Below are 576,716 nucleotides of genomic sequence, written 5' to 3'. Positions count from 1 at the left end.
GTGATGGTGACTGGGCTCTGCAGACTTTTCTCAGATTTGTGCTTCGTAGGACAGCATTTTAGGGGCTGAGGAGCCTCTGGCAAGAGAAATCCTACAACACATTGGAAGGGTAACCTTTGAGACACCTGGGATCTGATGTCTCTAAAACTGGAAATCACAGAGAGGACAATAATTCATCAAGTGCTATTCAGTAGTTAATTTTCAAGTCAATTATACCACAAAGGAAAGAAGGCAAGATACTATCAAGATCAATAGGAGGATGGGATTAACTGAGTTTTTTTCTTCACCATCCTAATTCATAAACAAATGTAACTCATGAAATTATTGATAAATGGCGTTCATGAGACTGATAGTCCATTCCTATCCTTTTAGGGTACTAAATGGGGTTGCTGAAATAGAAATATAAAACTGCACTTTAAAACAAAGCAATATTTATTAAAGTAATTGAAAATAAATAATTGAACAATTTAAACCAAGAAAGTCTAAAACATACAGATGAATAATACTTCATGAAGTAGAAAAGGGAGTGAAAGTGTATATCTTATTGAAATATATAATTTTAACAATATTCCATTTTTATCTGAAAGAAGAAACATTTTTTTACTCAATACTCGTGCAGTGCTGCACTTTCTGGTCTATGACCAGGTCTCTTAAGCACTGCAGTAATTAGTAATGAATTAGTAAAAGAAATAATGAGTAACGTGGAAGCCAATGACTTCAGTAAGAAACAGGATTTTATTGTGGCATTATTTAGTCTATTACTAAGAGCACAGAAAACTTCAAAGGATATTTTTATCCCATAGTTGCAAGACAAGATTAAGTCATTATTGAGATAATTTAGTAATCAGACTTACAGGGATAATTCAATAATATGTGTTTATTTAGTGAAGAAAAATTGTCTCAAACAATATTGTTTTCTACTTAATATCAAAGATCCTTAAAAAAAAAGAAAAAGAAAATAAATAGAATGGATAGTACAATACAGTCTAATTAAGACAGTTAAATCTCTTAAGAAATATTCCTACTAAATCAAAGTATAGGATTTATAAAGAATGTTCAAGGTCATTTGCCACTGAGTGCTCAAGGTCATACAGCATCTTTGTGCACGTTCCAGACAAGGTAGAATAATTTTCAGGAGGGCTGAGTTACAATAATTGTGTTTTGTATGACTGTCAAAATGGCTACAGGGGCTCCAATTTATTATAGGATTAGTGTTAAAAAGAATGGAAGGTAAAAAATGAGTTCAGTTAAGTAGCATATAAGGAAAAGTTGAAATTAATTAATATGAATATGGATTAAATGCTTTCAGGAAGTGCAGTGAGGTGTAGTGCTGGTGTTGTTCTGGAGATTAGAGATGCTCTCCCAAAGCATTGTCAAATGGAAAGCCCACATGACAAAAAGGAATAAATGCTGACCAATTTAAGGTGCACAAAAGAAAAAGAAGAAGAATAAACCCCAAACTCTGAGCTTTTGGTATTTATTTAGGGTAATCACTATCTGTTTTAATTATTGAGCAAGAATGGAAATACAGCAGGATTCAAAGGAATGTGGTATTTGCACACATTGAATGGCTTCCATAAATAGAAATGCAGAACACATTTTAAATGAATGTAAAAATGGGTCCTACTTTTTTTTATTCAACACAGCACGAAGGTTTAGAGCAATACTTGGAATTACGGGGAAATTCTCCTTCCTTTGCCCCTCAAGCACACAGATGAGAGCTGTTATAAAAGGCAGTGAGGTGGTTTTTTTCTTTTGCTTGTGTTACTTGGTATGCAACTGCACATCAGAAGATGGGTTGGGAATGAGCTAAGCTGGACTTGTAGGAAAAGAAGGACAAAGCCTTGTTTAAATTAATAATTAATTGCATTATGGTTAGTGTGACAGTACAATGACTAAGGACTATGGCTGTAGCAGGGCTAAAACCTTCACTTTCCTGACAATTCTTTGACCTTTAGAATGAAAGGCAACCCAAAGACAATAAAGTCAAAAATATGACTTAATACAGAGTACTCTTGGGTGAGTACACTACATATTATTGTCAGGCAAACATACTTCAGGAATTATGACTTCTTTGTGCTTTAGCAATAATAAGACCAGTGAAAAGTGTAACTCATTAAATTAGGTTATGATAAAATTCAGCTTAAAAAACAAAATGCAAACCATGTCTTCTTATGGTTGCAACATGCTCCATGTGTATTGCTTGTGTAAAACAGAAAATTAAAGTAGTTACTAGGGAAAATTTGTCTCAGATATCAAATGTAAAACCCATAATCCAGCCCGACTGTTGTTTTCCAGAGAACTGGAGGTTGCTTTGGGGTGGCCTCTTTTCTCTTTTGTTTTTCTCATAGTCTTAGTTGATACATGGAATGAGAATTCTGCAGAGAAATCTGTGAGAGCATGCTAAGGGTATTGATTTTGGATATTCCTGAATTTTTAGAACTAGGATTTGGATTCCAGTCAGGCAACTGTTCTAGAAAAGCAGGTTTTTTCACTCCTCAAGGACAAGCTTTTGCATCCTTTGAAGCGCAGAAATTCCCAGCGGAGTTTTTTAGTAATAAATATTGATTCATCTTCTCTCTGTCCTTTGGACTAAATTGCAACAGCCCCTGTCTTAGATGTCCTTGCATTTTGTCATGTGATTGTTAGTTTATGTTGGTACCTTTGGCAGGAAAGCACCAAACCCACAAATTTCTTTCCCACCAGTTTGTCTTTGATCACAAGGGAAAAACCTCCTTCTGTGCCTTGAAGATTTCCTCCTTGAAGAACCTCCAGCCTTCCTGGACTTCTTTGCCCTTCAGCCCAGCTTCTCCTGTCAACCAGGCTCCCAAAAAATCTGAAGTCTGCTATCTGGAAGGTAAAGGTAGATGTTGTGCTTCACCAAGAACTGGAAAAACTCTATAATTTGATTATCTTTGTGCCCCCAAATATCCCCCACCAGTCCATCTCTGCTCACAAGCAGGTCCAGTGGGGCACCTCCCCTGGCTGGTTCCCTCACCAGATGTGTCAGGAATTACCTCCCACACAGCCCAGGAACCTCCTGGACTTTTTCCTCTCTGCTGCGTTGTATTTCCAGCAGACATCTGGTGAGTTGAAGTTTGTAGAGAACAAGGGCTAGCAGTGGTGAGACTTCTCCCAGCTGTCCACAGAATATTCTGTTGATTTCCTCACCCTGGCTGGGTGGTCTGTAACAGAATCCCCCCACATCTGATTTCATCTTTCCCCAACTCTTACCCATAAACACTTGACCCTGTCATTGCCATCATTTAGCCCCAGGCAGTCAAAACTCTCCCTAACACATCCCACCACCTCTCCTTCCTTGCACTTCCCTTCTGAAGAGTTACAGCCACCCATTGCAGCACTCCAAGTGTGGAAGTCAGCCCCCCATGTTTCCAGGATTGCAGCTATATCCTGCTTTTCCAGCTGTGCAGTGATTTCCTGCTCCTGCTGTTTTTTGCCCACGCTGTGGGCACTGGTGTAGATGAATTTCAGCTGGGCTATTGATGCTGCCACCCTTTTTTGGTGGTGACCATTCCCACACATGAACAACCCTTGTGTCTTTTCTGCCACATGGATTTCCACCCACTATCTCCACTAACATGGCAGGACCTCACCATCACCATCCCTCCAACATTGATGTGCCACCCCAGGCTTAGCTCTAGTTTATCTCCTTCCTCCATCAAATCTAGTTTAAAGCTCTTTCAGTGAGCCCTGTTAACTCCTGCACAAAAGGTTCTTTCCCCCTTTTAGGACAGGTGTGCCCTGTCTGTCCCATTAACCCACCATTAAAATTCTGACAGTGACACCAGCCTGGAGCCAGGTATGTTTTCTGTTTCCTCCTTCATCATTCCCTGCAGCTGGAAGGACAGAGGAGAGCACTGCATGTACTCCTGAGCCTTTAAACAGTTGTCCCAAAGACCTGAAGTCCCTCCTGAGGTTTCTTGCTTCACAGCCCATTGGAAAAAATCACCATGGGTAATAATCTGAGGGCTGTAGCAGGATAGGAAGCTTTAACCCTGGTCCCAGGGAGGCAGCAGGCTTTCCTTAAAAACTGGGGAAGTCTGCATATTGGACCTTCTTTTCTCCTCAGGACATTCTCCTATGACAACATCCCTTTTCTTTCTTTGTGGAAGTGGTTTTGATGCAGGACATGGACCAACTTCACCTTGGAGACTCCTCCAACTTAGATGAACCACTGTCCTCATCATTGCCAGCTTTCCCTTGCACTGGAATCACTTTGCATTGATCAACACTCTTGGCATTTTCCTGGATAGCTTTGAAAATACCTGCAACAAGATTCTTATTTATATTGCTAACAAGAACTCAAATTCTCAGATTTTACTCCTCATTTTTACAAAAATTCCTCTATTTAGTAGTAAATTGTTGCTGCTGAGATTCATATTCATCACTTCCTCTAGAAGCCCCATTTTTGCTGCAGTCTGAGGAGCCCCTCTTGCTGAGGCAATAAAAACATGCAAGTCTCTTTGGTGAAAGGCATATAAGGGTTGATTTATCTGCTCTTATAACTCCAGAATGGCAGATTTGGAATAGAAATGGGGATAAAAATGAGACTCTGTCCATAGCAAGATGTCTTCATGCTCTAAATCTGTATCCTCTGCCATATCACACAAGAAATTGGTAAGTTAATGTGTAGACCTTGCAAGACTTGCAGCAATATTACATCATGGAGCTTTGCACAAAGGTAGAGTTCCTACAGGAAAAGAATTTGGGAGCGTTGTCTGGTTTGTTAAAAACAAAAACCATTTGTGCTTCCACGGCTGTGTGACTGTAGAACAAAAAATCACTGCAGTGTTTACCAAACAAATCTCAAAATCTGGGAACTTGTGTGGAAATAACACTTCCTTGCACGTGTTTTGAGTCACAGGAAGAGTGGCAGACTGCATGATTGGTTCATAAACAGAAAAACTTTCTCCCAGATAAAGTGGAACTACTGTATTAACAATTCTTAGTGGTTTGGAGGCCTGCCTGTAGCCAGTCACATCATTTGTGGCTTCCTGGGTGTATTTAAAAGTGCCCTTCATAAAAGGTCTCATTCATTTGGGTGCACAGAAGCTTGAATCAAAGCATTCTTTATACAACTCTTGGAAAGATGTTGTTGGATAATTGTGCTTTAAGAATAATTATGGCCGAATCTTTGGTGCATTATATCAGAGCATAAATGGAGCAACACAACAACCTAAACAGCCAAAGTTTAGATTTGGGCACAGAAAGGAAAGTGGAAGAGTGAAAGACTGTCTTTTCTGTCTTCCAGAATATTTTGAAGAGACTTTTTGTGATCGATGACAATCGTGTGTTTTTCACCTAGAAAAGAAGATTTGCAGACATCTAAGGGTTCTATCTGAGGTTGCAGACACAAAATAATAAATCAGCCATACTAACCTTCATGTAAACAGGACAATGAGAGGCAGATTGTTACAGCCATATGTGATTTAGATTTAGGTTGTTTATTCATGTGATCATTTTTTATTAAGTGAGGAAAGGCAAAATTTCATATTCAACAAAAGCTTTTTTCCCAGTGGCATCACAGGATCCTGTTTCATGGCAGTTTCCCAGCTCTTGATGTGTGTTTTTCCAATGACTTCATACCCACTCTGCATTCTGGGCACTGGGTGGGCTGAAACCTCTGCCCACGGAGATGTGACAAGGACAAGGCCTGATGAAACACAGTGCAGACAGACAAAGCTGCCTCCAGGTAAGATTCCATGTCAGACTTGCAATAAAATAAAATAAAATAGAATACCAGAATCATTTGGGTTGGAAGGAACCTTAAAGCTCATCCCATTCCATCCCTGCCATGGCAGGGACACCTTCCACTGTCCCAGGCTGCTCCAGCCCCAGTGTCCAGCCTGGCCTTGGGCACTGCCAGGGATCCAGGGGCAGCCCCAGCTGCTCTGGGCACCCTGTGCCAGGGCCTACCCACCCACAAGGAAGATTTTTTTTTTCCATAAATATCAACTTCCCCTGGGTCATCTGTGGTTGAAAGAAGCCTGGTGAGCTGGGTGTGCCCAGAGCAGCCTGCGGATAATCACTGGCTCAAGAAACTGGGAAACCTGACTTTTACCAGTGCAAAGTTCTTGAAACTGCAAAAGAACCAGTCCCTGAACAAATGCCCTCAACAGCTAAAAGTCCTTTAGCACTTCCGTGTTCTCTCAGCAGCATTTTTGCTTTAGCTGGGCTATGGTTTGAGCAACTGCTCATTTGTCACATATTGCATCTGGAGTGACTCCAAGGAAACTGGGAGATGGTCTCGTTGACATCTGGTTGCTGACATATTAACGAGGACTTTGGCCTCCATTTCTCACTTCACCTCCTGGAATCATTATATATCAAACGGCACCAGCACAAGGATCAAACAAACTTTAAAAGTTCTTGCAAAATCAGGAACTGCAAGAGCTGATTGCAATTCACAGGGTGTTTCTACTCCATTGCATGATAAAATATACGCAAATGTTGGTAGAAAAAGAGCCTGCAATTTGATTCCTTCAAGTGTTTGTGTTGGGAGAGCTCTTGTCGCATATGTTCACAGAGAGTGAACATAAAAGGGGCCCGAGGATAGACAAAAAATCTGTTTGACTATCTGACAAATAGTTACAGAAACATTTTGCATATTTACCCATCTTCTAAGGGAAGCATATTGCTGTGCAACAAAAATGTGTTTACTGTAAAACGACATAGACAGCAGCACTTAGAACGCACTTGAAAGAGTTGGATTTTGTAAGCAGCTCATTTGCATAGAAACACAGGAACATTTGAAGCCTCAGAGACAGCATCAAGGAATAAAAGACATCCACTGGGACCAGTCTGCATTAACCTTAGGTTTGTATGGTTTTCTTTTCCTCTTAGGACTGTATATTTCTTAAACTACTAAATCAATTCATGAAATCATTCCGTGTCCTCAAAAGTGCAGCGAGTTACTGCCTCGCCACCAGATTACTCTAAATTCCTCTTGGACTGATGCTAAATTTATATAACTTTGTTATATCACTGGCAACTTATATTTCTATAATTTAATGCAAAATAGATTCATTCTCACTTATGGGGTAGTGCTCCTTCTCAGTTACAGCCTGAGACCTGCTGATTTTTACTGAGTTATCCCAATAGATGGTTGGCATTCATATTCATTTTTTCCTCTCTCCTCAGCCAGGCTGTGAGCCTGAGTGAGGCATCAAACTGAAGCCAAATTGATGTAGCATATTCAAATTTCAACCTTGTTACTGAAGAGAATGCCAAGAGTTTAAAAAAAAAAATGTCAGGCCCTTGAGATGTAAGAATAAAATGCTGGAAAAGAAAACTTTCAAACTCAGCAAGATGATGACTTTTACCTCTGGGAGTTCTATGTAAAAACCTCTGAGTAGATAAATGAAAGATGTCTTCAAGCACTAATAATAGAATGGTAAATGTAGCTATTATGATGCACATAAAAAAGCTGAAAATAATTTCATTGTGCAATTCAGTGGCTAAAATCCTTCTTCCCAATCCAATACTTTAAACAGCTACATGAGAAAAGAGGCTTTGGAAACCTAACCAAAACAGCAAATTTCAGTTACTTTTAGCTAGTGGGAGATTAAATATATTTTGCTTAGGGATTCATTAGCAGAAAATAGACATTTTTCACCTCTGTATAGTTCTGCCTGACCACACCTGAGTTTAGAGCTGAAAGCTGTTGCCCTTTCTACGTAGCTGTGTAATAGTTTCTCTAATTTCCTCTATGTTTTTGTAGTAAAGACAAGCTTTTTCTCTGGGTTGCAGTGCAAGAGGTTAAGGTTTCCTGTTGATTTGATTACACAGCTCTCGGACTTGCAAATTTGAACTTAAAGGTAAAAATAGAAATCTCTTTTAAATATTGCTCTCCCAGGAAGCATCTCACAATGTTTCAGGGGTACTTGCAGAGGCTGCTGCTATCCCTGATTTATGTCTTAAAAAGTGACATGAGAGCTGTCTGAGGCTAAAAGGAGATCAGGTCTAGCAAGGCCAAGTGCTAAAATGGTGCATGGTAGTGCTGGAGAAGGTGAGAAACAGCAAATTAATGTCATCACAAGAAATATTCACACTGGTGTGCATGATACAGGCACAATGTTCTGATGACACCCAGGAAGGGAATCACTACCAAAATTGCAGTTTTTCTGTGTCTGTGGAGATCTAGAAAAACAAATTAAATTGTCACCTATTAGAAATAACAGAATATTAAACATGGCCCTGTTTGGGGATAGGGAAAAACAACTGGGTTAGCTTCAACATTGCATTAAATTTGTGTTTAATACAAGGTATTAAACAATTTAATTTAATTTAATACAAGGTAATAAATTTGTGTAAAATACAAAGTATTTTCTGTCTACACCTGTGCTTTCTTAATCCCTAATAATCACATAATATTTAAAAAAAAATCCAATATATCTGATAGCAACTCTTCTATGTCCAAGTAACTTTATGGTGGCTGTTTAACTCATAAGATAGGAATATGTATTGATAATAACAAAGATGAAATATTGGTAACCTAAAACCAGCCCAAGGAAGGGTAATTAACACCTTTAGCACCAGTGTCCCAAGGGGCTTTCTTTTTTTATTTACAAGGGTACATCTTGTCTGCACCAGCAGTGCTACATGAAATGGAGTTCTAGCTGAGAGACACTTCATTTAGAGCAAACACTGAAACTTTACAGATGCTTGCCTGCAGCTGTACAGAAAAGACAAACAGCCTCAAGACAAGCCAGCCCCTCAGAGCTTTTCCCTCACTCCATTTTAGCAAGGCAATAATCCCTGCAGATGGAAAGCCAGAGCTGGGATGAGACAAGTCACAGAACCCGCTGGGAAGCAGGGTCCTGATGCTGCCAGAGTCAAAGCCCTTCAGCTCTTGGTGCAGAGGGGGAGATGTGAAGGTGAACAAGGCTCTGCTGAGCCAGGACACAGGGAACAAGATCTGTCAGAGCCCCACGGCAGGGTCACGAGCTGGAAGGAGGCAAGAGGGCTGTGCAAATACCCACGGAAATAATGTTGGGGAGGGAAAGCCTGCTCCATCCGTGAAAGCCCAAGATGTATTTTACAGATGAAACTTTGCTTCTGTAGAGAGATTTTGTGTCTCCGAAGAGGAAGTGACCCAGTAACGTGCACTCACAGCCCAGAAAGCCAAACTGCCCTGTGCTGCATGCACAGCAGTGTGGGCAGTGAGGGAGGGCATCCTGCCTCCCTGCTCTCCTGAAAATCCACCTGCAGAGCTGCCTCCAGCTCTGGTGTCACCTACACAGGTCAGATGTGCACCTGCATGAAGGTGATCACAGGGCTGGAGCACCTTTCTCATCAAGTCAGGCTGAGAGAGTTGAGGCCTGGAGAAGGCTCCAGAGAGACCTTGGAGCAGATTCCAGTGCCTAAAGGGGTTGCAGAAGAGCAGGAAAGGGACTTTGCATGGTCATGTGTTGATAGGAGAAGGTAATAATGGCTTGAAGTTGAAAAAGGGTAGGTTTAGAGCAGATATTAGGAAAAAATTCATTACTGTGAGGGTGGCGAGGCCCTGGCAGAGGCTGCCCAGAGAAGCTGCGGCTGCTCCATGCTCGTGAAGTGTCCAAGGCCAGGCTGAAGGTGTCCCTGCCCCTGGCAGGGTCTGTGCCCCTCGACTCAGCACCTCCTCACTCCCATGAGGAGTGCTCCAGGCCCAAACAGCTGCCAAAGCACTTACCGAAAGGTGAAAATCCATCTGCAGCTTCTGCCTTTTTCCTTATGGAGAGTACCATTCCCAAAGCCACCTCTGGCTGTCTAAGGAAAGAGAATGCTCCAGGAACCTTCCTCCTCTCTGCTGGCTGCCCCCAGTGTGAGCTGAGAAGGTTTTAACCTCTAATCTGGTGTGGGAGTTTGACAGACAGACTCCAGCTCTGACACGGGAGGCCAAAAGCCTTTGAGGAACACGACTATCTGCTTATTAAGCCTGTCCTATTCCAGCCAAGGGGTACTCAATCTAATCTCTGGTAATAGCTACAGAAAGGGTCACTGCTGGAAAGAAACAATGTGATCAAGTGTTCCCTTGTGTTCTACTTTTCCAGCTTCCTTTTTTTTTTTTTCCCCTTTGAACTGGAAAACAGTGGGCAATGGGGATAATATTTCTTCGTGTATGTGGAAAATACCTTACTAGGAAAACTAGTATCTTCAGACAGAGATATCTTCCTTTTCCTAAATATGCAGAAAATCAAAGGCACGGTGGAGAAGCAAATAGGAGGGTCTTCCTTGGTTACAGTTTATTGCAGTGAAATTCCCTACTGTGCCAGAAGTAATGTCACAGTAATGAGTAATGTCACAGAGATCCTGGGTAAGTGCAAGTTTTGGGTGAATATCATGCCATACTTATTGTGAAACAGAATCACTGCTTTTAGGAAGGTTGAAAATTAGCTTTTCTACAAAAAAAGGTGCATTTTTCTCCCTTGCAAGTATCATGTATTTTGATGTGTTGGAAGGTGAAGGGAATAAAAGACTTGTACATCAGGAGTATCTAAACTGATTATACTCTTTCTGCTAAGGAGTGTTCTGTATGTCAAGGATCACCTCAGGGTGGTAAGGGTCACAAAATGCCTCAGCTGAGTTGGGAATAATCTACTGGAAGGTTTTTTCACTGAAGTCGGAGTCAAACAAAGGTGGTTTTGTTTCAGAGACAGTGTAGAAAATTGAAACATAATTTGAAGTTCTCTTGGTTTCCTGCAGTGCTCCATAACCCTATAACATGCATGTGGGAGGATTTTGATTTTCCTTTATAAACATGTCTGGAAAATCACCCTTTTCTGCATTCCCAGATCCATAATTTCCTCTGTGGTCAGGGATTTTCAGGGCTTATATGATTCCAGTACAGGTCAATGACCCAAGTGCTGACACTTATTTCTCTCTTACGGATAATTTAAAAATCGTTCAATATGAAGCAAAATCAAATTTTGAAACCATTGAAAATGTTTAGTAGCCATTCAGCATCTTAAAAACATTGTTTGCTGCTTCCCTGAGGTGCTGGCATTTATTTGATGGCTCAGCAACAGGCTCAGTGGTCCAGCCCAACAGATATTGTGGTGAGCTGGCTTTCCAGCTGTTCTCTGCATGCATTTGTGTGTAAACCTGTGTGTGTGCGCACCTGAAAGTATCAGCACGTTTGGTGCTGCATCAGCAGAAACATGATTCATTCTGTCACCTGTTTGAGAAGCTGCTGTAAATGATGTGCAAAAAAACCATTGGATAAATGCATTTTGTGCCATAAAACTCTATCACCTGCAAAGGCAGGTGTTGATGCTTCGGGATTACACACACACAAACACACACACACAGTGTTGCAGACTGCAGAAACCTGGCGTGTGTTTGTGTTTCTTGTAGTTCTTCCTTTAACATTTGATTATTTGTTCAGGGCCAGCGTGTTGCTGCTGCTTATCTATATATTGACAAGATTGGTTCCATGTAGAGCATTTTCCTGTATCTAACTTTGTTTGCAAAGACTATTTCAAGATGATGCCAGTGGGGGTGGGGACATGAGAGGAAGAGAGAGAGAGAATATTTTTAATTAGTTTTGTGTAGGCAGGAGGGAAAGGACAGACGTCCGCTGTAAATGTATCATATTTTTTACATTTTTGTTGTGATCTCAAGCAGCAAACAGACCAATCACAGCAGCCCAGCAGCTTTATTTGTGCTGTTTTTGGAAGACTTGGCTCTGCTAAGCACCCTTATTGTTGTTCCTGCTTGACATTCCCTGTCCTTGACATCTCCCTTCCCTGGAATCGATGATGACTGCCATCTCAGCCCTCAGGCTCCTCCACGGCTGCTTTCAACTGAGATAGCCTCATCCCTTATTCCTTGCTGCCCTACTTTTGCCCCTCACCACCCCCTCTCTTAAAGTCTGCAGCAACTTGAATTCAGCTGGCTGTGGAAAGAGGTTTTGAAAGGCGGGAGCTTTGCGCACCCGCCTGAATCCCTGGCGGAAATTTCCCCGCTCTGGTGCGCGGCACTGGCGGGGCGTTCAGGGGGCTGGCTGCAACCAGCCCCTGCCTTTCTGCCTGCTCTGACACAATGTGGCAGCTGGGGACCAACACAGCCACATGGCTGGGGAAAACAGTTAAATATAAAAGCAAACAATTCGTGGTACCTCTGCCTTTCCCGACGCGCGCGGCCAATCCCGAGGAAATCGCGCCCGTTGGGGATGAGAAGCTCTGGTTTCCTCTTGGTGCTTGATTACACCCCAAGGACACGATTATCCCACACCAGTAGTCATCTTTCTTGTTAGACCTTTGCAACAGGACAGCAAAAAATAGGGGGGGAAACAGGGGAAAGGGAAAAAACTGGAGATCAGGTGGGATATTGCAGAAATCGTCGGAAGAGGCGGTGATCGTTTGGGAGCTGCTGGCTATGTATGTTCATTAACCCTTCTCAGAGGAAATCCACAGAGCTGTACTTTCAGGAGAGATCTCCCCCCGCCTCTCACACATGCAGAGATGTGGTGGAGTCTCTCTCTTGGTATCTCATGCACTGCTCCAGGCTCTTGATGTCAAAATATACCAGCTGAGTATGTAGGATAAGAACAGCCGCAGGCTTTCTTCTGGTCCTCAAGACATTTCAAATCTATACTTTCCTGATTAGTATAATACCCTGCTTCATCAGGAGCACAAATATTTTTTTTTTCTCCTGGTCTCCAAATGGGCAAATTTTTACAGCAATACGTGAAAAGCCTTGAAATACAGAAAACAGAAAATTCACTTGGGAGTGAGGAGCTCTAACCTATATTTACTTTTCCCATTGTGAGAAACATTTAAACAATTCCTTAACATTTATAACTGCACATCTATTTGAAATAATTGAAACGGAAACGTTAAAAGAAATTACATTTCGCTAATCCATTTACAATGGTACAAATTGCTTCTCATAGCCAACTGCCAGACTTGCTGTTTTATTTAATAACTTTAATGCTGAGGTTCCCTGAGGCAAGGAGACAGTTATCCCACCAACTGCAGGAGGTTTTACTGAAATGTCCCCTGGCTATTGTCCAGGGACTGTGGAGGAGCTCAGCTAAGAGATTCACTTGCATTCCCTGTCTCTGACAAAAATATGTTTTAATGCAAACTAATTCTAAGTGAAAGAGAAAAAGGTGTAAATGATGCATCCTAGAAAATCATACTGTTTTATTAGTATATGATTGTGGCTGGATGGCCAATTTATCACTATAAAATATGTTATTACATTTTGACAGCGAGCAACTGAGCAATGACCTTACTCCTCAGCAGAATCACAAATACATCTCAAATTCAAAGGTCTCTCAGGCAGAAATAGTGTCCAGTAGGAAAAATCCCAAGCACAGTCCCTTGATACTCATTGCTTTACAAACTACAACTGTTTCTGTAGCTCTAATTCTCGTATTCAGTTGTGTCACAGGAGATAATTCTTTCTCCTCTCTCTCCTGAGCTGCTGCATTAGGCTGACTTTCTTCCCAGGCTGTGAGTAAATATGATTTTCCTGGGTCAGATCTCCTTTTTCTCTGTGTGTTGGTTTAAGTGGAGTTCCTCAGAGCAGGGGAGATCAGGATACAGCCCATTTTCCCTGGTGTGAGTTCTGAAGTGCTCTCAGTCTCTTGCTCATCCCATGAAGGACACAGTTAGGCTCAGGCACACTGTCAGCTCCTGCAGCTTGAGATTTGTTAGAGGAGCCTCAGGTTTCTCCAAAATTGGAAAAATTGCTGACTAACAAAAATGCATCCACTTTTCAATAGGCTCTGCACATTCAAATGCTGCCAAACATTGTTTCTGAGGTTAGAAGAACTTGTACTTTCTTATAATGTGGAAGACTGCAGAATGACCTGTGAAATAAGTTTTTATAAGTCTTATAAAGCAAATATAAGGAAATAAGCAAAATGTACTAAAATATGTGGAATCCATGCTTTTGATTAGAAATACTTAAACACTGTCAAAATAACAGAGACATTCCCAGCCACGTTTGTGTTTTCAAATTGTATTGATCAAAACTGCTCACCATCTATATGACTTCTATAGGATCATGGCTACTTTCTTTCATCATTCCTCTCAAAGAAATACATTTTTATTTTTAGGAAACTCGCCCTGAGGCAAAGACTAGAAATTGTTCTCAAGCAGATAGTGTAATTAAGGATTGATCTGCACAGTGGGGAGATGCTGTATGAATCAGACACTGACATTTCCACTCTTTCTTACGACTGAGAGCCTGGATTCCTTCCCAACAAAATAAAGACACTTAAATATGTAGAAGATGTGGTGTTAGGAGTTCAGATACCCTTGATTGTCAAGGATTGTCAAAGCCCCACAGGTGTTTCCAGCTGGCAATTTATTCTCAGTTTTGTCATTGGCTTTAGCAGAAGCCTCAGGCAAATATTCTCCTGACACCTCAAGCAGGTGCCTGAGGTTGGAAGTGGGATGAAAGCAGGCTGAAAATTTTGGTTTAGTTCAGCAGAGAATACCTGTTCCCAATTACCTGATGTTGAAATAGTGATAAATATTCACACACCAAACGTGTGGTCACACAGGGAGGTCTTTGGCTTGTCTTCAATGCTTTGATTCCCTCCTTTAAACATATTTTTGGATTAAGAATTGCTCAGCAGCATGCCATGATTGGGATCCACACTGAAGGCATGAAACCTTTTATTTAAATATCCCAAGTTTAATGCCAGCTTTAAATAAATTTAGTAAAAAAAAATATGCCAACATTTTTCCCACAGCAAAATCTGGGTCCTGAAGTAATTGTATTTTTGCATATAGGGATATAAGAGATGGATATCTTTTGCCTTGTTCCTTCATGCAATAGTAGAAGATAGGAGATGAGCAATTTAATCTGCTTTGCCATGCTTGATATTTGCTTTGTTGAAAAATTATTTCCATAATAAATCAATTAAAGTACATAATTAATGAGCCACAGGCATTGAGAAAAAGTATAAAAAGTCTTTCAAAATAGCACCTGGTTGAGAAGGATTAAAAATATACCAGAAAAAATCAAAAATAATTTGGGTTTTGTGCCAGCTACCAAGCTCTTTGTCAGCAATATGAAACTATCTATCAATTACATATAATCATGCTGTCACATACAACAGTGAAATGCAAAAGGCCATAAAATAACAGCATGGAATATCATCAATAATAACACTTGTGTGCTTTATCAGATCCAAGACTGAGATGATCAACAGAGAGATACAGGTCATTATCTGCAAATGCTTATGAAATTCATTTTGGTTACAATGAAGAGGAAACAGGAAGATAAGTCTCAAAATAGATTGGAATTTAATCCAGGAGTTCTGCAGATTGCCCTGACTCAAGACAGTAAACATCTTGTGCTCAGTGAAACCTCAAACAACATCTATCAGCTTGATAGAGCTGGTGATATTCCTTAGCAATATATCCAATTATTGAATATTTTAAAATATTTTGGTATTTTCATCAATGCAACTAAATAAGCATTTTTATCTAATGCTTTTCATTTTACGCTGTGAGAATTGATCATATCAAAATATTCTAAATCTCTCAAGAAAGAAGATTGATGAAGAGCAGCCCTTCCCCTGGATGAAAGGGCATTATCTCTAATGGGCTCTTCACAGGAAATTGAGGGAGGAACTGAGTTTATAACTGCAGATCAAAGAAATCATGTATTCTGAACCCCTTTTGTGAACGGAAGGACAAAATTTTGGTCCTGCCTGACTTGAGGAAGCTCTATGAAGCTCTATGAAACCTCTTTAGCCTCTTTTTTTTGGCATCGCTGATTTTGAGTTTTAAGTTCTGAGCTTTCTGGCTTTAAAACGAGCCAAACTTTTTATCAATCAAAGCAGAGAGTTTGCTTAAAGGACTACAGTTATGATTTGGAAAAGGAAAATCATGGTCAGCTGATTCATCATTATTCAGGTAAGAGTTCTCTTCAGTGCCTGGCCAAGCCATCACTTGGATCTGGCTTGCACAGCTTCCCTCTGGTGCTGCCTCTCTGGCAATGCGAAGTTTTTTGCACTTTCCAATTACAGTTTAGGCTGCCACAATTCCCAGCTAGACAATCCTCCAGAATACATTTATTTAGTGCTGTGGCAGTTTTTCAGCCTTTTCCCCTGCCTTACTTCATGTTTTCACTTTGTTCCTTTGTTTGGTTAGACCAAACCAAAAACCTCTCTGCCCCTGAACCCAAAAGAAAATCTCCTTTTTTTGTAACTTTTGTTCCATGCTGTGGCACAACCCACAGCTCTGCTATTTCCACACAATAATTCCTCTGCCAACTCTAAATGCCCAAGCTCCTTCTGACTCTACAGATATATATTATTTTCCAAAATAAGCATGGATACAGCAAGACTTAGACCTACAAGGCAGATGCAACCCCCTGTAAGAAATCACCTGTGTCCCACTGTAAGCAAAATTTCTTTTGTCTCCTTTTTTGTTGGTCCATTTAATTTGTGAACCAAGAGGAAAAATTACTTGTGTGAAACTGATCCAAGTAAAAGACAAGCCTCACTTCTGTGCAGGAGGGAGGTGCTGGTGCAAAAATTGCATCAGAAAGGTAAAGTAACAAACCCCAAAAATGGCACCTGGTGCATCCCTGCCTCTAACACTCACCAGCTCATGAAGCTGCCAGCTCTGGAGAAAATAAACTGAGCTGGGCTGGAAGAACCCTAGAAGTTCACATTTTTATGTCTTTTTGGCTATATTGCAGAAGAGATGTTTAGCAACTCTTTTTTTCCTCCCGAAGACAAATAGTTCTTACATGCTGATTTTAGTGGTTTTGTCGTTTTACACCTCTTTTGTGTTATTCAATGTCGTCCTCACCTTCTGAATACCGTGAATTGATTTTGTGACTGTGCCTGTATGACTGCTTCAAAAGCAGGGCTGTATTTCCTTTTTCAGTCTTGTGGGAGAAAGAGACCAGAAGAAACCTGATCCATTACAAATGGAGATGTTCTGAGCCATTAAACCCGAAAAGGCAAAATCTGAGGCTAGAACAGAACAAAAACCTGGCCACAAATGTTTGGAATGAACTGTTTCATGGGGAGCTTTCCTGGAATTCTTTGATAAAAGTGCGTGTCCAGCTGATAAATTCTGATATTTTTGTGACTACCAAACACTTATCCAAGGGTATTTTTTTGGAGGAGGACTTGTAACAACTCTTGAAGTCACTTTCCCTCTCAGCTCTGTGATCTGAAGCAGAATTTTTCTTCTTGCATCTTTGCTATTGCTAAAAATTGGTGCTGGAAGAAATCCGGATTGGTCAAAATTTGGGTGTGTTTTGTGATGTTTTGTTTTGTTTGCTTGGGGTTGGTTTTAATTTTTTTTTTTTTAATTGGTGTGATTGTGTGCAACTTTTGGAATTAATGTTTTCTTAAAACTGTGTATTTCCAAGAGACATTTGAAAAATTTTTATGTTTAAAAAGAAAGAAAAGTTACAAGTTATACGACTTTAAGTTGTTTCTTAATCAAGGATAGTAATCAAGAAGATGTGATAAGAGCAGAGAAGAGTTATATGGAATTAATGGGAAGGTCTGTGCCACAGCAGTCTCTAAATCACTTTGGATATTTTGCTGTAGAACAGGCACATTATTCAGTGGGGTTTGCATGTCAGATGTCTTTAAGTAAGAGCTTAAGACTCTAAAAAAGGAAAATTACCTTAAAGCAAGCTCTTATTTACTGATGATGAAAGGTGTTCTAATGGGTTGGTTTTCTTGTTCATTGAAAACCAAAAAAAAATTCAGAAATCATTACAATAAATCACATTTCTGGAGTAAAATCTCAGCAGGTTCCTTTGTTAACACCATGAGCAAAACACATCTTATTAATTTTTACAGAAGTCAGGATAGAAGAAACTTTCATTTTTAATATTGCTTCTCATTTAGTGTCTTATTTTTATTACACATGGATCAACCTCACCAAAATATTTTCAAATCAAAATATTAAACTTGTTCTGCAGGACAACTTCTGTATTTTTTTTTGTTGTTTTTCTATTTATTTTTGGAATGGGGAGAAAAAATGCCAACGTTACAGCATTCTTGGCATCAAAAGCATTGATTCTCTAAATAAAATTATTTCAATTCCCTTTCAGCTAGCTCATGATGAGAAGAGGGGAAAATCCAATTTATTCTGCCTGAATTTCAGGCTTCTCTGAAAAGTACTAATGACAAGCAAAGGTGGTGTGGGAGTGAAACTGAAACCAAGGACTTTTTTGGGATCTGTTCCATCTCCAGGGGACAGAGCACAGGGATGCAGGGGAATTTCTGAGGATACTCTTTGTTTTCACATCTCTTTGGAGCATCTGGATGCAGAAGTTTCTCACCCAATCCACAGGGGGAAATCTACTGGGGAAGTTGCTCTGAATCCCAACATGCTTAGGGGGACAAATAAATTCACTGTATAAGTGAATTCTTTTGCCTTTTGAGGCCTTTTGGAGGCAACATTTAAAATCTGTATCTGGTCAGATGTCTACAATCTTTAGAAGAAGTGATGATCAGCTTAGTGAAAATGTTCTGACATGGTTAATAACCCCAATGAAGGCAGAACCAAGGTCAGTGTCTCCCTGGGTATTGTTGCACACAAGATATTAATGATAAAAACTCTGCTCGTGGAGCAGTTTGCAATTCATGGTTATGCTGGACACAGCAACAGCAGTTTCCTGGGGATGAAAAAAAAAAAGAAAGAAGGAATCTTTTGGGCTGGGTGAACAATCTTGCTTGAATTTTGATAATGCAAGTGGATTTTGATTGGTTACCATGTGGAAATCAACCAGGGGAATGACTCACTTCCTTTGGTGTGACCAAGAGCAACCAAATCCCAGGGAAGGAAGGAGGAAAAAAAACCAAAACACCAGGGCAAATATTTTCTCAGTCCTCCTATGACATTGGATGGTATCACCTGACTGAGAGATCACCCATAAAACTGGGAAAGAATAATGAGGAAAATGCAAAAAAAGTGTGTGCCCAGCTGATAAACTTTCATTATTTTGTAGCTACCAAACACTTATCCAGGGGTATTTTTTTGGAGGAGGACTTGTAACAACTCTTGAAGTCACTTTCCCTCTCAGCTCTGTGGACTGAAGTAGAATTTTTTCTTCTTGCATCTTTGTTATTGCTAAAAATTGGTGCTGGAAGAAATCCGGATTGGTTAGAATTTGGGTGTGTTTTGTGTTGTTTTGTTTGCTTGGGTTTTTAAAATTTTTTTTTTAATTGGTGTGATTTGTATGCAGCTTTTGGAATTAACGTTTTCCTAAAAATGTGTATTTCCAAGAGACATTTGAAAAATGTTTATACTTAAACAGAAATTAAGAGAAAAAAATCAAATAAAATGTTGCTGACTTAAAGGTTAAAGAAAAAACTGCTCAAAGAACAGCAGAGAACTGCCCCAGCTCTGACACATGGAAATTGAACACACATCCCCATTTCCAGCCTAAACCAAAGAGTTTTGAGTGGCTCCTGCAGCCCCTCACTGCCCTGGCATCTCCAGGTTCCTCGTTTGCCGGAGCTTGGTGAGTGCCCTTTGGGGATCTCTGGAGAACTCCCTTCCCCAGATGTTGTTTTGGCAGAACTCGATCCCAGCAGCTTCTTGAGAGTCTCAGGATTAACAAAACAGCCAAGGTGGGAGATTCGATTTGGGTGTAGCTAAATTAGAGTTGTCTTGGAAATGACTAATAAGTTAATTGGAACATAAAGCGTGCTACTTGAGGAACAATATTTTTGTGGTTCAAAGTAAAGCAATGATGACAAAAATCCCTTAATAAATATTTAAAGTAAACTGACCTGCTTGCAATATGTGTTCTAGTTCCCCTATAAGGTTATTTTTTAGAACCTACAGAAAAATTGCTGAGAGTTTAAATCCTTAAGGATGGTCATTCCACACAATGTAGTGAAAGCTCAGTGTTTGCTGCCATTGTGAAATTTGATTTAAGGGAATTAATAACATAAATGAATGGTCTTAAATAACAAGTACAAAATTCAGGGTCCTAGGATAGAAACAAATTATCCTTAAACAGGCACATGGTGTCTCAAGATAGAGATGAGATATATTTCTCTGTTGGTTTGCCAACAGGTTTATACATTGTTGGTGTTTTTCACACTGTGTATCAGCCAGATATAAATATTTCTATTTTCCAGGGGGGAAAAAAACCCAACAAAAATCATATTAGACATCAACAATTTATTGTAATTTTATCAACAATTTTTAATAATTATGTAATTGTGAAGTTACTTTAAAAATGCAATATTTTTGCTCTAAAATTATTTTCTTTTACCTTTTCCATCATTTAATGACCTTGTTTTGATTATTTGAGCATTGTTTAGTAAAGCCTCTAATCTCTGGACTTCACTAAGTACTGCAAAAATATTAAATACGCTGTTATTTCAGAAGTTACACCTGGATATAAATTCATTATTTGAATGTTAAAAACAGGCTTATCAACAAAACCAGATAAAAAATAAATATCTCAGTGGTAGTTTGGTGAGCTTCCATACAAATTCTTTACACTTTATGTATTTCTGGGAGGTTTTGTATTGCCATGTGCATACTCAGAGTTTTTCACACATAACCTTTCATCTCTTGGGTCTGAGCTTCCTCTGAATTGCTGGAGTTTTATGCCAGAGTGACTCCATTTAGCTCCTTCCTCAAGGAGTCCCCTGGATTTACAAAAGTTTGCAGTAAAATCACTTGGCTGCCTGGGGAATTGTGGTGGAAATGCATCTTGGTGAAAATGGTGACAAGTGCTGGATGTTTGACCCTGTGACAATTTGGGGGTTTTGTTGCTGCTGAATTTCAAAATATGTTTCAACATTTGCTTTTTTTAAATTGTAGAAAAAAATCCCTCATAAAAGCTCTGACAATAAAATTTATTAATCCAATCTTTGCTGTGAGATTTTTTTTTTTTATCCTGCTCCTCTTTTGTCATGTTTAATTGCTGTCATGGAATGCACTTCTGGCTGCTCTTTTATTTCCTTTTTCCCTGGTATTTACAATTATATGAACATGTGTGTATTTGTCTGAGTGTTTGCATTCAAGGTATCAAGAATTAATTTTTGTATCAAGCAACAGAGGAGAGACTGTGCAGCCTTCCTGCCACTGATAAAATCACTATTTCCACCCGTTTTGCTAAATATTCTTGGGGTATTGAGAATAAAAATACAATGGCTTTTCTTGATTTTTTTCCCTTGAAGACTTTTGGACTTTTGGAAAGATTGGACTTTTCCCTTTCAGGAGAACACAGCTCTGCTATTTGCTTTTTTTTTTTTTGTTTGGTTTTTTTTTTATATTTTATTTGGTTTTGGTGGGTTTTTTTTTTTTTGGTGGGTTTTTTTGTGTTTCTTGTGGGTTTTTTCCCTGACCTTGAGTTAGTACTTTCTTTTATATTTTTTATATAAAAAATATATATCTTTCTATATATCTTTATATATCTTTTATATTAAAAAAATCTTATCTTTTATATTGAAATAATGTCCCTTTGATGAAAATGCTTTTCAGTATTTTTCTATAAAATTAAAAAAAATAAAATACAGATAAAATGCGGGTTTTTTTCCTGACCTTGGGTTAGTACTTTCTTTTATATTGAAATAATGTCCTTTTGAGGAAAATGTTTTTCCCGTATTTTCCTATAAAATAAAAAAAAAAACCAAAATACAGATAAAATGCTGAAACTTTGCAAAACAGCTACTGAACAGAGCACTGCACTCAGCAATATTGGTTTTGCTGAAGTTCGTGTATTTTTTTCCTTGCCCTCACTTCACAGAATTTGAATACAGACTCTTGAACTCCAGTGGGAGTCAAAATAAGATAAACTTCAATTATTCTTAGCCCTATGCCTTGAAAATTGAGATTTTTTTTAGACGATATCAAAATGGAAGTGTAAATTCTCATGTAACTGTGAGCTAATTTTCAAATTATCTCAGAGTTTTGGTTTGCATTTTTGTAGGTTAGTTTTTTTCCATATATTTGTAGTGAAAAACTCTCTTCCTGCTTTCAGATTGAGTAATTAAAGAACCAGCATTTTAGTTCGTGCAAGTCTATTGTTAAAAAAAAAAAAGAAAAAGTGAGACTATAAAAAGAGGCTACTTTAGAAGGAGGCAGAAACAACAAAACAGATTTCCAGATCAATTAACCTTCCCATAAAAATGATAAAAAACTTTTATAAGTTTCTATTTTACACTGTTCTGCAGTACAAGCAGTTACTCTTTCTTGAGAATTTACAGTGAAGTAAGATAAAACTGGAAATCTTTTCTTTAGAACACACAGCTAAATCACTATTTTGAGAGCGGGGAGACATTCCAAGCTTTAACCCCAAATCTGAACAGGTCTGGGGACTGGGGCAAGATTTTTTGACTTGTGATTATTTCTGCTGTTTCAAAAAGAAAATATCCAGCCTATCTTGAAAGTGATATGTGTTTTGTAGGTGATCACAACAATGAAGTCTGGGGCGGCTCAGATTATAATCAGAACCAAAGAAAGATTATCCATAGATCAAACCCCATTTGTAATTCCCTCAACAAAATGGTTTTGTTTTTATTTTAAATATAAATTGTTTCGATTTTCAATACCTTTTGTATTAATAATATTACAAAAATAATAATTATTTTATAATATATATCAAAGTTAAAATGTTTATAAGTAATAGCCTTCAATAGATTGAGTGTTAAAAAAAAAAACAAAGTTAAGTTTCACTACATTTAGGTCTAAGTGCTCTTGAGTTACATTTTATCACTGATATTCTGTTAAAATTTAGTTTATTATTCTTTACTATCAGAGTTCCTTCATTCCAAATTTGTGTTGTTTAATATAAATTATCCTAAGTTTAAAAATCACTTGTCCAAACTGTAAGATATATAGTTATTTTCTTAGAGAAATAAGACAGCTCCAATCAAAACAACTGAAATAACATAGTGATACACCTGCTTGTGAGTGAAAGAAAATACAGTTCATTACACCATCAGTTTCATCAAAAGTTCTATTCTTCATTACAGTCTCCACTATTTTTTCTTCCAAAAATAACATCAAAAAATAGTGACTGTTATTAATGTTAAACTGCTTAAAGTTTTTACTCTACTGTCTTGATATATAAATGTTTAAAAAATACTATCTTAACTTTCTCAAACACTTATTACTAATACATTAAATTTGCTGGTTTTTATAATAAATATTATTTATAAAATATTGTTATTATCTTTTTTAACCAGCTATCATCTATTTTACAGTCTCCTTATGTGATCACCTACAAAACATAGGCTGGATATTTTCTTTTTGGGCAGCATCACCTACAAAACATGTATCAGTTTCAAGATAGGCTGGATATTTTCTTTTCTTTCTTTCTTTTCACACCCTTTTTTTCACGGGTGTGAGTGAGTGGCAGATGGGAAGGACTTCATGGAAAGCTGCAGTGAAACTGCACAGGCAGCTCATGGTCAGGATTTCATGGTCCAGTCTTTGAGCTTGCAAAGGTTGAACATGAGCACTGTAAATTTGCATTGCTTTTCTTACTGTGTGTATTTCAAAAACCAGAATCTGCAACAGCACACAGAGAGAATTCCTCGCTTTCTCTGTGAGGAGTGCAGCACAGCTTGGACCATTTGTAATAACTATTATTTGCTCTTCATCAAGTGGAACATTTGTGTGGTTCTCAGTTTCCACAGGAGACTCAGAGGAGGTTTCGGTGCTGAGCCATCCAAAAGGAGTGAAGCCCCAAGAGCAGCCAGTGATTATGTGGTGCCACAACATCACTGTCTCAATCTTGGAATTGGGATTTATAATTCCATGGAACTGGGTCAGTGAGTGCTCCAGCTCCTCCTTTGTGCACAGAACCTGTGTGCGAGCCCAGCCTCACCTTCAGCTGCAGCTTTTACTTAACTTGCACTCATTCTCACTTTGAAATACTCTCTCTTTGAAAGACTGGCTTGTTTGGGGTTCTTGGAGGAATATAACTCTTCCCAGGGCAATCCCATTTTGTCTTCTCTTCACAGGCTCCTCAGATGCACGGCAGTCTCAGCAGGGAGAAGATAAAAAGCAGCATGTTTGTCAAGAGCTGCTTTGATAGGCAGGATCAACCTTAATCTCACACCTAAATCCTGCCTTGCACCTCTGAGCTGATGGAGAATTCCCACTCTGCTGGGTCTGGCTGAAGAGGGCTGCAAGATGAACCCCAAATATCAGCGTGGCTGTGTCTGCAACAGAGAGATGTGGCTGATTCTGCAGGTAAGGGTGAGCCTAAGAACTTTCATATGTATGAGGAATCTTCTGGGATTTGAGTGGCAGTTGACTCAGAGCAAGCTTTTTGTCTGTCTGGCTGAGTGTGTGGAAAAACTTCACCTGGAGAGCAGCAGAACAGGTTAACCAGAGAGACTGTGGAGTCTCCTGGCTGTGCAATCAGCTCCAGGCAAACCTGGTTCAGCAGGGGAGTTGGACTCGGTGGTGTTCAGAGGTTCCTCACAACCCCAACCATTCTGTGATTATTCTGTGATTCTCTGATTTGGCAATTCTGTGATCCCGCATGCTGTGTGTTGTCCTGTCAGAGGAAATATCCTGTCAAGTCCTATCGGTCTGAGGCCCTGCTTCACCAGCTGAAGCTGCAAATGTTGCTGCTTTTGGTTTTGGAGTTCTCCCTCTCAAATCTTGGACCTGGTATGGGCCATTGGACAGACCACACATTCCATTTGTTGTTATAAATTTTTCTGTAAAGTTTTCACTTACGGCTACAAAAGACCATAAAGCTCCTTTGAATTTATTTTTTACTGTCCACACAAACCATGTGAGCTTTTTTAAAAGCAATTTTTTAAAATGAACTGTGAATCTCACTGCTGCTGTAACCCCTCTGACATCCAGCCATGGTCTGATCACTCTAGACTGAAGCAGCACAAGTTGTGCCACAGAGTGGCAACTCCAGTTCCTGTTCCTGCCCGTGAACATATGAAACATGATGGCCCAAATCCTCTAAATATTTGTGTACCTGTGTAGTCTTACTAATGTGTGACAAGCACACAGATATAGAAAAGAACCTAAGCAGCAAAGGAGAAAATGCAGAGTTAAAAATAGCCAAGTACTTCAGCAGTTATTGCTGTGTTGATTTTAAAGTGGAAAAAAAAGAGAACAGTTTTCCTTTGTCCATTTGCTGGACTAAATGTTTTTGGCTTTAAGCTCTTCAATTTTGCTTTGTGCCACAGCACAAAATAAAGTGTCAAGTCCAAGTATCCAGGCATTCCCTGTGTTGGACAATCGTGGATGGCTGCTTTTTTTCTGAGTGATTACCAATAAATATTCCTGTCACAAATACCAACTTGAATTTTTTGGGAAGTAATTAATTGCACAATCAATCCTCTAACAGTTGCAGCTGCAAGACACAACTTAGCTTTTTTTCTCACTAATAACAGGGCTGTACTTAACTGTTCTGAATGCCACCACCATTCTGCACATCTGAGAATAACATTTTCCATCCCCCCACAAATTAATCCTGGCATTTTCTGTGAACATCTTATTGTGTTATGAGGAAATTTAGAGAAATGGTGTGGGAAGGAACATTGTGGAAGAGGGGAATCATTGTCATTCTTCTTTCCAAGGCAGTCTGCAGTTATTTTGCTCTGCAGATTGTTGGGGATTGAATGGCTTTCAGCTTTCAGCTTTTATCCTGGTGTATTCCAGTACTGCCTTGAACTAGAAGAGAACATGTGCATCTAATATATCTAATATGCATTCTGATTTCTTTATTCTGGGACAATTAAAAAAAAAAAAACCGCCAAAAAACCAAAAAAACAAAAAACAACCAACCAACAAAAAAACTCCAACCAAAAAACAACAAAAACAACAACCGCCCCAAAAAAACCCAAAACAAAACAAAGCAAAACAAAACAAAACAAACAAACAAAAAAAAAACCACAAACCAAAAACAACAAAAAAAGGGAGGGGGATAGGGAAAAAGAAAAAGCTAGTGAAGGGTAGTTATCAGAGAGAAATAACCTGTGCAAGGCATTGCCAGACATCTGTAAGGAACAGAAGCTGTAAGAAATGCAGGTGTGACAATGTGCTGGATACAGGAATAACCACTGCCAGATCCTGCAAAACTCCCCATTCCTGCAGGCTGCTGAAAGCATCAGAAAATGTTAACTTTACAAAGTGAGAAACTGTCCTTACTCATGTCCATAGCTAAATCCAGACAGGTGAAGGCTCCCTGTTTGATTAAATAGAAATAACTGCAGTGTCTTGGCAGAGAATGACCCAGCTGCCTTTTACTGGCCAAAAACAGTTCTGCAAGTTCTGTTTGCTCAAGAGACTCAGGCAAGAGGCAGGTGCAGGTGCTGCCACAGCGGTGAGGAGAGACAGGAGGAAATTGGTGTGTCACCAGCGAGACTGAGCTGGCAAGGTGAATTAAAAACTGTAATTATGACTCAAGTCTTTTAAAATATTGTTCACAGCTGATGGTAAAGGGATAAGTCCTAAAGCACTGTTAGTCAGGCAGCAGTTCTGCTTCCATTGAAGTTACTGGGTAAAGATCTCTTTAATTTTGGTGGTACTCAACTTAGGCATATTCATCATTGTCAATTCACTTTTAATTCCTCGACACTCCCAACACAGAGCTGCGTGCTCCAGGTAAAGCTGGCAGCAGTGGGGAGCAAACTGCTGCTGCATTTCTCTGTGTATTGAAATGAGGGAGGACTGAGGGGACTGGAGGAGAAGGTGTCTGCACTTTCATGACTGCCACGTTTCAATCTCTGGCTTTCAAAACCGCTATTTCCTTCTTTGTGCAGCAGGTCCCTGAGGGAGAGCCACAGGCTTCTGTTCCACGCCTGGTTCTGTCCTGTTCTGCCTTATAAATGGACTCCAAAGCAGATTCTCTCCTTTATACACTGGGCTTTGAATCCTGGGACTTGCCTGCATCAAAGCTGCCTGAGCCTTGCAGCCAAATCACTCCTCAGCTCTCAGTCCTGCACTGCTGCCCAGGCCAGGGGAAGGGACAGGGACACTTCTCTGCAGCCCTGCCCTCCCCACACACTCTCAAAAACCTGCCAAACGCCCTTCATGCAAATAAGTTCCCAGCTGGCAATGTATGTTTTTAATTTATCTCACATGGTTATACATGGGCAGGTGAGATGGGTGCCATTTCCCTTTTTCATTTCTTTCTTTTTTTTTTTTTTTTCTTTTCCTCCTGAGCTGGTAAATGTATTTCATCTTGTAACTCTTACTTTGGATTAAAAAGCTGTTGCCTTTGGCAGTGAAGCAGCACAGCAGGCTGAGGAAAGTAAAGCTTCCTTTCATTGCCATGTTTGAAACTAGAGGAAGTCATCATATTACTTTAACAAGCAGAAATGAATGAAAATGTTTAATACGATTATGCAAGCACGAGGAGCTGTTCTGGCTGCCACAGATTTTGCTCCGTGTGATTCATCGTGCTGGGGGATAACGTGATCCTCTATTTTCCCCTAACAGTCAAGTCAGGATTTTGTTGTGAAGACTTTTGCAAGGTGAGATCTCTCCAAGGATCTGTTTCTCTCTCTTCAGAACATCAAGTCCTCAAACACCAGGCTGAGCTGCAGATCTGGCAGCAGCAGGGTTTTTTATATTTTTTTGCCACTGAGCATTTCATACCTTGCACTGAAATATCACAGAGGAAGGAGCACCCCTCTTCTACCCTAGCTTCTGCTGTGGGGACCTGCAGCATGAAAATCAGCTCCTGGCTCTGCTTGAGCAGAGCAAACTCCTCAAAGTCATTTGGCAAACCCCTCTGTCACAAAGGCAGACATTACGTGGGGTAATTGGGGTTGTCTGGGTTTGAACAGACAGGTGTTTGCTGAACACACACCCCAGGCACATCTTACAGTCCAGGACAGGGTGCCAGGGTGATATTACCTCATTAGCATGGTGCTGAATATGATTTGGTGGAGAACACTGGAATTCCTCCCATCTGATTGGGGTGTTGAAGTGAGAGCTGGCTAAACTTTGTTTGCACTGGGGAAAAAAGGTGCAGTGGATGTTACCAGCCTCATTCCTGTCTTGGCAGAAAATGGATTTTCTTTTGGTGTTGACTGCTTTTCTCTAGGGACTGAACTCTTTCTAGAGATTATTTTAATTTTCTTTAATGGTTTTGATTTTGAAGAATCAGGGAATAGTTGGGGCTAGAAAGGAGCTCTTGAGACCGAGTCCTGTCCCTCTGCTGAAAGCAGGGTCAGCTACAGCAGATTTCCTTAGGATCATGTCCAGACAAGTTTCTGGTATCTCCAAGGATGGAGTACTCAACAGCTTCTCTGGGAAAATTGTTTTGATTACAATTACAATTTAAACAAATTAAATTTTTAGGTTTAGGTGGAATGTCATGTATTTCAGCCATTTCCTCTTGTCCTTTCACTGGGCAGCATTGAGGTCACAGCATCTTCTTTACCCCCCATCAGTAGCTGCTTTTACACACTGGCAAGGGCTCCCTTGAATCCTCTCTCCTCCAGGCTAAGGAGTCTCAGCTCTATCAGCCTTTCTTCATATTTTTCAGCCCATTACTTGTCTTTGAGGTAGGGTCTTCCTGTGGGCCCATGACTCTTGGAACAGAGACCTTCAGACTGTGTCTGAATCCACCCTGAACAGAGGGGAAGGATCATCTCCATCAAACTGTCAGCAATGCAATCAAAAATTTAAAAAAATCCAACTATCCTAATGCAGCCCAGGCTGATTTTACCCTACAACCCAAACCTCTTTTGAATTTTGCCATCATTTAATGTTTTCTGTGACGCTTCAATTTTCAAGGTGACATTTTTTAGATTTCACCATACTGGCCACAGACTTGGCAAGTCCTGGCAGCATTAATCGTGTTCCTCAAACCTCTGCTCTGACACAGACAGCCCCAACTGCATCCAGACCCAAAGCTGGCCTTGTTAGTGCACTAATTGGCCCGTGGTGATAAGAACTACCCCTCACTAATGAGGTTTTATGGCTTTTGGGCTGGAGCTGACTCACACCTGGCCAGATCAGAGGATGGATGGAATTAACTCACAACTGTCTGCATGTGGCCATGGAGACAGGCCTTTCCCCTTGGGCTGTAAATAAATTAGGGAGAAAATTATTAGTTACTGTGATATTGGACCACTTATAATCAGGTCTCTAATGTGTGAATATAGTTTGGATAATGCATGAAAGCAGAATACCTCTGCTAACATCCTCATCATTTGAGAGGGGGCAGTGATTTTGCTAATTGAGCTTTTTTTTTTTTTAATCTTAGGCACACAGATATATGTGATTTAGTGTTCTTATTAATCCAGCTCGTGGTGAATCTGAGTGATAGCTTGGTATGCTATGATTTAGCCTTGTGACTTTTCCTAATCCTCCACCTTCCTTTCTTCCCATCTGATTTAAGTTACTCAGAGATTGGCACTCAACAGTAAAGTAGAAGTGATGAGTTTCCTATTAATCACCCATTCCCTTTTTTTTTTTTTTTTTGCCATTACCAGCATAACTCAAAACAATATATGTATAGGAGAGTTGGGTTTCCTATTAATCACTCATTCCCATTTTTTTTGCCATTACCAGCATAAATCAAAGCCATATATCTGTGTAGGTGAGTTCCTGTAATCATTTATTGTACTGTTTGAGTCTTAATTAAGAGGCAGCCCCATGTTGTACTCAGCTCAGTAGAGAAAACTACAAATAAATAAATATATTCTCAGTTGCAGAGAGCACACAATGTGCTTCTGGTGGACACAAGAAATAAAGTTGATCAGGGTGTTTTGGAAATGTAAGGGGATGCTTAGGAAAAAAATCAGCAAGAGTTACAGGCTACCCCTTTCCTAATTCATAAATGACATCATCATGACATCAACCAGATACAGTGACAGAGTGAGGGCCTGAGAACAGATTGAGGGTGATTTTCTCCAGTCCTGCAGGGCATTATTCCTGCTGGGAAAGGAGAGCATGGGAGTAAGGATACAGCCACGTGGCATCACACAGCGATGAACAGGGAGCAGGAAAAGCAGGTGGTGTCTGACTGTTTGCTGACTGGAAATGAGAAGATGCCTCCAGATTTAGGGTTCTTGTTGAGAATGGAAAGGAGGATTTTCTGTTTGTATGGTTTTGGTTTTTTTATTTATGTTTGGGGTTTTTTTGCTAGAGAGCTATGGTGTAACTCAGTTGGTTTCTGTGACCTACCTTTGGTGGAGCAGGGTACTGAAATGTTCACTCGAGGATTATTTTATGTTGTGAATCTTGGCTCCTTTTCCTGCATCTTTTGTGAGACGTTATTTCACACAGGCAAATGCATTCAGAGGCAATTTTTTTTTTTTAATTCTACAATATATTGGATGGCAAATTTCATCTTTTTGAAAAGAGTCCTGAAGCTCGTGTTTTCAGACACCTCTGTTGAGAAAGAAATCTCTGCATCTTGTGAGGCTGGAAGGTATTTCTAACCATGAAACATGAGCCTTGCTAATTTAAACGATTCATTTGGATCTGAAAGACTCTGATTTTCATCACTAGAAACACGCTGGCTTATGTAAAAGCAGGTGCATGTAAGTTTAGCTGTGACATACATCCTACTTTCCCTGCCTTGCAGATGAATTCTTGGTTTCCAAAGGTACAGCACATTTTGAGAGCAAGCAGTTGTTCTGTTAACTAGAAGCTGCTAATTACAAAAAAGCAGTGCAGTTCTTCCTGTAGATCTTGTAACTGATCAGGCACAAAAAGAGGTTTTCCAAGAATCTCTCTACAGCCATGGGAACCCAGTGGAAATAGGTGTTTTAGGGATAGCACTGAAGGGTTTTTTTTTAAATATACAAGAACATTTCACAGATGATTTCTTAAAAAAACATGAAGTCATGAAGTTTTATCATCAGAAACCTTTCACAAGCCTGGTGTTTCTGTTTCCCCCAAGAGATATAAATTAAGACATTATCTCTGCAGTGCTTGCAGATGAATCTCTGCAGCATTGCCTCGCAGAGGTGAAATAAATCCAAGCCATTTGCAGAGAACTCAGCATTCATAAATATTATCAGCTCATCCACAGATAACAACATAGGATTGAACCATTTAGTACCAGGTTACAAATCCTTAGCAGCTTGAAAACCTGGTTTTTTTTTTGGTTTTTTTTTTTTTTTTTTTTTTTAAGTAACATAAATGGCTCTGGTTTGATGTCTTGATTTCTTTAAATTGACATAAACTGGGAATAAAATCTGCTCCTTTTTCAGTGACAATGTGATTTTTAGGCATATGTTATTGAAGGAACCTGAATGTTCAATAGTTCTTGAGGCCAACAGCCTGCCTCCATGCACTGTCCAACACTGAGCAATCAGTGACATTCTGTGAAAAGTGAATTTCAGCCACTCAAAAAAAAGCTCAGCTCTTGCACTGAGGTGAGGCAAAGTCCCTTGTCCCTGCCCTGTCTTTCCTGCAACTTGGCACTTATTTTTCAGGGATGCAGAATAATTCAAAGCAATTGTGCTCCTGAACATGGAATAGAGAGGCACAGAGCTGATTGTGAGCCCGAGTCTGATTTTACAGGCTGGAGGGAAAATGTTTTTTTTTCTTTCATGTCACCACATGGAAACTGTCAGTATTTTAAATTCTTGGTAGCACACTAGGAATGTGATGAGCTGTAAGTGTGAAACTCCTGTTTTCAGATATCTCTCCAGCAAAAAAAAAAAAAAAAAAAGAAAAAAGGAGAAAGAAAATATAGGTGTAAAGGAGACTTCTCAGAATGGAGCGACCTTAATTTCATCCATGCTCTATTGGAAGCCTGTGTAAGGTGCAAATACATTTTTTTTTTTACTTAAGTATGTCACTCTGACTGCTAATAATTACAAATGTTATTTAGACTGCAGAATTAATTACCTCAGGAAGTCATTAAGGTAATTCTAAGCTTCATACTCCAAAGTTTAAGATTATCTTCAATTAATGGAGAACGAGGCTCAGAATTCCTGAGATCTGTATGAAGTTTGAGCTCTGTGGTGAACCTAAACTTTGCCCCTAATGACTTCTAGGGGGGATGATTTCCATGGTTTAATAACACATTGTGTGAAGAAGAATTTCTCCTTTTTGGTTTTAGTCATGTTGACAGACCCAATTTTCTAAGCTTGTTCTTTTTTTGATATTCCAGGTCCATCCCCTTTTGAGTTAGCAGATACAAACCCAACAAAGCTCTGTATACTTCCATACACTCACATTTATTTTATACACAGCCACTTTCTCCTTGAGAAGGGAGAACAGGGGGAAAAAAGTAATTTTAAAAGCAAGAAATACTGTTTTAAAGGATTGTTCTGAACTGAGTGACACAATTATATGTTTGGCAAATGTTTCTACCTTTGAAGCAATCAGTGGAAGCCTGAGGGAGATGAAGTTTTAGAACATTAGAGCCACAAACTTTATTTTTAATAATACATGAAGTTGCCTTGATAAATCCTTATGGAAACTGTAACAGCAGAAGGTAATGGCTGGTTTTAGTTAATGACCCATTAAAATGTTAGCAAAGCAACACTGACTGTGATATTTGTTGAGAATCGGTTTCAAAGGGACAATTAATATTAAAAATCTGATGTTGATTTATTAACCAATACATTTTTAAGGTATTACTTCCTACCTGGAGGAATGAGTGCACACTGCAATGGCACTGTTGGTAAATCAGTAATTCCATGAGGGTTAATAATCTCTTTTGCTCCAATTAGGCAGCAGAAGAAAGAAATAGCTGTTGTCCCTTCCCATGGATGTTATTGCTGAGGTAAATTTCTGTCTTGGATGATGCTTTGAAATATTGGGTCTTAACTGGATACTCACAAATCTGAGCTATCCAAAAGCAGCAGAGATGAAGACCTAGTTTTGCCTTATTGGGTTGGAGGAAAGAAAGAAATAAGATATAAGAAATATAAGATATAAGAATAAGAAATTTCTTATTCTAAGAAATAATACAAAAAACCCACAGGCCTATTGCAACCAAGAAACTGGCTGAGATAACTAAACCCACTTTTTAAATGTAATTACTTATTAGCTGCTTTTTGTGCTCGTGCCACAGGCCCAGCCTCTCAGTTCTGCAGTGCTGCACAGTTGGGCACAGCAGGAGGCTCAGAGGCTGCATCCTTGTGGCTGTGCCTGCTGCTGGCATCAGTGATGTTTTGGCAAGGCTGGCCTCTGTTATGTGGGCATAATTCTGCTTTAATGTGTACTGCAGGTTCGTGTCACCCATAGCTCTGCTTTTGCTTTGTTTTCACCTCAGGTAAGGTAAAAGCCAAAGAGATCCACCCTGTACTTCAAGGGAAGGGTGGTAAAGTCTGTGCTGGCACTTTTTGAGGAGCAGGTTCCATGTTCTGGGGTAAACTTCATGAAATTGCTGTTTTGTGCATTAAGTCTTATGTTGCTGTATGAAATTCCAGAATTATTGGTCATGGGTTTCATCTTCATTGCTTCTCAGGAGTGAAGGCTGCAAATTCCCCAGAGGAGCCTTTCCCTGAGCTCATGCAAAAGCTGAAATTCAAGCACATTCTTGATGTGTTCATTAGCCAGCCTTGCCTGCCTGAGCAATCACCTGGTCCCAGCAGGTTTCCTTCCCTCCTTCCTCTCTCCAGCCTGTGCCATGTCCTGGATCCCTGTGGCCTTTCAGGAGAGCTTCCCTGCTTTGGAAAGAATGAAGATTTTCCTCCTTCAGCTCTGCAAGTGGAGTCACTGAGGTACAGAGATACAAAATTGTGGTTGAGGTCTACCAGTCCCAGCCCCTGGAGGGTTTTGGTGCTGTGACACTCAGGTGGTTCTGTTTGGCACTTAAACCCCTTTTCCTTGTTAGCAAAGAGCATTGGGGTAGGGCTGAGGTGCTCAAACATTTCTCTGGGGGGTGAAATTGCAGTTACAGCACAGGAGCAGAGTAAGAGGCCAGGTCTCACATCCATCACAGGGTGGCAGATGGCAAAGCCATGCCAGGAGGTGGTTTCCTGCCTGGACTTGTCCAGGCACAATCAAAAACGATGAAGAGGTCATTTAACAACCATTATAAGCCAGCTATCCTCTGGCTGGACTCCTGCCAGGGATATTTTGGCCGCTCACCTGCAGAGAACATTCATCTGATGTTGACCCACGGCTTTGTTTTCCACTGTGTGTGTGTGTGTACTTCTGTTTTTGAACACTTGGATTATTTGCCAATCAGTTTGAGATGCCTGTATTTGAACATTTTACTTCTGGAGCCACTGGCCCAAGAGAAAATGAGCCTGGCTTGTCACAGACCTCTCAGGTACAAGGCACTGCCAGCGTGGTGAGGGAAGGTGGAGCTAAAAGAAAAGGCAAAAAGCAGTTTGTCCATGAAGAAATGTGTCCAGTGGAGAAGCATCTTTTGTGTGATCCAAAATCCTTTGTATTTCCTTGAAAAGTTAACAGCTTCACTGTAAAAAAAATAAAAATTAATAAAGGCAGAGCTGATTCATGAGTCAGTGACAAATCCACCGAGCGTTTATTACTGATCTGTGGCTACGTGAAGTTTTTCCAGGGTGATTTTTTCAGTGTGACACTGGAACATGAAACAACTGACCCCAATGAAAGGTTCCCCAAATGCAGCACTGTCTTGAGCTTTGCCTCTTTGAAGAGAAAGCAGATTTGTTTGGGGTTATTGCCATGTCAAAGGAAATTAGTTCAGTCATGCTGTTTCCTTATTGGTACCTCCTACTGTTTGCAGTTGCTGGGAATCACTAAAAACACTCTAGATCTGCTTTTAGTGGATACAGATAGTGTTTCATTTCAGGAGAATGAGGCCTGCTTTTTTTAGGAAGCATTATTTAAACATCTGCTCAAGAAACTGTCTCCTGTCCAAAATGTCTTGCCCTATTTTTCAGTCTTTCTTTCTCTTCTCTGCGGGTGAACTGTGGTAAGACACAGCTCTAAAAACCTCAGGAGTTCTCTGGGATGATAAAGGGAAGTGAAGCTGAGGCATACTCAGAAAGGCAACTTTGCCTTTTAATTTATAGCAGCAACAGCACCTCAGCAGCAGTTCCATGTGACAAAAATTCTAATGCTGCCTTGCCCTGAGGAAACCTTCCCTTGTTGGTGACAGCACTGTGAAAGACACTGGTCATTTTGATTTTGGCTTGGGTAAAGCCTGAAGCTGAGCTCTGAATAAAAGCAGTGGTCAGGGAGAGGTGACAGGGGGAGAATTTTATTTGGCCTTGGGTTTTTTTTTTTAGATTTCTTCGCTCAGTTTTGTACAGCTGATGCAGCATATTATTTTAAAAATTTTAGGGAGCGCTACCAAAACTCACACGCAGGGAGTGATGCTGTGCCCTGAGGAGAGGATTCACAGGCCTGGAGTGACCTCCCCACTCTGGATGTTTAATGTGCAGCTGAGAGGGTGAGATAAAATAAAAGTCCAGGCCATGCTGCCTTAATCTTACTTAACACACCCACCTCTGATGTTTACCTAATGCAGCCCTGATGCTTGGAATGAGCACTTTGGTTGGAACTTAGGCGAGGATAAAAGCCAGCTCGCTGATCCTCTGACTGATGAAGACTGAGGAAAACAACTGGAAGATTTGGCAGAAATGATGTCAGCATCCCTGACTGAGAGTGTGCACCTGCCACTCGCTGTTCAATCTGGAGCTCAGGTCTTTCTAAATTTACACCTGCTCCTTTTTCGTGTTTAGTTAAAAGTTGTTGACAACACGGTGTGTTTTATTATCTGTGCATCTATTTCTTCTCCCTAATGTGGGATGTCAGGGCTCAGCGTGAGGCTGTTTGGAACTTCAGCTGGCCTGGATGTGAGGAGAGAGCCTGCCACGTGCTGACACATTGAACCAGACCCAGATGCTCTGGGAAGAAGGGGAAAAATGGCTTGAGCATGAGCACGAGCATGGTTGCTGAAAATATGGTCATTTTGGGATGGGAAAGGGCCTTGCCCACCCACTCAAATAGGTTTTACTCCATCTGGCTACAGGTTTCAGATGCTCCCATACCTCTGAAGAGGAACCAACCCAGGAACTGTGGCATAAATCTCTGTGAGAATGGATCCTGTGGAATAATTGCAACTCGACAGACTGAAATATGTTACAGCACAACCAGATGCTGAGAGGAGTTACCTGGGTATGGACTGTCCCTCCTTCTCTTTTCTCTCTTTCCCTCCTCACATTTTATTCTTTAACATGCACAGGTTCAGAGCAGTAACTGAGAGAGCAGTTCTGCTTGTTGTTCACCCAGCCTGGAGAGAAGGTCGAGGTAATTTCAGCTAATTACAGAGGGCAAAACTGATCCTGAGTTACCTCTGGGGAGGTATTAATAAAGCTTTCACATGAAGATAAGATCTTTCATAAGATCCTTCATAATGTTATCTCTTAGAACTATCTCCATAACAATATATATAGTATTAGAGAGATATATATAGTTGTACTTGCATTTTTAATGACTTTGGATACTCATAGAAAAAAAAAGAAAGTGCCAGGCAGACGACAGAAGGGCTTGAGAACAAACTGCAAGGAGGCTTTCATGAATTAGAAATTGAAAATTATGTTTAAAAAACCAGAGGGTATGGAAGAGTCTCTATAAATTCCCAGGTTATTGTGCACATCTCTCTAGGTTTTTGTGCAGAAAACCCTTCAGCAGCAGAGTACCACTGCAGGACTATCTCTAGAGCTGCCTCCTGGCATGAAGATGCTGATTTTGGAAGGTGCTGGAGGCATGAAAACCTCATCTGGCTCCCCAGGACATGCTGGTCTGCTGCCCTTGTGCCAGCAGGAGCGTGGAGATGGAGTGGATGTGTGTCCCCCCTGCTGCCCTGTTTGTCACCCCATGCTCAAACCCCAAGAGCACAGGCTTTGAAAGTGTGGGATCCATAACCCAGAGCATTCCTGCCTGCTTTGGAGAGGGACTCCCCCTCTTCTTGCCTCAGAGAAGGTGAGGTTAATGTGGCATCATGTGGCATCTTCTGAGTCACAAATGGTCTCTGTGAAGAAAGACGAATCTGGAAAAAAGTAGGAGCAGAGCATGAAGTCTCCTACGGAAGTGAACTGCCACAAGAAGACAAGACAACTGGCATCAATCAATGTTTTAGTGTTTGTCAGGTGGTAATTTGGACCCAGCTCTCTCTCTGCTGGGCAGAGAATGAGTGTGGAAGATAATTTCCTCCTCCTCTGCCTCTCCTGAGAGAGCCCAGCCCCCTGGTTCCTCTGGGCCACTGCAGGGTGAGTGGCAGGGCACTTTCCTTACAGATGCTTCCCAAAGTGTCTCCCCACTTATTTCCCTTCAATCCCTTTTTACAGTACCTAACACTTGTACATCAACCACCAGGACACTGGGTACTACATGAGGTTGTGAGTTCCAAAATCATGAGACCACCTAAAACTTGGCTTTTGCAATATGGACAAAAATTTCAGTGCCTGAATCTCCTGGTGGATTCACCTTTGGCTTTAATTCTTCTTTGATACAGGAATAACAAAACACTCCAAACTTACAGGGATGCTGTGGAGGATCAGTGCACAAAAAGTTGTCAAGAATTATGAGGAGGAAGCAGAGGCAGCTCTGAGATGAGTCCTGAGGAGGAGAGTGGATCACATCACTTCATTAAAAAAAAAATAAATAAAAGAGATCCTGTGCATAATTATCCTGTTTTAGCATTGATGCATTCCCAAACATTCTGCTCCTCATGGAAGCTTTTGCAGCAGAATTTCTGACTTAGACAATGCCCTCAGGCACAGGGTGGAATTCTTGGGGTGTCCTGTGAAGAGCCAGGAGCTGAACTTGGTGATCCTGATGGGTCCCTTCCAACTCAGCCCATTCTGTGATACTGTGAATCAGGAAGCTAACAACAAAATTATTTAATACAAAAACCAACAATAAAATCATTTTTTTCCCCCTCTGCTGGATTAAGAAACCATTTTGATAATTTCAAATCAAAAGAGAATATTTGTTTCACAGCTGATTATTATTTCTTTTTGAGGAGGGTATACATAATACACCAAGAAAAATATTTCTGGGCACAAAACACCTGCTGTCCATCCTATAATAAAGAAAATGGCATGGTTCCACAAAATTCTTGCTGAGTTTTTTTATTTAATTTGTGCCACAAGTGAGAGGAAGCCAAGCCTATGTTTAGAATCTCACAAATAATTAATTCATTCTTTTTGAGGTTTGTTTTAATTTGAGAATTGATTATTTTCCCCCCTTTTATTCTTCTTTTCCAACAGTTCTTTAGCAGATATTATGAAGTATTGCATTTACTTGTAGAACCAGTAATAACTTCTCAGAAGATGACTTAGGGAATTACACTTAATTAATTCATAGCCAACGAAAAGAAACTTTTAATTACTGATTTAAGCATTGAGAAGAAAGAAGACATTCAACTAAACAAACACTTGGAGAAACATCTTTCTTCCCATTCCCAAGACCCAAGTTCAGCCCAGACCCCCTCCTCCCCCTTCCTTTGTCACTGCCAATGTTTGCATCCTTCCAGCCTAACTTTGCACTTTGTTTCTGACATCTCCCCCTTTCCTGTACCCAAACTTGCTGCTTTTACTCAGCATGAGCATGGTCTGACATTTTTCTCCTCCCGTAACCCCATCATGTGTCTGTTCTCCACTGCAGATATTCTCTCCCTGCAAGAGCTTACTTTCTGCCCATCCAGGTATATGTGTACAGACCTGTCTCATCCCAAAACCCAGAAGATAATTTGCCTTTCCAGTGTAAAAAGTAAACCAAAATAAATATTTCCATATTTTAAACATCCATACTTTGCATCTACTATTTTGTCTTATTAATCAATTCAAGTGCTCATCGTCTCTTTTATTTTTGTTGCTGCTGTTTTTTGAGGAGTTTTGTGCTTTTATCACAGACCATTCTTCAGCTCCTCATAAAACCACCTCAGTTTTTCTTTCATTCAGCCTCTTTATGGTGCTGCTGAGTTGATGGTGGGACTGGAGGATCTGGTCTCTTCCAGCTTTGATGATTCTGTGCTTCTGCAGCTCATGAAGTGCCCAAGACCTCTGTGACCACTTCAGATGCCAGTTTCCACCCTCTTGTCAGTGTGACTACACTTCCCTTTGAGGGGAAATTATTTTTAACATATTTCCACCTTGAGCTGCAGCTCATCTGTGTGAGAACCTAAAGAGAAGATGTTTCACTTTTACCTAAATACCTGTAGGATCCAGGTTTAGAGTCTGTGGCTTGGATCTCAAGCTAAATTAACACCATCACCAACCTAGGAGAAAGTATTACATTCCAGAGAGCTCCAACACCTTCTCTCTGACTTATACATGAGTGGGAAATCAATATTCCCTTCACTGGAAGCTGTGTCAAGGGAAATATAGGCTGGATATTGGGAAGAAGTTTTTTCCAGCAAGGTGATAAAGTTCTGGAATGGCTGCCTGGGGAGGTGGTGCAGTCACCATCCCTGGGGGTGTTTAACACAGCCTGGATGTGGCACTGGGGGCCAGGGTTTGGCTGAGCTGTTGGGGCTGGGTTGGGCTCCATGGGCTTGGAGGTCTCTTCCAACCCAGGGATTCTGGGATTCTGTGAATTTGTGACTTGGCGAGGATATCTCAAGCAAGAAATGTCAAGAGCCAGAATCAATTATGTCCAGTACATACAGTTTCATATAAATGATCACAAGTCCTATGAAACAAAGCAAACACTGCCTTAAACCTAGCCCAGCCTACGAGTTCTTCCCTCTGGTCCCTCCGGAGTGGGGATGTGCTGCTGGGCACTGCGTGCACACACTGACAGTGTCACAGCACAGCCCACCCTCCCTGCCCCATCACAGCACAGCCCACCCTCAGTGCCCCATCACAGCACATCCTCCCTGCCCCATCACAGCACACCCTCCCAGCCCCATCACAGCACACCCTCAGTGCCCCATCACAGCACACTCTCCCTGCCCCTTCCCTTCGCTCTCGCTTCCCCGGCGCTGTGCGCACCCGGCGCTGCTTTAAGGCTGCGGATGGCCGGGATCCGCGCTGCTCCCTAGGGAGGCAGGGGAGCCGAGCCGCGGGCTCCGAGCGCTCCGAGCTGCCGGAGAGCGAGCCGGGAGGGGAGCAGGGCGAGGAAAGGAGAAGGAGAAGGAGAACGAGAAGGAGAAGGAGAAGGAGAAGGAGGAGGAGGAGGAGGAGGAGGAGGAGGCGTGCGAGGAGCCGGCCGCTGCTGCCGCCGGGGATGCTGGTGTGGCCGCGCCGGAGGATTTTGTCACCTGTGGCCCTGCCCGAGCCAAGGACACACCTGGGTCCCTCCGCCGCCGCCTGTTCCCCCGGCCGAGCGCCGGGCGGGTGTCGGCGGAGCCGCGGGGCTGCCGGCGGGCTGAGCGCTCGCCGGGCTCCGAGCGGCCGCCAGCCGAGCCGGGAGAGCCGGGAGAGGTGGGAGACGTGGGAGAGGTGGGAGAGCCGGGAGAGGTGGGAGCCGCCAGCAGAAGGGCGGGCGAGCTCTGTGATCGCTGCGGGTCGCTCACCCCGCGAAGGGACAGCCCGCAAAGTGAGCGGCGTTTCCTGCGCACATCAGAGCATCCCTCGCGAAGGACAGCTTCTGGCCCTGCCCGCCCCTCCCTTCGGCAAAAGGTTCTGAAAAGGGAGAAACAGCCAGCCCTGTGGCGTTTGCCGCCCTGCTCAGGGAAGAAAATTAATATATGCGGTGTTTGGAAGTCCGTAGTTTGCGTTGTATATTCTGAGGAGGTTACACGTGGTAGCTGTATCTGGTTTTTCTGCTGGGTTCCAACAGTTTCCTGTTAATCTTTAAAGAAACACCTCTTTCCAGGAGCTGAATTTATAAATAGGTTTAAATAATACCTATTGCACTCGTGGAAGGGCATTGGGTACAATAAACGATTGGAGCAGACTTCCAGTGCACAGAGGAAAATTCTGTGTCACGATGAGCAAGCACTGACTTGTTGAGAACTCATTTCTTCATTGTAACTATTGAAAACAAATGAGATCTCACCTCTCCCTGCCCCCATCACCCCTCCCTCTCCTTACTATTTAGGGGAATCTGCTTATTCCTGACGTGAAAAGCCTGTGGCACTCGAGCTGGACGTGTACATGTGGGCATTTTGCATTTTCCCACAAAGCTTTTCCAGCTCCCATCAGTCATGACCTGAAGCAGCTGCTGATCACTTCTGCAAATTCCGGGGGCAGAGATTTCTCTGTGCCATGGTCTGTGATAATTATCTCTTAGGGCTTGAAGTGAGATCACCAAACTTCTTTTTCTACGTGTCTGGAAGAACATCTAAATACAGAAAAACACTTAGAAAACCACTCCTTACAGTGAAGTCCTTGGTAGGTGTACCAAAACTAACTGAAAAACAGAAGTTTAATTTAATGTCCAATGACAAAAGCTAACCTGCTGTAATTTCAGTTCTAAACTGACAGGAATCCCAAAATTCATATGGAAAAAAAATGGAATTACTGTTTTTCTTATTCTGAAAAAAAATTGTTATTGTCATTTGCACATGCAAGTTAAGAAATTGTACTGAAATTTTAAACTCATACAGCAGAATGTTTCAAATGTACTAAATTCAGCTTTTTCCAAAAAGGAGGTATGTCAATTAACTTTTTTGTTCAACTGTAAACTTCTACCTAAATATGAAAGTTAGTACAATTCAATACTTAGGTGCCTCAGCATCTAGCATATTCTGTGAGTTTGTTCCTTTAAATAAACCTCTTTTGATAGAATATCTTCTTGATTATTTTATTGACTTGTAACTAATTGAGCACAGCTTTATTTTTCCTACTCATGTTGTGGACAATGGCAGGGAGAAATAGTAAGAAGTTATTCTTTCCACATTACTGTGCAGGAAAGACAGGACAGGTGTATCTTTTTAAGATTTCTGGCTTAACCTTCAGCTAAAAAATACTCAAAGCTTATTGTGTTGTGGTCATATAGTTTCAAAGAAGGAGACAGCAGAAACAGGACCCAGATATTCAGGAGAGTGATGGGAGCAGGGAGGGATGCTGTGTGAGAGGAATGCCAGGTGGGGAAGAGATGAATCAGCAGGGATGTGATGGATGGAATGTGCACCTTGATGGCTCTGGAGGCAAGCATTGCCACTCTGTGCCAGGTGCCAAGTGCCAAAGCCCTTCCCTGCAGGTGACAGTGGCCTGCACCCCAACCCCTCTGAGTGCTGAGGGCTGGGGACCCACAGGGGGGTTTGCCTGGTCTGTGCTTTTGGGAGAACTAGCCAAAACAGGGGAGGAAATGCATTTTCAACCTGCTTCCCTCTTCACAGGGAAGGCAGGAAAACTCTTTTTATTTGCCCTCTAGCACAGGTGATATTGACACTGTTTACTCAACAAACTTTATGGGCGCTTCAACTCGGAGAAAACCCAACCATGGCCACTGTTAATAAATGGAGGCTTTTTAAATGAGCCACCATTACCTAAAAATACATGTTGGTGGTGAAGAGACCAATTTTGACGGGTGGCTACACTTACAAAAGAAAAGAAAAAAACTCAGCTATCCTGGGGTGACAAACCAGGACACTAACCAAACCCAAAAATGAAATGAACAAGAAGTACCACAGCCCCAGCTGGTGTTGGACCAGATCAGCTTCTCTGTGGAGAACGAAATTGGTGGTTTTCCTACAGATCCATGAGGCTGACCTTGGCAGGTCTAGACCAGCCCTGCTGCCCAAAGCAGGGTCAACTACCACAGCAGGTGGCTCAGGGCTGTGTCCTGTCAAATTCTGAACAACTCCAAGGATGGATACTCTGTAGGATACCTCTGCCAGTGGTTTTTACCCTCACTGAAAAAGTAAATGCATTATTTACATATATATAAAATCATATCTTTACATGGAGCTGCGTGGTTTCTGTTTGTGTGTTTTGCCTTTTTTCTGCTTGCTGAATACCATCAAGAAGAGTCAGGCTACAGCTTTTTTACACCATAACATACACTATTTTTACTCATTACTAAGATCCTCTTGAGCCTTCTCCAGCACAAATAACCACAGCTCTCTCAGCCTCTCCTCATGGGTGAGATTCTCCAATTCTTTAACTATTTTTGTGGCCCTTCACTAGACTCACTGCAGTGTGCCTGAGCTTTTTGTGGTCTGAGGAGACCAGAAGTGGCACACAGTACCGCAGATGTTTTGTCACCAGTTGATGACATGACAGTTTTGATTCTTCTCCTTTAATACCAGTTCAGTGTATTGCTGTCACTCATGCTCATCCAGGCTTTCATTTTAATCTGAAACCCTTCACAGGGCAGGATATCCCATTGCTTCTCTACCACATAATTCTCCTCTGCTGCTGAAATTCTCCATAACACATCCCAGCCAGCATATGAAATCCCACTTGCTTGCCAGACTTACAGCCAAGTGCTTCTCTGCTCTTGTAGAAGAATTTCCTCCCCAGGATAAAACCAGGATCTCCATTAGCTGCCTTCAAATCTTGCCTGTGGGCTTGCTGCTATTTAAAACCTCAGCAACAGTTGGCTGCTTTGGACATTGCTCATCTCGCTTAATTTGAAGTGTTTATGGTGCAATTCACTGTAGCCTCTCCACATAATACTTGGAGACAGAGAAATGGGAACTTCCAAGGTGGGATTTCTATTCTACCATGGCCAATCCCTTTAAGGAGAGAGGAATCATCTCTTAAATGTGTTTTCTCCTCTTTTTAGCCTATTAAAGGAGAACAAAATAGATGGATGGAAGAGAGATAAGTGTGTGCTTTATAACTTTTTGGTTTTCCCTGCGTGACTTAATGATTTGAAATGCACAGAGAACGTATCCGTCTTATCTGTGAACTATTTCCATTGGTAAAACTTATGTTCTGTACTTCAAAGTAAATGCAAATGTGGTTTCCTTCACAATAATTTGTTTATTTTTGTCTGTAAATAATGATAAGTTACAGAAAATGCAACATGAAGTCAAAATTTTCTGTGCAATGGTATATGAGAACACTGTTGGTGCTAATGGCTAAAGTGTGGACGGGCAAGAAAGGGTTAAGAGAAGAGGGAGGGTCACAAATAATTTTTGTAGTTAAACTGAAAACCTCGAGTTCCACCAGGGAGGAGGCAGAGCAGCACAGGGAACAGCTGGAGCCAGCAGCTGGCTCTGGTGAAAGCTGTGCTGTGGGGCAGGGCCGAGAGGAGCTGGGCTGGGGGGAGATTGTCCTTGCAGAGAGAGCTTGGGGCTCAGCCCTCAGAAAAGTCTTTCAGCATCTGTGGCCCAGCACCACGAGCTGTCAGCAGTTTTTATTCTTGTTTATTCCATCCCCTCTCAAACTGGTCCCCGTTCACCAGAATAGGTGAAGGCTGAAAGATTTTAGGCTCTTGCCTAAAAGCTTTGTGAAGGTGTCCTCTGATGCCATGCCCTCAAAGGTTTATTTCCTCACAGAATAGGGACAAGAACTTCAGATGGGAATAACACAGAGGCTCCACTTGTTGCAGAGAATGGTATGAAGGAAAACATCTCCCCTGGATTGTGTTTCTGAGACAAAGGATGCAACATCCCTACTGCAGGTGTGTGAATGGGGCAGGTTGGGTTTCACTCCCTGCTCCTGAGCCTTGGGCTGTGTGGAGAACCTACAGCAGCCTGCTCCTGCTCCTGTTCCATTATCCATGACAACAAGTTGGCAAAGGAAATATTTCCTGGGGTTCTCCCTGCTGCAACCTCCTGGAGGAGCCGACAGGAGCTCGTGGTGCAGGACACGCTTGTGGCCAAACCCTCTCGTGAAATCCAGACCCACAACTCAATGGAAGCAGGGGGAAAGGCAGATGGGAAGGCTGCTGTGGCCCCACACGACCAAACACAGTTTATATCCCATTTTAACTCCCCCCTCCCGTGGTAGGCTGTTGCTTGGCAACCCTGCATCCTTGCTCCACCGCTGCTCTGCGGTGCTGCTGCTCCCCTGCAGCCCCTCCTTTGCACCAGGCTTGGGGAGAGCCAGGCTCACACGTGCTCCCAGCATCCTGCAAGCAGAGATATCATCTCTTCTTCAGTGCCTGGAGGTAGGTGGGAGTCAGGAAGATGAGAATGTGGAGGATGCTGCAGTGCCTGAGGCATGGGGAACTCTGCTCTTCCTGGTGCCTTCCTTGTATTGACTCTGGCCAGGGAGGTGTTGGCTCCCAACTGCTCAATTCTTGTTTTGTTTATGTGGTTGCTACTCCTTGCGAGCCATTGGCATCCAGAGCAGGTAATAGAAGTCAGTATTTGGCTCAGGACCAGGGATAACCTTCTTCCCACATAATTACAGTCCTTAATGGATTGCACTGTAACAATTATTAAAGAGAGGTCTGCAGAGCTTTGAAGCCATCATTAATTTTTTTTGTAAGCCTCGTTGAAATTGTGATATTCCTTCAAATTTCCTCTCTTCCTACCACTTCTTCTCAATGAGAAGCAGTTGTGTGTGTGTAGACATGCCTGCATCCAAACCCAGAGTTCTAGATCTCTTGCTAAAACGCTTTGACTCCTAACCCAAATAATGGAAAATCAGATTTAGAAATGGAATAGTCCTCTTGGCTCATCCCTTTCATGCTGCAAGGTTATGATATGTACAGTGTGGCACAGCTGTCCCTGTGATTTCAGTGTCTGTAATTCATTCCATCCCATCTTGGCATTACAATTGTTCAATGCCAGTTGTTTAATGTCTTGTCTTGGCACATAAATCAGACGCATAAAAGGGTTCAGTTCATCTTTATTTGGAGGCTTTCAGTGGATATCTCCAATGCCATAATGCTTGGGGTGTCATGTTATGCTACTTCCTCTTGTGAGAACCAGTTAGCACTGGGAGAAGCCTCTCTGCCCTTCTTCCAGCCCATGTTTTCACCCTGGACAACTGGCTGAGGGTTGTGAGCTGTGTCCCCACCTTTCTTATTTACCTGTTTTACATGCCATCCTCCTCTCCTACATTATGTCATGTGTTAGGAACAAACTTGTCTGTATGAAGATGTAAAAATAAAAAAAAATAAAAATTTCTCCTGGCTTCTCCCCTCTGAAAGGAAATATTTTTCTTCTAGCTGACAGTCTTCTAAGCTGTGAGAAACTTACCTTCTCTGTTTGTTTGCAAGGTGCAATGCAAAGAGAAGTCTACAGCATCAAAAAAATAATCACTACCCTATGTTTTGATGATGTTGCTGGAAATAGAAAAATCTGTTATTCTCTGAAGAAAACATGAATCATACACGGGCTTTAAAATCCTTCCCACAGACTGGATTTTTCCATGCCTTACTCTAGCATGGATTTCTAAGAAACATCTTTGTCAGCTGCTCTCATCCTTCTCACTAATAACTTCTGAACCTGCTGTCCAGTCTCAATCCATTTCCCTGCCGAGTTTAAGTAGAATATAATTAATTCATTGCTTTAATATGTGTATAAGAGTATAAACACTCACCTGGGCAGAGCAGAGAGAGAGAGACTAATCCCACTTCAAGTTGTCGAAAAAACTGGAAAAATTCATAGACATCTGACTTAAGTCTTCAGTCTTTTGACCACATATCCAGAGGAAATTCCTTTTCCCACTGACCCTGTGCTCACAGAACCACCTGATGGGGAGAGCTGCCTTGTCCACATCTCCCAGATGTTACTGGAACCCCAGGAACGAGCTGCACGAGAGAAGAGTAACTACAGACAGGGTAAAAAAAAAAAAAAAAATAATCCCCATTTTATGCTTTAAAGCTCAGTGTGTATTAAGCCATCCAGAGTGTTTTGAAAGCTGCTGCTTTAATTCATGAGCATATCAAGACTGAATGGCTAATTGTGTGTGTACTGTAAGAGCAGGTCATGCGAGAGAGCACATTTTTTTGCCAGATAACAATATTCCTGCACATTATCAGCTTGGAGCAGTCAATGGCTTCAAATGAAGCAAATTGTAGTTATTCCCTTGCATTTTTGGGGTGGAATAGATAGGTATCAGCAGCACAGATGCTTTCACAAGTAGGTGCATGCAGATGATTGAGATTTTGTTTCTCCATCTTGAGCATTCCCAGATGCACGGTAACAAACAGAGCTTTTCAGCTGGTATCTTCTTAATGGTACTTACAGAACCAGAAATTCCTTTTCCATTCTTAAGTGTCTCATGGAAAATATTTAATTTCTGCAACTTGTCCTGATAAAAAATGGCTGACTGTGAGCTTATAGATATGAGCATTAAGCTTGGTAGCCAGTGAATATCAGAAGGTTTAGCGATTGGTTTTGACAAGCATTCAACATTTATCTGAATCTTTCCAGTATCAAATCGGGCATGAAGTCTTCTGAGGAAAACCTGTTCTCACAAGGCTTTTGATTCTCCTGTTTCCAGAGTGATGGAAGCTACTAAAAAGCTTTCCCCCTTCTGCTCCTCTTCCCTTCTTAACCCCTGGTCCTTTTATCCCTCTTTGAGTTAGTCTCCCTTTATTATGGGTGCAGTGACAAAGCTTTAGTTTACCTGAAAATTTGGGGAAAAGTGGTTCAAACTTGTCATCTTTAAAACAGATATGAATCAGAGAGAAGATGGAGAATATCTCCCAGTTTGTTTCAGAAGATCGAGATTTGAATGCTTTGGACTATATTTCAGCCAAATATTCTTTGCATATTTTCATTAAAAAAGGATAAAAAAGTGCTTCTTGAGAGATTCCAGGTTTTGTTTCTTTATTGTTATTATCTCAGAGGAGTATGCTGCTTTCTTTGGTTTTGTTTTTAAACTGTCTGGGACTACAGTTCCTTTCTTAGCAGAACTGAAAAATTTCCAAATCTTATTAAAATGAAAATCATTACTAAATGCAGAACTGAGTTTTCTTAGTTATAGCCCTCTGTGCTTATCTTTACCTAGTCTACAAGGTAATAACTCATATTTTCCTTTCAAATTGCTATGCTGTAAGAAAATAGCCAAGAAAACTCGAATTAGGGAAAGAGGTCAGTAACGAGGAGAGACAGAATGATTTAGAGACTGAGGGGTGACTGAGCCAAGGTGTCATCTCTCCCAGAAACTAAGCTGATCATTCACTTAGATTCTGATTTCAGGCATGTTCACTTCTTATTGTTTCTTTTCCCCAGGTCTTCTGACTGTTGAGAACTTCCTCTCTCACCACGCTTTCCCTTCACTTCCTCTCTACTTCCCTCCCATTCTTTCTTCCTTCAGGTGCTTTTAAAACCACTTTCAAAGCTGAAATTGCAAATGAGTTTTTTTGCCTTCTGAATGACAATGAGGGGCTCTGTTTGAATAGCTGAATGCTTCAATGGCAGATATTTGACTGAGTTCCCTAAAGCCCAAAGCCTATGAAACCATCCACCATCTGAATAGAACCAATTACCAATTACAAGGAGCTGCTGCTTCTTGGAAGATTCTTTGGGTTTTGTGTTTTTTTTGTTTTTTTTTTTTTTAAGTCCCAATCAATGCAGACTTATTGTAGACAGACTATTTTATCTTTTTCTTTGAAGACACAATTTCCCTGCAAGACTGGGTGTAGCTTATATCTGTCATCCTACAGATACATCACCTTCCAATGTGGGGATGTGAAAACATTCCACCACTTGGATCCTTAATTTTCAACTCACTTCATTTTCACAAAGGCTTTCCACGAAGCAGCTCTTACTTGTGTTGGTCTGCTGTGGTCATTCCTTGTGTGTTTGCTCACTTAAGGTGAGGATATGATGCAGGTGCATTGCAAAATTGGTGTGCAGACCCCACCATTTAACCCTTCCCGTGGTTTTCAGTGGAGAGATTTCAACTGCAAGCTGATGACTGGGTGGGATGTGGTCAGCCTGATCCTGCTGGTGATGTTTCTGCATGTTCTTCATGCTGGTGGCTCGGGGGAGAACTGGAATGTGAGAGGCCAGAACTGTCAGAAAAATGTTTGGCGCTCTGGATATCCCATTGTAATCAGATGGCTCAAAAGCTGTAGGGTTTCAGCAAGGTCTTAATAGAAAATCCTCTCCTTGTGCCTCCTGCAGTATAGTGTGAGCCGAAAAGTTGCCTGGGATGCATTCAGGGTGATCATCAGCTGATTTGAATTGTTGCTATATCTCTGTTAACTTCAGGAGATCTTCCTCATCCAGCTGTGTGGTAGCTGCAGAAAGCAAGGATGGCCAACCCAATACAGTTAACCAGTAGATGGTCTAAATCCAGATAAGAATTTGAGACTATTTGAAGGTTTTTGATCCTTACAACTAAATCAATAACTTCAAAAGTTTGTTTCTTTTTTTTTTACAAAAACAATATCTTTAAAAATTTTTTTTTTTTTTTTTTTTTTTTTTTTTTTTTTTTTAAGAAGATATAGTTATATACAGACTTTAATTGAGATACTTTCCTGGCAAATCACTAAATTTGTTTTAGGAAGAACTAAGTAATTTTCAGCCACTTAATCTAAGACATTATATTTTAATCAAACAAACAATAACACAAAACCATAAAAGGGGATTCTCCTTCATGGCCTTGAGTAGCCCTGATTGCAGCTGAAGCCTGATCATGCTTGATTTTCCAGACTTGAAGAGCAGCATCCTGACTGATGTCATGTACTTTGCGTGGAAGTTATCATATGGTCTTCTTTCTCCTCTTTGACAGATTGTTGAATTTAGGTTTCAGCCAAGTCACTCCCTGAGCAGCAGGACCAGTGAACCCTGCTCTCATGCAAAATTGCATCCTGCCTTCCTCCTCCCTTCCTTAAACCCAGCCCAGGACAAGGATTATGCCGCCTAATTGTTTGGATTCTGTTAAAAAATGTTAAATACCCTCTGGAAGTTGGTCCCTTTGCTTTTTGGTGCCACTGAAGAATTAACTAAAGATTTACTCTTTTACTTTGCAGCTGCTGTGGTTGTTTTAAATGAACTGAAATGCACACAAGCTTGTTTCAGACAGTTCTACAGGAAGCTGAAATTTGCCAAGGGCTACCAGAGTTATGTAGATGAGTTAAGGAGGTAGAAATGTATAAGAAGGAGGTTTATTTATCCTGTCATTGTAGAATATTTAGAACATTGTATCTCTTAAGCCCTAAACATGTTTCGGGCATCAGAAGAGGAAACAAAGCAATTCTGAAAGAGCTGCCTGAACAAATCTGTCATGAACTTCTCCCAGATGCCCTCAAATCTATACTTAAACATTTCTGCTACTCACCAGCTCTCTTCTAAACAGATTAAAGTTCTGTTATTTTTAACAGAGCTTCACTCCCAATAAAACAAAATTTCTCTCTTTTTCTTTTTTTTTTCCTTTTTTTTTTCATTCTCCACCAAGACATTTGCACTTCTCCCTTTAATTTTTGTTTAACAGCATCAAATTCTATTTTCCCCTGAAGAGCTTCCCTGGCTGCCCACATCTTTTTTCTTCAATGCAGCCATGACTCCCTGCCCAATATTGGTCTCATCTCTCCTGCCTTCCCTTCAAGGCTTCAGTCTCTCCTGGCTCCAGCCCAAATGGGATGCAGGGAACTGAGTTCCTTCCTGATGGCTTTCACTGTTTGTTTTTCACAAGAATTAGAAAGAAGGGCCTTATACAACACCTCAGGCTGTGTTCTGATCTGTCCTCTACGGCTTCAGAAACATCTCCAGGCAGATCTCCTTCCCTGCCCATTCTGCTGCTGAGCTTCCTGCAGATGTCCATCCCAGTGTCTTTCTGGGGGACGTCCTTTCCTGGATTTCATTGCAGTGCACAAGGCAGGGTGTTGGCAGCAGGGCAATGTCTGGTGCTGTAAAGCATTATCTTAAAAAAAATATTGTCCCCCAAACGTGAAGTCATCCTGTTGGTAACACACTGGGGATTCTGCAGGTTGAGATTCCTTATTGCTTTGTTGTGTTTGCTTTTCATCTTGCAGCTTAAATCCAGAGTTGCCCTAATGCTGTTATGTATTTCACAATATTGATTTTTTTTAGCTGTCTTCATTTTATGTTTTTCCCCCTTTTTCTTTTTTTTTTTCCTTTTCCTTTTCAGACCAACCTTCACATCACAGATGTGAAGAAAGAACAGGCGCAGAAATTGCTTTTAGTTAGAGAGACTGTAATTTACTCTTTCACTACAGGAGGAAAAAAATGTCTCTCCACAGAAAGAGACGCAGATGAAAGGCCAAATAGTATCTGGACCTGTGTAAGCACTGCAAGATGTGTGTGTGTGTGTGTGTGTGTATTTTCCTTCAGTGGTGCACAGAATCCCAGTCAATTATTTGATGCACTCGCCTGTCTGGGCTGTGACCTTCTAGAAGGGCCCCCTCCTCCAGTCCCCCCACACGACTTGTCAACACATTAGTCATATACAACTCAGCTGATGCCAAACGGCCGCAGTTCAGCCAACTATTGAGAGGCTGGAAATTCTGCTGCCTTCTTCTATTGGTCTTGGCTTTTTCCACTGTGCGGACCCGGCGCTGCTTTAAGGCTGCGGAGGGCCGGGGTTCGCGCTGCTCCCTCCGCCGCGCCGGGAGGCAGGGGAGCCGAGCCGCGGGCTCCGAGCGCTCCGAGCTGCCGGAGAGCAGCAGGGCGAGGAAAGCAGCCGGCAAGCAAGGAAGATGTGCCCGCCTGCCCGCCCGCCTGCCGCCGGGCCGAGGGGAGCCGTGTGAGGAGCAGGAGGAGGAAGAGGAGGAAGAGGAGGCGTGCGAGGAGCCGGCTCGCCGCGGCTCGGGGCCGGCCGCCGCTGCTGCCGCCGGGGATGCTGGTGTGGCCGCGCCGGAGGATTTTGTCACCTGTGGCCCTGCCCCCGCCGCCCTGCGGGCGCCTCCCCGAGCCAAGGACACACCTGGGCCCCGCCGCGCACCCGCCCCCCGCCCCCGCCGCCGGCCGCCTCTTCCCCCGCCCGAGCGCCGGGCGAGTGTCGGCGGAGCCGCGGGGCTGCAGGCGGGGCTGAGCGCTCGCTGGGCGGACGAGCGGCCCCGCAGGCTCCGAGCAGCCACCAGGCGAGGCAGGCGAGGCAGGCGGCCGGACCCGGTGCGCGCTGCCTGCCAGCTCCGGCCCGGCCGTGGGCGCGGCGGGCGAGGGCGAGCCCGGAGCGGGGAGCGGGGGAGCGGCGGGGGCATGTGGATGTTGGCCGTCGCCTTGCTCCACAGCATCTCGCATGGTGAGCCCCGCCGCGGGCGTCCCTTCCCTTGTTCCCCATCCTTCCCTTTCTGCCGGCCGGGAAGGGGAGCGGGGTCGCGGTGGTGGCTTTTGTGCGGGAGCCGCGGGGAGAAGGGCGAGGAGCGAGAGCGCCGTGATCGCTTAAAGTCGCTCACCTCGCAAAGTGACAGCCCGGAACCTCCGTGTCTGCCTCCTTCGGAATGAGACGGTGCTTGCAGAGGCGAGGAGGCAGAGAGGCGCTTTTTCTTTCTTTCTCATCTGGAAAAGTACAGAATTTTTTGCCAAGTGCCGTAGAAATCCGTCAGAGCACACGGGGATAATTTGAAGGGCTTTCATCCTAAGCGGTCGCGTTGAGATATTTCGCATCTTTTTTATTTTTATTTTTTTTTTTTATTCACCCTCTGCTTTCACCTTGCGTTTTTACATTTAAGAAGTAGTATTTTAAATTTATGTAACTTTCATCATTTCTCCGTGAAGGTACCTGTTCCGAATTTTTTTTTTTTTCCTCTCACTCATTTATGTAAAAATATGCACGGATAAGCATTACATCATCTGGAAAGGTTGAAGACTTTTAGTCAATTATAAAGTTAGGAAGCGAAATTAGAATGGGGATAGAATAAGGGTAAACCTGTTATTCTTTAATTTTTTTTTCCTTCTGCCAACTCTTTGACTGACAAACATTTATTGCAGTTTCTGTGCGTTTTTAATAGTGGGTTGGGGTATTTTGGAACATTTAGATATATTTGATTGAAAACCATGGCATGTGTAAAAATATGCTTAGATTGCTTAAGTTTTATTAAAAGTGCACGTTTAGCATTGCAGTTTTAAGGACAGAAAACAAATTATTCTGGGGTGCCAGCTATTCTATTGCACTGCCTCCTCCGATCCGAGAACGTAACATTGCCTGTAATGCTTTTCACCCTGCCAGATAAATCAGATTAAACACACAACTCTCGAAATAGGCAAAGCAGGTAGAGCAGGGAAAAGGTTTCTCGTGTGGAATGAATGAGAGAGGAGCACAGGGCAAAGTGTGAGGATTCCTGAAGGATGGAAATAATTGAACCTCTGGCGGAGGGTGAGGGATGAATGCTGGATGAGGGTGCCTTCACATCTTCTTAAGTAGACACTGGATGAGAAAATGCACTGACAGGCATGGCTGGTCCAGTGTGAAGCGCTGGGGAGGGCAGAAATCAGGAGGTGAATCTTAAATGTGTGGATTTAGAGCGACCTTAAAAGCATTTTTTGTCTTCTGCGTGCCTCAGAATACGAAAGGATTGAAATCCCCCAAAGCGTAAACTTGGAAATTTTTTTGGCATTTCTTTTGGCAGTAAGGAAACTGCAACAAGTTTTAACATTAAGAAATTATCTGTTTATTTATTTATTTTTGACAGGCAGCAGCACTGTGCCTTTCTCTCTGTCCTCTCCAGCCACATACCTTGGAGGGAGAGATTTGCTGTTAATAGGACAGAAAGAATCAGCCTGGAAGTGCATTCTGACCAGTGCTATTCACTTAAAACTAGATTTGCATAGAAATGAACCCTGGTTCTCTCCAGAAATCATATTTTAAAAGAAAAAAAAAACCCACAGTTTTTTTTTTTCTACTGTACTGATGCTATAAATTCTATGTTCTATCCTAGTTAGTCCTCCTTGCAAGGGTTTTTTGAGGAACACAATAATTTTTGCTTTATGAGGTCGCAGTACCATGAAAATCACTTCCATTTATTCCTTGATCTATGAAGTCAGCAGTAATTTCACTTTCAGTTTCCGTGTGTTTTTGGATCACAGTCAAACCTGAATTTGTCTCCCAAAGAGTGAAGGGTGTAACGTGTACATGATAGATGCATCTGCATGGATTCTGTGCTGCCACACAGCAACATCTGTACATTTGTGACTCCAGGGGGACTAAAATTAAATGGTTTTGTGTATAGTAATATTCCAAGATGTAAGCATTGTGAAAACATGTAGTGGGTAGTTCAACGATTCTTTGCAACTTAAAAAGTCTGTTTGTTTTCGGTGTTATACTTGATGTCCAAATGCAGATTTTTAGGGTCTTCTTAAGGGAAATCTTGGAAGAAAATGGCACCTACCTTCATGTTAAGACTGGATAAAATGGTTTTATTCATTGGTAACACTTATTAGGACTTATTAGGGCCATTTTATCAGAGTCAAGAGTCGGAGAATAATATTTTTAAAGGACTTCAGATTTTAATGCAATGTCATATCAGATATGTATCTCTTTGAAGGAAATGACTGCATATATAAATAGATATGTCACGTTCACATTTATTTTCATTATTCTATCTATAACTCCATCTGAACTCCATTGTGTGACAGGCAGGGCTTTTTTATGAGTGTATCTGGTGGGGGGGGGGACGGGACAGGTTTCTGCTTGGCTTCTGCCATTGCCTTTTCTAACATCTTACGGAACCACACCATGTTTGCTTAAAATACCAGCACAGGTATAAGTGGTTTTCCAATGTGTTACATCTTGTTCTGATTTTAACTTAAAAATATGTAAGATTGTTCATGTTCGTGTTGGTTTTGATTTTTTTTTTTCCCTTGTTTTTTCTTTTTATTTCTGAGGGGAAAAATAGGTTAAAAATAAACCCATAGGTTTAACTCCGCAGTTGTAGTCTTGGGCTTAATTTCTGTTGGAGGTAATGGAAACCATCTGAATAACAATAACAAGGTTGGCCCCCATATTTCCCTACAGTCACTCAGCACAAATACATTTTGTCAAATTAGATATGAGCAGTGTCACTGGGAAGGCTTTATGTTTGTGAAATAGCTTCCTTCTGGGGACAATAAAGTACTGACACGCTCTTCCATCCAATTAGTATTTCTGAAGCCTGAAACAAAAACCTCCCCAAATACCTGGTTAAAGTTTATGTATTTCGTGAGGGTTTTAAACTCTCCTTGCTGCGAGCTCCTGAAGAATACAGGTAACTATTAACCATAAATGCACTGCAGCCCTGGAAAGTGCGTGGGATGATATAGACATCAGTGGGAGCTCTGCAGCTGAATTCGCTACCTTGAAAGCCTGAGTCATGCAGTTCTAATCCTGAGCAAGGCTTTTGAGTTGCCTTTCAGGGTTACTCTGCCTGCACCACCTTCCCTGTTACTCTGCCTGAGTATTCCAGAACGAGCAGCAGAAGTCTGCTGTAGCCTGGTCGTAATTAGTAATGGGGCATTTCACTAATTACAGGGAGAGAAGGCAGGGGAGGCTCTGAGGGGGGAATGGCCTCCTTCAAAATCCTGCCTCTTTTTGGCAGTGGCTGTGATCAAGCTAGCTCAGGTGCTGCTTTCAGAAACGAGGATCTTTCAGTGTCTCTCAGTGTCTGCTGTGGATATGCTGAACCCATTTCCAGGCTTCTCTCAGGCTGCATTTCTTACATGCCCGTTGCCCACAGATGCTCTGCTGAAATCAATCGAGCATCGGGAGGCACCAATACAGCACAGATGACACTAAAAATACATTTCCATTGAAATGATTTCCTGTTTGAATCCTCTCCCTGCCGTACATCTATCAATATGGGCTTTAGCAGCGTTTTGGAAGATGGGGAAGGATCACACTGAGCTGAGAGCAGGGGTTAGGCTGGAGCATGAGGAGCCAGAGCCACGGTGGGGCTGAGCCTCCCCCAAGAAAATGGGGAAGAAAATGATTCTCAGTGCTGGGGATGCAACTTCCCAGCAAAAGAGCAAGCTGTTCTCTTTGTAGAAACATCCTGAGGTACCTGCACAGCTTGTGTGGAATTGTGTAACCAGACCCTCACCTCGGGAAGTTGAATGGGTGTGCAGGAAGCATTCAGCTCGGTGCTGGTGTGCGGATGGCACAGCGCAGCTCAGGGTGTTTTTTAATCCAGTGCTACCCGAGCTATGAATAGCTCTTAATTAATCACCAAATGCCAAGGGGAGAAAAACTGTTATTGCTGGGCAGTCAGAGGCCATGGGGATATCTGTATGTGTTTCTGCTGTGCTCGGGGTGTGCTGCTCCCCCAGGTGCTGGGGCTCTCCGGGGGGATATCCTGCTGTGGTGTGGGCAGTGTCTGTGCTGGAGCTGGAGCCACAGGACACTAGTGGGCAGCAAACCACAGAATCTGTGTCTTGCTAAGCTGTGGGAGCACACAGAGACAGCTCAAAGAGGCATTTTGCCTGTGTTTTTATATCAAGGGTCACTAAAAGCTGGTGGATGCTGCATCTTCTTCCCGTAGCGCTGGGCAGCAGATGTGTGTGACAGTGAAGGTGTTTTTGGGAGCGGTTCAAAGAGTTGTTGTTTTCTGCAAGTTGTGAAAACAAACCTCAAAACCATCTTAAATAGGGCTTTACTGCAGCTCTCAGCTCTTCACTGGGATTTCATACAACCACGGGATTGTTTAGGTTGGAAAAGACCTTTGGGCCCAACTGTTCCCCCAGCACTAACCCCTGTCCCCAAGTGCCACATCTGCAGCTCTTCCAAATCCCTCCAGGGATGGGTGACTGCTCCAAGGCTGGAAAACCCTTCCCATGAAGAAATTTTTCCTGATACCCAAACTAAACCTACCTGGTGCAGCTTGAGGCCATTTCCTCTCATCCTTTCCTTTGTTCCATGGTGAAAAGATCCTGACCCCCACCTGGCTCCACTCTTCTCTCATGGAGTTTTGGAGAGTGAGAAGGTCCCCCCTGAGCCTCCTTTTCTCCAGGTTCAGCCCTTTTCCAGCTCCATCAGCCCCTCCTGGGTCTTCAGCCCCTTCCCAGCTCCGTTCCCTGCCCTGGACAAGCTCCAGCCCCTCCAGGTCTCTCCTGAAGTGAGGACGCCTGAAATGAAAACAGGATTTGGGATGTATTTCAGTGGAATTTCCTCAGTGCTGCTGCATCTGGAAAAGTTTAGAAGTTGATTTTAATTTTGTTTGTTCTTGAGTAAACTTTTGTCGCAGAACATACTGCTAATTTGAATTATTTGGGAAAATCTCATGGGTTTTGGTGATTAGCTCATCCAGAAAGCTCCTCCAGCTCATGAGTTGTGCAAGTCTCTGAGCTGGGCTCAGGTTGGGCCTCACTTTTTGTGTCTTTGCCTGAATAAGAGACTTAACCATGCTGCTCTCTCAGGTGAGGGGGTTGTTTGGGGTGGGGAAATAATCTCCTCTACCTGTTTGATAAACAATTGGAGTGACAACAAAAAGCAGAAAGCAGCTAAATGAGCCATATTTCTGGGGGTGGGAGGTCGGTGCAATGGATTGAGGAGCAAAATACATGGGCTTTTTTGTTTTCTCCACAAAGTTTACTCTAATTAAAAAGTTAACGTGTGTAGGATCAAGGCTTGTTTGAACATACCACTCATTTAGCCTTTGATTTTATTTGGCACGTGACATTTATCAATCTCTTAGTCTTGGAGTCTTTGAGAATTGCAGTAGGAAGGGCTAATTCCATCTTCTTCTTTAAAAATTGAAGATGGCAGTAAAACATTATATTAATCTTTTATTCTAATGTACATTTTTGACACTTTTAATGTATTATTTCTTTTGAGCCATTGAAACTCAAAATATACTACAAAAATCCATTTAATCAACATAGGTCTCTAACATACATCAGAATACTTAATTATTTCAAGGTTAATGTGTAGGTGTATACAGTTAAATTACTTGTTTAACAATATGTTTTGAGTTATTTCATAATCTTATTTAATCATCACTTTCTTTTCATTTAAACTGCTATTAAACCAATGAAATTAAGATCTGAAATTGCAATTCTTCAAAAGAAGCTTTATCTTCTCAGTCTTCACCTCCCTGCCCCTTAAAAACATTTCATCAAACAACTGGTGCTTTTGAAAACAAAATAACACAAAATGGGAGGTATTCAATAATAAAAGCCTTTCACAGCTCAATATTTTAGAGCACTGAAGAGAACATCTTCAAGAACAAGCCATTGACTCTTCAGGCACTTGTTGGCACTGGGAGATTTTCTTGTCATTGCTTATCTTTGGATATTGCCATTAACAAAAAAAAAATAAATCTTATTACCTCATAAGTAATTATTTTCCCCCCATCACAGCATTGAGTTACTCATCAGAAAAAGAAAAAGTAGGGTGTGTCAATAAATACCTTTCACAGTGAAGTGGACAACAAATGCTATGATCTGTTTTGAGCAAGGAATAAAGGCAAGTGGATGGACAGACAGGCTGACAGAGATTAGCAAGTCTTCCCAGCATCCCTATTTAAGCTATTTTTACTCAGAAGGCAGGGAGTAAGACTTAAGAGTGAGCCAGCAATCCTATTTATAGAAAGCCATTTTTAAATGCAAAGGCTCTGAGAAGGAGAGTCACCTCCATCCTAAACATCCAGGCTCCCTGGAGCTCCCTCAGCACCGAGGGAGGGAGCAGCCCCAGCTGCATCACTGATGTGCTCCTGCTGAAGCTTCCAGAAGGACATTTCCCTCAGAAAAGCAAGAGTTTGGGCCACGGGGCAGCCCAAGAGCATGGCTTAAAATAGCTCTGTGCTCCACATCCACGTGGCAGAGACAAGGGCACACACAGGCATCACCTGAGGAATTCTTTGCCTGGTGCCTCTTGGAGATCCTGCTCGTGTGGCTCTCAGTGTAATTTGTCAGGGATGCAGTTCCTTCTGAGATTTTAAAATAAAAAAAATATATATATTTTTGCACATTTACATATGTAAATCTGCATGGCTCATAATTGCTTAAAAACTACTGCGTACAGAAAATCTGGCGCTTGCTTTGCTGTCCAAATGTGCTTGATGCTATTTTCTTCCAATTAATTACGCTGTAATCCCATGCAGAAAATTTGTGGCTTAAGATCCATGTTTTGCACTAGGCTAAAAATTATTCTCAGTAGCTTTCTGCCATCTAAATTATTGGAGTAACTTTGGGGAGCCCTCCAGTGTTTTAAGAATATCAGAATAATATTCTTGCAATGACCGGGACGATTTCAACGCAGCCAGAATATAATTATACTGCAACTGTGGCTGCAAATAGTTGCCTATCTCCATAATCTACTCACAGTGATTCTGCAGATAAGATTGTGGGGTTGCTGTGTCTATATAAATATCTGTTGGTGTGAAATCCTCTCATGTGGTTTTGCAAGTGGAGTGGCTCATGCTGAGCCTGCACGCTCGGGGCGTTCGTCTCTCGGCATTGCGGAGTGGCAGCCCCCAGTGGCTCCAGCTTTTGGGTGCCAAAATGGAATTGAGGAATTTGTGGAAGAGCTTGCTCCCTGCTCTGCTCTTTATCCCCATGATAACGACTGGTTCAGCGAAGTTTTCTAGGGGTTTAGTAGTTAGTGTGGAGTTCAAATGACAAATTTCAGTCTTTGAAGTGTGGTTTTTGTTTAAGCTGGTGCCTGTTTTAGCTGGGAAGAGTTTTTGGGATGCTGGAATATGCAGGCTTGGAGGAACCCATGTTCCGCCCACTAATCTCATGGTAGGATTTGAGAGCACCCAAATCTACTTGGTTGCTTTTTTCCCCAGGCCACGGCAAGGTGATGCATAAAGTGCAAGCTCTGGCTTCTGTAGAGATCTCCTGTGCAATTGTTTTTCTATCAGAAAGAATTGTGTTTTGGGGTTTTTTTTTTGTCTGTTTTTGCTTTGTGGTATTACCTTCTGAAGTCTTTGGGGGTTTTTTGTGTGAGTTTTATTAGGAATTTTGGCCCTGACTCAGGAAAATACTGTGAGTGCATAGAGTCAGTCGCTTCATAATTATGAGGTGAGCATGTGACAAGCTGTTAGAACGCTCCTGGCTTGAGCTAAGGACAGAACAAGTCCTTGACAAAGTCCTTTTTGTTATGAAAAGCAGATTCAGGTGTCCCTGGAATGGGATCTTGCTGGAAAAAATGTCATTCAAGCAAAATAGGCTTTAGGTGGACCTCAGCTTAAACTGCAAAGTGGTTCACCATCCACAGTACACATTGTCCACCTGAATTTTTTCCTCTCATTAAGTGGCTTTTCTGTGGGGCAGTTTAAAAGCCAGTTCACATATTATTTCTAGGCAAGTAAACCATAATTTGTGTTGCAACTGCACTTGTGAAGCACAAAGCAAAGTGTTTGCTGTGTCATGATATGAAGGAAGTAATTTGGGAAGCTGTCAGTGAACAGAAGTTCTCCAGTTATGTTTGCAGACATCCAACATAGAGAGTTTTTTGCATAGTTAAGTGAGTTTCAAATGTCTACAGCAATATTTGCATTATACTTCATGCTTTTAGCTGTATTTATTCAGGGAGCTTTCCTTTGTAGCTTTATTTCTAATTTCATTGTGTGACCTCAGGGTTCCTCTTCCACAATGACAACCTTTTCCACAGCCCTGATGTGCAGGGGCTGTAGAAACCAGATTTTCATAATTTCAAGCACAGACAGTGAGGTTCATCCCACTATGGAACTTGAGGGCTAGGTGACGATTAGCATGGTTTTTGTTGTGTCAGCTGTTGGCCGAGGCTTTTTGTTCTCAACTTTTTGTCAATATTTATCTATAGAATGCAGAATGAACGCTTAGGGGAGAGGGAGGGATGGGGGCACAGACATAACTTTTAGTGGGGAGGTAAAGGAAGTGAAAAGGATGAGTTGGAGCTGCACAGGTATCCAGCCAGTGATGTAAGGTGAGAAGAGGGAGGGCATTCACAGGGTGTGAATCCCGTGGGACAGCAGGAGGCCCTGAGGGCCACATTTGGGCTGGACAGGTTATGGTGAAGGACGCTGAGGTCTTGCCTTCAGTTTGCAGAGGGGAAGGCAAAGCTGAGCCTGTTCCCCCATGAGATGTGGGTGGAGAACACGACAGAATGTGGCTTTGGGACCACCCAGTGCTCTGCTTTGGCTACTGGTCTGTGCCACAGGAAGCTGCTGTTCCCCATGGATCCTGCTGTGTGCCTGGGAGCTCAAAGTCCCCCACCTGCCCTTGTCCTTCACTGCCTCAACTCAGATTTTTTTTTCATTCTTCTCTACTCCTGTTATTTAATCTCTGCTGTAGGCTTAGTTTGAGGCCTACTACCTGTTTTCTCTCCACATTTTCCCCAGTTATTTATATTTATTTCACCTCTTCCCCTGAGGCAAATGGATTTGGGGCAGTGGAGGAGATCAAGGATGGGCAGCAGTCCTACAAATGTCAGCGTGGCTGTAGGGTAGGAAGGGTGAGTTCCTCATCTGAGCAAAGAGCTGAGCTCCTTTATTGGGCAGGAGGGAGATAATTAATCCTCAGGAAAAGAGGCTGAGCTGTCAGGCTTTCAGAGCAGCCCTGGCAGGGGTAATTTGCTGTTCAGCTGTTGGGAGCTGTCAGGTTTGGTGCAGTGGGGTCTGCTCAGAGCAGGTCCCTGATCCCCCAGCCTCGCTCCTGGGGCCTCTTGGGGTGGGAATCCGGGGAGCATTCCTCCCAGGAGGGGAGCAGGTCCCCAATCCCCCACTGGAGAGCAGCTCCGTGTCTCTGTAACACATTGGAGAGCTGCTGGCTTAGGTCCTGAGGAACACCCAACAATCGTGATGGGAACACACCCGTGGTGTGAAATTTTTTTCCAGGGGAAGAAAGAAAGGATCAGGTTTTAGCTTTTCTATCCTAGTCTAGAGTAAAAATCTTGTCCAAAAATCTTCTGTTCTTCACCCGGTTTTGCCCTTATCCATTGTGTTTGTGGTCCAGGAGCAGTGTGGCTTCAGAGGGATGTGACTGCATGTGCTCACACTGTGCTTGTCCCACTGCTGATGGAGCTGGGGGCCTTTTGGAATATCCAACCACTGGCACACGTGAAGGCAAAGCAGGACAAAATAAATGCCTGTCTGAAGACACTCCAGCTGCAGCAGTTCAGTGCATATTTATTAAGTCCAAAAGTTAGTCCCTAGTGGGTAAAAGCAATTAGAGCATTTCCACCACATCTCAAAATGTGTTTCCACAGAAGAGAAGAATGCTGGGCCTTAGTAATTTCAAAAGGACTTAATGAGATTTAAAAAAAAAAAAAATTTTCCTAAATAATAATAGTCTGACTGCTACTTAATTTCAAGGGGTTTTGAGAACTTTTGGTGTCAGTACATTGAGTTTCTGTCTTGTCTGTGTTCAAGGATAACAGCCTTGTTTGCTCACCGTGTAATGCAGTTGCTCTCATTCCCCACACCGCTTCTGCTGCTCTCAGTCCCTGGCATGGACACTCATTGGGATAATTGGGGTAGGGGTTAAGGTTGGCTGAGCATCTCAGCTCTGCCATTTCCTAAGGCATGTGCAGCTGGCCTGGTGCTCAGGAAATTTTGCACAAAATAAATAGCCTGTACGGAACAGCTTCCAAGTGGAAAATGAAGGCATCATGGCATGGCACGGTGCTGGTGCTCTTGCAGGGTGGGAAGTGGGAGATGTGAGGAGCTGAGCTGGGATTGCAGCAGGGGATGCTCCCACTGGGCTCAGGACCTTCCAGAGGGCAGGAAGAGAAGAGAGATTTCAGGGTGATTTTGGGGAGATGGTTGCATGTCTCTGATCATGGGGCAGTCTCAGGTAATGTTACCAGCTCTGTGTCCGTCCCCCCCCCCTCACATGGCCATGTTGCAGCTTTTGGGAAAAGATGCAAAATCTCCTGAGTTTCTTTTAAGCTTGGAAAGAAATTAACAGGAATTTAAAGCTAGATGCTTTAAACAACAATATGTTTTTAACATATTTTAGGCCCCATAACTTTTAAATCTGAATGGAACTACTTTCACTTTTTAATTAAGTGGCCTCCATGTGTGGTGGTATAGGATTTCCCTCTTTGAGTCAGGAGTGGGTGCAGTGTGGTGGTTTTACCTTCATGTCAGTGAGAAACTGATTTATTGCCTTCTAATTGGGCAACCTGAGCAACCTGGTCTAGTGGAAGGTGCCCGTGGCAGGGGGATTGGAGATGGATGATCTTTAAAGGTCCCTTCCAACCCAAAGCATTCCATGTGGTTTTTTTATTAGTTCATCTATCAGTCACTAATTGAAAGTGTGACAATGCTTTAAAGGGACATACAGCTCTGTTCTTGGAGGTTTTCTGGCATCATCACCTGCAAAGGAGAGCTGCTTCCTGCTTTCTTGAGAGTTTCCAGACTCTGAGTATTGATTGCACAGAGGAGGGTGCTCAATATGGGCAAACCCTGAGGTAAATTTGCCCTGTGCTGTACCTGGTTACCTTGCTTTATTAATGTACACTCATTCTGAGGAGCTGAAAGGATTATTAGTAATAGCTCTGTAAGAGGGATACAATCAATTTAAATTAGCTCACGCTTGAGCCTGTGTGATCTGGTGCCTTTAAAATGTAGGTAAGCAGCTCATCGTTTTGCTCCCTTACATAACACTGTAGGAAACTTTTCCCAAGCTCATTCCTGTGGCACTTAGGCACATGGGTTAATGGTGAACTAGTGATTGGATTCAGTGATCTCTGAGGTCTCTTCTAATCTCAGTCATTTTATCATCTTCTCTGTAAATGTTGCAGTTCATAACATTTGGATGTTTTTAATGTCCAGAAGAATTATCCATTTGAAAGCCTGAACACTTATTCAGAGTAATTCAAGTGTTATTCTGTGTAAAAAAATCAAACAAGAGACCCCTCGGAAGATTCTTTTCCCTGTCCAAGCCCGGCTTTTCCCCTTCCTCCTTTCCATAAATTCTTCCAGGTTTCCCCCTGCCCATATATCTCACCCCAACAAGTGTCATTTGGTTGTGTGGTTAAACAGCAAGGGGTGATTTTCCTGGTCTCTCCAGATTTCTGCCTTACAGAAGTGGTATGATTTTGCCAGCAAAGCCACACAGCATTACACAGCAAAGCTCCCTTAATATCTCTTGCTTTCCCATTCTCGCCTGCCCCAAGCCAGAGAAACCCAGCTGATTTAGACTAATTATTTCAAATGCAGTTTGTAAAAGGATGCTAATACTTTGCTGTATCCCTGAAGGTCATCTAAGCGATCCATAGTTAAACATTCATGTGGGAGACTCTGGGGGAAACAGTAAGGGATGATTTTAATGGAAACACAGTGGGCTGAAGTGTGTGCTCGTGCTCGAGCCTTCACAAGGCAAACCAGGGTAGTGGAGTGCTCCTGTGCTTTTACAGCTCTTAAATCTGAATAAACTAAAGCCTGCAGACCTTGCTTCAACGTCTTTCATGCTGGGGAACTGTGTGTGATCCAGGAGTGCTTCAAACTGCTTCTTCAGCACCACAATCCTCAATCTATGTTGTGTTTTATTAAGGGAAAAAAAAAATAAAAATTATCTGTGCACGATCTCTCGTCATTAAAATGTGCTGGGTGCCCAAGGTGTTTCTTCGTCTGTTCCTCTGGCAGCTTTTCCCCTCAAGTGATTATGCTAATTAGTGTTTGATCAGATGATTAAATTATAATTCGATTAATCCTACGTGCTAAATGCTCTGAATGCATTTCCACCGCCTGAATGCCTTGTGCTTAAGTATTCCTGTTTGCAGCTTGATAGGAGGCTCCTGCCTTTCCCCGTGCCTAATGGATTTTCTGTATTAAACCCACTACGGCTCCTTTTAATGCTGGGATGCAGGGGAAAGGGCTTTTTGTTTTCCTCCTCTGCTGCACAGAACCAGAAATAGGTAGGTTCCTCCTAGAGGATCTGAATGTTGCTAGGGATTGAAAAAAAAAAATAAATAAACCAAACCAGAGGGGGAAAAGGTTCCTCCAAGCTTTTTATTTTCTATTGATAAACTCACCCCATGTCCCATTCATAACTCATAACTTTCCAAGGCAAAAAACTACGGTACAGCTAAATCCTCAATCTGTTTGCATTCTGAGTGGTATTTTTCCCAAATAATTCCCTCCTTTTCAAAGCCAAAATGTGTTTTGGTCCAGAGAGTCTCTTCTTTGCAGAATAAATTTTCTGTCTGTGTGAGAGTGGGGTAGAGGGAGAGAAGGTTGTTTCTACTCCTACTACCTGCTTTGCCCTCCTTTTCCCCCCCAGGTTTATTTTTTGCATGCCCTCTCTAGGAGGTAATCCCCAGCAAGGGTGTAGAATGAAGAACACACTGGAATTATAACCTTGGTGCTGCTGAGAGATTAATGCTCAGCTGCAGCATTGCTTCCTTTGTCTTTGGGGTCCTGTGTTTTTAGGTCATCTAATTTCACATGACTCAGTTCTACACACTGAAAAAAACCAAAAAAATCCCCAATAATAACATTTTTTTTTTTAAAGAAGAGGTGCTTTGCCTTTCAATATTTAATATTTACAGGTGTTACATAGCTGAATATGTGAACTGGCTTCTCTGTTTTTATGGGGCTAGGCACTGGTGTCTTCCTCTGTCAGAGTCTGATAGTAATGAGTGGCTGGAGTTCAGAGGGAGGATGTTAAATTTAAATCCCTTGGTTTGTTTCCATCCTACAGTGCAGAAAACACTATCATGGAACAGCCTCCCTCCCTCTTCCCCTCTCTCCCTCTCCTGAATTTATCTCAGGGGAAGTGTGAAACAGATTGAGCACAGGGTTGCCAAGACCTGTCTAGGGGGATTTTGCTTTTTTGTACCCCAGGTGTGGGAAGGTAGAGCGAGGGAATAGGGATGTAAAGGATGTTTTCCCTTCCCTCTCCTTCCCTTTGTTTACCTGAAAAGCTGTCAGAGATTCATAGAGCCCCTTTAACATCTTATTTTACTCCTTTCAGACTGTCTAGGAAAAAAAAAATTTACCTGTGAGGCGACTGGCATGCTACAATCTATTGCCAGCTGTAAAAACCAATGTGGGGTAAATGAGTCCTCTGTTATTAAAGGCATAGGGGCCAAAAGCACCTTCATTGTGTCCAAGAGCAGTTGTGTGCCAGTGATGGACCACTGAGATCTCATGATTTAAGAGGATCCATGCCCTGCCAATGTGTTCAGCCTCATCCTTTGCCAGAGACCCCATCCTGGGAGTCTCCCCTCACCCTTGGCTCACCAGTTTGCACTCTTGCCTCAGTTCTCCTTCCTCCAAACAGATTGTGGGCAGATGTTTGCTCTGCCAACATCTGTGCAGATTTAAGGAATTAAAACCTATGGCTGCCTCCTGCTATGCGTTTGGGAGGGGGAATTGCTCCTGATCCCACAGGGGATGGATGCAAACCCCCTGCTTTATATTGCAGGTGGCCCATTCCCATGAACCCCTCTTCTGTCGGGGTTTGTGGGGTGCCATCCTCCATCTGGAAGGCAGTGATGAGTAGCTGCAGGCAGTAATACCTTCAAGCTATCCAGATAAATAGATCTGGAAGCAGGCTTGTGTCACCATCCTCATTTTAGAACTGAAAGAATTAGGCTAAGCTGAATTAAGGCTCTAATTCTAAATGAAAGTGCTAGCTTAGGATGCTGCTTAGCTCATTCTTTTTAAAAGTTTTAATTTCAGATTCATTTCCTGAGTATCCCCATGTGGACAGGTCCTCAGACTCTGCCTGGCCTTGGGTAAGCTACTTAAGCTTGTGACCTGAGGATGTTACTGCAAAATACACTAAAGCAGGTGTGGGAAGTGCATTAAGAATTCCATGGGAGATAACTGCATACCTGCTTTGGTTTTGTTGTTGTGTTTTATTTTTTTTTGTTTGTTTTGGGTTTTTTTTTTTGTTTATTTAGCATTCTCTGTGTGGTCTTCCAGACAGAAATCAGCTTTGCAAAGGTGATCTTGGAGTAGGGGAGAGGCATCCAAGTGAAGATGGCTGTGCTGAATGAGGCACTCCAAGCTATTCCATTGAAGTCTCTAACTCACCTCCCTCTCTGTGGAGTGGGAACACATCCCCTGCCCACCTGACAAGTGCTCTTTTGGATGGATATAAATATCCTTAGAGCCTCTGGAAGTAGAGGAGCTCATGGTGAGCAGCACGAAAACCCTTTGGAAAATGCCATTTCTGTGTCACTGCATCCTCCTTGCTCTTTCCCTGGGAAGAACACATTCCAATAGTCCAGCAGCAGAGGTCAGTGCTGATTTGCATTGGAGAGGCAAATCCAAGCTCAGAAGGAAGGGGTGTAACCTATCCACATCTCCTGTGTCCAAAAAACCCCACCACTCTCTTCACTGCTGCCACGTGCCTCAGTCGTGTTTCCCTGTGGGTTCTTCAGGTAAAATCTGGTGGCTGTTGATAGGAAATCACCATCCAGCTGCACAGCATGAACCATTGCTGTTTTAAGCATAAAACTCTTCCTAAATGCTACTGAATCAGAGCTCAGTAACTAGTCTGGCAGCTACAAGCAATACAGGTGAATTTTGAGGAGGATCTTCGGGAGAGAGAGGAGGGACACATGGCTGACACGCAGCTCTGACCTCAGTTAAAGCCTCCTGAGGCTTCCACAGAAATTTGATGGACTTCTTCTTCCTTTTTAAGGGTGGCATTGAATATTTCCATGTTCTTTTTCCCCTGAGCACCAGCAGGTTGGTCAGAGTGCTGCTGTTCTGCCTGGCACACCTATTGCCCTTTCTGGGAGCAGTCACGCTTCCCTGGCTGGTTTTAATGGGTGGAAACCTTTCTGTGCTCCCTCCCTGACCTTTCTCAGTGTGTTTGGGGTTGGCTGCTCGGTTTGATCACAATTGGAGTGTGCTGTTTCAAAGGGAGGACCAGCTCAGGTTGTTCTTCGTGGTCAGGGCTGCACAAAATTGCATCTGGTAGTGGGGAAAAGAGAAAGAACAGCTTCACAAGCTGGGGTGGCCCCTTCCCTTCTTAAGTCTTTGATTTGGGGGACAGCCTCACCCCAAGGTTTTCCCACTCTCCAATCTGCCTGTATCTAGTTGACTGCTAATTTTTTTTTATTTTTTATTTTTTTTTTCCCCAGAAATCAGCACTTGCGTGTTGGACAGTGAGAAATATTGTCAACTGTCTCCTTGTATTTTTTTTTTTCCTGGAAAATATGGCTTGTATCAGCTGCAGCTGCAGACTGCCCCCAAACCCTGTAAACAGTTTGGAACAAGGACATCCAGTCCAGTCTCTGAAAAATCTCTGTGTCTTGCAGGTGTCTCAGCCCTCTGCTCTTTGCAATGTCTATTTTCTGTATATCTCAAGAGAAGAGGAAGTACAGGAGGTTATTAGAATGAGGAAATGATCCTCTGGCATTAACCTGGGTATTTCTGTCTTAAACCAAAGGTTTTCCCACTCTCCAATCTGCCTGTATCTAGTTGACTGCTAATTTTTTTTTATTTTTTATTTTTTTTTTCCCCAGAAATCAGCACTTGCGTGTTGGACAGTGAGAAATATTGTCAACTGTCTCCTTGTATTTTTTTTTTTCCTGGAAAATATGGCTTGTATCAGGTGCAGCTGCAGACTGCCCCCAAACCCTGTAAACAGTTTGGAACAAGGACATCCAGTCCAGTCTCTGAAAAATCTCTGTGTCTTGCAGGTGTCTCAGCCCTCTGCTCTTTGCAATGTCTATTTTCTGTATATCTCAAGAGAAGAGGAAGTACAGGAGGTTATTAGAATGAGGAAATGATCCTCTGGCATTAACCTGGGTATTTCTGTCTTAAACCAACCCCCCCCAAAACAACAACAACAACAACAACAAAAACCCCCAAAACAACAACAACACAAAAAAAACCACCCCAAAACAACAACAAAAAAACCATCCCAAAAAGCCAAACAGAAAAAAAACCCAAAAAAAACATCCAACCCCCCCACCACCAAAAAATCCCACAAACCAAAACCAAAACAAACAAAAAAAAACCCCAAAAAACAAAAACCCCCTGCAGCTTCCTCTTGGAAAATGGGCTCTGTGAGCAGCTCACAAACCAAAACAGACAAAAAAAACCCCCAAAAAACAAAAACCCCCTGCAGCCTCCTCTTGGAATGGGCTCTGTGAGCAGCTGACTTCGTTTGCCATGAATGACAATTAGCAATGCCTAGAAACAACAACTAAACAGAGCAGAAATAAGATTGTCTGGGGAGAGGGGTTAAAAAAAAAAAACCAACAAAAATCACTGGATAACCCATATGGTTTATTTTCAAAGTGGAATTAGTGCATCCAAACTAGCTACTGTATGCACTTCAACTCTGGGCTACCCACGTGTGCAAGGTTTTCTTGGCTGGAGGGCAGGAAAATTTAAATTTTTTGTGTCTTTTGCTTTTTCCTCTTGCATTAACAGTAGTGCAGCAGTAGCTCTCACCTCAGGAGGAGAAGCTGCTTCTTCCTGCTGTCCTCCCCTCTCCTGCCCAGGGTTGTCTCTGGTGCCATCTCACAGCACTTGCCAGTCCCCAAAAATTGGTTTGAAAGTGAGGAGAGTAATTTAGTAATTTACTTGTGTTTTAACTTACTTTTCTCCCACTGTTCCCTTTTCTGTTCTTCCTCAGTCACACGTGAAATGTAAATATTCGTCCTCAGAGACGACTGAAATTGCGTGAGAAATTTTTCTTTAGCTCTGCCAGAAAGAAGTTTGGATTCATACACCTGGAGTGGATCTTACTCCCTCTTGGGAAAAAAATGACTTAATGATAATAAATATGCTTCTACAAAAATCAATAGTCCTTTCAAGTTCTGCCTGTGCTTTCATCAGCTTGGGGTGTGTATGTGGGAGAATATTTAGAAATAATATTCACAAAAATGTTTTCTGGCAAAGGAAGAGATCACAGATCAGATCAATGAGATTTCCATAGAAAAGAGAATTGAAGTGATTTAATTTTATCAGCCAGCAATCTTGCATTTGGGACCAGTTATGTTTTACTGCTGTCTCTAGCAAATAAACTTCTTTGAGGAAACATCATAGACAAATAATTTTATAAAACCTCAAAAACCAAAGCCTGGCATGCCATTTCAAAATGAGCACGTGCACTTTGTAAAACCATTAACATGCAAAGCTTTTGATCATGACAGGCTCTAACACATGGGAAGGTCCTGGCAAAATGGTGTTTAATTAGTTGTGCTGTGCCCTAAATGTGCAAATGTTGGAGAAATCCTGTCCTTTCAGGACTGAGGTTCTCAAGGGACAAGACACATCAGCAGTGAGGAATAAGCAAAAGAGTGGAAAGTGTATTTTGAATTATTTTTTTCCTTGTCAGACCAATTTCATCCTCTCATTTATGAGACCCTGTCCAGTTTACTTTACCTGATGAAAAGTGGCTACATTAGCCCTCAAACCCTGCACAATTTGACCTAAACCACAGGAGGAATTGCCCCCTAAAAGATTCTGTTATTCCCGTTTTTTCTGTCCTTGCCTTTCAGGAGTAACAGAGCTGTTCTGTTTGTGTTGGGGCTGAGCAGCTGGTGGTGATCTAGTCTACAATTTTTGTGTATAAATGATCTTTTGGGATTATTCCAGGACAAGAGTGTTAGAACCACAGCTAATGAACTCTTAAGTGCAGAAATGGAGACCATTCTGGATGGTGGCTGTGGCAAATATTAACACCTGATGGACACACAAGGGCTTCTGGAAAAAGGCCTCTATAATTTATTTTTTTTTCCCTCCACTAAGCAGTAACTGCAGTTGGAAATGTTATTCAAGTCCTCCTTATATTTGAATTTTCACTGCTGACCTGTCGTAGCTCAAAATTCCTTCTGTGTGAAATGGACAATTCACAGTTTGTTCCACATCACAGACAGAATAAAACTGATAAAACTGAGGCAGCATTCCAGCCCCTTGAGACCTTCTTAAGTAATATACATTAATAAAGACACCTCGTGTTATGCACTTACAGAAATTCCTAAATATTCTAGTACATGTAACAAAGACTTGCTCGTTCTTGACTGTAGCTCCTTGCTTTTGGGTCTGGCTGACAATACATTTGCCTTTACACAGCTTCCCAATTCATTAATAATTTGATTGGAACACGAAACGCTACATAATATAGGATTAAATAACAACTCACATTTGCTAGCTTGTTCTTCTCTTTATTCAGAAAAGAAAGAGTCGTCACTGAGCCATCCCATTGGTCAATAAATAAAAATGTTGTATGACCCTTTCCTAGAACTATTAAAAAAAAATAAGGCATATAAAATTGTTCAATTTTGTGTTCATAGACTTTGGTTTAATGTATGTGATGGAAGAAAAATCCCATCACTTTCTAGACTCCTGATATACTTTTAGACATGCTGATTGACAAGTCATAAGTAGTGCTCCCAGCAACATTTTAGTTCTGTGGATTTACAGCTCATTATCACTTATGCTCTCTGGTAAAGATTTAAAACTGCCACATTTTTAGAACCTGAAATAGGAATACAAAAAAAAAAAAAGAAAGAAAAATACTAAAATAATTACCTCTGAAATGTGTATTACTGGCATTATCAAATCCTTATTTTAGCAGGAGGATGTATTGGTGTTTTAAAACTCAGCAGCAATTGACATAAAGTTTCAGTGGAAATATTTCTGCCAGGATTTTGAAACTCTGTTTGATCTTAATGGCTCCAGAATGAGGCAGAAGAGCAGAGTTACGTGATTTAGCATTAGCACAGAAGACCTGAGCTCAAATCCCTGCTTTGTTACCCACTTTCAGGTGCAGTAGCAGGAAAATCTACCTGTTTTCATGGATTCTTCAAAAAATGAGAATATCCCGTGCTCAGGAACACCATAGGTGCACTCCATGCTGCTAGTTCCTACACGGAAGTCCAAAAGGAAAACCAAATTAATTTGCTGATTTTGCTGTTGAGTGAATCATTGCTAAAGAAAATAGCCTGCAGAAATGCTCATTTTAAGCAGTGTTTGCACTGTTCAGCAGGCACTTCAGAAACCTTGGGGGTGATTGGAGAACGAGTCGTGGGATGCAAATAAATCAATCCCTCCTGTGTATTTTAATGTGGAAAACACAGAAAACCTGAGCTGGAGTGCACACACAGCCAGCTGCAATGCAGTCCGTGGCTGAGAAGGAAAAATGTGTTATTCAGGTGAGAAATAAGCTCCCAGGTATCAATTTTATTTTTTCTCCCCTGGATCAAGGGAGCTCTTTCAAGGTAATCTGATTTCAGCGTTGGCTGTGAATTCTGCTGGCTGCCTCTGGAAAGCTGTGCTCTCTGTGCCAGGCAGTAATTGCGTTAATCATCCATTTTTAAATAACTGCATTTGAAGTTAAGTTGAGAATTGCTTTTCAGATCTTTAATTTGCTTTGGAAAAGTGAAATAATTCCCACAAGGGTTGTGCTAATCAATATTCCAGAGGCAAGTAACCTTTGCTAATACTTGAATATGGGATACTCTATATTCTTGTGCTTAAAGAATTCTGGGGGAAAAAAATACACCAATTCCATCTGTAATTTGGCAGGTTAATAACTTTTCTGACTGCCAGGCATAGGGGTTTTTAGTCAACAGGAGATTCATCAAGTACAAAATTGCATTATATTATCTTCCTTTCATTGTTGTTGTTTTTATTTTAAACCTTCTTGCTAATAGAAACGATGACAAATTGCAGGGCTGTAAATTTGAAAGTCCCTAAATGGCATTTTTGTCAAAGCCTTTCGGCTGAAATGCTTACTTGGAAAGATTTTTAAACCTCAGGAGCTGGGGGAGGGGTTTTAATTATTATTATTATGCATCATGACACAATGCATTATGCATCATGGTTGTTTTTCTGCTTTTTAAACACTTGTTATGGATGATGAAACTAATACAAATGGACATCCAGGGAGAGCTTCTGCAAGACCTTCCTGTGATGTCATATTCTGTTTCCAAGGAATTGCAGTGCTTGGAAAGGAGAGGATGGGCAGACTTGGAGGCACTTAACTTGGAAGCACACTAATAATTAGCTGACAGGTAGTCATCAAGGGAGAGTCGCCTTTTTTTTTCATCCTGTGGAACTGGATGAAAACCTCATGTTTTAAAAACTAAAACTGGTTGAATGTGGGCGTTGCTGTCTTAAACACGGGAGTGTTTGACCCTGCCTCCTTTGAAGCCACCTGCAAATTACTGCTGATGCTCACAACTTACTTTTTTTACCTTGTTTTTCCCACCCAGACATGCACATAACTGAAAAATAAATTGGTAGTGAGGCTGATGGAAAAGCTGATGGGATACAATGGATTCAGTGCCAGAGCTGCTTTTTCAACTTGCCTGTCTCCATCAAGTAAATATTTCCTGTTCCCTTGAAATCAGTTTGATATTTAGGTTCTGCACAGGTACATGAGGAATGAAGGGGGGAATTGTGCATTCATTTCATTAATAAAACCTATTTTGTAAATAGTCATAGAGCTTGCATAGACTGGTTCCTGTAAAAATTAAGGGAGAGAGAGAAAATCTGAATAGATTTTTAAGGAGTCACAGCAGGCAATGGATTTGAGAGAGGGGGCAAAATTAAAAATACTGTGCTTCCCCAGGAGGCAAGGAGAAACCAATATTTCATATTTCAGGGTTGGGGAAATGAAATGTCAGTGCCATTGTGGACATTAAAGATGATACTGGTGGTAACCCACAGACATTGGCAACTACATTTATTTCCTGAGATGCTGACCAGGAAAGTCTGAAATGTGTGTGTCCTCCCTCATATCCAGAATAATTGCCTGGTAGTTGCACCCTGTTTTCTAAACGAAAAAAAAACCCAAACCCCACAACAATCTCTTCTACCTCTATACATGCTCTGCACCTCCAGGCTGGCTCCAGTTTCTACCTCCAAGTTGAAATCTGTGGTTGTGGTCTGGGGGTTTTGCCAGGAGGTTGTAAAATTAATTGATTTGTTCTTTTTTTTTCCTACTCCTTTGAAGCCACCTGCAAATTACTGCTGATGCTCACAACTTACTTTTTTTACCTTGTTTTTCCCACCCAGACATGCACATAACTGAAAAATAAATTGGTAGTGAGGCTGATGGAAAAGCTGATGGGATACAATGGATTCAGTGCCAGAGCTGCTTTTTCAACTTGCCTGTCTCCATCAAGTAAATATTTCCTGTTCCCTTGAAATCAGTTTGATATTTAGGTTCTGCACAGGTACATGAGGAATGAAGGGGGGAATTGTGCATTCATTTCATTAATAAAACCTATTTTGTAAATAGTCATAGAGCTTGCATAGACTGGTTCCTGTAAAAATTAAGGGGGAGAGAGAGAAAATCTGAATAGATTTTTAAGGAGTCACAGCAGGCAATGGATTTGAGAGAGGGGGCAAAATTAAAAATACTGTGCTTCCCCAGGAGGCAAGGAGAAACCAATATTTCATATTTCAGGGTTGGGGAAATGAAATGTCAGTGCCATTGTGGACATTAAAGATGATACTGGTGGTAACCCACAGACATTGGCAACTACATTTATTTCCTGAGATGCTGACCAGGAAAGTCTGAAATGTGTGTGTCCTCCCTCATATCCAGAATAATTGCCTGGTAGTAGCACCCTGCTTTTCTAAAGGAAACAAAAGCCCAAACCCCACAACAATCTCTTCTACCTCTATACATGCTCTGCACCTCCAGGCTGGCTCCAGTTTCTGCCTCCAAAATCTGTGGTTGTGGTCTGGGGGTTTTGCCAGGAGGTTGTAAAATTAATTGATTTGTTCTTTTTTTTTTCTCCTGTGTTTACTATGCTCCCCTTATGTTTTTCCAACTCTGTGGTTACAGAATGGTAATTGTCTATTTTTCCCCATCCTCCATGGCCCAAATTCAATGAAACCATAACAAAACCTTTGGTGTTATGCCATGGTGCTGCTGCTCTGCCGTAGATTTGGGATATGAAATCCCCCCATTTGCCTCCTTGCCTGGCCCACCTTCTGCAAAGATGTAGACAAAATTACTCCTGTGTTCCCTTCTCTACTGCCAGGGCAGGCAGCAGAAGCCTCTGCTCAGAATCACTGAGTGCTTTGGGATTTGGAAGGGATCTTAAAGATCATCTATTCCCATTCCCCTGCCATGGCAGGGACACCTTCCACTGTGCCAGGCTGCTCCAGCCCCAGTGTCCAGCCTGGCCTTGGGCACTGCCAGGGATCCAGGGGCTCCACAGCTGCTCTGGGCACCCTGTGCCAGGGCATTGCCACACTCCCAGGGAAGGATTTCTTTCCTATTATCCCAACTAACCTTGCCTTCCTTCAGCTCAAGGCCATTCCCCCCATCCTGTCCCTCTGCAGCTCTCCTGTAGCCTCAGTCTGAAATACCTGACGTCTCCAGGATGGATTCTCTCGCACCCTCCCTTCCACCAGGAATGGTGTTTGCCACCTTTCAGCAATTTCCAGCCAGGCTTGCTCCATTCTGACACAACTTTGCTAAGCCTGAGCCTCCCGAATGTATCCCCCACAAAACTTAAATCCTTACTACCCTCGGGTGCTGCCAGCTGAATCAAAGGGAATTTTGACATCGTGGAGAAACTCTTGCTGGATCCTTCCCTCTCCACCGTGCCCCTGCTGTTTAGGCAAAGCTTTCAGGCATCTCTGGAGAAGAAAGCACAACCAGGTTGTGTTGTGGAGCTGCTGACTCCAATCTGAGCCTGTTCAGCACTTGTGCCTTGTTAGTTTGGTCTCCCTCCTACTGAAGCTACAAGATTCTCTCAGTCACTTTCTGCAGGAATTGGAGGAAGCTGGTGGTATTAAATGGTTTTGCAAAGATCTCTGCTGGTTTTGTTTGTCCTTATAAATATTTGATGGCATCGTGGCTCTGTAAAAATGCAGTGGTTTTGTGGAGTAAACCTAAATAAGGATAAGCCTGCGCAAGGTATTTTTTTTTTCTCTCTGTGCATCAAAAGAGAAAAGAAGAGGAGCAAGTTAAAATGCATAATGAGGCACAGCATGTTTCTAGTGTTGGGTAACCTGCATTGTTGTTAGAAGATTTAGCAGAAATGTTTACTAGAAAACACAGTGTTCAGGCTGAATTTTAACAAGGAATGTTAAGCTATTATTTGTATTTGATATTCAGCCTGGTGACAGAGAGAGCTGCAGGTAGTGGTCAAGGATTGAATGACAAACCTTGACTCACATCCCTTTTTTTAATCCTTAAAGCTTTCTCAACGTGGTCAATTAGCCTTTTCCATTGCAAAAATGGAATAAGACTTGTGGTTGTTCTGTGATTGCTTAATTTTTTTCTCTTTGTGTATGTTTTTTCTTTTTTTTTTCTTTTTTCTTTCCTTTTAACCAGGTAGTAAAAGATTAAGTTCTAATGAATTCTTGATTACATTATGATTAACATCTTTATTTTAGATTCTGCCTCTACTGAGCACAGAATGGGAATGTGTGACTAGAAGTGAGGAGGGAAGAAAGACTCGATCTGGTTCTTTACAATTAACCAAAAAATATTCACAGAACTTGCCTTTAAAGACAAAGAAAAAGAGAAGAAATAATTTGAAAAATTTATGCCCCTTTTTATTTAGTTAGAAGCTTTGTCTTGTGTGAAATAAAACCTCCAATTGCTATTAATTCCTGATTGAGAACTCTCTCTCCCTCCATTTTAAAAATACTTCCTAAAAGTTTTAGTCAGAGAAAAATGGCATTCTGAGTGGAAGGGCTAAATAGGTTTGTACATCATTAAGAAATGAGCAGCAGGCTGTGGCTGTGAATGTTTGCAGCACAGAATGAGGATTTTCCCTTTGCTGAGATTCTATTAAACCTGACAATGAGAGGATTCATGGTTGACTTGCTCTTGGTGGTCTGTCAAGGCTGAAGCCAGGGGCATGTATTGAGGTTTATAAACTCTTTGCAGAAGCTGGGTATCCCTTTGCACAGAAACACTGCCTGCTGCAGTAATTCACCCCCTTTTCTCACCAATCATCTGTGCAGTTAATGGCTTTGGGTGCTTCATGGCATTAATTCAGCAGCAGCGCCTTGTGGGCCCAGCTCTGTGGTTTATTTGAATTAAAAGGTGGGTGCAGGACGTGTGCCTTGGCCAAACACACCTGATGATGCCCAGTTTGTCAAGTTAAACAAAACATTTTTAGCAGGGGGACACAAAGGTGGGGGGAAAAGCTGTTTTCCAGTGTGAAATAGCTGGATGTCCTACTTAAGCAGACAAATGCTGTGACAAAGTGGAGGAGAAGCTGATATTTTCTAAGAGATTTCCTAATCTCTTTCTTGATGAAGTGGGTTTTTTCCACAGAAAAAAGAGGCTAATCCTCATTTTTTATTTACTTTTGTGAAAGTCTTGAGGTTCTCTGCTCTGGATCCAAGGGTGGGGCAATCTGTCTCTTATTTATTACTTCTGAGTTTTTCTTGCTTGTCAGATGTTGTAAACAATTATAATTGACTTGACAGTTATTATACTTAAAGTTTTAATTTGGGGACATGTACATTTCCAACTAAAAACTTGATGTTATTCTTTAAAATGCAGACTTATCATGAGTTCTATTTTTTATCAAAAAGAATTTTTCTTCCCTGCTTTCCTTGCACTTCCTTTCTTTTGATCTCTTTCCTCTTCCCCAGAGAAAAAAAGGCATTGAAGATGAAGTTAGAGGACACTCATGTGGAATTTGAGGATACTGAGTGAGATAAAAAGCAGGCAAGATGAAAATTTTGTTTGTGTATCAGTGGGAATGGAGAAAAGTAGTTTTTAGAATTAGAAAGGCTCCATCATGAGCTTGGATAAGACTTGAGTACATCACTTGGTGTTGAGAGAGTTAAAGAGGGTTTGAAGTATTTATATCCTTTAAAATGTGCTGTCTAATTAGCTGATGTTTTTATACTTCAAAAACAAAGGAAAGTATGTTTAACTTTATACCAGTAAACATTTTTTGCAGCTTTGCAGTCTTAAAATGTGGCAAAAAAGGTGTGGATGGATGGCTGCAGAGAGGAGAGGAAGGCAGGCTAAAACTAAACTGTACTTTTGATTCACAGTAGCTAATTCAAATTATATGTGTTCTGTAATTATGTTGCCTCGAGCTCCCATTAACGTTGATGAGCTAAATGTATTTATCAGTGGAAAAATAGGCTTCATTTTATACATCTAAATAGTTTAATGTTTTTAATGCAGATTGCCTGATTTGCAGAGGCAGCATCATCAAATGACAAGGTGGATGAGGGATGTGTGATTTATTTTTTGGAGCCTGGAAAATGCTACCAATTAATTCCTTCTGAGAATGACTCTCAGCAACCTGAAGTTGTTGCTGTGTGATAGAAAGTCACTGCTCTGCATCTTTATTTGTTGTCTTCACCAGGCTGTAGCTTGCCTGACTTTGTGGGTGCATCCTAAAAAAGGAGGACAGCTGGGAAGTTGCCTCTGGTGTTAAAATTGTGTTTAAGACCAGTTTCGATGGAGCTCTGAGCAGGCTGGCACAGTGGAAGGTGTCCCTGCCATGGCAGGGCTGGCACTGGATGGGCTTTGAGGTCCCTTCCAGCCCAACCCATCCTGTGATTCTGTGTTGCTGCATTTTAAAACAATGGATTCTCTTAAGCAGAAGTAAGGAAAAAGACTGGTTGGAGTGCTGTGGTATTTTAGATATATTTGAGGGCAAGAATTTGAAGACATCCTGGCTTTTCAGGAGGAGTGGAGTTCTTTCCCATCTTCCCTTGATGCTTTCTTCTCCTCCTCCTTACCAGCACAGATTTTGAGCTGCTAGGAAGCACCTTCTTTTTTCTTTCAGCACTTCAGAATCAGTAAGAAGAATGAAAACCTGCCAGTTGTGGTCCCATCTGTATCTGTTTGGACTGCAGCTCAGCTGTATGATTGAATTAGAACAGAGCAACCCCCCAACAAGAAAATAAACAACAAAGGGTGTTTTTCTCTGAACTTCTCTGCTGGAAGTGCCCAGACAGGCAAGAGGCAGCTGCCCCTTCCTTCCTACAGGTGATTTCTTAGAACTGAGCCATGTTCTGCAAATATTTTTCCATTAAAAAAAAGTTAATGGTGCCATTAAGTCTTTCTCATCCAACAGAAATGATGTTGCCTTCAACCCCTGCCCTGCTCCCCCTTAAATTCTCTCTCTTTTTTTTTTTTTTTTCTTTTGACTGGGAGATTTGCTCTGTGAGGGTCTGAGGCCAATATTCAGCCACAGCAATTCAATTCCACAACATCATCTCCAAGTCTTTTAAAAAAGTCAGCTCCATAGGTGAAATAAATCCTGTGTAACAGAGTGAAAAAATAAATTCTTCTTTCTCATGTTATTTACACTGTCCTGTTAGTCATTGCTATTGTCCGATTCATCATTCATCAGGATTGCAACAGCAATTCACTGGACTGGTGTTGGCTTTGGGCACCACTGGTCTTGCTGCAGCAGGTAATGCACCTTTGGGTCAGGTGCTTGTTGAGTTTTAAAGATGGACCTAGAATGTTTTAAAGATGTACCTAGAACATTTTAAAGATGGACCTAGAAAGGTGCTTTCCAGGGGGGCTCAAAGTGACTGCTCAGGTGCACAGTGTTGTTTTAGCCTAGTTGTGTTTGGAAGTGTCTTTTAAAAGCTGAGGGGTGTAATGTGGTACAGGTTGAAGTCAGGTGCCAAGATCACAAGACAACTTAATATTTTCCTTTCTTTCATCTTGCCCTCCATTCATTTTTTTAATCTTTTTTTAAATTTTTTTTTTTTTAATTTTTTTTTCTTTTTATTTCTATCATGAGTGGCTGCTCAGCTTGAGATGTCCCTTTATAACCACAGGATCACCTGTGTCACCTAAAAATCTATACAAAACATTAATCCTCTCTATACAGGACTACTTGCCAGGAATTTGCTGTGGGGAGAGGGAAGTTAGAACCTTCTCCCCCAACTTGGGGTCCTGCTCAATTCTGAGGGTGGCTCCTGCAGATGTTGGTAGAACATGGGGTTGAGAATCAAACCCTAAATCTGTGACAACAAAAATACCTGCAAGTGATAGGACAGCACTTGAAATCCCTGCAGTGCTGTGCAGCATCACCAGGCAGGCTGCCAAACCCACAGCTTTTTAACTAAACAAACAAACAGAAGAAGCCCTTAGGCCAGGCAACAAGAAAGTTTGTGCTTCTGACAAAGAAAAACAAAAATGGTTTTTGGAAAGGTAGGGTTTGTGTAACCAAGCGAATTAAAACATTGTAGTACCTGAGGGCAAGGGAATCCCTGTGGGGTTTTTTGCTTCAAGTCTTATTTGCATGAGGATTTGTAAAAATGTTCTTGAGTTACATAAATCATCAACCATAATAAGCCTTTATTTTAAGAGGGAGATTCAATCTGAGATTGTCTGCTTTGAAAGCATTTCTAAAATGGTGAGGGGAACATCGAACAAGATTAAATCAAAAGGTGAAATAGAGGAAGAACCACGTGCAGTCCTGTGTAACTTTCATATTAGAAATAAGCAGTGCAATCCAGCAGCTTTGCATAGAAGGGCTGAAAACCATATTTATTTTGGGGAGAACTGAATTTTTCTTGCATTTCAAGAATGCAAGAATCCTGTGGCAGGATGGTGCATTGCTCACCTTGGGCTCACATTTAGGTGTGTCTCACAGAGTTCCTCATGTTTTCTGAGCTGGATGTGCCAGTAAAATAAATATACACTGCAGAGGAAAGTTGGGACCCCAAACCAAAGAGATATGTCTTAATTGTCTTTTAATTTATATTTGTTTTGGCTACTGACCTTTAGCATCCTGAGTGATTCACTCTGCCCACAGGATGTGTTCAGGTGATGGTGGTAGGTGTGTACTAAATTCTCCCTCTCTGTGCTTTGGGGAGGGGTGAGAATTTATTTTATTTTATTTTTTAAATTTGGTGGTTTTCTGTGTGAGACAAGGGTGCAGTGAGCCTTTGTGAGCAGCAGCAGTCCAAACCTCCCAAGGATCCAGCAATCCCTGGTGCTGGAGAGCTGGGAGCTCCCGTGGAGAGCACCTGTGGGAGCCCTGCTGAGCTGGGGTGAGGAGCAGGGAGGGAGCTGCAGGAGATTTGCTGGGAATTCCCCTTAGTTCAGCTCCTGGGACCATGGAGGTCTTGCACAACGAACCCTGGAGGTATTTTTAGTAAATCCTTCCATGGATCCTTCCATTTCCGATAAAGGGTTTTCCCATTTATTCGTGCAACTATTTATGTTGGACTCAGCCGTGGTGAATGGAGTGGGAACAGGGAACACATGGAATTAGCAGGTTCTTCTCCCCTCAGGGACACCACTTCAAATATTGTCCCAAAAATTTTCAATGTGAGGGTGGGCAGGCCCTGGCACAGGGTGCCCAGAGCAGCTGTGGCTGCCCCTGGATCCCTGGCAGTGCCCAAGGCCAGGTTGGACACTGGGGCTGGAGCAGCCTGGCACAGGGGAAGGTGTCCCTGCCATGGCAGGGGGTGGAATGAGATGATCTTTGAGGTCCTTTCCAACCCAAACCATTCTGGGATTCTATGATTTTAGAACCCCTGTAGGAGTGGCACTTCCAGGCACGGTGCTGTACTCAGCAGGGTCAGGTTAGTGCTCGGGGCCAGCGAGCTTAGAGGGTTTTTCCACCCTGCATAATTCCATGTCAGACGTGGCAGGGGTGAAGACTGGGGCTCTGTGGTCTCACAGAGCCAGTGCACAAACAGTGTGTGCAAAGGAGCAGGTTTTTCATGGTTGGAGGGCATCAGAGGGGTGGCACAGGGAGAGCTCAGGTTATCGTGGCTGTTTGCTGGGTTGGCACTGCCAGGATCTGAACCCTGTTTTTCCTGTTTCCCACATAAAGCTCTGTGCTCCAGAGCCTGCTGTGCTCTCTAGGGCTGTGAAGGATCCTTCCAGCTCCTCTGGGATACCCAGCCTCTCTCAAGCTGGGCATACACAGGGATGCAGCCACTTTCCCCTCTGTATTAATTACATCTCCTCTGAACAGAGAGGTATTCACATCCTCTGAGAATGTGACATTCACTTCCCCTGAAAAATCCCTTCACCCAGGGCTTTTCTCCTGGGAAGCTGAATGGCAGCGAGAGAGGCCTCAGAGAAAAGGGCAACAATTCTTATCTTATTTGTTTCTCCTGTGTTGTGCTCATGTGGAATGTGTTTGGAGATTAAAACATTTTCCTTGTTTTATAAGTGCAGCACTTTTTGTCTCTTAGAAAAAAAAAAAAAAAAACCAAACCCCAAATCTTTTTAAGTTGCCTTGGATTTTATAGCATAGCAAAATACTTTTTCTTTTCCTTGAAAAGGCCCACCTGTGTGTGGAGCCCTGTGATGGCATATGCCTGTCAGCCTTTGTTTAAAAAGAGGAATATTTCTGACTCTTGAGACCAGGGAAGAAATCTTAAATCTTTTCTTTTCTGCTTAGGATTTTAAAGCTAGTCATTTTAAAGCTTATAATTTTAACCAGAGACAAAAGGAAACTTTGAAATCTTGATTTTTAACATTTTTTATTTTTCAAGACACCACTCTGAGAAGGCTTACACTCCCCCTCCTGCCACTTCTTCACTCAACACCAGCGTGCAAAACAACCCCAGGCTTTCTCCCTATTTATTTCCAGCTAGGATAAACATGGTAGGATAAAAATTGTGGTCCCTTAGGCTGTGGTTTGATGCAGGCAGGTGTGAGGAGCAGCTCCCAGTGCTGCCTGCCCTGCTCCATCTGTGCCACGTGGGGAAGTTCTGCTGCTTCTCCCATCGTGTGCAGAGTGGGATGGAGCCACCCCTGGAGCAGTGTCCTGCTACAAGAACGACATGGAACATCTTATGATTATTATCACTCTCTTCAACTTCCTGAAGGGTGGCTGTGGTGAGCTGGGGATCGGTCCCTTTCTCTGGACAATAACCGATAGAACAAGAGGACACAGTCTCAAGCTGCGCCAAGGGAGATACAGGCTAGACTTAAGGAGGATGTTTTTCACAGAAAGAGTGGTCAAATACTGGAATCATCTGCCCAGGGAGGTGGTGGAATCACCGTCCCTGGATGTGTTTAAAAAAAGACTGGATGTGGCACTTGGTGCCATGACCTAGTTGAGGTGTTAGAACATGGGTTGGACTCGATGATCTTAAAGGTCCCTTCCAACCTAGAAATTCTGTGATTCTGTGATTCCTATTTTCCATCAGAATTTAATGCCTCCCCTGCTCCTTGTAAGCAGTTCCCCCTCTTTTTTTAGGCAAAGGAAGGAAATTGCTTGCCTTGCTCAAAACCAGAAGTGCCCTTGGGGCTGTTCACTCAGCTGCAACCTTTTCCTCTTCCCTTCAGTGCAAATGAGGAAGAAAGACCTGGCTTTAACGGGATGGATCCCAACCTTTCCCTCCTCACCTCTACACCTCCAGCAGCTCGTACAGGTGTGGTCTGGGCACAGCTTTGCCCAGCACCTCTCCCTGGAAAGGTCCTTGCTGTCCTTTGTGTCTTGAGAGGGTTAATGCATTAAAGCCGACCAAGGAGTGAACGGGAGTTGTTTGAGTCTCTGGAGCAAACTAAAACAAAAGTGACAAGAGAAAAGCAGTCATCCATTGTTGCCTGATGATAGAGGAGTTTTTAAAAATCAAACGCTCTGGTATAGCCTGGCTGTGCGCAGAGAAAAACCGAATTAATTATAAATAAGATGGATAAATAATTTAAATGTATCACTTATTTCTCCTTTATAGTTTAACTCATGAAAAAATAATTTCAATTAGAAATTTCAACTCAATCTGAAATGCAGAGAAGCATGATGGTTCAAGATGGATGTGAACTCCTTTATGATCTTTATGATTTTCTTTCAGAAATGTGAGCTTTCTTTTCTCTTTTCTTTTGGCAACTTGGGTGATAAAAAAGAAAAAGGAAAAAGATTGCTGACAGAGACAGAAACAAGTAAAATTTCCTTTGATAGGGTAACAGAATATATTTTTAATTTATGAATTAATAAGTATGTTGTGTGCAATGTCCAATTTGTCAAAAATGTCTTGGTTCCCTTAGAATTCATGTTAAATGCATGAAATAGATGCAGTTTCTCCCCATTAATTATAATATCCCATTTCCTCAAGAGTAACGAAAGATGATTCATTTCTCTCCTCTGGCCCTAACTGGCTCCTTGGTATTACTGATAATGGGTTTTCCCATTTATTTTTGACCTTGTGAAACTATTTATGTTGGACTCAGCTGTGATGAATGGAGTGGGAACAGGGAACACGTGGAATTAGCATGTTCTTCTCCCCTTTAATCATGGACACCACCTCAAATATTGCCCCAAACGTTCTCAAACTCACTCTGCTCTACTGAAAGATCTTCAGCCTTGAAAATTATGACTGTGGTATAAGTATAAAAAATAATTCATGATCCTGTTATCCCTGATGCTGATTTTTTACCCCCTCTACTCCTATGTCTTGGTTGTAATAATTCCTACATTTAGGGCTACATTTATTTCTCCATAGTTCTGTGTCTTTATGTCTCTGTGTTTTCCTCAAGTTTAGAGATGTGTATATATAGTAGCTGTATGCTGATGGCTCTCATCTGAAGCACAAAATATGTCCTAATTGCTTCAAATTACTGCTTTTGCTTTCAGTTAATAGTCTCCTGTTTTGTTTCAGTTTCCGCTATGCAATTTTCCTGTTCAAAATTGTATATGCAGAGTACATATATGCTTACATCTGTGGATGGCTGCAAGGGAAATATACTGGATGTGGTGTGAAACGGGGATTTTTATTAAACTTGATTGAGATAATGTCAGGAGGAGACCAAAATCAGCAGAGATGGAATCAGAGCAGCATCTGGTGACTGTTATTGAACAGGGAGGTGTAAGGAAATGAGATTTGATTAGGCCAAGAGCTGGTGCTGCACCAAGCTTGGGGAGATGCCTGGGAGAGAAGATTTGGTGTGACCTAATTGTGGCCTTCCAGCGCCTGATGGAGCCAACAAGAAGGATGAAGAGAGAGACAATTTCCAAGGACAAGGGGAAGTGGCTTCACTCTGATGGAGAGTAGGGTTAGATGGGATATTAGGAAAAATTTCTTGCCTGTGAGGTTGGTGAGGCCCTGGCACAGGTTGCCCAAGGAGGCAGTGGCTGCCCCATCCCTGGAAGTGTCCAAGTTCAGGGTACCTGGACCTTTGAGTAGCCTGGCATAGTGGAAGGTGTCCCTGACCATGGCATTGTAACTTCATGATCTTTAAGGTCCCTTTCAAGCCTATTTTTTGATTTCTTGGTAACTTTGAAAACGAGATGAAATGAGGTCTTCAGCTGTCTTCAGGGCAGTGAGTGATTAGCATTTACATTTTGACGCCAAAGTAACTGGTGTTAGTTTTTCTATTGCTGGTTTTTTTATCAGCAAGAGCGAATTCCTCAGCCACTTGTTCTGTCCTCTATGACCCTAAAACAGAGACCTTTTTGAGTATTGAGGAGTTTCTTTACTGTAAAAATAATTTTATGGTTATTTTGCTGTAACTCTTAGGAAAAAAAAAGGCTTTGTGCAAAAAATTTTAACATTCCAGTTTTCATTTGAATTCCGTTTTTGTATTTTCTCTTCATGATACATGGAAGTCCTGATGCCCAACAGGTCAACTGTACACATCTATATTTAATGATTTGATAAGCTTCTTCCACCTTTTTCTGTTCTGAATTTCCCAAGAAGAGCTTGTGAGTATGCATTTCTGATGAAGCATTTGGTGGAAAAGCATTGGGACTTTTTTCCCCCTTTCCTCATTCAAAGTACATTTAATGTGCAGATCTGGAAAGCCCAATTTTAAGCCTAATAAAAGAATCTGAGAGAGGATGGTGGGGGAAACAAGGTTTTGGAATTAAATTGAAGCTAAAAATGTAGTAGAGGAGAAGTGCTAAAGAAAAAACTCTTTGCTCTTAGGCTTCCTTACATTTGTACCTGATCAGCTGAGGCTTTTAATTCCAAGGGTATATTTGGATGTTTGAGATTTTAGCATTTTCCCAATGATGCTTTGGGAAGGCTGACCTAAAACAGAGGCTAGATGGAGTTAAAGAATTAAGTAGGGATTTGGCACTGAGTGCTCTGGGCTGGGGACAAGGTGGGCATCAGGCACAGCTTGGCCAAGATGGGCTGGAAGGGCTTTTTTGGCCTAAATTGATGTGATTTGTGTAGCTCAGCAGCTGCTTTTCTGTTCCCTGACAGTTGTCTTAGCCCCTGTTGCTGGCTCGTGGATGAAAAGCTGCAGAAGCGCCTCTCGAGAGGTAGCACCACCCCAGGCCTTCTGTTCAAGGGGCCAAGAGGCTGCACTGTGATTATGGTTTTACGATGTGATAAAGTGGCTGGGGAATAAATTTTCCCACTAAAAATTCCTTTAATTTTTTTTTAATGAAGTAAAATAAGGAAAAAGTATTCTCCGTTGAAGAACATCTGAAATCAGGTAGTTGAACTTTGATGAATTCGTTTGCTACCCTAGTGAGCACCCCAGTTACAGAGCTGGCCTCTTCACTTCTGGGTTCAGTAATAATTTCTGATTAGCTCTATTTGAAAATGAGCTTCAGCTGGTGATTTACACAAACTAAAGCTCATCGTTCTTGCAAATCTAGTCAAGTAGTCCTAATATGGCAAGGCTCCAAGTGGAATATGTTCAAAATGTGGTGGAAAACCGTGATTTGTATCTGTGTGTTGAAATCTTGCAATTAACAAGGAGCGCTGTGATCTTGCTAAATTTCACAGGGGAATCTTCCAGCAGCCTTAAAGAGAAACAACAATGCTGGTTATAGTGGGATAGACTGACAGATTAGGAGAGAAATCAGAAAATTGTCTTGTGTTTTTTTTTTTTTTTTAATTCCCTGCTGATTTTAAACCAGCAACTTCAAAGTTAAGATGAAAAACACCCCAAAAACCAGGAAACAAAAAAGATTCTTAGGAGAATATACAGGCCAAAGAGTCCAGGACAAGATCTTTTCTATAAAAAACATTAAATGTAATGCCTAAAGTAAGAATGGAGGAAGATTTGGGGAGCTGGGGATAGGAATAGGAATAAACAGATGTGAAAATTCCAGCAGTTTGGAAAAATTGCTAACAATTAGATTTCACCTTTTTATTTTCTCACCTTGTCTGTCCAGTGTAGTTCAAGCATCCTTTAAAGGAACTCTTGATTGCCTTGTGGCATTGGAGATTTTGTTAAAATCTATACTCAAGCTCCCAATCACTGCTATAATTTCGATCCCCATTTTGTTTTTGAGGGTTGTTTTTTTCCTCAAAATCTTATTCTGTGTATGGAGAGGTAAGATGACCTCTTAGTTGTATGGAGAAAACTTGATTTGTTTGGCTTTTAAACCAACCTTCTAATTTCCCACCCTAAATATTTTCACAGCCAGATTTGTTCTTCTACCAGGATTATGCTTCAACTTAAACATTTCTCCTACTCCCTCAGTGTGCACCTCTCTGATATAATTGTGCTTGGAGGAGGACAGTATTTATATCTTTCCATTAACTTCTGTGCATTAGAAATCAGATACAGACATAATTGAACAAAATTAGATGCATTTTCTTCCAAAGAGTCTCATAGAGTGAAAAATGAAGCATTGAGCATTTTATTTGAGTTCTGTGTGGGATTTGCCTGGCACCTTTTGACACTTAATTTAATTTTGTTAAATTTGATATTGAAATAGATATGAAAATTCTTTGATAAAACACCGCTCTCCTCTGCTTTCTTTCAATCACACCTTTTGGAAGAATCAACTCTTCTGTGTGTTTAATAATACCTTTTAAATCAGCTGTTTCAGAATGCAAGGGGAAACACTAATTTCATTTAGCAGTAGGATGTAGCTACACTGTTGAGGCTTGGAAAGGGAAGTGTCAGTGCTCCTGTAAGGATGCCAGGGCTCCCCCTGGCACTGGGGCTCACCTTTTTGGTGCAGGGATGAATACATAACCTCAGGAAATAGGGTGGAAAATCTGCCTGTATCACTGTATTTTCTGACACTCTAATCACATGAGCAGTTCATCAGTGCGTGTTAAGGTAGTGGCTGATTTTTTACCTTAAAATATTCCCAGTTTTACGTCTTCCTTAGTTCCCTTCTCAGCCCTCTGCTGTTCTGCAGATGCACTCTCCCTGATGTGACCATTTTTGTTCACTGAGAGGACCAGCAGCAGCCTCTCTGCCTTCTCCTTGCATCCTCTAAAGGGCACAGATGCTGCAGAAGTCTGTGGAAACACTCCTGAAGATGAAAAATTATGTCTTAAAATTATGTCATAAAATTATCGCTCCGAAGCTGTCCTGCTAAGATCATTTTACATCTTGGAAACGTGCCCTCATCCTTCTTCTGCTCTCCTGTGTCACAACTTCACTTTTAAAATAGCAGTAAATGTTACGTTAATATCTCCTTTAAAATCACTCCTTAATGTATATGTTCATCAGGGTAAAATGCAGTACCCTAAAATATTGTTAGCACTGAGCATTAACATTGGGGGGAAAAAAAAATCTAAATCCTACTTAAATGAGTATTAAAATTTGTAATATTCTTTTAGGACATGTCATTGTGGATATTCTTTTCTGGTGCTTTATAGCTCCAGCAATTTTTGCCCACACCCTGCATTGAACTGAAGCAGAATTTTTGATTAATTTGGCTGTTAATTTTGACATTCAAAGGTCGATGGAACTCTCTATTAAGATATTAGGCATAACATATGCTCATTATATCATCATGTAACGCTTATCTCAGTTTGATAATGCAGCAGCATAATGGTGTAATAATATTCGGTAAATCACAGCCAGGTATCTAACATCTCTTCTAACATCTATATGTAAATGGAATTGGGAGCAGATGGGGGGTTTTGTCTTTATGAGTATTTATGATGGTACCTGATGTCCTGGTTGACCTATATACTTGTCCTTTTCAGTGGAAATCACATTTCTGTCACTCCACATCTGCCATGTTCATCCATGGGCCTGGACTTTATTGGGATTGCCCATGGAGTTTGAAGGCATGGATAAAACACTTATTTTTAAGGTTGCCCAGTTGTCTGCTTTAGGGGTGCAGTATTTCAATCCCAAATGCCTCCCAGCCACAAGAATTCACGTGGAATAAAAGATATGGAATGAAAGGTTTTTAAATGAAGATCTTTCAGTGGCTTTACACTTTTAAATTGTTGTCTCTGCACTTGGAATAACCTAAGAGCACTTATTAATATTTGATGGCATGGTGAAAGCCCTAAGTATGCAGATTTATGGAGTACACAAATGGCTCACCTGGGCTTAAACATTATTGCTCCTTATCCTTTAACCAAAGCCTGGAAGGTGTAAATTCAAGGTGGTGAGGCAAATGTATCACTCAGAAGAGGGTTTCCATATGTGGACTTAATCTAATTAAAATATGCTTAATTCCATATTTGTTTTGATAACATTGAGGCAATGCTGAAACGAAATGAAAGACTTTGCATTTCTCTTAGTGAGCAATACAATGAAAATGATTTTTGGTGTGTGTTCGGCTTTTTCTTTAATAGTTTGGCAAAACTTTGAAAGATTCTTTACAAATGTTAAATTGTTGCCTGAATCTGCATGCTGAAGAAGGAATTGCTGGGTTTTTAACAGCTGGCAGTGAGACCTGTCAGTATTTTTGATGGGGATGCACTCTGATTTTTTCTAAGCTAATGATTTGTAAGAAATTAGATTTGGGAGCTGGAAAATTTGGGTTAAGGAAAGGTCAAGGAATTAAAAGATTATTATGGGCAATAAAAACCAGATGGAATACAACATTATGCAGTGAAGAGGAACTTCTGGCAGGGTGGGGCAAAGGACAAGTGGAGCAAAGCCAGGACCAGCAAAGCAACTGGGGTTTCCACATAAAACCACACGAGACACCTTAAATCTTTGTTTCCTTTGTGTGGGTGCAATAACTGCTCTCAGACTGGCACCTGTAGCAGGTGCTGGCATCAGACACCCTGCATGAGAAATTCAATTTAGAGACATAGAACCTGAGCTGGGACAGCACCCTGAGCTCGCTCCCCGAGCAGCTCAGGTGCCACATGTCCTTCGGCCAGCTCAGAGCATCGTGCCAGTGCCAGCCCAGCCATTCTCCATTTGGGAGAGGATGATAAAGGGGTGGAGAGGGGGTGCAGGGTGGGGAGGCACCCCTGGGGACCAGAATTCACCAGCAGCCAGGCAGCTCCTCGCCAGACCCATTAATCTGCTCATCCTGTCAAAGATCAAAGTCAAACTTGCTGTGGGAACACTGCCAGGCTCAGGTCAGCCCCGTGCATTCAGCCTCTGGAGGAGATTGTTCCTTGTCCTGGGAGGATTAGGCAAGAGGGTGACACAATTATATTTTTATTCTGGCCCTGCTAGACAAAATATTACCCATCACACATTTGTCCTGCTATTTAGTTTGCTCTGGTGGTGAGGTGATGTGTGTTGCTCATTTTTCGTGGCCATGTGCTGCTGCAGGAAGTTATCAGGACATTGTCCCTCCAATTATGTAATGCAGGTTACTTAAGCCTATGGATGTAATGAGAGCAGGGATTAGGAGCAGCATGTGCTCCAGGATAAAAAAAAAAAATAAAAAAAAGCTTTGGACTGACCCAGAAATTGATTTTTTGTGACCTTATCCTGCTGTAGGAGAATTTAGGTAAAGGTGAACTTTGGCTGGTGACTTCTCACTTGCAAAAAGTGATGTTGCTTTAAACAGCGAGAGGAAAAACTCCCTAGAGAAAAATGTCTTGTTTCTACAAGGGAATAATCGATAGGCTGGAAGGAAGATATTACAAATTTGCATACCTGCTCATTTTAATAAGGAGAGGAGGCACCACACATTATAGGTGAGAGTCCCCCAAAATGGGGCAGGTGGGGTGCATAGGGGTGGGGGTGAGAGTTCCTGACTCTGTAACACACAAATAACACTGCCTGGGGAGGTTTCAGTGTGGGGAGCTGCATCTAACTCTGCCCACAGAGAGCCTTCAGCCTCCCCATGGGATCTGCAAAACATCCCTGGCCAGGGGAATCCCACATGGGGAGAAGTTTCTGGGTTTCCCATACTCATAAAAGCAAACCTAAAATCTTCATTTTTTTCTTCCCTGGCTAACAGACTGCCGCTTTCTGATTTTAATTGTATTTTCTACTGAGACTTGCTCCAGGTGTAACATGACAAAACTTTGTTTTTAATGAGGAGAACTATTTTGATGAAATTCTGATTCAGCAACGTATTCAATAAAGTTGTAAATTTTTTTATATCACCAGTTTTAAAAGTGCAATGAAAATTAGTGCAGGTGAACTCTTACATGTGCTTTCAGAATAAAGCTAGCAGGCTCCATTGTGCCATCTTTAATACAAAACTTTTTTTTTTTTTCCTAGCCAGAACAAAATTGTTCTGTATGATTTCTTTTTTTTTTTCACTTGAGAGAAAAATAACATTTTTCCTTTACACCCTAATTTGGGGAGAAGAAGTCATTTTAAAAGTTGTTATTGCCTCTTTCATTGTTAAATAACACAGAAGATTTATTTCCTGAGCATCTCCAGGCCTTCTGAACACACTTTTATACTTCTTTTTCCCCTAAGATTCATTTATTTATTTTAAATGTATTTTATTCCTTGCTTGAATGTTGCTGACTGGCACTTTTGGTGCTATGGCTGAAAGGAGTGGCAGCAACTTTGCTCAAAATTCCATGGCTACAAACATATGGAGCAGCAGCCAGGTCTCCATCACAGCAGCACTGAATGCCTCCAGAATTATTATTGCTTGAGCAGTCACTTGGCTAAGATAAACAAAAATTTGGTTTAAAATACATTTGCCAATCATTTTCCCAGCAAAGCATTGGGGCTGTGCTTGGTGGTGGTCTTGGTTTTGTTTTTTGAGGACGTTCAGGTTTGTGCTTTACAGTGAAGTAAAGATTTTGGGTTTAGTTCTTTGGCCTCAGTCTGGAATTCTGGTCTCTTTTAGAATTAAGTTCTGATAGAAATGCTGTATGCATCTTCATCAGCTCTTCTCTTGCCTTGCTTTCATTTTCATCTCCCTCCAGCCCATTTTTCCTCTTCTTTCCTTCCCTTTTTTCCTCTCCTTTCACCTTTTTCCCTGTCTCCTCTGAGCTTAAGATCCCTCCTGCCTCCTGATGAAGCAGCAAGAGAATGAAAACAGCTGAATTTTGAGTTCTTTATAACACAGTAAATTAAATGTTGGACATGAGGAAGCAAAATTTGATTACTTTTTGTGGGTGAGCTTCTGAGTTAAGAAATAGGTGGCGAATTTCATTTACAGAAGAAACATGAAACTCTTCACCCATGGATTTATGTAAGTCTTGTTCCTTTATGTGTTCCCTGACCTCATCCTCTTCCACCAAGATCCTCCTTGCTCCAGCCTTTCCCCTTGGTCTCTGGGGAAAGGTTTTGGGATTCCTAAAGCTGATCTTGCAATTAAATACTGGGTGAATAAGGCCCTCAGTCAAATGAAGGTGCCCAAGGGTTTGACAGCCTTTTTCTGTAGACATTCAGCTTTCCCTTAAAAGTAGACATGTTTCCAGGTGAATATCTTTATCTGGAAGATACCTGTGGGTAGAGATTCTCCTGGAAAGAGGACACAGCAAGCTGTGGTCCTGATGGCAAATTCTTTCTTGTGAAACACCTGAGCTGCTGTGCATTTGTTTTGGGTTTGGGTATTTTTTTTTTTTTTCTTTATTCCCTCCTGAAGGATTTTGCACTGTTCTGAGTGACTCTTGGATAGTGACACAGCCCAGATTTGGTACCTTTCTGCCTCTTTTTATTCTTATTTCCCAAGTTGAATCTAGTATCATTCTGACCTTTCAGAGCTAAATATAATGAAAAAGAATAAATCTGTTCAGTTACTGCCTTTTGGTTTCAACTACTAGTAAGATGAAGGCAAAATAAAGGTCAATTTTGGCAAAAGAAGTGTAGCTGTAACAACGTGACACTATTATTCTACTGCGCTGTTTATTTCCTATTAAACACATTTATTCAGTTTTCGCCAAGTACCTATTTCTATTTAAGTCTTTCCTATAATCCTATGTAAAATCTCCATGTCTTACAAGACTTCTGTAATGTCAAAGGCACAAATATTTGATTTTTCTGGGATGTTTGGCCTCTAAATCAGTCCCTGTGCTTTGTCTGTTCATACTGAGTGTAGAGTTGCTATCTTGCAATTAAATACTGGGTGAATAAGGCCCTCAGTCAAATGAAGGTGCCCAAGGGTTTGACAGCCTTTTTCTGTAGACATTCAGCTTTCCCTTAAAAGTAGACATGTTTCCAGGTGAATATCTTTATCTGGAAGATACCTGTGGGTAGAGATTCTCCTGGAAAGAGGACACAGCAAGCTGTGGTCCTGATGGCAAATTCTTTCTTGTGAAACACCTGAGCTGCTGTGCATTTGTTTTGGGTTTGGGTATTTTTTTTTTTTCTTTATTCCCTCCTGAAGGATTTTGCACTGTTCTGAGTGACTCTTGGATAGTGACACAGCCCAGATTTGGTACCTTTCTGCCTCTTTTTATTCTTATTTCCCAAGTTGAATCTAGCATCATTCTGACCTTTCAGAGCTAAATATAATGAAAAAGAATAAATCTGTTCAGTTACTGCCTTTTGGTTTCAACTACTAGTAAGATGAAGGCAAAATAAAGGTCAATTTTGGCAAAAGAAGTGTAGCTGTAACAACGTGACACTATTATTCTACTGCGCTGTTTATTTCCTATTAAACACATTTATTCAGTTTTCGCCAAGTACCTATTTCTATTTAAGTCTTTCCTATAATCCTATGTAAAATCTCCATGTCTTACAAGACTTCTGTAATGTCAAAGGCACAAATATTTGATTTTTCTGGGATGTTTGGCCTCTAAATCAGTCCCTGTGCTTTGTCTGTTCATACTGAGTGTAGAGTTGCTGACTTACACCTGTGAGGGAGCCTGCTATAAATATGATCAATAGCTGTTTGCATCCTATTATTTTCATTCTAGGCACATTCCTGTGGTCAGGATGTCAGATTCAGTGTAATGTGGTATGTTGTCTAATCAATAGTAATAATGATAAGACAGCTTTTTATCCTGATGGCAGCTTCATGGGGGGATTTGGAAACCATTTGTTATGTGAATGGTGATATGAAACCCTAACACTAATGCCAGCTATGCTGCATGTTCCCTCCGAGTTTTCAGTGCATTGTGTCGCCTTCCATTAAGTTTTATCATGTCATGCAGCTGCACTTTGAAGTGTTTTACTTGTTCCTACATTGAGAATTTGAGGCAGGAGGATGTATTTCAGCGTTCCCTGCTTCCAGTGCATCGCAGGAAGCATCCAACTTTCCTCAGAGTTGGGGTCTAATTGCTGCTTATTAAAAATAATGAACTATCTTACAAGTTGTACTTTTCTGCTGCCAATTTAATTAGTGCTCACCTCCCCCCGCCCTGCTTTCTGTCCCCCCCCCTCAACTCCTTTACTAGGCTGACAGAGCTGAGAGGAGGGAAACTGAAGCAATTTGAAACCTTGTTAGAAATTTATGAAGTGCTAAAATGTTTTATTCCCAGAGGCTGCTTTGCCAGCTGTCACTGGTAAGCCATTCGCTGCCTGCGATAGCAGGGGGAGGCAGCAGGCCACAGCCAACACGAGCGTGTACATCGTTTGGCAGATTACACACTCTGTAATTAGCAGGAAGTAGAGTGAAACTAATTATTTTTCTCCTCAATTGGGCCAATGACATTTGAGAGGAGGACGGATGTGGTGCTGGATGGGGAAGTTTGTGGGGAGGCCGCAGATTCTCCCCTTTCCCTGCTCGCTGTGAGCCCACTTCCAGATGGGAAAGGCAAGGAAAAGCACCTCTGCCTGGCTCACAGCCTGTGGCCAGCAGGAGAAAAGCTGTTTGTTTGCTCTGCAAACCTTTCCTGGTCTGTGGGAATGATCCCTTTTGGCTGGGGAAAAGCTGGGCAGGGTTTGGTGTCTCGGGTGTCTCCTGCAGTGATGCTGTGTAGGGCAGGATGCAGGTCTCGAGACAGGAGGTGCTTCTGTGTCCCCTCACTAAACCTCCAAAGGCTCCTAAATGGCTGATTTGGCTACACAGTGCACTCCCAGTAGGTTCTATCCAGGAAAGTCTGTTTGTGGCAAAGGGGCAAGCAGTCTATTAGAATTTTTAGTTTTGATTTCTGAACTAAAATGAAAATCTGTCTGAAAATCCATCTTACAGTTCTCATTTGCAAGCAACGCAGCCACCCCTTACCTGCACACATAAGCTGCAGCCTGGAAACCAGATCTTTTTTCTCTCCCCTCTAAGGCTGACCTTTAAAGTTCATTTCTATCTGTGCATTTCCAAGGGAAGACTTTCACAAGGTCACTTCAAAGACCTTATTATTTGAATGGAGTCACTTGAAGTACAGTGCATGAGAAGCACACTGCTAGAATATGAACCACTAGAAAATGCATTAAGGGCATTTAGAAACATAAAAATAGCTGCTGCTTTCTGTCTTAAACACCAGGTGAGCTTCAGTGTTTTAAAAAACACTAGCTTTGGCTTTTTGTTTTGTTTCTTTCCTGTAGCCTGATAAAACTGCTGGTTTATGTTGTAGGTGCTGGGCCTAGATTTTGTTCTCTACCTCCTGGGTCATTTGGTCAGTCCTTTAATTAGAGCAAGAAATGTGTGCTTACTTTTTATTTTACCCTTTAAAAAAAATGTACCTTTTCTTTTTTTTATTTTTCTGTCCCCCCACCTTCCATCTTGTGGTGGTCCCTTGAGTTTTGCACTGATCATATTCTTACCAGGTCTAATGACAGTCCCTCAGTTCCCTCCCTGAGCAGATAATTTCTGTGCCTAACTGCTGTTAAAGTTAGTAAAAGCCTAATGTCTGTTAGCCTTATTATTTTCTTCCCCTCATTTGATTTGAAAATCTATTCTCTTCATTATGCCAAACAGGAGTGAGGAAGTTCTTTTCAGTGAAATGTTAAGACCAGGAAGAAGTGGGTGTTTATATGTACTCAGGAAGGGAATTCAACAATAACAAGGCATTTTAGTGTCAGCTGTGTATAAATTAAAGTGGATGTTCCATGTAGACAATGCACATCCTTTAAGAAAGAGCTATTTGTAAAAAATAGGGTGGTTTTTTTTAAACAATCTTGTCTTTCTTAACAGCATTAGGTATTTCTTCAAAGTAACAATGTGAAAATTGTTAGTTTAGGCTGACTCTACGTTGTAAAAGCACAAAGGAATCTGAGCTCGGGTTTGGAATGCATCAAATGGGTAAATGCTGCATTTGCATGAGGATGATGTTTACTGGGCCTTCAAAAGGCAGGAACTGAACGCGTGCTTCAAGACTCTTGACTTCTCCCTCTTTTCCTGCCAGCTCTTCGCGCACATCCTGACAAGCCCCGCTCACGGAGTGCCTGGCTTTCAGCTGGCATTGTCTGTAACCCTCACAGGGTCCACAGAGCACCCTCGAGGCTCCTCGGCGGTGCGGGCAAACCCTGTGTGCTCAGTGCTGCTTCAGGCAGGAAAATGGAGTTTGGTGTCACATCATCTCTCAGACACCTTCCAGTTCCTCAGGGCGCCCAGCCTCAGGTGCCTGGTGCTCCTTGTCACTTGGCTCCTGCCAGCACAGCTGGGATGGACAGTGGTGGCCAAGCAGGGACTGATCTCCCTGCAGCACGGCTGCCTCTGAAATTAGGCAGTAATTCAGTGCAGGCATTGCGAAGCAGGCTTTAAAACTGTTTTTGTGGTAGCAGGATGGCTCAGTGGTTGCAGATCCTTTTGCATGAGCAGAGGTGCGTGTCCCTGGCAGTGCCCCCAGTGGAGTTTGCAGCTGCCTTAGTCCTTCCAGTAAATAATCTCATAATTCTTACAGGTTTTTCCCATCTTTTCCCCTCCTTTCCACCAGCCCCAGATATTATACGTGGACCTGACAACGGTGTTGCTTCTGAGTATTTTCTCCTCTTAGATGGTTTTTCTCAGACTGCTTCTTGTAAGGGAACTTTCTGGTCTCTACTGAAGACTGTTGGGATGTCTGAGTAGGTTTTCATCCCCTTATGGGACTAAAACATGCATTTGCAATTGTAATAAATACTGCACTCCATAAAAAATGTTCTGTAAACATATGTTTTCTTTAATAATGAGGTCTACAGCAAACCAACTGAGATTAAGGCTGTTTCATATATTTATCTTTTATTGTTCTTGTACTTGACATGTTAATGAATCATCTCACCATTCTAATGAAAGTTATCACACATAAGGTTTTGAGAAAGTCAGAATGTAGCTACTGAATCTGCTGGTTTATTTACATTCTGGAATCTCCATAAGCACTTATTTTTGTCATGAGTGTTACCTGTGTTTTGCTAAATCCAAATTTAATCTACAAATAATACCAATATTATTGTTAGCTGTAAAACTGGACTTAGATATCAACCAAGTAGAAATAGTGTAGAGAGTTGTTTCTGCTTGCACAGGCCTCCCTGGGAAATCTGGGCTATTTTCTCTCTGATCATTTTTAGTTACTTGCATGTAAGATCTGTTCTCCAAATTTAATATTTCAGATAGAGACACATGACATCATCTGAGCATAGGCTGCTGGGAAATACAAAATGGGACTCATCATCCCCAAAGCACTTCCAGGACTCATCTGATATTTTGGGTATTTTTAAGAGGGAGAAACTAATTATGCTTTTAACAGTTAAAAGACAGCTTGGTGTAGTGCTTGTGATCTGTGTAGCATAATTGGCTTTTCTCTTCTCCCACCAGATCAATTGCATTTGTTTATTAGTGAGTGATATGCACAGAATAAGGATCCCAAGGAATATGGAAGAAAGAAGTTATTTCCAGTCTTCTTAAGAAGGAACACAGAATTTAAGACTATTTAAAATCCCCTGTTGAACCTGTTATATCAGCTGAACAACGAAAGCATCAGGTTTCTGTATAATGGAATCACAGGATGGTTTGGGTTGGAAGGGAATTAAAAGCTCATCCCATTCCATCCCTGCCATGGCAGGGACGCCTTTCCCTGTGCCAGGCTGCTCCAGCCCCAGTGTCCAACCTGGCCTTGGGCACTGCCAGGGATCCAGGGGCAGCCCCAGCTGCTCTGGGAATTCCATCCCAGCCCCTGCCCACCCTGCCAGGGAACAATTCCTCATTCCCAAGATCCATTCTAAACCTACTCTGAGTTTGAAGCCGTTTCCCCTTGTCCTGTCCCCCCATCCCGTGTAAAAAGTCTCTCCCCATCTCTTCCCTTAGCTTTGTGAGCCCAGGGAAGTTCCCATGGCCCCGTTCTCAGCCTGCCCAGGCACAAGCCCTGTGTCTGCACAGTGACATCCATCTCACTGCTGGGACATTGTTCTTTTAAATGATGTGAAAAACGCCTCTGGTATTTGTCTGTACCTTGTTCAGCATGGGGAGGTGCTGTGCTGGTGAGTGGTGGACTAGAAAAACCTAAAAATACCTTCTTGCTGCCGTGGTTCTTCTGCAGACTGTTCCTTACAGTGGCCTTTTGTTGAATTCAAACACAGAACCACTTTATTTTCCCATTTTCAAGGCTGATATTCTGGGAGTCTAAAAAGAACACCTAAGCTCATGAAACCTGATACAAAGGTCAATTTATGCCCATCCTCCCCAACAAATCCTTGATGTAATTAAATGTGCAGTACTTGAAGCTTACCCTACTTGCTACTCTTTTTTGTTGTTGTCTTGATTAAACATGACAACAGATCAATGAGAGAGTTAAAACAGGCCATTAAAAACAGGCACAGGCTTAAGCCAAGTATTTGTTTTCACTACAGAATAATAAAACAACCCAGAATATTTAGAGTGTTTTTAATGGGACAAATATAGATGTGAATTATATAGGGGATGGGATGGTTTGGTTGGATGGCATATTTTTAAAAATTATTTTATTTTAAAGCCCCAAAACCTTAGAACAACCCAAGAGGGATTTTATCAATCAGCTCACTGTATTTTTTTTTTTCAGTTCATGAATGGAAATGCTCAAGGTGATCATAGTCAATAAAGCCAGATACCTTTCTTTAAAATCTGAGTGAAGGAAGGAAGAAATGGAAAGGTGAAAAAATATTGCTGGATAAACCCCCACAATTTCTCTGCTACATCAAGTTCTGTATTAGGAAATGCAAACAGGCCCCAGGGATACCTTGGTATCAGTCTGTGCCCTGAACTCAGCTGGTGCTGCTGCACAATCTGATATTTCTACAGATTACATAAGGTCTTTCATTTGATTAGTGTGTCCTTTGTGTTCTGTCCCCTTCACATCAACTTGTGGGTGAAATAACATTTGGAAGTCAGTATTTTTTTGTCACTGAGTACTCCTGGCCTTCTGTTTTATTTATTTATTTTGTTCTTCTCATGTTACATTTTCAACCATGCATTGAAATATTAGTAAGGCCACATTTGGGACTTGATCCCCTGAGAAATGTTAGATATAGAAACACCTCTATCAAAAACCTGTGCAGGACAATGATGTTTGCAAACCTGCTGAGCTGACGATGGACAGAACTGACTCCTGTAGTTATCCTTTGAACTGGTCATAAAATTAAAAATTAAAGTATTTAAAATTAAAGTATTTACAAATACATAGGAAACTTAAAAGCAGCAAGAATTTTTTTTCTCTCTTCCTTCTGCTCTCTCATGATTTGCTGCTTATCAGGTCCATGGGAGCAAAGGAATCTTATTCCTCCTTCCTCTGCCTCTTCTTTACCCCTTTAGTCAGGTCTGTGTGTCACTGTCACATCTATTTGAGGTTACCTCTGTATCTTAGGTGTAGATTTGTGTGGGTGAAGGGGTAGCAGCCTCCAGTCATGGCTTTCCAGTCTTCATACTGATATTTAACACATAAAGCAAGATTAAAAGGATAAATATTAGGATTTTTGCCACACACAGCATGACCTCCTCATGTCTGACATCCAGGCCACTGCAGTCAGCTTGGGTTCTGTGTTTGCAGCAGAATCACCTGCTAAAGACTCAAGCAAAGTTTTGGTAACCATTTTGGAACCAACACAGAGTTAAAAAGAAAAAAAAATTAGTAATATATATGAGACACTTTAATTCCTGTTCATATTCCTATTCTAGCACAAATGTCATTAAATTGTAATAGTGATTACACATAATGACTACTTGATACTTTGATTTCGCTCAAAAGATCCCTTTTATCTCATCATTATTTACACTTTAAACTCTGCTTCAGAATCTACATGGCTGTCAATTTGTATGATGCACATGCTTAATTATCTCTGATTAGGAGCAGAAGTGTGTGTGGGAGAAACTATTTTGCCAAATACAGTGATTGTATTAAGCCTTAAATATTATGGTTGAATGTGACTGATGAATGAAAAAGGTGTATTTTCAGCTTGGTAGAGTTGGCTCCTGAAGATGAGAGGTGAAAGGTGGGGGCTGTGGTTTGGATCCCCCAGGGAAGGTGATTTTGTCTTGGTCTAGCACAGGAGATGCAGCTGGAACATTCCAAGAGGTACCAGCAACACAGGAAATATTAGAGAAACACTTGCTTGAAAGAGATTGTTTCAAGAAAGGGTTGAATTTTAGACCTCTCTGCTCAGCCTTTTCTTGTAGGTTCCTTTATCATCTGCCCAGCCCCAAAAATTAGTTAAAAAAAAAAAATAGTGTTGAGAAGAAGGAGTAAGACTTACAGGAGGAAAAGGAAATATTTGAAGGTAAGTTGGGATGTGATACAAAATGGATGGTTTCAAACTTAAAGATAGGGAGATTTGACAAGTGTGGGGGTAATTGGCAAGAAATTCCCATGTAATTGGTGAGAATTTGTCTTCCAGAGCTGAAATCTTAAAGTAAAACCATGTTAAATCCTGCAGTCTTGGACAAAAAAGTGAAGGTGAAAGACAGTGAACCTAGAAAATTCCCAAATAACCTAAGTGTTTGAAAATGGGCATCTGGGACAAAGCATCTCAATCCCTAAGGAACTGATGCTAGAAAATGAATTTAAAATAACTTTTTAAACTTCTGAAAATGCCAGACATCAGATGTGTTCTTGCTATTTTATTTTGGGTTCTTAATGTCACAGGTTTTTGTTGTCTTAATGGACTAAGGCAGAGAATTATAAGTTATCAGGCCTTAAAGAACAAAGTTTTGTAGAACACATAAATAAATGCAATACACTGGGGAAAGAAATCTGACAGACTTAGAAAAGGAAAGTTGTGCTTGGCAAATTACTACAGATTTTTTCTTTGAGGGAATGGAAGCAGGTGGGCAAGGAGAATGGAGTCAGTATAACATAACTAGGTCTTTAAAACAAGTTCATCAAAATGTCATATCAAGCAGAATGGAAGAAGGATGCCATGGGGTAAGAGAGGTCCTCGTGTAGATTAATGACAGGCTAGGAAAGAAATAGGAAACATATAATTGATTTTCCTGCTGGAGAAAAAACACTGTCAGTGATCTGTGCTGGTTCACGGGTTGGTGGCATAAATGAACTGAGGAAAGTTATAAATATTAAAATCCTCTGATGGAACACTATTCAAGAGATCCCAAAATGCACAGAAGTAGAGCTGCAAAGAGTTAGAAACATCATTCAATAATGGGGAATAAAATGGCAATTGGGGAAGAAAATGAGTGCAGAGCACTGCAAACAGCAAAGGCAGTTCTAGTTATTTGTGTGATACTGGGCTTAAAATTAGCTGTCACCACTAGGAAAGGATTGTGACAGACCTTCCCTAAACATCCTTTATCAGCCACTGCTGGAGCACAGGTGATGGGTACTTGGACATTTGGAATAACACCCTATTCTACTGTTATACAAAAGAAAAGGTGATTTATTTTTTAAAAAAAGAACCTGAACACTGAAGAATTCTTTTTCCTTTCACTAAGATTTATGTTGAACCTTGTCATCCTTCTCCCAAAAGTGATAACAAAATAAATGAGTTTGTGCAGTTATTCTTGAGGCTTGGTCTCGGTAAAATGTTCCCAAGGAAAACTGGAAGAGAACAGGTTTATTTAGGCTGAACTGACACCAGTGTGGCCAGAAATACCTTCCTTGACTGCAAGAAGGTGCAAGGACTTCATTTTCATTGCACTTCAGTTAAAAACTGCTGGCAAACACAGGAAAATTTCACATTTCAATTAAGTTCAATTAATGCTGGTTTTTGCTGTTGCTCTTTGAGGCTTGTGATTGCCTTGATGTGACACAGAAATCCTGATGGGGGGAGAAAATGGAAACCAGGATTTCCAAGTAAAGCTCAGCAAGTTTTGTGCTTATTTTCCAGGTAAACAAAGAGGCCTTCAAGGCAAGTTAGTGTTGTATTTTGTCAAGAGTATGTAATAAGTAAATCTGTGTTATGTACTCATTCTGTACCATCTTGATAATATTTTCATATTATTTCTATTCCTCCACTGATTAACAATCTAAACATGCCATTTCCAAATGAATGTTATCTTGGGAACATTCAGAATGTTAAAATACTCTTGGATAACTTATTTTTACACTGGCAGTGTCTCCCCTTCATTTTAGATGTAATGTTTATATTGAGTGATGTTGTTTTAATTTATTTGAGATATGTCTAATTTCTACTTAAAACCTTTCCTCATCCAGCAAAGCCCAAATTCCTGAGATCTTGTCTCCCAATGAGGAAAAGAATTTCCTCATGGACTGTGTCTATTTTATAATAATATTAATATACTTTTTTCTTTGTATGCTATGTTGTATGAATTATACAGTAAACCCAAGACAAAGAGAGTACCAGATTGCAGTTGTTAAGGTAATGATCATTCCATAAGTTGTCTGTTTGGTTTTGTTAAGAAACAAAATTAAATCCTGAAGACTTGTTTTGCAGCTACCCTTTTTTAAATTCTCTTTTCCTTTCCCCTTTAAGTGATAGGTAGAATGAAAAATCTTGCTTTTTTGGTATTCCTTTTAATTAAGATTGCAGTAGCTTGTCATAGCTCTACTCTTTTATAAAAATAGCCATGAATGCTAGGGCATTTTCTTTTCCTTTAATTTAGTGAGATGTAAACAAAAATCAGAACATCATGGTGATCTTGAAAGCAGTTTAGGAAAAAATGTGATCAGTAGCCAAATTATCATACTGCTTCTCTTCTTCATTGTAAAATGGAATCACAGAATGGTTTGGGTTGGAAGGGAATTAAAAGCTCATCTCATCCCACCCCTGCCATGGCAGGGACACCTTCCACTGTGCCAGGCTGCTCCAGCCCCAGTGTCCAACCTGGCCTTGGGCACTGCCAGGGATCCAGGGGCAGCCCCAGCTACTCTGGGAATTCCATCCCAGCCCTGCCCACCCTGCCAGGGAACAAGTTCTTCCCAGTATTTAACCTAACCCTGTCCTTTTTCATTTCCTCTTATTCAGTCACTACCTGTCCTTATATTCTATATACACTTAAATTATGTTGGAATATTCTATTTTGTCTTGTTTTGTTGTTCTATGCAAGTTACTCTCTGCCTCTGTCAGTCCTGGGTTTATTTTCATGATGAATAGGGCCAAATCACTTTCAGAACCCATCAGCAATCTCATTATTAAAATAGTAACTCTATACAACTTCTGTTTGCAGCAGTGAGACTGCTCAGATCTGTTGGTGCTGGATGCTTGCGCTGAGCAGAAGCAATTGCTGTGTGGGTTTTGTGATTTTCTTCTTATTTTCCTTCCTCTCTCCTTTTTATTTTATTATTTTTTTTTTTTGGATGTTGTTTGAGAGCCATCCCCTGAGTGAGAGAGGCAGCTGTGCCCTCCTCACTGCTGGGTTTGGAGCAGGGGCAAGGGCTGCCCTTGTTCTGCTGCTGTGACTCAGCCCCAGCCAGCCCCGGCTGAAATGACAGGCAAGCTGTCAGAAGGAATTCACTCACACCCAGGGCTTGTCCCCACAGCTGGAAAAATCCAGCAGGGATTTCAGTGCAGGAAAATGTTTGAGACGTGCTGCGTGCTCTGCAGAGGCTTGAGAACCCCCACCAGACAAGGAGATCCAAATGCCAGGTGGATCTGTGCTCCTGGAGGGATTTCTAATCCACAGAGCCATTTCTAGATCCTACACGTCCTCTCCCTTCAGATTAATGTTCAGGGGGGTGTGTTTTCTTGCCTGTGACTCAGGAATTTCTTCCATTCCTGCATTTTCTTCCATTTCTGCATTTTCACCCTGACCTCTAGCTCTGCTGCAGGTTTGGGGAATAAGGATTTGTTCTTACATAAATCACCTGCAGTCAATTTTGACATGAAAGAAGAAGAATCATGGAGGGGGGGGAAAGTGGGGGACAGTAAATTTAACATATCCAGACTGGAACTGCTCTTATACCCCAATATTACATGAAGTTTGATGCAAAAAATGCATCAAATTAATATTAAATTTTGTCCTTGATGTGCTGGTGGTGAGTTTGGACTGTTAAAACTACAGTCTCTTTAACATTTCCTAACTAGGAAATCCAGTAGAGTTCAGTGCTACTCATCTCTTCAGCAGTTTCTGGAAGAACTCTATTTTTCAGGAAGTGCTGCAAAGGTTGCTCTGCTTATTATTCCCATGATGGGCAGGTTTTGCATTTTCCTTTAGCAAGGACTACATAATGTGGTATCTAAATGGTGTCAGTGTTGGAAATACTGTGCCACCAAAGCTTTCACCTAATTCTCCCTGCATTTTCTTCCAGCACCCAGTGTATTTAGCAATGTTTGTGTGATTTCTTGCAGTAACACCTCGTGTTTTGTATGCCCATGGCTGCCAGCACATTTCAAATTCTCCTGCTTGTCCATGCTGGAGGAGCTCCCTGAAGGTGTCTGGGTCAAAGCTGTGCAGGCTCAGCCAAATCCCAAACCTCCATTCTTACCTTTCCCTTGGGGCAATATTATTTTCCCTCAATGCATCCAAGAAAAACACTTTTCCCCCGAAGTGGCTCAGTGTGGAGGAGGAGTGGGACACAACCAGGCATCATCCAGATCTCCCCCTCTGCTTTCCTCTCCCCTTCTCTCCCCTCACAGTTTTGGAGCAGAGCTTTCTGTGGTGTATGTTCAGCCCCGTTTTGGATTTACAGAAACTTTTCAGGCAGTCAGTTTTCAGCTGTGACAGCAACATCTGCATCCAGCTTGTAGATGCAGGAGCCTGTTGAACTTGCCATCATTACTAATGAGAACTCTTGCAGGCTTCCTGAGGGCAAAAGCAGCATTATGGAATTGTGGAATGGTTTGGGTTGGAGGGGACCTTAAAAATCATCTCACCTTCCACTAATAAACCTTCCAGGCTGCTCCAAGCCCTGTCCAACCTGGCTTTGAGCTCTTCCAGGGATCCAGGGGCAGCCACAGCTTCTCTGGGCAGCCAGGGCCTCAGCACCCTCACAGTAAAAAATTCCCTCCTAATATCTCATCTAAATCTACTTTCTTTCATTTTGAAGCCCTTTAGCTGATTTATCTTTTGTGCGCCACTTTTGTAGGTACTCAGCAATAACTGGTGTGGAATAATGGAGCTGAGAGGTTCAGGTTTAAAAAATCCCTCGACATTTTGGGGTTTTTCTCCTTCTTCAGTTTCCTAGCTGGGCGGTTGGCAGGATTGCTCTGCTGAGGGGCTCACTCTGGCAGTGGGGTTCACTCACTCACCACAAGCAGAGCTCGCCCACACGAAAACCCAAAGGATGAGTGTTGTGTTTGCAGACTGGACAGGTCTAATAAAAAGAATGCTTGGCTTTGCTGTTTATTTGTAAAACTCTGTTGTCCCATTAGGATGTGGAGTTGGTGGCCATCAGGACTCTCTCAGAAGCATTAGGTCAACTGCAGCATTTTGAAGACAAGCCCCAAATTGAAACCCGTTAAATCTCAGGCAGTAAAGCATTGAAAATAATGGCTCTGCTTATGGAAAAAATGATAAGTTTATAAACCAGTTAAAAGAAATGGATTAATTCTATTTTTCAAAAACCCGAGACACATATAATGATCTTTATTTGTCTTTCTCATAAAATATTTTTGAGAGAAAAATAAATCTGAGGCTCTTCTTTAATTTCTGTCCTATTGCCTTTGGTGTTCTTGCTGGGAATTCCTTATGATAGGAATGAGAGGAATTGGGTTTTTGGGTTCAAGAAGAACAGATGCATAATTTTTGCCTATAGATTGACAATTATCTGAGTTTTTTTGGTTTGAGATTTTTTGGTTGGTATTTTTTTAACCACAGATTGTTCCTGTTTAGTTGATTAAAAGCTCCCATCACTTGCATTTATTGCATTGTGCACTCCACCAAATGCCAAACTTCTCTCCCTGCCTTGTGAGTTCTGCTTCTTTTTATGGTTTCACCTGAGAACCTTTTCTTTTAATTGTGGAAGCCTGCCTTGATTTAATGGAAGTTTCTGTCCTCTGAGAATGATAATGTAATGCTGAGTGCTTTTTTTCCGTAGTGATTATTATTTGTGGGCAAAACCAACTGCATACTTAATTATCCTCATTAGTGGTTCTGATTTTGAAACTGATTCAAACGAGTAACCCTTTGGAATAAAAGGTTGGGCACTGGCACATTGTATCAGAGTAGCAATTTGAAAAAAAACCATCATTTTTTGTTGGATTTTTTTCTGGACACATAGCAAATTTATGTTGTTGAACCCTAAAATACTGGCTACCCTTACACAACACACAATATGGGAAATAGTTCTGCATTTTTGAGATTTTATACTGTGGGAAGAATTGTGCTCTCCTTTGTTGACTTGAATTAAAGCTGTTGTGGGTGGTGGTGCTTAATTGGTGTTTTTGTGATTGTATTAGTTTAAGATCTTCATCTCTTTGCTAATTTTATTTTTAATACCAGATAATTTTGGGCAATTGATTTAATTTTGTTTTCCATATTAAAGCTATTTTGATTTGAGCATTCTCTCATAATTCTTCTTTAGGGCTGTTTTCACTCTTCTTCATTTTATTAATTCCTTTTTATTAAGACTTACTTTGGAGTCTGGTCAGAGCATCTTTATTCAGTGCTGTTTTCCTGTCCTTGAAGTTACTTATTCAGCTTCCACCTGAAACTTATTCCTTGTGTGAGCTGTGTTTTACCTCCTTCCCCTCAAACAATGAGGAATGTTCAATCCCCATCAATTTAGAGGAGCAAAAGAAATCCAGAGCCAAAATCAAAGCCAAAGTTATAAAAGTACATTTGCTTTCCCCTTGCTGTAATAAAATTTATAATATTTATCAACCTTGTGTGCTAGTCATTAGACAAAACCCCTAGAGGGAGACACGATCACAGATGGATTATTGTAATGCCTCATCACTCTGATCTTTCCACAATAGCTGCAGTAATTTCTCTAGGTCACTTTGCATAGCCTGTTACTGGATAATTGAGTAGTGATAATAACATTCTTGTTTGTAAGTGTCTAATCAGGTTTTGATTATTTTCAAATGAGGGCTTTTTTTTTTTTCAGTTCATCAAGGGGAGAGTTATTGGAGGAAAAAAGGCCAATTTAGCCTCTTTTTTTTTTTTTTAATTTCTCTTTTTTAAGTCTCATTCATGGTGATCCAGTATAGAATCTTGAAAAAAAAAGTGAAATATCATCCTAAATAGTGACACAGCTCATCAGCATTGCACCCTCCCACCCATCCAGGCTCTCTCTCCCTCTCTGTGTTCTGCATTGAGTAATCAGCATATTTGTGATTGCATTTGTAATGTTTCTACTGCTTTGAAAGGCACAGCAGTGCATTCAGAAATGTTTCATTTATCAGTTCTGTGTGTGTGTGTTTATGCAAAAAAGATTATCTTAGTATACTGTATTGTTTGGATGTCAACAGGGTAATTAACCTGTAGTATGATCCTGGTAATTCAGTTTCCTTAAATATAATTTGTTGTTAGATGGCTTCAGCCATTTTCCTACAAAAGTTGGTTTGGGTTTATTTTTTTATTTTTTTTTTTTTTTTTTTTACTGCTTTTTAGATTAATTCCGCTAAATTGTCTTAACAAGATATTTGTATTTACATTGAAAAATCAATATTTTGTTTTCCTCTATTAGGGAGGACTTCAATATTTTTCGCTGACCATATGAAAAATGAGGCTTAAATTCCCACTTTAAAATTTTTTTCAATTGTTTTGCTATAATTGGGTCTTTTGTTCTCTGTAGGTCTCTACCTCACAGCCATATGTTTTTAATGACTGTGGTCACAATGATGTTTTCCTGCCTGCTTTTACTCTGATTTCTGAAAAAGGAGCTGTCTGGCTGATAGCAGATCTTCCAAGAGATATGAGATCCTGGGGAGTTCCTTGAGTCTTAACATCCTTCTGACTCCCACCTGTCTTGTCACCTTTTTCTTCCATTTTGCCAAATATTCTCTTATTTAATCTCTTCCCTGTCCTGCTTTGGGGATGAAAGGGAACACCTGGTGTGGCTCTCGAGGATGATCCTGTGCAGGGCCAGGAGTTGGATTTGATGATCCTTGTGGATCCTTTCCAACTCAGGATATTTTGGGATCTTTGTCTTTTTTTGCTCTGATTCTACTAAATGTTTTTATGCACCACCGCCCGCACCAAAACAAAAGAAAATCAACCAAAAAAAAAAAAAAAAAAAACCCAAAAAAACCCCCAAACCCAAATGGGAAAAAACCCAACAAAACAAACAAAAAACCCCATATTTTTGAATTTTCTGAAGCCTGGAGATGCATTTAGGAATTGCTGGTGTAAGGACAGGCAAAGGCTGTGATGCTTTTAGGCTCATGCATGAGCCAGGCAGGCTGAACTCACAGCACAAGTGTCTATAAATGCAGACAGCAAACATCCTCCCAGGAGCTAAAAATGTTGGGGCACCTGTGCTGAACTTCTCCAGTTGAGTGAGATGTTCAGGAGGTTGGGAAGTTGTCCTAATCCCTCTCTCTCTGCTGGAGATGGTGGACCAAGGGAAGTGAGAGATTTGCCCCATCAAGGCAGGGTCTCAGCTGAGCCCAGGCTGTGTTTTTCCAAAATTACCTGTGGAGAAGGCTCAAAAAACTTTTCTCCTACCCAAGGCATGACACCTGAGCTCTTTTAGGAAAAGGCTTCTTCCAGAAGGCATGCAGGATATTAATATTGTATTGTTTATCTTAAACTTTGATTAGAGCTTGACGAGCTGATAAGAATACACAGGTTCTTGGTCCTTAAACCTCTTAAGGGAATGTGTCTCATCCTGCTTGGCATCTGTTTACAAAATTTTTTCCAAATGTTAGTCTTTTCTGGAATATGCTGTCCCATCATTGTAAAAAGCAGTCCCAGGTGTCTCCAATTCAGCACCAGGAGCTTAGACTTTATTAAACACTGTCCTTTCTTTCCTTTATTTTTCTATTTTCATTATATTCCTTGGGTTTGCTTCTATGTTTCTTGTCTTTAGGCAGCTGTATTGAAGAAATTACTATTGAAGGTGGCACCTTATGCAGTCCAATAAATCTGAAGGAAAACTTGACTGTTGCCCAGTTCCTCCATCACAATTTCACTGAAGGGAAGAAGAGAGGGAACACTGATGTCCAAAGCTGTGGCAAACCTGGAGTTCCACTGTAACACAGTTCAGGCTGTTTCTACAAATCTGCTGTAGTGCAGGAGTGCAGTCAGCTGCTTAATTACATAATTTATCTTTTCTGTTTTGATTTTTCTTTTATCTAAATAATCGCAGTGGTCTCTTGGCTCCAGACTTTCACTTTGATTCATATCTTTTAATTTATCTATATAAATATTTCATGCTGGATTTGATTAATCAAATGGATGAGAAATAACAATTTCTAAATTACTAAGGGAAAAATTATTAATTTAAGTCCAAACTTTCCACTTGCAAAGACATTACAGGAACAGCATTTAGTCCTTGAAAAGGGTACGGAGGGTGAATAAAATATAAGTATCAATTAATTGTTCAGAGGCATTTTATTCATATTTTTGAGTGTGCTGAATGGTCTCTCAGCAAAAAGTATTTCAGTTCTTTCAAGAGCTGAAGAGAAAACTGGGGCTTCAAATGGCCAATTGCAGAATAGGGGAAGAGGGCTTTGGAAGAACATGAGGCCCAAAAAGACAACTTCAAAATCACAGAAGTGTTATCTAAAGTTACTAAAAGATGAAAGAGCACATGATGAAAAGGAATTATGCACAACACTGGGGCTCAGCATTGCATTCTGGCGCTGAGTTGAACAGACACAAAATTTTCTTTTGTTCCATGCAAGCTCCAGGAAAATTTTGGCATCTTTAGGGTAAAGGTTCTTGCAGCTGAAGCAACCTGAAGGGAGACATTGTGGAGGAAGAGGAGAGATGGTTTCATGGGTGGCTTTTGCATTTCTTCTCTCATCTCTTTGTTGGTGTTGATCCCTCCTTGTCACCAGATCCCACACGGGGCAAGCCCAAGCTGGATGCAGTGCTGTCATTTAAAAGTGGGATCTTCTCCCTCACACCTTAGTGACACCCCCTTCTGCCCAGGAAACAGGAGGATTGAAAAACAGCACTTTTAGCCTGGTGTGCTTTGTGAAACCTTAACAAATCCCTCACAGGCAGGAATATCCCAGGAGGTATTGGCCAGGTCCTTGTAGCAGACCTTCAAGTGCTCATCATGCGCACACGTGGGAGCTGGAGACCTGGAGGAGTGACCTGCATGAGGGGAGAAAAGGACACCTCTGTAAAAACAAAAAAATGACTCAATTCTTAGCTGTGCCAATAGCTACAGGTGTTGGAAATGCCAAGCCCAGCCTAAATGTTGCCAGCTGTGTGTCCGTGCTGGTCCCACCTGCCCAGCCTGGCTCGCAGGGCTCAGGCTCCCTTAATGAAGGGGATCAGCTCACAGCCCCACCGAGCAGCTAGTAAAGAATCACTTTAGTTGAGAAGAGATCTCTCAAAAGCCAAGAGAGATTTTGCATCTGGCTGATGTATTCAGCACTTTGCTAAGCACAGCAGCCTTGTCTCCCCTGAAAATCAGGATAAATTTCCTTGGCTGCAATGCTTTGTCAGTTCCCCTTATTGCTTCCAGTACTTGAGAGTAAGAAATACTGATTGAACTTGCAAAAAATTTATCCACCTCTCATCTCCCTCCCTCCCCTCTATTTTCCCTTCCTCCATACCTCTCTCCCCATTCTTGCAGGAGTGATATCCTGGCATCTATTGAGCCTTAGACTCCAGAAGTGCTTCTTGTCCTTTGAACTGATAAACTGTTGATGTTCTCCTTTAACCACTCAGTCAGGACACAAATCTCTGCCTTCCTGCCCCAAAGTGTTTGCAGGTGCAGATTGTTTGTCAGCTTTTCATTCCAGCTGGGGCACCTGAGCACTGCTGAGGTGCAGCCTTCCTCTTGTTTCCCTCAGGAATTATTGGTTTGGTAATAAATAACCCTCATTCAGGCAGAATCTGTGCCTTTTATTCCTTTACACCGTGAAATGATGTGATCTCTGTCCAGGCCAAGTGCAGTCACTCAGCTGCAAGAGTTTTCAGTTCTGCCTTGAATATTATTTTCTCTTCTATGATTGCCCTTTTTTTTTTTTTCCATTCTTCAGGTATTTCTCTTTGCTGTTTTATTTCTGTAACTTTCATCAGTTCCCCTGACCACTCTCCCTTGCAACTCTTAAGTCTGAGTTGCTTCTCCTTTCTGAAAAATACAGTGTTTACTTGGCTCATATTCTATCATTAAGTAACATATAATTAATTACACATCTTTGACTTGTCTCAGTTTCAATAAATCACTTGTTCTGTCATTCAGCTAATCCCTTTCTACCTACAGAATGTTGAGGAGAAATATCTTTATAATAAAAGCTTCTGAAATCCCATTTTTGTCATTGGGTGTCTCCAACGCAGCTTCCACAGTGAAATCCACCACAAAAAGCATCTGGGCTGTCAGCATTGTGTATAAGTGTGTGTATTACAGCACTGTGATTATTTTCCAGGGATCTTGGTGTGTTTGTGGCTGCCAGTAGGATGAATGTGTAGCAGATGCTGGTTTAAAATGAAGCACTGTTCTAGTGGCTGATGGATGCAAAGTTTGTCAAAAGTAGGGAAAGCTTCTACAGGGGATACAAAGCAGCTGGAAAAATTCATTGTTATGTGCTGCTAGTATGAGTCTCTAGTTCAGCTGTGCTGTGTTTGATTGGGAAGTTAGATTCTCTGGAAGTGTCAAACAGAGTTCCTGATATTCTCTATGCATAATTTGGTATTTACCTCTTTGTTCTTGGCCAGGAAATCTACTGGATTTGTTTGAATATCTGCTAAGAAGCAGCACAGCATAATAGAAGCTGGCAAATGTGAACTGTGTTTATTACTTCTACGTGAATGTCTTGTTGGCCAATGGAAATTTAAATGCCCTGTTGATTGTTTCATTTGTATTTGTAGAGAAAAGCTTGTACAGCAGATGAACAATGCTAAATTGTTTTTTTTTTTCCCACTTCTCTATTATGTTACCAACAATACTGTTCTCTGCTTCAAAGTACAACTATAATTAGAAATGTGATTATGTAAAAGTGGCACCATCTTATTCACTCCTTCTGAATGAGGATTCAGCTTCCTCCTGTGTTCAGTCCTATTGTGCCTATTTTTGCTTTCCAGATGCCTGAGTTCCCCTTGGGATTGCACCCACTAGGTGGAACTTTTCTTGCAGGGGATTTATTCTGTGCTGGCACTTGCCTCATCCAAATACAGGAGCTCAGCTCCACAGTTGAAATTTCTCCTTTCTGAAGCTCCAAGTGCCTTTCAATCTTCTCTGTGCCCCTCATTTATCTGTCTCCTGCACGCCAGGCATCTTTCCCTATTGAAGAGGATGTCTCTCTTTTTTTAATTTCTAGGGATTCCCAGAGCCAGTTTTGCTCTCTTTTGAGTCTCTCCTGATCAATATTTAGAATAAACACCTTCCTACATTGCATCTTTGCAAAATATCAAAAAAGAGAAGGAAAAAATAGTCTATTTTGTGCTCCAAACAATCATAAAATGCAGTGGCAGAGTTAGACAAGAGAGTTCATGTCTTAGCATTGGGATTGCAAGTTCCTTCTGCAGGATAAAAGAATCCATCTTGTGCAAATGAAGGGCTACCCTGGCTCATTACTGCTTGCTGGGATCTCCTGCATTGGGGTCACCTTTTCAAAAACTGACCCATTACCAGCCTTGCTTTAGAAAATCCTGTCAGAATCTACTGCCTCCAGTAAACATCCAAGTCTCTGTGCTTGTGTCAAGCAAAACTGACCACTTTTTCTTTTTACAAGTGAGCATTATATGCAAATACAAAGCAGATTGGTGGTATTGGAATGCATCCTACCATTTTTTGGAAAACAAAAATCATGTGCTAGGCTTATCAGCTCTCCAACAGAGGTTAGAAAGGTACTTTAGAGGAAATGTTGGGGAACATTTAAACCACCTGGAGACGTCAATCCCTCCAGTGAGAGCTGAATAGCCAATGGCAGAAGTGGCTAATGTGGTGCTCTGACTAATATTGGCTCTTTGCAGTGATACAGATTCTTCAGTTTAAGGTTGGGAGTGGGACTCCATGGAGTCACATCGATGGCAGAACCAAGATTATCAGAGGCACCTGGGTCTAGAGGTCTTTGCTAGAAAGTCCTGACCAAATGATATAAAGTATTTACTAAGCTGTATCTGTATTAAGCATAGACATGTGTTACTATTATGGAGTTCTGGGAGTTTTTTTCCCACTGTTTGCTCAGTTCTTTTTATTACTTTATAAATAATTTTTGCCATGGAAAGACTGTAAAAATAAATTTAGGGATGCTAACAGAAACTGCCTGTGTTCCAGGCAGAAATTTAGTCTCTGGAAATTTCATAAAGGCAGATTACTGATAGATTTTTGCAGGCTGCATGAAGAGGGCTCCCTCAAGCAAGTGCAGAAGTGAGCGGGTCTGTATCCGAAACACCGAAAGGGGTTTCTCATTTTACATTTGGGTGCAAACCACTCACTCTGTTTAACCTGGCGGTATTTTCTTTAAAAACGAGAAACATTTATATTATTTTATTTATTTATTTTATTAGAGCTGACATCAGCATCCAGATTAGCTTTGATTACCTTCCCCGGGCGCCGCGTTTGACTCGGCGCCATCGAATCGCGTCGCGCGCTGCTGAAATCCCTCAGGTTTTTTAAGGTCTGTTCTTTCTAATTTTTTTTTTCCCTTTTGTCTTGCAGTTTTCAGTGAAGAGCTACACGCCAGTCTCTATTTTGTCAATGCATCTCTGCAAGAGGTAGTGTTTGCTAGCACCACAGGGACTCTGGTCCCCTGTCCAGCAGCGGGGATCCCCCCGGTGACGCTCAGATGGTACCTAGCGACGGGCGAGGAGATCTACGATGTCCCAGGGATCCGCCACGTCCACCCCAATGGCACTCTCCAAATTTTCCCCTTCCCTCCTTCAAGCTTTAATAACTTAATCCATGATAACACTTACTATTGCACAGCTGAAAATCCTTCAGGGAAAATCAGGAGTCAGGATGTTCACATTAAGGCTGGTGAGTGGAATCTCTCGTTGGGTTCACGCAGGGAGGGAATTTGGGTGTTTCAAGGAGTAGCAGCAGGTATCAGTCAAGGGAGGTTGGCCACAAGTGTAACCTCTAAACTCTTAACAATGTTAAGTAATATCATGAATTCTTTCCTCTCCTCCCCACTTTGAATTATTTTGTTGCTGAAAAGTTAGTTTTCCAAAGATCAGTTGAGCACAAATATAAGAAGAAACGAACTGATAATCAAATCAACAATCAGACCATGCATGCACAATAAAGAACTGGGTGAGAAGAGGATGGATTTTGTATATGGGCTGGAAGAGAAGAGGAATGATTGGCCTAAAATCACACCCCTCCTCATTTGTTTTTGGTCCTTGTGCTTTGTTTTGAGAGAAATTTTTGTTCCCTGCAATGATTCAAAAGCTGATGTGGGTCCACGGGCAGTGCTTTCTCTTCAAGCTAAAATATGCAAATAAGCAGGATGGTTTTGCATCAGTTTTCTGTACTGACTGGGTCACCCAGTGGGGAATTACAGAGGGATCAAAATCAGGCCTTTTTACAACACACAAACACATAACTGCACAGCTTTTGAAGATTTTGGTCTATCTGCTTCAGTTAATTAAAATATTCAAACAAACAAACAATAAATAGTCTGGGAGCTGACCCTTGGCAAATGCAAATCCTTGGAAGCTCTTTGTTTTTTGTGCAGTTATGCTTGGCTTTTCTCAGAAGAGAACAACCTTTCCTCTAGAAATTTATCTTCACAGGAGTTTCACAGGGGAAAAAAAACTATGAAGAGTTAACAAGGAGATGTGCCTGAGACTTTCTTTTTAAATAATAAAATGCACTCTCTTCTTCTTCACAATAAGTTAACATTCAGAGATCTGTAGTTTGTAGGCAGCTGGGAAGCAAGAATAAAAACCAGGTTTCCATGAAATTCGTGTCTCATTAAAATTTTAGTCTAGGAAAGTGGGTTTTCTTGCACAAGAAGCAACCAGTAGAAGCAAGTTATCATGTTACATGTATGGGGAGTTCTATGATGGTCTGTGCTTCTTATGAAATTATTTAGTTGTCCATAAAAAAAAAAAACCCTTGAAAATCAAAGATTCATATGAACACACTGTAACCAACTTTATGTTTGAAACTCCGTTCTGGTTTTTGAGCTTTTGATTTTACTGTCATGGATTTGAGGGCAAGTTGTCTGGTTGAATTACATTTAGAGACAACATCATATTTATTTTTGTCTTTTGTGGATTTGTTAATGTGTCTCCATTTTGAACATCTTTTGGGCAGCAATTTTTTCCAGGATTGCTTTCCAATTTTTACATTTCTTAGTTTAACTAAGGTGGTGATACAAAGGAGGCTAAAACTTTCAGTTTTGCTGGCTAAGGCTCTGAGCTGGTGTTCCTTTAGGTCAAACATTCATCCATGGAACTCCAAAACAAGATTTCTCCCTCTGCTTGAGAAAGGAACCTTGAAAATAATAAAAAGGACCTTGGAAAAGGAGTTTGCTGTTGGAAGTGCAGGTGCTTGGCTCAGAAATTAACAACTCTTTTTTTTTGCCAAGTCATGAATTCCTTTCCTTTTCCTTTCCTTTCCTTTCCTTTCCTTTCCTTTCCTTTCCTTTCCTTTCCTTTCCTTTCCTTTCCTTTCCTTTCCTTTCCTTTCCTTTCCTTTCCTTTCCTTTCCTTTCCTTTCCTTTCCTTTCCTTTCCTTTCCTTTCCTTTCCTTTTCCTTTTCCTTTTCCTTTCCTTTTCCTTCCCTTCCCTTCCCTTCCCTTTCCCTTCCCTTTCCTTTTCCCTTTCTTTCCCTTCCATTTCCTTCCACCTTTTACCCCATTTCCACTAATTTACCAATTTAACTCAATTTCTCAGTTAATCTGGGGTTTGGATAACGAGTTCCCTTCCTTCACATGAGCTGATGCTGAGTGTCAGAGCTGTCCCTGTGCCTGATGGCAGGCCACAGCTACCAGTGAGCATCTTTTCCAAGGGCTGTGTAACCCCTCAATCACAGGAAAACACAATTTGGAGAGTCTTCTGTGCATGGCAGTCAAGTGTATTTCATGCTCAGATGATAAACCCTGAAATTAGAAGCTTCATTTCTTTATGTAGTGCTTGCAAATTGTTCCTGTTCTTGTGAAATCTGAAAAATATTTCAGACAGGCAGTAATTAACATGATTTTGATTTTTTTTTTTTTTTTTTTCAAATTTCCTCCTTCCAGTTGCACTCCAACAGCAATTGGTTTCTTAAGAATGCAGAAGAAATCAGTGGATAATTTGGTCATAGCACAAAGACTAATAGGGTTCTGCACATTCTCCAAGGCAGCTTGAGAAAGTCTGGAGCTCATTTACCTCTTTTCCCAGGAATATAGGGAGCAGATACAAAAATTCCAGCTCACAGATAATTGTAATTGTGGTTTTACACAGAATTTGGGATATAGTGCAACAAATATTCCCAAACTCCTCCCAAAAATCACACTCCCCCAGCCTAGACACCCAAACCTAATCCTCTTCCATACCAGTCCCACATGGGAGTAAAGGACTCCATTTTATCTTCAAGCTCTCCTGGGCAGTCATGGCAGTGAAGTCTCTTTTCTTTTTTTTTCTTTAGCAAAGGCTGACATTCTCATATAAATTAATGACCTGGGGACTTGGGATTTAAAAAAAATATGATAGAAAAAGTAAAAATCAGCAATTTATTCATGGAAACTGTCAAAACTACGATCTGGAAATAGCTGAGGAGTCTCGTAAATCCCAATAATGTAAATTTTTTTTTTAAGCAAGTAAATTAATAGACTTCCTTCCAGTTTTTGTGCCTCACATGGTTTCTGTGTAGGATTTTATTGACAAGATCAGTTGGGCGGATTTTCAAAGCACCCAACTGTTCTCAAAAGTGCAAAGAGCTTCAGCAGTGAGTTTGGATATTGCTGCTGAACAGGCCTTTCCTGGAAATGATGGCTGGAGCAAGAGCACAGACACAAATCAGCCTCATTAAGATGATCCATGTGCCATTCCCTGGGTGTAGGACAAGGTCAGGGAACTGCCTCACCACAGGGCAGCCAATGCTGTAAAATCCCTGCATTAAAGGTGCTTTTAATACCAGTTTAACAGTCATAACAGAGTTAAGAATCCTAACCTTTGATTAGAAGTCAATTATTGCATTTTTAAAAACCAGCGGTGTCTATCTTGTAATAGGAAATAGATATTTTTTCCTTTAAAAAAAAAGATATTTCATTTTTAATTAAACTTACTTATTTTTGGTTACTTCTTCTACAAGTTATATTGTTATAGCAATTTTTGGGATGCAGAACTTCAATCTTACTTTTTGCAGTGGTAACAATGGACCTGAAAATTTGATGCTGTTTGCATTTTGAAGGCTGTGGTTACATTTCATTACTCTGCCATTTTTTTCTTGAAATACACCCTAAGTGGGGCAGACATTTGGAAATTCCAGTGCTCCTGGTGCTTAGAAACACTTTTGTAAGAATTTACTGACTTTCCAGCTGGAATCAGTGGGGCTAAATGTATTTGTGTAAGAGCTTTTTCTGTGTGTGGACAGGAAACGTGGGCAAGAAATGTCCCTGTAACGTGGCAGCTCAGCATTGCTGTTCTTCCCAATAACTTTTACCCTCAGGCAGAAGCAGGTCTCAGGCACACTGAGAAATTTCCAGTGCACTCATCCCTGTTCTCATTGAAATGGTTTGTTTTGGCTGTGGTGATTCCCTTTTTTTTGCACCTTGACCTTGTGTTTCCATGGAGAATCTTTGTTGTGCCTGTCTGTCCTGTCGCTGTAGAAAACATCTCTCTCTTCTCTGCTCTGCCACCTTCTCCATCAACTCTTGCTCACAGAAATGCTCATCCCTCACTCTTCATGGAATTATTTCAGGATTTGCCTTCTTTCCATTCTCCTACCCAGTGCAACTTCATCTCATTCCAATATTATCAGTTTGGAGTGGTGGGAGTGATTTTTCCAGTTGTGCTTTTATCCTCCTTGTTCATCCAGTTGTTCTTTTTTCTCTTTTTTCCCATTAAATTAATTCTTTCACACTCAAGACAAATACTATGCTGATTCTAAACATTTTTTTAATCATGTTGGATTTTATTATAACGTGTTTTTTTTTTTTCTTTTAAATACAATTGTGGCTTTATTTCTGGCTTTTTTTTTTTTTCCCACTAACTGATCTCTTTCAGGGCCAGTCAATCAACTGTAGCTCTCTTCTTATTCTCATTTCTGTGTATTCCTGACACACATTTATTTTTTTCTCTCTGTCACCTCCATTGATTTTCTCCTTTGGTTCTCACTTCTTCAAAATCCTAAATGACACTGACCTTCCCTTCTCCTCTCTGGATGTCTAACTCACACACAGCACCTGCATGTACCTCTGTGCTCTTTGACAGAGCACAAAACCCTTTGTGAAGGGAAATGTGGCTGGGGAAACTGCACAAGTAACATGAAGCATAACACCATTTACCCACATAAATATGCAGCTCCTACCTGAGCCTCCCACAATCAGGTGAGGAGAGAACACAGAGTAAGAGATGCAGATGAGGAAACAAAAAATCTGGGAATGTGTTGTCTTGTTGTGAAAAATTTGTTTTTTAAGTTCTTCTAAGGCTTCTGATGTTTGCATTCTTGTAATGAACTTCCTCACGTGCTTTTCTGTAAATCCTTATTGTTTTGCATTCTTTTCTGAGAGAAGAAAAATTTATTAAACTCTTGGTTTGTCCAGTGTCATTGGAGAGGTAGCGCTGTCACCCTCCAATCCACTGTCACTTTTGAAAATCTACAAATGTCAAAGTCAGAAATTAAACAACCTTCTTTTTACCTTAAAAATTCCAGTATCCACATTTTTTTTTATTTCGTGTCCCATAACAACAGGAATGCTTTTGTAAGTGTGTGCCATTCACTGAGGTGAGATCTCCCAGCGTGATTCTGGGGGCACTTTGCAGGGCTGGCCCAGGCAGCGGGTGAGACCTGGGGCTGCAGCCGGTGAAACAATTTCTGTAACAAAGCCTCCTCTTGTCCCTGCAGTTTTACGGGAACCCTATACAGTCCGTGTGGAGGACCAGAAAGCCATGAGAGGCAATGTAGCAGTGTTCAAGTGCATTATCCCCTCCTCTGTGGAGGCATACATCACTGTTGTCTCATGGGAGAAAGACACAGTCTCGCTTGTCTCAGGTAGGCTCTGATGGCTTTTTATTTTTTATTTTTTTTTTCTCCCCAGCTGGCAATGGCAGAGATGTATTGTGTTTGTGGGGTTCCCAGCCGAAGTAAGGAATGATGAATCTGTCTCCTTGTTCTCAAAAATTTAATTTATTATTTTAAGATACTATATTATATTAATGAATACTAAACTATACTATACTAAAGAATACAGAAAGGATACTTACAGAAGGCTAAAAAGATAATGATGAAAACTCGTGGCTCTCTCCAGAGTCCTGACACAGCTTGGCACTGGTTGGCCACTGAGTCAAAATAACTCACATGAAACAATCACCTGTTGGATAAACAATCTCCAACCACATTCCAGAGCAGCAAAACACAGGAGAAGCAAATGAGATAAAATTGTTTTCCTTTTTCTCTGAGGCTTCTCAGCTTCCCAGGAGAAAAATCCTGGGTGAAAGGTTTTTTCAGAAAATATGAACGTGACAGAGATGTTTCCTGTTTCTTCCCCCCTCCCCAAATGCCTGATGTTTCCTTTGGTTCAATTATAACTGAGTGGGATGTCATCCTCCCAGTAATGTATTTCACTTCTGTGTTGCTGCATCCCTGTGACTCTGTGTGTGTGACATGAAGGCTTCAGACAGCCCTGCTTTTCTAGCCTGCTTGAGGGGAAAATAACATGGTTTTTGTTTTATACCAGACGTAAAACCAGCTTTCGGGTGCTGTGGCAGTGGGTTTGCATTTTAACTTTGATAAAGAGCTCCTGCATGCCAAGGAAATTTGACTGTCATAAACATGTGCTGGGTTGTAATTGTTTTTAGTAGTGATGTTACTCACGGATCAGAAGAAATCCCGAGTCTAAATTAGTTTGGTTATGTTTAAATGAGGTATGTAATCAATATTTATAGTTTCATAGCATTTTAATCCCAAATATCTTCACAGATAACAGTGGAGGCTTAAGCACTGCCGTAGACTGAACAGATTGAAGTGAAGCAATCTGTACTAAAGTAGTTATGTGCATTAATCTATTTACTGACAGAGGGAGAAAATGTGAGGAATTGTTCAGGAATTTGGGCAAAGAAAATCTAGCGTTTTAAAGTGTAAATATTGTAAGAAATTCATGGGAGAACAAATAGGTAGGTGAAATATTTCCAGTATAGTACATATCTGAATTATAGATAATGCAGAGTGCAGCTGTTGTTGCACATACAAATGATTTATGTGTGCAAAAATTGGAAATGTATTGTTACAGGGCTGTGCAGAATGGAAAAAAAATAGTCTGAGTTAAATATTGTGCAGTCTGCTCAGGAATATGTTTGTGTTTATGATGCTCAAGCGTCTGGAAATGTTTCAGTACACCTCCTCAGTATATTAATAATTTTTATTTTCTGGCAAATTGTGTCATTGATGGCAATACCTGTGTCTCTATGTGGCTCATATTATAGATTTAATTTCTCTCCATGTTTTATTGACTCCTGACATCGCCTTGAAATAGTTTTTTCAAAAATTGTAGTTCAAAGAAATTTCTAAGCATTTGGTAGATATTTAAAACCCACGTAATTGATGATCAGTTGTTCTATGTTGCACTCTCTAAGCTTGGTAAATTCACTTCCTTATTATGCTCTTGGATTTTGATAATATCATAATTTTTTGTCACTGAGCTGGGTGTGTTTGCACAAAGAGGTCTGGAATATCTGAATTGCTGGACTCACCAGCACTCCAGCCACCACAGGTCAGAGCTGTATTTAAATGCAAAAAACACAAGCTTTCCATTATTCTGCATATTCTGATGCAGAATTAATCCATCAGTATATACAGAATAAGGGAAAGCTTGTGTTTTTTGCATTTAAAGAATGCTTAAGGTTCTCTGAATTATGATTGCAACTATTTAACACAACAGTGGATGGATGTCTTTATTTTGCTTCATTTTAAAATAATCTGCTACGTGGTGCATGTACATCTGTAGATGTGAGTCTTGGCTGGAGGAAAAAACTGTAATTTCTTCAGGATTAACTACCTTAATTTTTTTCTGAGTTTATACATTCCCTGTTGTAAGAAAATATGCATATTTTTTCTGGAAACATGGGCTGAGAGGACACAATCTGAGTTGCTTCTACCTATGGGATATCTGAGAGTGGCTCAATCCTACCTTCCCCCTGGGATCAGGAGTAGGGGACACTCAGGTCTCTGTAATCTCCTTTTTAGGGAAAAAAACATGGCAGCTCTTCAAAACATCATGGCTGCCACTTACAGATAATTTATTTTTTATTAGCCTATATTGGTTTTAAACCCAAATTTTGGGGGAAAAAAGACTGTGCAATAACATTTAACTATATGGATCTAAATCTAATTTTTTTTTTTAATGCACCCTCTGACAGCGGTTGACAAGGCTACAATCATTAAAAATCTATTACAGACTTTAGCAAGTTTCTTATTATCTCACAATCCCTCAATTCTGCAGATGAGAATTTAAATGAAAATAAAACATAGTTCATTAGAACAGATGCAATAAAAAACCCCATTTTTTGAATTTTTTTACTGTTCAAGATCAGATTCTTTGGTCTTTCACACAGGAAAGTATTGGAAGCTATTAAGTACTGGAAAATATCAAATTCTCATTTATTTTTCTTTTTTTTTTATTTTCTTCTGATTCGTTGGTTATTCATTAACATCTTCAAAAAGGAGAGCCAGCTTGAGGGAAAAACTCTACTGTAAAAGGAAAGAATATAATTTTAGTTATAAATATATATAATATATAATATATTATTATATAATAATAGTATATTATGATAATATATAATATATATAATTACATAGTTATAAATATATTTAAGAGTGATGCTTACCATGGTTTGAAGAGGACAAGGTTTTTGTGGGGGGAAAAAAAAGGTAGTATTTATTTGAAAAGAAAAACAAAGAGAAAAAGAAAGTGTGTGAGTGGTGAGGATAAAGATGAGAACATTTTCTGAAGGGAGCTGCCAAGAAAGATGGGGAGAGGCTTTTTACAAGGGATGGAGTGACAGGACAAAGGGGAATGGCTTCAAATTGTCAGAGAGCAGGTTTAGACTGGATATTAGGGAGAAATTCTTCATCATCCTGTGATCATCCTGTGATTCTTGCATTTCCACTGAGATGGTAAAACCATTTCAAACAGAAGCCAGAGAAGATTTTTTTTTTTTTTTCTTTTCTGGAGGACTTAAACTCCAATGCAGTTCTTCCAACAACAACCTAGAGTAGATATTTCATATACCTATGTAATATAGTGTATATACCTATCTGTAGTCCCATTCTGACTACGAGGATAGAGAGATCTGGAGATGTAAGGTGTACCAGAATCCTTTATTTCAGCAATTACTGTTGTAGATGCCAGTCCTTCCTTCCTTCCTTCCTTCCTTCCTTTATTCTATATTAAAAAAAAAAAAAACAAAAAAGCACAATGTTTTTATTTTTCTAGGGTAAAAAGATCCTGCCTTCTTGGAAAGAGTTTTAGAAGGGTGTTCCTTTATTAAAACTGTGCAATGTTTTTGGTCTTGCCACAGTGTGCTGTCCTGGGCATATCTGTATATTTGGTTTTCAGGGAGCACAGTGATGTCCACAGTCATCCAAGTGTGTAATAAATATAGCTGGGCAAGAGCATCTTCTGTTTCCTGGCTGCAATTTTATGTCGTGCCTCCAGGTTATTGTAAAGTAATTGGGAGATGAAACATATTAAGACCTATTACCAGAGCTTTTCCAAGGAGTATCCCAATAAATCACCCTCCATGTTCAATAAAGGGGAAGGTGCCCATGTTTGGAGCCAGAAATACCAATTTTTGTGACGTTTCCATGTGCAGCCTGGAAAGGTGTGCAGGGGCTTGTCTGTCTGTTAGGAAACAGCTCCAGAACTGGGGTTTTGCTCCTACATTTGTTCTTCTGATATGACAGCAAACCTGAGGCCAAAAAAATTTTACAGGGTCTCCTCTAGGGGCAAAGATAGCAAGAAAAAATTTTAAATCAAGAAAAAAACCCGATTATTTGGGTGAATCTATTTTGAGAAAAAGCAGAAAACACTGAGCTCCAACAGCAAATACAGAGAAATCTTTTCATACTGGAAAACTCCATTTTGAGTAATAATGGTGAGATGGTATGCTCAGCTCTCTCCACTGGATACAGCTGTTTAACAGTCAGACTTTGCAGTGGTGTCTGACAAGCTCTGAAGTGTCAGCAAAATTAAGGATTGATGGTAACTCTGAGAAGTCTCAAGGGGCTCACAAAGTGCAGGTAACTGCTGTACCAAGCTCTGCAGCTGCAGTTACAGGGTCTCTTTCCCTAAAATCCTTCTTTTCTGAAGAATTTTGCATCGTCAGTTGACTTGAAACTGAGTCTGAGATTAATTTGAATTATAATAGGGAGAGCAAGGCAGTGCAGTTTGCTCTTGTACCCATAACCAAATCCTACATGTTTTCATGAATGGCACTAAACATAAAAGCTTAAATCAGCCTAGAGCATTGTGTTCATCCTACAATCACCCTAGAATATCTGATGGGTAGCTGCACATGGCTTGCTCAAAGGTCAAACTTCCTTTCCCTCTTCCTGCTTTCCTTCTCAAACCATTTCCAAAGAAAAGAGACTTTTGGAGTCAGCTTTGTGCTGACCTTGTGACCATTGAAAGCAGACTAAGCCTTACAGGACCAACATGCTCAGCAAAGCTGAATTTTTTGTAATAACATCTCAAATAACAACAACAACAACTACTACTACTACTACTACTACTAGTAATAATAATAATAATAATAGTAATAATAATAATAAAAAAAACCCAAGGGACAATAAGAAAGTGAAGTGCCACGGCACAGATTATTCTTCTGCTCCTGTTGAGCCCCTCCAAGGCAGAGGGGAGTCAAGTGCTTGGCTCATTTCTTCTTCACACACTGAAGTGTGAAGCTGGATTAGAAAGGAAGGTGAAATAACTGCTGATTGGGCTGTGCTCAGGTGAAAGCACAGAGCAGAACCCACTCGTGCCTTAATTAGTCCCAGGGAGAGCAGAGGATGGGTGTGGTTGGAGGAGAAGGGATTACTGGAAGTGAGGGTCAGTGTAAGGGATCAGCAAAGGGAGAGGAGCAGAATGAAGAATGGATGAAAACAAAGCCTGAAGAATTAACTTGGGTCTGTCACCGCACTCTGTATTTCTGTTAGGAATGCCTCCTGTCCTGATCCTGATAACTGCCAGCGATTTTGGGTTTTTCTGTGTTTCTGAACAGTGCCAGGAGCAGGATCATGAGTAGGCTCATGCCCTGACCTTTCTGAATTCCCATTTTCCTGTTTAATGACACACCATGCAAAAATCTCTCTGATTTATACAGGGACTGTGACTGCTAAAAAAAAAAAAAAAAAAAAAAAAGTAGAAAAGGAGAGAGAGAGATAACAGCAGCTGTGCACAGTGGCATATTTGAGTGTGCACTGGCAGAACAGCAGCTCTGAGGAAAGGTGGGTGAGCATGGATGGAAGATGGTTCCCTGAAGGAGCCCTGTGATTGACATGCTGGTGACAAGTGATGAGCCTTCCAGCCAGCCTCCTTCCCATCAGCCAGGAATTAGTCACGCTGGACCACAGCTTGAGAAGTGTCACCGATGTACACTGACCTACATTTGGCCTAATGAATTGCGTTATTTATTTACACACAGTTCCTCAAGTCTCCTCTTTAAAAGGCTCGGGGGCTCGTGGGTCTCTTTCTGCACAAAGGGCTTTTCTGAGCTGCCCTGGTTGGCAGCGAGCAGTCCGAGTTTGCCAGGAGTTATCACGTGGTGGCATCTGAAACACTTTGAGAGCTTTGGGCTCTGCTGGGCTTTGGAGATTACAGCCAGGGCTCAGTTTGCACAGGGCTGTACACAGTGCAAATAAAACCAAACTCTTCATGGAGACTGGTCCTGTGTGAAGTCCTGTAATCAGAATTAATTATTGCTGGTGACCACAGGGAGTAAGTCCAGCCATTTGACTGAGGCTGGGTCTAGTAGAGATGAGCAGTGATGTTTCTTGCTTTCCTTGGATGTCAGTGCTTAACCACAGCTGCCAAAACCCAAGCATTCAACATATATTTAACCTATGTCCGTGAATGCTCTACATGCAAGATTTCTTCTGGTTCCAGGTGGAGTGAGATGAGGATTATATTTTATTTATGATTAAATATCAGCAACATATATAAAATTTTAAATATATATATTATATATTTTAAATATATATATTATATATTATATATATAATATAAAATATAATTATGTATATAAATAATTTGTGAACTACCTTCTACCAAAAACATGTCAGTGAGGTTTAATTCTTCTCTTCAGAGTTGTATCAGCACTCAGAAAGTACAGCAGGCAAATCTCTCCCTGAGCTCAACTTCCTGCACTCCCTGGAAAGCTGATGGGAGCAGCATTCAGCCACACTCAGGTCAGGCTGCAGGTTTGCTGTTACAGTAATGTGCTTTCTGAGCTTCCTAAAGTGCACTTGCCCATCTCTAAAGACAATATATTGCTTCCTCACTTTCTCTTACAGCAAGGTTATTTTCCTGAGGGACCTAGGAAAAAATTATTTACTGCATTATTTAAGAAATGTCTAGTTTTCCACGTTTTTCCTGAGAGCTCTGCTCTTTTAAGAGGACAGTGTCTCATAGCGCCAGAAATTGGAGATGGTAAAAAATTAGCACTTCTTGCTTGTGCAAACAATTTTCATATTTTCCTCTGTCTGATGAACTAAAATTGTAACTGAGTGAGGCCACCTACTTCAAACAGTTCACTGAAGGAAATTATAAGTAACAAGCAGTAGGACAAGAGGAAATGGCCTCAAGATGTGCCAGGGGAGGTTTAGGTTGGATATTGGGAAACATTTCTTCACTAGGAGGGTGTTCAGAACAGACTGCTCAGGGAAGGGGTGGGATTGCCACACGTGAATGTGGTACCTAGGGAGATGGATTAATGGTTGGACTCAGTGATCTGAGAGGTCTTTTCCAACCTAAACCATTCCTCTGTCTTCTCTGGGCTCCATTTTTGTTTGCTGTTCATTGGAATTGGAGTGTTTTGGTCAGGTGGATCATTTCAAAGTTATGTCTCTGTATGGGCAGCATTGGATGCGAGGATTTCAACAGCCTGGTGGGAGTCAGGAGTTGGGAGCCACTCAAAGGGATGAAGATGGAAAACATCTGATCCACATGTCAAAAAAATCGCTTTTTGTAGCACAGAGGAAAGTGAGCAACGTGGTTGTAGCACAGGAGTGGTTTCTGATCATTTACTCAGCACAGGGAAGTGAAATGCAGGTGTTAGCATCACAGGGAGTGGCATTTCCCTGTAGAGGGAACTTGTGGATTTTCCTCAGTGTGACTGGACATTTTGGCTGGTCTGAGGGCAGAGAACAATGGTGGCTGTTTGTGAGAGATGGAGGAGAAAAATATCTTTAAGTGGGGTGTTGTGGTGGTTGAAACCCAGAAAGTCAAAATTTGCTGTGTCTCACCATACCCAGCAATTTTAATTCTAATGGGATTCACAAATAGAAGCTGTGGCTTTGACATTTCAGTAACAAAGCATGTCTAGGAGAAAAATCTATCATAATTTTTCTTTTCCCTCTGTTGCTGTTGAGTTTTGGGAGCCCTTCATTTCCATCAGTGGGAGGGACTTTCCCTCTTCTCACTTTAAAACAAACCAAAATAAAAAACCCAAACCCAACAACCCCTAAATCCTTTTTCTCAATTTTTTCCCTCAACTCTTTAATTTATTTCCTCTCTACTTAAATTAAAGCATGTGAAAAACTTGATTGGATTCAGGTCCCCTTTAGAATTGCTTTTGCCTTCTTGAGAATTAAACAGAGAGAGAGAGAGAGAGGATTGCAAGTCTGCTTGTGGGTAAATTCTTCAAATATTTACTTTTTTATGATTTATGCCCTTCTCTCTCTTCCCATCTCTGTATCCATCAGTGTGTGTATACATATACATACATACATTATATATATATATATATATTTATTTATATATATATACACACAAATACTTATCACATCTCTCCATGGGCCTGAGGCTCTGTTGGACCATGCATAACATTACCCAATCTGATGCCCAGACTGTTCTGTTTTACCACCTTGTTATTGATGTTGCCAGTCATGAAGAGGTTTCTTTCAGCATGGCTGAATTCAGTGACACAGTTAGTCTTTCACTGGAAATATCTGTGTCACATTATTTTCTCTCCAGATGTGCTTGAAATTTCTTTCATTTTCCTGGGTGAAACCCATTTTATCACCTGGCCAGCTTTTCCCAGCCCTCATGGTTTCTGTAATATTAATTCTCTCTGGGGCTTGAAGAGCCTTCAAATAAACATGCATTTAACTGAACTCGATGTTTACCAGCTCTTTATTAAAGGTGAAATAGGAGCAGACTGACTGCTAACCTTCCCAGGTGCTCACTCAACATTCTTCCATTTTGTCTTTGCTCTTATTTCACCATTCTTCAGGCAGTTTTTTTGGTTCATAGATATTTTCTTGAATACTTAAGGCAATATTTTTATCTCTTTGGTTGAATTGCACGATTTGGGGTGGGGGCGTCTGATTTCACAGGCAGCAAAGCTCAGTGCTGTCAGATTTGGTAGCAAAATTCTACAAACAGGGATGTGCTTTGACAAATCAGTGTGCTGGTTTTAGGTCCAGTTTTATGATTTATTTTCATTTTTGCTTTTTGAATTAGCAATTGCAGCCTTGTTTTCTTCCTTGTAAATCTCCCCTGCCAGGAGCTTGTGATCTTGTCACCTTCCTGAGCAGCAGTGGGTAAGCAGGTGACCACACTAAGCACTGAGTGCTTGAGGTTTCCCATCAAAACCCAGCCTAACCTGAGCAAACACCAACGAGCTGTGACAGCTTTGATGTGAGGGGACAAAATTGATGCATGAGATTCATTTTAATGAGTGTGTGCCTCGCCACTGGGAATCCTTTCTGCCTGTGGACGTGGTTTAGCTGCACTCTGAGGGGAGCAGGATGGCAAAACTGCCACCAGCAGTGATTCTCAGGTTATTTTTAATACATCCAAAGAGATATCTACAGGTGACATTCGGGAAAAAAGCAAACAAACAGAAACAGAATATTCTATTGTTGTGTGTTGTACCAGGTAACTGATTTCAATTAAAGCATCATTGTGGAGAACAGTGCTACTAAGTTGATAAATCCACATTTTTTTTTAGGGCTGTAGATGCTCACACAATGCTCATTTGGTTTGCCCTCCCCATCAAGAGTCCAATTTTAATTGAGAGGCTCATTAAAAGAATGGCTCATTAGGAGGAATTGGAGGTGCCTGTCTGGTAGGGCTTTGTTTCATTTGCTGTGACATCAGTGTTGTACCTGGGCTGCTGATCTGTAAAGCCACATTTTAATTGCATGTGAGTTTTCCCTTTGGAAGAAGGTTGTGATGGAGGCCAGGTGACCTTTTAGTCAGAATCAAGTGAAATTTAAAGCCTGTGATCTGGTGTGTGAGCTCAAGCTGTGCTGGAGCAGATGCTCTGACCTGATGCAGAAAGGTGATAGATGCAAAATCTAAACATTTTATGTTTTGAGCACTTGCCAAAAATACCTGGAAAACTTAAAGCCAGAGAATTTTTGTAAGAGTGAGAGTACTGAAAAAAGACTAAATTGTTTAGATGTTCTCTATCACCACCAAAATTGCATTACAATTACAATTACAGATATTTTTCACAGACAGAGTAGCCGACCAATTTATTTTTTCATGGCTTTTTTTTTTTTTTTTTTGTTTAAAATAAGTCCTGCCCATTCTTGCCATGCACTCAAGCTCTGGTGGTGTCGAATGAGTTGAAATGTTTCCTGTGGGCCACTGGAGACCAACGTGATGCCAACGCTTTCAGCTGCCAGAGGAGTGTGATCCACAGAGACCTGTCAACAAAAGCAGGTCAACAGGATTGAGCAAGGCAAAAAAAATCAATAAATCTTTGAATTAATCATGCAGCTGCCAGGGAGAATTATGGGTGCATGAAATGAAGGCTGTAGGTATAGGTCTATGGCAACTTATTCTCTCCTACCTCATTGTGTCCTTTTCTGTGCCTGCAGGTTTTCCTTTCCCTGCTGCCATCTGAATGGCTCTGTGTTTATTTGAGTACCTTCACGGATTACTCACTGTTCATTTTAAAGTATCCAATTCTGTTTTGATGACAGAAATTCCCCTTTTCTTCCTCTCTGTCTGCACTGTCACTTTTCTCACCGTTGCGTGCACTCGGTGAGAATTAATCCCGGGGTTTCACCTCCAGGATTGCGCATCTTGTGCAGTGAATTGGACTGAAAGCCACTGCTGCCTGGGTGAACAGGGGAGTTAAAAATTCATGCCAGTGCTGCAGGTGAGGGGACAAGCCTTGTGAGCCCTTCTGCAGCAGCAGGGCTGGGGAAGGAGCCCTGGGCCAGCTCTTCCTCCCTGGGTGATGCCCTGCTCTTCCTCACAGGCAGCTGTGGCCACTGAGCACCCCTGCCAAGGGGGATGCTCCACACCCTGCTCCCTGAAGCTGGGATGCAGCCATGGGGAACTAAAAGGGCAGCTCGAGGGAGCAGTTTGACCCTGGGACATGCTTGGGAGGGATGTGTGGAACTGAGACTTCATCCCGTGGGTATCTCTGTGGTTTCAGCTCTGTGCTCCGGTTTCGTTCTCTCCTCCTCCTCCTCCTCCAAAGGATTTGTCTCTCATTGCAGGGCCCTGGAGGGATTGTTCTCTGCAACTTCCCCATGCAAAACTCGAGTGTTTTACTGCTGCAGGTGCCGGGCTGGCAGCAAGAGAGGATGGGGAAATGAATACCTGGGCATCTTTAAATCTTTGTTTCTGCTGCAGATGATGCAGAGGTCCCTCCTCTGTGCCCAGCTCGGCTCTCCAGCTGCAGAACTTGTCCTGCACCATGCCAGGGATGCCTCCTTGGCTCCCTGCCCGGGGATCAGTGCTGGCTCTCTTCCAGCTGGGGCGCAGCCCAGTACTGGATGCTCACTCTCACTGCAAATTCAAATTCATTTCCCTCTTTCATCCAGGGCTTTCTTTGCAAATAGACACTGATATTCATAAAACCCCCAAGAACAATTGCCCTGCTGCTTGTGGAAGGTCAGGGCAGGCTCTGTTTGGGGATTACATATTCCAGCTGACATACAGCACTCTTGTTTTTCAATTGTATGCCTTGAGGGAATTTTTTTTTTTTCTTCTAAAGGTTTTTCCCTCCTTCTCCATTAAAACAGAGAATCAAATTCCTGACATACTCAGAAAATACATTGCAGTCCAGCTGTGGAGGTGATTTTTTAATTTTTGCACTAACAAAGAGACAAATAGATTATAGTTTTCAAGAGGAGACAGAGATTTTTTTTTTTGTTCTCCTTTTGTAAAACATCCTGCTGGTTAAATACCATTGTTTAGTAAACCCACATTTTATTCTTTAGAGAGACATAAACCATAGGAAAGTAACATCTTTTTTCTTCTGATATTTGTCTTGCAACTGATCCTCCAGGCAATACCTGAGTGATAAAATGATGGAAGAAATATTTCTTTCAGACTCACATTTGTTTTGTGCTTCCAAGAGTGCATTTTCTGTACTGAGCACTGAGAATCCTTCCATGTACTCCATTTTCTCATCCAATTTAAAACTGTTTTTCACAGAACACTAAAATATATTTGTTTAAAAACTGAAGGGCATTTCTGATATGGAAAAGGAAAAATGACACCAAATGAAATGCTAAAAATCACCATGTGGGTATACACAAAAATCTCATCTCTTAAATGTGCAAAATATTTTGCAGATTTGAAAAAAAAATAAAACTATATAGATATTTTAAGCTAAAGAAATGGTCATTATGTTCTTCTAAAATCAAAACATTTCTGTAAAATAAATGTTTAATATAAAATTTCACAAAAGTCTCCATAAGCACTGATATTTTTACATGTATGTACATGTATGTAAAAATATCAGTTGAAAATAAAAAATTGAAAGTATTGAAAATATTTTGATTTATAGTGTATTTATATATAAAATAAATATATTTATTTTTATATATTATATAATATATAGTCATACAATATATAATTATATTATATAATTATATGTAATATAATATAATTATATTATGTATATTATATATTTTTTCTATTTATAATATAAATATATAATACATAAATGTATGTATTTATATTTGAAATAGAATTAGAAATGTACTGCAAAATAATAAAACGTGGAAGCAGCTGCAGATGTAGTGCATAGGTTAGGAAAAAAAACAGTGGTGATAAAAGAAAACTGGGAAATAAAAAAATGCTAACCTTGAATTGTATATAAATGGAGAAGTCTTAGGGAAGAATCCAGAGGAATAAGGGGATTGATCATCTACACAACACTTTTTGTTCCGCTTAAATGTTTTTTGAATTCCTAAGTGTGCTGGATATCATTAACTCCTTGTGCTGAAAACAAATAAGACATTAATTTTTCTTGGAAAAATTCCATTAGAGCAACAGAAGCAAAGTTGATCTGCTTTTCAAAGTGCACATTTATGACCTGCTGAAAGGCAAATTCAGGGCTGGGAAGGCAGAGTGCATCCAGAAATAAGAAGTGATGGGATAATGTGTGCTGTGGCACAGCAGCCATTCAGCAGTTTTATAGAAGGGGTGAGGAAAAGAAAACCCCTCGAAATGTCAGCAGCCCAACAAGATCTTGTGAGATGCTCTGTGTGCTTTCAAAAGGGACTTCAGAAAAAGAAGTTATTCACTGCATTTTGGCCTTCCTTTTCTTTCATGCATCTTCTCCTTTCTTGCATGAGCTCTGTTTATTATTAGGATTTCTTTGCCCTCTTATCAATGGTTATTCATAGCACATTTTTAGAGCTGACTTGTTTTTTGAGTGCTAAAGAAATTCTGTATCACAAACTCTGTCGAAAATCAAGGGAACCTTTATTTCTGCCTGTTTTGGCATCTTTCTTCCTTTATGAAAAGCTCAAACCCTCCTTTTGGTTAATTGGAATTATCACCCTTGTGATATCTCTGTATCTCTTTTCCCTCTTTATATAGCGGGAAACTGAAAAGCAGAGAAACAAAAACTTCCTCAGTTTTCTCGCTGCAAACCCTCAGGCAGGATTTCTCCTGAAACCTTATTCTTTCCTTGGACCCATGGTTCCTGTTTCTTCCCAAGTACTAAAATATGAAATAAAAGAGATGAAGGAAGCATAGGAACCCCTGATAACTTGGTAGGACAGTTTTATATAATCAGTAATAAAGCCACAAACCAGGGCTTCAGATTTCTGTTTGTGCAGCTCCTGTTGCCTTGGTCTGGAATTCCCCATGTGAGGAGGGGGAAGAGGAAGTTCAGTGGGAGAGCTGGGATAATTAAACATTGCTTGTCATTAAAAAATGGCTAAAAATACTTAGCTAAAAGAAGATGAAATGTGTTGTCTTTTTTTTTGTCGCTTTCATTTAAATTTATTTTCTCACTACATCTGATACCTGATAATAAATCGTTGGAAGGAATCCACAGGAGCAGAGGCCCATAATTATGAATGCCCTAAATTTTCTGTCTCCACCACCCCCAGACCTTCAAGTTGTTTTAATTAATGAAAATTAATTGCATTTAGAATCAAAACTCTCTTCTTCCTTACTGTTTTGAAGTGCATAATTCTTTTCTCTCTCTCAGGATTGATATCCTTTGCTGCCAACTGCTTTATTAGGAAAAATGTGTATGTATTTTGGTTAAAAATGCTGTCTTGCTATTGAAAAAGTTATGTTTCAGCCGAAACAAATAAATAAAAAACTGCAAGGGATGCAGAAAAAACAGAAATTTTCCTTTCAATATTTTCAAAATTGCATATTTTCCTCTTTTCATTTCAAAGTGAAAGCTCTTTGAAAATTACCCATGTAATTCTCTAGGACAAAAATATTTCTTAGGATAAATAAGTTGCGCGGGATTTTATTGATTGTTTGTTCCATTACCAATCCTAGCAGGTTTTTTTGTTGGTTTGAGTTTTGGTTGTTTTATTCTTTTGTTGTTGTTGTTGTTGTGCTCCTTAATTTTTTACTTTCCTCCCTGAATTCCTGTTTTGGGAGAAGGAGTATTTTGAGCTAATGAACATATGGAAATTAACAAACTCTGTCACATCCAAATAGAATATTTTCTGTGGAAAGAAATTGCCAGAGCTCAGAAAAATTTTGTGTTTAGCCATTTAACCACACCATTTATCCGGGATGGCCTTTGTAAATAAAATCAATGCTAATTTTGCATTTCCCTAATGGGAGCCTATTAAGCTGAGTACACAGGCATTTTTAACCTCAGACACGTTGCAGGGGCAAGTCAGCACTGGATTTAATCTGGTGTATTAATGAGGAACAGGGAAATTCTGTGTCTGGATGACTTGGATCCTGGATTGGGAAGGTTCAAACACTTCCCCCTTTAATAATTCACCCTTTTACAGTTATTATGGAGCATCATTTGATGCTGCTGCTCAGGGTTCTTCTTTTCTGGAGTTCACAGATGCCCATAAAATAATAATCTGGGTTGAAACTTGGCTCCAAATTATTTTTATTTGAACAGCAAATTTATTTGAATCTCTTAGGCCACTGAAGACCTTTCAAGCCAGTATGGACAGGAATTCCAGAGCAGTCTGTGCTGGCTGTATGACTGAATTCCATCGGAACAGAATGGAGCAGGAAACTAAAAGAACAAGGGAGGAAAGAGAAGTTTAGATTTATTATGGTTTGGGAAGTGGCTTTTACAAGGAGGAGAGTAATTGAGCTCAGAGTGGAACAGTGGCAAAATGTGTGGGCAGAAATGAAGTGACTTTGTGCTCCTCACACTGGTCTCAAAATCCCATTAGTTTTCCATCCTGTCACCCTGGAAGCATTGGGGAGACACTGAGGAGAAGCAATTAGGCCAGGTCTCAGCACAACCAGCTGCCTCTGACACAGTCCAAACTTTGTCCATATGTTCCCAAAAGAAGAGGGAATGTTTCTCTCCACTTCTGAAACGCCAGGGGAGAGGTCAAGCCATGAGTGCTGCAGGCTCAGAGGAGCAGGGGATTCAAATAGAGTTGTTTTCCAGTTGAAACCTTTTCATTGGGAACTGGAATATTTAACATTTTGCACTTAAAAAAAGAAATTATAAATCCCTACTTCCTTGTTCCTACTTCCTTTTTTCCACATCTCCCAGTGTCATTCAGAATAAAAATCTGAATTTAAAATTTGTGGTAACAAAAAATTTGTGGCAACATCACCCCCACACCCTCTAATTAAGGAAATTTTAGAAATTGCATAATGTCTGCAAATGAGAAATGAGAAGTTGTGGAGGGAAAGGGGTGGGAAGAGCAAACAGTTGAGGTGCTCTGCTGCATTTATTAACTTGAAGATGGAGGGGAAAGGTGGGATAAAACCACCACATTATCCAAATTTTCTCCCCCCTTGTGTGTGCGTTTTGCCTGGGAGAGCATGTGGGAAGCAATGCTGGGCAGGGGCTGAGGAGAATGAATGAATTCTTTCATAATTATTAATTAATAAATTATTAAATAAATAATTATTAATTCATAAATTATTTCCCTTTGGTAGCCCTGTGCTGATCCAAAACTTTGTTACCTACCACTCTGTTAAACCAACCTATTTCATCTCCCAGTTCTCCCAGGAAATGAGCAACAGGGTAAGAGGGAACAGTCTCAGGCTGGGGCAGGGCAGGCTCAGCTGGGCCAGCAGCAGGAATTTGCCCATGGAAAGGGTGCTCAGGCCTTGGCAGGGGCTGCCCAGGGAGCTTTGCAGTGCCCATCCCTGCAGGTGTCCCCTGGGGGTGGCACTGAGTGCTCTGGGCTGGGGACAAGGTGGGCATCAGGCACAGCTGGCACTCAACTTTATTGATTGTTTAATTCTATTCTGCCATTCTAAGATCCAGAATCCCTCCCAGGCCACAGGCTCTGGTGTTTCTCTCACACTCAGCTCTTTCAGGTGCCTCCACATCGTGGAAGTGGATGAAATTTAATTTTTTTTGTTTCCCCATCACGCTTAAACACCAATGCAGGTACTCCTTGGATGTATAAAATGTTGACTTTTTAGCTGTAGGAAATACAATTTTGATAAATCACAAGCGTCTTTCAGTGGCTCAAAGGATATTAAAATGTCACAGCCAAGCAACTCAGCATTCTCATTCTTTATTCCTGTCTTTGAGGACACACTTTCCAAACTGTGGAGGAAACAGATAATTTTCTCTAGGAATTAGGAGAGTCAGAATATTGCTGTACTGCAGCGAACAATTAATGATATTTATCTCTCACATAAGGCTTTACCCTTTTCCTCTATAAATCTTTTCTGCAGGAGCAATTTATGGAGCGATATCTCCATTTTGCACATACAGCAGGTGAGACACTGCATGAGGACAGGGAAAATATCAAATCTGCTTCAAAGCTTTACTAGATTTAAAGTTACGTGGGTATTGGGGAGGCTCCCACTGTGCAAACTTTTAGGCCACACTTTCAAAATGTTTCTCTCACTAAGTTTGTGGTTTATGTTTGATCTGTAGAGCCTTCTTAATTTTGGTTGTTTGGGGATTTTACTTAAAATACTTTCAGACGTGAAAAAGTAAAAAAAAATAAATCACATATCTTCATAATAATTTGGATTCACCTATGAATTCCATAATATTTATCCATCTACCTAAGCACTGCAACATGCAATACATGCAAAACAAGGAATTGTAAATATGAAACTCAGCTGAGGGGAGAGGAGGAAGTGGGCAAATTAAGGAAACACAGAGTTATATTAATTTTTGCTGTCTTCTTATGTGACTTGAAAAATGTCAAATCTAAGTCTACATAGATTTTTTTTTTACAAATTTTTCTGTAGAAAAATCCTTGGATTTTGAGACCAAGGGAAGCTCCTAGGTTTTCTTAGCACTGAAGATGAATATTTTTGGTATTCTGAAGATGAAAAATGCCTTTATTCTGATAGCTCTGGCTGCAGCCTAAAACCTGTTTTAGGGAACATGAGTCTGACAGAGCCAAGCTTGGAGCAATGTAAGATATTTAAAACTTGACTTTTGGCAGAAAACTCCTCCTTACACACATTCATTATTTTATGTTTTTTTAATTACTCATAGTACCTGAAATAAGCAAGGGAGATATTACTTCAGAAGACAAAAAAGAGTAATTTGCAGTCTAACAAATGTCCCTATATGTGATTTATTTCTTTTCATCAGCACTGACCTTTTGAATTGATTATCTGTGATTTACTAGAGGACCTGTGTAAGACCAGACACCCACAACTAAAGAGACTGAAATGACTTGCATTTCTAAAACCAAACAATTTACAATACTAATTGAAAGATCTGCAGCAGAAAGATGTGACTTAAAATTTTTGCAATTTGAAAAACATTCAGTGTTGATGGCTTTTTCTTTGTTTTTATCAATGGTGTTAAATATTTCTTGACATTGTGGGTGACATAAATAGTGACATGCAGTTGAGTTGAATTATTAAACTATAGATGCATATGAATTTGGAAGAGCTTTAGCCTGTAAATAAAGACAATAAATCAGATTTTACAATCAGCCTTCCACCTGTTAAACATCCTATATAAAGCTACCCTGGCTACAGGTTGAAGATCTAGCAGTGCATAGATCAGAAAATGAAATTTTTTATTGCTACAGCTGTTTGGCATTGGCCCTCAAATTCGAAGTGGATGACAGAGCTGCTCAGTTTGGGGCACTTTTTATGTTTACCTGCCTGTCTGAAGAAAAGCAGCGTGTCCCTTACATGTAGGATAAGGAGCCTTTGGGGGATACTTGGAAACTGAGGTAAAAATGTGTCCTGTAGACAAGTGCAAGTCTCTTCCTGAGGAATTCACGTGACAAGAGATGAAGCTCATTTCTGTGAAGTGAAATTCTGAAACCTGTCTTGTTTCTCTCAAGTGGAAAACACTTAGATCAGAAAATGATGCTGAACAGAATTGCCTGGTTGAGTTGGATTTTAGTCTTTGCATACCTTGTTCTAAGCTGAGTATCTGAGGTTCCTCAAAACAAGGGCTCTTGTTTGGGAAGAATTTAGTTTCCTTTCAAGGAATAAAGATCTAGAACAGAAAAGAGAGAAAGACAGATTCTGCAGTGGGCCTCAACTTAGTGGAAGGTATTTTATTCTCCAAGCAGCACTGCCAGTTCCTGCTCATGGGAAGTCACAACTGGGACTGTGTTTGTTCATGTAATTATAGAATGATGACTTGGGTTTAGAAGGCACCTTAAAAATCACTCAGTATCACCCCTGCCATGGCAGGGACACCTTCCCCTGTGCCAGGCTGCTCCAGCCCCAGTGTCCAACCTGGCCTTGGGCACTGCCAGGGATCCAGGGGCAGCCACAGCTGCTCTGGGAAGGCATTCACCCACACTGGGGGATCAGCCTGGACACAGCTGGTTCATCTGTGGGTTTTGTGTTGTCATTGCTTGGCAAAGCTTGTAGAGAACCTCTGCTGATGTCAAATAAGGAACATGACATTTTTTATCTATAGTGTTCTTAATCTAACAGATTTACTTGTCTTGATTTCACACCTAATTGCTGAAAATATTGTGATTAGACAGGAATATAAAAGCAGTATAATATAATACCTGTTGACAGAACTGATTAAGACTGAAAAGCAGAGGAAAACAAGTACCCTATTATGTGCCAGAGGTCACTGAAAAAAGTGTATTTAAAGCTGCTGATGTAAAGCAGCTCAATATTCTGTTATCTATGGTTGATTTTAAAAGCAAGTTGTTCTGTAATGGAATTCCCTTTTCACTGGACTGTCACCACTGACTGCTCTATTATGTATTCAATTACAATATCTTTATAGAAAAGTACTTGTTCTATAGAATGAAAGTCTAAAAAAATTGAAATTATGAAAGTTTGAGAAAATGTAGCTGTTACCCAATATGCCATCTGATTTTCTCATTGTGCAGTTATTATATAGTTCCTATTTTATGCAAAGACATAGCCCTTTTATTTTGCCTTAAAAATGGATAATTTCTTTTAAGGAGAAGATAATTTCTCTTAAGGAAAGGAAACACTTGACCTCTGTAATCATTTTTATGCTGGAAAAAGCAGAATCATCCAGATTTGGATCTGCTACTATCACTTCCTCTTTCACACATATGGATTCCTCCCTTTTAGTATACATTTTAATATACATTTAATACATATTCCTCCTTTTTTATATACTTAAAATACAGTGTGCTGTATTTTAGTTGTTTGTGCATGACCAGACTTTGTTAATATCTAATATATAATATCTAATATATAATATATATTAATATCTAATATATAACATCGATGACAATCCCTGTGTAGCTCACTTCTTCCTGGAAATGCCAGACATTTCTTCCTGTGTAAAAGTCATGATACTGATTTTTGTTTTGCTCAATTTCATCTAAAAAGAGAGGAATCACAAAACCTCCTTGGGTGCTTAACACTTGTGTCAAAACCATGGTTATTAATCAGAGTGAAAATGAAGAGAGTGGCCTCATCTCACAAAGCTTCCCAGTAGTTTTATGGAAAATAATTCCAGTGGTGTTTTCTTCCCGTGGCAAGCGTGGGGATGTGTTTTATTATTCACCTCAGTATTCTGATGAGACAAGCCAGTCTCTAGGCTCCAGCAAATGAGGCAATTGCTTAAGGCAGAGCCTGACAGAGGGGCCTGAATGTCCTTGGCCACACTCTGTGCTCCCCACAGCACAGGGGAGCCTTGGGGGGATTCAGCCACATCCCAGCACCACACCTGGAACCTTGGATCTGCAGTGCCAGCTGCTGCTTTGTGCTGTGGGAGGCAGCAGTGACCACCTCAGGTGCTGCTGGGTTGGTCTGGAGCAGGTCCTTGCAAGAAATTCCTCCTGGCTCCACCAAGCTCCCGGCTGTTCCTTTGGGATTTCTCCTGAATATCTTTGTCCTTTACCCCCAAGGAGCAAACACAGGATGCTGCTGCGTCTCTCAGCTCAGCAACTGCCTGCCTTTGGGGAGGGAGCTGTCAAATCCCTCTCTGCTGAGCAGAATAATTACCCCACTAAAGATGGAGAACGCTGGGACTGTGACCTCTGGGACCTCTGCGTGGGTGTGAACAGACAGAGGTAAAGGCAAGGCAGAGGAGAGGAAGATGTATGGCAGAGTGTTCCTATTAATTGCTCCTGCTCCTCCTTGCTGCAAAAACTCTGCTTGGAGAGATGCTCCAGCAGCAGGTGACTGCACCAGAATATGAATGGGGAATGCAGAATCTTTGTGGTGCCCTTTGTAAATGGATTATTGCCTCCTGGCTGTGGTTTACTGTCACTGGTGCGCTCTGCTCGTAAGCAGAAGGTTGTGCCTTCCTAGCAGTTGTCTAAAAATGGAAAATCTCTCATCTGGATTTCAAAAGGGGGGACGTTGGCTGGTTTTGTGCAGACAGAACACATACAGGGGTATGTGTAACGTGGTTACCTCTGGGTTTTGCTTTTCAACAAAGCAAGCAAAATTTGGAGTGTATTTCATCGTGGAGGTCAGAGAAATGTGTGCCTTGTCTAATGATAAGCAGAGGACATCTGGTTATACCATCCATCAGGCTATTGCCTAGAGCAAGAGATATCCAAGTTTGACATGTCTGTTTTGGGAGGGGGAGGGAGGAGCAGAGAGATAACAGACTGTTTTATTAAAATGCTGCAGCTGAAGTTGTTGGTGTACTTTGTTTGGGTTTTTTAAGCTTTGGCTTTTTATTTGTTTGTTATTTTTCCCCCCAAAAAAATCACTTTTAATTATATTTAATGTATTCACTCCTTGTGGGTGCTACACAAAAAGCTGATAATCTAATATCACCCACAGGATGAACATATTAATTACTCAAAATATTAAAATAATTTGAACATTAAGAAAGTTTGAATGCTATTTTAAAAGATTATTCTGGCTTTAAGTTACAGAGGATTCTAAAATCGAGAAGTTCCTGCTCAGTAATATTAAAAAAAAAAAAAATCCTAAAAGGTAAAACCCCTTTATTTGCACTCAAAGATACTGACAGTGCTCTGCTAGATTTGAAAATGGGTCAGAATGTCAGTCCAGCTTGCTTATGATTTTAAGTTGCTACTATTGTGTTGATTTAATAACCAAAAAAATTTTGTTGACTGTGAATTCACTATATCCATGTTGTGTTGGTAATCCTAATGAAAATAAGGATCATTGGGAATTTAAAAAAAATGTTTAATAGTTCTTAAATAGTATTGTGCATTTCTAAAATATTTTATTTTTTAGTTTTTTGATATTTTTCATACAATCAGTCCGTGCAGATTTCTAATTCTTTTAAAACAGAAAAAGAGTACTGAACAGTCCTTTCTTTCTTTCATTTTTCTTCATTTCCCTTTTCCTTCACTGAATATTCAGGGAAGTGCTACATTGTGACATTTCTTTCAGATTTTGCCACTTACATCCCTTTTAAAGTGCTCTTTTTACACCAAGAAAATTGTTTCTTTCCTGGATTTTGTTTTCTCTTCAAAAGAAGAATTCCTTTAGAATGGGCTTGTTGTTTTCACATCTAAATATCTTTGAATGTTCCAAATCTCCTTGAATGCTCCTGATTTATTTTATGGAGTTGCAGCCTGCCTTGTGTACCTTGTATAAAAGCAAATTTTGAGGAAACTTAGGCCAGGTTGGACACTGGGGCTGGAGCAGCCTGGAACAGTGGAAGGTGTCCCTGCCATGGCAGGGGTGGCACTGGATGATCTTCAAGGTCCCTCCCAACCCAAACCATCTACAGACAGAAAATCTGCTGTGTTCATTTCTGTGGAAGGTTTGGTCAGAGATGGATGTCATTCGTTTTAAGAGGGATTTTATTATAAAATTATTAGTATTGAATTTTAGCTGTAAAAGCATTTCTGAATCTAAGTGAAAACTTTCCTCTGAAGTTAAAACCTTCAGCACCAAAACATGTCTGGTTCAAGACAGATGCAGTTTTGAAAATCTTGTTGTTTAAAGATAACTCATTTTTTTTACAGACAAAATTTGTTTTCTGTCTGTGTCTTTGTGGTAAAGAGCAAATATAAGTTTTTACTTAGCATTTAATAGAATTTAATGGAACTGTTTCTGGCAATGACTGATTTGGCTGTTTAGTAATAGGTAAAACAGTTCTCTGACTGGGCTTTTATAGCAGCTGCATGAATAATCAAATTTCTGTTCAGTTTGGTTACAAAGCCAAATAAACACGTATTTCTTCTTTTTTTTAACAATATGAATCAAAGCTTGCTTTGTCCAATTTTCCCCTGGCTGGGGTATAGAAAAGCAAGAACTATTCCTGTGAATCTCCCAGCACATTTATCACTCTGAAGGAAAACCTTTGTTTGCACTATCAGCATATATTCAGCTAAAGCAATAAACTACCAAGGATTAGATTTGAACACAAACTGATTGATTTTGGTATCTAACACTGAATGTCTTCCTGGATATTATGCTCTTCAGAGCTGTGCTTCTTTTGCCTCAGATCCATTTGGAAACCTAATGCTCTTTTGAACCCTACATCTAATCAGGTTTCTCTGGCTCCTTAGTCTGTCTGTCTGTCTTTTTCTTTTTTTTTTTTTTTTCCCCCATTTTTTATCCATCTCATGGGATTATTCATACTTTTCCATTTGTATTGTAGTGAACACCTTGTCCTGTGGGAGCAGTTTTATAATTGTAAATATTATGGTCTCCTATTTTGCAGATGTAAAAATTAAAATAAGCTAGGAACAGAGCTGGTCTGTTTTGTGTCTATTCACCACTTGCTACTGAGACAGGGATTTATAAAATCCCCCCAAAAGATAAGTAACTTAATTTCTGGCCTTTCAAAGCTTAATCACTGCAGTTTAAATGCAAATGTTATTATTTCTTCTATATTTAAATGAAAATTAGCATTTCAATAATAGGTGCTGCTTGGGAAGCTGAAGTTTTCTTTTTTTTTTTTTTTCCCCCCCAGTGTCTAAAGTTATAGAACTAAAATCTAGTAGAAAACAAATATGGAAAGCATCCAAAAGCATTAATACTCTGTGTAGGTAATGAAGTCATAGGTTTTGTGATTCATATCTTGTGGAAGAAGAATGATTTTCATAAAATCATGTGTTTTAAAATACATGTTCCCATTTTTTCCCCAGTTCAGGTTTAAGCTGCTGGAGGTACAGCTTTGGCATTTCTCAGGACGTTAATAAAGTGTTAAAACTTGACACTGAATTAAATAGCATATAAGAGTGTGTGGAGTTGTTGCTAGGTGTTTTGTAGGACTTTTAAAAAGATGTAAAGCATTTATATGTGTGAAGATAAAACCCCTCCAGCTGGCAAAAGAAAAAAAAAGTGCAGAAAACATGAAGAAAATCTTGCTGGAGTTACTGCCAGTCCCTTCTGAAATAATAGGATTTATGGCTGGTTCTTGCAAGTCATCTCTCTGACATGTAGGCATTAGTTGGGATTTTTTCTTCATTCAAAGGTGTGGTCTGGTGTGCAATTCTTTTCTGAAATTGCCTTATCTATAATAATGTGGGGAATAATTTGTTAGTTACATTCTAAATGAGGAGGTTTGAGCCAAATTCATAGGAAAAGTAGCTCTAAATACTTCTCACTTTTTGTACAGACAATCACTTTTTATGTTAATCTGCCTGGAGGATTTTCTTGAGAAGGTAAAGAAGAGCATCTTTCAAAACAAGCAAGGTGGAAATACTCCCTTAAGGGAACAAGAAATTCAGCTTATTAACCACAGGTTAATGGAATGCAGATTTAAAACTCCCAGTACCTGTCTTTTTCTAGGACCAGAAGTGACTCAAAGAGATTATATAGATATTTACTACTTAAAATACTTTTCTGTCTAGAGATGGATGGATTATGGAGTGAGGATGGGATGTAACATTTATAGTGGTTACTGTGGAGAAATTGAGATTAAACCTTTTGGACTATGGCCACTTGCCAAGTGGTTTTCCTTGAAATCACTTGTATAGTGACAATATTTTTCTGTCCCACCTGAAAAAATGGAAATGACAACATCTCAAGCAATGGCAAAAACTGACAAATCACCAGGAATTACATAATATACCTTGTTCAACCACTATTTCAAAATTTTTGACTTAGAAAAAGCCTGTCCCTATTTGCTACTCTTCCTGGCAAAGAAATTTGTGTTCTTTGTCCCCTGATGTTTGGCAATCTCTCTGTTCTGTGATGTATTTGGTATTTTTTTGTGATAGGCATGTGTAACAAGAAATACAGCAGCTGTAGGCCTTTTATCCAATATTTTAAACTCCCTATATTCCCAAAGGAATGTTAATTCTTTCCTTGGCTGCTGCTCTAGTTCTTCCATGTTATAGGATCTGTTGATCTGTCTTTTTTGATTTTTGCTTACATTTGTGCCTCTGCACATCTTGTAGAGGCATCTCCTGGGAAACATCTTCTCTTTGTTCATGTTTTAGTCTTGAAATCAGTACTTGAACGTAGCTGTATTTTACAGATTGGTTATTTTGCTATAATTAAGCCTCATGAATATGAAGATTCATGTAGTATTCCCATGGTGTCCTAGGAAGTTAGGTTTGGCAGTATGATTTCATTTCATCTCTCTGTAACCCATCATCATTCCACTTCTGCTAAACTGAAATATCACATTGGTTCTTAGGAAATACAGAGGAGGTACTTGCCAAATTTTGGGTTTATTTTTAAGCCTAAGTAGAGGGACTTCAATAATTCTTCTCTGGAGAGCTGAGACAAAACTTTGCTGGGGGAGAGAGAGGGGAAATAAGGTCAATGAAAACCTTAAAATAATTTTATTTGAAAACTTAACATAATATTGACTTTTAATAAAACCTCTAATAGTTGACAGTGTAGTTTACTGAACAAAGCCATGAATAAAATTTTTGAGACTTGATTGTATTTTTAAGACTATCCTTGGTTTTCTGTGTGTTTGTTTTGGGGAAAGCCCCTATAGGTCCCTGCTTTTGGACTTGTTCCCACCTTGTTCTCTTTTTCTATTTTTGCCCTATTTGTTTTGTGATTTTTTTTCCTTTTATTTTTTAAATATAATTTTTTTAAGGAGTAAAATATTTTCTGGGCAGGTAACACCTTTCATTTCATGAATTCACAGTGTGCAGTACAAAGGACACCAATCTCAGCTTGTTTTTAGGTGCCATACATATCCTGATAGCAACAGAAGTTCAAAAGTATGCCTTTAAAAGTATTTCAATATTTTCTAGATGGTAGAGGGGTTTTTAGTTTACTGATTTCAGCAGAAGAATGACTAGAAATAAATCTAAGCAGACTGGACCAAGTGCTTAAGGTGGGAGGAAGAGATCTGAGTTCCAACAGAAGCCTTGCTGGACCCTTGTTGGTGATAAATCATAATGAAAATTTTTTGTTTTATTCTGTCACTTTGCCTCTATAATTTTTTGCTTTGCAATTTACTCTCCTCATCATGTATTAGTGATTATAATAAGCTCTGAGTTGAAAGTTAAAGCTTTGGTTCTTCGGAAAATTAACCTCAGTCTATAGGTGGCTGAAACCTGAACTGTGTATTAAGGTTTCATATTTAACCTTTTATAAAACAAATTATCTCTGTGACCAAAGGCTGGTTTTAGTTGTTTTACTGAGAATAGGATTCCTTCATTCAGGTTCTGGGACATTCTGCTTTTCCAGCAAGACCTAGTGACTTCAAAATTTTACCTTCAGCAAGTGATTTTAACCATCTAAAGATATCTAGATTAAAAATAGGCAATCTTTTTTTTTCCCCCCTTCAATAATATTTCTGACTGAAACCCTGATATAATTAGTTAATAGATAATTATATATAGTTCTGCATAACTTGCTGATCACTTTCATAAGTTTCATCTCGTTTATATTCAGGATATAATTCTAGCTTTCAGCAAAGTGCAATTGCAGAGTACGATAGGGAGGTCTCGTGCTAATCAGATTTACTCATTCCCTCAAAATATAGTACAGAACATTAATTTCATGCTACTTCAAAATGTATTAGCCAAATGGCAATCCCATTCTGAATCACAGAAAGGCTGATCTGGGAATAAAAAAGACCCTCACAAGAAAAGAAACCCATCCCCTCAAAAAACCCCTAAAAACTCAAAAGATGCCAACATAATTTTCAGTTTTATGGAAAATAGGTCTTGTCTGAAAATTTGATCTTGATTTTTTTTCCATTATTTTTTGAAGACTCAGAAAATATATTAGAGAAGGAGTACTGTGATAATGGACTGTAACATTAAGTAATTGACTTACTGTCACGAAAGTAATTAAAAACATTTATCAGCATACAAAAACTACACGGAACTTTATTAAAGAGATTGCAAAAACAACCCCTGGGTCACACGGGATCCTTCAAAAACGATGTGTTTTGTGGGTCTGCTCTTGGCTTAGTCAATATTTTCTTCTACTATCCAGAAGAAAGCATGAAATGATCCTTGTCAAATTGCTCAAGGGGCTGGATGTCAGGCAGTGAGGAAATCTTGCCCTGAGAGGGTGGCATTTGATCACACAGGACAGGCTAGGCACAAGAATTACCCTAAAAAAGGAGATCTTATTGGCTCCTAAACAGAAATATGAACTCCAAACTAGGTTTGTACCACAATATCCCCTCCCTTTTGGGAACAACATTAAGGGTCAAGCAGAGAGGCCAGAACTCAGGTGTCCATTTCCTGCTGCAGGTCTTAGGATAGCCCAGTGGCCAGAAGGGGAAGAGGATTTGCCATTTGGGTGTCCCACCTTGAAGGGGAAGGGAGTACCCAGGGCTTGCAAATGCTCTTGGTTGAAAGGAAAAACAAAAGTCAGAGGGTCTGCAAAAGAAACAGTTTTATGACTGAGTTACACACTTGACATGGAAATTGATGTGTTGGTCTCTGATTTCTTGGTATAAGCACATGGGTTTAGGCAAAGGGAAAAGAGAGAGAAAAATATGAATTACAGAGCAGGACACAGAGAAAGAAAGGGAGAAAAAGAGGTCAGCAGTGTTAATCCAGTGCCCAGGTTTGGGTAAAGGGAAAAGAGAGAGAAAAATACGAATTGTAGAGGGGGAGAGAGAAAAAAAAAGAAAAAGATCACCAATGTTAATCCAGTGTCCAGAGTCTTGGGATGCACATGCTCCCAGGTTTTGTGGCATTTGACAGATAAATTGTCTCTGCCTTGGAGATAAAGTTCTTGCTTTCCATGCAAATTAGTTCTCATGCACAGTCTGTTCTTCCAGACCTTTCTAGAAATGGGTTGAAGCCCTTTGGGGCTCTTTGGTGGTCTTGACCCCCCTCCCAAATTCCCACTTCTCAACCTGCTCTTGCACTGTGTTGTGTCATGCTGATCTCCAAGAGTCAAGACAAGGACGCTTGTCACAGAGAAGCGCTGCCCTGGCTCTGGATGGCCCCTTCTCCAGCCAGATCCTGTTCTTTCCCACAGAGTGTTCTCACCAACAATCCCGCTAGGAACCATGGATGGAATGGGGTCTCCCTTGGAATGTGCTCTGGGATCATGTGGGTGCAGCCTGCTCTGCACTGGTGTGCTGAGACTATTGAACTGCTATGCGAAAATTAACTGGAGTTGAGGACATGATAAAATTTTGCTTTTTAGCTTTGGTAAGACATTCAGCTGAATTCTGTATTCCAGGAGCAAGTCTAGAAAATGGTCTGGGTTCTGGAAAAACTATTCCAAAGTGAAGACTCTAGGAGTTTACTCTCCAGCTTCTTACTGAACATGTAGGCAGAAATTATTTATTCCCAGCTGACATGGCTGGAAGGATTGTGGTGATACAACTGGAGCTCGTTAGCATGACAGGAGGAATGAATGCAAGATTTTCACAACAAAAACAATCCTTTAACAACTAGTGTTTACCTCAAGGTGCAGTGACTTGCAGAAAGATGTGCTGCAGCGCAGCCAGAAATTATCAGCTTCGATCACTGGAGAAGGTTATGAGATGTGATGATGATGCCGTGTGAAGGCTGACCTAGATCACCATCCCATCACGTGAAGCTCAGACCACACTAAAGCAGCACAGAATGTGAAAAAATACAAAAGCTCAAACCTGAGGCATCAATGACACAGATGATTATTTCTTCTCTTTAGAGCCGCATCTCTCTTCAAAAGCAAATTAAAAAGAATCCCGGAGTTGTATGTGCGCTGTCCAGGGTACTGACATGAGAGGTTTCTTCTGTCACTAAAACAATGAAATGCTGTTCAAGAATTTTAAATATGTCTGCTTAAAATAGCAAAACTGCTTTGAAAATGGAATTAATGATAGCTGTGTCCCCCTCCCACAGATGAACATATTTGCTTCTGGGAATGTTTTGTTCATTGTGGGATATCCCCACCCTTCCCAATCCCTTTCCACCTTTCTCCATGGGCTGAAGTATTTAGTTGTGTCTAACCATTTGTCTATTCATTGGCCTGGCATGGAAAATTTTCACTTAAATTGTGCAAAAATTTAATTTCAAAATAATAACTCTGCCCTAGAGCAGCCAGCTTTTCAAGGGCTGGATACTTTTGATATATTATCCATGCCAGTAGCAAAAAAAAGCTTTGGAGAGATGAGATCATCCAATGTGTCATTTCATAATAAAAATAGGGTTTTTTGTGATGTGCACCAGTGTTCTGGAGGGGTGGGGCTGAGACTCTTTCCTCATTCTGCTTCTCTGATGGTAAATTCTAAACTGGATTTCAGAAGTGCTGCCTGCTTCTTTTCAGACAGAGATTCCTGCATGCAAGCTGGAATTCAAGATTAACTCTGCATAGTATTACAGTATTCATGTGTTGTCCCATCCTGCAGCTAATTTTCCCTGTCTTTGGAAAGTAATAATTCTGTTCTTTTCAGAGATATTTGTGAAAAAACGTTCTATTGCTGAGTTGTGACCAAACATGTTCCACACTTCTCATATTTGCCTTTTCACTTTGTTATTTCTCTTTGGCTTGGGAAGTCACAACATCTGAGAGCCCAGAGAAGGTTATGCTCCCTACTTGTGTCAGGCTTGATTGTAATTCCAGGCTTCATTCTTGACTTTTCTTTACCCTGAGGACAGGCAGGCAGAAAGGCCATATTTAATATCACAATTAGCTCTCCTAATGCAACCATGCTAAAAAAACAAAAAACAAAAAAACAAAAAAACAAAAAACGAAATATACAGGCAATTGTTGGTTGCAAAACCAAACTGCCCTGCTCTCTGAAAAGTGTGTGGAGGAAACTGCAGGAATTGCTCAGGCCATCTTTTTGCACTGAAGTACATAATAATGCAATTTGGTTCAATCTTGTCAGCTTGAGGAGCTATCAAAGAAATCATGAATTGTTTGATGGCCCAAGGACTGATGGAACAAGTGACAATCACTTTTTGCTCAGTGCGCATCACGGGGTGCCCAGAAACTTCTTGGAAAAATAGAAATGCAGAGATATCAGTGGATTGTGGAGCTGAAAGGATTGCTGGCATCACTGGGGTATAAGGTAGAAAAAAGCCTATGAAAAAATGAAAGTGAAAGTGATTAAAAATAACCTAAAACAATGGGGTTTTGTAGATCAACAGCATGAGAACAGCATGCACTGATCTGAGGTTGATCTAACTGGCTTGGACAGTCAGTATTTGTGGATGCAGTTTGGAATAGCAGCAAAATTAATAAATAGATCGACTTCATAGCTGCTGAACTTTTGAACCTATAGCTTAATGGAGATATTTTCTGTGTGTCACAGATAGTTACTGGTTTATTTTTGTGATTTTTGTTTTGCTTTGTTTGTTGCTGCTGTTTGGTTGGGTTTTTTGGGGTATTTTTTGGGTGATGATTAGAAGAATGCAGAAATTTTACCTGAAAGAATAAGGAAATGGAACATGATTATTGTAAATTGCAGCTCTGTAATTTTGATAGAATTATTTTGAAGGATTTTGTTTTTCCAGCTAACCATTTAGTCCAGTGACGTAATTTAGGTCCAGAACTTTACACATTTCCTGATATTTATTAAATTCAGCATGCAAAAGTGAGATCTATTACAAGACTTGGTATGTGAAAGTAACACTTTGCATCACCTCATGTATGTAAATTATGTTATTTTCCTTCTTTCTTGGACAGAAAGGGGCAAAGTTTAGTCACATAGACCTAAATCCATCCATCAAAACAGAAGAGTTGGATAAGCAGGCTTGATATAGCATGGAGACAGCTTAGCTCTTCTAAAAATAAAATTTAGGCTGAGGCTGGGGGGGAATAGATCACAAAGCAAAAGCAGATCTCATTATTGTGGAATTTTCCAATGTATTTGAAATCTATTTAGATGGGACTAGAAAGCTTTTATAGACATTTTGCAGCACCTCTGATCAGGCAGCAAAAAGCAGTTTTCCTTTCAGTTCCTTCCCAAGCACACCTCCAGTGTGACACATCCCCAACACATTGCCATGGAGTTTGGAAGTGAACAGCTCCTGTGATCAGGTTGCAACCCCAACAAATCTCTGCAGTGCACTAAAGAACATTTTGTACTGCTCAGTGTTAGGAATGCATAATTAACTCTCAAAAACCTGAAAGGGCTGCACAAAAAAGGGCTCCAAACAAAATGGATCCTCATTCAGTTGATATTCACTGTGCCAAACCCTTTTGTCTTTGCATTGCCAATTAAAAACGTGAGGTCACTGTGACATGAGCTTTGCATTTGCTTGTAGACCTGAATTTAAACTGCTGTCCTTGAACTGCCTGCAGATATTCCCATGTTAAGAGTTTAAATACAAGTATAAAGTCTAAGATGGAAGTTCATGTGAGCTCATGGGGATTCGGTAGCAGTGAATTTATAGATTTAGATGACAAATCTCCTGTTCTTCAGGGAGCACCACTGGAATCATAACTCCATCTGATGTCTCATGACATTCTTGGTAAGATATAAACTTGGTAAGGTCTGATGGTGCTGAGGGTGGTGACAGCAGCTCATGGGGCACTGAAATTTGGGGTAGTGGCCAGTGGCTCTCATCTGCTACTGTCAGGGGTCTGGCACAGAGGAGATTTTAAGATGGAAAAGGAGGGAAGAGGATGTTAAGGAAGAACAGGGAGGTGACTCCAGCCAGCTGGGAGGAAGGATCGTCACTGCTTTTGGAGTGTGGGAAGGGGATAAAGTGCATGAGGTGAAGAATTTGGTTTGAAATGCTTGGGAAGAAATATCAGGATGGTGCAGACAGAGCAGACTCAGATAAAATGTTGGAAGTTCTTGTAGGGAACATGGCTTGGGTGTCCCTGTGTTTACATATATAGTACTAGGTCCTTTCTATTTCACCTTTCCTGTGTCTGGGATAATGGGATCACAAATAATTGTGCCTGATGGGATTTTAATGTGAGCAGTTTAACAGATCTCCTACTTGTACTTTGGTATTTCTGGGAAGTCAACCAGATTCACTCTTGCTGACAAATACTTACATAAATTCACTCATAAATCCACAACACTCCTATTTTCTGCCATCACTTCAGTCAGTGTGTGTTATTTACCTGATAGTCAGCCCTTTTTTTTTCCCTTCACTTAACCTTGTCTGTCTTGCTCAACTCTTTCCATATGAAATATATTTGAAAGCTGATTTATTCTGTACTGGATAGGGAGTATAAGGAGGCTCCTATAATATGCATCATCCAGATTCTTTTTATTAAATCAGCCACATACACCAATAATCAAAAGAAAGACAATTTTCCAATTCTGTGGGCTGCTCAGCTGAGTCCTCAACTATATAATCCAGTCTCTGCATTCAATTTCCCAAGCACTCATTGCCTTTGAAGCTCACAATCCGTTCCCAGCTTTGCATCTTTATCTGATGTCAACCTTTCTACTTATCCACAGCCCTGTGTAAAATATGGAATTCACAAAGTGTGGAATACACTTTGCCCTTTCAAATGAACCTTGTTTAGCTTGGCTGTCTCAGTGTTTCTTTAGCCACATATTTGTATTTACCCAGACATGTCATGTTTACCAGGTAAGCATTAAGAAGCCATTGTTTCCAAATGATGGACAGGGAGCATTGTGAGTAATTTAGAAATACCAGATAATTAGCTTCTGTGTGGTTTCGCTGAATCAAGAATAACCCCTTGCTTTGATTTTTCTGTTAAGGTCTGAGAAATACCTCACTGGCTTGATCTGCTTTAGATCTGGTCTGTGTTTTCAAATTTAGTTACAGTATTTTTAATTTTTTTTTAATTGCAACCTTACCAATTCAATTGTGAGCAACTTAACCCATGTAGAATCATCTTTGCTCTTTCACCCCTTGCCCCCCAAATTAGCTCATCTGTGACAGCCGAGGAGTTTTGGCAATAAAGCTGTGAAGCCACCAACAAAAGCTGTGGTTATGAATATTTCTAAAGCATCCCAGTATAAAGACTCTATGAAATCAGAGTTTTTAAATCTTAGTGTGAGCACGACTCTGACCTTGCCTTCCAACTCTTCTGCACAGAAAGTGTGACTAAAGTTCTGTTTGTGCTTGCCAGGGGAAGTATTTGTTCAGCCACAATTATTCTGTTTTAACCTTGAAGAGCAAATGAGCTAAAAATATATCTATATATCCATATAGATATATAGATATCTTCACAAAAATCTCCATGAAAAGACTTCTGATGATAATTTAATTTTATTTTCTGAGACAGGGCTCATAATTCAGTCTTGATAGGCAGCAAATGAATCAGCAAAAACATTTTTTGGCTCTTCCTGGAATAGATGCTTCTTCTGTGACAAAGGGCCTTGGCTTATTTAATCAGGCTGGAAAGTTCATTCCTCAGGTTGCTTTTTGGACTCCAGGGCAGAAGTGAGGAGTTATTTTTCTTTATCTAAGAACACTTCTGCTCATAATCCCACCAAAACAATGCCCTTTAATGCTCAGCTCTATTTCTTAGCAGTGTAATGCTGATGGCAGGGAGAATGTACCAAGAGTCAACCGCAGGTTCAGGTCAGCTCAAAACTGAGCTCAGCTCCTGACTTTTCCACTGCTCCTCTCTCTGACCTTTAGGAAAGCAGTTAAATAAAGGAGACACAAGTGCATTTGTGACCTCCAGCTGTTTTGAAAACCTTGCTGGGTGCCAGCCTCTCTCTCTCAGGTGCAAGGTAGGTGGATGTTTCTGGAAGTGTTGGCCACCACCCTGTGGCTGATTTCTCCTTGGGGTCACTGCCTGCTCCTGTCAGAAAAGTTCCAGCTACTAATAAAAGGAATGAAAAATGCCTCTGTTCTACATTTTTTTTTTCCTGTGTCTAATAATTTATTTTACTTTTCTCACAGCAGCCAGGGAAATGAAACGCTCTTGTATGTGACAGTGGACCAGTCCATAATGAAGCAAGTTTTTCAAAATAGCTCAGATTTTCACTTTTTTTTTCTCCCCTAGAGAATGGCATGTTAAAATGCTACTAGCTGGCTGAAAAGTGTAAGTAGTGTATTTGTCAGAAATTTCTGCAGGAACCTGACAGAACAATGGTGCAAAATGAGACACAGTACAATTAGTAACATCAATAACTTTATATTTGGTGTCTGGTTTAGAGCAGCTGTTACAAGAGTCACTTGGCAAGGCAGCATCTGCTCAGTGTAACATTCACCTTCATCCAGCCACCTTACTGGTAAAATGATATCTTTTCTTTAGTAATTTTTCCTGCTCCTGATTCTTTTTGTGTGACGCCTATAATATAACCTGTGCCTTTTTCAAAATTTACCTGTGGAAAATTTTTGCAGTCCTTAAAACAAACACACCCACTGCTGTCTTCGTCACTCTTTAGCACCTCTTTGTTCCTCACCATTACCAAGGCTCTAGGTGGAAAACCAAATGGGGGAAAAGCGTTAAAAAAAAGGTAAAGGGAAGAGAGTAGATTAATACTTTATGAAGGAAAGCCTATTAAATGGTTTTACTTGGTGAAGATTTGTTTTCCATTTGTCAGCTCTATCCGAGAATTTTCTCATATTGAAAATACTGGAGTTAATAGGCAGTTTTCCTTTGCTAAACTTCCCTCTCCCTCAGCAGTGACACAGTCCCTGTAAAACTTCTTTTTTGGGGGTTTGTTTTTCTTCTTGGCTTCACTTCACACTGCATTTCTAAATGTGAATTTTCTAGAGAAGCTGTAGAATGAGCTGGCAAAGATTTTAATTTTGTTCCTCTTGTTAATAAAAATGGGAGCCCAGTGATGGAACTGTGCTGAGTAACTGGCCTGGGGTGGGTAGGACTGGTCAGGCAGCAAGTGACTGTGAGGAAGGAGAAATGTCCTCTCATGCTCTCCCTTGAGCTCCAGGGATGCTCTGCAGTGGTCAGTGCTCAAGGGAAGGGATGATGGGAACAGGCGAACCCCATTTCTGTGTGTAAGGGAGACAAATTACCTGTGAAGGCATGAGGGAAAGGAAGTTACATCAGCTCAGTATGTGACTTCTTCCTAAGTCTGGAGATGGAAGCGAGTTGTAAATGTCTTCTGACTTCATGGGGCCATAAATTCATCTTATTTTTGTTAGTTAAACACTGCCATTGATTCACAATGAGGTCACTTGCACTTGAACCCTGGGCTAATTGAACTCTGTGCTAATAGTTGCCCTTCACTCATATGCACACTTCAGCTGGAAGGAGTTGGCTTCCTTGAGGGGAAAAACCCAAAAGATAAAAGATATATTTATCCAGAGCAGCTGTGGCTGCCCCATGCCTGGAAGTGTCCAAGGCCAGGTTGGACACTGGGGCTTGGAGCAGCCTGGGATGGTGGAAGGTGTCCCTGCCATGGCAGGGATGGCACTGGATGAGCTTTAAGGTCCCTTCCGACCCAAATCGTTCCATGATTCTGTGATTTATCCACCTGGAGTGACAAATAGGATTCCGCTCAGCTGTCTTTCCACTTCAGCTTCCAGCAGTGCTCCTGATATTACCTTCTTCTTAAAAATACAGCAGAAGTATTTAGATGTATTAGTACAAGAATTGCTGCAGACCCATGCAACACAGTCTGAGTCGAAAGCTGCTGAAACCCTTTAGAAACCAGCTTCTAAAATGAGTGTTGAAATATTCAGGGTTAAGGCAGATATTTGTGTAAAAAAATTCTTCTTTTGGTCCATTCTCGATCTACCATTGTTCAGTTTTAAATCATTGCTTCTTGGTCTCTACAGGTCCTGGCAGAAAGTCTCCATGTTTTATGTAAGCCTCCTGCACCTTGCAGACTTAGGAGCAATGATTCCCTAAAGCCTTCTCTTCTCCAGGCAGAGCCACCCCAGCTATCTCTGCCTTTCTTCACAGGAAAGGTGCTCCAACATTCTGACCATTTTTGTAGTCTCCCTCTGGACCCAACCCAGTAGGTTCATGCTAATCTTGTTCTGGGGACCCCAGAACTAAATATGCACACTGAAGTGGAAGGCAATATCATCTCTCTTGACCTGCAAGCCACACTGCTTTTCATGTAGCCCAGGATACAATTGGCTTTCTGGGCTGGAAGAGCACATTGCTGACTCATGTCTGATTTTTCATCCCCAAGTCCTGTAAAGAGGATAAAACTAAGCAAACCTCACCAACCAGATACATCTTAGCACCAGAGAAATGCTGAGGAAAAGTTGAGCTTCTCTATCTACCAAAAGATTTTTAATAATCACCTTTGTTTATAAAATGCACAAGTAACTGTGGGATGTTTTTCTTCTTGTTCACTTCATTTTAATTTTGAGAGGAAAACCCTTATGACAGAGTCCTCATGAATAGTGGTTAATAAAGTTGACAAAGCACATTAATAAAACAACCCATTAATGGAGTTGCCTTGGATCGATGTTTGAAAGAAGTTGGCTGTGAAATTGCATTGGTTGTCTGCCTCTTTAATACATGGAGAAATTATTTAACTCAAAGCTGAGTCAGAAGTGGGAAAGGGAATATATGCTGTAATATTGGAGCAACAATTAGTTTAGTTTGCTCAGCAAAGAATTTGGTGTTCTAGCACAGTCAGCAAGAACCAGTTCATAAATACCTGCTCCGAGCCCATGTGGGTTTTGCTTGGAAGAGTAACGGGAAATTTAATTTTGTTGTGCTTCTGCTGAAGTAAACCTGCTTTGTTAAGTGCTAACTCATCCATGACCTCTTGTTTTCTCTGGTCCTGCCTTTCTGCCTAACAAACTACTCTTCATTCAGGTTTTCATGCTATTTAAAGCACTTTTCCACATGTTTGGGTTTAAGATAAGCAATCACATTTTGAAAGTTTGTGTTAGGAAGGATTTCTGAATGGAGAGGGTTGTTAAGCATTGGCAGGAGCTGCCCAGGGAGGTTTGGCATGCCCATCCCTGGAGGTGACCCAGGAATGCCTGGATGTGGCACTCAGAGCTCTGGGCTGGGGACAAGGCAGCAATCAGGCACAGCTTGGCCTCGATGGGCGGGAAGGGCTTTGCCAATATTAATGATTCTTTGATTCTGTTTGCCTGGGAACAATTTTGGGTCCTCAAAGGTTGTTTGACTTTTTGCACTGTTTGTGATGGTGCAGCTGAAAACTGCGACAGGAGCTTCTATAATAAGTGAAATTGAGAGGTTTTTCACTTTTTTAAAGCTGAAATACATTGGACATTTTTGAAATTCTTGCAAGGGAAAGAGAGTCTGATTATTTCTCAAGAGTTTATGTATCAGCTAGGTTCAATCTGTTTGCATATTTCTTTCTCTATTTATTTTTTTAGTTTCTATCCAGTGGGATTCTTTGAGTAGAGTTGTAGATGGAATGGAACAAATTGTAGATGGAATTGAAAACAAATTCATTTTAGGCACCTTTTTTTTCTTTCAAAACAAACATAAAATGATCTCCATAAAATTATTCTGTGTTACTTGGTGGATTGCAATACCAGAACATAAATTTCATTTATTCTTATGCAACCCAGATGCAAGAACTGAGCAGCCCAAATCTCATGCAGCTTGAAACAAAAGCTCTAGTCCAAAATAAAATTTTAACTTTGTTACATGACCCAGTGCTATTGTTGCAAAAGGTTTTATTAAGACTTAATGTTGCCATATATATATATATATATATATATATATATATATGTACACATATATAAGTTTAATTCCATCCTACTTGTACCATCTTTAAAATAAAAAAAAATTCTCTGGTCAGAGCAGGTCACTCGTTATGGACTTCTAATATTCACATTTATCCTCCAGGACATAAGTAGGATATTCTAAAAATTGCTCTGAAAACCATTCAGGAATACTATTCAAATGTTATATAACATGTAATTAATAATGCAGGCTCCTGTGGAGACCCTGATGAAACACAGTTTTGATGCTCTGAGAATAATTTACAAAACTGCTACATATTGGAGCAGAATAGAAATTAGAGACTTATGATCTATAAAAAAAATTAGATGAGAGGTGCCTTTGGGTTTCTGCCAGGTAAGAAGTTTGTCATGATTATTTCTGGTTTATTGAATGCTGTGTACAACAATCAATTATTACAGCACATTTATAAAAATTGTTCTTTTTCTTTAACTCTCCCTGTGCAGATCAAATTAAGAATGCCCAAAATCTGTGCTTCTACTTGGTGTCCAGGTGCAAAACCTTTATTAGCGGGGCAAAATAAAAGATTCAAGCAAATATCACAGGACAGTTCTTTTCACCCCTCTGTGGAATGTATCTGTGTTATCAAAGTACCTTTGTACTGATTAAGTGCAGCAAGGAAATGGAGCCCAGCTATGAGTGTGCAGATGCTTGAGTTTGCCATGCTTGGTGCCAAGGTTAAGCCCCAGCTTTGAAATTTTCCACACTTATATGCACATTAATCATCTAACTAGGAAAATCCTTAGGAGCCAAAGATGGAGAGTGCCAGGTGTAATTAAGCGTGGGTAATTAAATATCATTAACAGCACAGCTTTACAACGAGACAGAAATTCTCTTTCTTCTGTCACCATGAGGAAAGTGCTGTTTTCCAAATTTTATTGAAAATGTGAAATGTGAAACTGCCAGTGGTTTTATTTTATTCCTTTCAGAGCACAGCTAAAGGGAAATTATGATTTATTATGAATTGTGAGTTATTATGAATTTAAGATACAAAAAGAGAGTGAGTTATTATGAATTAAAGATACAAAAAGAGAATGCTATACCCCGTGGTTGCCAGGAGTGTGCTCCCAAGTGTTCAGGGAGTGAATAATATTGCAAGGACAATTTCCAGCTGCTGTTTGCTGGGCAAAACCTTGACTTGGTGAAGGGTCTCAGCTCTGTTGGATCACGTTTGTTCCAACACCAGAAATAATAGAAACCAGCTGGTTTCCAGTTCCCCACCTACTTGAAATTGCCTTCCAACATAAGGCTGGATAAATATAGCCTAGACAAAGGCTGGACAGGAGCTGGCAATGTGTGCTTGCAGCCCAGAAAACCAATTGTGATCTGAGCTCATCCCTCAGTGGGGGCCACAGGAAAGGGGGAAATTCTGTCCCTGTGCCCCCTCAGGTGAGAGCCCACCTGAGAGCTGCCCCAGCCCTGTCCCAGCACAGGGAGGAGCTGGAGCTGCTGCAGAGAGTCCAGAGGAGGCTCCAGGATGAGCAGAGGGATGGAGCAGCTCTGCTGGCAGGAAAGGCTGGCACAGCTGGGATTGTTCAGCTGCACAGGAGAAGCTTTGGGCTGAGCTCAGGGTGGCCTTGCAGGGCCTGAAGGAGCCCCAGGAAACCTGGAGAGAGACAATTTCCAGGGCATGCAGGGACAGCACACAGGGAATGGCTTCACACTGCCAGAGAGTGCAGTTAGATGGGATGTTATAAAAAAATTCCTCCCTGTGAGGGTAGTGAGGCCCTTGGATGAGTTGCCCAGAGCAGCTGTGGCTGCCTCTGGATCCTTGGCAGTGTTCAAGACCAGGCTGAGTGAAACTTTGAGCAACCTGGGACAGTGGAAGCTGTCCCTGTCCATAGCAGAGGGTTTGGAATCAGGTGAATTTTAAGCTCCCTTCCAATCCAGGCCATTCCATTTTTCTTTTCTTTCTATGATTCTATGATTGATGTCACACCTTTTTTCTTGTAGAAATTTCTGCAACAGCATCATAATAAGGAATTGCCTCAAAAGCATCATAGTCTTGCAGTGAATATTTTGCTACATCATTTGAAGTCCTCTGTTACTGCACAGTCTTTGCTATTTCAGCCATTTTTCCTGCTTTCCATTTCTTTGCCATTACTATTTTGCTGATTTGTACTCCTGCAACAATCAAAGCCTCTGTCCTGCTCCTGTAGTGATGGTGTTTTTCCCCTCCATCATCTCTGTCTCTAAGGTCTGTAGAGCCTCTGTTTGGTCCTTCAGCTGGCAGTGTAGAAGAAGCATCCACTGCTCATTGTTCTGGAGAAAAACTTGAAACTATAACTAAAGGGCATTTAGAAACGTCTTAAAAATAATATGCATTCAAAGACAATTTTTGGTTTGTTTTTTTTTTTGCAAGAAAACCTATTTCAGACCTACTGTATGTTTCAGGCCTTGAAAAAGTTGCTTCATGTGATGCCTTGTGCTGTAGAGTTCATCCATGTTCAATTGTGGCATCAGAGAGAACATTTATTTAGTGTTGCTGAGAAAACCATTGGCTATGAATTGTGAAAGGAGAGGTGGATACAGAGCCTGGCAGCTTTGCACCAGACAAAAGGGCTGGCAGTGGGAAAACTTTCCCAGTAATAAGGTTGTCCATTCCAACCTGACTAATGCAGGATTTATGAGTCATGCCAAAATTCTGTTGCCCTAATGGTGCTACCATAAAGCCAGGAAACTTTTCCAAGGCATTACATAAATGGTAGATTATCCACAGCTGCCTCATGTGAAGTTTGCAGCCAGATTTCATAACAGGACTGGTTTGGATTTTCCTAGGACTTCATTACCATTGTTATTCCTTCAAATGGTATTAGGTTATGTGTGTCAGTGAATTTAAATCAATTTATCAGTGATGCACCCCATCCCCAACATTCAAATCCCATTATATTTGCAGGGAAATAAATAATCATTTTTTTCCTCAGTTTTGTTGCTTTGACCCTTTATTAAAAAAAAAAAAAACAAAAAACAATCTAAATGTAAAAGAAGGCAGAGAAGTTTAGAAAGTTGATGAATAAAATGGTGCTGGAGATATTTGAAGCAAAGCAGAGGAAATCTTCACATAGTGATTGTTTGGGCCTTGGCTTTCAGACCTTACACAATCACTGAATGGATTTCTGAGGCAAAGCAGGCTTGATCCACCTCCCGCCCCCCACACCTTGTCACAAGATCTGTGAAGTCAGAAGGATGTATTGGTAGGAATATTCATCTGCTTTTTTCCCTATCCTATCTATAAAAAATGTCAGTGATATCCAGGAGTCTGGTGCAGGGCAGGCAGGGGCTGTGCAAGGACCTCAGTGATGCTGGAACTGAGGAAGGAATGAGCTCTGACCTGCACACCTTGGTGTATTTTTCTCTAAATGTTTCAGGTAGGGGCTTAGAAAAACCTTGTCATGAATAGAATTAAACCAGGAAGTCTTTATCCTTGGTTCAAAGCTTCAGTATTTAGAAATCTCTCCAAGTGCCTGGTTTCTTTGGAAACTTTGGGTACTGCGCTCTGCACAGGTGACAGTCCCTCCCCTCAAATCGTCCCCAAGATTGGGAGTAAGGTACAGTTTGTGCAACATAAAGGCTCAGAAATCCAGAATTAAGTAGAAGAGGATAGGGAAACAAACTCCAGCAAAGTGGAAAAATGAAAGTTCTGCCTCCAGCCTCTTGTGTTTTCCTGCTTACCTGGGATAAGGGCACTGATATTTCCCTGCAGCTCCTGCCCTGCGGGCTGGGATCTGGCTCAGATGCCTCTTTTGACCAAAGCCTTGTAGCTGCAATAAATATAAACCAATTTATGCAATAGCTTGGCAATATGGAGCAGTGCCCACCAGGGAAGCTGCCTGTGACCCCAGCAGTGTTTTATCTGCCATTCTGGAGAGGATGGTCTTTCCTGCACTGCCTTAGTCCTTTTTCTCACCAAGCTCCAGAAGGTGCAGCCTGATTTTAACGAAGTTTTAAACAGAGGGCACGTTCATCTTGGAGAAAATGGGGGAAGAAATGGCTGTATCACTTTAAGGATGTAAAAATGAAAAGGCTGTTCATTTCTTTCGTATTTTTCCTAGCCTGTAATTATTCCTAATCAAACTACAACAAACAGTAAACACTAAAAATGAAATAAACGCAGTGACAGTTTGCCAATAACGAGCAGAAAATGTTCCATCTGTCTAGCAGTGAGTAAAATGTGTGTAATTACTGCTCATTTTTCTTCTAATTGCTGAGTTATTAGTTTAAAGCTTACGCACAACTGGTGAACAGTGCCGACTACCCATTCTCTAATTACAGCCCCTGCTTTGCTGTGCTTGAAATCAAGAAAAGCAAAAAGCAGAAAATTTGCATTTTAAAAGAGTTGTCTGAATTAACCCCTCTGGTAAGAGCATCTTTTCAATTCTGGCATCACAGGTCAGACACTTGGCTGACAGAATCAGTGTCTACTTCTATCAGTTGGAGATTCATGTCTCAGTGGGATTATCATCTCTTTTTTTTCCCCCCTTATTTTTTCTGAGCCTACATTATAATTTCTAATTTAAAGAAGGTTAACGAAGGCTCTGAAGTGGATGGTAGGTCAAGGGAAGTAATTCCTGTGAGGAAGCAAAGGTTATGACAGCCACGAGTGAGTAAAACTTGCTTCACTTTGTGCTCCTTCTTCTTTATCTGGTTATCTCCAAGTGGGGCAGATGAGGGTCTGTGTGTGCTGCAGCCTGCTCCATAGCACAGAGAGAGCTGAGCCAACTTTCCCTGTCCTCCTCAGGGTCTCTGAGAGCCAGACTGTGCCTGAGGTGACAGAGAGGTGGTTGCACATCATGGTTGCATGTCAGAATCCATCTCTTCACAGGGGACCCATCCTTTGGGGTCGTCAGAGGATCATAGGATTGTTTGTGTTGGAAGGGACTTGAAGGATCATCGGATTCCAGACACCCTGCCATGGGTAGGGACAGCTTCCACTGTCCCAGGCTGCTCCAGCCCCAGTGTCCAACCTGGCCTGGGACACTGCCAGGGATCCAGGGGCAGCCACAGCTGCTGTGGGAATTCCATCCCAGCCCCTGCCCACCCTCCCAGGGAAGAATTTCTTACTAATATCTAATCTAACCCTACTCAGTCTGAAGCCATTCCCTGTGTGCTGTCCCTGCATCCCCTGGAAATTGTCTCTCTCCAGGTTTCCTGGGGCTCCTTCAGGCCCTGCAAGGCCACCCTGAGCTCAGCCCAAAGCTTCTCCTGTGCAGCTGAACAATCCCAGCTGTGCCAGCCTTTCCTGCCAGCAGAGCTGCTCCATCCCTCTGCTCATCCTGGAGCCTCCTCTGGGCTCTCTGCAGCAGCTCCAGCTCCTCCCTGCAGGGCTGGGGCAGCTCTGCAGGTGGGCTCTCACCTGAACAGGGCAAAGGGACAGAATTTCCCCCTTTCCTGCTGCCCAGGCTGTGGGATCAGCCCAGCACAAGAAAATCATGGGTTTCTGTGTCCCTGCACCCATGCCCAGCTCATATCCAGTTTCTCATCCACCAGATGATCCCAGGTGGGTTGATTTCCTTTGTGGGCAGTTCAATATGAAAGGTGAACCACTGAGAACAGACCCAGTTTGGTCATTTTCAAAAGCCTGGTGATGCTGTTATTGGCCATGAATTTTTCTTAAAATAGATGAAAAGAGCAAGAACTCTGAGGGAGATTCAAAAAGCTGAACAACAGAGCTGTCAGCTAAGCACTTTTTGGGATTACACCTCAGAGGGATCTGAGAAGGACAGCAAGGCAGATTTACTGGCAGGAGAGTGATATTCACAGCATGGGATCCACACGTCTACTGGGTGACATTTAGGGGCTCACAAATGGGCACAAATTGGGTGTGGTAGGCTCTTGTAGGCAGCCTTTTAATCACTTGCTGTCTTTTTAGGGTATTGGGAAGAAGGGTGAAACCACAGGTGAAAATTACGCAATAAGACACCAGAAAAATCTGATGTAGAAGTGCAAGAGTGAAATTCACTTCTCTGTGTGAGCTTTTAGGTGGGGAAATCTCCTGCCTTAGCAGCTCAGCATTAAGTCAGAGCAGTTAGGATGCCTCTTGCCCTCTGGGACACCAGTTGTTCCAGTTGTGGCAGCATGGATTTCACTGCAGATGGCAAAACCCCCCTGGAAGCTGAGGAGGTGTGTAGGCTTTGTGTTATCTTGATTCGATTGCTATCAGCACATGAAATACTCAGTTCAAAACCTTCTGTTTCAATTTACCCCAAAACAAAAACTCATTTTTCTCTAGCTGGTGTCACTGCTGGTGCACAAGGTGTGAGTTAAACTCTCTGGGGAACCCAAAGAGTATAAATTAATACAAAAAAAATCCAACCAGCTGCCATTCCTTAATACAGGATTGCTTGGACAACTTTGAATGCTCAAATTTTAAACCCAAATGTTAGCAAAGTGGGATTCAAGGGAGGGTGTACCCACCCACAGTCACATTCCTTGAGAACTTCTGGCAATGGAGAGAAACACTTAAACAAAATTAAATGCCATAAAAGAAGAAGTCTGAGCACCATATTTAAGAGATTGTCCTAGCTGTGGGAATAGTATATTTGAAATAGGGATGAGTGATGCAAAATATTGTTTGGGATAAACTATCATCAAAAAAGCAGCACTCTGCTGGGTTTGGTTTCTTTTTTATTTTTCCTTATGTGTAGTCCCGGTTTTAGAAGAGCATTTGCACATTTTCTTGTCCAGGAATAAGTCTGAGGAGAATGAATTATTCCCTTGCATTCACACCTGCCAGTATCCACAGCAGCCTTGTCTTGATGGGAGCCTGCAACTCTCACTAATGTCAGTGACAAATGCTTACCTAAGGAGGAGGAGGGAAGAAAAGATTCTGTACATCCATCTAGTTTTAAGGAAAAAAAAGCCATCCAGAATCCACAAAAAGAAAAAAAAAAGGAAAAAAAAAAAAGCCTTTTCAAACCTGCCCCACTGCACCAGCTTGGCAGGGAGCAGGATGGGTTTGGTGATGCTTTTAACCTTGCCAGGAAAATGGAGGTGCAGGTAGCAAGAGCTTGGGATTTGAGGAAAAGGATGGACAAGAAACAGAAATTTATTCAAGCCATTTTTCTCTGTGGCTCAGGAAGTAAAGCTTTCCTACTTCTTTTCAGTCCTGAATAAATGCATTTGCTTCATGGGCTCACATGCATATTATGCATAATCCTTTAGATATGCTTGCCAGCTGTGTGGTAGAGATATGGGCTGCTGGGACTTTGCTACATTAAAAATGGTGGAGATACTTCACCAAAAAAAAGAACAGAAATGGAATAATTATTTGCATAATCTTTCTAGAGTCACCAAGATTTCTTGAAAGAAGCTTAACATGTTTGGAATAATCTATTAGGGAAATATTAAGGGAAAAAATACCCCCTTTTCCTACTGACCACATGTATTTTTGTTTTCTCTTTTGGTCTAACAGATTGAAATTGCTTTATTCTCATTTTAAGAATCCTTTATTTCATAAGAATAGCTTGTATTTTAAGTACTCTGGGTTCATTTTCTTCCTACAGAATAACAGGGATAAAATAAAGTTTTTCTGGCAAATGAGCTCACAGCAACTTATTTTTACTGCACATATATTTTTTCCAAATATTGTTTTTTTCTTTTCCACTTGGTATTTATGACCTTTTGTTCTTTGTTTGTGTTGTTTTACCTAGAAGAGAATGCTCACATTTCTGCAGAATGTCAGGAAGAATGTGTGAACTCTATGTAGATATGTAATCTCCACCATATTTAGCTAACTTATTTTCTTACAATAAGGACTATTTGTATAAAAGTATTTATTTTTATTGTCTATCTAAACCATCATTCTCCCATGCTGTTTTGCCTTCCCCCCCATGCCCTTCCCCTTCCTCCCAGCAACTGAGATGAAAATTAAGTCACAGAGGAGAGATATTTCTTTTCTCAGATTTTCAGATCCCTGTGTAGTTTTGGCTCAGAGAACAGCTGTTCTTCCAGAGAAGAACAAAAAATCCACATTTTCTAATATTTTCAGGGTCTATTTTTGTGCTTGCAATGTAAACATCCAATATTTGCAGTCTAAATGTCCAGCAGAGCAAGGTAAATATTCAATACCAAATCAAAATAGATGTACCTCACAGATGTGATTTTTTAATAAAAATGTGTTCAAACACTTTGGTGAATTGATAAGATGGGGCACCGTGGATAAATATAGACAAAATATTTTGCACAGAAACACCATCACTTTAATCTGCTTTTCTATTGAACATTATGTTGTGACATTATATTTGTCTTATTCCCATGAAAATAAGGATAAAAAGGGTTGGTAGGTACTTTTTAATCATCTCAGTAGGTTTCAAATCAAACAGCTCTTTAAGGGTACTTGGAAGCATGAAACAATTGTCTTATCTCCATCAGATGAGTCCTTTCTTGCTTTCAGCAGCCACATCACAGGCTCTACAGCTTTCCTGCACCTGCTTAATTTGTCAGGGTTAATCTATTTATAGGCTACAGTTTTGTTTGCCCCAGAAAGTTGCATTTATTTTAATAACAAGCATTTTTACGCCCATTAGCTTGCCCAGTGTTTCAGACATTTGAAATGTGTTTATTTTTGTTCCAGCCTGAAGAGACTCTTGATCGCTTGGGAATAAAAAAAAAAAAAAACAAAAACAAAAGCAAACCAACCTGATTTAAATTTGTATGCAACCTCAGGTTCCTCACACTGATCAACTAAAACAGTATGAAATAGTAAAAATAAAAATGAAGTCTATGATATCATCCACTAAGAAGAAAGCCTTGAAAATAACTATTGCAGTCCTCTAGTGCTATTGGAAAATGAGGAAGAGTGAGGAATTCAGAGGCAATGACTATTCCTTTGCCAATGTAAAAAAATCCAAAGCCATAATTATTTTTTTTAGGCTTGTGAGATGGTGTTACAAACCATACAGTAATGAAAACAAAAAGTAAAAGCTGTAAAATGTAGCTTTGCGTCCTCATAAAATTTTAAGAAAAATAAATTTGTGGGGTAGTTAACATCCTTTATAATACAAAGATAATTATCTCTTTTATTGTAACTGTAGCATATGTGAGGATGTTTGTTTAACTCCCCAGTTGTCAGACATGAGGTTGAAAGTTTTTAATAGCCTCTGGGTATCAACTCTACAGCCTCAGGCTGCTGTTTGTAATTTAATATGAGTAATTTATTATGAAGAGAGAAAAAACAAGAATTGCCCAGTAGCTATGAAAGCACATTTACATTATAATTATTAGGCACATAACAGCTCAAAAATAGATAAAAGGAATTTTAGAGTAGCATTGGCAGTAGCAATAGTATCATCTGCTAAGATAAAGCAGGGAAATGTAGCTCTAGAGAAATTACTTGTGAGGGGAGCAGTGCTTATAGTCAAAAGGTCATCCCCATCTCAGCTGCTGACTTGGTTTTAATGCAAACCACTCATGGGAAGTTGTGTGTAACCTAGAAATATCATCTTTCTGAGCTCTCTGAGGCTGTGTGCTGATAGGTATGCATCAGAACAAGAGGGGTTTTCAGGGCAGACTGCTCTGGCACCAGTACATCTGTAGGTGATTTCTAGTTTTGCTCTTTTTATTGAATGTTTCCACTTTTGGTAAACTCGTTTTTAATTAGGGACTAATATTGTGAAGTAGGTAGTGGTCCTCCCCTGAAAACTCAGAACCAGACTTCCTAGAAGAGCTTGGCACTGAAGAGCAGCCACCTGGATCCCAAATTTGCAAAAAGGTTGTTCACTGCTCTCAGCAGAACAGCTGAAAACCTTCTCCCTGACTGAATCTCTGCTGGGACTGATTATTCCCATGGAGATGCTGACATCTCCATGTATTTCCTCCACATTTTAATGCCTCAAAATCTGAGATAAGATCACACAACTGGCCTTCTAGGCAGCTAAGAAGATGCCAAAGGCTTGCTTTCTGTGTGTGAGGCAGATTTACCTCGTGTGTGGCATCCTAAATTACCACAGGCATGGCAGCCTGAGAGTTTCTAGGAGTGTTCCCTGTGGTGATCTCTTCTCTTCTCTTCTCTTCTCTCTCTTCCTCCCCCAGCATTTTCCTTGTAGTTTCTTCTGCACCAATCATACCTCACAGTCCTGTATGTGTGTCCTCAATAAACCTCTGAATGGCTGCTCAGGGTCCTCACTCATTATGTTTTTTTTTGAGGGGAGTTACTTACCAGCTTTAAAAAATGTCTGGACAACGTTTTTAGATACAGGGTGGGATACTTGGGGTGTCCTGTACAGGAGCAGGAGGTGGCCTGTGATTATCCTTATGGGCTCCTTGCAAATCAGGATATTCTAGGATGTTATGAAAAGTCTCATGGTGCACTTCCACCAGCTGATGTAAGTTGATATTTTTTGACCTCTTTCTGCTCCCTGCCCTGGACACCCAGCAATTCATTAGTGCCAATATTTCCTGTGGGTCTTGCCTTCTGGAGCAGCTGTGCTCACAGATGTGTGCCTGTCCATTTTTAAGAAGTTGATCCCATCCCTGGTTCCCTCAGAAGGAATCATATCCTTTTCCAGGTCATCTTATAGAGGCACTGCAGACCACGCTGCTGGAATAACCTCTGTGCTGCTTGTTTTTTCCTGTCACTATGAATTCTGCAGTCTGCTCATACCTGCTCCTGTCAGGATCCTGCAGAGGAAAGATTGTAAGGTCTCCAGGTCCTGTGTGATTCCTCAGGGGTGTGGTGCACAATGACACATGGCTGTGCATTACCTGGTTACAGCACAAACAGCAACTACTCCTTACCCCAGGGATTTAAGAATCTCTATCCTTAGAGAGTAATATCACCAGTATACCTCTTAATTTTGTTTTATTTCTGTACAACCATAGGCAGAATACATTTTTTCTAAGGCTTGAAGTGCTCTAATGTGTCCACTTCTTTCCTGCAGTGAATGTGTCCTAATGCAGCAATGACCTAGGGGAAAGCACATCCAACAAGGCAGTGAAATCTGCAAGTGTACATCTGGGGATGCCAAGGGGGCAATAACATCCAAAATTGCTGGAATAAATAGGAGGCTGTGGCAGAAAGATGATGCATGCAATTCAATTCAAAGTGCAATGAAACTACAAAGGAAAATCCAGGGGCAAATAAGATTTTTAAAAGATGCTTATCATAGCAGCCTAATCAAGATAATGGGATTACTGAGCAAACCCTTTAAAATCATTCTAACAGATATTACACACCATTCGTCATATCATTAAATGCAATTTGAAAATGGCTGTCAGGTATACAGCAGGGTCTGTGTTCTCTCTCTGCATGGAATTCTCCTACAATTTAAATAGAAAAAAAGAGAAGTGCTGCTGACTTAGAATCAGACTTAGGGAAGCAGCCACAACCACTGCAGACCCTCAGTACATGATTAAGTGCCTCCCTGCACTGGAGTCTTCATTCTTTAATTCAACTTCACCTTTAATAACATTTGCAAATTCTTTCATCCACTCTGCATCTTTAATAAGAGACTCTGAGTAGTAAAGCAATCACTTTTGACAAGAATTAAAGCATATTTGCTTCAGTTTAGGGTGGTTTAAGGTTACTCACGATGAAAATGAGCAGCACAGAAGTCCCTTCTTTTCTTCAAGTTTCCAAGACACATCTGTCTTGAAAACTCAGTCACATAACTAAATCATGTCAAGCAACTGTTCTCTATTTCTGCTAATATAGACATGAAAATATTTAAGTGAGATAAAAACAATTCAAATTCATGTTGACTGGATGCTTCAATTACTTAATTCCCAAAAAATATATTTTAAAAAACTGAAAAAATATGATATTTTGATACAATGATATTTTTTTTAAACAAATAGCACATGACGCCTTCTAAATGAGATGAAACAGTAGAGGACAATAACGAATAACCATTGCTAACTTCAATAACTTCTGTGGGGTTGTTATTGATTTGCATTCTCAAGGGGCTGACTAGCAGAGATTTTAACTTTTTAGTTGTACTCTAGATAAGTGATTTTAGCTGAAACTCTTCCTGTCATTCTTGAGTACATCTTAACATCATAGATGCATCTGAGTTGCCTGCCATCCTCATTCCTTCCTTTTAAAATGGGAAGAGCATCAAGAGCAAGGTGATCAGACATGTGGGGTTACTTTAGGGTCTAGGATTTGGTAGAGGACTTGTAATTCCCTATTTCCTGAACCCTGTGAATCTGCTTGGTGGCCTAGCTTGCAGAAGAGAAAGTTGTGTGGACACCTTAGAGCAACTTCCAGTGTCTGAAGGGACTACAAGGAAGTCAGAGATGGCTCTGCATCAGGACACAGGGAATGGCTCCAAATCAAAAGAGGGGATATTTAGGTCAGGTATTAGGAAGAAATTCTTCCCTGTGAGGGTGGGCAGGCCCTGGCACAGGGTGCCCAGAGCAGCTGTGGCTGCCCCTGGATCCCTGGCAGTGCCCAAGGCCAGGTTGGACACTGGGGCTTGGAGCAGCCTGGCACAGGGGAAGGTGTCCCTGCCATGGCAGGGGTGGCACTGGATGATCTTCCAGATCCCTTCCAACCCAAACCATTCTATGGTTTTGTAATTTAGCATCCTCCAATCACCTATTGGATTACTGGATTTTGTTTACTTGCCTGATGGTGGGAAAGTCAGCCATGACTTTTTTGTTCATGTGTGCTGTGAAAGACTCTGGAGCCACCAATTCCTCATCTGAATGGTGTCTAGGAAAAAAAAAATTCGGTAACCCTCTTATTAGCATAACATATGACTTTACTGCAGCATCAAATTTGTTTGAGGCATCCCAAGGGATGTGGAGTGTGCCTGTATTATATGGGAAGAAAGTTTTTGTTTCATCAGCCTTCTTGAAATTCTGTTTGAATTCAGTTGTAGTTCTGTGAGCGTCTACACACAGAAGGTCATGCTGGTGCTCTAATTAGGGCCTGTCATGTAATTAGCTGCAACTGTTTAGAAACACTGATGTCAAGTCTCTTGTTTGCTATGGGAAATTTGTCACTGCTGAATTAACTATGGGCAGGAGAAGCTTTACAAACGTAGCCTCCATGTTACTGCTTGAAGAGTGCTTGAGACAATTTTGAGGAAAGCAAATATGCTTAATTACCAAAAAATCAATTACCAAAAGGAGCACCTGGGTGCCCAACACAAAGTTTTAATGGGAATGAAATTGTCTAGGTAGAATAAACCACTTTAAATATGAGAAGATTTTTTTTTTTTGTAATATGAATAGCTATGAAAATAATTTACCTGAATTAATCATTATAGGTCAGGATCAAAATGTGAGAGATACTTCAGAGTATAAAAAAAATAGATTAAATTATTAAAAAAGGAGTAATTTGTGTAAGAGCAGCTCAGGACAGAGGAAGTTGACTAATGTAATGCCACAGAATTGCCATTATAGGATGATTGCTGTTAATTTTTTGATTACCCAGTAATAGAATAAGCTGTACAGTGATTAACTGGCTCACAGAAGAATAGGGAGTAGTTAATCTAAAGCAATGCTGTCATAAAATCCAGAAAAACTCCGAGCTGGATTGCTGCAGATAAATGGCTGCTGTGGATGCTATGTAGGGCACAGGAACCAAGGCAAAAAATGAATGTAGGCCCAGCAGGGACCCAGAGCAAAAGAGTTAAACAAATAATGCCTGGCCATCATGGTGCATTGTTGTGTCAGAGGTTTGAAAGCAGTTGTGTAACAAGAATCTTTGGACAGCCTTCCACGCCTACTGTTTTAAATCAATCTTTTGTTGCAGAACTGAATGGATTGTATCTGCAGAGCTAATTCCCCTGGAAATCTGCCTGTTGGGATTTCTTTTGCATCCTGATCAGAAGCGGCGTGACAAAATCAGTAATTCCTACCTGGCCATGGTTTGATAAGCAAGCTGGGGAGAGGAAAGAGAAGAGGTTTAATTCTGCTTCCTTTCACATCATCACAGGACAGCACCCCAGACTCTTCTAATTTAAGGAAATACTTTATTTTAAATAAATAAAGTAGATTTTTTTTTTTTTACCCTTTCATCTCTACCATCAAATTTATTTAGGTCACTGCAGCATAGCTGAGAAAGCAGTAGAACTTCTGCATGCCAGAGGTACCATTGTGTTGACAGTAAAACATTCTTGGTGTTTGTCATTTGAGCCCAACTGGGGGTGAGAATCACCTGAAACTATAACCTTGCCTGATTTGTGTACTTTGTGCAGTTGTTATCCTGTCTTGGCAGAAGATATTGTCGCCTTCCTCCTCCCCATTGCCATCCTCATTGGAAGAGCAGAGATCAATATTCCTCCTCTTGCTGCACATAGTGGGACAATAAATCACTCTGCCCCAAATTTCTCCTGAATGATGAACCTCCTGTTGGAAAAATCTCTGAAACTCTCACCTCTAAACCTGAGTTTTGGGGATACAGACAAAATACTGACTGATGGTGACACGGCAACCAGGAAATTATAGATCAGTGGCCAAATTCCTCCTAGGTCATTGCCACAAATCTGCAGCAAGGCAAAACTGAAGGGCCCCAGCTGATGGCAGAAGGTGACACGTCAGATGTTGTACTCACCTTACCATATCCCACCTGCCTTGCTCTGGCAGCTGCAAGTCTGAGGGGAAAGTGCTCTAAATGAGCCTCACGTGGTGTTTAATTCCAAGGGCAGCTTAGAGCACTGTCAGCTTCAGAGGTGTGTTGCACTGGTTGCTTAGGTGACTGTTAAATACTCAAAAACCTGCTCTGTTTGTACACTCCAGGCTGGTGGCAGCTGTGCCTCTGTTTATCGAGCACTTACACCTGTGTGCACTGGAGACAGTCTGCTTGCACAAAACTCTTTCAGAAAGTGCAGATTTCATATTTACCTTTGCTAATCCATGTGCTTGGGGGTCATATTGGAAAAGGGGATGAGCAGGTGTTGGTGTCACTCATGCACAAAGGAACAGCCTGGAAGGTCAAAACACCCTGTTCTGAGGTTCACATTTTGGTGGTATTTACTCTTTATGGGACCATATGAAGGCAAGATTAAATAGCTTTGATTTTGAGAATGTAATTTTTATAGATTGGCTCATATCACCTTTCTAAACTATAAAATTTCCTTTGAAGAGATGATTCATTTGTTGTAGATGAAGCCTCTATTAATTTTTCTTTGTTCAAATCAGATTTGGGGAACATGGAGCACTCATTTTATTTCCAAGTGATGCAAAGTATTATGAAATACATGCAGTACATAAGTATTTACCTTTATTAATTGTTTTAACTAGTACATAAATGGAGAAAGAAATGCTGTCTTTCACCAAACTATTTACAAAACCTCTGCCTTACAACTTCTCTTGTTTATGATTCTCCAAGTCTCTGGGCATCTCTTATTTTTTAAAACTACATTCTTATATTCCTTATTTATTCCAATAAACTGTGATTTCTAGCTACAAACACCTTCAGGCCTTATTTTCTTATTGCTGCAAGGTAAAACAGAAAATTATTATAGTAAAGAGCAAATTTCATATATTAAAACAGTATTTTGAAGCACCAGTTCTCAACTAATGGCACCTAAATTTTGCTTAGTTTAATGGAAGAAATTAAAATTAAGATGGAATTTTATGGAGACAAAACTGCACTGAGGAGGGCTTGTGCCAGTGCTGCCTCTGTTGCCTGTGCATTGACAAGACTGAAAAGGGCTTGGGAGCATCCCTGCAAAGACAGAAGAAAAATCAGAGTGTTCTGCCCCTTCTCTGATGTCCTCTGTTCCCTCAGACTGATTTTGATCCCACATTGATCACCCTGTTGCAACTTTAAGCACTACATTACAATGGTTTTGCCACACAGCTGCCATTGCCAAGAATCATAAAATCACAGAAAGTCAGAAGGGACTGTAAAGATCACCCAGATCCAACCCCCCTGCCATGGGCAGGGAACTTTTCACTGGATGAGATTGCTCAAAACTCCATCCATCTTGGCCTTGAAGGTCATATTTCTAATAACAAATAATAAAAAATAATGATAATGAATGCTAAACACGTGGTGGGTGCACACAAGCCACATAGGAAGATAGCCTTTTAACACGCAGTTTAAATTTAGTAATTTTAGTAAACTTTAGTAAATTTTTTTAAAAATAGAAAATCAGGATAGGATGAAAATTCAAGGTAACACAGAGAACTTGGTGGCCTGGCAAATTCACATGGACTTGCCAAGAGGGCTTTTACAGGAAGAGTTCATAGTGCAGTTCATACTGAGCCTGTTCAAGGACCCTTATTTTAGATCAGGAGGAGCAGGTGCATTTTCTGTGGTGCTGTTACCTGTCGGGCTGGGTGTCACTGACCCTTTTCCTGTGGTCACACAGCAGCTGGGATGCCATCTGCATGGCCTGGGGTGGCAGCTGCTCACTGGGGGAAGAGCAAACACTCTTTGCAGCAGGAGCAGCAGAGAGCACCTTTCAGTCGTGTTTGCTTTACCTTCCCCAGTGTTTGCCAACAGCAGATGTGTCCAGGAAGCTCAGAAACTTGCCTGGAAGGGAAGAAATGTGACTCGGTGTGTGACAATTGGTTTATAACTCTGAATTAAAATTTTAAAAAAGTCCATCCCCCCCCCAAAAAAAAAGCATTAGAGGAGAAAAATCGGGCTGAAAACTTGTTCTTCATTATGAGCTATTTATTTCTTACTGTACTTTTATTTTTATTTTGAAGTCAGTGTTTATCACAGACTTGTCTCACAGTTCAAACTACACAGTTTAATCTGTATATTTAGCATTTCTTTACTATGCTATACATTGAATACTTTAACACTTTCGTGTATTTTCAGTTACTAAAACCACAGAAATCTCTATTGCAACCTTACCAAAATGTGTTAAAATAGACAATTATTGTTCCCATCCTTGCAAAAAATTGTAATAGCCGATATTTTCACCTCTGAGACTCTTTCAGGGAAACTGGAAATTTTGCAATTTCCTTTTAATTATCATATAAATTAGCTATGCTTCTGGGAAGGGTGGAATTGGAGAGTCAAATGGTAAAGGTTTTGGTTATTTCACTCAGTTGTTAATATTTTAATGCTAGCTGCCATCTGTAGAAGAAAATGAGAGTGTGAAAATTCCTGAATATTCAAATGCCTCAGGGACAGGTCAGGAAATAAAAATTGAGGCGAAATTTAGCCACTGCAGGGCCATGCTATAAATTGCAAAATATTAAAAGGAACAGTCTTCTTTGTGGCAAGGCAAGACTAAAATAAAGGTAACAAAAGTCTACTTCAGCATCTTGCACTACAAGCAAGGACATAAAGTTTTACATAAAGTGTCATCAACTTTATTGAAAAGTTACCAGCCTTGCAGGTTGTAGCACCTAAATTACAGTTTTCAGTACCTCATTTAGAATAACCTCTACTGGGGGTTGAGGGGGTGGATATATTCCTCAGTCAAAAACTTCAAAAAAGAAATAAAATATAGAAATGAAGTGCAGGGCCTGCATCATCTTTGTGGTTGCCCCTCTGACTGTAAGTACTGGAAGTGAAAGCTTTTCTCTTTTCTTTGTTTTTGAGTCTATTGTCTAACAAAACACCTGGTGGCCAAAGGATCTTCATCAGTTTCCTGTGATGCACAACAAATTCCATGTACAGTTTGAGGCCCAACATTTATTTCTTTTTATGAGTTTGAGGAAATTTCCAACTACACACTTGAGGTTTTTTTTTTGCTTAATTTTTGCATTCCACAGCTGGTTAAAGCAACAGAAATGCTCCACTCCTCCAAGGAAAGGTAAAAGGACAGCCTTGTTCCTTAAGGACATTCTAAAACTCACTCTTTATTCTCTTACCTCTGTCTCTCTCCACATTTTTTTGTAGTATCTTCTTCCTCCAGCACCCTCTGAAACCCTTTGAGGCAGTTGAAGGCTGATGGCAAAAAGGAAGAAATAGGAAAAAAAAAAAAAAAGAAAAAGGATTAAGAAAAGTTTAAAAGGGATGATGGGAAAAAGAAATAGTCTGGTCTGTTATGTCAACACATCAACAAAAATATAAAGGTTGGTAGTTCTAGAGCAGAAAATGGTATCCAGTTCAAATTTTGAATGTGCTGTGGTTATTTGTAATAGGTGCTTGTTTCCTTAGCAGGAACTTTTAGGAAGTGGTTTTACTTGAAGAGAATCTTTTGAGGAATGTAGTGGAGAGCAATGAGCAGTGGCAGGAACAACATGTGATGAGCTGTCCATAACTCCCATTCCCCATTTCCCTGCTCTGCTGTGAGGGACAAGGTAGAGCAGGGAAGGAGGCAAGGGTGGGGGTGTTTTTAAGGGTTTGTTTCACTTCTCATTATCCTGCTCTGATTTTGTTGGTAAAAAATACAATTAATATCCCCAGGCTGTGTTGCCTGTGATGGTTTTTGGTGAGTGACCTCTCTCTCAAGTCCTCATCCCAACTCATGAACTTTTGCTGCATTTTCTCTCCCCTGTCCAGCTGTGGAGGGAAGTGATAGAAAGATTTTTGTAGGTGTGGGGCATCCATCCAGGGTCCACCCACTACACCATCCCTCATGGGCAACTACTGATTAATTAAGTTGTTCCTCTTTTAATGAGAAGACCCTACATTAAAGACCTCCTTCTCTTTAGGTTTCCTCACTTCCAAGCACCAAACCCAATCCAAACCAGAGCCCTTGCATGCAGAACAGCGTTTGTTTGCAGAGAATAATTCCTCCCTGGTGTTTATCACATATTTATTTTGTCTCAGCACCATAAAAAGGGGTCTTGTTGCTGACTCAGAAGGAGCTCATTACAGAAAGACTTCACCTTTCAGCTGCAAAGGATGTTTCCTTGAAATGATAATGTAATGAGTGTTAGATCAGCTGTATGTAGCCGTTAGGCGATTCTTTTGATCGGCTGGAAATGCATTTGTTAAAAAGCTACTTTATTGATTTCCTGGCTGGTTTTTTGTACTGTTTGGATCATCTGTACACACACACACACATATCACATTTTTTACCACTTCAAAGCTGTTAATAAATTCACACTACTAAGGAGATTGAACACAAAATGGAGTGAACTCCTTCCATGGAGAACTGTGTTGTTCCAACTTTGATGGAAGGAGTCTTAGCAGCACGCTGAGCATCTCCTTTAAAATATTTTTAAAACAATCTGTCACAAAGAGAGCAGAGTATGTTAAAGCAAAGGAAAACTGTTCCTGGGTATATAAACATAGTGAGGGGTTGTGATTAAAGTTTGAGTAAGTCCAAAGGAGAAAATATCGCTGAGCTTGTAGGGGCTCAGTGTAGATCTTCTTCCCTGCTAACCTGTCCACATTTGCATTTCCCGCTTCATTTTTTTTATTATGTATTTGCAGTAAAAGTTTAGGCACACTGAGTGTTAAACTGAAATGTGCTTCTACTGCTAGAACTATGCAAAATATCTCTAGTTAAATCACAGAATCAGAATCATGGAACCATTGAGGTTGGAAAAGACCGCCAAGACCATCAAGTCCAACCTGTGACCCATCCCCACCTTGTCACCCAGCCCACAGCACTGGGTGCCACCTCCAGGCACTCCTTGGGCATTCCAGGGATGGGGACTCCAAATCTCCCTGAGCAGCCCCTTTCAGGGCCTGACCACCTTGTCCAGGAAGAAATGTCCTGGGCTCTGTTGGCCTTGAATCTCTCATTTTCAGAAGTAGGTGAATGTGTTTAAGTGTGTTTTGTTTGATAAAGTTTTAAGATATTTTATCTTTTAATTTTTTCTTTCATTATGACCTCAGTTTAGTTTGCTAACCTGTTGATATTCTTTTGGGATCACAAATCTGGGGAGCTCTTCTTCAATTATTTAGCTGAGCCTTGTGACTGGAACTCTTACAGAACTGTTTTAACTTCTGTGTTGCAATTTGTCATTTATTCTCTGGCTAAGGACACTCATACTTCATTTCCTCCCTCTGAGTAGAGTTACTAACCTATATTTCCTACGAAGGCGATCCCAGTGTTATCAGGAAAATTTTACACCTCTGTGATGTCTATGAAATAAAATCTACAATTTGCCAAAGTGTTCATGAGGCCATTCAAATGATTATGCTGCTTGATTAAGTGCTGGGCTTTGGCTGTGCCCACGGTATGTTATCAAATCACAGAATGCTGTCCTGACATGAGTTTTAAGGTTTTCTCAGGTATTTAAATTAAAATGCCCAAAATGGAGCTTTCCAGTCCTGTGAAATTACTGGAGTTATCAGGTATGAAATTATGAAAATTAAATTACTCAAGAGGACTTAAGCATATTTTTTGTATTTTTTGCATAAATGTTCACATATGTTCAGCATCCAAGGAACCCTGAGCATGAGGAATTGAATAGAAATATTTAGTAGAAACCATTTAAATTTCCATACCTGAGTCCTCTGTCTATAAGAGTGTTAAACTGAAATGTGCTTCTACTGCTAGAACTATGCAAAATATCTCTAGTTAAATCACAGAATCAGAATCATGGAACCATTGAGGTTGGAAAAGACCGCCAAGACCATCAAGTCCAACCTGTGACCCATCCCCACCTTGTTACCCAGCCCACAGCACTAGGTGCCACCTCCAGGCACTCCTTGGGCATTCCAGGGATGGGGACTCCAAATCTCCCTGAGCAGCCCCTTTCAGGGCCTGACCACCTTGTCCAGGAAGAAATGTCCTGGGCTCTGTTGGCCTTGAATCTCTCATTTTCAGAAGTAGGTGAATGTGTTTAAGTGTGTTTTGTTTGATAAAGTTTTAAGATATTTTATCTTTTAATTTTTTCTTTCATTATGACCTCAGTTTAGTTTGCTAACCTGTTGATATTCTTTTGGGATCACAAATCTGGGGAGCTCTTCTTCAATTATTTAGCTGAGCCTTGTGACTGGAACTCTTACAGAACTGTTTTAACTTCTGTGTTGTAATTTGTCATTGATTCTCTGGCTAAGGACACTCATACTTCATTTCCTCCCTCTGAGTAGAGTTACTAACCTATATTTCCTACCAAGGTGATCCCAGTGTTATCAGGAAACTTTTACACCTCTGTGATGTCTATGAAATAAAATCTACAATTTGCCAAAGTGTTCATGAGGCCATTCAAATGATTATGCTGCTTGATTAAGTGCTGGGCTTTGGCTGTGCCCACGGTATGTTATCAAATCACAGAATGCTGTCCTGACATGAGTTTTAAGGTTTTCTCAGGTATTTAAATTAAAATGCCCAAAATGGAGCTTTCCAGTCCTGTGAAATTACTGGAGTTATCAGGTATGAAATTATGAAAATTAAATTACTCAAGAGGACTTAAGCATATTTTTTGTATTTTTTGCATAAATGTTCACATATGTTCAGCATCCAAGGAACCCGGAGCATGAGGAATTGAATAGAAATATTTAGCAGAAACCATTTAAATTTCCATACCTGAGTCCTCTGTCTATAAAATAGGGATAATAGACTTCCTTGACTCTCAAAAGGATTGTGAAAATAAATATATTAAAGATTGCAAAGAACTGGAGTATTATGGTAATTGATACCATATGCCAAACTAAGATAGCTGGGAACAATTTCTGTAGAGGCAGGAGTTTTATTCACAGATTCCCAGAATTATTAATGGAGTAAAGGACCTTTAGAATTCTCCTGGTCCAGCTCCTCACAAGGAGCAGGACTGGCAAATCTTCCCCTTCTCAGTCTGAATGTATGAATAGTAGGTATCTGACCTAGGAAAAGATTGAGGGTCATTAAACAAGTGCTTTTAAAATTTTATTTCGTTGGCAAAATTCAAACAAAGCCAGATAGAAAATAGAACACTCTTTTCAATTCTTGAAAAGGTACAATTTGCAATACAAGACAGAGTTTGATGCTTTGTTTCTTTCATTTGTAAAGTCTTCAATATCAAAGTTTTTAGATTAATGACTTGTAAAATTTATTCAGTGTTAAAATTCCTTGTTTATTTATTCTTCAATTTGAGGAAAATCTAGCCTGATGATTGCAATCCCAGAGCATTTTGATGTCAAAAATCAGTATTTGTCATTGGAAGATGAATATATATCACAGAAAAGTATTGCCAGTTTCTATCCTTTTGTTTATTCTTTTCCTTTTAAAAACAATTGAGATCCCTTTCTTTTAGGATGCTCCTTTAGTTACCTGGATTTAGATGTATAGATAGAATGAAGAAAAGCACTGGTGCTTCTGAGGGAGGGATTTTATTGCTGGACTTGTGACAGCTTTTTAAGTAGTTGAATTTCTTCTTATAATTCCTCTTTGATCCCAGGAGTTTTATTTTAAACAATTCACAAAAATTTCAGATTAATCTTTTAGGCTAGTGGATGACTGAAGCCAGTCAGTCTTTAAAGTTTATCCTCTTGTTGATGATCAAGGTCATTTCTAGGGGAAGTCTTTCCCAAGTGGCACTTGGGAACATGGTTTAAGGGTGACCATGGTGGTGCTGGGATGTTGGTGGGACTGGATAATTGTGTCTCTTCTAACCTTGATGATTCTCTGATTCTGTAAAAACAAAAACAAACAAAAAAAGCAAACAACTTCCCACACTCAAAACTAATGTTGAGTTTTAATAACTGCTTTCCTGAATATTTATATTAAACAAGGACTGGTTTTGAAAGAGTTATTCACCCAATGGATGTACTTTTTAAAAAGGCTTGGTAAACCTATGATATTTTGATCAGTTGATCTTTTTGTACAGTTTCACCTTTCAGAGACTAAAGTATCATTTTTATAATTGATATTTTTACCCTTTGATCAGCTGTCACTCTCATTTCCCTATATTTCTTTTCAGATCATTGAGTCCTTCAGATATTAGTCTGCAGAGAGTTTCTGTTCATGTTTCTCTCTTTAGCTAAGCCTCATTAAGTATATAAAAATATATTAATATATTCTCACTGTTATTTTACATATAAAAAATTGCTTTCTTATGACAGGTGTGTCAGGAGCATAAGTACAGTATATGACCCTAAGGTGGGATTAATGCCCCATCTCTCTCTCTCTCTTGCATGCCCTGGATAATACCCAAACTGGGAAGAATTTTTTCAACCAAATTGAAATTTCCTTCAAAGCAGAGGGGTCCATAAGCTTTGGAAATCAACTCATTCAATGTGTAATTATTCTGAAGCCAAACAAAACTCATGATCTAGTTCAACTTTTTTGTTTGTTTGTGGTGGTGTTTTTCTGTTGGGTTTGGGTTTGTTGTTTGTTTTTTTTTATTTATTTTGTACTACTGCTGTATATCCTCTTGTTTGGTCTCTTCACTGTTTGAGCTATGTGGGGAATGCTGTGCATTTCCCACTGGAAACAAGGATGGTGTAAGGCTGTGTTATCCTGTGTTTGCTAAAACTGCTGTCAATTTTGTTCTGACAACTCAAAATTGTCGTGTGTCTGATCAGGTTACAAACACCAAGGACTGTTTACAAATGTGTCCTGTGGCTCAGAAAAAAACCAGAGGGAATGCTAAGTAGAGTTTAAAATGTGTGTGTTAACTGACAGAGAGGGGGAGAGAGGGAGGAGAAATCACCTGCTCTCAGTGATGGGTGATGACTGCTAAAGAAGCTGGAAGGTGGCACATTCAGCAAAGCACCTGCAGCCCCAAAAGGGTCTGGATCTCAAAGGTTTCAAAGCTCTCAATGCTCAAGAAGAGATGAGAAATTCAATAATGGAATCATGGAATGGTTTGGACTGGAAGAGACCTTTCAAGGTGGTGTAGCCCAACCCTGCAATGATCAAGGGCAGCTTCAACCAGATTAGGCTGCTCAAAGTCCCATCCAGCCTGACCTTGAGTGTTCCAGGGTTGAGGCATCCAGACATCTCTCTGGGCAGCATGTCCCATTGTTTCACCACCCATGTACATTCTTTTTTCTTATATCTAGTCTGAATATTTTAGTTTAAAACCATTATCTCATGTCTATCACTACTAGCTCTTCTCTGGACCTGCTCCAACAGGTCCATGTTTCTTCTTGGACTGAGGACTCCAGAGGTGGATGCAGTACTTCAGGTGGGATCTCACCAGAGTAGAACAGAGGTGCAGAATCACCTCCCTCAGGGAACTCTTTAAATCTCTCTAGTGATTCTTCTGCAATAAAGACGTTTTCTTGAACTACGCTAAGTTTTTATTTCCACTTCAAACCTGGGACAGAAGGAACTGCTTTAGTTCTTGAACTGTTCCCGGGTGTATCAAAATCAGCAATCTACAATCAGTACTGATGTGATCATGGCTGAAACTGTGTGCCACTCAGTCTCTGTGCCAAAAAGATTGTGGCAAATTAGAGCTCAGATAAAAATGTTAAAGAAAGTTCCCAGATAATCTGACATCCTGAAAATGCACTTCAATGTGAATAAATAAAAGAGCAGCATCTATCTTGCCTATCATAGACAATGCTTAGCTTTCAAGAATGATTTAAACATGAAATAAGTATACACTTAAGGAAAAACTTTGCCAATTTTAAGAAAGTGCAATGAAATCTGGAAACTATGGTCTTGAATATTAGAGTGCTTAAAATTGTTTAATTTTTAAACTCCCGGGCAAAGGTAGCCTGGGCTGATATAATTGTTGGAATACCTTGGGAAGGGTTGTGGTCATTTCCCTACTCTGTTGTCTCTCTGTCCACTCCTCAGGAAACCTTCTAAAAGGTAAGTTTAGGACAGCTAAGGGTGGTGAAGACAATGCCATAATTCCTGAGGCAAAATTCCTGCATGCTGTGATAGCAGAGGTGAGGTTAGATGCTGATAATGTCCATGAGAAATGTTCTTATGTAGGTTAATTGCTCTCTCAAAACAAGGGTAAGAGTGTTTTCTATTCCACCTGGCCTTTTTCCAATTTGCTTAATGTAATCAAAGTTGCATCAGAGTGAGCAGAATGATTGCAGCCAACTTAAATGGTTGTTAGATAGGGCTCAGTGGCCACATCTCCTCTGGTAAATAAAACAGGAGCAGGGAGTGAGGTGGAGTGCCAGGCTGTCCTGTGCTGACTGTGCAAACACTGCCTGGCTCTCACTGAGCTCTTGGGCATCATTTTGGTCAGGGCCAGAGAGATACTACAGCTCAGAGGAGACCAGGTACTTCCCAAGCACAAAGGAGGGACAAGACTGCCCCAGGGATGGGTCCTGTCATCACCCGTGATACCACTCGAAGTACACGAGAAATCCCATTTTTCATTTGTTTCATTGAATCCCATTTCTGGACTCCCAATTCCTGGAGGTCTCCAAGGCGAGGCTGGATATGGCTCTGAGTAACCTGGTCTAGTGGAAGATGTCCCCTGGAAGATGTCCCTGGAAGATGTCCCTGCACATGGCAGGCATTTGGAACTGGATGGTTCTTAATGTCGCTTTTGACCCAAACCATTCTATGATTCCACGAGTACCATTTATGACCTAAACAGTAAAATGGAAAAAGGTGACTTAAAAATAAATGAATTCCTGTGTTGTTTTGATAGAAAGCACATTTCTGCTGGTGGGCAGCAGAGCAGCAGTTTGCCTCAAGAGCCTTACCGGTCTGACTGAGTATAAATACTCAGTGTTTGTCCAGCATTGTTCTCACTTTGTTTCCTTGTGGAGCCATTTCTTGCCAGATAAGCAGAGAAAGAATGGAAGTCTAAATAAATATGTCTTTGGGAGAGCAACCTGATGACTCAAAAGACTTGCTACAGCCAGTTTAGTATATTCTTGGGTTGAGAATTGATATTAATATCTGTCTGAATGTTTTTCCCTCTGTTTGTGCCTTTTTTTCCATCTGAACTTGGTCTTCTAGAAATCAACACTAAATAAAAAAAGGCAAAACAAACCACTTTTGTAAATAGCAGAATGGAGCAGCCTACGACCAAAGAAGGGCAACAGAGCTAGGAAAAGGTCTGGAAAACATCTCATCCTATGAGGAAGAACTGAGGGAGCTTGGAATGATCATCTGGAGAAGAGGAGGCTCAGAGGGGACCTCATTGCTCTCCACAACTCCCTGACAGGAGGGGCACTGAGATAGGACTTGGCCTCTTCTGCTGTGTCCCAAGTGAAAGGATGAGAGGAAATTACCTTAAATTAAATCAGGGGAGGTTCAGTTTAGGTATTAGAAAGAAATTTTCACTGAAAGAGTGATCAGGCATTGGAATAAGTTGCCCAGATGTTCAGTGTTCTGGAGGTGTCTGGATGTGGCCCTTAGGCACATGGCTTTTTGGGGGGATGATGATGGTGTTGAGGTGACAGTGGAACTGGATGATTCTGAAGGTCTGTTCCAACTTTGATTTTATGGAGCACTGAGCAGTTGAGTTGCTTCCCCTTTTTCAGTCACCAAAGTAACTTAACAAAACACTGCAATTACGTCTCTGATTACTCTTTAAAGACTTATGAGGTATTGTCTAAATTCATGGGATTTGACAAGGGGTGAAGCTGAAATACCTCATTTAAAATGTTAAAAAAATCCCAGATGAAATAAACTAGAAGTGACTCAGGGAAACTGGTACATTTTCACTATTCCATAGAGACTTCTTAGTTGGAGAAGATGGTTTATTAATGAATGTGTGAAATCCTGGGACCACTCCTGTTTTACAGACTCCATTTTCACACGTTCTTTTCACACACAAATAAGTCGTAAACTTAGTTTTACCTCTGCCTTTCAAACCCATAGGAAATGCTTACTGAAAAGAAAGAATAGAGCTCAAGGCCAGAAACCTGTCAGTATTATAATGAGGAGACGTTCTGTGCTTCCTAACCCTTTCTGTCTCCAAGGGAATGTTTTCTCCTCCAAGGTGAAATTTTGGAGGGCAAGTGCATGTGCATGTGCACACATAAATGCTAATGACAAAGGCTCAGCACCGAATCCCGTTCTTTCACCCCACCTACAGCTAAAGCACACTGGATTCCCAGACAGAGTCTGCTGCAGTTTGTACTTGCCTGGAAAATGGCCACGTTTCAGAACTCACTGACCCAGAAATGGGAGAAACAAAATCAATCAGTGAGTCAGTGGCAGCCAATCTGACAGATCCCAGTGCTCTGCTGGCATGGGTGATGTTCTCTGCTTGCAGGTTCAGCCTTAATGATAACAGCAGTGGGGAAAAAAAACTTGAATGAGCATGTTTCATCTTTGCCGACTCTTTCTTCATTTTCTGCAACCACTGGAAACAGATCTGGATAAACAACATTTTCAGTGCTCCTTTAAGTGGTTGTGCAGCCTTGAAAGCTTTGCTAAAGGAGGACATCAGCCCTTGTGCTTAACACCTTGAAGGATCAGTGAAACTAAGTGGTAGCATCCTCAACATCTTAATCCTTTCCTTTTTCTTAATTTTATAGAGGAGGATATGTTTTGGTTTTGGTTTTGGTTTTGCTGGGATTATTTTTTGCCATGCAAGTGATTCAGAGGAGTATATTGTACATGTATTTATAGAATATTTATCTAAGAATCATAGAAGAACTGGGCTTGGAAGGGACCTTTAAAATAATCTTGTTCCACCTCCCTGCCATGGGCAGGGTCACCTTCCACTGTCTCAGGTTGCTCCAAGCCCTGTCCAGCCTGGCCTTGGACACTTCCAGGGATGGCGCAGCTCCATCTTCTCTGGGAAACTGGTTCTAATGCCTCAGCACCCTCACAGGAAAGACTTTTTTCCTAATACCTAATCTAACCCCATTTTCTCTCAGTTTGAAGCCATTCCCCTTTCTTCTATCACTCCAGACCTTCGTAAATTGTCTCTCTTCATCTATCTTCATGGCTCCTTTAGGCACTGAAGGGCCATGATGAGCTCAGCCCAAAGCCTTTTCCATTCTGAAAAATCTCAGCTGTGCCAGCCCTTCCTCCCAGCAGAGCTGCTCCATCCCTCTGCTCATCCTGGAGCCTCCTCTGGGCTCTCTGCAGCAGCTCCTCCCCGTGCTGTTCTCTGTTTATTCAGAGAGTCACAGAGTGGGAAGGCTCCCACACCATGTACTTGGGCAGCTTTTTGAGAAGGTTCCTGTTAGAATTAGCCTGAGCAATGCAATTTCATGCACCTGTACATCAAAGCAGGTGCCAAGAGGTCATCATTTGTACCAGGGAAGTTGAGGAACTGCAAGTAGTTAAATTATGTTGCCAAATGAACCCATTAAATGCCAGAAAGAGGAGAACAGTCCTTTCTAAAAAGTCAGATGGGTGTTTTGCTGCAGATAAATGTCCTCCCTAGATTCCTGAGGAAAATGCTATTGGTGTGTTGAGTGTGAGTCTGGGATATATGGCATATAAGCATCATGCACTTGTGTATAAATTTTATCTCCATGTCATTTTCCTTTCTGTCTCTTTACTCTCACTGTTTGCTTCCAGGACTGAATGAGAAGTTACCCTGCTCTGGTACATGATATATGTAGTTATCACATCTTCTTGATTTCTTTCCTTGGCTTTATTTTCCTACAGTAAATTATAAGGAGCTATATGTTTTCACCTAAGTTGAGTAGATGTTCACACAAGATAAAGAAATGACTGATTAACTTTGCGGTTTCAGTGTAAAACTATTTCTGACTCAACTGTTTTGAAAATGAAATAGTTCCTCTTTCTCCATTTCCCTAACTTGAAAACGTTGACTCTTTTGAAGAGATGAATACACCTCTATTTGGATATTTCAACTTTGGGGGAAAAATTAACTGAATTGAGTGTCAATGTAAATGTTTTCACATGAAAAAGGGTGTATGCATGTGCAGGGAAAATGCATTAAAGTGACAGTAGGTGGCTGAATGCATCAAAAGGAATCAGATTTGACGTACACTGAATTACAACAGCAGTATGTTAACTTTTTATATTGTGACTGGAAGGGGAAGAGATCTATCAGTATGCAAATTGACTTCATGCTAAACCAAGAATCTCCTAGTAAGCAAAATTAAAGTGTGTATGAGGCTTGTAGTCCAATTCAGGTTCAAAGGGTTACTTTGAAGTAATGTGTGTTGTATCAGCAGAAATTGTCATGGGTGAGCATTGAGCAAACATCTGCTGGTACTCAGCAAAGGTCGGATTTGCTGGTCTGTTTTATGGAAAAGCAAATTAAGAGTAACTTTTAACAAGATAACCAGATACTGTTTAAAAAAATAGCAATATATCTAGAGAATAAGGTAACTAGAGGATGTTGGGAGGAGGAGCAGGCTTGGGATGAGCAGCACTTCAGCTCATGTGACAAAAGTAGCTCTGGGTTAACAGAGTGCTGAATAAACTGGCTGTGGTCGCTCAGCCACGTGGGAAATTCTGTGTACAGGGGCTTCCTGAGCAGGGAATGTGGAGATGGAATCAGGGAAGGGATGGAGCAGACTGTGCATCAAAGGAAGCTGCAGCAGGAATAAGCATGGGAGCTTCTGCACAGCACTGCCTACCTCTGCAATCACAAAGAAGAAACAGAAATCAAAATGTCCTTTGGGGCTTTTCTGGACTTGCTGATGCTAAAAGACAGAGATGGTGTAGCCTTCCAGAGTCTGAATGTTTCTATTCTGAGGGTGGCAGGGGAGCATTTCCTCTCAGCTTGGCACTGAGGAAAGCTGGGAAATGTTACTGTGCTGGCAACTGACTGGCCACAGGAAATATAGCCCACAGCCAGACACCATAACTCTGTTTAACTCAGGGATGTTATTTTTGGACCTGTCATGGTATCTGTCTCTTCTTGTTCTTTACCATACCTAATGACAGGAAAATGGCTGCAGGGTGCCCTGCTTGCATGTTTTTCAGTGTCAGCGCAGTGATTCTTTGCTCTGGAAGCCTCTCTGTGCCCACAAGAGGATGTTACTCACCTGTGGTTTATTTTGCAGCCATAGGTGAGGGGTGCAAAATGTGGGTGGCATCAATTTGATATTGCTCCTTCTGCTGGCCTTCATTCTGGCTTCAGAATTCACTTTGTATAAAGAAAGGAGGACAGATGCTTCCAGCTGTGACTTTTAGAATCTGCCTCTCACACTGCTCAGGATTCTGGGGGAAAGGAGCTTTCTGCTGCCTCAGTTCTAGGACAGAGCAGAGTTGTTACACCATTTAATTCCTTTTTATGCAGTCAGGAATGCCTGTCTTCCCTGGCAATAACAATTTGTTTTTATGGCATCTGCTTTGGGAGGCAGCCAGATTACTTTCCTATTGCCAGCTTGGAATCCCTGCCTTAGTGTGCAGTACATTCAGGTATCAGGTTTGATTTTTGGTTTTTTTGGGTTTTTTTCCCTTTCTTTCTTAAAAAAAAAAAAAAAAGCCAACCCCAAAACAAACAAAGTATCCTAAGGTAATAATCACTTTGATCAATTTGCTAAAAAAATTTTAGCAGCTAGTAAAGTGCACCTCCTTCTAGTTATTTCTGGTGTGGATCTGTGTTCACTAAAAAATGCCACAGCTCTGCTAAGAATGATAAGCTCCTTCCCTGCTATTTATTTATTTTTGGAAATGGCTCTCTGCCTCCTGGGTACAGGATCTGAGGATCTGGACTTGTGCCTCCAATAATTGCACCAAGAAGCCACTCAGTGTGTGGATTTAGCAGTGGCAACACAGGTTAAATACAATCTGTGTTGGATGGTTTAATCATTTTTCATATTACCTGCTCCTGCATTTTAAATGGTACTGACAATGCAGAATATTATCTCTATCATTCGATGGATAGAGTTGCTCAAATGATGCTTTGTGATCCAAGTAAAACTGACAAGAGTGTTACAAAGTACAAGTAGAAAATAAACCTTCACTGACCACAAATTGGCTGTGAGTTGTATACAATTTGAGGGAGTCTTCTCTCTTGTTGCAAATGGTTTGCACATTCCAAATTCTTTCTTTTGCCTAATGAAAAATGCCTCATGCCTCATCAAACATGCTTTATGTCTGAGATCAGTGCACATTTAACCAAGAGTTAATTGAGTTAACAGGGTTTAGAAATGAACATAATGCACAGTTTGGAATTTCCATTCTGGCATGATTTGCATTTGGCTGAAACACCGTGTAATTGGCAAAGCCCCACGAAGGTGTGTTGCTCTTTTCATGTTCTAAATGAATGTTAACTATGCTCGGGGCTTTGGATGACTTAATTGGTTAATTTTTTCTGGACATGCCTAGAATGTGGGTGTGTCCACAGCTAGAAAAAATCCAGTTGTGGAGGCAGTCAAAGGAAGAAGAAAAGAGGTTACTGGGTTAAAAGCAGTTTGGGGAAAGAAGGCAGGGAAGAGATGCTGCATCTGTGAGCATTGAGTTGCAGAGGAAACAGTAGGAAACCAAACCCACACAGACTAAGCATTCAGACTGCCTCGTTTTGCCAGGGGCCAAATGATGCACTCTGATTTACTTATTAAGTGGAGGCTTTTACTTGCCTTTGAATCCTTAAATAGACAAATAGTGCTGGAAGAAACCAAAGTTTGATATTTCAGACAATTCTCTTTTCAGTGTTTGCCATTCCCCACCATCTTTCAGCAAACAAACTGAAAGTGAATTAAGAAATGGTGATGCCCTGCCAAGAGCTCTGCTGTTAGAAATAACAGGAACACAGCATGGGATAGCCACTGTGCTTCTGGGAGTCCTGAGGAAGGCTCAGAAGGGCCAGGCTGCCCGAGGGAGCAGAGGACATGTGAGTCTGGCCCCCGAGCAGGGAGCAGCACTGAGCAGTGGAGTTAATGTCACTCTCTGCCTGTAATGTACATCAGTGATGCCCAGCTCAACAGAGCACTTGGTAAAAAAAAAAATCCAGGCTGTCAGGACAGGTTCCAGTTTCCACGTCCTACCAATGTCTGCTTCCATAATTTCCTCCTGCAGCAATGCCCTTCTAGCAAGGTCCTGACCGGCTGTCCTTCCCAGGAGCTGTTTCCTCTCACCCAATTCAGAACTGTGCCAGTTTATTAAGGAAAAGGAGAGATCCAGCTTTCTTCTGGGACCTTCTGTTCTAGAGCTGGTTTTGTTTACCTGTGCACACTTTGGCCAGCTCACCTTGCAGCCAGCCAAGGGTGTTCTCCTGGCCTCTTCCCCCAGGGAACAAGGGACAGGACAAAAGGAAATGCCATCAAGCTGCACCAGGTCAGGTTCAGGTTGGACATCACGGGGAATTTCTTCATAGAGAGGGTCAACAAGCATTAGAAAGGGCTTCCCAGAGAGGTTTAGAGACCCCATCCCTGAAGGTGTCCAAGGAAGGCCTGGACATGGCACTCAGTGCTCTGGGAACAAGGTGGCCATTGGGCACAGCATGGACTCGATGATTTTGAAGGTCCTTTCCAACCTCAGTGATTCTGGGATTTTGTGAGCCAAACAGCAGCTGTGCCCTTACCAGATGTGCTGCAGGCATCCTGCAAGGGTGTCACAGTCTATGAAGGAGACTTTCCATCCCTGGAGAGGAAAACCCAGCGTGGGGGATGTCCCATGCTGTTATCAGGCTGAATGACCTGTTTTGTAAATCTCAGTGTTGGCATAGGCAGGAGCGAGCACATCATGCCACTGGGCTATGTGTGTGGTTATATTTAGTTTTTTGGGTGTCTAAGAGCAATTTAAAGGATTTTCCTTAGCATATAGACTTGCAAAGCTTGGGAAAAAAAAAAACAAAAAACAAGAAAACAAACCAATCCACAGAACAAATCTACATCTGTAGTTTACACACCCGTAGTTTAGGGTGCAGAAACGCTATTTTGGTGCTGTGTAATTTGTTGTTTATCACTTTGCATTTCCCATTGGCCTTTTTATTTCTGGTTTCTTTGTGTTTACGGTCTCCCAGCCTTATTAACTCTGCAGTGCCATCCTGCCTGGCTGCTGGTGACAGGCTGTCAGAGCGCTGCACATCTCCCCACTGCAGAGCCCCGCCAGTGACAAACACTGACTCATCGCCTGGCCCAGAACCACCACGGGGAAAAACCACAAACCCGACCTCTGAGAGTACCCCAAACTCCTTCAGCTCCTGCCCTCCCCTGGGTTTGTCTCTTCCACTCACCCCTGCTCCCACAGCTGCTGTTCCCAACGTGACTGAGCCGTGTTCACTGAGCGGGTGCCGCGCTCCGGCGCCATCAGGAGATGCCGAGGCCTTGTTGCGGCCCACACAACAGAGCAGCAACTCATGGATGTTAATTTTTTCTTTCTTTTCCTTTTCCCCCACTTGTACTTAATCTCTCTCGCCACATAGATGTTGATGCCTGTTTGGGCTACCTAAAAACAGAGGCCAGACAAAATTAAGGGAATAAAAAGCGGTTATATTTATTGAAGGGCCTTTGGGGCAGACAAAGGGCAGATGAAGCCCCCCCAGGGGCTACACCCAAAATGGATGATGGGTCACAGGTATTCACACTTTTATAAGTTTGGTCCATTTGCATATTGGGGATTAATCTTCCAATTACAGCTTCAGGTAATGAAGTAATTTACCTCAAGTTTGCTGCCCCCACCTCACTTTTGTTTACATTTTTCAGCACCTGAGGCAGTGAGGTGTCCTTGATTCCCAGGCCTGGAGAGGAATTGTTTTGTTTAACCAAAATGGGAAAGCAGCAGCTAACACTGTGTGGAGTTTAGAGTTATACACTGAAGAATTGCAGGATTACAAATATATGAAAAATATAAAAGTTAAAATCCTGAAGCATCACTATGATACCACGGTTCCCAGTTCCAGCTGGGCACTGGGAGCCTGCTGGAGGAGCTGTGAATTTTGCACATCTCTGGGAAGGGTTACAGACAGGGACATTACTGGTGCTGGTGCAGCTCAGAGCAGCTGGAAATAAAATCTGAAAGCTTCATTGCATTCAGTGCCTTAAAAAAAATAAATAAATCAGTTGTGTGGCTATTTCTTTGCTGAAAGGCTTGGATGGTGGTCACAGAGCAGTGGAAAACACTACATCAAGTTGATGGGAAGAACCTAGAGGAGGTGAGTGGTGTCACTTGCCAGGGGAACTAATTTTATTTTCCAGAGAGGGAGGAAAAAGGAAGGTCATGCAGTACGAAGCTGGGCAGAGGCTGAAATTGCATTTTGTCACTTAATTAACAAGCAGCCAATCTATAGCCTGTAGCTGTCCTGCAGCCCCATAATTGGGAGCTGAACCCATTTTCTCCAACCCTCAAAGCTCCCCACACATGACATGAGGTATCAGGGTGTGTGACAGATCACCAGTGTAGGACACCTGTGCTATCACGTGTGCCACCCCTAGCTGATCAGTTTAATTTCCTAATTAATTATTGATAGGTTCTGAGGCCTCCATTGCTTTTATTTTTAAAATTTAATTTTAATTAATGATTGGAGGAATGCAATGGTTTATTTGAAAAAAAAAAAAAAAGAAGAAGGATAAAAGAGCTTTCCTTAATTAAGCCTGTTATTTGTTTTTTGTTTTTTTTTTTCCCTGGGAAATATTTGAATGAATATTTTAGAGGACTTCATTAAAAAAAAAAAAAAAAAGAAAGAAAGAAACCCACAAAACATCAGTCGTATAAAATGATGAAAATGGAAAAAATGCTGATGAAAAACACTAAGAAAGAGAGGGCAGATGAATCTGGGGGAAGAGCATTTCAACAAATGGATTCCTGCTCTGCTTCCTAACCTGCATCTGCAGGCAACACTGACTGGAGAAATGAGATGACAGCTTCTCCCTCCCCCCTCTGACTGTGCCCCTGAGGACTGGAAGATGTTTAATTTGATATGCTTTTGAGTCCTCCCCCCACCATCTCCAATCTCCAGGGGTATTTTATCACTCAACACTGTTAAAATTTAGATGTTGTTATCCCACTACCTCAGCTGAGTTTGTGCTTCAGTTTTTTTTTCCTTCATCAAAAAGTAAAGCAAGTGGAGTACCCAAAATATGCACAAACCTAAGTTTTTAAGGGCAAGCTATAAGCAAATCTAGGTTTCAGGAAGCAAAGGCTTCTGCAGGCTCCAGGTTCTGCTTTTCCATGGATCAGTGGGTTAACTAAAGCCTATGAGAAGGCTCTCGGTGGTGTGATGGTTGTGACAGGTATTAGATTGGAGGGGAAAATAGACAAAAAGAACTATCATTCAAAATGACACTAGGTTGGTGCTTACAAAAGGGAAGAAAAATCCTGAGCTTAGGCAGAAAATGTTACTCCTGGTTTACTACAGCTTCAGGTTTGCTATTATCAGTGGGCAATAATAAATCAGATGCTCAACTTTTTCTTCTCAAGTTTGTTTTACTCACATAATTCAAAAAAATAATCCATTTTCCTCTCCTGAAGGAGAAAAAAAAAGAGCTAAAATTAAACCTAAGAGCCTCTTTGAGTGATCACAGACACCTGATGTTTATAATTTTTCAGGACTATGGGAAAGACAATGAGATTCAATGTATGGATACCCTTAATGTTCTTTGATGAGCCAATATTTGGGTGGCCATTTCATTACAGGAGGAGCTGACGGTAGACAGGTGAATGATGTTTCATAAAAATCAGCTTTGTGAAGCTGCCAGAAGCAGCCCTGGTTGTGAAAAGCTGGCAGAAATTGCCCTTGCAGCAATTAAGACCTGCAATGCTGCTGCACCCTCATAGGAAAGGGAGGAAGCAGCTCCCTGGACCCAAGACCTGCATGAAGGTGTCTTTATTGTGTGGTTTTCAGCTGTGGAATATTGCCAGGAGTTTTTTTGTGGTTTTTTTTTTTTTTTTCTTTAACCTTACGTAAAAGGGAGTGTGGAGGGGAATTGTACAGGAGAGCAACACCTTGTCCTGTGAAGTACCTGTGTGTTCAGTTGCACTCTTGGTGTCGTGATTTCATCATTTCAAGTGTCAACACTCTGAGGATTTTTGTTTTGTTGATGATGCATTGCTGACTCCTACAAAACCATGAGAGAAATCTGGAGAGAGGGAGCTTAGGGCTGCCCCTAAAGGAGGAGCTCTGGATCAGCATTTTACTCTTTTGGGGGGACAGGTTATCCATGATGCTGTGGCAAAGCTTGTGTATCACCACCATCCTTCCTGTTTGGATTTAGCACCTCCAAGAATCCCATAAATAGTCACATGGCTCAACTCCTCTTCAGGAAATATAAACTGAGACTCAGGTTAGCATTTCACAATTCCATCTTTGCTGGTTTCTGTATTATCTACAACAATGCAGCCTCGTTTCCCAGCTCTGCTGCAGTCTCTGAAATGCCACTGCCTGAGTTTATATTCATGTTTCATTTTCAGGGCTGTGCTCACGGGCTAGAAAATAATTAAATAATGAAGCTGTAGATTTAGATGCAGCATTGCTGTAGGGGAATCATTTCAAGTGTCAACACTCTGAGGATTTTTGTTTTGTTGATGATGCATTGCTGACTCCTACAAAACCATGAGAGAAATCTGGAGAGAGGGAGCTTAGGGCTGCCCCTAAAGGAGGAGCCCTGGATCAGCATTTTACTGGTGCTCTTTTGGGGGGACAGGTTATCCATGATGCTGTGGCAAAGCTTGTGTATCACCACCATCCTTCCTGTTTGGATTTAGCACCTCCAAGAATCCCATAAATAGTCACATGGCTCAACTCCTCTTCAGGAAATATAAACTGAGACTCAGGTTAGCATTTCACAATTCCATCTTTGCTGGTTTCTGTATTATCTACAACAATGCAGCCTCGTTTCCCAGCTCTGCTGCAGTCTCTGAAATGCCACTGCCTGAGTTTATATTCATGTTTCATTTTCAGGGCTGTGCTCACGGGCTAGAAAATAATTAAATAATGAAGCTGTAGATTTAGATGCAGCATTGCTGTAGGGGAAAGATTAGCAGCAAATTCTGCAAGTGTGGGGTCAGAACAGACAAGGTTTGGAGCCTATGCCGAATTCTGGGGAAGCATAGAAGTATAGAAAGATATTTATCATCCAGAGACTGAAAGGAACTCCTTAATTTGTCTTCCAAACTTCTGTTAGAGGTTGAATCTAGGTGGGTGCACAGGCTTCTTTCTTATTTAGAGCTCAAATGTTAATTTTTAGTTGAATCCAAAGGTTCTTTTGGAAACACGTGGAGTGCAAGCTGCAAGCAGCCACAGTGCCGAGGGGATTGCAGAGAGGAAAATCTGTATTTGAATTCCTCTGGCTGAGACACTGCTCAGTGTGAGCTGGTTTAGGTTTTTTCCCCTTTTCCCTGAAACATTGCAATAAGAAGCCGCTCTCCTTTTCGATAAGATTGAGTTGCAAATGGTTAGATTGAAGAACTCGGAATAAATGAGATCTGCAAAGGTTCCTCCTTCCTCTTAGGGTTAATCTCCCCCCCTTCCACTTTCATTTTCATGCTGCAATATCAACAAAGACTTGACTACACCAAAATCAAAGCAGCTGGGGAGGGGCAATAGAGGAAAGCAAACAGAAGGTCAGTCGTTGTGTTTATTCCTGCACATATTTGCTTATTTTTTTCTCCCCTTATGCTTCCTTTCTATGATTTTTAGCAGTTTCCATCAGGTGGGTACATTATCTGATGCAGTGTCATTACATTGTAGAGATTGCAGCACTTCTACAGTTTCCTGGATGTCATTCTGCCAGATATGTGAGCCTACAGCAGTTTGCATTTGTTACCCTTTCTGGTATGCTCAAAATATCTCCCAGTATTCATGTACAGATATGAAGGATTGCTTCCTATAGAGATTAATTGAACCAGCTTGTCATACCTATAAAAATCAATGTATTTTTGGAAAGGGTAGACATATGAGGAATAAACCAGAATCCAGATATTCTCAGCATTTTATAGTGCTGTCAAAACTCTGAATTATTGCGACAGAAGTCATGGATCTTAAAATGAACATTTTCAGTATAGTCTCCATTTTGGTGGAGGGAATCTCCAATTAGGAAAGCTGGGATTTGTGTTTCCACTGGTAATGTCTACATTTCACATACAACTTGTGCTATGTGTCTTGTTCCATGACATCTGCCTGTGATTAATCGCTGCTTTTCTCATGACTCAGAAAGAAATACAAATGTCTGAGAAATAAAAGATTTTTTTTCTCTACTCTTCTCCTTTCTCTTTAGGTCTTCACAGAATACATATGTCTGCATTTTTTTTTTTCCTGAGCTGTGTTTTCTATTCTGTATGCTGTTTTATACAGTGGTAGTGAATGCACAAATGCTGCAAAGCACCTAGGGAAAAATCCTCACCTGCAGCATGCTCAGCTCTTGCACCCTGCCTGGCATAAAACTAGAGGCAAGCTGAGGGAGAGGAAATAAAGAAAATCATGTATTTCACAGGAGAAGGCAGTTTGCTGCAACAGATCTATCTCATTAGTGCTGTGATGACATTAGATGCCCGGATACTCCATTTTAACTAGATCATAAATTTGACTTTGCCTAAAGAATCCATCATCAGTGATGTCTGTGTTCCAGTAGCTTCTTTATGGTTTGCAATCTCAACTTGGGCCTCCTCCCAAGACAGGTTTTATCCAGAAATGGGAACTTGGTGCTCTTGTAAATTAGGACTGGAGTGCAAAGCTGGATTCTTGTTGCCTCCCTCCTGTTGACAAATGTTCTTTCTTTTAATCTAGCTAGCTGACAAGGAAATGAATTAAACATTAGCTGAATTGGTGAACTAAATGTTGAAATCCTTTCCTTGTGAAAGGAAAAAGCATTTCACCTGGCAGGTGTTTAACAGCCATTTAGTAGGTCAAGACTGAAGGAAAATGGGATAATTTTGTTTTATTAAAAATGGAAGAAACCAGCAACATTTTTCTTATACATATTTTCTGTAGCAACTGCTTTCCTAATAAAAATATCATTCTCCAACTGCAGCAATCACAAATGTCATTTTACACTCTTTGGGGGAAAAAGCAGACAGGCAGAGACAGAAGAATAAGTAGTGGAAGTAATTAATCAATTTAAGGAGAAGTGATATGGCAAACTGCTGCTTACAGGTAGCTACAAAGCTATTAATAAAATTCTTGAGTGTTTATCAGAATTTTATGTTATTAAGCAAATCCCATGGTAACACTACTGTTTTAACAGCACACCTGCTTGTATAGCTCCTTCCCAGGGTGGAAGTGAGGTTTATGGTGGGGATTTGCCTCTTGAGTGGCATGTCAACACTTCTAAAAATCAAAAATATGAGTAATTTCAGCTGATTGATGCTATAAGGTGCCCACTTCACAAGCTAGGTAAATACAGCATAAATATAAGTAAAGCATATATGGCATTACCCTCACCAAGCCAAACTGATCTTCATAAAAAATTTCCCATACATATGGGATATTTTTTTTACTGCTGTAAAAATTCTGTCATTAATTTTCTTTTTTTTTTTTCATATCTTTGTGCAAAAGTGTGCTGAAAGGCAAAATTGAAATGGTGAGGTTAGGAAGAGTAAGCTGAAGATGCCAAGGTCTCAGTTAGTACAAAATCCTTTGCTTTTCCTATAAGCACAGCTGGATAATTTTAGGATCATAGATACAGCATTAAAAAAAAAATAATACAACTGCAGTGGCCACTTTCACAGTAATGAGTTCAGAGCTCCTTTTTTAATCTGTGGGATGCTTTACTGGGGAGTTCCTCACTGTACTTGCCTGCTCACAGTTCAGTGGGGCTCTTTTTGGGTTTGTTTTGTTCTCTCCTCACTTTGGCAGGTTTGATTTTTCCAGCTTGTGCCAGCCCTTCTGATCCAGGAAATCCCAAGAGATGGAAGTTGCACTTTGGAACAGGGGATAATTTTCACTCCATAACAATCCTGGATAATATAAAGGGAATTTTTTGAAGCAGATCCCATCAGAGTATGAGGCTGTGTGAGCTAAAGCTGTGGCACCCCCTTGCAGACAATATCCCTCTGCCAGGGACTCGGACAGGATTTGTCCCTGCAAGGAAGTGAAGCAGTGTCTTACTTCTCCATGTGTGAAAAGTAGCCTCCAATTAAGATATCAGACAATATTTCAGAGCAAACACTGATGTCTATACATTAGGGAGAGAGCTCTTGGCAGCTGAATAACAATACCTCCTCAGTCCACTGCCTTTTGAAAGGGAAGCACAACTTCCCTTCTTGTCCTTATCTGAACTGTGCTTATGAGACAAGAAACATCCTTTCTGCTTTTATTTTCTCATGTACTCAGCATAATCTGATAAAAGTGAAAGAATCAAAATCCATCACCTGATGTGGAGAAGTATCATTTACTGCCTTATTGAGCTCTCAGTTTGCAGCTGTCTAGACAGGCTTTTCTTTAGGAGGGTTTAACCTGAGGCTGGTTGGTTTTTTCCTTCCAGGTGAGAAATGTCCTATGGTGTTTGGAGCACAGATAGTTCTTCTCTTCTCTTCTCTTCTCTTCTCTTCTCTTCTCTTCTCTTCTCTTCTCTTCTCTTCTCTTCTCTTCTCTTCTCTTCTCTTCTCTTCTCTTCTCTTCTCTTCTCTTCTCTTCTCTTCTCTTCTCTTCTCTTCTCTTCTCTTCTCTTCTCTTCTCTTCTCTTCTCTTCTCTTCTCTTTTCTCTTCCTTTATGCACAGAATCATGGACTACTACTACTACTACTACTACTACTACTACTAATAATAATAATAATAAAGTGAATAAAGTGTATTTCCTTTCAAGCATTTTCCTTGGAGAGAGATTATTTGGCTCTGGGCCCATTCATCCTGTCTCCCAAACTGTCTGGTGGGCTAAAGACCATGAGGACCAGGCAAGTATTTTGTCTGTGACCCTTAACACAGGGCCTGACATTCCAGGTTCATCCTTTTGCAAATGAAGGATTGAGGTAGGGTCATCCACCCAATTCCATGGGGAGCAGCTTTGTTGGGCATGTGACAGTACATGAGTCACACACAATCATGCTCTTTGCACAGTTATTTCCCTCAGTGTTTTCCCTTCTCTTGGTGGGTTTATTGTAATTATCCAGACTGAACTGAATGCTGTGCTCTTCAGCAAGTGCTACACACCCCCTGGGTAGGATGCACACTGTGGATGCCATCTACGGACACTCCATGCAATCCAAACCTGCCCATGGGCTGTGCAATCCCACTATTAGCTGGGAAAGGATCTTGAGAATTCACCTGTGCCATCCCCTGCCTGAGGGCAGGATCCCCTGACATCTGTTATCCCCTGATATCTGCTGTTTTTCAGGGATGCTGAGCTTTTCCTGTGCTTCTTGCTCCTGACTGTTCTCTGAACTGAAACTAAATCCACTCAGTCAAACCTATGGTGGATGGAGCAAATATTTTCTCTCTTCCACTCTCCACTTTGGAAATTGCTGGTTTATCCTCCAAAATATTTTCTTGTTTAGACTAAACAACATCCACTCCTCCAGCCTTTCATTCCATGCCCTGTTTTCTAGACCTTCTCATGTTGCAATGTCTAGCATTTAATACTTTAATTACTTGTAGATCCAGGTCACTACTCTCAGCATTTACCTACTAAATTCTCATGATACATGGCTAAATTTAGATATCTCCTCAGGACATATCTAAAAAGTAAAAAACTCATATGCTTGTTGATGTCTGTAGTTGTCTCTGGTACAGTTTTCAAACCCAGGCATGAAAGATTCAGACTGTTGTGTACCCTAGCACAGAACTGTTGCTGGTATAATACAATTTTCTTCCCAGGGTGGTGGTAATCAAGCAAAACTTCTCATAGTCAGTAGAATTTTGGTCTCTTGGCACGTGTTGTGGACCTTGTCTTCTGTACAGGATGATGACCTTTGTGTAAAATAATTTGGCACCCTGAAAAGTCTGTAAAAATTTCACCTGCCTTTCTTCTGCCATTCCCACTGCTCCAGCACTTCATACAAAGGATTTTTCATTCTGCTTCTTTGAAATCTCAGACATTTTGATATGAGAAGTTTCAAGATAAGGGCAGGGCATATTTTGTACTAAAGTGTCTCAACAGATCAAAATGCTGAGGATGCTCATTACATCAGATAGCCCTGGCTGGGCTCACCCTCTGTCTTCACCAGCCTTTCCTGGTGATGGATTGGATCCATGTTTGGGTTTAAAAGGTTAATTTATAACTGTGAATAGCTGGATCTGCTGGTTGAGCAGAGGAAGCTGAAAAAGGAAACAATAAAAAAGGAAACAATGAAAAAGCACTTACTGAGGCCTTCTGGGTGATTAGGTGGGCCATAGACATGAATTAGATTTTAAACTCTTATTTTTAGAGCCCCAGACTTTTGAGTCATGGAGATAAAACACTGTATCTTCAGCAAGACAGATGCTGGCTGTCGAGAGAGGGATCATGGCAGTTCGGCAGGGAGTGCTTTACCAGCCTCTTAGGAGCAGTCAGAACTCACTTGGATGGTCAGCAATCTACCTGATAACTACAAATACAGGGCTCAGAAAATCAAAGATTTTTAGTGGGACTGAGTTTTTAGCTGGCACACACTTTGATACAATGGGTTTGTGCATAGATACCAGAATATCTTCACTGAAAATCATAAAGATGCTTTAGTGTGCCTGCTGCATTCACTGAAGAATTCCCTTCACCATATATTTTTTAGGCTAATATTTTATTTGATCATCTGCAAAACTCAGTGCAGCCCTGGAAAACAAACAGCAGATGACATTTTGGTTGTTCTCAGATACAGTGCCTTGCATCTCAAAAAGATGGTAATATTGGAACAAGAAGTGTTTGTTTTTGCTGTGGTTCTGCTGTTGATAAATGTTCTGTCTTTTCATCTTGCTTCAGGAAGAAAGCATGAATTAAACATTAATTGAACTGTATTGACTGCCAACATGCAGAAATCTTATTGTAGACGTTGGAGAGTGCAGAAGGCTGCAGGGCAGATTGCTGTTCCTTCATTGATTATTTCAGTGGTAAAAAAGACTTGTTGACAGAGTGCTGTTCTTATGTGAATGATATTTACTTCCCAGAGTATTCCTGCAGAGGTGAGAAACACAGCAAAGACAGCGTTCAGTAGATGTTCTGTGTGACACTACAGGGCAGGGAACAGAGATCTCACCTTCCATTTTTATTTCCCTCTAATAACATTAATGCTTTTGGCATTCCTAAGAAAGAGATATTGAGGAAAATCACATCCTACGAGTGACTGCTAATTTTCTTTGCTGTTTGCCTTTATTTTTTGGGCTTTTTTTTTTCTTTTTTTAATTTTTTTTTTGGTTGCTGCTGCAAATCTCTGTGCTTTTCCTGGCTCCCACCCTTGTACAGTAATAGGCTTTCCAGTACCCATAGTAACACAGATTGAAGGTGACGGGCAAAGAATCCCAAAGCTGCAATTCCTGCCCTGGATGACGGCACCGGAATTTAAACGAAACACGGAGCAGGCTCTGCAGGAAGAGACCCCTTAAGCCCTGGCTCAGGGGGGTGAGTGGAGGATTTCAAGGCATGCTGAGACTTGGAGATTTCCATAATGTACCTGTGGAAGGGAATCTGGCTAAAGGGATGATTTTGCTTTTGGGGCTGGACAGGCATGTTTTGCAAAAAAAAAAAAAGCCTAAAAATTTACACAGCTCTGGCAAACTGCTGGTGCTCAGAGCAGGTGGGCATATACTGCATGTGAAAAATAATGAATCCCCCACAAAAAATGCACAAAAATGCTTTTCTGAAAGAAATTTTTGCTTCTTTTCCCATGATGGTTGTTGCCATTAACTCTGTAGGATGCAGTAGCATCTCAATATAATAAATCACACAAAATTTTCATTGTTTCTCTCTTCAGTGCAGGCCATTCAATAATCCTTTTTCCCCCTGATATTTTTTTTCTTTTTTAACATAAATATGTAAGAATTACTACTAGAAATTCTTCAGGAGTTTTGATTTTAGTGATACTGAACACTTAACACCTGTGCTGACAAATCCTTTGGAGCCACAGTAGGTACCAATCCTCTTTTAATCTTCCATTCCAGTTGTGTTCATCATCACCTTGCTTAAGTTTTAACAGTTGCTAACAAGTGTAAAATGCATCTTGTACATGCTTTTCATATTACTGAAGCTGGATTTTCTTGCTTCTCTCCTCCCTCCCACGCATTTTCTGATTACATTCACTTCTTGCTGAGTTGCACTGGCTGCAAACACTTGCTGTTATTCTCAGGGCAAGGGTGATGCATGAATCATTGGATGTAAATCTCCCTGGATCTCATGAAATCAACCTTAAATATAAGCAAACACCAGTAGGGATTTTTAAGAAAGATTAATTTATTCCTTAATTCAGAGAAGTCCATCCTCCAGGATTTCCAGTCAGGCTGATTATTGTGAATTACTGCTGGAGAAATTCAATAGTTTCCTTCAGGAATATAAGGTTTTGATAAGCAAGGGCTATAAAAAAGGGCATTTTTGACACATTTTTTCAGGATCTCTTATGCCTCTTGCTGGATGCTTCAGGCATCAGTTCTCAGAAGAATTAAAATGGATTCTTGATTTTGTATAATTTTTGGCAAATAGAATGGATGCTCTTGCATAGAATGCCAGAGCCAGCTAAATTTGTTTGAAGAATATCCAAGATATTTGGAGTCTGAATGGTCTCCTGCCTTGTATCTTTCTCTGCTGGAGGAGAGGGCACAGATTACAGTGAATCCAAAAATACCTGGTGAAGACAACAGATTGACACATCAATACACACCCAACTCTGCCTAAAGCACTCCAACCTCCTTCCTCAAAGCATAAATTCTTTATCAGTGTTAGGTGATTTGGCTTGGATTAAAATCAAATCACAGAATCCCAGGATCCCTGAGGCTGGAAAAGCCCTCCCAGCCCATGGAGCCCCAGGTGTGCCCCATCCCCACCTTGTCCCCAGCCCAGAGCACTCAGTGCCACCTCCAGCCCTTCCTTGGACACCTCCAGGTTTGGGGACCCAAACCTCGTGCATATCTGAAGGTTTCTCAACCTGGAAAAGGTCTGAGCTCTCTGAGCAGTGAGGCACTACCACATCTTCTTTCTGCCACCATTTACCGTATGGATTTTTTTTTTTAAAGAGGGGAGGGAGTTGGATGTGAGCTGAAGAAAACCGTGGCGCCCTTTGCTTCCAACAAGGAACCTTATTTCAGCCTTTGTGCTGACATCCTTGGTGTTATTCAAATTAATATCTGTCTGATGGCTCTGAGCACTTTGCTTACTCTGGCTTGTAAAATGCCTGAGTTCATTCAATCAAACATTAATTCAGTCCTCAAAAGATCCTTGTGCTCCAGATTGATTGTATCGTTTGCATTAAACCAGCACACTGCTGTAATCCCAACTGCTACAAGCAGCTGCTTTTAATTGTCTCCAATGGTGACCTGTCAAAAATTGATCCTCATCTTACTCTGAAACCACAGTCACTACTTTCTAATGTAATTACCCAGGTGAGCCCCAGAAAGGAAAATAAATGCATGATTATAAATTCTAGCATACAGAATCGAGTAATTATCGGTATGAAGCATAAAAACCTGAACTGTCATTTTCTTCCTTTTGTTGCCTTTGTTACACTGGAATAGTGAACTGTACCTAAAGATCCCCAGCAAGGACCACTTTTCTTATTTGAATGAAACATAACACCCTGAATGTCTTTGAAATCATCAACGTATGCAGTTGCTTAAATGAAAGTGGGAGGCCTTTGGAAAGCTGATTTTGCAAAGTAGTTATTACACAGAGATATTTTGTGTCTGTTAACTGCAAATACTGCAGATGATGTTTGGAAAGGATGATTCAAATGCCAAGTCACTGCTCTGGTTGCACTTTATGCAGGACACGACTCTCCATTTTTCCAAAATCAACAACTCCATGGTGCAAAAGGGTCTGGGAATGGTTATAATGGTTATAAATTTTGGCCAGCAGTAACTTTTACCTGAAGGAGTGGTTTGGGCTGTGGTATTGGGTATATTTCCTTCAATTGCTTTGAAATCTGTGGGATGTGCTGTACTAATTAGAGAAATATTTGCATTAATCAAGATATTTTCCTGTGGTATTTGGAAGAAAAAGTGGTAAAGAAATTATACATATGTCACAGGCCAGAAAGATTCCTCTCCAAATACAATTCCATGTCATGCCTTTCTAAATACAAAGACATGAATGATTTAAATGCAAATGGTATTTGCTGCCATTTACTGAGCGCTGCTATCAAAAATGTCCCTATGTTTGCAAATCATGGGATTATTTGGGTTGGAAGGGACCTTAAAGATGATCCAGTGCCACTCCCTGCCATGGGCAGGGACACCTTCCACCATCCCAGGGTGCTCCAAGCCCTGTCCAACCTGCCTTGGGCACTGCCAGGGATGGGAATAGCCTTCTAAATATGTAATTTTCTGCTAAGACATTTTGGTTGTGTTCTCCAATCTTAAAAGCTCAGAAACTCCAGAAGTTTCTGTTTAGGAGGCACTGGATCAGTCAGCACTGAAGTTTGCAGGGGTTTTCCTTGTGCAAGGATGAATTCACCTGTACATAGGAACAGTATATTTGTATTTATTTACTGATTAATTTAATAAGGCTCAAATAACAGTTTGTCACCAAACTGCAATGTATCATTAAATATGAAAAATGGGAGGTCTGTGTGCCTTTGAAACTGTTTCTGGGAGAAATTAAATTAGTGCTCATACATTACGCTTTTTGTTTAATCTGCTTTCTGTATATATCTAATTATCACTAATGTGGGGGATTTTGTGTTAGAAAAGTATAAACAGACACCTTATTGCAAACCCAATGTGGATGGATTTTATAGCCCAGTGGAAAATATTTAACTTCAGTGCAGCTGAAATTTTCTTGGTGTCACTAATCTTTTAACCTCTTTAGCAGTTAGAACATTCCAGAAAGCCACACTCTCTCTGCAAGGAAAATGTCCCTGTGTGAAATAAATCTTTTTGTGATCAGTGCTTTTTGTCTGCTTTTCCCCATTTTTCACTGGTAGCTTTGAAAAAATAGAACAAATTTCCCATTTCTTATATCCTGATTTAGATATTCCCTTATATTTGCATTTTGCTGCATATTCATTGCAGTAACTCAGTTTCACTCCGATGTTTCTGCAGTTTATTGTCTCACCTTTTATTTATTTGAAAATAAAGCATGATTTAAACCTACAGCATCCTTAATTGGCTAAACACAATCCATTGTTTTCTCCTGAAACATTATTCTTTGCTCTTTACATCAGATTCATTACAGGCACGCCACTTTTGCATGTGACAGTTGAAGATTCCTGATATTTTCATTTTTTTCCTCCACACGCTAATGCTATTAAACCTAGGTTGGATGGTTTTGTTGGGTTGTTTTTCTCTCTCTGTCTCTTTTTTTCTTTATTTTCTCCTTTTTTTTTCTTTTTTTTTTTTTTTCATTTTCCCAGGCAGCTTCAATTTGCAAAGGCTGAGCAGGTCAATCCATTGTCCTTGCTGGCGGCCCCAGATGCTGCTGGGCTGCTGCACAATAGGCAGCCTTTGGGGGTCAGAGCCTGCATGAGGCTGATAACAGAGCTGTTCCAGGCTGGAAAACACCATGATTAGCCAGCTTCACTCTGCCTCAGCGTGGGGCTGGAACCCAGTGGCAAATCCTAAAGTCTGGGGTCTCTTCTGCCTCATCTTTTTCTTTTAAGGATGAAGGCGGCAAACTGAGAAATCAGAGCACTGCTGATCGGATTTTAATATTTTTAAAAATTATTCTAATTGAAATCCATAGTAAATAAGATTGAAAGCTGTAATAAATAACAGTGTGTGTGTGTGAAAGGCAGATTTCACATTTGCTGCCTCATTTGCAGGTGCAGCATCTGCAGAGTTCTGCTCTCTCTGACATGTAGGAGCTTCCTGATTTCCATCCACACCAACCCACCTCCCTCTCCCCAGCCCTGGGATGGACCAAGCCCTTGGCAGGGCAGTGGGAAAGGTGGGGAGAGCCCTGGGGGTTGGGACAACGAGCTGGACACGAGGCCACAGCATGTCCTGGCACTGCAGGTCCTACAGCAGGTCCCTCTTGGGCAGGAGGGTGAGCAAAACCTAGAAACGAGCTTGGGTGTGAAGGAACAGCTTTTTCTCAAGAGAACAGCTGGATGTGGTGTGGATTATCCAGAAAATTTGTTCTGTCTCCATCCTTGGTGGTTTTCTCTTTCTCCTGTCTCCATCCTTGGTGGTTTTCTCTTTCTCCTGTCTCCATCCTTGGTGGTTTTCTCCCTATCCTGTCTCCATCATTGGTGGTTTTCTCCTTGTCCTGTCTCCATCCTTGTTGGTTTTCTCTTTCTCCTGTCTCCATCCTTGGTGGTTTTCTCTTTCTCCTGTCTCCATCCTTGGTGGTTTTTTCTTTCTCCTGTCTCCATCCTTGGTGGTTTTCTCTTTCTCCTGTCTCCATCCTTGGTGGTTTATACCTTGTCCTGTCTCCATCCTTGGTGGTTTTCTCTTTCTCCTGTCTCCATCCTTGGTGGTTTTCTCTTTCTCCTGTCTCCATCCTTGGTGGTTTTCTCTTTCTCCTGTCTCCATCCTTGGTGGTTTATACCTTGTCCTGTCTCCATCCTTGGTGGTTTTCTCCCTGTCCTGTCTCCATCCTTGGTGGATTTCAAGTCCCAACTGGATCAATGTGTCTCAGAGCTGGCCTTGTTTTGAGCATGAGGTTGGACTGGAGACCCCTGTTCCTCATCTCTTTTCTCTTTAAATATTGTGGGAATTGTGTTTGAGAAGATGATTTTTGAAATCTATTTGAAATATTTAAACACTATGAGAATGGTGTTTAAATTAAATACCAGTACTAAAGACTACAAAATACTATGAAAATAGTTTTGAAAATAACCACCTTGAGACTAACTGGCATTAGAAGCCAAAAAAAACAAAAACAAAAACAAACAAACAAAAAAAACCCCTGATGAAATTCTAAGTCAAATGTGGGAAAAAAATTATTATTTCTGTATTATTTCTGCAGATTTAAAAGAGAGTTTCAAGTGCTCAGATTATGTCCAAAGAAGTTGTGGATGGCCCTGGATCCCTGGAAGTGTCCAAGGCCAGGCTGGATGGGGCTTGGAGCAACCTGGGATAGTGGAAGGTGTCCCTACCATGGTGGGGGGGTTGGAATGAGATGATCTTTAAGGTTCTTTCCAGTCCAAATCACTCTGTGATTAAATGAATGAGTATAGGCAGCATTTCTAATGTAGTGTAAAGAAAGCAAATGTTAGAGTAACCTCAAATATTGCAGTTTAGTCATTTGTGTTACTACAAAGGCAAGAAAAATATTTTAAAAACCCAAAAAAAACATTAACGAAGTAACTTTATGAAGTTCTGTTGTGAAAACAAACGATAAAGCAGGCTAGAAATAAAGATATGTGATGAAAACAAAACAGAAGAGGGGTTTTCTTATATGGTAAAGAAAAAAAAGGAGTAGAGAGGAACAGTTTTTTACTGGTGGGGAAAAATGATCAAAAGAAAGAAGATCAAAGAAAGATCACCATATTCTAGAAACCTACAAATACAGAAGTATATCCTACAGAATAAGAATCAATCACTTCATATGAGCAAGTATGCCAGAGGAAAAATAAAGATTAAACTGAAAATAGTTTCATTAATAAATGGAAAAGGTAAAATACTGTTGGTTTTGGATGTTTTAGCTAATTAAGCACTTCAAGAAGTATCTTCACGTGGAATGGTAATGAATACATACAAGAATGAATTCAGTGTTTTAGTCAAAGCTGATGCAAAACTGAGAAGGTGTCTCTATTTTGTGGTATTGTCACTTCTTGATTCTCTTCTCCACTTGCCAGATAAGGTGAGATAACCCAATTTCTCTGCAGAATGCATTCCCAAATTCTTTGTTATTTTGACAAAACCTACAGCGTTCCTACTTCATCACCAAGCCAGAGAATTAAAACTGGCCACACTGTCAGATAAGCAGGGGGAATATTCATGTTTGCTGGGTTATTACTGCTGGGTGCACTGTAATTTAAGATGCAGATACCTTTTCCTTCTGTTATATGCTCGATAAAGCTCCACCAACATAAATTAGAGAAAAAAAAAAAAAAGAGGCAGGATTATGCAGATCCCTCAGATTGAGGAGAGGTAAACTGGACAGAGTTTTCCAAGGAATCAACGAGTCTAAAACACTAGCCTGTGAGGGGTTATTTACTGGAGAAAGGAGGAAAATGTACAATAATATTAATATTCAACTAAAGTCTCATTTAAATAAACAGAAATAACAATATTTAGGTAAGGAAATGACAGTTAAATTATATCTAAATTCCTAGAAATAAAGTCTAGGAGGGAAAGAGCAATAGCACAGGAAGAAAGTATAATACCTCCTATTGGAGCAGAAGGTGCCTGATTATCTATGATGAGGAATTTTACTGAACTAAATTGGATTAGTTATAAAAAAAAAAATCTGGGGAAAATAAATTGTGACATGGCTTTTTTTTTTTTTTTTTTTTTTTTAATGAGAGCTGGAAAAAAAGCAGTCAAGAAATGTTTTCTTGACTGTGTCTAAATAAAATCAGCACAAAATCTGTTCCAAGACCTCAACTGAATAATTATGGTATGAATTTTTGGGTTCAAAAACCTCAGGTCTAATAGCAGAAGAACATAAGGCAAAGACCAGCTGGCATAATTTTGTTCTCCCTGGCACGTTTTTTTTTTTTTTTCCCACCAGATTAATTTTATTTATTTCTTTGAAGCTATTTGCAAATAGCAACAATGAGAAGACAAGGAAGCCCATAAACCAAAAAATGCCCATTAGATCAAAACCTCTCTGCTTCTCCTAAAACACATTTCACGTGCAATGTGGAGGGAGGATTGTGCAGCTCTGATACAGGCAATGCTCTCAAGTGAAATTTTAGCACTGCTGAGACTGTAGGAGAGATTTGGGGGTGTAGATGCCTTGAACACTGTGGTATTTCCAGAAATGTTTGCATCTTATTTAACTGCATCTTTGATATCTCAACAAGTGTGGTACCTTGTTCTGTTTCCCTGTGTTCCCAGCGGTTTCCTAAACACAGACTGTTTTCAGGTGGAAATTTTGAGCAGGGAGACAAAGTTTTACTTTTTAAATTTTTCTTTCCTTTTGTGAAGTCCTTCAGGTGTTTAGAGAAGGGTGAAAAACATCTCAGTGGGAAAGAAAAGCACTCATTGGTAGGGCTATGAAACAGCTGCAGCTGCACTAATGTTCTGAGAATACGTCCCCAGTTTGTTCTTGTCTTCAGTAAATGTTTAGGTTCATCTTACACTTCAAATTTGCCCCAAGTCAGACTCCACCTGACACAATTTCTTGTGAACAGCTGGGTGCTTCAGCAAGAGGAAGTTATTCATTATGTGGTGGAAGGCTGCTCAACCAAAACTGGCAATAAAGCAAGAGCAGAGAAGATCCAGGTCCCACAGATGAGCAAATGCCAATCCCGCCACCATGGCAGCTGAACAGTTTTGGAGCTGAACTGTTTCTCTTGTATCATTGATGAGACACAAATAATGAAATTACTCCCTGAAATATCTGGAGCTGTATATCCAGGTTGGGTTTAATCTCTCACCTGATCACTCCTCTCATTTACAGGAGGATGTGCTTAGCTCTGTTGCGTGATCAGCTTTGCATGATGAGGCTCTGAACATGAAATTTTTCCTTTTAAGCAATAATAAAAAAGGGTTGATTTGGAATTAGTTTTCTTTAGGATGTGACAGTAGAATTCTTCATAGACATGGCAGGGAGAGCATAAAACCATCTGATGGGGAGGGTTTAAAAAACTGGATCTACCAACAGAGGAACTGGAAGGTAGAAATGGCATTTGATAGGTGTGGGAGGGGGTGCTAACAACATTTTAAGCTTCCAGGTAATTTCTTTTTTCTCCCTCATTGCTGATGAGATTGTGTTTTTCCTTAAAATTTCCTCATATTCCTTCTCTCTGTGAAAGTTCTTTTGTGGTGAGTCTACATTGTTATTTTCCTCTCAATTCCCCTTATATTCCTCTCTATTCTTCACAATATTGTTATAAAAGAAAACGCCTGTGGTTAGTTCACACAGCAACACACACAAGAATTGCAATAGTTAAAAGAGTTATTTTGGGATGTGTCCACCAGGTTCTGATGAATCACATCACACCTTTAGGGCAGCAGCAAGGCATATTAATTACCACAAGCACACATTCTGAAAGAAAATATCAGCTATCTTTATTAACAGCTGCAATAATGACACCTTTGGGACTACCTCGATTAGGAATGTGACGGAAGGAAAGTCATCAGGAAAACTCCTGTGACTCTGAGTTATTTTTGACTCTTATCTACAGCACCTAAGTAGGTTTCAATGTTTGTTTTACAGAAAATATTTTCATCAAGTCTGCCTTTTTTTATGAAACATGAAAACTGAATATCCACTGTATTTAAGGTATCCCTTAAATTCTCAGGTCAGTCAAAGTGAAAACCTCCATAAAAGTTACTAAAATCAAGCCCCAAACTGCAGGCATTCTTCTCTTGTCTGAGGTGTTGGATTGGTTGTCATCTTGAGAAATGCAGTTGTCCTTTAATCCAAACACCATTTTATGCACATAATAAAAGTGATTTCTACCCAGTAGTCACATCCAGCCATTGCTTCATAAATTCTCACCAACCCCATCTTGTTGTCCCTGATGAAGGACGTTCCTTCACTGGAAGCCAAGAGCAATCAGGTATTAAAATTGCTTCCAGCAGGCACTCACGTGGTGAATTATGAAACAAACAACTGCAGGCACCAGAATTAACAGAGAAGAACTGACTAGAACAGCTAAACCACAGCAGAGTTAGCAGCCAAGCCTTTATCTTGCTGTGATATCCTCTGAAATAAAACATAAAGCCCCCGTGTGTGTGTGCATACCTATATAAATAAATGCTCGTGCACATGAAAAAGCAATGCTTCTCAAAATATTTTAGGAAATAATTTCCCTGCGAAAGACAGATGAAAGTCTTTTGGCAATTTAATTTGTTGGGGAATGATGAATAACCTCAGCCATGACTAAACCAAAGGTGAAATCAGGTGATAGTAAATAATAATAATCATACTGCAGGCTGATTACCAGACAACTATTCAATAAACCTGGTTTATTGCAGCAGAGAAACCTCTTTCCTGGAGCAGTTATGACCGCTGCTAAATCAGATTTCCACGTAATGTGTCAATTCAGATTCCATAAAACCATATTGCTCCGACTCTGAGCACCGTGTTTTCTAAGGACTCAGTTAAAACACGGCCAGGCAGGGCTGCCTCTCCTTCCACGCTCCTGTAGGGTTCTCAGCAGTTTAAGCTGAGCTCAGATGGTCCTCACTGTCATTACCTGAAGGTTTATTGTGTAAAAACAATGTACAAAGTTCTTTTAATGCTTTCTACAGAATGTTTTTCTATCTTGGGAAACCGATTTTTGCTTTTCTTGGAAATACTGGGCAGGAGGAGTGCTTGCTGTACTGGGGTAGTGGGACAGGGAAGGAAGTGGCAGCCTGTCTGTCATGGAAAGGCTCCATCTTCTCCAAAAAGAACAGTGTTGGTCTCTTCTCAGATAAATTATACAAATATGTGAGTAATTTCGCCTCCCTGATCGAAGGCATATTTGTTGAAAAAGCATAACACCCTTCTGGAAAGGTCCTTCTCCCTCCATGGATTAAATGGTGCCCACCTGATCACCTGAGAAAGCTGGATGAGGTGGCTCTCACCCTAGATTTCCACGTTTTTGAGGTGGATCTCTGATGTAACTCCAGCTGGGAGACTTTGGTCTGAACCCCTTTGCAGGTGCTTTCTGTGCCTGCAGTGTGGTCCCAGACTGGTGTTGATGGGGCAACCATTCCACAGGGATTTTGGCCTTCCTTCAGGATATTCAGCTGGCCCAGCTCCTGATGTCATTTTTTTGGCTGCCCTTGGTCTACCATCAGAGATAACAAAGAGAGGTCTGTGCCCTGGTGCTCCTTAGTCCTGTTATTTAGGCTGGCTGTCCTCCCATTTTGGAAAGAAATATTATCAATCCCTTTGGTTCCAAAAATTCTCCCCATGGGTGGATGGAAAGGAATGGGGAGGAACAGCCATTCCTCTTTTCCCCACCTCCATAATGAGCAGCTCCTGAGGGCAACTGAACTGCCCTGCTCAGAGATTTATATCCCCAGAGATCCATATCCCATTTAGGGAATATGATAGAATTTGTTTGACAGATGTGGCAGGGTCAAGGAGAGGCAGAGAGAGCTGCTGGGAGCAGAACTGTGAGTAAATATGGGCAGGGGAGGGAATTCAGTGCACTGGGAGAAAATTCAGGAGTGCAGGGGAGAAAGGAGAGCTGGTGGATGAGTTGAAGAGAAGTGGGAAAAGATTCTTTGGGAAAAACAGAAAAGTGGGAGAACAAAATCTGAGCTAAGGCCAGAATGAGCTGGTGGGGAAAGGAAGAGTTTCAAGGAGGAGAAACACCTTGGGGGAATAAGAGTTGCAGGGTAACGATAGAAGTTCCTAAACTGAGGAGAAACAAACCTAAGTGTAAGGTATCTCCTAAAAAAAAGAGGGAAGGCTCACAAAAACACATCCTAAATGGAAAGGAGAAAGGAGTGGAATGAAATCAAAAGGTGACTTTCTAATTTGCTAGAGCAGTTAATGCCAACATTTTACAACAACTTTAAATCTCTATTAACCCATTTCAGTGTCTTGACAAAATACAATTAAAAGTTTCCCAGACAAGAGCGCTCTGGCAATCCTCAGTGCCACAGAAGCAAAGGCAGCCCTCAAGCTTTGGAAGGCTTTTAGGGATCCCAGCTGTGCAACATTCCCATCAAGAAGTCCAGACTGAACTCTTGCAGTTGACATAATATCCAGTAGGGAGCCAATTTAGGGGACAGGTGCATTATATCCAGCCTTTAGCTTCCTCCAGGCTGACAGTTTTGTGCTTAGGTTGATTGTTTTAGGCCAACCAGGAGATAATGATGACTTCTATAAATCTGGAACCTCTTTTTGGTTTGTTTCTTTTTTATTTTTTTTTTTTTTTTTTTATTTTATTTGTGAGGACAAAGGTGGTATGAAGCTACGAGCTGTGACTCATGAAAAAAATCCCAGCTGTCGTTTAGGGATTGTAAATTCAGATTAGGAGCTAATCCCATCTGCTGGGGGTGGTGTTTACATTGGAATTGTAGTACAACCAGGTAATTTTCTTTATTATTGTCAAAAATATGAGCTGTATATTTCTTTTATGTCAATTGTTCTGCTTTTTTGAGCTTTTATCTGGTGTTATTTTACAAGTTTCTAGTCAGAAAGAGACCTCATCTCTTAATTTTTATGAAGATTAAATTAATTGCTCTGTTGCATTGAGTTTAAGAACCTAAGGTACATGTTAGAAAGAATACTGTATAAACAACCTAATAATTAAATTAACATTCATGTTATTATGGTGCTCTTAAGAAATACCTGCAAAGCTTTCATTGCTACGAAATATTTTAACCATAACAAATACTTCCCTGTTTGTCTCAAACTTCACAGATTTGTATATTTTTATCCTTTTTATCCTTCCACACATAAATGGTGGCTTTATTTCCTTGGGTCTACAGGATCAGTCATTTAATGACTTTGAATGTCTGTGTGTCTCTGTATGGCAGAAAACAGAACAGGATCTGGCTGGCAGAGTTAGGAATTAGAAAGATTATAAGATTATGACAATACTTAGTTATTACAAGGTTTAACTGCCATAGTTTAACCCTTTCAAAGTGTCACATCTGTCTTGGAGGAACAACTTTCCTCCCTTGGGTAAGGCAGGAGGGAAGCACAAGGCCATGAGCGAGCCTGGCTCATCCTGGGAGACACCCAGGACTGCAGGTCCTGCCTTGGAAGGGGAAAAAAAGTCATGAAAAACCATGAATTATCTCAGAGCAGCTCAAACATGCCCTAAACAATGCTTTGACAAGAATGGCTTTCACTTGACTCAACTTCGTTTTGGTTTTTGATTTGGTTAATTTTTTTTTTCTGAAAAAATTTAAGCAAATCTTTCATTTTAAGGAGTTTCAATGAATAGAAGTTCTGGGGGGTTTGGGCGTTGGGGTTTTTTTTTTCCCCAGAGAGATTTCTGGTTTAGAGTCTCTGCTATTCTGCAATCTTTGATGGGAAGTCAATGTTGATCTGAATTTTGGGGAAGTCCAGCAGTCCTGAAATAACTCCTCTGGAATAAATGAGGATTTTCACAGTGGTCACTGTGCATCTGCACTGAATCCTGGGGAAGAAACTGGGATTTAACAGTTATGCCTGGAGTCTCTGACCCACTTTCGGCAATCTAGAAAATGTGGAATATTCTTGATTTTGAACATAATAAGCAGAAGTGCAATACTGCATTCACTGGTATTTTATATGCCTCTCCTCAGAAATCAAGAGGAATCTTGACATTTAGAGGTTGGGAGCCAAAGTGAGTTTGGTGTTGTGGCTCTCACATTTCTTTCCTTTTATTTTTTATTTTCTCTTCCCCCTGCGGGTTGCAATAATTTCATTGACACAAGTGTGATGTGCACATATGGGAATTATAACATTATTTGGGATGATCTGTATAGAACAAACCTTAAAATATGGACAAGAAAGAAGTTTCTGTGTGAAGTTTCTGTGAGAAGAATACATTTGTGAGCTGTTTTTTTAAGTAGATATCTAATTTTTTTTTACACTAACTCATACAAACAGTCTGTCTTGTAATTTAAAATGACAAAGAAATGTAATAAAATGGAAAAAAAAATCCAATAAATAGATAAAACAGCTGTTCATTTTAACCAGATCTTGCCTAACTAAAATTAGTCAGCGAAGTTCTTAGTTCAGACTTAGAAGTTTATGAAGTTTAGAGCTACTATGAAGTTTAGAGCTACACAGTGGAACTAATAATCAGCTGAACTGAAAAAATACCTGAATAAAAATTACTTTGCATTATTAACTATTTCATTGTGTTACAATGTGTAGCAGTCATGAAAAATGAAAATTATTATTAGAATAAATACCCTACAGAGAATTGGAGCTTTTTTTTTTTTTTTTTTTTTTTTTTTTCCCCTAAACAAACACAACTTCAGATGTTTTTCTTGAAAATGCTCCTAGGTACAAAATTATCATCTTTGCTATTAATGATGGAATAGGATGTTGTTTAAAAGCCTGGGAGCATAAAATTAAGATTTTTAAATATAGAACAATTCTACTGAAATGTCCCATTCAGGAAGCCCCATCTTGCCCAGGAGGCACAGACATAATCCACTTTTTTAGCACATCTGTATGAATTTTCCTTAAAAAGATTACTTCTAAAAACAGCTAGGCATGTGCCTAGATATAAAAGAGGATAAAAAAATCAAATTAAACAGCTTCATTTGAGACAAAGAGGTTATGAGGCCACAGGCATTTGCCCTCGAGGACGTGCTGTTTGTAGTTTGCACGTTGACTCTTTAGCTTTTAAAATGCAGCCTGGAATCTTAATTGGATTTATGAGTAGGCAAAGCCAGTAAGGCAGTGGGCTTAAGGACAGCACTAATTCTGAAATAATCTTCATCTCAATACACAGGGATACGTGAGAATGGATCCCTGTAAGTATTCATTTGATCATCTTCTCAAATTATAAGCTATTGTATTTGTGGGGTTCCCAGACAAAGGAAGGAATGATGAATCTGACTCCATGTTCCTAGCAGGCTAATTTATTATTTTATTATACTATGTTATATTAAAGAATACTAAACTAAACTATACCAAAGAATACAGAAAGGATACGTACAGAAGGCTAAAAAGATAATAATGAAAACTTGTGACTCTTTCCAGAGTCCTGACACAGCTTGGCCCTGGTTGGCCATTGAGTCAAAATAATTCACAGCAGAAACCAATGAAACAATCACCTGTGGGTAAACAATCTCGAATGCTAAAAAAGATAATAATGAAAACTTGTGACTCTTTCCAGAGTCCTGACACAGCTTGGCCCTGGTTGGCCATTGAGTCAAAATAATTCACATGAAAGCAATGAAAGAATCACCTGTTGGATAAACAATCTCCAGACACATTCCAAAGCAGCAAAACACTGGAGAAGCAAATGAGATAATTACTGTTTTCCTTTTTCTCTGAGGCTTCTCAGCTTCCCAGGATAAAATCCTGGGCAAAGGGATTTTTCAGAAAATATGACTGTGACAATAAGTAAAATAGCATTTAAGTGTAAGGCTGTAGAGCTACCTTTGCTTTAAAAAAGTAAAAAATCTAAGAAATGCTTCTGCTCTCTTTTTTTGCTAATTCATTGAAAAGCAAGTAACTAAAATGAGAAGAGAGACATTAATAACAACTGGTAATGAAAGAATTTGAGGAGGGGACAAAAGATATGATCTTCATTTGCATTAACCTCTAACATAATGACCTTAAATATATCTTTTAACTGAAAAATGTAGAAATTGTGCTGTTTACTGACTGTCCTAGATGAGATTCAACTTTTCTCTGTTAAAAATAAAAAATTGACCATTAAAAATGTGTTGAAAACAAACTTTTAACCTGGACTTAGCCAATATCACCCAGCTTTTCAAAGATGGAGAAACCATTAGAGCAGTCTGTGTGTCAGGCAGACAATTCTTTATTACTGTATTAAAAAATGTGCATGTTTATTTTAACGAGTATATTATTAGTTGTAACATCTCACTCAACTTTAAATATTTTATCAGTTATTTTTAAAGCATCTGAATTTTATTTAGTGCATAAGAAGTCCCAGGAGACATGCCACTAAGAGCTTTTCCAGAGTTTTTGATGTGTTTTAGAGAAAGCTTGAATTACTTTCTATTTTTTTTTAAGATTTCTTTTTTAAGAGATCTAAGAGAATAAAAGAACTTAAAGAGGAGTTTAAAGAGAAGAAGAAAGAGCCCTAAAAGGAATATTTTTTTGGCAAATATGCAGGTTTCTCACTTTTGTAGATATGGATTTCTTTGGGAGATGCACCAAGTGCTGCTTTAATGAGGAGAGCTGCAGTTGGCAGGTGGGCAGAGCGCTGGCTTTGACAGGTCAGCGCTGGTTCTTCATCTCATGAATTGTTATTTAATTGCACAATATTACTTTCTGGCCAGTGATTGAAACAAATCATGGCTGGCAAATGGAATCAATTACAAAGAATGCAGGCACAGCTGAATGAGCACAACGCTCCAAAACATTCTGGAGGTGCTCAGGACGCTGGAGGTGCTCGTCAGGAAGAGATGGACACAACTCCATCCGCACCAAAGACACTTGGGTGACCCTTTTGGTGACTGACACTTCCATTTCTCCCTTCCAGCCAGCAGCCAAATCTCTGTCCCTCACTCCACATAAATGAAATTGTTTTCTCTGCTACACAAGAAGCATGACAAGCTTCTCCCACCCCACCCTCCTCCACTGGCCCAGTTCCCCCAGTTCTGGGAGTCAGTGGAGCACTGGAGCTCAGCAGCTGGCCCTCTCCCCCTGCATGAACTTCAGGGGTAAATGTCAGCCAGCTCTTAAGCTACCAGTGGATTTCTCATCAAAGTTTAAGACCCTGATAAACCTCTTTACTGCTGCAGTGGCAGTGATCAAGATGCTCTATGTATTTCCATTCTGGAAGATAAAACACAGGGGCCCGACCGAAATAAAACAAGTGCAGAAGAACTGCTGTGATCTTAGAAGTCTTTACATTTCTCTAATATAAACAGTCCATAAGAAGCTTTGTCCTCTTAATCCTCGCTGGTTTTTAGACAATTTGTTGTCTTACAATTAAGTACAGATGGTTTGGAACTGTAATGCTGATAAAAAAAAAAAGGGGGGAAAAAAAAAAGATGCTTAGGATTGCTTCAATTTCCGGGTTGGATTTTAACAGTAATCCATGTCTGACACATAAGAAATCTGGTTTTATCTGATCTTTAATGCTAGTTTACAGATCACTGACATATTTCAGTGATTACAATATGTGCATGAAATAATACTATTATCATATTTAGAGAAGGAATGAATCTGTGGGAAGGCTCTGTAGCAGCATCCAGCTCTTCAGTCTGTGCTGCTTATGGCATAACTTGCTTTTAACCATGCAAAGAAGGGTCTTGTGGCACAGGGGAGGTTTGATTTTACAGCTGGAATAGCACTGTCAAGGATTTGGGCAACATGTGGGAAACTCTTCAGTATAATTATTTAATGTGGAGAACAGAGCTGAAGACTCCCAGAATGACTCACTTGCCAACATCTATTTAGGAAGTTCTGTCTTTCTGTTCTGAAAACACAGACATGAGCAAATGCAGAAGTTGAAAGGCTGTGAAACACTTCTGACTGTGTCAAAGCAGGATGGGAAGTTGTGGTAGGATTCAAAAATCCACTTTGCCATAAGTCTACAAGCTAGGCATTTAAAGCTGGTAAAAGAAGTCCATTTCTATAAACTATAGCATTTCTTTAGTATTTATTTGCTCCTCTAACTGTAGATACTCCTGCCCCCCTTCAGCCTATTTTTTTTTTTTTTTTTCAAAAAATACTCACGGCTTGGTCTTTATTTGTAGCTGAGCTGATATTATGCTTGGGCCTGCAAGAAGGTATAAATTATCTAAGATAATAAAAGCTGATGCTGAATTAGTTCTCCTGTTCAAAACATATTTTGGGTACCCTTTGGTACAGGTGTTGAAGGCTTTTCTGATGAAGCAAAGGGCTTTGCAAGCTAAAGACAGCAAAGTTTATTATTAACTGAAGGTCCTACTCTTTAATGTTTGGACATCAAAATTTAAGGGACTATTTGATGTGAATTTACTTTTCTCTGTTAACTTGCAGCAAGAGGAAGAGGATTTAATAAGCAAGAGGAATTTTGAGGATTTAATAACATGTAAAACACAATCAGACCTCTGCCTGCTCCTGGATGAGAGGGGCAGGGAGCTGCTTAGGGACAGAGTCAGCAGAGGGTAGTCCACAGATAAACAGCCAAGACCATTTAGAACCAGCTGTGCTGGGGGGTTCCCTGCTCCCTGCCCTCTCCTGGCATCTCTCCACACTGACAAGAGCTTAAAGGCCAGAAAATATGGAAGTTTTCATGGTGCTCTGCAGGAGTGGGCATCCATGGTGGCAGCCTTTAGGTTTGCAGGTTTAAGGTCTCTTCCTATTGTAGCTGTGAGCCCCCAACTGGGGAATAATGTGCTCTGACCCCATGATTTCAGAAGGCTGAAAAAAAAAAAATATATATATATATACTAAAATATACTATATTATACTACTATGCTATACTATACTATATTATATGATACTATACTATATATACTATATTATACTATACTAAACTGTACTAAAGAAAAACCCGTGACCCTTACAGACAGTCACAACACAGCTTTGACCTAATTGGTCAATCAATCCAAAACACCATCACCAGTGTCCAATTAACAAATCCCCTTTGGTAAACTCTCGGGGTTTTCTCTGGTTGAGATGACCCCGAGGTGTGTTAAAAAGTCTCTTTTCCCCAACCCAGCTGTTCAAGAAGGAATCAGAAGTCTTTGGCTTGCGTTCTCAAGGTTGTTTATTATTTCTTATCTAAAACATTTTCTGTCTGGCCTGCCGAGGTCTGTTCTGCAGGTCAGTCCAAGGCACACTGCCCACCCCTGGGCTGGTGTTGTCTTTTATACTATAAACTACATATTTGATATTTACAGTTATGTTCCAATAACACTGTGTTAGACAGTGACTTTCTACTCTACACCAATCCCAAAGTGCCACCATCACCAAGAAGATGGAGGCTAGGAAGAAGAGAGAAGGGCAGGACAATGCCCAAATCCTTCCATCTTGTCTCCTAGACTCCCATAGTAAAATTCTTCAAAATTTCACCTTTCACCCTATGACAACTACTGTTATGCTATCTAAACTTTTGTGACCTTTAATTCTTCATCCAAAGGTGGTAACTTGTTCCATGGGTCAAACTCAAAGCCACAGGAGTCTTTGGCTGCATTCCAGGGTCTCTGACCCTTCTGCCAGGGATTCAAATCCCCCTGGCTGGGGCTCGGATCATCCAGGACCGTCACGGGGACGTCCTGGGCTCTGACAGTAAACAATCTCCATAACACATTCCACATGTGCCAAACAACAGATGCAGCAAGTGAAGGTAAGAATTGTTTTTCTTGTCACAACTTTCTCACAGACTTTCCCCAGGAAAATCCTGGGAGAGAGAATTTTGTCTCTCTCTGTTCAAAGGGTGTGTGAATACCACATCTTCCTGCTGCTTTGGGCATTCCTGCTGGCTGCACTGTTCCCATCTGTCCCTCAGCTCCAGGTTTGAGCACGTGCAAAGTGAGGGGAGTCCCCTTTCCCCTGAGAATCAGGGCAGTAGGGATGTCTGTCACTTCTGTCTCCACAAGCACTCCTCACTTCCAGCATTTTTTCCAGCCTTTCACTCTGGTCCTGCTCCCTTGAAGAGGTGAGTTCAGGCTTTAAGAACAATTTATTTCAGTCACAGATAGACCACCAGAGATAAAACCCACAGAAATTTATGCCTTGGGAACAGAATCACAGAGAAGCCCCAAGTGACAACACGCTCAGGGGCAATTGCTTTTATTATATTTTTTATTCAAAAGCTGAATATCATGGAGGAGAGAGGCAATGGCTGATCTGAGCCCAGGATCCCTGTACCTGGATATATTTGTCAGTATTTGCAGCCTGGTTCAGGGAAGGGTTCTGGCAGCACTGCCCCTGTTGTGGTGCCATTCTCCAAATCTGCCAGTGAAGGATCTCAAAGAAATGGGCAAAGTCATTGTTTAGACAAAATTCCTGTAAATAAACACATTTAGAGCTGAAAAGACATACAGAAAGTGGTAGCCATGTCCATTTCAATTATTCAGAATTATTTTGTCTAAGGAAAAAGAAAAAAAGAAGATGACCACTTACCTGGCTTGGCTTTGTCACAGTAGCTAAACAAACCCTGAAATATTCACAGGTGGAGAAATGTGTGCTTAGTTTTCATTTTAGTTAGTGTTTTCAAAGGAAGGAGTGGTCATGTTTGTAAAACATTCAGGTACCCTGGCGAGGAAAACAATATAAAAATAAGAGCTTAAAGATGAGGAAGCACTGGTTTCATTCTACTGCAGTTCACACCTTCAGAGACCAAGTAAATATTTCAAGAACATTCCTGGGTTTTGATGCTTGACAGCTTTCCTTATAAATACAAATAACAGAAAATCAAAAATGAGAAAAATTAACATTATAGCAAAATGTTGCCAGAGGCCTGCTGCCACATCCATAATTCATAGAATTATATTCATAGAAGTAAGAAACTGCAGCTTTCTGCTCTCTTCTGAAGATGGTGATGTTGTGCACTCCGTTTATGTGATGCTTGCATATTTTTCCAATCTGATGCTCAAATAAAACAGTATTTTGCCCTCTCTAGGTTAAATGGAAGTATTTTGATTTGGTACAGAACATTATGATTAGATGTTTTATATTCTGAAACACAAAGGAAGAAAGGGATTTCTTGCAATTTTACAAAAAAAAAACCACCAAAAAAAACACCCCATTGTGTTTATATAATTATAGGAGGGAAAGCTTAATTTTTATTTCAGAGCCACTGTTCTTTAAAGCCACTCTGGCCTGAATTTTGTTTCTGAAGCCAGGGACAGCTCCAAGAGGCACATTCACAATATGATTTTGTGATCATTTGCAATGTGTGCTGAGCAGTGCCTCAGAAAGCAGAGCCCATGTCTGATGGTGTGATTGCTGCTCTGCTGGGATCTGCCCAAAATGGGTTATTTTCCTGTGAGCAGAGAAGTCAGGCGAGACAGATCCCCTGCCCTGCTCCTTTCCAGCTCACTCAGAGCTGTGGATATCTCCTAAAATACAGACTGGTACTATTTGGGTATAGGGTTCTAAGATCTGGGACCATCTTTACTGTAGCTGCTTTTTAATACTTCCCTCTTTCTGAAACTACACCTGGTTATGCCACTTTTTAATTCCATTATTTAAAAGAAAAAAAGTCTGTTTAAATTCCTCTTTCTGTGGATGCTGTTGAGTCTTTAGCCTCTGTCTGGCCCAGTAGCTTGAATTGTTACAGAATTAAGTGCATCTGTGTTGACCCATTACAAATTTTGGATTTTTATTTCAAGGGAATTAATTTCTTCATAATACAAATATTCTAATCCTGCAGATAGAGGTGGTGGAAAGAAACGTGAGAAAATAATTTGGAGGAGTATTTCAGGAAACCCAGGTTGTATAAAATGTTGTGAGACACATTTGGTCCGACTGGGTACAAGAATCTCTTGTTTCAATGATTTCTGTCTGCCTATAGGTAATGATGTGGGATAATTGAACACAAGACACAGCAGAAGGGGGAAAAAAATATCCATTTTTTAAAATCCCCCTTCCTAATCTATATCAGCTAGATGAGATTTATAACTGAGACCTCTAAATTCAACATGGCTTGCTGCCAGGGAGATCCAAACCGGAGCCTGGCTTCTGCAGCATCAGAGCTGGGCAGGGAACGAGGCACTGAATCTTTAAGAAGTGCTTATTTGGCATTTACTTATTTAGTTAAAGATCACTGCCAGGCAGAACTCCCGTGGGAGGAGTGGATGGTTCACTGGGCCTCGTGGGGAGGGCGGTAATTAAACTCTGAAGGCAGGCAATGATGTTAAGCTAAAAGCTCATCTTTAAATAGTAATACACTTGCAATGTAAAGTGGAAGGCCCTCGGGTGCCTGTTGACACAGCGTTAGGAGCTGGCACTTTTTTATATAAAAGCTAAATTGAAGAAACTGTTATGAGCTCATCTGCATAAAGCAATATGATTCTGCCTGAGGGTGTGGGCAACAGGGAGTGATTAGCAAAACGTCTTTTTCCCTGCTACTCTGTTGCTCTGATAACATGCCACTTGTCACTGAGAAATTTGAGATACCATATGCCAACCTGCATCTACAGAGACCCCCTTGCTGATTGCACATCGAAGAATTCCTCTTCAACACATGAGGAGCTGTCAGAAAGCATTTCTGAGGCTGCATGAGACACGCCGGAAAGGAAAATCTCGTGTTGCCTTCCTGATTCCTCCTCTTGTGTTGCATCCAGCCCTTCCTAGTGAACCTTAGATGTGAAGCAAAATGCATTTACACAGGAAGAACTGGGGATTCTCTGCTGGCTTTCATCTTCTCTTCATCCCATGTGGGTTGGAATTGCTTATACAAAGTAACCTGCAGCAATTTGGGGCTCTGCTTCTGACAGGAGCCTGACTGCCATGGAGATGTCGATGGGGCATTCACTTTGCTAAGCAGAAATTTGGATTCCTTGTGTCTGTGCCTTCTGGGACAAGGTGGAGGTGTCCAATGGAACAGCATTAATAATTAGGAGAAAATGAACATCAAGCAATAATATAATTTCCTGTCATGGCACTTGCAGAGATCAGTGGCTTAAATGAAAAAAGGAATACCATAAACTTTCGTTCAAGTGGCAATTTCCTATTTGGAGGTAAAAGTCTTTTTTTCTGTCTTGACAAAACACCCTAAATTTTTTTTTTCCTCAGCATTTTGATTTTTGTGTCTGGTGTTGAGTGGAAGATTTAATTAGCATATGTAGTAAGTGAGTGTAGTATGTGAGTCTGTGCAAGCAAACCTTCTCTTCAGAAACATAATACATCCTGAAAAATTTTTGCTGTTCATATGCTGTGCCTCACTGTGCCTGTTTGCTGTGGAAATGCTGATGTTGGTCACTTCTAATTTTCATGACTTGGAAAGAGATTGGCTTCATTGCACTTCATACACTGAAGATAATTTCCTAAAAACAAGTCCCTTGGGCCTTTGGAACACCTTTTCTCAGAATACGAAGAAAACCCCTCTTTTCTTTGCATGAACATCCCTGCAGTTGAAATCCAAACACAGAGTGGCTCAATAGTCAAACCACTCATCATTAACTCCTTGATTCTCATACAAGACTGATAGGGAGCAAAACCATTTCCATCTCTTCAGCATGAGATGAGCAGTCCATAATGACCCTGTGTCCATAATTAAAAGATGCTCAAGTCTGAGGTCTACTACTTGTAGGCTTGTACTTGTGATGATTTTTCCAGCAATAAATCAAAAATTGGCAGGATGCTGAGGCTTCCACCTTAGGAGAGTTTGGTTCAAGCATTTAGCACCGATTCACAGAATCTGGGGCACGGTCAGTCTGAGAGGATGTGAAAGAAGATCCCCTCATGAGAAGGGCTGAAGCAGAATGACAGGCTGGATTTGGGAAGCTGGTGTATCTATTATGGCAATGCTGTTCCCAGCCTGTGCGTCCAGGGTTCAGTGCCCCAGGCTGGCTGTGTGCTGAGTGTGAGGGGGAGGGTTGTTTATTCCCCTGCCCCTGTCATGCCACTCATGACAAGAAGAGACATGAAAAGCTCAAGGGGCTAATCAGTTTTTAGGCTCTGACCCATATTTTGAGCTGGCAGTAGGAATTCTCGTGTCTGATTATACCCATGGAACTGCAGCACTCCCACAGTTGCTCCAGACTTAACTCTGTGTGGATGAAAACTGAGCAGGGACTGTGTTTTTGAAATAAATTAAACTGTGGAAATGAATGAAATTGAGGTGATCATGGAAGTGAAAAGACTCTGGGGTTTGGATGTTCTTTTGGTTTGTTTGGTTGGGATGTTGTGGGTTGTTTTGGGGTGTTTTTTTTGGTTTGGTTAAGTTTATTTTTTAAGCTGTGCTAGGCTGTTGGAGGTAGCAGGGAAAAGGAAGACAAATGCACACCCTGGCCCCCAGAATTTGAAAAGATAAGACCAAGCTGTTTTGGCACTATGGAAGAACAGACCTGATGACTTGCTTTCCACTGTGACACATGAGAAACTCCTGTATTTCTTGACCTCTGATGCTTTCATTTTCAACAAGGGACTGTTTTGCACAGCCAAAGCTGGGAAAGGCAAACCTGTTGCAATTCCTGATGAATATCATTGCTGCAACACTAAAATTGCCCATTTTGAGACTCTGTAAAGCTCACATGACTGTAAAAAGCATTAAGACAAAATCCACAGTCAGGTGGACTTACTGTCTTTAACTGTGCTTCAGTTTTTTTCCTGTTGATCCAGATAATGGGCTGAAAATTCCTGAAGTAGGAACCAGAAGAGCTCTCAAACACGACAAGGAGGTCTCAGCTTCATTTTACACTGTAGAACTGCAAATTTCTCATCTGGGTAAACAGTGGGAAGAGGCACTTTCTGCTGTGGCTCTTCTTTGTGTGCCTTTAGACTTGATTTTAATGCAGATTGAGAAGGGCATCTGCTCATAGCACTTGTAAGTTTAGGACATTATATTAAAAGAAAAATATCCTTTAATGTATCATGAGACAAAGCTTAAAAAAATGCTGTTAGTGTCAGTGATGGTACTTATTTCTCTTGTCCTCCCTTTCTCTGTTCTTCTTTTGCTCTAGCGGCTTTGACCATTGATGCTAATTAGTACTGAAAAGGACATTTTTGGCAAGGCTTTTAAATACAGCTTTTATCTTCTCTAGCAACAGACAAAGTTGTATTTAATGGTATTTGACATCTAAGAGTGACTGCAAGGTCTTTTTTCTGTTGATTTTTTTTTTCCTAAAGAAGTTCCTTAGTCTCCTAATTTATTGGGAAATCAGATGTACTTTTTTTCTCAATAAACTTCTATACTTAGCTGAGAACATGCTGTGTTTATATGACTGTACAGTATTAAAAAGCAAATTATAATTATGTCAGTGTTGCACTGAGTGTACCTTTTATTAGTTTTTCCCTGCATATTCTGTTGAGCTACCACATATCTTTTCAAATAACAAAATTATGTCTTTTATTTTCTGAAAGGTTTGAAGGCAATTCCTCTCAGCACCATCTACTTATTGGCTTCTACAGAATAGTTGATATGTATTTGCAAGGGACTCTTGGGAAACAGTTGATCCAAATGATTGCTGTAGGTGTTTCCTTCTTGCCTCTCACTGCTGTCTTTGAAGGCAGCTCTACCAGATGTAGCTGTGCCAATGTTAGATGATAAGAACTGCCACTGGATCAAAATTTCTAGAAGCAGTAGCCGCAATAAAATTAATACAGCCTTCAGAAAGTGTGGAGTGACTGGGATTTTAACAAGAATCCTACAAGGAGACGTCTTTCCTTTTCTCTTTCTTGATGAGTGTGCCCCAAATCGAGGCAATCTTCTGCTTCCCCAAACCATTAATTTGTCATACTTTTAATCATTTTTATTTTAAACTGCCAAAACCCAGCTGAACAGGATGTGGAACAGAGGATGAAAAGAGCACGTCCTGTAAGACACCAGGCATATTTTGGATTCAGCTGGTGTGCAGGTCTAGACATGGTCGCAGGGTGGCAATCAATAGTCTGCAGAAATAAACGATCATTTTCCACTTTCACGGCGGTAATTCTTCTAAACCTTTAGAGCTCCCATTAGGACTGGATTTTGGGATGCAGAGAAGGCAGTTCCTCAGCCTGGAACTGTTGGGAGCAGTTTTCAGGCTCCGTGCCCTCAGTGTCCCTCCGGAGTGCAGCTGCCCGGACCCGCGGCACGCGATGCGGCGCAAACGCTCCCGTGGATTTCCGTGAACTTTTGGCTGGGGTTCTTGGCCCTGCAGGGCTTGCAGCCATCTGTCACCAGAGAGTGATCTAACCCAGCCTGGCAAACTGGCCCAAGGGAAGGCAATCTAAAGTTGAGCTTCCTCTCATTTTTTTTGCATTTCTCAGCTGCCCAGCATGCCCTGCCACAGCCTCGAGGAATGATTATGGCCCTTGCTGTTGGACTAAATCATGGATATGGCATGTCAGCAAATCCCAGGATTCTCCCCCACTAATTCTCTCTGTGCAGGTTTGACTTTTGAGGCTGGTTCCCCTGAAATAACTTTCAGTTGCGTTTGATTATTTTTTTCCCAGAAATATCTCTTGTTTTCCAAAGCAGTTGAGCAAGACACAGTTCCCCAGCTCAGCACAGCGTTATTGGAATCACAGCCTGGATGTTTCCCCACAGGTCAGGTTAGTCTGACATCCACATTTCTCAGAAGACAGAAAAGATTTATTTTGGTCAGCTTTTTGCATTGCAGCAGGTACAGCTGGATTATAAATTTGTGCACAGGAAATATCAATATTAATATTAATAAGAAATAATAATAATATAATGACATTCAGATCTCAACTTTCACTCCCCATGGGGCAACATGTGGGCCCTGCTAGAATAATAATTCATTACTCCTGGAAAGGGCAAATCTTCAAGGAATTGGTCTGTTGGTGAAAAAGATGATCCAAACCTCAGCTTCCATATTTTTTGAACAGACAGAAAACAAGAGTTTAGTATAATTTTCCTCAAAAAAATGCTTTGTGAATGCTAAAATGTTTCACTTTTATTGGAACATTAAAGTGACATACTTCCAAATCTGGAACTTATTTTCCATGTTCTTTGTAGAACGTTGACACGTCAGCTTTTAGCCTCTGTACAAAATTAACTGATGATGAAATGTAATAATTTCTCATGATCTGAAAAGTCAGTATTTTGTTTATCACAAGAAGTGGGGTTTTTTGGTTAGATTTCCTTTTTTTCAGTTTAAATATGTCTGTAGGAAGTGTGTGATGCATCAGGAGCCCATCCCAACTGATGCACATCCTGATAACTGCCGTGGTGCACATAATTGTTCACAACCTGAATTAGGCATAAAATATTTCCCACGTGAAATGTAATTACCATGACTCAATAATCAGTGTGAAAATAACTGTTTTCCCTTTCTATATATAGATTTTTTCTTTGGAGATGAGAATAATAATCAACATTTGCCAGGCGGGACAATCCCCATATTCTGGAATTGAAGTTTGCAGCAGTTATTGTCAACTCAGGTGTTTAAATGTGTATTGCATTGGTGCTTTGGGGAACAGCAGAATTTGGGATAATGCTGTCACTAGAGTGACATTCTGTCATGAAATATCTTTAAATAAGGCTTTTTGAGCCCAAACCAGCAGTGGAGTCTGAAAAGTCTCCCACTGGGGTGAACAACCTTTGGCCCATTGGGTTTCATAGCCAGAGTCCTGCAATGGAGCTTCTCAGGGAGAGAAAAAATTTATCTAAATATGGGAGCTAAAAAATTATCTAATGTCAAATGGTAGGGCCAGCTCTTCATCCAGGTTTTAGTTGGAATCACATTTTCCAACAGGTGCCTAAAGTGTTCCTGTGAAATCAGGGACAAAAACAGTTTACATTGCCAGTGTGGGTGCCTGCATTTAAATTTAAATTGAGAAGATGGGAGGAGAGGAATAAAAAAGTCATTTAAAGGCCTTAAGGAACCTTCTCCAATAGCAAAATGTTGCATGTAATCTCAGATAAATATGTATATAAATTTCTGATTTTCTGAATCTTTGCCAGAAAAAAACCCCTGAGTTTTCAGTGAACCCATTAAATACAAGTTTTCTAAACATATGCATTATGCACATACAGAAATTCATGTATAAAATAAGAGGGAAATGGGATTTCTTTCTGAGAAAAAAGATCTTGCTTTTCCAATGTTGTTGATTATTTCTTCTTACTGATAATGCCTAAAATTATTCTTAATAGTAATGAAGATATTAGCTTTATCTAATAACCAAGATTTCTGCTTAAAGATGAGTCAAACTATTTTATATTTCACATTGACTAAAGAAGAAATATAGCAGAATATTCATTACCATCAGGAATGTCTGGACTAGACTGAATGAGTAGTTGCACTGAAATAAAAACCTCCCACCACCTTTTGCCCAGAGCCAGGGTATTATTTGCAGGTTTTTTTGTTCTCTACAGTGTTACCATGGCCTTATCTCAGGGCTTTTTAAATGGAATTCCACTGCTTATAGGAGGTAATAAAAGAAAGTACAAAGCATGAAGACCAGTGTCATATCAATCAGTGCAATTAACATGCAAGACAGAAAACACGAAACATCTCCTTTATTCTGCATTTAAATGAGGCACACATTCCAAGCAGACAGAGACTGGCTTCTTCCAGCTACTAACAGCCACAGAAAATAGGATGTGGTGGAGGGAAATACATGAGTATTATTATTAGATTCTTACTTGTTAGAACTTGGACATGGATAAAAAAAGCAGCAGCAAGTTCTCACCACCTATTTTGTCTGGTATGTCCAACTTCTGGTTGCCTGCTTACTTTTGTAATCCAGATAAATCAGAAATATAAGATTTTATGTCCATTTTCCTATGTAGAAAGAATGCTTAAATAATATCTTTTTCATTTAGGTCCCCTATGAATTCTCAGTTGGGTTTTGAACATGTAGCATTGTCCTTGGAGGAAAGAGTGGCAGGAAAAGGATATTTTTCTTTAGCTGGCTTCAGCAACATCTGTGTTTTAGGAAAATTCTGTGTACCTGTCATTTCAGAGAAGAATCCAAAAGTGTATTCAAGTTCAGGGAAAGACCTTTCTTAACCAGTTTTAGACATTTCCCACCCCTGTTTATTTTCTGATTTTGCTGCATATTGTCCTTTTTATTTTGCTGGTGCCCTTTCCATGATCCACCTGCTGTGAGACCTTCTGTTCCCCAGACCTCTTTATGCAGGGTGGGTGTTTTTCCTTTCCCACCTCTCTGGACTGGGAGCACAGAGGAATATCAGTGACCTGAGCTCTGGGGTCTCCATCTGGCTGCTGATACCCATGGAGGAGCAGCCACAGGAATTGCTCTGGGTTACAGAACACCCAGGATATTTTGAGTGCTGCAGTTAGTTTGTCACTAACTTCTCTTGACCACAGATATCTCTGTTTCGGTTGGAGTACAGAGTAGCAAAATTTTCTTTTCAGTGGCAAAACTATAATTGTAAATAGTAACCCAGATGTAATTACATTGCAAAATACTCTTAATTTTTCAGTGAGTTTTCGTATTTGCAGAGAAGTTACTGCTGTTTCAGCAACCTAAAACCATATTTTTTGTTTCCTTGTGGCACTTCTGCTACCTGTTTGTTGGCATCTTGGTAAAGACACGTTCACAGCACACAGAAAAACTGAAAAAAACCCAAAACCACAAACCATTTCAGGATATTTTCTTCCTTTCTTGTTACGTGTACACAAATATTCTGTCCTGGAGTTACCTACTACTTCAAATCTAATCAAGGGAATATTTGAGAGGAATGTATTTTCTTGTAGAAATAAGAGGGACACGAATCAGGGAGGGAGAAAAAGGTGAGTTGAACCAAACCTTATGTTCTTCCATTTTAGTTTCTTTGTTCCTGCATTCTTGCAGGTCTTGCTGCTGATGTCTTGCTGTCCTAATTGTCGTTTGTTTCAGAGCAGCAATCATTTTAAGCCATCCAGTCATATTAAATAAATAAGGATGTCAAGTAAAGGAGAGTTAAAGAAACTAGGCAGGAGGGAGATTAAAAAAAAAAAAAAAGGAAATGGTTCCTATCAGTAAATCTGCTGTGTAAAACATTGATAATTAATTTGCACCAGGGTTGTGTTTGAACCTGGATATCTAAGATGTTTTTATTAGACTATAAAAGGATATCCTCATGCATCCTGTTTAGCTCTGATTTTTTTTTTTTTTTTTAATGATGTACTTTATTCATTGGAGCCAAAAGCAGTGATTTTTGCTATAGGTGCAAATTACAGCAAATTTAGTTTATTCAGAGTCAAGTGATATCACTGGGGTGTAACAGTGCCAGAATTGTGGAAAACTGAGAGCAGCTAAATAACAGAAACACCAAACGTGTTCTCGTTCAGGCTTGTCTGAAGAGAGTTCACAATATCCAGAGATGTTAATAGCTATTCACAGCTTGCTTGTCACTATTATTTGTTTCTCTTTCACTTGTGAATGCATATGGTTTCAGAATGTCAGGCTTGCTCCTAAATGCCTCCCAGATATGATGGCATTTTAGGAAAAATGAAGCTTATTGCAAAGGAGGGGAAGACTTCCCTTAGATCTGGTACCAGGAAAGAAAACCAGGTCAAAGAAAACCTATTTATTCCCTCTTTTCCAGTCTGAATTTCTGTCCATTTAATTTAAGTATTCAAGATGGTTTTATTTGTATGTCTCTGTTAGAAATGCTAATGTTCATAACAGCTTTGAACTTTGAACCAGAGGTTTTATCTTTCTGACAAAGTGCATTTATTTTTAAATGGGTAATATTTTAGATAGAGATCTCTCTATCTCTCTATTAGTTTGGAAATTAGGTTAGAGATGCCAAGTATTTCCCTCCTACTCCTGTCTCACAGTACCATAAATTACATTTAAGGGCTTGTCCAGAAGCCAATCCAATTCAACCCTCTGTTCAGAAAAGATCTAATTTAGATCAGGTTTCTCAGGGCCATGACTGGTCAAATCCAGAACACCTCTGAGGACAAGAGGTCCCACAACTTCTCTGGGGCCTCTCTTCCAGTATTTTACCATCCTCATGAAAAAAAACAACCACCACCAAAAAAATGGTCTTAGCGCACCTCCAAAAACACAGAGCTCCTGTGTCTGTATTCTCTGATCATGCAGGTCTGTTCCTGCCCTTTTTCCTAATGCTTTGGGAACCTCTCTTAACTTTTATTGATCTGGCAAGCTACAAGATCATCTGAGAAGAAAAAAAAAAAATTAAGTTGCATTATATTTGTTCCATGTCCAGGAGCAAAATCTGTTGCCACACAGCAACACACTATGTGTGGGTGGAGTAAAGCTTTCTACCTGCTGGGAAAATTTCCATTAAATCCTCCAAGCATATGACAATTTGCTGCTTTATTGCCATAAACAAATAACATCTCCTGAACAGCAATAGCAATATCAGGACTTTGCATTTAAGTGCAAAGAGGTGAAGCAAAACTTTACTGCATTTCAGCTTTGAAGAGGCTGATGGCAATCCATGCTTTTCATCTTGCAAGGGAATTGCCTCTGACTCCCACTTCTCTTTTTTTTTTTTCTACTGAGCCAGAGGTGTAGGTGAGTGGTTCAGGGTTTTGCTGACACACCAACACCTATAAAATAATATGTTGTACTGATGCGTGAAAAGCACTCAGCATTAAGTTCTTGAAATAATCAATTATTTAGCAGCTCGTCACATTTGCTGTCCAAGGAAGGATCTTCAGAGCAATAATAAGGTCACTGCAATCAGATTCCCTGCTTTTGGCATTTCATCTGCAAAGCCTGCATGTATTCACCAAAAAAATCCCCCAAAAAACCCTCGGTTGCAGTTTGGAATCTGTTCTAGTCTCAGCAGGAGATGATTGCTTTTTAATTCTCCCTATCTGGATATCTGCTTGTGCAGTAGAGTCCTCTGGCAGAGGGATCTCTGGTCATTAGAAACAGTGGCTGTTTATTGGCTTCCATGGCCTTGAGTCAGGCCTGGGGAATGGTGTTGGAAAGCTTGTTGGAAAATTGCATTCAAGGAGGTTTGGGAAGCAGCCTTTCTGGGTTAAAAAAAGAATAACCTTTAAGCATTTTGTGGCATATCTCTCCTAGAGGAAGAGATGCTATTGGAAGAACAGCAGGTGGTAAATGAATGTGAAATATTGGCGTTTACTAATTATTGGTGTTTCCTCATTTTTTTTTTTTTCATCTTTTTTTTTAAAGCAAAAAGGATCTGTGATTCACAACCATTGTTTATTTTGCTGGACTTCTCCAGCAGCCTACATCCAGCATTACTGACACTTTGTGGGACTGAAGAATTATCCTTAGATAAATAAGAATAAAAATAGGAATTATTTCATATCGATCCTTAGATGTAAGATGTGAAAATCAGTGGAATTTGGGGAAGAGTTCTGAACAAGGGCATTTGTTTTTGGCTGTAACTTTGTGTTGCTCTGTGCAGGTGCTGACAGTGCCCACAGCTGTGGGAGTGACTGTCCTTCTTCATGGTCACAGCCAACACCTGCAGCCCTGCCTTCATTTGTTACTGGTCCAAAATTTCTAAACACATCATAATGAGCTAAAAAACTGGGCATTTATGTCCTTTTGTTCTCCTTCCCATGTGTCCTCTGTGAGGTATGAGGAGGATTTGAAACTCAGTTTGCTCTAAGCCAAGATCTTTTCTCAAGTCAAGTTGAAATGTTTGATGTAACTGCTTGATGATGGCAGCAGGAGAAATAACAACAGAATGAAATGGGATAAGGAAATACAGAGTTTTTGAACAAAAAAGAAAGAAGAAAAGCTGGCATTATTGGAGTTACTGTTGATTTTTCATGTGCATGTATTAAATACCAATAGCTAACAGATACTCTAGATGATAATACATGAAAATTTTCAAAAAAATCCAAGGGATTCATGCAGAATAAGCAAAGTCCGAGTTAGAATCTTTTAAGGTTATAAATGCAAGCAGAAACAGATGTATTAACTCCAGGCAGGCTGCTGGGTTGACAAAAAATGTGATGTGTGGCTGTGGAGAGAATCCTGCATTGAATGTCAGCTGAGAAATATTTATTGGCGCTACATTGCATTTGTGGATGCAACACCACATCATAAATACAGTGTCATGTAAAAATACAGGGGTAGAAATCATTAAATACTATTTGTTCTTAGTGGTTGCTTGCTATTCACTTGTTCTTCATGTTCATATTGTGTTAAAAATAGGAGGCTGGATTGAAGTTCATCACCACAGAACCCACAAAAACCTGGTGAATTCACCATAACATTATTTTGGCCCTGAATCACTCAAAAGCAATAAGGGGTGTGGTAAATGTCAGCTCAAGTGTAAAGGCCACAATTCTGGAACCAAAGCAAAACATTTAGGCTGATCTGGGGAAAAAAAAAAGTGACCTTGTTGATAAATAAATCTGAGGTAGTATGGTTACTGTCGAGGCCTGAAATAATCTGAATATTCTAGAGATGTGATAAATGCAATTTCTTATTGCACATCATGTGCTGAGATGGCCCAGGATCCTGCAAGGTCAGATCAGCAGTGAGTTACAGATATGCCCCCTCCTCAGCCATTGTAGAAAGCAAAGCCTCTTATCTGCAGTATTAAAATAGGAAAAAACCCTAAACTGTAAGTTTGTGCAGGGTAAGTGCAGGTACAGGGCTTCCTTTGTCCTTGATGTGTCTGATAGAAAATTTAGACTTCATTTGCATTTGTGGTTTCATACTTTGCACTGGGAATATAAAAGAAAATTATAGAACCCAGCAGGAATGCTCATTTATGGGGAAAAAAATAAAAGCAATAATTAGAACAGGAATGAAATTCTTGTTCTGCTGCAGACCGTGGCAGTTTTCCTGTTGATTCCAGTGTGACAAAATTCCAATCAGAATCACAAATGAGTCCATAAAAAGTTCTCACAGGGAAATAGCCTTTCTTCTTCTTTCTTTCAATATTTCCTGACTCTCAGGCTGATATGCAGTTGTGAAATCTTCTATCCCATTAAGCAAATCAGGTAAACATGGGTCTGCCTAAATGCATGTATGAACAAAATGATTTTTTCCATGGTTTTAAACGAATATGTTTCCTCAGATATCTACATTAATCTTTTAGCTAAGGAGAGAGTAAATGGGAAGTGCTGGTGCATGTGGTTAAATATTTATTAAAGTAGATGTGGAACTAAATGATGAAAGGTAAAGAAAATGTGAAGACCTAGAGGGGCAGTGGTGTTTACATTTATCTAAATCTGAAGAATTTCAGCAAGAAGAAGAAGAAGCCTCATTTTTTTTCTTCCTTGATTGGTCTGTAGCTGTTTAAGTGTAACTCTTACAGTGAATTGGAAGATCTTGCCTCTCCCCTGAGGTTTGAGTAGGAGATGAAATTACCACAATATAAAAACCAGTGTATTCAACTACAATAATAAAAAAAATCCAGACCAACAACCCCCCAAAAATCCTCCATGCTGTGCCACAAAGCGCTTATCAGTTTTTAAGTTCTTATACAAAGGACACAAACCCTACTGGCTTCTGGCAAGGCTTGTGCTTCTAATCTGTGCTGATGAAAATCCCAACCTGCTGTGGATTTGTCTCTCACCAGCATCCCTCTTAGTGCAGAAATCTTGTACTTAACCTGTGTGGTTTTAACTTCTTATTGTGGTTTTTCTGTCTGCAAGGAGCTTGGTCCTGCTTCTCAAAGAACCCAAGTTCTTGGCTTTTTTTGTCAAACTGAGGTAAATTGTGAGGTTTTCAGCTCCTTGGCTTTTGGCTGGAGTCTTTAAAGGAGCACAGCAAACCAGCATGGCTGTGTCAGTGATGCCACCCTTCTGTGAAATGCTCCCTCTGTGGAAACATGATTTGCAGCAGGTTCAGTGACTTCATACTCGTGCAGTTTGAAGAGTCCAAGGTTCAGGCACTGTCTCATGAAAGGACAATTATTACATGTCTGCATGGAAATGTCTCCTTGATTTTTTTCTAAAGATGGAGACAGGCTGGGTGGGGGAAGTCTCTCTGGGACCTGCATCATCTCAGGGCACATAAATTTCACTGCTTGGGCTTCTGTTGTCGTGCAGCTGGAGAGTCCTACTGCATGTGCAAAAGTATTAATTCTTTTATTGCATATTTGTAAGCCTTAGCTGCATTTATTATGTTCTTTCATGCTACAGATTGTGTTAATAAAAATGTTGGTGAAAGAGAACAGAACTATCCCTGTTGCCTTTTGAAAAAGGCTCATTTTTGTGGTCTGATCAGTGTGAAACATTCAGCGTAAAATATATCAACAGCCATCAACAAATAAGGATGAAATGTGAATATTTTAAATTTTTCATCTACTTCCCATTTAGGAAGAGAAACTCAAGCGGTTTGTCCACAAATGACAAATTTGAGATGGAAATAGCTTTTGAGCTCCCTCCAAGAGTCCTCCTTGTCTTTCATTCTTTTGGAGATTGTTCTTGAACTGATTTCTGTGCTTGGGCAAACCCAAATATGCAAAGACAGGGAAAAAAAAAAAACACAAAAAAAAGAGAAATTATTCTATTTCCATGGCAACATCAATTCCCATTCTACAGGTAAAACAGCTGCCATTTAGTCCACTCACTGAACAAAAGCTCCTGAAGGCTCTTCATACTGTAACATTTGGCCAAAAATAACTTGGCATGCCACAGTTTTCCCACAAACCCAGAGAGAGAGTGAGATTAAACTGACTGGCAAGCAGACTGTCAACTCATTCAGTGTCTTCGTGCTAGAAGGAAGAAAACAGTCTCTAAACATTTGAGAGGGAAAATATGGGATGTTTATGGCTGGCACATTATTTTCATGGCCTAAAATGTAAAATATTTATGCTGTTGAAAGGAATATGAAATTTCTTCTGTGTTGTTCACCCCAGAGGCACCAGGTAATTTGTTTTTCAGCAGAAAACTGTTATAATTACATACATTCTGATTTAGAATTAATTAGCATTTTTTGAAGTTATGGTGACAAAACTAGGCAGCTCCTTGAAATTAATTCTAATGGAAGTAAATCAGTTTTTCTTAGACTTTGTGGCAGTGTTTGCTGAGGGAGAATGAAATTATTACTTTCATAACCATTTTATGATGATGTTCTGTCAGTAATTAGATATCACCACCCGATACTAAAATTGGTATCACTGTTACCTGTCTTTAGCAGATCTTAATGTGGAGCAGGTGTTGCTTGAGCTCTTCATAGGAGAATTTGATAGGAAGCAGTGAGAAAAAAAGTATGGCCTCTTTTTTTGGCAAGTGCAGAGGAAGTGTTTAGACCTGTAATTACAACTGATTAACTTAATTAAAAACTGAGACAGACAATCCCGAGTTGATTTTTTAGAAACCTGTGCAAATTTGCCATCAGGAAGGAGCTGGTGTGATGGTTTTTCTAATGGTTGTCTTGGGAAGGTGAAAATCAGCTCAGGCTGGAGGAAAAAAAGTGCATTTTACCACTTAAACCTGGGTAGAAATGAAAGGATTCCTGAAGGTCAGTGGTTACAATCAGTATAACTTAAATTAAGAAAGAAAGTAATTTAAATTAATGATTTTTTTGAGTGATTCTGCCTTTGTTTTTTATCGAAGCTCTGCAGACCAGCCCAGCTGAGTTTACTGATGGGTTCTTGCTTCATGAAGTGCTGACCTGCCGGCTGAGTTAGATTTGGGTATAAGTTAAATTTAGGCTCACAAAACAAGCTAATTTAGGGTATTGTGGCAATTGGGGTTTTAAAACCTCTCTGCTGATTTTAACAGATTTATGCAGCGTTCTTCCCTTCAGTTCTAATCACCACGAGTATGCTCAGGTAGTTAAAAGGCCACATTCACAGAAATGAAACGTTCCAAAGCTTCAGAAGAAAAGATTGTTTACACAAAATCATAAAAATGTAGCCCTGTCCCATGTTGGTTTTCTTTTTTGTGTTGATCACCACTTTGGATGATACTACAATATTTTAGAGTGTATTTCAACCACTGGGAATGACTTTAGTACAGTAATGTATTCACTGTGGGGTTTTCACCTTAGCTTTTCTCACTAATTTCACTAATTGATTCACTGATTAATTTCACTAGGATTATTTCACTGATTTTTTTAATAATGTTGGATATTGTGATAAATCAATTTTTATTTTGTAATAATGATTAATTCACTTTTGGCCAATTTGTGTTTATTTTAACTATTATCTATTACACAGATAGGTGCCCTCCAGTAAGGCACCCACTTTGATGATTTGAAGATGCAATTATTGCCACCCAAGCACCATCACATTCCCTGGGGAATCCTCTGCACTGGCATTACCTTTCAGTGAGTGCATTCCTTTGGGAATAATGCCTTCAAAACTCTTCTCACACACACCTTGGGAATGCATCCAGCAGCACTGATGTGGCTTATATTGCTTTTAGAGCTAATATATATATATATATGTGTGTGTGTGTTGACTGTGTGTTTAAAAGTGAGCATTATGTATTTTCCTTCTGGTCTGTGTTCCAAAGAGTGTGGTATGGATATTTTACCACGAGCCCACTCACAGGTTTGCCTTCACACAGCCCTGCCAGTGAACATTCCACACTGGGATACTCCTGGAATGCTCTTCCCATTAGGCAAGGGTGATTAGCTTGCCCCAAACCCACAAAGGCAGCTGTGGGAATGGCATGCAAAGAAGGCATAAACATTTCCAGGGAATGCTGGCTGCTGGCAGTCCTCCTCTCCAGGACCTGTAGCTCACCACTCTTGTGTCATTCAAAGGAGCATCAGGCAGTTCCCATCTTGTTCACACCGTTAGGTGCTGCCATCAGCCATTAGAACACACATCAGTGCAACCTGGATGATTTTAATGGGATCTGTAAATACAGGAGCAATTCAGAGAAGGCGGCTCGCATTTTGGTAATGCACCATTAAAAGGCAGGAAGAAGAATAATAGGGAAAACAGCAGGGCCATTCATTCACCTCATTTTCATTAGGAAACACAATGTGCTGCATCTCTGGTCATTCTGGGGAAAAACAGCCTTGCCAAGGAAAGTGTTGGTGCCTCACTCGTTAAGCACAAGCAGATTTAATTCTGCAGAGTTCTTAGAAAGTTGCAGCCTCTCTTTCTGGTTTATGCCAAACCCAAATCTGTTTATTGTTTTGACCCGTTTCTTTCCTGTTTTCTGTAGAATTTTTTCTGTAGAATTTCTATGTTCTACTGCTACTATTTGAGGGACCTGACTATATTTTGTGTATTAGGTGCATTATTTATCCTCCCAGTGTCCTGAGATGTAGCGATGAGCCATGAACTCTGCTGGAAATTACTAATTTTCTTCATAAACGTTCAAGCAATTCAAAATGGTAGTCAGCTGCAGATATTGAAATGTATTAAAAAAATAAAAGAAAGGAAAAGAGCTCTCTCTAGTACCAGTTACCAGTAAGAGGAACTAAATGAGCAGAAAGCCTGTAGGAAGGAGTTCACATCTGGAATACTTGGAAGTGGGGCACCTTGTGGAGATTGAGCCCCTGTAACACGTTCACCCCTTGCTGGTGCTGTGCTGGGGTCGAGTGAGGATCTTCTGCCTCTCTCTCACACAAAGGCCAAATATAGATTGCCACTACTGCTGAGCAGTTTGCAATCTTCAGTGAGTGACTGACCCAGATTTCCTTGAGGATCTTCCTGCATGGCATGGCTTAAAGGCTGTAACCTCATCCTCCCTCCCCAGGCCACCCATCCCATCCTCTCTGAGGCAGAATGTCGCTCTGAATTTCTCTAATCTCCAACCCACGACTTTGCAAAGCCATTTTTATCTCCTTGTTTCTCTGCCCCTGTGTAGCTCTGTCTCCTCCATATACAGGCAAGAAAATAAACATCCCAGACCAATGCAGTTTAAAACTTGTAAATTGTTTTAATGGAATATATGGATTAGAATGAGGCTTACCTGATGGGTAAAGGGGTACAATTTAGCAATACATAAAAATATAATTTTATGCCTGTTAATGAAATGTTAGACATAAGATAGAATAGACATATAAAGAGATAGGAACTTGTTCCATAAAGAAATGCTCCAGAAAATTAGCCATTTGCTTAAAAAATTAAACTCAAGCAGCACATTTCCTATTTTTGCCTTAATAAACCTTAACAGCAATTTTAAGTGCATAAGTCTTAGGAACCCCAAACACTCAGTGTTCTATAGTTTATTCTCTACCAAGCTCATCATTTCCACTTAGAAAACATTTATTTTGACTATTAATTTTTGGTATTTAAAGTTGATTTTTTTTTCCAGGGATACCCTAACTGTTGCCAAACTAACAAGTCACATTTTTCCCATGGGATATAATAAAATGATCATAGCAAAATCATGATAATAATCCATGTTCTGAAAAACAAGAGCACAGTTTATTTCAAACATAGGAAGAGTGATCATAGGGAAGACAAAGTAAATTTTTTGAACTATAGCATTCACTATTAACAGAAAGCACTTTTAAAAAAATTCTACTGAAAAAGTAATGGCAGTAATATATTGGATTTATAGGAAAAACACTGATTATGTAACTGCTTTGATGTTATGTTTCCATTTAATACACTTTCCAATGTAGCCATCCTTTCTCTTAGCAGAATGAAATATGTTTTTATTTGGAATCTACTTTTCCTTCCCTTTCTGACTGCAAAGAAAATGAAAAGGTCACTTCTTTTATAAAATAAATATCCTGGTAATTTCTGACTTACTAAAACGATATTTTGGACCCAATTCCACCCCATTTCCCAAGTGCTTGTTAACAGGACTGTGTTCACCATGTTCACCTGAGGTGGACACACATCTCCAATTCAAATTTGTGTTGGTAGAGGTCAGTCTGGGAGAGTTTGATAACTTTTCCTCACTGTGAAGCAAGGCAAGACTATGAAATATCCCTGAAGATTTCAGTTCCCTGCATTCCCAGCAGAGAGAGGCTGGGGATGGATTTAAGGGAGTCTGGAGTTTCCTTCCCGTTTTGGTGTTGGCCCAGCCCATCCTGGCCTTTGACACATCCCTGGTGGAGACTGAAGTAGAGAAGTACAAGTTTGTGACAGGACAATCACAAGACTTCAAATGCAGTCTGCAAGACTTTCCTTTTCCCCCTGTTTTGAAGAAACATCATTTTAGGAGTACATTAATCTGATCTGACAAGGATATTTTCTGACTGAAAATAAAAGAAGTCCAAGCATATGAACATGGCCATTAAACCAAGCTCTCTGTAGAGCAATGCACTCAGAAGTTAATTACAGCTGAGTCTTCCTGGACTTTTGAACTTTTCATCTCTTGGCATTTTTGTACATTTGTTTCTGGCTGAAAGCAGGAAGGCAAAGAAACTGGTTGAAATCCCGCAATCACACAGTATCACTAATTGTTTTTCCTTCAGGTTAAGAATGTGCAGGTTGGCACTGGTGTTTGGCACTTGCAGTGTCTCATTAGTGAAACCTACAGCACCAGCTCCTGGAATATAAGATCAACTGTCTAAATTGAGTATTCTTAATTACTTGGAATATTCTTTTTCCCCATACTCGGGAGCAAGTGGAGTGTTGCTGTTATTGTCTCAGTGCATGAGTGTTGGTGGTAGAGATAAGTCTGTAACAAAGCCCTGACAGGAGTAATTCATCTTCAAGATTAACGGAGCAATTCTGCACGTTGGTTATGTATTAATGAAACACGAGTGTGGTACATGGTAATGAATGTTCCCCCAGCAGCCTGAAAAGGAGCTCTGCTGCAGCACAACTCCTCTGAATACCTTTCTTTACACTCACCCTGAGTGCCTAGCACCAGTCCTCCTAATTTATATCAACCTGTGTTGCCATGCACTTGAATGAGATTAAGGCCAAATGTTTATTATTGCTTATTCTCATTAATTGCAAATATATGTTTGTCTCTTAACAATCAGCAAAGTATGGTGTTAAAATATTTTTCCTCACTGGTCCCTGAGAAACTGGAAATGGCACAAAGAGGGTTTTGGGTTTCTGTTTGTCACTGTCACTGGGCAGGCCTCGAGTGACCTGCTTTGGTGGGTGGAAGTCCCAGGGGAAGAGTTTAATTGGAGTCCTGGAAACTGAAAGTTACTCCCTGCCCACCATCTGTGCATTGGGCTGCTTGGTCACCAGCACAGGCTACTGCAAGGAGGTTTGAAATGAGGGAAACTCAACCAGCACGACACCATCAGAGTTGGTTTTTAATGCTGTGAATTACAGCATCAAAAAAAAAAAAAGGCAAAAAAAAAAAAAAAAAAAAAAAAAAAAAAAAGCAGATGTTACAGTTGGGAAGACTGCCATCTTTTAAAAATGATGGAAAAGCAATTTAGGTTAAGTCCCTTGTTTCTAAAGATTACAAAGTATTTAGTGTGAAATTCATTAACAGCTTGGGGAAACAGCTACCACTTCTTTTGGCCCAAAGGATTTCTGCTAAGTATTGTAGCAGTAAGCAACTTTTAAAAATTAAAGAGGAGAAATCTCCACAACTTTAATTGAAGTTCAATATTTTCCATGGTTTCTAAGGGATTTGTCTTGCTGATTCTACTCAAACCTTCTACCTAATTTTAAAGATAAAAAAATATATATAACGCCAGTGCAGCATGAATTTTTTCTTGCTCAAATATGTGATTTTTCTTCTTTTGTAAAGAAGATCATTTCAGAAAGAATGCTGATTCAATCACTGGTGTTATATACTCAAACCTGCACTTATCACCAATGAATATCACTCTAAAAGAGTATTTTCAAAATAATAAGAATGGGAAAACTCTGATCTCTTTGCTAGAGTTGACATATAATATAAACATATGCAGCCAGATTTATCACCAAATCATCTCTATCGCTGCTAACAGTAACTGGGGAATGCCTGTGCATACAGACATAAATTGTTCATCATGGGCAGGACAGGGAAAAAATTCTGTAATGTGAAAATAGGTTTAGTTTGTAGCTGGATGAGTGAGAAAACTTTTGGAAACTGGGGATGAGATTAGAAAGAGACAGTGAAAGACAAACAGGCCATCCCCATATTATGAAAAATGAGCACCTGTCTTCCTTTCCCTTCACTGATTGTTATTTTCACCCAAAGTGAGAGAAAGTCCTTGAGTTAGGCTGAAGAAGAGCTCATTGTTTCAAAGGGACACCCTTGATGTTAGATAAGGAAACTTAGGCAACACAGGAGCACTTCTCTGTCTCTGGGTAAAAGTCACTGGGGAAGTCCTGCTGATAGTGTTTTTATTTGAATTGTGATTGTCTCAAGCCTTGCAATGATTTGATTTGCTTTCAGTTTAGGAGCTGGAATTAAAGGACAAGTGGTTCAACCAAAAAAAGTTCCTTTTCCTGCAGTTTTTGCCTATTAGGTGTCTGCCACCTCCAAAATGCCATTTTTGCAAGCGTAGAACATCACAGGGTTTTAAACTGAATTGGAACTTTCTCTGGAAAAGTTTTCCACTTTTAAATTTCATGTTTTTTGTAGGTATGTGACATGCTAAGTATCAAAGCTCTGCTGGGTAAGACTAAAGATGTGTCAGCTGAATGAGAAAATGAGCACTTGCTTGCTTGCTTATTCTAATTATTGCATGACAGTGATAAGAGGCAGTGCTTTCATGTCAGAAATTTGTTAATAGTTTTCCTTTGGTAATTCAGAACAGTTGATGACTAAAGTAACTGGAATTTGCCTGTCAAATTGTAGTCCCAGCCAAGGCTGCTGTGTCTGCAATAACACAGAGGTAGATCAAGTCAAAATAATTTGTGTAGCAAGTTATTGATGTCCTGATATAAGCCTTCAGGGCCAAAAAAGACAGAAAAAGGAGAAAAAAAAAAAAAAGAGAAAAAGCAATTAGATATTACGATATGTGAGAGGACTATGTACTTGCAGAAGTAATAAAGGTGGAAGGAATAAATTGTTTTCCAGTTTGCCCCTCTGGATGGCATAAACCATATGATTTAATGCAAATTGCAATAACTAAACAGTTTAACTCAAATATTGAAATATGTTTGTTTCCTTGACGCTATAAAAGTTGAGATAATGACTATATTTCACCTCATATTTCAGTGTAATTAAGTTTGAATTTACATTTTCTGTTTGATGCACATATATGCAAATACAACCAAATCTAACTTACAGTGATAAATAATGATCAAGTGGAAAAACACTGAAAGAAGGAAAAAATGTAGTTTCTTCCTTGAGAACTGCTGAAATTTGGGCTGGGGAAATAGCTGTCTCTTGGCTTGGCTGCAAAATGGAAGAGGAAAAAAAATCCTCAGTTGAAATGAAACTCCGAAAATGATTTGCTGGACTCGTTCTGGAGTAGCAGAGTGAGGAAAGCGAGACACTGCCTTTCCCAAACCCTTTGAATCGTGGTGGTACAAAATAGGTCACGTTGGTGTGAGTGTGAGAGAAACTTAGCGTTGATTGACATCCCTAAAATTTGTGGACCAGGCAGATTGGGAGCTCAGACCTGGATGGGAGTGGCGAGGCTTCCCTGCTGCAGAGAGACAAGAAATAGATGGAGGAAAACAGGGAAGGGAAATGCCAGCCCTGCCTTGACCCTGAGGGGTGCACAGGCCCTGCCCAAAGTTCTGGGGTGTTGAGGGGCTCCCTTGCCTTGACCAGGTGGCCCCTTCCACGTTTTACAGGATCTCAGAATCATCAGGATTGGAAGAGCCCCTCAGGATCACCCAGTGCCACCCCAGTGCCACCATCATCACCCCAAACCCTGTCCCCAGGGCCACATCCAGACTCCTCCTGAGCACTCCCACAGACAGAGACTCCAAACCTCCCAAGGCCTGACCACTCCTGCAGTGACTTTTTTGTTCCCAATCTCCAACCTGAGCCTCTCCTGGTGCCATTTGAGGCCATTTCCTCTCCTCCTTTCCCTTGGGACAGGGCAGCATAGCCCACCCTCCCCGGCTGTCCCCTCCTGGCAGGGACTTGTGCAGAGCCACAAGGGCCCCCTGAGCCTCCTTTGCTCCAGGCTCAGCCCCTTCCCATCTCCCTCAGCCATTCCTCACAACTCACATATTCCAGCCTCTTCCCCAGCTCCATTCCCTTCTCTGGACATGCTCCAGCCCTTCAATGCCCTTTGAGAAATGAGGGGCCCAAAACTGGACACAAGACTTGAGGTGTGGCCCCACCAGTGCTGAGAAGAGCAGGGCAGGAGTGGCAGAAGCCAGTGATGACTTCACACACACTTTTTTTTTGATGGCAAAAAGGGAACTCCCAAGAAAAATGGAGTATTTTTAAAAAGGAAACCAAAAGGGTCATCTGAAAGCATAAAATCTTTGCAGGTGTCATGGCTACAGCTGAAAGATCATGTATAGGGGACAATGTCATCTGTTAAAAAGCTATCATCTATCAAATGCTGCCGTGGTCAAACGGATTACAAAAGAAAAAAATCATCCTTCAGAAACTTAATGTTATGTCCAAAACCAGAAAACAGGGAATAACTCAACCTCTGGTAGATTTTATTGTGTGGAAACATAACATGTCAGGCACAGAGATTTTTAGAAACAACTTGAAAAGTATCAAGGAAAGAATGCATTTATTTACAGACACAACAGAAATAAAACTTCTGCCAGAGCGTGCAGAGGACCAATAGATTAGGAGTTTGTGAAGGGGCTGATGAGAGAAGATAAGGCTGTAAAATAAGAGAAGATAAGGATCAGTTGCCAAAAAAGAGGTCTGTGGAACAAATAGGCAAAATGAATGTTAGCAACCAGATGCTCAAAAGCACTGAAATATAACAAAAAAAAAACAAAACAAAAAACAACAACAAAAAAAAAAAAAAAAAAAAAAAAAAAAAAAAAAAAAAACAAAAACCCAACAAAAACCACCAAAACAAACAAACCAACAAACAAACAAAAAACAAAAAACAAAACCCAAACAAAAACACCAAAATGACATAAGAAATGCCAAAAGGCATCAAGAGACTCAAAACTGTTGAGGAAGAAGAGTTCTGCACCTGTTTTTATACAGGTCTAAGCACTGTCTCAGTTTTAAGAGAGTTCTTTGGGAAGTCACCAGCATGAGTGTGAAAGGTGTGAAGGGTGAGGTGACAGAGGCTCAGGACAGAATCAGAGAAACCTGACACAGGTGGTTCTTATGGATCTGCTGGTGCAGAATAATCCTAGAGTGTAAAACTTAATTGTTTTGTAGCACAGACAGGAGACAACAAAATCCCAGGTGCCACAAAAGACGTGATAACAAATTAATATTGTCTTTCTCTCTCCTCCCTCCTTTTCCCCCCAAAAGAACGAGCTATCAGATTGCATTATCTGGTGGAAGATTGGAGGGAGCAATGGGATGCACGTCCTCACACCTCACATAATTAAGCTGAGAACCTTATTGCACAGAATGTCACAGACACGACAAATTTACACGGGTTTAGGAAGTGCTTGGACAAATTCATGGAAACATCCCGCTGGGGACTGTTCAATGCAGAGATTATACCAGAAGCTCAGGAGATTAGCTACAGACTGCCAGAAAATGGGAAAGTATTCTGAAATATCAGTATGTGCTTGCCTTGTTCTTACAGATTTTATTAGGCCACCCACCACCACTCACCATCAGAGACTGGACAATCTGATGCAATCTGGCTGCCTCTTTTTAATACATATATAAATATATTTTGATTAAAAACCTGGATTTTATTATAATTTTAATTTTTTTTTTCAAAATTGCCAAGCAAAGGAGCCCCCTTTTTGCAGGGGATCAGATACAAAACATGTAGGAGACAGGAGCCCTGGTCATTCCCTGTCAGAAGGGAATCAATCCCATATTGTTTACCTGTTCTGGAGGAAACCCATAGTCACAGGTATAGGTTATTTACGTTCATAGAATATAAAGTACATTTTCTGTCCCTCCTGTTGACACTTTCATTCTAGGTAAATAAGGAAATGTTCAGTAATACACATGCTGGAACCATTGAAATCTCTTAAATTATTTTTAAAACCACTATAACACCTTCTCTCTCCCCCTCTCTGCTTCAGTTGCTACTTTAATATTTCAAGATGAGTGTGAAGTCAGAGCCACCTTAAAAAAAATACCCCACAAAAAAACCCCAACAGCAATGGACAGGAAGCTTATTGCAGGTGTGAAAGAATTATCAATTTCATTCAATCAGTTATGCAAAGCAGAGAAAAAAAATCCAAATATGCTTACCAGGCTGCTAGTCAGGGTACCCTCCAAGGAGGGGAAAATTTGTGTTTTGAGCTTATTTAGGTAGAAAAGAAATTGATCATCTGTGTATTGAAGCTTTCAAATCACTAAACCACAGTTTTGTGAAAATCAGCTTTTAGCATTCTTCTTCCTTTATGAGAAAATCTTTGGTGAATTTCAACCACATTTGCAACTAGGTTGAATCTGACCAGGTTGTCTTGTCATTGGCAGACAGCATTTTCAGAAAATCTTTGCTTAGATCTGTTCAGAATTCTCTTATTCAGTGGTTCCAAGAAGAAGGAAATCTTAGGTATTCTGTTAGGATTAGAGTGCAAATCTAAATTTTTCCATTTCTATCAGGAATCCCAAAACAAAGTTTTGTCAAACTGGTAAAGTTTGACATAATAGTCAATAGTGACATAGAAACAATATAATAATAATAGTGACATAGAAAATTTGCTTCCAAAATTTTCAAAGATATAAACCTGGGCAGTGAGTAATCCTCAGAATTATAAATTATCACCTTAATAATGATTTCACAGTTTGAAATTCGCCATCAGGATGTTAAGTGGTTTTTATTTGCTTCTGTATGATCAGTGCAAGGTTTTCCTCCTTCATTTTCTTCAGATTTTGTTTTAGGTAATCAAAATTTAAATTAAAGCAGAAATTGGCTTCAGGCAAAAGATAAGTTACATGTAATTTTCAATGAAAAATATCTCAGCATAATCCAGGACACCGAACATTGCCCATCCATAGCTGCTCTGGCTCTCCAAGGTTAGCCAGAACAAAACCCAACCCAATTAATGCCAAATTAAGTTGAGTAGGGAATCATAGATAAGGATCTGAAAAAGGATATTCTATTTCTGTGTAATTTTTTTTTTGTAGCAGTGGATAATATTTGGATTTGAAATTATGTTATGTGCTCACTAGAAACTGCTAAAGTGAAAACTGATTTACTGAGCTGGATATTGAAGTGCCAACATGATGTCAGGGCAGTTCCAGGGGGAGCTTGCAGCCTTCTTAGAAGCTGCTTGCTGGTGACAAAATTCCTGTGCTGTTAGAGGACTTCTGCATCCAAAGGAGAGTGGGAAGCAGGTCAGGGGGAATTCTGCTCAGGTGAGAGCCCACCTGAGAGCTGCCCCAGCCCTGTCCCAGCACAGGGAGGAGCTGGAGCTGCTGCAGAGAGCCCACAGGAGGCCACCAAGTTGAAAAAGGGACTGGAACACCTTCCTTTGGAGACAGGATGAGAAAGGTGGGGTTGTTGAGAGAGAAGAGAAAGAGAAAGAGAAAGAGAAAGAGAAAGAGAAAGAGAAAGAGAAAGAGAAAGAGAAAGAGAGAGGAGAGGTTTTGTGGACACCTCAGAGCACTTTCCAGTGTTCAGTGGGGTTACAGGGAAGTGGGAGAGGGACAATTCATCAGAAACTGGAGTGACAGGAGAAGGGGGAATGACTTCAAACTAAAAGAGAGTTTAGATTAGGTGTTAAGAGGAAATTGTTTACTCAGAGGGTGGGCAGGGCTCAGGGTGCCCAGAGAAGATGTGGCTGCCCCTGGATTCCTGGAAGTGTCCAAGGCCAGGTTGGATGGAGCTTGGAGCAACCTGGATGTCCCGGTTTAGGGAAAATTTGGGAAGAAGCCACTCCCCTGGAATTCCTTTTCCCTCAGATCTAGTTTTAAAGGTGCAGAACTTATTTCTGTGCTAAACAGATGAATGGGGATACAATTCAGAATGATAAAGTCACCTCAGGACACTGGGATAGTGGAAGATGTCCCTGCCTGTGGCAGGGGGTGGAATTGGATGATTTTCAGAACCCTTCCAAGCCAAACCACTCCATGACTCTATGACTTTCTCTTTCACTCCCACCACAGCACTCAGACCTCAATGAGAACATTACCAAAACTCTGCAGTAGCCAAGCACTCTTCTCAGATTTTTTTTATAGCTGTGTTCGTCCCTACCCAGTAGAAGAAAGTACTTTTGTGCCTCTTTGTTTTGAAGACTTGGAGAAAGGACACTGGATCCCTGTTACGGCAGGGTCCTGGTACTGATGGAGCCCTTCCAGTAATGCAATATTTCCACAGCAAAACTGGCATTTTGCTCTTCAGGGGACTTGACACTCCTGTGTAATTTATGATTGTGTTTTTATACTGGTTCACCAGTATATGGACAAGGAAGTAAGAGGAAGGACTTTTCATGCTATGAGGTCTACAGGTGAGGAAGATGAAGGTAGAAGAGAGTAAAAACATGGTGGGAGTGGAGGGAGTGTGGACATATGAAGGTTCTACTCAGGGGAAGGAACATTTTTGCTCTTTTCTCCCAAAAAGCCAATACACTGTTCTTGCTAATATGAGCAAAGTTCCATGAAATATGCACAAGTGCTAATTTCCTAAATAATCTCACATTACCACAATGCTTGGAGTCTTTTTTAGTAAAGGGAGTCAATAAAACAGGAAAAGCAGAGCTTTATTTGCACACATGGGCAGGCACAAAGCAGGATTTTAGCTGGCACTGGAGTGATGAGAGCAATCCCTGAAGAATGCTTCCTCCAGACCAGACCTTGAATATTTAATAATGGTGAATTACCAGAACCCTTCAACCATAATGAAGGAATAAGCAGGCAATTAGAGCAAACTGCAAATCCCTTGCCCTAAAAACCCTCCAGCATTTTAACTCTCCCTGTGCATCTGCCATTCCCTTCTGATTTCTCCCACTTATTTAAAAATCACAGTGAGAAAAGGCTTTTTACCATCTCTTAGAAACCCTCCTCCATCCTTCTCCTTTTCAGAAACAAACTGTATTGGTATCTTCTCTTGCAAAATTCAAAGCCACTGCTGCTAACTGAAGCTAACTGTAGCATCTTGAGTTGGTATCACGGCCATTCCCATATGAAGTGTGAGATATAATCCAGAAACCTACTTTCATGAGTAGAAAGCACAATGTTTAATCCTTGCAGAATGTCAGAAAAACAACTCAAGTTGTCAGGAGCACCTGAGGACATGAGCAGCCAGTGGTGTGTTGGCCTCCTTTCTGTTGCTTAGTGGTTGGTTGGTGTTAGACAAAGCAGCAAAGCTGAGAAGAAAATGATTTATGTGTGCAGTGATAGCTCCATACTTCTGAAATATCTCTGAAACCCTTAGAAATGTGGAAGAGGCTGAGCAGATGAATGAACATTTGAACCTAAACTTGCAAGTAAGCCAGGAGTTTCATTTATGGAACCACAGAATGGTTTGTGTTGGAAGGGACCTGAAAGATCATCTCATTCCACCCCTTGCCATGGCAGGGACACCTTCCACTGTCCCAGGTTGCTCCAAGCCCCATCCAGCCTGGCCTTGGACACTTCCAGGGATGAGACATCCACAGCTTTTCTGGGAAATCTGTGCCAGGGCCTCACCACCCTCATAGGAAGGATTTTTTTTCCTAATATTTAATCTGACCTTACCCTCTTTCAGTTTGAAGCCATTCTCCCTTGTCCTGTCACCACATCCTCTTGTGAATAGTCCCTCTCTGTCTTGATTAGTATCATCTTTTATGTAATTTGAAGAAATAAGTGTCCTGTGCATCAGATTTGGAATATTCTCCAGTGGGATCTGACCCCCTAGATTAAAATCTTAAGACCTATTGATACAGAGAAAGAATGGAAAAAAAGCCCTCATGGCTTATGGATGTTACTGAAGTGGAATTTGAAAGGAGTAATGAGAAACTGCAACCAGACTGAGGAGGATTTGGATCATTTAGGTAATTGGGTCAACAGATGGTAAAGAGTGTGGTATAGAAATATGTAAAATAATTAGTCTGGGATAAGGAAACCAACCATCCAGCACACTGATGAGGAAACAAGTGTTGATTATTGTGGAGAAATCATTAAAATAATCAAGACAATGCCCAGCAGTAGGGAACAATGCAAACAAGTCATTAGGCTGTGGTGGAAAAAGGATAAAGAGATAACAGGTGATCTAATTTCTGTTTGCTAGATCTGACTTTTACATCTGGTCATAGGATTAAGAAGCAAAATCAGTATTTCCTTATAAGTGATGCTTAAAGCCTTGTCTTAATAGACATGTACTGCACTAAGTATTCACTGCTGAGGAGATGGATGTACCAGCACAGCAAAATTTTGGACACCATCTTGTATATTTATGTGGCTTTGCTCTATGGATGTTGGGAATAATGGCCTTGGAGTGAATATTTAATCCAACAGAGTAGCAAAAACGGTAGAGGATATTATGCCATGTGCAAAATTTTTTTTTTTTTTCAGTGTGGCTCTAATGAAAGATTTTGAGATATTCAGAAGAGAGTAGCAAAAACAATAGAGGATATTATGCCATGTGCAAAAATATTTTTTTTTCAGTGTGGCTCTAATGAAAGATTTTGAGATATTCAGAATCATGTTTGATGTTAGAAGTACCTTGGTTTTTACACTGACAGGTGACAAACCTCCACATTTAAAGAACTAAAAATTAGGAGCAATAGTTTGGCAATCTCTAGTATTTATGTACCTCCAGATGGACTAAATGATCTGAAGTTGTAAGTTCTTAAGCTGTTGAGAAGCTCTGTACTTTGCTTTAGCCCAGGCTTGGGCACTGTGCCTTTTAACAGATGCAGAGAGAGGGTTTTTTATAAAACATTCCTTTTAAGCTTTATCTTTAAAGTCTGGTTTTCTGGATAACACACTAAAGAGATCTGCACCCAAAGTCCCTGTCAGAACCTATTGCTTCTAGGATTTTACACTTACCATGGGTAGACATGCCCCAAACTGTACCCAATTCATCTCCAGCTGGATGAAAACGTGGACACACAAGCTTAGATTGCCCACACCAATCTGAAAAGTTGTTTTACCTGAAAAAAAGGAAGGTGGGGAAGGTTGGTGTGGAAAAGAAGCTGAATTCCTCTTTATTGGAAAGGACATATTTTCATTCTAATTCATTCTGTACAGGAGCTGGCTTAAACTGCAGTTTCTATAACCTGGAGAAATAATAATGACAATAAATTCCCTATAGATATATATTCCTTTCTGTTATCATGTGAAGTTGTATTTTCCATTGTATTATTCAGAAGAGAAGCATCTGAAGTCAGAGAGAATGATGGCATGTTTGAAGCTTTATCAGATACTGAAGTGATAATATTTATTATCTGGGTATTCCAAAGCACGGGCCACATTTATTAGAAATTAAGTGTATCAGGCAGGACATTTCTCTAATTAAGAGGTTGGATTTTTCATCTAAAACCAGCACAGAACCATGAACCTTATCTACAACCTTCCACAAAACAAAGGGCTTTCCTTCTCTGCTCATCCTGTTGGTCAGAAAAGCACATTCTAAATGCTACCGTTGCTGTTCTAGGAGTGAATCTTTATATTTGCAGTAACTTTTCTAGACAGCAAATACAATTCCTTTCCCATTCTTAATCTATTAATGCTTCCAATGGGTTTATTGTGTGGTGTTATCTAAGATCACATGGCTGACAATGTTGTTTCTTCTTGCTTTTATAGACTTGAGGGAACAAATTGTGTTTCATAATCCACACTTCCATCTTCTCCTTTAGATAACTAGCAGAATATGTTGGAAGCAATTATTTTGAAGTAATTTTTTTATTGGCATAGTAAAGAATTTCCAGTTCTGTTTGACTGACCTCAATTTGAGACCATATTATTGTAGTTATTTCCACAGATTTTTGTAAAAGTATTTTTCTAGAAATTATATTCCATCTAAAACATGTTAGTTCAGGGCTCTGCATGTCTCGTGTGATGATTATAAAAATATAAAAACAATCACAACCCTTGCAGCTTGCTCTCATGTTGCAATTGCTATCAGCTTTCTTGCAGCATATTTAGAGGTTTTGCCTATTTCACTCTTTTGACCACTAGGCATTGGAGACAGAAAGATTTCCCCTGGTTTTCCTTTATTCCTACCCTTTCCAATCTTTTGGGCCGTTGCTCAGAGGAACTGTGAATGAAGGTGCAATAAGGAATAAAGGAAGGCCATTCAGGAGACTGTTTTAATGTTGGCAACAACTCTAGGAGTCCTTTACTGCTTGAAATAAACCAATTTTCAAATCTGAGTTCTGAGAAAGTTAATACTTCTCTGTAGCATTTTAACACCTCCTGTTTTTTCAGTCACTTGTCAGGCTGGAATAATAATACTTGAATTGCAAGAATCCTCCTATCTTCTCTTCCAATGACTAAACATACTCCATGTTGATACTTTCAGTGAATTTAAAAGTTGATGAGCAGCATGGTCCCATGGATAGAGTTGTAGTTCAAGGTTGAAAAATATAAGAACTTTGAGTAGTGCTGCCACTGTGACTTCAGGCAGCTGCGGTGTGACCTTGGGCAGGTCATCTTCTGGGTAATTTGGTTTTCTCTCTATTTCCCTCTGTCTTGTCCATTTATATTGTGCATTTACAGGCTCTGGATAAGGTTCTGTGACAGGCTGAGTGTGTATTTCCACAATGTAGAAGATAACAGCGTTCTGCAGGGCTCCTGCAATGCCTGGGAGCTATCCTGTTATAAATACTAATGTTTTGCTTTCTTACGTTTTTAGAATTTGTAAAAATGTTTTGTCCTTAGTTTTTACTATATGCAGTATAGTTGCATTGTAGTTTTTTGAGGGGGAAAAAAAGATCAGGTCCCACTTAAATAGTTTTTTTTTTGTGGGCCAAAGTAATAATGTCTAAGGCAGGGGAAGAGAAAAAAAGCCATGTGGCAACTTAATGGTCATGGCACAATCCCCTGTGCCACTTGATGCATCCACAGGCATATGTGGGTCCTAAAACCTCTTAGCACCCTATGTAGCATCAGTTTCTGCAACCTTTTGGAGTATTTTAATTATTTTTCATTTAATAAATTTGTTGTTGATGGTGAAAACCCAGCTACCTTGATGTAGAAAACAAATTTTTCATGTGTAACTTTCAGTCAAACAAGAATTCTACAGGTGCAACAGCTCTGTATTCGGGTGGAATATTGGGAAGAGATTGAAAAATTAAAATTATTTTGGCAGGGACAAAACTGTGCTGTGAATGTGTAGAAGGGGTGATTGTATAGAAGGGATTGTTGGTCCTTTCACCTGCAACAAGCAAAAGAAATCCCAGCTGGTTTAGGTAGAATATAGAATCACAGAGTCACAGAATGGTTTGGGATGGAACTTGATCCCATTCCATCCCCTGCCATGGGCAGGGACACCTTCCACCAGCCCAGGTTGCTCCAAGCCTGATCCTGCTTGGGCTTGAACACTTCCAAATTTGGGGCAGCTTGAGTTTTTCCGGGCTACTTGTGCCAGGGCCTCACCATCCTCACTTCTTCCTAATATCCAATCTAGCCCTACTTTCTGTCAGTGTGATCCATTCCCCCTCGTCCTGTCCCTCCAGTGCCCCATGAAGGATCCTTCTCTGGATATCTCTAGCTTCCCTTTAAAACTCTTATAAAGAAAAGCTTTTAAAATCTGTGTTTGAAAATATTTGTAGGGTATTTGTACAAAGGGATGTGCTTATTAAATTAACATACACAAACCTCAGAGAGTTCTCCTTGGAAAGATCATTGCCAGAATATCCTTTTGTAAAGGAAGGGGATGGAATCACTCAGCTTCAGTTTTCATAGAAAAATGTGATTAAATACATGTCACTATTCTTAATTCAGTAACAATGGTGAGATAAACTCAGTACTTATAAAATAAAATGCTTAAAGATTTTGATGTCTGTTGGACCAAAACCCCAGAATGGAGTAACAAAATATTTTGAGGGAAAAAAATGAGCAAAACATGAGTAGAATCACAGTCAGCAGCAGGTCATAAAAAGCAATTACCTCAATTTAAAAATGTTTCAGAGGCCATAATTATTTTTTGTTAGTGTAAATGCTCCTGTAGCATGTTTTATTTCCTTTCATTTGGGAAATAAAAAGAGGAAGAAAGGCCCAAATAGAAACAAGTGTGAAATGTGTTGGATTTTGTACAGCTTGTTTCTCATCCATTCAGTAAAGCAGGTGGTCAGCAACACCTCTCCAGAAATGCTGTTACTCCCATAATTTTTTCCATCTTGCCCATTTTCTCCCTCATAGGAAATTTGAGATCTTCCATGATCACAAAAATATTTTCAGCTCACTTAAAACCAAATTTGCTTAAATTCACTAGTGAAAGATCACATTTAACATATTTATATCAGGCATAATGCCTTTGCAGGATCCTGATCATTCATAACAAGGAGGAAAATTTATAGTTCATTCTGTTCTATTTGTCTTCCTAAGTGCAATCTTGGATGGCAATATGGGGATAAATTATAACTGCAAATTAGTTTTCTGCAAAATGGTTCTTGAACATTGAAATTTTCTATGCCATAAAAGGGAATTGTAGAGCCTTACAAGAAAACAAAAATTATTTTTATTGTGCTTACCGCAAAGAACCCTGAGGACTCTTTTCCAAAGGAATAAATCTGCAAATGGTTGATAATTGAATGTTGGAATTTCATAACCTGCTTGGAAAACCTGGGCCACTGATGCACTACTCTACTATTAATTTTTTTTTTTCTTAAATGAGGAGTAATTTTACTGAAGCAAACAGACTCCTAAGTGGTACAAATGACCAATGAACTGATGCTATAAACTCAGTACCTTATGTTAAAGCTGATGTTACAGGATCAAAGGCCATTTTGTTACAGAAAATCAGTGAATCTGGGCATGAAAAGTCAGAAGAAGGTGTTTGAGAATGGCCAGCATGGTACTGTGAAGCAGAATCCTGAAGCTGCATTAAATTCTATTATGGACATGATTTTTTTTATTTGGTGTTTGCACAGGGGCTGTTAAAGCAGACTTATGGTGCTCAGGGAAACCACCATTATCAATAATTATGTTTCTAAATCAACCCCAATAATAAAAAAGGAAAAAATAATAATCCTAAGTTAGTAAAAGGAAATAAGAAAAAGGTTTTTTACTGTATGACTTTTTAACCATAGAGCATTAACTGAGGTGGACACAGCAAAATCCATTATTTCTTAACAAAAAGACTTTGAAGTCCAAATTGAACTTCCATTGTGAATAAAGAAAAGTAAATTTTGAGTTATTTTAGGAGGACCATGGTCAGCTGAGGGAGGGAAGTTATTTTCCTCCTCTAGCTGGTGCTGGTGAGGCCACAGCTGGAACACAGCCATGGGGATAGATGTGGAGAAGCAGGAGATGCTCCAGTAGAAGGCAAGGCAAAGAAATAATTTCTCCTCTTAAAGCTGGAGCTTGAATTTCAAGAGTGTTTTATACTTGGCAATACATTATTTTCTTTTCATCACTCAATTTTATTCAGTAACTACAGTGCAATCACCAGAACATAAAACAATGTGAAAAAAATTAGACCTTGTGCAAAAACCTTAATGAATCTTATATCTTTATAAGTAGGGTGGGGTTTTATGTTGGAGTCTCTATTCTGATTCCAGTCCTTTAAGAATGTGCAGCAATTAACAACAGATCAAAGTTGGTCTAAAGTTTCATTTCTTGATAACCTATGACAGTAATAAATGTTACCTTAGTCATGTTTTGCGAATTGAGATGATTCACTATCGGGCTGGAAGAAGGAAAACAAACCCAAAGTAGTGATATCAACAGAAATAAAAGGCCATTTTTCTGTAGGCAGCAATGATTTAATGAGTTATGTCTAATGTGGCCAAACTAAAAAGCACCCAGGCTTTGCTATGGCATGGGCCATCCATGAGTTTCACAGGGGTCTAAATCTGAATTTTGCCTTTGGTTGGTCACTTGGCAAAGATTCCAAGTGACTCTGCCCCAGAGCCATAACTGGAAGCTGTGACAGCATGCAAAGATTTCTCTCCTCTGCTGCATTTTCTGCACACAATAATTTTGTTTTTACACCAGGGCTGCCCTTTGGATCAGAGCCCTCCCTTGGGTCAAACATCAGACAGGGCTCTAAGCTGCAGAGCTCACAAGTAATCCAAGCTGTAGAATGGTTTCCTGCCATGGCAGTGTTGCCCCAAGGTGCCGTTTGCCTACTGGTTTCAGACCCCAGAAATGGGATTTTAATTTATCTGTGAGAGATCTCGCAGCAAGTACAGTCACCCACCGAAACAGAAATTTGTAGGACCAAGCCATGATGGAATCATAGAATCATTCAGGTTGGAAAACACCTCAAAGATCATCTTTGACTGATCTCCAGGAGTGGTGACTCCACCTTCCTGACAAACCTTTCTGTAAAGAATTTCTTCCTGAATTAGCTTAACTTCAGCTACCGAACACTGAGAAACAGTAAAACTTTGGGTGAAGACTCATCCTGCTAAATTTATTGTGAGTTTAGTCATTTATGTCAACGAGGCCCTAATTCTGCCCTGCAAATAGAAGTCATTGTCAGTACAAGCACATGCTGTGTGTGTCACTTGTTTTACAGATGAAGAATGTGGAGTGGAATAAATTTGGTAATGGCTGTGTTTGGGCAAATTTGGTAAAAGTTTTGTTGGGAAAATTATCCTTTGATAAAACCAAGTAGTTTGTTTCACACAACAACAACATCAACAACAACAAAAACCAAAACAAAGTAACCAACCAAAAAAAAAAAAAAAAAAAACACACAAAGAAACCCAAAACCAGAAAAGATACAACTGCAAGTCTGCAATTTCTCTGTTAACTCATTTTGAATCTCATTTTTCTCCATCTCCTGATTTATTTCCATCTATCTAATTCTGTCTTTCCATTTTCCATGTGGAAGTGTTGTCTGAGATAGACAGGATGTCTATATTTACACAGAAATATTTGTTTAATCATTTCATTTGATGGTCGTATCTATCCCATAGATCTGTTCTGTTTTTAGTGGCCCTAGGGATGAGGGTGTTGCACACTGTACAGAGGTGATTATGTCCTTATTTCTCCTGGAAACAGCATCATTTCCATTTGCAGTAGGGAAGTAAAGTGACAGGAATTTTTTTTTTTTTTCAGTCTTCTGAAACAGTAAAATATTTACTTTCAATTTGAATTCTCTTTGAAATTTTAAATTTTATTGTGGTTTTACGTGTAAGAGGAAATGCTTTTTTTTTTTTTTTTTTTTTTTAAAGACATCTTCCATCTGCCAATACAGCAGAGGTAAACCCAAAAGTTGTCTAAGAGTTCTCTGCTGTCCTTTGGTTTAATCAAACCCTGCCTGACTTTCCTCCTCAAATCTTAGGGTAGTAAAAAAATTTGCTTCCCATTAGAGATGTCCTGGAGTTTGATGCCTTCAGACATGAAAGAAGTTGTAAAATCTTTGTGAATCCATCAGCCCTTTCTGGATTCATAGTTTGCCAATGATGTCTCCTGAGAGTTTTGATGACTTCCAATATTTTCAACCATATTTTTGATTTTGAAAGATCTCAGACCTATTTCCAGAAGAACTAGTGAGCTGGAAAGGAGGAAAGCAAAATCAAGAAGGAAAGTTTGAGTGTGAATACATTAAGATTTCACTCAGCTTTGGAATGTACATGTTTAAAAGACACTAAGCAGTGCAAGATGAAGATTTTTGTAAAACATGAGCAATTAAGGACTCCTTTTTGTAATTTCTGTTTAATTCAACTGTTGAAAACTAATTCTGCTTTTCTGAGACTCATGAAACTTAATTTGCACAATCTTTTCATGCACAGAACAGCCTTTAAATCATGTTCTCCTTGGAGATATCATTATGATGCTGAAAACAAGATGTTTTAACATTACACAGAGCTGGAATAAATTGGGATGTACAGGCCTGGTGTAAAGTGTTGAAGGAGTGAGGAGAGTGTGCGTGAAAGCAGAACAATGTCTGACAAGCTGAAAATGGAGGAAACCTTAGGGGGATGTTCTTTCTAATGTGGGGGATCAATTAATACAAAATACAAAGTAAACAGGAAATATCCAACCTGTTTGTTGGGGAGGAATCCCTGGAAAAATCACTGGTTAGGAGGCATGAATCCCATTACCTGTAGGCTGCTATCTAAAGCCTGTAACTCTAATTACTCTAATGAAGTTTTAAGTTACTTATCTGGCCCAAGTAAAATGTGTTTGTTCCTTTCCCTCCTTGGCTATAAATATTGTTTTCACAGCAATCTGAACCAAACCCTCTGTACAAGTCAGGACCACAGTTAGTTGTTCACTTCTGACTATTGGCTGGAATGGGAAATGCTGAAATATCTAGGAAAGATATAACTATGAGTGGAAGGAAAAATGATAAAAATCATATGTGAAAGGATTGAAACAGACTTTGAATGACTATTGAAATGACTAATAGTTTGCAAACCATCTGCTGTTAATTTTTGTTGTTGTTTTCTGGAGGGACAAGGGAAAAGATTTCCTTCAACTTGAATTCTGCCTACTTTGAATTAGACAACGATAGAATTTATATTATGTCTTAGAATAATTGCATTTGGGATACATTAACCAGTCCCTCAGAGATGTTTTTATAAAGCTCTATTTTGTCCTTCAAGTTTCTGGGCCATTCAATGAAATATTGCAAAACAAGGCAGAGAAAACTCCTTGCCTTACAAAGTGAAGAGCAGGATTGTGAGCACAAACCTATTGTTCCCCACAATTCTGCCTCCTTTCTGTATTTTTTGCTGGTAGCCCATTTGCAGAGAAAAATCTCAAGATGAACATGCAATTTATAAATTAATTGAGAAATTAATTTATAAATTAATTTTGGTGAAAATTTCAAGATGAACATATAGTTTATAAGAGTATTAAACAGAGGAAATGACGTGGGGGGCTGTGTTTGCTCTTCAACCACTGGTCTGTGCAGTTGGTGTGTGATTTTTGGAGCAAGTGTTGGGCTCTCCTGCTGTGGAGGAGTTCAGAGCTGCCTGTCTCAGTCGTTCCTGCATTCCCCCATTTTTCAGAGCAATCTTAAGCACGGATTTGATTGGCAGGCAAAATCCCCCATGGCACAATGAGGGGACAGGGTATTGATGGGCTTGGACAGGGTGCAAAAACTGACTCCCTGGGAATAAGGAAATTGGTGGAGGGAAAGGAAAGGGTCATGTTAGGACTTCTGAGTCCCAGGAAGAGGATCTTGCATGTTTTAACACTTCCCAAAGAGAGATGCTGACTGAGTTCCTTGAGCACAGCAGTTACTAAGCTCAGCATGAACAGGAAACCAAGGAAAAGGGAATAAAAAAGGAGAAAGCACAGTCCCTGGAGCAGACACAAAGGACAGACATACCAAGGTGACAGCAGATACAAGAAAAATGCTTTTTGTGACTTGGCTAACAGATTTCAAGCAAAATCTTCTGGGGATTGAGGTCAGCCATTTATCTCTCTTTCCAATCTCATGTCTTCAATATGAACCCCCCAGGGAAGATTGGACATTGGGACTGGCCTAAAAGGAGGAATAATGAGGAATTCTTACCATCTACCTCAGTTTCTAGACCAGGGTTTCCTAAGATAATATCACAGAATAGAATCATAGAATCATTAGGGTTGGAAAAGACCTCTCAGACCATCGAGTCCAACATGTGCCCCATGGCCACCTTGTCCCCAGCCCAGAGCTCTGAGTGCCACCCCCAGGGGACACCTGCAGGGATGGGCACTGCAAAGCTCCCTGGGCAGCCCCTGCCAAGGCCTGAGCACCCTTTCCATGGGCAAATTCCTGCTGCTGTCCCAGCTGAGCCTGCCCTGGCCCAGCCTGAGGCCGTTCCCTCTGCTCCTGTCCCTGTTCCCTGGAGCAGAGCCCGACCCTCCCGGCTGTCCCCTCCTGGCAGGGACTTGTGCAGAGCCACAAGGGCCCCTGAGCCTCCTTTGCTCCAGGCTCAGCCCCTTCCCAGCTCCCTCATCTGATCTTCATAGGACTTATTCAACATGCTCTAAATTACTAGGAATTATTGGAAAGAGTTTTTAGGTTTTCACTGCTGGTTCAAGGAGGCTCAGGAGAAATCTGCTCTCTCCATCCCTCTCTCAGAAGTCTGGTTCTGGTGTCTAACACATCTTGGCTAATGCCAAATAGCATATGGTTCTAGCTACAGTTGCAAATATAATTCAGTGAGAAAGAGCTGAGACCACCTTTGGAGTTGTCACAAGCCACCTAGCCTTATAATAAGATGTTGTTGTGTGTTTTGCAGCTTGTCACTCATGCAGCTTTTTCATTGTTCATGCAATCTTGTTTACAAAATTTTCAGACAATAAATGCTTTGCAGAATGGCAGAGATTTAACAAATAATGTGCTGCTGAAGCACCTCAGAAATACATTTTTTTTTTCTCATCTCCACTTCAAGCTGAAGCAAACACAAAGATTCAAATTTTTATGGCATGCTGGGATCTAGACCTTTTTAAAGGCTTTGTAATGGTCTGGATGATATTGCTCTGAAACAACATCTTGGTCTGACAGAAATCCAGTCTCTTAACAACTGCATCAACATCGCAGCAGCTCTGCTTTAATTAAATCTTCACAATTAGACAGGCTTGTTATTGTATGTCATTAGTCTTCCTAATACCTTTTTACCTATTATCACCTCATTTTCAAGCACGCATCTGTTGCAGGGAAGCTGCTTTTCCACCTCACTTCATTGCTTACTGATTTACACCTAAAAGGCTTTAGGCAGTTATGTTAACAATTATGAATTGTCTCAGTGAAAGTCTAAGGAACAGATGAAAAAAATGTGCTGGAGCAGCGAGCTGAATATAAATGTGAGGAACAGATTCTGGAATTCAGGAAGTTTTTTTTCCCTTTTTGGGGCTTGCATTGCCATTTGGCTGAATTCTTTCTGAAATATCCCTTCCAGGAGACATCTGAGTACAAACTTTTTTCTCAGTTTGCTTTCTGGACACAGGAGGGTGCAGAGAAATTGTCATATTCATTCCCTAGAATGGTGGCTGAGCATCAGTGTTTTCCTGGTTTACATTTCTGAGAACTCAGTTAAGATATTTAATAACAGCATATAAAAAATAAATTCTACTCTTGACTTTTGAGAATGTAAAATTTCACATAACCCTTTATTCTTCCTTTTGTCTGATAATTAGCTCTAATTGTCTCTAATTAGCATACCTCTAAGATGTTTGGGATATAAAAACTGGGCTGTTATTGTGAGCCAGAACCTACATCTTTTGGGTTTTATGATCTTCTATTAATGTTCATGACAAAGTTACAGTGCTAGTCACATCCTCTGTGTGTGTGTGTGAGTGTGTATATATATATATATATGTATATATATATAGGTATGGACTAGAGCCTCTGTTAGATCAGAATTGCTTTCAGCTGATAAATTTAAATGCTGATAATTCTTCAAAGACAAGGTTTGGGCCTTTCTCACAGCTATTTCTTGCCTTTCTCCCTCTTTTAAATTTGAATCATAGTACTGAAAATGTAATTTCACTTCTTTGTCTGGGCAGTGTAGTAAGAAGGGATATGGAAATCATCAAAAGATTAAATAAATCCTCTAAAAATAAACAAAACAAACCTCATTGCAAGACAGAAAATCCCATAAGGAAGAAATGAGAAAACTGGAGGGGAACTGGAGAAGCTCCACAGTTTTGAAATTCCACAAGGTCATAAAACTGAATAAAATACAAGGGAAAAGGGAAATATTTTAATTTTTAGCTGCAGCTATTGCATGATTTGCCATTTATTTACCAGCAGTAGTGAACAATATGCTGGCATTCCAGTAGTCATGTTGTCAAAGTGACCTTTTTTAATGTCACATGTCACAGAATTTCATGTCACACTAAGACAACATGACAGGACAGAGCCAAGCTTTCCTAATGCTTCCCTTTCACCTTCTCAGAAGTGCTGGCATCCTCAGGAAGAAGATGGGGGTGTGGGATATTCATTGCTTGATGATTCAGTGACCACTCTAAAGAGAAAGGTCAGGCAGCAGAGCAGCTTGTGCGTTATAACTTTTTTTTTTTTTTTTTTTTTTTTTTTTAAGCTATAAAATTGAAATAAAGTGGCAAAACAAGTAGTGGTGCTTTAACATTTGTTGACAAGCACAAACTTGAAATGTCAGCACTGGTTTGGGGTGTCACTCAGATGCTTTGTGCAGTTATCACCGTGCTTCTGACAAAGGCAAACTCGTTGGAAATGCCCCGTTCCAGCTCCAGTTTGAGCTGGAGAACACAGAAGGGCATGGACTGTGCAAATCACAGATTCCTTTTTACAGGCTCCCAGGATGGCAAAAATGGTCATAAAATGGGGAAACTTGGTCTAGTGGAGGTGTCCCTCCCCATGGCAGGGAGGTTGGAATTAGACATTTAGGGCCCCTTCCAACCCAAACCATTCTGTGTTTCTGTTATTCCATGAAATCAGCTGTCACATCTGCCACTGTTGGCACTGAACAGAATTGCAGATTACAGATTATGAGAAATTCCATTAATGATTTTTCAAATCTTTTTGTTGTTCTTTTTAAAACAGTAGCACTGAAAGTATGACATGAAGAAGACCCTTAATTTGGCGCTTCATTTTTCATGTTGTTCATCTCAATGTAATGCACAGAAGAACAGGGTTAAATTAGAAAAAGTTATAATAAATTATTTGTGCTCCAAATGAAACAGGCACACAGTCATTTTTATCCATGATTACTGTTATCACTATGGCCAGTTCTTTAGTTAATATAAAAGTAGTTCATAATTCATGCACAGATGCCTTTTAAATGTGTTGTCAAATGTCTGGGTAGAAACAGATAAAGAACAGATACCTGGATAGTGTTTGCTACTGTTTTTCAAACTTAGCTTGGACTATTAAATTCATTTTTCTCACCAACAACAAAACTCATCCTAATTCACACAAAAAAAAAAGTCAAATAAAAACTTTTAAAGACTAGCTTCCAAAGAAAACAAAAACTATCTGATCTTGTTGCTGGTGTTTTCATTAGTGACCATTTCATAGAACCACACAATGGTTTGTGTTGGAAGGGACCACAAAAATCATCTAATTCCATCCCCCTGCCATGGCCAGGGACACCTTAGGAAATTCCAAGAATTTGCCCTCAGTGTATAGTAATTCCATTTTCATGGAACCATTGAATGGTCTGGGTTGGAAGAGACTTTTGAAGATCCTCCAGTCCAACCCCCAACTTCTTTTCACCAGCTCTTTGACTGAAATTTTCATTCCCTCTTCCCTCTACCTGCTATCACTTCCCTTCCTGCACAGCATTTTGGGATATTTGCTTAAACATTGTCAGAGCAGAAGCATGGAAATGTTTTTAAATCATAACAACTGGCTTCCAGCTGGTTTGCAAGGAGGGGTGCCTTCCTACATGTTTATCCTTATTCATCCTGTAATTATAGCAGACTGACTAGAGGAGGTTTTTAAAACACCAAAAAGAACACTTTGCAAGTGCAGCAAACAATTTGCAGACCTTAAAGGGACTAGCTTTAATGGTCTTGATTGGAATTTGAATTGTGGTATGGTAGTTTACAATAAAAACCTCAGAAATATACTAAATTTGGATAGGTTTATGAGTTGAGTAATTGGCACTATTTGAAGTAGGCTTGGCTAGATACAGTTTTTTTTAAATGTGCTTTGCTTTTCTGCATTTTACCTTCAGCATCTTCATTTCAGCAGAGATTCTTCTTTATTTTGAAATCAATGGTACACTCTGAAGAAACAGAAAAGCCACCGTGTTTATCAAAATTTGCACTGAGCTGAAATCATTCAGCAGTGGCCCAGCAGGCAGTCACAGAAGGCTGGATCTGCTTTCAAATTTTTGATTTCAGGAATAGATGTTTTGGGGTCCTGAAGGCAGATCTCAGTAGGCTGATTGATCTCAGTCCACTGGATGCCACAGCCTGAGCTGCAGATGAGAAAGGACTGGAGGGAGTCAATGCCAAGGAGAGCTTCTTGAGGTGATTTATTATTTTCTTCTTTCTTTCTGTGCTTGCACCAGTGGGCAGAGAAGCTAATATAATTTAATAGTTTGGGTATCCATAGGTATGTTCTCTCCAGTTGGATAAGAAATTTCATGCCTGTCAGGACCATCGGGAAACCGTTCCAGGAATGTTTTATCACACCCTTTGCAGATGGCCATGATCTGAATATGGGTATTTGTTGGGCAGGTTGCAGAAATACCATTTCAAAACATGTATTTCTGCTGGTGCCTGTAAGGAGTTCACATGCTCAAACAATGTCTGTCCCTCATTATTGTCATCAGGCCCTCAGAGCAGGTGCTAATAAATCCTGTGTTTTCCAGCACCACTCATTCAGGGGAGATCTGCTCTTGGAAGATGAGCAAACCAAGCCCTAAATCACACAACTGCAACAGCTGTGGCAGCCCCAAGCAGCACAGACAAGATGTTCGTAAACCTCAGTGCAGGAGCCCAGCATCACTCTGGGTGTTAGATTTGCAAGTTCAGGGATTGATTAGAGCCTGGCATGATTTATAAGAATCAGATGCAGATGCAGCCAGAGCTGCGTCCTCACTCCTCTGTCTGGTGAGAAGGGTCTGACTTTCCCTCCTAATTCAGCCTCTCTGTGCTCATCTAAGCCTCAGCTGCCTCAGAGCTTGGATAGGAATTTTGATTGAGCAGGGTCTGGGATCTCAAATGGATGGAGTTGTAGCTTCCTGCTTGGAAAATGCAATGCCAGTTTTTCCAGTTTTTACATCAATTCCAATAAGATTCTGGATCATTTTGTAGTTGCCAGAGCCAAATGATCCATTTCCTGGTGATTTGAAGGGTTACTGCCCTCTTCCAGTGATGCCAGCTCAGCTGGAATTCACTGACATGGGCAAGGGTCTTGAAACTGCCTGTCAGATGTCGTCAGTCCCTACTCCCACATCTTCCCTCACTGTTTGAACAATCATGGAGTCATGGAGTAGTTCGGGTTTGAAGGGACCTGAAAAATCACCCAGTGCCACCCCTGCCATGGGCAGGGACACCTTCCACCTCCAAGACCTGTCCAACCTGGTCTTGGGCACTTCCAGGGATCCAGGGGCAACCACAGCTGCTCTGGGCACCCTGTGCCAGGGTCTTCCCACCCTCATAGTAAACAATTTCTTCCTGATATCCCATCCAGCCCTGCTCTCTTTCAGTTTGAGGCCATTCCTCCTTGTCCTGTCCCTCCAGGCCCATGAGAAAAGTCTCTCTCCATCTTTCCTAGAGGCTCCCTTCAGGCCCTGCCATGCCACACTGAGGTCACCTCAAAGGCTTCTCCTGTCCAGGCTGAAGAGTCCCAACTCTCCCAGCCTGAACAATACAATGCTACATTTGTGTCAGAGCCCAGGACGTCCCCGTGATGGTCCTGGATGATCCAAGCCCCAGCCAGGGGGCTTTGAATCCCTGGCAGGGCGTTTGGAGGCCCTGGAATGCAGCCAAAGACCCCTGTGGCTTTGAGTTCGACCCATGGAACAAGCTTCCACCTTTGGATGAAGAATTAAAGGTCACAAAAGTTTAGATAGCGTAATAGTAGTAGCTATAGGGTGAAAAGAGAAATTTTGGGGATTTCACTATAGGGGTCTAGGAGGCAAGATGGAGGGATTTGGGCGTTGTTCTGCTCTTCTCACTTCTTCTTCCTAGCCTCCATCTTCTTGGTGATGGTGGCACTCTGGGATTGGTTTAGAGTAGAAAGTCACTGTCTAACATAGGTGATAGGTATTGGAACATAACTGTAAATATCAAATACATAGTTTGTAGTATAAAAGACAGCACCAGCCCTGTGGGCAGGGAGTGTGCCTCAGACTGACCTGCAGAACAGACCTCGGCAGGCCAGACAGAAAATGTTTTAGATAAGAAATAATAAACAACCTTGAGAATGACAGCTAAAGACTTCTGACTCCTTCTTCAACAGCTGGGTTGGGGAAAAGAGACTTTTTAACACACCTTGGGGTCATCTCGACCAGAGGAGATCCTGAAACATTTGCATTGCAGTTTATAAAACTGAGATTTTCCCTGGCAGATTTCTGAGTCTGGGCAAGGAGGAGCTATAAAATGAAGGTGAGCTCAGACAGTGGCTTATGGCATGTCTGGGATTCTCACCAGGACAGTCTGTGCAGTTGTAAAACTCATGCTAGAAATTGGCATAAAGAACTGTCATTGCATTATGAATTCTGCAAAAGCACTTCCTGGCCAATAATAACCTTACAATGCTCTCAGGGTTCTGTGTGGATCTGTTTTCCTTTATCCACAAGTGTTAGGCAGCTGATACCAGACAAAACTCTTTTTTTTCCCCCTTGCAAATGTTAAAATTTCAGTCATGAAAGTAATCTCTTTGGTACTGCATAAGCAGAGCTTCACGAAATACATATGTACTGTTCCATTTCTCTGTAATAAAAGCATTTCCCAAATAACAGTGATGTGCAAAGCAGCAATGTGCTGCTTTCTGCAGTGTTGTTTTGAGTAATGATATCCAGCAATTCCTCAGTGGCTGAGGCTTTTGCTTCAGTCTTTTGTAAGGGAGTTTTATGCTCCCAGTTTGAGAATAACAACAAGGCTGCCAGACTCCCAGGAAAAAAGAGCTCAAAGCAGCCACTCCTTTGTGGATTGCCGTAGCTTGGAGGAAGCTTTAGGCATGGCAGTAAACTAAGCAAGACTGATTTCTGCTGCTTGAAGATGCCTGAATCACAAGGAGTGATGAGAGGTAGAAAAAAGGGGCAGGTGACCTCAGAGGGTCCTGAACCAGGTCTGGCTGCAGCAGGGGAGGAGGCAGAACAAGGTTGGTCCCTGCACCACTGAGGTTTCCCTGTAAGCAGTCTCCCTGCACCCCCCAACATGAGGATTAGCAGCAAAAGTAATGAACAGCCACTGGTTTGCATTAAACAGGACTTGAAATATATAAATATTGTGGTCTTGGTCCCAAAGATCCTAAGACTTTATTAATATTAGTGCTCAATCATGAAGCAGAGTTGAATTTAGCAATTTTAATTTTCCATGGCACAGACTTAAGTTGTTGGAAACAAATTCATGCTTTGTCACTTCAGTATTTTAATTCTACAAGCGACATGAAAGCAGTTTTCACTCATTATCATATAACTTGGGCTGTTCAAATAGGTTTTAGTATAAAATGTGGAAAAAATATGGCAGTGAAATTGCACTGTAAAATTTGAACATAACTGCAATTCTCATTTGCTGTCAAAGGTATTTGGATCCTCACTTTGGCTTACTGCTCTTTTACAGAAGAAAATCAAGCTGAAAATCCCATGAATTTCTTCCAATCTCAATTTTTATAATTGTTTTAGCTAAAGGAAAAAGAGTCAAGGGAAAAAATAGTTCCCTTACTCCTTACTTTTTGTACATGCATATGTATATGAATTTGTACCTAAACAGCTGAAAGGCTGTACTGTACTTCATGTGCCCTTCCTTTTTTCAGGCTTTTATACTTGTAGCAACCCGTGAGAGGCAGCATGATGTCATTACAATCACAGAACAATTTTCTTCCTACTGGAAAGAAACACATTGTTCCCCCTCAGTGAAAGAAAATTGAAGCTTTCAGTGTTGCAAATAAAATAAGATAGATCTAAGTTGTTATTTATCTTTAATTACTTCAGGTCTCTGAGAAGAAAGAGATGTTGCATTTCAAAGGCAAATATCTTTTCTTAGCTTTTTTTTCATTAAAAAACTGTGGGTTTGGTGTTGTTGCAGCCCCACAGGGGTTGTGTTTGCGTGCTTGTGTGTAGATTTTTGGTTGTGATTTGGGCAGCACCAACGTGGCTCTCTCAGGAAACAGGATTGACTGGTCCCTGGGTGTTTGTGGGGCAGGGAATCTCTGTACCTGAAGCCCCAAAGTTCCCACCTGGGGTGACCCACGGTGTCTCATCAGCATTCAGAGCAAGAGCTGGATGGGAAAGGGAAGGGGCTGTGGGGGGTAAATCACTCTGGAGCAAGACAAGATAAAAGGAACATGCTGAGAGGAGCAGACAGTCGTTTCCTAACGGAGCTGGGGAGGAAATGGAGCAGCCTGTGGCACACTCCCTCTGATCCACCCTTCCTTTGCACCGTGGGATGGGGCAGTACCTGTTAAATTGTCAGCCCAGGGACAGCTGGGAGGAACAATCCCTGCTGCCTGATGGTGCAGGGGATTAAAAAACACTGTCATCCTTTGCCAGAGTGACTGTGCAAGCACCAGTGCTCAGTAAGGGTTTACACACATGCTGGACCTCTCTGTCTGAGAAGCTCAGTTCCATCCCCAATGCAGTTTTTGCAGACCCTGTATTTGGTACCTGAGGTGTGAGGGGTTGTATCTCCCCTTCTCTTGGGGTAAGTCAATGCTGTGCAAAACACATCCACTCTCCTGTGAAAAATTTAAAATTTTAATAAAGGACAATAGGAGACAAAGATCATTGAGCAAAGAAGTTGCAGCTGGGTGTGTCTCAGCACTCAGCCAAGAGCATACCTGCTATTTTGGAAACACTCTTTATATATCATTCCAATTGCATCAGCCTGTTACATATTCATAAACAATTATGCATCGTAAACTTTTCCCCCAAAATAGTTTACAAATTTCAAGAACTCTTTAGCCTGGCTCCTCCTTGGATCCTCCTTTTTGGAGCATGCACATTCCTAGGTTGTGGCTTCAGTCCATTCTTATCATAACCTTCAGTTTTGGGCCTGGATCTACACTGCCTTCAGACAGTGATTTGAATTTTATTTAATTTTGATAAAATAAAATTTTATTTTATTTTGATATTCCAGCTGATAGTTGGAATATCTGTAGCAGGTGTCCTCATCCTGTGTTCATTGGGTGTTATCCCATCCCAGCAGGAATTTTAACCCAAGCATACTTAGATCAGCTATTTCATTACTATGTCTAAGCTTAATTAACAGAAATAAAAACCATATCTTTGTAACAAAGTTACTTTAACACCACACATATAAAATCCATTTGAATATTTGCAAAAAAGCCAATATTATAATATGTACCTGTAACAATGCTGTGAGGAAACCCAGAGCAGAGCTGTCCACAGGGTGATGTTTTGACTGTAAATCACTTCCCCTGGTTTCCTGATGGCTCTCTGGACTGGAGCTCCAGGTGGGCATGAGCCAGCTGAGACAAACACAGAGTTCTCCATGGTCTCTGGTGTTCTCCTTGCCAGAGCAGGTTCCTTTTCATCCAGCATGGGACATGTGGGATGTTGTCACCATTCCTTGGCAAAGCCCAGCTCTGGCACCTCCAGTTTGTGATATTTGTGTGTTGTATTCCTATGATGTGCTCTCCTTGGGCTCAGATTTGTGGCTGGCCACTGAAAGGCTTCCTGCTGCTCTCAAAATCAGTGGCCTGACTCGTGCAGGAGCTGAGCTGCCTGGATTAGAAACTGTAAATATGAGAAAAGGTTTGATTTCTTTTCTAGGTTTCTCTCAAGGAGTTATCTGAGATTTTTATGTGGATGACTGATCTAGAACCTCATAATTTGACTTGATGCACTCCCTTGGTCTTAAAAGCAGATTGGAGAGCTGTGTAACATTGTCCTTACTAAATCAGTTTAATTATTCATTCTCTGTGAACCTGATTAGGTTAGAGTAGGTTTAGATGGGGTATTAGGAAGAAATTCCTCCCTGTGAGGGTGGGCAGGCCCTGGCACAGGGTGCCCAGAGCAGCTGTGGCTGCCCCTGGATCCCTGGCAGTGCCCAAGGCCAGGCTGGACGCTGGGGCTGGAGCAGCCTGGCACAGGGGAAGGTGTCCCTGCCATGGCAGGGGTGGAATGAGATGAGCTTTCAGATCCTTTCCAACCCAAACCATTCTGTGATTCTTTGATTCCATGACTGTGTGGTTACTTGTTTTCTAGCTGTCAAAAGGGATCACCAATCTGGGAACTTGTTTCTTTGTGTCTGAAATTAATTTTTACTGAGTGTGTGGGCAGTTATCGTATGGAGCAGGAGAAGATTAAGAACTTGCTGCTTGTGCAGAACAAGAAGGGAGGGCTGTAAACCTGAAAGACAGTGTGCATGAGACTGTCTGAAATGTTATTTCAAAGGAGGAAATAAGGCTTATTATCTGCAAAAATTAAAACCTACTTGCAGTAAAACCCCTGCAGTTCTGAGCTCCCTCTGCAATGCAAAGCCTCCAGGAAACACTGAACAGGGAGCAGAATTAGGACCTTGGTGGAAAAAGCTTTCAATCTCTATTCTGAGAGTAGCCATATTAATTAAATCCATAATATGCTTTGTAAAAACCAAAAAGAATCATGTTGTATCTCAGCTAGGCCAAGAGAGTGACTAGTTTTACATGAAGTGTGAAATTAGGTTTAGTGTGTCTGAATTTTACCTCTGGGGGAAATGTGCTGCAATTGCAAGTTAGTAGGGCACAGGTCATGGTGTGTGTATTCCAAACTACACAGAGCTGCTGTTCTGGCACTATAGTGCTTCTATTTTAGTACTTGCCATGACATACTCAGTTTGCCCAATGTACAAGGATCCATCTTCAAATAAAACAAATAGCTCAGCTTGTCAGAAATGTTCCTTTTGTAGAGGTGCTGAATTCAGATTTATGATACAAAACTGAAAGCATTGAATGCAAGAACATGTAATATCTTGGACCACATAAATAAAACACTTTTGTGATATTATTTTTTTTAAATGCAGAACCCAAAATTTGCCCTCATGATTTATTTTCCTTGCATTATATTCAAATTCTGTAAAGTTCCTGTGGAATTTGAGCATCGTTTCATCTTTCCCTGCTTGTAGGAAGTTTTGTTTAGTTGAACAATTGGTTTGCAAAACAACCTATCATGAGATTTGCTTCACTTTATCACAGTGTCTTGAATACTTCTGTTTTACTGAAAATAATCTAAAGTCTACAAAACAACTGTACAGGTTTATCTGTTTAAATTGGCCTCATGTTTTAATCCCTTAGAAAAGGTAAGAATACCTGACACAATGAGGCAAGCCACAGGAAAAATACTGTAACTAATTTTCCAATTTAAAAAGACACAAAATGGTTTGATTTGTTTTTTAATGGGTCATTGAAAAAGCACCGTTTTGTAATTACAAGCTCAAAACTGCTCAACACAGCTTAATGGCATTTTCTTTTGTTCTTCACCCTCTTTTTTTTCCTTGAACTTACAGCTACAGCCTTTTCTTGAAACATGCCTAAAACACAGGAGCTCCCCAATCATCCCTGCCTTTAAAAAAATCAGTATTTTTAACTGCTTCCACCACGGGGCACCTGCAATTCCAGCCCCAGTCTTGAATTTGGAGGGGGTTGTTTTGTTTAACTGGTTGGTGGGAAGGGAGAAGAGGGAATAAACATGCTTTTTGTTATTATTGTCTCTAAACCAGCCTGCAGAGCAGACTTCATTAGGGAGCAAGGAGGTTGGAGAGAGCTGGCTGCAGCAAGTTACTTGTTGCCTAGTGACACCATCAGACCTATAAACTCCAGTTCTCTTAACCCTCTAAAGTCCACGACCTGCTGGATCTGATTTCTGGCCTATTCCTCTTTTGACCAGCAAAGAATTTGCTTTTTTAGACAAAAATCCTACTGTACCACTAGATGCCAGTAAGAATCAGAGAGAGAGAAAGGGATGGTAAGATTACAAGAGAAATTTTTAAAAATTCTTGAATGTGGGGCTGAGATAATTGTTTATGTCCTCTTCCAACACAAGTGAACCTGAAAATGCCATAGAAATATTGTATATAAATACAAGTGTGAGGTTGTTTTTGTAGCCAGTGAAAGATGAAGGGAACATCTGGTTTGACTCCTGATATCTGTTAGTAGAAGTTTCTCTCCTGGTCAAGTGGGTGATTAATTGTTTTCTGGTTTTTTGGTTTTTGTCACTTGTTGATATGGGTGAAATTTTTCTTTCATAGAAGTTAAAAAATGCACTCAAACCCCACTTATTGGATGAGTGGAAAGGACATTGGGCGACAATTACCAGGGGAAGGTGACAAAGCAGAGGTGCTCAGAAAATCATGGAATATCCTGAGTTGGAAGGGACCCACAAGGATCAGCACATTCCAACTCCTGTCCCTGCACAGGACACCCCAAAATCCCACCCTGTGCCTGGGAGTGTTGCTGTATCTCTGCTTCACAGGGATATTATTTAAGAACAATTGCCACTGCTAGTTAGGCTGTAGTAATAATTACTAATTAACTAACTAAAATAACCACTAGCAAGAGTGAGTAATTTTATATGATGGACTTTCATATCAAAATAACTCAATTAACTTCAGGTTTTGGTGTTTTTCCTGCTGACTCTGTTTCAGTTTTTCTATGAAGCTGTATTTTGACAAATCATAGAAAATGAAGAACTACAGCAAAAAGTCCATAGCTCAACTGCTGTGTCTCTGCAGACCAGTGTATTTGTAAGTGATTTTTAGCATTACTAACTTTTGCAGCAATTAGATTTGGAAATTCTTTAAATCTAAAATAAAAATGTCAGACTGTTACTATAAGTGAGATCTTTATTGGCAAAAGCAATGAGGCTTGGAAAAATCTCTCCTGTTGGAAAAATTTCTACTAGATGAATATTAAAAAAATGAAAATTTATAGGTCAAAGGCAAATAAATGCATTGATTGGGATTGTCTTTTGCCAGTCTGTTCCTGTTTCCTGTAGAATATCCAAGTTATTCTATTACTGTTTCCTTCAGGGGAATGGAAATAAGAAACATAAACGGCCTGCAGTGGAATCATAGGAACTCAGAATAATTAAGGTTGGAAAAGACCTCTCAGACCATCAAGTCCAAGCTGTTCCCTATCCCCACCTTGTCCCCAGCCCAGAGCACTGAGTGCCACCTCCAGACCTTCCTTGGGCACCTCCAGGGATGGGCACTCCAAACCCCCCTGGGCAGCCCCTTCCCATGTTTCACAACCTTTTCCATGAAGAAATTCCTCCTGATGTCCAACCTGAACCTCTTCTGGTGCCCTGAGATCAATCTCTGTCCTCCACCACCTTCCTTGAGCCTCCCCCAGCAGAATCCTTTGTCCTGAAGGGTTTTTTTTCTCTCCTGAGGGACCAGAGGAATTTTCTCCCCAGGTGCCTCTCCAGTAATTGTTGTTCTTCCCTGATTTTTGCTTAAATAGAAAGAAGATTTCTGAGCAGGATAACAGGATGAAATTAAACTCATTTCCAAGGCTTTCCGTGGGCCAGAGGAGCTCTCAAGGGTTCAGATATAACAAATACAACCTGTGTTTGGGTAGAAATAACTCACACTTGGGCAAAAAGGACAGGCTTGCTGTTTTACTGATTGTTTCTCTTCATTCTCCTGAAAACTTCTCTCCTCTGTAGGATTTCTCAGGACAAAGGGGTTTCACTGCTTTCCAAATCACAGAGGGGTGAAATTCTGGTGCTCAGGGCTGAGTGACTTGCACCAGTTTTGTGCCAGAGCTCAAAAACCTCTCCTTCACCACACCTGCAAATCGTGCAGTGGCATTGGTTTGGTGGCTCAGCTGTGAAAACAAGCCCAGGTTGTACATAGTCAATTTTGGAGACCTTAAGCTGAGAGCAATAAGCAACAAAATTTTTTTCTAATCCACCCCAAACCTGATTGGAAGTATTAAAATCTAAATTTATGGCTTAAACTGAAAAAAAGAAATACTCTTCAGATTAATATTTCATAGAATTACCTGACCCAAGGGCTCTGAGTTTCCTGTAAACCAATGTAATTCTCACATATGCAGGTCAGATAGTAACTAATGGAAATTAAACATGAAAAGCAGAGACAAACTGAAGCTTCTGCTTCATGAATTTTATTTTCTGCTTTTGTAGCCTGTTCTTTTCTGGTGGCGGCTGGTTAGCAATTAAAATGTGATTAGCATATAATGGTAACTGCTAATGTGGAAGCATTGAAATTCTTTGTCCTAGTGATTGCTTTCTCATTAGCAGCATGAATTATGGGGTATTTTAGCTGCTAGCCAAACTTGGGAGCCACAAGACACTGAAGTTTCCTTTAAAATCATGAAAATTGGTGATTTCTGTCACAAGATTGAGATTTGTAGAAAGAATAAAAATATTTTCCAGTGACAAGGAGGCACTCACTAGAACTGAGAAGTGAAAACAATTTCCAGGCTTCTGATGGTACAAGGCCATTCAACTCCATAGGGAATAAAAATTCCAGTAAAAAATATATTTTTTTTATTCTTATCTCCAGAAATCCGGTGAATTCCAGACTTTGGATAACCTAGGTTGCTGAACTTGCATAAAGTCAATAAAGCACCATTCAAATGGAATAGTTGGTAGGTGATGTATTTCTACAAAAGAGGTGGAAGCATTAGCATTGTAATACAAATAAATGTAACCCTTCATTTGGAGCATTTTCCTCCTGGATGGTCATCCACACAGATAAATTCACACTGGGATAAGTGTAGAGAAGGCTAGATGAGAGGAATCAGGGATAAAGAAAATTTCTCAGGAAGCAATGCTAAAAAGATTGTGGTTGGTTCAATTCATTAGAATAAATATATCAGGGAAATACCATGGCCTTCTCTAAAGAAAATAATATAAAATGTCAGAGAGGGTGAAAAGCTGTTAAAGATAAAGGAAAGCATCAATATCAATTGATCCCAAACACATTTAGCCTGGAAAATGGAAGAAAGCTTCCAGGCATCAGCAGAAACTAAGCTCTGAAAGTGCCTTTCAGGGGAGAGCAGTGTGGATACAGAAGAGACCAGTGTGATGCTTCCTGGGTCTGCAAAAATGTTTACATCTTGATTTCCTACTAAAGCAGAAATCACTGGTGCAGTGATTTGTTCATGAAAAGGGATTTTCATGCAAGAAAATTCCTTCACCTTCCTCTTCCAAATAAGCCTTAAAGGACTCCTGTGTGACCTGAATGAAAGTGCACAGTGAGGTGAGCAAAGGCATTGCAGGTTAAATAGCACATTTTCTTTATTTTAACTGCAAGGAAGAACATGGTAAAGTTCAAGAGTTAATTTACTATTTAAAGTAATGAAATAGTTGGAAGTTCAGTACATGTAGATTACATCATCAATTAATGAGTGAACTCTATAGCTATTGCAAATTCAGGAAATTACTTAAATGTTTCCACCTTGAGGTGGCTTTTTAAAGGAATTACTGACATGGATTATAGCTTTGTGTGCTAATAAACTCCCAAGTTATTAATCAGGTAATTTCAATATTTAACTATGTTTTCCCAGTTAGGTATTTTGCTCATTGTCATGACTGTTTCCACCCCTTTCCTTGGCCACCTGAAACCCTCATTTAAAATAGGAAATAATTTTTATGTCCTAGAAAAAATACAATTTAAAATTTCTTCTCTTATCCTGCAATAAGGTGCCTATAGGGTATATATCTGAAACTACCCTGGCTTGAAATGTGTCTGTCATCCCAAGTTTTTCCAGCACAATATTTGAAGAAGTTTCTGCAGTTATCCAAGATTTCTAAATGAAATAGCATTTTGAAACACACCTTTAGAAGTGAATCACTCAGGTTCAGAACACCTTTCTGTTTTTTTCAGGAAAAAAAAAGGATTAATCTATACATTTACAAATCATTTTATTCCAGTGAAATACCATTTTCACTGCACACTTGCTAACTGACTATCTATATCAGTGAACAACTCACGTTCCTCAAATAGTTCTGCCTTTTTTATTGTCTGGACCATCTGCTGAGCTGTGAGCAGCTACTATTTTGAGCCTTTTCCCTTTAAGTACAACTTTCAGATTAAATAAAGCCTTTGTAAAAGCTGAAATTATTGCCAAAGCATGTTCAGCAGTGTTGATGTGCTTTTTTTGTGGTGGTTTTGGGGTTTTTTATTTAAGCCTTTTTAAAAATTTCAGGCAGTAATGGTAGCACATCCCTTCTAATGATAACAGCATGAAGGACACAATGATGTAATGCTGAACTCCCTCTGAGGATGCATTTCAGTAAGCTGGGTACAAATCTTTTGTTGAAAAAATCTCACAACTGATAGCTGAAAATAATAAAGCAAAACTTGAAAAAGTGTTGTGAAAACCTCTCAAGGAGTTCAATTATTTGTGGCGTCATTAACATAACAAAGGAAAAGCAGAGAAATTAATGTTGGTACAGAAATTGTCAGACATTTCTGATAGCATTGGGGCATTTGAGGCCTCCTGGTCTTCCCCACACCAAGGAAATTGTCTGTCCTGAAGATCTTTGATGGATGATGGTGAACACAGCAACCTCTGCTGTCAGGAAAGGCTGAGAGAATTGAGATTGTTCAGCCTGGAGAAGAGAAGCTTTGGGGTGACCTCAGTGTGGCCTTCCAGTGCCTGAAGGGAGCTACAAGAACGATGGAGCTTAAAAAGATCTTGGTTTGAAAAGACAGGTGTCTGCTAAGGAAGGCAGGAGCCTCCCTTGAAATGGAAAATGTAAACCCACTCCCTCCAAATTATTATAATTTTGAAATTAAGGGGCTCTCAGGCAAAGATATGGGAGTAGGAACAACAGGTTTTTTTATTAGAAAATAAAATAAAAATAAAATACAAATGCAGTAGATTGTATCCAGGTAGGAATGCTTGGCTCCTGCCCTGGGCGGAGCATCTCCCCATGGGATGCTGGAATTTGATCAGCCCTGCAGGGACACTCCCTGGCCATGGACAGCAGAGATCTCCTGGAGGGAGGATTGGCTGTGGGAGGGATAAAGAAAAAACTGCCCCATGAACAGCAGAGAACTGCCCCACAGATAGGAACAGAATACACACACCCATTTCCAACCTAAGACACAGAGAGAGAATATTGACATTTTATAGATGCAGTGACATTGATCACAACAGGTCCATTTAGGCAAAAGGGGAAATATATTGAAAGGAAAGAGAGAATTCAAGACTGTAATAAGAGTAAGTTAAATTTCAGGTTTAATGTTTTATTTTTGTTTAAAACTCTAAGCAAGTAACTGGGTTTCAGCTGTGATAAAATGTTGTCATTGCCTAATTCCCACTCTGGTAACCAGACAATTTTTCTTATTTCAAACCCATTTGACTGAACTGGAATTGTTCCAGTAATGCCAATTACTCTTGAGAACTGACATTTAAGGTCCTTTCTGTACTTCTTTTAGCTTATAACTTGCTGTAGCATAGCCCCCAAATTTCACTTTTCAGATTTTATTCCCTAAATCAAGTGTAGGACTCTTGATTTTTGCTGTTCCTAGCTGTTTATTCTGTCTGTGGGGTGCTTCCCATTGAGGATAACAGCAGAGCCTCTGCTCTTCCCCTTTCCTTTGCACTTTTGAGTTGCACCCAGAGGCAAAGAGGGAAAACCTGCAGAAAAATCTGAATTGTCACTGGTGTGAATTGTGTTTGGACTTGATGATCTTGAAGGTCTTTCCAACCTTAATGATCCAATGATCTCATAGTAGTGTGGAGGCTTTGGTATAACTGTTGTGACAGGGTTTATTTTCTGTGAGGATACATCTGGATACAAATTTAAAAGTCAAATAAGTGTTTGCTTTTCATTTTTGGCTAATATTCTGTGATAAGGATGCCATGGCATAAGCAGTTCTGAGCATGAAACTGAGGAAAATGTACTCATTTTCCTGCTCACTCTTGGAAATGCAGCACTTGTAAGCAAAAGAAATGCTCACTTTAAATCACACTTACGGTTAGTGCCCAACCCAGGGGTAAAATGATGTCAGCAGAATTGTTTTAATGAAAAGTGTAGTTTTTTCTCTGTGAGGATTTTATTTTATTACAGGTTCCCTTCAGATTTCTTCAGTACATATGTGTTGATTGTCTTCTATTTGATGCATTAATCTAAAACTCAGAGAAATACTGCCTGTAAATCGAGTATATCAAGCAGTTCTTCCCTTGCTTGAAAACTCAAAGATTAAAACTGTGAATTACCTAAATAATATCAACTAATGCTTCTTTGAGCTGTCTATGGGCTCTGAAACATGAATGTTAATTTATCCCTCACTACTTGAAAACTTAATGCATTGTGTCTTGGTTTATTTGCCCCATTTGTGAAATTGTCTTCCAATGTTTTGCAAATAAAATGCTCTGTCATTGCAATTTCAGTATCTTAGTGATGCACAGAAACTTAATGGAATTTTATCTATTTTCTTGATTTATAAGCCAGAAAAAAAAACCCAAAAAACAATAAAACAACAAACAAGTAGGCAAAATATACCAACCAATGTGCTACTCAGTAAGTCTATTTTTAACATACATGCAAGTAGGTTAAACTACTTTAGTATTTGTCATTAACATGGTGGAAATTAGTGCAATTCACCGAGTGTGGGGTTTTTGGAGTGCCTCAGCTCTGTTAGTGCTATTCCCTTGCTACTCACCTGTGAAACTGTTGTTGTCACTGTTGTCCCACCTGCATGTGAAGGTAGCAATGCCCCTTTATTTCTTCCCAAAGCCTGCATCGCTTAGCACTTCATCTGCTTGAAGCCCTTAGCAGATGTGGTGCATGTCAGGAAGTGAGGAAGGAGCTGGGGAAGGAAATCAACCCTGTGCTGTAAGTGGAGCTGCTGGCTTTCTCCATGGCTCATAAATACTCCTGTTTCCAGACCTACACTCCCTGTGTACCATTAAACCTCAGCGAGAGCAGAGCCTGGCCAGAGCACAGCCACAAGCTCTCCTCGTTTTGGCTGAAGCTGTTGGACCCAAATTGAAGGGATTAACTCCTCGTCCAACAGCTTTGCATTTTGTAACAGTCACTGACTTCTTGATTTTTGCATCACTTCCAGCTACTGCAGTTTTCTCAAGTGCTTCAGTGTTTAATTTTAAATATATCCTGGCAGAGGAAGCATTTCTTCCAGATGACAACTTGAAAATCATGACAGTTTTATTGGTGTTGCTAATGCTATAGTGTAAAATACTGATAATTATTGCTGGGCTCTGGCAAATCATGTTTTGTCCCATCTATGTGCATCAGACTTTATCAAGCAGTTAAGGTCTTCAAAAACAGATTATTAGGTATTCTCTGTGCATGGTTTTGACTGTGAGAGAAATGGGGTAGAGATGGATGCTGGGGCTGTACAGCAAAAAGAGGGAGCCCTTCATATTCTCCTTTTGTCGTGTGATCTGTGAGTTTTCAGTTTTCCTTTCTGTTTGGCTTTTGGGTTTGAGAGCTAATAAACAGATGATATCGAAGTAAATAGCAGTGAGTGGATCTTGACAGCTTTATTATGGCTATTATGTTACGGTACATTAAATTGTTAATGAAATAAAATATGGCAGATTGCCAAATTATGTGATGATAATTTCAGGAAGCTGTAAACAGGTTACACAGTAGTTCATAATTGCTGCAGGTAATTTAACATTCAGGAAACTTCCACCCACTGATAGTAATTAAGATTGTGTTTTGGCTATGTGCATTGATTACAAGTATCTGATCATGAGACTCTCTCTTTTTTTTTCCTTTCATGTGGTATTTCACTCTTAGAATTTTACCCGCTGGCAGCAAATATTCCCTTTTTATTTCACATCATGCAATGCATCAGTGCAAAATATTGTAACAATATGTAATCTGCCTGTGAATAACCTCACTGCTGGACTTCCAGTGTCAGAGAAAGCTCAGCTTCTGCCTGCAATGAAAATTTCCTTTATGGGGCTGCCTGGTGGAAAGGACACCTTTCAGCTTGAGTTTGGCCAACACAAAGACCTCAGTGTTTCTAAATTTTGCATTAAGGCTGTGTGGGAGAAAGTCACCCAGCAGGTGTGTGGGGATGCTGTCAAAATAACCAGAAAATGCAGGAATTTTCCTCTTGCCGGGGGTGAGAGCTGGCTGCAAGAGACTGGCAGCAAGGTGGAATGATCCAGGGAGAACGTCCCCAAGGATGTTCTGGGGTTGGTGACAGCAGGGAAACTGAGGCAGAATTCTTAGAATTCCCAGAATGACCAGGTTGGAAGAGACCTTCAAGACCATCGAGTCCAACCCAGCCCCAAGAGCTCAACTAAACCCTGAAGCCCAGTGCCACATCCAGGCTTTGTTAAACACCCCCAGGGATGGTGACTGCACCACCTCCCCGGGCAGCCATTCCAGAACTTTATCACCCTTGCTGGAAAAAAGTTTTTCTTGATATCCAACCTGTATTTCCCTTGGTGCAGCTGCAGGCTGTGTGCTCTGGCTGTGTCAGTGCTGCTGGAGACAGAGCCCAGCCCAGCTGAGCACAGGCACCTTTCAGGAGCTGTGCACAGTGAGGAGGGCACCCCTGAGTCTCCTTTTCTCCAGGGGAGCACCCCCAGCTCCCTCAGGGCTTCCTCACAGGCAGGCTTGAGGTTGAGGAATCTGAGCCCCAGATGGAGCCCTGGGAACCCCAGCATCATTAGCATTAGGGGATCCTGCCTGAGCCAGCTGGGGAAGGGGGTAACTGGGTTATCCCTGCGGAGCATCCTCTGCCTCCCAGACTTGTGCCACTCGCTGGAGTCGGAGCCGGAACGGCGCTGCCATGTTGCCACGGCAACGGCAGGGACCTGTCAACACCTCTCCCCCTAATAGTGACAAATGGTACTTATTACATCAGCACTAATTTCATCTGATCCCTTTCAGATGAAGATACTTAGTTCTTGCTGATCAAATTGTGTCGCTGTAATTACTGGGAACAGACCTTATTAAATGACAGCGCTCCTTACTCATTGCCTTGTCTCATGCCCGAGCTTATCACTTTCCCTCTTTCTGGACTTTTGGTGATGCTTCTGGCTGCCCCTGGGGCACACTCCCTATCCCAAGGCAGTGGTGTTTTGTTTCATTCAGGGATAGTTTATGTAAAGGGGACAAAGCTGCATCTGGTTTCCTTATTTTAACAGATGTGAAAGAATTCGAGATCTTCAGAGCATGTGAAGCAAAGCTGTTAAATGTGTGTGGAACTGCACAGCCCTTGCTACAAAAACCAAAAAAAAAAAAAAAAAAAAAAAAAAAAAAGAAAAGAAGAGAGAAAAAATATCTATTTGTTTGTGGAAAGTAGCCTAACTTCAGGTTCGGCTAACTGCATCCTTTGGAGAGCACATGGCTGCAGTTATCTTCTTATTGTGCTGCTTGATATTTCAGCTTTAATGAGACTTTGCACGAGTGCAGAGAAATAATTACAGAAAATCATCTAGGGAGGAGGAAATTAGACTGGAAATGCAGAGGATGCAAAACATTCTCTACCACTGACCTGCAGGCTGGTTTTGGGTGTATTATTTTCCTCCACAGCTCAGAAAAACACACAGAGCTCTCCCAGTCTGGGAAGTCCTGTACAGTGGAGATGGTGATCCTCAGGGCATTGAGAAGCTCCAGTCTCTTACTAGAGAGTCAGAAATGTGAAGAATGGCTGAGAGAGCTAAGGAGGCTCAGCCTGGAGCAAAGGAGGCTCAGGGGGGACCTTGTGGCTCTGCACAAGTCCCTGCCAGGAGGGGACAGCCGGGGGGGTCGGGCTCTGCTCCAGGGAACAGGGACAGGAGCAGAGGGAACGGCCTCAGGCTGGGCCAGGGCAGGCTCAGCTGGGACAGCAGCAGGAATTTGCCCATGGAAAGGGTGCTCAGGCCTTGGCAGGGGCTGCCCAGGGAGCTTTGCAGTGCCCATCCCTGCAGGTGTCCCCTGGGGGTGGCACTGAGTGCTCTGGGCTGGGGACAAGGTGGGCACTGCTGGGACTCCATGGTCCTGGACATCTTTTCCAGCCTCAGGGATCCTGGGATTCTATTCTGTTATCAGGACACCTTTGTCACAAACAGATTCAATAAAATATGCCTTGCCCCAGAAGATGTTTGAATTTAAATTGGCTTTATGGTTCTCCTGCTCTGCCTGGTGGTGCCTGATGAAATTGTTTCTTTCTAGCTTACAGGTGTGCTTGATTTTTCCTGAAGTTGGGGTGCCAGCTTTTGATTTGATGGCCTTCTGCTTGAGAATAAATGGAGCAGTGAATTGAAGGATGGTCTTTTGTTGTGAAATAATCAAACTGGCTGGAAAGGGAAGTTCAGTAGCATCCAAGTTAGCACTCAAGCTCTCACACTCTTTTGATAAAAGATTACTCTGAAAAATAGTGTGACAAGTGGCACAGCAAGTCACAGGGCAAAGAGAATTTTAAATCAAGGTGTCCTTCAATTCTGTCATCATTTTAAAAAGGAGAATGTCTTCTCTTTAACAAATGGCACATGACAATGTATGTGCAAGTATGATTTTCCACCTTGGCATATAAAAAAATTCAAGATTGCTGTTGGTGTTATTTCTTGGTCATCTCATGCATTGACCACATAATTCAAGACTTCTGGGTTTTTCAAGCCTATATAACTCTGAATAACTCCTTAAGGGATAATAATGTTAATTTTGTTATTGTATAATAAACAAAAGATAACAAATTCATTCCCCTCATCATCAGAAAAAGCAGAGCAAGTCATTAAAATTGTGGCAACTAGTTTATGTGCCAGCTAGCAAGAACTGGGAGATGCCAGAACAATTCCTTCCCAGGTTGTAGATAAATTTATTGTTGCTTATTTCAACTTTTGCCAGAGACCTTTTAGCCAAGTCATAATTTGGGACAGTTGGAAAATGTTTAGTTGGTCTTAGGATAGTAAATTATCTGTGTCTGACTCCCATGTAAAGGTTAAAGGGTGGTGTTGTTTGTTTGTTGGTTGGTTATTTTGTTTGGTTGGGGTTTTTTTTTTTTTTGTTTTTTGGTTGGTTTTTTTTTTGTTTTTTTGTTTGTTTGTTTGTTTTTTGGGTTTTGTTTTGTTGTTGTTGTTGTTGTTGTTTTTAATTTCCATTGGGATTATGTCTTTTCCTAAACTGAGAATAGAATAGACTTTGTGAGCCCATGTTGACTGTGCCTGCTGATTGCTTTATTTTTTAACTGCCATGTGTAAATTGAGTAAGGCAGAGAACTTGATTTTTCCAAATGTCTGGGAGGCAAAAGCAGCTGTATTTTGTATTAGGTCAACACTTGCAGAATTTTTATGTGACTCATTTTCATTCACGTTAAGGAAATTCTCTTGTAAGGAAGTGTACAAATATTCCAGATTGCTGAATACCAAGCACAGATTCCAGGGTTACCATGCAATTTTTTTTAATCTCCATTTAATTACTGGAACATAACTGGTGGTTTTTCAAGGCAATGACATTTGGTGGGTCCTCTGGGAAAACGCAGCCACAAATCATCTCAACACAAGAGTAGGTCAAATGGTAATAATCAAGTCATATTCATAACTCATTGGAAATAGACTATTCCAAAATTGCTACCTGATACAGAACTAATGCCTCATTAATCAGAAATACATCAACCTAGGGACACTGGTTATGTCAGCTGGAATTATGAAGGAGGTTGCAGGGATTGCCAAGTGCAGTGCTGCATTTGGGTAGATGCAGCTTCGTGCAGGCTTGTACATGCTGAGAGGACCTGCTTTCGTCATGGAAATGAACCTAGAATTATACATACATGTGTTGAGTGAGAAAGAAGCTCTGCAGCTTTACACACTCAGTGTAAATAGCCCAATAGAAGAACCCTCTTTGGGTGTATCTTAGAATACAGTGAAAGATTCAGCTTTAAATAAGTGAATCACAAAATACTCCTTGTGGCTGGAGAAAAGGGGAGATTAACTAATGCAAAAAACAAATATACATAGGCATCAATGAAAATATATATATATATATGTCTAAACTGGAGTGTAGGGAGGTGACTCCCTGTGCCCTGCTCAGGTGAGAGCCCACCTGAGAGCTTCCTTTCTGCCCAAGCCTTTGCATCACTCTAAATAATCCAGAGCTTTCTTTTCCTGTGCTTGGGGCATCTCACAATTGAGTTCTTGTACGCAAGCCAACAACCTACTGTGTTCACATGCGCTGAGTCGAATTTAAAATCCTTCACCACTCAGCAAAACCTCAACTCCAGGCTCAGTAAAATTGCACAACTGCAAGTTCAAAGGTAGTGGAAATCCTGGTGTCTTAAACTATAGGTAATACTTTTAAGTGCATGCAGACTGGTAGTCCTGAAGTCACTTAATTGGTTTGTGTTTCAATCCAGCTCTGAAACCAACTCTGAAATCACCTCTAAAGTCCCTCAAATATGAAAGATGCAACTTATAAGGGTGAATTTCAAGTTTAGGATCATTATAAGCGAAATACTACAGCATTTGGTTTTAAAACTTGGATTTTAAAGCAGGAAGACCGTCCTAGCTGTAAGGTACTAAAATAGCAAATTCTTTCAATTGCTCATAAATTCTTTTATGGATGAAAATACAGCATAGCAATGGGTAAAACAGTATAAATAGTACCTTGATCCTTTTGCAAAATGTAGTAATCAAGAAATCAATCATTTATTTTCAGTCCCAACAACTAAATGGATTGTCTAATTCTGCCATGTTAATGCTTCAGTTTTCCCACCAGTGTGATGACTTCAGAAATATTTGTATCAAGACTTGAACCTTCTCTAATTAAAAGATTAGGCTTCTGAAATTCACATACCACCCCATTTCTTATGTATTCCTGTTTAATTTTTTGCAATGCTAAGACTGTGGATTTTTTTCTGAGATTTTTAGCCCTGGTTGACTTTGAATATGAAAATACTTTTGGATAGAAGGAGGTAAAAGCAATTCAAACTACATGGCTTTAATGCTTCTTTTCAGGATACAATCTTTAAAACAGTTGTCCAACCTGACAGTCCTTCTAAGACACAAAAATAAGTCATTTTTGGGTACCAGTTCTAAAAAAATGTGATCCTTGGGTGTTTTAAGTGTTGTAGAAGTGGTTAATTTTTTTTTTTTTCTAAGTGTACATTGTCTTAGTAAAAAATAAGTGAAGAATTATGGAAGGCTGTAAAAATTTAGGAGACTTGCTGGCTTTCCTTTTCTCTTTCCTTTTTGCTGGCATATGTCAATTTAATATGTGTTTTATGCACCCTGTCTTTATGAGCAGCATTTCTGAGGAAAAGGCATTAGGTTTGGCAAATAAGTACTTTGTAAAATATAGGTGGCTTAGTAAATGCAGTAGAAAAAGGAAAGCACTAAGTGTAGCTTAAAAAATGCAAAATCATATAAGAAATAGTTCTGAATATGCTGTCTGTTATCTGAGTGAACAAGGTGGCTGATCTGTCTGGGTTTTGCCCTTAATTTATATTGCAACACATAATGAATTTTCTGTCATTTAATATGTATTCTAATACTGACAGCAAGTCAAAATGTTAAAAGCAGTATTTTATGCCACAGGCAGGATTAAAGGTATCCTATTGTTGGGGAGCTAAAATCATTAATATTGCAACAGATTTTAACACTACTTCATAAAAGAAACTGCTGATTAAGCTTTTGCTAAAGGTCCTCGGGCCTTGTAGTTTTTATAACACAGTTTTCAGGACAATCTTCAGAGCAGGGGAACCTCTTTGTTTCAGGCTCTGTGTTGCCCGTTTTGTGCTCCATAACATGGTCCAGCTGTGACAGCTGCTCACACGAAGGGTTGGGTTAAAATAAGTGAGTTCTCAAATACTAAATTTGGCGATTTGTATCCATGTACTGCTTTATGTCAACACCTAACTCAGGTGTTGTAATTTTAGGAATGTCACTTGGCTCTGACGCTAACAAAGCTACCAACAGGAACTGGGTGCATCGGGATGGGCATTGCCAGCAGGTCAGGGGTGATCCTGCCCCTGTGCCCAGCCCTGGGGACACCTCTGGGTGCTGTGTCCAGCTCTGGCTCCTCAGCACAGCAGGGCCAGGAGCTCCTGGAGCTGAGCAAGGGCCTGGAGCAGCTCCGTGCCCAGGAAAGGCTGAGGGAGCTGGGGCTGCTCAGCCTGGGGAGGAGCCCCAGTGAGAGGGGAACCAGCCCTGGCTGGCCCTGGTGTCCCTGTGTCTGTCCCTGTCTGTCCCTGTGTCTGTCCCTGCCTGTCCCTGTGTCTGTCCCTATGTCTGTCCCTGTCTGTCCCTCTGTCTGTCCCTGTGTCTGTCCCTGTCTGTCCCTGTGTCTGTCCCTGGCTGTCCCTGTGTCTGTCCCTGTGTCTGTCCCTGTGTCTGTCCCTGCCTGTCCCTGTGTCTGTCCCTGTGTCTGTCCCTGTGTCTGTCCCTGTCTGTCCCTGTCTGTCCCTGTGTCTGTCCCTGTGTCTGTCCCTGTGTGCAGAGGTCAGAGCAGGCCCAGGCTCTGCTCCAGGCCCAGCAATGGCCCCAGAGGCACGGGCAGGGCCTGAGCCCAGCAATTCCCCTCACAGGAGGCACAACTTCTGCCCTGGGCAGTGCCCAGCCCTGAGCAGAGCCCAGAGGGGCTCTGGGGGCTCTTCCCTGGGATATTCTAAATGTCCACAGTCCTTCCAAACGATTCCCTGAACAATCCCTGCGTGTTTGAAATGCGTCTTTCAGGAAAACATCCGTGCTCCCCGTGTTGGGTTCCTCAGAGCCATTCCCACTGTGCAAGGGAAGGTTTCCGTGCAGAAAAAAATGATCATTCTCATTAGGAAAGGAATTTAATAAAAAAGACAAGCCCCTGGGCAAACCAGATGCAAAAGTTGTCGATGACAGGGGAAAAAAATTCTCTGAGTTTCAACTTTCAACAGAGAGAGACTTTTCACTAGGAGCTGTAGTCATAGGTCAAGGAGTAATGTGACTGACCTAGATCTATGTGGTACTTAGACATCTGATTTGCTTAAAATCAGAGTGGAATAAATCTTAACTACTTTCGTAGCATTACTGAAGCATCCTACTTAGAAAAGTATCCTAAAAAAAAAAAAGCAATTAAGCATAATTGTGCCACAAAATTAAGATCTAGATAGTTTTCAGTTTTCTAAAGCTCCAAAATAGTTGTTTTATTTAACTGTACATAATTGTCAAGCCTTGTAAAAGCATTTGATAAGAAAAGAGAAGACAAACCTTTTTATCTTTAAAGGGGGAAAATCATGAATAATTTCAAGTAAAAAGTCAGTTCTAGGACTCCAGGATCTTGCTAATGCATTGTGAACAGAAAAAAAAAAAGGTGAAATTGGATAATCTTGCTAATGCATTGTGAGCAGAAAAAAAAAGGTGAAATTGGATAAATAAATGATTTGTTATAAATTATTTGCAGGGAATGGTGCATCTTCTAGTTACCTGTCTATCTTGCTGTCTTGCATTTATAATGACTTTTTTCTGCTTTTGTTGCTGCAGGACCTCTTCCTTTTGTGAGGATTTGTTATGGTTTCTCAATCAGGTGAAGATAAATAATCTGGACACCTTATGTTCCAATTATAGAATGAGAAACCACATGAAAGACATTTCCCACACAAATAAATGAGAAGTTGGTCATTTGCTCAATTTAAAATAGGAGGAGATGGTAACATGCCTGAGAGCTGAATTTCTATTGGAATATTCAAGAAATGTTCCGTTTCCTCCATTTTTAGTCAGGATGAAATTAAGGAGGTGCAGGTTGCTGAGCTTTTCACATTTATGTTTGGCAGTCAAACCTGACTATTTCAGCTCAATAGTTGTTGCTATTTCTCTGTGAGATGTTCATGTTTGTGATTTTGTGAGTTCTGTTGGGCTGTAAGGAGAGGCAACACCTCAGTTCAGTTATAACTCTCTGCAGAAAACCATCCCTGTGCTGAACTTGAGTTCCCAAAATCAACCTGTGTCAAATAGAAAGCTTTTACCACTTTCCTACGGGATATTTCATAAGGCTGTGGATAAAAGTTCTCTAGGAGTCATCTCATCCACTCCTGCTCAGAGAGAAGTGCGAAATAGCCACAATATACTCCTTAAAAAAGGATGTTTGATAAAAAACTTTTTTTTGGTAGAAAAGAAAAAAAAAGTGGAATGGTTAAAAAATTTTGGTGTAAAAGTTTGATTATTTTCTAATAGTATTTTTCCAAGCAACTGTCATTAAATCTCTTTACACACCAGCAGAACACTTTAAATACATAATGGATAGAGGCACAGAGAAGAGAGAGAGGAACACATGGGCCTATTTCTGAAAAAGTTCCCTTAAACAAGGACAATATCTGAAAATTTAATGAATTCTGACTTATCTTGGAGTTTTAACCCCATAAATGCTGTTCAGAAGTGTAATGAATCGCCACACAAACCCAGGAGCACGGGTCTGGTGGGTTTACACACACTTGGGAGGAAGAGAAAGACACAGCTTTTCGATCAGCCTAATGGCTTGGAAGTAGCTTCAGGAGGAGTGCTGTTAATCACATTTGATGGTCTGAATTGATGGCTGATGGCTTGTAAAGGGCAAAGCTCTAGAGTGATTTCAGAGAGCTTTTAATAAAGCTTAGCAAATGATCAGGCTGCAATCACTTTGCAAATGCCAATATTATTTTCCCCCTTCCCAGTAAGTGCAAAGCATAGGAAAAAAAAAACCCCAAAACTCAAAAGAAATCACAGAATCACAGACTTAGTCAAGATAATCCCAGTGTCCAGAAGAAAGAGAAACAAAAAGTCAGATTGAAGGAATAAACTTGATCTAGACAAGGAATAATTGTAATTTTTGATTTGAGATTTGAATGCTACTTATGGGTTCTTCTAGGATCCAATTCTGTTTATAATTTCATGCTAAATCCTAATTAATGATTTATAACAAGGAAGACACAATCAAAGGAATGTTTCCCACAGAAGGGTGTTGAGGAATTGACTCCAATTTCTCCTTCTTGTTTGTGGGTACAATATTTGCAAGATTTTTCATATTCTTGTTCCGTAGGGGCGGGTCGTACAGCTTGTGGATGTCCATCAGCCCTTAAAAGGATCCACACCCTCTCTCTTCTCTCTCCTTAGATCTGGAAAGAGCTTTTTCTCTTTTTCTATTCAGTTGCAAAACTTCCTGGAGTAGCTGAAAAAACCAGATCAAACTAGGTCAGTGTCTTCTCCAGAAGATCCAAGGTCAAGAGGAATTAAAATATTAATGAATTCTGAATGCCTCTGCTTCAGGATGACTTGTAATACCCCAAACAAGATTTTTAGAAGTTGTTATGCCCAACAGGATAACAATTAATTGTATGAATTCTGACTATTTCATAGCTTGCTTTGCTCTCACAGTCTTAGTTTTAACTTTTTAATTTTCCTGTTGCCAGGAGCAACATAAGAGAGATTTGCAGGTACCTTATGACCTGGAGGGAATGATTTTGGGAACAGTACTCCGGCTCCCAGCACAAAGGAGCTTTAGGGTTATATACAACAGGTAATAACATTTTCATTTCTAATATTCAGGATTTTCTCAGTGAGCAGCAAACTGGAGCATTGTTTTTGAGTGAGATCTGTTATTCACCCACCTGTGAATGGTTGTGGCCATTTTCTGTCTTTAAAATCAGCAGGACATGACTGAGCTCTCTGAGTCATTATTGGCCCCAATTTATTTAGAGGATGGACTGCTGGGACATCACATTAATTCTGTCCAGAACCTTATAATATTTAAGTCTTTTTTATGGTCATCCATTTTGCATATTTTGCAACTTTGTTGTGATGATTCTGAGTGAAGGAGTGTTTTCTTCCAGAGGAAGGACCTCCCGTAGATTCCCTGGCTCCACTGTAGATTTCAGTTCTCAGGGAGATGATTGTGAGTATTTTTGTGGGTGTGAGACAAAACCAACCAATCTTGTCAAGGAATAAATTATGGAACTTTAGAATAACCCATGCCAGCTCTTGGTGTTATTGCTTTGTCTGGATAAATATGATATTACTTTACACATGCTTTATGTCTCTGCAGCTCCAAGAAAACTTGAATAACAAACCTCTCTTGTGTTGCATTTGTATTTTCCTGAGGTTCACACTGATATTTTGGTGATGAGATTCATTCATTTCTGCTTCATTTCCAGCAATGCAGTGCCATCAGTCATTACTAACCAAAATCAGGACACCCGTACTAAGAACAGTGCCCAGCAGAATTATTGTGGTGGCTATTTCAGTGACACTTTGACAAAAAATAGCCACAGTATTCAAGATGTAAATTAGGAAAAAACCCAGTGGTTTTCACTGTGTACAGTTTTATTTTGTGGATTGACAAATCCTGAATTTTGCAAAGCATGGTGTAAGGCAGGAACAGAGGTTCTTATAATTCTCCTTGTGAATAGACTTCACACTCCAATCTGTATGTGAAGATCTTATTTTCAAATACCAAATGGTTTAATTTTCTATCTTCAGAGTGCATCACTGTTAACCTACTGCAAATAGATGCAAGAACTCTGCCAAATTAGACATTCCATTTTTCTGGAAAGAAGTGAGCTTCCTCAACCAAGTTCCAAAAAGGTTTTGTCCTTGTGATTCCTTGCACAGAACTGGGGAGAAAAAAGAGAAAAAAAACTCACAAGAAAAAAGAAAATTGATCTTTTGCTTTACTCCCAGCTGTGAAACTTTCAGAAACTCAGTTGAAATGGGGACATAAAAGCAAAAAATAAGTGCAGCTTCCATTAGAATTTAGGAAAAGAGTGACCTGGGTCATCAAGTTCAGTTCCATGAACATAAATATATACTCAGAAGAGTTCACAGAACATCTATTCTTAGTCTCCAAAAAAACTCACAAAACTAAAAGCACTTCCTAAGCTTTTCTCAGCTGATCTTGAAACTTGTGCCGTTCAGAATCTAAATCGGGAAAAGAAATAAACCAACACCCAAGAAAGTACAACCGAAACAAGCTGCTCAAAACAATATGGCACAATGAAGGGGAGGGATGAAAAACTGATACCTACAAATTCCATGGCAGGACAGCTGTCATAAATAAACTCCCAAGTGTCACAAAGAAAAGTAAAAGAGCCCCTAGACCTTGCCAGTCTGGTTGGTACCATAATTCTTTATTATTCCCAAATTAGGAGAGGTTTCATAATCCTGAGCATGCAAACAACAGATGCCAATTAAGCACTTTAGGTTTTTCTAAGCATTTGCACTTACAATGTTGCTGTTTTCTGCCTGGCAGCAAGGGGAAGCTTAGAAGAAAATAGATACACCAAAGAGCCTGGTGGACAAAAATTTCCTAAACTCTACAATTAATGATTGGACCTTAATCATAGTCTCAACAAAATATGATAAGTTCCAAGAAATCTTAACAATTTTTTTTTTCTTGAATTCAATGTCCAAAGCATCCCAAACTCCCAGACTGTGTTACACAGTCATGGCAAATTCCATCCCAGGCTCCATCTTGAGACAAGCAGATTTCCCCATGCTCTGTTTGGGACATTCCCCATCTTCCAATCTTCTAATCTCCTCCAATTGTCTAGACTAAGTTTTATTAATGGATAACTCAAAGCCATTAAATCTCATTCCAGTAATGCTCTTTAAATGGGACAGTTCTTGTCTCCCTCCCTGGCATATACACCCAAAACATACACATTTTGTTATTCACTGCAATATTTTTATTGATACATTTATTGCTACACTTATTTTGGCAGAAGAAATAAACCAATTTTTAAATGTCTCTCTTAAAAATAGGTCTTTTTTTAAAACATGTAAGCACTTATATACCTGATTTTTTGTTCTTGTTGGAGATGTCCTGTGTGAACAAAATCAGCTTGGATTACAGATGATATCCTAGATGAGCTCTTCTCTTATTCAGTGGTGCTACTCCTTCATGGTTTATCTTAGAATGCTTTTAGGTTTTTTCATGGCTGTGTCTCACTGGTAGCTCAGAGATGTCCCACCACCATCCATCAAAACATCCATAGTCCTCTCTTTCTCCATCCCTTCAAACTGATGGAATTCTATCTCACTTCTATAAAATGGTCGCTGTACAGTCAGACACGTGAGATAATTAGTAAGCTGAATTTCAGACTAATTTTAACCTCTGAGCTAGAAACAGTACTACAGAATGTTTTCCTTCTCAGATTTGTGACACCAGAACAAGGGCCAAAAATAAAGGAATGATTTCATTGTTTCAAAATTAAGATTTCCCATATTCAGGGCCAATGCTATGAATTAATATTCACAGAAAACCTCAAGGATGCTTTAGAGAAAGGGAACTAAGCACAAAATAAAACTTTTTTTTATTATTATTGTGGTTTTGAGCATGTTCTTGAAAAGACATCTGTGGCCACTTCACCAAAAAAAAAAAAAAAAAGTGAAGTCTGAAAAAATGAGCAAAATATAGATTTATAGTAACATGAAAATTACTAAGGTTGAAAAAAAAAAGAAAAGAATTTATGTTTTTGTAATTTTGAAAGAATTAAATTGTAGGAAATCATAAGTATCTGTGCTAATTTTCTAACATACATTAGGTCCCAATCCAGACTGAAGCCAGGAATTTCAGAAATTAGGGGAACGACTAAGAGCTAGATCTAAAATTAACATACATTTCTTTTCCTGATTCCTCTAAATCTTAATTTTTTTTGGAGGTTGGTTCATGTGGTGCTGGATCAGGCTGACAGCCCCTGTTGACACAATTCTTGTTCAGTGAAAGTGTGGAAATTCCCATAAGAAAGACAAATGTCCTGGGGTTTTTGTTCTTTTAAAATTTTGTTTTGTTTTGTTTGTTTGTTTGTTTTCCCTAAAGAACCTTTTAAATGTTTTGTACTTCCACATTTCTGCTTGGAATTTACCAGAGAGTTCCTCTATCCACTTTGTAATTTCTGCATGAACTGTGATATTTTTTCTGAGTACCCTGTTGCTTGAATTTTCCATCTTCTGCCTATGCTCAATCAATTATGTTTTCACTTTCTGATAGGATATGAAGATATGAACTGACCTGATAATTTAGAGGTCTTCTCCCTCATCTTTCAGGCAGTTGTTATTTCTCTTTATCTGCTCCTTTTTCATAACTGAAGGTCTTTGTCTCCTTACACCACCATTTTAAAGTTGGGCTTTCATCTCTTGAATCCTTTCTGCAGCTCTTCCTTGAACCTGCCAAATTCACAATAGAATTTCAGTCACGTGGCATTTAATTTGTCCATATTTATTTATTTCATTTTATTTGTTCCTTTGGTGGAAAATGTTTCCAAAAACAGAGCAGAGAAAGCTGCATCATTATGGAATCTTCAGATCTGATTTTCTGAACTAAATTGTGAATTGTTTGCCACCCCTCTCTTGCAGGGTTTAGTTCTTCCCCCAGCTTCTTGTGTGTGAATGATTTTTCCTGCAGTTAACTTTAATTCATATATTATACATCTCATCCATAATTTATCATAAAGAGGGACCTTCTATTATTTATCACCCACATGATGGGGACATGCATGTGCACACATGCATATATAGGATATTTTCCTACATAAAAATAAAGATTAATGTATAAATATTTAACAGAGGTTATAGTCTAAGGAAATATTGCTCCTAAAAGTGTTGGAAAATACTTTTTTCAGCAGACCTCATATCTGCTAAGAAACAGGTGGTGCCTCTCCACAGAATATTAGTTGTTTGAAAGGAAAAATTAAGGTAATTTAAAATTTTAGCATCTTATTAATGTTCTACTTCCACGTATCCTGATTTCTTCCTCAAAACTTAATGTCTTTTAGGAGCCAGTGTTGACCTTAGACATAAGTCATATTTTATAGAGATGGGTTTCTTCTTATAATTAAGCACTGGAGAGTCTTTCAGTTCTATAGCTCATGAGCTGGGATTAGAACACAGTGAAATGATCAGGACTCCCTGAACAAAGACATTCTTTCATTTTAGTTGTGGCTGCTGCTCAGAAGATGAGTTATCAAACAAACTTTGAAATACTCACTCCTTGCTCAGTCAGTCTTTCTGTACAGAGTAAAACCCCGTGAGAATTTTATCTGAATAAGGGGAGAGAGAAGCTTGGCTCTCACAGAAAATACTTTTTATAAATCATAGAGAGATTTTCAGTTTCCCAAGGTGCAGTTTACCATTGTAAGCACAGTTCACTGCAGCAAATAGTTCAAAACACAGAACCAGCATTTAAATACACATTTGCAGACTATGGGCAGCTTGAAATGGTGGCCTTTCCTCCCCTCATTCAAAGAACTTTAGCAACCAGAAATTATTGGACACCCACTCTTTCTGTCACCCAATTGTGGTGAATGAGTTCAGCAAAGATTTATTGTGCCACCTATACTTGAGAGTTGCTGAGAAAGCAGCATCTGAGTTAAAGACGATGCTGAAGTTGTGCATGTTAATATTATGTCCCTATTAAAAATTATTTTATATTTTTTACTATTTTATTGTTTTAAAAATATGTTATTATTATTTTATAATTAATAATATATACTAATTTAATAGTGAATGCAGATTATGTTGGAGATGGTGTTTATCATATGACTTGGCTCTGAATGTCCTGGTGTCTGCAGTATCTATTTAAGTGGGAAATTAGTCTATGAAAAATTAACTAAAAAATGTCTCAGAAATGGAGTGAGAAAGGTGTTGGAGTTTGGATTTTTTTTTAGGGTTGGTTTGTTGTTTTGATTTTTTTGGTTTTTTTGGTTTTTTTTTTCCAGGGGGTGGTGGCTGAGTTTTTGGGGTCTTTTAGGACTCTTTTTTGGTTTGATTTGGGTCTTTTTGGATTTCGTTTATTTTGTGTGTTTGGGGGTTTTTTTTATGGTAGGAAGAAGTTAATTAGTGGATAGCTGTTACCTTTGCTGATGTCCCACATTCTTTTCCCATCCTTTTTTTTTTTTTAATTTTTTTGATGGCTACATCTACATAATAGAAATTAAAAGCACTTTTTATAGGGCAGGCTTGGAGCACAGAGTCCTGGTCACCCAAGTGAGATCAGGGCTCTCCTTCCCCACCTTCCATCTCATGGAGGGCACATCCTGCAGGCTCTGCCACAGAGGAAGAGACAACCAGGAAATAAGGAAGAAGCATAGCAGAGTTTCAGTTTTAATACCTCATTTTGAAAGATTAGGTGAAAGCAAGTCGATGTAACAGGTTGGTCACACAATCAAATCACATCCAACCATTCACAATTAATTATTCAAGCCTTTCTTTGTGCCCTTGTCAATTTGAACAGAGGAGCTGTCTGCTGTTGAGTCTCTATTGAAGACCAGCCTTAGATCGTTATTATTGAGCTGCCCCTGACCAGGCTCCAGGGCCAGAGCTCCTGTCAGAAAGAAAAAGAAATGAAACACAGAGTATTGACTTTTGGATCTTTGGGATATTATTTATTTATTTATTTATTTCCCCCGCTATCTTCCCTGGTCTTTGCTCTGCGGTGTGCTCTGCTTTGTAGGATGCTCCCTTTGCTCCACAAAAAAAAAAAAAAAAAAAAAAAAAAAACCAAAAAACTAAAAAAAGTCCAGGGGGCTCAATTTACAGGGGTTGCATGTCTGTTCCACCTTTTTAATGGAAATGCTCCAGGGAGGGAGATAGTGTGTCCCAACCACGGACATGGTGTAGAATGCAAATCTTCAGGTCACTGATACAGACTCTTGGGGCTCTGCCTAAGAGGATTGGAGTGAAGAAAAAAATTGGCTTTCTCCCAGGAGATAAAGACTGTGAACTATGAAAGCAATAATGTTGACCCAAATAACAGTTGCTCAAGAGATTGAACCAATGCAGAATTTGCTTAGAATAAATGCCATACAGCTGTCAGATTTTGCCACGTTAATTTTCTTTTTTTAAGATTCATTTATGGCTGTTCACATCCCTAAGCCATTGACTGCATAAAAGAGTATACCCAGATTAAAGCTGAGTATCAGGAAAAGGGAAGAAAAGTAGTTTTAGTTCAGAGCTTTTTCTTCATTACTTTTCCGCTGCCTAGTTTTGAAAAATAGGGATAATTATTTTTAAATGTTCTTATCTAAGTGACACCAGCATTTTTTTGAATGCTCATGCAAAATGTCAAAACTGTGCTGTGTTTTCTCAGGAGAAAGAAGTACATCGAAGCAAATTGGGTGAATATCCTTACTTTAGATTAATTTGTGCAAAAAGGAGTACTTACAGACCTTATGCAATGGAAGCACCACTTGGAGAGTCACATTTGTTTTTAGAGAGCTGACAAGTATAAATAAGAACACACTGCTGGTACATAATTTAAAATCCCTTTGAGCCCACGGTCCCATGCTTAAACAGGAGACACGTTTGGTTCACAGGTTGCATAGTGATCCTCTCCTTTAAGGTGTATTTTATGTCCTTGTGGTAATCATGGAATGGTTTGGGTTGGAATGATTCTTAAAAATCATCTCAGTCCACCCCTGCCATGGCAGGGACGCAATCCACTGTCCCAGGCTGCTCCAGCCCCAGTGTCCAACCTGGCCTTGGGCACTGCCAGGGATCCAGGGGCAGCCCCAGCTGCTCTGGGCACCCTGTGCCAGGGCCTGCCCACCCTGCCAGGGAAGAATTTCTTCCTTATATCAAACGTAGATTTCCCCTCTTTCACTTTGAGCCCATTCCCCCTTTTCCTACCACTCCAGTTCCTGATAAATTGTTCCTCTCCAGGTTTCTTGTAGCCCCTTCAGACGTTGGAAGCTTCTCCCACAACCTTCTCTTCTCCAGGCTGAACATCCCCACCTTTCCATCCTCTCTCCATAGGGAAGGTGCCCCAGTCCCCTTATCAACCTCATGGCCTCCTCTGGACTTGCTCCAACAGTTCCACATCCTTCTGATCTTGGGAGACCCAAACTGGGCACAGCCCTCTGGATGGGATCTCATGAGAGCAAAGAGGAGAATCCCCTCCCTGGCCCTCACAGATCTTTGGATGATCACAGATCTTTGGATCATCCTTTGGATGATCTTTGGTGATTCCATGCACAGTTTTGGTTGATGTTCTCCATCTCCAGTGGTGCCAGAGGATGTGGATGTGTCTGATTCATGCTGGGAATGCTACTGTGAATGTCTGGGGTGGCTGGAGTGTGCTGGACACCTGGGGGCTTTTCTGTCAGGTCAATCCTGTTTAGGCAGCTTCATGCTGCTTGCAGCTTCTGGGGTTGCAAGAAATGTCAAAGATATGGATCTTCCCATGGAAACGTCATTAACATGGTCAAGGCCATCTGTGCTAATGTCATGTGGTGCTGGCCAGGTCACTCTGTGGTTCCACAGATTCTTTAATGGCCTGTGGGAATAAAGAAAGGGAGTTTGACTGCTGAGGGGAGTTCTTAGGGTCCAGGTGTGCAGGTCTGTGTCTGCTTGGCCATCTTTATTTTGTTGGTTTTATAATCTAGTGCTATGCTTCCTAAAAAAATAAATTTTAGGATGGCCTCCTCTGGACTTGCTCCAACAGTTCCACATCCTTCTGATCTTGGGAGACCCAAACTGGGCACAGCCCTCTGGATGGGATCTCATGAGAGCAAAGAGGAGAATCCCCTCCCTGGCCCTCACAGATCTTTGGATGATCACAGATCTTTGGATCATCCTTTGGATGATCTTTGGTGATTCCATGCACAGTTTTGGTTGATGTTCTCCATCTCCAGTGGTGCCAGAGGATGTGGATGTGTCTGATTCATGCTGGGAATGCTACTGTGAATGTCTGGGGTGGCTGGAGTGTGCTGGACACCTGGGGGCTTTTCTGTCAGGTCAATCCTGTTTAGGCAATTTCATGCTGCTTGCAGCTCCTGGGGTTGCAAGAAATGTCAAAGATATGGATCTTCCCATGGAAACGTCATTAACATGGTCAAGGCCATCTGTGCTAATGTCATGTGGTGCTGGCCAGGTCACTGTGGTCCCACAGATTCTTTAATGGCCTGTGGGGATAAAGAAAGGGAGTTTGACTGCTGAGGGGAGTTCTTAGGGTCCAGGTGTGCAGGTCTGTGTCTACTTGGCCATATTTATTTTGTTGGTTTTATAATCTAGTGCTATGCTTCCTAAAAAAATAAATTTTAGGAGTGAAAAAGTGCTTCGTGTGACTTTCAGCCTAAAGTCCCATATGTAGAATATGAGTTTGCAGTGGGTTATTTTTCCTGAAACACCTGTTTCCTTAACATTCATAATTTAAAAGACACAACAGAACACATTATAGACTCTAGCTGCCTAACAAATGCTGAAACGCAACCCTAAAACAAATCTAAGTGTTACAATAGATGCTTTAAATCATTTGTAGAGCTAATTGCATCTGTAAATACAGGAAAAGCTCAGGAAAAGTGAAAAAACGTTCAATGCAGCTTGCCTGAAACATTAATCTGGCCAAAGGCTGTATTTTAAAACTAATTTATTCTGAGATCTTCACAGAAAATGAGCACTGGTGCAAACAAAACATGTCCAGCCCACTGGTGAGCACTCTGACAGTGGAAAGAGAAGAGCAATAATCGTATTTAACTCATTCATAGAGATTTACACAGTCAAACTGTACCCTCGTTGTGAACCTCCATAAAGGATTGAATAAAATCTGGCAGGTTTTCAGGCCCAGGATGTGAAACAAGGGGTAAGAAAGTATGGGTGCTCAAAACCCAGAACTGGGATTCCCAAATCTCTCACAAACCCCCACGATGAAGTTAGGTAAATCAATTTACTTCACTGTGCCTCAATTTCCCAATCAAATATAAACTGACAAATGATAAAAAATTATCTTAGGAATGTAGTTGGGCATATTTGCATAATCATTCTGATATTTGGACAGGCTTCCAAGTCATGATTCTCTGAGCAGTTCAGAGAAGGAAATAAAAAACCTTAAAATACATTTATTTGAAAGGACTGATGCTTGTTGTTCTTATAAGGATATTTTCTTTGTGCTTCCAGTCTAAGGAAAGTAATAGTACAGAATCACAGTAATTTTTATGAGATGGTGTGGAATTGCACATCCTTCCTAGTTATACCTCACACAGATCTTTGAAATGAAGTTGGATTGAAATATCCCATGATCTTGAGTTGATGCTCAGCATAAATCACACTGTGAATTTACTCCTTGCTGAAAAGTGATATTTACTGAACCCTTTTCATTGTTATAAAGTTAGCTTGACAAAGATGTCAGCAAACAGAAAATAAATAGTGTGAAAACCACATCTATCCACACTGCTATAATATGACTCTTGTTCAAAGTGTTTCTGTTTATTGAGAAGTTGCAAGAACTATAAAACTTTGTAACCTATAAAAAATGAGGGCTGCTAAATCCCCATATGCTGATGGAATTCAGTCTGCAGACAGATTCTCAGGAATTGCTTGCAGTTATTTCCATTTTAATTCAGTGTGGGTTATGTTTTTCCTCCAGCAATGTTGGTCATACATGTGACTTAAGTAATACTTAAATGCTGTTTTTCTAATATTCCTTTATTGAATAATTTCACTGGATCAAGGAAAGCAGGAATTTTGTTTATTTTAAGGTATAGAAAAGTCTTTATATACTTCTGCTCTTACTATTGTTATTTTTTCTGTTTAAAACACTTCTTCATCAGTTATTTAGAAGCAACATAAAGTAGAAATGGTTTGGTATATTTCCATAGTCAGGCAAATGTGTACTGAGTCACAAAATATGGAACAGCTCATCAGGAGACAATTAAAAAAAACCCAAAAGGTTGGTGTTGTGGTAATGAGAGCTGAATAGTTAAACAGACAAAATGCACAACATGGAGCTCAGTGCCTGTGTGAAGGATAAAGAAGACACAGAAGTAGGGTCCCATCACATAACATAGCTGGTTATGTTGAAAAACAAAATTAGTTTGTATGAGAGAGAAAAGTAGAGGAAAATTTGTTATAGTGAGGGGAAACTGTAAAAAATATTTAATTTTTATAGAGTTGTTGAAAAGCAACAGCATAGACTTAACACTGTTGTATTGTCCAAAAAATAGAAATACACATCATTAGCAGATTTTTTCCTTCATTTAAAAAAAAAATATTCACTGAACATTTACTTATTTTCCCAATAGACTGGCCAAGATAGTTTATTTTATCTCTAATTCCTAGTGGAGCTGCTTCCTCCTGCAGTGAATATTCTGAATATTTTTTAACCAAACACAGGCTTACTTTTTCAAACTTTCCGTGTCACTGCCATAAAACCAAATTAACCTGTTCCACTTTCCCTCTTTTTTGCACTCTCAAAATAAAAACACTACACTAGAATGTACCACATGAGGCTTTGTCTCTGCTGCTGAGCATGTTTTAAATAAAAAATCTGACTGCTCAGGTGTCTTGGGAAGCTTTGAATAGATCTTTTAATGGAAGGGAAAGGGTGCTATGATAAATTTCTCATAGAACTGTTCTTTCAGGTTGAGATGCTCCATTACCTTCACAGTTACCTGCAGAATAAATGTGGTTAAACATGTGGGGCCAGAGATTTGCAGCTGCTGTAATTACTGTGGGACAATATTGGCGTGTTTGCAATCAGTAAAAACAATCCTGCTGCTGTTGGAATTCTGTGGCTGCAGGGCTGGGCCTTATTCTGATCATATTGTCCATAACAATTTATATTCTGGAAATACAATCACTTCAAAGCTCCAAAACTATTAAGGTGCACGTTTGATGGTGGTGACATAAAGCAGCTGCTGTTCAGGCCAGAGGAGATGGAGGTTTTCTCTTTAATTAATGAGCTTGTGTTTAAATTTACATGCTGATAGGAGGGGAGATGGGTTATGGTCCTTGATGATATAAAGAGCAGAGAAAAAGTTTATTTGTGCTAAGCCACTGGTCAGCTCCAGGCTCTTTATTTATGTGGGATGCACCAGTAAAAGCCTGAGGAAAAAAATTTTAATCCTCCAGACAGCTCCATATATCATGGGCAAAGTTGAATCCTCTTTAATCAGAGCCCCTAAAAACTAGCTGGTGATTTAAAATTATCTGCTTGCTTGCCAGCTGAAATGAGGAAAGCAGCTTCTATGGCAATGTATGCAAGCACTCAAATAATCTAAAAATGAGGCATTAAAGATTTTGGCAGTTTTATTCAGTATCCTGGAGGATGGCAGTTAACAACAGCAGGTAGAGAACTGTAGCTGCTCATGCCTAATAAATTCATCAAAGATTAACAGGGGGAAAAATTAAATAAAAACATTGTGTGATCAGTCAGGTCTATACTATTAAATCATAAAAGAATAGCCATTTACAAAACTCAGTCTGTGTACACAAGAGCAGAGCTCCTGCATCTAGTTATGCCTTATTTGAAAAAAAAGCCCACAAAACAAAACAAAACAAAAATCAAAACAAACAAACCTGTTTATTCCTCCTTTATAAAACTTGAAGATTGCTTATGTAACATAAGTAGAATTGGTGTGGACAGTTGGCATGAAATACATTTTTGCAGTCTCAGAAACAGAGACAGAGCAACAAAATATGTTTTGATTTGGGTAATTTACAGTCTCTTTTTCAAAAGGGCCAAACCCATTCAGAAAATTATAGCACTGCACATGTAAGAGAATAATGTCTTTCCGTGTACTGAGATTACAGAAGCACAAAAGAACTCATGGCACTGTTGGATTTAGAGCAGCTAAAACCAGGAATGCAGCTGCCTCCAGAATTCAGAACCTGCCTGATTTTGGAACACTGGGCTCAGACCTCATCCTGTCTCAATGAGAAACCAACAGGGAACCACAACCCTTGCTCCTATTAAAAGCTGCAATTGACTCAGCAGATAATCTCTCTCAGCTCAATTTACAAATCCAAAACTCCAGCTTTATTTTATTCAGTCCCCTCTTTCCTTTTCCTTTCCTTTCCTTTCCTTTCCTTTCCTTTCCTTTCCTTTCCTTTCCTTTCCTTTCCTTTCCTTTCCTTTCCTTTCCTTTCCTTTCCTTTCCCCTCTGCTTTTTCTCTTTCCTCTGCAGTTGTATTCACCCTGTGGTTCTATAGGCAAGAAACAGGCAGGTTTGTTGTCTCAGGTAGTAATAATTCATGCAAAACATCAAGGGAAATCTGGAGAACTGCAGCTGTGGCAATATCCCCATTTATGAAACAGGGACATTTTGGAATGGAGCAAACACCACAGTAACTAAATTTGTCTTGATCCATTTTGTTTGAAAATATGAAGGACATTGCTGGTCCGTGATATTCCTTAGAGAAAGAGATGCCAAAATAAAAATACTTTTTTTTTTTTTTCCCAGTCTTTTCCTCTTTAATCTTTGAAGAATCAAGTGGAAAATATTCCATGGCTGTGGTGGCATTTTAGAGCCACAGAGATGGTGGCTGTGCTGGGCCTCCCACACTTTGAGCAGCTCTGAATTCCACTGACTGAGAGGCAGAGTGACTGCTAAGGAACAGATTTATTTATAATAAATCCTGATTCACACTGAGCTGCCACCAAAGCAGGTACTTCTATCCCTAACTAAGGTAGAGGAGGTGAGGGAGGATAAAGAATGGTGATCTTAGAAATAATGTCTTCATTTTGAGCTGTCAGTTCTGCACAAATATTGCCAAGCTGTGAATCCATCTCTTTTAGAGCTGGAACCACACCAGGTCATAGGACTGGAAATATTTATGAATGTCCTTAGCTCCGTGCAGAGAGCTTTGCACAGAGATAATCTCAGTTATTCTTTATTGAAGTCTAAACAGATTATGTGTCTAAATAAAACAGAAAGTATCGCATGTAAGGCTGCTGGCTTGTTTCATAAATTCTCAAATTTAATTCTGGGGGACAGAAAAAGCCCATAACAAATGACAAAACAGAAGGGAAAGGGAAAACTAACTGCTTTGGAACTGAAGAAAACTTCAGACCTGCAAGCTTGGCTTTATGATAAGACACATCTCTGTGAGCTTTGAGGAGCCCGGAATTATAGACTAAATATCACAGCAGCCTCCCTCACCTTGGACAACACTTCCTATGGATTTTATGGCTTTTCTTTCTTTTTGTCAGGAAAAAAAACGGGAATATCAAACACCTTAATTCCTCACGAGCAGCATTGTTCTGTGGTGGCATTTCAGAAGCTTTGCCACTGATTTTTTCTGCCAGGAAATGAGTCAGGATGGACTCCCAAGGTATCCCATGAAGGCTGAGTACATTGAGTGGGTGAAACTTGGAGAAGTGAAATCCTGACCTTTCCCTTCACATCTCCTTTCCTCATCTAATCTTTGGGCTGGGTATCAAAATCCTTCCCAGGACTGTGACTGCAGGGCAGAGTGTAAGCAGGTTCTAGCACACTTCCCATGCCCTGAGCAGCAGCCTGGTGTGTTTGAGGATGTTGTAGCAGTGCCATAAAACTGAGTTATAGGTTTCTGTCCCCTTTGGCTCTGTGGGGAGCTCTCTCCCCTTCCATGCACAGGTCACACTGGAAACTTGCTTAGCAGAAGCAATTCTATCCAGTGGAGGTGACAAGTACCACTGGCAAGAGTTGATTTGTTCTGTATTACCATTTGGCACAGGATTAGAACAGCCATCTGTTCTCTTAATTTCGATCAACCCAATTTAGGCTGCAATAACACAACGCCGTTAGATGTGTTTCCAACAAAGGAAAAATCAAATATGGTTTTTTAAATCATCTTGGGGGTAACGTTGCCCCTGTTTAAAGACTACCAGCATGCTGGGGGGAAAGGGCATGATAAAAGAATAATTAACATTGTGATTTTAAAATATTCTCATTTTCATAAAAGAATATGATGCGCTAATTCGACAGGAAAGTGTTCACATTTTCTTATGAATTATACATGAGAACAATCTCACATAGGAAACCTAAACAGAATTTTATTTTAATCTCTAATATTATGCAGTCTAATGGAAAACATTAAAACCTTACATAAGAGCAATTTCATAATTGTTAATGTGACCTCTTCTCACTTAGAGAAACTAACACATGATTTGCTAACACTGCTCAACTTTAAGGAAGTCAGTAGATTATTTAGGTCAGCAGAGAGTAAAATCAGAGGTGTGTTTCAAACATGGTGTGGGTTTTGGGGCCCTTAGTCAAGCCTAGGTATGACCAGTTTCCTCCACTTCTTCCTTGTTTGTGTTCTTTAGGACAATGAGCTCCATCTCTTTGGGGTCCCTCTCTCTATCTTCAAACCAAGTGGTTTGTTAATTTCTCAGATGAAGACATGGATTTAGAGTTTCTATCAGGGAATGAAATTTTGTTAAGAAAAGCTGATGGCAAAATATGCCAGCTGTTATAATATTGGTGTAATGGCAAAAGATAGCACAGCTTGGTTGTGTTAAAGAGGTTTGATTTGAACACTGAGGTTTTCATACCAATCATTCCAGTTTTAGGACAGTCAGGTGAGAGGTCACATCTACAGAAGGAGGGAAATCCCTAAATCCATGACTCTGAAAAGGAGATCACAGTTTTCCATAATGGGTTCAATCACTGGATGGGTACGTGGAAAAAAAAAAAAATTACAGAGGAAAATGGTGACATTTTGCATTCACTATGACCAGAACCAGACAGGAGATCACAGTTTTCCATAATGAGTTAAATTACTGGATGGGTATGTGGAAAAAAAAAATTACAGAGGAAAATGGTGACATTTTGCATTCACTATGACCAGAACCAGAAATTTCAGAACTGAATTTATGTGCATGATCCAAGCTTGAAAAGGAGCTTCAAAAAGTTGTTAAGGTGTTGAGTGGAAAAAACTACAGGAATATTTCAAGAGATGAATAATTCACAGTAAATGATTTAGGAAGTTCAATCTGTATAACTAATTAAGGAGAAAGATGGTATAAGAGGTAATTTCCTCATGTTCTGTAAGGACTTAAATGGGCAGAAAATTTCTGACTGTGGAGGAAATCTTTAATGAAGGCACAGTAAGATCCAATAACAGGGGCAAAGGCAGGTGGACCCAAACAATACACTGATTTTCAAAAGTAAGAATAATTGGAAGAATTTACCCAAGGCTATCACATGCTCTCCACTTACAAGAAATCTTTAATCATGACTGATGTCTTTTTAAAAAAGCTGTAGTGTAACTTCCAGATATGAACTTGGGCAGGGGTTAATGGCAAAAGGATGGAAGTTGAAAATAAATTACTCTAATGGTCTTTGTAGTCCTTGGAGCTGTATATTTTCAGTCTCATCATGAGGCAAAGTTATGTATTGTGTTGTATGCTGGAGAAAGAGTTATGGGTTCCATTCCCTGGTTTTCCACTGGCTTGTATAAATCCATGTATCTCAGAGAGCTCCTCTGTACAGAATTTAAATTTTCATTTAATCATAGAATGCTTTGCCTTGGAAGGGACCTTAAAGGACATCTAATTCAAACCCCCTGCCATAGGCAGAGACACTTTCCACTAGGCCAGGTTGCCAGAGCCCCATCCATCCTGGCCTTGGGTTTAAATGCTATTTTTAAACAAGTTTAAATACTATTTTAAATGGTAATATATTACTATGATTGCCCACACTACCAAGGCAAGAGATAGTGAGGGTTTCTGGAAGCCTTTGAAGTCTTTGAATGAGACACATATGAGATATTGAACTAGGTTTTCAAAGGCATCAAGCATTGAAAGCCAAAAGAGATTTCAACATCTCTGTAAATCAAATGCTGAAATTATTACAATCAAATATTCAAGGAATTAATACAAACACTGCTGAGGAGGAATAATAAATGGGAATTATGAGCTATATTTTGACAGTGGGTTTTTTTAAATTGTTGTGAAGGAGGCTTCTCTGTCTTCCTCTCTTGAAGCCTCCTAGCAGCCAAACAAACAAAAAGCTTCAGTTGATCTGAAAGGATTTTTCACTTTAGAAAAATCTTTATTTGGCATATTAAGCAGGTGAGTCAAAAAAATTAGACTTCATTAGAGCAAAGCAGGGGTGATTAAATTAAACATGCCTAAAGAAGAAAGCCCTGCCCTGGATCAACAGGGCAGTGCGAGCTCGTCTGTCCCATCCTGGTGCTTTTCTAAACACTTTTTGAAGTACAGAAGGCAGAGCACTCAACACTTCAGCTTTGTCACAGCTGACAGCCTGTCGGGTTTAATGAAAATGCTCTCAGTTTAGAAGATGACAGAAATTACATGCATTTCCCCTTTTATTTCTCTGTCATCTTTTTCTGTCTCGCGTTTCTACGGGAGAAGGAGGGGTTGGTTATTAAAAGCATTACATAAGTATGCAAAATATGTTAAGAAGAAAAGAGGAAAAGGAAAATCTTTAGCCCTGCAATTATACACAATGTCTGTTGGTGGGAAATGTGGGATAACATCTGATGTGTGGCAATAACTATTTACTTTTAGCTATCTTTGAAGAGGGTGAGGGAAAAATCTCTAGATAATGCTTTAAGTGAAGGTTTTATTGTACAATTGCCTGAGTAATTTCCAACAGGAAGATGATCTAAGCAGTGTTAGATAGCTTGAGTGTGTTCATAACTTCTCCAGAAAATACAGCAAGATAACACTGAGCAATTTCTTGGCTCTGCAAAGCTTTTACATTCCTCTTTTATTAAGTGGCGGGCTTTTAATAAGTGTGTCTGCTCTCACAGAGCCAAAAGTGTAACAGCATCTGAGGAAACTCACTGCCAGGGCTGAGCAGGGAGGGCTTCACCTACAAGTATCAGTCAGTGCTACAAGATCTGGAAATAGCCCAGAAATCCTTTAAATTCATCACCCAGCCACTCCATATCCACATCCACAATCCACACCCCAGCTGTGATTCCAGAACTGCTCTCTAGCGTTTAAAGGGAAGCTCTGAACTTGATCTTCTCACTTAACTTATGTGGCAGCTTTTTTCATGCTTATCCTGAGAAGAGAGACAAATCTGATTACTAACAATGCCCTGTGTAGGCCATCTCTCAAAACTGTGCAGAGCACCTGAAAGTAGTGACAGCTGTGGAAGAGCACAGAGGAAGGAATTTTTTTTTTTTAAACTTTGGCCGCGTTTGTGTGATCTTAAACTCGTGCATACTAGCAGCTTCCAAAGGTGTGAAATGGGATAATGGAGAAATGGAATTATGAAGGGAGAAGGAATTATATGTATTTAGCAGTAAAAAAAAAAAAAAAAAAAAAAGAGCCTTCACATGCGTGAGGGGCTCATTTCAGCTGTTTAGGCATCACTCACTTGACACAAATGCACAGCAGGAGCAGATTTACTGGAGGGACCAAAACAATCCCGACCACCCCATTAACACTTTTTTTATCTGTTCCTGAGCCTGTGGTGTGGTTGCAGCCTCTCCACTGCCATCCACCCTGGCACAGTTTGGTACCAGAGTCACATCCCAGCTGGAAAACCCTGATGTAAGCCTTGCCTGGGCTGCAGAGGATGTGTGTGCACGGAGCAGGCAGGGCTGGGGGCATTGCTGAGGGCACAGGGCTGGAGCCTTGTGCTGCCTGAGTGCAGAGCTGGTGGATGCTCACACAGCTGGAAACAAAAGCAAGGCAGGGCTGTCTTTGCTGCATCCCCCAAGCCAAGCCTTTCAATGAGATTCCCATCTCCTGAAGCTGTCATTTCGTGCTGCCCACGGAGCAGAAGGGAGACAACTGTGCCTCAATTACCTGTAGTTCTTATAACATATTCCCTGGAAAAGGTGGATTTGCTTTATGAATATTTCAGGAGTGCAGAAACTGCTCGTGAACCGCAGACTGACATCTCGTGGTTTTCAAATCAAAATTCTGAATATCCTTCTAACCTAAATTTAGGGGCAAAGGCAAACCTTGTTAAAGGGTACAGATGTTGAGTAGCACTATTTAATAAGAAGTTAGGGTGGCACAAATGGTTTTGAGTAATGTATACACTCAGATAGTTTTATGAGTAATTGGGAATGTGAAAGGAAAAGGAAGAAACCCTCAGCATAGGGCAGAACATTAGATCAAGTAGTTACAGCATATCTTATTGGTTTAATTTATTGCTACTATGTGTCTGAGTCATTTCATCCAAACTTTACAACTAAAATATTAAAATTTAAGATGTAAGATAGCTTTGCTTTTTTTTCATGTAAGCTTTTCGATGCCATGTTTCAGACATGTGGCTGTGAAACTGAAATATTACCCATTCAGGTGATTTTACTACTGCACTCCACAATATCTTTGTTCCTAAGTCTTCTCTATGCAAGCAATTTAAATTTTCAGAGGCATATGAAGTCAGTATGGCTCCTGTATAAGAAAGAACCTCCTTAGCCTGTAAATCTGCAAATCTACCTGGGCTGGAGTACCTTGTTCCTCATGGCTGAGGAGAGAACCCTTCCCATCCAGTTCTCCCTCCTCCTTTGCACTTTCCCTTGCTCAGCTCTTCTTCATCAGCAAAAGAGCTCAACACCTTTTATGCTTCAGTTATGGTTATTTATGTTATCCCAGAATCCCAGAATCCCTGAGGCTGGCAAATCCCTCCCAGCCCATGGAGTCCCAGCTGGTGCCTGATGCCCACCTTGTCCCCAGCCCAGAGCACTCAGTGCCACCTCCAGGGGACACCTGCAGGGATGGGCACTGCAAAGCTCCCTGGGCAGCCCCTGCCAAGGCCTGAGCACCCTTTCCATGGGCAAATTCCTGCTGCTGTCCCAGCTGAGCCTGCCCTGGCCCAGCCTGAGGCCGTTCCCTCTGCTCCTGTCCCTGTTCCCTGGAGCAGAGCCTGACTCCATCTGGCTTCCTTCTCCTGTCAGGGAGATTTAGAGAAAAATAACATCACCCCTCCTTTTCTCCACACTAAACAACTCCACAACTTATTTAACCCTGGTGTTGTTATTTAATAATTCTGGATACTTCCAAGGATGGGAGAGATGGGCTGGTGTTGTTTTATTCAATGTTCTCTGCTCTTAGAGTCAGACCAGTGACATTAAATGTTATTTTTTTCCCAATTTCTTTTATATTATGGTTTAAAGTATATCACCATCTGTAATGAAACCATTTCCTTGCTTTCTTCTCTCTGTTGGATTGCTTTCCTACTGAAGCATCTGTGAGCAAGCATCCTGACTACACTTAATTATTAAAAAGTCATTGTTCAAACAGAGCTCTGAAGAAAAGGAATTCTTTCTTAGTGCATATTACTGGATATTAGTTCATAATGGGTTTCAGCCTTGTGTATTTCTCCCCTAATTCTGGAGCTGATATATTTTATAATACCTAGGTACAGGTACATATATTGTGAGAGCTACCAGCTACAGAGAAATTTAGCGGACATGAAAAGGAAAAGATATTCACATTTACTTCAGTGTAAAAGTTTTGGAAAAGCACACACAGCTTAGACTACGGTATTTTTAAGTGGACATATTAACCAGGTGAGGCTTAAGTTTACAATGCATTCTAAACACATTATTTCAATTTATTGCACTATTGAAAGTGCATTAGAGCAAACATGTACCACATTGATTTTAGGGGGGTTTGTGTCCTTGCTTTTAAAGTGGGCATGAAACAGAACAGAGACAGTTCTGTGGGGGCCAAATGATCAAAACTGCTCATGTGACCATATAAACTGTGGTATTTTCCACATAGTCTAGAGCTAATAATAAAAAAAAAAAGTAATATTTGAAGAAAATGTAAGCTGTAATATTTTATTTTGAGAGAACGAATGGTAGAAACTCTGACCTTGAACATGTCAGACTTGTTTGGTTTTGGAGATTGTGGCTTTTGCTGGGAAGATGGGGTGGGACTGCCCCTCACACTGGAGCTGTTTAACTTGCAGGCATTGCAGGTGGGATCAGCTTCCCTGCCTCTCTAACCCCTACAGCTCTGCTGCTGGATTGCATCAGATCATCCTACAGCACTGAACTGAACGGGGTCAATGCATTGCTTCTTTACCCTTTATTTTACTTCAGATGCTCCTTGTGTGTTTGTTAATAGTCACATTTCTTTCCCTCATTCCTCACATTTTCCTTAAAGATCCCTCCATTTCTTCATATTAAGCACAAATAACATACACATTAATTCATTCCTTTTGTGCATTTACAGTGATCACTTGGTGAGCTTGGAATTGGCAGCTTCAAACCTGGCAACAAAAAAAAAAAATCTCCAGGCCCTGTGCCCTCCATCCTTCAGCGTGGATAACCTGCAGATACTTTAAACCCTGCAAATTCTTGTGTCTTTCAGGACCTAGATTTCTCATCACATCCACGGGAGCCTTGTATATTTTAGATGTACAAAACGAAGATGGACTGTACAACTACCGCTGCATCACAAGGCACAGATACACTGGAGAAACACGACAGAGCAACAGCGCAAGACTTTTTGTATCAGGTGCTCCTTTTCTGCATCTTGCTAAATGAAATGCTGCCTGTGTCTCTCTCTCAAGGCGCCTTCTTGGGTGGTTTCTGTCAAATGGCAGTGGGGAGCTGCTGTAAAATAAGATGGGCCATTTTAAAACTTTTAGTTTTTTTCAATATGTTTTTCACATCTTAGTTGCTGTTTCCTGGAGGTGCACCTGGATTCAGCATGGTGATTTTTAGCAGGTTTGGAGTACTTTATACAGGGACTGTGGATGGGATTCATCCCTCCAAAACTAGACTTGTGCAGGGGAACTTAATCACCTTAACCTCACTGTTTAGCTAAAGAAGAGGAACACTTTTAGGGGTAGTGCACCTGTCCTGCTTTGGGGTCATCTGAACTGCCCCAAGGAGCCTTTCCTCTCTGTTGACCTCAGCAGGAGTTCAGGACATTGCACTCAGCTGTAGATATTTCCACCTCAGGATTCTCAGGCTACCTGAGGTGCATTTCAGCCTTTCTTTTCATTCGTCCCACTCCTACCTATACTGAAGTAAGTAAATATTAAAGTAGCTCTGATCCTATAAGAAGTTTAAACAAAGAAAGAGAAAAAAGTAATGAAGATCTTATACCCCACCCCCCCCCAAAAAAAAGTTATTTCAGAGATAAATAATGAAAACATTTACCTTTAAACAACTCATCTTTAAAACAATACCCTATAAATTAACATAACCCATAAATACAACTATAAGAAAAGCTTATGAAAAGTGAGATTTCACAATTACAAATTTCCCCAGGTGACTGCTATTCGTAAAAATTAAAAACCACAAGAAACTATTTACTTATAAAAAAGTCTCTCTAACATTAATTAAAAAAACTTCTCTTCCTAAGTAAACTAAAAAAAGACTATTCTAAAGTAGTAAACTGACTAAAATCTTAAATTTAATTTCTTGACCTTATCATTAAGAAAGAAAATGTCAAAAGAAGTGTCCTAAAAGTTTTATTCTAATTCTTACTACTCTTCCTTTTAATTACTATTAATAAATTTTTCTTTATACCCTTTTAAAATTTTAAACCTGCTTCACCTTTCTCCTAATCCTACATCACAAAAAAAAAAAAAATAATAAATACATTCTAATAAATACACTAGCAATTAGCCAACACTAAACCCACCACACTCATTAATACATTAGCCAAAAAAAATCTTAAATTGACAAACCAAAACCACTACACCTGGGGAAAGCAGCAGGTTCCATTGCTTCCAGGAGGAATCTCCAGCCAGGAGGAGAAGGTGACCTGTGCCAGTGCACCCAGGGGTGCTGCAGGCAGACAGGAGGACTGGGAGGCAGCTCTGGGCTGAGTCCCAGGGCAATTTGTGCAACAGGTGGGAAAATAAAAAGGTGGAATGGGCTATTTTAACTTTTCCTTGTCGTTTTAAATGAACTCCTGCTTGCTGTGTGTGTGATGGGCAGTTGGGCTCCTCACAGTCACCACACTCTCAATACACTGCTGCTCCAACACAGATTTTTCCCCATTTTTTCCTCAGTGAGAGGCAGTGCCAGTTGTGGGTGAGGTGAAGGAGGAGCTGACCCCAAGCCTGGGTCTGGAACTTGCTCTCAAACATTTCTGTGCAGGATTAGCACTTCTCCACCTCCCCTTCCTGTCCCTCGTTTGCTGCTTGTCCATAGCTGCTCCCTTTGCTTGCAGGTGAGCAAATCCAGAGTGCTTTTCCTACATCTACAGAGCTCACTGAGGCTGTATCCCAGACTTTCTCCCCATATCCTTACCCTACATAAACCATCCCCACCATCCCACTGAAAGCCCCACACTGCTTTTTCTCCTTTTCCCTGTTGCTAAGTTTCCTTAAAGGTCAGGCAGGATCTGGTGACTTTCCCAATCTGACAGTCAGTGGGGTCATTCCCCTTTTGACCCTTTCCTCTCCTCTTCTGTCAGAATAAAACTCCAGGGTTCAGTTCTCAGCTCTCCACCCCTCTGTTTGAGAGCCCTAAGGGAGACAGAGGTGAGCACAAGGTTTCCCATTATTGACCTGACTCTTGCCCTCCTCCAAAATGGACATTGTTGAAGTATCTTGAAGCCCTCTGAACACACAGGCCAGTACTTAAATATAGTAATGATTTAAAAAAAAAATAAAAATAGTGGGATTGTTCAGGTTAGAATCACTTACCAGTCAGTTCCAGGAGTTTCTCCCTTTGATAGGTGTCCCCTGTGGGTAGAACACCTCTGCTTCCCCAACCAGATGAAGAAGTTCTCCTGCACAATAATCTGCCTGCTGTGGTCTTTTGAGAACAGGCAGGATTCCACCCTTCCAGCTGGCTCCATAATATGGTCTGCTTCCGTGTGAAATCATGTTAAGGCTGAGCCAGTGGGAGCACAAATAAAATCAGGCTTGTATCTTGGTTACCACAGGAAAAATTCTGGTTATCTCACTGAACAAAAGGGGGAAATGAAAGCTCTGTCTGGTTTGAAATTTAGGACAAATGAACACCTTAAAGGATGTTCTCTGTCTAGAGTTGCCTTTTCTATTCTCTTCTGCAGACCAAATTGAAATAGCAAATTGTACCTGTGTGCAATAACTGGCTTTTTTAATTCAACAGGGTTAATTATCTTGATCAGGACTAGAGTGGGCTCTGGTTTCCAGTCCTGTTAATCTACTGAGCAGGTGCAGCAATCAGGGGCAGAGTTTGCATCTTAATATTTCTCTAACAGGTTTTCCTTTTTCTTTACTGGAATTTGTATTTCTAAAGAGTGATTCCTTTAAGAACTGGGATCAGAGAATCCATGAACATAGTTCTGAAAACTCTCCTTGCATGAGACCTACATTTTTGCTTGCCTTTTCCATCCATATTTGTTCTTCACTTGTTTAGGGTTGAAATAGTTTGTGGTGGATATTTCTCATGTTTCCTGGCCACATTTAACACAAGTTAAGCTTCATTATTGTTTTGAAACAGTGAGAATGGTAATGTGCAGATAATAGCAAGTAAAATTTAAAAATAGCAAAAATAGTGAATAATTAATATGTCCATATTAATGAACAAACTGAAGTTCCAATTTTCATTTGGAGTAAAAACATCTCCTTGAAATCACATGGCCTTTCTAAATAAAATTAAACCCAAAGCCATTAACATGCAACAGAATATACTTCTAAGACTCATTATAGTGTCCTTTTCTAACTAAAATTGTGTCCTGCCATGAATCCCATCTCCCAAAATCATTACTGCTTTTTAACCTCTACACTCTGAAAAATCCTTATGATTTTTAAAACACAAGAATTTTCCTCTTCTGTCCTTCAAAGAAGGTCCAAAGTAGAATATTTCAAAACAGTATTTTTGCCTCAGTTTTCAGTTTTTCACCATTGTCCTTGCTGGAAGTCATTTGCAGCAGACTGTCAGAGCATAGTAAAATAATAATTCAAAAGAGGCTAAACACATATTGGAACTGGTTTATGTTACTTTGGTATTTTTTACCTCATTGCAGCTGATTGCAAATGAACCCTTGGATTTCTTTTGTGCTTTGTTTGGTTTTTGTTTTTTTGGGATTTTCCCCCTTTACTGGAATATATGAACTGTAGGAGTTTTAAATAGGAGTCTGTTCCAGGGACAACCCAAAGCAATGTTTTTACTGTCCATTTAAATGTATAATATGTATAATATATTTTCTTCCACAAAGTGGAAGAAAACAGGTCACTGGAATCATATCTTGTGTATCCCTGAATATATTTGTAAAACCTCCTCTATAACAGCATGGAGAAATTTTCTTCATTATGTAGGCAAATCTCACTTTAGCTGTCCTGCAACTGGGACTCCAGGCTGTGCTGCAGCTGACAAGGCTCAAGTTGAGAAGGAACAAAGGAAAATGACCCTGGGATAGAGAACCCAGGATCTGCTGTGCTGCTTGAGCAGGAATGCACAGACAATGCCTCTAAAAAACAGTTATGCTTTTAAATTATTTAAATATTTAATTACTACTTCCAACTGAAGTAGTAATTTATTTCCTGTAGATGTAACCTTCCTGAGAGCCAGAAGCTATAATTCCGTGCCTGCTTGTGGTTTTGCTCTCAGTTAATTCCCCACAAAAGAATCTGTGCCTGGTAACAGGGAAGCCTGATGACCCAAAGGGTGAGAGAGGAGCTGGCTGATCAATTAGTCAAATTGGCCTTCCCAACAGCATCCTGGCAGATTGTGCTTTCACTGAGCCAGACATAAACAGCATGGCAAGCTCAAAAATTTCTCCCATCTTGGTGCCAAATGTGGACCTCGAGGCCACTGATTCATCCAAAACCACTCATTTAACCACGGCCGACACCTTCCTAATGAGACACTCAGCAAGCTGAATGTGGCTTTGCCCTCAGTGGCTCAGTGTTTTCCTGGCACCTAGAAAGCAGAAAAACCTCTGCTGTCGCCTTTCACTGGACTTGGCATTTGGGGGTTTTACTGAGCTACAGTCACACACACACCAAAAAAAAAAAAAAAAATTAAAAAATTAGTCCATTTTTTAATGTCATGGTTTTGGTTTCTGGATTGATAGTTTAAGTTGAATAGCCTTGGGATGTTTGCTCTCCTGGGTGCCCTCCCAGTTGTGGCTGCAATTCATAAAGATATATTTAAGCTCATTTTAAACCAGCTAGCTCAGGTACTGATTACTTTTGGAATAGCTTGAATTCAGCATGAACTGCTCCTTTAATCTCTCCAGCTCCATACAGGAACCTGCTGCAGCTGCCCTGTGAGCAGCACCTGAGTTTGCTAAGTTAAAATGACTCTTGGAAATGCCAGAATTGTGGCAATCACACCTACATCCAGTCAGCTGTGATTAGATATACCCAAAAATTAGATATATCCAAAAAAGATTAGATATACCCAAAAAGAGGTCAGTGTGTCAGGTAGGAGGTACTCAGCATATGGAATTTCTTTATGAGACAGAAATCTTAGCAAAGCATGTGTGTGTGATGAGAAAATACTTTGATGAATATTTGTTCAGTATTTTTGTTGCAATAGCTCCAGGATGGGCTGCACAAAAATTTAAAATAGTGTCAACCTCTGTTTGCAAAATTTTCAAACTGGAAATTACAAACCAAGCACTATTTCTGATGGGCACATGCACCTCTGGTGAAGGCAATCCTGCCAGACATCTGTGAGATACATAAATCTGTGCCAGGTGCTGCACAAGTGAGGGCTGCAATTGTCAGCAAATTGAGCACAGAAAGATGCACTATTAAGCTGTAAGTTGGTCTTGTCACGTTAAGTTCTTTTCCCACAGAAGAAAAAAAGGCTTGTCTGTCATTTTGACTGCAGATAGAAATCCCTGTGCCTTTGCCCATTTGTCTCCTGACAAGGGAATAAATTGCTCCTTTAATTCAAAGCCTTCAGACCACCGAGAGAAGGGACAATGTGTTGGCTCCAATCTAGTCGAGAAGTGGCAATAATTGCTAAGGCAACACATTTCTGGCTCCCTGTGCCTCTCACAGGGAACATGAAGGATGACCAGCAAAATGTTTGCCACCTGGAAAAAATCCAGTGAGAGGATTTCCAAGCAGTGATGAGTTGCTTCAGCAGCATGTGCTGCTGGATCCCAGCCACCACAACTCAAACTGGTGGCTGGGTCAGAGAAGCAAACTGTAGTGCCCAAAACACTGGGCAGGCGAGTCAGAAAATGCAGGAGAAAAAAATATTGACACATTGCTTAGCGAGTTAATTTTAAGCCTCTGGCTGAAAGGAGTTTCTCTGTGTTTCCTGCTTCAGACCCAGCGAATTCAGCTCCATCTATCCTAGATGGGTTTGACCACCGCAAAGCCATGGCAGGACAGCGAGTGGAGCTGCCTTGCAAAGCATCAGGGCACCCGGCACCAAAGTACCGCTGGCTGAAGGACAACGTGCCCTGGGAGCCCGACAGCCGCTTCAGGCAGACGGTGACGGGGCTGCTCATCGAGAACACGCGGCCCTCGGACTCGGGCAGCTACGTCTGCGAGGTGTGGAACAACTACGGCACCGCCGAGGTGATCGGCCGCCTGCACGTCAAACGTAGGTCGCGGGGTTGGTGCTACCAGTGAGAGGGAGAGCGTGGAGCAGTCCCTGCCCGGGACAGGGCTCTGGAGCAGTCCCTGCCTGGGACAGGGCTCTGGAGCAGTCCCTCCCTGGGACAAGGTTCTGGCAGTGGACAGCTGTTGGAATGCTAGATGTTGAGAATGTTAAACTTTGTGTGCTGAAAGGCGCAGACTGGCAAGAGAGCGCTACGTCTGAGGCTGTGGTGGGGACTTCCGAAATTGATGGATAACACTAGGATTGTGGGTGTGTTAATTAATTAGAAGTGTGTAATTTCACAGGGTAGAAAACTTAGAGTTTGAGGTTTTAGAATACAAGAATAAATACAAAGCAAGATGGAGGTTTTAGGGCGGAGGCAGGTTGTTCTTCTTTACCTTCTTCTTCCTTCTTCACCTTCTTCACCTTCTTCTTATAATCTAAGTGTCATTGGACAGATAAGTCTGCATTGCAGGCTTTGAAGGATCAGTTATTGGGTTAAAAGGAAAAATAATCTAAGTGTCATTTCTTAATTATATAGTTTAGTGTTAAAAGGCCTTGTAACAAGAGGTGGTTAACCATTTTATGCCTTGCTAATAAAAGGCTGCAGAACTCATGCTTGTGAGACTCTTTCACTGATAAGAAATAATAACCTGAGTCCAAACATGAAATACTGTCTCAAGTGCCTTCAATCCCAACCTCAACAGAGGCAGAAAATAAATACAAAAAACCCCACAGACAGCAGCTTTTATTGAGGTGGCCAGTGTTATGAGTAGATGTGGGGGTTTAGGTAAGTCCCTGCCTTTTGCCCAGGCCTCTGGCAGCAGGCAGGAGCTTTATTGAGGTGGCCAGCACCACAAAATCCACTCTCATTCACAAGTTCTTTATTAATGGCTGATGTGGTCTATTATAGAATTAATTGTTTATTTAATGGACACAAAACTAACAGACACAGGACTTAAAACAGATTATATACTCCACAGGAATAAGGACAAAAGAGGCTACTAGTAAATAAATACAGCATGAGGGTAAAGGTACCATTAATTTTACAGCTAGCAAAGAAATAATTTAACTTAGGAACCAATGTTTCTTACCAACCAATTTGTGATGGAGCACACATCAAAATCCTTTCCCTCAATTCCCAGGAAAGTAACCATGGAATCTGCGTCCAGACTCCAGGGAAGTCCCGTATTTTTGTCAGGGGATGTGTGTGTAGGAGGCTTCTACCTCCGTGATAATTCATGTGTCTTTCATAGTCTTTGTAAAACAGTGTCTCTCACTTGAGAATATTTATTTTGCTTTTATCCCTTCCCACATCTTCTCTCCAGACTGAGATGTTGATTTCTAGCTGGCACCTGAACCCTTTTGGTGCCAGAGATGACCCCTTTGGGCCTTTCACCTGCCTGGGTTATCTCTTCCATGTGCATCAATCATCTGTGATGGAGAGGGGGAGGACACATCCTGCCACAGCCAGCACCCCAAAACCCATTCTCACTCACAAGTCCTTCGTAATGACCACTCAGGTCTACTACAACATGAATTATTTAGAATAAGTACGAGGAAAATAGACACAAGACTTTAAATAGACTTACTTACCACACAGGATAACACAAAAAGATCTACTAGTAGATAAAAACACAGTGTACTATAATAAATGTACCTGTGTTACAGTTAGCTGTAGCTAAACTAGCTGTAGCTAGTTTAGTTATCTAAACTATAAAGAAATAGTTTAGATTAGGAGCCAGAGTCACTTACCAGTGAATGATAGTGATGTGCAGAAGTCTCCTAATTTCTCTCAATCCCAGGGAAGTATCTCAATACCAACATCTCAGCATTGAGGAAAACTCTCCACACACTCAGAAAGAGATTTCTGATTTTATTAAAATTGTGGTGGTCTTTTAGAATGGCAAAAGTCGTTGTTTTTTGGTCACTTATTTCTGTTTATCCTTTCCCATGCATTCAGTATGTTTATTGCTGCCTAAAGGTGTTTTCAGCCGAGATATAATTCATCACAAGACAAACCACTCAGGCCTAGTTTAGACTTGGGGAAGTAGATAAGTCTTTTGCTGTGTCAGGGGGTGAAAGATCCCATCACAGTTGATTGTTGGTGCTGTTGCCTGATATCCAAAGAGAAAAACCCTTGCAACAGTGCTGAAATAGTAAAATAAAAAGCAGACTTTTGATTGGAAGCTTCCCGGTGTCCTAATGGTCATGGGCACACCCAGTACTGGATCTCCACAATTTTATAAGTTTAACAAATTAGTATTCTTAATGAATACTGTCCAATTAAAGAGCAGTTGGTTAGGTAATTTTTGAGTAGGTCCAGGACTTCTTTGCCTCGCTTCTTGTTATGTCTTCTCAGATTCTGGTTGTGAAACAAAATGTTCTTTGTATAGGTCCTCTACTTGAAAATAGGACTAAACAGCATTTCAGGAATGTGTTAGAATGTTAGCTTATTGTTCTAAAATTTGAGAGAGATGGTGGGAAAAATACTAGGAGCTACATAACTCCGTGATAATATTCTTCAGGGCTACAAATATGTGAAAAATTCATAAAAGCAAAACTGTTTAGGCATCAGTATCAAGTTGTTATCTTACCTAGCTGTACTTTCTGTTTCCTTAATTTGCCCTAGCAATGATTAAAGTCCTCAAAGTTGTGGAACGACACAAAGCAGGCTCTGTGGAGATGAGTTAGTTGGCCAATTGAGCGATCAGAAGTGCAAATGGATGCAATTTCCAGTGCAGCTCTATAATTTATCACATGGAGGATATGTAATTTAGAAGCATGAATTGGGTGCTGGAAAAGAAATTGCAAATGTTCTCATAAATAAAGCTGCCAAACTCTCATTGCCATGACTCATGGTGCTCAGTAATATTGAATACTCATACTTCCCCTCAGTTGAGTATTCATGTGTGAATATTCTGAATGTTTCACAAATTCTACAAAGATAATTATTACTTCAGGAGCACCACACTGGAAAAGTGTTATGCTACTACTGTTGAAAAAAACCACAAAATTACTTCCTGGAATAGAAATAATGCTCTGTGAACTAACATTTCCACCTAGACAGCATGACTAGCAAACTGAAAAGGGAGAAGTTTGTGAGCAGTTCAGAGCGTAAAAACATCCTCACAAATAATTGCACATAATGTTTTTGGGCAAAATAAAACCGAGGTGAAAAATCTGCCATTTTTGAGTTATAACTGAGGAGCTTTGTTTCTAAATGTATTCATCAAACTACTCATAAAAAAAGGAGTTGAATTCCATCTGTCTTGTATGATGCAAAGTCAAAACTTGCAGACACATGATGTAATTGTACTGCTGATGATACCCAAAGCATCCCCAGTTCCTGGTGATGAGTTTTTCCTAATTACTCTGCACTCAGACAGCCAGTGGAAATTCTCTGGATTAGTCTGGCAGGAAGTAAAAGCTGGGCAAAGAAATTTTACCCTCCTCTGCAATGGAGGATGTGGCTTGCTTGCATCATCATGGCTCGGGGATATTGGTGATACACTTGAGTGTGTCTACTTTGTTTAATGGATTGTTGCCAGTTTTTAGCTTTTGTATTGTTCTTATAGAAAACAGAGATAATCACTGACTTTTAACATGCATCTGAATGTCTGAGGCCACCGTGTGTTTTTTTCCAGGCCTCTGTTCCTGATTAACCAATATGGATTTATTCCAACTTTGATGTTATAAAATATTTGATAAAGTGAATAAGTTACTTTTCTTTTTTAAGTTTGTTTGTGCACGTGTGTGTATGCAAGCTGTTAGAAGAAAAAATAGGATAGCCTGTATTTTGTGCCAGAGATAGTATCAGTGGTGATAGCAATCCCTTATCATTGTAAGGAAGTCAAATGAATTTGTACAGGGCATGAGATGAAATCTGTGTTCTGCAGTGCTGATAAATCCTAGGTGGCAGGATAAAGACTGTTTTCCTTGCATTTACATTTATGACTTTTCTTCAGTGCTGTTCATCCTCTTTTTTGCCACGTAAATCTTGCATTTTCCTGTCCACTGTTTCTTTAGGCTGACTTGAAAATATTGTAATCCTCCCACATCAAAGCAGAAAATCTGGTGAGCCCACACACTGAAACACTTCCATGTGGACATTCAGATGGATATCCATGGGTGTACCTGCATTAACATCTTCCACTCTTGAAAGCTAATCTTGTAATTGACATTTATTGCACTTGTTCACATCAGGGAGTAGTTTGGGAAAGTGTAAGTTTGGTTCCATTTGCCAGAAATTAAACCAGAAAATGAGTTTCAGGAGTGTACTTAATGCACAAGACTCAAAGGTCCACACTGAACTAATGTGAAATAACCTCCCGCCCTCCCAAAACCTGTGCAGTGCCATGTTAAATCCTTCAGCACTAGTGGTGTTACTTGTAGGTCTAGTCCTACTGTTCACCTGGGCACGGGATTATGTGTTGAATTTGTTATCCCTGTAGATTTTTTTGTCATGGGCATTGGTGGAAATATGGTTACTTTAGAGCAATACAGTTATCTGTTATTTGTTTTGATGTTTTCTTTTAAGAAGGGTATGGCTGTGATTTTTAATGTTCTCCTTAACTGAGAGTTGATTTGTTACTCGCACACAAATGCACATTTATACTGAATATGCTCTATTTCCCTTTCTCTCTCCCTTGTTTCGACTCAAACCTCCAGAACCGCTAAAAGCCACCATCAGCCCGCGCAAAGTCAAAAGCAGCGTCGGTAGCCAAGTGTCCTTGTCCTGCAGCGTGACGGGGACCGAGGACCAGGAGCTGTCCTGGTACCGCAACGGGGAAATCATCAACCCTGGCAACAACGTGCGCATCACCGGGGTCAACCGCGAGAACCTGATCATGGACGGCATGGCCAAGAGCGACGGCGGCGCCTACCAGTGCTTTGTGCGCAAGGACAAGATGTCAGCTCAAGACTACGTCCAGGTGGTGCTGGAAGGTCAGTCTCCACCTGCCTGGCAGGTCTGGTTTTCAAAATTACGCACAAGTTGGCTTTGGTGATGTCGTTTTAGAGAGGTGGTGCCTTAAAGATCTAGAAATGAAGTGATGCGCTTTCGAGACAATATTCACAGAATTCCCAGAATCACTGGGTTGGAAAAGACCTGCAAGATCATCGAGTCCAGCCCCAAGAGCTCAACTAAACCCTGGCACCCAGTGCCACATCCAGGCTTTGTTAAACACACCCAGGGATGGTGACTGCACCACTTCCTCGGGCAGCCATTCCAGAAATTTATCACTCTTTCCATGAAAAACTTTTTCCAGATATCCAACCTGTATTTCCCTTGGCCAAGCTTGATACTGTGACCTCTGGTTCTGTCAAGGCTGCCTGGAGAAAGAACCCAGCCTCACCTGGGCACAGGCACCTTTCAGGGAGTTTTAGTGATAAGGTCACCCCTGAGTCTCCTTTTCTCCAGGCTGAGCACCCCCAGCTCCCTCAGTGGTTCCTCACAGGGTTTGTGTTCCCAGCCCCTCTCCAGCTTCGTTGCCTCCTCTGGATGTGCTCAAGCATCTCAACATCCTTCCTAAACCGAGGGGCCCAGAATTGGACACAGTATAGATATAGGAAGTAATCTGTAATAAAAATAAGAAGGTAATAGGACCTGGTCTTTAATTGGAGGTCTCCAGGGGCAGATATGGAAAAATAACCACCCCACATAGGGTGCATACAGTTTTATAAGTTTAGCAAATCAGCAAAATTGACAGGAATTCCCAGTTAGAACCTCATGTAAAGAGGTAATTCTCCCCCCTGGTTCCACCTCTTCTGGAGGCCCTTTTTCTTCAGCTACTAGCTGTACTTTTTTTATAAGAAAGTGTCTTGGGAGGATAGCTCATCCTTGGCTCCCAGGAAAAAGCAAGATGGGATTGAGACCTTTGGGAATGTGTTTTGTCTTTCTGTCTATCAGGGTAGGAAAAGTACTGGAGTTAGCTAGGAACAGTGTAACTATACAATAATGGTCTACAGAGTTACGAATATATATGAAGAATATATAAAAGCAAAAATCATTTTGGCACCAGTGGAGTTTACAAAAAAACAGGGTACTTATGAAATGTCCATAGGGTTTACCGTGCTCTACTCATAAGAGAATGGAAAAATCAATTTGGGGAAAAAAAAAAATCCTTCCCAAGCAGGTCTCTGTTAAAAATCCAAGCATTGCTTTTCTGGTTGGGAGTATTGGCTGACGGCTTGGAGATCGTCTTAAATAACTGATACAATGTTCTACATGATAATCTAGTGAGGAAAGTCATCAATTTGCACAGAGGCATCTCTCTAATGAGGCTGTGGTGCAGGCATGGCATGGACACTATTTTTACAGTCTCTGTAGAAGAAGAAGAGATTACCTGCCTGGACCGAGTTACCTCGGCAACCATCTCCCGTGACTAGGAAAGCCTAAAGAGCATATTGATAATCTATCATGGTGTCGGGAGAGTGCAGGTTATCAGAGAGCAACAGCAGGGAGGATTTCAAAGACACTCAGGTCTCACTGGGAAAATAATGTCTGCTTTCATCTCAAAAAAAAGCCTGTCACTTGAATTAAAAAAAGGGGGGGAAAAAGAGGAGGAGGGGTGGCAGAGGTACATAGTGTGCACGCTCACAGATTTATTGGTCCTGTGTCAGCTCCCTTTCAGGAGAAAAAGTGCCTTTTTTTTTCTTTTTTTTTTGTGTTGCTGCTATTCTGTTTTCTGAGGGGTGACAGTATCCAGTACACCACAAAGGAAAGGGAGAGAGTCAGGAATGAAAATAAATAAATAAATTAGAAACTCTGTCACATAACCAATGGGACAGAAATGAAAGAGAGAGGGGGCAGAGGTAAAAAAATTGAAATCAAATAAAATCAAATGCTCTTCCAGGGATGCTGAGACCTTTCAACATTCTGAATATGCCAGTGCTTATCTTTTTACCATGTGACAAGCAAGGTATTTTTTATAAAAAAGCCCTGTTTTTAAAGGAAAACAAACACACTCTGCATGACCACAGAAAGGACTTCCTAACTAATACTAGGGTATCAGCACTCCTAAATGATACCCCACTGAACTCTCTGGAGAGGTGGGTATTTAATCCTGCTCCCTGCTTGCAAAGTTTTTGTGCCCACCCATTTTCTTGATTCATTTCCCTGGTATGGCTGAGTATTTTAAGAGACAGTTCACAAGATAAAGTGTTTGAATGCTCTCATTCAGAGAAATATTCATCTGTAGCACAAAATGACCGCTGAAAGAAATTGGCATCATTGCTGTTACTGGCAATCTGTATTCAGAAAAGCTTAATTTAATACTTTCCTAAATGGGGCATTGCATGTCAGGACTAAACTGCTGTGGGAAGTCAGCCTATGCAAGTTGTGACTGGCTTTTGGCAACAGGATGGATGCATCCTTAACTTCCCAAGGATCTAAAATCTACCAGGAGAAGAGACTCTCCAAATGTGCTGAGGTTTTGCTGTATGTCTTTTATAATGAACTCCATATGGTTTTAAAACACATATGGTTTTAAAACTTTTCTGCAGGAACACAGCAGTTCATAGACATGCCTGATCCTACTCAAGTGTTTTTCCTACAGCAGAGCCACTACCAGCTTTCTCAGAAGATGTAAAAGAAACTTGCCATAAGCAAAGGGTCATTTAAGTCCTCTACTGGCAGAATTTATTTCCCTCTCTCAATAATTAGGGTTACATCCTGGAAAACAATTGCTTGTGTTGCTTCTAAGAAAGATCTTGGCTTGTGGGATACGCTCCAGGATAGAGGGGACAGGCTTTACACCACGTCAGCACTGTTTTCCTGCTCTTCTCTCCCTCGGCAGATGGAACCCCCAAAATCATCTCTGCCTTCAGCGAGAAAGTGGTGAGCCCAGGAGAGCCAGTGTCCCTGATGTGCAACGTGAAGGGGACTCCCCTGCCCACCATCACCTGGACACTGGACGAGGATCCCATCGTGAAGGACGGCAGCCACCGGATCAGCCAGATCATCACCTCCGAGGGCAACGTGGTCAGTTACCTGAACATCTCCAACACCCAGGTCCGCGACGGGGGCGTTTATCGCTGCACTGCCAACAACTCTGCGGGAGTCGTCCTGTACCAGGCTCGAATAAACGTAAGAGGTGCTTGTCAAATCAGCTCCTCAAAAAAAAAAAAAAACACACATAGCTCATTGTAGTGGAGAAGAAGATTGTTGCATGCGATGAGACTTTGGAATGCCAAAAACCGGCTTTCTGGTTTTGTCCTCTTCTTTCCTCCCCCCGCTCTCTTTTCCCACCCTGCCTCTACAGCCCCATCTAGAAAGTGTATGGTATGGTTAAATGTTGGAAGAACCCTTTGGCTTGTGTCCTTTAGTCTGTCTTTCCTCTGCTCATCTCTACTAGTTCACAGTCTCTTTGCTTTAGTCCTGCTGTGCATGTTTTGTTTTCCTTTTCCTTTCCTCCTTTACTTGTCCAACATCCATTGTAATTATTCATGTATACAGAACTTTAGCTTGAATTTCTGGCTCTACATGGCATAATACCCATCCTCATGGGTATAAATATACTTTATATACATAGCAAATAAAAAAGCTAATTGTTTCAATGTTCTCATGTGTAACAGGAGTCTAGCTCCATATCAGTGTTAGTATTTCACATTAATTAAATCACACTCAGCCTTTTAATTTGTAACACAGCAAAGATTTTATCAGGCAAGTGTTGGATAACACAAATATATACCCCCACATAATTAGCATGGATGCTGCAGGGTAAGGAAAAAGTAGAGCATACAAAGATTAGGGAAACTGCTTAAGTAGCTCTTAAAAGTAAAAATATGTCAAACGCTAAGAAGTGTGAGCCGCGCCTGTTAACATCTGTATATCCAGAAATCATTACACACATTCCCTCGAGCAAACGTGCCTCTAAATTGTCCTCAAGAGCTCCTTTCCTTGCCTTGGCAGGGCCAGCCAGCATCCGGCCCATGAAGAACATCACGGCCATCGCTGGGAGGGACACCTACATCCACTGCAGGGTCATCGGCTACCCCTACTACTCCATCAAGTGGTACAAGAACTCCAACCTGCTGCCCTTCAACCATCGCCAAGTGGCGTTCGAGAACAACGGCACGCTGAAGCTCTCGGACGTGCAGAAGGAGGTGGACGAGGGCGAGTACACCTGCAATGTCCTGGTCCAGCCCCAGCTGTCCACCAGCCAGAGCGTGCACGTGACAGTGAAAGGTGAGGACGGCTGGGAAAAGCGGAGCCCGGCTAATTGCGGGGTGGAATTGCGCGCGTCGGATTGTCCTGGCGGGCGGATAGCGAGCGGTTTGAGGAGGTTTATCCAGATTTGCGTTTATTTTTAATGGTGACACAGAGCTAATCAGTCATTGTGTCTTGTTCTCTCCTGAGTTTTTACCCTCCTTGGCTCAGCTGGTCCTTGTTGTTTTTGTTGCCTCTGAGTAGGGGCTTTGCAGCTCAAGTTTGCCATGAGCACTTTTCACTACAACTAAATCAGGAAATTAATGGTCTGTCACACACATTTCACTGGTGGCTGTTTCTCCACTGGACAACAAAGTTCCAATTTTCATTAGCCAGTGACTTTCTGGCTTTTAGAACATGAGATGAGAATTTTAATGTCTGTACTTTTGCCACTAAGCAGGGACAGGAACTAAAAGCATTAACCTTGCTTTCCTCTTATTAAGTGATTATCTGAGTGCTCTTCATGCTTAGAAAGATAACACTGTAAATAAATGTGACTTGAAATTCTAATACGATGCTTCAAATCTATTCAAATAGTCCAAAACCAGGATGTTCAGATGGCCCTGAAAGACTTCAGAAAGAGATTGAGAATAGGAATTTTTTACCATTGTGTCCTGACTGTTCTGACATTGGCAATGTTCAGACCTATTCATGAGGACACAAAAGACAGAAAACCTGATTGCAGTAGCACCTAGTTTTGAGCAATGGGGCCACTAAATACTGCACTTTTTGTCAGCCTGTAGGAAGAATTGGAGTATAATTTCACTGTTCCTCAAGTTATTAGAAACTTTTTCTGGGTTGTTTTTTTTTGGTTTTGTTTTTTGGTTTTTTTTTTTTTTTTGGGGGGGGGGGGATGTTTGGAGGCAGAGGAGAGGAAGGAAGAGAGGTTGAATCTTGTATCCATTCTCAGATAAGATGCAGAGAACAATAAGGTAAAATGACTTTGTTACAGACACCTGATCTCAACTTCCTTCTGCTCTGTTAGTTTTGCCCTTAGCAGTCTGGAGTGATGCAATTGCTATTTTTTTTTTCCAAGAGTTTAGGGGATTAGCTTTAAGCCATGAGCAATTTGGACTCTGAAAGGCATGACATCTCCCACACCTGAGACCATCAGGGGCAGTGGTCACAAGCTGTGGCATAAAAAGCCATCATCACCTTTTGTTTTCATGTATGTTGTGCTTTGCTTGACATTACAATGATTTCACAGATCTGTTGATAGAGTTTAGGAACTGAATGACAGATCAGTCACTGTGTTGCTGCTGCACTAAGAGGCCACCATGGAAATTCTGGTGGGGAAAAGCTGCCTTTTAAATGATACCATTTTTCAAATGACTGTCAAAATGAATGTATCCAGACAAAACAAATCCAGCAGTCACAGGCACTGAGATCAAAACAATACCAGTCACTGAGAACACTAACTGGTATCTCAGGTGAAATACTGCTTTTTCTTCCATTAGGTTACAGTTTCCAACTTGACAATTCCTCCCCCAGAAAGCAGATTGCCAGCTCCAGCAATTTGGATTGAGCTGTAATTTTTGGCAATGATTTTCCTTCCTTGACGGGGTTCTACCTCCCACTAGACCAGGTTGCTCCAAGCCTTGAAAAGATGTTGTAATTTGAAAATAAGGTTAATAGCTTGGCTTCATCTACAAAGCCCAAAATGTCACAGGTGAGGTTTTTAGGTCAGACCTGAGCAGTTCTCAATGTTCTGCTGTTGTAGCTTTGAGGTCAGCAGTGCCACAGCAGATTTTATCTAACATACTAGTAGGGAGTCAAAAGTGGCCTGGTGCTTTAAAATATTATTAATGTGTGTGTTACTTTTTGATTTTATAGATTACAAAGCTAATGGGATGAGTTTTTAAGCACTTCTATTTGATACCAAAAAAATACAAAATATAGTCCAGCTTGCATACTGGAGGTTAAAAGTACCCTGAAATATGACATTGTAAGGGGAGTTCAAAATCAATGCTCAAATATCCTTATTTACCATTCAGCTTCTCCTACCATCAGTATAACTTTTTTCCAGAGAAACAGAAGGAGAATTACTGTCCTTCTTCAATACAAGTCCTTTGCTTTGCTCTCAGTTCTGCTACAAGCTTTGTGGGTGACCTCAAGCCATTCACCTGAAGGATGACTCAGAATAGATGATGCTGAATGAGCTGTTACTTAGTGTTTTTTTTTCCCTGCCCGTGTTCTGTTTTGAGGACATAATTATTAATTTCCTCATGAGTTTATCATCTCTGTGGTATCAGAATGTTTCAGAAACAATGTGTTCATTTTCAAAAGCCACCTGGGTCACCAGGAAAAATGGCAATAAGGCACAAACTGAACTCAAAAATATCCACACTTTTTTTGTATATTCAATTTCAGAAGGTTACAGCTTAATTTTTCCAGTTCACCTGCCTTTATGTAGCATTTGTATGTTCAAAGCTCTGCTCCCATTGAAATGAAGTTGCTCCTGAGAGTTCTGTTTCCTCCTTCAGAGCAGTCACATCACCCAGCTTAGCAACCCCCTGGGAAAGACAGATTTAAGTAATTTAATTAGCTTTATCTGGCAGATCTGTGGCAAAGGTAAATGCAGAATTTGGCTCTATGGGGCAGCATTTATCTGCATTAGGCAAACAACTGATTTTTAGAGTTGGCAGCCCTCTGCCACATTTACTTTCCACTTTCCAAATCCTCCAGCATGTGAAGCATCCTGGTTCTGGCTTGGATGAAGACTGGCTTAAAGCAGCATTTAAATAAAAACATGCAACACCATGAGCATGCCATCAAACACAAGAGAGATGTCCACTCTGCAGAGTATTTTGACATTTGCAAACATTCAAATGAAAGTTAAATCATCCTTCAGAAATCATGATAAGGTCACAGATAGGAGAACAGAACATTTCTTGACAATAATTTTAAATGAACTTTTGGCTGCCAGAGAACCTGAGAGGGGCTTTCAGAGCCTTGCTGTGCATCCTCCCACCTGGCAGGCTCTGGGAAAGCCAAAAGCTTGGGAGCTGGGAACTTCTGTGCTATTTGACCTTAGATCCTCTGCTTCTTTGTCCTTCTGGTCAGAAGAATCAATGAGACACCACGTGAAATCTGTTCCATCTTTTAGGAATAACTGCTGCCCTCCTCTGCATTGCCACCTGTGCCAGAGGTCTGCAGGCTCCAAATAATTCTGTCCCACAGAAATGTGGTTTGTCATTCCTGCCCTGCCCTCTCCCCCCAGCTCTTGCCTTCCCCTTGTCTCTCCCAAAATCTGGATTTGGAAGGCAGCAGTCCCCTGAGCTGGCTGCTGGGAGCTGAGTGCATGAGCTGGCAGGAGAAGGTGCAGGTTTTTGCTTGGCAGATTTAACTCCCATGGAACCGTGCCTGAGTCCTAACAGGGCTTTTTGGAAATCGAGCCAACTTGGCATTATTTTTTTGTATTTAGACAAATGATTTGGCCAGTTCTTCGTTCTGACAGAAAGCCATGCAAACTACCCAGCCTGTAATGCACAAGTAACAGAGGGAGACTACAACTTACTTACATGTTTAATTTCTGTATTCCATACCTGCTGATCACTCACCCTTGCAACTGTAATAAAACCTTTTCAGCACATTTTGCTTTGGCCTATGTTAGGTGTAATTTTATTTTTAGCTTTTTTTGGGTGAAGTAAACTGAACCCCCTTTCCCCTGCCTCCTGCGAAGTGGGAACAGCACTTACTGCCATCATCAGAAATAACTGAGATTAGCCTTGCTAAGGATACTGCACACTTGTCCTTGCCAAGAACAGAATTATTCTTAGCAGCACCAGTTTGTTGCTCTGTGTTCAGCCCAGCTCTTGTGGTTTGCCAGAGGGGTGTGTACATGTCTGCCAAAGGCAGAGAACTGTTGGAGTCAGAGATCCTAAAGAGAAGAATATTCTATAGAAGATGCTGATTTTCTGTTCATTCCTTCTCAGAATGACCTGGCCTCCTCAGTTTTCTCCAGTTCCTCCTTTCCCAAGTCCTGGCTCTTCTCTGGGCTCCAAAATCAATCTGAGCTCAAAGTGTTTATCATCTCAGCTCTCATTTCCACGCTGCCTTGTTCTCCAGACTCAAAACTACCCTTTCCCTTTGGATACCCCAACCTTTTTCCAGGCCTTCAGTTCCAGTCCTCTTTGCCATCCTTCAAGTTCAAGCACTGGAGTGACAAATCTGCCCTGATTTCTGACATCTCACCAGACTGACTCAGCCCCTGGGATGTGCTCAGTGCTGCTTGGACTCTGTCACTGCAAAATGTCCTCTCCACATATGATCAAGTGGGGGCTTTGTTTATTTATTGACTTGGTTTTGCTCAGACTGCAACATTTGGGCACCATTGTGATGACTTTTTATAGGTATAGTAAAAACATCTGAGGCTGGTGCCATCACCTGAATTGAAAATCCATGCTGCTAAATCCATGGGGCAGGTGAGACTTCTTAGGTTCTCACAATACCTTTGTTTTGTTCTTTTTCTGGTTTTATGGTAAAATTTGTATTTACCATGTCTCAGTTTTCCCACTCTGCCACCTTATTCTTGGAAATGGCCAAAGAATTGTAGCTGAAACCTTCCAGCTGAAATGACTCAACCTGAGGCAGACACCTGGCCTGGAAATCTGCTACCCAAACAAAAGTCAAACTGCAAGCAAATGAAAATAGTCTTATCATGGGAAGTGTTGGCAAACAAATAAAGAGATTATATTACCCACCCTATCTCTAATTTTCATATTTCCATTGGAAAAAAAACCCCAAAAAACACATTAAAGTGGAAATATGTTAAAATAATAATAGCAGCATCTCTTTTACAGCATTTTAGTAGATCTCAGAGCTTTTAAGAACAAGAGTGAGTTACTATCTCCATTTTTTTATTATGCAATTTATAGTAATAGTTTTTCCAGCTACAGTAAAAGCCATCAGTAGTAAGTGATGATTTTCTTGTCATCAGTCTCATGGGACACATTCTCATGTAAACAGCCTTCTGCTATTCACACTTCTCCAACAGGAATTAATTGAAAAAGAAGCCCCTGAGAGGGAAGGGTACAGCATCATTAAAATAAAAAGTGTGGTGTTCAAAAGGACTGTTTCTGATCTTGTCAAGCTTATGTATTTCATTGATTTAGAAAGGTTCTTGTGTATAAAGTGAACACCTCACCTGTTGTGAACCACAAAAAGGAATTGTACCAGCCTGGTTTCATGTTAGAATACAAGCAAACCAAACCGGGGCTACTTCTAAATAGCTTCATGTGTTTGCAACTCTTTGAATAGATTCTCCTCATCTTTCCTGGGAAGTGTCTAGCTTTTTCTAATATCTGAACTACTGTTGGTGAATTTGCATTTCAAATCAGTTCAGGGAGGGCTGGTTTAGATAGTGAAAAATACGCAGGCACAAAAGGGGAAAAAACATCATTAGAAATCTTTGCAGGGTTCTTCAATCAATCTGCTAATCTGTGCATGCTCCAGCCTGGAAGTGTGGATTATGGCAAGTGGGAGTTCAGCTTCATGCACAAATCTCAGGTCTTATCTGTCCTACTGACTGACTTTGCCAATAGATTGAATCGAAAAAAACACTTCTGGCCTTGATGCCTTTCAGATCTTTCCTTCATTATATCGCTTTCTTCCTTTTTCCCTCTTCCCCCATGCTATATGGTTTTGGATGCCTTCAAACTTGTCACAAATTCCTTGGGAAGAAATGCTGAGACCTCTCAAACTGACTGAAGTTGTCACGTACAGGAACCACACCAGGGCCCTGTGGCCAGAGTGGATGAGAATGTGCCATGGTGCAAAACATCCTGGAAAATGCACTTAGGAATTCTCCTCAGGTCACATCATGGGCATGGGGAGCAGTTTTGGGGGGCAAGCAGTGGCAGAGCCTGATTTAAGGGAATGTGCACTTTGATAGGGATTCCTGAAGATAAGACTGAACAGGCTGATATTCTTGACAGGTCTGTGTAATTTTTTTTTTTTTTTTTTTTTTGCCAATCAGCATACAGCAGCTTAAGGTTAAATTTGCACTAAAATACCTGATTTACATTCTTTAAAGTCTCACAAGTATCATCTGGATGTGCCTTACTTTGCACCAGTAATGTAAGTCCTGTAACAACTTCACCCCTGACACTGCAGAAGTGGTCACCCAAAAAATGTCTGTAAAAGTTGTTTCACCACTATCCCAGTATTCATGGTGAGGAATTAGTATACACAAATCTAAAACTTTTCACTTAAATCTAAATTAAAACTCCCTGGATTTATTCACAGTCTTCTATCTTTGAAAATAATTTATGTCTGTGATGGATGCATTTATTTGTGAGTTATGCAAACAATGTGAAATGAGCCTGAATACTTCAATAAGTATCTCAGTTAAGGAGTTCAAGATGCTTTGTATACTATGTATGGGTTTATCAAAAACTGGCCCTCTTTTCTCTTACAGTGCAGATTTGTTTATTTAAGATTTTAAGAAGGCATGTTCTTGCTCTTTTTTTGTGTTTATTCTGCCAATTATCTTTTGGCTCCAGTGATTTAGTTGGACTTTTCTCACTGATACCTGAGGACAAAGATTCACTTCAGATCAGGTATTGGCTGAACAAGGGCAGTATCTCTGGAGCAGGTTCCAAAAGTGAGGCCTTTAATTAGGAAGCACTTTACCAATGAAGATATCAGCTTGTTCCATGGAAATACTGCAGCTGCTGTTTCATCTTCACATCAAGGTTTCCTCTCTTACAAATAAATAGCAAATGCATCCCCTTGGGCAGGGAACTGAGCTCCCCACCATCCCAGCTTTGCAGGGTGTTTCAGGATGATAAGGGTTTGCACTTTTCTCCTCACAAAGGAGGCTGAAAGGAGAGGGTTCCATGGGTGGATGAGATGTGATTTAAAAGCACTTTTGGTTCCCACACAACATTTTAAATGCTTTCTCCTTTTGGAGAAGCTCCCACTACAGCATCAGGGAAACTGTGAGTATTGGATGGCAGGAAAGGGGAGTGGGGACTGTGATGGCTGTGAGAACCTAAAAATTGCTTGCCCATGGCTGGGGTTTGTGCAGATACAAAATAATTTTGGCTTTTTCACTTGCAGTGTATGCAATCTGGGGTCACACAGCTGCCCTAAGAAACTGCATAGCCTGGTGGCTGTGATTTTGCATCAGCCATAAATATCCATTGCCAAAAGTATTTTATATTGCAGTGACAGCCCCTGCAACAGTGCTGTGGCAAGAAAACCCATCAGGCAGCTGTTTATGATGATAAAGCAGGGGATGCCTCTCGTTTTGCTGTGCAGAACACCATGTTCAGCTGGCTGCTGCAGGAAACAGGAGAGCTGCAGGATGCTCTGTCTTGGTGAATCACCTCAGCAGCTCCTCCCAGCAAAACTCCCATGGAAGAGAGGGCAAGAAATTAAGGATGCTCCTCTGCTAATGGAGAGCAGCGTGGAAGCCCTCCTTGCCTTCCTTTCCAGCAGTCCCCCAGAGGTACAGAAGACCTTGCTAGGGCACAAAAACATAATTTAAATCTTCCTGTATTAGCACTAATGAGGCTGGCCCATGCTCCTCTTCTTAAATAGACACTTAATTCAAGCTCTCATCAATACAGCATTCCCAGGACACAGCACTTGGTGGCAGGAAGCAGAGATTTTCACTTTTCAGCCTGTTGTGGGTGGAGAAAGAAATATCCCTTCTGTGCACACAAGCACAAAGGCTATTCTCTCTCTGGTTAAGATGGAACAATTTATATATAAAATAGCATAATTTCACAAAAAAAAAAAAAGAAATCAAATGCAAACTCTGAAATATGGTCGAACTAAAGCTATGTATAGGGAAGGAAAATACATAAACACACCTTGAAGTATTTTAAGCAGATTTTAAATACATCTGTCCTACTGTAAATTTTCTCTCTCAAAGTACTACACACCCCTCTTATTTTTTTAGTGCTGCTTTGCAATGGTACAGCTTTAGTGTGCAAAAAAACCTCCTCATGTTGGTTAATCAAGCTTGATATTTTCTTCTATTGAGACTATATCTCTACTTTTTACTGCAGATTTTGATAGAGACAGAAAATTTTATATTTCAGAAATTATTTGCTGGATATCATCATAAATTTTTAATAAGTAATTTTTTTTTGGTGGCCATTTCCTCCTTCAAACGAGCAAAAAGAAAGTTTATCTCCTATGAGAGCTTACCAATTTAAACTGGTGAATGTTGTAGCTGAAAAACATTCCTCAATACTTCAAAGTTTTTGCAAGACTATTTACTTTCTTCTAAGTACTGATTTTTAAATTACACACTGGCTTTTAAAGTAAGCTCCTCGTCAGGACTGCAAGCTGCTGAAGGCTGAATATACATTATATTTTATGAAGCAGAAATGTTGGTTTCCTCTGTATCTTAAAAACCTGAATAGAAGCATAATGTGCTGCCTAAAAATATTTCAGCCAATTTCTGAAATACTCTGCAGGCTGCTACTTATATTTTAGAGCTGGTAAATGCAGCCTTGCAAATCAATATTTTCTGAAAAACATTTCAATGTCACCTAATGATCTTTCTTCCTGTTTTCTTCATCAGGGAAATGGAGAGTGAACATGCACATTATAATCCTTGGGCAATATTTTGTCTGACTTTTGATATCATCTTGTCTGTGAAAGATTGGCTCAAATTTCTCACACACTCAGCAGAAAATACAGAAGTAATTTGCCACCCTGCTGTGAATTTTAGTGTATTTTTCAGTAATGATGTCTGAGGTGAAGGGAAGGATTTGGGCAGAAATGTGCTGGGCAGCATAGTAAGGGGAGGATTTGGCACTTAGCTGGTATTTACACTCATCAAGGGGAAAATTTATGGCAAAACCTTTTCAAAGATACATTCAGTTAATTTCTCATTCCCATTCGTATTATGAACTGCTTGTCAATAAATGCTAGGAGAATTTTTTTTCTGCTGATGTACAAAGAATCTGAGATATCTCATGTGGCTGAGTGTGCTGGGCTAAGGTAATTCCAAGAGGCTGCAGGTATTTTGCCTCACTTTGTGACAGCAGAAGTCCCCAAGTGAACAAGAAGGTACTTTCCAGCACTCAAAATTGAAATAAACACAGTAATTTATACCAAGTTTCTTTTTTTTCTATGCCTGATCTACCAGGTTTTCAGAATGCCAAAGGACAGGTTTTAGCAATCGGAGAGATGGCAGCCAGGAAAAGTCTTACAGCCTGTGAGAAAAATGGATGGCAGTGGCACTTTTCCCAAATCCAGTAAGACAGTCTTGGGAAAAGCCAGTGAAGGCCTGAAAGGATGAATTGTGTTGTCCTGTCCCTGATGTCACCTCTCTGTGGCAGCTGAGCATGGTCATGACTTCCCCTCATCAATTGGCACCGTGGCTGTGCTGGAAACTGTGGAGTTAACACCATATTTGTATTTGTCAATCTCTTGCACTGTGAGATGAATCTGCACTAACATTTGAACACGGCTTTGAACAAGGCCTTGGACCTTTGAGGGGCCTGGAATCATGGAATTATAAATCACAGAATGGCTTGGGCTGGAAGGGACTTCAAAGCCCACCCAGTGCCTAATGAACTTTCTTCCTCCTAATGGAGGATCCAACATTGGGATCAAAGGAAATGCCTGGAGCTACTCAGTGGCCACCAACACTTGTCCCTGCATCCCAGAATTAGGACACTGGCAGAGGAGGAAAAATGCTGCTGGGGAAGTCCACAGGCACACACTGCAACCACTTGAGAGATTTATTTTTTTTCTGCTTCAGCTCTGGGGAAACCACAACCTTACAATTTCTGAAGGGAAAAAAGGACAAAAGAAATACAATTATATAAAGCCACTAACTTCATTTTCTTCTGAGTTCAAACATATCGATCACTATAAATGTTCTGCCCTGGGTATCCTTCCATCTTTCCTGTTCCAGTGTAGTACAGATTATGTGTAAGTGATCTCCCAGGCAATGGGAGAATGCACTTCTAAATCTGAGGTGCATAACCTGTAGGAACTTTCTCTTTTGATAAATCAGGGTTTGAGTGCTGCTTGCAAAGTTGGTTGTGCAGCCCTTTCAGCAGTGATGGATAAAATCCAGTGTGAGATCAATGCCCTGGCTGTTTGAATGCTCCCCTGAAAAGGGCAGAAGATTTTAATTCCTTCATCTGGACAAGTATTTGCCTCTCAATTTAACAATTTTTTAGTAAACATTTCAACCACAACCCAAAGAAAACATGGCAGCCCCATTATTTTTTCTATGTTTATTTAATCTAACTACCCATGTCACTAGCTTTTTTTAAGAATACCTGAAAACAAAATTATTTTAAGAAGAGTAATTCTTTACTTTGGTAGAAAATATGGTAATTTCTTTCATGTTTTTTGGTTCAGTCTGAGAATAATATGGTTTAAATAAAAATAAAAGGAAAGAAAAAAATATTTTTCAGGCCAAATATGCTTAGCAGAAATGAAATGCCAACTTGAACATTCGTGCCTTGTACCATCCCTCTGATTAGAAATCAGTTTTACCTTAATTTGCTGTCCTACAAGTACTTCTCCTTCCTGTAACCTTAGTGAGAATTGTGACTTAAAACATTAAGAAATAAGTGCTAGAAGCAGTTAAGGAAGCTCACACTCCCTGTCAACACATCCCAGAAGCAAAGCTGGAGCCTCTTCCAGGTCTATTCCATGACCTTTAAGCAAGGCCCTTGCACCAGACCTTGAAAGCTGCTGAGCTCTTCCTGGCAAGGTCACTTCTGGCAGCCCTGGAGAGGCTCAAACTGGCAATATTGTCATTTCTGGAGGAGCTGCTTGATCCTTTTGCAAGGGTCTGCCAGTGAGTTTAGGTGTCTCTAGAAGCCAGGATTCCCCCTGCTTGTCATTTCTGCTTATGCACTGGCTAAGGAATGAGAAGGTGTTTTCAAAAATGTGATTTTTCCTGCTAAACAATGCTTTACAGCTGTCAGAGGTGTAGATTCTGCACATCCTGATGCCTTGGGGTTGGGGTTACCTAAAAACAGAGGACAGACAAGGGAATAAAAAGTGGTTATATTTATTGAAGGGCCTTCAGGTACATTTAGGGCAGACAAAGCCCTCCCAGGGGCTACACCCAAACTGGATGATGGGTCACAGGTTTCACACTTTTATAAGTTTGGTCCATTTGCATATTGGGTGTTAATTTTCCAATTTCAGCTTCAGGTAATGAAGTAATTTACCCCAAGTTTGCTCCCCCCCAACTCACTTTTGTTTACATTTCTCCATGAGACAGTGAGGTGTTCTTGATTCCCAGGCCTGGAGAGGAATTGCTGTGTCTGACCAAACTGGGAAAGCAGTAACTAGGACTGTATATGGAGTTTAGAGCTACACACTAAAGAATCACAGGATTAAAATATATATGAAATATTATAATATTTCATATTGAAATGTATGAAATATTTAAAAATATATGAAAATATTAAAATTTTAAAATACACGAAAAGCTAAAATCCTAAGCCATCAATCCCATGCTGCACATCTGCCCCGTGATGTAATTTCCATTAACAAGGCCGTGGCTTCAACAGCTCCCTCTTTCCCTCTCTCCTTCCAGTGCCACCTTTCATCCAACCTTTCGAGTTCCCTCGCTTCTCCATTGGGCAGAGGGTCTTCATCCCCTGCGTGGTGGTCTCGGGGGACCTGCCCATCACCATCACCTGGCAGAAGGACGGCCGGCCCATCCCCGCCAGCCTGGGCGTCACCATCGACAACATCGACTTCACCAGCTCCCTGAGGATCTCCAACCTCTCCCTGATGCACAACGGGAATTACACCTGCATAGCCAGGAACGACGCAGCAGCCGTGGAGCACCAGAGCCAATTAATCGTCAGAGGTGAGGAGGTGTAATTACTTTGAAAGGCGCCAATTAAGCGGGATCTGTCGGTATTTTGTGGTGACAGCTGTTGGATGGGAAGTGTGAAAAAGAGGGGTGTGGGAATCAGAAATACAGAAGCTTCCACAGACATGGAAGGGTTTGATTTGCAGCCTTGGGAGAAGCGTGGATTGATGTAAAAATACAATACACAGACATCAAGCAGAAAAATCATAAACTTATGTTTCTGTAGTTGTAAGAATATGCCTTAAGTAAGTGAGAAACTGTGTTGATAAGATGGTGAAGGGTTTATAATGTAGAGCTGTGGTTGTATAGAATAAGCTGAGAGTTTAGAAGTTATAATAGAAGCATATGTGAAGGGTTTATAATGTAGGGCTGTGGTTGTATAGAATAAGCTGAGAGTTTAGAAGTTATAATAGAAGCATCTGTGTGCATGTGAGATAGCACTCATTGGATAAAAGTATCCACAGTGCAGCAGAATTAAGTAAAGGTTAGAAAAACAAAATAAACACTGTGGCAAGTGTTTATTGGGTTGGAAAGTTCTATATTGCCTTGTAACAAAGAACTTGTGACTGCTCTGGAGCTGTGGCCAAATGCTTCCTCCTTTAAAATCTCACAGCCTCTGAGACTGATGTTTGTCTGAGCAATAAATCGTTCTTAGCCTCAAAATAGTCCCATCCCTTCATTAAAAGCAGTGACAATGATAGAGGGGAATATGGTAATCTCTGACTCTGTGACAGAGAGCACAGAGAGCAATGAGGCACAGAAAGTAATGTGGTTTTTCCTATCTAAAAGTCTTGAAACTAATGAAAAACCCTGGAGTGTTTGGGGTGCTGCAGGAGTGATTTCCTGGGAAATTTTGTCATTGGGATCAAGCCTTTGAGACGGTATCAAATTGTTCTCTACTATTGTTTCAGTGTGCTTGATTATACCCATTTTTTCTTTGGACCACTCTCTCCTACAACATTATGTCAGTAAAAAAGCAGATTATTGATGTTGACTTCATGGGGAAAGGACTCTCTGCTGTTACATTTTACTTTTCCTGGTTTGTGTTTATTATGCACTTAGCAGGATTCACGCACTCATGATGACTTCACAACATTTTGCCTTGAAATAAAAGTGAATATACATTCAGTAAGCAAATATTTTATGTGGAAGAAACCTTTCTAGTCACACCTTAGCCAAATTATCTAGAGATTATTCCTTGTGATGTATCTTCAAACTTACTGTGTACATCTTCAACAAAAGCACATTGCTTCCTTTTCTTTCTAGGAGTTTTTCAAAGTGTTTCAAATTTTTATTTTTGAAAACTCAGTCAGACCCTTCCCTCTCCACCATCTCCTCCTTGCTATCAAGCCACTGGGCTTCTCAGAGAAAGAATAACTCTACAAGGAACCTCAGTAATTTCTGCCTGCTGCACATTTCTACATTTTATACTCCCTCCTATAAGTTCGCCAAGACAAACCTTAAAATCTCAATGGGGCTTTTGCAATCTTTCCTGGGTTTTTTCCACCCCAAAATCTGAAGAACTCTTTTAAATCAAATGTTCCCAATGCTATCCTTAAGGAATTGTTCCCTAGTTTTCCAATATGTCTACTTTTTTTTTAATGCTAGTATTCCCAAAACTCAGTGGTAAACAGATCCATTACTTTTCTACTAGTTTTGATACAAATATTTCTTCTTTTTTTTTTTAAATTTCACTGATTTTAATCTTGCTTAAGATTATTCAGTACAGTTGTCTATTACTTTCCTCATTTATTAATTCTTAAATGAAGTGGTTTGATTAACTACATGCATTTATTTATTCCTCTCTAAGCTTTTCTGCTAGATTTTAACCCTATTCCTCACTCTAGTAATGAGAGATTTTCCTCACCTCCTCTTTTGCTGGAGAAGGGAAGGTTGAAAACCTCACATTACTGCCTGTGTCTGCCCTGCTCAGAAATGCTGCACCTAAAACCAGCTGGGATTTTCCCTGGTTTTCAGCTGTAATTCATCTCTGGAAGCGATGGGAATGAATCTGCAGCATCCCTGGGTGGGTTCCTACAGGCATTTCTTACTCTCTGGGTGGTTTTGCCAACTGAGAACAGGTTCTCTGCCACCACTGTCTGTCCTCACCACACTGAGACTCGTGAATGCAGGGATTTCTGCTCTGTGCAGGGATTTCTGCACTTTGTAGGGATTTCTGCCCTTTGTAGGGATTTCTGCCCTGTGTAGGGATTTCTGCCTGTCCCCCACTGATGGGGACAAGCCCTGCCATGCCCTGACTTCTCCTGGCTTTGCCTGAACTGCACTTTCCCTGTCTCCTGCTGTCTGTGGGTAATTCCTCCCCCGACCTCTGTTCCCAGGACGCATCTGCCTCTTGCTGCCTTCTCAGGCATTAATCTGTTTTCCCTTCTTGTCCAGCAGAGGAGTTTTGGAAAGCCTTTCTCACCTGTCCCTCACCACAACACCTCCATTTTCACCTCCATTTCCCCCTCATATGCTTCCTGCTCTAATTACACCTCCAGAGGAGGTGTAAAAAACCCAAGGGCATGATAGAGAGGAGATTTCCACTCTCTTATACCCAAGGGCTTAGAGAGAACAATCCTGGATCCTGAAATTTTTGGGAGGTTATGAAGGCTACATCATGTTCCCCCTTTGCTTATCTGCCCACGTAATGCTCTGCAGAGCCTCCTTTATTCTTCTCTCTCTTCTCTCTCCCTGTCCCTTTAAATGATAATGTTTTAATCAGTTTTGGATGTGTATCTGAGATAACAGCTCTCACTCAGAGGAAAAGGGGAAATATCATGTCTGACCTGAATTCTCTGCCAAAACCCTACCCTGATCTCTTTCCCTCGTGCTGAACTGCTTCAGCTGCCTCGTCCCACAGAGGTCAGAGCTCAAACAGCCACCAAAGAGTCACTGTGATCGCTCCTCCTCTGCCTCCAACCTGACCTGACACATTTCAAGTCAGACTTGTTTTCCTGCTGCCTGTTTATTCTCCAGGCTTTCTGATCCCGCTTCATCTTTTTGTTCATAGGTGCTGTATAACTGCAACATATTTTTCTAAATAATCTAAGTGGTTTATCTCAAAATTAAAGGAGAAGTGGTGCTTTAACTCCTCTTTTTTTTCTAATCCCCATTGTTTGAGGGTTTCTCAGCAGCGTGCTGTAAACTTAAATGTTGGATATCCTAAATGCTGGGAGATGTTTTCTGGTAAAATCTTATTTATGTGCACACTGTGCATTTTGATATGAGAGCAGACAGTGAATGGGAAAGGAAAATTAGGTGAAATATGATTGTTACCCACCCACTTCCTTTTTCCTTATTTAGGCTGTCTTTGTACTCATTTCAAAAGTAGACATTAAAACAGTGCAGGCCATCGTGTTTCCAAACTAAATGGGAATCCACATCATTTTACAGCACATGGGTAGGACTAGAAGTAAAATCTAAAGTCAAGACATTCCTAAGGTGAATGAAGAAACACAGGCCAACTGCTCATTGCTTCTTCTGAATTATTAGTGAACACACAAACTTCTGCAGATTCCATACACAAACCTAAATTCATCATCTTCACATCTTCAGATACTTTATCCTCAATATCTTCTGTCAGATCACATAGATATGCAATTGTTTATCATCATGTATTCCTGTTTAGTTTTAATTCTATTAAATGGATTTCTTATATTCGTCCTACAAATATTATTTTTCATATCTGATCTGCACTGCCATTTTGCCAGTGGTGCTAAATGGCAAAAGGAAAACAAGAACTGGCTTTTTAAATTCTGTGGGCACTTCATGGCAAATCTTCACAGTTCCAATTATTTTGTGCTTTAAAAGCAACCAGGTGGTGATGAGGAGCCCTAAAATGGGCCAGCACACCTGGCCAGCAAGTGTGTTAAATATCAGAGGAAGAGGATGGCCAGCTTCCACAGCATCACACAGGAGATGGAAGGCAGCAGCTGAGAGAAAGTGAGACAGTGAAGCTTTGGAGCATCTGGCTGAGATCATCTCAGGGCAATCCCAGCTCTCTCTGCCATGAGCTCCTTGGTGGCAACCTAGAAATGAGACAGAGCCAAATGCTCTGGACATGGGGCTGTCAGTGCTTCTCTCCACAAATTATTGGCTAATTTTAGATTAATTGGAAGAGGGGAAAACACCTTCACTGGAGCTGAGCTCTGCAAACTTCATATTAAGAGGTGATTAATAAGGAACACCGGGTGTAATACCAGAGAATCTAAACAGGCAAAACCTTCTGCCAACACAAGAATTCTTCCAACTGGGATCTCTCCTCAAACATGAGATACAAATCCACAGAAAAGCAGGCTTGATTAGTCCCAATGTTTATGGAATGTTTTTTGAAAACTCAGTAGGAAGTGGAAGTGAGTGAGAACGGGGCTTTGCTTCTCAAAATTTAGGCTCTTCCAGATCCTGGTCTACAGATCTTCTGGAAATGCAATAAAAATTTGGCAGCTAGAAAGGCTTCTCAAAACCTCATAAATTTATTATTATTATTATTATTATTAATAATAATAATAGTAATTTCTTGGCACACTCTTGTTTGCTAGTCCTTAAGAAAAAGTAAAGGATAGGATCCTGTTATGAGAGCCATAGATAGAAATGAGGAAAATATCTTCTCTGTCAACTACTTAAATCATCACGAGGAATTAATCAAGACTTTACTTATTAAGGCTGTCGTCTAAGAGTGATTAAAAATCTATATACACTTTATCATGTGTTATTAATTTCTGTACAGTTTCCTAAAATGAAGTACTTATGAAATAAAAAGCAATGAAAAGAATTCTAATGGGTAACCAAAAGGAAAAAACTGATAAATCTGTTATGAGTTCAAAATTTTTCTGATACTACCAGAAAAGGGAATTCAAAGATGCATAAATCATGATTTTATATGTGCTGTTAGTGAACACATCATAAGTTAAAATTGAGATAAGGTCTTCAGATACCTAATAACCCCCCATAATGCATTTAGTGCATTAAATGTGTTTTCATTTTGCACTTGCCAGGGGTGTTGAATATAATTAGATAGATAGGCACACAGTGAGGAGTCCCTGAATTTTCCAGATGTAAGAGAGTTTCCACCTTTTTTTTGACATTTGGTGGTGGTGCTCGGGTGTTGCCCTGATTTTTTAAGATTTTCTAAGCCTTCTGGTGTTTGCATTCTTGTATCAAACTTTCTCACACACTTTCTGTAAACAGCTTATTGTTTTGCATTCTTTTATGGAGGAGGAGAAACTTGATGGACTGTTGGTTTGTCCGGTGTTATTAGAGAGGTGGCACTTTCACCCTCCAATCCACTGTCACCTTTGGAAATCTATAAATGTTGGAGTCAGAAAATAAACTTCCCTTTTTTTTTCCTGCCTTTTTTTCCTGAGAGCAACAGCGTGTCTGCATCGTGTTGTCTCGTGTCCTGCAGTGACACTGGGGTGATGCAGCAAAAGCAGTTTGGGACAGAAAAGCAGGGAGGGAAGATTTAAGGTCAGAGCTGGTGTCTAAACTCATCTACTTTCTTTGCTGGTGTTTACACCGTGGCTTTGAAGATGACTCCTAAAAGATTCACTTATTTAATGTATTCATTAGACAAACCTGATCAGCACTAAGCACGGTGTCATTTTGCAGAAGTACATCTTTTTTCTTGAACTGCAGAGCAAATGGTTTCACTAAACCAGCTAAATCGACCCCTTAGGTCCAATGACCACATTTAATAACTGTTCATCTTTGCTAAAGTACAGTGTTTAACGATCTCATTCATTAATACATCAAGGGTTGCTTTGGCTGATTAAATTTCCTCCATCATTTTGACAGTGGGATCCAAACATGAAGTACAAATATTCCATGTAAAAATGAAACACTGCATTCCAGGCTGGCGCCATAGATTATTTCTTAACTCACTCCAGCAGCCCACCAGAGGAGCTCGTGTCAGGAGCCTTCAGAATTGCTCTCCAGAGGGATTCACTGATCTCTGGGAGCCAGAAGTGCTTGCGTGTATCTGAAGTCCAGGAAGGAATGTGTGAGTTTGGCACCTGGTCCCTGGCAGGTCAGGAGGGATTCTTGCACGTGCACAGAGCAGGTTTAAACAAGGGAGTGGAGGTGGCACCACAAGGATCTCAGGATGCTGAACCTCACCAAGTGCTGGTGCTCACCTGGGTCAGGGCAATCTCCAGGATCCATCCAGGCTGGGAATGAAACGATGGAGCAGCCTTGGGAGAAGGATTTGGGGGTGCTGAGCCCTGTTCTGATTGCTCCATCCTTTGTTTGCCCTCAGTGAGGACCTGAGACTGCTAACCATAATATTGACTGAAAATACCTTTTTTAGGCATTTTAGCTCTTTTTAACTTTTATTTTTTAACCTTTTACCTCCTTTGAGTTCAGCCATTAAAGAGTTGGCATGCTGAACCCTGTTCTGATTGCTCCATCCTTTGTTTGCCCTCAGTGAGGACCTGAGACTGCTAACCATAATATTGACTGAAAATACCTTTTTTAGGCATTTTAGCTCTTTTTAACTTTTATTTTTTAACCTTTTACCTCCTTTGAGTTCAGCCATTAAAGAGTTGGCATCTGTCAACTTACAGCTCTTACCCTAAATAATTCAACAGCTCATTTCCCATCACAGGCCTGTGGGCTGCATTGAATGAAAGCCTCCCAGAAACTCACTGTTAAAGCAACTTTAAATGCCCTCCTTCACAGGCTCAAAGAACTGTACTTCTGAGATAAGGAGGATGATAAAGGTAGAACTGTTCAGTCACATTCATGAGCAATTTCAGAGAGTTTCACTTCTAAAGGAGTAGAGGAGTCTCACATTTTACAGCTAAAGAGGGGAGGAACCAATTGTTTACTTTTTTTCTATTAACTCAAATATATCAGGCAAATTACCTTGGTTAAATTCTTGCTAAGCATATTTTCTTTAAGGGCTAATGATCTCCTGAAAGATAATGAAAAAGTGAGCATAGGTTTATCATCTAAATCTAAGTATCAAAATCTATAACAAGTTTTTAACAGCACTGTGTTCATAACTATGGCAGCATATAGCACAGAAAAAGTTATTAAATTGAAATAAAATTGAGAAGCAAGCAAGTAAGGAGGAAAAAAAAATGTAAATGTAAAGGTCTGCTCTGTTTGATTTTTCATCATTTATATAAGAAGAAAAATCCTCTGGCTTTACCTAGACAGCAATACAGAAAAAAACTGAAAGTTCATTAAATGAGTAATTTTTATTTAGTTGTAGCATCTCTTCAGATTTCTATTGGCAGTCTTAAGACTAAGGGGCAAGGGTTTGTCTTCAAAACCAGAGCAGCAGTTGGCATTTTTATAACCAGTCCTAAAGGATGGCAAAGCTTTACTAAACATAGTAGACATTCTATTACTGGGTATGGGCTGAGTTTTTTCTGGTAACTTTTGTTTATGGATCCAAAGAAGGAAATTCTCTGATTTCTGATGATACACCTGGTCCTGGAGCTACAGAGCAAAATTTAATTTTGGCAGTTACCATTCTAGTATTGTTCTCTACTGAAAGTAACAATTAGAATTGAGAATATCAAGAATATCTGAGCAAAAACTGAGGTTTTACATATTACCAAAAATACAGTGATATAAATGTGATGAAAAGCCTTGTTCAGTGCTTGTCAGTGTTAAAGGCACAACACACCATGGATATCTCAGTGTGTTCTTAAAAGATGTGGATGAATGTGGCAGACTTTCCATCAAAAATCCCAAAGAATATTTCCACTTAGCATCCATCCTTTTTTTTTCTATATCTTCCTAATGGGATTACACAAAAATTGTGTTTCAGCAGACAACTTTAATGCAAATAGTATTTTAAAGATTGATTGCATTTATTTTATACTAAACATAAAACTATAAAACTATTTCCTGAAAATTCAGCATTTCTTGCCAGTGTCATCCAAAGCAAATGAAGAATATGATAAATGTTTTTCAAAGAGAAGGGAAATAAAACAAATTGCAGAAATTTTGTATTGGGAGACAGATTTTAAAAGACATTTTTCTCTTCACATTCTTCAGTGTAGAGGAGGACAGTAATTATCAATCACTCCATTGCATCTTTTGTAATAATTTACTTGTAAGAATGGTGGGTTAATTGGTTTTACCTGTAAGAATGGTGGGTTCATGTTATTCTTTGGGTTTTTATTCCTCTTTATGGATAAGCAGCTTGTAGTTGATTTTTAAGAAGATGCAAACACAAATTTACTCACAGCTACCGAGGTGAAACAAGCTGATGCCGAGTCGTACAAAATCAAATCTATTTGTGCAACTAACTGTGCTTTTTACCTGCCTTGGAAAATACCTCATTGTGTGTTTGGGCATGAAACGAACACAGGACAGTGAGAAAGGAGCTACTGAAGCAAATGTTTTCTCTGAGCAGACAATTAGAACAGGATGGGTGATTGCCCAGAGCTGTTGCTGCTGGGATTTCATGTTTGACGTTCACCTATTGTGAATTAACATAACTTACAATAAATGTTTCTCAGCGTGGCAGCCATTTGGAAAGCCAAAGTGTTTGCCAGCAGTAAATATATTTTCTAGTACAGAGGTATCTCTTCCCTCTATCACTGCTGGTTCCTTCTATTTCTTGTAGCTGTGTTCCAAAGAGCATTTCTGTAGTTAGGCAATAAACAACTTTGCATTTTGGCCATAGTGAGGAAAAGGTCCAGTTAGGGGGATGTCTCGGTTTGAACAGACAGGTGTCTGCTAAGGAAGGCACACACACCCAGCCTAAAACAGGGGGTGATTTGCCCTCTAAAGGACTGTTGTCCTTTTATAAAGCAGCTCTATCTATGAATGTGGAAAGAGAAAGCTGAAGGGGAGTCTGGATTGTGAAGGCACAGGGAGGAAGGCTCAAGCTGTTGTGAGGAGGGGTCTCTGAACCTGCAGAGAGAATTTCCACAGACCTTCAATTCTGAGCTGTCCCACACTTACCCACACTGCCAGCTCCTGTTTCTCCTTCAGGAAAACTTGGGACAGTCTGGCACAATGAGAGCTAATATTTGCATGAATTATGAGAGTGTTTATACTGAAGAAAACTTGAGGGTCATATATTAGAGCATTGGTGCTTCTGCTGTGTTTCTGCACACAGATTTTTTCGATGGATAATTAGTCCGATATTCATGGGCATTAATAACTATTTCAGGCCCCAGGAAAAATATTTACAGTGCTGAGGTCCCCCTCTGTGCTCCCTTGCATTTTCTTGTGCTAAAACCTTTTAGCAAACTTTCTTTCTTAATTTCTGGCACTTCTGGAGAGGCAGCTGAGGGGTGGACCAGAACAAGGATGGATGTTTGGGTCCTATGTTCTGTCTTCTTCTACTTTCAGACAAATTCAGCACTGCCTGGACCTGGGGAATCCATGAGGCTTCAAATTTTGCAGTGGGATGAGGAGAGCAAGGAACTATTAGGATTTCTCTTGTGCTGCCTTAGAACTCAGTGTGCTGGTGAACTCAAGGGGAAAAAAAATAATTTGTGAAGAAAAAAGTCTGTCCCATATTCAGTAACTCTCTGTGGCCCTGTGAGAAATTACAGAATGAAAAACATGTAGAATAAATCCACAATTAATTTACTTCTTTTTTTCTTGGATATTTACACTTCCATATTCTGAACCAAAGAGCAGAGGGTCAACAAAATACTGTGACTTTAACTGACTATAATACAACCATTAAACACTTTTAATATTCAAAATTTTCATGGGATTTTCCATAGTCTTCACAACTTTCAGCCTCTTTTTCATGATTTTGTCAAATGCTTAGGTTTTACTGAGACTTGGATATTTAGAATCAGTCTTTCATATCAAATTTTTGGACCTAACATTATCACAAGCTGTTTTCTTCACGGTATTTGGAACATGTATAGCTTTTTCTTGAGATAAGCAGCTCTTATTTTATTTATGTGTAAATAGGTACACTGCAGTGGTTTTATGCTACTTTGGGATAAGTTTAATAGTATGTGTACACTGATGCACTGGAATAAGATTTCTTATCAACTTAATGCAAGCAAATTGTGTTGAACCTCTCTCTGGCTGGTTGGAAGGCAAAGTCCCATCAGAAGTTATGGTTCAAATACCCTCATTTTAATATTAAGTGATTTGATTGCTAATAAAAGCATTATTTGCTAAGGTTATTTATATTAAATAATTTTTTTTTTCTAAAGCTTGGTAGTTTACTGTTATAAAAAAGCAAACAGAAAAATTCTATTGTTCTTAGACATTTGACAAACCTACCTTTGGTAGAAAGCATTTATTTTCTGTCCACAATAATATGATTTATCTATTACTCCATTTTTAACCTCTCCCATGGGGAGGTCTTATAAACTTATTTTGGTATCCTGTAAAGACAAGTGGTTTTGTCATGACTGGCAAGAAATACATCGAGGTTGTGCACAGAAAGTGAATTATCTGGCAAAACCACCCTTAGTGAGTGTGTTACTGGATCAGCAAAAAACTGGTTTTAATCTTTGTTTTTCACTATGAAATGTTATAATTCTGCATGTGACTGCTCTGCCATTTTGAGATACCCAATAAATTGCCAATAAATTGCTGGAATTCTGATGCCTCTCTTTGCTCCCTTCCCACAGTGCCCCCCAGGTTTGTGGTCCAGCCCAGCGACCAGGACGGGATCTATGGGAAAGCCGTCATTCTCAACTGCTCTGCCGAGGGTTATCCCGTTCCTACCATCGTCTGGAAGTACTCTAAAGGTAGGATTCCTGTGGGGACCACTGGGAACAGGCTAATTCTGCCTTAATAACATCCCGCTCACCCCTAAGTTGCTGTTTTAATCCCCAAGTTGCCAGGGAGCAGCAGGGTCCAATGAAGGACATACCAGTCATGTTTTATTCTTCATAAATCATCTCCCCCAGTAATGGATTCTTTCCTTCTTTTTTGCCAAGGTAGGGATTAAATGTGTGAGATGGTATTTCTTGATCAGACTCAGATGTTTATTAGTTCTTATCTCTGTTACAGTCTCACAAACTGTGATTTCTACAGTACTTTAACAAGCTAAAAATGGAGATGTAGCTCTCTTTGTACAAGGCCTTTTAAGGATAAACTGTCAAATTAAGAAATGACACCTAAATTATTTTCACTTTTAACCCAATGCCCAACCACCCGTGCCCACAGTGGGAACTATTTTATCCAATTAGACAAAATCACCCAAACCCAGGGAGAAGAAGGTGAAGAAGAAGGAGCAGCCTCCACCCTAAACCCTCCATCCTGCTTTATATCTATTACTGTATTCTAAACCCTTAAACTCTGAGTTTCCCACCCTGTGATATCACACACTTCTATTCAAACTGCACACCCACAATCCCAGTTCTGTCATTCCATTTTGGAAGCTTCTCCAGGGCCTCAGGTCAATGCAGTGTTCTCTTGGGGGTCAGTGCCTGGCAGCACAGAAAGTCTGGAATTCTCAGCTTCCAGGGTTCCAACACCCCAGCACAAAGTGCTGGTCACTGTCTCAGACAAGGCTGAGATGGATGGACTTTTGCTCTGCCTTGGAGATGTCCTGGCTGTGCCTGTGAGCCTGTGTCAGCTCAGCAGGCAAGGGATGAAAAGGATGGCTGGGGGAGAACAGACCCAGCTTTAACTGAAACAACCAACAAGGTTCACCAGCAGCATTTGGCTGCTTTTTTTTCCTCCCCTTCAAAACTTGTGATAACATGGCCAATCATGTCTTTTCAGCAAAGAAGGAAGGTCAGGTAGCATTAACATAAACAGTAATTCAGTATGAGCTTTACATAATGCTTTAACATTTTCTCCTCATGTAACAGAGCATTAAAAGTGGCCCCACTTGACCCTCAGTAACCATAGAAAATTGACTGCTTCTTAGTTCAAATGGACTGCCTGATAGATTCTATCTTCTGGCCAGCTGTCTTCTGGTAGGTTTTAGCAAAAAAAACCCACTTTCTGCAAACTCCGTATCCAATCTAAATTGGACACAGATCCAATATTCAATTTAAATTCCTTAAAAAACAAAACTAGGTGCTGTTGAGAAGTAATCTTTATGTAATGCTCCATGTAATTTTTTGGTTTTCTTAGGATCTAATTGTAAATATTCAAATTGCATTTGAAGAAAAAAGGTTGAGAGAAAAGTTCATGTTAAAGACTATTTGTGCTCTTATTAATAAATTATGGTTTGTTGCAAGAAGGGTGCAGGATCCAAATTCCAATAATCTCAGTGGTATGTGGGATTTTAATTCTGAATATAGACCACAAAGGGTCTGGTTTCTTCTGTTTGTGTGCTGAAGGAGCACAAGCCAGGCTAGATGAGTTGTAATTAACTGTGAGGAGATAAATAACCCATCTTGGAATGGTAGAATCATAGAATTGTTGGATAAATCCCCTTTCAGACTCATCTACACAGATGTATGGGATGAGATTCTCTCCTGCTCAGAAAGGACTTTGGCCCTGCAATAGCAGTAAAAATGTGTGTGCAGATTAAGAAAACTTTGCAAACTGCTGCACAATTTTTTTTCCAGTTTTTCCAGTAGTTGTCCTCAAGAGTATCAGCCCTTTCCTTTCTGTGAATAAATTGTTCCACAATTTTTCATGTGAAGAAACACAGGAAGTGAGTGGGCAATCAGTGGCAGGCATCTACAGTTAGTAAAGCACAAATGTGCATTCCAACTAAATGATAGGAAAAATTTCTTGTTGAAGAAAAAAAACTGACAAAAAGGAAAGTGGGAGAAGCACATGAATAAAATAGTGAAAAAACCAACAATGGCAACTGAATTTTTCTGAAAACATTATCATTTAAACATTTTTAAATATGTAAAAATATTTACATATTTTTATAGTATTGGTCACCAGGCCTTCAGTGTAGCCATAAGTTCCCAAAGCAAACTCTTCTAGGACTAGAAGTGGTTTTGCTATGAATGTCTGGGTTTGTTTTTTTTGGTTTTTTTTTTAATATTCTAGATCTTGTATTCATTCTAGCTCACCATGTTACAATAAATAATTCCCCATAATATCTATTCACCGTATTTCCTTCTGGGTTGACTCAGCCAAATGTTTATAGTGATAAATGCTGACAGATATTAACTTTGTGTACAGAAAGTGGTGTAAGAGAATTCCATTGAAGAAGAGCACATTTTGACTTCCCTGAAAAATCCCATGTCCTGCTGCCAAAGTAGATTGTAAACCCCTTTTTTACAAGAAATGTGTCTTAATATACATTTAGGGAGTCTTTAATGTTGGAGGAACCTGAACTTGTGGTGACAGTACAACAGCATCATGCTTCCTGTTCCCTAAATCACTCAGTATCTTATTTCCAAGGAAAAGTAGATTCTTTCTTAAAACTTGATACAAAAATCTTTGGCTTCCTGTTTTTATGTACCTTCCATTTTTACAGTGCTGCCAAAAGATGTCTGATCAGTGGTCTGAGCTTTTTGTTGTTTTATTTGTTTCATTTAGGGCTTTTTGTGGATTTTTGGGAGGTTTTTTTAAACAGTGCACTTTGTCAATAAATCCTGGCTGCAAACATGGCAGAACAGAGATTTTTTGTGTCACCAGTCCATCAGCTGTAGCAGGAAACAAGAGGAACAGTCACTGATGTGGCTTTCCATGTTATCCAGGGTTTCACAAACAAGGGCCTAGAGGTCCCCTGAGTGTGCCATGTTTACTACAGCAGACATCCTCTCAGTCATAAGAAATTCATTTGCTGTTTGCATTAGGGATGCATACTGCCATGACTGTTCAGCTGTAATTGTCAATAATTCATCAGCCTCTAAATGTACAACAAATGTGCCTTTTCACCCATGAAAGGGCTGAAAATCTTCATTTCCTCTCTCCCCCTTCCTGGTTCTTCTGCTTGGTGCTCCTTTTGCCCCTTTAATATGGGCAGATTATTGCTGCTGTTGCATTCCTTCTTTTCTTGCAATTAATTCAGTTTGGATAACTGCCTTGGTTTGAGCAGGCAGGTCTGCTAAGGAAGGTGGGAGCCTCCCCTGAAATGGAAAATGTAAACCCCTCCCTCTGAATTATTATAATTTTGAAATTAAAGGGCTCTCAGGCAAAGATATGAGAATAGAAATAACAGTACCTTATTAGGAAAATTAAAAAGAAATACAAATGTAATAGTACAAAAAGAAAAACCATTGCCAGAGTCAGAACATGCCCTGTCCCCCTGTGGGTCAGGGTGGTGGCACAGTCCCATCCCATGGGGGCTCAGCCCTCCTGCAGTGCTAGCTGTGGTTCTGCTGGAGCAGGGATCCTGCACAAGGCTGGAGTTTTCCTCTGGAGCTCCAGGGCTGCTGGAGATGGGCCTGCTCTTCCTCTGGGAATGCAGGGCAGGAGAAAGCTGCTCCTCTGGGAATGCAGTGGGCAAAGGCTGCTGTGCTGTTCCAGGCTCAGATTGTATCCAGGTAGGAATGCTTGGCTCCTGCCCTGGGCGGAGCATCTCCCCATGGGATGATGGAATTTGATCAGCCCTGCAGGGACACTCCCTGGCCATGGACAGCAGAGATCTCCTGGAGGGAGGATTGGCTGTGGGAGAGATAAAGAAAAAACTGCCCCAAGAACAGCAGAGAACTGCCCCAGCTCTGACAGATGGTGACAGACCACGCACCCCAGCCTAAGACAATAAGGAACCATCCTGTTCCTTCTGGTGATATCAAAGGCCATTTTCATTGCACTGAGCCTCTACGAACAGGAAGATGTGTCTTGTGCCTTGTTAAAAATAAAATCACGAGGTGCTTTTTAACCTTTCTCCACGGGTTTCTTGCTGCAGGTGCCGGGGTTCCCCAGTTCCAGCCGATCGCGCTGAACGGTCGGATCCAGCTGCTCACAAACGGCTCCTTGCTGATCAAACACGTGCTGGAAGAAGACAGTGGATACTACCTCTGCAAGGTCAGCAATGATGTGGGAGCAGACGTCAGCAAGTCCATGTACCTCACTGTTAAAAGTAAGAACTGAAACGCTTCTCTGTGATCCAGATATTGCCATTGAGAGAAAAAAAAGGCTTAATGCATCCTTAGTTTGGAGGGAAGGGAACTGGGTTGGGAGGGGATAGGTTGGATTTGTTGGGTTTTGATTTAATTTTGGCTTTCAGTTGCGTGTGGTAGCACCTCGAAGTTAGGATGTTTAATAAAAACCTTTGTTAGGTAGAGGAAGAAAAGCAAATTTTTACCAGGTCTGAAAGCTATCCCTGAGTCATGAAGGGAAAATAAGAAAGTTTTTCAGGAGTACAAAAAAAAAAAAAAAAAAAACCAAAAAAAAACCCCCAAAAAAACAAAGGACAAATACCCACAGCAATTGTCATAAATCTCAGAAGTTGAAGGAAATGTGGATTAAAAAGATACTTAAATAATTCTCAATGTTTCATAGATGGAAACTGTAGGTACCATTGCTATAAGTAGATATCACAAGATATTACAACATACCCTAAGATTTTATAGATACAGCCACAGTAGTTATTTTCACTTAGCCAGGTAATTTTCAGAAAATCCATCTAAATGCACAAGCTCAACCTACCTGTACTTTCCAGGCACAAAAGACAAAAGCAGTCCGGTTTTCAAGTTCGTCTTAGCTATAATTCCTTGAAACATCAACACAGTTTAGAAAACAGAGGAAATATAATGGAAAAAAAAAGATGTAGAGATAATATAATTTCTCTCACTAGAGGAAAAATAGAGACTGTTGACACATCAGCGTTCCATATGTTCCTGGTTGACCTGTCAGACCAGTATTGAAGGAGGTGGCCACACTATGTACTTTCATGTTTGTAGGGTTTTTGAAGATTTACGGAATGCTTTGAAGTTCTGGGATGCCAATTACCTTGAAAAAGTTTTGCCCTTGAAAGTAAAAAGATTTTTTTTTTCCAGAAAGGAAGGAAAATGGAATTTATTCTCTGTTGGAGAGTGCCCTTTAGACAATTACTGTTTAGGATGAGGGGTGTTGTTTGTTGTTGAGAATTAATAACTAAGTTAGTTTAAGAGTGACAAACATTTGCAAGCCCCAATATCTCAGATGCCCCCTCCACTCTAATTTACCATAGTGACTTTATCTTCTAAAAAACAACATGATGATCCCTCCAACAAATATATTATTTGGACATTTTTTCTGTGGGCTGGTAGAAGTTCCAGCTGCTGTGGTTTGCAGAACTGGCCATTTTTGGGCCAATCTTCACTTGCAGGAGCGAGGCACTGCTGTAAATATTCCACCAGAGCCAGCTTCCCTCTGCTTGGCAGCCGTGCACGCTGCCTGTCTGATCACTGCATGCAGTTTCATGTGTGATAAAAGAGCATCCCTTATCAAATAAGAGCAGGAGCTTCCCTGGGGAGCCAGCTGCTGTTTGAATCTAATGAAAACCCCTCTGGCTCTGAGATAGCAGGGAGCAGCCTGTGGACCTCACACACCCACACTGACACCAGTCCACTGCAGAGCACTGGGAGGGTGCTGGGGTCTGTGTGGAAGGGGCAGAGCTTGAGCTTCCATCAAACACTCCTTAAGGACAAGAGATATCCTTAAGATACTCAAGTGAAAGAGCTGCATTATGGCTGGATCCCCTCTTATGGTGGTGTGGTTGTGGCTCATAATATTTGCACCTGATCAGGTGGACTGACTCCAAAGTGAGGGCTTGGATTTGACTTTAATCGCTCTCGTCATTCACTGTTTCCTTTTTCTGTGTGGTTAGTCAGGATCCTGCTCCTGGACCTTGGTCCTCAAGTTTAGTCCTCCTCTAGATAAAAAACATTGGTCTTCCTTCATGAAACTCATGGTATTCTTGATTAGTTGATTCTTCTCCACAAGGTCACCCTAAATGCCTTCTTTAGGCAGAGGCAGAGGGTGAGACCATGCAATTGCTTCTGGGTGACAGAGTTGGTAAGTAAGGAACAGCTTCCAAACCATGAACAAGGGTTATCACTGATGCATGTTTTTGTGGCTTCCTTGTGACAAATTGCCTTCCCACCTTCCTTAAGTCTGTTTATGGCTTATCCAAGAGCAGTAGCTCAAATCTGATAGAAAAAGCAGAGTGGCCTAGATTTGGTCACTGATCATGAAATTAGACTGGACCTCAGAAAGAAAAACATGGCAGCAGTCCCTTTACACCTAATTCTTGTTCCTTGTGCCACAGATACCTCATGCATGCAGGTGCTAACCACTGATGGTATCACTGAACTTGGAAATAAACCCACTTGTGCACAGGAGATTCTTCTCCTCCCTGTCTGATGAAGTTTTTACCTACTCTGTTAGTAACACTGCTGGATAAAGTTTTACCTTTCACAGATCTTATTAAAAAATCTCTTAAATGAGCTGATGCTTTACTCCTCCAGAATTTCCATTGTCAGCTGTATGTAAACAAAAAAGATGTTGACCTTTGTTGTCAAAAGAGAGTAGGAGGTTTTTTTTGTTTCAGTCGTTCAGGAGTGGGCAGGATGAAAATTGATTTAATCTATTTCCATTACTTGCTACCTCTAAAATGAATGGATTTTTTTTCTTAGTAAAAACCTGTGTCAAGCTATAAACCACCTTGACTTGCTTAACAAGACTCTTAGTGCTAAGGGGGAAATTGTAATCATTCCAAATATACATTTATTCAGTGTCTCAGTGTTTGTTCAGTGACACCTTCGTGTCAGAGGAGATGATCCAAATTCTTAGTTGAAGGGAGATTGCATGAGAAGGGAGTGCAAAGAAAAAGAAAAAGAAAAAAGAAAAGAAAAGAAAAGAAAAGAGAAAAGAAATACCATCAGAAATGTGAAAAGAGCAAGCTGCCAGCATCAATGCTGAATCAGGAACCACAGGGCAGAAAATTTTCATTTAGCAGCTATTATCCTGCTCCCTTTCTTTTCAGGGAATGGACATAAAAATCATGACCAGTGAATTTTTCTCTTCTTGTGATTCAAGGATTAGTAGTTCCCAAATTCCATATTCACTAAGACACACAATATTAGAAAGTTATGAGAGATCTGGAACAAGGCATCTAGTGCTGTCTTGAGAAATGACTCCTGGTGCTTGGGATGAGAAGACTTCTGAAGAATTTCTGTAAAGGATAATGAGCCTTTAACATGAAGGGAAGAACTAAAATTATTTAAAGGTTGCCTGGGAGTCACAGGGGAAGAGATGACTGCTTAAAACAGACTGCCTGCCTTCATCTGAATAAATGTCACACTTCCTAATTCCACTTTAGGGGCTGTATATAATGTGATAGAATGGTATCCTGAAAAAATTACCTTCTGAAAAGCAAGCTTGCATTAAGGCATGCATGTTCCTGTGTAAATAATCTGTTGGATGCAACCACGTTAGCCCTGCCCCTTCTTAAATCTATCACTTCTTTTTGTGACAGTGTGGAGCCTCACAAGTTTTAATCTGATCATCAAAACATTTCCAACAAATCCTGTCTGCCAAGAAAACAGAATTGCTTCATTCACTTTCCCCTCAAATATGCTTCTCAGCTATTGGCATTATATGTGTTTAATACATAAACCCAGAGCTGTCAGTCAGATCCACAGTTCCTTCCAGCAGGAACATGCTAATCCCAGCTAATTCTTCCAATGCCAAGTTTCACCACTTAGACTTTTTTCTTTAAAAAAAACAACTTTGAAAATTGTTGCCTATGACAAGAGCTGATGGAATAACAGGAGAAGAGGCTGGTGGGAAAAGGGAGCCTGGTAAAACTGGTAAAACTTGGAGGCTGTACCTGTACCACGTCATGTTTCTGCTGCCCCTGCCTCTCTTACAGTGCTGCTTGCCCATGTTGACCATGACCTCTTCCAGGCTAGATTTGCTCCTCACCATCTTAAGGCAACTCCTGGAGCAAAGAGACCTCAATCACACATGCTGCTGCAAAAGAAATAAAATATAACATTGGTTATGAACACAAATAAACCCAGAAGATGCTTATGGATGGAGACTGGATGGCGTGGAGCTCTTTTCTCCTCTGCAAGCTAACAGTTGTTCCACCATATGGCTGAAGCACTGCAGCATTTGTTTATTGAGATGGATGGAAAGCTCTGCCTGTGAAGCTTTATCCAGGCAGGATAAAGGGACAATTTCCATGTGACCAGGCAAATGAGTTTGCTCTGCTGCGACACCAGCAGCAAAGCCAGCAAGCTGTGATGGAGAACTCACTGTGCACTGCTCACCAGGGTGCCTCTAAATGCTCATTTTAGTCTTGGGGAAAATAATTCCTTGCTGAGAGAACAGGAATGTTGAGATCAGCCTGACTGCTACTTTTGTTTGTGTATAAAAAGCCGATTTCTCATTAAAATGCATGTATCCCACAAGGTGTCAGTAAGGGTGGCATTGCCTGTTCTACATTTGCAAAGATAGATTATCCATGATATGTGGTAAAGAAAGCTTAAAACCACTGTCTCTAAAACCTCCAAAAACACTTATGAGAAGGACAGCAATAATGCTATGTCAAATTCACCTGAGCCCAGTTATTTTGATATTTCTTAATCTTTCTTTGCTCCATTTTTCTCACAGTCCCATGGTCTGTAAATACTAGTTTCTGTGGAAAAACAAAACAAGACAAAAGCTCCCTTCTCTTTTTGTGTGCCCTGATTTACTGTTTTCTTCTTCTGACATTCTGCCATCTTTTTTTTTTTTAAAGGCTTTTACATTTATTTGATTCTTCATCCTTATTTTGCCGTTATCTCAAGTAGAGTACACTTCCGTGAAATGGACAAATTTAGCCAAAATTGGTAAAAATCTCTAGCTAAATGGCTTGCATGTGTCCTGAGAATTAAAGAGTGGGGCAAAGGCAAAGAAAACAAAAAATAATTTCCTTGAATTGCAGCTACTCTCTTGCCCCAATCAGTCGTTCTGCTGAGCTGGTAAGCTGCCCTTACCCACCTTTGCCTTTGCCCTCATGACAGGCTGCTCTCTCCCTCTTTTACCACCATTTTCTTGGTAATCAAAGGCAAAAACTGTGTTAAACATGAGGTTGTGAATAAAATGTCCAATTCCAAGTCAGTGGTATGAACTTAAAGCCCTTTATGTTTTAATTTTGTGCTCCTGCCCATAGTAGGGCAGTTGGAACTTGAGGATCTTTGAGGTCCATTCCAGCCCAAACTGTTCCATGATTTTATGACTCTAATTGTTTCTTTTCATGACTCTAATTGTTTTTATTTTATTTTCATGAAATGCACGGTCTAAAAGAAACCGTGAGTGAATCTTGGATGAGATCTCCCTGGATGCAGATGCTCCCTCTTGTTAACAAAACAGCCCGTTTCTTTCCCTAACGAGGTCCTCCCACAACGAGAAAGGAACAGGGCTCTAAATGCTGTTCTCTGCCTCTTCAAACTGCTGGCACAGCTTTGATTTAGGGACTTGCACTTTAATCACCCATCATGTGTCATTACCCCGACAGGCGGCAGCAGCCGCCAGACACGAGCGCCGATAAATTGCGCCAAGAATCGCTGGAGCGATCCTTTGTTGATTTTCCTTTACAGCTATTCCATGGCAGATCAGCTGTCATAACAACACAGAGCCTCTGGCAACAGAGGGAAATTAAACATGAAGTATGTTCAAGGTAGCTGGTAGAAGGCTGGAATATCCCTTTTCTTCCATGCCTTCAAATGCTCCCTGGTCCTCGCGGTAACGCCAAGCCCGTGGCAATTCTCTTGTAAGATAATTGCCAGATGTGCTGCAGCACAAATACTCAAGTGGGTTTGTATGCAAATCTTTGCAATGCTCTCAGTTAAGGAGAAGAAGTAAGAACCTCTGTCTCTTTCTTTTTCTTTTCTTTTTTTAATAAATATTTTTTGAACAATATAGCAGCCCTTTTTCTGTTCTTCAAGGCTGGTTGCACAGCAATGTTTCCAGCAGAAGGGTAAAGCAGATTTTTTTCCCACAAAGTGCAACATTCTCTGCTGTATCAACAGCATCATATTTATTGCCTTTTTTTTTTTTTTTCCCCCAAAAATAGCTGTCTCAGCTTTTTCATGTCCAAATGGCAACATTCAAAAGGGAGCAGGGGTGAGGCTTATTTTCAAGAGTTTTCTTTCTGGGGAAATTTTCATAGTGGATACAGACTTTTGAGGCTTTCCTGAAAAATAATCAGTTCAAGAAGAAAATTGTGATGATTTAGTCTTCCAAATGCCTTCATATCTTCATGGTTTTTTGAAAGTCTCATAAGTGATGGGATTCAGAAGCTGCTGTTTTATTTTCTTCCTTCCTTGAACAGATTAATACTATAAAAACCACAGATATTTTAGCATGTTCTCCTTCCTCAACATTAATATTTATTGTGTCCTGTTACATTATCCCTTTATTCAGACATGTTATGTGGCTCTCAGATTGCAGTGAGCTCTGTGTCCAGGTTTGGCCAGCTGTGGTCAGAAAACTGTGCTACAGAGATCATTTCAGATCAAGGACTGCAGCTCCTCTGTCCCTGAGCACTGCTGAAACAAGACTTAAAAATAATATCTGACCTGCTCCTTCAGCTGAGATGGTGGTGTGGCAGGGATTGATACCAATCAGACAGATTATCCATTCATAGTAACCATCACTGAGAAAGTACAAATGTCAGTACATTGTATTTGGCACGATTCTTCAAACCCTACTGTGCTCGAATGCAATAAATTATAATCCCAAAATGTTCTAAGGAGGAAATACTCTGGAAATTATTCTTACTGGTGGTTTAGAATCATAGAATCACAAGGGAAGGGGCCCACAAGGATCATCCAGTCCAACCCCTGGCCCTGCACAGGACAGCCCAAGAGTCACACCATGTGCCTCAGAGCATTGTCCAAACGCTTCTTGAGATTCTTGGCAGGCTTGGGGCCATGATCACTGCCCTGGGGAGCCTCTTCAGTGCCCCAGCACCCTCTGGGGGAAGACCCTTTCCCTGATCTCCAGCCTGAACCTCCTCTGGCTCAGCTTCAGGCCTTTTCCTCCAGTCTTGTTCACAATTCTTCTGCCCAGGGCAGAAGTTGTGCCTCCTGTGAGGGGAATTGCTGGGCTCAGGCCCTGCCCGTGCCTCTGGGGCCATTGCTGGGCCTGGAGCAGAGCCTGGGCCTGCTCTGACCTCTGCACACAGGGACAGACACAGGGACAGCCAGGGACAGACACAGGGACAGCCAGGGACAGCCAGGGACTATAATCCATGCCTCGGCTGGGTTTTGGGGTGTCCCCAGCTGATTGCTGCAGGTCTGGATAGCTCAGTTCTGTTCAGCACAGCCTGTCTGGGCTCCCAGGCAGCTCCCAGCCTCAGGCAACCTTAGCAAGCAGTTCAGCTCTTTGTGATTATCAGCTCATTTGTGATTTCAGCTCTTTAGCTTGCTAAGTGCCTTTGGCAGATGCAGGGAGAGAGAGGAGAAGGTTGTATGAGGTTCCACAGAGGTGTCTTTATTGGAGTCTTCTGCAAAGGTTCTCAGGGACAACATCTTCTGACAAACTGGGCAAAAGTGGGGGTTATTATAGGGTACAGGAGTTTTAGAAATCGCCCAGTAGTAAGGGTCGAGGGGAAAGTGACCTGTGGTCTTACAGAGAGATAAGCAAGGGTCTGAAGGCGGAAGAGAGGGGCTTCTTAGGTCCGGCCATCATGACCAGGCATTTCCTGTCTTAGGCTGCTGAACGCCATGGAGGCCTTGCAGGCCCTGGGCCTGCTACAAGGGACAGCCAGGGACAGACAGATAGGGACAGCCAGGGACAGACACAGGGACAGCCAGGGACATCCAGGGACAGGCAGGGCCAGGCAGGGCTGGTTCCCCTCTCACTGGGGCTCCTCTCCAGGCTGAGCAGCCCCAGCTCCCTCAGCCTTTCCTGGGCACGGAGCTGCTCCAGGCCCTTGCTCAGCTCCAGGAGCTCCTGGCCCTGCTGTGCTGAGGAGAATGCAGTAATTGCATCTGGACATTTAGCCCAGAAATTCTTGTCAGAACACACCACTCTTACAGAATAAAAATTTATCAAATATATTTATTTCCCATGTTTTCTTAAAATTACAAAGTGGTTCTAAATCTCAAAGTCAGCCACACAAAATAAGTCCTAATACAAATAGTGTTAGGACAGTGGTCTCATAAGTTATTTCTTTTTTCCTTCTATTCTTGTGGTACTGGAGTAATGACTAACCACTAACCATGCCCACAATCGAGCGTTGATGTTTACTGTGTATCTGAATCAAATGGGTTTCAAATTAAGCATAGATATAGGTTTACAGTCTTGATATTTCTTGAATATTTACTTTTATTTAATGCTTAGATCTCTACATTTACCTGGATTTTCATGCTATGAAACCTACTAATTTTTCTGAGTCATATTTTAAAGTACAAATGCTGCTGTGAATACATTAGTTTCATTTGCGAGGTGGGAGTTGTTTGCAGTGTGTTTGATGGGTTTAATATTGACTTCTGGGGGAGGAAGTGAATGCAGGATCTATTGCAGCTTATTTTTATATTTGCAATGTCATCAAAAGTTGGGTCTATGTCTTGCTAACGAAGATTAAATAAAACCAAGAGAGTATTGTAAAGCAATAGTGGGATGTAAATTAATTTAGTGGCTATGTGCACCACACATGACTATTTCCACTTTAGAAAAGGTAGTTCTTACAGTACTGCACTTTTTCCTTTTCCTTTTCCTTTTCCTTTTCCTTTTCCTTTTCCTTTTCCTTCTACTTTTCCTTTTCTTTCTACTTTTCCTTTTCCTTTACTTTTCCTTCTCCTTCTCCCTCATTTCTTTTTGTCTGTGTCAGTCTTGCCGGCTTTAAGGTACATCTCATTTAGAAAGTAACCCTGTTCCAGCAGGACAAAGCCTCAGAACTCCCCATTATTATTTTATATCAGTTTAGGATTTGCAGAATGCTCTCTGAACAGACAAAATAGAGGGCAGACTCTTATTTCTTCTTATATTCTTTTCTTCTGCATTTTGAATGACTTAGCCACTGTCTTTTTCAGTAAAAAGCTTATATTTCAAAAGATTATTCACTCTTTTTAAAGTTATTGAATGCTGTTATAAGGCCTGCATCATAATTCTTTATAGTTCTTCATTTTGTTTATTTATTTATTAATATTGTTTATCCTTATCTTTCATTTGAAGAAGAAAAGCCTAAACTGAGTTATAACAAAAATAGCAAAAATTATTTCACAAAACATGAAGAAATATGTAGGATATAAACTACATTTGAGTATCAAGTGACACAGATGCCAAGTCAGTTACATTTTTCTGTATAATTCTCCTGCAGCAAAAGAAAACTGTAAAAAAAAGTTTCATCTTCAAAATAGATTTTCAAAAATTGTGTGGTGCTTTTGTTCACATTCCTCTGTGAAAATCCTACAGTGGTGCTTAGTGTGGGAACAGTACGTAGAGTCTGTGATATTCAACATAAACAAAAAATTTTAAAAATTAAAAAAAATTAAATTAAACCTTTGCATGTCAGGTACTATCAGAAAAAAAAAAATTGCAAATGCAGATTTTCTTTCACCAATCCATTTGCTTGGTGGGAAATGTTTCCTTCACCCTTTCACCTTCCCTGACCATTGGGATTTGCTCAGTGCATCAGCTCCCATCCTCATTGCACATTCAAATATTTGTAGGGTATGTGATGCTTGAACAAATCTGAATATTTTGCTTTTATCTTTCTTGAGAAAAAAAAAAAAAAAAATAGTTTATATGCAAATATTTTATGCTTTGGATTAGAGTTTATTTCTTTTAAGAAATAGTATCACATGTCACTATCAGCCAAAGATGATCTTTTACAGCTGCTTCCATCAGTGCAACTTAAAGCTTTTTTTTTGGAAAGCAATTGTGCCTTCAAACATAAAGAGTCTCTCTCACTTCTGGCCATAGCATTGATTTCTGAGTGTCCTCATGGTATAGATAACTGAAGAAGCATGGCTCCATTTTTAGATAAATCTTATTAGAATCCTGCAGGGCTGAGGAATGAATTGATCTGGTCTGTCAAACCAGGAGATAATGAAAGAATGAGCTCTTACTGTTGGCCTAATTACTTATGATTAATCTAACCCCATCCATTTTTTTTTAACTGTCTCCATTAGGCCAAAGAATAATTATTCTTACACCCAATTTTTGGGTTTTTTTCCAATTCTGAGCTGGAATATTTGATCATGTAAGACCTGTGTTGTCCAGGTAGTTATGTGTCTTTGTGACAATAAATTTAGATTCTCTGTCACTAATTATTTGGTGTTTAACTTCCACCTGGACAAATTCCTTCCCTGAGAAAGCAATGTTTTGTAATTTTATGGACATAGGTGAGCACAGCACCAAATTCAGAAAGGAGAAATGATCTTTCAGGGAGGGAATAAATTTTATAGCTCCGACCACCATTCTTGACTTGTGAAAGAGGTTTTTCCTTTAAAATTCCCTTGTACAAGTATCCTGGTTTAGGGAGAATTTGGGAGAAAACCTCTAATTTGGGAGGAACCCCTCTAAAGGGGTTCCTCTAGAGAGCAGATTCAAGTGCTCCTCCCCCAGCTGGTTCAGGAAAATATTTCCTTGGAGAAAAGTGAAAAAAAAAAACCTGTTTATTTATCAGGCAAAGCATTCACTAGCACAAAAAAAAAAGAGAGAACAATATTAAATAATAAAAGAGACAAATGGGGATACAAGCATTATAAAGTCACCCTAGGAGAACAAGGTGATGTGTTCTCAGGTGATGGTGGGAGCAGCCCAGTGTGTGCAGGGATTGGCAATGACATTTAAACTCCCTGCTTTTACAAATGAAACTTCTGGTGAGATTTCCTATTCATCATTTTGCAAAAAATTCTACTAGGCTGTAAGAGATCTCTTGCTGTGTTTGATCTATGGAAATTAAAGGCCTCAAGTGCCAATATTTCTGTGTCTAAGTGCATGAATGTGTGGCCACTCACAACACAGAAATACAGACTCATTGAATGGCTTGGGTTCTGTGGGTGATTTGGTGAAATATAATCCCTAAAGTTAGATCAACCTAAAAAAAAGCATCTTAAATATTATGCTCCTACAGCCATTTTTTTCATCAGAGCCCTGATTTACAGAAATAGTGTGGGCACAGATGTCTTTCATGTAATCAGTGATGTGCTGATGCTTAGCAAAGAGGATGGTTATTCAGGAAACTAAACATATGTTGCTTATATTTGGTTTAGGTTTGGGGGTTTTGTTGTTGTTGTCTACAAATTTGGCTTAAACTTTTAAGAAAAAGTCCTCCAGCAAATGTTGTAATCCTTTGGGAATGAATGGTAAAGCAGCAATGTCAATGGCCTCACTTTCAGTCAGCACTGCAGGTTCTCTCTGTTCTGTTTTCCCATCCTGAACTTTTCTCATATTAGTTAAAATAAACTCTAAAATCACATCATCAGTGACTTAACAGGAACATTTTTCTACTAACAGACTTGCCACATTGATAGATAAGTACCTGAGAAACAATCCTTCCATTTCTTGCTTCCATTTCTTTCCCTGTAAAGGGCAAAGGATTTGAAGGCTCTAATGTGAGATCATATAAACCTATGATCACAAAATCAGAAAGAGACAGAAAATAGAGCTATTGATTAAGTCCATTTTGCTGCGAATCATCAGAGCAGTAGAAGGAGGATCTGTTAGATGATTATTTTTCCTGCCTTTTAATTATTAGCCATTGATGTGGGTAATTGCCCACAGGTACACACACAATAGTGCAGCAGGATCTCACTTCTGCAGTTTTATCTCAAAACTGGCTTTTAAAATAAGTGCCTATTACTGTAAGTACTCTGCAAGAAAGCAGCACTCTGCTGTATTTTTGTCTCCCTTTGCAATGCAACCTAAATGTTGCATTTACAACTGGAAGGAGCTGGCTCCTTGCCATGCACTTACAGCCATAAACCCACATTCTGAGCAAGGCAAATCTTCTGCTATCAGATTTTTAAGTGGTGACTTGCCGAGCTGAAATAAGGGAGAACAGACTTTCCATAAGTGGTTGCATATTGTTGTGGAAAATCCAATTACCACTTGCTAAATGCCCAGGTCTGAGATTTAAATAAGAGCTAAATGAAGTGCCTGGCTTTTAAGGAAAATGGGAATGCACCTAAACAGTGAGGAGAATCTTTACAGGAGAGCACAGTAATCTCTGGGTGCCCTCAGGAGTTTTTGCCGATTCCCTGTAGCATTCCCAGTCCTATTTCAGGGAACTCCCCAGTGGAGAGACTGCTGTGAATGAGGACTTGTGAGTTTTATTTGCATATATAATGAAAATAATGCATTTCACAGAGGTGTTAACTCTTTCACTTTGGAGTCTTAAACCTTTCAGTGTGGAAGACCTCCCAGAAATGCTTAAACTGAGAGAGGAGAGAACAAGCTGGCCAGAAGGAGAAGGCTGGCACAAGCACTATTTAGCTTTGATAGGATGGCTTTTTCCTTGGCTGTTATTTGCTTATTTCACCTGTCAAGACCCAGGAGCAGAATAAATCTGCTCAGAATAAATCAGTCTCTCTTCTGAATGAGGGGGCTCAAATGTACAAAGCAGTGGCTTGGCAGCTGCTGGGCTGTGCTGGGTGTCCCAGTGTCTGCTGAGCATGGGCATAGGCAGAGTAATTAAAGACAATTAAAGAGGTTGAATTTCCTCTCAGTTGCTGTGGGGTAGGCTTGCAGACCTGGGCAGTTACCATGGCCTTGCTGACACCCAGCAAGCCCTTCAGATGTTACAAATGTGCTTTTTAATATAAATATACACATTTAGTCTGCTGCTTTTCCCAAGAAGTTCCTTAGATCTTGTCCAAATTCAAGACTATTTCTTCCTTTGCTGATTATTCCAGCTTATTCCAATAGCATCCTGGCTTAGCTGTGTAACTATAAACCTCTCACATGGACACTGCTTCTGGAGCAAGAGTTGACTTTTTGCAGCACAGTTACAATTACTTCCAAAAGCAGGAGACAAGAGAACAGACAGATCATAATGCCAAAACATAAGCCTGAAGAAAATTTTGCTTCAGCTCTTGAGTTTGAGTGAGCTGAACCTGTGAAATGCAGGAGCTTGGAAGCACCATGGGTTTAACTTGGGACCATCCAGGGATATTTTAGTTTGGAATCCACAGGAGTTTGAGTGCTTTTAAGGGATCTGTCACATCCTCCCAGCTAACTGATACCACCTTTGTTCTGGAAAAGCCCAGACAGAGCTCTGTGAATCTTTGAACCCCATTCAGAATTTAAGCTTTGAGAGGAGCAGCTCAGCTCATGGTTCCCTGGATCCCTCCTGCCCTTTTTTAAATCTTTCTGGAGGATCCAGCATGATCCAGCTTTCATCAGTTGTAGCTTTTATGCACAAAGACAATTCTCAAACATCTTCCCAGGGATCCAGTCTCATAATTTCTGTAGACACATTGTAGGCAGCTTTCCTGAGGACTCTAGCTGTGGCAGGTTGGAAATTTCATTCACCCACAGCTTTTTTTTGTGTGGCTGCACCTGCATGCAAGCATCTCCATGAAAATATTTTTCATGCCCAAATAGAACCTTTTGAAAATCTGAATAACACAAAAATATCTATGTGCAATTTGTGCAGCCTTCAGGGAGAAGAGTGGATTATGATGCTTGAAAGCAAATTTTGGCAGTCTGAATATATCTTATTTTCTTAGGAAGCTCTAAGCAGTGAGAAGCAGAATTGAGTTTGTGGTGACATTACACCTAAACCATGGCAGGACTTACATCAAGACATTGAACCATCAAATATATTGGCAAAAATTTGGCAGCAAAAACCTAAGAGGAAGCCAGAGAGGGACAATTCATCAGGAAGTGGAGTGACAGGACAAGGGGGAATGGCTTCAAAACAGGGAATAACAGGTTAGAAAGAAATTGTTTACTGTGAGGTTGGTGAGGCCCTGGCACAGGGAACCCAGAGAAGCTGCCCCATCCCCTGGCAGTGTCCAAGCCAGGTTGGACACTGGGGCTTGGAGCAACCTGGGACAGTGGAAGGTGTCCCTGCCCATGGCACTGGATGGGCTTTAAGGTCTTTTCCAACAAAACCACTCTGTGATTCTTACATAAAAATGCTTCACATGTCTGAACTGCCTTTGTGACAGCCTGCTTTCCATGCAGACAAGGCTGCAAGGAGAGAGTTTTCTGTCCTGGGGCTGCAGGAGCAGGAGGGGACAGCCTTTGAACCATCAAATATATTGGCAAAAATATGGCAGCAAAAACCTAAGAGGAAGCCAGAGAGGGACAATTCATCAGGAAGTGGAGTGACAGGACAAGGGGGAATGGCTTCAAAACAGGGAATAACAGGTTAGAAAGAAATTGTTTACTGTGAGGTTGGTGAGGCCCTGGCACAGGGAACCCAGAGAAGCTGCCCCATCCCTGGCAGTGTCCAAGCCAGGTTGGACACTGGGGCTTGGAGCAACCTGGGACAGTGGAAGGTGTCCCTGCCCATGGCACTGGATGGGCTTTAAGGTCTTTTCCAACAAAACCACTCTGTGATTCTTACATAAAAATGCTTCACATGTCTGAACTGCCTTTGTGACAGCCTGCTTTCCATGCAGACAAGGCTGCAAGGAGAGAGTTTTCTGTCCTGGGGCTGCAGGAGCAGGAGGGGACAGCCTGAGCTGCAGTGGGTTTGCTCTCCACCTCTCCAGCTTCATTATTTCACCGTGCACACTGATGAACTGTAATTGTTTCCTGGCTCCCCTTGGTAGGAGATCAGGTGACAAAGGGGTTTGGAGCACTGCTAGGTTCCTGTTTCCCTCACTGATCTCTATTAGAACAATCATTATGATAATGATTCTAATCCAAGCTTCTGTAATATAACTGAGAAATAAATGCTTCTTGGTTAATATGCCTCAATTAACGGGTCACCCAGCATAGCTGCAGCAGGTTGCAAGTAAGTAGCTTTCAGGATCTGAGCCCAAATGATTATAGGTTTTCTTTCCCTTTTTAGATGAAACGGATTCATAAGCCTTACTCAAATGAATCGCTCTTGTAGTCATTAATTATAGTATACACATGTTAATGACATCATTATCAGGAGATAACATAATGTCCCAAGGACCACGTGCTACAGTTGTTTCCTGTGCAAACAATTGAGCTTGATAACACAGCCTGTCACAAAATGTCAAAAGAAACCACATGGTGTCTCGAAATGATTGTGAAATTATCATGTGTCACAGCTATGTGTATCATAAAAAATACCATCACGACAGAATTTGTCATTATCTCTTGGGTGAGGGATAGTGAAGAGAACAAATAATTAAGATCTTGAACATCTCAAGTGCAGCACATGATGCAGCACTGAAATGTTTAAAGCATATCTTGTGACTGAATTAAAGTGCATTAGTCATGAATTCAGGATATGCACAGTAATAGGCAATATTAAGCACCTTGGGAGATTTTTATTTTCTCTTATTTATTAGAAATAGACAGAAAGGAATTAGTCCTTTTAATATCCTACAGTTTAGTTCTCCTTTAGCACCTCCCTTTTAGCTTGTATGAGGATTGGGTACTAAGACTGTAAGAAACTTGTCAGTGTAACTCTTATTTTAGCAAATTAAATCCTGCTCAAGTGAAAGTCAGTGCCAAAGTTACTCAAGACCTCTGTGGGAAGAGAATATCAGTCATAGGGCCTCATTTGAGCAATCTCATTTTCATCCTTTCCATGATGCAGCAAAAATTTCAAGCCCCTGGCCAGCCTGTGGGTTTTGCTGCTGACAGAATAGCAGAGCTATTCACTTAGAAGTACTGAACTCCCCCTTTTGCCATCCATGGATTTTGGCAGCATTACCATCTTCTGCACTTTTCCTCCTGAACTCAAGTGGAGATTTATTGGGCTCTATGTTTTGGGTTTTCCTGTTTTCCTTTCACCACCGAACTGAAAAACAAGATTATTCTCCTGCTGGAAGGAAGCTGTGCAAAATCATTGCCCAGAGCCATGAGGTTCTGCAGGCACAGAAAGGTGGAACAGCTCTCCCCAGGACACCAAAGCTGCTGGTTACAGACATGCCAGAAGTTTTCCTGCTCCAGGGATGGCTCCTCTGCAGGGTTATGTGAAACCTGCTGGCAAACAGCTCCCTCAAAGACCCATCAGTACCCCCATCTCCAGAGCTGAGCTTTTTGTAACCCACAAGACTCTGTTTTCAGATGCTCTGATGATAACAGGAATACTGCTTTAGTCACACAGTAATTAGTAATTTAGTAATTAGCCAACAGCAGCAAGGCAGACAAAGGGAGATACCCAAAATTTCTCCTCCATCAAGAGTCTGTCCCTGTGCCCTGCTCAGGTGAGAGCCCACCTGAGAGCTGCCCCAGCCCTGTCCCAGCACAGGGAGGAGCTGGAGCTGCTGCAGAGAGCCCAGAGGAGGCTCCAGGATGAGCAGAGGGATGGAGCAGCTCTGCTGGCAGGAAAGGCTGGCACAGCTGGGATTGTTCAGCTGCACAGGAGAAGCTTTGGGCTGAGCTCAGGGTGGCCTTGCAGGGCCTGAAGGAGCCCCAGGAAACCTGGAGAGAGACAATTTCCAGGGGATGCAGGGACAGCACACAGGGAATGGCTTCAAATTGCCCGAGGGCATGGTTAGATTAGATTTTAGAAATTCTTCCCTGTTATGGTGGTGAAACACTGGAAGAGGTTGCCCAGAGATTTTGTGGCTGCCCCTGGATCCCTGGCAGTGTCCAAGACCAGGTTTGGACAAGGCTTGGTTTTTAAATTTATTTTTTTTAAAACAGTTTACCAGAGTTCAACTTCTTAACAAGCTGTTCTTTTTAAGACCAATTCTGGGCACTCTGTTGATGCTGCTCATACAGAGCAACTGAGTCAAGGACACAGCATAAATACAGGAGCATTTCAGGAACCACACACTTTAAGATGCTTCCAAGTTATCCTTAGAAAATCTTTGTGAAGTATGAGTTTAAATACATGAAATTACCTCAAAAGACAGCAAACATAAGACATATATTATCTGCAGAATAATTTATTATGTAGACAATCAGGATATATTTTTAGTAAGACTTTAGTTGCACTGAGGGGTGTTCAGCAATTCTGCAAAGCCACTTGAACACTTAAAAATAAATGAAGGAAAGCAACATCTGTCAAAAAACGTGAGAGGTAACAGTCTAGAAATCCTGAATTTTGCCACAGAAAAAGTGTAAAATGAGAGTATCCAATGGGGCATTCAGCAAGGACTAGCCAAAGGACTTCTTTTCATTTCATTTACTATTTTCTAATCCGGGGCATGATCGAAAATAAGGCAAAAATAGGAGTTGCATCATTCACCAGCCTCATAACCCTGAGCACTGTGTATTCCCTCAACTAAAGAAGAACTTATCTTGTGGGGAAACAATGTTTGTGCAATTAAACAATGTATTATCAAACATGATCACAACAGTCTCACTGGAAACTGCTTGGATGTCTCAGTTACTGAAATTTTGGATGCCTGAATTTGCCATTTAAATTTTCTCCTTTTTTTAAATACAGATAAATTAATCCAGAGGTGGTATATTTTTGGTTTACGTAATTTTTTTAAATTTTTGCATATTTTATAAGGCAACCAGTAGATTAGAGATTTGATTTGAGGTCTTTTTCAACCTAAATTATTGTAATGCAGTAGATTCTCAGTAGTTACTCCTGAAAATAGACTTTTGTAATTCAAGTTGCAGGATTCCATACTAAAGGCAGATGGAACAAGCTTTTTTAGACAATTGTTGCATCTGGAAACTCAGACAAAGCAGCCTGATTGAACAGTCCCCTATTTTTCTTTCCTAGGATTGAGAGGGCAGAACCTGATGTGCACAGGATGACCTGAAGTTGCTCAATGTGATCAATGACCCATTTATTTGAGGGGAAAGAGAGAAAGAAAAGAAAATAAATTGGGCTAAAGAAACAATCTGCTTTTATCACCCTTTTCTTTGCCCAAGTGGTTGAAATGCTGGAATTCCACTGGGTTTGCCCAAGTGATGCCTTGGGAAGGCTGCCCTAGAGCAGAGGCTGGGCAGAGCTAAAGAATAAAGCAGGGATTTATGAAAAGGCCTCCATGAATTGTAGTTGCAGCTGCTTTGACAGTGGCAGCATCTTCCTTTTTAGAACGTTCATATCCAGTTATTAGTTTGGCATCCTGCTGATGCTGTTATTACTTCAATTTATCTTACTGGTAAGGAAAGTTTAGAAGTCACATCATTTCCCAGCATTTTCCACTGTGAATTCCCAGTGAAACACTGTGGGACAAAGGTGTAGCACTTCAACAACAAGGGATTTTTCATGCTAAATTCCAAAGAACAGACAGCTTTTCCATCAGAGCAGAAATGCAGTAGCTTCTCAAAATTAAATCTCAGGATGAGTTTTTTCTAGGATCTTAGATAGTATGATAAATTTTTAATTACAGCTACAGAAGGGGTTGGTTAGAGCAGTTATTTGCAGAGGAGGAGCAGCGTGGATCTACAACACAAGACCATCCTGCCCATCACTCCAGCAGTCTCTTTTTAGCAAAAAACAGAATAATTCATCCATTGGGAAATTCATTAAATAAGAAGCCAACTAGAAGATAACTAGAAATTAGTGACAACTTTGCTTCATGATGAAAAAGGAAGTTTCTACCTTTGATTCAACAACATCATAACCTTTTATTTTATATTTCATTGGTAAAAAACTATTCCTTCAGTTCCTCACAGAATTAAAAATGTATTCCCAGATGACCACCAGGAAATCCATGTTCCTTAGAGTGCTTTTAGCTTGAATGGATTTGGGTGATTTTGCCAGTATTATTTGGCTGGAAAAAAGACTCAGTTTTGAGAATTCTCATGAATCGGCATAGCTTTTTCTTTTCTCCTTTTCTGCCAAAATTTTAATTTTGAAGATGTTGTGAGCATGTTGGCCTGATTTTTAAATGCTGAGCTAATAAAGCCTTCTGAGAAATGCCTTTTGTCAAAGAGACCACATTCTCATAAAAAGTTTTAGGTCAAGGAAATTAGCTGTTCTCTAAAGAAAAAATAACTTACAGTCCAAAGCCCCAACAGGAGTGAGTCTAAAAGCCTTTCTACCAGTTACAAGAAACTCTAAAATGTGTAACAGAAAAAGCAATAAAACTTGAACATAAAATCCCCCTGGGGACGTGACTAATGAGGCTGTTATACAGTGTATAAACTCACACTATACCTTTGTGATTATTCTTTTTATAATGAAATATAATCTAAAAACCCTCAAAAAAACAAAACCCAGAATGGCCAATTCAGTCCTTAAATTTCCTGTATTTCCTAGGGCCAAATGATGATAATTTAATAATTTAGGTACAAAGCTGAGACCTAAGCACAGCTTTTGTGTTTGTGTCTTTCAAGGATCTGATTAACAAAGAAACATTCGACAACCTGATTTAAAAAAAAAATAAAAAAATCAAAGAAGCATTTTCATATTGCCCTTGTAAGCAGCTGCTTCATTTATCACACTCAGCATCTGTCATCTACAATATGTCAAACCCTGCTTGGAAACACGACTTTCTTCTTCCTTTTCTGCTGCTTACATTATCAGCAGTGCCATTTTGGCCTCTGCTTTTGGGCACGTGGAAGAGGTAATGGGAGTTTCTATTCCCTTGAAATACAATTTAAAGGGGAAAAAAAATTATAAACCACGTCCTTTGAACTCCTTGCAACGTGGGAAGGAAAGTGACCCCCAGCCCTGTGCCACACTCTGTCCAGGAGATGGATGGCTATAATTTACTCCTGCCTCAAACACGAGTATTTATGGTGCCTCCCCTTGGCTGAGGGGTAAAAATGGTCTCCAGAGAAACAGAAACATTTCTTTTTAAGAACATATTGAAAAGAGGGATGCCTGGGACAGCTGAAAGTCAGGGGAAAGAGACAATGAGGGTCGCTTTGTCCTTTTTTTTTTTTTTTTCCCCCAGGGGACAAAATAATTCTCCTTGTTTGCCTTTGTGGAACATATTTGCTGGTTTTCCCCATTCTTTTTACTCACTCACACACACATGCCTGTGCATGTGCAGGCACAAAAACATCTTGACCTAAGTTATAGAGGTGATAAATCTCTAGGGCCCCTGTACAGCAAAGTAATGTCAACATAAACACTGCAAAATTTAGCTTTAAAACTTCTTTTCAGCTGTTCTCTGGCTCACAGCTGGATGAGCACATTGGCAGCTCTGAATGAGCCAAAATAACTATAATCCAGGTTCAAATTAGGGTGCTCATCCTCTGGCCTCAGACGTTTGGGCACTGGAGCCAAATTCTCAGCCTCTGCTTTTGTCTGGAAGAATTAACTATTCAGTGAAACAGTCCCAAAATGCTCAGCACACAAGGCCTAGAATTCAGATTTGATAAAACACTGCAAAGACACAATAACAATGAATGTAAAAAATCACCAAAAAAATTCCCAAGGAAAGTTCCTAATTTTAGATTTCATAAAAGTGAGAAAAGTTTCCATTTCTGACTTTTATTTGCTGTAAGAGCTGCTTCTAATTTATGGGTGATTGTATCTCAAAAAGTATTGCATTTACTATTTTTATAAATATTGTGTTTCTCTAGACCCTCTTTGTTTCTCTTTGCTAGTAATTCCCTCTTTCCCTGAGACAGGTATTAAAAAATTGCTAAATTTAAAAATTAATTCTTAATTATTAATTTATTTCTTAATTATTAATTTGTTTCTTAATTATTAATTGAATTATTTGTTAAATTTTTTTGTTGTTAGCTTGTTAATCAGCTCTTACTAGACTGTACAGCTTTTAAGATGATTCCCAACTCTTCTGGAAATTTTCTGCTTTTATTGATTTGCTGGGCAGTAAAAGTAGAAACTAGACCATACAGAGGAAAAGGGCAAATAGATCAAGAATTAAAGTTTTGGTTTTGCAGAAACAAGCAGACCAAGGTGGTCATACCATTCCCAAACTATTCCCAGATGATCTCTCTAAAAAGGGGCAGAATTTTTATTGGAAAAACCAAATAAAAATAAAATAAATAACTTGAGAGCTTTTTATTTGGATTTTATTCATCTTGTTCTCCTTTGTTAAATTTCCTTTCCTGTCATTTCTGGGACTGTAGCATTTATTAACATTCTGAATCTCCTTAGTTAAGGGAATGTGGAGTTTGAGATCAGGCCTTTAGCACTTGATTTCTCTGACTTTAAGCTGGACTTCTGAAGGTTGGTTGCAAAAGTCTGATCAGCTCACCCTGAGGTCCTTTTATCATCAATAAGAAGGTGTTTGTTGTCTTTAAAACAAGACCAATGGCCATCTGAAAACACTTTTTTTTTTTTTTTTTTTTTTTTTTTTTCCCCCCTCAATGTCCACTACAGAAATAGTCCTTAATTTTTAGCCACCTGAAGACCAGTTGTGTTGAATCACTGATGGGTTTTATGATCATGCTTGGCCACTTTGCCCAGGTGAATGCTTTTGAATATTCATCCAATACAACAACAGCTCTCTGTTAGTGTTAATATGCAGAAAATATATAAATGTATATATATAAAATATATAAATATAATATACATAATATATAAATATATATATTTATATTGGTTATGCTAATAAATTCATATGGTGGCTGCTAAATACAGAGAGAGTTGTGTCTTGCTGATTGAGTCTGTTCCTGCCATCACAGCATCAGATGATATTGGTCTATTTGCAACTATGTAGAAAACAGAATTATAATTCTCTCTGAACAGCTAGAAGAGACTGGTTCTACCAGAGCCCTCTTTCTTATACATCAGCAGATAGCATTTCATGGCTTTTTAGCTCAGAACTGAGCTGTTATAGACCCAGGTCACTGTGCTTAAAAGTATATTTACTTGCATGAGTGAGCAGTGAATGAAAACCATTAATGTCCCGGCATGCCCCACTCCCCAGTACTCATTTTTGTTGGAGGCAGAGTTTCTTCGTGTGTTTCTGCTTCATTTAAACCTGTCAATATCCCAATTAGTGTTTGCTTCTCTTCCCCAGGGAGGGACATTTACACATGTCACTTCACAGCCTCCAAAATCTAAAAGACTTATGGGAGCTGCTGGGTCATAAAATAAAGCCTGATTAAAGCTTGTGCTTTCCAGTGACTTTCTGACTTTTTTTTTTTCATTTAGACTTGTAAATTGTTCAGGTGATCTAATGACAGGACACAAATAGAGAGTTTAAAGCATAAAAACTTGTTTAAAAAAATAAAACCCAAAAAACCCACTCTCCCATGGGATTCCACAGTTTCTCTTTTTAACTGATTTGCATTCAGTAAGTCACCAAAAATTAGAGCGCTGTGCTTTACAATTTTGATAGCAGTAACCCTCTCTTCACATTAAAACTTGATGCCATCTTGATGGCAGACTGAATTCAATTTAAGATCAAAGCATTGGAGAAGTTATCTAAAATTATGTAGTGCTAGTTTTAACTATTTAACATTCCTGCTCTTTCCAGCCTGGCTTTTATAACAGGCTGATTAAAGATCATAATTGATTTGGAACAGAAAGTGGCCCAAGGAATTTGTAATTAATGGAGACATGTTTCTGGTGCTAATTTTTAGGCTTCCCAACAATGTCAATGATGGTAAAACTAATATTGGTCATAAATTTTTTTCCATGGGAAGATGATTTTTGTCTAAGTCTTCATAAATCACAATTACATACACAGTAATATAATGGTTTTTCGATCACTAATTTTTGTTTTGACAATTAGCCAAGCTTTGATGAGACTGATTTCCCAGTGCCTCGTGTGAGTTCCCACAGTTTGTAACAAATTTCCACTCAGTATAGCTGACTGCAGGGGACAAAGCTGGCAGCTTATATCCCCTATTCCCTTCCCCTTGGTTACTGGAAGAGCAGTTGGACAAACTGGGAATTGAAGCTGCGTGGCAAAGCAGGAGAAAGTCACACTCATTTCAGAACCATGTCAAAGTCAAAGGAAAGCCCAAGAAACAGCATCAGCTGCTGGTCTCCTGTGTATCATCTGAAACCATCAGATTGCACTGTACAAACACAGAACTAATTCAAGAAAAGACCTCAAGAAGAGGAAAGAATTGCCTTTGTGATTTGAGAGAAAAGCCCTTTTTTATTTTATTAATGCCTCTTTTGGTTAAAATTCATAGTTGTCATGCAAAATAAATCAACTTCTCTTCCTCTAATGTGACCTGAAACCACTTCTGAGTGAATAAGATATGAACCCTAAATGTTCACAGCCTTTGCCCTGACACACTCAATCAGATCAGGAGGCACTGCTGGAGCTGCCAAGGACTCAAGACATCATTGTCATTTTATTCCAGCTCAGCATCAAACGAGGCCTGTTCAAGCTTGGAAACACGTGTTGGAATAATATTTACAATCAAAGTAACTTCCTTTACACCATTTATACCAGGGGAAAAGCTGGCTGAAATGGTGGTTTAGGATGTACAGAATCCATATTCATTCCCATTTAGTATTTATTTATTTTTAGATTTTTTTTCTCCAAAGATTACCTTGTATGGGTGTCCTAATAAGGCAGTTTTTACAAAGCACTGAGTCTCTTGTTTTGTTATTGGATTTGAAATGCAAATTTATGAAGCATTGGGCCTGCCATTTCTGTGTTTGATGCCTCTCTTTTTACACAGCAGTGCTGGGTTTTACACTGTTCTGTCAGAAAATTATTTTGCTAATAGAACTGCTAATGCATCTCTTGCCTTTTGTTCAGCAATTCATTAATACAAAAATGTTTTTAAAAGCTACTGCTGTTCCTTTTAGACAAGTTTAGGGATGGAAGGCATTTTGCTTTCAGTTTTATTTTAAAGTTCAGTTTTATTTTAAAGATATTTTCAGGAATATATTTATTAATAAATTTTTGGAATTTATTTCCTATACACTACAGACCCTTGAAACTAAAGCTGAGTAAATAATTCAGACTGTCATATGAATTCATCAAATCCTTACTTCTCTCCTTAAATTTCTCAGGTTTACATGTTTGAAATTATTTTTTCTAATCTGAAACTTCAATGGCTATTAATTTCAAAACATTGGCTTTTTAAATTTGAAATTCATGCCATGAATTTCACCCAGAATGGTTTCTATCTATGAGTTGTATTGCTTAGACAGCAAATTATTTACTGATTCCAAGCAATACAATAAAATATTCTGTTCTAAAATCACCTCCATTAAATTATTAAATAATTCAACTGGAATTTTTTAAGTACTTATCCTAAGAGAACATGTGTCTGAGGAGGTTTTCACAACAAACGAACACAAGCAGGTCCCAAATGTGGAGTTAATTTTCAAAATTAGTGAATATTGGTAAACAGCAGTTGTCATTACTTATATGCCCGTTATTCTTATCTATAATAACTTGCATACATAAAAATGGGATTTTTTTTTTTGTGTTTGCATATTTGTTTGACTCTCTGAGACACAGAATTTGTTTCCTAATCTTGGACATCTCCTGAGGATGAGGATTAAGAGCATGATTTTCACCTGCTGAACAGGCTTGACTTTTACCAAGGAACTATGTGTTTAAATTGAAGTGCTTGGGAAATCATATTGATTTAAAATTCTCTTTTCTTCACCATTTGAATTCCAGAGAGATGATATTTAAGTAAATCCAAATGTCTCTTATCAGAAAGGGAAAACTGAAGTTATGAATTTTAGCAAAGCTCTTGCTGACTCCTCAAAGTCTACTAAATTTGAAAATAAATTAACAAATATATATATCAACAAATAAAAGTGTGACAGCTAGGCTCACTTAAATATAAGGAATGTATTTTCATGGGCTTTCTCTGCCTGAGCAAAAGGGGATGAAGGAAAAGGGAATTTCTGAGGTAGGAAAATCCCATTTGTCATGGAAAGGAGTGTTCTCACTGTGGCTGACCAGAAAGAAAGGACAGTTGAATTTGGCTTAAATGTGAAACTCAAATTTCAATTCATTTTTTCAGTATTTTCTCAGTGTTTGCAAGATGAATCTCTCATGGTTACAGATATTTCCCCAAACTGGCCAGGTCAAGCATCATCCACTGATGGAGCCAAAATATGAGAACACTCTGCCAGGCCAGAGATCTTCAGACCAGGAGAATCCCAAGATCCCAGAATGGTTTGGGGTTAGAAAGGACCATAATTCTCAAAAATACTGAGAACTTCAGTCAGTCTTATAATAATTTTTGAATGATACATGGATATTTAGTGTTTAATCACAAACTGAAAAACAGGGAGATATTTAATTTGCTTCTTCTAATGTGGTTATTCCCATCTATGAGGTGAAAGAGAGAAAAAATACCTCCGTCCATCCCAGCTCTCAACATAATTTTTAAAATTGATGTGAATTTTTGTTTTTTATTAATTCATAAAGATTTATTCTAAAAGGATTCAAAAGTTTCTGATACCCTTCACAAGCTTTGCTCAATTTCCTACAGTCTTGTTAATCTGGATAATGAGATCGGTCTTTATCAAAGTAATTAAATATTTTCATTTTAATTTGGACTCAGTTCCTACTACTCAGCAGTAGCAGAGAAAAAATAAGTCAGATTAAGTAATTTTTACTGAATCTTAGGAAAGGCCCAGATTCAGTTTTCTTCAAGAGTAGGACAAAAACTTCTTGTTTTGTCTGAGCCACTTTCACAATTCTTAAGGATAACCCTGACTACTGAATTTTGCACTTTGATTTTAATGAAGCTGTTAGTACTATAAAGCAATCATTATATCAACAAGAATTTATTATTAGCATAATAATTGCTAATTAATGATTGTACAATCTAATATTTTGATATGCCTTAGTATAGCAATAATATTTAGTGCTATAATAAATAATGGTTTCATATTAAAAATAATAATAATTATTATTATCAATAATTTTTTTTTTCTGGGTTGCCATGAAGAAAAGGGAAAACAATGGGTTCATCTGTGAAAAGCAGCAAATAAATCAGCTTTCCAAAAGCAAGCCCAACTCTAGATAAAGAAAACTCCTGATTAATGCTGCTGGCAGAGATATGAATACCTTGAAAATGTAAATTGCCATGATTTATAAATTGTAGCTTCTACTTTGTCCAGTTTTGACCAATAGATCTCTAACTGTGCCCAGCACCCCATGGCTTCAGACAAAGACATGGAGAACCCCAGAGAAAAGAGAACTTGATTAATTTGTCCTGTGGTGAAACTACTCCAAAACTGTGGAACATGGCAGTCTCCATTCCTTGAACCTGCACAGCAACATGCCCTTCCCTTCCAAAATTCTCTTATATAAATACATATAAATATTATTATGTGTCTGTGTATAATGCACATTTGAAGAGATCTAAGGCACAGCCATACTTAATATGGCATCTGAATCTTCTTGATACATTTCTAAATGCCTTCACTTATTTTTAAGACATCCTAAGAGAATATCTCATGCATATGTAGTGCAGATTTAGCTTGCTTATTTACAGTTTTCCAGATTATTTTGTCAGTAAAGAACCAGCATATTTATCTCAGTTATTTGCATCAGTAATTTGATTAAAGATAGTTGGAGGGTGAAGAAATATGTTGCCTAAAATATCCTTGGGAATGTGGCTTTGTTACCAGAAATCTTTTGACATAGAGGAAGATAAAAAGAAGAGCTTATGGTTTAGGATCATTGGAGATAAATTGTGAAGAGTAAAAAATCAGCTTTGGAGGAAGGGGAAATATTTAGCTGTGAGGCATTGCTATGGCAATAAGGAATCCATGTGGAAGATTATGTGAGGAAAAGGGAAGGATAAGCAGGGATAAAGCTGTATCTGAGGAATAAAGTCATCTTTCTTTACATGTTTTTATGCTGCTCTTATTAAGAAAGTTTGTTGGGGGGTGGGGGGGAAGTGAGCTTTCCAAGGAAGCCTCTGGTTTTTAAAAGCAAGATGGGGAATCATGGGGTTTGGTTTGGCACTGTCACCCAGAGCAGGAGCTGGAAGTGAGGCAGGAGTGTCTGGGACAGGCTCCTGGATGGCTGTGGGATTTCAATCCAAGTCCAGATGTCCCATTTTGTGTGTGCTCCTGCTCGTGAAGCAGGAGGAGGGTGGACCTGCCAGGGCAGGGCTCACCTGCACGGGAGCTCTGGTACCTTGTGGGGAGGCACAAACCCCTCAGCCCTCATCTCCTGCCTGGGCTCAGAACATTTTCACCATCACCAGGGAAACTCCAAAGAGGAGATATTGATGGGAAGGAAGACTATAGCTGTAGGGAAAACTCTTTAGATCACCTGATTTGGAGGGGTTGGCTGATTTAATTAGGGACAGGAAATGAGGCTAGAGGAGGAAAATGTAAAGGTATAGGGATGTGAGAACCCAAGGAGGTTGAAACAGGAGGAAAGAAGGACAGGTGAAGGGGACTGGAGCCTGTTGTGATGAGGGGAGAGAGATGTGCAGAGGAAGGGACATGTGGGAGGCTGGGGACATTGTGGAAGGAAGAAAGGTGGCACAAGTTAATGATGGTAAAGTGGACTCCTTAACAGCCTGGCACTCTTTTGAATTGGGTCTCTTATTGGATAAAATGCAAAAAAGGATGTCTGGGACTATTTCAAGAAGAAATTCAGGAAGAATTTCTTCACTGAGTGGGTTTTCAGACATTGGAAGGGGCTGCCCAGGGAGGTTTGGAGTCTCCATCCCTGGAGGTGTCCAAGGAAGGCCTGGAGGTGGCACTCAGAGCTCTGGGCTGGTGAGATGGTGGGGATCGTCACAGCTTGGCCTCAATGGTCTTGGAGGTCATTTCCAATCTAAATGATCCTGTGATTTTGCATAGCCCTGATTGTTCTGGGTTTGGAGGAACAAGCAGATGGCCACAAAAAAACCCCAACTTTCTGAAAGTAACCTCCTTGTGGGTGCGTGAGCACACACCAGACGAAACTGAGGCTATTTCCATCCTCTAGAATATGGAATCAGACTCATCCTAATTTTCTATTTTGATTATTCATAATTTCTTCTCTTCAGATTCTCCTCTTGGATAAAAATTGATGAGTACCTAATACCCAAACAGTTAAATCACTAGTGCATGTGGAGCCTCCTGCCTCATACAACACCTTTCTCAGAGTTCCTCCTGGAATTAGATCCCATTGGTAACTCAAACCCACATCTCCACAGGCCCTGTTATTCTCCAGGTCGGTTTGGTTTGGGCCAGGAAGCCTTTGAACAGAAAGGGCTGCACAATGACATTGTCATCTCCAAGCATTAACAGCTCTGGCATGTGAAAAGGTCATGCCACCAAGCATTAACATTACGGGCTGGCAATTAAAGTAATTCATTTAAATAAGGGTTTTTATTCTGCTGTGTGGCAACAAACACAAACTATGCAAGTGGAAAGCCTGGGAAGGCCTCAAATCAGATCCTCTGCCAGTGTCATCTGATTAAAACAGGACCCAGAGAAGCTCAGATGGAAGGAGTGAGTTGTTCTGATAAGAAGAAGCAACCATTCATGCATAAAAACAAGGGACTGGGGCTACTGCAGGAGGCAGCCCTGGAGGGCAAGAGCTTAGGGAGGGGGTTCATTGCTGATGCCTCATGTGCTCTAGAAGAGTGGACAGATTCATTCAGAAAGAACAGCTCTGGGTGCTGTCCAGGGCTTTCCAGCTTCTCCTGGGCCTGAACTGAAAGATTTGTGGGCTTTGATTCTTTCTAGAAACAGAAATCCAGGTGCCATTCATTGGTGGACAAACCACGTAGGGAGGGAAGGACAGCAAAGGACACCTAAGAGATCATCCTGTTTCAAAGATGCCATGACTGGAGTTTGCAATAAAACATCCCAAGGATTTTTTTTCTTCCTGTTTGCAGGAAACTTTAATTCCAAAACACAAAAGTACTTCAGGTTTAAGACTATTCTTGCTAAGAAGAGAGTACTTTTTTCAACATTAAAATTTAAGCCCTTTTTTAAAGAATGGTTAATGAACTTGACAGGTATGTCCAAACTGTTACGCAAAAACCATCTGAGTACAATAAAAACTCGAATCTAGCTAGGTTTATTGTCAGTTTAATTATACTTTCAGTTCAGCATAGTTCAGCTATGCACTCAACACATCCATGGTCTGTAAGCTCCTTGGTGCAGAGCCTTTCTTTTAACTTTGTGCAGCTCCTGGTTTAATTGAGCCCTCATTTTGATAGATCATTACTGTCACACACACTGGTAAAACATGTAACAGTCAGCAAGTAGAACAGCAGCTCATCAGAAGGAAGCAGACATTTTTATCAGTTCTTTATTGTCCACATATCTGAACACTTATTCGTTAAAGTCCCTTTATGTGCTGTGAATATTGAATTATGTTGAATATTGAATGTTGAATTAAGTTGCCCTGTGAGCAGCAAAACAAATGAAAACTGGCTTCCTTTGGATTCACACTCTCTATTGTCCACTTCCAACTCCTTTCCTAAGTTCCCTTTCAGGCCCATCAGGTCTCTTAATACAGGAATGAAAATAAAATACTTTTTCATATTTATTTTGATCTGGTTAAATATGGACAAGCTCGGTGAGACACGGATTGAAGAGCCAACCTGGTATCATCACACCCTTCAGCTCACTGAGGAACAACTTTGTTTTGTTTTGTTTTGTCTGTTTGTAGTTCCAGCTATGATAACCTCCTACCCAAACACCACCCTGGCGACTCAAGGCCAAAAGAAGGAGATGAGCTGCACGGCACATGGAGAGAAACCCATCATAGTCCGCTGGGAGAAGGAAGACCGGATCATTAACCCCGAAATGTCCCGTTACCTGGTTTCCACCAAGGAAGTTGGGGATGAAGTGATTTCTACCCTGCAGGTAAGAAAACAAATTGGCCCCCAAATCATCCAGATATGTCAAGGTGAGCTTGGTTTGGTTTTGATCCAGGGGCGGGGCCAGCCTGACAACACCAGAGCCCCAGCACTCATTCCGTGCATGGTGGGGAGAGCTGGCAGCCAGAGGAGGGAGAGGAAACTTCTGCAATCCATCCCTAATGAAAAATTCCCTCTTCCCACACTCCAGAGGCAGCAGGAGAGTGAGCCAGGCTCAACCCTCCATCCTTTCTGTCTCAGGAGCAGTGTGGCTCATGCCTTAGCCTGTCCTTCCCCAGACCAGTTTGACCAAACTGCTGATAAACTCTGGCAAATACCTGGCCCCAAGTTTTGACGGGTGTCACACTGACCCTCACCAAAATCACTAAACTGGTTTGAGAAAAAATGCTGCCTTTTTAAAGTGCTCTTCTCCCTTCCTTTCACTTGGTGGGGCTTGTGAGACCACTTTATAAAGTCAGGATTCAAAGTGGTGTTTCATGTGTGCTTTATGAAATCTAAAAGAACCTTTCTTCTTTTTTCTCACTCCAAAATCTTCATTATACATTTTCAGTCACATTTCAAAAGTGTATTTATCAGGCCCAAGGAACTAATTCTCTATCTGTCTGGTTATTGTCTAAATTTCAGTGTAACTCTCATGAAAGATATCCTTCTTTACCAGCCAGAACCTGTGTTGGATGATATCCAGTAGAATTCTGGGTTTGCTCCCTGTAAGGGAACTTCGTCATTGATTAATATGAGGAAGAAAAAATTCTATGTGTGACTTTGTTCCTATTAGTATTTTTGTGATACAAATAATATTTATTGATTGGATTGACCTAGGATTGACCCCTAGGCCTCTCTGCCATCATTCTTCTTGCTGATTTTAATAAGATATCCCCTGGATACACGACAATATTTCTATTTGGAAGGCTGGAGTCCTGCTTGGAGAGTTTCCTGAAGCAGTTGTGTACAGCAATGGTGTTCTACATCCATGTGTGTTGCATACAAAACCTTTCACTTCTGAGAGATAAAACACCCCAAAAAGCAGAAAATGGCAGATTAAGGCTGGCTCTGAAGCGTTGAGCTCAGTGCTTTTGCATGATGATGTAATCTTTAGTTGTGTACTCAGCTTTTATTTTTTCTGCAGGACCCCTGCCTCAGTGAGACAGGACTTGGATTTTCGCTGGGGCTGAATTAGGCTTGAGTAATGAACAGCACTGTGTGGTGCAAAGCTGATCTTTGAGACCAGACTTTTCACAGGTGGCCAATAATTGTGTGTTCTTTGTTTTCTGGGCACTCGCCTTGAGCCCTTGGGGTCTGATTTGCAGAAGCACTAAGCCCTCCTGGCTGCAGCTGAACTCAGTGGAAGCTGTTATGAACACATGAAAGGCTATTTATTGCTCAGGACTCTGAGGGAGGGGCTGGAAGGCCCTACATCTCAAATTGGGCTCTGGAAATTTTTGTTTTTCAGCTCAGCCGCACGTGCAAGTGAACACAGCTTGACATGTTGCCACATCTCAGATGATAACTCTCCAATTTCCTTGCAGCAAGTGGGAAATTAATTCATTTATCTTAACCAGTGGTGACTGGGAGTTGTGCTCACATCACCTGGGTTTTGCCAAGGAATAAAGAGCACGTGGAGTTGCCATGGCTCAGTTAATATGTGGCAACTTGTCAAGCAGCCACAAACGTTATCATACATCTGCTTCCTTAATTCCCTACATGAAATGGTGGCAATGCTCTTCATGGTGTCAGGGCTGATGAAAATAAATTCTCTCCTGTTTCTGCAATGGGTGAATTCAGAGGAAAATGCTGTGAGAAAATGAATGTCTGTTTTCAGGGCACAGTTTGAACAGGACACAGTAAATAAATTGCAGAGCAGCACAATGAACAATGAGAAGGAAACGCTATTTCAAATATCTGCTCGTTTTAAAAAAATTCTTTCTTTCTTGTACCTTGAATGAAGCAGTGGTCCTGTAGAAAAATATCATTATGATCATGTTTGTAAATATTATATAAAAATTTCCTTGCTGTTAAACAACAAATTGAAAAGAAAGACCACACAAAACTTTATTATGAGGTACCATGCTAAACACTACAGGGCTCACCACCAGTGTTTGAACCTTTATTTCCCCCACACAGACTTCAGCCACTTGAGTTGTTTTCAGAAATAGCCAGAAAAATTTGGAGGCAGCAGGAGGCACCATTTTGTATGGCAAATTTCAGCCAACAGTTAAATGCTTGGCAAACTTGTGAGGAACTGGAAACAAGGCTCCTAAGGAGAAGCTGCAGGAATAGGTGGAGCTCCAGCTCCTGACTACACGTGTCGAGCTGGTAGCCTGTGTCCTCAGCCCAGGTGCTGCTGGCTTTGATAATTTCAGTATTTTGGAAGCTTTCCTATGCAATTGTATGTGTGTAACCTGCCATATCTATTTATTGCTGTCAAGGAGAACAGTCTGAGCGATTTTTCTTGCGCCTCACAGACAAGCTGTTGGTTTATTTTCTCTGCGTGCTGTTCAATCCATCACCTCTTTTCCAACCTCCTATAGATTCTGCCAACTGTGCGTGAAGATTCTGGCTTCTTTTCCTGCCACGCCATCAATTCTTACGGGGAGGATCGTGGAATAATTCAGCTCACTGTGCAAGGTAGGGAGAGGACAACACAAGGAAATAACCCACAGCTATTGTAGGACAGGAAGTGTAGAAATCTGCTCGGGGGAGGGAGGTTTTGATTCTTAATTAAACGTGTTCCTCATTGTCAAACAAATTAGGAGCTGCATTAAGGTTCTCAGTCTTTCATTTTCAGCATCATAACTTACATCAAAATAAAAGATAAGCTTGAGTCCTTCTAGATCTGTACAAATTATTTAGAATTTTTTTTCTTAAATACAGTACTTGACAATTGCCAAAGATACTTAAAACTAATATCTTCAGTAAGGACTGTAGATATGGAGGATTGAGGAAGAGCAGGTTGCATTTGATTTTAAAGAACAAATGTGCTTCAAACCCAGGTCTGAAATAAAGCAAAAGTGATCTCACTTCATCTCTTCAGAAGTGTTAAACCTACTGTGGAACTTAAAGCAAAATATTTCAAGTTCAATCAATCAAAATAAATTGTGAGCAGTTTGCACAATCCAAATTCTAGGAATTTATGTTGCCTGGGTCCCACAGGGCACAAACAGCAAGTCCTGAAGAGGTGACAATATCTCAGATGCAGGGCACAGGCAGGACTCAGCCCCTGGCCACTGCTCATTCCCATGTGGTGCTGGTTCCTCCTGTGCCTCTCTGAGCCTGCTCACAACAAATTCCTACATCTTGCAGATTTCTCTCTCCCTGCCCTTGATTCCAAGTAGCAGCAGATTCCAGAGGATGCCTAAGGCAGCCCTGTTGAAAAATTCAGGTGGAGGGTGGGGACAGGTTCCCAGTTCTACCACAGCTCATCTAAGCTGCCATGACAATTTAAAGGGACATTAGAATGGGCCTGGGTGCTGGTTATTTACAACATCAACTTTAAAGGCAGAAAGAGCTTTCAGAGTTACAAAATCAGACAAATTATTCTGTTATTAAAGTAAGACTTTTAAACTCAAAGAGAAATTTTACTCTCTCTCTCCACCAAATTTAGCACTTTTGAGTTTAGTACTCATATTTCTACAATCACTTTTTGATTAAAATCACTGATAGTAGTATTTTCAGGGAAATGTGGTGTTCAAGGTAAAATATCTTTCCTGGGATGAAAGTCCAGGCTGGAGTGATTTTAAGGAAATGCAACCAAGAAGGTTAAAGAGGAGCCACTATTCAAGATTACACCAGTAACTCCAAGTTGAAAAGTGCTGATACTTCCAGCAGGTGACTGACAGGATCAGGGTCCCCATGAGTGCCCAGGAAGGCTGAGCCAGTGCCACGCTGGTTGGTGTGGCCCTGTGAAGAGCATGGGGTGTGTTCTGAGCAGAGCTCTGTGTGTGTGTTTGCCCAGAACCCCCCGACCCCCCCGAGATAGAGATCCGGGAGGTGAGAGCTCGGAGCATCGCGCTCAGGTGGACCATGGGCTTCGATGGCAACAGCCCCATCACCGGCTACGACATCGAGTGCAAGAACAAGTCAGGTAAGGAACAATCCCAGCCATCCCCGTTGCTGCTCATTCCCCACCAAGTTTGTGCTGCAAAAGGTAATTCACAAATTGAAACTGCCTGATGGAATTTTTCATCGTGGTTTGTTTAATCTCCCACATGAAGATTTATCTTCATTTGTTGTCCTTTTTGTTTGTTTTGCGGTGAAGACAGTAAATTTTGCAATTGCTGCTTTTCCCTTTTGCCACTTCATGCTATATTTACTCAGGCAAAAATTTTGTGATGTTTTCATTAGTGGAAAAAATATTTTCAAGAGTGTTGAATCATCAGTCATCATTTTATCCCTGGCTTTATAAATTAAAACAATAATGTACAAAAGAGATTGATAATGTACCTGAAAGATGAGGAGTGGAAATTCTCCACTGAGGCTGAAGTCACGAATTGCAGGTTTGGAGATGTGCATTGGGCAAGGATGCCTTCAAGGAATATGCATACCTAAAAGTTTCTGGGCTCTGTTTTCTTTTTGATTGTTTTCCTTTCTTTCCAACCATCCATCCACTCCAGAAAAGCTTTTGAAAGTCATTCTTGCCTGACTGACTTCTTTCTCGCACTAAGACATCTCTTGTATTTCTCAAACACAAGAATAAATATTTAAGAATGGTGTAACTCAGCACAACCCCATTTAGGATGACTGAGGTGCTTCCATTCCATTGACGCAGTGACAAGCAGGGATTTCAGAGCTCTAAAACATCCTTCTTAGATTTAGTTTGATGTTTTCAAGTGATAATGCGGAATGCAGACAAAGATTAAGTGGGGGGTCACCATGAACCTGCATTGAAAAATTATTTCTCTCTAATATGGAATGATAAATCAAGAGCAAGACAGCAAAAGAAGCATCATCAGGTTGGATGGAAATATCAGGACTCAATATACTGATAAAGGTTAAAAAAAAAAAACAAAAAAAAGGAAAAGAAGTGGGCAGCAGAATTGGTGTCAAAGAAAATATTTCTTTGTATCTGAAAACAAATCCTGCAGGTCCTGTCCTAACAAAAGCAGATTATCTTCTTCTTACTGCAAACAACAAAACAGAAATGTCAGTTTCTAAAGTCTGAGGCTGAATGTTTGGAGAAACTCAGATCAGGTCTTTGAAAATTCTTGCACATTAATTTTGTCATTAATTAAATCACTGAGAAGATGAATTAACAAAGATGGTTAATGGAGAACTTGCATGGGGTAGTTGGGGCAGTTTAGAACAAAGAGGAATAATTAAGAAAACTTCTCATTTTTGGAATAAAATTTAGATTATATATTCAAGGAACACTCTACCAAGACCAAAGTGAAGCTGTAAACTGCACAACTGTGTTTTGTGAGACTTTTTCCCCTCTGTTGCCTTTCCTGAGGATTCAGGAATGAATTTAGATCAGATGCACCATCAAGGCTTCTCAAGCAGGAAAACTTTTCTGTTTCAGAGAAGGTGCAGGTGACCACAAAGAATGCATGGACTGTATTCAGCAGCCCTCACATATCCCATCATAAAATCATAGAAATTAGTTTGGAAAAGGCCTTTAAGATCATCAAGTCCAAAGTTAGCTCAGCACTGCTGATGTCTACCCCATCAGACACAGCAGATACACTAATTACCCCAATGGAATTAGTTACTCCATGGAAGGAGCGTGGAGTTGCCTATCCTGTGGGGTCCATTTGCCATCCCAGAGCGCTATGAATACCAGGAACTTGGTGTTTCAGGATGTTTTGGTACATAGAGACATCACCTGTCTGTACAGACATGTACCTGTGGCGCTCAGATCTGGCCCTTCGTGGAGATCCGTCCTGTGCAGCCTCCAGACCTTTCCATCGGAGCAAAGAGCTCTGGAGACAGGAACGGGACTGTGGGTCCTCATTTGTGCCTCTCTCCCCATCATTTTAATTTTTTTATGTCGTTAGGGCAGTCGTAGGGACAAACTTTGAACAGTTCTGTTTAATGCTGTTTCTTGTGCTCTGCGAGCGGGGCACACCCGGGTCCCCGATGCTTTCGGGGATTGCCAAAATCTTTCCCGGGATCCGCGGGGTTCCGGCCAGGCGCGGGGCTGCTGCGGTACCAGCGATGGCCACGGGGTGGCAGCGCCGGAACAGCTGAAACCTGCCGGTTGTGTGAGGAAGGGGATGACCTTCCCGAGAAACACGAGATTTTCCCGACAAACACAAGTCCTTCCCGCGCTCTCCTCATGCCACAGCTGGGACAAAGCCAACGGAAGCCGAGTTCACCGGGGCGGCAGCGATGGCGGCGCCGCTCCCTCAGCGCCCGGCCCGGCCCCGGCGGGCGGGGAGCCCTCGGCAGCGCCCTGCGGGCAGCAGGGAGCGAGCCCCGGCCCGGCCTCTGTGCCCGTGGCGCCGCAGAGGCCGGGGCAGAGCTGCAGGAGTGGCTGCCTCAGGCACGGGCCCGAGCCAGGGGCAGCAGCCGGGCCCCGGCCTTGTGGCAGCGCAGGAGGCTCTCGTGGTGCCGCTTCTCCAGCCCGGCCAGGTGCCTGTGCACGGCCCCGTCCTTGCCTGCTGCCCCTGCCCCGCTCGGCTCCCCGTGCCCGCCAAAGGCGCCCAGGCCGCGCTCGGTGCCCCGGGTGTCACTGCTGAAGGCAGGGACGAGCCCCGGTGCCCGGCAGAGCCCTGAGGGACACCCCTGCTCCCCGGGCTCCCGCGGCTCCTGGAGCCGCTGCCCACGAGTGCCCGGCCCGTCCGTGCGGCCAATTCCTGGTGCCCTGGGCAGCGCAGCCGGCAAAGCCAGGGCTCTGCTCTGCGGGGCTGGGGCTGTCCTGTGGCAGCGTGGCCAAAGCCTCTCAGGGCTCTGGGCACAGCAGGGCCACAAGGCCACAAGTGCGGGGGCTGCTCCCAGCCACTTGCTGTCTGCTGCACTGATGGTGGGGTGCCGGGGGTGGCCCTTTGTGACACAGGCACACGGTGTCGGGGCCCTTTGTGATGTGGGACGTGGTGGTGGCCAGAGAGCCTTGTGACATCAGGGAGCCCCTCCCTGGCTGAGGGTGTCTAAGGGGCGCAGAGCCCTGGGGTGCCCAGTCCCAGGAGAGCCGCTCTCTGAGGAGGAAGCAGCTCCCTGGCTCTGTCTGCGCTGGACGCCCGTAGTGATCAAGGCTGACAGCGACAGAAAAGGATAGCCACAAGGACAAAGGCAACTCCAACTCCCGGTCCCCAGCCCCTTGCCCAGCTGGCTGGAGGCCCCCAGCGGGCAGTGGTCAGGGGCAGTGTCAGGTCAGTCCTGCCACTGACAGAGACTCAGGAGGAGGAGAGGCCCTCTGCCAAAATGGACCGCGAGCTTTCCTGGTGGGAAGGTGACAGTGATGAGGAGCTTTCCCACTGGGAAAAGGTGATAGTGAGAGAGAGGGTCCAACAGCAAGTGCGCCATCACAGAGCTCATCCAGTGTCCTCTTTGACATCCTGACCAGTAGCCATGCTTCACTATTCCAGGATGAGAACATCACTGAGGAGATCCTGATCCAGGGACTGACGGACATCTACAAACTCATGGAGAAGCTGGAGGAAGAGTATGCCCTCCAACAACAGATGGTTGTAGAAGAAGAAACACAGCCCAGCTCTCCCAGCCCCATAGGCATGGATGTGGCAGCAGAGGCTGCACCTGCCCTGTCCAGCACCTTCCCTGTCCCAGGCAGTCCCACAGAGGCCAAGCCAACGGCTGCTGCCCTGGCTGGAGCTGATGAGAAGGAGGAGCTGCCCAAGCCTCTCACTCCTGATGAGGTAAAGGCAGCAGCTCCTCTAGTCAGTGAGGAACTGCCATCACCAGGAACACAGAGCTCATCCGGTGTCCCCTCCGACACCCTGACCAGTAGTCTGGCTTCACTATGCCAGGATGGGAACATCACCGAGGAGATCCTGATCCAGGGACTGACAGACATGTACCAACTGATGGAGAAGCTGGAGGAAGAGTATGCTCTCCAGCAACAGGTGGCTGTAGAAGAAACACAGCCCAGCTCTCCCAGCCCTGTGGGTGCAGCAGTGGCAGCAGAGGCAGTGCCTGCCCTGCCCTGCCCCTCTCCTGCCCCACCGAGTCCCACGGACCAAAACAACAGGGAGACCCTGAGCCAGGTGCTGCAGGAAATCCAGGCACTGAAGCAGCAGCTGGCTGCCCTTCAACAGGGGTTGGCTGTAAATGAATCAGTAGTCGCAGCCAAAAGGGAAGAGAGCTCAGTTCCTGCCCTGCAGAGCACCTCTCCTGCCCCACAGAATCCCACAGAGCAGGACATGAACAGGGAGGTCCTGAGCCAGGTGCTGCACGAGATCCAGGCACTGAAGCAGCAGCAGAAAGAAGTCTATGCCCTTCAGCAGTGGTTGGCTGTAGAAGTGGAAACAGTAGTCACAGCCAAAAGGGAAGAGAGCTCAGTGCCGGCCCCACACAGCCCCCCCAGCCCCTGGCCTGCCCAGCTGGGAGTCCACACTCCCAGGGAGCAGCTGGAGGAGGCAGCAGTGGGGTCAGCAGCACAGGCAGTGGGGGAGAGGGTGGATGACTCTGATGAGGAAATGAAATGGTGGCAATTCCTGGATGATCTGGAGCCTTTCCTGATGAGAAATGCAGAGCTGTCCCAGGTGTCTGTCACAGGACACACAATGAGAATTTCCTTGGGAGAAGGGATCCCAGAGCTTGCCCTTTGTGAGGCTTCTGTTGAGCACCCAGCACAGGAGCCATGCAGCCAAGGGCCAGTGCCTGCCCCACACAGCCCCCCCAGCCCCTGCCCTGCCCAGCTGAGAGCCCAGGCCCCCAGCAAGCAGCAGCAGGAGGGGGCAGCATCAGCATCAGTGTGGGCAGTGCAAGAGAGTGAGGAGGGGACCTTGGCTGGGGAGGACAAAGACTGGGAAGATGACTTTGAGCCAGAGCTTTCCCAGTGGGAAAATAAGGAAGGCCCTGAGCAGGAGGTGTCCCAGCAAGAGCTCTCTAACAGGGGAGAGCGCACAGAGGCAGATGTGCCCCAGGGGGAAGAGTGCCCTGAGCTGGAGGTGTCCCAGGAAGAGCTCTCTGACTGGGAAGCGCGCACAGAGGCAGATGTGCCCCAGGGGGAAGAGTGCCCTGAGCAGGAGGTGTCCCAGGAAGAGCTCTCTGACTGGGATGCATGCACAGAGGCAGATGTGGCCCAGGGGGAAGAGTGCCCTGAGCAGGAGGCGTCCCAGGAAGAGCTCTCTGACTGGGATGCATGCACAGAGGCAGATGTGTCCCAGGGGGAAGAGTGCCCTGAGCAGGAGGTGTGCCAGGAAGAGCTCTCTCACTGGGAAGCGCGCACAGAGGCAGATGTGCCCCAGGGAGAAGTCACAAGTCACCATGAAGACTGTGACTGGGAAGAATACTTCCCTGAGCAAGACCTCTCAGACTGGGAAGAATACCCTGGGCAAGGGCTGATTGGAGGAGAGATCATCAGCTGTGCAGAACATTCTGACGGGGAAGAATACATTGGCCAAGACCTTTCCCAAAGGGAAACCTGCATTGGCCAAGACATAACAAGAGGGAGTGGCAGCAGACTCTCAGGACACTCCAGTTCAGAAGATCATAGCTGTAAGGAGCTTGTGCAGGAGAATTGTGAAGATGAGAGTGACCATGGCATCTGGACTAAGCCCTCCTTCCCAGAGGAGGAAGAGTGGGATGAGGTGAGCATCCTAGAGCTGCCCCCAGAAGATGACCAAAAGCAAAAATGGAGAGTTTTTGCAGCAGATGGGCTCCCAGTGTCCATCCCTCGTGAGGCCTGGGTTGAGGAGCAGGAACCAGAGCTGCACAGCCCAGGGCCGCTCCGTGCCTTGCTCATGCCCCTGAAAGACCAAGTCCCTGTGGGACATGGGGCTTCTCTTCCCTTCAAGAAGCCAGAGGCAGCGACAGAGAGCTGGGTGCCTGCCCCACACAGCCCCTGGCCTGTCCATCTGGGAGCCCAGTCCTGCCACGGGCAGCTGGCTCCCCTTACGAAATGTCCCTCCCGCTTCAAGCGGGCGCTGCAAGGGCTGTTCCGCTGTCCCTGCATGAATCCATGGCTGGAGGAGTGAAACAGATGAGAAAAAGATGAAGAAGATGAAGACAAAGAAGATGAAGGAGATGAGGAAGAAGATGACAAAGAATATGAAGAAGACAAAGATGAAGACAAGATGAAGAAGATGAAGAAGACAAGTGAAAATGAAGATGATGATGGAGACAAGACAGTGAAGACAAAGTTGAAAAAGATAATAAAGAAGAAGATGATTGTCTTAATTTTTGAGACAAATTTAAAAGAGGATACTCCAAAATGAGCCAAAATTACTGGAGAATGGGGCAAACATTGAAGAAATTCCCCTTCCTGACTTGGGGTGCGACATGGCACTGGCTTTCAAGCTGAGGGAAGTGGAACATCCACAGAGGAGTTCCATGTAGCAGGAGGCACAGCCCTGGCGGCTCTCTGGGCTCCACCTCCTGTCCAGGGCAGACAAAGCAGCCGGGCTGGAGTCTCTGGCTGTGCTTCCTCTGCCCGCCTCGGCTCCCCAAGGCTTGGGGCTGGAACGGGACGGCCCCGCTGCCGCCGGGGCCGCTGCTCTGGTGTGGGAGCAGCAGCTGTTGGCTTCAGCTCCAGGAGCTGAAAGATTGCTGCTGTAACTCCTGCAAGCCAGGGAAGGGAAAAGGTTTTGGATGGGCTAACAAAGCCAAGCAAGCCAAGCAAAAGTGAACCAGGCAGAGCCACAAAGGCCTTGGCAGTGAGGCTTGGAAAATGCCCAGCCAAAGAGTCCAAAGCTCCCCCCTTCCCTGCCCCACACACACCCGGCCCCGGGCCTGGAAGGGACAGCAACCATTTCTTGGGCACAAAGCACAGGCTCCTGGCACAGACTCTCAGCATCCACCACTCCAAGACAAAGAAGATGAAGATGATGAAGACAGAGACAATGATGACAAAGCAGATGAAGATAAGACCACAAAGAGGAAGACTAAGAAGACAGAGAAGACAAGAATAATTTTAAAATACATAATAGAAGGAGAGTAATAGGAGTAAGAAAAAGAGAACTGTTCCAATTATTGAAGAATTTGTGTATTTTTAAATAAAGTTTGTAAGGCACAAGAACAGAGTGCCCAGATTTCATTTGCTGTCTCTCAGCGGTGCCGATGGATTTCCACAGGCAGTGGCCCCGAGTCCCCTGGGAGCAGGGAGTGCTCAGCCCCAGCCCCGCGGGAGAGGTCTCTTTTGAAATTCCTTTCCTGAAAGTATCCCACAGAGGAAGCTGTGACACACTCAGTTACCAAAGTAAAAGACATTCTAGTGATTTTTAGCATTAAAATGTCCCTTAATCTGGGTAGAGGCATCTCTCATTGGATCGTGACACATGGGCAGGGACACCTTCCACTATTCCAGGCTGTTCCAAGCCCCAGTGTCCAACCTGGGACACTTTCAGGGATGGGGTGGCCACAGCTTCTCAGAGCAACCTGTGCCAGAGCCTCCCGTCCCTCACAGGGAAGAGTTACTTCTGAAAAACCTCTCAGAGTTCTGTCCCTGGAGCCGCCCTGGGGCTGTTCCTCCGCAGCCTTGCCATCCTGCAGCAGCCTTGTGCCAGGCAGGAGGGGTTCCCCTGCTGCAGCCCCAGCCGAGGCAGCAGCAGCTCTGTGCAGCTCTGGACACATCCCTGCGGTGTTGTGAATAAAAAGTTATCTATTTTTTTAAGGTTGCAGAGTTAAAACGAGTAGAACCAGTTGCTGTTAAGTTAGCTTCATTGTTAAGAGTTCTTCTTCAATTACCTGTTAATGGTCGGTGATTAACCATTGTCCCCCTGGTGCTTGCCAGGGAGTGACACTGGGACCCTGCAGGTACCAGGAGAATGGGAATGGCATCAGAGCTAGTATGCAGATAAGAATGCATTGCACCAAATTTTTCAGTTTTCCAGGAAAACCCCTAAAAACAATGAGACAACATAGAATTAAGAGACCTAGGTGATGTCTAAGGATGGGGAGCGTAGTCCATTGCCTGCTAGGATCCTTTTTGCTTCTCATCCTAACCTAAAAGGATGTTGACTAGAGAGAGGACCCGAGGTGTTGGACCGAAAAGGCGGAATCTCTTAATCTCCCGTGAGGATGGAATCCCCACAGCCTGCAGGCCAGCGGACACAGCTGCATCATCATCCTCCTCCTCCGTGCCACTCCTGGGAGCGACTGCAGAGTGCGCGCGACCCGTCGGTTTCTCCCCACCTGAGCTGATTCTTTTTAATAAAGGCATTGAAAAGGAGAAAGATCTCCTGCCCTATTTACTTCATGCGGCAGCAGCTGCACGGGGCTGTGCAGCCAAAGAGCCCAAATCAGTGCAGCCAGCCCTGCAGCAGCACCACAGCACTGGGGCTCTGCTGGTCCTACTGGGCAGCCACACGGGGCTCTGTCTCAGTAAGGATGGCTGCAACAAATCTTTGGGTCCTCTGACTTCAGGGTGAACACGGCACAAAATAGGAAAAAAGGAGCAGGAACAATGGAGTGCCTGAAAAGGAAATTTACTTGCAATGAGAAATAAAAATAGGGATGATGCCCAAGAGCCCAACACATCAAAAGGACAAGCTCTAAAGACCAGAAGCATGGGAGTGGTAACAATATATAGGCTTGAGGTGGAACATTCCAGAGACAATACCATATATGGAACACAAGTAACCAGTAGGGGAGTAGAACTTGGACTAATTAACATAACAACTCCAAAGGCTCTTGGAAGGAGATCTTGGTCCTGCCCTGAGTTATATTAATGTTTCACAGGGCTTGATGCTAAGGTTTGGTGTCAGAGGGGTGAAGTCTGGCTGACTTTGTTCCACTCAGGCTGCTTCCCCCAGGGTCAATGCTAAGCAGCTGTGGCAGGAGTTTGGTGTTGGCATTTCCATTTTTGGGAGTGCTCCAGGGCAGGGTGTTTCTCCAGGATTAATTTTTCATTTTTTTCTGGTATAGCTTTCAGAGAATTATGTAATCCCTGATGGTAGAAAAGCTCTCCCAGCACATCAAGTCCAAACTGTGCCCAATGCCCATGTTGTCGCTCAGCCCAGAGCACTGAGTGCTATATCCAGGCCTTCCTTGGACACCTCCAGGGATGAGAACTCTACCATTACTTTGGGCAACTGCTTCCAATGCTTAACCACCCTTTCCATGAAGAAATTCCTGCTGATATCCAAGCTGACTGTCCCCTGGCCCAGGCTGAGGCTGTGTCCCCTCATGCTGTCACTTCTTGCCAAGGAAAACAGCCCAGTCCTCAGCTGGCTGCACCCTCCTGTCAGGGAGCTGTGGAGAGCAATGAGGTCTCCCCTGGGCCATTCTGTTTAACTCCTTTGCTTCCCTTTTTTTTTTTGTTTTTTTTTTGGGTTTTTGTTGTTGTTTTGTTTTGTTTTGTTTTGTTTTTTTGTTTTGTTTTGTTTTGGGGTTTTTTTGTTTGTTTTTTGTTTTGTTTTGTTTTGTTTTGTTTTGGGTGTTTTTTGTTGTTTTTTTTTTGAGCACAAGCAACTTTCTCACTGAGTGAAGGTCCTTTTGAGGCAGCAGCTCCCATTTTTGTGCAGTTGTTCCAATGCCCCAAAGGTAACAAATCACGATCACAAAACTGGGCAACCTTTGCTGGTCTCAGCACCTCGTCAAAGACTAGCTATTTCTGTGGATTTGCTGATGACCCCAGAGCTAAGATCCCATTTTTCTCAGCAGCACTCTTGGAGCAGTCAGGAGTGCTGTCAAGGAAGGGGAGGGATCGCTGGATTTGCTTGGATCAAAATGTGTTTTCTGGATTAACACAGCAGTGGCATGAAACAATTTAACTTCATGCTTGTATCACCCACATTAACACCACCACTGATTTGTCTATTTCTACTGATATTTCTTATCAAACAGACTCTTGGGACTCTGTCCAGAGAACCAGAGATGTTTCCCCTCAGCTAAACCAAGCCACCATCATCGACCTGCACCCGTCCTCCACCTACAACATCCGCATGTACGCCAAGAACCGCATCGGCAAGAGCGAGGCCAGCAACGAGCTCACCATCACCACTGATGAAGCAGGTATGACCTGGCTTTGCAGCCTCGAAATTCTGTGGGAATTATCTCTCTTTGATGTCAGGAATCATTGCATGAAATGCTGCTTATGTGGCTGCGGCTGTATCAAAAGGAATAGTGAGTTATTCCCATGGAACAGCGTGACTTTTGCAACTTCATTGTGCAGGGCGCTAATTAAAGCTGTTCAGTGGCATCTAGTGGCCAAAGAAGACATTGTGCTCCAAATTTTCCTTGTTGGGAATAAGATACCTTTATCTACAGTGAGGCAACTCAATCAGCAACATCCTGTTTTTAGTGGTGGAATTGAGGCTTTCCGTACATGTTTAGATATTAATGTAGGTAACTAATTTTAATTTCTCCCTTTTGGGAATGTTTATCCACATGAATCAACTCTTCATTTGAATATTCCCTTACTCAACACAATCATTTGAATATTCACTCACTCAACCCTCCCACCATTTATTTTTCTGGCCTCTATTTAAATCTCTTGGCTGTCACTTGTTAATGTCATTCCCCTGATATTGTTCTGTTGTATTACAGAATCACAGAATCACTTAAGCTGGAAAACACCTCCAAGGTTATCAAATCTGACCTTTATTTTTACCTTTAACCTTTTATTCTCCTGCATCAGCACCAGGAGTACTGTGTGGGCATTTTCCCTTTGGTGACTGGAGCCACTGTCACGTACATGGAATTTCTGCCTTCCTTTACCTTTTGCTAAGTCAGCCCTGCTTCCTTCTTTGGGGATTTAGAGATGACAACATGGTGACAGTGTCCTGGCAGTGAAAATTCCCTTTCTCTTTTAAGATTCATGTTGGTCTTGGATTTGAATACCCAGAGACTGATTTTTAGTTCAGGTCCTATGAACACAACTGTGTAATTCCCACTTAATTTCCCTGGGAATTTCCTACAATAAAAACACAATCCCTGTCAGGACAACATGGTTTTGGTTCTGAGGGACTTTCTGACTAGGAACAGCACACAAGGGCTCACAGTGGAAAGCAGAATAAGCTGGAGACAGCATAAGTTGCATTTCTTCTATCATTCTAGCGGAAGGAAAGCATGCAGTAAACAGATTTAACAGTGAACACTTTGATTGAAAAATACTTTTTTTTTTGATCAAAAATTTTCTCTTCCTTTGTGCAAAGAAATTGTGAAATCACTAGAGAAAACAGACTATCCATTCTTCCAACCAGAGGCATCTCTAACCCCAAATGCCCATCCTTCCTTGTGCAAAATAGAGGGCTGAGCCTTGGATCAGCTCCTTATGCTCGCTTTTTCACCCATGCTTGGAATGGTTTTTACTTGCCAAGTTTTTCCTGACTGGTAATTAAGTTGTCAGGATCAGCAGCTGCCCTTGGAATAAAAAACCAGCTTCCCCATGAGCAGGGTGGAACCTTAACATCACATTTTATTCAGCTCTTTGTAACTAGGTTTCAGAATAAATGATCCTTTTGTCGCTGTCTTTTGAGGAGCTGTTAGTTGGTAGAAAAAAACCATCCGTGTGGAACTGTATTCAAAAGTCACTGATCTACCTAGGGAAGGACTGGGAGGGAGGAGGTCAGGCTTAGGCAGAGTTTGTGATGTTTTTCTCCTGGGTTTTTATTTCAGGGGATGCACAAAGTATAGGAACATCTTTTTTTTTTTGATCACTGTTTACTTCTGTTCCCTGCTTTTACAGCAGGCATTGGGGAACAGCATGGGTGCAGGGGATGAGAGAGAGGCTAATGAGTAGGGAGCAAAATAAAGGTCCAAGAAATACAAGATAAAAACCAAGCAACTTGGAAAGGGGGGCAGATTCTGTATCACATATTGCAAAGAAATATCTCTATTAAAAAGAAACCTGTAGCAACCTGTGGTCACTGTGGCAAAAGGATGGGTAAGGATGGAACAATTTCAAAGCTTGCAGACCACATCTTTCTTTCCATACAACCCCAATTAGCTCATGTGTTGGAAAATAGATGCCAATACACACTTGCTCCAATGCCTGTCAGAAAAAACAATGAGCATTATGGCCATTGCCTAATACTGAAATCAATAGAGGAAATGGGGATAGCTGGGTTTTCTTTATGTCCTTGCCACAAACTCTGTATGACATTAAATATGTAAACCAAATTACTTCTTATTTAACATCTCCCTGTGGTGTGCTGGGAGCACTTAACTATTCAAGTCTGTGGAAAAAAAAATTGGGGTCTTTTGAGGAAACGTCAGGATTTTGGGGGGCAGATTTTAAACGCCATTTTTAGGATCAAATGCTTGGCTCAAATTCCACTACATTATAATGTACCCCAGAGGAGTGGCATTCATTTTTGTCAACAGGAAGACAAAATTAAGGTCAGGCTTCAAAAAATTCATAGAGATCTCAGTTTTGCCAGTGGACTTTTTCCTCTTCTCCTTCCTTTATATTAATGCAAGAAGAATAGAAATAAAGTTCTTTCAAGCTTTGGGAATTTCTCATACGAAGGACAGTCAGGAATGGAAGAGAATAGGGCATATTTAATAACTTAAACATATTATAGGCTGTATTCTGTGTCTCTGCTTTCATCAGTTCAAGCAAAATGTTCTGGTTCCTTTCACCACAGCTGTCATTTATTGCTGCTCCACCTCTAACAGCCCCATCTCACCCTTTCCATTGCTTTCCTTCCTTTGTCCTGCTATTAAACCTAATTTAATACCTTTTACTGTGGCCGTATTCTGCATCAAGGGAACCCTCTGCAGCAGCTCGAGGTGGCTCCATCCCTCTCCTCAGATCTTTCCTTTGCAGTGATTTACCTTGCTGAGCAAGCAATTTACTGCACATCTCTCTGTTCAATCCCAGCTGATCCTGATCTGCTTTGTAGCTGCCCAGCTGACGAGGAGGTTCCTTCTTTTTTCATTCACATTTAAAGCCTCCTGCACACCTTTGGCACCGTGTTGATGGTCCATGAAAGTTTCCCTGGCTCAAGCAGGAATTGAAAGAAGATTTTCCCACCTACAAGTTATTTTTTGTCTGATTTCCAGGCTGGAACTCTTACTGGGGAGGGGGAGAGTGTAAAGTGTGAAGCATTTTGTGTAAAATATCTGATATTGGACTGAATGTGTTCAGTTTCCAGTGAACAAAGGGGATCCCACTGGAAAATTTGCAACAAGTTGAAAGCAGGATTAGGAGCTTCTGGCTCATCTGCTTTAGATGAACTCTGCTGCTTTTCTATCACCCACAGGGTTGTGACTGCTGAAGATTCCTCCTGCCTATCTCCAGATATGCAGAGACATCACTGTGAGCGTATCTCTAGCCAAGAAAACCACTATTATTCATTTTATTCTGTTCATTTCATTTACCAGCTTGGTATGTTTTGGCACATGGTGTATTTTGCCGTTGGCCAGAGATGACACCTGAATGCAGAAGATTCCTGGCCCTGCTTTTGTTTGGTGAAGTTTTCCATGTGGCACTGACTCCAACCTCTGTGGTGCTAGGGTGTAAAGGTTTTTCACATTTTGTGTGAAATGCTGAATTCCTTGGGCTGTGAGGGCCACTTTTGATGCATTTTCCTTCTCTTTCCAGCTCCTGATGGTCCACCTCAGGATGTGCAGCTTGAGCCTATATCTTCACAGAGCATCAGAGTCACCTGGAAGGTAAATACTCACACATCCACAGACAGGATAGGCTCTGTCAGTATTTGGATGCTTTCAAGGGAGTAGTATAACAATTGTGCCTTGGTTATTTTATTTAGCAGAGACATTGCAGATGCCTTTGCCAACAAATCTTCAAATATTTGCCATTGAAGGGAGCATCATGCAAAGAAAGCTTTCCATTGGAGAGTAAAAGTAGCAGCTGCTTGCATTCCCTTCTTTTTTCTGATTTCAGAGATAAGGCCACATGTTTAGAAAATGAACACTAACAAAATTTCACTGTGGTCTGGACAAAACTTCCCCAGAAACCATTGGAACAAATGGGATCTTCTTCCCATAGGAAATGAACACTCACAAAATTTCACTGTGGTTCTGGGCAAAACTTCCCCAGAAACCATTGGAACAAATGGGATCTTCTTCCCATTGCAATAGACTTTGGGACAGATTTTTGCTGCGCAGAGAGAGAGTCTCAGTATAGTCCATGAGAACTGACAAAGAGTAATTAATACAAAAATATCATCAGCTGGTATAATTTAAAAATCTGGCACTTTGTGTGACTCAATTTTTCTAGGTTTTTCCCAGTATTCTGACAATGACAGAAAGTTTTAAATGCTTTAGTATAACACCAGAGGTACTTAAACCAGGTTTTAAATGGTTTTGTGATATATACTGCGTGTGTATTGTGTTGCTAATTCCATATATTTACAGTTCTTGAATATGTAATGTTAAGAGCTGAAGTGGCATAATAATAATAATAATAATGATTAATTTCTATATGGATGTTAGTTACTTCTGCAGATGTGGGTGATGTGGCTTTTGTCCTATTATATGGAATATTCAGAAAGTCAGGAGCAGTGAGGATCTGCTTGTTACCCAAATAATTATGGATGATTGGTTATTTATTGCACAATAATGAATATATTGTAGGTTTAAGCCAGTTAGTTAAAAGGCAGGTTCAGAACCTCTTCTGAATCTGCAATGCTGATGATTGAATCTTGTCCACATCTTAAATTTATGTCAGTGTTGCTTTTCACCAAATGATTTCCAAAACCAAAGGCTGTATGGTCACAATTTACCTGGAGTGAAACACAGCAATGAACTTAGAGAAGACATGGATTTAAATCCAACACAAAGTCAGTAGAGCAAAGGAAGTGGTTTTTGAAGCCATGCAAGGGTGTACAGTGATTCTCAACAACTGAAATAAATTCTTAATAGGTTTTTTCTTTTTAAAACCACTTAAGAACTGTGACTATCTGATGAAGTCAACTATAATCTTCAAGCTTCTATGCCTGAATTTGTTTTTATGGATTTATGGGTAGGCAGATTGAAAGGCTTTGTTTACTTTTTCAGAAAGTTCACTTTGGGGGATGTTTTTAAAAGCTGCAAGAGAAGATGGGCACCACTGGCCCCTTATGGAATTCTTAGCTGCTGTTTGTGAAGTTCTGCTATTAAATTTTATATATGCAGATGTGAACAGGCAGCTACAGGACAAACAGAATTCCCACCCCTACATTTCAATAACTGCCTAAAATATAGTTCAATTTGTACTTCAAGGACACTTCAAGTACAACTGAGTGTGTCCGGGGCTCTGGGTGTTGCCTGATATTGAAGGATATCAAATGAGGGGCTGGGATTGTGTTCCCAAGATCGTGTTTGGAATTTGATTGGAGAATTCTTGTCAAGCAAAGTTCAGTATCTAATATAACAAGATATTCACTGAAACGAGTTATATATTTAATACATACTTCATTAGCCTGGTCTCATGAGCTGAAGGGAGAGATGGATTTTCACAATTTGGAATGAGCTTAAGGTGAAGTCACTGGGCAGGGTTAGAGCTATGTAGTCCTGCCTTTATTAAGGTAGTTATTTCCTGAATGACACTTTCTAAGCTGATTAAAAAATCTTCTCTTCCCTATTAAGAAGTCCCGAACCAGGAGCGAGCCACTTACTTGCCTTGACTTATTTCAGTTTTCTTCAGGTCAGAGCAGTTTTGGTTCATTACTCAAAAAGTAACTTTAAGATGATCCCACTGAAATAATCCAGTTTGGTTCCATGTTGAATCCTAACTTTTGGGAAGGTCCCTACAATGCTGTGCAGAAAGCACTCATTGAGTGTCTAATAAAATGTAATTAAGAATAAATAAGAGATCCATCCTATGTTGTCATGGAAGCCAAAAAACAAGAAAAGAACCTGACCTTGGTAGTTTTTATTTTGGAGGCATGTGGAGCTTTAGCCATGAAAGGCTATGATGACATTGAACAAACAGGATTGTGGTGAAAACCATGGTTATATTTAAAGCTGGCAAGCTTTATTAAAACACAGTGTCAATAACAGCAAAAGGAGCAGGGAATACCACATGGATTATCTTTCATCATATATTAAATCCCATTTCTGCAGCTTGTTTCAGCTGTAAATCTTCATTTAAAGTTTTATCTTAGTCCACTCTTAGAAAATCCCAGTCAAGCAAAGTTGTGTTGGTCTGTGGTTTGTTTAATCCAATATCTCTGTGTCCACATAAGACTTTGGGTTTCAGACTGAGCTGGTAAATAAAATTTACCACTTTTTGGTTGTTTAAAGTGGTGCCGAGATAATGGGAATTAAACAGAAATACTCATTTAGAAAAGAGCATGAAAATATTCTTATTTTTTCACGTAGTACTTTAGCTTAGGTAAATGAACCCATTAAATTTAGTCATGGGGAACTAAATTTTCCTTTTTATTCCTATTTACACACACACAAAACTATAGTATGTCATACTTTACGAAAGTCATTGATACTCTGCTTTAAAATATTGAATTCTGTGAGGAAAGCAGAAAGTGTATGGACTGAAACTTACTTTTCCATAATGTTCTATGGCTACTGACAGGGTTCACAATATTTTTCCCCAGGAACACTAAGTTTTTTCACTCAATTTTCTACCAAAAGTGTGTCTATACACTAGAAGGAATATTTATCAAATGAGTCATGTGTGCAAAAAGTCAACTCAAAATGAAGTTTTCAGGTCACAGTCACAAAGAACATTGGAATTTTTGTGAAGCAGAACATTTCAATGTTTTTCCCTGAAGTGACTTGGAGTTTGTTTTATATTGTATAATGTTTCCAATGGTGGGGAAAAAAAAAAAAAAAAGTGAAAGTTTAATATTTTATTTAAAGAAAAAAATCCCTTGACTGAAAACAATTATGAAGAAGTTCATGAAAATTTCAAAGTTTGTAATTTTATTCCAATTCAAAGTGAGAAAGTATAATTGTAGAATTCCCAGTGAAGAGGCAGCTGTGGCTGCTTTGTTCACCCTGTTTGTGTGGAAGTCAAACTGTTGTCAGTCAGGATGAGCAGAGGGATGGAGCAGCTCTGCTGGCAGGAAAGTTTATCTGAACTCAAACAACAAAAATCTGACCTTAACTTCCCTCCCAGCTTAAAGGTTCCTCCTTCTGCAAACATTCAAAGATCACAAAGCCATGGAATTATCCAGAATAGGTAACACACTTAGAAAGGGCTCTGATAATAAAATTACCTGTATGTTTCTAAAGCAAGTTTTTGGGAGTTTTTGACCAAAAAACCCAGAGAAATATTCAAACAGGACACAATTATACTCTTAGATTCCCAAAACACAATCCTTATCCCTGCTGTGTGACCTGCAAGGATCTCAAGATCTGAATCTGCTAATTTGATCAGCTACATCTGATCAGAGTGATACAGTGGGAATTGAAATTATGTCATCACTTCAAGTTCTGTGTCTGTTTCTCAGGCAAGAGGGAGAAAAAAAACATATGAAGAGATTATTCAATCAATCAGTTGCATACAGTGACACACATTTTAAATTTGGGAGGGGGTTGCAGAGCAATGGTTTTGATGGTAGTGGATGAAAGGCAAAGCTCACCCTGGTTTTATCATCTCCAGTGCACTATAAACTCCCCAAAACAGGCAGGTCCTGTGGCAGAAATGTGTGTTTTTCTTGAGAATCTGTTCCTCAGGAGATTTAATGGGATATAGAAGCAACAGAAGTTGCTGCCTCTGCCAGTCCAACCCATTGCATCACAAAGACCTTTTCTGTGGAGCAGTGGGATAGATGAGCTTGTAGGCATCTCTTGGGAGTTTGAAAGAGGTTTGGAGGATTGCAAAGAGATTTTTTGCTCCTGGATTACAAACTGTGCCTTAAGATGCATATAAATATATATATACTAAAATATATACTTAAAATATATGAACTAATTATGCCTCCTATAGATAAAAAATCAGGCAGGAACATTATCATATATGTAAATTAGTCCAATACTATTTAAATATAATTTTTGTGGGTATTGCTGTCAATGACAGGCTTTTTCCCTGAGCTGAAAATCTCTGCTTTGCACTAGACCACATTATATATTGCAGAGCACACAAATAATTCCCACTAGTCAGGAGCAGGGAATCTTGCACTGAGAAATGTGACACATAATTATGGCCAACCATTTTGTGCTGTCCGTATCCCTGAATGCCAGATACATTGCAGCTATTCAGTATGCAAATCTCTGCTTTCCAAATCATTGTTGCCTTCAGCACTCATTATCTAATCATCTTTCCACACTACACACTGAATGAACAGAAGCATATTTCAAAGCAGAGCATAGAATTTTCCTAATGCACGGGACTGAATAAACTCCTGTGACTGCCTTGCACAGATCAATAAATGCCTTCCTAAAGGTTCAGTGAATGGTGGGGGCTGCTGGCAAAAATAATTAGTAGTGAATAGTGGCCTGGAATGCAAATATACCCTTATCAACTCAGCTTGGATTGATTCACCTGAAAAGAGAACAAAACATCATAGATTCATACTCAAAAGTCTCTCTGTATTGGATTTTTCTGTGCATGAACCATTCAAAGGTCTTTCAGCACAGATTTGAAAAAGTCACACCTTTTGGACTTGATGATTTTGAAGGTCTTTTCCAACCTAGTCATTGTGTGAAATTTATATGGTTGTAAAAAGTTGCTGTTTCACGTTTCTGAATTGTTGCCTAGAAATTGACTTGCATTCTGTTGTAAAAAAAGTTAAACTTTTTTTTTTTTCCCAGTAATTTTAAGGGAAACAACTTGACTTTGTATGTGTGCATTTAATGTGTAACTTTCCATTTTCTGTTCAGGCTCCAAAGAAGCACTTGCAGAATGGAATTATCCGTGGCTACCAGATAGGATATCGGGAGTACAGCGCGGGGGGAAATTTCCAGTTCAACATCATCAGCATCGACACCACCGGGGACAGTGAGGTTTATACACTGAATAACCTGAAAAAATTCACCCAGTATGGCATGGTGGTACAGGCCTGTAACCGGGCTGGGATTGGACCTTCTTCTCAGGAAATCATCACCACAACTCTTGAGGACGGTGGGTCCTTGGCAAACAGCTCTCATGGGATATGTTATTAATGTTATTATTATTATTTTATGTCTTTATCTTGTTGCATTTCTTGTTTGATAAGTGATGATGAAAGTAGGGATGATAAAAGACTATTCTTTAGGTAGAAAGGTGCCTGCTCAATGAACTTGTCTGATTTTCATTGCAAGGGTGAATTTATTTTACCAGATAAATAAAAATAACTCTACTAATGTGATATATCCTGCTGTGAATGATGTTGACTGAGACCAAAAAATTCATTAAGAAGCCAAATGCTCTGGTGTTGACATATTTGCAACTGTTTTGATCTCATCATTACTCCAGAGTGATCTCATCATAGTTTTGAGAAGTGAAACTCTTAACAGGTGATTTAAAAAACAATGTTGTATTTTTTGTTGGATTACTACTGTTTTCAAATGAATTTGCTGTATAACCAGAGCTCTTGTACTGCACTGTCTTGTAAATCTTAAGAAAGATGTGGTTTTTTTTCAAGGATATCTAATGACAGAAAAATCATTGCTGTTTCAGGCAAAATTCACCCTGTCTAATCCAAGGAACAATATAGATTTTTTTTTTTTTAACCGAATCAAAAGTACAAAACAATGAGAGGGAGTCCTCTAGTGGAAAAAGAGAATGATCCCATATCCAAAACAAAGAGTTCAGTATTTTAGGAGTATAACAGCAAATAATAATCCTAAAGGCTATGCAAGTAATATTTTCACCTACTGTAAATCATCATCAGTGTCCTGAAACCAGTGCTAGCTTGGAATCTGACTTCTGCATGGACAAAATGCAATATCACACATCTAAAATCCTCAAGAGCCACAGATTTTGGGGCAGGCTGTTCATGAAAGAGTGATAGTTTTTTTTTTACTCTAAATGTTTCTAGGCTTAGCTTGCTGCAAGACCTCAAAAGGCAGCATGCTCACATAGACATATTTTATATTATAATAAATGGGATTTTTTTTTTCCTTCAGAATCCAGCATGCTTGCTTTTCTTGGAAATTTTTTTGGTCGTCCTCAATTTTGGGTCCCTCTTAGAATTAAATATGCCGTGAACTTTAAAAGCAGTGCCAGTTACTGATACTGCTGTATTGCTTTGACACTAAATGGCCAACAGATTGGTTTGATTTTTCCCAGTTTTTTTTAAATATCAGCAAAAATATATTATGACCATTTTTCCTGTGTTTTTTAAAGATGTGCCCACTTTTTTCTCCCTCCACCAAATTAAAAGGGACATCAGAATTGTTCACAAAGGTGAAAATTTGGCTGCAAACTTTAAAAATATGTTTAAATTGCTTACAGAATGTTCTACACATTGCAGTGTCAGAACACACTTATATTTCAAAAGAAGGAACAAAAAACCTATTAAAAGAAAAGTCAGCAACTAAGGAAACAGTACATCAAAAGTCATTCCAGGGAAAACAGCTGCACTTGCAGAAACATGTGGATTGCAGCAAGAGTAAAGGATTTGCATTGTTAAAATGTGTAATGGTAATTAAATATTTTGTGGTGGGCTAGAGGGAAAAATAAAGGGTAGCTGAAAGAAGAATATTGAGTTGTTTTCATTGTGTTAAAATGGTGAATATCTTATTCCAGTGCCCAGTTGCCCTCCAGGGAATGTTCAAGCCACTGCCACGTCCCCAGAAACCATCTCCATTTCCTGGTCAACGCTGGCAAAGGAAACCCTGAACGGGATCCTGCAGGGATTCAGGGTTATCTACTGGGCCAACCTCTTGGATGGAGGTGAGAAACACCAACCTGTTACCAAGTAAAAAGCTGTGTGTGGCCTTTATATAATTTTCTCTCTGGTGTGAAGACATTTGACTCTCTTTTCTTTTTGGTTTAGAGGAAACTTTGTCTACCTGTGAGGGAGTAGTTTTTCCTAGAGGCTGAACAGAGCAGCAAAGCTGCCTGGAGGAATCTCAGGGAAGGCTCCCACCATGGGTTTGCAAAACTCCCCAGGCCTCCCAACATGACCTGAGCAAATTTCACCTCAGTTACCAACTCCTGAGTGTTGGGTTTTTTTAAAGAATGGTGACGTGGATCTAGAACAAACCAGCCCAAACCTGATTTTCTCTGTAATTTGGTTGGTTATCTCTTTGCCTACTTGATATGCTATCACTTATTTTTTCATAGGATGCATTTCCTCTCCTGAGGAAAAAAGAAGGATTTTTTTCTTTGCTGAGGGCAAAAGAAGGAAATGTCTTTGGGAAAAGCTTGTTATTTCCATGCCAGCTTTTTCTGTTGTGTTTTGTACTCTTAGCATAATTCCTGGGGAAATAGGCTCCAGAACAGAGACTGAGTGAAAGGATCAAAGGAGAATTGTGATGCTTTACTAATCTGCAATTTATTGCATGATAATAATTCCATGTGTGGCCCTTTCTTGTAAATTAAACAAATTAGTAGGTTTGAGATGCACATGACTTTATTTCTACTTGCCCTGTGGATTTTTCACAACTGTCTCCCTTCTTTTGCCTTCATCCAGCAGAACCACAGTTCACTGTAACCTGCACTTGTGCAAATCCTGGCCTGTTAGTGTGGAAAAGGGAATTTAGAGTGGAAATGTGACCCAGAGGCCCATTGTCCCTGCTGGTAATGGTAGACTCAAAAATATTTGGAAATCAACCCCCAATTCCCTTAAAAATAAAGATGAAAAATGTATGAGAAGCATACAGAAAAAAATATAAACATGTAGGGCATAAAATTAAATGTTTACAGTGATGCCTGTAGTTTTGGATCAGATCCTGTGTGGATGTTATCATATCTAAGCTCCTATGTGATGTCTCACAACATGATGAAAAAAGATGATGTTCCTGCCATGCTTAAAACTGGATTTTCTTTATTTATTCAACTTTATTTGATGCCCTAAATATGTTTAAAGCTTTTCTCTTTTTTTTGCCATATGGGTTGTACTTCTTACTTGCTGCAAAAAAAAAAAAAAAGATTAATATGAAGTGCATCATCTTTCTGCAAGTAAATCTGATTTTACTGTGTTTAAATCTATTGTTAGCCACTATTGCTGCTACCAAGTGCTTTGCAGCAGCACTTGCTGCATATTTTAAAATAAAGGGGACATTTTCTTCATTTTCCTTATGAGAAATGGTCTTTCACATAACCAGAAAATCTTTATGAAGATAACTGACGTTCTCATTTTTTTTCTTTAGGGGATGTTTCACAATAACCTCTTCTTGTTATCTGTTCTTTATGAAAAATCTCATTACTTGTAGAATCTCTTCAATTCTCTTCATCATAGTTTAAAAAAAAAAAAAGGTTTAAAAAAAGAGTTTGAAAATGAAAAATGGGTCTGCATCAAGTGGAAGCAGGTCAGGACATAAATGAATTAATTGTAATTCATTAAAATGCATTGCTGTTCTGTAATAATGAAACGTTCCTTGTCTGGGACACCTGAGATTTTCACAGCAGGTATCAACACCTGGGAGAAGAGTGAACTTGGTGATAACTCCACTTCCATTTTATTTTATTTTATTTTATTTTATTTTATTTTATTTTATTTTATTTTATTTTATTTTAATTTTATTTTATAGAGCTGGGAGAGATAAAGAATGTTACTACTACCCAGCCTTCCCTGGAACTGGATGGCCTGGAAAAATACACCAACTACAGCATCCAGGTGCTGGCTTTTACCCGAGCTGGGGATGGAGTGAGGAGCGAGCAGATTTTCACCCGCACTAAAGAGGATGGTAAGGAGTGAAAGCATCTTCCATTCCCACTTCCAGGAAATGTTTGTTTGTCACAGGCAAATATTGCACACAGGCATGGAAAGACTGAAAACTCAGCCCTGGGGTGTCCCAGCACAGGAAAATGGGGAAAGAAGGAGAGACTCTTCTGGAACTATATTATATTACTTAGATCCCACTAAGAATGTTTTTTTCAGTATATATATATATATATATATATATATCCTCCAAATACCTCCTCCTTCAAAAGCATTTTTGTTCTTTATTTTTGTTCAAAAATAAAGAATAAAAATGTCTTACCTTTGTTCCTAGACCAAAGCATGGCAAATTCAATTCTTGATTCTGAAAGTTTAAGAAACTTTTAATCATACACAGACCCAGACACGTGACATTCCATAATCACTTTATTTTAACTGTAACTATTATAATCACTTCAGGTTGCCTCAGTAGGATGCCATGCACTGATCTATTTCTGGAGCACTAAAATTCCACATTCACGGGAGGTTTTGTCCCTAACCTTTTTTAATGCCTTGAAAATACTATGAGATGTAGAAATGTATTTTTTGATCCCCTAAATGCTTTTGAAAAACTGGATCAAGACCTTTTATGGTACAGATAAAAATGCCCACAGTCCTCTCAATGAGGTTACTTGAATAATGTTTAATTTGTAAATTCTCCTGTGAGCTATACAATATGTTTTCAAGGAAATTAGTCAATGGATTTTCCTTTCTTATTTATCCACTTTATTGGTCACTCGTGAATATATGAATATACATGCCAGTTTTTTTATTTGTAATAAGATTTATAAAAGTGACAAGAGAACAGGTTCAGTAAATTAACTGACTTGATGAATTCTGTGCTATTTTTTCCAATAAAAAATTATGTGAATACAGTTATTAATTTTTTTCCAATTAAATATTAAGGGACTTATTCTAAAATTTCCATGCATTGTAAGGTCACCTGGCCCCAGCTGTAGCTGTATCCAGGGAATGCAGTAAATAGAAATTGCTCAGCTCTAGACTTGTGTGTCTCAAACACTGAACATTCTGATCAGCCTAAAGTCCTTTAACAGTTACTTTGGAGCACCCAGGTCCTGACTCAGATGCTCTCGGGACACCTAGTGCTTGGAAGTAGATGGATTTATTTCAATGAAAAAAAGATCTAAGATGTAAAATCTAAAGTGTCAGAGAACTGCAAAACACATGCTGCATTTTCAAGTTACTTTTTGTCAAGTAGATCCCAGCATAGCAAATTCCCTGAATTCTCTCTGAACACAAAGGCTCTCAGCCCTGAGCATTGGGGTTGGGATTTAATCCACCAGGATACAGGAGTAATGTCCCACACTGCTCCAGGAGCTTGGGGACAGGCTGGTCTTGGGGATATCTGGTTCATGTCAGAAGCTTCAAATATTTCTTCTCCTTCTCCTCCTTCTTCTCCTCTTTCTCCTCCTCCTCTTTCTTCTCTTCTTTCTCCTTCTTCTCCTCCTGGTCATTCTCCTGGTCCTCCTCCTTGTCCTCCTCCTTCCCCTCCTCCTTCTCTTTCTCCTTCTTCTCTTCCTTCTCCTCCTCCACCTTCTCTTCCTTCTCTTCCTCCTCCTTCTCCATCTCCTCCATCGTCTCCTTCATCATTTTTGTCCTCTTTTTCCCCCTAGCTCAGCCTCATTTGGTCATCCCAGTTCTGGTGGTGACTCTTTTGCTGTCTCCATGCCTGGGATCAGACAGGCCCTGATGAGGGGAGCACGTTGCCTCAGACTGTGTTTGGCAGCTGTGCAAAGGCTCTTCTCTCACCTTTACTCCTCCTGGCAGCTCAGCAATAACTCGCCCTGAGACAGCCTGAGGAAACTTTCCAGAGATTTTCTGATGCCTCACACTGGTTCCATTCATTAAATCCTTTGCCCAGAAAACTAAATGGAAAGGTGTTCCAGAAAATACAATGATTTCATATTCAGCTTCAGCTTCACAACTTTTTACTAAGGGCAGGAAAGGTTTTGAGTGGAATATACAGAGACCTGCAGTTAAGCATAAGCCAAACCCAAAATCCTGGATCTAAACATCCTGAAGGATATGGAAGTTAAAGAGGAAAAGAGCATTCACATTGCCAAACTCTGTGCACCAAACAGGTGCCTCATTCCTCAGAAAAAGGGACATTTCTACTGTCATTTTTAAGGAAAATGTTCTGTAGAGGATTATTCAGGAGGACTAATTCCAGCGCACTTAAAAGATTCTGCCCTGAATTTAGTTTAAGCCTTTCCTTGGCATGTGAAATAAATTAATTGGGATCCTAACAGAGCTTAGAACTGGAAACCTTCTATCTCTGCTCCCAGACCTTCTCTGGCTAAAATTATGACACAAGATATTCCACCATCCTCTAAAAAAATCTGGAAAACTGGGATATTTTTAAGTGACTGCCAAGCCCTCCACATCATTATTGCTATGAGGCCATGGTTGATCATTAATTCCTTTCTCTTTTTTTCTTTTCTTTTACATGAGAGGAAACTTTTCTTTGTAAAATCAATGGTGCAGCATTTTCCACTGCTGCTGGAAAATGCAGTCGGAGCCTCCTGTGACTTCTCTGTTGGTGTTCAGCTAAAGACGTCAACCCAAAATTTCTTCAGCAGGCTTGAAATCTCTAAGGATAACCCAGCAAGTGAATCCTGGATGGAATACCTTGATACTTTGATTTCTTGTAATGTTTGATACTGATTTTAGACACCAGAGGTCAGACACTGCTGCTGATCAGCAAAGGAAATGGGAACAACTCAAGCAAATAATAGGAAATGAGCTTTCAAGGAATGAGCTTTCCTTTCAATGTGATCATATTTATGGGTTTTATCTAGGTTTCCCCCCAGTTTTCCTGAAAGCTGACTTCAGAAAAAATGCTGCTCTTTTTGGAGTTCCTCCTGGTAGAAAAAAATAAGCCAAGAAGAAATGTCCAATTTTTAAAAATTAATTCTGTTTTTGTCCATTACCTTTTCCACTTCACAGTTTCTAATAAGCTGCACATCCTCTTCACCTGGAGACTTGATTTAATAAACCATTAAAAATTAAAGCAGCTCTTCCACTTTATTTCCCTGTTGTGATCAAAATGCAGTTTGAAAGGCTTCTCTGTTTTGCAGCAAGAGGGAGCGTGTGTCACAAATTCCCTCTCTGCTCCCGTGCTGCAAATGCAACATGAGCAAACCACGGTTGCAACAAGGAATTTGCTGCCTGAACAAGCCTGGAATGTGACACAGCACCTTGCCTGGCAGCAGTGCCCTGACCTTGAGCAGACCATGGGAGCACACAGATCCCAGAGCCCCCATCCCAGGAAAGCTTCCTGCAGCTGGGACTTTGGTCTGGGTGTCTGGCAGAGGTGGCATCTGGGCTGGCTGTGACACAGGAGGATTTTTGCAGCAGTGCTGTGATTCCAGCTGTCTGGCATTCAGAGCCAGGCAAAAGCTGCAGCAGGAAGGAAGGGAAAATAGCACCAAATCCCCCTGCCAGCCCTGCTCTGCCTGAATCCAAAGAGATTTTCCTCCTCTCCTTCCTCTCCCTGGACACCAAGCTTCCTGACCACTAGCATGAGAGGCACAGACAGCATCTGGCAAGCTTTACATTTATTCTAAAATGATTAAGCAGAAATCCAGCCAGGTGCATGTTCATTACTCCTTGGAGCAGAGCTCTGCTTGGCTTTGTTCAGCTGATGAAGGTGACTGGGCTCTGGGATGAAAAATTGCCCTTGATGACCCTTTAATGCACTTTTTTTCTAGTGGTAAAGATCTCCAGTTTTATCTTTTTGACTAAGAAGCAAAAGGCAAAGAACATGTTCCCCTTGGGAAACCGGCAGGATTTGATAGAAATGGTGTACTTAATATGAGGCCAATTCAGAGTAAATTCACGTGTGGATGTGTTTTGTCTGACATTGTAGGTGGAATATCTATATGAACAAACGGGCAGCAGTCAGGAGTTGAGTTTATTTTGGTTTTTCTAAGTGCAGCCAGCAATGGAATAGTCCCGTGTCGTGGAGAATTAAAACCCTCTTACAGAACAAGGCTCACATTTCTGATTTATTTGTGATATCACTCTTAAATGCACCAGTCTTTGCATTTGCCTTCCTGCTGCTCGGTACTGTGAAGAAAAATGGTGATAATCTCTCTGCTTATGAAAAGGAGAATGAGAAAGTTCCTGGAGCTCCTCCCCATTATCTGGCACATCTAAATGCTGGTTCCCAGCCCTGTCGTATCAGGATAATTGCCTGCTCTGCTTTAGCATTTCACTTGCACTGTCAGGAATACAAAGTGTTCTCCTCCACATGAAAGCAGGATGCTATTTCCGTGTTTTTCAAAGCCTTGCTAGCTGGAGAATGAGGCCATCTTTGATCTTAAATTTGCCACATCTGCTCCCTGGAAAGCTGCAAAGTTGTTTAGAAGCAGTCCTCAGCTTCTCACCGTAGTTTTACCCCCGGTGACTAGGGGGGAAAAAAAACAATCTATGGCATTGTGCAAATTCAGTTTGTCTTTCTGGGAGCTGTGGGAGTCAGTGTGCTAAATAAAGGTCCAGGGAGAATTCAATAAGGCAGCTCAGGTCTCCTGATACTGCTGGCTTGTAATGATGGAAAGGCTGGGGATGCAGTGGCACTGAGGGAAGATACCTCAAGTTTGCTTGGCAAGGCTCAGGATTTTCCTCTCCACCACATTCCCCAGCCACAACTTCTCCAGATGCCCAAGGAACCCAGTTTAGTAAGAAATGGTTTGGTTGATGCTGAGATAGCTCTTACGAGGTCCAGGGGATGGGTTTGACCTGTGACTTTACCCTCTGGACAGAGAACAGTGGGGGTCTGTGGAGCACCAGATGAGATTCTGCAGGATTCCTGCCAAGGAAATGTAAACACTTCCACACGCACAGTGGAATGACACACAGCTTTCATGTGCACAGCCCAGCAGTGCAGCAAAAAGAGGACTGATACATGAGTTTTCAGAATAATTTTGGTAACGCTGCAAAAACTGCTGCCCGACTCCACCCCAGTGAGGTGCAGGGGTCCTTGGGTTGAAAATTTTACTAAATGGCTTCCTGAGTTTCTTTCTGGCCCCTCTTTTTGCTGATCTCACACCAGACAGCAACACAGCAATGCCAAGGAATGTTTCCCACATGGGCCCAATGACTGGAAAATGCCAGATGAATTCCGAGTTAATCCCTCAGCAGTCGACAGCCATGACCAATTACCATCAGAACCTGTCCCTATAGATCACACCCTGATTTAACAATAAATTGCATTAACCTCATCCATCTATTTGCAGTGATTTCCAGAAAACATTGCTATCCATAAAGGAATCCTCCTGTGGGTTAGGTAATTACCCTAGAGAGCCAGCTTTCACTCCTCAGCAGCAGGAGCAAATAGCATTTCTAATGAGCTGGGTATAAATAACAAGTTGGATGCTGTCAAGCATCAATATTTACTCTGCATTGGATAGAGCTGCTAACTGAATTAGCCCCTTTGCAGCGAGGGGCTGGCTTTGCATGCAATTATCATCATGACGTTCTCACTTGATGCCTAATTAGCTCTCTCAGCACACTATAAATAGAAAATGCACATCCAGAGACGTAGCACTGAGTGGTGCCTGTCAGTTTTCTCACATCTTTCCAGGACCACCTATGCAGATGTAAAATTGAGGGTCTCCTCACATTGTTTTGCACAAAAGATGAGGAAATTTAGATCCCAGGCTGGCTGACTTCTCTTTATGGGGAAAGTTCTGGAGCAGCATAATATCTGCTTGCTTAATTGAGGCAGAACGAAAATTCAGAATTTATCTACAAATAACAGGACAAGAGATTTTGTACCTCTATTGCACAATAACTGTTTTCTGTGAAAGTAAAGAAAGCTGGTCAAGCATTGCAATGGTAATTGCACTAGAAATTTTAACATTTTGGTAGTTTTACTTGACAGCAGACAAAAATATCAGATTCCTCACAAAGCAGTAGTTCTGTAGAGAACAAAGTCCAGCAAATTGTTTCATTTTGACTTTAATAACCTACGTAGCAATTATCAATACAACATATCTATTTTCATAATTTGACATAAATATTGACCACACACAGTGCTAAAATATCTTTCAAATTATTTATGTTCGCAGATTTTAAAATATATTTTGAAATATTTTGAGGCATTCTTTTGAGGCATATACAAGGCATTATTTTTCAGTAAATTTTAAACCCATTTATTCTGATATTAAATGTAGCCCTTGTTTTGTTGAAGTACAAGCTTGTGTGTAATGTGATATTCCAGCATGCAGGAAAATAAATCTAGCAATTTTGCACATTAGTAAAAGAGTGTTTCCAAAGCTGGAGAGCATCATACAGTGTAATGTGTGTTTGAAAAACAGCATATGCTCATGAAATCAAAACCTTTCCCAAAATGCAGGGCTGCAAAGGGATGTAGTTAAGATTACACAGCAAGATTTTAGCATTTCCAAACTGAAGCTTTTCCAATGGTTTTAGACAGGAGGTTTGGGGGTTTTTAGCTATTTCTGTGTGATAACTTTGTATTATTGTGTATTATGTATTGTAATTAGAGAAATAGATATCCTGCAGTAGCAGAGAGAGGTCTGAGCTGCTGAGGGCAGGGTGAGGGACAAGGATTCTGTGTGGGGAGATGTCTGCTCACACATCGTGGCACTTGCTGCCCATGGGTCACATCAGGCAGTGCAAACTGCTCGTTTCCCCTCCACTTCATTAAATTCACAGCTCTGCTCTGGATGTCCATTAAACTGTCCACATGTGCATTATTTATAACACTTTGGCATGGGTTGTGTGTTCAAAGCTGGCCATTTATTATAAAGTGTTGTTTGGCAATTTCTGTGACCACAGACATTTTCACATGTGCATTTGGATTCAAACTGAAAGGGGAAATTTAGGTTGGATGTGGGGGAGAAGTTCTTTACTGTGAGGGTGATGAGGCCTTGACACAGGTTTCTCAGTGGATGCCCCATCCCTGGAAGTGTCCACGGCCAGGATGGATGGAGCTCTGAGGAACCTGGTCTAGGGGAAGGTGTCTCTGCCCATGGCAGGGGTTTGGAAGATATTTAAGTTCCCTTCAACCCAAACCATTCTTGGGTTCATTCTATGATTTTATGCAGGCTTGAGGGGATACTTCACAAAAGTTTAACCATCAGTGGCAGGTTCTGCTTTGGGACTCTCTGAAGAAGTTTCTCCCCTCTTAAGGATGGGGTCACGTCCCCCAAACCTTCTCCCTGGCATGGGCAGCGTGGAGGCTGCTCCCTAACACAGAGTGTCCATCTCAGTCCATGTGGGCTCAGCCACCAAAGCAGCACACTCCCCTTTTCCTCTTAACTCCTCTGTTACACTGGGATGATTGAATATGTGCCTTGGGCCACTCTAACACACTTTGCTTCTCCAGTTCCAGGTCCTCCTGCCGGAGTTAAGGCAGCTGCTGCCTCGGCCTCCACGGTTTTTGTGTCCTGGCTGCCTCCCCTGAAGCTGAACGGCATCATCCGGAAATACACCGTGTTCTGCTCCCACCCCTACCCCACAGTAAGTGCCACAGCCCCTCGGTGCAGGGCTCACACACAGCATTTGCACTTTTGGAAGCACTTTTGGAAATTCCAGTCCCTGATCTTCTGCCTGCTGCTTCCTCTCCTGCCCTTTGCTGGCCCTCAGCAAGGTCCAAGGGAGATCCTGGAGCTACAGAGAGACGCCAGAGTGGAGTTTGGTTTATCCCACCCATCAAATGTTTGTTTAAAACCTATTGCAGAGCATTAGCTCACAAATAATTTCAAAATATACAGTTGAAGAGGAGTATTTTTCAAGGTTTGGTTAGTTTAGAATGTAACAAGTTACATTTTCCAGGACCAGCTGCAGGAGCCCTGTTGCAGCTGGAGGCGTGTGTTCATTTACCCTGTTTCCATCTAAGCTCCTGCCTTTTTGCCTTGAGTATTCATGTGTGAAGGAACATAATGACTTACAAACAAACATATTTGCTTGTGAATAGGCTTATTTATGCCTGGAATATTTGCCCAATCTAGCTCTATGTGCTTTTACTTGCTGAGAAATTGACAGGAGGGAATTTGAATGAAGTATCAGGTTATCTTTCTTCCTGTCTGAATCACAAAAAAATTCAGCAATCTTTAAATACAAGGGCCAATTGCTCTCTCTAAATACCCATGTATATTTACTTTCATGTGGATTGAAAAGAATTCTTATTTATTTTATATCTGAGGTTTGGATTTACATTATATCCAAAGTTTGGATTTCAGTTTTAAGCAGGACTTCCCACTGAAGGTAAAAAATACAGTCTTGGTTTGATAGGTAAGGAAAATATTGTTCCAGAAATTTCCAAAAGTGCTTCAGGCAGTGGAAATTTTCCTGTCCCCAAGGCAGGGGGCTGGAAAAAGGTGGTCTTTTAGATCCCTTCCAACCCAAACCATCATGTGATTCTCTGATTTATGTTTTGGGATTACTGTCTCCTAAATCCATTCATTTCATAATTGCAGCAAACCAAACCATCTCTAGCACACCTTTAAATGTAAACTAGCTGGAGATTTTCCATCACAGTTCCTACATTTCTATGGCACTCAGTGGGTTAAAGAGGTCAGAGTTTAGAGGACAGCTCTGAGTGGGGATCAGGCACTTCTCTGGGGGCTCGGAGAGAACACCAGATGGTGCTGCTGCCTTCTCCAGATACTTTCCATGCACAAAGCTGCAGTGCTTCTTCCTGGGGCTTTGCTAGCAACGTTTTTTCCTATATTTACATCCCCAAGAAAATAAACATCCTCAGCTAAAAATGTTATTCTCTACCATGTGAGTCTCTCACATACAGAACTTCCTATTTTGTGATTACCTTTTGGAGCACCTCAGAGATGGACAATGACAATAATAGTTGCTCTGTTTTTGCTGCTCTTGGCCTGAACAGAATCTTACTGCTGTATTTTTGTGGTGTTCATTATGCAGGGGTATGTATGAGCCATCATGGAACCATACCTTAGCCCGGGTGTTTGTACTTTTTATTAATTGCTGATGTGTTCATGGATAGTTCTGAAAGGTGCCCCTGCCCCCAGGACAGATGATATTTAACATCCCTTCCAGCCCAAACCATTCTGTGATTCCATGACCCTGCTGTTACCTTCATGCAGGTGTGTGTACATAGAAATATACTTATGCACACACAGATATATGTATAAATATGTTTAACATGTATCTGTGGGTCTCTGTTCCAGTGTTCTGCAGATCAGCAGGAGCTGTGGCTTGCAGAGATCTTCTGTAGCAGCTCTGTGTGCTGAGTGAGGCAGGAATCACACTTGGGGCTCAGTTTCCAGAAGCCAAGTTGGGCATTTTTAAACAAATGCAAGCCCTCAGGACATATTTAATACAGGACACACTCCCTCAGCTTTATTTCTAAAAAAATGCTTTGTTATCTTTTATTCTGAAATGGATTGTGAGCTAAAAAGCTGGTTTATTCAGAGCTGCTTTGCAGTGAAACAAGCCTGCTGCAGAGCTGCTCAAATGCCAGCACTGCTGTGCAGATACACTTAATACATCCAGGAAAGTTCTTGTTTGATTCACTGCTGGCAGAGACAAGTAGCTGACAGAGGCCTTAAATTAGGGTGAGGAGGAGAATAAATAAAAGACCTGTGTCTTTATCATCTCCTGTGCCACCATAAGTAGCAAGTGCTGTAGCTGCAGGTATGGAGCCCTAAAACCTTCATCCATCAGTCACAGCCCTGGCTGCCAAATAACTTTGCTAAAAGTCTGCTATTCAAGCAGAAAGGCAAACTCAATTTTCAGGCATTAGTGAGAAGAAAAAGAAAAGGACAGGGGTAAAGGTAAATTTATGGGGAGGCTGCATAACTTGAAGATTGTATTTTATTGCTGAGAACAAGTCCATGCATAGACTTTAGACAGGTTAACAACAGTCCTTTACACAAGAACACTGCTTTTATGTTTAAGTCACCAACAGGAAAAATAATTAACTCTGTTGGTCATATTGTGCATATTTTTATTACAAACACAACGCTTATACAACCCTTACAACCCTGACATATTACAAAATGCAGATTTTCTGCCTCTTGCACTGTTCAGTTTGCTTTGCAAAGGCAGAAGCTTTTAGAACTTCTGCTGCCTCTGTATAGACAAAAAGCATTTCCTCTTTAAATATTTTGAGCCCTAAGGACAGTATTTGCCTGGAATGTTTCAAACCACAAATGTGATTAATCTGTGAAAAATGGAAAAGATTCTCCACTGCAGTCTATTCTCTGGCCAAGATAAAGGGCAAGCAAGGATTCAATTTCACACTGTTTAATTGTTGTGTCTATAGTATTCTACAGGCATAATTATGCAAAACTTTTTCTTTTTTATTCTGAAAATGTAGGAAAAATACAGAAATATGAGACTTCATGGATCCTACATTTTTCAAATGTAAGAAACAGAATATGGCAAAATTTAAGTTAGAGAAATTATCCTTTATGCTAACTCATAGCCTACATTCTTGCCTCTCCTCACTCTCTACCACATCCATGTCCAACTTTTGGTAGGATCTGGCTGCTCAAGACCACCTGTAATAGTCCCATGGTGGCCAGATTCCTTCTAAGAGTGGTGATTCCCATTGTACTGGCAGGATGCCCATCCTGCCCAGGTCTCAGGGAAGTTCTGTCACTGCTGTCCCATCCTGGCAGGGCGATTTTCCCCCATGGTGCCACCCACAGGGAACACAGTTTGAATCCTAGCACAGAAATTAGGCTGGTTCAGTTCTTGCTGAACTTAACTCCTTCCTCAAGAGGCTGCTCCAGCCCTTCCTGCCTTGGGCTGTACATGTGCACTGCCAGGGCTTTTCAAGTGCAATAGAAAAGGAGATTTGGGGCTTTTCTGAAGAAAAAATACAAAAAAAAAAACCCACCTCCCTAAAAACAACCACCAACCTCTTGTTGCATTCAGGTCAGTACAATGCTTAAGGAAGGATCAATGGGATTAGATTAAATAAAATTTAGATGTCAGAAAGTGTCTGGAAAAGGTGGCTGTGACACACAGCTTAGCCAGCCTGGGAAACCTTGGTCTCAGAACAGGTAAAAAGCTTCTCCTAAAGAAGCAGGAGAGTGCTGAGAGCAGGAGAAAGAAGGTTAAGGATCGGGATTTCTTGATACAGGAAATGATGAGAAAGTGCCTATGCACAAGGACAAGGAATTTTTGATATGGGAAATTCTGATCAGCTGGGGGAAAATATTACCATGAGATCCTGGTCAAATATTGAAGCTGGGGCCCAGACAGTGGGATCTCCACATGTGGAAATCTTTAAGACTTCACTTGACACGTCCCTGAGCGACTTGATGCAATTAATCTTGCTTTGGGAAGGGGGTTGAACTGGGTGACCTCCAGAGGAACCTTCCAACCTCAATTCTATTATTATGAGGCAGTTTAAAACTGGAAAAGTTTGTCAAAATCTGTATACAACAAGGGAAACCAGACAGTGGTAGAGTTAATGTGCAACCCTTGGAGGAAAAGAGACTCATTTAGTTGACACCAAGATGTCTCATAATTTAAAAGTCTCCAATAAAACTCATATGGCATTTTAGGCCACTGGCAGGACTATTTGTCTTTCCCATCTGAGTACTTTCTATGCACAGTCTCCCAAACAAGTTCTGCTTTTAGCTCTCACTATCAGGAAATCAGAGAGTGGGAGTGAGGTCACCTTATTTCACATCTAAAGTGAGTTCCACATGAGTGGAGGAAAGACAAGAACCAACTGACTGTGTCCTGAAAAGGAAAATCACTGAGAAAGGAGAATGGTCTCCATTTATTATCCTTTTATAGTGCACTTCTACTTACATGACTCCTTTCCATTAATCTCCAGGCTTTCTATGGAGGAAGCTTAGAGTGATGCACAAATGAATGACTTACTTTGCTGGAAACAGCAGGAAAATCCTGTTTAATGTGTTTGCTTCTATTAGTCAGTGACCCATCAGCAGATCAGCAAAACCCAAACAGCAACAACAACCATAATGACTACACTTTTCTAATCAGCAAATCAAAATAGACTTTAATATGTGTATTTCTGATTGGGTGATGTCATACTGCTTATTGACATCCAAATGATTTTGCTGGTCTGTGTTTTCTCAGCTCTTTAGTTCACTTTCTAGCACAAGTACCCAAAGATTGGCAAATATGACAAAAACTTGCAAAGCACACAGGTATACATTTAAAACCCTAGATTTCAAATAAGAGCAACCAGTTTATTCTGTGGTCTTTAACCCTGGCAGTAGTTTTGAAATGTTGGCTGATGAAACTGTTGCTTAGCTGTGGGATTCTGCTAAGAGATGATTTGTCCCTTAAACCCACCTTTGACTGAGGTCTCAGAAGACCAGAAGCCTGAGGACTGGAAGGAGAATAAATTCCAGAACTGTTGAATGAGATGAATGGAGTGAGAATATTCCTGCAAAGGAACATACCAGATGATAAACTGGATTGCCTGGATGAGGAACCAGAGCACAAAGTGCCCCAGTGCTGAAACAGGGGCAATGATTAGGAATTATCTCATAATACAAACCCTGCAGTCAGCCCCAGGCACCTGTGTTGGAAAGAGTCTTTGAAAACTGTGATCTACATTTCTTGACTTCTCCAAAGGATGTAGAAAGATACAAAAGCTGAAAGCCCAGCAAGGATTCATGTTGGCCTGGAAATATTTCTGTGAAACAGTTGGATTTGGAATAGGTGGTAGATAAAGAGGGGCAAAGCAGTGATGGAGAAGAGGGAAATGATATTATATTTGGCCAAAGTCCAAGTCAATTTATGTGAAAATATGATCAGTATTGGAAACTGACCAACATCTGAGACAGACAGTTACTGATCCTTTTGATTTGCTTATTTTACTGTGAGAAACATTCTCTTAAACCTGTTAAAATTCTGTATTTGTTTCATTCTTTTGCTTTTATTTAAACCCACTAAGGGAAAACATATTATGTGGTTGAACCAGAATACACAGGAGTCTCTGGGGTTGCTGTGTGGAAGAAGAGAGTAATTGCTGCTCTTGGTCTGTAATTCATAGACTCTAAGTGGGATTTAATTAATCTGACTTCAGTCACCTTGAATAGAGTCACAAATACTTATTCTGGGGTCATCAAGGATTTCTTTTCATTAAGGAAAGAAGCTAGATGTCTGTGATAAACTGGATAAATCTCGTTCTGAAAGTTTCCCTTCTCTGTTTAGTCTAAAGTATATATGCTTATCTTAAACCAGCAACATAAACTAGATGTGGAAGTATAGACAATTATCTTAACCTAGATCTTAAAACTATTAGCTGTCATAAATTCCCATCATCCAGGTCTTTTCCACTCAATTCTTTCAGGCAGACACAAGTTTTGTCTTGATTTTGCGTAGGATGTGTCTAAATTCTAACTTTGGGTTTGCATCACATTTTCTGATCCTCATTTCCTCTCCAGATTAATGACTTGGATAAAAGAAAACTTTGGAAAATAGAGTTGATGCAATTATAAGGTGAAAATTATTTGTTGTTACATACTGTAGATCTTTCATTGATTAGAAGGATGCTGAAAGTTTCTTGGAAAAAAAGGAGAAGTAGCTGGCAGAAGTTGGCTAAGTAAATAAAGTTACTGTTGAACAGAAGTTTATTTAGAGTCAGCAGATTCTGTAAGGTTGAATTTTAAATATATGTTCATTGATTTCTGTATTACAAGCAGTATTTATCACTTTATCTATATAGCACTTTTTACAGTGTGAAGATATTTATGCTTATTAATTCCTGTGTGCTTTATTTAGCATAGAAATAGTGCATAATTTGGGGGTTATTTTAAAACCTTATATTGGACAATATTTAAAATGTGTCTGTTTAATATACCACATGTTCTATTTTTAGCCTTTTTGTTGTTGTTTCACATCTTTGGTGCCAGCTCCCAAACATAGTGCATTCATTATTTTAATTGCTTTGTCAACTTTACATTTTTTACCTATCTTATTTTTGTCAGAGAGCAGACCTCAGGAGGGACATGACAGAGTATAAATTGATTCTGAAGATGTGCTGGTTGATATGATTTTTAAAAGGTCTCCTCGTAAAGCCCTAACAAAACAAATTTGATATTGATTTTTTCATAAACCTCCCTTCTTGTCTCACTGCCTCGTCTCACACCCAGGGATATCGATACAGTCTGACAATAAGTCCTTGGTGTCCTGACCTTCCTGTGGTCACCAGCCCATGACACCACACGCTGCTTCCCTCCTCAGGAGCCTCAGGGACTCTCCAGGAGGTGCTCCAAAGGGATATGCCGGTGATGGACCCTAAGTGAGCTACCTGGAAGTCCAGACAGTGGGTTTTCTTCCAGCTGTAATACCTGGAAATGAGAATTCAGGAGCAGCTGAGAGAGTTCCAGGTGTTTATCGTGGAGAAAAGGAGGCTAAGGGGGGACTCTTTGGATCTCTACAGCTCCCTGACAGGAGGGAAGAGCTGGGTGGGGGTCAGGCTCTGCTCCAAGGACAGGAGGAAATGGCCTCAGACTGTGTCAGGAAAGGTTCAGGTTGGACATCAGAAAGAATTTCTTCATGGAAAGGGTGCTCAGGCCTAGGCAGGAGCTGCCCAGGGAGGTTTGGAGTGCCCATCCCTGGAGGTGTCCCCTGGAGGTGGCACTGAGTGCTCTGGGCTGGGGACAGGGTGGGGATCAGGCACAGCTGGGACTCCATGGGCTGGGAGGTCTTTTCCAGCCTCAGGGATCCTGGGATTCTTTGGATTTTCCTGCCAGTGGGAAGGCAGGGAGGTGCCTCTGTTCTTCCCAAAATTTCCACCTGAAACTTTCTAACATTTTAGTTCCACAATTAAGGTGAAAAAATAAATAAATAAATAAAGTTACAATGTTATATGGCAGCTACATTCACTTTTGTGCACAGCTTCTGTTTCCGACAGTTACCTTCAATAATGCTGAGTGAAAAACAGATGCCACCTTTCAAAGCATGAGCCAACAGCTGAACAGAAACCATTGTTAGACCAAAGTGGCAGCCAAGAGCCTTACTGGAGACCCTGGTCCAGGATCAGTGGTTATTTGGAGCTTTGAGAGTCTGTCCATCTGTGAAAGGAAGGCAAAAGCCAGCAGTTCTCAAGAAAAGTACAATTTGTGACCTCAGGCAGACTTTCACATCTTTAGGGAGTTCACAGAGAGGGCACAGCAGAGGTCTGTTCATCTCAGGGATGCAGAACTTGAAGTTCATTCTCTATAAATACAGACATGTATTGATTTTTTTATTACCCCACTTTGCTTCCAGGTAGAAACAACTTAGTGTAGCCCCCAGTACTGAATTACTTGTGAGTCCAGGAGACTCTAAAATGTGATTTTTAGAATAAAACATCTCAGTACTCTCTGCTCCTCTACTTCTGTGTTGAGTTTTGGGCCTCTCACATCGCAAAAGGACCTTGAAGTGGTGGAGTGTGTCTTGGGAAGGGGCTGGAAAACAAATCTTAGGAGCAGCAGCTGAGGGAACTGGGGTTCTTCAGTCTGGAGAAAAGAAGGTTCACGAGGGACCTTATTGTTTTCCACAACTCCCTAAAAGGTGATTTTAGCAAGGGTCGGTCTCTTCTGCCATGTCCAAAGTGAGAGGATGAGCAGAAATGGCCCAAAGTTGCACCTGAGGAGGTTCAGATAGGATATGGGAAATGGAAATTTCACTGAAAGAGTGGTGAATTTATCTAATTTATCTTTAAATTATCTACTGAGAGAGGTTTGGAGTCACTGTCTGTGGGAGTGCTCAGGAGGAGCCTGGATGTGGCCCCTGGGGACGGGGTTTGGGGTGATGCTGGTGAGGCTGGGTGATGGTGGGACTTGAAGTTCTCCTCCAGCCTTGATGATTCTGTGGTTTCCAGGACCAGCAATGCCTGAGGAAGGGCAAGGCAGACAATTCTGTGATGGAGTTGTACAAAAAGATGGAGTCTGTTGTGTTTTTACCACGTAGAATTGAAGAGTTACTTTAATTGTTGATGAAGCTCAGTGCTTGTTCTAGGCCTCATTTGTGGCAGCGATTGAACAGGGCCCAAGGAGCAGCACCTGGCCCCAGAACGATGTGGTGGTCACTGATGTCAGCCTGCACTGCTTATCATGAGCCCCTCCAAAGCAGAATTGTTTTGAAAACAGCTATTTAGAGCAGCACAAAACTGAGCTAGAAACCAAGTTAAAAATCAAAGTGGATCACTGGGATGGAGTGCTCCACTCAGCACCTGGCTCTCTCCCATTCAGCAGCGGAGCTGAGTCCAGAGGAGGGATGTTTGTTAAGAGAGACCCAGCTATGCAAACACCATTTCACTGATTTAACTCAGGCTAGAACAAACTCAGTGCTGTTCTGTAAGAGGCTGCAAAAAAAAAAAAAAAATAAAAATAAAAATAAAAACCCAGTGGCTCACTGTTTTGGGCAGGAGGGAACAGCCTCAGTGTCTCTCCTGAGCCCTCTCTGTTCAGTGGCTCCATTACTAACCTGGCTAATGAAATAGAGAGGCTGCCTATTAAATTAGAAGGGAGGACCAGGCTGGGAAGGGTTGCATGTACACAGGAGACAGAAGCACAGTTCAAGCAGGTCTTGATGGGAAATTGGTCTGGAAAAAGTTGGATAAAATTTAGCAAGAAAATGGGTACCCTGAATAACCAACTGCAAAAGTACTGTGTAGAGAGCAATTCTGTTGATTCTTCAGAAGAGGATTTTGAGGTTATTGTGCCTCCCAAGATGAACATTAACAGCCTTTATAACCCTGTCCTGGAAAGCCAAATGAGAATCCCTGGAATTGTTGAGTGCAGGGTTGGAAACAGTGAGAAAGCTATGGACCATCTTTAGACACTCTGAAGGATAACAGAAGATACTATTAGAGAAACTGATAGAGAAAATGGGATTTCTGGACAATGTTGAAAGCACCAGAGTTATTTAGTTGTAAAAAGATGAGGGTACTGGTGGGGAAAGAAACGATAAAACTTCATGTAGATTAAAGACTGGTGCAAAGATCAAGGTAATAATCTATTCTTCATGTTCCTAATAGACTGGAAAAGAAGCTATGGCTTGAAACTGCAGCAGGAAACTCAAGCTAGATTAAAAAAAACCTATTTCTAATCATGAGATTAGTCAAGCAGTGGAATAGATTGTGCAGCCTAGGGAGTTGCAAAATCTCCTTTTATTGTAAGTCTTCAAAATCAGGTTGGGGAAACATCTGCTTGAAATTGTGCAGACACAGATGAACCTGGTTTAAAGAAGAAAGATAGACTCAGGTGATCTCTCAGTCCTTCCAGCTCCATTTTTAGATGATGTCATATTTTCTACCTGAAATTGGAGTGCAAACACACACCCCACTCAAGGTAGTATACATATTATTTATATTTTATATTTATAATTATACATTTATATATTTTATTTTTATATTTATATTTAATTTTCAGCATGAGGCAGCCAATATACAGGTGACCAACTTGTACATGCTCTTACTTCACACCACAAGCCTGGGCTGTCTCTTCCTTTTCACTCATGTCCTTAAAGTCTCTATATGGCTTTCCCAGTTCACTTCCAGGTTTCCTGTAACTTGCAGAGAGCACAGACAGAGATCTGTAGCTCACTTATCTAATCAGAAGTTGTGTGGAACCAGGCTGCCTTTCACTAAATAACCTTCCAGCCCGTAGTAAATGCCATCTCTTGGCATTCCTTGCTTGGAAAACTCCCTGACTGCTTGGAAAACTGTTAGAAATGTACTTTTTTCTATAGCACTCTTCTAAATTTTTCCTAGGTTGTGTTAAGAACGGGCAATTAAAAATAGAAGCCAGAGGGATCAGAGTTTATGCGCATTACCCATTAAACTGTGCTTTAAAGGAGTCAGAAATGCCAGGAGATGGCATGCTGCTTCAAAGTGTAGCAAGAAATGCACACCAATAGGGCTGAAGTTGCAGAGGAAAATGATGTTCCCTGCACCAGCTCTTCCTCAGCATCTCTTGCCATTGCCTGGTTGGGGAAGTAGATTGGCTGCATCCTGATAAAGGACTTGGATTTCATTTTATTCTTCACAGCCCTTGCTGGCTTTCAGTGACTGATCTCTGTCTCTCCTTCTCAGACAGTGAGCTAAAGGCAGGAGGAAAATTAACCCATCATCTATAACCTGAAGAAAAATAGCAGTTAGGAAAAAAAATCCCTTGAGCAAGCATGCTACTGCTCCTAAGATTGAACAGCAGTTTATGTTTTATACTGGCACATGCACGGGCCAATATGTGACAAGGTGACATTCCTTTAAATATTTCTTATTTCAATTGTTTAATCTTCTCTTTGCTGACAAAGCTGCCTTTTTTTTCTTCTTGTGTAATCAAAGTCTCTGGCATGTTAGGCTAATTGAAATGACAGGCAAAAGTTTAAAGTAAAATCGATTCTTTGTCACTGAAGCAACCCCAAATGTTTAAAAGGGAATGTGAGCTGAAGAAAAACAAGATGTGTGTTAACCAGTTAGCAACCAAAACCTTTTGCTATAGCAGCTTGTTTGAGGAAAATGAGAGTCATTAATTTAGTGAAGATGCATTTACCGGATTCAATTAATAAATTAATTCTGAGACTAATTAACTTTACATTTAAAATAGCCACAGAAGCAAATGGATGAATGATGCTGGGAGAGAGAAGGGAATTTAAAACAAAGCATTTTAAATGCTTTAGAGCAGAAAATCCTTCTGTTTGTCCATCTTTGGCATTCCAGTGAGAAAGAGCTGGTGGTTGCTGGAATGAAAGTTAGCCCTGAGGAATTCTGTGATGTTTAGCTGTTCCTAAGTACATGTATCCATGTCCCATGTCAGTGGTGGTTTAGAAGGAACCTGTGCTGGGAAACTGCATTAATGAGTGGAGCCTAAGTGCCAGAGACAGCCTGGCCTGTTTGACTTTCAAATTAACTGTAGGAAATGCTGCCTCATGAATATTAAATTTCAGCTTCCTCTGCTATGATCAATACAGTAATTTTTATGTATGACCTCACAAAGATCCAGCCTGTCAAGCTACGGGCATTTGTCCAATATTCTTGTGTAAATGTCAAGGCAGATGGTTCTCAAAAGCTGCTGCAATATTTCACGTTATAATAAAGGTGTCTGGCTGCATTGACCTCTTCATATCAGAAGTGGGAACCCAGGAAAACGCTGGCTAAATAGGACAAACTAATCTGGCATTTTGACAAGCAAAGAAGCAATGAGTTTGGCTAGAAAATACAGCAAGTTCCCCTTCTGGACTTGTTATGAGTCTGGGGAACTTCGCTGTGCAAGCCAGTCTTCCCAGAAAAATCACTGTCCATGGAAGGAACAAAATGTGTTCTTGTAGAAGCCTTTGCATGGTCTCTGGAGGGAGTTGAGGTGCCTGGCTTGGAGACAGATGTCTTCACTCTGGGTTTCAAATGTGAGAGGAGATGAACTCCCCTCTTCCCCAGGCTGTAGGAGAGGCCAGCTCAAGAGCAGAGAAGTGCAGTGACCCATTCAGCAGCTGAAACTGCCAGTTCACATGGAGAGGTGTTTAATGATATCTCAGAAACATCTCTTATTTATTTGGAATTCACTTTGAAGGACTACATATTCCAATGTTTTCAGGTCAATATGCTTTTTGAAATGCTAATCAGGTGGAATTGGCCTTTACCACAAGCAGATATTTGTATATCAAAGAGATTCCTTGCACACTTTGTCAGTCTGAACCGAGTTTAGATTACATTGATGCATTCTTTTTAATGCTGATTCCTGCTAAAATCTTCTTTTCTACGTCATTAACCCTCTAATTATTTTTAGCCTGGTGTTAGTTAGCCGTTACCAGGCTCAGCACTGCACAGGGAAGTGAGTATTATTCATTCCAATGCTTCATTACCCCTCTATTTTTACGCGCAGGCATCACAAAGCCCGTGTCAGAAATAAAAGTGGCAATATTGAGGGCTGTCACGCTGTTCAGAGCTGAGATTTCCCTACTCACACTTCCTATGGAGGATGTGCTGAGGCTCTCAAAGCCCCCTGGAGGGATCTCTGTGTCCCTCCACACCTTGCCCTGCACAGGTTGCTCCAAGCAGGATGCAGAGGCTCTCATGGATGAGCAGGACTGCAGAGCAGCTGGTTGGCTGTGCTGCAGCCCTTGGGACAAGGCACTTGAGTGACAGAGGAGAGACTGAACTGGCATTTCTTCCAGCACTTGTCCTTCCCTGCTAATGCAGCCAACTGGCTGAGATGACCTTCAGCCGGGAGTCTCTGAATGGAAGTAATTTCGTGATTAAACAAAACTAGACTTGGGGGAAGTTTGAACAGTCTGCTACAGAGCACAGCTTTATTCCTTGCTGAAGGATAAGCCACCAAAACCCAGGAATAAAAACATCAAAGGTTTTAGGTGACAGAAATAGTTAACTCCAGATTTCACAGCAGATGCAGCACGGAATCCTCCATTGGGGAAGTTTTGTGTAGAGCTAAATCAGTTTGTCAGAACTACTGATGGTAGAATTTAGCCATATTTATCCACTTCCATTGTTTATCCAACCCTGTAAAAATAAATGGCACATAAAAGTCCTAATCTGAATAAAACCAATCTGTAAACAAGGCACAGGCACAAATTCACTGAATATGAATAGATTGCAACAAGTTACTGTGTCTGCTCTGTTTATTGCCATCTGCCATCTGTTTGGAGCAATCGATACCCACCCGAAGAGCCCTGAAGTAACAGGCTTTGTAGCACTCACATTTTCTCCAAATACTGCTTATTTTAGCCTGGAAACATTTGTCTCTCCCACCACAGGTGATCAGCGAGTTTGAAGCCTCTCCCGACTCATTTTCCTACAGAATCCCCAACCTGAGCCGGAACCGCCAGTACAGCGTGTGGGTGGTGGCCGTGACGGCTGCGGGCAGAGGCAACAGCAGCGAGATCATCACCGTGGAGCCACTGGCCAAAGGTACAGGGACAGCTGCCCAGAGCCAGCCAGGCTTCTGTGCTGCTGATTGCTGGCAGAATGATTGGCTCATTTGGCCTCTCCGTGCCTCTCTGAGGGTGGGATTTGTCAGGAGCTACTGTGTCAGTCGTATTTTCTGGAAAAATCCCTTCGCCCAGGATTCTTCTCCTGGGAAGCTGAGAAGCCTCAGAGAAAAAGGAAAACAATTCTTATCTCATTTGCTTATCCTGTGTTTTTTTCCTTTGGATTGTGTTTGGAGATTGTTTATCCAACAGGTGATTTTTCATTGGTTTCATGTGAATTGTTTGGACTTAATGACCAATCAGGGTCAAGCTGTGTTGGACTCTGGAGAGAGAGTCACAAAAATCATTATTATCTTTTAGCCTTCTGTAAGTATCCTTTCTGTATTCTTTAGTTTAGTTTAGTATTATTTAATATAATATAGTATAATAGAATAATAAATTAGCCTTCTGAGAACATGGAGTCAGATCCATCATGCCTTCCTTTGTCTGGGAACCCTGCAAATACAATAAGCTACCTCACAAAAGGCAAGGTGACAACTCACAGGTAATTGCTCCAGGTTTTGCTGGAGTCAGCAGAGAGGGGATGACGTGCTCCTCCAGGGGGTAACTCATCCAGCCTACCTTAGAAGGGAATAGATTGCTTTTTGGAGCCATTTTTATCTTCACTTGTTGGGAATAGGTTGCTTTTTGGAGTCATTTTTATCTTCACTTGTTGGGTACAGGGGGTTTGCAGATGATGCCTGTCCCCCTCTGAATATATTTCTTTTCCTGGCTGTACAAGGTAACTTCTTTATCATTCCTTTCCTTAGTAATATCTCTTGTGTACTCCAGAAGTACCATCTTCTGTATAAAATGGTCTGATTAACATATCTAAACTCTGAACAATTGTTCTCTACTTGCATTAGCTTTGAAGTTTGCTGCTTCTATTTCAGATATGATGAAAGGATAATGTGCCTGAAATCTTGAATATTTATTTCCAGCTGTATTAGTTGTTCTATTAAAAGATATTGCTGGGGCCTGTGAATTCTGCCTTTAGAGATGTGATGCTTGCAACATTAGAACACCTTGGCTTGGAAATGGAGGCCTAACATTCAGCAAAGTGAGAAGAGTCCCATCCCACTCAATCTCTCCATGGGATCTTCAAACTGATTTTTTTTTAACTGCTCAACTTGGTGCCATTACAGCCTGTGCCAGGATGGGCAGAGAAATGCACAGATCCCTAGAGCTGCAAAATTAGATACATTGAATTGGCTTTACAGTTTTACAAGCCTGCTAATTCTTCACTTGGGTGTTTAATGATGTAAAGATGTAAAATAAAGTGTCTAGTGCATTATGATGACAGGTTCTTTCTGCAAAGGCTTTGCTGAACTTCAGCCTAGTGCCATCAACATGAAAGCACTTTCTGCATGGAAGAGCAAACTCCATCACCATGGGAAATCTCATGTTCCTACCTGTCTAGCTGGTAGATTAACATCAGAGCTCTTACCCTGGACTGCATCAAAAGCAGTTTAAGCACAGGGTTGGGGGAGGGGATTCTGCCCCTGTGCTCCCACAGGTGAGAGCCCACCTGAGAGCTGCCCCAGCCCTGTCCCAGCACAGGGAGGAGCTGGAGCTGCTGCAGAGAGCCCAGAGGAGGCTCCAGGATGAGCAGAGGGATGGAGCAGCTCTGCTGGCAGGAAAGGCTGGCACAGCTGGGATTGTTCAGCTGCACAGGAGAAGCTTTGGGCTGAGCTCAGGGTGGCCTTGCAGGGCCTGAAGGAGCCCCAGGAAACCTGGAGAGAGACAATTTCCAGGGCATGCAGGGACAGCACACTGGATCCCTGGAAGTGTCCAAGTCACTGGGGCTTGGAGCAGCCTGGGACAGTGGCCCATGGCAGGGGATTGGAACTGGATGATCTTTAACCTTCCTTCCAACCCAACCCTTCTAGGATTCTGTGATTATGGTGGATGGTATTGATGATTTTGGAGGCTACTGTTTGAACACATGACAGTTTCCCAGTGTGGAGAAGCTGCAAACAGAGTTCTTCAGATCTAAAAATTCTGGAGCTTTTCCATTGTAGCATAAGTGCACCCTGCATTATGGACATCAGTGAGACCAAAGCTGAGATCCTAAAAGGGGGATGAGGAGTGTAAAGGACACCAGTGAAGGAAGATCATGAAAAAACAAATCATGAAAAAAGGCAAAGGTTTCAATGTGTTCCTCCTTTGCTGTCACCTGTGTGTAATTAATGCGTGGTGATGAAAAGAAAAGAGCAAACAAAAACAAGCATAAAAATAAATGCTCAAATAAGGGCAAAATTATTAGACATGGTGCAATCCTAATAGACTGAGGCTGCAGGCACACCCTGCACAAAATGCACTAGAAGTTCTCTTTTGCCATGCCCTGTGCATTTTAAAAAGAGGGAAATGTTCAAAGATGAACACAGATCAATTCAGGCTTTGCAGGCACCAATATTCATGACCTCAAGTTATGAGGAATTGCAGTGTGCAATTGCTCTCTGTTTGCCAAAAATTGAGAAGTTGCAACTTGACCCACATGGACTTAAACTGATCCAGCTTACCAGAATTAATTCTGCTCCTCTGAAGCTTATATAACATAATCCATGATGACAAATAAGTTAACTTAAAAATAACTTTTATGAAAAGGCAAGATGACTTAAAAGAAAAAATAATTAATTACTTCAATATAGACAGGTCAGTCTGAAGAAGACTTTATTTCAAAGGACAGTAGAATGCATCCAGTCAACCTTAGAGTTTGTAGTGATACTCCAATATAAAGTCTGCATTAGATGATGCTCAGGAAAAGCCTCTTACATGCACTTAGGACTGTAAAAGTAATGAATAATCCATTTGTGGAGGGTTTGATGGGCACTAGGAATACTGATAGATAGCAATTTTATGAACTTTGGATGTAGCTAGGCTAGAAATTATTGTATCACATACAAAATTTTCGTTATGAATGCATCACAGGGCTTTTTAGGGAGCTGGGAGAAAGTGGTGATCAGTGCTGAGGGCAGTGGCTGCACAATGAGGAAGGATGGGCAGAGCTCAAAGCCTCGAAGACCTTTTTCACCCCCCTCTATATCTGTAGCAAACAGCTCATCCCGGGGTTAGAAGCAGCTAAACCCTGATTTTGCATTAAGTTCCCAATGCAAAACCATCCTGTGGGCCATTATTTTGTAGTTGTTTGCTTCCTTTTTTTGCTCCTCTTACTGCACAGTAACTGTCCAAGTAATGATACCATCATGACAGCTAATAAGAGTTAACTTAGAATTGAATTATGTCAACTTAATTATAACCCCTTTAAGAACTCCTTTGAGAACAATGAGAATGTCTGGATAGGGGTTTGATGTGAAATGGATAGTCCAATTTAAATGAAAGCTTAATTCAAGTTAACATTTCTTTCTTTCTTTAGTGTCTTCCATTTCTCAGAACAGATTGTTATTCTCTGTAATTAACTGACAGAAATAATAAAAAAAAAATCCCCAACAAACAGAAAATAATCATGGCAATGAAAGTTCAGCCTCCACGTAAGCAAGCTGTGCTCCTGCCCCTCAAATTACTCTTCACTGCTGACTTGAAAGAAGTGGATTTAGCCTATCAAATATACTCAGAAGACAAAAAACCTTGCATGCACTTGTCCCTCTGATTTACTGACCATGACTGATGGGGAATGGCATTTGCTGCCAGTGTGACAATAACAGATCCAGACCCCTGGCAATCTGATCCTCTGGGGACAACTGTCTGGCTTTTGAGTTTCCCCTGGTTTTCTGAGCTACCTGAGCATGAATTCTGAACAGATTTCCCCCCTAGTCTGCGTTGCTTTGTGTGTTTAGTGTTTTTAAGGAACATTTACTTATGTAAATGTGGGGTTCACATGACAGTACACACTGCTCTGTTTCTGTGATCAGACTGGAGTACAGGGGATATTAGAAATAGAGAACCATGGAATGGGTTGGAAGAACCCTTAAAAATCATCCAGTTCCACCCCCTACCATGGCAGGAACACCTTCCACTGTGCCAGGATGCTCCAGCCCAAAGGCTCATGAGTTGAGATGAAGACAGAGAAAACCACTCAAAAAATACCTTCATGGGCAAAACAGACTGAAATTAGAGATATTAATTGAATTTACTACCAACAAAATCAGAGCACGATAACGAGAAGAAAAATAAATCTTAAAAACACCTTCCCCACACCCCTCCCTCCTTCCCAGCTCTGCCTCCTCCTCCCCAGCAGCCCAGGAAGATGGGCATAGGGGTTGCAAGCAGCTCATCCTGTCTGCTGGACATGGGGGAAGCTTCTGGCAAGCTGTGACCACCCCACTAAGCCTTTTCTAGAAAATGCTATCATAGGACTGCCCAGGTGGAAAACCAGCCTGATCCATGAGAGTTTCCACTGCCCAGTGTCAGACCTTCCCAGGGCAGCACAAACCACGGCTCTGTCCTGAAAGGGTCAAACCTCAGAGCTCTGCAGGGATGGATCTCCAGCTGCTGTTCAGCCAGGACAGGACATGTTAGGAAAGTAGTGCTGGCCAATTACCCAACCTTCACTTTGTCTGTTACCTAAACCTTCAATTTGTGTTTTAGTTAAAATTTTGACCACAGGGGAAAAAAAAAAAAAAACCCTCTTGAGAAGCTTGGCCTTCAACATTGCTTGAAGAGAACATAGGCAACACAGTCCAAATTGATTGTATAATCTGTGAAATCTTTTCTTTTTGTGAATATCTCAAGTCCCATTGCAGCCTACTCAAGTAATTTTGCTTAATTTTTCAAGGCCTGTTCTTTTATGCATGAATCTTTTTCCAGATTAACTGTCCCAGTTATATTTGATGCTGGGTCTCATTTTCATGTTTTCCTAATTGGTGCAAAATGGATTATTAAGTATAAGTTCTGATCTGTGTGCACGATTGAAGTAGATCAGGACTAAAAATACAGTATTTTGTCTATCTGTATTCAGTATGTGCTTTAAAAATGTATAATTTAGAGGCCAGCAGAAAGTGTATTTCTATGAAGGGTCATTTTTGAGGAATAACAAATGAAATTCTAACATAATCTATAAAGCAAAAATACACAAGTGGTATTTTTAATATATACTTAGGTGATCTGAGAGCTGATAAAAACTGATTTCAGTTTGTTCACATTTGTGGATTTCAGATAGACTCTACAATGTACTAATATACATGAAGGTTTCTTTTGCTTAATATCAAAATTGTTGTGGAAGAGATGTATCAATAATTTATTTTTTATGAGACTCCTATCTGCTGTGGACAATTCTTGCTGGAAGTGTTGAGGAAGCATGCCTTGGACATAATTTTCATCCATAATTTCTACTCCAAAATATCTAAAAGTCAGTAAAGATGATAAATAACTGGGCTTGCTCTCTTTCTCTATAAAGTCTCTTCAATCCCATGCCTCATCTCTCTTTTAGTTACTTGTCTTCCAGGTACTGAAACTGATATTTTGCTTGAATAAATAGCTAATATTACTAGTTACAAGGAATTAGCACCCTAAAAACATCATTTTTAGATTGGTTTGGCTTTCCCCCTTTAATTGTGGGTGTCTCTATTTCCCTTCCAAGGGCTGTATGAGCAGACACCTCACTTGAGTCTCTCTTGCTGTCTCCCTCCCAGCTCCTGCCAGGATCCTGACGTTCAGCGGGACGGTGACAACCCCCTGGATGAAGGACATTGTCCTCCCTTGCAAAGCCGTGGGGGACCCTGCTCCAACAGTCAAGTGGATGAAGGATAGGTAACCAGCAACTAAATGTACAGCTCAGATAAACCCCGTTCCCTTCAGAGCCTGAGGGTTGTGGGGAGGCTGATCCTGGGTCGCTGGCAGGAAGGAGAAGGAGTGTTGGTGGTGATTTGGTCACAGTAGATGAGGAGTTTAGAAATTTCTTCAGCTGACTGGCTGTGGTGATATACAGGGGATCAAAGGAATAAAAAATAATGAAGAAGGGCTAAAGGTAAACATTCAAAATGTAAAAGTTAGGAATGTTTTTGTTTTATCCTCAGGCAGACAGGAAGGTTTTATTCTGAGAGAGCAAAGTGCCTGATACAGTGATTTGTGCTGAGGTGGGCAGTAAATGTCTTGCACATATTTAATTTTCCATTATTCTGTTCTCAGCTGTAGTTTCACAGTCTGACAGAGCCACTTGGAAACACACATGGACAATAATTTTCATCCAAGCACTGTGTAAGCAGGGAAACTACAGTGCTATGAAACCATCTTGTGCATTGATGTAAATACCTATGAGTTCATAAGGATGAACTTCATAGCCAGGAGCTGCCTATGCCCTCATTTCAGCATTTTTATGAAATAACAGGTTAAGGAAGGAGTGAATTTCTCTTTTCCCTACACTGGGTCCACGAAAAGTGCATTTTTAAGCAAATTATATATGTTTCCCAACAAAAAATACTCCTTTGCTGCCTTATTGAAGTGACACACCACACCCCACACCTTTTCCTCTCATTCCATTCTGAGCTGCTTCAAAACAAAAATCCACTTGTGAGTAATTTTGATTGTAACTTCTTTAATGTATGCACTTTGTTTCCTGTGAGGCAGTAACGGGACACCCAGTCTAGTGATGATTGATGGGCGAAGGAGCATCTTCAGCAACGGCAGCTTCGTCATCAGGACTGTGAAAGCAGAAGACTCTGGTTACTACAGCTGTGTGGCCAGCAACAACTGGGGCTCAGATGAAATCATTTTGAATTTGCAGGTGCAAGGTAAGGCTGTTGGATCTACCTCGGAATCGCTGCCACGGCTTTAAAGGTGTGTCTGAAATGCAAAATAACCGTATTTATGTGTGTTAGTGCATATCTAATTCTTCCAAATTCATACATAAGTCATTCTGACTCAGCCACGGGCATTTTATGATCTAGAAAATGGTGCTTTAGGTGAAACAATTCACACACTCAGTTAAGTCTCTATGTGAGTTTTTGTGAGATTGACAACTGTGTGTTTGCATTCAGTTATCTTCTAATTCTTCACACAGAAGGTATCAGCTTCTGCCTTCTCCTTACAAATACCACATGTATCATTTTAATATTACAAAATTCAGAAAGACGTGAAGGCCTTTAATTTAGCTCCTGAAAAGCTATCAGCAGAAATTTTCCTCCGTACTGAGACCTTGCCCAAAAACTTCATTATGCAGGCACAGAATTTTATTATGAGGTGAATATGAGGAAGCATTGGAAATGAAACATCAGTACCCCTTCAGCTAATGCATTTCTCCACCTACATTTTATATTCATGTTGAAAAGCACAAAGTTCATCCAGGATGGTGTTGATATGTACAAAAGCAGGGACAATATAAGAATATAAACTAAGAATAAAGTGAAGCAGAGCCTGTGTATTCACATGTCAGGAATTCCCTGTGCAGATTTCCTTGCTCACTTGCACTAAAGCAGATCCTACAAATGCTTCAATTGACTGCATATGTTTGAACCAGAGTGAACCATCACTCTCCTGGATGTGGAATTTGAGCTTCAAGTGCAAACACATGAGACCACAGAGAGGTTGTTTCCACTGCAGTCCCCCTCTATCCCTGCATAAACCATTCCACTAAGCCTTGGAGCAAACATTATGGCAGATATTGGCATATCTCAGCTTCCCTACAATCCAACAGAAACTAAAGATGCTCTTCTGTGACGTTTGAAGCATGACCACAACAGGAAGTAGGGAGAGAAAACACCATCAAATGGAAACCTTACATTTATATTTCACTAAGTACTTCTGTAATTGCATATATTTGCTGTTATCGAACTGCAGCAACTAAAAGCAAATCAATATTACTTCCCTAAGGGACAGACAAAGAGTGGCTTTTAATATGTGGGACCACCATTTTTTGTAGATAGGGTGAAGCTGTGATGAAAGCTTTTGCAATAAATCTTTCCCAGTGTAATGTGTGCAGTCTCTCCCCATGGAATCAGCCAAGTCACTCAGAATAACAGAACAAATCCATCTCACAAAGGGAATTTTCCTTTAGAGTATAAACTGTCTCTTTTGTTTTCTTCAGCCCTGTTTGGCCCTGTGAGGGCAAAAAAAATCAACTTGTCTTTGAAGTAATCCATAGCTGGAAAGCAGCAGACTCTGCCTTACATCAGCACCCATTATTCTGCAGTCTGATGTCTCGAACATGAACTGCAGTGGGGAGATTTCCCTGGAGTTTCACTCTGTAGGAAGAGCTGCCCCTTAAGCATAGGCAAAGCAGGCAATGTTCTCTGGCAGCAGAATGCTGGATACAGAAGGACATTCTGGACTTCTGTCCTGCCTGGTCATGGGACTGTGTCAGAACAAGGGCAGCTCCTGCCAGCACGGGTCACTGACACCACCATCCTCTTCTGTCTCGTGCCAGAGGAGCTGTGGCCATCCTGTTGTCTCTCCTCCCCAGATTTCCATCCCATTTTTGCTGCTGTTTCTTGATCCTTTGCAAGCATGGACACTGTCCATACCTCACTCCTTATTCGTGAGGCAGCAAAGCTCGATTTTGTGTATGTTTCTGGCAGCAGAACATTCCCAGTCCATTTCCATTCCCAGTTCCCTCTGTCAGTTCTTAGTCCCAGTTTGTCCTATCCAGTGCAACTTGTTGGGATGTGGCAGGGCTCCTTCTCTGCTCCTTAATGCTGGGAGAAATTACTCCAGTAAGGATGGTGAGGCCCTGGCACAGGTTGCCCAGAGAAACTGTGGATGCCCCTGGATCCCTGGAAGTGTCCAAGGCCAGGTTGGACAGGACTCGGAGCAACCTGGGACAGTGGAAGTTGTCCCTGCCATGGCACTGGATTGGAATGGATGATCTTTAAGGTCTTTTCCAACCCAAACCATTCCATGATTTTCCTCCAAAGGAAGCTGGGAACTGGGAAGGGGATGAGAGTTTAATCCCTTGCTTTATTCCTGCACTCAGTCAGCAGCTGATCCTTGGAACCCTGATCTTCCATCCCGCATAATGTTTATGGGGAGCAGCAGAGCTGAAGTCCTTCCAGTTTTTGCTGACAAGGTTGGGAATTCTTTATACCAAAAGCCTCAGTGGTTCAGAAGAGGACTGGATCTGCCTCCAGTCACAAATCTATCTATGATACCTAATTAACTCTCACTTTTGCACTGGCAGAAGCCCTTGATTTGCACCTTATTTTCATTTTTGCCATAATAGCCTGCAAACACAGGAATGAGTGGGGCATCATTTGCAACAGCACATGTTTCCTGTCACTAAAAGTTTATCTTCTCCACAAAATAGATATCAAAAACAATTAAAATTAATGGCTGGGTAGCTCTTGTGCCATTGAGGTCTAACGGAACAGATGCAAAAATTTCAGAGAAAAACAAAGGTTAAGAATTGAAAGACAAAATTGTGCAAAAAATTAAATAAAAAAATGAGAGCTTGTCTGTTCTCATCTTAACCAAGGATGTCAGCTAAACAGACACTTTGACAGAAATCATTTGCATTTTTTGCAACTCAAAACAGCTATTTGATAAATGACTGTTAGAAGTGATTAACATTGTGTCAAACCATTTGATTGCATTTTCTATTTTTAACTATTTTCCCATCTAGTTCCACCAGACCAGCCAAGACTCACTGTATCCAAAACTACATCTTCCTCTATCACTCTTTCCTGGATACCTGGAGACAATGGTGGCAGTTCTATCCGAGGTAATGTAATTCAGGTTAATTGCTGCTTCTTACTAAATTATCATATGTTGATGGGATTAGTATAAAATTATGAATGGCTCCCAAAAAAAAATAAAATAAAAAAAAAGAGAAAAACAACCAAATCTGTATGGCTGTCAACCCTTAATGTGCACTATCATGGTGATAACAGCTTTCAGTAAATTGCAGTTTGTCTTTGTGGTGGTTTATTCACACATTTAATCACTTTCTCCTCAGCTGTTATGACAGTTTCTCTATCTGATTTTCCAAATTGTAATCTCTAACCATTCATTTTGGAGGGTGCAGGTTCATCATCTCGTTGTTGCTGATTGAAGGGTCCTTAGAAATATCCATCCTTTTCTTTTCCCCTCCAAGCCATCATAAAAAATTGTATTTTGTTGTCAGGGTGGGCAAAATGTATTGCCTGGTATCTTTCAGTCAGGGGAGAGCTGTATGTTTCCCTGCACATGGGAATTTTTTTCAGTTTTATTAGGTCTTTAAAATGCCTCCTTGGGTTCCCTGAAGGATTTGTGATACCCTTGCCATCCGCGCTTTCCCTCCAGGTTACATCCTGCAGTACTCAGAGGATAACAGTGAGCAGTGGGGCAGCTTCCCCATCAGCCCCAGTGAGAGATCCTACAGGCTGGAGACCCTGAAATGTGGCACCTGGTACAAGTTCACCCTGACTGCCCAGAACGGGGTGGGGCCGGGGCGCATCAGCGAGATCATCGAGGCCAAGACGCTCGGCAAAGGTGCGTTGGTTCCATCCCCTCCACCCTCCTAAAGCTCCTGCACTCTGCTCGAGACCTTGGGTTGGTGAGAAAACAGGCCTGGATCTTTTAATATTCCTGGCTTTGGAAACTGCCGCTTTGCTTCCCCGGCTAGCTGATGTTGAGAGTGAGGGGCGGCAGTTTTCCCCCTGGAGCTCCTTGAATCCCAGTTGTCAGTTGTTTCGGCGCAGAATAAAACACAGGCAGCGCACAGGGGTCCCAGGGAAACTTTATTTGATGGTGTTTCTTCCCCTCTTTCTTCCTGGGCCCCAGCTAGGGGGCCAACAAAGACTTATATCTCAGGGGAAAGGCAGGGGCAGACCCAACTTCCAACAAATCAGGAGAGTTGGGAGTAAAAACCCAGGCGGGGGATAACAGGAGCGAACCAATAAACTTCCAAGGAAGAAAAACAGTCTTAGGAAATGGGTAAAATTTGGAGAAATAGAAACTAGAAACTAGCTGACGACATTTCTGGGAAAAGGGTGGAGACAAAAGAAAGACCAGCACCAAGGAAAACTACTAAATTACAAATCAAACCATAGACCTACTGATAAAACAAAAAGCACGATGCAACAGGAAACATTTACATGGCTGTGACAAAAAAGGCTGTGGCTGTGGGACTTGAAGCCCCCACAGGCCGATGTTCCGTCCTTTTATCTCTAATAACTTTTTTTCTAAGATGGGTTGGCAGATATTTGGTAAGAGGGTGTCTCCACTGTCACAGACTATAGCAATTCCAACTATTTCATTGCCGTGAGGAAATTGCCTCTTCTCTTATAAAATTTCAGGGATTTGTTTGTCTTGATGTTGAAGGGAGACAGGGAGTATATTTATGTATAAAGGAAATGGAGTCAGTGTCTGATTTCTGCTCCAAGCCAGTATTGCAGGGGTGTGCAAGCAGCATCCTCTGAACTGGATAAGTTTCAAAAATAAAGGAAGAGTTTGCATCAAGTTCTGCAAGGCAAAACAAACCAAATTTTTTCAATGGATGTTTGGATATTTTTTTTCTACATACTGATTTGAAAATCTGGGTTTGTGAGTCTGGCACAAAGTGGGAAAAAACAATTAAGAAGGAGGAGGAGGGGAAGTTGAATATATAAATACTGAGTTTAAGCTAGAATCAAGATTGCCCTAGAAATTATTCTCTAGGTTTTATATTTTGAGAGGCTTTTTCTGCAATATTTAAGCGTTTTGTCTGGAATATCCTACTGCCTCTAGAGCCACAGTTTTCCAAGGAGCAGGAGCTCTTCGCCAGCATCAACACCACGCGGGTGAGGCTGAACCTGATCGGCTGGAACGATGGTGGCTGCCCCATCACCTCCTTCACCCTGGAATACCGGCCCTTTGGGACCACGGTCTGGACAACAGCCCAGAGGACATCCCTGTCCAAGTCCTACATCCTCTACGACCTCCAGGAGGCCACCTGGTACGAGCTGCAAATGAGAGTGTGCAACAGTGCTGGCTGTGCAGAGAAACAAGCCAAATTTGCCACGCTCAATTATGATGGCAGTAAGTATTTCCTTTAATTTACGCCTCAGATGCTGTTTTACTTGAGTTTCTTATGTGATTTTTTTTTTCTTTTTGCTCATCTTCCATTTTTTCTCCTCAAAAAGCCCTGTTTTGAATCTGCCAGCCATGCTGTCAGAGAGGTAAAAGTCTCAAAGATGTGAAAAACCTCCTGATTTCCTGACAGTAGGCTGTCAGGCAGAAAAGAGGAATTGTTTATTTGTCCTCACTTCAGAAAAACTCCAAAGTCAATCAGCCATGAGACACATAATCATAGGACATTAAAAGTCATTAGTTCCAGTGGTTACAGGGGCCTTTCCTAGTATTTCATGCATCTTTTCCATGAAATTTTAGTCTTCCATGGAATTTGTTCCTGCAGCCCTTCACGGGGCTGTCTGGCTTAATTGCTATTCCCTGTGACACAGCCTAAAACCCATTATGGGACACATTGGAGCAGCCAAGCAGGTTGTCCTCTGGGAAAGCCTCTGGATAACATCCTCCAAGGGCACAGCAATGGCAGTGCAATCATCCCTGCTCACAGACAGGGGACAGTGAAACTAATGGCCGTGACAGATGGCTCTGTCATGCCCAGCAGCAGGACACAGACCGTGAGGGAGCTGTTGCATCCCACCCTTCTGCCAGGGGTTACTGCCCACCCTGCAAAACCCAGGACACGAGGGCAGGAGCAAATGTGCCAGTTTGTCACTCAGTGCAGCTCGGGTCCTGCCAGGCTGGGTGAGAGGGCTGCTGGCACTTGTGGCTCCACACTGGGGAAGGGCTGCGTTCCTGGCAAAAAAAGCAGCACAGATGGCTCCAGATGGCAGCTCTGGATTGCTCCAGTGGGAATTGCCAGAGCTTTTCTGGAGACATCCAGTGTAAAGTCTTGCTGTGTTGCCAGGGATGTTGTGCTGCGTTGTGCAACCACTTGGCAACATCTGTAGTGTTAAATTAAGCTACAGCACTGGTGAGCGAGTTCAAACAAGAGCTGATGGTTGTGACAGCACCAAATTGGTAATTGTTTGTAACTCTGTGTTGGGAACACGCCTCCACATGAACAGAACCACTCTTGTGCAGCTCAGGGGTCATTCCCAGGCTGGAATGTGGGGTATGACTTAAGCAGGGTTTAAACCTCAGCACCTGACACATCCTCTGTACCAGCCTTCGTGCTGGATGCTCAGCAGCTCTTGCAGATAATTAATCAACCTTTGGAAAAATATCATCTTTGGTAGGCTGCCACACAAGTCCTCGTGTTATTTCACACAGTCTGGAAAATTAAGAGAAAGATCTTGCCTCAGCACTCCAGAGGCCCACAGGGAACCAGGATCTGAGCAGTTACTACACAAATGTTCCAGGTTTTTCCAGGAATGTAAAGGACTTGTTTTATTGAGAAGTGTAGCTGTTGTCAACAATAACTCTTTCAAGTATTATGAGTTAATTTCTTCTCATTTTACTTAACCTATCCTGGTTTTGTTTTGTTTTCCAATATCTTTCCACAGGCAGCATCCAACTTTCAGTTGTTCCATTATCATCACTTTTATTTGACTGGGGGCAAACAGTCTTGAGCCATACCTTAAAATGAATTTATATCAAAATGCAGATGAGAGCCTTAAATTTCCACTTGTAGCACTCAAATCAAAACTATTCTTACAGTGATCTGATCTGAAATGTTGTCAGGCTCTGCTCTTTGATGATACTTACCCTGATGTGACCTGCACACCCTTTGATTTTTTATGTTGCTGTATAGCAACTTTAAAAGGGATAAAATGAAACAGTAAAAAATATTTGGAGCATTAAATTTCCTGGGCCACTGCTTCTGGTCATCTAGAAAATTAGAAAATTTCCCATTTGTGATATTGCTGGTTTTGTTTGTGAAGCGTGCTTTGCCAGGACTGAATTGTGCCTTAGAGAGGCAGAGCAAGCTCAAATACTGACCCTGAGGTTATGAGAGGAAAACATGGATGGAAAAGCAAATTTGAGTTTTCAGATTTTCTAGATTTGCTAGGTTTGGCTCAGAACTGAAATTAGAAACTGATGATGATGATGATGATGATTATCATTCTTACAAGTATTTGATACAGAAATTTTTGCTTCCTTAGACAGGGAATTTCTGTTTGCAGAAAAAAACACCAGTGGAAACTTCTTGGCCAGCTCCACTTTTGAGTTCTGTCCCTGCCTCTACCTTTGATTCACCCCGTGATGTGAGATTAGCCCCTTCCAGCTGCCAGGGGTCACAGCTGCCCCTCAGATAAAGCAGATACAGGAGTAGCACTTTGAAGATTAGATAATACAGCGTATGAAAGTTCTGGGATGCCAAACGCTAAGAACAAGCTTAGAAGCTTTAGCAGCTTTAAGATAAAGCCTTTGTAAAGTTTGCAGAAATCCCAGAGTTACGTGGTTTTGGGTCACTTTGCTGTGTGTGGGAGAGCTGCTGAGGAATATTATGGCTCAGCATCCTTCCCCTCAAATCTCCCCGTGCTGAATCAGGTCAGAGGGTTAATGACAAACCTACGTGCAGCTCTTTGCTCTCTGTTCGTGGGCATTTCAGTAACAATTTCCAGCTTACAGGTTTGCCTGACCTGCCTGCCCCTTGTTTTTTCAGAAGCACGCAATCCATAAGGAGATATTTTTAGCCCTGTGCGGCTGCGGTTGTGGAGAGCTGCAAAGGAGCTTCCCAGCTCGGGGATCAGCTCCTCGCTAGCCCTGGCATTAAATCGGATCAGCTCTAAACTCTGCTAATTGATTCTGACCCACCCAGGCACTCCCTGCCCTGAAGGACACGGGAAAACACTCCTGAATTGACAGGGTGCAGTGGGAGATGCTGCGACCCAGGGGGAAAAGGAGTCAGAGATATTCAGATTACAATTTCTGTGAGGCACCAATCAGGCTAACAAAGGGTGATGGTGAACCGACCTGGAAAACAAAACAAACCCTCCCCTTTTGTCCGGGACTGAGTCCTGAGAAAAGCTTTGACCATTCCGCTCTCAGCAGGCACCTAGAATGACAGCAAATGTTGAAATGGTGTTTTCTCCAGGGATGGCAGGATTAATTTTTGGTAATTTCTAATGCAACTGATGAAAAGCAACAAAGGGGTGATGTGAAAACGTGCAGTATGGCTTTTTAATTAAGCTCCAACTGCCTGTTTATAATGTTATGAGGTTTACATTTGCCTAGAGAGAGGTATGGATAGTGATAATCACATATCTAAACACTTCAGGTTAAAGTGAAATAAAGGCCACTCATCATTTGATTTTCATCAAAGTGCTAAGGAAAGCAAGACAAATTTTAGGAAGTCTTCAACCTAATGGTTTCTGTGACTGTAATTCAGAGAAAACTTTGGCCCTTTACTATCCATGAGGGTTTAGGAAGATATAGAGACAGTTATTAGTATTACCTCCAGGAGCTTGAAGTTCTTTCCATTTCTTCATCTAATAATTTTATTTGCCTTTAAAGCAGTGCAAAATGTGCATCTCAAGGCAAGATGAAAATATCCTGCTGTGTGTTCTAGAAACAGAAAATTACAAAAAAAAAAAAAAGAAAAGAAAATTATGGAGAAGAACTCTAGTGGAGCATTAGAAAAATATTCCAAATGCAATTGTAAGAAAACAAATTTTCCAAAGCACCTAATATAGGTTTGGATGGTTGTAGCTTTTCTTTTCATCTTTGTCCCTTTAGGGAGCTGCTCTTCTCTTTATATGCAGCTGAAATAACTCTTCTGAAAAAACCAGAACTTGGGATTCTACATTTTCACTGTGGTTATGGCACTCACACTGTACTGCATCAGATCTCAGTTCTTCTTCTGATACTGTGTAGCACATAATGAGATATAACTATATCGCTTAATGCAGCAATTAAAATGTAAAAAAGGATGTGTCTGTTTTTCTCTCTCACCCTCCTTTCCTTTTAGCAAGTAGCCACTTTTATGTTTCAGTAGCTGGTTAAAATTTAATAGCTTCCATCCAAAGTCATCACAGTTCACAATACTTACGTGTTTCTGTGCATTTCAAGCAAATCTGCATTTTATAGCCTCATTTGTGGTTGCATTCAGCAGTTTAATAGTAATCAGGAAATGAGTGAGAAGTCTTCCATGACTAAACAGCCTTCCACAGAAGGTGCTGCATTCTTCTCACGTCCCTTAGAGGTAAAGAAGAAAGAATTGAAAAGTTCAAGTATTATATATCACCAGGAAGCCAGGTATATTCAAAATGCAAATATGTCCCAGAATGAAAAAGTGAGCTGCCTGCCAGTAGCTGGTAGATTCATTTCCCTCGTTTCCCTCTCAAAATTTGATTGTTTCTATCCAGCATTACTCTCCTGTTTTACTGATGAGTATAATGTCAGACAGTCTTTAGCAGATTAGTATCAGCTTGGCTGTCTGAATTTCAGATCCCTATCACTGCTGCACCCTCAGAACTGATAGCAGAATGTTTCTGTGCAAAGGATTAATCTGATGTATGTGGCACAAAATGAGCTTTGTCAAATGAGTTCCATGCACAGCAAAGCCCAGCAGAAATGTCACAGCAGTGCTATTTCCCCATAATAAGGAATAATAGACATAGGGAGGAATTCTGAGCTCTCTTACAGCTTCTTAATAATTTAATAGGACTCAAAATTAATCACACTATTTGACTGCATATCAGACATGGTTTTCCTTAATCAATGAATGTAATTCTTCTGGCTTTCTGATAGTCTCTGCAGTCAGTCCCTCATTACCATGAGCCTGGTTATGTGTTTGTGGCCATCAGACACACAAATGTAGCCTCCACCCCAAACAGAAAAATCCTGCTGAGGGTTCTGCCTGCAGCTGAAGCAACAACATGCCTTATTCCCTGAGAACTCAATATTTGTCCTCGTTAAGAGGCCTCTAATGCCATGACCCTGTTTCCAGGTACAATCCCTCCTCTCATCAAGTCGGTTGTGCAAAGTGAGGAGGGGCTGGGAACCAACGAAGGGCTAAAGATGCTGGTGACCATCTCCTGTATCTTGGTTGGGGTCTTGCTGCTCTTTGTGATGCTGCTGATCGTGAGGAGGAGGAGGAGGGAGCAGAGGCTGAAGAGGCTGCGAGGTAAGGGGGTGTCTGTGGAACTTCTCTCTGCCTGAACATGGAAATAGGAGTGGGGCTGCACGTGACCAAAGTGTGCAATCCCCAGCTGGGATCATTTTCCTGCAGTACAGAACAAAGTGTGTGTGTTTTCTGTAGAAATGCCTTCTTTTTCTTTTGGTCATAAGTTTCTAAAAGAAATTATCAATAAATACATTGTTTTTATTTTGCATGGGGGAAAGGAAGATATTTCTCATTGGTTTGTTTTGCTTTTTTTTGTTGTTTGTTTGCTTCCCTCGATGACCTTAAAGTAGATTTTTTTTTTTTGGAGGATGAAATCAGATGTTCTGAAGTCAAGGGAATCTCAGTTCTCCAGCAGATGCTAACCATTATTTCCAAATTATAAAATGAAAGTAGCCAGATTTTAGTAGAATAGAACACACAACCAGATATTCTCAGATTTGTTACCACATTTTCCCCATGATTTTTTGTAATAGAACTTACACAGCACTTCATTGTTCACTGACTTTTCATTGTCGCTGATCTGATTTTCCTCTAATCCTTATTTAAATTCAGTTGTTTGTTATGTGAATAAGATTTAGATCTGGGAATTCATTCAGCTTTATCATTTTTCTAGCAAAAACCCCTGGCTGAGCCACAAGCAAGTTTTTGACCCTTCCAGTCTGACACTGCTGCCCTGTAGCTTTTGCACTGGCAAAAGGTATTTTGGGAAGGTATTCCCTGAAAGTATTTGGGAAAACCCTTTCAAATCCAAACCTGAATTAATAGTAAAACATTTTATCATCTGCAAAAAATAATCCTGAGTTTTTCCAGGAGACACCAAATTGATTAGTTATTTGTATTTTAACCAAAATGTGATCATGGTACCTATTAAAACCAAGGCAAACCCTATGTTTTCCTTCTGACCTTCCTACTTCTCTCTATTTTGGGTTTAATTTTGTCCTTTGTAACAATATTTTGGAGTAAAAAAATAAAAAAAAAGACAGAGGGCATGGGCAAATTCATATATAAAGAAGGACAATCAACCTTATGGTTCATACACAGCCTTGGAAATCAGGACATCTGGATGCTTTAGCTTGTATAATCACTTTTTCTTCAAAACCTTATAAGCCATTTACCTTCCCAATTTTGGGGGGTTTTTTTCATTTAAACAAAAATGTGGTAAAGAAGAAGAAAGTGTTATCTTCTTAGAAATACTGTGGAATTCCATCCAGTAATGAGCAGGGCATCTCAAGCCCTTTGGCTCTAGAAATTTTTGTTTCTACACATTATTTTTTCATGGTTAATTTAGAAGTATTCATAGAATCTTGAGTTACTGTCCCTTGAGGAAGGATGATGATCACTGACCAGGGTGGCTTTTGCATAAAATAAAATTTCTCTGAACTATTTCCTCTCGGAAATAAGGAATTTAGAAAAATATTGGGGCTTCACTTAAACACAGGCAGTGGAAAAGATTTCATCAGTACTTTTGATAAAAGAAATCGGTATTTAACTACCCTTTCTGTAAAAGTTGTGTCTCACTTAGCTGAATTTGTCACACTACAGCTCGACATCCCATCTGGTCCTGTCTTACTTCTCTACAGTACAGAAGTTGTTTTTATGTATCATTTTCAGTCTCCAAGGATATCCTTTCCACATGGTGGTAACCAAGTCATTTCTTAATGTTTTAATTGGTAAATGAACAGATTAATATATTTTAATTTTCCTCTGTAGTTTTCCCATCGTTTACATCCTTAACATTTTATCCATTGAGATGATTTGCCAGTTCTAGGATTGCTCTGCAACAGGAAGATATTCCCTGTTGTGCAGCCCTGGTTTGTGTTCTTGATGTATGACCTGATAATCCTGATATTTTCTTAGTGATCTGGCATTTTACTTATATTTTAGCTACCAAATTCTTGTATCATTTTCAAACTTTTATCAGATATTATTTTATTTACTCCAGACCATTGATAAATCTCCCAGATAAGAAATACTGAATAATGATTCTCTGCTTCAAATTGGGCTCTGAATATGTTGAAATGCATTTTAAATAGCTACTGTGGTTTTTTTGCATCATGCTACTTTCTGTTAAAATTGTTTTACTGAAACTTTGTTTTAGGGAAACATAAATATGATCTTTTACTGGCTGTTTAATTTTTGCATCATGCTACTTTCTGTGAAAATTGTTTGAGTTACTGAAACTTTGTTTTAGGGAAACATAAATATGATCTTTTACTGCTATTTATTCATATCACGGTGAGAGTTTTTTTCAATGTCATTAATTCTCAGCAAATTTTAATCTCATTTTTAAAAAGTCCACTTTGTTTGAGATGGCTGCTTGACCACAAGTCTGTATTGATTGGCCCCAATTCTCCTTTTAATTCATTTCATTAAGATTCACTCAATTTTTTTATTATTATTTTGTGCATTGCCATGATCAGACTGATAGGACTTCAGTAATTCAGATTTTTTTTTTCTCATTCATTTTGAAGACTGATCCTATGTTTGACATTTGCTGCTCTTCTGGAGCAGAAACTTCATGTTCTAAAAGCTTTCCTGACAATAAGTATTGCTGTTCCAGAGAACTTACTAGGTTCTCTAAAACAAATATGTGCACGTTTTTCTGATGTCCTAACTAAAAAATAAATGGTTAACTCTAGTTATTGTTGTGATTACATTTCATACAATTTTTGAAAAGGAAATATCACATTTTTGAAATGTTTGTATGAGCTGGTGGGATTTCTTTGAGGCACAATATTCTTCTTTCCTAAATCAGGATTTCCTCTAGCCTACATCAGAAAAATAATCTCCACAATAGGACTTTCTAAAATAATTTGTGCAAATTACAGGTGTAACTCTTGCTTTTGTAACTGCAGATGTGGTTTTTTTGAACCTGTTTGACAAAGAGGAGAGGGAATTGCAGATTTATTTGCAGTGTGCTGTGCATGCAAGCATTTGTATCCCTGCTTATGGACAATAGGCTTGAGTTCCCATTTCTGCTGAAGAACAGCAGCTTCTCCATTCTTGATCCTTTTACCACTTGTCTGGATGTAGGGACAGTTAAACATTTTTCTTCCTCCTTTATAAAGAAAACAGATTTCTCACCAAAGTCCTGGGTTTTGCCAAGTTTAGTAGTTCCACCAGCCAGGTCACACAAAAAGGTCACTCAGCTGCTGGCGTTCATGCAGCCACTCAGGAGTTCAGCAGATATTCTCAAAGAGAAGCCTGATGGCTTAATGCTCCTTCTGGCTATTAACCCAGCTCTGCTACTCCTGGAATGGTTTTCCCTTTGTTTTTGAATCCAATTCACCTTAACACAAGCAGAAAGGATCAGTGTGGCACGATAGTTCAGGAGTGGCAGGATGCAATTTAAAACTCTATCACTGTCCTTGATTTCCCAGGGGGAAAAGTGTGTTAAGAATTTTAAAGGTGACTGTGCCAGCAAACAAAAGTGATGGCTGTGGCTTTTTCACTGAAGTGATGCTTGGCTGGAGCAAAGATCATCCCCTTCCCTGTGTCATCCATGCCCCCTTCCCTGCTTTCACCACCTCAAAATTGGGAGGTGACAGGACACAGCCAGGGATGCTGGCTCATTTTAAAAGTATTATCAATCAGCTGATCAAAAGGGTACTGCAGGAAAAGCACATTAAAATCTCTGGTCATTGGTTTGTGACAATGACATTTCTCCTGGAGCTGATGTTTTGGACACATGATGTTGTTGTAGAGAGGTCCCAGCACAGGGAGGAGCTGGAGCTGCTGCAGAGAGCCCAGAGGAGGCTCCAGGATGAGCAGAGGGATGGAGCAGCTCTGCTGGCAGGAAAGGCTGGCACAGCTGGGATTGTTCAGCTGCACAGGAGAAGCTTTGGGCTGAGCTCAGGGTGGCCTTGCAGGGCCTGAAGGAGCCCCAGGAAACCTGGAGAGAGACAATTTCCAGGGCATGCAGGGACAACACACAGGGAATGGCTCCCACTGTCAGAGGGCAGGGCTGGATGGGATATTAGGTAGAAATTCTTCCCTGTGATGGTGGTGAAACACTGGAATAGGTTGCCCAGAGATTTTGTGGCTGTCCCTGGATCCCTGGCAGTGCCCAAGGCCAGGTTGGACACTGGGGCTGGAGCAGCCTGGCACAGTGGAAGGTGTCCCTGCCATGGCAGGGGTGGCACTGGATGGGCTTTAAGGGCCTTCCATCCAAACCCATTCCATGATTCTCTGACATTGACTTTTAGGCTTCTGGATTTTGGTTTGATGGATACAGAGGAGCCCTTTATATCTGTTTAGCTTTGTTTTTGTCCCATCCCACACCAACCTGTGTGCCCATCATTAACTCCAGCAGTTCTGCTCACCATTTGAACAATCTGCTTGGAGTATTGCCAAATTTAAGCTTAGCTGACAGAGTTTTTTCCCTTCAGTACTTCCTCATTCAGCTTTTGACACATTGCATGGTCTTGCTGATGCCTCATGTTATTTTTTACTGCAGGTGCACAATCTCCTGTGCATCTCTTTAACCAAGAATCAACACATGCTAACAAGAACTTATGTGCCACGTACATGAATTGCTGTGATTTTTTTTTTTCCAGATGCAATATGGAAATCATTTGTGTGCTGGGCAGCACCTGAGAATATGTGAGGGAGATTGTTTGCCATTTAAACCTGATAAAAAATTTATGAAAAGCAAACTGAAGTACACTGTAATAATTTGCAACTTTGTCCCTTCTTCTTTTCTTGAGTTGTGAATTCCTTGCACAAATACCCACAGACTTCATTTAAGGAGGCAGCAATTTCTTCAAAAAGCTGCTGGCTGAATGAAAACAATATTTGCATATTAAACCACCCTGATTATGTGTGCTGGAGGGAGAATGTGTGCACAGGGTCTTCATGATCCTGGTGCTGCTGGAATAGCAAGAAGCATCATAAAATTTGCTAAAAACAACCCCATTACTTGCAACCGGTGTCATTATTATTATTGTGTTGTGTTTGATTGGCTTTTTGTATTCTTCTGAAGAAATTTGTCCCTTCCTGGGTTTTTGGAAGTCAGTAACAAAACTCCTTTGGGAGCAGCAGTGTTGGTCTTTTGGTTTATGACTGATGGCAAAAATATTGTCATCTACTAGGCACTGCCACTTCCAGGTGTTAATGGCAAAGGCAATCTCATTCCAGGTAGAAAATAGGAATTCTGAGTGCCCAGAATAAATGTTTGGTTTAGATGAGACACCACAGATGAACCATGTTTCCCTCCAGCATGAATCTTCCATGCTTTGTGCTGGAAAGGGATGGAGGAAGGGTAAAAATTAAGGAGTAGAGCAAGCAGACCTAGAGGGAGCACAGAATTTCAGCTTCTCTAGTGGCAGGTGAGGAATAAAGCCTAAGAGAGGCAAGCTGGCCCTGTGTCAGATAAACACAATTCAGAGAAGTGGATAAAAGGGGTTTTGCTGAGATTTTTTCATGAATAAAAAGAGCCCTCTGTCCATTCCTTTTAAAAATTAGTACAACACAAACTGTAGAGATGTGTTAAGATGGTGGCTTGTTTCTGCCTGCATCCTTGGAATTTTAAAAGCAGGATATTTAATAGGATCACAAGTAAGGAAATTGTTGTAGGCGTTGGAGACCCAAGAGGTGATTGAGGAATAAAACAGGTGGGATGGAGAAAACAAAGATAAATTCAGTAAATGTTTTGGCAGGTGCTGGTAGATTTACAAGAAGCAGATAAAAGAAGAAATGTAAACTGCCTTATAAGAGGTGTTTGAAGACTTAGAACTTGGAATTGCTTTTTTCTCAGATTTGCTTCACTTGGTTGCACAAAAGGCTGCTTTGTTGCTGTGTGATAAACTTAAGGACTTGGGAATCAGCATTTTAAGTGAGTTTGTTTAGCAGCAGACTGCAGGAGAACAAAGCAGAGCTGCCTGTTTTTGCTGGATGATACCACAGAAATTAGTATATTATGTTGATAAAGTTTTACAGAAGCCTACCTGAAAAACCAAACTTCAGCTGTGCCTTTTGAACTGATAAGTATTGGAATAATTATAGTCCCAAAGGATTTGCTGCTGATAATAGCAGCAATGACAAGAACAGGAGGAATATTTTTCCTTCAGCAGCGTCTTATTTTGCAGGGCTGATCCATGTGGGAATGAGCTATCCTCATTTCATGTGTAGACCATACTCTGAAGACCCAGCAGTAGTTTTGAATTATTGCTAGTGGGAAAATATTCATATTTGAGTGCAACCAAGCAAGTTTGTGCCAGGGCAGGCTCAGCTGGGACAGCAGCAGGAATTTGCCCATGGAAAGGGTGCTCAGGCCTTGGCAGGGGCTGCCCAGGGAGCTTTGCAGTGCCCATCCCTGCAGGTGTCCCCTGGAGGTGGCACTGAGTGCCCTGGGCTGGGGACAGGGTGGGCATCAGGCACAGCCTGAACTCTTGGAGGTCCTTTCCAGCCTCAGGGATTCTGTGATTCTAAGTTGACTCCTTGGAGCCCTCCCTTGCTCACATCTGGTGCAATTACATTTGGTTTGGAATTGACAGGTTGACAACAGCTCATCCAGCCTGGCTTTGGCTCTTGCCCAGAGATGGATATCAAAATTCCTATTTTCTTGCCTTTTCTTCTTCCCTCACCTGTTCATGTGCTACCCATTGCACGAAAGAACTGACATCCTCGTTATTTGTTAAATTGTTCCTATTTCTAATATGTTTATGTAGTTTTTTTTCCTAGTTAAACCAATGGTTTAACTAGAAAAGATAAGAGAATACAATAACTTGTATTTCTCTTACCATCTTTGGTGCTACTGAGGAACTAAACAGGACTGTTTGGAGCAAATATGCAATTTCAGCAAAAGGAGGGACTTTGAGACACTCTTTTTTTTCCTTGCCATTGATCTGGAAACAACAGTGGTGTTACACATGGCTGATTCAAATCCCTTGTTAATAATGCACCTCTCAAATAGATTTTCATTTGTGATGACATTTCTTCTATTTCCTTCTAGATGCAAAGAGTTTGGCCGAAATGCTTATGAGGTAAGAACAAGTTGAATTTTATTGGATTGTTTTTAATTGAAAAATGTCCATCAATTATAGTATCATATTTCAGAATTGTTATAGGAACAAATGGAGAAGTAAACTTTTTATTCCTAAACCCTTTTCCAAAACACATAATTTATCTGTCTGTTAAGAACTGTGATTCACTGGTGGTCAGACATGAGAGAAAAAAGTCACTTTGTGGACAGTGTGAGGCGTTACAATGATAAAAAAACTGATAATTCCTGTTAGATTAAACCATAGAAGCTATGTAGGTCCATTTGGACATTTTTCCCACTCTGAAAAACATTTTCCTAATATGTATCAAAGTAATTGCTCTTCAGAGATCATCTGATTAAAGGAATAAATTTCTGGCTGTGAATAACTCTAAACTTTGCAGCTCTGTTTATGTAATTCACTGTTGTTAGCTGCTTATACCCAAAGGTATAAAAGAGCAGGTAAATCCATTTATTATTTTTCACTTCTGTTGCATCAGCTCAGCATTCAGAAATCTAATTCAGTTGTTGAATTGCATCATAATGACTATTCTGGCACCACAATTCTTTCAAAGATGGAAATTTCATAACTTCAATGTTTATTGTTTTGTCTAGGGAAAATACTGAACTTTAGAACCACTGCATATATTTGAAACTGGGATCACCAAGGGATTATTTTTGAGTTCAAATAAATTTTGAGTTGCTAGAAAATATTTTTTCTATTTCAGCAACAAATTTGAGAATGTCATAGCTATTTCACCACACGAACCACACTCCAAACCTCCTTATCCAGGATAAACTTCACTTCTGTTGCAAGAATAAACTCAGCAAAGACATGGTGACAGATGGGTTTGGTGTAAATTCAGCTCTATGCCATCATATCTGAGTAAGCCCAGTGATGTTAACAGGACTGGGCATGCAGTCCAGGTCATCCCCTCCCTGGCTGCCTGTGGCAGCAAATTGTGGGGTTCAGCAGCTTCAGGAACATTTGCCCTGCTGGTTTCTGGTGCCACAGAAGACAGCACAGATCAGCACACGCAGCAAGTCAGTTCCCTTGATGCCTTGTGCAGGCTGCCCTAGAGCAGAGGCTAGATGGAGTTAAAGAATAAAGCAGGGATTTATGAAAAGGAGAAACCCAGCAGGGACCAGCTGAAACCCCTGCATGGAGACTTCCAGTCCCAGTCCCACTCAGAGCCCCTCTGCAAAGCTGGTAACGCTCTGTCCCAGCCCTGGCTGGCTTCACCAGCCTTGCCACCCCTTCTGCAAGGCCATTTCAGAGCCTCACTCCTCTGACACTTAGAAAACTTCACCAAACTTCCCTCAGAAGTGCCCAGGTTTTACCCAATTTTTCCTTTGCTGATGGTTGCCAAATTAAGGAATTTTTCTCCTCCCTGCCTGATGTACTCAGAGAGCAGCCAGGTCCCACCTCAGTCCTTGGTTCAGAGCTGTTTTTACAGGTAACTCACCTGCCACCATTTCATTTGGCTTTTCCTTTCACCAGCATTAAAACATGGTCATCAAACCAGTTCCTCTCACCTCATTTATTAACAAATAATCTTGGTTTTATCACATAAGCATATTTTATATTTCTTTTGTAAAAGTTTGATCAAAGGCAAATGGCTGTTGAATCAGAACTTCAGAGGAAGTAGGGGATATAGGCTTACATTTACAGACATGCCAGAACTGGGAACTCTCATTTGTGGCAAATCTGTGAAATACCTTCTACCAAAACCTGAAAAACAAACACAAACACAAACACAAAAAACATGTTCCTGAAGATGTAGCATGTGAATAATCAAAGGATAATAAACCCTCTCCAAAACAACAGACACATATGATAAAGCCCCTGATATATTTTAATATTTCAAAATCTGTTATGATAAAACTATCAAGAAAAGGGGTATTTGGGGAGAGGGAAGAAATGATTATTCCCTGCTTGGTAGGAAGGGTGAGGCCTGGAGAGACCTTTGTGTATCTTTCTTTTTGAGGAGATTTTCATGAGTGTATGTAAAGAGGATTAAAAATGGAGCTTTAGTCTTTGCTTTGAGAGTCACTGGCTTTGGCTGGGTAAGTCAAATGTCTGTGGAGCAGGATAAGTCAGCAGTTTAATGGGAGCTGCACAACTCATTGTTGATGCCTTACACTCACAAATAAAACCCCCTGCTGCTGGGTAAGCACAGCTTTTTAATGTTTCTTTTGGGTGAAAGCATCAGCCCAGCCACGCTCTTTGTAACAGTTCATTGTGAATCTGTTTAGCAATTCACTGAATGTTAAAATTTTGAACACAAGGTTCAAAATTTATCCCCAAATATTCTGATTTCATTTTCCATATGTTTTTACAAGAAACTGTGGACTCTTTCAAAATGCCCTGTACAATGCACTTGCTCTGGAAAAGGCCTTTTTTTATCCACAGGCTCAACATAAAAGCTGTACTCAGACCAAAGTACCACCTGCCCAAATACCTGTTTTAAATAGTGACAAAAGCAGGAACTTCAGCAGAGTAAAAGAATACAGCAAATTACTGAGAATACTGAGGAGCTCTTCAGAATGGAGAAATCTTTAGGGAGATCCCATTGAGGCATTTTCATTTCCTGGAAGGAGCTTAGGAAAATGAGAGGGACTTTTAATATGGGCAGACAGTGACAGGAAAAGGGGCAAGGTTTTAAACTGAAAGAGGGCAGGTTTAATTGAATATTGGGAAGAAATTCATTACTCTGAGGGCAATCAGGCACTGGAACATGTTGTGCGGAGAAGTTGTGGACTCTTCATCCCTGCAAGTGTCCAAGGCCAGGCTGGACAGGGCTTGGAGCACCCTGGGGTAGTGGGAGGTGTCCCTGCCCGTGGCATGGGTTGGAATGAGATGATCTTTAAGGTCTTTTCCAACCCAAGCCATGATTCTGTGATTCTGTGACCCAGTCTCCTGACAGGCTCCCAGTGCCTAATGATTTGGAGCTCAGAGAATCTTTGAACCAAAGGGAATTAATTCTGTTATACACAGATCCTTACAAGGTCTGATAAGTAATGAAAAGCATATGCTTGTGTTTGGGAATTTTATGTCTGTAAATATTTTAAAAAATAAAGATAGATACATTTTATCCCTTTAAAGAATTAATCATTGGACTCCTCATCCACCAGACCATTAAAATATTTTTGCCTGAATTTAGTTTAGGAAATACTTCTAACCAAGCTTCAAAAGTTAAACCTTCTTTGCCCTGTTTCCAAGCCCTAGAGGCTCTTCATTGCTGTTGGCACTTTAGGATTTTATAACTTGAAAGCTGAGCTGTTGTGGTCTGCAAAAAAAGAATTCAAAATTCCCTGAGCCAGAATGAGACAGCATCCTAATCAGCAGCAACCCCCTTGCTTCTGCCAGCTGCCTGTGCTGTGTTTGGACACCCCATGTCACTGCTGCATGCAGGGGAATTAATTAGCTCAGCAAGGAGGAGGAGAGACAGCCCACAAACCAAGGAATAACTCTTAAGAATAGCAGGGAATATTCCTGAATATAGAGAGGCCTAGGTTCCAGTTCTGGCTTGAAAAACCTCCCACATATTTTGCATGAAACTATCCCTGGAGCCAAGGCTGGGATTGGGAATTCTCTCTTGTCAGGTGAGCAGTAAAACTGCAAACCTGGGGAAAATTCTGCTCCTGCTCCATGTGGTCCAAACAATGCTTCCTGTGTTGGTTGAGTACTTTCTAATAGTGGAAATACAGAGCATTCATGCTGCTGAAGAGCTCCAGCTCTGGCATTCTGGGATCTGCAGTCTCTGAGCAGGAGTCTGATCCCATCCCTTCGTCTCCTGCATCCCCAGTGGGAGCAGAGGGCTGCAGTGATGCATTTCCCAGACTCAGTTATGGACTGCACAGACTCTAGATGTATCTGACTCTGTGTGTCCTGGAACTACTGGATTATTGCAATTGGACATTCAAAAAATCAGTTTCCTTCTTTAAACTGAAAGAGGGCAGGTTTAGATTAAATACTAGGAAAGAATTCTTTACTCAGAGGGCAGCAAGGCACTTGAAGAGGTGCTCTACCTTTGCTCTACAACTTTGGGCAAGCCCAGAGCAGTCCAACTTTCCAAGGGCCTGTGTCCAAGCATATTTGGCATGCAGATAAAATATTACTGTCTGATTCTCTCAACATTTTAGCAACTTGAGTGGCATCCACTCCGTGCAGAGACTTAGAGAACACCAGTGTGGAATTTACCTGCATTTGAAAATACTAGATATCTTTGAAAATTTATGTTTTTAGTAAGACTCTGTGATGACCATTCTCCCCTGATTATATATGGAGAAAAGTCTGGAAGCTCTTGGGAGGCTCTTCTGATATTTTGCTTCCATGATGATTGAATGAGGCACCAGTTGTGGCCTGTTTGAATGCATTTCAAATATCCACGTGTATCTGGTGGGAACAGCACCATCTAATCACCCAGGAGAAGAGACACATTAAATTTGGGATGTATAGATGGTGTTACAACAGCACACAACAGCAGGAAAGCTGAGAGGTGAAAATCAGAGAGGTGCTCCCAGGTGCCTTGTGGATCTCACCCTTGGATTTGGAGGAGAACCACTGACCACATGGCTGGAAAATTCCTCCAAAAAGAGTCTCTCTAGGAGAATGTCCAAACCTGAGGTAATCAGGGCTTGCTGACATGGAGACACAGCAGGAAGTTAACACGAATTTCCTGGAGATGTGGGCTCACCACACGTGGATTAATCTCCCGTGCTCACAGACCTGAGCTCATCCCTTTAACAGTCCTCTGCTGATTCCATTAACAACAATAATTCACTGCCAAAGCAGAATTAAGCTGAGTGATCTGCAGCTATTTTACACTAGAAAATGAGCCTCTGCTTGGATCTTACAGCTCTTTGAAGCCTGAGCACCTGGATCATGCTGCTGGCTGATTTGTCTCAACTCTCCTCAGCCTCCCTGCATGAAGTATTTGCAAATATTTCATTTCATCCAGAGAGTAATTACATCTAAAAGGGCAAAATGTTCCTGTTTAGTGGAATCTGAAGGTTTCTTGGTGCAAGCTCTGTGCTAGAAATGACTGTGGCTCTTGGTTTTACCATCCATTTTCATTTGCTTTTGGTAGACAGCTCATTTAAGAAGTCATTTTCTGGTACACAAACTTCAAAATGAAATTGTTTCAATTTGCATGATGATAAAATAATTGGTTTATGTTCTTTTTTAGATTATTGCATCAATCAATTAGACATAATCCACAAATGTAAACAAGATTTGTAATTTTTGGCTTGGAACATCAATGGGACTAAAGCCTTTATTTATTTTATGCAATCTATTAATAGTATGCCTGACTATTAATTTGCTTTTTCATTTATCAATCTAAGTGATATTTGAAACTTAGCTAATTAAAAATAATGAAAAGATAAAAAAACAATTAGAAATTACTCAAGACATCATTTTCCTACCAACCTGTTTGATCAGCTGTGTGTTGCTTTACTCAGATTCATGAAGAGTGAAAGAAAAGGTCCATCTTCCAAAGTGTTTTTATTCATTTCATTATGACACCACTTGAAGAAAACTGTGTGAAATTCTCAGGTTCCTGCTGATAGAGGACAGAGCACATCCCTCCAAGCTCTGCATTCATCTAATGCCTTGCCACGTGCAAATTAAACAAATTAATACCATGCACTTGTTATGAAGAGGGCAGAATCAAATGTATGAGTGGTTTTTGCTGATTGTGGGTTTTTTTTGAGCTGGACAGATTGAAAACGAGGAAGTTTGCAAATATCTCTTCATTTAGGTTGAATGTTAATGTCCTCACTTCTCTTTTGTTTTCAGCAAGAACACCAGGACATCAGACACACTTAATAAGCAGCAGCAAACACTGAGGATGCACATAGACATTCCCAGAGCACAGCTGCTGATAGAGGAGAGGGACACCATGGAGACCATTGGTAAATTTGAGCTTTTTTCCCCCTGGTTAATGTAACAGGTTCTTTTAGGTGGAATTCCTTTTCTCCACACCTTTTTGCTGCTGCACACATCAAGAGAAAAGAGCTACAAAGTAATTTGAAAACTGTACTGGGTTTATTTTCTCTTTCCTTTGAGTCATTTCCCACTAAAGTAATCTCAGTATAGGATCTAAAACAATGCAGGGCATTAGGAAAATGAAAGTGTTGGAAAGAGTTTCTTGAAGAAAATGTAATTGAGGACTGGCAGTTTTATGATTTTCATTCTGATTTCTCATTTGGCTCTGCCTAGGCAGTTGGATCACTGACATTACTTAAAGGGAAAATGAAATTCTGAAACTGCGCTCTCAGTATCTGAAAATTTGCTACAGCTAGCTACCTTTTAAAACTTACATGTTGCATATTGTATCCACCTGTTCATAGCACATGATATTTCAACATTTTGATCAGTTTTCAGCTTCTGTGTATCCATGCAAAATTCAAATCTAAACTGTTTGACACAACAGAAAACAAGATTTCTCATGGGGCTGGTGCTTAGCTGAAGTGTCACAGGAAATAGAATTGTTTGGTGTTGGGTTTGGGGGTTTTTTTTCCCAAATAATTTAAAAATATCTGGAAACTCAGAATAGAAATGCAGCCTGATGTGGTGACTGCATGAGCACACACTGTGGAAAGACACTCCTGACTGACCTTGCTAGACTTCTAACTTTGCATTTTTTGGATAAAACTCTGTATAAAAGAAGCTGACAACATAACAGCATCCAGGGATGGTGTGGCCAGAGAGAAAAATCAGCAAGCTGAGAGCAGCATCTCTGCACCTCCTGTCCATGCCCATTCCAGGTTTGAAAAGGAGACTTACAGGCTTTCTAAAATCATTATTTGAGCTTCCCAAAGTCTGCCCTTTGTGCCAGGCTTCATCCTAAAGACAGCTTTAACTTTTGAGTGGCAGCTGCTGAGCAGTGGGGGGCTCCAGTGAAAATACTCTTAGAGCCTGAACTGCAGCAATGTGATCAGAGCCTTGCTAAGAGGCAGCTTTCCACCCAGAATAAGCAGGGATTTTGGCAGGGTTTGACAGAGTTTGCTGCCAAGAGGCTTTATTCCCAACCTGAATAAGAGCTCATCTTTTGCCAGAGACTGAGTGATTTGATTCCTAATGTTATTCTATTTATAGCCTTCTTTGGGTAAAAAATGTGTGTTCTGTTATTGTGCAGAACTCTTCACCCTAATGGTGTCTTGTCAAGTTAAAAAAAAAAAAATCCAAAACAAAAACCAGGAGTGCTTAAGAGAAGTGGATCAACCTCTGCTGACTAGTAAATGCCCAGAAGTCCTGCTGCTGCCAGTTCCTTAGAACACATTACAAAACTATATAGCACAGCCCAGCAGGAAATCCTTGAGGCTTTTCTTGCAACTCTGAATGGATAAAAAGACTGTAAAGAATGCAAAAGAAAGTCTGATAGCACACCAAATAGTTGTTCTGCAAGCACAAAGGCAGTGAAAGATTTATTGCTATTAAACCATTCACGATCAAGTGCACCAAATTTCTCCTTGGAGCAAAAAAACAAAATACGATACAGAGATCACAACTGGAAAAAAAATTAAATAAAAGGAAGCAAGTTCTGTATAGCACTGCAATGATCAAGGTGTGTGTAGAAATTTGGTGAATATGTCCTACCCCACAGGGAAGAAATAGAAGCAGAACCACACAGCAGGAAATGTTAGTGCTCACCTTTTCCTTCCTTCCCAAGGTCAGGCTTAACCTCACAACTTTCTTTGAAGCTGCAGTAAAAAAAAACAGTCCTGGGACAGGGTCATCCCTGTCTCTGCAGAAAAAGGGGAGAGAGGGCTGGTTAGAAACACCCCCTAGCAACCTCCTTTTGGGAAGACAGGGGTGGCTACACTGAGGACGTTGCTAATCATGCTGATAAAAAGAAATAAATGGAACATTTTGTTGAAAACATCAACAACACATGATGTTGAAATATGATGTTGGAAACATCATCTGAGTTCTCTGAAAGTGAAAGGGAAGAGGGCAGTGTTCAAAGGATGGCCATGAAGGAATTGGGGCCACAAATGATGACAAAAATCAGCTCTTTGTGAGGGTGTTTAACAGTCTGCCCCAGCTGCACGTCTCTAAGGTGAAATAACCAGGAAAAATTAAATGCATTCTTTAGTTTTAGATGGGCTTTGAGTTTAAACCCAGAGTCTCCCTCCCTTCCAAGCCCCCTGAGCCCTGCAGAGAGCAGGGAGCCGCTCCGCCCGCGTTGCACCGGGCTGGGGACGCCTGGGGACTCGCTGCAAAGCCCTGAGGAAGGCAAAGCCACCATTCCGTGCTCATTACCTGATTATTCTCCCACTTACAGACGACAGATCCACGGTTCTGCTCACTGATGCTGACTTTGGAGAGACGTCCAAGCAGAAGTCCCTGACTGTCACCCACACGGTCCATTACCAGTCGGTGTCACAAGCCACAGGGCCACTGGTGGATGTCTCTGATGCCCGGCCAGGAACAAGTAAGCACATCAGAAAACAGGGTTTTTTTTAGAAAGGATAAAGCTGTAACAAAATAAATACTATGCTCCTGTATTTACATCCTCATCTTTCTGTCTGAGAGTGGAGAAAAATCTTTTTAGGTCAGCAGAGGACATTTCTTAAACTATTGCACTTAGTGGTTCAATATGGGGGAAATTGCATATGCATCCAAAATGGAGGTGTAATTTGAAATAATTCATGCCTGGCCTTCATTAAACCAAATGCATGCTAGATTTTAATTTCCAGAATTTATTGGGTAAATTACCTTAATGGCTTTTAGTGTGTAATGCAGTTTTTTTTTTCTCTGTGATCAATCTTTATTGTATTCCAAAAGCAACTTTCCTCCTACCTCTCCATCAGGCAAAAAAAAAAGCAATTCTCATTATTACTTTTTCTGAAAAACTTGTATTTCTGGCTTTAGTTATTATGGTAAATTACTTTTCCCAGATATATTCATGCCAAGTTGTTCTTCTAGTGATTAAAATGCTATCATAAATTAATATACTGATGCAATCCATTCTTCTCATTCCTCTCATGAATATGTTCCATATCTATGTAAATGGGTAAAAAAATAGTAGGTTGAATGATTAGCTGTGAGTTAGAAATTTTACCAAAATGTAGTTCACTGCAGTGCAATTTCTGAAATCTCTTAGATTATTTCTGTCCCCTGATTTTTTCAGAATTTACTTGCTGAATTTGGTGAACATAAAGGCTGAAAGCTCAGTTGCTAGAATGCAGATAATTTGAAAAATCCATTTCCACTACAGTCTTTTAAACAAGAGGTGTTCTAGTCCTGGCCTTGCTGCTTTTTTAGCCCTTTCATCTTTGTTCAGGTCGTTCCTCAAGGACCAGATTTTCTAATAAGGAAAGAGGCATCACCCCAAAACCTCACACCTGTGTCATACCACAGAACTTTATAGCACCTTCCTTTCTAATGCCTCTTTTGTGTGCAGTTCTGTGCTTGATTCTTCTGCAGCCAGGGAGAGAATTCCTTCAAATTAAATGTGGATTTAACTTGTGTGTAAGAATATGATCTGTGTCCAGCCTTGCTTGAGAATAAAAATCCACCAGCACTTTTATTAAGCAGTACAGATCTGATTGCAGCAGTGCACAGGGCTGGGTCAAAGACTTCCAGGTAATGTTCTCTGGATTTAAGACACTAATCCAGCTTTGCTGCAGGCTGGGTGATGGGATTTTGTCTAGAGCCACCACTTCTGCTGTGAAGAGCAGAGCAGAGCCCAGCTGGGTGGCTCAGAGGTTATGGACCCTTCTGTCTGAGCCCACTCACATTCACTGAGTGACAAATATTCCTTTACAGCATATTTGAAGTTCTTCTCTTGTCCTTATTTATTTATTTATTTATTTATTTATTTATTTATTTATTGAAGAGTAGCTCTGTGAACCTTTGCCTTGCTGAGCTCAGCTCTCTCCAGTTGTGTTTGACAGCAGAGCTGGCATAACCAGGGCACCAGCTGTGTTTCCATCCCTCTGCCAGCTCTGGAATTGCTGTGCCTGTGCTGCCCAGCCCCTCTCAGAGGCACAGCACGGCTGGAGCAGAGCTCCTGCTCATCAGGACGAGGACTGAGCTCCTGTGGGCTGGCAGAGGCTCCCCCAGCTCGTTCCCATTGCTGACAGGATCCTCCCAAGTCACAGGATCAGAGGTTGAGGTCCACAGGGACACCTGGGCCCTGGTCAGTCCATCCTTTTCCTAAAGCAGGGTCAGCAAGGGCTGGACACAGATCCTAAGCTCAGGAACACCCCCAGATGACTTCTGAATGTCCCCAAGGATGGGAACTCCACCTCCTGTGTGGGCAGCCTGTGCCAGGGCTCAGTCTCCCTCACATTAAAGTGTTTCCTGACATTCAGGATGAATCTCCCAAGTTTCTCCTGGTGGTCAATGCCCCTGGTCTTCTCACTGAGCACCACTGACAGAAACTTGGCTCTTGTCCTCTCTTGTCCTCTTGCCCCTAAGGTGTTTCTGTACATCGATGGCATTCCCCCAAACCTTCTCTTCTGCAGACCAGGCAGCCCCAGCACTGTGCCAGGAGCTGTTCTCACCAGCACTCTCCTGTTCTCCACATTGTCCCTTGAATGAGGCTCACTCCTGGCCACACCACAGCCACGTGCCACATTCCCAAGTGTTGGTTTGTGCCAAAATCTCAGCACAGATTTGGATTTGGATGTTGTCCATGTGAGGCAGCTCTGTGCTACACGACCAGGAGGATCAATTATCAGTGGCACCAGGTTCTAATTTTTCCACTGCTGAAGGGAAAAAAAGGAGATGGATCAGACCATTATTTGTAAATAAATGCCTTGTTTCTTTGAAGCAGCAGAATACAAATTCTCACTGGAAATGCTTAAGCAGGAGCAGTGCTCAGAGTTATTATCTGGGTATTGCTTTTTCTTTCCATTTCTTTTGCTAAAGTCTCTTACCTCAAAGACTGACAACTTCACCATTTGAATGTCAAAGAACATTTTGAATAGATTTGAATTTTTCATTTCTAACACCCTTTCTATTGTAAGTGATATCTATTCAGAAGCTTTGAAGAGAAATCCTTCAGTGCTGATGTAGTCACTCTCTATTTGCTACATAATGATTTTTCTCTTACCCTTGCTTTGTTAGACTCACTTTCAGGGCAGAACTCTTTTATTAATAAGTTCAAAGAGGTCAATTTTGGCACATAGGTTGCTTTTACAATCTTGGTCACTATATTATCTCTAAGTTAATTTAAAAAGCACAACCTTGCTGACCTTAAACCAGTAGCAGATGATTTTTAAAGTCTGAGAAATTGTAGTAATTTACTAATTGTTCCAAAGCAGTCAAATCTTTATGAACCTGTTCCCACTGAAACTCTCATGGCACTATTACAACTTATGTTTTATGTCTTGGCCACTTGTTAAAATAGGAAATCTGTAGCTGATCAATACTGTAATATAGTAACAGAAGAGAAAATTATAGCCCCACCTTTCTGAGCACATCTGTTTCAAAACTGACAGCAGGTACCTGGTGCAGGGTGTTTCTGTGGGCACATCTATGATGATAATTTGCACTTCACTTGAGGTGTGGTGTGAAATCCCTGAGCAGATCTACTTGCCTTGTGCTCTTTCAGTTCTCAGAGTGGTTTAGTGCTGGAGAACTGCTTGTCTTGGAGTAAAGGGATAATGAATGTGTCAATGGAAGAATGATGGGGCCTTCAGCTCTTCAGTTCCACCCTTGATAAAACATAGAGTTTCATTAGAAAGGGAGTAGTTCTAGAAAAGCATCAGCAGTTTGGTAATGATCAGCATTAACACTTCATTTTTTTTTCCCCCAAAGAGAATATCTTGAGTTTGGGTTTTATTAATAAAGATGATTTCAGTGGCCATCCCCTTCTGGAAGGGGAAAGTGAAGGGCCAGGCACTGATCAGGGGCAGGACACGAGGAAATATTTGGAGCTGTGTCAGGGAAGGATTGGGTGGGATTTTAGGAAAAGGTTCTTCACCCAGAGGTGGTTGGATGAACGGGCATGGCCCTGAGGCTGCCAGAGTGTTTGGGCACTGTTCCAGGGATGGCCAGGGTGGGATTGCTGGGGGGTCTGTGCAGGGCCAGGGCTTGGAGCTTTTGACCCTGTGGGTCCCGGGACATCCTAGCACTCTGTGATTCTGACAGGGCTGGTTTCCTTCCCACCCTCTCTGTGCCATCCCTCACAGATCCCACCACGAGGAGGAGTGCCAAAACCGGGCCCACCGCGCGCAACCGCTACGCCAGCCAGTGGACCCTCAACAGACCCCACCCCACCATATCAGCCCACACCCTCACCACAGACTGGAGGCTGCCCACGCCCCGGCCAGCAGGATCAGTGGACAAGGAGAGTGACAGCTACAGCGTCAGCCCCTCGCAGGACACAGGTACAGACGGGGCTCCCCAAAGGGACACCGGGACAGCAGCGGCTGCTGGCATCCCATTGCTGACAGGATCCCAGCAGCTCCTGGGCATTCCCATTGCTGACAGGATCCCAGCAGCTGCTCATTCCCATTGCTGACAGGATCCCAGCAGCTCCTGGGCATTCCCATTGCTGACAGGATCCCAGCAGCTCCTGCTCATTCCCATTGCTGACAGGATCCCAGCAGCTGCTCATTCCCATTGCTGACAGGATCCCAGCAGCTGCTCATTCCCATTGCTGACAGGATCCCAGCAGCTCCTGCTCATTCCCATTGCTGACAGGATCCCAGCAGCAGCTGCTCATTCCCATTGCTGACAGGATCCCAGCAGCAGCTGCTCATTCCCATTGCTGACAGGATCCCAGCAGCACCTGGACATTCCCATTGCTGACAGGATCCCAGCAGCACCTGGACATTCCCATTGCTGACAGGATCCTCCCAAGTCACAGGATCAGAGGGACACCTGGGCACTGGTCAGTCCAGCCCCCCTGCCTAAAGCAGGGTCAGCAAGGACTGGTTGCTCAGGAACATCCCCAAATGGTTTTTGAATGTCCCCAAGGGTGGGAACTCCATCTCCTGTGTGAGCAGCCTGTGCCACCAGTTCTGTTCCTGGGTGTTCCCTGATTGGAGCTCAGGTGTTGTTGTTCTTCCCTTGCCAGGGTGGTTTTTCTGTAGATTATTTTTGAGGGCTGCCAAAAATGCTTGTAGTGATAATGACAACAAATATTGTGCCTCTGGTTCCTCATTCCACACATATCCTTTCAAAGACAAGGTGGCAAATTTTCCTGTAGTTTCCTGAACCAAAAAGCAAAAGTAGGAGAATTTGACTAGGAATGGACAATTCCTAGTCAAATTCTCCTGCAAGAATATTCTTGAGTCATATTTGGAATTATTTGAGGCTTTGAACAACCTTCAGGTTAGTATTTTTATTTTCCCGTTCGTGTAATATGTTCATTCTCAGTGGGAAAGAGAAGGGGGGGGGGAAAAAAAAGGAAAAACTGCAATCAGAGTCCAAATAAAAATCCATTCATAGCACTGAATTCTGTAGCAGCTGGCCAGGATTTCCCTGAGAAACAGCATGGGGTTTATTCCTCTAGATGACAAGTGGGGAGACACTGAACACATATTCTGCCTGCAGCCCTCATCTCTTCTTGATGCCTTCACATCATAAATGCAACTGGGGGAAAAAAAAAGCTTTCTCCACTGTCCTATGCTGAAAAACCAACAAAGAAATGCAAGCAAATTATTAAATTATTAACTAGGAGAATCATCATGAAGTAAATCTAATAAAGGTTAAAAAAGAAGAATGGTAAAATATTTCTCAAAGGGAAGTCTGACCAAAGTGAAGCCAGGCTTGCTCTGGCTTCCTCAGAAGGAAGGGCCAACTGTCTCTCCTGATTTTAGGAGAAAGATGTTCATGATGTGTTAGAGCTACAAAGCAGTGGATGTGAGTGGCCTTTCATCATAAAAACCAGTATGACTGTTTGTTTTCTGTATGAGAAAAAGTATCTGACTTCACTCATATTTAGTAATTTACAGCCTGGAGTTCTCAATATTTCATAATTCACCCTCTTAAACCCCTCTGTTTTCTCTATGGGGTAATGGCAGTCACTAGATTCTTCCAGCCAGCTGACAACCTTCAGGTAGAATTATCATAAATTTTTAAGGTTATTAAATATACAAATCTAAATATAAATAGAAAATCTCCTCTCAGAAACCCTTTCTGTAGACACTCCAGACTGCAGGTGAATTTGGATGTGTTCCAACCTGTTGTCACCCAAGGATATTTTCCAATGTGTGTGGCAAAGGGCAGAAATTAAATTTACTGTGTGGTTTAGTAGATAAACTACATCCAATTCTGTAAACAGACTTTATAATCTATATTTTAACAAGCCTACTTTTCTACTCTGTGTCTACCTTTGAGCACACGGTGATTTATGTGAGGGATAGCAAGCTTTAAATCAAGAAAGCTTTTCTTGTGCCAAAAAGCAGCTCTGTTACACCACTTGATTTCTGGGAAGAGAGTAGAGTCCATTTAATTTAAGTGCTTTAGAAGTTTAAAACTTTCAAATAAACATATGTAGCCAAATTATGTGTTCAAGAATCAATTGAGCTAATGTGCACATTTGATCACTTCTCCAATCTGGAGTTCAGATTTCAGGAGCTGGTTGACGCAGTTGATATTTGGCAGAATTTAGCACTTATCAAAACAATTCCAGGCTTACAAAGCAGTAGCTTTTCAGCTTAGGAGAAATGCCTGGCAGAGTTCATAGCTGTGACCGAGTTCTAATGTTCTACCTAGAGGCCATTAGAAATTTCCTGACCAATCTGTATTCATGAAGTCCAAGAAGTTTCATAAAGTTCACCCTAGGCTTGGATAAACTTCCATCAAATCTAAAGTAGGTGTTCAGGCAGATTGGTTCTGGAATATTCTCCCTCTTGGCATGGGATGTGGGAAGCTGCAGGTCCTGAGCTTCAGTAGCCCAAGCTGTGACCTTTGCATGACCACGATACTCACATGCACTGCTCCATGGCACTGGTCAGCTGCTGCCTCCTGGGAGTTTCCAGCTGACCGGAAATATGGGAAGACATCACTGAGGTCTGCTGCACAAATCAAATGTGAAAAACAGAATGATGTTTCCTGTGGGTGGAAAGGGAAAAAAATAAAAAAAAGAAAAATCTAAAGAAACCCTGTTAAGTTCTGGTCAGCTCCAAATCTTAAGCAAGTTACAGCAGAAGTACTTGTCACTTTAAATAATGGATGGTTGTGTTTAAAAGTGGCAGGAGCACTGTTCTTTGTGCACAATGAAAACTGATGCAGGGGTGCAGGCACACAATAAAAAAGATAAAGATTTGCAATAATGACGCGCTTGCCTCTGGCTGCTACAGGAGGTCCATTTTTATGAATTAGCTATTACACTGTGCCTGTTTATTGAGCATCACAAACAATGTCTGAAATTGCACAGATCTTGTGATGAAACATGACTTCTGCCCAAGGAACTTTTCAAAGTCCTCTGCTCTTCCAGCCCACTGCAGTAGAAACACTGTGGGTGCAACAGCCCAGCAATTCCGTCCCTGCAGAAAGGAGCCCTGCATTTCCAGAGTGCTTTTTAATGTATCTGTAGCCATTTACATCTTCAATAACAGTGTTGTTTAAGAAATATTGATATTCTCAGAAACTCATCAGCAGAAAAGAACAGCTTGTAGGTCATAATAACCTGTGTGTCAAATATGAATTCCCTCATTAGCTTCAGCAGCACTGAAAAAAGGCAACTGAATGACTGCAGGCTGTAGTTGCCAGATATTGCTTTCTGAAGACCTTTGTTCTGAATGAAATGAGTTAGTGTTTTACCTGGTGTCTAGAGAGATAATATCTGAGAGCTGCTGCCTTCCTATTTGACCTTTGTTCTCAGCACTTTCCAAAAAAAAAGAAAAAAAAAATGTATGATGGTAGCAGGACAAAAAGACTTTCCTTTCTCACCTGTACATAGCCCCAGTGAAATATTTCTGAGATGCATTAAAAAGATAATGTAAAAAAGCTGTTTCTTATTTTGCAAAATCTGGTTTGTGGGTTTGAAACCTTTTGAAGGCATTTCAGATTTAGAGAAATCATTTTTTGTTGAAAAAGAAATATTTTTCATGTAGTAAAGGTTATTTTTTATAAAAGAAACATGAATTTAATGCTAAGGCATCTAATGCTGCTCACAGGATAAGGCTTCACTTTAGATTATCTGTAATTGTTGATTTTCTGACTAAACTAACACTTGTGCAGGCTGTCACTGTTAGGTCGGACGTGACACACACACATATGTGATTAGGATCTAAGAGGAAAAAGTTTTTATTTTTTGTGTTCACCAGCTTATATACTCTTAACAAAGCGTGATCTTAAGTCATTAACTACATGACAATGATTTATTATATTCATTGGTGCAAAGCAATTAGTGTCAATATAATTGGCAAAAGTTTTACAGACATTTAATAAGGCATGTATACACATCTACTTATGCATATTTACTTAGTCTAGCTTACAAAAATATTTATGAATCTTTTCTAATCTGTTCCCATGCTGGTGGCCTTGTCTTCTTCCTTGCTGTGGATACACTTGAAAATCATCAATTGTTATTTCTTCTGCTAACTCAGCTTTGCTTGCAGGCCAGCTGTCAAGCCCCTCCATAGCAGGCATTTGAAGCAGATTCATTTAAATCACCTTGATAATTTCAAGGGCTCTCTGCTTTACTCTGAAATATCATGCTCGTGGCTTTCCTCCTAAACACAGACTGAGCAGATGTTTTCTCTCTCCCATTGCTCCCATCCCTGGCGCTCAGACCGGGCGAGGAGCAGCATGGTCTCCACAGAAAGTGCCTCCTCCACCTACGAAGAGCTGGCCAGGGCCTACGAGCACGCCAAGATGGAAGAGCAGCTGAGGCACGCCAAGTTCACCATCACGGAGTGCTTCATATCAGACACGTCCTCGGAGCAGCTCACGGCAGGGACCAACGACTACACGGACAGCCTGACGTCCAGCACGCCGTCCGAGTCGGGCATCTGCAGGTTCACCGCGTCCCCCCCCAAGCCTCAGGACGGAGGGAGGGTGATGAACATGGCAGTTCCCAAGGCACATCGCCCAGGTGAGGCGGCAGGAGAACGTTTGGGTCACCCCAGGGAGGGTTTGACACCACGCCCAGGCTGGGAAGAGGGTGGATCACGATATCTCCTGTTAATGACATGACCAGGGTGTTGTATTTGCAGGGATGCCCCAACAAGTTTGTGCTGATGTCTTTTTGGGGCTACCTAAAAACAGAGGTCAGGCAAAATTAGGGAATAAAAAGCAGTTCTCTTTATTGAAGGGCCTTCAGGTACATTTAGGGCAGACAAAGCCCCCCAGGGGCTACACCCAAAATGGATGATGGGTCATGGATTTCACGGTTTTGTAAGTTGGGTCCATTTGCATATTGGGGGTTAATCTTCCAATTACAGCTTTGGGTAATGAAGTCTTTCACCCCAAGTTTGCTGCCCCCCAACTCAGTTTTGTTTCCATCTCTCAGGCCTGAGGCAGTGAGGTGTCCTTGATTGCCAGGCCTGGAGAGGAATTGTTGTTTCTGACCAAAATAGGAAAGCAGCAGCTCACACTCTATATGGAGTTTAGAGCTATACATTAAAGAATTGCAGGGTTACAAATATATGAAAAATATAAAAGCTAAAATCCTAATCCCAGCTAATGGAACATGTGAGCATATTCTCCCACATACCGAAAACATGGGAATTCAGGAGCAGAAAGAGCCTGGCTGAGCCATCAAATCCACTCCTCACACTTGCAGCCATCAGGCCATTGACCCTCCTGGGATAAATAAGACCATATGTGGGTGCATCTGCCCATCTCCAGCTCCAACCAGCCTCTAATAAACCCTGTCTCACTGTGCTGCTTCGTGCTTGGGAGCAAAAGTTGGCTCCCATTAACTGCTCATAAAGACAGATTGCAGGAGATGTGCTTGTCCCTTCTGCCTTGTGCCTTGTCAGACGTGTAACAGCCCCTTGGTGATGTCCTGGAGCTGTTCCTCTCTCTCTCTTTGACATAACCCAATATCAGACTTGGGATATCTAAATCAGGAGGGAACAAAAAAAAAAAAAAAGGAGAAAATTAAGGCTTCATCTCCTTGCTGCCTGAAGGTATGTTGCAATGTATTTACAAGGGTTAAGCCATAGTGTGCACCAGCCAGCCTGCTTCTAAGTTTGTTATCAAAGCCTCAGGAATTCGTCAAAGCTACTGAAACAAAAATTGTGCTAAATTAAAAAAGAAGAGACTAAGAAACCAAATATCAAGACCGTAAAAACTAAATAACAAAAAACTGTCAAACATCTAAATTATAACCAATCATATACTCCAAAAAAATACAAACAAAAAACAAGTCAACAAAACACCAATCAAAAATGTATACTCAATAATTTACTTATATATTTATATATACATATATATATATAATATAAACAATAAACAACTTCTACTTCTCATGTTGATCAGTTATACAGAAATCCTAAATTTCCCACAAAGGTACTTGAGGTACATTCAGCTCCTGGGCTCAATCACATTTCCAGATCACAAACATGGTGTTTTACTGATACCTGAGTTCCCAACAGCACAGGCAAATTTTTGTGGTACTTTAACTGAGGTTAAAAAATCTCAGAAGATTTGTCAGTCTTTGTTACAGGATACAGGATGTGACACAGCAGTGTAGGATTCAAATGGGAAAAAGGCATAATTATATTTGTTTGCTTTCTGAAAACATGATTTATTTTCTTTTGAATTATTTTATTTTATTTTATTTTAGTATATACATTTTCCAGTGTGAGTGCTGCTACTCAGAACCACAAAAATTGAACCTACTCAGAACCACAAAATCAGAGGTGCTCATCTATGTGAAAAAGAGTAATGAATAATCTCTGTAGGGTCTTTTGTTCAATATTCACTATAGCAGCAGTGGTTGTGAGCACAGAGGAAGGGAAGGGAGGCAGTGGGATCAGGAAGGGTCATTCAAAAGCAGGAAAACTGAAAAGAAAGCATCAAGGGTTTGGCTGGAGAAAGCTAAAAGAAAAATGTGGGAAGAAAAAGCCCAAGCAGAAGGGAGACAGTTATAATACTCAAGGCAGGAAATTAGTGTGTCACACAGATAGATAAGAGGGAAAACAAGTAAGAAATAAAGTAGTGGGAGAAATTGCTGATTTCTGTGTAGTCACAGGGTAGAACCACAAAGCCAGGAGCTGTAGAAATAGATAAAGATAGGAATACTTTTCATTTCTAGCTCCAAAGAAGTAAGATAAATATTTGTCCATGCTCTGCTAAAGGGAAGCCTCTGCATTCACAGCTAAGTCAAAACTGAACACTTTCCTTCCAAGCAGTCAACAGATATTTTTTTTATCGTTTCTTTAACAAATATCTTGCTCTCTTTCCTTTCATGTTCCAAATACATTACTTTTGCATATTTAGTATTTGGAAGTATTCTAATATATTCCATATAAAGCTGATTTTCTTGAGGGCAGATAGAAGCAAAATTTGGTCCCTGTGCTTGAGTAAAAAATCTTCCAGGGTTGGAACAACCTTAGAGCCCCTCCAGTGATTTACAGACTTGTAGTCATGTTTAGCTCTGTTATTTTTCATGGCTTTATTTTTTCTCCTTACTATTCTTGATTAGCTTTAGCTTTCCTTTGCAGCAAGGAAATTAAATGTATTATAAAATTAATAATTAGCTTCATTACCTTGAAAGAATAATTGAGTGTTCCAGTGGGGCAATTTGAATGTTTGCCCATAAATATTGAATAATGCATTATTAAAGGTCACTTTATGAAGGGTTTTAAACAAAACATATGGATAGAAAAACTTTCAGCAGTAGCTGACAGACCAATATTTTAATTTTCAAGTCAGTGAGGAAACACTTACTGGGCATCTTTCTTCTTTTACTCACCACTTCAGAAATTTGCCAGAGGTAATTTGTAATTCAAATATAATTAATCAAAATCATTCTCCATTTAAGGATGTGGCAAGGAAATAAAAAAAAAAACTTTGGGTATTTGGTTTCAGTAGATGAGAACATTTGAGATAAATCACTGTGCTGGTTCAGCACACCTTTACTCTTCCTTGAAGTAAATCTTTTCTTTCAAGAGGACTTTCACCTGTTTTCATGGTGCTTTGCTTTTCTTCTCAGCCAATTCAATCTTCCTGGGAAAATGTCACTTTCAATCACTTCTGCTTCTTGTACCTAATTTCTGTCCTCCCTTTTCAGACTGCTGCCTGTTGCATTTTATGGGTGCAGTAAAGTTTTGAGAGTTTGCACTAAGTACTATTTGTTTTTCAAAATAATTCCCAACAATTATAGGACAGTCTGAAGAAAAACTGTGACAAAAACTTATTTTGATAAGTGGGGCATTTGGCAATGAATCCACCCACTGGAAAAAGCTGAAAATTAACTCTCAGAAGGTAACGATGGAGTTTGCTGGTGAATTCTTGGGATGGAGATGAGGCTCAGAGGTTCCTGCATCCTTTTTTTTGTCCTTCTCTTAGACAGGAGTGGCATTTGCTTTTCTCCAGTCTTCAGGCACTTCTCCCAGTCACCATGATCACCCAAAGTGACTCAAAGACTATTGACAGAGGCCTCAATGGCATTGCCAGTTCCCTCAGCCCTTGCAGGCACATTCCGTCACAGTCCATGCATTTACACATATCCAGTTTGCTTAAGCATTCCCTGACCTGATCCTTGCCCAGGGCTGCGTCTCTTGCTCCAGACTGTTCCACTGATCTCTTGGACCTGGGATTCCTGAAGGCTGCTCTGCTGAGGGAAGACTGAGGCCACTAAGGCATTCAGGGTCTCAGCCTTTTCCATGTCCTGTGTCACCAGGTTCCCACAGCAGTGGGGCCACATTTTCCCTGGCCTTCCTGGTGTCACCATAAACTTACAGAAGATTCCCTTTCCCTTCCCTTCCCTTCCCTTCCCTTCCCTTCCCCCTTCCCCTTTTCCCCCTTTCCTTTTCCCCTTTCCTTTCCTTACCTTTCTTATTGTCTTTGACATTCCTGGACAGATTCATCTTCAGCTGGGCTTGGCCTTTCCTAACCACATTTCTGAATGTTTGGACAATGTCCCTGTATTCCCTCTGGGTTATTCTTGCCTGCTTCCACCCTCTTGGGTACTCCCTCTCTGTGTCTGAGTTTTGCCAGGAGGTTTTTCTTCATCCAAGAGGCCTCCCAGAATTTTTGCCTGAGTTTCTGCTCACTGAGCTTGGAGAAGGTGATCCTTGAATATCAACCAGCTCTCCTAGACAGGAGGACACTTCAGCTGATGGTACAAGCAGCTGTAGATGTTTTCTGCATCATTGTCCTCACACCAGGCCAAAACTTTCAAGTATATGGAAAACATTTTTTAAGCAGTCTAAGATATTTTTTAATTAATTCCAACATTTGGTGTTTTGAAAGCATGTCCCACACATCCTTGTGTTCTGATCTTTACAACATCCTAAGCAGATTTTTTGGAAAAAAAAAAAGATGAGAACAGATTGTCCAGAGAAGCTGGGGCTGCCCCTGGATCCCTGGCAGTGCCCAAGGCCAGGCTGGACACTGGGGCTGGAGCAGCCTGGCACAGTGGAAGGTGTCCCTGCCATGGCAGGGGTGGCACTGGATGGGCTTTGCCATCCCTTCCAACCCAAACCATTCTGAAATTCTGTGATTATTTGTAGTTCATGCCTCCTCATTAACAACACCACCACTAGTTTCCCTTTTATAGTATCACCTTACAAAGTGCCAAGCAAACTGGAATTGCTGCCCAACAACAGCCTCTGCACAGCTTCCCAAAAGTGCAGGGGTGGGTGCAGACCTGCACAGGAGGAGCTGTGGATGCACAGAGCTGCCAGACCTCATCTGCCCAGACCTTGGATGTGACCGCCTGTAGATGGTGACATTTTTCAGGAAGCCATCAGGATAGTCATGTGTCCCAGGAGGCACCTTAAAAGAGAAAATTAAAGCAGTAAAACCAGCACAGCAGGATTTTAAAGCTATGGGACAAATCCCATCCTTTACAAAAGTGAGTCTTCTCAGCTCCTGTGCAGTGTTAATATCCTTCAAGCTGTAAAAATGGTGGCAACACATTGTTTTCCTTGCATCTTTCTCAGCATCAAAACTCCCAGAAATTTGGGATTTGGATTATTGTTCTCCTTCCCACAGCTGTCATTAACTACCAGTTTGGTTAGTAAGATCACATCCTCAAGGAATCATTTAAGCAGAGCAAAACTGAGGCAATTTTTCATATAAATATTCATAAATTTCAACAATTGTAAACCCAAGTTTACCTGTGAGGTTGACAAATGAGCCAGTCCCTCATCCTCCAAAAAAGGGACAGAAATTGGAAAGAAATGCACTCTCTTCCTACCTCCCACTGTGCCATCAAAGAGTCTGTAATGTAGAAAAATGGAAGATAATTTTAGAGGTTCAAAGAGTTTTATAATAATGTTCCCTTTTTTTCTGTTTTAAGAATAATAATCACAAACTGAGTTATCATAACAATTATTCTTCACTGCAATAAACATTGCTGGAGCAGTTTATTAAAAATAGATTTCCATTATTATAAAATTAAATCTCAGTAATAGCCTCAGCCAAGAAGCCTGTTGGGTTTTTTCTTCTCTTTACTCCTAAATTATTGTGCTGGAGAAAAGAACTGCTATTAACTGGGAAATATTTTGATATTTTTGCATCCCAAGTACTATTTATGTCTGGGTTCTTTTGTGGACAGACCACTTATTTGTATCCCCTGGCAATGGAGTTCATGCTTGGAAGGAATAACATCAGACGAGGGCTTGAATGGGAAATATCTAGAAAATTTTCATTTCTTTCAATTTGCAGAAACTTCCTTTCCCACAGGGATACTGCAAAATCAGACCCCCAATTATATTTTTCTCTTTTGCTAATCAGCAGTAAAAAGAACCTTTGATTATATTTGACATTGCCCTTAAGGGTTTGTTTGACTTGGACCAGGAAATTCTCTACCTGATGTCACAAAACAAGTTCAGGGTCATTTTTGGCCATCCCACCTCCTCAAAAGTGGGGAGAGATCACATGAAGGACTAAAGCATCCCAAATATGATCCCAGAGAAGAAATGTCTCTCCGGGATCTCTAGTAGATTTGGAAATCCATTCAAAGCATCCCAAGACTTTATATGCCAGAACTTCCCCCACAAACTTTCAGCTGATGAAAGGAACCAGTTTGGAAAGAAGCCTGCTCGTGAGTGGGGACAAATGGATTTTTGGAGAGGCAAACTCTGAAAAAAAGATTTTCCAGGGACTGACTTCACAGCCATGAAGATTTCAGGGACACCCCACTCTCCACAGGGAACCTGAGTGCTTTCCTGGGTCCTTCCACCTGCACAAAGCAGGAGCTCCCCTGGAAGCACTTTCCTCCTGCTGTCCTTGTGTTCTTGCCTGGAGAGCAAGAACACCATTTCTTTCCTCTCCATTTTCCAGCCCTTCTCCTTAGCCCCCATGTCCCACAGGAGATTTGGCCAGCTGACATTGCCTTTTAACATCAGCCCAAGGCCTGCTCTCAACCAAGCCCTCACCATCCAGATTTGGACACTTTTTGGGTTTTCACAGCTGGGCACCTCAGACCAGCAGCCCTAGTCTAGCTCTTAAACATACTGCATATTAACTAGGAAAAAAATACTGATTTACCTCTCCAGCTTTGCTGAATGATCAGGTTCTCTCCGTATTTCAAATGCCTTCATTAGCATTTTTGACCCAATTTGGAAATTTCTCGCTGTTTTGACTAATCCTGATGACTGAACAGCAAAGCCTTAACATGTAGACAAGCCTTGAGCTAAAGAATGCAAGTCATTTATTAAAAGATTTACAAGGGTCCCTTAAATGCAGTCTAGATATCACCTGCAGTGCCTAAATGTTGTTTTAAACACCCAAGTCAAGAAACAAATCTTCTTTTCCAGAATTCAGTCGCTGCAGCTAAAAATAAGCTGCTTAGCATAACGAGAAAAATAAGAATCAGGCAGCAGTAGAAGGCACAGTATTTTTCCAGTGTCAGCCCCGAGATGTGAACTCTTTAGCAGTGCCCTGTGAGTTCAGGGGTGAAGGAGCTGTTTCCCTGTGACACAGGGGTTGGAGTCTGTTTAGGGGCTGGATTTTTGTTGGAAAACTGCAAACAGAGCTCCACTGGCCACGGGTGAATCCGACACAAATTCGGCCACGGGGGATTCAGCAAAGGCTGGGACTCTTGGCAGCTCACCTTTAGCCTCCTTTCCCCATGCCTGTTATGTTATCCTGACTGAAAATGGGGAATAATTCCATTAATTCCATTGTTTTCAGATCCAGAACTGAATTTCTTGAAGATGCAGAGGAATCCATGTATCTTTCTGTTGTTGTTGTTGTTCAGAAATCCCACAGCAAAGTACACAAAGGCTGAGATAAGGGTTGTTTTCTGTTCTGGTTTTATATTTGCACTGCCTGGTTTGAAATACAGAATATATATGAAATCTATACATATTAAATATTTGAAATAGAATATATATGAAAAAATATGAATATATATACACACACTGTGTATGATGTGTATACAGAACAAACAAATCCCCATCCTGACTCTACAGTGGGAGACCAAAATTCAGTTTTGAGAGAAGTACATAAGGAGACAAATCAAAATAAGCAGGTGGAAAAACAGAAGGACAGGCATAGAGTGGGGGATAAAACCTTCTTGCCTACATTTTTAACAGTAGTAAATACTCTTAGCATGACTGTTAATTTTTATATATATATATATATTTATGTGGTGTATCCTGAAATTACTCCCCTAGATGAGCATCTCTAATGTTTCCATATTAAATCCTTCTGTGCATGGAACACCTTCTCTTTATTTTCTGTGCGCTGTTGGAAAAGCAGGAGCACGTCACAAAAAGACAGACTGTGCCATTTGCTGCTTATCCTAGAAATGGCACATCAGTGATGAGAGGAAATTGCCTTTATCTTGTCTCAGGGTTTATTTCTGTGGAGTATCAAGAGCTTTTTCTCCCTCAGCTGAGAAAAGCTGAATGTTCTGCAGGGATGAAAACCATTTAATTCTGCATTTAATTTGATGTGACTACATGCTTGATGTCATTGCCTTTGTTTTTTATTCTGGTGGATTTGCAGACAGGAAGGCTCACACTGCAAGTTTTTTAACCGTGCCAGTACAATAAAAATGAACTTAAACAGGTTCAGATCAGAAGCTGAAATATTCTGGGATCAGAAAGGAAAACAATATCCGTGTGAATCTTGAGTTTAAATAGGGCAGCTGTTCAGTTACAAGGTTTCTGTGCACTTGTGATGTGGAAGTTCCATTTTAGGTACTATGGGAGATGTCTGCAGCATAAATTCAAGTAGTTGGTGGCACTGGACCAGGTTTTCCAGAGAAGCTGTGGCTGCCTCATCCCTGGATGTGTTCAGAGCCAGGCTGCACTGGGCTTGGAGCAGCCTGGGATCGTGGAAGGATTTGAAACTAAATGATCTTTAACATCCAACTCAAACCCTTCTGTGAGTCTGTGATTAAAGCAATGTAAATTATTTTTACAATTGTCACCTCTGAATCAGTGATAGTGATGTTAGGAAGAGATTTTTTAATTAGAGGAGAGAAACAAGTGGTACCAATTCCTCAAAGACACTGTGAGGAGTGTGAAGCAGAAAAATTACCTTCTCCTGTTGCTTCCTAATTTATTCTTTATTTTGATTTCAAAATAACACTGACTTTGGAAAAAAACAAGCATCTCAAACTGCTGGTTCAGGATACTCTTGGGGCTTTTTTTCCCATTTCTTCCAGACTAAAATTTGCACATTAAGGAAAACCCCTCCCTCCCTCCCTCTAAGAATGCCCATTTTCTATCTTTTGATTAGCAAAAAAAGATCTTATTAAAAGTGAGCGGATTTTTAAATTTTAATTTTATTTTTGTTTTCTAAAGTGGATTATTTTGCTTATATATATATATTTATAAGCTGCAGCTATTAGACTACCCATGTTGTCTGTAGCTTTAGACACACTTGATTGAGCTGAAGTTACTGAAGAGTTTTATGCCCTAAGCAAAGATTACATTTATCAGTAAATTTTCATCTACTTCCGTGTTCTTATATTCATAACTTCAATATTAAATTGTTGAAACTACCAGTGAAAGTTCCAAATCAAACCAAAGATGCTGTGTCCACTTCAATTAACACAACAGATATTTTAGAACACTTCTGCTAAGTGCCCCTAAGTTGAACCTCACTTCTACAAAAACTAGATTTTTAATTTTGAAAATGCCAAATAATTTCACCTTCACAGTGCTGGGACACAGCGTGTGTGATTTTTGCTGTCAGACAGCTCAAGGCTGGGATTTCCATCCAGACAAGAAGAGATCCAGCCCTGCTTTAAGGTCCTTGCACACATTTACAGCCATTCCTGATTTAATTAAGCCAGGCTCTGTTATTCCCCCATGCCAAGAGGACCTGAGTGTAATCTCAGCTCTACAGGAGAGCTGGCACCTGAAAAAGGAAACCAAATCTTACCTGCAAGAAAGTTCATGCTTGTACTCTTCTTGGAAATTAAAGCAGGAAATCATACCACTAGAGAAAAAAACTTTAGTTTTTAGCAGTCCTAATCATGGATGGTCTGTGCCATCCATGGAAGAGCTTTATGTGCTGGCCTTTGAAGCACAGCTCTGCAGATGGATTTCAGTGTGGAAATATTCAGCATCCCGAATTTAAATGTGAGAGCTGTGAGAACCCCTGCTCCCAGGGGATTAATTAACAAAAATGCAAGGGTGCACCTCGTCAGCACCACTCAGGGGGTTCAGACTAATGGACCTGGGGAGACTGAGTTACAGAAATTCCTGAGAAATTCCCCCCTGACTCAGCAGAGAGCAGGGCAGTGCTGATGTTGGTTTCCCTGCTGTAGCCTGTCCTGCCCAGCTCTGTGAGCAGTGTTTTTGCTCTCCTGTTGTCGTGGCATGGTCAGGATTATCCCTGAATTCACAGGAATGGCTCAGAGCCTGGTGTTGGAAAACCCCAGCTCTACAGACTCAGGGCAGCTGACAGGCATTTTAAAAGATTTTATTCCATTATTTATATCAGTCTTGTAGAAGGGTGAGACACAAGAGATGTAAAACTCAATGCCATTCTATCAGAAGCCACCTGGTTACAATACCCTGTAAATGTATTTCAGCCTATTAGCTTTTGCCACACAATGCTGCTAATACTTCTAACACCACCTATTACTTTGAAAATGCCAAATTATTTCATCTTCACACTGTTGGGACACAGTGTGTGTGATTTTTGCTGTCAGCCAGCCCAAAGTAACCAGCAGCAGGGGTTTCCATCCAGACAAGAACAGATCCAGCCCTGCTTTCAGGTCCTGTTACTAGGACCTTATAAATAATAGGTCACCTCTTATTTTACCCCACGTGGTCTTGCTACAGTGCATCTTTCACAGTTCTAATTCTCCAAAATATCTGGGTTTTTTTGCAAGGCCATCTTTTGAAACTTGTTTCTAGTTCAGTCTCTCTCTCAGCCACGTCATCTCTATTCCATGGCATTCCTAAGTCAGCACACCTTCTCTCAGAGTCTGCATACAAACTCTGAGATGTACAAGACTCTGTGAGCTTTCAGTCAGCTTTTGAGAGTCCTTTACAAATCCATTTCTCACACTTGGAGGGGTCAACAGAGCAGCTCCTGCTGATTCCAGTGAACCCTGAAAACTCCTCACCTCTCCAGGCTCTGTGCTGAATCCAGGCTCCCAGCACATCTCAGGAATAAACGTTTCCATGGAGCCACCATCGATTCAACCTCCAGCTGAAGTGATGTATAATTGAGCAGCTCCTGTTCACTGCACCCAGGACCAGCAAATGAGATTCAAAAGTCCAGCCTTGCTAACCAGAGGCACCTCACTGAGGTTTTCAGCACAGTTTTCCAAGTTTTCCCAGCCACTGGGCAGGAGAGTGCTGTCTCAGAACATCCTTAAAAATGCATGAAGCCGCTTGCGTGACAAGGCGCAGACGGGAAGGGAGCGCTCCTGGCCTCACCTTTTCTGTCACCATTTCATTATTTATTGACAGATTTGCTGACTTTAGTCCTGGGGTGGGTATTGATTTACACAGTGAGGCCCCTTTTACATGTTTTTATAACTTAGACACCTCATTAAATCCACGCAGGAAGGGATCAGTTGAGCAGGTGCAGCAGCCCTGTGAGGCTGGACATCCACATGGCTTATCCATAGGGTCTAAATCTATCTGACCCCTGGAGTTAATCAATTTTTCCCTTCCTTACTCAGCTCAGTGTCAGAGAAACCCTTAAAAATACATCAGTTCTCCTTAAAGTTACTTCTGAAAAGGACAAAGCATCTGGCAGGTCTTTTGAAAGTGCAGCACTGTGTTAGAGACCCAAGTTCTGCTTAGAGAAATGCAAACCAAAAACGTGCTTCGATTCCTGTTCCATTAGATCTTCCAGGAAGAGGTAACAATGTGATAATCAAGGCTCCTGCCATCCTCTCAGGCAGCTGCACAGTCTGTTATGTCAGTGGAGTTCAGATGGATGATCTCAGTTCAACTACAGCAGTCATGCTTTTGCTTTAAGACATCTTGATCAAAGGCTTTTTCTTGGAATCAGAAGGCTTAAATCTAAATAACAAAATGAATCACCTTTTAAAAAAGAGGAAAAAAATCCACATTAGTTGGAATCCTCATTTTCAGTCACTTAAACCTAATCTCCAGTAAGTAGAAATCAATTTAAAGTCTTGCTGAAATCAATAGAGCCAGGGATTTATAGCAGTAGCAAATTTGGCTCCTGAACTACAGATTTCCTGATAGCCTGGTGTTCCTTAAGAGATAACTCCAACGATTGTAGTCAACAGCAACTGTTGTTTTTATTTTGCTCTGTGAATCACAGCTGGTATTTTGAGTATTTTTATGAAAGTGCCAGTTGTAGCAGACTGCAATGTGAAACACTTAACTAGGTGTTAGGGATCTCCAAACCATCCTTGAGGGTGCAGTTTTTGTGTAGAAAGTTACAAAGTACAGCCCTGCAGGGGTGACAGGGAATTCTGATTTCTCCAGCTAGAAATGGGAAACCTGGCTATTTCTCTAGCATTTTTCACCTATTTAGGTGAAAAATATAAACAGCATAAGGGTGGGGTGTTTTTCTGCCTGCTGAAGCACAGAGAGAAGCACGAGAGGATGTGATGCCGTGGGTCAGAGAGCCAGGAAGGGCAGGTTGGCAGCTGAAATGAGTCAGTTCAGTCAGTTTAAAAATACCCCCCCAACTGCTGAGCACTTTAATAATTTTTTCCTGGTCACCTGAGCAGAGGTTGAAGCTGCTCTGGAGAAGGGAAGGGCACGTGCCTGCTCTCACAGCAGCTTTTTCACTAATGAGGAAGCTGTGCCGTCTCCTCCTTCCTTCCTTTCTCCCTCTGCTGCTTGGCTGTTCTCAGACCTTCTGCCATTTATTCTGGATCACCTCAGAGGATTATTAAATCCAGTTTTTGTCTTGAAAAAGTGGCCTCAGCAGGAGCCTGTGTGTGCTGATAATGGTGTGCTCCTGTCGACAGAGTGAGCTGAGATTCTCACTGACATGGCCAGTCAGAAATTTGCACATGGAAATTCCATCTCCATTTCCATTACTGATCAACACTGGCCCTACAGAGTGGAGTCCTGGCACTCAAAGCACTCTTCATAAATTTTTACTCTATTTTTGGTATTTTACTGCAAGAAAATAAAAATTATCCAAAAAATTGTGAAGCCAGCTCTGCACTGAGCAGATCCTGGGACAAGTATCGGCCGAGCAAGGAGGTGCAGGACAGATCCTCTTCACCCTCCCTTCTTTGCCAAGCAGGACACAGGGCCAAGCTAAGCAAATAATTGGCTTTATTGCTCATTAAGTGTGTTTATCCCTGGTGCTGCAGAGCCCTGAAGGTGAGGGGATGGTTTCGGCGCAGTGCGGACACGAGATGGACAGGGAGGGAGCACCAGCAGCTTTCCAACACTGACAGCAGCAATTGTGAGAAATGTTACTGCTGCTATCAGCCTGGCTTCAGACCAAGCTGCTGCTGTCCAAGAAAGCTTTGCCTGCTAAGTTTTTAATGGTGTGTCAGTTCTGGATGTGACAAAGGCCTCTGAGCATCACTTACACTCGTTTTTTTTTCAGCAAACCTCTCACCTTGTCCTTGCAAACTCTTCACTTTTTCCTTGTTTCTAATGCAAGTTTTCCCTTATATGCAGTCTTTGTCCTGAAAAACAGCCTGTGAGCAGCAGCAAAGGCTTCACTGATTTATTTACTGTGCTAGTGAGCTGGAAAAACCAACTGTAATTTTTTAATCAGCATAAAACTGAGCTTGGAACTACGTCAGCAGCTCTGTCTCCTTTGCTTCCTTTCAAAGGAAAACACAGCATCCCACCAGTGCTTCACCTTCCAAAGTCAGCAAAGCCAAGAGATGCCCAGCAGAGTGGGACTCCATCTGCCCTTGTACACCCCCAGCACTGCACAGGGTCATAATTTGCTGCTAAATCAACATAATTACATCAGCACCTTCCCTGAGTTAACAGGGCTGTAGGGACTCAACCCTGGCTTCCATGGTTGATTTCTTCCATGGTTTCTGATCCCAGGGAATCATCCCAGAGAAATCTCTGAGAGCTTTTTTTCCTGCCCACTCCCCTCTTGAAGCAGGATGTGTGAATGCCCTGTTCAAGCAGTCTCGTCCTTTCCTTTGTTAAATAAAACACCCTGTCATAGTCACCAGCCCTGCTTCTCCAAACTTCCTGAGATAATCTCTCAAATAGCACAGAATTTCCTCTACTTGGCAACCAAAACTTGAAAACCCTCAGGCTGTCACCCTCACTGATGGTATCTCTGTTGGAGTGTTGTGAAGACAAATTGCTTTTGCTTTAGTAGAGGCTCTGATTCATGACAAAATGCATAGACCTCTCATGTAAAAACTTGGTAAGAGCATCTTTCTTTGCAGTCTGTGATGATCCTTGTATTGAAAATAGCACAAATCCTTAGAATTCTTTTTTTTTTCTGGAGTAGATGAAAGCAAAAAGAAAAACACCATGCAAGCTCTGTGGCATTTGAAAGAGGAATGAGGTAAATCTTTTGGGAGAAAGGAGTGCTTCTCAGCTTGGTTTAGTTCTGCAGACGAGACAGCTGTCTTGAATAAAACCCAAGAAAAATTCAGCAGTGATGTTTTTCCCTGCATGTAGCCTGTCAAATTCATCCCAACCCTTCCCACACCAGAAGCTGACCTCTGGAATATGGCTAAAAATGTCTGTTGATTTTTTTGCTGAGTGTTTTATATCAGCTTAGTTGTACTGAAATAAGGATAAATCATTTTTATTCAGTGTTGCATTAACTCAGAAAATACTCCTTTTTTTGGTAGAATGTGTTGCTTATTATAAATATCACAGTAAGTGATTTTTAGCATTTGTTTACAAATATTTATTTGGACTAACATTTTCTTAAATGTACTATGCTAAATAATTCATTAGAGGGCTGGCCATTAAGAAAAAAAAAAAAAAAAGACTGAGGTAGCTCTGGCTTAAATTGCAGCATTCAGATTTGCCTGGGTGCTTATTATTTCTGTACAAACTCAAGGTTCTTATACAGCAAATTCTTCTTTCTTAAAAATTGCAGAATCACTGAAAGGTCAGGGTGGGAAGGGACCTCTGAAGATCATCCAGTCCAAACCCTATTTTTAAAAATGCATCAGAAAACTGTAGTTTTAGAATGTCTTTTGTACTAATTAAGCCAAAACGCATGAATTATTAAACATGCTCATTTACAGTGCTCATGCACTTGAAAGGTTTGCTTTCATTACTAATAAGGCACAAACATAGCTGAAAAGAGGTAATTAGAGCATCAAAGGCAATGAACCATCCTGAAACTTCATAATGTTTTGCCCAAAAAAACATAATTCAGCTGAACAGCAAGAAACCAAAAAAATGCCTCCACTGTTGTGTCCAGAGGATAAGAACCAAAGTCTTCCCAAGCAGCTCCAGAGATACAGCAAGAAGCTTTTTTTCCTGCTCAAAAATACCTTCAGAATTGATGTAGGAATGGCAAAGGTGAACCCCTGTGGTTACATTTCAAAGATTGTGTTTTCAAGTCAGAAACCCATTAGTTCTTCTAAATCAAAGACTTTTTTTCTTTTTTTCATCCTGTGAGACCATTTCAACACTAGCACAGAAGAAAAAAGTTCCATTCTCAAAATTTTTCTTTGCCAGAGATTTTAATAATGTGTTTTACAAGCAGTTGCAGGGAGAGATGCTCCTTGCAGATGAGAAGGAGCACTGACGCTTTTTATGATGGGAAAATGTGTACATCACATCAAATAATGAGGGCTCTGCATAAGCCATGTCAGAGATTGTGCTTTGAGTACCCAGCTTTGGAGAACGAGTTACACTCTGTGGTTTCTCATTACTGAAATCCTGCTGAAACTTTGCCCCCAGACATTTAGAAAATTGCAGTAAAATGACTGCATATTGTTTACACAGATTATTGACTATGCTTTCTTATGTAGATTTAAGGAGGGGGGGAAAAAAAGCTCTTTTTTACATAGCTCCAAGCTCCTAAATACACTTGAGAAATGTCTAGACAGCAGCTTGAAAACCAGCCTCCATCTCTGTAAGGTTCAATGCTCATCTTTTTTGTAGTCCACTGATACCCGTGGCTCTCAAGAAGCAGCAAATGTGCCAAGGCACAGGAGCAGCTCCGTGAGGTACCCAAGGGAGCTGTCAGTGAGCCACGCTCCAGCTGCTGCTCCACACCAGCTCCTTCCTGGAAAGTCAACCAAAAAAAAAGCAGAAAATGCAGTAGAAAGAGGGAGCAGGTGTAAAATGTCCTGGCTGGTGTTAACAAGGCAGTGGCAGCCCCCCGCAGGCAGTGTTGGGTGACAGACACCTTTGGGAAAAGGCCGATTGTTGTGGGAAATGGAAACGCGGAGTGGTTTGGGTTGGAAGGGATGGCAAAGCTCATCCAGTTCCAGCCCTGCTGCCATGGCAGGGACACCTTCCACTGTGCCAGGCTGCTCCAGCCCCAGTGTCCAACCTGGCCTTGGGCACTGCCAGGGATCCAAGGGCAGCCCCAGCTGCTCTGGGCACCCTGTGCCAGGGCCTGCCCACCCTGCCAGGGAAGAATTCCTAATTCCCATTATCCTGTCTAACCCTACTCTCTTTTCATTTAAAGCCATTATTCCTTATCCTATCACCCCATGCCCTTGTCTCAAGTGCCTCTTCAGCTGTCTTGGAGCCCCTTTAGGCACTGGAAGGGGTTCTGAGGTCTCCCTGGATCCTTGTCTTCTCAAGGTGAACAACCCCAGCTCTCCTCTCCTGTCTCCAGAGCAGAGATGCTCCAGGACTGGCTTCAACATAGAAAATTTTTCGGCTTCAACACAGAAAATTTTTCTTCTTCTGCTGTGGCTGAGGGACCCCAGTGGAGCATGGGAGTGGGAGAAAAACCCCCCATTCTGACCCCAGCAGTCTCCAAACACTCCTGGCAAGAGGGAAGTCATCACTTTGGCATTAGAATTAGTCCCAAAGCTCTCACACCTGCTGTTGCCATCTCCAAGGTGCATTTTGCTGGCCCTGACAGTGAAACCCCCACAGCTGAGACAGCCAAACCAAGCTCCTCAAAACATCCATTGGACAGAGGGCAGAGAGATATGGGGAGCATCACACTCACTCCTACACTCTCTATGCCACTGGGGACGAGTGGGGTAGGAACAGAACATAATTCTCCAGGATATCACAGTGCTGCACAAGGCACAGCCACAGGGAGCAAGAGACACAAGAACTTCCCATCCTGGCTGTCTCCTCCCCTCACAGGGAATGCTCTTTGGTGCCCCACAACTGCATTTTGGAAGGACTTGCACTACAAGGGGATGCAGAAGCAGAAGAAGTGATGTGACCAGGGGGCCTGGGTGCCAAGGGGACAGGGCAGGTGTTGGACAGCACGGATGTGCCCACGGGAAGCTTGGCTCAATGCCTGGGGAGAATTGCAGTGAGTTGGTGCTTCCCTGCTCCTGTGTCCATGTCCTGCTGTTCACCCCAACAGCAGCAGCAGCAGCAACGTTGCTGTCTCAGCTGAAACAGGTCTGCCGTGCAGAATTGTGCTTGGCATGAAAGGTGCTGTAGGAGAATCAGGCAAACCAAGGAGTAAAACCAATTAAAGTTAACACCAGCCATTCCTCAAGAGGCAATCAGAGTGATTATCATGACAATCCTCCCCCTCTCCCTCCAACTCCATGGTGTGTGTCAGGCTCATCTTGAGATTCTCCCATCTTACTCCACGGGGGTAAAACACCACGTGCTGAGAGCCTCTGCTGGAGATGCATCCAGAAAAAGACATATGGTGTTAGACTGTGCCTGAGGGATTTCTATAGGAATAAACATGGATCTGGCCAAATGCAACTCCTCAGCAATTCTCTGTCTGTGACCTGGAATTACAGATAGAGCAGATGCTGTTGGTCTTTTAGCTAAGACTTGCAGTGCCTTGACTTACGTGGGAAAGCAGAGGACCTGTTTTATTTTAGGTCATTGGACAGCTTTTAGCTGGGCTAGAAAGAACAAAATTGTTATACATTGTTTTATTATGAAGAACTGCTTTCCTGGTCTGTTGTTTATGCCACTGGCACAGGTCAGCCTTAATTTCTCCTGCTGTAAATAGCTCATGGAGAGCTACACAGGTGGTGTGGTGCCAAGAGTCTCCTGATTTAAACATTCAGGATACATCCCATCTGTAGATGAGGCTCTGGGTTTGATATCAACCATTAAAAAAGCAGCTCCATACCTGCAGAGATCCGTAAAGAAAGGAAAATACTGTTCTGAATGCTCCTGTAACTGTGCTTTTTTTTCCATACATAGGTGAGGTTACACCATCAAATATTTTTAGAAGGGAATGTCATTATGTGCCTGATTGCCTCTCATTTCCTTGAAGGATCATCATGAATGCCTAACAGGCTCAGGAGTCAGGGGAAATAATGAATAAGAGGTTTTCTTGACAATACAAAGCAGAAAGTTGATGCAAGAGCTCAGGTGCCAGTCCCAGTGCATTTTGTTACCACAAAAACAGCAGCATCTTGGTGGTCACAGTGGTAAAAAATTATTAGTGAATTAAACACAGTGATGGTGGTTGACAGTTAAATTTTGTTATATGAGGACAAGAATGCTTCTGTTTTAGTAAGAAATCTCTTGAAGATTACAGCCTTAACACTCCTGCATGCACTCAAAATAGTTTAGTCATTCTATTCAAGATTGGGGCTCATTAATTGGAATTGTGAAGGTTTCCATTTAAAATGGAAAATAAAAATTGGAAATTTGCTGACCCTCCACATTTTCCAAGTTTTTGACAAAGGAAAACCACGACCTTTTCTTTTCAGATTTTGAGAAAAAGCTCCTGTCTTTTCATTTTATCTCCTTCATGCTGTGAGTGCACGTGAAGAACATTGCACTTCTCATTCCATTGTGAAGCAAATAATAAGAGCAAATTCTTGTGGATCCTCCCAAAGGGACTTTGTTGCACAATTCTGTAAGATCATAGCACAGTAAATGGCTGACAAATAATCTGTCAGTGATGAATTCTGATCACAGATCCTCCCCTTTGGCGGCCACACCAGCTCGAGCCGCTCCCGCCGGGCGAGCGCCGCGCAACGCACGACCCGAAATAAAATCTCACTTCTCCCTTTTGCCTCCCCAGGTGATCTCATGCATTTGCCACCCTACCTTAGGATGGACTTTTTATTGAACCGTGGCGTGCAGGGCACGAGCAGAGACCTGGGTTTGGGGCAAGCCTGCTTGGAGCCACAGAAAAGCCGAACCTTGAAGCGTCCCACCGTGCTGGAGCCGATCCCCATGGAGACATCCTCCACGAGAGATGTCCAGTCATGGCAACCTGGTGCCGTGGCAACGTTACCTCAGCGAGAAGGAGCTGAGCTAGGACAGGCTCAAGCAAAAATGAGCAGCTCCCAAGAATCCCTGCTGGACTCCCGGGGCCACTTGAAAGGAAACAATCCCTACGCAAAATCTTACACCCTGGTATAACGAAAAGAGCATGGCTGGACAGTGGCTGTAAATATTTACACTGAAAAACAAAACAAACAAACAAACAAAAAGTCCAATGAAAGCTACCTTTTTTTTATTGAATTCCAATATTTATAATTAAAGAAGAAGATTGCCAAAATATTTGACAAAAAAAAAATAATAATATGAACGACAGACAGTGCAAAGACTCTCTTGCTTTTTTTCTGTCTGAGTGTGAGCTTCATCTGACTGGACATCTGAATTTTTGGGTAAAAGAGTCCAGTTTTCTGATCTTCACAAGCGTTTGTGTTTTTACTGATTTTCTACGAAGTGCATGGAGACTTAAAAACATTTTAACTGGAAGTTCCATCAGACAAGATTTAAAAGGGAAAAAAAATCACAAAAAAAAAAAAAAAAAGAAAATCACCCTCTTTGTGAATTCAACAGGAACATTGATTTGGAAAAACAAAAAGTCTTTTGTCATGTTTGCACTTTTTTTTTTTTAATTAGAAAATGGGTCCTTGATTGTTCTTTTTTTGTTGTTAATTAGGATGAGTGATGTCAGTGGAGTGAGGAGATTGATTTGGGTTTTTTTTTTTAATATTAATTTAATGAGACACTCTTTGCATTTTGTCTATGCGAAATAAAAGGGTCTTCTGCCTTTATTTGTGATGTCTGCTTCCATCACCTTTTGCTGTGGTTTTCCCAAAGGGTGATAATCATGTCAGTGCCATCCTCTGAGTAATGTCTTCCGTTGCCTTGGGAAAAAGGAAAAGGAACTCAGGGGTCACATTTTTGGAAAAAAAATTGGGATTCACTTTTTTTCTGCCATGGGGCAAAGAGGGTGAAGGGTGCAAGCCCTGAGTGCTCTGAACCAAACCCACCCAGGACTCAGCATTTGGTCCCTCTCATACCAGGAGGTTTTGGTTGAGCTTCAATATTTTTTGGATCAGAAGAAATGCATTGACGTTACTTTACTTCCTCCTTAGAAATGGATCTTTATTCCATTTGGGAGCAGCTCTTATGGAAATTCTTTGCTTACGTAAGGACTGGGGTGGAAAAAAACCGACAACTTTTCCCATAATAGGAAAAATGGGAGGAAAAAAGTTATTCCAGGTCTTTCTCTAGAGGAAAAAAAAGCTTGTTACGTGGGAGCTGTCAGCTCGCATTACTTTGTTGCATCCTCTGGTTCCATGAGAAGTGATATTGCTTGTTTTATGCAGAGCATAAATGATTGAGTACCACAGTCGGTGTTTTTAACACAACAGCCTCGCTAAGTGCCTCCTTGTGCGTGTCCTGGCCACTTGTGTGTGCCCTGGCCAAGGCACCACGGAGCAGAGCATCCCAAATTGGTGCCAAAACGCTGTTCAGCACTGGCTGGAGGTGCCAGCCGTGCCCTGGCAGCAGCAGAGCTCGGAGTGCTCGGGCAGGGTGGGAGCTCCCCGCGATTTCCGTGGCTGTGGGCATTGCTACCACCAACATTTCTGCACCGTGCTCAACTCAGATTGTTCTAAAAGAGAAAAGTGCAGCAATGCCTGGTTGTTTTGTCACTGTTTTTAATGGGATTGTGCTGTTGAAAGGGCACTAAGTGAGCCAAGCACTTTAAGTGTCTTGAAATGAATCAGGTTGAGCTTGCACCCCTAGCTCTGCCAAGCCCAGGGGCTAAAGGTCTGCAGAGCTGAACAGAAGAGGCCAGAGGAAGACATCCTCAAGGTATGTACTTCTTCTAGACCTGCAGATTGCTGAGATGTCACTTAAGGGATCATTCCCCATCTAGTCTGCATGTCTGACCAATATGGTTATAAAACATTAAAAAAATTTTTAAAGTACACCAAAAAATAAACAAACCAAACCAACGCCCTCAAAAAAACCCAAGCAAAAAAAAAAGAAAAAAAAAAAGCCAACCTTTTGCCTCCAAACCAGAAATTAAAACTAATTGTAAGAATTACCCATGAAGTATTTCCAAACAGAAAGAAGTAACTATCTGTTAGCACGATGCTTTAGTTATGGGGGTGTTCGGTCAAAGGTTGGGCTCAATGATCTTGGAGGTCTTTTCCAAGCTTAACAATTCCATGAAAAAAAGATCAAGCTATTCATTTGCTTTGGTTTGATGTGTTATTTCTTTTTCCATAGAGAAAAATGGTGTTAATAAGAACCTAACTAAAACATGCAGAAAGAAATTACTTTTACTACTTCCTATTGAAAAAGCACATAAAATGAAACTTTTATAGAAGATTTTGGGGCAATTCAGTCCTATTTTATTCCCTCAAAAGTCTTTCTGCTGTGCTCAGCTTGAGGTGGATGGGGCATGAGCACTGCACGTAGAAATAAAAATTGATTTACTCGGTAGCATTCAGGACTTTTGAGTCTCCAAACACTTTCATATTCTACATTCAAAGCTTCCTCCTTGTCCTCTGTAAAAAGGTGAAAAGCTTTTGGACAAAATTTGATGCATTTGTTCCTGTGGCTCTTGGCTTCCCTCAGGCACAGGGGCGATGGGTCCTGTGGCTGCCCATCAAAACTTCAGTGGCAGGCAAGAATGAACCAGCAATGGAGGCAGGAAATAGCCACATTTTAAACTCCTGGTGATAGTGGAAATATTCCAGCATCTCCCTGCATCTACATTTGGCTGATGATCTGGAAAAGTGTCAACCGTCCTTGACTTAATGAGACTTCCTCCTCATCTGTATTCAATGTGCCTGCTAATATCCATCCTCCTTATGAACTGAGGATGCCTTTGGGGGGCCCATATTCAAATAAATCCACTGCAAGTCTCCTGCTGGTTGAAATCAGAGTGGAACCAGGCTGCTGCTTCCCACAGGAGGCCGGGAGCAGCGGGAGCCTGGCTCAGTGCCCGCATCCCGGCGGATCCGCAGCGCGTGCAGCTGTAAACACAATGTCCGGGATTGAACAGACAGGTGTCTGCTAAGGAAGGCAGGAGCCTCCCCTGAAATGGAAAATGTAAACCCCCTCCCTCTGAATTATTATAATGTTGAAATTAAGGAGCTGTCAGCAAAGATATGGGAGTAGGAATGACAGTCTGAGACACACAAGCTTCTTGGCTTGGGGCTTTCATTGCCTTTTCATCTTCCCAGCAGACAGATCAACATGGGATGGGGCTCGGAGGGCCTGCCTGTTCTACTCCCATCCAGTCCAGGCAGAGGAATCTTCTTGGATCAGGGCAGCCAGGAGCAGCTGAGCCCCTGCTGGATGCACTGAGCTGCAGGACCCAGGTGACAGGAAAAAAGCTGATGTGTCTCTGCCAGCACTATTTTAAACACTGGAAGAGAACCATCAAAATCCATGGATCCTGTAAGCCTGTATCTGGGCATGTGATATGCTCAGAATTCTGGCATCATTAAGGTTGGAAAAGCCCTCCCAGCCCATCCAGGCCAAGCTGTGCTCTGGGCACACAGCTGGGCTCACCACTTCCCCCATTGCAGCAAATGCCCTCTTGGAAAATATTCATAGAAGTGAAAACAGCAGTTGGCATCAGCAGGAGCTCTCCAAAGAAAAGCCCTGAAGGTATCAGAACATCAAGGTATCAGTGTGAGCACATCTTGCACAAAAATGTGACTCCTTCTTAGTCCCCAGGGCAACTGGGGACTTTACTTCAAAAGATGAATTTAAGAACTAAAATTCTTCCCTGTCTTCTGTCTCCTAGAAATCATACCTCCTGAGAGAGACTCACTCTTCTTCACGTTACACTCTTCCTCATACCCAACCTCAGCTAACCCTTTAATGACTCACAGATAGCAATTAAGTCTCCCTTTTTGTCTCAAGTGAGTTAGCAACTCCCTCACTCCTGCCTTTTCTAAGAACCCTTTTAGCCTTTATTCCATTACTGTTTCATTTAAATTGTCTGATTAACACAATTGCAGTTTAACTCAGTAGAGCTTTTCCCTCTCCTTGTTTTCAGGTTGAAACTTGCTTTTCCTATCCACAACCAAAGAAATTTTGGCTGTTTAGATGTTTATCTTTTGGTCATTTATCTTTTACCCTGGTGAGCTCCACAGCACTGGTACCACAGCTAAGAAGAGTTAGGAGTTATGAGCAAGGTATTATGAGGTATTATGAGGTATTATTCCACCAAATAACACAGTTGAAAAACAAACAAAACCACCCTGGGCTGCCATTTGGGACAACAGAGAGTCCAGAGGAGCTTTGTGCAACCACATTTCCCATTTTCCCAGGTAGTTGGGGGGGATGATACTCATCCCTGGATTGCAGGTGGGCAATAGATCTCTTCTTGAATCCATTATTTCAGTGATTACAGGTAAAAGTCACAAGGCTTTGACACCCAGCTCACTTTGGCAACACAGCCAGGTGTGTATAAAGAGAAGGTTTGGCTTGGGTTTTTATTTTAGGGTGTGTCCTTTTTATTCTGAAGATATGAATAGCCAAGAATTGGGGGAAAAGGGGCAGCTGGACAGGCAAACTCTGCCAGCACATTTTCCTGAGCAGGCTGAAAAACTCTCCCAGGGAAGGAAGCTTTATTTTAAAAGGAAGGAAAGTAAAAAGAAGGAGAAAAACCATACAGCCTGCTCATAGTTTTAGTGCTAGTCAGGTTATTTTAGGTCACGGCAGTTGCTTAATGGGCTCTCTTGGTTGACTGTGAAGCATTCCAGCAGGGAAAAGAGAGTGCTTTTCACCATTAATTTTCTCTGAGCCTGCCTGAGCCTCCCAGGGGACAGCTCCCCTCCCTGCCCAGAATGAAAATGCCTTTGTAGGAAGTGCAGGAGCCCAGCACACCCCGCTCACACTGCTGGGGGGTCCTGCAGAGCACCTCCCTGGGGAGGGGGCTGGACTTTCCCAACTGTTCCTCCTTTTTCCACAGTGAGTGGGGTGCTCATTGGTTTCAGGATTTCAGGACAGAAGATGCTAGGATGGACACTAAAAAAAGGCTCTGTAACTATTGCCAGGTTTGACAAGAGCCCTGCAAACTTCCCAGCAGGAATTCAGCATGGGAGAGTTTGGCATGGGGGCTCCACACCCTGCAGCACTCTCCTCCTGGCTCTGCCCTCCCAGATTAAGGATGTTCCCCTTCACAGGCACCTGATTTTTGGGCCAGATGGTGGGCAAGGGGACAAGTGAGAGAGAGGACCCTGAGACAGCTGACCAAACACAGCCACGGTGAGAGAGAACAGATTTTCCTCCTGTTGGAGCAGCCATCTGAGCATAAAACGCAGGCCTGTGTCCCTGCAAAGTGTTTGTCAGGGGAAAAGCTGCTGCAGGTATTTGTCCTATTGCTGCTGGACACACACTCAGAATTTCTAGCCAGTGACTCTTTAAATTATTTTTTTTATTAATGGGAAATATGTGCACATGAAAGATTCTGAAATCTCTGTGACTGAGCACGAGAGAAAATGATCCCTGCCCTTGCCCACGGGAAGTTTCTCACAGTACCTAAACTAAAATATTTGCTTTGAGAGAAATTGGCAAAGTCCCTGTTTTTACATTGGAACCACCAAGGTTTCATCCTCTGAGCCTGTCAGAAAGCACAACCCACCCCCTCCAGAGCTCAAACCTTTGGACTCTTATTTAATTGGAAGTGAGAAAGAGGTGTTTCATAAAAAGATAGCACATAATGGTGAGAGAAATCCACAACACAATGGCAAGAAAAGGTGGGAAACCTGAAGAAATGCTGTCATTAAGGCACCTTGTCATCACAGCAGTAATATGATTTTGGAATATTGCCCAAGCTCAGTCAAGCCACATCTTTGCACCTTTTCTTTGCACCTAAAGTTTTCCTGTATGCTTTCTTTAGGGGCTCCAGTCTCAGTGGGGTAGCAAAATCATCTGATTCAACACTTTGACAGAGACAGCAGAAGTTTCAGGGCTATTTGTGGTGCAATGGATTATTTGGGTGGTGTGGGGAGGGAAGAGAGCCTTGCAGCAGGGGCTCGGAAATAACGAGCACGTATTGAAACATTTATTGCCATCACTTTTCCATTGCCAATGGCTGATCCTGCAGATTTTCCCTGAAGAAAACACACGAACAGCGTGACAATCATCTCTCCTCCCACACCCTTCCAGGTCTCATCCTTTGTCCCCATCCCATCCTGCCCTCAGTTTTTCAGAGGGTTGAAGAACCTCAGTGCAGCTGCCTCTGGATCCTGGGGAATATCTTCTTCCCCTCCTCTCTGCTGGCATCTCCAGCATCTCCCAGTCCCTCTCACACCTCAGGCTGAGCTCTTGCACCCCTGGTGCCCCTTCTTCTGGCACCCACCACCCTGCTTCTGTAAAACCACAAAAGCGGGGCCAGGGGCTCCCCTGTGGCCAGGACAAGTCTCAGTGCAGACAATTCCCAAAAATCCTGGAATCTGAAGCACAGACAGCTCAGCTCTGATGGAGAAGGGTCTGTCCAGAGGGCTGGAAATCAAACAGCCACCCTGCCTACAGTGCCTGCCTGGCCAACAGCTCCCAGCTCTCCCAGGCAAAGCCCTCCTGTTTTATTGGAGAGTATAAACAGCTTGGCAACGTTAAAGACCTCACCTCTATTCCAGGTGAGGGCAGGTGTGCTGGAGCCCTCCCAGCTCTGGGCACGTCCCACTGTCACCTCTGGTCTGCCAGAGATGTGCAGGAAAAGTGGGAACTCACTGGGACTCTGGTGGATTTAAATAAAATTATACCACAAACACAAGGCAGGGACATTTCTGCTCATGAAGAGAAGCATTAGAGAGCTGTAAGGTTCTGCTCTGAACCAGATTCTTCACCTCTGTGTAATTGCTCCAACATTAGTAATAGTAAAATTACATGCTTCCATAAGGAAATTTAAATTAAATGTAACCTAAATCTATTTAAACTTTAAAACACTGAGCTCGTACCACCTGGTCTTCCTATAGAACAAATTATATTTAAGCCCCAAGGTCAGCAGCAAAGGGAAAGCTTAATTAAAGTTGATAGCAGACTACATAATCACACCTGAACCTACATACAAATAGATGAAGAAGCACCAGGAGCCATTTATTTTATTCTGATACCCTTGCCTGGGCTCTAATAAGATTTTCCTTTTAAAATGGCAACAGCTTCAGTTGCATTTCATCTTACACAGTACAGGAGGGAATGGATACCTTGGCAAGCTGCTCTCCACCAACCACAAAAGCTCTTTCATTAGTCTCTGACAAGTTGGGCCATAGCTCTTTGCACTTCTAATTAAAATATCATCTTTGAAGGTGAACCCTCTCCAGTATTTGTAAGCAGAATCACCTCAGGTGGAGGAGCCAACGCGCTCGGGAACACAGAATTGATGAGGTGCTGCTAAAAATAACTCTGCAGCTTTCCTGTCACTTCAAAGGGAGCCAAGACAACACTCCAGAGAAAGGGTGAAGCTGCTTTCAGGTTTTATTGGAGGGGGATTTGGGACTGAGCAGCTGGAAGGGAGTGGATGTGACCCCACATGGGGGTCAGCTTGCAACACGCGGGGTGGTTTTGGGATTTAGGCTGCTCTTCCCTGGCCCTGGAGCCCAGCACAGCTGGATGTGGTTTTCAGGGCAAACAGGGGGAGCTGGAGCACTGGGAAGGGGTGGGATTGAGGGTTATTTGTGCTCAATCTGGCCTTGCAGAGGCAGGTGTCACCTGGCTCATTCGGGTGTGGACACCTCCCCAGAGCACTCGTGCTCTTGGCCAAGATCCGTGTCAGGGTGACCATCACTGCTGGGCACGTGGGGCACGAGAGCAGGGACAGGTGCCGAAACCACAGATGCAGCAGGGAGCAGGGACAGATGCTGAAATCACAGCAGCAGCACCTCCTTCCAGCCACATCACTCTCCAGGGTTTGTCTCAGCCCTGTGTGTGCGCACGGGCAAATCTGATTTTTTCTGGTCCGCCCTTTAGCCAGTATTGCCCTATCCAGGAGACAATGTCCCCTGGTTATCTTCGTAAATTTTTATTCTGTTCTTTCCCCCTCACAGCATGAAGTTGAGCTCCTTAATCCATTCAGCAGCAGATCACAGCTCAGGGACTTGTAGAGACAAAAGCTCAGGGCAAGGTGAAGGGAGTAATTTACACTGAGTAGAACTAGAAGAGAAGAAAAAGAATTGGATGAAGTCTAAATGCTAGAAAGTTTCTGCATCAAGCCTTAAAGGTATAGATGCCCATGATCTCCCCTCACAGCTGTGAAACACTTTTCAGGCCCACATTCTGCATTCTCATCTCTGATGAGAATTCTCACATTCACATTTCTGCATTCACAGCTGTCCCATCCCTTCCAGAGCAAACAGGAACCCCACACCATTTCCACAGGTGGCACATGGAAATACATCCTAAAACCTAAGAGATCTGGAAACCAGAGCAGCCAGGACAAGGCTGGGCAAGGCCTGGGGCTCAGCAGGTTCAGTGAAATCAGCCCAGGGTAACAACAATCAGCCCTTACTGAGCCAAGGGTACCAACACCTTTCCTGGAGCTCAGTGGGGGTTCCCGAACAGCACTTTTTTTTTTAGCTGTCCATGCTGGGAGAGGCTTGAAGTTTTGCCATGGAAATTAAGAATTGCCCAAATGGCCAGGCAGCTGAAGCAGCAGAGCTGGAGCTGGTGCTGACATGTCTGAACTTAGCAGGGAGACTGAGATCCACTGAGCTCAGGGCACATCCCAGTGCCAGGGACAACCTCCAAACACACTGAGGAAAAGCAGGATTTCTGGAGGAAAACAGCACATTGTGTGCATGAGAATGAAACCATTTCCTACCATGAGATCTGAAGGAGTCTTTGCAGCTCAATAAAGAGCATTAGCCTGGATCATGTAAGAAAAGAGCAAGTCTTGCCCATTACCTAGCAAAATATTGACTTGTTTCTTACATGGTTCCATAACAGAAACTCATCTCCAAAGCCTGCATACTTCCAGATTTTTTTTCCCAGTAAAAGACACATCTAGCTCTGACAGGGGAAATTATTTTCATAGTCACTGAAGTCCCAAAGTCTTTAGTAGGGGTTTACAAGGAGAGAAGCAAGCAGATAAGTGGGTGATAAAGACAGAAAGTGACCCACCATGGGAAGAAAAATGGTAGAAAGCGGGAATTAAGGCATTGGCAAAATTCACAACTTTGAATTCACAAAGGTGTGCACAGGTGATGTCTGTGTCAGGACAACACAGCTTCTATCTTTTGCAGTTTTAATCAAAAATTTCAGCATTTAGTAACAGGGGCAGTGCTAAATATTAATCTGACCCTGAGAGTGACATAATGCAACCTCCAAGACAGGAAAATGTTAATGTCAGATGTCTCTGAGGTTTTAATTTGGTCTTATTTGCACTGGAAAAGATGGCACTCTTTATACCATTGTATAAAGAGTGTGTGTATATATATATATATATATGTCCTTATACCCTGTATAAGTACAGCAACATTTCCTGTACTAAAGGCTCAGGAGCTGCAGACCTCAGAGGGGAAAAGCTGCAGGTAAAGTAAAGGTAAAAGTAAAGTAAAGGTAAAGGTGTATAATAAAGTAAGGTAAAGTGAAGGTAAAGTAAGGTAATTTGGTATAATTAAACCAAATTATAGATATATAGATATAGATATAGATATAGATATATATATATATAAATTTATATTTTTAAATATATAAAAGAAATATATATATATATATATAATTTGGTATAACCAAATAACTCAGGGGGCTGAGTGCCTTTCAGGCCCCCCACATGATGGTGGTGGAAGGGAAAGCTGCAGGGATCAGATGATTTCCCCAAGGTCATTCTGGACACGTGAGATTTCAGCCCTCTCTGCTTTACACAGAGGGGATTTGGCTCAGCCTGAACCTGGTGGCAGGCTGCCCAAAGAAATTCAAAGAATATCAGGATCTTGGAGTGGTTTGAGTTGGAAGGGACCTTAAAGATCATCTCTTAAGGATCAACCTGGCCTTGGAGACTTCCAGGGATGAGGCAGCCACAGCTTCTCTGGGCAACCTGTGCCAGCAGTTGCTTAATAAATGAGGGAGAGGACCAGAGGAAAGAACCTTAAGCTGGGACAGGGGAAATTCAAATCACATATCAGAAAGGAAAAAAAAAAAAATCACTGTTGGGGTGGCCAGGCATGGAAATAAGTTGAATAAGTTGCCCAGGGAGGTGGTGGAGTCACCATTCCTGGAGGTGTTAAAGGGGCATCAGGAGGTGGTGTTGGGTGATGTGATTTAGTGGGTATGGGGTCACAGTGTCAGTGCTGGGTTAAAGGTCTCTGCCAACTTTGATGGTTTCATGATTCCATGATCCGGAGAGGAGAGGAGAGGAGAGGAGAGGAGAGGAGAGGAGAGGAGAGGAGAGGAGAGCCAGGTCTCAGGACTCCTCGTGCCTCTCTGCTGGCAGTGAGGTGATCTTGGCCAGCCCTGTTTGATCTGTTACAACCATTTACCTTGGCTTTTCACATACAGAATGCTCCAAGTATTTCCCAGCCATGACCATAATGTGAGGTCCCAAAAGCCAGGTGGGATTTTGTCCTTCACATGCAGGCATTTTCTGCCTCATCTCACCATGACCCCGTGCAGAGGAGCTCAGGAATCTCTGTGGAACACCTGGACACCATCTGACAGCCTCCGTGAAGTGAAATTAGAGTCAGGAAATCTCCAGGGAGACAATGAATAAATTTTATGTTCATTTCAGCCTCTGAACAGTGAATTCTGAATAAAATACAGGTTGTAGAAAAGAAAAATGTCCCTTTTCCTATGAATAGGAGTGGGAGGGGGGACGAAGGGTGGTGGAGTCAAAACCTGTGTCATAACACATTTCATCATGGGAGAGCAAGAACCATTAATACTGCAGGGGTATCTAATTCTGGCCTTTCTCCACTTCAGATGGCTGCCTTTGCAACACAGTTATTTTTGATGTGCTTTATAGTGTGCAGAAACTTTCTGATGGGTTCCTAACCAATGACCTTGCCTGAAAAGATCATTGATGGTATTTTAATGACTTTCAGATAACTTTTATAGAGCTGAGGTTTTCAACCAGCAGGGTAGTCTTGGGTCTATACCTAAATGTATTCTGTCTGAAGAAGTGTCAACTTTAAAAAAGCAGTGAATGATGCCAATTACATCTCAACATTCCCCAGAGTGCTGGAAAATATCAATACATATATACATTTGTTAAAAAAAAAATCACAACAAAGCAACAAAGTATGTTATGCTGGAGAAAAACTTGCAAGCTTGACTTATTTATAAAAATTGAAATATTTTCTGTACTTTTAGGAAAAGGTTGCTATTTATCCATCTTTTTTTTTTTTCTGCAGTATTTACTACATTATTTCTAGAGGCATTATATGCCTTATGGAAGTAATTTTTTTATGCTGTCTGAATATATTCAGAACATTCAGTATAGGAACATAGCCAGAATATCTTGTGAACATATTCAGGATACATTCAGTAGGCTTTTACTGCAGGACACCTTTATTCCAGTACTCTTCATTATCAAAATAACATTTTCACTTATACAGAAAACATTCCAGGTTGTCAAATACTGGTCACATCAGAAGATTTCAGGTATAACTTCATTCTTCAAACAGCTGAGCAATAAGATTAGAAGAAGATTTAAATTAGAAGAAGATTTCAAGGACAAAAACGGAAATTTCTTTGACACATGCAGCCCAAATGCCTTCCAGCTGCAGACACAAATCTGTATTTATGATGGATTTCCAGCATTAAATGTTATGGGCTGGGCTGGGTTTTTGCTGGGCACTCAGCTCCAGGGATGATGGGTGGGACAGTGGTGCCAGCCTGCTGCTGGTGGCACTGGCTGAGGGAACACCAGGGAGCAGAGGGCTGAGGGCTGTGGTGGGGAGCTCACTCAAGTCATGGAAATGCTGCTGCAGGCTGCTGCAGCCACGTGCTTTGGGTTGTTGTTTTTTTCCTTTAAATGCAGAATCATTTTAAAGGTTACCATCTCTGTGACATTTCCATGTCTCTCCTCTTGCTGGTGGTGGTGCAGCTGACAAATTGAAGCCAAAGTGTAATTCGAATTACTGCTCTCTGGAGTGCCCTGCTTTCCCTTCTTGGCTCCCTCTGAGAGCTGGGAAGTGTTCCTGGGGCTGCTCAGAAATGCTACAGAATGCTGAATGCTGAATTGGACCCCTCACAGCCCAGAGAGCATCTGTCAAATCCCAAAAAACAGCTCCTGACTAATGGAAGAGCAAATAAAAATCTTTTAAACCCATGTGATCATATGAGAGAATATCCAACAAGGCTATTCCATGTTTTATGAAAACTTTAATAATTGTCATTACACTTCTGGGGGGGCTGTTCACAGCTGTTCTGTCTCAAATTTAACCTCCAAAGAAGCTATAATTTCTGCAAGAAAGCTTTTCCTGAACAGCTCCTGCAGAGAGAGGTCCCTGCCTCCCTTCCCTGTGTCCCATGAAATGGGAGCTCAGGCTGCAGACCACATCCCCAGCTGCTGAAACTGAGCACTTCTTGTCCAGCTGAGGACAATTTATTGATTTCCACTACTAATAAAACCAATCTCCTCCTTTTATTTTAATTTTTTAGGGAGATCTCCCTACAGGTACAGAAATATTTTTGTACCTCTGTACAACACACACCCTTTAAGTTACAGGCACATGTATATGCACACACATTTAAATTGATGTGTGATTGCAACACAAACAGCAAGTCTTCAGTTCACATGCAGGTATTAGGTAATGTATTTATACATAAAAGTAATTGAGGTAAAGTGTATGGGGAATAACTTTTTTTAGACCAAAGGCAGAAAGGTTTCAAGGCAGGTGAGTTTTCTTCAGTCATTTTCAGGGCTCTTGTACCTCCAAACTTGTCTTTCTTCCATTTTTTATGTTAGGTAAGCTAAAAATAATTGTATTTTTACCCCCAGTCCTTGTTTCACCTCATAGCCTTAACCCATCCTGCTTGCCCAGGGCTGAGCAGAAATTGGTGCTTTCTCCTGGAGACATCACAAGCCTGAAACAGCCCAAATTTCCCCTCTTTTTGACTTTTCTGGGGTGTGTTTGAGCTGTTTGTCGTCTCCCAATCCCAGAAGCTGCAATGCACAGCACAGCTCCTCTGTCTGAGGACCACCTGGGGTCTGAGATCTGCTAATTTCTGTGGTGACTGAGGAGAGAAGGGTTAATTAAATCTGTCCATCAGGAGGTGAAAGTTCCCCTTTTTTTTGGTTTTTGTTTTTTTGTTTGGTTTTTTTTGTTTTTGTTTTTGTTTTTGTTTTTGTTTTTGTTTTTGTTTTTAGTTCCCCTTTTTCTTTGTTTTTTTGTTTTTTTGGTTTTTTTTTTTACAATGGGAAGATACAGAAATAATTGTCTGTTCCTGTGTCACCTCCTGTACTGGGGCTGCTGGCACGGGGCAGGGAGGAATTGTCCTCTGGCAGTCAGAGGGAAAAAGGGAGAAAATGTGGGGGATTTGTCCAGTTTTGGAAAAGCATCTGGGAGCAGCCTGGGAGAAATTAATCAGTTCTGCAAGATGAAGCTCAGAAGCTGAAGCCTTTCTCCTTCTCTAAGAGCTGGCTAAAAGTAAACCAGGTTCTGCTGCCATGAATTATTAAAAGCAGTTCATTTAACATCATTGTGATTTGGCTGAAGTACAGACAGGGCAAAGTGGTTTCCCAAATCTTATTGACTTCCCTAAGTGTCCTATTAGAGGACAAAAATGTGAGTTTGTCAGCAAAAAAAATCTGCTGGACAAAAGAACACAGAGTAAAATGCTCTTTGGAGAAAGAAGAGAATTGAATTGGAGCTCCTGGTGAACAAGCAAACAAACAAAAAATTTTTTAAGTTGCTATATTTTATTTGTAAGAGGCTTGATAAATAAAAATGTGCTGAGTCTTGTGTCACACATCAGATTCCCCCTGTCTTTTGCCATTTTCTGCCCTGGTCACTATTTTACATATTTCACATTCTGACTTCAGAGCTGACTGTGCATGAACGTGCATGGCAGAACTGAGGGAATCACAGAAAGGTTTGGGTTGGGAGGGACCACAAAGATCCCCCAGTTCCATCCTTGCCATGAGCAGGGACTTCTCCCAGTAGCCCAGATTGCTCTGAGTCCCATCCAACCTGGCCTTCATTGTTTCCAGGGATGGGGCATTCCCCGCCTCTCTGGGCAGCCTCTTCCAGAGCCTTTCCAGAGCCTCATCAACAATTTATGCCTTCTATCTAATCTAAACCTACCCTGAGTTTGAAGCTATTGCCCCTTGTCCTAGTGCAGCAGGCCCTGCTAAGATGCTGCTCTGGTTCTCCTCAATTCTTACAGCAGAATTTTGACTTTCTCCAGTTGTTTCTTGCTCGCAGTTCAATTTCTCCCAGCCCTGTTAGCTTTGTCTGCAGGACTTTTAACTTCTGGGTTTTGCAGGCACGAGTCCCAGGTCACTGAGGGAACCTAAAACCCAGGCTGTGAAGTTCAGTCTCCAAGGCAAAACTCCCTTTAATTCAGGATGGTCAGAATTTCTTGTAATGGATCTCACGTAAAAATGTGAGGGTAACTCCCATTCCTAATGGGAATGTTTTATGCTTTAATAAATGGATAATGATGCAGAAAGGCTTTAGGGCTCCTCTTTTCTCTCCTTCCCTTTTTCTGTTCTTTAATATATGACAGAAAATAATAACTATCTCTAAAACAATTAATTAAAAAGAAAAAAAGACCCTGTAAATACACATTACCAGCTGAACTGTTTAATAAAGAAAATTTAAATACACAATCCCTGAAGACAGTTCCAATATGTCTTGCATTGCTGCTACTGTCAGGAAATAAGTAAAATATGCAGAGAACCACACTCAGTTCATATCTGACTAAAGATTTAAAGAGCTCTGTCAAAAACTGTTACCACAAACATTTGTTTAATTTTTGTTTTCTTCTAATTTCCAGCAGGATTTCCAACAAATGTCTGTGGAAAACTGACATCTTTAACATGAGTTGTTGTCTTCAGTTATGTTAAGAATGGGCTCTGGATCTGAAATCCTGATGCTTTCTCCCAGCTCAGTGAGAACAGCTGCTGGAATTCTCCATTTTCATCTCCTTCCTTCCTCACTTTCCTTCATATTTTATTAGCATTTTAAGTCTCTCCTGGGAGTGGTCGCTCTGCTGTCAGTCCCTCCGGCGCTGGGGACGGCTGCTGCAGCCACGAGGTGCAAACCCTCGGTGCTTCCCAGGGCCCAGTCCAGAGCAGGTTGGAGTGGTTCCAAAAAGGGAACAGAAAACAGTCCAGGGAAATTCGGACTGCCTAGCTAAACTAACTAATGAGCAGGAGCAAAGCAGGAGCAAAGCAAAAGCCAGAGCAGAAAGCAAGAGCTGCCCTATGTACTGCCCTGCCTGTGTCCCACCGACTGCTGGGGCAGTGACAGACTGATAACTGATAACAAAACAAAACAAAGCTTCGCTCTTCAGAGCCGGTCTTGAAGGCACAGAACATAATATCCAGCATAAACCGAATAACAAGTGTGGACACAAGCATCATGATGTCACCCTAGGACAACTTTCAACCCAAAGCATTCCATGATTCCATTCTCATATGCTCCTCTCTAAAGTGTGCTGGGCAGTCAGGATGTTTAAGATCCACAGGCAGGAGGATCCTTGGGAAGCACCACAGGAATGCTGTCCACACTGAACCTAGGAGAGGTAGAAGACGACATGGTGTTTTAATTTCCCTACTAATCCTGGTGGTTCCCTCAAGCTCTTCAAGAATCAATGGAAATTAGTTTCCTAAAGAACTGCATTTTGCAGCTAATGGGAGTCCTTGGTTATGATTATTTCCTAAATGGAAAAAAAATGCACATTAACATGAATATTCAAATGAGACTGGGAATCATTAAAGACCCATTTGTTCTACAAATAGAGCTGCAGTGGCTTTTTGAATAAATTCCTCAAGAAAAGCAGTTTCCTATAGATGTGAGAGGCCAGAAATTATTTACTTACTGACAGAAAAGGGGGAGGTATCTGTTGTTTTGAAAGAGAGCAACTAAACAGACCTAGGAGATCAATCTGTTTTTCTGCCTAGGTTTTCATAATTGCTGGGTTTTGCCATTTTCAACAGGATAATCAAGTCCCTAGGTGAACTTGAATAAAATTCTGTGTTCTTTTGAGTTTGATGGACTGGATATTTTTAGGCAGGTTTAGACGCTAGAAGGAAATTCAGGTTTTTTTAGAGAGTTTGCACAGATCCTTAAGGATTTTTATAACACTTCAGAGGCACAGGGAAAAACATTCTACTGCACTTACGATGCTTTCAAAGTATTTTAAAATGCTTTCATGAAAAACTTTACAAAATCTCGTCAAGAAACAAGAAAGATGCAAGAAAGGTGGAGATTATTTACAAAGGATGAAGTGACAGGACAAGGGGGAATGGCTTCAGGCTGAGAGAGAGTGGGGTTAGGTGGGATATTGGCAAAAAATTGTTCCCTGTGAGGGTTGGGGGCCCTGGCACAAAAAACTTGTGGCTGCCACATCCCTGGAATTGTCCAAGGCCAGGCTGGACAGGGCTTGGAACAGCCTGGGATAGTGGAAGGTGTCCCTGCTGTGGAATTGGATGATGTTTAAGGTCTTTTCCCAAGCCATTCCATGATTCTATATATCTGTATATACATATATATATAGAGAGTATTTATATGAGTATTTATATTCACATTTCCATGTGAACTGTACTACAAAACCCGTTGTTAAAACAAGGAAAAAAAAAATAGGGGAGCCCAGGTCAGCATCCTCAGACTACTTCAAAGTACTTTGGTCTGCAAAAAATGATAAATTTGCGTTTCACTCTTGCATATCCAACAGTGTTTGTGTGCAGCCTAAGGCTCTAGGCATTTGTAAACCACAGCTCTCAGCTAATAAACATAGCACAGACTCCTGCTACTCCCTGCAAATTTCCCTTCCTATTTCCTCCTTCTTTTCCTCCTGATTTTGCTGAGGAACTTTACAGGTGGATGCTGAAGCACTAAAACACAAGGTTTGCTCTTTCCTTCACCAAGGCAGGCTGGAAGTGCATGTTTTCCTCTTTTGATGGCTTTTGAGGCTTGGAAAATGGATATTGCACTCTCAGTGCACAACTGATGCACGGTGCACAGATGCAGAGCCTTGGAAAACATTTGCATTGACTATCATGATGCTTTCCTAATTAGATGCCTCTGAATACAGATCTATTTCCAGCATGGTTTTTACGTCGAACTGCACAACAAATTCAGTTCAACTGGCAGTTCAGCTTATCCAAATGCCATCCACGGGAGGTAGCTGAAATAAATTAAAGAGGCAGTAATGTGCTCGTGGCGTTAACATTAGCATTTCGTGGCCTTTAGCTAGCTCAGGCAATAAACAAACCCGGATTGGGAAAAGTTTCCTGCTCATGTGGACAGAAGGGTGTCTGATGGCTGAGGGCTGAGTGCTGCTTCTCATCAGGCCCTGCTGTCACTCCCCTCTCCTGACAGGGCTCCTGAGAGTCCTCAGCACGCTCAGAGAGGGTTTCACCCTCCAAGAGAGGGTGCAAGGTGGAAAATCAGTGGATCCATGGGAATTTCATGTGGTTTCATGAGCTGGGGTAAGGTGCTGCAGCTGGATTGGGGCAACACCTGGTAAAAACACAGGGTGGGGATGACAAAATCGAGAGCAGCACTGCCAGGAAGGACTTGGAGGTGCTGGAGGGTGAGAGGGTGGACATGTCCCAGCTTGGCAGCCCAGAAACCCCCATGATGTCCTGGGCTCATCCCAGTGTAGCCAGCAAAAAGGGGGGATTCTGTCCCTCTATGCCCTGCTCAGGTGAGAGCCCACCTGAGAGCTGCCCCAGCCCTGTCCCAGCACAGGGAGGAGCTGGAGCTGCTGCAGAGAGCCCAGAGGAGGCTCCAGGATGAGCAGAGGGATGGAGCAGCTCTGCTGGCAGGAAAGGCTGGCACAGCTGGGATTGTTCAGCTGCACAGGAGAAGCTTTGGGCTGAGCTCAGGGTGGCCTTGCAGGGCCTGAAGGAGCCCCAGGAAACCTGAAGAGAAACAATTTCCAGGGGATGCAGGGACAGGACACAGGGAATGGCTCCCAGTGTCAGAGGGCAGGGCTGGATGGGATATTAGGTAGAAATTCTTCCCTGTTATGGTGGTGAAACACTGGAATAGGTTGCCCAAAGATTTTATGGCTGGCTCTGGATCCCTGGCAGTGCCCAAGGCCAGGTTGGATGGGGCTTGGAGCCACCTTGCATAATGGAAAGAGTCTCTGCTCATGAGAGGAAAGTTAGGACAAGATGACCTTTAAGTTTCCCTCCAACGCAACCCATTCTATGATTCCATAAAACGGAGCAAAGGGAGGCAAAATGGGGATGGATGTCAAAGGAGCCCTGCTAACGAGCTGATGGATGAGCAGCTCAGCAGCTGGGGGTGCAGCAGGTCCCCCTCCCCGGCTGCTGCCTGCAGTGATGGAGGGAGGTTTGCTGGCAGAAAGCATCCAGGGTGGATTGCAATTCAGGGATTTTCCCTCTGCTTGTCCTTCAGCAAACAGCTTGTGTGAGACAGCGGCTGCAGGGAGAGCGAGGCCACCTCTGTCAGGATTTCTGGTGAAATTCAGAGGAGGCATCTGTGTTTTCTCATATCATCCCGCTCCTTCCACAGCTGATGGAAGCAAAAATTGCTTTGAAGTACCTGGAGCTGCAGATATAAATTACAGCTGAATTAGGATTTTAAACACTGCCTCGGGCTGGTTTCCTGGAGTCTCAAACGGGCAGGGACATATGTGGCAGGGCACTTGCTGCTGATAGAAGGTGTTTTTTCTAGAAATTACCCACCATAGAGAGAAACATGATTCTGCTCAGTAATTAATGTCATGACTTTATCAAATTGTAAAACAGGAAAGGAAGGGACAGTGCAGAGCTGGCAGAAGGCACAAAAGGGATGGAGGAGCTCTTCTGGCAGGACAAAATGGTGCCAAAAGCTGAGCAGAGATGGAAATTAGATGAGGAGAGGAGGAGAAAAGGAAAAATCTCACCTTCATGAAAATCCAAACTGTGTGGAATTGCTGTCATTTTATCAAATTGCCTCTTTTTCTTTTTCCTCCCTGAGGAACATGGATTACCTCAAGTATTGGGACTAAAGAAGTACTGCAGCAAAGGAGAAGCTCAAAATGGAGTTATTTAAATAGGTTCACCTATGTTTCCCCAGGAGTTGTGTGCTGGAGCCCCAGACTGGGGTAAAGAAGGAGAGCTGCTTTCTGCCATGCTTGAAGCAGATTTCCTGCCCCAGGTTTGACCTCAGATGGACAGGAATGAAGTTGGGCTCTGACAAGAAACCCTCAGGCAGGAGGGAGCAGGGGACAGGGGTGGGTGTGTGGCCCCTGGGGCCTCTGCCATGCCCTGCTGCTGAGCCTGGGGCTGCTGGAGCCCTGGAACAACTCCAGAGAGGGGCAGGGACCTGGGATGAGCCAGGGGGTGATGGTGAGAGCTTCCCCACCTCTCCAGAAATCATGGAATGGGTTGGGCTGGAAAGGACCTTAAAGCCCATCCAGTGCCACCCCTGCCATGGCAGGGACACCTTCCACTGTGCCAGGCTGCTCCAGCCCCAGTGTCCAACCTGGCCTTGGGCACTGCCAGGGATCCAGGGGCAGCCCCAGCTGCTCTGGGAATTCCATCCCAGCCCCTGCCCACCCTCACAGAAAATAATTTCTTCCTAATATCCCATCTAAACCTGCCCTCTTTCAGTCTAAAGCAATTTCCCCTTGTTCTGTCACTAAATGTCCTTGCAAAATGTTTCTCTCCACCTCCTGAGTGTCTGAGCTGGCCACCACACGCTGCTTTGTTTCTCCCAAATGAGGTCATCATTTGAGAACAAATTCTAGGATGTTATCACAAAAAAATTTACATAGTGCCACCAAAGAATTGTCAGTATTTCCATTAATTTATATAAATACGCCTTCAGCCACCACGAGGACTGCAACTGCAAAGAGCAAACATTTTAATCATGTTCCAGAAGATTGCAGTTTGCTCAGGCACCTGCCAGCTTTATCCTGGCAGGCCAGGCTAGGATTGCTCTGGCATTTTACTGTGGCTTGTGTTTGATGATCAATTTATCCCATCATTTTATTTTTTTTTTCCAGGCAATAAATACTCACTGTGTGTGTGGCAAAGCATCTGGAGCCACTTGTTAGCCTAGCACACAAGGGATGCAGAGCAGTCAGCACAACCACTGTCTAATTTTGAAGCTAGAATTTATTTATTTATGTCAGCTGGTCAAGCTACATCCTTTCCTGTACTGTGACTGTAAAAGTAACTTTTACAGTGGTGGTGTGTGACTTTTAAAAGCAGAAGTGGCCCATCAGGGAGGCAAGAAGCACCTCCAGAAAGGAGAAAGGGTTCCTGCAGCAAAAATGTGGACAGGTCTGCATGGCAGAGCAGGGAACAGCCCTGAGATTCAGCAGAGCTCCAGCTGAAGGCACTGGCAGCTCCTGAACTGGGGGGCTGAACTGGGGGGCTGATTGCCAGGCAGCCTGCAGCTCAGCTCAGCAGCAGAGCCTGGGAGAACAACAACCCAAAAGCCACTTTTGTTGCCTAGAAATGTGGGAATACAGCAGGCAGCATGAGTGCTGTACCATAAAAAATACAGCCTGCTGCTGTCCAGGCTTGATCCCATCTTTTAGTTAGGCAATGACAAAAGGTTGTTTTTTATTCTATTTGTGGGGTTCCCAGACGAAGGAAGGAATGATGGATCTGACTTCATGTTCTCAAAAGGCTAATTTATTATTTTATGATCTATATTACATTAAAGAATACTAAACTAAACTATACTAAAGAATACGGAAAGGATACTTACTGAAGGCTAAAAAGATAATAATGGAACTTGTGATTCTCTCTCCAGAGACCCGACACAGCTTGGCACTGATTGGCCAATGAGTCAAAACAATTCACATGAAACAAATGAAACAACCACCTGTTGGATAAACAATCTCCAACCACATTCCAAAGCAGCAAAACGGAGAAGCAAATCAGATAATTATTGTTTTCCTTTTTCTCTGAGGCTTCTCAGCTTCCCAGGAGAAGAATCCTGGGTGAAGGGATTTTTCCAGAAAATATGACCGTTTTCCAGGACTTTACATAACTTAAAAAATAAAAACCTTGCTAAGAAGTGCATTCCTTGCATTGCCAGCCGTGTATCAGCTGAGGAAGGTGGCAAAGACCTGAAGAAGAGAGGAGAGCTTGGTTTGGTGTGGTCACTGCTGACTCAAATCCATGTCAAAATGTTCCCAGGTGTGCAATTATTTCAAAGGGGAATAGGCTTGGATAAATATTTCCAAGGCTGGAGTGGATGGTCAGCACTGTTTGCAAACACAAACACTGTTTCACCATAAAACTGTTTTGGCTGTGCAGCTGGTAGCACTAAAATCAACTTTTGAAGAGATCCCTGCATCTTCAAGTGGAAAAGGGAATTACTGAGTGCTTGTTCAGCTCAGGCACTGCAGGAACAGCAACCACACTCTCTCTGAGACAGGAGTTCAGCTTCTGAAGAAGACAGGACAGGAGGTTTCTGTCACATTTCCCTCCCTGCCAGCAGATTGCTCCTGTCAGCCTTGACAAAGGGGAAACTTGGAGGCACAGAGGGCTCAGCTCTGCACGTTCTGCAGGTACAGCACATGACTTTAATGTTAATTTATATTTGCTAAGTTGTGACTCTTAAGCCTCTTAAAGATGGTGAAGATGCAGATGGGCAAACGCAGATTTTTTAATACTAAAAACTATGGCAATCTTATAATTAGAACAGTTTCATCTTGTACGTGCTGAAGTTTGACACAATATATTAGCTGAAGGTTAAATTACAACAAAGTACAGCTGAAAAGTTCAGAAGAGTAAAACTTCTCTTTAAAAACCCCATAAAATTATTTAATTCACTGCCACACATTTCTTCTCCAGTAGCTGGATTCACATATTGAGTTCTGGGAGGGAAATTTTCATTCCCTGTTCGAAGTAGTTTCTGAAGGAAGGAAAAAGGTCACTTTGAAAACTGTTGATGTCTGCAAATGGGGGAAAACTCCTGATTGATTTATGTTTGTTTGTACCATGTGTGATGGGAACTGAAATATTCAGTAAAGGGTGTGGGGAGGCCATCAGGAATCCTGTATTAGAGAAGGTCAGGCTCTATTTTCAAACATCTTTATTTTTCAGGACTCTGGCTTTCTCTCACACTTAATAGTTATGGCATTTGCTGTGTAAATTCCTAACTCAAATATATCAGCAGAAAGATGACCTTGCCAGATTGCAGAAATATGCTAAATATTAAATCCCTTAAGGCTTAGGCTTCGCTCACACATGCAAAGAAGTTTCAAGAAATGATTATGAAATACAAATACGCATCACAGCTACACTGAACTTACATAATATCTTAGACAAGAAAGTTAAGTTTTAATAACTGACTTTTAGATGTCACTGCCACAGGAAAATTCAGGGAAAAAGATCATCTTGGGATGCTAAGGGAGACAGACTCCACCAGATCCCCTATTTTTCATCCAAGAAAGGCAGAAGCTCTCTTAGCTTCCCTAAAACTTGAGCTGAATCAAAATACCAAATCAAAATGCTTTCGTCTCCCAGAATTCTTTAAATGTCCATGTGTCTGTGCCCACATGGGAAATAGCTGGAGCTAAACACAACAATTGGATGCCCTGGCCAAAAACTCACCTGGTATCTTCATATCTCAGAGCTGCTATCATCTTTAATTGATTGATTGTCCAGAAAAAAAGAGCTGGAAATAACCTGTGCTTTGACTGACAGCTCAGTTAATGAGCTTAACTAGATAATCCTGGGAGGTCTGAAGATAAATATCACAGGTAAGGAAAGGTATTACCCCTGGTTTTGTCTTCAATCTGACTTTATTGAGTTCACAGTTCCTAGACAAAAGACAAGGGGCACAGCCCAGAGCCCAGAAAAAAATCCCAGCTGCTTCAGTTGTTTTGTTAATGAAGAGCAAGGACAGCCAACTTCCACCAACAGCTCAACAAAGTTTTAAAAGGTGGCTTCTCAGTTTTTTCTAGGAGAAATTACATGACTCTTGAAACTACACTAGTAAACAAAAAAAAAAAAAAAAAAAAAAAAAAAAAAAAAAAAAAAAAGAGAAAAAGAAAAAAAAACAGAAAAACCTACAAACAATAGGAAAAAAGAAAGAGAGAAAAAGACCTTTTAACCCCAGAGACTGCAACTTGTTTCTTATTTTAGCAATGCAGCTCTTACCAAGGTGAGGTAGCAGAGGTGCAGTGCACTTTTCTGAAACTTCAGCTAAATCCAGAATCTCTCATGTTGCACTAAGTGGGAGAATAACAGTTATTCTGCTGAACAGGGTATTTAGAAAGAAATCTCTCTTAGATCAATTAACTTGGCTGACTGTATGTAGGCGAGAAACAGATTTCTCTGAAATATTTGGCCTTAGCTAATCAGAGAAGTGATCAGGCTGTGTCAGTGTCAGGCTGGAGCAATGAGCTCTTTTTCTTTCTTTTCAGGTTAGAGGAAGAAGGATCCTGTAAAAATTGTCAGTTTTCTCAATTATGATTCCCAACTAATTTTTGACTGCAGAGTGAAAATCCCTAAATTGCCGTGAAGTCATAAATACCCTGGGTTATATAACCCAGCCTCACATCCTCATTAAAAGTGATGTCTTCAGCATCATTTACTAATTCCTCATTTTTTCCCAACTTTGGTGAAAACTGCCTCGCAAGGAGCCCACCTCCAACACTTGGCCCCTGCCCTTGAGGGTTTATTGGAGGAGCTTCCAAGCCTCCATTAACTGTGACTTTCCAGTCTATTAACTATTTAGCTCTGGTATCACAAGGGCTTTTCTAACATAAACCCTGCTGCAGTGAATGGGGATGGCTATTGAGCCATTATTTATATTGATAAATATTGAGACTTATTTATATTGATAAATAAGGAAGGAGCAGTGGATTGGATCATCTGGAAATGGGATAAACTCCTCTCTGTCTCACCAAACTGAGGTGATTTTTCTGCAGAAAGAGGCTGGACACTTTCAAGGGTTGGAAGCCAGACTAAAACCTGAGGAAGGGCTTAAATAGGCAGTGGTTGCTGTCCAAAAATGGGAATTTCAGCACCAGGAAAAGGTCCTGTTCCTCCAGAGCTCCTCCAAACTCTCTCTGCACAGCAGATAATAGATGCTGATATGTAACCAGACAGGATTTGTTTGGCTTTGTTTCTGATGCAACAGACATATCAAAAAACAATCAGATGTCACTGCAGCTATATTTACAAATGGATGGCTAATAACTGGAAGCTGGTGCAAATTAAGTCAGATTTATTTCGCTCTAGGTGAGAGCTTGTTAATAACAGTGAAATGCACGAGGAAGAGAGGCTCTGCTAAATCTCCCTGCTTGGCAGAAGCCTCATCCATCACAGAATTGCTGCAGTTGAATATGGCACATTTACACAGTCTGTGAAAGATTTGCAAAAGCACCCAGGGGATTAAAGTGCACGAGTGCCAATGACTTTAAATGGTACTTGCTTTTGCAAATTTCATCCCCTGAGACTTCAGTAAACTTAATAATGCACAAAAATACAGTCTGAAGTGCAATCCAGCTTCACATAAGCTGAGAAAGTCTTGCTTTTATTTTAATTTGATTGATATTTTAAGGGAAAAACAGAAATGACTGGGTTTTCTAGGTTTTTTTTTATGAAATGATCAGACTGGAAAGTAGATTTTTTTAACCATGCTTAACTCCAAGGCTGACAAATACAAAAGTTCCTAACAGCCAACAGATCAGATTTTTTTTCAGTGGGAATCAACAGGTTTTATGTCAGAGAAGTGACAGGCAAAAAGAATTAAGTGGCCTTGACTAATCATCTCACCTAAAGAATATCACTGCTGACAGAGCACAGGAAAAAGGAGTTACAAGAGGGAACAGAATAGCCTAAAGCACACAAACAAAAGTAACCTTTTAAAGTTGATTTGCATCAGAGGCTGTGGACCATTGTCTAAAAATACTAATGTTGACTCCAGCAGCCCAAACAAGCCTTATGCAGTGTATCAGGAGCAAAGCTTTTCAGCTGGGAATGCTTCAGCAAGGAGCAGCGGGAAAATTGAGAGTGAAATTCGGTTGCTGGGGCAAAGAACAAGCGACCCAAGTGCATGCCTGCTCATCCCACGATGTCTAAGGCAGGCCCTGAAAGCCTGGAAGAGCTGGAAACCAAACTTTCTGCGTGCATGAGTCCTCCTTGGCCGTGTGGTTTTATATTCCTGAGCTGCAAAACATTTTTCAGTGGCGTTTTGAAGTCCCAGATCCATCACCTGCTTATTGTCGGCTCTTTCCAGGGCAGAGAGGGAGAAGGACACTCCAGAAGTGGCAAGTAGGTGGGGATGTCTTCAAGGTTTTCTGATGAATTATTCTTCTGGATGAAGCAGTGGCTTCCACACACACAGAGGGTGATCTGCTTTTGTATCATATATTATCATTTCACTGGGGTCTGGCTGGGTGGGAACCCACCAAAGCAGCCCAAGGGCTTCCCCCCTGTGCCTGCAGAGTCACAGAATCACTGAGGATGGAAAACACCTCCAAGACTGAGTCCAAGCTGTGACCCATCCCCTCCCTGCCACCAGCCCAGAGCACTGAGTGCCACCTCCTTGGGCACCTCCAGGGATGGGGACCCCACTGCCACCCTGAACATCTGTCCCAATGTTAAACAATCCCTTCAGGTGGGAAGACCTGAATTTCAGAGGAAATTGGAAAAAACACCTTCAAGGTTAGAAAACACCTCCAAGATTGAGTCCAACCTGTGACCCATCCCCTCCCTGCCACCAGCCCAGAGCACTGAGTGCCACCTCCTTGGGCACCTCCAGGGATGGGGACCCCACTGCCACCCTGAGCACAATGTTTAACAATCCCTTCAGCTGGAAGACCTGAATTTCAGAGGAAATTCCTCCTGATGCCCAGCCTGAACCTGCCCTGGCCCATCCTGAAGCCCCCTGCCCTCCCCAGCAGGGGAGGCTGAGCTCCAGCAGACTCTCAGCCACGGGGTGATAAATCCTGAGGTGATAACTTCCAGCAGCAGGAGCAGGGCAGCAGCTCCAGGAGTTGTATCTCACCTTTATGGAGCACATCCTCCCTCGTGCTGCAGCCCTGCAGTGAGGTGGCACCTGAGGAAAATCAAAATCAAGGGCAGGGACAAGGTTTATGTCGTGCGGGTGCAGCCAGGGAAGCAGCTGCTCATGGCTGCTGTGCACATGAGCCTGAGCTCTGACTGTGCACTGGCACCGAAGGAAATGCTGTGCAGATGGAAAAGGGATGTTTATTATTTGGGTTCTTTTTTTTCCTCAAAGGAGAATTATCTGTTTCTGTGCAGGCAAAAAAAAAAACAAAAAAAAAAAAAAAAAAAAAAAAAAAAAAAAAAAAAAAAAAAAAAAAAAAAAAAAAAAAAAAAAAACAAAAACAAAAACAAAAAACTGTCACTGAGAGAATTTCCCCTCCTTGCCGGATACTTTCAGGATTTCCTTTATTCTCTTTACTTTTACTTTTTGCTTTGTTGCTAGTCCTTGAAGCTTTGGCAGCTCTAAACTAAAAATACTATTGAAAATTAGTACTATTGACTACAAAGCATGCAGCAATTTCCATGTGCAGCACAAAATCAAGATAATGGACTTTTAATTCAGATGACAGGCACTAAGTCATGTACATCTGAGAGAACGAAGCAAAAGCAGGTAGATCTCTGATGCCAAGAAAACTTGTATTAATGGAAAGTGCTTCTATGAAAGGACCATTAACTTCTTCTGTATAAAAGTATGAAGAATATGATGCGTAATCCAAGCTTTCCCCTTGTGGGCATCCACACAGCAGTTCTGAAAAAGAGCAGAAATAGAGGAGTAATCATCCATTTTTTGCTATGCAGCAGATGTCAATAAACTGGAGTTTGTGTTCCATTCCACTAAAATCCCAATGTCACAGGCAATAACCTGTCCTTCAATAAACACAGGGCTAATGTCCATTGAGATGTGAGCTAATGCTGAGTGGAAAATGACTTCTCTGTTTACCTACACCCAAATTGCATTTTATTCATTTTCATTTACCAGATAAAAACAATTGATTGCTTCAGCCTATCCTTTGTAAAGAAAAGGCCTTTGTGAACAGGGGAACATTGATGGCACAAGAATTCTAGCGGAATAAAATTGCTTTTCCCGCAAACAATGATTTTAATTTCTCCACAGATGATGTCTCCCAATTCTTTTCAAGCCCTGGATGCAAGAGGTGGTTTTGGGTGCTCTCCAGAGGCTGGAGGCACCATATGTCAGGGGGAAAACTGGAGGGCAGACTCCAGGCTGGCTGATCAAACAGGGAGGCTTTTATTTTTAACTCTGCCAGAATTTGCAGTGCACAGCTGTGCTGCTCCCTGCCTGCCAGCTGCCTTGCATAACCTGGGCACGCTGATACCTCAGTGCTGCTCCCAGGTATCCCTGAAGGCACCGCCACGTGTGCCCTTTTGCATAACCAAAGGGGAAATCTCTGAAGCAGTTCCACCCATCGGCTCGGGAGTGGGTGGGAAATGAAGAGCTGCAGCTCCCTGGCACCATCACCTCCCTCCATCCCTGCCCACCCTTCCTGCCAGGCTCTCTGCCCACACCCTGTGCCTCCCCTCAAGGAGCTGTTGTTACACCTGTGCCCTTCACCTTTTCCAAGCCCCTTTCACTGCAGAAATCCCCTTCCCTGCTGCCATCTCCCCCCTCTCCATCCCCTGCCTGTGGTACCCGAGCAGCTGGGGCTGCTCTGGGCTTTAGGGCAGGGTGGTGACTCCACAGCCCCGTGGCTGATCAGCTCAAAGCTCTCATGCTGATGCCTCTTTTGGCCTTTTTTGCTGGTATTTCATGTTATAGATGGACAGTGAGATGATTGGCTCTCGCAATTAAGGGATGACTATTGAGTGACTATTAAGAAAAGCTTTATTAATGTATAGTTGATGAACCAGCCACGTGGTGTCCACGAGGGGCAGCTCCCAGAGCTGTGAATTTTTCCTTATGTAGTCCTTTTGTTGTATTTTTGTCAAGGTTTAATAAACCCTTTTAAATTTTCAAAGGGAGCAGTTGTTTCTCACGTTTGGGAATGGGATTTGCCTGTTCAGGTCACCCAGCCAGGCAGGCAGGTATATGCCCCCCATCAGCCCCTAAAAGGCTCCACCTCAAGGTTTGCAGGATTGGCTTGAGTGTTGTCAAAACACCTGATGCTCTACACCTTCCTGAAGGAGGCTGTAGACAGGTGGGGTCGGTCTCTTCCACTGGGCAGCACTGACAGAACCAGAGGACACAATCTCAGCTACATCAGGGAAGGTATAGGTGGGATATTAGGAAAAAAATTTTCACCAAAAGAATAATAAAGTACTGGAATGCTCTTCCCAGAGAGGTGGTGGAATCACCCTTTCTGGATGTGTTTAAAAACAGGCTAGACATGGCACTTGGTGCTATAGTCTAGATTCTGAGTTGAGATGTTAGGACATAGGTTGGACTCGATGATCTTAGAGGCCTCTTCCAACCTCGTTATTCTGTGATGCTGTGATAATGGGAGATCTGACACAAACAGAAGAGAGCCTGAAGGGTACTGCTCCATCCCCACGTGATCCTAAAGTGGGGAGCAGACACTGCATCCCCTGGGCAGAGATGGGGGAGGTGGGATGCTGCCAGCCCTGGGCAGGGGCACAGCACAGCAGGGACGTGGCCAGAAATGTCCCTGGTGCCAGGGTATGGTTGGTGCTTTGTGTGAGGAGATGCAAATCTTAACTCCATGTTTCAGAAGGCTGATTTATTATATTATGATTATATATATATATAATATATATATATTATATTATATATATGTAATATATATTATATTAAAATTGTAATCTAAAAACTATACTAAAAGAATAGAGAGAAAAGAATTCATCAGAAGGCTAGAAAGGAATGGAATGGAATAAATAACAAAAGCCTGTGACTCTCAGAGAGTCCAAGCCAGCTGACTGTGATTGGCCATTAATTAGAAACAACCACCATGCACCAGTCACAGGTGTACCTGTTGCATTCCACAGCAGCAGACAGTTAATTATTTATATTTCTTTTCTGAGGCTTCTCAGCTAGAATAGGAGAAAAATCCTGGCAAAGGATTTTTCATAAAATATCACGGCTACAGCAGGGGAGACAATTTACTGCCCCTGCAGCTGGGTTGGGTCAGCAGGAGCAGGGGGACAGCTCTGCCCGTGCCACACAAAGAAAGTGTCACTGTGGCTTGTGTGTATGGTCTGAACTAAATGTGCTTGGAGAGATCATGGAGTCATGGAATGGTTGGGGTTGGGAGGATTCTTGAAGGTCAAGGAACTCCACCCCTGCCAGGGCAGGGACACCTTGCACTGTGCCAGGCTGCTCCAAGCCCGTGTCCAACCTGGCCTTGGGCACTGCCAGGGATCCAGGGGCAGCCACAGCTGCTCTGGGAATTCCATCCCAGCCCCTGCCCACCCTCACAGAGTACAATTTTTCCCTAATATCCAATTTAAACCTGCTTCTTTCTCCCTTGTCCTGTCACCAGTTGCTTCCAATCTTCTGGAAACCTGTCAATTTTCCCCTTGCTGTGGTAATTATTGTATCTGTTATTAATCATTGCCATCATCTGCTGGTTATTTTATTTTTTTCACTAATTCACTCTATTAAATACAGGCTTGGCTCCCAACAAGAAATTACAAAGAATACAGGGATATCATTTTGCCAAGATCTGCAAACCAAGCACAGAAAGTCACTGTACTTTGTGTACTTAATGAGGCCAAGAGATCGTGTGCTCACACCCCCTCCCTTTGTCACATTATTCCTGAAGATTTCTGCAGGAATATTCGTGCTGGAAACTACCACTGAATGTGAGTAACAGTATAAGTTTGGCCTTTGTGAAAAGATCATTAAATCACAACGCACTGAGAAGGGACAAGAGTCCTCAGGCTTATTTCAAAAGCTATTTTTAGCTGTGGATATGAAGACTTTTCTTATCAAATAATTAGTCATCACCAGTAAAGGCAAGTTAACTTTTCAGAATAAAATAGGAAGTCATTGAAACCTTTTCTGAATTTCCAAAAAAGGTTGATTTAGAGATCATTGAAGCCTCTGCACCTGACTGTAATTATTTAGTAACAGAAAATGGGAAAGCACAAAAAAAAAAATTGAAACTATTACAATTCCTGCCTTATTTGAAGGAAAAAGTGCTACAGATAAAGACATTTGCCCAGATTTCTGTGTCATCCCAGTATTGCAGAGGTGCAGGGGGATTATAAAATTTTAAAAATAAAGATATTTTGCACCCAGAGTAGTCTTCTGAAGAAAAAAAAAAAAAAAAGGTGAAATCCTGACCAGCCAGAGAGATCACAGAGCAGCTCCATATTCTTGGGAAATGATGTTCTGACTACAAGCCAGCAAAATAATGCTGCCACAAAAAAAATGCCAAAAGCTGTGTAAATTTGTGGTGGGGGTCTCGTCACTTGTAAAATAGTGGAGATAATTATGCTGCTGTGCCTGGCACTGGGTACATTTCATCTGGATGGCTGCATTTCCTTCCAGGCACACAGATAAACGGGCAGAGTTCAAAAGGGAATAACAAAAAATAAGGAAAAGGGTAGAAAAGGAGACCTACAAGATAAGATTAGGGAAACTGGGTATAGCTGGACTGGAACAAATTAATCTAAATGGCAGGACGGAGGATTTAGGTTTTAAGTACAAACCAACCTTTATAGCTGGAAGAAAAGTTCAGCCATGGAACAAGCTGCCAAGGAAGGTTTTAGCCTTACCATCACTAGAGATACTAAAAGGCAGGAGACCATCTGTCAGGGAGAGTTTGGGGATTAAAAAAAAAAAAAAATTCACTGCCTTAATTTAAGAATTGACATCTGTCAGGGAGAGTTTGGGGATTAAAAAAAAAAAAATGCACTGCCTTAATTTAAGAATTTTGCTAAATAACCCATTCATGACTAGACTTTAATGGATTAGAAAGGGCAGAGCTTTTCTTTTGAGGGGAAGTTCCTGGATCTTCCCCCTCTGGAGATTGTCTTGATCACATAAACCAATACAAGGGATTTCTGCTGTTTTCAGATTGAGAAGGATATTTGCATTTAAATGCTTCCAGGAGATAGATGTCTAAATATTAATTTCATCATATTGATAGTACACTGCTTTTTACCCATCAGGCTTTGAACACTTGTATAGAGCTAATACTGAAAATAGAATTCTTGAATCATGGAATATCCTGAGTTGGAAGAGACCCACAGGGATCATCAATGCCCAACTCCTGGCCCTGCACAGACATCCCAAAATCCCACCCTGTGCCTGAGAGCTTTGCCCAAACACTCCTTGAGTTCTGGCAGCCTTGGGGCTGTGCCCTCTGCCCTGGGGAGCCCGTACAACAAATTGTCACCTTGTTTTAACGTGGGACACTTTGTTCCACACCTCAGCTCCTCTGAGAGGCACTCAAGGGAGTCCTGTTAAAACTTCTGGAAAATCCAGGTGTCCCTGGGTTCCCAGTTCCCACCTGTCATCTCCACCAGCAGCAGGTTCGGGAACCACAGCTGCCGCGTGGTGATGTATCACGGCTGGATCACTTCATATCTTTGGTTCTCTCTCAAGACTCCTAATGAAGTTGCTCTTTGGAAATCCCTGAATTCTGCTAGAGCCCTTTCTAAATGAAATTTCTGAAATATGTTGTTAATTTTCCCTGGAGCTGAGGCCGGTGGGAGCAGTGGTTTGAGCAAGGCAGATGTTGTGCAGCTGAGCTCCTCCAGCAGCCATGGGTGAACCTCGTGCACTCCTGGTGATTTGTTGGTATTCATTTGTTGATACTAAGAGAATCAGTTCAGATGGGATATTGGGAAGGAGTTTCTCCCTGGCAGGGTGGGCAGGCCCTGGCACAGGGTGCCCAGAGCAGCTGTGGCTGCCCCTGGATCCCTGGAATTGTCCACGGCCAGGTTGGACACTGGGGCTTGGAGAAGCCTGGGACAGTGGATGTTCCCTTCTTATGGAAAACAAGATCAGAAAGAGCTGAGCTGTAAGAACCCTCCCAACCCAACCCGTTCCATGGCTTGATTCTGTGATTTTGCCAGGTTGCTCCAAACTCTGACTGAGTTGTGGGAGCCGCTGCTCTGGGCATTAACCCAAGACTCATTTCTACTTTCTGTAAAGCCTCCACTTCCCCACTTCCCCCATAGGTTTGGCTGTGTCTTGCTTTTCTCTCTTTAACTTGACAGACTCCACATTCTTTGCTGTTTTCCTCATGTGGGCATTCCTGTGCTTTTTGATGGCTTTTGGTTCCTTCTGTTGGTCTCCTCTGTGTTTATTTCCACAGGTTATTTTACGGTCCAAGGCAGCGATGTGAACTAAGGATTTCCCAGGCTCAGGCAATTGTTCTGATCACTCAGCTGTGGGTTATTCTCTTTTGGGATAATCTGCCAGCAATTTGGAGCAGAGGCAGCATGGATGTGTCTGGGGAGGGTGTGGGTGTCAGTGGTGGGAGCCATAACCCCGTTTTCTGCAAAATCTTCTGCTCTGAGTATTCTTCCATGCTACCTATGGGAACTTTGGGGTTATCAGCACAGACAGGCCCCTAATTTAAATCTTTCTTTCCATTACTGCGTTACTCACAATCAGGCAGAGCTCTGTGAGTGTCTGGAAGTTAAAAGACCCACATTATCCCTGGAATATTTAACTGTCCTCTCTCACCCATTCTGGTTGAATCCAATTCCTTTTCTCACCTCAGCCAAACCCAGAGAGGTCTTTGAAAAGTGTGAGTTAGTGGTAAGAAAAGAAATTAACAGCTGTCACCTTAGATATGGGCAAAAGATGATTGAAGAGCAAGACTCAGGAGCAAGAAAGCTCTCCTGGGAACATGAATCTGTGTGCAAACACATTTATAAAAAAAGAAAAGGAAATTGTCTGAGAGGGGCAGCCACAATTATTCCAAATTTCATGGCAGGTCACTTGTTTCCTCATTATGTTTCTCTGTACATTAGGGCTGTGTCTGCAAGATGCACTCTGAACTGCACATTGAAGAAAAGCCCTGCTGCTGAAAGAGCCATAATTCATTTACTAACAGCCCCTGTAGCTGTGCTTCAATAATGCAATCATTTTCTCTGTGTCCCAACCATATGATTATTCCTGTTGTGTAGGAAATATAAGTCTAAGGAATGTCAGATCAAATATAAAAGCCTAGTGCTTACCCATAGTTTTTATTCAATTAAGTAGCCATTACAGAGCTCATGCTGTTTCAAATGACATAATGCAGAACACAAATGCAGTCTTTTATTACAAATATATGTTCATCTAAACAAAATGGCACCAAAACAATCCAAAGCCATTACAATTTTTAGATTATTATGCTTAGGCTATCATTATATGGTGAGCAGTTGCTGTGAAAGACAAGTGGGGGAACTGGGGCCTCCACGAACCACACTCTGAGCACAGCAGCACTGTTATTTGAGGTTTATTTGTGAAATTCCTAAATGCAGAGGAGCAGTGCTGATAAAAAAAAAAATAAACGATGAAAGCACTGAGCTGCAGGTTGGAGGACACTGACATTGCAGGTGATGAGTGGGAAAGTCATGCCTGACACACAGAAAGAGGTGCCACAGCAGGGTCTGGGTGTTCCCTCCCAAAATGACTTCTAAAAAACTCTGTGCCTTCCCTCCCAGCCTCAAGCAGCTCACAAATCATATTTGCACATACTTTCTTCACTGCCCACAGGATTTCTCCTGCTCAGCATCCCTCAGGGCTCCCTGTAACTAGCACAGGGCCAGAGCTCTTGGCACCACCTCTAAAATGATGCCCAGCACCACAAGTGCCTTAACCTGCAGAAGGTTTTTCCTTTTCCTTTGCAATCCCACAGCTCTGCACCTCTCCAGCACCGCTGTCCTGATGGGCTCCTGTGGGAAGGCCATGAGATCCCCCCTTTCCCTCTGTTCCTGCCCCCTGCTCTGGCTTTCTGTTTGAAGGTGACTAATGATGCATTTGTCCCTTGCCCTGGTGATCAAACACTCCTGTGGAAGGTGCCAGAGGAAGAAGAGAATCCCCCTGGGCAGAGCTGGGAATGACACCTGGATCTGTGCCCCCTGAAGGAGTGAAAGGCTGGCAGGCTGTCACCACTCACCTCCCCATTTCAGACACGTTGTAGCTGCTTTTTGCTGATCCAAAGCTGGGCTGACACAGCAATAAAGGGGCTCAAAGCTGAATACAGAACAGTGCAAATGGACACAGGAAGCCTGTTATGATTTACTCCTCAAACACTGAAAATCATATGGAAACAGAGAGATGGCACAGAAACAGTTGCTGATTATGTAGAGACTGAAAAACCGCATCAAGAAATAAGAGTTTAGAGGGTCAGTTTCTATTTTTACAGACAAAAATCAATCCCAAACTTCCAAAGGTATTTTGTGTCTGGTTTATTATTTACTTTCCATAACAGTCAATGTGGTCCAAGATCTCTGAATGTTATCATGCAAAGAGGAAGGACAGGCACAATTTCCCCACTCAAACCACTTTATTGACACTTGCAAGACAAAAATAAACTGCTCCCTGCTTCCTACACCCCTCATGCCAGCTTCTGTCTGCAACTTTTCTTTCTTTTTTTTTTTTTTTTACTTTCAGCTCATTACAAGAAAGTCGTTTTATTTTCACATTTTGCTGGCAGCTGGAATTCTCCAAATGAGGGAAGCAGGGCTGAGATGCATCTATCTCATCCCTCAGCAAAAATCCCTGCAACATACGGTGCTGTTATGACTCCGAGCTTTAGGTGGAGAGGGAAACAGGCATCTGGGCTGGGTTCATTTGTAACGCTGCACTTGCTGGATTAATATGGAAAGACAGATGAAGGCAGACACTTTAATTACTTCACCCTAACTTTTTATTACAACATCAAGTAAAATGGTGAGTTACAGAGGATAATGGGCGTGAAACATCTGGGATGAAGTCGCACACAAGCTCATGGGTTGTTATCTGCCAATGGGGTTTTAAATATTGATAATTTCTGTACATGCATCTTTGTGTTACTTCTGATTTCGATAAATCATCTCAGGATTACTTTGTTTTGAGCTGTGAGGTAGCTACTAGGACTGGGACCCAGCTTTTTTCTTCTGGAATTTTCTGAACTGGGACTGTATCGCCACGGCCGCCCGCTCTGTCTCTGGCGCGTCCATGTCTATGTCAAACTCCTCTTGGACCTTCTTTTGCCCATCTGCTCAAAGGAAACAGAACAAAGACATCAACAGCTTTTTCAGACAGGGATGATCACTGAAGAGCACAGGTGGAAAATTCTACTTCTTTCTCCTTCTTCCCAAAGATCCTTTTTAAGTACCAAGGTAAAAGCCCTTTATCCCTTAACTGTATCTGGCTCTCAATTTTCAGACCAAGGAAAAGGCATCAATAGACACAGCCATGGCAAAGGGGAACAGATTCAGGGAAAAAGCCTGGCACAAGTTACCTCCAACCCCTCCCAGTGACAGAGTTTGGGGAGCTGGGCACTGAGGAGCAACATCCAGAGGGTGCTCAGCACTCATCCAGCATCTGGGCAAGTCCCCCCAGCCCAGGGAGCCAAGGGGGAGGGACAGAGGGACTCCTCCGTGCCACCCAGCAGGGAGAACTTAAAGTTCCTTTCCAACCTAAATTATTCTATGTTTACTCTAAAAAAAGAGGCAGATTAAAATATTTTAAAGTAGAGGCATTAAAGACCCTGTTCTTATCACACCTCCAACATGAGAGGAAGAGATAATACTTCCTAAGGCTAATTTCCATCCTTTCCACTCGTTTCCTGCCTCATCCCTTCCAACACGCACAGCTCTTCCCCTCTGAATCATTTATGTCCAATCTCTCCACCACTGTGCTGCTTCCCTCACTTCTCTCCAGGCTCTGCTCTTGTCTTTCATCCTCAATCCTTGGCTCTTTGCCTTCCTTTATTCCCAGGCCTCAGCTTTCCCTTCAGCTGCATTCGGCCTCCACGTGGACAACCCAGCTGACTCTGCTGAATTTTCCTTCACCCACCTACAAGTTAAAAGTGCAGCCCTGGGAAAATTCCTGCCCTGGTTGCAAAGATAACCCTAAACTGCCTGGACTGAGCTGGTGGGAGGACACGTTCGCCCCACTAACCTTGTCACAGCACCGGGTTTTTCACCATAAACTGGTTTGTTAAACTCACTGATGCAACTGTTGTGTGCCAGCCTGCAGTGCACGTCACACCAGGAGTCTGCAGGGAGCTCTTCTTGGGGGAATTCACCCATTCTGAACCACTTTGCTTTTAATTCTTGACATTAATACCTCCAGGATGCTCATCCCCAAGTAGCATCAATGCAAATAAAAGTATGTATTCAATTCAATGTATTATTAAAATGAAAATAAACTTGTGCCCCATTGTCTCTGTCCTGCACACTAGAAAACAGGGATGCCATTCCATGGCTTTAGCATGAGTCTTGCAGGATTTCTTACATTTAGTTCTGGTTCTTACTCAGAAGGCAGTTTTTGTGTCCATTTTCTATGGAGCACTCTAAATGGAGGAAATATTTGAAGGGAAGGTTTTGCAATATCCCATACTGACTTAAATTTAACTACAGTAACCAAATAAATGCAGCTATGCTAATGTAAGATAAATGTTCACTTCGTTTTTGGTTTTATTTAGAATAAACATTTAAGAAGGAAGATGAAAATGGAAGAAGAAAGAGAAAATCTGGATAAAAAAGAACAGCTTGAGAGCTCACCAATTTTTATTATACAGGCTAATAAAAAGCTAAGCTATCAAAACAAAAATTTTTGTGGAACAAAATCAATCCATTAACTTTATGTCATTAAATCACAGAATCATGCCATTAAATCTGAGAATCTGCATGGTTTGTGTAGCTATTCAAGCAATACAACCACCCTAAGTACAGAAATACATTATAGTTTATCTTCCGTGGGGAAAGGGATGTGAAGGTCAGAAGTGACACAGCCCAAGGAGAAACTGGAACTGATTTTTATTTGGTATTTATGGGTTAAAGGCAACCTAACAGTAGAAGTGGACTCTATCCATCGATTTTAGCCTTTCAGTGGAATAATTGCTGTCCTTTGGAGATGCCAGTTGGGAAAACCAGATGGGTGGATGAATAGACACAATTGGGTCTGTACCTCTTGATGAAATCTGGCTTGTACAGCTCATTTCCTATTACAGCCAAGTTTTAGCACTGTCTTAACTCGCAACTGTGACTCAGCAATCTCACGTTAAGACTTAGGAAAATGCAGCATTTACTGTAATTTGTCTCTAAAATTACCAGGACATTTAAATCTTTGCTTGATGTGTACCATCATCACTGCCTTAAAATCAACTGTAATACAACAACTCACACTACCTTGAGGTTTTACTTCCTTTTATTTTTTTTGACCTACAGTTGTTGACATCAAAACCAAAATTCCACATGAGCTCTTCCTATATTTCTATTTTCCTATCACCAGGGAGAAATGCTAGGGTAAGAAGTTTTCAGCCATGACTTAGACTTGTAATTAAGAAATCAGAAGTGTTCAAAAGGGCCAAGATATTTCTATTAATAAAGAAGAAATTCATAATTAGCAGATGGTAGGGAAATATAATGATTACACATATGTGCACAATATACATTATAAAACAACATGTGCGTTATCTATATAGGTAATGTAATATAATGAACATATCTGTATAATTTTCTTTCTCCCTATGCCCATATTTCATTTTTTTATACATGGATGGTCCATCCATATTTCCATACAGAGAGAATATACATTAATATATAATTGCACAGACATATTTGCTTAAATAGTTTAAGTCCTATGTTAAACTGAAAAGAGCTGGATTGGGTATTTCCCACATTTTGGGAGTGGATTTTCTTGGAGTTCTCCCCAAACCATTTCCTATTGATACCTGTCACAACACAGATACTTTACCAGATGGACTGTCAATCTGGAGAGAAAATTCAGTGGGGTGCCAGCTTGGACTTTGTCTAAGGGAATAAAATTTTAGCTTTTACCTTGAGCTGCTTCCCTAAAAGCAGCCTTGTGATTTAAAAAGTGTCACACCCTGCAAACAACACGGTTTTACTGGTTGGGAGCAGGAGTTCCAACTCCCTTGTGACAGAGGAACTGGAACCAGGTGATCTTTAAGGTCCCTTCCAACCCACACCATTGTCTGATTCTACAAATTAAGAATTAACCAATTAATTACAATGGAAACCCAGCCTGGGCCCAGGACCTGCACAGACCAGAAATCACCTCACTGCACTGATAAAAAAGATGAAAGCCTTTTTGCACCCTTCCTACTCCATATCCACCCATGCCACAGTAACTTTCACCTGTCAGTAGTTGTTCACATATCTCAAGAGTGCAGGCTGTTGGATTTGAGTCCTCAAATCATTAAATTTCTGCAGAGAGCCGAAAGCAAGGCTGTAGAAATGCTCCTCTTTCATGCACTCCTGGTTTTCCTTTCACAAGGGATAATTAGCTTGGAAATGGTCTGAAAACCCAGGAAATTCTTGCTCTCAGCAGGCCAGAGCACAGGTAAGCACTTGGCACAGGTTTTACTCCTGGATTTGATTTTTTTATTCCTGCTGGTGGGGGCCAGCCATTCTGATAACAAACCACATTCTTCCAAGCTACCTTGATGTGGCAATAAAGGTGGATCAGGATTCCCTCCCCACCTTCTGCCACACACAACCTTCTGTTGGTATTTTCACTTTCCAAATTACATGATTCCTTCCACATGGATATCTGAGGATCCCTGGACTACACCCACTGCCAGGAGAAAACCAGGGAAAACAAAACTGTTGTCAACAGACTTAAACTCACAAACTTCTTGTGACTTTACAGGATTCAGAGATGGCTGATAAGCCCTGGCCTGAATTTTCTGCTTTCTGAGGGGTGATCTCATAATAAATAAACCCCCCTGACCTTTCCCACTAAACTCAGCTATTTCAAGGCTTTCCCTGAAAGATTCCTTCATACTTTGCTGGCCTGTTCTGACACCCTGACACCCAGGGCAGCCAGTGCATGCCCCTGCTGGGCTCTGATCACTGCCAGCAGCTGTTGGCCATAAAAAAAGATTGTTACCCAATGGATTTTCCAAAATCACAATTAACCATGGACTGGCTCTGGTGCCAACTGAGGCAAATCTGATCAAAACTGATCTGATGCAAAACTCCTTGGGGCATCACCTGCCTGCTGACACGGGGCACCCCACACCCCAGCTCCATCGCACTGCAGGGCTGCAGTCAGAGACAATTTATAGGGCACAGGTTTTCCCTCACCACAGGCAGCACTCATCCCAGCAGGAGAGCCTGAAGCAGCAACTAATGAGCTGCTTTCCAAGTCTCCCAGCATCTTGCACTGCTGCAGCTGAAAAACAAAGATCTATGTTTTCCCTTTCCAGATGAAACAGCATTAGAATGCTGCCTCCATGATCTGCTACAGCGCCTTGTGATCCATGGCAAACACTGGATGGATAATGAAGCCGAAGGAAAACAATAAAATCTTACACATAAATCTACCCATCAAACTCTGAAGAAATGTGGTGCAAATGTAATTATTCACAAATGTGCCTCCAGCTATTTCTTTCATTTACTTTTCAGCTATGAAGTAAAATGAATTGTGATAATGCTGGAAAAAGGAAACATTGCTTATTCCATATGGGCCAAAAGTTTAAAGCAGTCTTTTGTGACATTTGAACACAGCCTGAACAGACTAGTCCTTCCCAAAACTGCTCAGGGAAGGGAAAAGGTTAGTGGGGTGGAAAAGGGGACTCAGTCTTTATTCTCAGAAATTCCCATCTTCCAGATGAAACAGAAATTGCTTGTCACATTCTGGAAAACCATTCAGCATGAAAAACCACATGGGCTGTAGCCTCTACCTGGCATTTCATGTCTCGGGTGCCATCCTCTGCCCCTGCTCACCCTGCTCACATCTAACAGGAATTATGGGACAGACTGAAGATGGAATACACTCATAAAAATACTGCATTTTTCAGGGGCTAAACTGCGGTGTTTGGGAAAAAAGATTCAATGGAGTGTGGGACAGAATCACAGGGCCAGAAGCAGTGTTTGCCTCAGGCAGGATCATTACCTCCCACTGCTCCAAAGATTTTTCAAGCTGTGACAATCTTTATCCCAAGCTATTACACCAGCCTGTCCAATGAGGCAGAACAGCCGCTAATTAACGAGGACCAAAATGGGCAGGAATCACATGGATGTTGACATCCATGTGCAGCATTATCTTTATGTGATGGGAAGAGTCATTTTGTCTGCCCAGGCTCCACAGAGAAACCAGCCAGCTGGAGAAAACATATGGATGCTCAGAGGTGTGGAGGCCACACTTAACTCCTCATGAGGAACAGTTTTAAAAACCAAGAGCTGATGTTGGCCATTCTTTACCCTCTGTATCTGCTTGAGGGTGAGGAAGTAAATTACTCATTTTTTAGAGGAGCCTCATCCAGCCCAGCTGCCAGTGGCCTTCTTGGCCACAAACATTCCGCTTCTTCATTAATAAGCACAGATTTTTTTTCTCTAATTAGATTAGGAACAACAATAATTTTCCTTCCTGCTCATTAGCAGTGCTGCAGGGTGAGATGCTTGTTTTGTGACAAGGACTCCATCCCTCCTAAAGCTGTTCCTGTTTTGTCCCTCCAAAAGGAACGCAGACATTCCAGGGCCACCTTCAGAGTCCAGGGCTCCCTGTTGTGTTTGTCAGGAGAGAGGCACTCGATGGTGGGGAATTACAGCTTTACACAAGGGGTTTTTCTTTTCAGGTTTTTGAAGGTGGAAGATGCTGGGGAAATGTAAAGTCCATAAAGGAACCATCTCTGAAAGTGAAAAGCAACCCCTGGATCTCAGCAGTCCTGAGACTTCAAAAGCTCCATGTGGAAAAAAATAAGGTTATCATTAATGATAAGACTAAATGTAACATCTATTTTTATCTGAACTACACCAACTGGCCCCAGAATATCACTCAAAGTAGGCCAGAAATAATTAATATCATTTGATTCAACTGTAAATTACAATTTGTTACAAAGAACATGACCTTATTAGGCAACCAGAATCTTTTATTTTTCAAATTGACCTTTACTTTCAAAATATGGTGTTGTTATCTCGAACTTGAAAAATTAGTTTTGCTGTAAAAAATAATGGTTGTTCTTCTATAATTTTAAAAATGTTATTTCAGCATGAAGCTTTTGAAATGTCTGATTAATCTTTTTTTTTTCCTAGTTGTAATAATGTTTGAGAACAGGAATATTATTTCTGACATAAGATAAATGAAGTAGCACAAAAAATATGTACATTGGAATAATATAATGGAACGGAAAGGAATAGCAATAAAATTCAGTTTACAAAAATTGCATTCTCGAGTAGATTGTAGCCAACTACAGATGAATTGATTTTGCTCAACAATTAATATAGAGACAAATATTGTTTTTCCTTAAATGCTAATATTATTTAAGCAATTATTCCTCATCGTCAAAGTAATTAATGGATCACTGCCAGCCTTTTAAAATGGTTTACAAACACATAACTGATGCACAGATAGGTACATAATTCATGGGAGGCATTCTGGGAGTGAAACCAGAGGCCCTAATTCACATTTCCCATGGAGATCAAACTTTGTGCAAGTTTAAGTGGGCGCCTAGCAAATAAAACCAGCCTGTTTTCAGCTCTACAATCTCATCTCTCACCAAAATGCTGTGTCAGAGGGGTGCTAAACTGGCAAATTCAGGGAGAGCCTCTGGGATCTGCAGGGAAATGGTGCTGGGGATCAAGTGCTGGCACTGACACAGAATCACAGAATTTCCTGCCTTGGAAGGGACCCCCAAGGACCAGGCAGTCCAGCTCCTGTCAGTCCCTGTGTCCCTGCAGAACGATGCCCCACAGCAGGGACAGCACACCCAGCCCTAACTCAGCCTCCCCTGCAGGTCAGGATGCCAAAATCCTCCTCCCAAATTCAGCCCTGAGCTGTGGGAGTCTCCTTCTGCAGCTGCCCGTGATGCCCAAGGCTCCAGCCAAGTTTGAAATGGGAATTGTTACAACGTGGTTTTAATTTCCTCTGCCATTTCCAGTTCTCATTTCCCAGTTAAACACAGTGCCTTTACCCAGCTTTGCTGTGGAGGGAGCTGCATTTCAGCAGTGCATGAAGCAAGCTGCCCTCCTGCCTGGCTCCTCGACTGCTTGATTAATATATGATCAGTTATTTCCCTATTATGGTAGCATGCAGGCGCTCCCAGCCCGAGCTGGGAGCCCTAATGTGGTTACAAATGCAGAACAATAAATTCTTTCCCCTCCACCAGCCCTCAGCGCTCTGACCTTTGCAAAAGTGTCTTCAGCAGTAACGTTTAAAATAACAACGGGAGAACTTCCTCAGGGCTACCTCGACACCAGCACATTATCCAAGGCCCCAGCACAGCTCAGGCATCATCCACAGCTTCCCTAAATATCTGAGAGCTGGTGCAGCCACGGGCATGGCTGGGATTGTTCCACACACACTCTGCCAAGGGACTGTGGTGGCAGAGGGTGGGAGCCCTGGGGTGTTGAGAGAAAGAGAGTTTAGCCCTTTTGATTCAAGCCATGCATCAAAACCATATAAAAGGCTCTCAACCCATTTTGTTTTCTAAGAGGGACGTTGCCCCCAGCACTTCCAAACATTTTCCTGCTCCAGATTGCAAAGGAACTGCTTCAAAATGAGTTGGCACTTGCTGTTCATTGTGGGGTGACCGATGATACCTGAGAGCACTCGCCAGGAAAACAAAAACCAGAGGGTTTTATCTTCCAGTGTGGCACTGCCTTCCTCAGCTTTGCTTTCCAGGGATGCTCCCTCAAGAGCAGCTGGGGAAGGAGCTCGGAGAAGTGGCAGCGATCACAACATGCCACACAGGAGTGGCAGGAAAGGGGGATCAAACCCCTGCCTGCCAAAGTGACAGGAGCTGGGGAAGGTGGCACGGGTTACACAGCAAAACCTGTCAGTCACACAAAGGAGAGGAATCAATCAAAAGCACCGTGGTATGAAGGCAGAAGATGGTTTTTTCCACACACAAAGAACAGTGAGACTTTGCCCTGCTCATCTTCAAAGTGGAAAATAAAGGCATTTTATTGGAGTCACTGGATACCAGCATATCTGTTAGCAACTAATGAGAGGCTATTTTAAGTTTACAGGGTGATTTTAATAAAAACTACTTTATCAGCACTTGGAAAGTCACAGTGAGAAAACACTCTCCTCTTGTAAAATCTATCACAGCTTTTAATCACAAATTACTTAATCCCACACTCAGAGGTAAGATACAGGAACTGAGCTCTGCCATTCAATATCACATTCTGAAGCAAAGGAGATATTGCAGAGAAATCCTTCCCTGGCAGGGTGGGCAGGCCCTGGCACAGGGTGCCCAGAGCAGCTGGGGCTGCCCCTGGATCCCTGGAAATGCCCAGGTTGGACACTGGGGCTTGGAGCAGCCTGGCACAGTGGATGTTCCTTTCCTATGGAAGAGGTGGCTGGAACAAGATGAGCTTGAAGAACCCTTCCCATCCAAACTATTCTATGATTCTATTTCAGTATCTTCTAAGCCTTGTAAATATTATCAGTAAGAAGCACTCTATTGCACAGATTAAGTGCAAGGAACAAACAACTTTAATAATGGCCAAACAGTGCAGCTTTTATTTGCACAAACGTGGGCATTGCTCATGATGCAATAGGACAAATTAATTTAGCACAAGCACACCACAAAAAAAGCCACTGCTTTAATACATGTACCATGTTTTTTTAACATCTTGCACTACCTGCCAGTTTGGGGATGCTTGTGGAGGCAGCTAGTCAGTAATTGGGTAGAAGTGGAGCTTGTGAGGTTAAAAATGCCCAAGGAAGTACCTGGAGTTCTTTATTGACAGAACAGAATTGCCAGAGGGTAAAAAACAGGCTGGGATGAACAAAACTGCTCTAAGAGCTTCCTTCAGGAGAGCGTTTGGCAAAAGAAAGTTTGTCACCCCTCTGTAAAACCAAACTCATCCCTTCAGGAGAGCCCCAGAGATGTGATGGATATAAAATCCAGTCTTCTGGAGCAGCTCCAAAGTAGTTCAGTCTGAGCAAAGACCAGGAAATTCTGACAGACATCGATTTACCATGAAACTTGGACTGCCAGTGGGTCTCACATGCTCCTGCATCACTTGGCTTTGTCACTTCTGCCCCAGCATCCACAAGCTCAGCCAGAATGCTGGATAGACTCAGTCTGACCAGAATTTTACTGAATGTTCCACAGAATGAAATTTTCTCACAAAAGGTACAGAATTTTAACATCTCTGACTCCTGAAAGCAGTCACCCAGCTGTAGTTTTCCACCATAAAGCAAAGAAACCCTGTTGCAGGAGGGATGGTTCTAGGAAATTTCCACTGTTTTCTTTTGCTTGGGCTGTTACCCGAACAGAATCATTAATTTGAGTTTACATGTCTCCACTGAACGCAAAAAGCCACATTCTCTGTTTATTTCCCCTGCAGGCTGGCTTGCTTAACTTTCTTAGGAAGAGAGGAGGGGCTGCTCAGGAGAATGTAGGATAACACTGAAACAGCAGCACAGGGGAGATAAATTAAGATCCAGTGGCAGTGTGGCTCTGAAAGAGGATGAGAAGGAATTAAACGCTGGAGGGTACTGTGAGTGTGTTTCAGGCTGTCTTGCCCAACAGCCACTTGGAAAACCATGTTACATATTCTGCAGAAGCTCGTTAAGCCAAATATTTCAAAACCAGATTCCAGGTAAAAAGAAGCAGCTAAGAAATCTTGTTTGCTCCAGGAAGGAAGAAAATAAAATAAAGGCAGGCACACCTTCTCCCACAATTCCAGCTGTGTGCTCTGATCCCATGGGATGGAGAAGAGAACAGCTCACCTTCAGCAGAGGGTCAGAATGAACATTTGTTCCCTCTGCTGAGATGGCCAGGGAAGCTGCCAGTTGTGGAGCTGATCTGGATCCTCTCATGCTCCCTCAGGAGCTGACTGAACACTGTGCATACACTTTTCTTTTAATAGAAATATAGTTGAACAGACAAAAAAAAACTGTATCAGCACCTCTCGCTCTCCTTTCAATTTAATTCAGAGATAGTGAATTTTTGTGTACACTGTGTGCCTTTATGTGTACATCAATAAGACTCCTTCTATACCTCTAATAAGGGATTACAGCTAACACCACGACAAGCAATATCAAATGCTTCATGTGAACAAGCAGCCAAATGACAGTTTCTGTGAGAGCTGTAATTGAATTCAGCAGCTACAGCAAACTCCAAACCTCTGCTCTGCTACTTAGCTAAGAATGAGCCAGGTGATGGCTGCTGCCATCCTGAAGGGTGGAGGTGCTCCAAGGAACCTTGCTGAACCAAGGAACCTTGCTGCAGCCAGCATGTGGCAAGGCAGCCAAAACAGTGCTGAGACCACAATTAAATGTGGGTGTTAGTTGTGCTGGGTGGCCATCTGTAGAAGACCAGAACACTTCAAAAGGTATTGCCATGATTCTCATGGCTGATCCAAGCCAAGGATCACTGACATCAGACTGGGATCTGCATGCAGAGCTCAGAAAACCACAGTGACCACCACATAGTGCAGCTCCCCATCGTGGTGCACTCAACAGAGAATTCAGATTTCACAGCACAATTGCACTCACATGTTCCTTACATGCCAAAGCATGTAAGTTACTACTTCATCATTCCTTAATGGAAGAAATCCAGCTCCACCACACATCCTTGCCATGTTTTTTTCTTTCCCCTTCCCTACTGTGCAAACTGATGCTGAGGTGGACACGACTCTTGGCTCAGACGCAGAACTGGAGCACAGCTCTGCTCTTCCACTAATTTCCTGTCCCAGAGTAATAAAAAAGACCTTATTGTCACATAGGACAATTTACTGTTTAGCATAAGGGAGTAAAAAATGGCAGTGAACAGATCCTATAAAAGAGGGGGGGAATGAATCCAGAAGGGCAAGGTGTCCTTCTGAGCAGCCCTTTCATTACCCAAAGGCAGTAACTGTACTGGGATGCTAAAGCCTGGAATTGTAAGGAGTCAATACCAAAGCTCTGTGGGATTTCTTGTCCCTGCCTTTAGCCTCTGTATTTATTGAGTGAGGACTGATAATGTAATTTTCCAAGCCTTTCCAAAGCAGCAAAAATAATGACCAAGGTCAGGCTCCAAAGCCACTAGACAGTACTTCGAATCCTACTTCTGCATTTTTCCCCCTTTCCCCCACCTCATGAAAAAAAACAGAATTCCAAACCTTCTAGGTCCTAGGCACTGACTCAGCAACATCCTCTTTTGAACCTGATGCTATTTCAGAAAAGGGTGGAGGGGTTGTTCTCCCCTAAGAGTGCAGTTCTGTGTTCTGACAAGCATCTGACTAAAGTGTAGATCATTAATGCTGCCCTGCAGTGGGTTTATTCTCAGGTGTGTAGCAAGGAGGAGCATCCACCTTTTTATAGCCTGTGTATTGATTAATCACACCCACACATCTTTTTATTTTTTTTTTTTAATGTGGGTAAAAGCAAGCATGTTTTTCCAATAAAGCCCCTGCAGAAGGAGAAAGCAGGTCCATATTCCGAGTCCTTTATCTACATCAGGAGGTTATGGAGCAGGGAAGTGAAAATGGTCTCGTTATCCTGACAGATGGTGCACTTAACAAACCCACACAGAACAGTGAGGACACAAAGGAAGGTTGTACGTGCTGGAAGTGTGGTGCATTTCTGAGCTGCCAGAGAAGTGGTGTGTGAGGTACCACACTGGCCCTCCAGCCTTGATGCTTTCCAGTCCTCAGAGCTGGAACAAATCCCTTTTGTCATCCTCTGCCTCCTTCTCCAGAAGGGACTGTCCCCGGTTTTAATCCTCCCATCCTGCAACATCTCAAAGGAAGCTCAGAAAGATTCCTCTGTAATTTCAATTTTATTTTTAATGTTAAGGAAAAACAAAACAAAAGGCAAGTTTTATTAATATGAGCTGTCTAGAAGAAAAGGAGGCTTCCTATTCATCTTATCTTGGTTTTCACCTCACTAAGTTTTTACCTGGTGCCTTTTAACAACGGCTATTTAAAATCAATTTTATCAGGAGGGGTGGCCATTGATTCAGCTAAGTGCTGCAATTGCAATTAGAAAGTTATTAAACCCTGTGCCAGATAGTCTAATTGACATGAAAATCTGACTGAGGCCGGGGGATAAAGGTTTCCCTCCTGCTTCAGCTCTAAGTTTATTGCACACATAAAGCTATCTTAAAAGAACATTCAGGTTGCAAAGTTGAACACGAGAAAGTTAATAAATGACAAAAAGAACTGATACCATTAGGCAAAATTAACTGAATCATTGAGTGGGCAACTTGAATTTTTGACATTGAAACTTCAAAGGTCTTAGGAGCACAGTGTTTCCTAAATTTAAAGCACAAAAAATGTATTTTGATGCAACATATGGACACCCACATGGCTCCTCAGCACTGCTGCTTGGAACTGTTAACACCAGTTTTAATGGAGTGACTGGCACTGGTGGGAGGCTGCTGTCCTGTTCCTGAATCAGCAGGAAAGGGAATGAACTTGACTATTTTTTGGGTGGGATTCATGAAGCTGACGGGAAAGGAACAATGAGAAAACTCTGATGCTCTCAGATGTGGTGGCTGCTCCTGCTCCACCTCGTCCATCGCAGCTCTGCCCCAGCCCCGAAGCTCACCACGGCTCCCAGCAGACCTCAACAGTGCTGTGTCTTTATTTGGCTACTCCTGCTCCCCAGAACTGCTCCAGGACATTCCCTAACCTCAAAATTCCAGCCCAGCCACTCCATATTCCTCCCTCCCAGTCTCAGTCCCCATCCCAAAAGTATCAAATCCTGCCTAATCATCTGTGGTCCAGCTTCCTGAGGAGCCCTACTGAACTCCTTTGTCATCCCATCCTTTGACCTCCCTGCTCCAGCTTCTGGGACCCTCTGCTCCCAAGCAAGGAGGCACATTTTTTTCCTAAGCAACTGTGATGTTTTGGGAGCACAGAAAGGGCACGACCCTGCCTTTGGCTTCAGCTCCTGGCCAAAGCATCGCTGAATGTGGCAGCAATTAAGGAAAACTATGATTTCCTTAAGCCTTTCAAAGACAGTGTTGGTTTAATTGCTTTAGTGTTTACTATTTGGCTCAATGATGTTGAGTTTTCACGGAAAAAAAAATAATTAACTGCTTCACTGAGTTCACACAAATGTAGGACTTGTATAACAGATAGAAAAGTCACATCCCAGATGACAAATCTCACATTTCTGTTCAAAATGACAAAGGCTCAAAGCAGTCAGACAAAAGGCCACCAGAAATTGTTTTTAATTTCTTGATGTGCTAACATTTTGCTCAAGCCTCATTTTTGGAAAGTACTGGAATGACTTTGCTGAACCCTTCCAAAATAATTCTGCTTGAGGCAAGCAATCAAAATGACAAATTTCAGCCTGAGCAATTGGATTTTGGCAAGGTTGTGTACAACTGAAAGGGAGCTTTTAACCAGCAGAGTTCAGCAGCTGTTAATCGGCCTTGCCACCAGCCCAGATTGCAATAAACAAAATAAGTGCATGTAATAACAATGAAGGAATGTAAACTAAATGAAATAAAAGTTACAGATAGCTGGAAGATCTTTAAAAGGGATCAAAATCAGAGGGTGAATGTTACTCTGCTGGTGTTTTGAGGGTTGCCAATGACTTCTTGAAGATTTAAGCACAGGAAAAAAACTGAAAACAGTTGAGTCACTTAAAATGATTACATGGAAGACAAAAATTAATCTGAGTAGTGCTTTATACATTCTATATTGAGGATTTCTCTCGACTTATCTCTGCTACTCATTTAAAAATTCTCTAGAAAACATTTTCCCTTGTGTGAATTCAAACCCTAACAGGCACTTTTTAAGGACTGTCTGGATTTACAGATGTGTCAGATTGTCAATAAAGCTGATCAGAAAGAGCATCTGAGCTGACACACAAGGCTGGCCATCCTCAGATCATCTCTCCAGCCCATGTTCTCTGATCTAGAGAGATCCATTCTTCCTCCCCCTGTTTCTGAGGATTACAAGGACAAAGCTTACAAGCATCTGGAAGAAGGACTAAACCTTTCATGCATCTGTTCTGCTTCAGAAAACACAAGCTGGGTTGGTGCAAGGATGGACTTAAGTTGGGACTCGCATCCCTCACTGCCTCCAAAATGCTGGCATGGGCAGAATGCCACACACCCAGGACACCCCAGTCCCTGTTCCACTAAAACCCAACTAATTGTCTTTACTGCTCAAACTTTAGATCTGAATGTAAACAGAACCAATTAAATTTCTTTTTCCTCCTCTTTTGCTCAGGAAATCCAATTATGTCCTCTCCTCCTGCTCCTTTAAAAACTGCTTTGTCTCTTACATGTGTTTCTCTCCCTCCAGGTGTCTCCTCACCTAGCCCTTCCTTAAACCTAGTCTAGGGAATTGTTCATAAGACTGGAGAGGAATGAGAAACTTCAGGTGAGGGTCGCTATGACCGCAAATTAGAGCATTAGTCAGGAACCTTCTTTTTGGCAAATGAATTTTCTGTACTAATGAACCAGACTGCAAATTTGCCTGGGAAAATAGGAGGTGAAATGAGGCAGTCAGAGGGAGAAGCAGCACTGGACCTGGCTGTGCTGGGAACACACAAAATTCTCTGGGGAAGGAGAAGGAATGAGAGGTGAGGCAGAAGAAATGAGGGAGACAGGAAGAGGGGCAGACAGAGAAGACCCTACTTGTGGAAAAGATGAAAGGCAAACCTCAGGTTTTCTGAAGAAAGTAAGGAATAACTGACTTGACCCATCACAGCAGCCTGGCCTGCCTGGCAGGAAGGACCAGGAGTCTGGATTCAGCTTGGAGCATCCCACTGCACCACAGCCTTCACCCACTCCCATAGCACATGCCTGGAACAAGGGGCCTCAATGGCAGGAAAATATCTGCTTACACAAGCCAGTGACTGGTTAAAAACTTCAATATTTTGAGTGAATGTCTCTTGGGCCTTGCAAAAACCAGCAGAAACTACTGCCAGGAGAGCTCTGGCAACCACGATCTGAATGTTTTCTAGTGCTCACCTCAATCTGTGCAGCCTCTCCTGACGAGCAAAAAGCAAAACTTTCTTCTTTTTTTTTTAACCAAATCAATCAGATTTTCTCCTGAAACAACTCACTGGTGGGGACAGAACACCCTGGAGGTTTTTTAAACTGCCTGGGCTGGAAGTCCATATTGCTTTTTGGTTTTTGTTTTGTTTTCTGGCACGCTTGGCCAAGCTTATCAAGTGTTTTGTCACATTCAGACAGCATCACTTACAACAACAAAAGGTATCCCTGACACCAGCAAATGAGGCTGCAGCTCTGGGCTGCATCACTCCCTATCTTAGCAATTATACTGAAATAAACTAAAATAAAATAAAAAAAAAAACCACCTCAGCCTTTTGCCAGAAAAAAGAAACTCTGCCAGGCCAGAAACCCCAGAAATCCACAGCACAATAGAAGCAGCTGCTCTCTAACTCAGCTCAGGTTAATTGTTGGTTTCTACTCTGCAAGTTCTGTCAAGAAATTCAGCCCCAAATATGCACCACAGAATATGTACTACAGAATCCTGCAGTAAACTACTTACAGCCACAGAAAACTACTGTGGTGTCCAAAGAGCTGTGGGAGACTCAAAACAAGGGTCAAATTTATGGTAGTTATAAAATCTTTTCATGCCAAGTTTCAAGTAAATTTGGATATATTTATAGTTTGGAGAGGGAAACAGTAACTTCTTAGTGGCCTCACACAGTACCCACTCAAAAATAATGTCAGTTGTGGATGTGCTTATATTTAACTTCATTTAAACTTGAAACTTAGAACCAAACTGAGTTGGAATTAAAATCTCACATAAACAGTTATTTGGGGAGAAACTACAAAGCACTGGTATCCCTTGATGCAGCTTTCTTCACTGGCTTTTTTTGTGTCCATCATCTACCGCAAGAAGAAAAAGAACTAATAAAAGAAAAGAACTAAGTATTCTAATTCCAACTCAGTCTGGACTTCAGCCAGTCCACCATGTAATAGCAAAAATGCTAATGTTAGCTGCAGTAATCTTCTTAAGATGATGAATAGAGACCAAAAATGTACACAATTCTGCTGCATCTGAGAACAGTTTCTAGACTGTGCTGTCCCCAAGGTTTGCCCGTGGCATGGGGAGGAATGGGAGGGAATTGCCAAAAATTACATTTTCTTTTGATGTTCTTCCATAATGGAATGGTTCTGAGCTGAGGAACCTCTGGAGGATTCCATCTCATGACTTAAATCTTTTGCTTTTTATTTCCGTGGTCCCTCCTGTGAAAACCATAAATACTTACACAAGAATTGTGACACTTTTCTCTGGCACAGCTGTGGAAAAGCTTCACAGAGATCCAGCAGTGAGAGCAGACAACATCCACCAAGCCTCCTACACCTGGTCCCGCTGGGCAAATGGCACAGGAATATACACCATTGTTTATGGATCATTAATCTCCAAACTCCTTCCCACTGGGGTCTAGAAAAGCTATTTCTTTCTCTTTAATTTGACAGAGGAAGGAATTTAAGCCAAAGAAGTTTGTCTGAGATGAGACCTGAGTGGTGCTGATGGAAAGAATGATTGATTGGCAAAGCCAATGTCATGCCTTCTGCTGACAGCATCCATCACCCTTTGACAGAAAAGGTCCAAACCTCCACATCTTCCATTTGTCTTCTTACCTACTTGGCTAAAATAAGCCAGGAATGCTTTTTCCCCCAGTTTCTCCAAATCTTTGTCTGCCAGAGGCAGAGCTCACACGAGAGACACAGATCTCTCACCAGAGACATGGAGTTTTGTTGTGAACAGATTCATTGGAAAGGTCACCAAGAAATTTCTGCCAGTGACAAATACAGCAGTCTGCTTGATGAATACAACCATTAGGTGAGATTAAAATACACATTTTCTGCTGGTAATTATTCTGCTGGCTGCTAGACCCAGAGGTGGCTGCTTCAGGACACCAAACAGCCTTGGATCCCGCTCAGCTCAGTCTCAAAGTCCTTCCCTTGATGGGTTCTGTCCCAAGAGGTGAAAAGAAGGAGGTTGTCTGATCCTCACCTGTGCTCTATGAACCTGGATAAGCCAGGATGGGATTTATGTGCTCCCATCATTCCTCAGGATGGGACCCAAATGCAGCTGGAGGTCTGGAATACACACAGGTGTATCCACACCTTCCCTCAAAGGTACCACACCTGATAACCTACATTCAGCTCTGAAATCAAAGGCCAGAAGAATAAACAATTCTTCAGGCTTAATTAATCTCACCTTTCCCATCCTTCTGTTTGGTTCTACCACACAACAAAGGATGTAACTCAGAATTTTCCCCACAACCAATTCCTGTAGCCCAGAATTTGCTCCATGGCCAATTCCTGTAGCCCAGAATTTTCCCCATGGCCAATCCCTGTTTCCTGTCAGACACCTGGGTCAGAAATCCTCTGCAGTGTCTGTGGGCACTACAAACTAAATTTTAGGTGTCTATCAGTATGAGATCTTTAACTTAGATTAGAAGCTGCAGTGATAGTTACTGTTGGATTAGGACAGGCACATAATGAATTCCAAAATCCTGCAGGAACGTGTTGTGCTCCTGGCTATTAGCCTGGGTTTTAATTAGTTTGTGCTAATGAATATATTTGTACATGTCCATCTTTTATTGGCAGCTTTTACAGGAGTAGTAAATTGGTCACTGTGGAGTGCCAGTGTTTCACTAAAACCTAAGGAATAATTAATGCTTTCTCCACCTAGAGTCAACCAGCAGTCTCAGGGGGTTTAGGTATAAATTAGAATGAAAGATGAGATACTCAAAATACAGTTAGAGAACTCATTCATCAGTGGTGATTAAATAATGTCACTGTGAGACCCTGGAGAAGTGCTGAGAGCTGATTTCCAGCTCTGGAATACCCACACATCTCCCAGGAGTTGTTAGAGCACCCTGCCCTATTTTTTTTTTTTTTTCTCAATGTGACTTTCAAAATGCCTTTTCCATATCTGGTGCTATCCAACTTTCTTCTGTTCTTGGAAATTCCTCCTTGGAAAATATGTCTTTTTCTCAGTCTTTCCTATTCCTAACCCAATGTGGGCTGGGGGAAAAATGAACCAATACTAAGAGTGCTTGGCTAAAGCAAATGATTCCATGAAATCCAGTACCCTGGCTAACAAAATCCTCAAGCCAGAAAATATTTGGATGTTTTTACAGATAAAATGGCTATGAGAGCTGGCACAAGGTGGTCAGGATAAGTCAAATCTGAATAAGGATTAAGTGGTTTGAGACTGATTTAAGGAAAAGTTAAATGCCCAGGTACAAACCAGACATTCTGAAATACCCTGCTGAGCATCCACTTAACTCCAGAGATAGACAAAAAACTCTTACATTTATGATTTATTGTATTATATTATTTTTATTATTTTGTAATGTTAGTATTACCCACAAATTCCTCAGCCTTGAGAGAGCTACGCAAATTAGAAGCCTAAATCAAATGAAGATCTATGAACACCAGGCTCTCCAGAGAAGGTCATTCTCACCAAAAAAAAGTCACAAAAACCCACATTTTTATCTGTTGAGAACAAACAGAGCTTTAGGTCTCTCACATGGATGTGCACTCAAAGAGCCAGACATGAAGAATTTCACCCCAAACTTACAGAGAGAGGCATAGGAGCCCAAGACACACGTGGGGCTGGCTTTGAGACACCCCTCTCTTCCCTTGGACAAGTAACCTGAGCATTTTAAGTAAGGTCCTGAAATACTCTGAGCATGGAGACTGAAGGGGAAGTGTTTTGCTGGTTCCTGATGCAGCATCTACTTCCTTCCTGCTTTTTGTTCTGGCCACCAGTTCAGCAAAGGACCACATTTTCATCATGTCTGTAACACTCCTGCTGTTCTAAATTCTGGTGCCTGCTTACACAAGGGAGCCTGATAACACCAAATTACAAGCTAATTTTGGAGCATCGAGCTAAGTGCCTGAAGACAGCTGTGTGCTACAAATTAAAATCTTAAAAACCTTCGGAAAAAAAAATATGATTAATCATTTACCGATTGCTAACGGAGGAGCTCTTAAGTAGGAAAGTATTTTCATTCCATTTACAAACCCAAGTCAGAAGAAAACAAAAGCCTGTGGTGTGAAGTAAAGCAGGTCTGTGTACAGTCATGTGTGTACCATCAAAAAGAAAAGTGATATTTCCACAACAGTAAATCCTGGTAACCACTGTTGGGCATTGATTGTGTTCCTCTTTCATTTTTCACTTCCACTAAATTAAAAAAACATGCTGCTCAGCTATATGCAGTTCTTGTAGCCTTTTAATCATGTGTTGTTAGTGTCGGGGAACGTGGAGGGATGAATCTCCAAATTGTGCCAGTCAGCCCAGCTCCATAGATTTCCTAGGTAAATATTTCAGCTCCCACATTCCAATCCTGACACACCCCAAACTGCCCTTGGTGATGCAGGAGCAGATTCATTTTAGAGGTAACTTTAGAGGTGTTACCAAGATTATTGAGGGGCTGGACTGAGCTGTGTCCTCCCTTTGGGTCAGCGCCAGCACCGAAGCAGAACTAAAGGCTACTGCTCCCAAAAAACCACATTTTCCAGACAGTGCACATTTGTGGAAGGCAGCCAGTTACGTGCCAGTCAGGGAAAGAAGGCTCCTTCTCCCTGGTGCACAGTCAGGCAGCTCACTGATAATTACAGACTGATTTCCAGAAGAAATATGGCACTTGTCAAAGGCATCATTTCAATTCTGTCTTTCCTCGTTAACACTTGATGGGAACTCCAGCATATTTATGACTCATCCAAAAGGCAAAATCCACCAGCATCACCACAGCTTTATTTTCTTTTGCTTAATTTAATTTTTTCTTCATTTCTAATCACTGACCTTTTTTTTCCCCCCTAGTGACCTTGGTTGATTTTCCAGACAGTTTCTCAAAAGGGAGCTGGGCTACCACCACCTTTCAGGTGTTCAAATTCAGAATGAGGCACCTCACGATTATTTCCTTGGGCTTCTCCTGATCTCAGCACTGCAGGAATGCTGCAGTTCTACTGACTTCTACCTCCTGCAAAGGAACAGACTGAGAGGGACCATATAGAAATATATATAACTCCTGTACATGTGTTCATCTCTCACATTTTTAGAAATGCAGCCGGATTTTTGGGTGCACTGCCTTTGAGAACATCGCATCCACGCAGGCACACAAGGTTCCCAAGCTGTGTGCAGGCACTGTGTGCAAAACAAAGATCCCATAAATTAATCAAGTTGTTCTCCTGGCAAACTGGAAAGAAAGAGGTGGACCAGGGCAAGAATTGTTATTGTTATCTCTATTTTTAAATACTTGGAAGACTCTCAGTTACTATGGTGGTGAGGACCATATAAGTACCTAGAGAGATTCACTGGTAGCACGAGTATTGTGTGAAGATTCTCTTTGTCAAAGGTACCAGTTAATAGAAGGTTTACATTTTGAAATAATTTCCCATTTTTGAACTCCTTAAAAAGCAGATTTTAAAAGCTGGAATTTTTATTCTATGCTTGTGATGTTCTGATCTGTTTTTTTTTCCTTGTGGGACTTCTGCATTTAAAAAAAGAAAAAAAAAAGAAACCCAAAACATGCAATAAAAAGCTAAACAATTAACATTATATAGCAACATACTGACAGATATCCTTCATGTGGATAGTGCTATTTTCTTTGTGTGGGAAGATGGACTTATTTGGGAGTCATGAGAGTGGTTATAAATGATACACAAGATGAAAACTTGGGGGGAATTCCAGAGCCAGGGCACAAGCCAGACTACAAGAGCACTGCTATTAATTGATGAAACTTTTAATACAATCTTTTTTTTTTTTTAAGATGTTTCTGCCTAAACTTTTAAAAAATGAAAGCTTCTCATTACCAGATGAGGTGCAGCTGCAATGCACAGTGCCAAAGCCAACTTGACAGGAAACAGAAAAATAAGAACAGTATTTACTATTTCAGAAGTATTACTTCAGTTTAGATCAGACATTGATTAAACTCCCCCAGAGGCTCCTCTCCATGAAACCAGATGGTCACTACACATGGACTGGCACACGTGGGTGTAGGTGAAGTTTCAGTGCAGAAGGTGCCCACATTATCTCAGACATAAAAATCATCACTTCAGAAGTTTTGTTGCTGGATAAACACCAAAAAATTGCTGATCTGAGAATTTTTGTAACAATCCTTCACTGCCTTCATCACCCCAAATAAATAAGCACACAGCATCCCTCTGGGGAGGACTCATGCTCATCCCTGGTCTCCAGAAATGGAAATTCACCTAGGAGAGGAAATAAAGTTCATGTATAATTCCCTTCTCTTCCTCCCAGCATCCTCTCCAGAGAAGATCTGTGAACAATCCCAGACCCTTTTTATTAAAGGCTCAATCTGCCTTTAGCTGAGCCCTTGCTGGCTGCTGCAGGGATGGAAACATTCCTTGATAAACACACCAGGATGGGCAAAGGAAGAGAAGCAGGCCAGGAGAGCACCTGAGACATCTTTGGTTTGGTTCTGGGCAAACTTGATGTGCAGCTGTCCCCAGGAAAACACCTAAACTGAAACTCAACAGTTTCCTGCAGTGTTTCTGCCTTGCCTTGAGATGGGATTCATCTAGAACTGTTCACTTGGGACTTTTTCTCCTCTGATCTAATCCACCCTCAGCTACAGATCACAGTGTTGAGTTCTCACAGGATTTTTACACCTCTCTCTGAGCCTCAGTGATCTGTACATGACCGAACACAACTTATGTAACCATGCTGAGGGTTCAGACACTTTTGGATTTAGGCTCTGTGAAGGTGTTATGGTATTTGGTGGTTGCAGACACGTCTGGGAATGTTGCTGAGGCACAGACTTTTTATTTTAAGAGATGTGGGATGAGGTACAACAAATCATTCTCATTACACTTCCCAAATCCCCACTAGTACTGGTTAGACTAGATGAAATAGGGCAGAATTTGGCTTTGGATGTAGGCTGAAAGTAGAATAAGAGAGAGTGCATTACTGGCAGATCATATCCCTTGAAGCACCACTTAAAAGGGATGAGAGAATTTTAGAACACCACAATGAAAAGAGACAACAAGGCAAGCTAATTTCCCTGCCAGCTCTCAACCTATCACCCAGGAAAACTCAATATTAATTACCTTCATCCAATACTCCTCATCCTAACTTTTGATATTAGTGCTGTGGGGGTGAAATATCAGAGAGCAGCAATTTGAAAGGGTTGGGTGGGTTTTTTTACATTGATTCAGCAGTTGCTGGCAATACTGAAGATCCATCTCTTGCCACACAAGCAATGTTTTGTGGGAAAGAAAATACAGGAGCATTGCAATGCAGCAGTTCAGGCTCTGTCCTTTCCTTGGACTAAAAAATGTGACCTCTGGGCCCGAGAAGATACAGCAAACCATGTTCCATGAGGTCCTCTGAATATTTATACAAATTACCCTCATGTGTTCCCCTCCCTCCTCAGAACCCTTTTTTCCACCAGTAAGTTTATTTGTAGGGCTGTTCCCAAAAACAGCACATTTTTTTACGCAGTCATTGGAGAATATTAGTGGAAAATTAATTTCGAGTTCTTAAAGAGATATTTATATTAGCCCATACTACAATAATGATCCTGGCCTCTAGCCAGGAATTGAAGCTCTATTAAGCTAAGCACTCTACATAAATAACTATGAAGATTAGTATTCACGCTGTCAGATCTGGCAAGATTTTTTTTTTATTCCTGAGTGCAGTGAGCAGAATTTCCCAAATTTCTTGAGTAGAGGGAGTGGGTGAATGGACTGTTGATAACACTTCAAGATGCCTATCCCTATACCAGGAAAGCTTACTAGAGAGAGATCTCTGTTCTCCCTCACAGAATTGCTTTGCAATTACTTACCCTTACCCTTAATGTTTTCTAGAAACATTCACACTGAAGTGACTCCATTTTAGATGTAAAATATAAGGAATTTATCTTCATAAATCTACTGTATCTACTGTATAGGCATCCCATGGACAGAATGAAACACAGAATATTTATTCATGTATAATTTTCTGAATGCCCCAAAGCAGAGCTCATACACTGACAAGTGTTTGGGAATGAGAAGAAACTGAAAATTCAACTGACCATCTTGCTGTGATTGGATTAATCCACCATGACATCTCAGTTCATGCAAAACCTACTCATTTTCATTTCACTCAGAGCCAGGAAGGCATAGAATTTGTCCCATGAAAACACTCACTTTGTTATCATAAATATTCATGTTACTGAATGATAAATCTCATCTTCCAAGAAAAAATATTAATACCAATTAATAATCACATGCTTTATGTAGTTTGAAAAGAAAGGGCGAGATCTATTAATAGGAAAAAGAGCGATTCTAAATTTGAAGACAGAAATAATTGCTTCTGATGCAATTGTTTCCCTGGCAGTTGTGCTGGGCTATTAAAGAGTAGATTGCATGAGAGCAGCTTGCAAATTACACCACAAGAAAAAAAAACAAAAAAACAACACAGAGCAATGTGAAACAGAACAAGAAGTGACAAGTGTTAACCTACGAAGGAACTTTGTGACATTGCCAAGGTCAAAGAGAAGAATCACTTATTCACCAAGAACAGTCGGGGGGAACATTCTGTTTTCATATTTGCATCTGCAAATATGATTGTCCCAACTAATCAAACCAGGTGAGCATAAAAGAAATTACAGCTTCTGATCCCACACTGAGCTGTGTGGGAATAGCAGTGCTGTCTTCCCTGTGGATTTTCTACCACAGAGAACAGCGTTATGGAACAGGTTTAGAAGTTCCATTTGCAGTTTCACAAATAAGCATCTCCTGAGTTTCAGGTACACTGAGGTCCTTCAAAGTCCCAGTGAGGAGGGTTCAACACTGGGCCCAGATTGTTTAACTTGTTCACCAGTGACTTGGATGAAGGGGCAGAAGCCTCCTCAGGAAGTTTGATGATGACACAGAGCTTGGAGGAGCAGCTGGTCCCCCCTAGGGCTGTGCAGCCCTTCAGAGGGACCTCGACAGGCTGGAGAAATGCGCAGAGAACTGTCTGAAACTCAGCCAGGGCAAATACAGGGTCCTGCACCTGCGAATAAATAACTCCAGGCACCAGCACAGGCTGGGGGTGACCTGCTGGAGAAGGATGTGGGAGTCCTGAGGGATGTGTCTGTCCCTGTGTCTGTCCCTGTGTCTGTCCCTGTGTCTGTCCCTGTGTCTGTCCCTGTGTCTGTCCCTGTGTCTGTCCCTGTGTCTGTTTCCCTGTGTCTGTCCCTGTCTGTCCCTGTGTCTGTCCCTGTGTCTGTCCCTGTGTGCAGAGGTCAGAGCAGGCCCAGGCTCTGCTCCAGGCCCAGCAATGGCCCCAGAGGCACGGGCAGGGCCTGAGCCCAGCAATTCCCCTCACAGGAGGCACAACTTCTGCCCTGGGCAGTGCCCAGCCCTGAGCAGAGCCCAGAGGGGCTCTGGGGGCTCCTCCCTGGGGACATTCCGGAGCCATCTGGACACAGCCCTGTGCTCAGGGATGGCCCTGCTGGAGCAGGGAGGTGGCACCAGCTGTCCCCTGTGGTCCCTGCCATCCTCAGCCACCCTGGTGTGCAGCAGAGCAGTCCCTGCTGCTGAAGGGAGGTTTGCTAAGAGCTGCCACCGCTGCTCTGGGGGTAGGAACTAAACACAATTAAGGATAGACTGTTCCTGTCCAAGGAAGGTCAAACAAGAACATGCATTTGTGTCTACCCAAACCACCCCTGCTATAAAAGGAATCCTCAGAGACTGAATTTCCCTGAGTGCTGCACGGTGACAGCAAGGCCATACATGTCTTCAAAGAGGGACACTGCTGATTGCCATGGTCATTATTTTATTTTCTTCAGTTTCAACCTAACCTAGAGGCAAGCCCAAAATTCATTTTCTACTGCAATGCACGAACAAAGCTCGACCCCAGAGTGTCTCACTGCGTGAACCAAACCCTGAAAAAAGCCAAGCATCTCTGCTTGTTGTCTGAGCCAGTTTTCAGCAGCTTTTCCTCATCTGTAAACAAGAGCTAAGACAGCAACCAGACCAGTTTGCCTTTGCAAACATTGTCAGAGCATGACTTTTCTTTTTTTTTTCCTTTCTTTTTATAGGATGAAAGAGTTTTTTTATTTCTCCACCCTCCTTCCTTTTCAACAAAAGGGAAACAAGAGGGAAAGTTTCCTTTTGACAGGGAAACAAACACTTGAAGAAGAGGCTAATAACATTTAAGACATGGACATATTGCAGACTTCTGACCAGAAAAACATGGAACAGAGGATTTATATTGTGTATGTAGGTTTCCAGCACACCCCAATTTTCAGAGCAATAAATCAGTGCCTGAGTTTGAACCACACAAAGCTAATAAGGACAAAGAGTTACACATTTCTGCTTCTTTGATTTAGCATTCAATCTCAGGTTCAAAGTTCTGATTCTGCTTTATTTTTATGCAAGCATGTGGGCTGGGGAGATCAGAGGACTCTATTCCATCTCCCCTGCTGTTCCTGTGTTTTATGTAGGTGACAGCTTTTCTGCTATAATTTCATTACAAAAAATAATTGGTATCTATTTACCCAAGATTAACTGTGCATCTGTCTGTGTATGCTATACATAAAATTATGCTACAACTAGAACCACATATATTTTTGAATTAATGATGCAGCCCTTGCTTACTCAAGATCCCCACTAAGGAAAAAAAAAAGCTTTTAAAAAGGCTGCAGAATCAGTAAATCTAAGCTAAACTTGACAACAGGACAATTTTATTTGTGAAGAAATTTTTATTTGGGAAAGAAATTCAAGGCAAATGAGCTGAGTTCATAATGTGCTCAAACAGAAAAGAGAAAAACATGCTCCCCATGCTGCCCGAATGGCTGACATAATTTTCCTTGCTCTCCTTCCCTGTTAACTTGAAAATGCAAATTGCTTTGCTGTCAGGGTACATTTGTTCTCACTAATTCAAGACATTATAACAAGCCAAAATATTTATTTGTTGGGATTTTTTTTTCCACTCCAATTTGTGTTGTATCATAGTGGGAGCATCATCTATGGATTTCATTTACTGAAATATTATGCAAACAGCCCTTATGGGAAAGTCACCTCCCTGTAATAGGAAAACTATCCATAAAGAAGGCTCTTAATGCTTTAGGATGTTACCTCAAAGGGCCCAAAAATTCTACTCTGACCAATACTTAAAAGGCCAAAACATATCCAAAATAACTGCTCAAATGACCCATTGGAAAAGCCTTGGCTTTTCAGAGAAGGGATTTCGATCTTTCCTGTTTTTCAGGGGATGGGATGGACACGGAACACATTCTTTTAATTAGAACTGGATGAGCAAACAGAAGCAGAGAGCACATTTTATAGTTCAATCCTCTTTCTGATGCTGCTTCTTTTTCAGCTGGCTGTATTAAAAAAAGTAAAATATTTTAAAATATTTTCCTTTGAAAAATGTTTCTGATGGTAACCGGCTTTTAATCAATTATCACTTGTGTGTAAAGCGTTTCTGCTCCTGTAAGAAATAAAATGACATTTCAGCTGATAAAACCCCAAACAATTACTGTTTTCCTGAAAATTCCATTTTGCCTTCTTCTGGAGGGGAAAAAAAAATTAACATTTTTAATTAGAATTGTTTGTGCCACTTAAAGGGCTGAGATTGGTCTCTGCCAGCCCCTTTGTTAAGGTCTGAAAAAGCCCAAGGAGTCACCCCTTGGAGGAGTGGAGATGAGTCCAGACCACTGCAGTGATGAAATTTGGAGCTCTTTGCCATCTGGTCCTTCCATGAGAGCTGCTCCATCCATAGCTTCTCTCTAGCAACACTCAAATGAGCTCTAAACAAGTGGATTTTAACTTTCGTGTCTTAGTTCTGGGCCTAAAGTTAGGCAGGATTAATGTGTTTTTTTTCTACAGAAACTCTATGAGCAAATCCTTTGAAACTTTATTTCTCATCACCTTCCTCATTCATGGAGCAGCTCATAATACCCTACCTTGTTTTTTGGTGTTTCACCAAAGATCTAACCTTGTTTTAGCCCTATTTGTGTCTGCTCTGACTTCTGTAAAGTCCTTTGGTTTATCACAGTACACATTCAGAAGAGACTCTACTTTAGCAAAGGGTTTAAACATGCAAATAAAAAGAAAACAAACGCACTGAAGCTCTTCCAGTTTCTCAAACACAATCAAAAGATAAGTTACGACACCAAAGCCTTCATTACAGACATCTGTCATTACAGTAAAAAGTATTTTGGCTCCATTTTACTCAGTATCCTTCATCCAGAAATAAAGGCAACCCTTACCATTCTCACCAGACGTCTTGTCTTTCCCATTTGTAGCCCCGGTTCCTTGTCTCTGTTAGGGGGGACAAAAAACCACAAAACAAGAGGTCAGAACACACCTGAACATGCATTTTCCCCTTGGAATTCCTGGTAACTACAGCCTGATTTCTCCTCAATACATTGGATAACCCATTCACCCTCAAGCAACGCTTCTTTGAGACACTGCCAGTGAACCAGGAATGCTTAGTTCCATTTCAAGGTTGAACTTTGTGATCCTGGAGTACTTCTCCAATATAAAAGACTCAGATTTAGGTCCAGCTGCATCACTGCTTGTGCCTCTGGATGTAATTTTCACCATGAGTGATATGTATGTGTGTAATCAGGTTCCCAGCAGTGCAAGGGTAGGAGATGCTCTGCAGCATTTCATTTCTTCAGCTCCTTGCTGTGCCTACCCTTCCATGACTCAGGACGACTACAGGGAAGTCATGAGGTATTGCAGGGACAAAATTATAAGGGTCAAAGCCAGCCTGAAGTTAATTTGGACAATGCCATAAAAAAGACACAATAACAATGTTCCCTAGAAATACATTAGCAACGGAAGAAGGGCTAAGGAGAATCTCCAGATCTCATTTTGGCTAGAAGATTCCTTTTCTGCTTTGGCCATAAGAGAAGATGGAATTTCCCACTTTAATTCACTTTGTCCAAAGAACAGCTTCCTGAATTTCCATGAAAAAGAACCGATTTAGATCACTCTGCTAAGTGACAGATGGCAAAATCCATGTTTCCACCAGGGCAGTGGAAATATTCACAGTGGCAGAGTACCAGAGTAGTTATAATAGTAGGGAACTTCCCAGCTTAGGAGTGGTCACTCTATGAAAATTATTCTGTATCCCCCAAAGAAAGCATCTCAAGGTGGATTAAGGTATTTAAAGGGTATGGCAAAACTAGTATTTCTTATGCAAAATTATTCTTGCTTGTGTGTGTTACTTGAAATAGAGCTAAAGAAATCGCTCTCTAAGGTTGCACATGTAAAAATCTGGGAATATTAAATTCAGAGAATAAATCCAGCTGCACTCAGCCATCAGAGGCAGCACATCCTCAAGCACCAGGGGAGTGAACAGGTACAGGAGCACTGTAAACCAAATGTTTTTTACCAATATCTGGACAGTCATGTGGCTTCTTCCAAGAAAATTCATACAGCCATACTTATCTGAAGGCATTTTCTCTAAAATTTCTGGTTAAAAACTTCTCTGCTTTGGTTTCTGTCTTTTGCTTTTCAAAACAGTGGTATTTCCACTGGTATTTTTGCATATAATAGACCTAATCATGAGGTAAGTACAAAACCTTCATGGGTGCTCTTAGCTCTGACATGGAAAATGGAAATACATTTGATTTTTCCCTGGAGCCTCCAAGCCAAGACAAAAACTTGGCCAATAACAGAGAATGGGATTCTAAAGGGATAAACACCTTTGACAAAAGCCTAAGTTACCAACAGCCAGAAATCAATATATCCACCCAACAGCCAGTTTTGCTTTGTGCCTTTATTTAAAATTATTTAAATTAAATTTAATAATTCCATGTTTCAACTCTAAACTGCACTTTAAAGAAGATTTTAGTGTTCATTTACAAAATAATTTATTTTTCCTATCAATAAAAAGATACCTATATTCCTTTTTCTTCCCCTGTATATTTTTAAATGCTTTTTCAAGTTGTCTTATTTCCTGAGCATTTCAGGCTGTGCTACTTAAGCTTTATGAAAGCTTCTCTTTCCTCCCTAGGCTATACCTGTCAGGTTCAGTCTGCCTATGATGGAGTGCTGGAATATGGATTCACACATTTATTTCGTGTCTCAAGATTTCCCCTCGGGGAGAGCAGAATGTTGTCAAAGAAAAAGAATAAAAACTTGGGTTTGGTAAATTAAGGTTTTTCTATTCATGAGGTCACGGTATTTTTCTTTAAGTCTGAAATCAGTTGCAATATTCTGTAGCCATTTGTTTGATTGGTGACCACTGGACTTGTACAGAAAGAAACCTGAAAGTCTGCCAAGCCAGCTTTTGAGAGCTTTTCCTTTAGTTATAGAAGTATTTTGATCTATAAGCCCTGTGCTGTCTTCCAAGTGACTGCAATGGGTTTGAAAGTCAGAATCAGCTGCTCATTAACAAGGCACTGAAACCCAGGAAAAAGCCAGATACAACGGGATCATCCTCCTGCAAAGCCTTTAGTCTTTTATTTCAATGCATTCAGTGGACCTACTTTTCAAAACATTTTCAAGGTGTTGTTATTATTAGCAGCTGGAGTTTCTTTCTTCTTTCATCACCTTTCATGATGCTACTGCAGGTTGCAGAACAAAGCTGAGCTTTTTTATGTGGTTCAGAGCAAAAGGGGACTAAACACAAGGAGGAGTTACTGGGGGTATTTTCAAGAAGCAATGGATGAAATGCTGGTATAGCAGACATTGTCTATACATAAAATAGATGAAACTAAAATCAGTGAAATACAAGAAAAGCAATATTAATTTCTGGGATCTGACAGGCTGAACAGCCCCAGCTCCTTCAGCCTTTCCTCTCAAGAGAGGATTCCCATCCCCTAGAACTTGCAGCCAGCTTCCATCCTTCAGAGACTGCTGCTGGAATTCCACAGCATCTTTTAAGACAAGCACCAGGACAGAAACATTGAATAAACTTTCCACCAGTCATCAAAGAAACATCAGAGCTGAAATGAACACGAGTGCAGACCTGTAATGATTATACAGTAAAACATGCTCAACAGTTTTGTTGCTATGTTGCGTAGGAGGAAACAGAGTTTATGACTGCTTCGGGCTATATTAATTTTTAACTCAGTGGTTTTACAAAACACCAAAGACACATAATTAAAAATGTCTCCAAAAATCAAAGTGACTCCCAATTTGTCAGCAGAGGAAGTTAAAAAGACTTCTGCCATATGCTCAAATTCCCAGTAAGAAAAGAACAGGTTTGCTTTCCTGTTAAACTCTCAGAGCTACACACAGAGGCCACTTAATGTGGTATGAAAATCTGTACTAAATTAGTCCCCAAGGCGACCAAACTAAGGTCAGAAGTGAACTTGCAGCCACGAGGACATTTCAAGAAGAATGTTAAATTACTGCAGCAGCTTTTTGACTCATTCTTCTAGCCCCTGCTGCACCCCCAAGCCTAATTTTTGCCTTTAATCTTACATTCTGTTCTTGTCTTGAAATAGCCTGACCTTTTCAGCAATGCTTTTAATTAGCACCTCAGTGTTAGGGATTGCAGCCAGGTGTTGATTAGAGAATTTTTGGGGGCAGAAGGGTTGTTTGTTTTATGGTGAGCCACAGAAAGTCCAAGATCAGGGACATGAAACTGCCAGAACGTTCTGACAAATGGGCTTTTCCAGATAATAACATCATGCCGATGCTTCGCCTCTGTGCAGGGTCAACAAGGTACAAAGAGCTGAATCCCAGGAAAGCAGTGGCTGCAGATTTTCAACAGGATGTGTTTCTACATAAAAGAATGAAAAAAAAATTCCAAGAGTGGAATTAAAATAATAGAAACAGGTGGAAAGTCTCAGTAAAGTGGACAGCAGAAAAAGTCAGCGTGGACTGACAGGGTGACACACACAAAAAGTTATTTAGGATGTTCTGTACTGGCAAAGAGAGCAGCAGGGAAATTTGTGCATGTCCTAAGCTTTTCCTAAGCTTTGTTTTGATACCTTAAGGTGTGACAAAAGGAAATACACATTGGTACTAAGCAACATAAAAAAAGCTGTGGCTTTGCCAGCACTGTGCCAAGCAAGCCTTCCCTCTGAATCACCACCCATTCTCCATACAAAGATTTTTCTTTAAGAAACATAAATCAAATCCAACTGAACTATTTCATAAGGACTTTATTTTTTTATAGTATTCTGCTTTAATTAAAAAAAAGAAACCTCAGCTGTTTCAGCCTCAATGTGAAAAATGTACTGAAAAAAAATACATATCAAAGATTGATGGAGTTTATGATCTTTCTGCAAATAAAAATATCACTGAAAACACCTGCTTAGGGACTTGTGGTGTTTTCCAAGCAAGGAAAGCTTCCCAGTCACAGAAGAATGACCAGGAGATAATCAGAATCTAAATGAAAATCCCAAATTTAAGTAGGAGCAAGAAGCAAGCAGTGTGACTTGAGATGAGTAGCTACACTGCAGAATTTGGGATTTCAATATGATTATTTAGGCTAAGTTCTCCTTACTGGAGATTTCTGTGTCACTACCTCTTTCTAACGTCATGTATCTACCTGACATTGTGGCACTCAGCATTTCACACCCTGAAGTGTGAAACACATTACTCTTAGCCACAATACAGTAATAATTTGGTTTAGAAATGGATACAATGCTTAAAGATGCTTAAAAATAAAAATTAAGAGCAGGGAAAATTATGCTGTGACAAAAAGATTTTGGTTGCTGAAGCTGCAAGGGATTCCAGTAATGGGACTGCAATTTTAGCGCCATTAAATAAGTTCTCCTTACTGGAGATTTCTGTGTCACTACCTCTTTCTAACGTCATGTATCTACCTGACATTGTGGCACTCAGCATTTCACACCCTGAAGTGTGAAACACATTACTCTTAGCCACAATACAGTAATAATTTGGTTTAGAAAGGGATAAAATAAATCACAATGCTTAAAAATAAAAATTAAGAGCAGGGAAAATTATGCTGTGACAAAAAGATTTTGGTTGCTGAAGCTGCAAGGGATTCCAGTAATGGGACTGGAATTTTAGCGCCATTAAAAAGTATTTTTTGGAATTATATGTCAGAAAGCAAAGAAATGAACAGCTGGGAGAGATAAAGCACACTGCTGGAGAGCCAGGCACAACTTCTATCATTTCACTCATTTCCTTCTAATTATTTCTTCTCCAAACTGGTCTGCAGCAGAGACAGATGGCAAATCCCAAACCAACTCTGTGACGTACAGGTTCACTCACATCAGTCACCTAAAGAACATCTGCAGCCAGAGCTGAAGAACCCCCGACAGGAGCTGGGATAAAGCAATAAAAATTGCACAAGACACTGCACAAATAAACCTTCTTCACTTGTCTACTTGTGCCTCCTTTACAAGTTCCTCCACTCTTCCACACATTTTTATAGATGTGGGACTGAATATTTATGAGATGGAAGTGTCCTTCAAAGGCCACATTTAAGGGAATTGCAGAAGGTACAGAACACCTAGCCAAGATTTTGTTGGAATGATGGATAAATCTGGTAACGTGTCTGTTACTTCTGTTTTACACATCATTGTAAGAGATCACAGACCACACTTCCTGAGCAGCCTGACAGAAAGAAAAATTATTTATCATCTTATACTTCCTCACCTATGCATCCCCTCGTCCCTGCATGCTTCTCTACTCCAAGGGAGTTTTCCACAGCCAGTTTTCTGTCTGTTTTGCTTTGCCAGGGCAGCACAATGTTGCCAGAGTAAGAGCACCAAAATCCATCTTTCCATACTGACTGTCAAAGCTAAATGATCCCTGGCACTCTGACAAGTCCTGTAATTATCCTCATGGGTCAGACAGTTTTCTACTTGACTGGGCTCCTGATTGTCCCTGATTTTATTAAGGCTATCCTACAGCTATTTTAATAAATTAAAACTACACAGGTGGGCTGAGATGAGCCGATGGGATTCTAACTGCAGTGGCTTCAAGCTGACAGACGGACAGTGGTTTTTTGTGACTTTTTTAGTCACTGAAGGGACATGGTTATGCACATGAATACACACTGTCATCCTGGAAAGCACAGTATAATCTGTCCAAAATGTACAAGTCTCTGATAACTACAAACTACAAATGGTGTTGTTTGCAGTGTAGCCATTGCCCATGTGGAACACACGCTTTTATTTACAGGGCTACACAAAATGCACACTGAGTGCTTACTCACAGAGTTTCTCATAGGCTGAGGGCATTTGCTTTAGTTTAGGAAGCGTGATTTGTTCATTTTTGTCCAGATAGAACTTCTGGCTTAAGGTAAATGCTCAGAGTGTACACAGACAGCAGGAGATCCTTCTGAGCTGAGCACACTTAGAACCATGGAATGGTTTGGGTTGGAAGGGACCTCAAAGATCATCCAGAGCCACCCCTGCCATGGCAGGGACACCTTCCACTGTCCCAGGCTGCTCCAAGTCCTGTCCAGCCTGGCCTTGGGCACTGCCAGGGATCCAGGGGCAGCCACAGCTGCTCTGGCAATTCCATCCCAGCCCTGCCCACCCTGCCAGGGAACAATTCCTCATTCCCAAGATCCCATCCAGCCCTGCCCTCTGGCAGTGGGAGCCATTCCCTGTGTGCTGTCCCTGCATCCCCTGGGAATTGTCTCTCTCCAGGTTTCCTGGGGCTCCTTCAGGCCCTGCAAGGCCACCCTGAGCTCAGCCCAAAGCTTCTCCTGTGCAGCTGAACAATCCCAGCTGTGCCAGCCTTTCCTGCCAGCAGAGCTGCTCCATCCCTCTGCTCATCCTGGAGCCTCCTCTGGGCTCTCTGCAGCAGCTCCAGCTCCTCCTGTGCTGGGCCCCAGGGCTGGAGGCAGATCCCAGGATAAATTAGGAGGCATCTGATGAAAATGGGCTGAGGGAATCACTGCCTGGGATAGAGGAACCTACTTACAGTGCTGGTTTTAAATATTCTAATAGCACAGAAAAAGAACTTTAGCTGTGCCCCATTTTTGCCGATGCTGGGCTGTAATTTATAAATCAGCACAGTGAGAACCTGCTGATTTTGTATTCAGATTCCATATAATGTTGTAAACTGAATATTTACACCAACACCAAATGTAATCAACGTAATTAGCACAAACAGTAGCTTGCTTAATATTTAGGTTATTAGCATATTTTGAATTAAAACATTATTTCTCCAAAGACATTATAATCACAATTTTTATTTTTTTTTTTTTTTTCAGAGGCAGGGATTAATAGAATCTTTGAAGTTAATTTTGAAAGCAGCTGCAAGAATGTATTTCCCAAATCCTGTTAATTACCATGCCAGCCATGAGAAGTAATCCCTCTTCTTTTTTTTTTCCTGCAGGAAATGGAAGATTTGATCCAGCATGGTTTATTTACAGGGCTAACTCATATGTGTACAAGGAGTTGCGTTCAACAAAGCAGAATTACTTTTATGAGTGGAATTGGAACCTCAGTGTGGTACTGTGGAATTTCCCTGAATTGCGTGTTGGGTTTTGTTTAGCAAAGGGAAAGAGAGTAAAATCAACCACAAAAAAACCTTCTCACACCACCTGCCAAAAAATGACCTCATTTCTCATTGGACATGGGCGATACAGCCCATATCCCAGTTACACTGAGGTCTCCTCTTTATCCATTTCCAAGGTGACCCAAGAGGAGTATTTCAATTACATAAAAATTGATTAAGCTAGATGGCATAAATAAAAACTGAATGGGGTTTTTAAGGTGGTTTCTCCCTTTTTTTTCCTCCTATTATTTCTTATCTATTGGTAGCATCAGACCTGGCATTACAGTCCCAAAAAGGGCATTTTTGGGCAGGAAACCTGCCTTAAGAACTCCTACTTCCCATTAGAGCCCAATCCAACCACACCTTCCCATCCCCAAGGCCTCATTTCTTTGGAAACAATTGTTTGCAAGGTCACACGGAAAACAGGAGCACTGAAATGATTCAAGTTAAAAATAACCCTTCAGCAGAGCTGTGTTGAAAACAATCATTGAAATGATCCAGCTAAAAAAAGAAATACATATTTCAGCTCTTTCTGTTGATCATTTCACTCACGTAGTTGATGTCTCTGATCCACAGTTGTACCAGGGCAACCTAAATTATCAGCCTTGGTCCCCTGTGTAGGAAATACAGGCAGGGCGCCTCATAAGGAACAAGAGTACCTTGGAGATTTGGAAACAGCATTTGGATGACAGTGTCCTGGGTATGCTTTCATATCAGCATCCCCAAATAGGAAGAGTGTCTTAAGCCAATTAAGGGGTCAGAGTCCCTGCCTAGGCATAATATAACTGATTACGGATAGTGGTTTTGTAGCAAAAAATTTACTTTATATTTTATTCTTCCAAGCCCTTCTGAAGTTTTGGGTAATGCAATTTGCTGAGCTCTAAACCCAGCTGTAATTGAGTTAGAGGTTGTCCTCAAGGGCCAGCTTGGATTATTCACAGCAAAAATCGGCGCTGACAAATTGCTTCATCTCTGATCATATTGGCTGTCATTAATAAAACAGGCTGCTTCTTCCCAGACTGCAAAAATTCTGGTGCTTGTTTTTTTCCTGCTGGCATGTTTTTATTTCCAGTTGTACCATTAAAAAGAGAAAAAAAAAATCTGATTCTTACTTCCCTGCTGTTTGCCTACATATTTCAGAGGTAAACAGGTATTACCACAGTCAGTTAGACTGCTCTAGTAACTGGGCCAGCCAGGATTTTCCAAAAATATTAATTATGGCAGTTTCAAGCCACCACGCAAAGGAACTTTCTGCCTTCAGCCTCGGGCAAAGCCTTTGATTTTCAAGACAAGAGCAAGACCAAGTGGCAGGGATGTTTCTGCATCACTTACTCCACTGCTCCACCCACCCCAGAGCCGGTCTGGTCCCAGGGAGGGGCTCAGAGCAGCCCCCAGCCATCTGCTGGGATGGCAGGAACTTCTCCAGGGTCATTCCAGCACCAGGGAATCTCCGGATCGTGAGCGTGCCCAGCCTTGCCCAGGGGAATGACACAAAGCTGGCACCCCTGGCTCTGTGCCACGGACACATTGCTCCCAGGGGGGACCCAGGATGGGCTGCTGGAGCTGCCCTTGACGTGCGGCATGGCTCAACAGAGGATTTGTCCAGCATTGTTCCAATCTGGATCGGGAATGACCCGCTGAGAGCTTTAGAGGAGACGCTTTGTTAAGGCGGGGATGCGGTTCAGAGCAGAGCTCTTGGCACTGGGAGGAAAAACCACAGCCAAGGGATTGGAAACAGCCCTGCCACAGTGAAAGGAAAATGGGCAGGGTGAGGCACAAGGTCACCTTGACGGCCACAAATCAGGGACAGAGATCAAATAAGCTCACATGTAACAAGCAGAAGACAAGTCAGGTCACTGCCTCTGTCCAAGAGATGGACAGAAAATTGGGTTTTCCACAAATCAGAAACTCTGAGGACCCTGCAGCTGCTTGGGGAAATTGTTGCTGCGATCCATTTCATTGCTAAGAGCAGCAGAGAAGATAAGAAAGCAATTTTCACAGAAAAGCTGTAAGAGTTCCCGGGTTCCCTGGCCCCAGCAGAGACAGACCAGGTTACCTGCCCTACGACTAAATCCATCCCTGCTAGGATGGGAAGGCCCTGGCACTGGCTGGCCAGAGAATCTGTGGATGCCCCATCCCTGGAAGTGTCCAAGGTCAAGCAGGACAGGGCTTGGAGCAACCTGGGATAGTGAAAGCTGTCCCTGCCCATGGCAGGGTTGGAACAAAAAGATCTTTAAAGTCCTTTCCAACTCAAACCATTCTGTGATCCTATAAACTCTGTTTTCCAATTCAAATTCAATGAAAACTTGCAAGTTTCCCCATGTAGTCCTCTTTCATTCCCTCTGTCTTCAGTCTCACATTATGAACCAGGTTCCATTCTGCATTTTGCACGTGAAATAAAATAAAAAACATTTACAACTCATTCACACGTGAACACGACAAAACATCCTGCAATGCCATTAAAAACGGCCCTTGGTGCCCCTACAAGGAAAGTCATGCATTTTGGTAATAGTCTCCCATACTTATCCTGTGACTAGAGAGAAAATAGGTTCCTTAGAAGTTCCATGCAGAAAGCAGATTTACATCCAGTTGTGCTGCCTGACACACTGCAGTCAGACAAAAACATTATTGTAATAAAAACATATTAAAGACTTACACAGCATGACTGCAAAAGCTATTGCTAGAATTCAGGTAATTTGCAATTTGGGTTCTCTGCAATGCACAATATTAAGGTAGGACCTTTGCTACCCATGTTCCCACACCTGCAGATCCATCCCCTAAGTCCAATTCCAGGGCAGAAGCGCACAAAGCTTTTGATCCATGGAAGGGATACAAAGCAAAGCTCAGAATAAAAGCCCTGTGAGAAAGAGAGGATCTCCTGTAATCTATCCTGAGAGGTTCATTCAGCTTGCTTTGGGTGTTAGTGCTCTCCAGTAGCTTGCAAAATATGCTGAAGGAAAGAAGTGATAACTAGCCAAGTCTGACTGGCAAATTAAAATTGGCATCAAGCTGGCCTGCTTTAGGCATTTGGCTGCCCTGCTTAAACTGCAGCACATGTGTGCTGGCACATGCACCCTCAAATGTGCCAAGCCAACAATATGTTTGCTCTCTTCCAGGGGTGTGTATCTGTCAGCTCTGACTACAGCAGTGATAAGTGTGAAGCAGCCATGAAGCCACATGGCTCATTTCCCCCTCCATGTCATCTGCCTGCCCAGCCATCCTTCCTCCTCCTTCCTTCCCATCAACTTAATGCTTCTAATTTCTGGCAGTTTATCTTCTGCCTCTCTCAACCTCACATTTTGTAAGTACTCTTTCGGAATTCCAAGAAACAGATTTCCATTTTGTTCAGATTTCCTCCTGGAACACTACAGTAAAAAGTTCAAATAAAAGTCATTATTCAGAGCATTTCCATTAATGTTAAAATTATGTGCTTTACAGTCAATATGCAGAGTATTCAGTATTTTAATACAAGAGCAATTTAATGCTGGCTATGGCAAAGAAAAGCCTTTTTCCTCTAAGGGAAAAAGAGAAAGAAAGATCCCCAAGAGAAAAAAGAACCCCATTTCTTGGAACATTAAGGCTAGAGAATGATAATCACTAGAATTCAAATGGAGAACACACTTGTGATTTTTATAAGGGTTATTTTTCTGCCTCTATACCTCTCACCTAAACTTGGACTTCAGCCTTTTAAAATATGTTTTCATATTTATCTAGGCATTGCACTCTGATACTCACCTGGCAAACCACCCTCAACCTACTGCCTGGTGAGGCAAATTCATGGGAAAATGCTATGACGTTTGTGAAAACCATTCTCACACACCACTGGTCTTTCCAAGAGAAAAAAGAACCCCATTTCTTGGAACATTAAGGCTAGAGAATGATAATCACTAGAATTCAAATGGAGAACACACTTGTGATTTTTATAAGGGTTATTTTTCTGCCTCTATACCTCTCACCTAAACTTGGACTTCAGCCTTTTAAAATATGTTTTCATATTTATCTAGGCATTGCACTCTGATACTCACCTGGCAAACCACCCTCAACCTACTGCCTGGTGAGGCAAACAACTCATGGGAAAATGCTATGATGTTTGTGAAAACCATTCTCACAAACCACTGGTGTTCCTTCATGTCCTGAGTGTCACTAGGAAAAGGCCTAATATCCTCAAAATCCTCAAGAAATCACCTATGTCCTCAGCTCTATTAATTTTTGCTTCATCTGCTGTTACACACTTGCACTTTGGGAAAGGGCTGTTGGGGTCATGGTACCTGCTGGGTAACAAAGCTGATTTTGTTGGTCACAGTGGACACATGGAGATGCAAAACCATTCCCAGATATTAGCAGTGGGTGCTGTCAGCTTCCTAACACTCTGCCCAGGGATTTTGAAGATGTGCAGACCCGAAGTCTTCTTTGAAGATTTCTTCCACCCCATGATTGACTCCAGAAGAGCCTGTGAACTCTTGTCAAGCTGATTTAGCAGGACATGAATCTGTCCCATTTCCAGGGTCAGCCCTGGTCAGAGCTGGCTTGGGCATTTCTGAACTGGGCTCCATCATTCCCAGAAAAGGTGCACCTGAAATCCCTACAAATCCATCCACACCAGTGTGTGCAGCCAGCCAGGATCCCCAAGGGGATCTCTCCCTTTTAGTAGACTCCTGTTGTGCAGTGAACCTCCACAGCCCTGCTCACTCCTTCCAACTTTAAACCATGGTAAGTTGATCACATTTGAGGTTTCTCTGGTTCTACTGATGCAGCTTTCCACTTCTGCTGGCACCATTCAGTAGCTGTGGCCCCACAGCCCACCAAGAATCCAATTGCCAGCCAAGAAACACCAGGTAAGGCTGGTGACAAAGCAGCTCAGACATTTCTGTCAGGCATTTGGACATTCAGACTCAATGTTAAAGGTATTAAATGCACACCTCCAAACTTTTTGGCAGAGCTAGAGTCTGTGTTTCCAAGATATGATGCCCTCCTACCTGGTGCCACCCTTCTCACCAGCTCCTTGTCTCAGCCCAGGGATCTCTGAGGTCTCCAAGGTCAGACAGAAGGACACCAGATTTTGCAAGTTTTTTTACTTTCTTCTTTTTCCTTTTGTTTCTTACTTTCATCTCTCACAAAAGATCTCTCTAACATCATTCTGTCTACTGTTACAGCACTCTCAGTGTCAGCTACACCACTGGTTAAGGTCATGTTTCATGCACTCTAGACTAAGGTGAGAATGCAAGAACATTCAGTGTCTGTAAAGTAATACTTTTTTTAAGAGGAAAGACAGTTCAGCTGTAACTAATATTCAAGTCATGTAGGCAAACAATTTTCATTTCTTCTCTGACTAAACTTGTGCTTCTCCCTCCAAATTCCATGTTAGTGCATAAATAAAGCTTTATCCCTCTTGGTATGAATTGATGAGGTGAGACAGCACCAGCCAAAGACCTGCTCTGTGTGACACCTGCCCAATTTACCTCTAAGCAGACTTAGAGGAAGCAGACATGGAGAGTGGGGATAAACTGTGACCCCAAATCCTGTCATTTACAATATTTCACAACTGATTTTCTTTGCAGTTGCTTGCCATTTATTTGCCTAACAAGACTAATGTTTATAGTCTGTCTCCCACCTCTTTTTTATAAGAGAACTAGAGATTGGTTTTCTGAATTAAAATTACAAGACAAAGTTAAAAAGGGATTATTTATGATTTGATCTAGTTTATCGGTATCTAGCTTTTTTTTTTTTTTAATTTAGAAACCCAATACCCAAACAACTGAAGAAACAGAAGATGTTTCCTTAGAAAGAGGGGAATGCATGTTTATCTTCATGAGATGATCCTGTGCCTTGCAGAGAACACGGCTCAGGGAATTTAAGGTTCTGTTGCCAAGTGAGAGGCTGAAGGAAGGAATTGCTTTCCCCCATCCTCTTCAGCCAGTGGGGTGTCTCAGGATTGACAGACCCAGTGTTTACCCCACTCTGTTACAAGCTCTTCCATAGCTGAGTTAGAGGCAAAACATGCAAACACATTTTCCAAGCCATGTTTTCCTACAAAAAACTGAGACAGACAAGAGCAAATGGCAGTTTGGAAATCAAATATTTTATTCAAATTAAAACAAAAAAAAACCCACCAAAAAACACTACAACAAAAAAAAAAAAACAGAAATCTTTAATGGAAATGCCACTGCTATTCCTGCTGAAGTTAACTGCTACTTTACACCACATTTCATCACTAGCATGATCTAGATAATGTAATAACTGTTGGATGATGACTCCTATAAGCTTGCCAATTCATTACAAATTTAGGGATATTGGACTGGAAACTAATATTCCTCTGCAACCTGAAATTATATTGTACTGTCAAGTCCTGCAGCATGAAGGTTGGAATAAGTTACTCTTTTACAAGGAAACATGACATCAAAGCACACTATTAAAGCTAAATGTCCTTTTTTAGTGTGTTGCCTGAATCTGCTGGCATTCTATACATGGCAAGAAAACCCGTGAGCTTCTGCCAGTGTCATCAAATTAAGATCAATTTCCAACATCACTTCTAAGTGCTATTTTAGAAGATGCTTGATCCCACTGAAACCACACTGATGGAAAGAGTAGGCAAAGTGACAGATGTAAAACTTATTGTTCTCCCTTCTTCCTCCTCTTTTGAGCTGCAATTTACCACTCAGCTAATAAATAGATGTGAGTTAAAATTAAAAACTGATGTTCATGTGCTTATTGATCCCACCCCCATCCTGTAACAGCTGCAGAATTTCCTCCTCCTCTCTGCCATGTTCTTGCTGGGGTTTTTAGAGCTGCAGTGTTTTTGTACCTACTGTGGGTATAAGGCAAATAATTAACAATTGGGGATGTGGCAATACCTGAAAAATGCAACCAGAAGGGCTCCCCCAAGGTGAGGGGCTGGCTCAGACACCCACCAGGACTGGAAACACCAGAGCAGAGAACAGGAGCTCCTCTACACAAATATGGTGTGTTCTTCCCTTACAAAAAGCAGATCTCTGATTTAGTGCCATCAGGATTATGGTTGTATAACCCTCCCTTGTGTTCACGTGGTTCCAAGATGCTAAATACCATTTCAATGGAATGGTTTCAAGGAAATTCAGGAGAACAACCCAGGGAGAACCCCCGTTTTACCTTTAACCACCTGAAGCAGACACAGTTCCAGCCAAAACCCTCCACTTACACCTAACATTTCACACATTGCCTGTCCTTCTCCAACAGCCTCCTGCTGAACACACCTGTCCAGAGGGACAGGGACATGTTTCAGGTTCTCCCTCAGGAAAAGGACACTCTCTCCAAGCCTGCCTGCTGTGGGACATGCCCAAACCATGGGGTATCACTTGTTGGAAAGCAGAGGCTGACTTGCTGATGGGTGTGTTACAGACACAACTCAGGCACTGGTGATTTTCAGAAGGGCATCTTTGACCCCAGAGTTACCCCCATGTCAGCCTGCATCTTTGCTGAGCTGGCTGCTTGGACACCTCCCAGTGAGGGTGGTCTGAGCTCCAAAGGAAGATTGAGCTCTCCAGGCTGCAGAGCAGAGCTGCATGAGCACAGCCACCAGGACAGCTCACCCCCCAGGAACACCCTGCACCTCCCAGGACACACAAACACCCTCCATGACCCCTTTGAAGGTGGGCACAGCACAGCAGGGGCTGCAGGATTCTAAAGCCAACCTAAGACAAAAGAAAAGAGCCTGGTGTAGCTCAAAGAAGTAAAAATTTAGTGTTCTTTGCTTTCAAAGCCTGACCAAAAATTCTGCATTTATGCAGAGATCGAGCCCCCAGCTCTTCACCTTCCCAACTAAGAGAGTCAGACCCCAACAGCTCTCTGAATTTCATGTGCCTGGTTGCTTGACACCTGTTCCCAAAGGAAAGCCAGAATATTCTTGCTGCTGTCTGGCAACCAGGCTGATTCTCAAATATAAAAGGCTGCTGGCTCAAAGTACACACCACTCAAGGGGGTACACATCAGCACCCTGGCAATCAGTGCTGCACTTCACTCACATTGCACAAGGCTCTTCAGTGCATCTTCTTCCATCATAGGTGCCTCAGGCAATCAAAAAGTGATTTCCCAAATGGCTCTCCTAAACTCACACATCTAAATAACATGTATTAAAGCTGATCTTGTCCCCTACACCAGCAAAACCACTCTGACCCTTTAAAATCAAAAGGAAATAAATGCATCCAAGGCAATCTCTGCTGGAGACTCCTCATCAAATATGAGCCAGCAATGTGCCTTGGTGGCCAAGAAGGCCAATGGCATCCTGGCCTGAATTAGGAATGGTGGGGCCAGCAGGAGCAGGGCACTGGTGAGACAGCATCTTGAATACTGTGTCCAGCTCTGGGCCCCTCACTTAGGAAGGATGTTGAGATGCTTGAGATGTCCAGAGGAGGGCAACAAGGCTGGTGAAGGGCTTGGAACACAAGCCCTAGGAGGAACATTTGAAGGAGCTGGGGTTGTTTAGCCTGGAGAAGAGGAGGCTTAGAGGTGATTTTATTGCTCTCTACACCTTCCTGAAGGAGGCTGTAGACAGGTGGGGTCGGTCTCTTCCACTGGGCAGCACTGACAGAACCAGAGGACACAATCTCAGCTACGTCAGGGAAGGTATAGGTTGGATATTAGGAAGGAGAAGAGGAGGCTTAGAGGTGATTTTATTGCTCTCTACACCTTCCTGAAGGAGGCTGTAGACAGGTGGGGTCGGTCTCTTCCACTGGGCAGCACTGACAGAACCAGAGGACACAATCTCAGCTACGTCAGGGAAGGTATAGGTTGGATAGTAGGAAAAAATGTTTCACCAAAAGAATAATAAAGTACTGGAACACTCTTCCCAGAGAGGTGGTGGAATCATCCCTCTCTGGGATGTGTTTAAAAAAAGGCTGGACGTGGCACTTGGTGCTATAGTCTAGATTCTGAGTTGAGGTGTTAGGATATAGGCTGGACTCGATCTTAGAGGTCTCTTCCAGCCTCGTTATTCTGTGATCCCTGAGCCACTGGAGCAGCACCCAGGGCTGCAACACCACATTGTTTAAGTGCTTTCCTTCCTAAGCCCAGAGCTGATTCCTGATGACAACCACGAACATTCCACACAGAAGGCAAGAGTGAACATCATAAAAACGTCTGTGTGATTGAATGCTTCTTGTGAAGCCTCATGGCAGGGGAATACCACGACCCAACATCATCTGCAACATGTCAGGATAGTTAAATGACTGACCAGATGACAGGATTCCCTGTGGTGAATCGAGTTTATGCCAGATGTGAGTCTAGAGGCTCACTGGTACAACTGCTGACTGTGAATAAAGATTTGGCACTGGTTTGTGGGCACACTAACCAAGATCTCTTCCCTCAGTTCAGCCTGTGTGACTGGAGATCTTTAATGGAAGCCAGGCTGCCTCTCATGGCTGCTCATTGACAGCAGCTGATACTTTTCAGCACAGCTCTCCTCTCTGGCTCATTAAAAACAACAGAGAACAGCCACAGACCTACAGAAAAGGCTCCCCACTTATTTGAGGACAGACTTTCACAGCTAAAAACACGTTTCAGTGTACACTGACATTCCCAAGGAATTTCCATACAGCTAAGGGACATGTCTGCCACTAAACCAGGCAGCAGGAAGCATAAATCACAATTTGCAAAGCCACTAGGTCAACTCTTACACCTCACATTCCCACGGACTACTTATAGGGCCAGACTTCTGCCCAGCAAAAGGAACTCATTAAACACATTTTCAAATACTGCAAAGAAGGGAATGTAATGGTCTTGCTGCAGAAAAGGTCTTTATCCTTCCTGAAAAAATATAAGATAGCTGTTAGAAAATAGAAAAGTGCTACAGTCAGATGAATAACTACTTCCTTTTCATCTTTTTCTTCCAGGAGATTGGTGATCACAGAATGGTTTGGGTTAGAAAGGACCTAAAAGATCATCTTGTTCCACCCCTTGCCATGGGCAGGGACACCTCCCACTGTCCCAGGCTGCTCAGAGCCACATCCAGCCTCTCCTTGGGCACTTCCAGGGATCCAGGGGCAGCCACAGGTGCTCTGCACAACCTGTTGAAGACCCTCAGCACACTTATAAATCACCCTAATCACAGCCCATAAACAGGAAAGAAGTTAATTTTGCTTGAAGCAGTAAAATGAGAATTCATGCAAGGTCTCAGTAAATAACTCAGGGAGATGAAAGCTCTTTCCAGAGGTCTGTGACTGCATTTCCAACGCTGCTCAAATCCAGGCAGTTGGTAACAAAGCAAGAAAAAAACACCTTCCTACCCTCCCAACACTGTTGTATGTGGGATAATCTATTGAAGGCTCTAATTGAGCCTCTTTTCAATCAACCTGTCCACAGATTTTTTTTAATCAGATTAAGCCAAAAATAAAAATAGCTTTCAATTGCAGCATTCCAAGACAAAAACCACTGAAATCCCCCCACCGCCCCTCAACAGCAAACAGTTATCCAAGAGCTTCCCTTCTGCTCAAGGGTTTTTTGCCTCATTTTTTAACCATCTTTTGCAGTGAGGTGGTTTGGGGTGGTGCAGTTGCTTTCCTCTGCCTTTTGGGGAAGAGCTGACAGCACGGAACAGCAAGGAGGCTGTTCTTCACTGGAGCTGGAGTGATTGACTCCCCAGTTTTGTCAGGGGAATGACAGCAGCACTGAAGACACCAAGTGCAGTGCTCAGAGTCACAGGCACAGGATGCAGCTCTGCACCAGGGAAACATCTCCCAGCTCCAGGGGTTTGCCAGGAATACAGCTCTGTCAGGCACCAACAAATGCACTGGGAATAAAGAATCCCTGCGCTGGTAGCAGGGAGGATCTTTATCTTCACTGTGTCTCTTCCAATCCAAAAGGAAATCAGTCTAATTCAAATTATGAAAGGTAATTACTGAGCAAATACAACCCAGCACAAAGCTGGGACAAGAATGCCTCGTGTAGTTATAGCAGGTACAGCAGCACCACCCAAGCATCACTCCCCTCCGTAAGATTTCCCCCCAAATTATAAATTTGAAGTAAATTTTAGTCCTGCTGCATCTCACAGCAGGCTTCAGCCCCAACCTGGGCAAAGTCACAGTGACTGAAAAAAAAACAAACCAAACAAAAAAAACAAAACAAAAAAAAAAAAACACCCCACCCAAAACAAAACAAAAAAACGAAGCAAAAAAGCCCCAAACCAACACTGCATGAACCCCAGCCAGGTGACAGAAATACAGGCAGCAGCAGAGGAGAGGATTCTCATGAAGAGATCCCTGCAGGCAGCAGAGATGAGGATTTCCTCTGCTCTCCCCACCTGGCATGACCTGAAAGCCAAAATGTGAGCTGCTCCTCACAAATCCCTGCACCACAGACCAGGCTGCTCCTGCTTTTCATCTCTGCTTTACACCTCGTGGAAAACCACAGCTGAGTGTAACACCTGCACAGAAAAGAATCACAGCTTATCCCGTGTCACTCTCAATTTTGCTTCTAAAAAAGGAAAATCCCATTTGTTAATGGAGTAGCAGGTGTTTTGTAACAAACAGCCTCCAAAAATAGGTGCTGGGTTACAGGTACCTCTGCTGATTCCCAAAGAATGAGCTGAGCTGGAGAATGTGGGATCTCTCAGCCGAGTCTAAGGAGTCGTTCTGTCTAACAATACATTTAACTAAAAAAATTTCTAGTCTGAACTTTTCCACTACAGAGAGAAAAAAAAAAAAAAGGCAAGCAAAAACCCCACAAGTGCAAAATTTCAGCTTATTTATTTACAAGGGGACAAGTGATCCTTACATGTTTGGCACTATTTACATTTTTTCGCCTCGATTGTAATCCTTCTCAGGACGCTACTTACAAAGTTTACATCAGCACCCAACCAAAACCAGAGCGGTTTTTTCCATGAGCTCTACCAGGCAACTTTCCCACAACTTAACGAAACCCTCCTTCCAACACAGCAAAGCGCTGGGCAGGTATGAGACAATTATCGCGGATTTTTAATTAGGAATCTCCATCATCGTGCCTGGTCTTTCAAAGGGCAAAACCCGCACCTTGCCTTACGCTCTGCAGGTGCGCCCACGAGGAAATGCTGAGACCGCCTCCCGGGACCTCCGCAGCGTTCCCTCCCCGGCTGCCGAGGTGACACTGACCCTCTGTCCTGTCCCCCCCTCCCGGTTCCCTCACGTCTCACCTCGCTCATGTCGCGACAGTGACGGCGTGACAGTGGCAGCGGCCCCGCCGGCGCTCAGCGCTCCCGCCGCCCCGCGACGCGCGTTAAGAAGCGGCGCCGCGCGCCCGGCCCGGCCCGCGCCAGCCAATCAGCGCCGCGCGCGCGCGGGCCCCACCCAATCCCCGCGCTCGCCGCATCCCGAGAGCGCGCGGCGCCCCCTGGCGGCCCTCAGCGCCCTCACGGCCGGGAGCGCTCCTCGCGTCCTCCTCCTCCTCATCCTCCTCTTTTTTTTTCTTCCTTTTCTTCCTCCTTTTCCTCCTTTTCTTCCTCTTCCCCCTTCCCTCCGCACTTCCCCGAGTGTCCGGCACCATGCGCGCCACTCTGAGGTGGCTTCAGGGCATCCCCACAGGGGAGAGACACGCACTCGCTGTGTGCTGGAGGCAGCCCGGCAATGGGGAATTATTGCGGCAGATCGGATGAATAAATTAAATGGGGAACGCTTTTGGGTTTTTTACGGTGAGGGTGGCGAGGCACTGGAACAGGTTTGCCTGGGAGGTTGTGGATGCCTCGAGCCTGGCAGTGTTCAAAGCCAGGTCGGAGCCTTGAGCAGCCTGGAATGGTGGAAGGTGTCCCATGGCAGAGGGGTTGGGGCAAAATTATCTTTAAGATCCTTTCCTAACCCCTTTAATGTCCTGAGATCCTATAAACCAGGCAGAGAATCACTGCTCTGCTCCCCCCTGCCTTTCCTCTCTGTCTCATCAGTCTTGCTGCCATCCCTGTTAAAATATACAGCATTTCTTCCACAGATACACGGAAAACAGCCCTTTCTATCATTTCTCTGAATGGTTAATTAAAGCAAGACTTTGGGATGTGTGCTGTTGTGCTCCAGCATCCGTCCTTTGATGGAACACAATCGCTATATTTGGCAATACACACTCAGATGCTCTGACTCACGTATCTGTGAAGATATATAGGTTCAATTAGCTCTGGGAATGCACTTAACTCCCTCAAATTTTTCTCAAATCAATAAAAAAGTTAAAGTATTATGTTGGAGAGCCCAAGAAGCTTGACAAGCCCTCCCACTTCCAGGGACTACCTTGCAGCAGCCTCCTCTCTTCGCCAACATCTGTCTTCAGGGCCAGTATTAATAGAGGCAGGGAAATAAATGTGATGAGAAATCACATTTTCCCTTGGAGCTGGAGAGGCAGGAGGGGCTGGGATCCTTCACCTGAGGATGACGAGGCTCCACAGGCAGTGGAACCAGGGGTGTGTATCCTGGGAATATTTTAGGGATGCTGGCCAAATATGTAGGGATGGGATCAGGACAGCTGAAGCAAAACTGGAGCTGAATTTGGTAAGGGATGTGAAAAATAATAAGGGCTTCTACAAGTGTGTTGGCCAAAAAAGGAGGGGAAAAGAAAATTTACCCTTTTTGGTAACAAAACAGGAAATCTGAGGTACTGAACACAATTTTTTCCTCTTTCATTATACCACTATTCCCAGGACCTCCAGCAGCATCTGGCATTTTTTTTTAAATTTACATGAATTGTCCCAGTTTTTGGTGTGAGTGGCCCAAGCAGGCAACAAACATGGTAAGAGTTCACAGCATGAGCAGCTTCAGGAGCTGCCCTGTGAGGACCCAAAATAAAGATGATGAAGTTTAGCCCCTGACGAAGCTGTGTTTCATGTGACACCGTTTTCCAGTGAAGAGAAATTGTGGGTGTATTGCATTAGTATTCCTGTTCTGACAGGAGTGCCACTGGTCTGTCAGCTTATGGATACAAGGCACAATGCTAACATAAATTATTAACAGAGTATTGCTGATCAAAGGGCTCCCAGTCTCATGGGAAGGGATACAAACCACTGAGAGGAAATCTGTTCAGGTCCCTTTGACTCTGAGGGGAATCACGTCGGTCTCGCTCTTCACCCTCAAAATAAATGTGTCAAATCCAAGCAGAAAAATCTCCTGGTGATAATTCAAGCTGTGTGCCCCGAGAAGCAGGTTAGCAGAGAAAGCTCTTTGCACTAAATGCTGCAGGGAGAACCTACAAAATTCTTATTTTCTGATCTGTTTGGAGGAGGTCACAGTTTCAAGAGAGGCACCCTGGAGGGCACGCTGAGTTGTGTCGGGGAGGTGGCACTCTGGAAACACAGCACCCAGCCTGGTGCCTCTTCTAGGGGACAATGCTGAGGTGTGACAGTGCCCTCCAAGCAGTGACTCCGCTCTGAGGACAACTTGCACATTTTGTGGTGTGCAGACACAGTAAAAGGTGCATTATCTGCCCTCAGACAGGTTCCTGAGTGAGCACAGAGCTCCCCTCTGCCAGGGAAAGCCTTTGACCTGCAGAGATGCAGCTGTTCTCTCTCTCCCTCTAAATCTTGTTCCCTGCCTCCCAGCTTTGCATGTCATAGCTGCAGAAAATTTCTGGAGCCAGCCAGAGCAATCCACACATGAACTTTGGGCTGAAATGCTCTGTGCCTCTCCTACTTCTCAGTGCAGACCTGCTGAACTTAATTATTCTTCAATTCACAAACACAGACGCACAGATGCCTCCAAATCGTTGGTCTAACCATCTTAAATGGACAAATCCCAAGTTCTGGGAATGCAGCAGCAACCTGAGCTTTTCAAAATGTTCTTACAATAAAGGTAGCTCCAGTAGTTGTTTTATTTATACCCTGCCATTTATGCTGAATGATGGCACTGTATTTTAGTTTTGAGGTACCCCTCTCCCTGTCAGCCTTTCTAACCCATGGCAATCCCTCAATTTCAAGGTGTCCCAAAGTTCTGCTTTTACTTAAGTGCACAGCTAAGTAGTAGCACTTCTAAGTACAGAAAATATTCTAAGCAATCTATTTTCAAGAGCCATTATATTCTGAAAATTGACTATTAAAATACCACCTTCTTATTCATCAAGTCTGCACTCAGTGTGTGTTCAATCTTGTCTGCTGGCATATGACTGCAATTTTACTGCCTTTTACTCCCACTTACCTGAAAAATTCAGCAGAGACAAGAGAAGAGAAGAGAATCTGAGCTGGGTGTTGGAACAGAAAGGCTCTCAGGCTTTCAAGGAGCTTCACCTGTTTAAGGGGACTGAGGATGGCTCTTCTTTGCCAGACTGTGCAATCCATAATTGGAGAAGTGTGTGCCAAAGTGCGGGAATGATTTGGGTTGGAAGGACCTTAAAGATCATCTTGTTCCAAACCCCTGCTGTGGGCAGGGAATCTTCCACTAGATCAGGTTGCTCAGAGGCCCAAAGAGCTTTCAGTTCCAGGGGTGGGGAGTCCACAACCTCTTGGGCAACCTGTGCCTGGACCTCACCACCCTCACAGGGAAGAATTTCTTCCCAATATTCCACCCATCCCTGCCCCCTGTCAGTTTGAATCCATTCCCCCTTGTCCTGTCAGTACATGTGAAAAATCCCTCTCCAGCTCTCTTGGAGCCTCCAGGAAGGGGCTCTAAAGTCTTTTCTTCAGCCCCAACTTTCTCAGCCTTTCCTCACAGGAGAGGTGCCCCTCTGGTGCTGTATTTGTACCCGGAGAGAGCAGATTGTGTGCTCAGTGTTTGTCACTGACAGCGACACACAACTGCACAGTCTCGCTTTGCTTTCGATCCCACCACTGAAGGTGTCTGCAAAGTGAAGTGGTTTGATCACAAGCACAGAATTGCTCCAGAAGAGACAGAATCACAGGATCCTTCCGTTGGAAAAGACCTCCAAGACCATCAAGCCCCAGCTGTGCCCAACGCCCATCTTGTCACCCAGCCCAGAGCTCTGAGTGCCATGTCCAGGCCTTCCTTGGACACCTCCAGGATGGGGACTCCAAACCTCCCTGAGCAGCCCCTTCCAGGGTCTGACCACCCTTTCCAGGAAGAAAATCCTCCTGATGTGCAACCTGAGCCTCCCCTGGCCCAGCCTGAGGCCATTTCCTCTTGTCCTGTCACTTGTCACCTGGGAGCAGAGCCTGACCCTCACCTGGCACCAAACTCCTTTCAGGAGGTACCACAGAGTGCAGGGGAAGATCTCTCCTCAGGCTGCTGTATTTTTCAGTCAACATTTGATTCAAATCAAATCAAATCCAAAAAGATCAAAATGAAAATACGGCTGTGCCTTGAACAGCATTCCAAATTCCATCAGAGCAGAACTGCTCTGCTTGGTAGAATATATTTGAATTTGACTGTGACTGCAAAAACTGAAGTTTCTCAGCATTTGAAATTGGTACAGTGAAGTGAAACCTCTGCTTCTTGCTGGTTTTACACTATGAATTTTTAAAGAGAAGGAACAATTTCACACAAACTTCCCGGGGAAAAAAAAGTTCATGTTGAAGGTGAAATTAAGGATGTTGATTTCTAATGGAAAGCTTTTGTTTCAGAAAGATGTATGCTTTTGAATCCTAGAAAGCAGGAGAGGATCTGGATCACAGCCTTAATCACAGAGAATATGCTGTGATTATAGGCTTTGGTAGCAATAGATTTAACAAGCATACCTCAGATGCTGGATGATGGATGACTGGTCATCTCAGACTTATCAGCTAATTTGCCAAAGAAAAAAATCTAAAGAGACAGTTTCCACAGCTGATCTCCCATTAGTATGCCTTCTTACCTTTTAATTAAGAAGCTAATGGCTGTGGGTAGTTAATCAACAGCATACCTTTAAAGATCTGGGCCTGAGGGCCTTTGTTACAAGCTAACCCTTTGTTCCCATGCAAGACGAATGAGTCAATGGCTCCAACAAAATCTTATCGCTGTCGTTGTCACAAAGATATCAAATATAATTTGAAAAATTGAGTCTTTTCTCAGGAGAGTTACAAGACATGACTTACTGTAGAGTGTGAGTCATTTTCCATCCTAAAAAAATACAGCCCAAAAACCAATCACCCAAATATATGTGTCAATTCTTCTGTCTGGCCAAAGAGTTTTGACGGATTTAATTCAGAGCTGTGTCCTTAACTTGGACAGACTTGTAAAGAAAGCCATTCTCAGTTTCAGCCAAACTCCCTAAACTTTTGAAAGCCTGAGGAATGTTCTGGGGTTTGAGTCCTTGACTGGCTCAGCTCTGCAGAGGATGTGAAGATGTGGAGCGTTCAGATGTTACCTGGCGCTTACCTGTGGCAGTTCCCCTCTTAATTAGAAGGTAAAAAGACATCATAATTACCAGTTAACAATTTTCAATCTCTGTACGGGCAAAGGAATTAATGTGATTTAGAAGATCCACAATTACAACTTCTGATGTGGAGAGATAAGGAAGTTTTAAGTAGATTTGTTCCCTTACTTTACTTCAGTGAGTTTGGGAAGGTTAAGGGCAAATTCTCAGGGAGTCTCTTCCCTAAATCCTTGTTCAGATAATGGATTTAGAAGGCTCCCAGCTTCAAAAGGGCTGAGGTAACACTCCTATCAGTATTAACATCTGGGAGGACCTTAGGGATCCCATCCTTTTCTCCTACCCCAGCTGCAGAGAACTGGTTTGGCCAAAAAGGAGACTCCATCCACCAAGCACCACCCAGCAGTGCTGCTGGGACTGGGGGAGCTGCTGGATTATTATTTTTCTGGGTCTCTGTAATAGCAAAAAGCTGAGGTTCAGAAGAGCTTCTCTCTTCTTCTTTGTCTTTTGTCTTTTAGACAGAGCACAGCCCCCAAAACAACCTCTGATCTTTGTGTCATAGCAGTCCCAAAATTTGCCAGACATTTTACAGGAAAAAGAATAATCAAGTTGAGACATCCAAACCCTTTCTTTCCACTTCATCCAGAAACCTTTTTATTGCTGTGTTAACAGTAATTACACATAACATATTCCAGTAAAAGGAAGCTAAAGTCACCAGGTCAAGTGATGCATAGTTAGTGGCTGCCAAAAGAGGAAACAAGTATGAACTCACTTCATCTCTGCTCTTCCCTCATGAAAATACATGTTGGGATTCCTCACTTTCTCAGAGGGCACAAAAATGCCTCTACTGTGCAGGATGGGCAGGGATAGGGCATGGATCAGAACAGAGCATTTTGCTGGAGAGGGAAAACCCTTATCAGTGTAAGGCTCACACATAAGAAGGCCAGTGAACAGCAGGAGTTGTCACTATTGCTAAATCCCTTCTTTAAAATATATTTATGGACTGATAAGTGAAGTTGGGCAGTTCTCAGCCTCAGCTGCTGGGGCCTTTTTTTCCCTTGCATGCCTGATTTTTGAACAGAGCCAGTTAGAATTAGTGTTACATACAACATGGTCTGGAGGTAGGAAGCATGAAATGGGCTTGGTACTTCAAGAGGCCCTATCTAGGTTTATTTTCTACACTCGGTTTATTCACAAAGTAGAATCTCTTCCACTTAGCAAGGTAAAGGTATTTACTCAACATTCAGAAATTGAGCCAGTCAAGGGAAAGGTGAGCTCAGCACTTTTTAATTTCTGAGCTGTGAAGTGCAACAACAGACTGAGACACATTGGGCTGCCTTGTAGAAATACCCATTTAGCAATGGGTATAGTCAGAGACCCAAAACCAGGCACTTTAGCACAGCCTGTTCTGTCCCACTGAGTTAAATCTCTCCTTTTAGCCATGCTTGGTTTGCTGAGAGGAGTGTGAGGCACGGAAAGGAAAGGAGACATAAAGTAAGCTACCAAAAAAAATGATCCTGTTCAGCATCTAAAGACCTAAGATGATGAATAGGTGCAGCTAATTTGGCTGAATCTTTTTTAATGATAGTCTTTGTAATTTTTTATGTTAAAAATGATAAAATGGAGGTGGAAATAAAAGCAACTCCCTGCTGACTGATGGAAAAGGATGACCCCTCACTTTTAACAGAAATAAATGCTTAGTTCCCTTTCCTTCATCTTTCTTCTGCAATGTCTGTGTTACCAATAATAACACCTCATTTAGCTATTTCCTATGGGCTTATGGTGACATTTCAGCTTAATGGTTGATGACTTTTCTGAGGCCTTTGCCCACCTTGTATCCTTGCTAGAAAGTGCTCTCTCTGAGCCAGTCTCTTTATTTGAGGTATTATTAAGTGAAGGTTCTTGCAAAGGTCAGCACAACTCTAAAATAGATTCACGTTCACAAAAGGGAAGTGGTTCTCTGTCCTGGCTCACCGTGGTGCCACTTTATTCAGAGTTTTCTTTTCCATGGTGGTATTTCCAAAGCGCCATCAGAAGGTGATGTTGGAAGGTCTGAGCTCTTGGGGATCTTTCTGCAGACCACGAAAGGGAAGTTTCCCCTGAGGTAATTTCAGGACATAACTGACCATCCTGATTTGTGCCCTGCCAGAGCATCTCCCACTCCCTCCCCCTCCCCTCTCCTTTAACTTTCTACTCAGGTGAGGGAAAAAAATATCCCAAACCTATTTTTTTTGTCATTGTGGCTACACCCCTAAGAGCTGACACAGAAACCTTTCTCCCAAGAGATGAAAGTCTTCTATGGATGGCACCGGAGGAGGGTGAGAACAAGGCCGAGCTGTGGGATCCCCCAACTCCAACCTCCCAGGCTGCATGTCTGGCACTGTGCTGCTCCTACAGCTTTTTCCTACTGATGTCCCTCTTTAAAATGCAAGGGAGGGCACGTGGAACTTTTTTAACACTTGCTGCTGCACAGAAATTAAAAAGAGCTGCACCGTGTTACCTGGGACTAGGCAAAAAAGCACAGTGAGGTTTAATGCATTCTTGGGTAGTTTTTTTGTCCCTGTGCACCTCAAGTGCCCTGAAGCACAAAGAGCTCTGACATTTACACCAGGATCTGGCCAGAACAAAAGTCCAATCAGTGCTCCCTCAAATGACCAGAAATAAAATAATTTTGACTCAATCAGAAGCAGTTCAGGCCCTACAGAGTCCTTGGCAGTGTGATGGAGCACTGGCTACGAGCCTAATGGACAAACTAGATTTGATCTCAGTTATAAAAAACAGGAGTAGTCCTGGATTTACTTTTTTTTTTTTTTCATGCATTTTATTTGTATGAATAATAAGTAGGTTCATTTATATAAATTACTCAAAGGAGTTTGTGAAGGTCAGAGGAATCTAATCCCAGGTTCTCTTAAATATTTGGTTTATCATCTCTTTGTATTTAAAGTTTCAGAAGCTGAAACTTTAATGATGTTATGCAACTGTAAACAGATGAGTTCACCTGATACTGAGGAAGGCAAAGGTGTTAAATAACGTAGCTTCTACCCAGGAAGGACCAAAAACCTGCTGGCTTATTTTACAGAGCACATTGCCATTTTGCTGAGCGTGTATCTACCTTGTTTCATGTTTCAGAGCAATTCAATGGAATTCAAAACAATTAATAGAATCAAAGAATAATTTAGGTCAAAAAGGGATTTCTGGAGGTCATCAATGGAACAGCAATGAAATACTGAATGCAAGGAAACAGTTCAAACATTTGATATAAATTTCTGGACGCCATGTGCAAGGAACTCTGACCTAAACCTGGATGTTTTTTCGTTTGTGTGTGTGCATGAATTTCGTCAATAACACATTGTTATAGTGCCGGGTGGCATTAGCTGTGTAACTGTATTTTTATACGAATTTCAGATGAGTAAAGAGGGTTTTTGTGTGAACTCAGTGTAGTTCCAACTTCTAGCAGATTTCAGTAGCCCTAACACACACTCACAGGACTCCTGCTGCCATCTGCTCAGGAGCTGTTCCTTGGTTGAGAACTTTGAAGTTTCTATGAAGTACGCCCAAATTTTTGGGGGGCAAAAAACCTTCAAATCCAGGGCCTAAGGGGAAGGGCTGCCCCTGCTGGACCAGTCTTAGCCTGGGGCAGGAGGAAAACTCTGCCAGTCCTGTTCTAGCCAGCATGGGTGACACAGAACCTTTAATGACATCTGAAGCTTTACTTCCTAATGGGATTTTGTGTTGTTGTTTGCTCTGGAGAGCTCAGTTTGATGGGCGCTGATCAGGGCAAAGACTGACAAGTAGCTGAATGGCCACTGTATCCACATCCTCACTAATGCCTCATTAAGCAGGTTGGTTAATTATACTCTCAGCGCTGAATCTATAAACAGTTTGTTTCTTATCTGCTTAGACCACATTTAAATCCAGGGTGGAAAAGCAGTGACAAGTACTGTCACTAACCTGTGCAACATGTGGTGCTCAGGGGGGAAAGGCTCATGATTAGTGTAAAACTGGGGGATTTGGCTCTCAGGAGAGCTGTTGGCAGATCTGGGCTCAGTCTTCTTCAAAGTAGTGTCTTTCAAGAAAACAGCTTCAGATGAATGAGCTTTGGTTTACTCTTGGAACCCTAGATACTGAGAATTTTAGACTTTCTGTGTTGAAAAACACAGACCCTCAAGAAAGCACTACATTTAACCTA

At 41.3% G+C, this 576,716-nt stretch overlaps 2 protein-coding genes across 3 annotated transcripts; one reads left to right on the top strand and one right to left on the bottom strand.

Annotated features, from left to right (window-relative positions):
* The first annotated feature begins 118,642 nt into the window (after positions 1-118,642).
* Positions 118,643-485,986, top strand: DSCAM (DS cell adhesion molecule). Of its 2 annotated transcripts, none has more exons than XM_041487754.1 (31): positions 118,643-118,760; positions 306,747-306,893; positions 312,614-312,892; positions 317,561-317,836; positions 320,689-320,985; positions 321,804-322,079; positions 333,634-333,912; positions 344,490-344,609; positions 348,638-348,811; positions 378,219-378,415; positions 380,958-381,054; positions 382,382-382,510; positions 392,329-392,496; positions 396,032-396,102; positions 401,218-401,458; positions 403,067-403,213; positions 405,016-405,171; positions 412,561-412,694; positions 425,901-426,054; positions 431,705-431,822; positions 432,639-432,802; positions 435,625-435,723; positions 436,284-436,472; positions 437,709-437,999; positions 442,882-443,058; positions 450,011-450,041; positions 455,841-455,956; positions 458,332-458,481; positions 462,191-462,388; positions 466,747-467,049; positions 485,643-485,986. In XM_041487754.1, the coding sequence occupies exons 1-31, from the start codon at positions 118,658-118,660 to the stop codon at positions 485,984-485,986; spliced, it is 5,625 nt and encodes a 1,874-aa protein (XP_041343688.1). In that variant the 5' UTR covers positions 118,643-118,657. The 2 variants fall into 2 exon arrangements, with proteins under 2 accessions (XP_041343688.1, XP_041343689.1); XM_041487755.1 differs by having other exon boundaries at positions 466,747-467,057; positions 485,705-485,986.
* Positions 485,987-520,253: 34,267 nt separating this feature from the next.
* Positions 520,254-567,553, bottom strand: PCP4 (Purkinje cell protein 4). The gene is made up of 3 exons (XM_041487815.1): positions 567,453-567,553; positions 548,137-548,188; positions 520,254-521,059 (listed from the first exon to the last, which is right to left on the bottom strand). Exons 1-3 carry the CDS (start codon positions 567,459-567,461, stop codon positions 520,932-520,934), a joined length of 189 nt encoding a protein of 62 aa, XP_041343749.1. The 5' UTR covers positions 567,462-567,553; the 3' UTR covers positions 520,254-520,931.
* Positions 567,554-576,716: the final 9,163 nt, after the last annotated feature.

The sequence above is a fragment of the Pyrgilauda ruficollis genome, unplaced genomic scaffold (genome assembly GCF_017590135.1).
Source record: "Pyrgilauda ruficollis isolate IOZ18807 unplaced genomic scaffold, ASM1759013v1 scaffold84, whole genome shotgun sequence".
Taxonomy (NCBI): Eukaryota; Metazoa; Chordata; class Aves; order Passeriformes; family Passeridae; genus Pyrgilauda; species Pyrgilauda ruficollis.
This window is presented reverse-complemented; position numbering and strand designations above follow the sequence as displayed.

Coding starts and splice junctions, on each gene's coding strand:
- DSCAM (XM_041487754.1), top strand. CDS start 118,658: ATGAGAGGCAATGTAGCAGTGTTCAAGTGCATTATCCCCTCCTCTGTG. Junction 344,610..348,637: donor CGTCTGGAAGTACTCTAAAG/GTAGGATTCCTG, acceptor TTCTTGCTGCAG/GTGCCGGGGTTCCCCAGTTC. Junction 431,823..432,638: donor GTCAAGTGGATGAAGGATAG/GTAACCAGCAAC, acceptor CCTGTGAGGCAG/TAACGGGACACCCAGTCTAG.
- PCP4 (XM_041487815.1), bottom strand. Junction 521,060..548,136: donor CAAGACGTCTGGTGAGAATG/GTAAGGGTTGCC, acceptor TCCTTTGAGCAG/ATGGGCAAAAGAAGGTCCAA.